Source organism: Rhizophagus irregularis, chromosome 9 (assembly GCF_026210795.1).
Source record: "Rhizophagus irregularis chromosome 9, complete sequence".
Taxonomy (NCBI): Eukaryota; Fungi; Glomeromycota; class Glomeromycetes; order Glomerales; family Glomeraceae; genus Rhizophagus; species Rhizophagus irregularis.
This window is the reverse complement of record NC_089437.1, coordinates 4,447,289-5,024,004: the sequence shown is the minus strand read 5'-3', so window position 1 is coordinate 5,024,004 and position 576,716 is coordinate 4,447,289. Positions and strand designations below refer to the sequence as shown.

Sequence of the window (576,716 nt, the reverse complement as noted above, 5' to 3'; positions counted from 1 at the left end):
TTGCAATAGTTTTTAATAATATTAAATAAAAAACGTTGCAAAATGTTTTTTATTTCTATTTAATGAATAAAAACTATTTCACAACAGTTTAAATAAAAACCGTTGCAAAATATTTTTTATTTTAATTTAAAGAATAAAAAACCATTTCGCAACAGTTTTCAGTCATTTAATAATAAAAAACGTTGCGAAATGTATTTTATTTTAAGTTAATGAATAAAAAAACTGGTTCGCAACAGTTTTTAATAATATTAAATAAAAAATGTTGCAAAACATTTTTTATTTCTATTTAATAAATAAAAAACCATTTCGCAACAGTTTTCAGTTATTTAATAATAAAAATGGTGCAAAACGTTTTTTATTTCAAGTTAATGAATAAAAAAACCATTTCGCAACGGTTTTTAATAATATTAACTAAAAAACGTTGCAAAACATTTTTTATTTCTATTTAATGAATAAAAAACTGTTTCACAACAGTTTTCAGTCATTTAATAATAAAAACATTGCGAAACGTTTTTTATTTCAAGTTAATAAATAAAAAAACTGTTTCACAATAGTTTAAATAAAAACTATTGCGAAACATTTTTTATTTTTAATTTAAAGAATAAAAAACCGTTTCGCAACAGTTTTCAGTTATTTAATAATAAAAACATGAAATATTTTTTATTTCAAGTTAATGAATAAAAAAACCATTTTGCAACAGTTTTTTAATAATCTTAAATAAAAAACATTGCGAAATATTTTTTATTTCAATTTAATGAATAAAAAACTGTTTCGCAATGGTTTTTATTTCAATTTAAGGAATAAAAAACCATTTCGCAACGGTTTTTAATAATTTTAAATAAAAACGTTGCAAAACGTTTTTATTTCAATTAAACCAAAAAACTGTTTCGCACCAATTTTAGTTATTTTAATAATAAAAACGTTGCAAAATGTTTTTTATTTCAATTTAACTAGTTGTCTGAACTGGTGAACCGCAATCCGTTGATCCATCCCACCAGATATATCCATTTAACCAGATTGGAAATTTGTTAAACGGATAGGTTTTACCAGATCAGCAGACATTCACTGATTATCTGGCGGATATGATCAACTGATCAGATATGTTAAATGATGTAATAAAAGTTTTTCCCACTCCTTTTTTAGCATTTTTATTCTGATTTTTCATTTTCTCTCGTGTTTTTCGTGACAAAAATGTCTTTGCCACAATTTTCAAACTATATCCAAATAGATGAAAGTGAACAAGAAGAACAAACACCAATAATAACTAATCAAAAATTGAGTGAGAAGCTAACACAAAAAAGGAAGTAACGCGTTGAAAAAAATGTTTAAAACAGAAGGTGAAAGTAGTACTAAGCCTTTACAAAAACAAGGGAAAAAAGGAGGTTCAGAAGAGCGTAGTTGGATTTGGAATTATTATGAAAAACTTGTTGCAAAATCACCATATATTCGAACAGTAAAGTATCAGGTTGAAATTTATGGTAAAAAGGGTTTACAGCCATATGGAAAAATAATGAATTCAAAGGATTATTCAACTAGTAACTATATTGCCCATTTAAATACCGCGCATGGTATTACTAAAGAAATGCATGACTGAAAAATGAAAGAGCAACAAGTAACACAATAACCACAAATTGACACTATGTTTCGCAAGATAATCTCTGATAATCCACAAAGAAAAGCACGACTTGATCAAAAATTTATTGGCATATTAGTAAAAGATTATCAACCGCTTAGTATTCGTGAAGATGAAGAATTCCTTGAGTTTATTTATGAACTTGATCCTTTATATCAACTACCAAGTGAAAAAAGAATACTTGAGTTACTTACAAATAGATACAATAATGTCAAAGACATTTTAGTTAATAAAATAGGTTCAGATATTATTAATTGCTCTTTAACTACTAACTTATGGACAGCCCGTAGTAGAATGGGATATATTGGAATTACGTGTGCATATATTGATAAACAGTTCAAATTAAATGAAGCAATTCTCGCAATCAAATATGTACCATATCCTCATACTGGTGAAGCTATTGCTGAAAAAATTATGAGCATTTTAAGCGAATGGAAATTAACTGATAAAGTATTTACAATTACAACGGATAATGGCAGCAATATGGTAAAATCTGCACGATTAATTCCTGGGTTGATTAGAATACCTTGCACAATACACACACTTCAATTGGTAATCGGAAAAGGTCTCTTACCAGCAGAGGTATTAATTGCAAGAGCAAAGCAGCTAATGTTATTTTTTACATCTCCAAAGCAAACAGAAAAACTTCTAGAAATTCAAAAAAATATGAATCAAGTTATTAGCGAGGTAAATGATATAAATTCCTGATTTTTAACAAATAATGATGATTTTTAATAAATTTATTTATTTTAATTAATGAAAATTATAAAATTATACAAAAATTACTATTTTTTTTAACAAAAATTATTATAATTATAGCAAAAATATTATATTTTAATGAAAATTATTATATTTAAAAACCATTTTTTTAATGAAAATTAATTTTTTTAACAAAAATCATTTATTTACCAAAAATTATTTATTTATCAAAAATCATTTATTTAACAAAAATTATTTAACAAAAATCATTAACAAAAATTATAACAAAAAATTATTTATTTTATTTTTTTAACAATAAATCATTTTATTCATTAATTAATAATAAATAATTTAATTAATTAATTCTAATGATAATTTTTTTTAATTAAAAATCTATATTTAAATAGAATCTTCAAGAAAATGATCGATACCTTCGAGTTATTGCTGACGTAAAAACTTGTTGGAATTCGTCATATCTTGTCTGAAAGCGGTTAATTGTAATAAAGGATTTTATTAATATTATGATAACAACACTTTGTATTGATTCAGATAAACAAGCAAAAAAAGATGGAAAACAACTTAAAGGTATTAATTTTACCAAAGATGAGTGGAATGCAATTAGCGAGTTGATTCCAATTCTTGAACTTTTTGCTAATGCAACTGAATTATTAGGTGGTAGCTAATACGCAACTGTAAGTTTTATGTATCCTGCAATTAATGTAATAACAAAAGGTGTAAAACTAAGTAATTCTAATTCTAATGAAGTGGAGGTTGTAGATTTTACTGAACCAAATACAACATTTGATGATGATGTTGAATACGAAGATTCAGAAGATGGGGATATTGCTAATAATCAATCAAAACAACGTAAGATCAAGATTAATACACCACAAGATTGTAAAAATTTAATTTTAAAAGTCAAAAGTGCTTTATATGAGTCCATTACTTACTATTGGAATATCTCAGAAGACTATAGATTAATTGCAACATTATTAGATCCTTGTTGCAAATCCTTATTCTTTGTTTCCCCAGAACTTCACAGTAATATTCATTTGAAATTAAGATCAATTTATAATGAGATAAAATTAGAATATAGCAAACAGGAAAAGGATTGTTATGAAGAATATCTAACAAATTCATTATTGGCAAGTATGTTCAGTAGAAGATATGAACGTGGTGATGAAATTACCGAATATCTAAGAGTTGAGGAAATTGGTTTTTCTGAGTGTTCTTTTAATTGGTGGTCTAAGAATGAAAACCGATTTCCAATTTTATCAAAAATGGCACGTAAATACTTAGCAATTCCTGCAACTTTCACACCAAGTGAAAGACTATTTAGTGATGCTGGAAATCTTATGACAGTTCGACATACCAGTCTTTCACCTTCAACATTTAAACACCTCCTTTTTTTAAAATGAAATTGGAATTTGGTTGGATCTATATTTGCCGAAAAATAAGTTCAGATATTAAATTATTTTTTTTTTTTTAATTTAAAATTTATTTATTATAGAAAAAATGGAAGAGTTACGCTCATGCTGATGATTAAAATATATTTAGCATATATTTGAATACATAAAAATTTGCGTACACAATTATTGTAATAAAATAAAAATAAAAAATTATTTGTCATCAAAAAAATTATAAAAATTATAATTATTTATTTAACAATTTAGTATCCGTTTTTAACCACAAGTTATATCCGGTTATCTAAGGTTAAAAATGGATTTTTTAACCAGTTAAGAAATTTGTCAAACGGATATGATCCGTACAGATCAATGGATCACCGGTTCAAACCACTAAATTTAACAAATAAAAAACCGTTTCGCAACAGTTTTTGATCGTTTAATAGAAAAATGTTGTGAAATGTTTTTTAACTATTAACTTAACTATAAAAACGTTTTGCAACGTTTTCAACTTTCATTAATCAAATCAAATCTGATCTGATCTGGATCCAATTCAGATCTGCTTGAATCTAATCCAATCTGATCTGATTTGAGTGAATTACTAATCCGATTTGATTTGATCTAAATCAGATCAGATTTTTTTGGAACACTAACCCTGAATAATACTGATATAACTCACAAATGGGTTTGTGTAGAGTTTATATGAAATTACTTTTTAAACCTATAAATTGAGTTTGTGTAAATTGGTCAATTTTGGAATAACTTACATATTACATTTGCGTATAATTTAGAATTTTACACAGGTCAGGTCGTTTCAGGTAACTTAGGTTATCTGGTTAACCTGAACCAAAATTTTTTTCAAGTCAGGTAAGGTTGCAAGCTAAACTAGTTTTTGAATTTGGCAAAACATCTAAACCTCAGTTTCGTCAATTTTTTTATAAGAGTTTATTATAGTTTTGTTATTTCATATGATTTTTATAGTCAAGTTTCACTAAATTTTTATTAATATTTTAATATAGTTTTGTCAAGTTTCGCGTTTACTATAGAGTTTCGCCTGCAATCTTAAGGTCAGGTCAGATCAGGTAAACCGTTTTGACCTGACCTGACCCATTTGATCTAAAAGTATTTGGGTCACTTTGAGTAACTCGAATTACCTGAAGTTTTATTATTAAACTAAATATTTCAAGTAAAAAAATGTTTTGTAATATTTTTTTTTATTAATTATACAAAAAATGTCAGGTTCAACGTTTTTAATTAAAAAAATGATTTTTTTTTAATTTTTATTGAAAAAATGTCAGGTCCCAACATTTTACTTTTTGTTTTATACTGTATATAAAAATGCTAAAACTATTTGTTTTAGCATTTTTTTTTGATTTTACATGTAAAAATGCTGGAATTATTAGTTCTGGCATTTTTTATTTTGATTTACATGTAAAAATGCTGAAACTATTGGTTTCAGCATTTTTTTTCGATTTTACATGTAAAAATGTCAGAATCATTAGTTCTAGCATTTTTCATTTTGATTTACATATAAAAATGCCAAAACTGATAGTTTCAGCATTTTTTTGATTTTACATGTAAAAACGCCAAAATCATTAGTTCTGGTATTTTTCCTTTTGATTTTACATGTAAAAATGCCAAAACTATTAGTTTTAGCATTTTTTTTAATTTTACATGTAAAAATGCTGAAATCATTAGTTCCGGTATTTTTCATTTTCCAAAACTGATAGTTTTGGCATTTTTTATCAATTTTATATATACAGAGGGTGGCTAAAATTATCTGAACACTTGTGATTATTTCGTTATCCAGTGATTCAAATTTGATGAATAAAGACTCATTGGATTTGTTTCATTAAGAGGAATCGAATGGTGGTCAGCTCGCACTTCTAGCCCCAATAGGACATGAGGTAATTGCAAAAAAGTCACTAACTTGTTTTTAAATATATCTCCACATCCATCGATCCTGAAAACATTAACTAGTCATTATTAGATTCGTCTCAATGAGCCAAATCCAATGAGTCTTTAATTGTCAGATTTGAATCACTAGATGGTGAAATAAAGTCATAAATGTATTCCAGCCAGAATTTTTAATTTAAAGAAATTTGGACATTTTGGCAATTATCACATGAACTATCAATGCTAGAGACATGAACTAACCACCATTTGACTCATTTTGATGAGACATATCCAATAAGCCTTTATTCATCAAATTTGGATCACTGAATGATGAGATAATCACATAGCTGAATAATTTAGGCCACCATCTATAAAAACACTGGAATTATTAGTTCTAACATTTTCTTTTTGATTTTATATATAAAAATGCCAAGACTGATAGTTTCAGCATTTTTTTCAATTTTACATGTAAAAATGCCAGAATTATTAGTTCCAGCATTTTTCTTTTTGATTTTACATGTAAAAATGCTAAAACTGATAGTTTTGGTGTTTTTTTTTCAATTTTACATGTAAAAATGCCAAAATTATTGGTTCTAGCATTTTTCTTTTTGATTTTATATGTAAAAATACTGGAATCATTAGTTCTAGTATTTTTTTCAATTTTATATGTAAAAATGCTGGAATCATTAGTTTTAACGTTTTTCTTTTTGATTTTATATGTAAAAATACTGGAATCATTAATTCTGGTATTTTTTCGATTTTACATATGGGGACTGGTCTAGCAAAACAAGGGATTTGGTCTCAAAAAAAAATTTTTAAGTTTATATGATAATTATATGTCAATTTCACTAAAAATTACAATTATAATAAAATCTCAAAAAAAATTTTTTTGGTCCCAACCCCTTGTTTTGCTAGACAGGTCTCCATATAAAAATGCTGAAATCATTAATTCTGGCATTTTTCATTTTAATTTTATATGTAAAAATGCCAAATTATTAATTCTGGCATTTTTGTTTCAATTTTACATGTAAAAATGCCAGAATCATTAGTTCTGACGGTTTCTTTTTTGATTTTATATACAAAAATACTGGAATTATTAGTTTCAGCATTTTTTAATTTATTTGATCCAAATATATGTCAGATTAATAGGTCAGGTCGAGTATCAACTAGACCTACCGACCTACATGCGGTATAATTTCGATTTTTGACCTGAATATTTCAGGTTAACCTGTTGAGTTACCTGATCTGTTGGGTCAGATTGCAGAGCTCTAGTATAGTTTATAAATATATTGCATTATATGTTGATCAATTGTATAATATTAATAGTAGTAAATAAAAATTAGGATCTATAATATATTTCTGAAATTTACAATATTGCAGATTTTGGTAATTAATTATACATAGTTAAGGTTGCTTGTCTAAACCTCTTCAAAATCCTACAATTAGTTTTGTCAAAATTTTACTATAGATTTATTATAGTTTCGGCAGAGTTTCGGCAGTTTTGGCATTTATAATAAGTTTCGGCAGTTTTGCCTTTTTCCAAAGTTTCGACAGTTTTTTAATATAACTTCAATATAGTTTCAGCAGAATTTCGCTTTTCGGCGAAACTTTATCTTGCCTAAACCCCTAGGTTTCGGCAAGCAACCTTATACATAGTAACAAAAATTAATGCATTTTGTATTATTTTAATATTTTTTAATAGAAAAAGTGCGAAATGCACTACTTCAACAAAAAATGGTGAATTTCACACCATTTTATTAATATTTTAATAGAAAAAAGTGTGAAACACACAATTTTAATAAATAAATGGTGAGTTTTGCACCCAGTGTTTATTTTTCACTGTGCGGCATATTCGCAGTGCACATAATCAGAATTTTGCGCATACCTTTTTTAGAAAGGATGTGTGGTATGTAGTATTTGAATCCGTAACCGGATTCAACTGGATATATCCAGATAATTTTTTTTTGGATATTCAGATAATTGTGGTTTTTACCTGGATAAGAAACTGGTTAAAAATTATCCAGGTTGATCTGAAATCTGGATAAAAAAAAATTTTTTTTTGATTTTTATTTTATTCTTTTAATTTTCATTTTATGTGTAAAATATTCTATTTGTATCATTGATTTATTAATAAAAAAAGATTTATTTGTCTAATAAAATTATTTTATTATGATTTAGAATTTATTTTATATAATACAATAAATCTTATACTGTTTAGAATAGAATTATTCAATAAAAGAGTAAAAAAATATAACTTACTAAAAGATTTATCATTTTATTTAATAAAAGTAAAATTCACTTTATTTAAAAACATTTACATAATAAAAATAAAATACTAACAAAAATAAATTTAATATCAATTATTCTAATACATCCTCATCCTCCACAAAATCATTATTTTCTGCTTCTAAATCTGGTAGAAATACATTAATATGATCCATAGTTTGCATGTTGCATTTTAAAAATACCATTTTTTCTACTAAACTAGGATCCAATAAACTTCTTTTTGCTGTAATGTAATTCACTGCATCAGAAAAAAGTTGCTCAGAAGCTACAGAAGTAGTAGGAATTCCTAAGTATTTTTGTGCAATAATAGAAAGAATTGGAAAAATTTCTTTTTTAGTCTTCCACCAATTTAATGGATTTTTATTTTCTCTAGCAACTGGCAAGAGAAAATAAGTAGTAATTTCATCAGCTATTGTTAATGATGCAGTAGATTTGTCTGTTGTTTGAAATACTTTTCTTATTGATTTTTCACGCATCTCTCTATATTCATGTAAAGATCTTGTACTGGGAGTTGAACTTCTACTAGTATCAGCTGAAATTGTTGAAATTGGTGTAATTGTGGGTGATGGTGGAGTACAATTTGTTGTTGCATTTCTCTTTTCAACTGATCATATTGTATCTGTAAACTTGAATGAATTTTTACTTTTATATTTTCATCAGATATAAAATTAAGATCTTTATATTGTGGGTCTAAAAGTGCTGCCATAATGCCAAACTCATCTAACATTGACCAATAGTGTTTTAACCTATATATATATATTTTTTTTACATTTTTTAAAACTTCTGAAATATTATTATAATCTATTCCAGTTGACTGATTAGTTAAATTCTCTTCTGTATCAGATATAATGGTATTATCATCAGGTTCTTCATATTCCTCATGTAAATTATCAACTAGTTTTAAGGAATTTGTAAGATTTGTAATGATGGGGAACATTTGACTTAATGTTATATAGGTACTTCCAGAAAAATCTCATGTAGTTTTTTCAAATGATGCTAAAATATTATATAATTCATCCAATAATTTCCATTCATTATCCTTTAACATAAGTTTTTTTAATCTATTACCATCAGCTTTTTCTTCAGGTTTGAGAGAACATGACAAATTTATATTTAGTTGAAGTACTGCATATTGAAGAAAAATAAGCCTATCCCATGCTAAATAAGAAGAGTTCCACCTTAAATAATAAAGTAAAATTACATCAAATTTTAATTAAAATTATAATAATAAAATATTAAAATTTAATTGAATAGTAATTAATTAAATGTAAAAAATTTACCTAGTAAGATATATCTTGAATTAAATGGTATGTTTCTTCATAACCAATGTCTTTTTGAACGTTAATCAGTCTTTCAATTTGTTTTTAAGTGGAAAAAAAATTGATTAATTGTTTCACACGTGATACTAAATCTTCTACAACCTTTAAACCTTTATTAATTGCCAATTGTAAGGTATGGGCAGCACAGGAGAGTCTTTTAATTGGTTCTAAATCTCGAATGGCAGCTACTATATTAGCTTCATTATCTGCTGTTATTGATATAACTTGGCTTTCAATTTCCCATTTTTGAATATCTTTTTTGATTACTTCAGTAATTGCTTGTGCAGTATGTGGGGTTGGAAAATAAGAAATTTCAAGCAAAACATCCATTATTTCAAAATCTTTATTGATCCAAGTTGCTGTTAAACCCAAATATCCATGTTTTGAACAAGAAGACCATAAATCAGTAGTTAAAAATATTGATTGAGCAGTTTTTAAAAGTAGCTTTAATTTATCTCTATTATACCCATAACTACGAGCAATCATCATTCTTATTTTTTTTGCTCCAGGAACTGTGAATATTGGATTAATAATATGCATATGCTCAATATAGGCCTTATTAGTTACAGTAGAAAGTGGTTGGGTTGTTAAAAGAATCCATCGTAATGTAGATAATTCTTTTTCTTTTTGTCCATTAATATTGGACATAGTAGATCGAATTGGCATTGATTTATTTTCAGATGTAATACTTTCTGTAGGTGGTGTAATTCCGTGTTTAATAGCATGGTAACTAAGATTTCCTGTAGATCCATTATATTTATAGTGTTTTGAACATTTTTCCCTATCTTCTGATATAAACTGACAATATGCATGTACCTCTCCATTTTCATTTTGCTTTCTAACAAAATAATCCTATACCCAACTACTTTCCATTTGTGTTGCTTTGATTTTGAAGTAGTTTGCTTAAAGGGATTTGAATCATTCAATATTTGACTTGTTGATTCAAATGCAGTTAATGATTCTTGATCTGATTTTTTACTAGTACTTGCCATTTTTTGTTTTCCAAATATTTTAAATGATTTTGCAGGGCGTCCTCTTCTTGATGGTATTAGAGTAATTTCTGCAATTTCATCACTAGAACCTTCATTTTCACTTAAGTCAATATAATTTTGATTTTCCATAATTTTATGAATTATTTTATTTATTCAATAAAATGAAATTATAAAAAAAAATCCAGAAAGATGGAAAATAAATGCACTATTTATTTATTTCAATTAAGGCTTAGAGCTAGATTAATTTTGATAAAAAATAAATAATTCATAAATCAAAATTTAATTAATAAAATTTTGCAAATTTTAATTGGCACAAATGTGTATAAATTTCAATCAAATAAATGCCACAAATTTAATCATATAAATGCCACGAATTTAATTACATAAATGCTATGAATTTAATTTAAATAAAGCCTTGCACAAATTTAAAACCATTAATTAATCAAATAAATGCCACGAATTTAAACAAATAAATGCTATGAATTTAATCATATAAATGCCACGAATTTAATTTAAATAAAGCCACAAATTAAAGCCATCAATTTAATCAAATAATGCCATGATTTTAATTAAATAAATGCCACGATTTTAATTAATAAATGTTATTGTTTTTATGATTAATTAAATAATTGCCACGAATTTAATTAAAAGCCACAAATAAGTACCACGAAATTTATTTATTAGGTTCCACAAAATTATCTGTTAAAACTGATCTACAAAAAAAATTTTTATATAAATTTATCTGGATTTCAGTTTTTATCTGGATATATCCAGATTTTTATCCAATACGGATAACCCGGATAAAAACTGGATAATTTTTTTATTTTATTCAGATGACGATTTCTATCCAGATCCAAACACTAGTGGTATGTGCACAAAAAATTTTGAAATATCCTTATGTGATTGGACGCATATGTATTACAGTATCTATTATAGTAATATAGCCATACCACTTTGCCACATAACAAATTGTACACCATTCATACAGTAACTTTTTATCGAAAAATTAACACTGTTCGCACCTTTTTATTAATATTTTAATAAAAAAGTGCAAAATGTACTATTTTAACAAATAAATGGTAATTTTTACATCATTTTAGTAATATTTTAATAGAAAAAAATGCGAAATACACTATTTTAATATAAGGGTTTTAGTTTATAGTGACCCTATCGCCATGGTAACCCTAATTATGTGATTTTATACTATATTTTGATTGGTCAACTTTTTTATTTTTGTTAAAAAATTTGCAACACTTTAATTTGCAAAAAGTTTTTAATTTTACGCAATAAAATAATGATATACTGTATAGTTAAAAATCATTTAATTAAAGTTTACTAATAGAGAAACATTGTAAAATTTATATTTTATTTTTAACAGAACTAGTAATTTTGATACACAAAAAAAAATGACAACAACAGAATAAAAAACAAAATCAAGATGAAGAACAAAACTCACGAAAAAAGTTGAAGAATTAAATGATAATAAAACCCATGAAATCAAAGAATAAAATTCATGACATTGAAAAGTAAAGCCTGTGAAGTCAAAGAGTGGTATAAAGTAAAGAAAATATAGTTAATAAAGAATAATGAAAACAAGAATCTAGAGAATAAAAAAGAAAAAAAAGAAAAAAATACTCAATGTAAAAAAAGCCTATAATAAGGTTAAAAATGAAACTTATGAATAAGTGAGTTAAAGAACAAAATAATAACAAAACCTGTAAAGTTAAGAGTAAATCGTGTTACATAATGTTGAAAAGAAAGGAGTTAAAGAATAGTATAGAGAGTCAGTAAAAAACAAATTAAAAAACAAAGGCAAGAAAAAAAAGGATGTACCTTAATTGTAAAACTGCAAGAATTTAAAGACCAATAAAAAAAGAAAAAACAAAAAATAGCAAGAAAGAACGAAAAAACATATCAAAAAAAAAATGAAAAAGAAGAAAAAAAGGAAAGGAAAATAAAATAAAAAAAGAGAAAAGGAAAATAAAATAAAAAAAAAGTCAAAAAATAAAACAAGTAAAGCGAAAATAAAGAGAAAAGGAAACAAAAAAAGGGAAAAAGAATAACGAAAAAAAGGGGAAAATAATAACAAATAACTGAAGACTGACGTAATTGTAAATATTAGTTAGCCAATCAAATTTGATGACATGATTTAGGGTCACACTGGTGATACAGGTCACCAATGACATTTTGTGAGCTCAAATGGAACGCATTTCATAAGACTTGTAAAGAGAGAATGAATGCTAAAATAATGCATGATATGGTAAAGCGAGCTCTTAAGTGGTTTGGATTTTGCTAAAAATATGTGGATTGGAAAAGGGTCAAAGTTCATGATTTCTAATACCCTTTTTTCCAAATGATTGACCAAGAGCATCCTGTGTTTTTTTCCTTCTTTCTAATGCCCTGTCATATGCTGCTTCAGCTTTCTCATATCACTTCCACAACTCAGTTTTACAATAGTTATACCAGAATCTGTTTATTTTGAGATGCTTTCTGAATTCTTCAAGCAGAAGGTTTCTGACTATTTCTACTACTTATGTCAAGGCCATTGAGGGGTGAAGCTTGCATTTGAATCCATTTACAAATTTTATAGATGTCTATAAGATCGAATCCAAGGTCTTTAGCAAAGAATTAGTACTGCGTGCAAATTTATCGTATACATGTTACGTATTGTTTATCCTTATAGGTTACTTATAGCTTACCCATTGTTTAATTACTTATTTTTTCTGAGAGGCAGGATGAAGTTAGTCTTACGGGATCTAAAAGACCTTCTAGGAACTATTGCAGGTCAGAGTAATATGTTTGTCTAAATACGTTAAGTATGGACACACACTTGCTCATTACGTTTCGTTTTCTCGCTTGTTTACTTCCTACACACTACAGTCACTTTCTACAGTCACTTGCATATAAAGGTAATCAACCTGCTAATTAAGAAGTGTAATCTACCTGCTGACTTACTTGTTAACTTGGTTTGCAATGAAGCATTTTAACAAATTGCGAAGAAATCAGATTTTAGGATCTGAAATACTTACTATGGTGGCTTAAGTTCAGTGGCCTAGGTTCAAAAAATAGGATGGTCATACTTGGGTGTTCCAGGTGAGTATATAAAAGGTAGTCATAGCTTGAATTGGATTTTGAGGTCTGAGGGGCTGTCCAAGGTGTCCCTAGTATTATCATAAGATTTTTGAACTTAGGACAGTACTAAGGATAGAAATTCTATCTGATTTTGATTCCATTCGTGTTTTTATCTGCTTTTTGGTAATCTGTCCCTAGTATCCTTAGTGTCCCTAATGTCCTAAATAGTAAATACGAAATAAAAAAGGGTATTTATAAAAGGAGTTGGAAAATAGTAGGAACAGCCCAGGATACTAAAACCAGGTAGTATATAGGGTATGGCTGAGCCATGAAGTGTTGTAGGTACTGTAAGACTCATGGCTGAGGTGTAGAAGCATAGCAATGACACATCCAGATTGACAATAATGTTAAAAATATTAAAAATTAGTTTTTTAAGTATTAGGTATAATTTATTAATTACATATGTAATATTTATTACTACTTTTTTACCTATATCTTGCCCTTCTCTTTTTCACTTTTATATATATTTTGGGAAATTATAAATTTATTGAAATTGCCATTCTAATACTGTATTTGCCCAAAAATAAGCAATCACCGAAAATAAGCAACATGGCCCGCATTATAACAAATTTGGCCCACATTATCAAAACTTGGCCGGCATTATGTGCAAAAAACTTATTGCTTATTTTGGGCAAATACGGTATTATAAATTTGGAATAGTTAATCAAATTTGACTGAATTACTAAATTAAGAACTCTAGCAGTAATTTTATTTCATACCAATTCTTTAAGTTCAGAATTACTAAATGGGAATACTTTCTTTAATATGACCTTTAAATAGGTGAAAACCATTAGATGATTAAATCGGTTAATACCTAATACAAATCGCAAAAACTTTTATTTATAAAAAAATTTTTTTTTCTTCAACACGAGAAATACAAGGATAAAAAAAAAAAAGAATAAAATATCCGAAATAATATTATAATATTTGATCCAATTGAAATAAAACAATGAAATATAATCCTAAACTTTTTTTTAACGATTATAATAATAATATTTTAAAATAAGCGAAAAACAAATAAAAAAAAATATAAAATGAAATTTGGGGAGCGTGATGTTAATAAAAAAATAATCGACGAAAAAATAAGTATCTGAATACGTCTTAGTTAGATACGTTTAGTTAATAGAAATAGTTTAAAATCGAAATATGAAAATTATGAAAAAAAAAAATATTACAAGAAAAAAAATATATATATATAATTGTAATTTTCAAACATAGAAAAATACGGAATACCTATAAATATAAATATATAAAATTTTAAAAATATAAAAACCATCAAAAGATAGGGAAAAAATCATAAAACGCGTAAAATAATAATATAATATCCGATTTAAAAAGTCTCGGGGTGACTTGAGTACTATACTAGTAGAGTAATAAATAAGCTTATATGTTTTTTTTAAAAGCGAGATAAATACACAAAAATTCTGCATTTTTTTAATATTTTAAGTGGTTAAAGTTTTTTTTACCGGATACTTTGAAATTTTTTTTTCTTTTTTTTTTATTTTTTTTATTTTTTTTTATTTTTTCTTTTTATTTTTTTTTGGTTTTGTTTATTTGTTTTTTTTTTTGGTTGTTATTATTTATATTATTTAATAATCATAATTTGATAAATTTTCATATATCAAGATTAGTCCAAAAAAAAATTAGTTTGTTGAAGAAGTACTTGAAGAAGCAACAGGTGCAGAAGAAATATCATCGTTTAATACACCATCTTCTAATTCTTTTACCTCTTTTGGCCAAATACCAACTAATCTAATAACACTTCCCCAAGCTAAATCAATTACCCATCTTGGTAAAACGTTATGTAATAAAACTTGGGCTTTAGCAATGGTTCCAACGACATAACGATCTTTTGGAAAACCAACTTCAACAGATTCAACAACAGTTCTAACAATTTCTTTTGGACTATCTTGACCGGAATGAATTTTTTGCCAAAATTCAATGACTTTTTGAATATAATCTTCCCCATAAAGGGTTAAAGTATTTTCAGTAATTTCAGGGGAAGAAAAAAATTTTTTAGAAATTTCTACTAAATCAGGATGTGTTAATCTTGATTTAATTGGACCAGGTTCAATCATAGTTATATGAATTTTCCATGGTAATAATTCTACACGTATGGTATCTAACATAGCTTCTAAAGCATGTTTTGAAGCACTAAAAGCGCCATAAAATGGAACTGTAGTTCTTCCTAATACAGATGTTATATTAATAATTCTTGGATGAATATCCTGATCTTTTGATGGTTTTTTCATATTATATTTAATGTTTTGTCTTAAATTAGGTAAAAGAGCTTTAATCATTTTTATTGGACCCATAAAATTTACTTCCATAGTTTTTTCAATTTGTTCAGCTGAAGTGAACTCAAATGCGAAACCTTCATTACATCCAGCATTATTAATTAATGCAAATAAACCTTTTTCTTTAGTTTCATGAGATACCATTCTTGCACATTGTTGAATTGATTGTTCTTTTGTTATATCAAGCAAGAATGGTCGAAAATTTGGTGCTGGATGAACGAGAAAATCTCTAAACGCCGTTTCGGTTAAACATCCAGCAAATACGCAATAACCCCTCCTATGTAAAGCCTTTGCAATCAAATTTCCTATACCAGAATCGCATCCGGTTACAAGAACATATCTTTCCGCAAATTTTTGATTTGGAGGGGGTGTAGCAAAGAAACTACCAACATATGAAATAATTCCCATTCGTGATATTCGAATTTTAAGAAGGGAAAAAAATAATTTTGTCGTTAAAATGAGAAAAAAAAAGGATTTAATAAAGAATATGAAATATTTTTAGGATATCGTGTAAATGGTAAAGTAATAATAATAATAGAGGATGGGGTTTCGTTAAAATAAAATTATTAATTGGGAAAACCCGTTAATAGATTGTTTGCTAAAAAAATTGAAAAAATCAAAGTTAATAAATATAAATAGATAAAACTATATATATGCATATAAATATATCCCCTTTTATTAAGTAAACATACCCAATCAATAATGAATGATTGCGAAAGGCATTGAAAGGAGGGGGTTGAATTTTTCGTTACAAGTCAACATAGAACAAAAAAAAAATTCAAAATTGAATCAATTTCTTGGATATTTATGTAAAAAAAAAATTTTAATAATACGAATATGTACAAAGATTTAGCACATTCGCCGCGAAACACAAATGATAGTTTTTTTTTTTTAAAAAAAAAAAAAAATTATATATAAAAAATATAATTTTTGACATGTGAAATTTATCTGATGATCAATTAAACTGACAAACAATCCAAAACAATATATTTGAGCCCTTTACCGAATTCGGTAACAAGATCACTTGAGAGCTTTTTTTTGTCATACGATTCAAAAAAAAGAACAAACAAAAATGCAAGATATCAAGAATTTAAACTTGTTTACTAAAAAATTTAATTCAGGGTCCGATTTAGTTATTTGAAAGCTAATTAAAATTTTTTTTTATATATATTACGTAATCACAAATTTTATGAATAAATACGCCTACATTAGGTCTTCACACTCACATAAATCTGATAAAAATGCCCGCGACAATCGATGATCAAATTTCTGTTATATATATATATAGTAATTGAGATCAAATGAATGAGAAAAAATGCGGATGGGATCCCTGCTATCTTGCAGAGATGTAAATAATACTTAAGCCCTGCATAATATCGCATTGACGCATTTACTGAAAAAAAAAAAACGACCAAGCAAAAGAATGCAGAAATGTTGTGATCCTATAAACAAATCTACTTTTTGTAAAAAAAAAAAAAATTATATATATATATATAATCATTTGTGTTATATTATAAAAACATTCTTCCATTTAGAATAATGTCTATGAAATTCCCTTTGTTAGCACGCATTAAAGACTCGTGAACATACATTATTTATTAACTATTCACGAAAAAGAAAGCGATTATAATAATTATTGTAATTTGATTAAAAATTATACCATTACGACGAAAATTGTTTTAACGAGAGAAGAAAAAAAAACAAACGAAAAAAAAACGCCAAGTTGTTCCTACTTCTTACTATTGAATAATCGAAATTAGGCTGAATGGCGTAGGAGTAAACAACACGCGTAATTTTGTTCTCCGTTCATCAAAAATATCACGCATCTTTGCATAATTTTACAGATTTCAAATTTTAGTGTACATGGTTTTTTTTTATTTCCCATTCCACGAGGAGATTGTCCTTTTTTTGATTGTTCTCATTAACCGGTAAATTATTATTTGTTTAAAAATTATTTATCTTTTTCAGATATCGATTTTTGACATAAAAGATAAGCTTACTTTTACTAAACACCAAAACAAAATAAAAACAAATATCTCCCAATCACCGGGAAATTTCTTAATAATAAAAACGGTATATGATGTAATAAGTTTAAAATAATTTTTCAAATGAAAACAATGAGAATATGAACAATGGGTTTTTTCACTTATGGTAATTTTTTATATAAAACTGTCAATTAACTGTCATGCAAAGTTCAAGCCACTTATATCGCTAATAATAATTATTAATTCGGAGATGTGTAAAAAACACATGGAAGTTACTGAATGAATTATATTCAATACCATTGTTTTTGGTTTTTCACAATATGTAAATATCATGTGCAAATCATCTACAAATTTGGGGCTCAAAGTCGTTCGACGCCACAATATGTAAAACCTTTTTTTTTTCGTCTAAAATTTTCAAAGTGTTGGACTTTTGATGTTTTGATTTCCACGAAATCTTTCTAATTTGCAAATCTTCTTATTTTCTGTTGTTCTTTTTCATTTCTTTTATTTTTTATTACTAATTTATATTAAAGAAAGAAAAGATCATCATTAGTTTATTTTAAATAAACAATAGAATTGGATTCTAATTATTTACTTAAAATAAAACAATTGAAATAAAATTTTCAAAATGAAAATAATATAAAATATTTTAAAATAGGTTACTTATTACAAGCTTGTATTTAAAAATAAATATTTATATTTTTACACACTAATATTATTATTAAATTTTAGTTGTATATGCAAAATAATGAATTTTATATAAAAATAAATAAAAAGGTATATTATATAGATTTTTACTTCGGGTGATCATCACCGTTGGCCAGAATTATCAATTTTTACCGGCACTATATTTTTTTAATGCTGTTCGATCATCATAATTTCGGTCACCAGTAATCATCATCTTTTATATATTTCATATTTAAAATAAAATATCTCTTTTTATTATTTAAATTAATTTCAACTATTATAACTTAAAAAACTAATTGGAAAAATCAAATATTATTAAATACAAATCAAATTGATCCAAATTAAACTGAACTAATAAAATTATTTGATTTGATTGAAAATTTTTAAATTATAATTCAATTTGATTTAAATAAATGGAATTAATAATAAATTAATAGAACTATACTAATAGAATTAAAAGGATTGACTAATAAAGTTACAGTGCTAGCAAAAAGTAATTAGAATTGCAAAAAATGCAATAAATGAGAAACCAGCAATTAAAATTGCTTCAAATTTTATTAATATTAAGTGTATAAAATTTCAGCTTTTTAACTTATTTCCTTGTCTCACAATTGATTTTTTTTTTTTCAAAAAAAAACCATTAAAAATTTAAGCAAAATAAAAATTCAATAAAGATTTTTAATATTATCCTTAGTCATTAACAATTAACATATATATTATAATAAAAAATTATAAATATAAAAATATATCTTTAATTAATTTATTAAAAAAATTGGTTATTACTTAATTAGTTAATTTTTCTATAAATTGACATTAATGTTGACTCAAAAATCATTAAAATAAAATAAATTTTAAATATTATTTTTTCAAATATTTTGAATATTATTAAACTAACATTAAAAAGACTTTATTATAATCCTCTATAATTATTATAATTTAAATTTAATTTTTAAATTTTAGTTCTTTTTACTAAAATTAAGGATTAGGGTTAGGTTGCGATTAATATAATAAAGAAACTTTAATCTTAATTTTCTTAATAACTAACAAATAAAAAAGTGTCAACTTTTTTTAATAAAATTTATAGCTTAATGTAAACTTTAATTTATAATTATTCAACCTTTTTATAAATTTCAATTTGAATGTTATAATCAGAATTTTCAGATTTTTTATAGGTTAAATATTTTGCAATTATTTTTTTGAACTAAAAAATCAATTATGAGATAAAAAAATAAGATAAAAAGCTAATAATTTATATATATAATAATGATACATTTGGTAAAAAATCTACAAAATTTGAAGCAATTTTAATTATTGGTTTTTCATTTATCACATTTTTTGCAATTCTGATTACTTTTTGCTAATACTGTACAGTACATCAGTAATTTTTTTGAAACGCGAATCCCTAGGGATTCCATTAATCTCATAATTAGTGAGGATCCCTAGGAATTCTCCCCACTAGCGAGGATTCCTTATTTCAAAAACTTCTATGGAATTCTTAAAGATCCTAATTTAATATTAAGAAATTCTTAAGGATTTAATTTATTTATTCATTTATATATAATTATTTATTTATTATAGATTTATTATTAGTTAATTTCAATTATTTATTATTATAGGTTTAATTAATTTTATTTATTTATCTATTATCTATTATATATTATTATACTTTTCGTCAAAATGACAAAATACTAATTAAATTTATTTTGACAGACGTAATGTATTTTGACAGACGTAATTAATTCATAGTAATTTTATAATAAATAGTGAATTGGTCCGTTCGCCGAAATACGACGTAATTAATTAGCGGAGAAGTATATATATTATTACATTTTTTCTGAATTAATGAGATATAGTACAATAATTATAAAAAGTCTATTTTAATTACAAAGAAAATTCTAAATAAAAAAATCGATATGAAGTTTAGTGGCAGAACCTACAAATAAAAAAATTAAAAATATTAGTAAATGTAATAAATAAAGAAATAAAAATGATAAGTTTCGCAATACAACTTACCATCTTTAAATTCTTAACTTTTTCATCAATGCCCAGATAACCTAATATAAAAATGTTATTTAATTTATTTAATTTCTAAAAGAAAACAAACGAGAAGTTTCTCAATGAAACCTACCATTTTCAAATTATTAACTCTATTACTGGTGATAGCACTGTTACGGCTGATATTACTGGTGATGGTAGTTAGTACTTAATAATAAGTTCATTAAAATTAAGAAAAAAAATTGAAAAAATTTTTTTTTTTACTTACCAACTTATCATTATCTTTCACATCGCTACAAATAATGTAGGAATATTATTCTGCTTATAATAATCCCTATCTATATGCTTCGTTATCCATTTCTGTCTTTGCTAGACATACGTCCTGTAATATCCAGAAAAACTTGAAAAATCGCCTAAAAAATGAAAACAAAATGAACAGTTAGTTAATATAAAAAAAATGAGAATTTTTTTTTTACTAACCAACATATATTCCAAGTCCTCGAATACTACAAATAAAAGAAAAAGGAAAACGTTAAAAAATATTTTCCTAACTAAAAAAAAAATAGTAAATTTTGATATGAAACTTACCCAAATTTCCAGTCATCTTCCTTTCACTTTTGGAGGAACTGGAGTTGGATTAGTCTAATCTTCGGACAATGACCTTCTTGGGTTAGTACTCTCCAATATTCCTTAATTTAGTTCACGTTAAGAAGTAAAAATAAAAAAATATTACCGAAGAAACTGATATATAAAGTTGCGAACATATCACTGTTATATGATATAGAAAATCATTATTCAGGTGAAAAAAAGGTTGAACAAAAATATGAATCCTTTTTTCATTTGGATTCTCAGAAAAATAAACAGAAATCACATTCTCTGGTCACATATGTTGCATATGTTTTCTTTCTGCACTGGTTGAATAGATTTAGTAAAGATAGAAATTTGACGGAGAGTGTATGAATATCTGATAGCTTTCATTACAATTTGCAAGGCGGGACTGGGCTTGCAATTCTGATTACAATGCCGCTGGTTGTCAGAATAAAATTCCTTCTATTTTAAAATGATTGACCATTTCATTTCCAGTTGCTGTAGCAGAGGTGTAGATAGAAGTTGGATACTGATATGAAATAAAACATTATGGTGATATCATCCAATTCCGTCTTATAAAGTACTTTTAATTCTCATATAGACTTTATCGATATCATAGATCGTCTAAAAAGAAAGAAAAAAACAAAACGTTAACAAAAGTCTCGTTAAAATAAACAAGGAAAAAAAAAATTTTCCTACCAAATTTTTACACGTATCAAACATTAATGGATCTTGATTGTGAAATTGACTCAACCTGATGCTTCTTCACCTATAACTTCAAACTGGACCTACAAAAAAAAAAATAAAGGAAATGTTAATGAACATTTCCAAATAAATCAATAAATTTAAGTTTTGCAACGAAAATGTTGCAAAACTTACCAAATTCCAAGTTGAATATCAGAAACAGAACCTAAAAATTTAAAAGAAATGTTAGAAAACGTTTTTATTAAAAAAAAATGAATTTATTTAAGTTTCACAACAAAATGAAACATTGTGAAGTTTACCATTTCGTTTTAAAATTTCTAAACTGAATATACTTGAACCTACAAAAAAAATAGAAACGTTAGATAACGTTTCTTATAAGAAAGAATAATAAATAATATTGGTTCATGAATTTAAAACCTACAAAAAAAAGTGAAATTTACTCATCTCTAAAGTTTGTTCAAATTACCCGAAACCTAAAGAAAGGATAGGAAGAGGGGAAAGAGGAAGAGAGGAAGAGGGGAAAAAGTGAAAGAAAGGGTAGGAAAAGGAAAAGGAAAAGTGATAGTAGAGGAAGAGAAAAGAAAGGAAAAGGGTAAGGGTAAAAGAGTAAAAAGGAAGGGGAAAGGTGATAAAAACAAAATTATTAACTTTTCTCTGAAAGGGGAAGGAAAGAAAGACGAAAGAGCCAAAGTTAAAATTTTTTTTTTTACTATCATAATACACATCAAATTATGTAATACACGTGATATATGTAATACACATACGTGATATATAAATATTTTGACTATATGTATTAATTGTATAATTAAAGTTTTGAAATTTTTTTTTTTAAAGGATACTTAAGGATTTTTTATATAGGAATCCTTAAGGTTCTATAAATTTATAGAATCCTTAAGGATATTTTACAAGTCAATAAGAATTTTTAAAGAATCCTTAAAATCACAGATCCTTAAGAATTCTAAAAAGCAATTTATGGAATCCTTAAAGATCTACACCCTAAAAAATTTACTGACTAATAAACTAATGTAATTACTAACTAGAGATGGTTAGATCAATTAGTCAGTTCTAGTCCGGTCTTGGTTCTAGGACTTATAAGTCCTTTTAAACAGATCTGTAAACCAGATTCTGTTAGAACCAATCCTGGATCTGGGCCTGTCTGTCCTGACTAAATTATTTATAGATTTTATGAATTTAGTAATAACTAAATATAAAAAAAGTGATTTGTGATATTGGGATTCACTTTTTTATATTGATTTTATATAAAAAAAAGTGAGTTTTGGTATTGTGATTTACCTTTTTATATGATTTTAATATAAAAATGTGAATTGCAATATCACAATTTATTTTTTTAATAAAAAAAAAAATAAATAAATAAATTTTTTATAGATAAATATAGTGTCACTAATTTTTAATTACTTTTATTTTTATTTGTATTGGTATTTTGATGATTGCATCCTTTTGAGTGGATATAGTTCATGGTAATTTGTTTATATGGTATATAAACTTAATATCAATAAAGCATATATAAATTATTTAAAAAAAAAAAAATTTATTTTTTTAATATAATTTTAATTATATAAAAATTGTATTGCAATATTGCAGTTACTTAAAATCAAATTTACAGCAAACTATACATATATAATTTAAACATAATATAATTTTATATAGATTTCTTATAACTTATATATTTAATGTTTAATTTCTATCTAATATATATTGATACTTTATTGGTTAAGACTTTTAAGAATCTGGTCTACTTCTGATCCAAAATTTACACTTAAAGATCTACAGACCAGGTCTTAGGACCAGGCCTTTAGGTCTAGGACCTAGAACTTTACCATCCCTAAATATAATACAGAAAATGTATGACTCTAGCCAATTAAAATTATTATATGTATTTATTAACACATATATTTATCTGAATATGTGAATAATTTAATGTTGAAGTTATTTTCTTAATTTTCTGAATTTTTTTTCTTTACTAACTTTGTCACTTTATTCTTCACCACACACTAACCTAATTAAAATTAAAATTATTGTATATATTTATCTAAACACGTATATTTATTTGAACATGTAAATAATTTAATAATGTTATAGTTATCACTTTTTCAATTTTCTGAATTTCCTTTTTTTTTTTTTTGTTTTATATTACTTTGTTATTTTATTTTTACTACACATTAACCTTTTTTTTTACAATATTACTAACTTTGTCACTTTATTTTTACTACATATTAATCTTTTCAACAACTAATACTAGATAAATTTAATCATAAATTACAATTAGGGTATAAAAAGAACACTGATGGGAAAGAAATAAAATATAGATTCAATAAATTTTGAGATAATATTATAAGCGCTATATCAATAGCAATAAACATAGAGCTTTCTATAAAATCAGTTAAATATCCAGGAAGTCACAATATAAGACATAAGTTATTATTTGCAAATAAAACTATATGATATACTATTAAATTGGAAAATTTAATTAAAAAAATCTGTAAAAATCAGGATTTTCTTATTGCCAAAGATGCCTATTAGATAAATTGTTGGTTAAACAGATTTAATAAATACAATGATGATTATAATAATAAAAAAGAATATGATAAATTTATAAATTTATAGATAAATATAAGGAACTTATTATTCCTATATATAGTCTTTTTAATGATACATGAATTAATAATATTAAAGATATAGTTAAACAAAAAGTCAAAATAGATAAAAATTATTTACAATTACAACATTTAAGCAAGATCTAAGATAGTACAGAAAAGCGATATAATATTATACACTTAGATATTCCTAAGTGACTACTTTTCATATAAGATGTTGTTAAGGAATATATCATTATTAATTGAGCAGTAATTTCCAATGAGAATGAAGGTGTTAAATTAATATTTGATCCTAATACAATTAGAATCTATGCAAAATATACTACGTACAGTATGCCTCAGATTTCCGTATACGCATATAGAGATGTTGGACGGTATTTCTAGAATCTTCAAAGGTTAGGATGCAAAAGATAGTAGATATAGCAAATGAATTCTATTCGATTAATGATATTGACATCAACACTAAAAAGTCGAAAATGATAATCATCAACCTGACAGTAGAACGACAAGAATAAACCATTGAATTAGGTCAAGATTATTCTATAGTTCAAGTCACAGACGATAAAATAAGGTATCTCGGGAGAACCGGGAAAACTATATATAAAGGTCACCGGAAAAAAATCAGAAAATCATATGAATGCGAACCATCTTATGATTGGTCAATTGGCTATTTATTCACATGTTTCCGCTCCAAAAACAGAAAAAGGAAAGATCTTCACTCAAATTTTCTTATTCTTGCGAACCAACACGTGACTTTTATTAATTATTTTTACGGTGACCTTTTTGAAAATTAAATATGGGTTCGAACTAAGAAAACCGGTGACCTTTATTAGTAGTTTTCCCGGTCCTATCTCGGGGTCTGGTTTTCCAACAAACCAAATAGGAGAAGATGGATGCAACACCTATCTACGACAATAAAAAATTTTTGTGACACAGTCTGTAAAAAGTTCGTTCCAGTTGGTCGATGTATTCCATAATCATAGGGTATTAATACCTAGACTGATGTATATAGCTCAAATCATGACATTGATAGAGCAAGATTGGAATCACATATTCACTCCAGTAATGAAGTTGGTTAAAAACTGAATGAAATTACCTAAGAACACACCTTCGTTACTAATATTTCATGAGGGGTATTTCAGTATGGACCATCCATGGAAAATATTTTGTATCAATACTATAACGAACTTAATGATTAGACTGAATAGTGATTCACATGCAGCGATATTTACACATATCAGACTCAGAGACGTGCAGCTTAACTCACTGATCACAGATCCAATTTTTAACTGTGATCTTCTTAGATAAAAATTCAAACTAGGAAAAACATTTCATTTAATGCATTAGTAATAGCTAAAGCTCTCGATATATCAATGGCAACGGATCCGATTAATAGATCAACCTGGAGTATTTCAGGAGGAAAAGAGCTGTTATTAAAGTTCTTTAAACAGTATCTGCTTACAAAATATATATTCCGAATCAATCAAAGCTCACATTATCCAATATTCTATATTGATCAATTATTTATTAGAGGTATATATCTTATGACATGGAAGCAATACCATAAATTAGCATTATTTCCAGTACAATAAAGAGTAGCTCGATGGTATCGTGATGTGGCTTATTTGTGCACATCCAGAATAGATAATATGATAATAATTGATGATATGGAAATTGCCAAAGTTGATCATTAGGGGACCAGACGCATGTCTGAAACTTTAATTGTTTTTAGAAAAAAAAAGAAAAAAAAATTTTTTTATATTATATAGGTTACGGATGAAACCTATCGATAATTTAGTTTGGAATTCGGAGTATCATTACTCCGAAATCTAATTTATTTTTTAAAAAAAAATATTTTTTTTTATATTATATAGATTCCGGATGGAACTTATCAATGATTTTAAAATTCGGAGATATATTAACTTCTGAATCTTTAATTTATTTTAAAAAAAAATAATAATTTTTTATTATATTATATAGGTTCCAGATGGAACCTATCAAAGATTTTAGAATTCAGAGGTATGCTTACCTCTGAATCTTAATTTATTTTCAAAAAAAAAATAATTTTTTTATTATATTATATAGGTTCTGAATGGAATTTATTGAAAATTTTTGGAATTCAGAGGTATGCTTACTTCCGAAACTTAATTTATTTTAAAAAAATAATTTTTTTATTTAACGAACGCCACTAATATTCATTTTTTATATTTTTAAGTCCTGGAAGCCAAAGTACAACTCCGGACATTTATTTCGAAGGTATAAGACCTTCGAATAACTTTTTTAATTAAGTTATCTAACGAACGTTGCTAACGTTCGATTATAGGTCCTAGACGCCGAAGAACGATTCTGGACATTTATTTTGAAAGTAAAATTTACCTCTGAATTTTTTTTATTTTATTTATACCTATGAACGTTAATTTACGTTCATTTTTACATTTTATAGATCCTGGACGCCAAAGAATGACACCGGACTCTAATTTCAAAGGTAAACTTTACCTTCGAATTATTTTTTTTAATTTTATTTTAACGAACGTAACTTATGTTCATTTTTTTACATTTTATAGGTCCTGGACGCCAAAGAATAGCTCTGGACGTTAATTTCGAAGATAAAGTTCAAAGGTAAAACCTATATATACCTTCAATTTTTTTATATTATTATTTAACGAATGTTAATTAATATTCGTTTTTATATTTTATAGGTTCTGGACGCCAAAAACAGCTTCGGACTTTACTTTGAAGGTAAAACCTTTGAAAAAAAAAAATTTTTTTTTTTATTAACTTTATTGATGAATGTTAACTAACATTTCATCTTACTTTTTTTAGATAAAGGAAGCTGAAACTGAGTTCCAGGCTCCTATATCAAAGGTAAAACAAACCTTCGAAAAAAAAAATCAATTTTTTAAAATTAATTTATATTGACGAACGTTAACTAACGTTTTGTCTTTTTTTTTAGTTAAAGGAAGCTGAAACTGAGTTCTGGGCTCCCATATCGAAGGTAAAACCTTTGAAAAAAAAAAATATATTTTTTTAATTAATATAATGAACGTTAAACTAACGTTCATTTACTTTTGTTTTAGTTAAAGGAAGCTGATTAACAAGCTGGACTTTCATATCGAAGGTAAAGCCTTCGAAAATTTTTATTATTTTATTTAATGAACATTTTCTAACGTTTCATTTTGTATTTTGTAAGAACGCGGCATTCTGGACGCTTCCTGAACAGAATTTCGAAGGTAAACTTCAAAATTCTGATTTTTTTTATTTAAACGAAACGTTTCTAATGTGCGTTTCAGTTTTCTTTTTTTTTTGTAGGTTTCGGTACTTTATAGGTTTCCGAAACAAATAAAGGGTAAGTTTCATAACGTCTCATTGCAAAACTTTAAAAATTTTTTTTATTTTATTAAGAACATTTCTAACGTTTTTTTTATTTTATTTTATAAGTTCCGGTACTCCAAAGTTCAAAACTTCAATATGGTAAGTTTTGTGACGAACTTTCGTCACAAAACTTATATTTTTTTTTATCTTTATAAAAGAACGTTTCTAACATTCTTTTATTCTTTTTTTTAAGGTTTTCAGCTTCCAGACAGAATTCGAAGATAATACTTCGAAATTCTATTTTTTTTTTATTTTATTTAAATGAAACGTTAACTAACGTTTCAGTTTTATTTTTTGTAGATTTTCGCTTCTAGGACGGAATTTCGAAGGTAAAACTTTCAAATTTTTAGTTTTTTTTTTATTTAAACGAACGTTCACTAACGTTCGTACTTCTTTTTTTTAGGCAAAGAAAGCCGAAAAACAAGTTTCGGACTTCCATTGAAGGTAAAACAAACTTTCAAAAAAAAATAATTTTTTTTTTTAATTTTATTGACAAACGTTTACTAACGTTCATTCTTCTTTTATTTTAGGTTCCAGATTCACATTTTGCTGAAAGTCCTTAGAATGGTGAACTGTAATGATGAAGAATTTCGAAGGTAAACACTTTGAAGTTCTTTTTTGTTTTGCTTTCTTTAATGAACATTATACTAATGTTCATTTTTTTCTTTTATTTTAGGTTACAGTTTCCCATTATGAAGAACTTTAAAGTATTTAAGAACTTCAAAGGTAAATACTTTAAAGTTCTATTTTTTAATGATCATTATACTAATGATCATTTCTTTTATGTTTAGATCCTGGACTGCTGGATTATATATTTGAAACTCAACTTCAACTTGAAATTTTTTTTTCATTTGTAGGTCTCCGTTGTTTGTTGGAATCGAATCAACTGGAACAATATTCCAAACCATTAACAACATGTAAATGTGCACTAAAGAGATGATGAATAGCAATGACTAGTAATAGATTTCAATTGTATTTGTAAACTTGTTAATATATAATAAAAAAGTAATTTTAATTATATAAATAAATTAGTAATTAATGCAATAAATTAATTTGTATTATTGTGACGCAGATTTTACTGAAAAAAATTGCTGAGGTATTTCGATTTAAAAATCTGCGTAGAATTTGTTATTTATAAAATCTGCACAGTTTTTTATTGGATTTTTCCTCTAATGTTTCTGCCAGATATAAGATCGCACAGATATAATTTCTAAAAATCTGCGCAGATCGTAGCTTCCCCAAAAAATTTCCCAATACGTGATCAGATGTGCTTACTGATTAGTAATAACTGGTGGTATAGTTGGGCTTATAAGAAAACAAAAAATATTATTAACAATGTTATAGCAAATCTAATAACAACATGACTAACATTATTATGAATTTAAATTCATCAATTCTGAAAGGAAAAGGAATGGGAAAAAAAAAAAAAATTTTTTTTATAAATAAACATAGTATCAATAATTTTTATTTACTTTTATTTTTATTTGTATTGGTATTTTGATGATTGCATCCTTCTGGGTGGATATAGCTTATGATAATTTATTGGTATGGTATATAAACTTAATATCAATAAAGCATATATAAATCATTAAAAAAAAATAAAATAAAATAAAATAAAAATCAATTAGCTTGGACGAATTTACTGGTGATTGAATGAAATATTTTACCTTTAACTTGAAACAAAGAAGAAGATGCTCTCAGAAGGTGAATCAAGAAGGTGACTCCAAGGTTCGAATAACAAATACTAACACTCAGTCGAGTAAGAAGAAGAAGGTGGCCAAGGAAATCAAGAATATAGATAAGACCTTGGGCGGCATTGACAAGTTTACAATACTAGCAGAAATAAGGTTGATGTTTAGAAAGCTAGGAGAATTTTGATAAGTTCTAAAGAAGTTATTGTAGCGTGACTTCATTACTAACTGTTTCCCTATTTTACATATTTGCTAATTTTGTTGTCGCTTTTGTATATGGGATTTTTTGTTTTTTTTTAATTGTTTTTTTTTCCCATGTCTATTTTTCTTTTTGGTGTGATGGTACATTTGTACCAAAGTTTAATAATGATCTCTTATTGCACAACGGGGTTGCTGACCTATTTTCATGTATTATGATAGTTACTATCTTATTTTGTATGAAGCTGTGTCAAAATTAATAAATTCTAAATATAAAAAAAAAATAAATAAAATAAAAATCAATAAAAAAAGCTTAGGTTTTATAATTGTTTCACATGAAAATATTTTATAAAAGATTAAACAAAAGTAATAAGTTTTATATAAGAAAAAAAATCAAAAATTCATAATTATTTTGATTGTATAGAATATAGGATTTGGAATTGGAATTTGGGATTGGAATGGAATTTGGGATTCTTTCAATCCCATTAATATGGATAAATATGAATGGCAGGTATAATTACAAGATGGCAGTTTTGGTATAAATAGTGAATGCTAATCATTTATAATCCTTATGATCTGATTGATCTGATTCAAATGATTCAAATAATTTATATTTATTGATTTTAAATATTATTTTGTTATTAAAAAAATAAAGTTGTATATATATAAAATTATAATGGAGATTCATCAGAAGATGGGAATTATACAATGTTTTTTGTTAAAAAAAAAATCATTTCTAAATATTATTTTGTTTAAATATAACTTAAAAGAAATATACAATAAGTGTATTTTTGCCTGTTTTGTAAGGTTTATTTTTGACATTTAACTTGTTTTTTCGTTAAATTTAATTCCGACCAACATTTAATAAAAAATTACCTTTTTTGGAAACCAGGGTTTTAAACACCCGTTATTTTGATTAAAATTAAGCCAAAAGTCTAAAAATTCTAACTATATAAATTGATTCTATATAAATAATAATTTTTTCTTTTTTTAAATAAATTAAATAAAATTTTTACTTTCTTTAATTAATTAATAAATAACTTAATTATATTAATTATTATTTTCTTGTAAAATAGGACCCAGCAAATTTGATATTGATTCTTGAAATACACTTTCAGAAAATTTGCCTATTACATTTTCCCTAGCATTAATTTGCACATTCTTATATTCTTCTTCTGATAAAGAAAATACATTGGCAATTTTTGTTGCGAATTCTTCCGGTGTACTTGCAAGATAACCTTAATATAAAAGATTTAAAATTAAAAACAACAGAAAAAACTAATGAAATATTCTTTTTACCAACCTGTTATATTATCATTATATGGAATAACAATATCCATTTTAGGTCCACCAGAATTATGAGCTACTGGAATTAATCCTGCAGCCTAACAAAATTATATTTATAAGCATTTTTTTTCGTGAGAAATTTAATTAAACAAAATAATTTTTTAATATTAAAATACCATATATTCTACGACAACAATTCCAAAATGTTCGTTCCACATTGTATGTAATCCAATTTTAGCTTTTGAAAGCCAATAAACAAGCCTTTCAAAGCTTGCATTGATTTCAAAAGTCACATTATCCTATAAATGCCAATTAAAAATATCTTATTAAAACGGGAAAGAAATGATGATAATAAATGTTTTAATAACAAATATTAACCTCAATATCTAGTGTTTTACATAACTCTTTTAATTTTTGTATCCTATCTTCATCATCTTTATTACGAGAACCGCCTATTAATACAAGTTCAATTTTTTCCGGTCCTTGCCGGAAATTTGGATAATTTGATAATAAGCAACGTAATGATTGAAGTTGAAGCTGATGATCCTTTTCCGGTCTATTAGCATAAGGAAGAATAAAAATTTTCTAATAAATTTTTTAATGCTTCAATCTTTTAAAATAAATAGATTCAACAAACCTGAATTGAGCAACACTAACTATAGTTCTTTGCCTGTCTTCTAAAGGTAATTTAGTTAGTGAAGCAGTATCACATGGAGGATAAACTATTTTGCTATTTACCCCCCATAATTGATCTATATGTCCCTTTGTCCAAGTTGAATTTACCATTACTATATCAGAAAATGAACCTGCTAACGAATAAAGATAAGCAAACACTCGATAATATCTATAGAAAGGAATAAGGAATTAAAATATTTTAGGTGATATTCGATTTTGAAAAATTTTTGAAACATACAGAATCTTTCCAGCGCTGAGTATTCGACTTCTGGCGATCAATTGATCATTATTAAATCCGGGTCTCATTTCTTGAACTTTACTAAGCATATCTGAACTAAATTAAATAAAAAGGAGAGAAAAAATTCAACATTTAAAACAAGTATTTTAAATAGGATAGTATACAGTATTAAAATACCTTATAGTTGGATAATGCACGTAAGCTCCAACTTTGCATCCAAACATTTTTTTAGCTAAAGGATATGTAAATGCATAACCCATAGTATCAAAATAGAAATCTGGTGTAAGCTTTTTTAAGGCTTCGAAACCAAGAACTGTTGAACCAAGACTCTGCCCTAATAAAGTGAATCTAGGATATCTATTTATAATTGATTAAATATCTATTTAAATAGTAATTCATCAAGTCAAAAATATCATCTTCAGTTTTTACCTGACATCCTCTACCCATTTTCGTTTATTCAAAAAGACAAAGAATAAATTTTCTGGATTAAGTTTGATGCTAAATCGGGACTAATAATTTCGAATTGTAATTAAAATTAATAATAATGTAAAAGAACCTTATCCTTGAACTATTGACTTACCATAACTTTCTCCAAAATCTCATCTTTTGTTACATCAGTATCTCCTGTATATACAACGCAAATCACATTTTGGTATTTTATCTGAATGCTTCTTATAGAGGTCCATAATACTCTTTCACCTCCACCTCCAGCATTGCTAAAGTAATCAAAAATAAGATTTTAAGAATATCATCAACAATATAATTGATCAATAACTTATAAAAATAATTACCTTCATAATAAAGAAACTTACCAATATGGATGAAAAAATCCAATTATTAAAGGTCTTGATTCTGACTTATGATTCGACCATTGTAATTTTTCAAAAAATAATTTACGATTTTGTTGTGCTTGATTTTTGAATTGTTTATAAACAGTAAAAATGATAAATAGAAAACCAATAAATAATGTGAATATGAATTTAAACATGTTTATAGAGGAAAAAAAAACATTAATTATTAAAAGACTAAAAAGAAAAGAAAAAAGAAAAAAAATATAAGATTGTAAAGAATATTACCCAAGTTGACTTTTTGACAACGATTAGACGTAGTAAATTCTGATTGGCTCAACAAATCTGCATCGAACAGGACCCTTGACTGATCAGCAGACCCCGATTCAGATATTCTTTATCATTAGAACATTAGAAGTTAATATTTATTTACTTTACTTTCAGTGCTGGTAGTAGCGTAGTTTTCCTACCAGTATAATTTAGTTCGAAGGGTGAGGTCTTGCATAACTGTTTAGTCTACTTTGTGGGATTAGATTCGCAATTCTAATAACCTGAATAGTCCCTGTATTCCTTTATGTATATATACTGTTAATGTTATAGATACTCTTCTAGAAATAAAATAAATAAAAAAAAAGTTAATATTTACTTTGAGCGCTTTAAATGCACTTTAGCCGAAATTTACTGTTAATCCAATACCAGTTTGTTTTATGTTATTTTGTAATTTTTGCTCATTCCATTTGTTTTTCTTTTTTTCATATTAATACTATTAGCGTTATATGTAAAAATAGATAATCTCTTTAAAGGTTTATGGTCAAATTTGCCCGAAATTTATTACTATTAGATGGAATAGATCTATAAGAGGAAATATTTATTAAATCTACTATTTTGAAAGGAAATCATTTATTGGTTATTATTTCAGATAAATTCTTTTAATTTTCCAAGATTTTGGCAAATTGTAGGTATGATATAGAAAGCCTGCGTAAGTAATCAGTAAAGAGCTTTTACTACTTGCGAAGATTATTGAAATGAGGAAATCATCATACGCAAGATAATGTTTAATTCGGTATCTTTAGTAGTTTTTAGTAATATTCTTTAAATAACGTTGTTCCTTAAAAACAACGAGACGTGATTATCGTCTCAAAAGAGTTTGAAGGTATCTTGTGGAGTTGTGGTGTAAAGTGAATGTGTTAAATACAATTCTACATGGTGGCGGTGAATTATTTTATTTAATTGGCATGAATATTCCAGCTGAAAAATTTAGATCCCGATCCCACATTAGGCGGATCAGAAACTGTTGTTAATTTAATAGGTTAGCATCAAAACTAACTACATTAAATCTGAAAAAGATATTCACTTAATAGATTGATCAAAAGAAGTAATTATGCAAATTATAACAAAAAGTATTGTTCAAATATTATTTAAATAGCGAATTACAATGTATTTTTATATAAAATTACGGTAGTTGAAATTTACTAGTTACTCGGAACCATAAAATTAACCATACTGTAATAATTAATAAGTATTATTATTATTACTTACTAGTTTTTATAATAAATTTTTTATTACATCATTTCGATTTACTCTTTAATAGAGTATGTTTTGGATCATTATTTTTATTCTAGAGTTTCCTATACAAGTTGGGCTACGCCTTTTTAGCTTTCAGAATGGTGAGACGGTAGGGTTTTACTTTAAATTTCACAATAGCTTGTGTAGGTAGGCAGGCAGTGTAGTCTAAAAGATTGTCTAAAAGATCAGCAGTACCAGGTCCCCTGCTATAACTTCTATAATTCGTATAGCCAAGCCACTAAGCGTCTAACCCGTCCAACCCCTGTTGAGAATTGCATTATTTATTTCGGCTTAGCCACTAAGTTATAAAAAAAAAAATTACTTTAAATAAGAAATGATTCATATTAAAAGAAATATCTTTTTCGGTCAAGTTGGTATTGCCTTAAAGAATAAAAATTTTAGTCTACTGACAAAGGTAAAAAACATTTTCTTGTCATTTTTGAAAGTGATTCTTTTGGGTTAACCTTTACTTTCTTGTTTAGGCACACATTCATTATTCAGTACCGCCATTATCCGATAAAATTACGAACGTAGGCAATACATTTATAAATTAATTAATTAATTTTAAACTTATTTTTTAATTATTTGATATAATACGAAAAGGATCATGGGATTAATCAAATTGGTGTAATTGGAGCAGGCCAAATGGTATCTAATTTTCATTTATTCACTTAATTGATTATGAAAAAAAAAAATTAAATTATATCTTTCTAAATTTAGGGAACGGGTATTGCATATGTGGCAGCTAATGTCGCTAAATTGCCTGTCAAGATATTCGACTTAGATCCTAGAAAAGCTGATAAAGCATTTTCTTTCATAGGTCAGTAATCTTTAAATTTTGTAAAAAATAACAAAAGACATTTTAACATTATTAAGTTACTTTTTGCTCAATATAATATCTAGAAAGATTACTTGAAAAAGCTATTTCAAAGGAAAGAATTACGCCTGATCAAGCCACCGATACAAAATCACGCATTGAAATTTCGACATCAATTTCAGATTTATCTTCGGCAGATTTTATTATTGAAGCCGTAGTAGAGGATATGGATACAAAACGTAAAATATTCTCGGAATTGAATCTTGTTACAGATGAAAATACTATATTAGCTTCTAATACAAGTAGTATTGGCATCACGGGAATAGCTGCCGCTACAAAGAAGCCTGATAAGGTTATATTCCGGGTCAAGTTATTCTTGGGATTCTCGAAAAGCGATAATTAATCTTGTTATTGTTCAATTATTAATTTGAATTAATTTTAAAAAAAAATTTATAATAGGTAATTGGAATGCATTTTATGAATCCGGTGCCGATAATGAGATTAGTGGAAATTATTCCAGGGTTGATTACTTCTGAACACACGCTTAACGTTACAAAGAAATTGGCTAGATCTATGAAAAAAACATATACAATATCTGGAGACGCTCCAGGATTCATCTCAAATAGATTATTAATGCCATATATTAATGAAGCAGTGATAATTTTAGAACAGAAGGTTGCTAGACGTGATGATATTGATACTACAATGAGATTAGGTACAAATACTCCGATGGGACCATTAGCTTTGGCTGATCTTATTGGCTTGGACACCTGTTTATCTATAATGAAAGTTTTACATAGAGAACTTGGCGATTCTAAATATAGACCTGCCGTACTATTACAGAAATATGTTGATGCTGGTTGGCTAGGAAAAAAAACTGGAAGAGGATTTTATGATTATGAAGAAAGTCAATCATACAATAAATAGACGTGTGATGTGGTTTTGATATTTAGACTTGCTCCGATGACCGAATCAAGAGGATTACACCATTGTTTAAGTCTAATAGCAATATATTTAATCAAAAGATTAATCGATACTATAAATATAAGGTCTCAACTTGACGCTTACATGTATTGAAATTTCGACATTGTAAAAACTATGTATATTACTTCCATATAGAAACTGTTAATCTATATGAATGTGCTTGTTTATTAATAAGCTAAAATACATCTTACAGAATAACTAAAATCCTTGTTAATGCTAATGAGATCCTTGTTAATGAAATCCTTTTTAACGTTAATGAATTCCTAATGAAATCCTTGTTAACGTTAATGAAATCTTTGTTAACGTTAATGAATTCCTTGTTAATGTTAATGAAATCCTTATCGAGGTTAATAAATTCTTTGTTAATGTTTAAAAGTCCTTGTTAAATGCTGATGAAGTCCTTGTTAAATTTCCTTGTTAAATGCTGATGAAATCCTTGTTAATGTTAATGAAATCTTTGTTAATAAAAAATCCTTAAAATCCTTATTGACAAAATCCTTGTTAATAATACTCTTGTTTAAAATGTTAAAACGGTATAAACATGTTAGGATCATGTTCCTTCATATGTGTGTGTGTATCACGAATAAATAATTTGATGATTTATACATTGAAGATTACATTAAAGAAACACATTATTATGATCCCACCTTTCAATACATACAAGATGTTGTCTTAACAAATATTACAAATTACAGATATCGATAAATGTGTACACGTGAAAAATGGTCTTTTGAACTATAAACAAGTACATATAAATTTTGTAATTCCTACAGTACTGAACCTTGCATTTTATAAAGAAAAGAGAAGTGAATTTCTAATCAAAATTGACACTCTTACCCTATATATGGGGCGTAATTATTCCAGATAATTCAGCATTTTAGGCGGCGTTCAAACTTTTGTTCAAAGATTAATATTAAATTACGGCCGAATTGGTGTAATGTGGTGTAATGTGCCGTAATATTTTCATATTAAATAGTATTACGGGCGAATTAGTGTAATGTGCCGTAATATTTCGACATGGCTTGAACATAATTCGCATAATTCGCCCCATGTATGCCCTGATATAAATTTTAGGTATTATGTGAGAAGTGGTTTATAAATTGAATATAGAATAAAACTATTTGAACTGTTTGGATCTGAACATACTAATTGTTTAATCAAAAGCTGGAATACAGGCTTTAGTAACGAACTGCTCACAGTACTCAACAGTACTGACTCTACATTATTGAAACATATCAATCACCTTTCAAGATATTTCACAACCTACAAATACCTGTTAAATGTCATAAATATCTCGAACTTGGCTCGTAAATGTGCAACTAATATAATTGAATATATTAGTTGAAAATCAAGTAAAGTAAGTAAAGTAAGTAAAGTACAAATTATATTGATTCCATTTATAAAATCCGTAATTTTCAATGTAAAAATTTCGATGATACAATTTAGTTGATCAGATGATCAAAAACTTATAACAATGGCAAAATGAAACACGTGAAACAATTAAAAAAAATTACCAAATTTCGAAATTTTTTTCCGTCAATAAAAAAAAATTAATTTTTTTTTCGTTAACAAAAAGTTTAATAAAAATATATATTTATATACTGTATTATTATTATATACATTTAACATTTATAATGTAATATAATGTAATATTTTTTGTATACCAAATTCATAATGATTATTTCAAATTTTATAATTTTCCAAATAAATTATTTTTTTTTAACAAGCCACACCACATTTTTTTTTTTCCTAGTTGTTTCAAAAATCATTTTACCTCGACAAATTCACCAGAAATATATCACATATTCACATTATTTAAATTACATATAATTGATATCATTATATATATAATTATGTATTTATGCCAAGTACCAAAAGAAGATTAATGCTGAATACTCAATAATGCCTTTTCATTTTTTTTTGACAACAAGGATAAGCATAAGATAAACATTCAAAACAAAAAAGTAAAACATTTAAACCTTATCAGTAACTTATTTACTTTTTGATATCTTACTTTAGTTTTATAATATAATATATTTTAATAATAATAATAGTAAAAAAAAAATTTTTTTATTTGTTTAAACCTTATTGTTTAATTAGTATATCCGGAGAACGGAATCTGATTTTCTGAAAAAAAAAAAAAAAAAAATTTTAAGAGGATTTTTTTTCCTTCTAATTAGGATTGCTGCAGAAAAAAAAAATTTTTTATAGATAGGCATATATTAAACACTAATTTGTAGTTATTATAAAAACATCGTGAGAAATTTTTTCACATATTACCTTATTGTTTAAATGACAACGATCGTGAAGAAAGAAAAAAAGTTGACCATACAAATATTTACAGGTATTTAGAAATCTTTTGTTTTCTTTTTGCGGGGTAATATAAAATTTTTTTATATAATAAATATATATAACGCGATATATATTTTTGACAAGTCGTTATGTTATTGGAAACAACAAAAATATTTTGTAAACACCTCCACACATTTTATGACTTCTAAAAATTACTTTATTGTTATTACTTTTTTGCTTTATCTTTTGGCAGTTAATAATAAGCGAATAATGTGGGGCGGGAATTTATGCAAAGCAACACAATCACCATTCAATCATATTAACATTTCCTTTTGATAAAGACCAAGAAAAGAAATTAAATATAGTGGGGAGTGGGGTAAAGATTGACATTTAATTTAAACAAATTAATGCTTTTTGTTAACACTTTTTTAGTGAAGTATTGAAGGCGAATTAAAATGCTAGAAAATTTATTTGGGACCATGCAAAACATTTACAGAATTTACGCCGCAGAATTTTTAAAGTTTTCTTTTTAATTTATTGGGCAAATCATTTTTATGACATGATTGGATATAAATTGAAAGAGTGAGGCCAAAAAATTAATTAGTGTAACTTATATAAGAACAATGTCTATTGTTCGATGTGTAACCATAATAAAATGTTTAGTCCTATTGTTCCATCACCTAGCAAAAAGCTAAAAAAAGTGAAAGAATTGAAGAGAGACGACCTCTACGGTTACGGTTATCGCGGTTATTGTCAAAGTATTATTATCGATTGTTTTCATCATATTCATTGTCATAATATTAAAATATTAAAAGAGTATGAATAAAGTATGAATAGAGTAAATGAATAGAGTAAATGAATAGAGTAAATGAATAAGTATGAATAATGTTTGTTTATCAATTTTATTGTAACCCAGTATCAAACAGATGTATGTCAAATGTTTCTCCTTAAATTTTTTCGTCCAAGAATGTAATTCATGTATCCAAATACCAAAACCACCATAATGTAAAATAATTTTATCTTTGTATCCGTATGCGGTGTGTGTGTATTTAAAATGTATATATGTATATATATTATTTAGATATTTACAAATAATTTATAGATTAAACAAATAATTATACATTATAATTAAAATAAAGTTATAACGTAATAACACGTATTTCAAAAAAAAAATTCAAAGCCTAAATGCCTTATCTCTTAGATAAATTTGGATAATATTGGGCTACATATATATTTAGTTTAGCATAGTTTATATACATATTAGTTTTATATTAGTTATATTTATATATTAGTTAGTTTTATATAGCATATACGGTATGTTAGTTTTATATACATATATTTAGCATATACGGTATATTAGTTTATATATATTTAGCATATACGGTATATTTAGCATATATACGGTATATCAAATATATTAGCATATATACTGTATTTAGCATATATATTATTAGTTTTATAACTGATAAGTTTCAGAATTATTAAACAATGTATAAACAATGTAATAAAATTGTGATGAAAAATACGTTTGATGTGAACATTCGCGACGCGTAATATAATATAATTTTTCCTTATCATAATTGAATATTTTTTTTTTTTCAAGACAATGGATATCATTATGATAATGATGTACTACAGTTTTAATAATGTACTATTGTATATCTATTTGGATGAAATGATTTCGTATCAAAAAAGAGTCACAATGAATTATTATTACAATGTAATTTTAATATGTAAGCACCAAGAAAGAATAAACAAGTTTTTTTTCCCATAAAAATTTTTTTGTGACAAAAGGGTCCAAAGATAAAAATAAAAAAATCCTTTTTTTTTTTTACATAATCGTGATCAACGTAAAAAAAAAAAAAAAATTAAAAGGATAATTAATACAATAAATACTACAATACTTACAAAAAATGTACTTTTTACTTTTTTTAAAAAAAGTAATATAAAATTGTTACCGAATCTTTTATTATTACTAGAACAATACAGTTTTTTTTTTATTATTATTATTTTTCGAGATAACACATTAACACATTTATGGATGTTTTTAATAGAATTCCTTTTTAAAAAAAAAATATAATAAAAAAGATTTTCATTTAAACTTCATTGAGAAATTTGAGATTATAAAAAAAAAAAAAAAGAGATTTAAAAAAAAAAAGATTCTAAAATAAGTTCAAACAATCCTACAATCCGTACAGCTCGTACAGCTCAAACAGTGATTACAGTCCATGATAAGGTTTTTTTTTCTCTTTAAAGACACTTTTTTTGTTATTATTAATGTACCCGTATTTGAACTCATTATTTTACAACGCACGCATTCAACGCATTCAACATAACGTAGTGTACCAAGTACAGTAAGTGAAATCGATTGATTGATCGAAAAAAGAAAAAAGAAAAAAAGAAAAAAAGTTCTTTAGAAATAAATTTTTTTTCCGAGGATACACAAAAAAAAAATAATCAAAAATGTTAGTAATCGATGTATAGAATATAAAGAAAGAAGGTTGATTATTTGATTATTGCAAACTGCAAAGTAAATCAAAAAAAGATTATTGGATTATTTAAAATTATTGTAAATGACGATTCTTTATTTTTTTTCTTTGTAAAAATTGAAATGATAAAGAAAAAAAAAAATACCAAGTTTGATTGATAAAATAAATTTTTTTCATGGGAACAACTGAACAAGCCTTTTTTTTTGTTCACAATATAATGAATAAATTCTATTTTTATGTAATTGATTTGTTTTTTTTTTTAAAATAAATGAATGTTATGATGTTATGATGTTTAACGTTAAACACAAAAAAAAAAAAAAAAAAATTTCAAAATAATAGAATCCATTGTTCTTTTTTCGTAACGATCATCTTTTTACCACATGTAAATTATTAAAGAGTAAAACCAAAAAATTCAAAGGTCAAAAGATCTATTTTAAAAAAAGAAGGAAAAAAATTGAACGAATAATATTTTTTATGATTTGTTAACTAAATGTTGAAAAAAAAAATAATAAAAAAAAATTGAAAAGAAACAAAAAAAACAAAAAAAAAAAAAATTTTTTTTCTTTGTTTAATAATTTAAACAAAGATGAAGTTCATGTTGGCCACGCACGATGATCAATTATGCAGGTTCAGGTGGGAAAAAGTAATTCTCAAAAAGATATAATTCTAACATTCCAATCAAAAGTCTTACTTTCGCATAACGTTTACTTTGTTTTAAAAATTTATTTTTATTATTATTTTATTATAAAAAACAACGAAAAAAAAAAAATTACTGTGATTGATAGTATGACTACATGAAAATTATACATAAAATTGCATTTTATTGCATATAAATCATATAAATTGAATTTTAACACATATAACAAAAAAAACAAATCACGTGCAGATAGAAAATTTAACTGGGCAGTACGATTGTTTGATTTTAGTCTGACCAGAATTTTTTTTAAACCTAGATCAAAATTTGGGTTAGTGTTGATTTCACGACTGATTTGATTTTTTGCCATTGTTTTTAATTGGGATTTCAAATCATTCAAATCATTCATAAATTCCTGTAATGATCTTGATTCTTATGATTCTTATGTAACGGAAAAGCAAAATATTTACTTTAAAAAGAAAATTTTTTTTCATAGATGAAACATTTTATTAATCATAAAAAAAAACAATGGACAAATGGCAAAAAAAAAAATCATATGTTTGACCAAAACAATCTCTAAAAAAATTGGGGGAACAACAGCAAGTTTGGTCACAACTCACAACTCAACTCACAACTCACAACACACAATACACAACACACAACAAAAACTCGAAACTTACAAATCATTTCCAAAACTCCCCTAAAAAGAAAGAGGGAATCAAAAACCTTTTTTATAATAATTCAACCTTAAATATTGAAAACGCGCATGAAAATCAAAAGGTTATAACTTTTTTAGTGAAATAATAATAAAAAAAAAAATGTTTTAATAAGGATAAGAATTTCCATGAAAAGTAAAATAGATAAATAAAAAATAGTAAAATGCATTTTTTTTAGGTTACGCCCTAAAAGTAATTCGGCGTAATTATGGGTCAGGATTTTTTAACGAAACAGTGTCATTGTTAAAAATAATTACAGATTAGTTATATTTTTTCTAAACTTAAAAAAAATTAATTTATTTATTCTTGTGCAGGATTGTCGAATTTAGGTTTTCGTGTAACTAGTTATTTTAACTTGTCATTTAGAGAAGAATAATTACGAATGATGATTACGATGAGCCACATTTCATTCAATTTATCTTGTTCAAGTAAAATTGATAAAAATTAGCCTTTAGATAAACCTTTGTAATGATTGTTTTACACATTGTTCTCAAATTTAGTCATCTGAAATCAAAAGAACATCTTTCGGTAAATCAATTTAATGGATATGAACATGTGCAGAAAAAAAATTTTATTGTTCTATTTTAAAACTTTAAAAGAAGTAAAGGAAAGGAAATTTTATTTTTTTTTTTAAGAAAAATTATTTATATAATGTAAATATAATTTAAAACAATGTAAAATTTTTCAACAATTATTACAAATTATTTAATTATTATGAGATATTTATTTTATTTTAAATAATAAATAAAAAAAAAATATTTTTTTTTTTTTTTTAATAATAACTTTCCCGAAATTTACTTTTCATATGGTCAAAAGAAAAAAAAATTAATTATCCCATTTAAGGATTAAATTACGGATATTGCAAAAAATATATTTCTATTGATAATAATGATATAACATCTGATTATATATATATTTTTTAATAATTCGATACAGGTTTTTTTTTTCTAAATAATAATAAAAACAAGTTTAATTACAAGTTTATTATATAACCGAATTATATAATAACATTGGAGAAAAAAATATGTAACATAAAAAAAAAATAATAAATGGAAAATTTCAATGACCGATTATATTTATTAAAACGTATTTTTAACGTATTAAACGCAATTACACGCGAAAGTTGATATTCGCCGATGGCTTCGATTATATAATACATCAAGAAAATGATAAAAAAAAAAATTTTTTTTTTTATTAATACAAAATTTAAAACATGGGAAATTTTTGAAACACAAGATAATTTTCAATGACGTATAAATCTGGCGTTTTAATAATACATTAATTACGTTATCTCTTTAACCGATTACAATTTTAGTTCGTTTTTAATCAAAAAAATTTCAAAAAGATAATCAAAAAGCAATTGATAAAAAAATATATAATATTATTATTAAATTTTTTTTTTTTTTATTTTGTTTTTTTTTAATAAAAATTTTTTTATATCCCAAAAAAATAAATACAGCAATTATTAAAATAACCAAAACCGGAAAAAAAAATATTTTTTTTTTTGTGATAAACGAGAATAAAAGAAAAAAATGCTTATATATAATTTTTTAAGCTTGCCCATAGTGTCGTGTGTTGTATGTATATTATAATGTGTGTTGTATATAAAAAAAAAAGGATTATATGAAAGAAAAAAAAATGATAATGGGAAAAATATATACTAAAAAAACTACTTACAAAAAAAAATGATATATGTATGTGTTCGATTATAAAAAAAAAAGAAATTGAGAAAATGAAGATTGAAAATAATAATAAGAAAAAAGGGCTACGAAAAGAAAAAATTAAATACGCAAATATAGGGGAAAGCTTAAAAATTTTAGCATAAATAATATATATATATATATATGTACGATAAATTAGAATTTTTGAATATATTTGCATCGTTGTTATTAAAATAAATTTTTATAAATTTGTTTTTTTTTTGTGTTTCAATAACTACTACTATCGAAAAAAGAGTTAATAAAATGAGGTTAAAAAAAAAAAACGTTATGTCGAAAGGGATATGATAAATGAAAAAAAAAATTTACAAAAGAAGTTGTTGATCGTTCTTAAATTTCTCTCTTCACGTTAGGTAAAATAAAATTTTTTGTGTAATACAAAGAAAAAAGTCAAACTATTACTAAATTATTATTATTAATTATTTTATTATCTTATTTTGACCATTTTCAATGGGAAAACGCAAATGAGAAAAAATGAGAAATTTAATAACGAAGAATAAAAAAAATTAGTTTTTTTTTTTTAAAAAAAAAAAAAAAAAGAAATAAAAAATTGTTTCTTTTAAAAAATTCAAATCAATTTTCAAACATCATCCATTTTTTTGTCGTCAACGGCAATCCCCTACACAAAAAATACGTTCTTCGGCCTCAAAATTTACATTGGTGTGTAAGTATGGTTGGGATGACTGTACGGTCGAAAGGCATTGCTCTCATCATTTAGTAAAAAGCTGAGAGACATTTTTTCTGACGAAGAACCTTCAGAAGCTGATTTCTTTCTTTGTTTACTTCTTGATGGTCTTCTTGGACAATAAACGTAATTTGGATACAATTTCATATGTCGCTCTTTTTCTGCTCGAGCCTTCTCCGCATAAATTTGTTTGACTTGTTGTGGTTCACTTGCCCACTTATCAGCTGCGGATTTTGAAATACGAGATAATTCTGAAAGGAGAATATTTGGATTTTGTTCCTTGATCTTTTTTTGATATTCCCTTCGATATATCATAAAAGAATTTAAAGGTCTTGGAGGAGTATCTCGATTTCTTCGACGTTTTGTAGAACGTTGGGAAAGAGGTTGTTGTTGTGAGTTCATCATTACTGTCGTTGTTTGATTATTATTAAGATTAGTATCAATAAGTTGATTGTTAATATAAGACGTAGTGAAAGGATGTTCGTTGATCGTTGTTTCAACCAAGGCGCGTTTGTTATTATTATATGATACGCGAGAGGTCATTAAGAAAAAAAAAAAAAAAATGAAAGAAATGTAAAAGGTATGTGATGAAAGTTTTTTTTTTTTCTGGTTTTTTTTTTTGAAAGGGAAAGGTACGAAAAGGTCCTTTTTAAATGAAATTTATCGTAAGACAAAAAAAATATATATTATTATTATTATGTATGTATAATAAAAAAAGGACTATTGTATTAAAATGTCACTTTAAAAAGTAAATAAATGTGAGGGGGAAAAGGTTTTAGAAGATCTAATATATATAAAATATATAAAAGATCCAAATATCTCCGTGAAAGGGACCGGATAATAAAAAATAAAAAAGTTTAAGGGGCAAAAAAAAATAATGTGAGTTTTGAGAGTTTTTTGGAAGAAGTTTTTTTTTTTTAAAATAAAATGTAAAAATATTTATATAAATTTCTTTTTTTTTTCTTCGCTGCGTAAAATTACTTTATATTTAGTAGCAGCAATTGAATGTGGATCAAAGAAGATTTGCTTTCAATGTTGTTTCAAAAGAAGTTTGAGCTTTTTGGAGAAAAAAAAAATAATTTTTTTTTGTTTGAAAAAAAATGGTTTCTTCGGTATTTCAACAGTTATTTATAAGAAAAATTCACAATGTGTATTTATATATATATTAATAAACTAAATATGAGTTATTGTTTTGGGCGGGATACTATAAAGTATTCGGGTTTAAATTATAATGTGCAGATTATTTATGTTATGCTTTACTTTAATTTTAAAGTAATAAATTTATATTGTTAATAATATAAATAATATATAAATTTTTTATATAAAAACAATATATATTTGATATTTGTGTGATATATGTGATAATTTTAAATGGGAACAATAAATGGCTTACAATGGGATTAAAATAAAAAAAAAAATATATTACTTTAAAAATGGTTACCCCCTGTCAGTTTAGTGTGGCTGATTATATGAAGGTAATAGTAATATGAGTAATTTAGTAATAAAAGGTAATAAAAGGGCGTTACTTAAAAAAACTCCGCTCAAAAAAAAAAAAAAAAAAAAAAAAGGTGACGAAGAATGAAGCAAAGGGGTAAAATGAAACGACAACGTAGATAATATATATATATATATAATTATGTGTATATATATGTATATAATGTATATATGTATATATATATATTTTTATTTAGGTCCCTGGTTTTTTTTTTTAAAAAAAAAGAAATATATATATATATATATTTTTTTTTTCTAGAGTTTTAGAATTGTTTGAGAACCCCTTTATATATATATATATTTTTTACGGCCGTCGGTTTAGATTACTTCATTTAAGTTCCATTTAAGTTCGGGGAATCATATTATAGAAAAAAAAATTGTCCGTGATTGGAAAATAAATAAAAAAAATTTTTTATGAAAGAGAAACATTAATATTTTGATATTTTAATATGGTAAATTTATTTTTATTTTTTTTTAGAAAAAAAAAAAAAGGGAAAAAAAGGGAAAAAAAGTATGAAAAAAATATTAGTAATAATTTATTTAATTTTTTTTACATTGTTGAAAAAAAAAATCATACAATGACCGTTAATTATATGGTATTTATATAATACTTTATAATAATTAGATTTGTTAATCAAATGAAAGGTTTTAAGTCGAACTACTTGAACATTCTGCCGAGTTAGTCATTTAGTCAGTCTGTGTCACCCAAACTTTTTGTTATTGTCTTTATTTAAAATTAAAAATACGTAATAACATGTATATTGTAAATATACAACAACAACAACAATTTGTATGAATAATTTTTTAAAACAATTGTAAAAAAATATTTTTACTTTACCAAATATAGATTTGTTGAATAGGTTGAATAATTTTTTTAGTGTGAGTTAAAAATACGTGGCTCAAAAATTCATTATATACAAGTGATGTAAAAATTTCATATTTTCGGAAAACAAGGATGAAAAAGAAATAATAATAATAATAATAATAATAATAAAAATATACGGTGTTCCCATTCAAACATTCAAAGTTTACCGATTTACTTTGGTTGTGCGGGTTTTGTAACATTGTCATTTTAACTTATTCGGACAATCCCTTATTAAGGATTTACACAATTTACACAATGAATGAATGATATACATTTAGTTTAAAACTTTTTCGGGTTATTAACATTTATAAATTTAATATTTATATGTTCAATTTTTTATTCATTACATTTCTTTCTTTTTTTTTTTTTCTTTTTTTTCTTACCATTTCTTACCCAATATATTATGATTATTATTATTCTTTTCCAAACCCCCCCCAAATCTTTATAATTGTAACTCTAAATTTTTGAAAATCCCATGTAACAAAAAATTAAAGTTTATTTTATCCTCAAACATGTTTCAAATAATAAAATGATTCGTCAAATTTTAGTTACAATATAATAAGATTTATTTAAAGAAACTTAAAAAACTTTAAAAAAATCTTGTTATAATGATTGGTTATTTAATTTCCTATTCTTTTTGTTATATATATATAAAAATATTTTATTATAAAATATTAATAAAAATATTATAAAAATATTATAAATATTTTTTTTTTCAAAGCATTCAAACTAAATGTAACTAAATGGTATAAAAAAGTGATTGTAGTGATTGTTCCTTTTTTTTCCAAATTAGCTAAATTAGTAGTAATAATCAAATTTTCGGTTAAAAAAAATTTCATGTTAAGATTATTTTAGTAAAGTTCACTTTTATAGACTTAATTAATTATCGTCTAAATGCGTAATGCAGCAAGTCGTATGACATACTTTCATTCCGCCAATAATTCATCTAAAATTTCCCTCTTTTACAAAAAAGTCGATCCAACAAAAAAGAAGTTTTTTTTTTTACGTCAGAATCGTCAGAATCATCAAAATCGGTCATTGTGACTTTTTTTAAATGAATAATCAATGAATAATTGTACGTCAATGTGAAGCTAAAAAAAGATTTTAATAAAAAAAAAGGTCGGAAAATTATATAAAATTATGTAAATATTTGAAAATTATTATTATGATGTGTCAATATAATTAAAATATGTGTTATGGTAAAGTCCGAAGTGCTCCGAAGATTATGATCTAAAAATGGTCATTATAAAAGTATTGTGAATAATGATACCTGTTGTGAGATCTTCATGGAAAAGAAACGTGGTTAGAATGGCATGGTTTCACCGATGAAATGGTTTTTAATTAATTATTTTTATTTAATTATTTTTATTTCTTCTTCGCTTATTCCCGCATTTTTTACCACTTTTTGTTAACTTCCGCAGTGTAACCTTTTCTTTCCTTATTTAGTTTATTTAGTTTATTTGGTTTTTATTTAATTTCTCCTTTCTATCTCTCTTCTCTCATTCTCGTAATAATGTTTTTATTTTGTTTTTTTTTTTATTACATAATAATATAAAATGGGTCCACCCAGACCAGAACTAAACTTCTCAAAAACGTTCCCTCTCAAACGTCCCCAAACTTTCTTTTAAACATCCCCCAATAGAAAAAAAAAATATATCAAAAGGTATTTGCCAAGAAAAAAAAATAAACAACTTTGTAATTTTAGCATGATAATTCTTTTTATGTATAAACAGATAAAAGAAGGAAAAAAATTATATTATTATTTTATTAACATTTCTCGGAAGAAACTTCATCATATCTCGTGTTTTATTAAATCATTAGTAAAAAAAAGGTTAGGTTTTATAATGCATGTACTGTATGTATATATATTGCGAAACCAGCATGGTTAACAGTTCAATAAATTGCGCAATAAAAAATCATCCGACAATTAATTAATTTGATGTACCCGTTTTATCATTATATTTAGGTTATTTAGGTTTATTAGGATATTTAGGATATTTAAAAGATATTTTAATAAAAGATATTATAGATATTATAGATATTATAGATATTATAGATATTATTATAGATCAAAAAAAAATTATTTTTATATATTTATTCGTTTTCTCTTTTCGAATTATTTTAGAATATTCCATTTTGATATATTTGATATTCATATATAATGTATTATTACGATATTTTTTGTTTATATTATTATTACGATAAACAATGATCACTCCCCATTAATAAATTTTTAATTGAAAAAAAATTCTGAAACATTTTAAATTTTTTGAAACTTTTTTTTTTTTTTATCACCCTCAATCAAAATAAAAAACATAAATAAAAATTCAAATGTTTTAATTTTTATGCATTCGTATCTCCCTTTTGCTTTTTTTTACGCTCAAAATAAACTGCAATTAATTTAACTGAGGCGCAGTATTTATTTGTGATGGACATGACCGATATTAGACAATGTTAAAAAATTTTCTTACCAAGATTTCTAATTTGTTACTAATGGTGTCACCCATAAAAGGTGTCAATCAGGGTACTCATCACCTTTTTTTCTTTTTAAATAATAAGGTCAGAAATGATTATCCAATTCATGTAAGTGTGAGTAACCAGTAACCGTAGTGAATTCCGCGTGACCCGGTATTAAAATTCACCAAATTAGGATTTAATTCCGTAACTCCCGTTCACCCTCGTGGTGAAATATAATAAAATGATCGGCCAGATTTTTTTTGGTGATGATGATGCAATAATAATAATCATTTAAATTTAAATGATTGTCCGGAATGATTCATGGGGGGGATGGATCTTTTTTGAGTAACCAAAAAAATAACCAAAAGTAACCAAAAGTAACCAAAAATAGTTAAAAGTAACCAAAAGTAACCAAAATTAACCAAAATTAACCAAAATTGACCAAAAGTGACCAAAACACAAAAAAAAATCATAAAAATAATAGTATTAATTAAAAAAAAAAAATTCTTGATTCAAATCCAGAAAATTCCTGAAATTTGGTACGGGTAATAAGCCGGTTGTATGTTAAAATAGGTCACGAGGTATTACAAAGTTTTTAAAAGAGTATACGTATACGTAATCTTTGAGGTAGATCCATAACACGACACACTTTATTTGATTTTTTATGATTTGCATTTGTGTTAACCTAACGTAATGATTATGATATATTAAGAACAAACAAGTTTATTCGTCCCTCTTTTTTCTGAATGAATAACACTACATTTAGAGTATTTTTGTTCTTTTTTCGAAATGTTTATTCCATTAATTATTAACATCTTGTTTTAGTCGTTTAGGACGCGAAACACAATGATATCACAAAACAAAAACATTGCCACTTTCTTCAAGAGTGACTTTAAAAGTGATATGTGACATAAAAATATCATATAAATATCATAAATATATCAATAATAACAGATAAATAACAGATAAATAATAGATACCATTCATTGACGCCAAAGGTAAAAAAAAAAAAAAGTTTTGTTCCCCTTTAATTCTCCTGAATTTTCATAATGGTAGAATAAAAACTTATTGTTTATATGAATCGGGTTCACACGGTCCCTGAATAATAAAAAATAATAAAGTTTTTTTTTTATTATTATTATTAACATTTTTTTTTCAATTTTACTTTTACGCGAAAGATTTACAACTTAAAAATATTCCTTATTCACTTTTTTTGGATAATATTTTTTTTTTATTAATAAAATTTTTCTTTTTTCAATTGTTGTTATCCTTAAATGTTTGTTAAGAAACACATACACACATTCATTGAACGCCAAGTAAAAACAATCAAAAATGTTGTAAAAAAAAAATAAAAAAATAAACATTTAATAATTTATATTATTATTTTCGTACGAATAAATAAATCATAAAAATTAAAAAGTTAAAAAAAATATACATAAAAAATTACAATATTATTATAGAGCATAATGAAGGACGCGTGATTCCATTGTCGTCAAACAAAATATTCAAAATACTCAAAAGTACTTCCGTTACACTGTTTAATTTTGATCATAAATTTTGCACCAATTACTCATTTATTTACATTCTTTTATCCATTGTAAATAAGATTTACCATGTAAAGGTGTTGCCGACTCCGGTTCCGTTATAATATATATATATTATTATTATTATTATATATATATATATATATAAATATATATATATAAATAAAATAAATTAAATTAAAATTTTTATCTGTTATATCTGTATCTGTTATATAAAAAAAAATAAATTTACAAGGTATTTTATTTTGATTTATAATATTTAATAATATTTATAATAATGATTAATGATTTGTTTACATGAAAAAAATAAAATAAAATAAAATAAAAAATAAAATTTTTTTTCGGTCAATTACTTCCGAGGTGTGTTCAAGTACAAAACGAAAATTGGAAAATTCTATTATTCGAATTTACTGCGCCATCCAAAAAAAAATAATAATACTCGCACGGATCAATCAATCATTGTTTATAAAAAGATTCTTTTATGTATATATATATATAATAAAACCAGATTTTAATTATCTCATTTTAATTAAAGCATTTTTTTTTCCTACGGCCGTATATCTTTTCTATATCATATATTTTTTTTTTGAATGACAAAAAAATGAAAAGGATTGACGGATTTGATAACTCATTTCTATTTTAACTAGCCACTTTAAAAAATATATATATATTATATAAACAAGTTTTTTTTTTCTTTTTTGTTGATCTGTGATTCATAAATAAAAGAACAGGGGTTAAAATAAATATATGTGATTTAAAGAAAAAACTAGTTTTTTAGTTGGACACCTTGGCATGATGTTGGCATGTTTTGGTGAATAATAAATAAAATAATTTAATTAACATAACGTACAACACTCTTTAACAAAGAAACAACGTAAATATTGAGGCGCAGTAAAAGTATTTTTAAACATTCGATACATTTCGATTACCATAATAACTTGATACATTTTTTTAAAATTAGATTTAAACTAGTACCACATAGAACTCGTGGCTACACTACTTCCTAATAAGGATGTAATTAATAATCGATTTTCCGATTTTCCTAAGATTTTTATTAAATTATATAGAATAAAATAAACATTTATTTTAAAAAAACGTTCATTAAGGAAATTCATTGTATTCATTTATATACATCATTTTATATATAGCGCAGCATTTAAAAAAATCCTTTCCACATGTATTTCAATTATATTTTGAATATGTCATTTGAAATTCATTTGACTGCATCAGGCAACCATCGAAATTATTTTATATTTAGAAATTCTAATAAAAAATTGGATTTGTCTGATCGACTAGATGTTTTTTTTTTTTTCTAGAACGAAGAGTTTTTTTTTTTTAAAAAAAAAGAATTTCTAAAATGTTTTTATGATTACTAATATGAAATTATTTTTTTTTTGAAAAATAATGAAATATCGGGAGGAATGGAGTAATATTTGATAACATTGGTAAATATTGGTAAAATATTGGTAACATTGGTAAATATGTAAATATTCAAATATTGGGTATACAATATTTAATTATAACCTAATGATAAAACTTTTGGTTATTATTATAAACCAGTTAAAAACCTTTATATTAATTCGCAAATTCCCGACCCTTATACATTTTCATCATGATTTTCCAAGAACATCTGATAGTGTAATTAATTTAAATGATGTGCTGAGATCAATCCTCATTTGAAAATTAAAAATTTACCTGAACATGTGATTTGTGATTAGTGTGGGTAAAATGTGGTGATGTTGGTGATGTGGCATTGCGGTGGTATTTGTGATGTAGCATTGCGGTGGTATTTGTGATGTGGCATATTGCGGTATTCTAATATTGTGTACTAGTATTTGCTAGTATTGGTAGTATTGGTATTGTGGTATTTAATTTATTCGTTTTACCTCGAGTCAATTCGATGTAAATGTAAATTATAAATGTGTTTTAGAATGTGTCTTATAATGTGTTCTTTTTAATGTGATTTTTAATGTTTATTGTGTTTTTTTTTACTGTAAGATTTCATAATTAAATTTACACACGCTTACATATAAATTTATCGATTAGATCATCTAATACATATTTTCATATAAAATTAAATTAAAAAAAAAAATTAAAAATTCGAAATCGGTGTTTCGTCACATTTTGATCATTGATCCATCATACGACTTTTGATCGATAAATTGATAAGTAAAAAAGCTATCTATGAATATTATTCTTTTAGGTAAAATTCCCGAATATCTTTTTTTCTTTTTTTCCCAACAATTTTTTTTTTTGCACACGGCACACCAGTAAACCAAATTTGTTTTAAAAACTCCATCATATCTATCTATATATATATCTGATATACTTGAAATGATTTGATAATATGATAAACCTTATCAAAAAAGCAGGTTTTAATAAAAACTTTATTATTATATAAAAAAAAAAAAATCCTGTTGAATTTCAAACCACGGCATTTCCTTTTCTTTTCCCATTCACAAACAATATCATTTCTTTAATAAATTGTAAAAAAAAAAAAAAAAAAATTCTATTTTTTTTCCTTCCCATTTCTTGTTTACTTTTTATAGAATGGTAAAAATTGATATGATTTGTTTATAAAAAAAAAAAAATATTATTATTATTATTAAAGATCAAATCCCAAAAGAATATATTTTTTAGCCAATTATTATGAATCAATCATATTTGGGGAACATCCTGTTAATTTGCCAGTTTTTAAATTTGTTAATTTAAATCTTTAATCTTTTAATAATTTGTTTAATTTTAAAAACTGGTTTTTAATGAATAGATTGAATCGTTATAAATTATTGATGTAAATATAATGTGTGTTTTAATAATTAAATATGTAATATTATTAAATAACTAAAATAAGTATATCAGAAAATGAGTCATTAAAGAAATTTATTCCGGCGCACGCATGTACCTATTTTTTTTCAAGATTTTTTTATAATGTAACTTATGCTTTTTTGTGTACGTAATGTATGTATGTATACGTATGTCGGGATATACTTTTTTTTTAAAACCCAATTTTCCAATTTTCCATTTTTTCCATAAATTAATTTTTTTTCTTAAAGATAATGAAATCATCGACAAATTATCATGCAAGGAATAAAAAAAATTTTTTTTTGTAAAAATTTTTCTAATTATGATTTTCTATCATAAATATTCTATTACTCGTTTAATTTTAATTTTTTTTTTTTGATAGGTAACGAGTAAACAGGAAACGGGGTTTTATTTTGTCATATGATAATTATCTATAAGAAAAGAACGTATTAATTGTTATAAACTGAAAGACACATGGTCACACGCATATACAGTATGCAGTTTATGCGGTTTTTATATGAAATGCTGTTCATCTATTTTATTATTCGGTTAAATGGAATCCCTTTACACAAAATAATTTATCCTGTAAAAAGAACAATTTGCCACGGTTAAAAAAAAAAGATGATCCTCTTAAATGATAACATTTTTGAGCAGGGTATAAAAATAAATATTTTTTACCTATATAGTATATGATATAATGTGTGGCTTGTAAAATGATATTCCTACGCCCAATATTGGCGGTATGGCTCCGTATGGCAAATATAGTAAAAAGAAAAAAAAAAGCTAATTTAAATAACGTGCATATATTTTACAATAACAACAATTAACGGTTCGTCCGACCTTACATGTGGTACCAAACAGAAATCCGAAATGATTGGGATTTTTTAGAGGGAATAGAACATTTTATTAACATTATCCTTAACCCCTGTAATCGGTGATTAGTTCTACGCCATATTTTCAAGGCCCGATATGGGAGTTTGTGCAAATGAGCTTAAATTTTAATCACATTATAATACTCATATTACCGCACACAATGGAATCGCGAACCTCCATTATTTCTCAGTTTGGAAACAAAGCCACCATTTAACCATAATCACACTTTCGTTTGGTCATCCGGGCGTATTTTTTTCAAACAATTTTCTCTTCTGACATTATTTGGACATTGCACTTATACTTGTTTATTAAATATATATTTCAAAATATTTATATCATCAAGTATTTTTAACTTTTTTACCCCACACTTTTTTTGAATTGTACGACAAAAAAATCCCAAGTTTGGAATGTTTTTTATGTAATTTCGCCAACGTGCTTGGTCAAGCATAAAAAAATTTTTTTTTTTAACTATTGTCTTCAAAAAGTAATATTCTCTTGTTTCGGTTATATATTTATTCGGAACCATTATCTTGCATATGTATTATTATTATTATTATTACCATATTATTATTATTACTATTATTATCCATTTCCCTCTTTTCCCTCATATTCGGAAATGTTCAGGATAAGTAAGATAACTCTTATAATAATGATCATGTTCCTCAATGGTCAGTGCGTTATTTAGTAAGAAAAATAAAAAATAAAAAAAAAAAATCTCCTTTATTTATTTATCTTGATTACGTACAATCATTAGGATCAGATAAATTACAATAGTAATTATATATATATTATATAAAATACATTCATATGATTACAATGTTTTATCTTTTTCAGTTTTTTGCATGGGATATTTTTAAACTTTAATATGAAAAAAACTTGAAACTCAGGGGAATCTTTTTTCAATATATTCAATTTTAAACAATTTTAAAACAATTCTCCCATTTTTTATTAACAAATTTGGGAATGATTAATGTAAATCATTTTATAATAATTTTTCTTTGTAACAAAAAAAACTTGTTTTTTATTTTATAGATAAGAAAGTTAGGAGTTTATTAACAGGTTAATGAAAGTTAATGATGTAAATGATGTAAGAAAAAGTAACAGGTAAAAACATTGACGAGGTAAAAGAAGTCAATTATTGTGATTATAAAGGGGTAAAGAGAAATTTGGATAGTGTTTTAGTAGTGTTTTAATAGTGTTTTTGCGAGAAAATATAATATATATATATATAGTAAAATATAGTAAAATATAGTAAAATATAGTAAAAATATAGTAAAATATAGTAAAATATAGTAAAATATAGTAAAATATAGTAAAAATAGTAAAATATAGCAAAATATAGTAAAATATAGTAACTAAATATATTAATATGTTAATAAAAATATCATTAATATCATTATTTATCATTAATATGTCAAATGATATTTTTAATGGGGCTGGAAAAATAAAGTTTAATTTTAAGGTTTTAGGTAATTGCGTGATGTACGAATTGTTTTTGTTTTTTACGGAGAAAGAATGAAATGTTACGTACTTTGTTTACGCCAATGGTTCCGAATGAATTACTGAGTTTAGAGAGAAGATGAGGGGTTAAAACCTGTTTGTAATTAAAATTGGGAACGGTAAGGCGTAATATACTCCAGAAAAAACTAGAAATAATGAATTATCATACTCTTTTCAGCCTTAAAAAACTTTATCGATGTCGTAACTTTCTTTACTGACCTTCTTTTTAAAACAAGTTCAACAAGTCCAACAAGTCCTTTTACAAGTCCTTTACAAGTCCTCTTACAAGATTATTTCCAGTTCCGGACCCTTTTTTTTTACTTAATATTTATTAATTTATCTCCTTGTATTTGTTTTTTTTAGTATCAATTCTTCAATTCTGTTTTTTATTGTTAATAACATATTATTATATCATTATATTGTATATCAATATATTGTTTTATTATTTCATTATTTCTAAAAAAAAAAATTTGCAAATTTTTTTTTTTTTTTAATGTAAATCCAGAGTTCTATTTCGAAAAGAATTGTCGATCCCTTTCTAAAGCCTGTGATTATTATGATTATTATGATTATTATTACCGCATAATCGCATATTGCCGAGTGCCGATATTACCGACAAATTTTTCTATTACCGATTACCGATAAATTTTTCTATTACCGATATTACCAACAAAATTTTCTTGTTACCGATAAAATTTTCTATTATCGATAATTACCGATAATAGTAATATTCTATTACCGATAAAAATTGATTTACGCGCTTTTTCTTCGATAAATAATTTAATAATTTTTAAATAATTTTTTATAAATAATTTTTATTATAATTTTTATATTTTATTAGGGTTGGTGAAATAAACTAGAATTGGAATGTATTGTAGATTATATATACACAATATATACAATATATACAAGCACACAATCTAATAACGTATTATTGTCACATTAATAATAATAATAATAATTTTTTAAAAAAAAGTAATAAATTAATTGAATTGCATAAAAGAAAAAATTAATGAGTCATGCAACTGTAAAAAAAGATTCCCGCAAATCGCCGTAAAATAAATAAATAAATAAATAAATAATAAATTTTTTTTTTTTTTCCAGAAGGCGGTAAAGGCTGTTTAAAAGGCGGAAATAAAATTAATTATTTTTCAACTAATATATATTATATAGTAATAATAAAATTTTTTTTTTTTAGAGGGTAAACCTTAAAAAGTAATAAAGTAATAAAGTAATAGAAAAAAAAAAATCAAGAAAAAAAAAAACTTTAAATTCTTTATTTTTCAATTGGATACTTGGAAAATCATTCTTTACACAAAACTTTAAATTTTTTTTTTTTTTTTTTTCATTTGTATTTTCCTTTTTATTTTTTTTAGAAAATTTTTGAATGAGAAATTTTTTTTTCTCAATTGTGAAATATTCTGGAACGAATTAAAATGAAGAGATCCGCAAAAAAATAATAAAAATAAAAAATTATTAATCATTATTAATCTGTTATGTCCATTATGTTAATCTTTTTGATTTCATTTTTTTTCTTTGTCCGTCCCAAAAAAAAAATTCCAAGAGTCTAGACCCATCATCCAACAAGACAATGTCCCCCCAAACACACCGCAATACTCTAATCCCATCCCAACCAAAATCTTCTTCTCCCTTTTCCCTTCTCTCCCAAGATAAGCTTTCTTTCTTCTTGATAAGCAAAGTTCCTTTTCATGCATCATCTTTTGAAAATCGATTCCATCCTTATTATTTTAATTTTATTAAAAATTCTCGTGTGTGGGAAAAAAAATAACTCGCGTCTATCCATTTATCTATAAAAGAAAAAATTAATAATTTATATTACTTTGCAGGAATAATAATTCCGGAAAACTCAACTCAAAATTTAGGGTAACTCAACTCAAAAATTAGGGTAACACAGGAATCAATCAATCAATCAATCATCAATCAATCAATCGAATTAAAATTCATACTTCCCGATTTACACAATATGTGACTGTTTAAAGAAAAAATACTATATGCAATGTATAAAACCCATGCATTTTCTATACATTTAACACATAATTTTCAAATAATTTATCATATTTGTATTAATTTATTTACTAAATTAACAAAATTTTATTAATAAACACAAATAAATGATTATTATATGTAATATATCGATTACGCATAAAAATGATATACAGTAATATTTGTTAAAAAAAGGTTGACAGATTAAAATGATCGAAATTAATGAATGAAATCATTTTTATAACTAATTTTCAAAATATTTACCTACAAATAGGTTAGTTATATTATAGGAATAGGTAATGAATACATTTTAGAAAATTAGAAAATTAGAATATGTGAGAGAGATTCTAATTTTCTAAATCTCACAATTCTAAGTTAAAGTAAGTTTAAATTAAGTTTAAATTAAGTTTAACTAAGTTAAAAAGTTTTTATATAATATTTATAATAATTATTTAATAAATAATTATAAAATATATATGCAATTAAATGTTACCTTACCTTTATGTGTTTTTTTTTTTTTCCTTTCCGAATATAACTAATTTATTTAAATTTACTATAAAGGTGTTCATTCAATTTAAAATCAAGTTTTTTAATTTTTTTCGGTTATTGTCGGACCTTTTCCCAATTATTCTTTTCGTAAAGAAGAAACATCATTTAAAATCTCGGGTATAAATAAAAATAATAGTGAACCCAATTATAGAGAGAATATTATTCAATCATAAATATTATAACATAACGGCCGAAAAAGTTGAAATTTTACTTAATTTGTACAATTGATTATAATCTCAAGAAATAACAAATAATAATAATTTTTTAAAAAAGAGATTTTTATTTGGATAATCTTTCTACATTAAGGTTTCAAAGACTCCTAATTTTTTATGAATGATCCGTTTTTTAGAAATCCTTTTGGATAATCAAAAAATTACCATGATAAAATATATAAAAAATTATGTAAATCATCACTAAATTTATATTGAATGTACAGTAAATGAACTCTACTTTATTAGTTTAATTTCGGTAACAATCTTTACTTGAAATTGAAACAAGGTTTTCATACGACCAATTAAATTCTCATTATTAACAAAGGCTTTTTTTTTTTCATTGAAAGATCTTAGCTCGTTAAGGAAGGTAATGAAGAGTAATGGAAATTTTAAATCTAAGTATTGTATGTATTTAATTAAATTATTTTATTATTAATTATTCTCATTGTTCCTATTAAAATATTTCAACACCTAATGTTGTTAGATAAAAAGTTAGATAAAAAGTTAGATAATATGTTAGATAATATGTGTATAATATGTGTATAATATGTGTATAATATGTGTTAGATAATATATCAATATATATGATAATACTGTATATAACAATAATAAAGTTAGATAATACCGTATATATGATAATATATATATCAATAATAAATATGTCAATAATATATCAATAATAATAATATATCTATAATTTTTTTAAGATAATATTTCTGCGGTATATGCGGTAAAATGGTAAAATGGTAATACGTGCATATATATATGCATGAATGTATGACGATATATATATACTTTATATATTAGGTATATCCGTTTAAAAATGTTTATAAAATTTAAATTTTTTTTTTTTTACCGTAATTTACATTTACTCCCATTAACAGTAATATCTCCCATTTTTATTACCTATTACCTTATAAACTATGTTTAATATTTTTAGGTCATTATAATATTATTTACATAAACAATTATCGCGTGTTTAAAATCAATTGTTGTTTTTATCACAATTAATTAAATCAACATCACTAAACCAAATAAAGTTTCGTAATAGCCCGAAACTACAATTATTGAAACCTCCTTAAACAAGGGATTTCATGTTAATTAATTTACCTCGCATGATTATTTATTATTATTGAGCACAAAAAAATTTTAACACTTTTGTCATGTTTATTGGTGGCTTTATTTATTTTTATTTACTTTTTTAATCTTTCTTTTGGCGGAATTTTTTGAAATCAAACGAAATCTATTTGTAGATTTATGATCATCAACATCATGGTTTTTCAATATCATTATTTTTTTTCTTTGTTCTTTTTTTTTTTTTACGAGATTTTTTTTTTTTTTTTCCTTTCTTTCTCTTCGGAAATTTGGTGTTTCACTTACGATTAAATGAATGGACTTTAATGAAAAATAAATGATGTAATATTTATTATTTTTTAATTTGACTTGTGGTCTAAACATGATAATAACAAAGAAAAGTAAGAACAACAAGAAAAATTCACGAGAAAAAATAAGGGTTAAACACATGCAAGATTTTTAACGACGAAAAAGTAACGCGCCATTAGGAAGAATTCCGTTTATAATATAATATTTCTTGAAATTCCCTTGTTATAAAAAAACAATAAAATGTTGTTGACTTTGTTTGGTTAATTCTTTGGAGAATATATATGTTGAATATATATTGAATATATATTTGAATAATAATATGTTGAATATATTGAACATGTTTGATGCGCCACTAATGAAATTCCCTTTTTTTTTCATTTATCATCATTTGTTCTCCTTGCTTGGTAATAATGAAAAGGAAATTATATGAATGGAAAATTATATGAAGGGAGAAGAAGTTCACTAAAAAAGCCGAATTAAATTATTAAATATGATTTAAAGTAATAATAATATTTATTCCAAATTTATTAATATAATAGATTAACGTTATAATATAATATGCATATATTGTATATTTTTATTATGTTACGTTATATATGTACTGTATATATATTGTATATATTTATTTGTTATTTACTTTAAAGGAAAAAAACATCTTTAATAAAAAAAAAACACAAAATTCCAAAAAGAAAATAAAAACGCCCGCCACGATATTTTTGTTTTGTGTTCCTTGGGAAGAAAGTGATAATTTGATGAATACAGGGGTGGTTAGGGTAAATTTTAACTCCGATTAAGCGCCGATTGTATAAAGAATTTTTATGTAACCGTTATTAGATAAACTCAAAAAACTTGAATGAAATCTTGAAATCGGTTGAATGATTGATTTTATTATAGTCTCATACAAAAACTCAAATAGCTTTCACGCGCCACTAACGAATTTTGTACCTTTACTTGATTGAATCTTGTTTCCTATCCTTGGAAACTTGTAATAATGTGGGGGGGAAAGGTTAAACAGTAACGGATGCAAATCCGGACTTTACCTACTTGTGCATATCAAAATACAAATTAATCCGATTCATCATGATTTACATTATTGCATTACGATAAGATAGAAATATTCTATTTTTTTTTTATATTGAAAGTATTGAAAGTATTGAACGTTACTTTATTACTGAACGCGAAATTAAACTTTAAATGTGAAATATTTGGGGGATTTGCATAATCATTTATTTTTTTTTATTTTATTTTTTATTTTATTATTTTTTTATTATTTTATTTTATTTTATTTTATTTATTTATTTTTTAAATAAAATTTTTTTTTTTTTTTTTTTTTTTTTAACAATTAGAAAAAAAATAATGAAAACGCCGTTCTTTTCCAGAAATACTAAAATGAAGATTACGCCCTTTCTTGTGTTTACTTGTGAAAATAATGACGTTTTTTTTTCTTTTCGATTCTTTTTTATTTTATCAATCCGGAAATTCATTTTATTATATATTACTAAAAATACACTTTTATGAAATTATGAACAAAAGAATTTTTTTTTTTTTTTTTTAAACTTTGAACGAATCAGATGTTAAATCCTGCGGTTTAGGTTTTTTTATTGTAAAAAAAAAAATTTATTATTATTTTATTTATTTATTTTTTTTTTCTTTTAAAAAAAAAAAAAAAAAATCATGCGTGTATATTTGATCATAAGTTACAGTATGTTGCGTTAAACATTTGAACATATTTAGTGGAGATTTTCATCTCTACTATTATTAAAAAAAAAAAAAATACTTACAAAATAAAAAGATAAAAAAAAAAATTTTTTTTTATGACGTTATATTGCAAAGTTAGGATTCATTTAAAAAAAAGATAGATGATTCTTTTTTCTGACAATGACATCCTTATATATGTTATACATATTTAAAATAACTAGATAGTCACGCCACAATTTTTACCACAATAACAAGTTCTAATAAGCCACAATTCTTTTTTTTAAAAAATTCTATATAGAAAATATCATTTTTTTTGCTTATATTCCAAAATAGGAAGTTTAAAGAAGAAAAAAAAGCCGGGGGACCAATGTTATTTACTGCGCGCGTGTCAGAAAGTTTATGTTTGACATTTTACATTATTATTACCTGTTTTACATATTTATATAATTATTTATTTAAGCATGTACAGTAAATTTTAAGATTATGGTGAGATAACAGATTTTCCGATTTTCACGGAGTCAAAGAACCATGCGATTTGAATGACTTGATTACTGATATCATGATATCACAATTCTTTTATCTCACTTTCTCGTTTTTTTCACTCCGATTATATTATTAAACTATAGTTTCACCAACTTCATAATATTACATAATATAAATAAACAATTTACCTTTATACAGATATAGGCAAAGGGGGTTTACAACCCATGACGATATTTATGGATTTCCATTATAGAATAGATTTTCACAGCTTATTTTGAATGACAAGAAAAAAAAATAAAATAAAAATAATAATATAAAATGTTTGAATTTTAATATTAAATATGTATATATATATATATATTTCAGTTTTTATATTCTTTATACATTTTTATATATTTTATACATTTTTATATATTTTATATATTTTTATTATTCTTTTGGTTTATTCAAAAGTTTTTTATTCGAATCAAAATAAGAATCAAATATAAAAATGAGAATCGGATTTTATTTCCCGTAATATCCGGTCAATATATCATCACAACAGAATTTTTTCATTAATTATACCATTAACGGATATACCATATTTACTATTAACAATAGTAGGCTTACATTGATTATCTAATATCATTGATTTTTACATAATTTTTGAATGATGAATGGAGTAAATCCACGCGCAATTTCTGGCACTTTTTTTCTTTTTCTCAGAAAAAAAAAAATAATAATAAATAAATAAATAATAAAATAAAAAAAAAAGATAAAAATAAAATAAAAATAAAATAAAAAAAAAATAAAATATAAAATATAAAATATAAAAATAAAAATAAAAAAAAAAATCAATCATATGCCAAAGTAACCCCAAATAACTCAAAATAACCGAGATTGTTTTTGATCATTCAGAACAATATAAATGTTCAACAATGGTGCGGTGATGAAGGGGAAAAAAAAAATGTAAATCAAAATATAATTTCGGTTAAATGTGATTTAATGTGAGTAATGTAAGTTTAATGTTAACAAAAATAGCGATCATATACGAGAATCGATTTTTAAAAAAAATATTGTTATACATTTATTTGACTTTACAGTTTTTATACTAAAAATGCTAAAAATACTAAAAAATCCAAATTACAAAGGCGAAATAAATAATGCTTACTCATATTAAATAAGTTAATTAAAAAGCCACATCCGGAACATCCTATCTCAGATTCCCAATTATGGATCACCTTTGCAGTATTTTTATTTTTTATTTTTTATTTTTTATTTTATTTTTTATTTTATTTTTTATTTTTTTTATCATTATTTATTATTATTATTATTATTTTCTTTAAATTTCCCCACATTTCATCCCTAATCCTTTTTATATTACTCCATACAGGATAGTTAATAGCCCTTCACTTTTCAATGATTGTATACCATTATATGAAAGTACCCCGTGAATTATTATCCTTTTATGTAAATGAAATTACGTATTTCTTTTCATTAACCCCCCAAAAAAACCTGAATACCTTGAGGTACGTGTACTAAAAATTCTTTAATTTTTTTATTAGTCGTGTGTAACTATTTTTAATAGTTATTATGAAAATCTAGATTACGACTTTTTCTTCTTTATTCTTTGATGTCTTACTTAAATCGTTTTGTACCTTTTTCCTAATTTTATTCTAAAATGTTACAAAGAATACACGAACTTTAATTGATATTTTGAGATACCAAACAAAGTGATACACATGAAACACAAACCTACTAAATTCACGTGATTCTGTCTTTTTTCGTTAATTAAAATTGATTTACGAATAAAATAAACCAATAAAATCATTAATGTAATATTAAATGCTTTACAATTATATCATGTGCAACGGGGTATCGCCGTTAATTTGAAATTAAGAGATCGAAAAAAAAATTTTTTATAATCATTTGATTATCATTTGCAAAAGTGTTGGTTTGTAATATCGAATCTTATGATATGATCAAAAAACATATATAAAAATTGGAATTATATTTTAGTAAAAATGTTTTAATAAAAACATGTAAATTTTTTTTTTTTTTTCGATAGATTTCTTTCCTTGTTCACCCTCTTTTTATTTATAATTATATGGTAATGATTATCATCAAATATTATGATAAACACATGATTCTAGTAATTATTTAGTTTAGTTGATTCAATGGAAAACTGATGATTGCGTCACAAATTCCGCTTGTCATAAGTGGAAATAAACCGTTCCAAATTCTAAAATTTAGGTTCGATATGATGATGATATATATAAATATATCTTTAGATATTATTATATATTTTTTTTTTTTACCATATTACTAATAACCGCGTGGTAAACTTACACATGATAAATTATACTCTCATGATATGATGATAAAATACTCTCATGATAAGAAATTTTTTTTATTATTATTCGCATGAATGATATGATGATAAAGGAAAAATCTTTAAAAAAAAAAAAAAAAAATATTTTAATAAATGTATATTAAAAAGATGAAAATATTTAAAATAAAAATTTCTTTAAAGTGTTAAATTAATGATAAACATTTCCCACCCCACGTCTTTAACGTTGTAAATTTATGACATTTTTGGTTTTATTTATCATTTGTTTTCAGCCCAAAGCTCCGAAAATTTTTTTTTTTTTTCCTACAATCAGAAAATTTCTTTGTTTAAAAATAATTAAGTCATTGATTGAATAAAATATGATTAACTATTAATATTATTTCATTTCGGAAATTACCAAAATAAAGTCCAATATTATAATCTTTTTGATTAGCATATATATATACATATAAGTATATGTAATATAATCAAATCTAACTGAAACAATGAATCAATTAAGTGAAATTGATCAATTTAAAACTATATAAAAGTGAGAGTGAATATTAAAAATCGGGTGAATACTAAAATCGGTTGAATATTAAAGGGAAATATTAAGTGAATACTAAAATCAGTAAAATCGGGTGAATGCTAAAATCAAGTGAGGTGAAATACTAAAATCAAGTGAATATTAAAAGTGAATACTATTAAATACTATACTAAAATCCAAGTGAAAAACTACAATAATTATAATAATTATAATAACTACAATAACTACAATAACTATAATAATAAATCATCCTATTTAAATGCTATTAAATGCAAAGTCCGAATAATTCAAATAATTATGTAACATGAATTCTCATCACTTATGCAAAAAAAAAGTGCCAAGATATCTGGGATAAAACGCATAAAAGGAATGCGTCTAGCCATCTTAAGTGCATCGAATCTCTTCCTTTGTAATTTGATTTTCTTTACGCATTCGCATTTATCCTTTCATGATTATTACTTTTTAATCCGTACATGTATATACTCTATAAACGGATTCTAAATTATTTGTCATCGGAATAGCCATAATCGGTATATGGGTTATAATATATCCGTTAATACTTTGATCAATTTTTATTTTATATAAAAAAAAAAATGTCGTCAAAAAAAGAAAAATATTTTTATTATTTTTATTACCACAAATAAATTCATTACCACAATAGAAAAAAAAAACCAACATTCCAAACAGGATTTCTCAAGTTTAATTACACGTTTAATTTATTTTGTGTAAAAACTTTTTTTTGTCGCGTTTTGTGTGATCCTTTTGTTTTTCGCAAAATGTAAGCAATGTAAGCAATGTAAGCAATGTAAGCCTTTTTTTTTGTGTAAATTTGTTTTTAAATAAAAAAATCTTTTTAAATCTTTTTTTGTGTAAATTAATAAATTTAAAATTTATTAAATTTACTAAATAAATAAATATATTAATATACATTATACGTATATAAACAGCATATATTTACATCATTATTCTCTTCTTTTATTCGGAATTAAATTCTTAAAGAGGAATGTGCTTTAGGAATTATTTATTTTAGAATTACATTTTTTGTGTGTCATAAACTTTGGAAGCAATAACATAGCGTAATTACCGATAATTAACTAAATATACGGTATAAACTATAAACTATAAAGTATTATATATATATATATTTATATATTATACAATAAATATATATTTGGATAATCAAAAAAAAAAAAAAAAATTTTTTGTGATGATTTTCGTGATTTAAAACTTGTGTGAAGTGTGAAGTGTGAAGCAAATGAATTTTATGTGAGATAAAATCAAAAACGCCAAAAAATGAAAGGTGGCAAAAAATCATGTCTCAGAAACCTGGATTTTAATTGATTTAAAACCGGTAATAAATTAAACAAATAAATTTTATTACTATAATTTGACGATATTCATGATGTTGGAAATCAAAAAAAGTTGATTGTATTGGAAAATTATAGGAAAATCGATGTAGTAATCAATTTTTTAATAAAATAATACGCACTAAACCGCATATCATTTAATTGTAGTCAAAAAAAATTCGTCAAAAAATTCTTTTTTTTAAAATAAAAAAAAAATAAATAAAAAATATTTCTTTTTTTTAAAAAAAAAAATAAAGAAAAAAATAATTAATAATCAAAAAATTCTTTATCGAATCTTTTATCGAAACACGTAGTAAATTACGTAAAAAGAATTATTTTTATTGTTTAGAGTTTGTTGTTTAGAGTTGCAGATCTTTTTATTATGACAAGCAATAACAATAAATAAGGAGATATTAAAAAATATGTATATTTTTTTTGATATATTTTTATATTTTGATATATTTGATTATATTTTTATATTGATATTATTTTTAGATATTTTTGATATATTGATATATTTTTGATATTTTTGATATATTGATTATATCGATATATTTGATATTTTTTGATTGATATATTTTGATATTTTCGATATTTTTGATAATTTTCAATTTTATAATTTCAATTTTCAACTTTATAATTTTTTAATTTCAATTTTATAACTTTTTAATTTTTAACTTTATAATTATTAAATTTCAATTTTATAATAAAATTTCTTTAATATTTTTGATAATTTTAATGTTTTTTTTCGTAAAACATTTTAATTATTTTCATTTACTTAATGATATGGGCTTCTAGGGATCAACATCAAGCGTGAAACAAAGGTGGAACTACTCAATTAACTTTAAATGTTTCCGCCTCCAATAAAGTTTTTTCATATTTCACGCCCTAGAACTTTAATTTTTAAATAACATGGTGTGTACCATAAACACAATAAAATGGGTAACAAACAAATTAACCACATGAACTTATTCAAAATTAACTTGTTAATTTTATAAGAAAATTATTTTAAACAATATTTGTTCGAAAAAAGAACATCCGTTCCATCTATATTATCTTGTTTATGAATGAAATACGCCTAATTTATTATTATCTTTGAAACAAAAACTTTAATAATATTAGAAAGAATGAAAGAAAGAATGAAAATAGAAAGAATGAAATAAAAAATATAAAGAAAAGTAAAAGATAATTATTATAATCATTTAATTTAATTATACTTATCAAACATCAATAACCTTTTTTTTTTAATAAAAATTAATATAAACAAAGAGTAAATAAGTGAAAAAGAAAGATCGTATGGATATTCTATAAGAAATTTTTTTTGTGAAATTAATTAGTGGAACGATCGTACAACAATAAAGTCATTGTTTCATCCTTTAACTGCATTATTGTCAATCAGCTCGTGTAACCTTTTTATTGTAATAAAACAAAGACTTTTTTTTTTTTTTTTCTTATTATTAAAGAATTTTCTTGATAAAGAAAATGAATACTTGGAATATTTGGAATACTATTTGGAACATTTGGTCTTTCTTTATAATTAGAACGTGCGCATTATTAGGTTATCATTTTAAATGTGATAAAATTAATAATACGTGATTTGAATCAAACTTAAAATAATTTTATTACGAGGTAAATCTAAATATTTAATTACAAAGAAAACTTTATTAAAAATTTTAATCTTAATAAATTTGGTTAATCAAGCAAGAAACATGTATGTATGTTATGTATGCTATGTATGATATTATGATTATGTATGCTATTTATGAATGAATAAATGAATAAATGAATGATATCATGCAAAGTGTAAAAAAAAAGATGCTTAAAAAAACGCGCTTTTTTTTTACTTGGAATGTATTACAATTTTTTTTGAATGAACGATTGGTCTTTTTTTCTATAAATAAATAATTATATAATTAAAATAAATAAATAAATAATGGAATTTTTGAACCATTGAAAATCATTGAATCCACTACAAAGAAAATCGCGTAGTTTTTTTTCTATGGTTCGAAATTTAGAAGTTGATTTAATGTATTAAAGTGTAAAAGGGTTTAATTTATGAGTAAACAAAGAGAAAATGAACAATAGAAAGTAAAAGAATGAATGAGAGAATGCATTAACATATTACGTTGGAATTTTTTTTATCACAATTTTCAATTAATAAATATCACAAGTGAATTTATAAAAAATCATAAACGTTTTAGTTTTAAATCAAATTAAGAAACAATATTAAAGAACAAACGAAATTGGTAGTATTTTTTTTGGGGAAGGAGAAGAAACATAAACGTAAACCAACATAAACCAACATAAACCGACATAAACCGGTACGAAACAATCGATTATGCACATAAAAATATTTTTTACCCATGCAATAATTGTGGCGGTTCGTGAAAATTAAGAGAGTCTGTAACATTTTGTAACATTTGATAACACATTGACCACTTACAACATGGATTCCATGCGATAAACAATATTATGCAACCATGTACATTTAGCATTTGAATGTTTAACACATTGACATTGTTCTTAACTAGACAATATAGATTATGTGAAGATCCACAATTTTTTATTCCCATTACGTTTGGCTGAAACCTTTTTTTTTAATTGATAAATATGGTTCAAAGAATAAAATTTTTTATTTTTGGAAAATCTTAATGACATGAATTGATGTGATAACTTAAAGTTTTGATTTTTTGACATATTATATTTATTTATTATGTAAAATGGAAATTACTTTTGGAAACCATTGTCCTCGATTTCGTAAAGATTTTCTCCCACATGTGAAATTTTTTTGAAAGGAAAAACCCACGCGATTATTCTTATTTGACAATGGGCGGTAAAAAATAATAATATTTTTATCTTTAAAAGAAAAGTTTTAAAGAAATACAATGTGGCTAAATGATAATATCAGATACTGTGTTAAGTAATATTAGGAATACAACAAATTTGATGTTAACCAATTTAATCGAATTAAATTTCTCTTCTTTGCCAAATACTTTAATGTCTTGACTTTATTGGTATAATAACATCCGTTCTGTGAACATTGTATACCGTTACTTTAATTAAAAGAAGATATAGATTTTTTAGATTGCAGATTTAACAGATTAATTATTTTTGTTATTTTTAGAACATTCAGTATGTCTAACCTTATATTATATAGTCTTAACAATACATGCAAAAATGAGTCATTCATGCAGATTATCCGATTGGTTCATCTTTTTTTATCATTATCTCTCACGTTAATGGATTTAGGCTTTTTAATATTTACTTGTTGATGTAATATTGTAATATCTAAAATATCTGATATGGCAAGACAGTCCAACGTTCCATTTTAAGAATGTAATTATATTTGAGACGTAAAAATGGTCGCGCTTCCGAAAAGATTATTTTTAGAGTAAGGATTTAGTTAAAGTAAGAGATTTTTTTTAATTATAGATTTATTTATTTATGAAAGTTTTTAGAGATTGTAAATTGACAAAAGTTTTAATTGATGTGATTTTGTTGCTATTATATAGGCTTTGATATACTACATACTGAAAGGGTGGGAATGAGTCTAATTTTGATGATACTTTTTGTGAGATTCACTTGGTAAAGATTATACAAGTTTTTATAGATCTTATATTATGGATTTTTAAGTCTAGGTAAATGTGATATTTTGCCATATTCTAGAAGAAATTTTGCTTTACGTTATTGCTTTACGTTATTGCTTTATGTTATTGCTTTGCGTGATTGCTTGCGTGATTGCTTTACGTGATTGCTTTACGCTTTACATTATTGCTTTGCGTGATTGCTTTACGTGATTGCTTTACGTGATTGCTTTGCGTGATTTTGCTTTACGCGATTGATTTACGCGACTGCTTTATGCAATTGCTATACGTAATTGCTTTTAATGGATTTTTTTTTATTTATTTTTAGTTATATTATGATTTAATTATTTACTCATTATAATATTCCTTGTTTTAAAATTCAATTAGGAAAATTAGGAAATGATTTAATGATTTAGTGGGTTACCTAACCTAGAAGATTAATCTAACACAATCACCAGTTCTTGTAGTATAATTAATTTTATCCCTGATCTTAAAATTGATTTTATACTCAATTCCCCTTTTAACGAGATTTTGTGGTAAGGTGATTATATATCAGTTGAGATGACGTTATCTGTTACGTATAAACACAGTTTTCTTCCGCGACTTTGTATTAATTCTTAATAAAATTGTTGTTAAATTATTTACTTGAATTTGTAAATTTGTGATGAATTGGTAATTATTTACTTGAATTTGTAAATTTGTGATGAATTGGTAAAGAATTGTCATTTTTTAATCTGATGTAGAGCTTCCATTTGAAATTAAGATATTCAAAATTAAGATATTCGAAATTAGAATATTCGAATATAATATTTGGAGATTCAAATCTCTCATGGTACTTATGAGATTCGAATGTCCATGATGTAAATTTGCTATTCGTCTTTAACACATGCAACGCTTTTTGTTAATTTATCGTTTTAAAAATCACAATACAACTGATTTTTGTTGAATTTCGTTTTTACAACTTATTTTTGTTGATTTTCGTTCTAAAAATCACAATACAACCGCTTTTTGTTGATTTTCGGTTTAAAAATCACAATACAACCGCTTTTTGTTGATTTTCGTTTTAAAAATCACAATACAACCGCTTTTCGTTAATTTATCGTTCTAAAAATCACAATTCAACCGCTTTTTGTTGATTATTCGGTTTAAAAATTACGTAATATTTAAATGCCATAAATTCGATTGTCCGTGAGATTTGAATATCCATTGAGATTCGAATTATATTCGATTTTACATATCAAATATTTTCAGATTCGTATCTCAATTTGACTTTCAAACGGAAGCTCTAGTCTGATGGTGCATAATCCTACCTTTTCAACCCTTTCAATAAAATTTTCAAATCGGACCTCTATCCCACGTATAAAAAAAAATACTAGATTTTGATACACTCGATTATGGTTTCGAATTGTAAAAAAAAATATAAACTATATAAATAATGATCCCTTAACAGCTTTAATTAATAGCATTAGCGGATTAGCCGTGTTCATGTATATTGTAACTTCACAAGCCTCTGTTTATATTTTAAATGTTAATTAGTATTATGGAAAAGGCAGCATAGTGGTAAAGAAAGTATAAAAGTACATTTTTTGAATGTAAATTTTTTAAAGATATTTATTATTAGCTTAATTAATGTTTTATTTAGAGACGATACATCAATTACATCATGATTCGGGTTTGACTTGTAATTCTTTCGATCTGATCTTGTTCCCAAGTTATATGCTGCTAGTATTAAAACTACTCCGAGATACTCCCAGATACTGACATACTTTACCTCTAGAATTATGATTGTAAAATATATATTATTTAATAAAAAGAACCGAATATTTCTTATATTTTACGATTTTGCCAAATTTTACGTTTTGTTTTAACAATTTATTTAATAGAAAAAGAGTAATTAACCAGTAATTAACCAAAGTACGAATAAATAAGTGTTATGCTTTTATGTTCTAGCAGTTAGTGAAAAGGTGATCTTGTATCACTCAATAATTACCGATAATCGTCATTATTTATTATAAATTTAATTTTTATCTCTTTACGAATTTACGAATCAAAGCAAATTATTCAAAAATGTCTGTATTGCCTACTGGTAATAATCATAGTCGCATTATAGTACTTAAAGATTTTATTAAAGAATTAGACCTTACAGAAGAAGAACGAGAAGCATTTCGTAAAGCGAGATCACAAGTACAAACTCATTGTGTGTTTTTTATATTTTACATTTATTTATTTTAATTATATTTCAAGTATTCTAATTTTTTTTTCTTTATTCTAGCAAGACTTGGAGCACTTGCGGGAGCACTTGCTGGCGGTTATTTTTGTATGTACTTTATATTACTATATATTGTAAATTCAAAATTCAACAACTTCAATATCACTTACATTAAATAAAACATTCAATTTACCATTCAATTTACCATTCAATTTACAGCTAAAATAAAAAAATTTACGCTTGGTATAAGTTTAGCGATATGTATGGGAACAATAACTTTGGGAAGTCAAATAGGATTTTTTACAGGAACTGCTGCTGGATTACGTACTATTAAATCTTTACCGAATTCTCAAAGAATTTTTGAAGCTATTAAAGATGCTCAGTAAAGTGTTTTTTATCATTTAATATTGAATTAATTTAAAATTATTATTATAATATTTATATTATAATTTTATATTATAAATATTTTAAAAATATCAAGTTTTCGAAAAATTGCTCAAAATAAAAAACAAAGTCAAAATCAAAATCAAGAACAAGGTGAAGACGTTGATTCATCAGCTTTATCAGATGAGTTTACGCCTGATGGTCGAAATCTTGGTGATACCGCGGATGGTAATATTTTTAATTTATTAGTCTATTAGTATTTGGTAAAAATAATATATCAAGTAAATTTTTAATATATTTCTCACTATTTAGAACAATCTTCATGGGCAAAATATAGACCAACGCCAACTCCTTCGCGACAACAGCAATCATCTTCTCCACAACATGATGATAATAATAGTTCATGGGATAAAATCAGAGCAAACAATCCTTCATCTACATGGGATAAAATTCGTCAAAATAATACATCTGAACAACAACAGCAAAATCCTACATTTAATAATGAAAGTTCTAATGAAAGTATACCGAGAACAAGGGAAGATTTTGAAGAATTACGTAATGAAGGCAAAATTAGAACAAATCAATATGGAGATATTGAAATAATAAATTAGTAATTTATAATATTGTTAATAATTTTACATTAACTTTCAAGAATTTTGATTGCTTAAAATAATTTAATATATATGTATATATATTTTTTCTTTTTATAATAAATAGAAAACCAAATTTTTTATTAATTATTCTCTTGGATAATCAATTTCTTCAACAATGTTCCAAAATTCTCTAACTAATCTTAATTGACTTTGTTCAACAGTCTTATCTCCAGCATATAGAGAACCACCTCTTACAGCTAAATATTTTCTTTCTAATATATTAACAGGTTCTTCATTTGGACCATTACCATTAACCATAATACCACCTGATTCTCTTAATATAACGAGAGCAGCTGTCACATCCCTGAAAAAATGATTTAATTTAAAAATAAGATGATTGAACAATAATCTATAATAATAATCAATAATAATAATCATGATATATCCCAACAACCAATTTCCCAAAAAATATCAGCTTCACCTTTTGCAACCTGTATAATGTCTAAAGTAGCACTACCAAGATTTCTAATACCACGAACTAATCCAGCATTTTTTGGCATCAAACTATGAATTGATCTAAATTTTTCTCTAAAGTCGCTGAAGATCTATTGTTACCATATCCTGGTATTACTAAACATTGTGACAAACTTTGAAGGTAAAGTAATTGGTGGATTTGGACTTGATTAAGGAAGTTTTGTATTCAAATTAAGATATGCACCATTTCCTTTACGTGCTGTATATAACTATTTAATAAAATATGAGTTTATGTTTTATTTTACAAGAAAATTTGAAGAAAAAGTAACGGTTTAAATACTTGATTAAGAAATGGATTAAAGACTGCACAAACTACAGGTTCTTTATCGATAGTTAATCCAATGCACACTGCAACAAAGGGAAACCTGTAGATATATAAGAAGTTTTTAATTGATCTGCTTTTTCACAAAAGAGATAATTTGGCTTTATGATCTTACCCATGAATGAAATTCGTAGTTCCGTCTGAATAATTATTATATTGAATTAAATATATACCATTGAAAAACAATTTAATTTATTAATTATATTAACCTATCGGATCAACAATCCAAGTTGGTTCATCAGTTAGACCATGATGATTACCAGCTGCAGCTGTTTCTTCTCCGACAAACCTAAATTAAAAAGAACTTATCTTTAATATCTTTTTTCTTTATTAATTTTTTTTAAAAAAATATAAATTAAAAATGATTATTACTTATGATCGGGAAATTTTGAATTAAGTTTGGATTTTATCAATTCTTCCACAATTTTATCAGTTTCAGTTACTAAATCAGAAGGATTCTCCCCCTTTTCATAAATTTCATTAATTTTTGAATAACGTCCTTTCGACGTTTCCAAAATTATTTGACCACATTCTTGTACAAGCGAAATTGCAAACTCAAGATACTCTTCTAAATTTTTTTCTTTTTTAATAAAAAAAAAGTAAATAATATTTTGTTAAATGAAATAATAATTATGAAAAATGCAATTTATACAACAAAATATTCCATTTTTTTTCAAGGAAAAATTTTTAATCGTGTAACAAAAGTTATAGAATCTTCGATCATATTCTACGCGAAAATCAAAGGGGTATAAGTCCCACGGAATTTCAATCTATAATAAGTTAGAAAGGGATGTAATTTTCCGAAAATACAAATACAGTTCACCAGTTAATCCTATGGGCTGGAGATTAAAAATTCGTAAATTCACTATACTGAGGGTCTGTACCTTCTTCTTCATTATAGCAAGTTATTCACTATGTAAAATTCGCTATAGAGAGGGTGAACTGTAACATAATATGATGTTTATTAATGATAAGTAAATTGTAAAATTTTATTATATATACACTGTATTATTAATATTAAATCCATTTATTTATCTTTTATAAAAAAAATTCAATAAAAACGATTATTTTAGTAGTTTTTCTTTAATCATGTCTCAACCTTATGGACAACATGTACGACCACCAAATTATGCCGGTGGACAAGTTCCATAAAAAAATTCTTCATCTACATGGGATAAAATTCGTCAAAATAATCAAACATCTCAACATCAACAGCAAAATCCTGAAAGTTCTAATGAAAGTATACCGAGAACAAGGGAAGATTTTGAAGAATTACGTAATGAAGGCAAAATTAGAACAAATCAATATGGAGATATTGAAATAACAAATTAGTAATTTATAATATTGTTAATAATTTTACATTAACTTTCAAGAATTTTGATTGCTTAAAATAATTTAATATATATGTATATATATTTTTTCATTTTATAATAAATAGAAAACCAAATTTTTATTAATTATTCCCTTGGACAATCAATTTCTTCAACAATGTTCCAAAATTCTCTAACTAATCTTAATTGACTTTGTTCAACAGTCTCATCTCCAGCACATGAAGAACCACCTCTTACAGCTAAATATTTTCTTCCTAATATATTAAAAGGTTCTTCATTTGGACCATTACCATTAACCATAATACCACCTGATTCTCTTAATATAACGAGAGCAGCTGTCACATCCCTAAAAAAATGATTTAATTTAAAAATCAGATGATTGAACAATAATCAATAATAATAATCATAATAATAATCATAATATATGATAAATCATGTAAACATACCATTCCCAACAACCAATTTCCCAAAAAATATCAGCTTCACCTTTTGCAACCTGTATAATGTCTAAAGCAGCACTACCAAGACTTCTAATACCACGAACTAATCCAGCATTTTTTTTACCCCAAGTAACATCACCAGGTTTTGACATCAAACTATGAACTGATCTAAATTTTTTCCCTAAAGTCGTTGAAGATCTATTGCTACCATATTCTGATACTACTAAACATTGTGACAAACTTGAAGGTAAAGTAATTGGTGGATTTGGACTTGATAAAGGAAGTTTTGTATTCAAATTAAGATATGCACCATTTCCTTTACGTGCTGTATACAACTATTTAATAAATACGAGTTTATTTTTTATTTTACAAGAAAATTTGAAGAAAAAAAGTAACGGTTTAAATACTTGATTAAGAAATGGATTAAAGACTGCACCAACTACAGGTTCTTTGTTGATAGTTAATCCAATGCACACTGCAACAAAGGGAAACCTGTAGATATATAAAGAAGTTTTTAATTGATCTGCTTTTTCACAAAAGAGATAATTTGGCTTTATGATCTTACCAATGAATGAAATTCGTAGTTCCGTCTGAATAATTATTATATTGGATTAAATATATACCATTGAAAAAAATAATTTTTTAACTTATTTATTAATTATATTAACCTATCGGATCAACAATCCAAGTTGGTTCATCAGTTAGACCATGATGTTTACCAGCTGCTGCAGCCGTTTCTTCTCCGACAAACCTAAATTAAAAAGAATTTCCCTTTAATATCTTTTTTTCTCTATTAAATTTTTTAAATTTTATAAATTAAAATGATTATTACTTATGGTCGGGAAATTTTGAATTAAGTTTGGATTTTATCAATTCTTCCACAATTTTATCAGTTTCAGTTACTAAATCAGAAGGATTCTCCCCCTTTTCATAAATTTTATTAATTTTTGAATAACGTTCTTTCGACGCTTCCAAAATTATTTGACCACATTCTTGTACAAGCGAAATTGCAAACTCAAGATACTCTTCTAAATTTTTTTCTTTTTCAATAAAAAAAAAGTAAATAATATTAAATAATAATTATGGTAAATGCAATTTATACAACAATTTACCTTCCCCCATTTTTTTTTACAAGGAGGAAGTTTAATCGTGTAACAAAAGTCATTTTAAATTTTAAAGATTTACAGATAATATGAAATATAACCCTTGCACTTATGTCATACAATCTATAATAAGTTAGAAACAAACATTAAGTGATGTAATTTTCCGAAAATACCATAATATGACGTTTATTAAGGATAAATAAATTGTAAAATTTTATTATATATATACACTGTATTATTATTAAATCCATTTTTTTCTCATTGATTTACCTTTTATAAAAAAAAATTTAATAAAAACGATTATTTTAGTAGTTTTCTTTAATCATGTCTCAACCTTATGGACAACATGGACAACCACCAAATTATGCCGGTGGACAAGTTCCATATTATCCACCACCTCCAGATCCATATAATCAAAAAAATAATCATCAATATCAACAATATCCTCAGCATCCTCAATATCCTCCACCTTCAGCTCCTCCTCCTTCATTTATGCAATCCCAGTCTATGGGTAATAATGGAGAAAATAATGATAATGCTGGAACAAATAATAAATTCAACCCAACACCAAAATATCGTGATTTATGTATGTAATCGTGAAGAATTTATTGTTATTATTAATTTATTTTTACTTATTTTTTTTTTTATGTAGGGGCCGCTATACTTTTCTTATTACATCTCGGCGCTTTCATTGCTTTGTCAGTATTAGCATTAAGAAATTACGCAGCAATTCAACGTAGTGGATCATCCGATTCTGTTCAAAAAATTACATTGAACTGGAGTACGATTTGGCTATTATTAATTTGCGTGGGAGTAGGTTTCGTTCTAAGCATGATTTACTTGGCATTTGCAGAAAGGTATTTTATTTTTTTTACAATACAATTTTTTCTATTAATTAATAAAAAAAAAATCAATTTTATAGATTTCCACGACGATTTATCATAGGAACATTTATTATTTCAATATTGTTTTATTGGGCAATGGCCGTTTTTTACTTTATTGCAAAATATTTCAGTATGGCAATTCTTATAGCTATTGTGGCTATATTCTACACTCTATTTTTCTTCTGGTATGTAGTTCCCCAATCAAAAACCAGTGAATTTTAGATGGCGCAGTATGTGTAACAATCTTCTTTACGATTTAGGTGGAGACCATTGATACCTTTTTCATCTATTATGTTGGAGACCGTGATAGATATAACAAAGAAATTCAAAAGCTTACTTCTTGTCGCTTTTAGTGGTTTATTTTTAGAGACTTTATATTCAATATGGTGGATTTTCACATTCATTGGTATGAAACATAAACATCTTTTAAAATTTTAATCATATAATGTTTGCAATTTCACATGAATGAATCGCTTTTTTTTTAGAAACTTACAAGTTTTCAACTTATTTAATAGTAAATGGTATTTTATTTTATTTACACGTATTTTTTTCCAATAGCTGCATATCAAGTTTGGTATCCGGAAGCTTGTAGAGCAAGATCAGATAATAATTTACCAGCAACAGGGGCATGTGAATCTGGAAAAATAGTTGCTATTGTTGTATTTTTATTATTCTCATTTTATTGGACTTCGCAAGTGATTCAAACTTGGGTACACGTTACAACCTCAGGGGTTTTTGCAACATATTATTTTTTCGAGGGAACAGCTCAAGGAGTACCTTCTATGCCCACATTAAGAAGTGCAAAACGTGCTTCAACTACAAGTTTTGGTAGTATATGTTTTGGAAGTCTAATTGTGGCATTATTACAAGTTATTCGTGCATTGCTGAGAAGTGCTGCGCAGGAAACTGACAACCCGTTTGGGGCTTTTTGTTTTGCGTGTGCCTCAGTAATAGTAGATATGGTTGAATCATTATTGGTATGATAAGATAATAATTTATTTACACTTTTAATACTTTTAATTTATTAATTTGTCATACTAATTTTATTATTGCTTAGCAATATTTCAACTTTTACGCTTATACAGAAGTTGCGATTTACGGAAAATCATTCCGAGAATCCGTAAGAAATTATTAATATTAATTAATATTCAATATTAAAAATTTTTTTTTTTTAATATATGTACTAATTTTTTTATATTTAAAATCAATATAATATAGGCAAAGGTAAAACTTTTTTCAAACTTTGATTTAAATAACTTCAGCCTATATCCAATTAAATTTTTCTTTTTTAGGATACTTGGACGTTGATCAAAGATCGTGGTGTTGAAGCAATTATAAATGATAATTTAATTGGCACTGTCATAGCTATGGGTAGAATAATATATATATATATATATATATAAATTTTTTTAAATTAAAATTTGATATTTATATATTATATTTTTTCACACTTTTTTTAGGCGCACTTCTTGTGGGAATTGTAACAGCATTATTAAGTTATTTATATGTAATTATTCTTAAAAATGTTGGAGGTGGATACATTCCATTAGTAGTTTTCTTGGGATTTATTATTGGATTTCAAATGATGACCATAATGGGATCTATTATATTAAGTGGAAGTGCCACTACTTTCGTATGTTTAGCCGAGGATCCGAGAGCTTTGGAAAGAACTAAACCCGATTTATACCGTGCGGTAAGATTGCCCGCATTTTATTGGTGTAGTAACCGAAATTTGTTTCTAAACTTCGATTATTTTTTAGATTCGTAATACTTATCCTAATTTTGCTACTGGAATGTAAATCGGTAAAGAATTTTGATTTGATCAGATAGAATTTAGATAATAAGAAATACGTTTTTTTTTTATTCTAAATAAATTGTAATTAAAAAATCAGGATCAACATACGGTGTTATGTAAATCCCGTCGGAGGCATATTAATTAAGTAAAGGTTTTTATGCAATAAATAATCAGTGAAAATATATTAGGCAATAGACTGTATTTAAATAATTTACAAAATTTTTTTATTTGTGTTAGATTTCGATTATTAATTGATTACGTAAAATCAAAAAATTTTTTTATGACATAGAGAAGAATATACGTTTCATGAGTAGCATAAAGAAATTTATTTATAAATATCCTAATTAATTAAAATAATTTTTCATCATTTTCTCTGAAAAAAAAAAAAACCAGATTTGGTTTCTTTATCTTAATGATATATAAATATATACATTCCTTCTCTATTTAAATCACCTTAAATTTTTTTACCTTCTAACAAATTCACATCAGTTATATTTTGTCATAATGCTTGTATATTGGAGGTTCACAATAGCATTCTTTTCTATAGCAATAACGTTTATTGCATTTTATTACCTTGTAAAAATAAGCATATATGATATTAAATTTGCTGATAACTTACCTTCAAAAGGAATCAAAGATATTCCTCCGTCAGATGTTATATTACCAAATATTTTCGCACAAATTCCTTTGTCTCCCCCAACTGAAAAAACCGCACAAAACACACGACCCGCTCTTAGTAACACGGGTAATTCGACGACCTTAAATTTTGATATTAGTGCTCAACAATGTTTTGATTATGCTAAAAATTGTCGTGATATTCAATGCGCTTTTAAAGATTTTAATTTTACTTGTAATAATAATAAGGGTCCCGTATGTAAGTATAAAATAAACAAATTTTTTTATTTTATTTTTTTTTCCAAAATAAAAAAAAATCTAAATTTTTTCATGTTTTTATCAGGTACGTGTGGTGCAAGTCAAATAAGCAGCGCTTCTTCAATACTGTCAAACGCCTTTTTCCCAATTTTCATCTCTTTAGTAATTTCGGTCTATTACTATATATAGGTTAGTGGGATTTAAAATAGACGTATCTGTAACCATAGAACAACAAACATTGATTTTTTTTTTAGAAAAATATTATTTTGTGAATAATTACAAACTTTCTTCATAATCAATTTCAATTTCACAAACTTCTTCAAATTCTTTAATTATTTCGATATTAATTAAAGGTTGATTTAACCAGCTAGATAACATAACCATGATTTTATCCCTTTCATTAATTATTTCTATTGATGAAATTATACTTTTCTTTAAATTCAATTCTTGAGTATACATATTCAGTATATTTCCAGATTTATTAACTAAAATATGTACATATAGATATTTTTTTTCGTCAAGGGTTAAAAATATGGGGTGTTTTAAAAATTTAGAAAATAAATAAAAAAAAAAAAAGAAAAAAAAATTTTTTTGTTACCGAATGTTTCCAATGGGCATGTTAGATATAATGGCGTATCATATGTAAATTCTTCTCCTAAACTTTCACAACTTTCTTCAAGTAATGATTCCATTTGTAATATTTGAATTTTCATTTTCGTGTACTGAATACCCTAAGATTTTATTATTATTATTATTATTATTAGTTAAAGGATACTAATAACGACGCATATAGGGACCATAATATTACCATTTTTTCAAATATTTGTCTTAAAGATTGTGATAAATTTTTATAATTTTCATTTAAATTTTTGGTTTCATAATTTTCTTCTAAATCAGGTAGATTATCTAAATCATTCTTCCAATATATTGAATAATCAACTTTTCTAAAATCAGAAAAAAAAAAAATTTAATATTGTTAGATATTTATTGAACTTTTTAAAATACGGTCAAATTGGTCAAATTTAATTTTAATACCGTTCTTGTAATTTTATATTCATGAGAGAATTCGCTATCTCAAGACCATCGTCATTAAGTTCTGACCAAATTTGTCTAGCCCTTTTAAATTCACTTAATAATGTTTTTAATCTTCGCTTAATTGTTGAAGGTTGTAACATTTTTTAACTGAATGATATAATAATTTGGCTGTAATATATGGAAAAATAGATAAGTTACACAGAGTATAAACGTTTAAAAATCTTTTTAAAAAAAAGATTCACACAAGATTAACAAGAATATGAAAATCATGTCGCGTATTACATGTCAGATATTTAAACGCGTAAAAAACACGTATCCACTTTTTACGTTCGTTACTTGAATAAAAGAAATCAAATTTACCTTTTTCTTGTAGATTCCTAGTAAAAAAAAAAAATGTCTAAAGTTTCACAATTTGATAATTCTACGCTTGAACTTTATTATTCAAACCTTAATTATCTATTCAACTTTCTTCAGCCTCATCTCGACGTTAACGTCGAGATACTCAAGGATGAAGATGAGGAAGAATATAAAAAACTTCTCACAACCTCAGTTATAAATGCTGATACAACTAAAAAATTTCCTCAAATTATGAAGGAACACCAAGGAACAATTCCCAAAAAAGACACTTGTCTCGATATTGTAAGTATCGTCTCGATTTATGAGTATTACCTGTTTATTTTATTCTTATTTAAAGCAACAGAACAATTAATATAAATTGATTTTATTAATTTGTAGACTATAAACCAGGCAATTGCTATATTGGTTAATCGAATTGATAAAAAATCGGCTACTAATGTAATGCGTTTTGGGTTCACTAAGCCGAGAGCATTAAATTCTCAAGGTTTTAGTTTAACTGGTATCAATTCTACAGTTGATTATATGAGAAAATCTAGGGCCTGGTTAAAATTTTATACTAGGTATATAAAAATTTTATAAATAAAATATCAAAATTGATGTATTAATTATATTTTATCTATAGGATCGGTCAAGAAGCCATGGTCTTTCTATTAACAAATTTTTCTATATTTCTTGAACTTCAAAATGGATGTTACGTTCAATTAACGGGTCCAGCTATAAACAAGCTTCCAATACCACGAATCAAGCGTTTCGAGAACATAAAGAAAATCTCTGAGGTAAATAACAAATTTACATAATAATCATAATAATTTAACTTGTAATTAACCAATTTAAATTTTATTCATATTCAGACTGCTCATGTTCTTAACAAACAAACTGAAACTGAAAGCGCATGTATTCCATCCAATACTAGCTCGCAAAATTCTACATCAAGCACCTGTTTTTCTTCTCAGAATGAAGAGGTTGCACCAACAACATTTACCCAGGATGTTTGTACTTCATATCAAAGTTCTGACGGATCCTATAATCTCTGCCAAAATAGTCTGCCAGACGATAATGTTGCTTCCCAGAAATCAATGTTATCACAGGACATCAATTCCGTATCTAAACGTAAAAGCGATGTTCTCGCCTTCTTCAGAAAACTGCGTGATGAAGAAGATAAAACTTATTCGAAAAGTTATGCTTCAAGTTCTTTGGACTCACAAAGCAGTAGTGATCATAGCACTCTTTTTTCATCTCAGAATACCAGCGAGTTAAGTTCACAAACCACTACTTCGAGCCTTGATGACCTTAAGCTAAATGATAAGCCATGGGTAGAAGTTATAAATCCTAATAAAGATACTAATGAAGATATGATATCAAGCCATATTGAACAGAAAATTGGAGACGAGAACATGGCATCAAACTTTACCAAACAAGAGACTGGAGACACAGCATCAAATTACACCAAATTTAAGGAACAGACTAAGGGGACTTTTCTCAAAATTATGGAAGCTATGCATCCTGTTAAAGTAACCGAGGAAACATCAAACTATGATGAATGTATTATATCAGATAAAAATAAAAATCCCGAGAATCAGAAAAAGCGTCGATTTGAGGATGTTCAAGAAACTTCTTCTAATGCTATCATTTTAAATAATCGCAAAAAGTGCGTGGAGAAGGCGTCAAATAATGCTTATATCAGTAATGAATGTTCAGTAGTATCAAACGAAAATAATGAGATTCAAAAGAAACGTCCAATTGAGGACGTAGAAAACCCTGTTTCAAAAGCCATTGTTTTGAATAATCGTGATGTGGTAAAAGTCTCCAACCCAAATTCTTTGTCAAATTTGTGTTTCTCTCGGTCTGTCATGTTTTTAAGTTCTCCAATCTTTAATAAATATGGTACTCTTTGGTATGGTCTTCCAAAAGAACGTAAGTATTACTGTATATTTACTTGTTACAATTTTGTTATTTATTTTATTCCGATTATTTGTTAGACATCCTTAACGTGGCTAAGTTTTCTAAGAATAATATGTCGAATATTGTGATATATCATATCTTTCCAAGACAGTTTGGTCTTAAGAACGTCTTCACTAAGAAATCTTCCGATACATCATTATATATCGTTTATCTGGATAGGAAAAAGGAACTCAGTGTAAATTGCAATTAGAATTTATAATAATTATTACGATTATTATCTAAAAAGATTTTACATTTAATTATATAATGAATTTATATTTAACCAGAATTTACGGTGTGAAATTCCAAACCGTTTACAACATCTCATTCCATACGTCAAACATATAATTGAGCGACATAATAGATGCCAGTACAAGAATTTGCTCAATAAATACTGTCCAATTCAAGTAATTGTTTCTTTTTAACTTCCAATTTATATAAATTATGTATAAAAAGATCTAAATTGTTAATTATGTTCATGTTTAATTATATTATTAGGATATAGATAAAACAGATACAAATGTAACTAGTTTGAGTTACTGCAATAATTATCAGGTAAATTCATTACTTGTATATCATATATATATATATATGTTAAATTATTTTCACATTATTTTTTTTTTAAAAAAAATTTATTTAACATACAATAGGTTGTAAAGTTTGTTATAGGAGTTTTGGATTTTATCATTCCGCCTGAATTTTGGGGTAGTAAAAATAATAAGACTCTAATTTATAAAATGGTTGGAATATTTATTGAGCGTCGCCGTTTTGAAGTCCTATCATTGCATGAAGTTCTTTATGGTTTTAAGGTTATTTTTTTTACATAATTTTTAATTTATTTATGTTGATATATGAAATTGATATACTTCTGACAACGTTTAGGTAAATGAATGTAAATGGCTTGTACCGCCTGGAGATAAAAAATCTTGTAACAGCTTGGAAAGAATGAAACGTGTTGAGGTGTTGCATGAATTTATCTGGTGGGTTTTCGAATGTTTTGTAATCCCACTTCTTAAGGTAAATGATTACACATATATTGCTCTAACAAAATTAACTGAGAAGTTAATCATATCCTTATTTCATATTATATGTTTTTTATAGTTAAACTTTCATATAACACACAATGCTAAATATAAATGTCGGTTATTTTACTATCGACAAGAAGTTTGGTTAAAAATGTTTAAACAAGGTTTTGAACCTTTGAAAAGTTCTACATTTGAAGAAATCCCAACGGAGAAAGTGACCGAAGTATTAAATGGCAAGACACTTGGGTATTCCAAAGTAAAATTTATCCCTAAAGATGATGAAGGAAATCTTAGACCTATTGTTAATATGAAGTGTCCAATGCACAAAACCGTAAGACTATTTTTTATGTTTTTTAAAAAAAATATAAATAATATATTAAATTATGTTTAATTCAAAAGGTAGAGATGTCCAACAGAGCCACTCACAAAGATTTGAAACGGCCACCATCAATCAATTCTATTTTGAATACAACTTATCAAATTTTGAACTATGAGAAGGTAGTTGAAGCTTCATGATTAAAAAATACAATATTTTATTATAAATTATCCTTTCTTTTCCTCAAATAGGAGAACAATCCATTGTTATTGAATGGATCTATATTTAGTTATAATGAAGTTCATGAGCGTTTAAAAAAATTTAAACAATGTTTGGCCGATAAAGAAGATTTTGAGCTTTATTTTGCCAAGGTTGATGTTAAATGTTGTTTTGATTCAATTGATCATGACAAACTTATGGAAATAATTCGTGCTAATGTATTAACTAAGGTATATTATAATAAATAATTATTTAGTCTAATATATTATTTAGAATGGTTTATTGTTTTTATTTAGACACAATATGTGGTAAATCGATATGATGCTGTTCATCCAAAAGGTGGGAATATTCGTAGAAACCATAAACATTATGTCCATAATGGAGGTAGGTCTTTTCAATTGATTGTTATTTTGTATTGGTTATTTTTAATTTTTTACATTATTTTTTTTATTTTTTTCAAAACAATTATAGAGGAATTTATATCTTTTCCGAAATATGCTGTTGAGTTGGCCCAAAAATATAAGAATGCAATTCTTATTGAAAATGTTAAAGAATCATATAAAGATTTAGAAGATATTCTTGAATTGCTGGAAGAACATATTCAACAAAACATTATAAAAGTACTTATAATCTATTTTTGAAATAATTAGGCTCTTTGCAAAACTAAAGCCATTCTCAATAATTCATGTATGTATTTATATAGGTTGAAGATAAATTTTATACACAAAAAGTCGGCATTCCACAAGGGTCAATGTTATCGTCATTACTATGTAGCATTTATTATGGAGTTATGGAGCAATCTGAACTTCAATTTATTAAGGATAATAATGGAGTAAATATTAATTTCAAATATATTTCTTTGTTTACATTTTTAATGATATAATATATTTAATAGTATTTATTTTCTTATTTCCTTATTTAATAGATTCTTTTTCACCTGCTTGACGACTTTTTATATATAAGTACAAACAAAGCGAATGTTATAAAATTTATTACAGTAATGCATCGGGGGAATCCTGAATACCAGTGCATTGTAAACAATAAGAAAAGCATGGTGAACTTTGATCTGGAAATCTCTGGTGAAAAAATAAATAAAGTTCATAATCCAGGAGGTATTTATTTTATTATTATTATTTTTCTTTCTTATTTTTATATTTAAATTTAATATACATATTAAATTTAATCAAGATTTTCCGTGGTGTGGGTTGCTTATTAATACTCACACCTTAAATGTCAAGGCTGATTACTCGCGATATGTTTTTTCTAGCAAGTATCTTAACATTATATTCTTTAGCTGATTTTATTATTTTATAATATTCGTTATATTGATTATTATTTTAATTAGATATTGCTGATACCTTGACTGTAAAGACAATAAAAAACCCTGGTGAATTTTTAAAACAAAGAATGATTGAGTAAGCAGTATATATTAATTGATATAATAGTTTCTTTGTATAACTATTTTTGTAATATAATTTATATTTTTGAATTAGATTTATGACAACAAAGTGTCATTGGATCTTTTATGACACTTCGTTGAATACCAGAGAAACCACTTTATTAAACATATACCAGAACTTTCTTATGGTAGCAATGAAGTTCCATAGCTATATAAAAGAGATGCCAAAATATCTTCAAAGAAATGAAAAATTTGAAGCTGGTAAATAATAAGTTTTGATTTCTTTAACTATATATATTTTTTTTTGCTAATATGTATTCATATATTATAGAAGTAGTGCACAACACCATTAAATCTGCATATGATGTGTTGTGTAAAACTGGAAATCAGGATAAATGCACCTTTAATATATTAAAAGAGGAAGTCATATGGTACATTTCAGAAATAAATTGGTGTATCAAATACTTTTTATTTATTTATTTATTTTATTTTATTTTATTACAGGCTTGGTATATATGCTTTCCTACTAATTTTAAATAAAAAACAAAATTTTCATCAAGGTGTACTTACTTATCTTAAGAAAATTTTTGAAGATTTCCATTTAAGAAGTAAAAAGCTTCTAAATATTATAGTTGATTGGAACTTTTCATCAATTTTTAGTAAAATGAAATTTTAAAAGGAAGTCTGATATATAGTTTAAAAAAGTATTATTTAAATATTTATTTATATATTTATTTATATATTTATTTTATTTATTTAAATTAACAAAAAAATTATTTAATATTTTTATTTTAATTTAATAAATCTATTACTTATAATATTATTTTAATATTATACTTAATTAAAAAATTATATTTATTAAAATAATGTTTAATAATAATAAAACTAGTTATTTACTTCATATAGCTAAAAAATTAAGTGATATGAAACTTTGTTAGCAAATAATAAAATAATTTTATATAATCTATATTATTGCAAATTAGTTAAATTAGTTAAAGTCAAAAAGTATTATCCAAAAAAAAATACTAAGAAAGTTTGATTGAATATGGAAGTATATACTTTTCTAAATAAACTATTGATATAGACATATTATGCAATTTTTTGGTTGTGATTCTCATATTATTCATAATACATTAGTTTTGTAGGTGTGGTGTTTATATTTATTTCAGCGACAGTTTTTTTTTGAATGCCTGATCCCTGTTCATCATCTCCTATAATCAACGCTTACAAAATAAAGATGTAATTTTTTGGTTATTTGCTTCTGCCTTGACTAAAATTATAGAAACTATTAATTTTACGAAATATATATTTTTATTTATCTTTACTACATTACGCATCGGTGTCTACACTAGAGGGAAGTTCAATTAAGACTAAATAATCAATATTTTTACTGTATTTTATTCCTGCATTTTTGTATATGCTATTTTTGTAATAATAAATGTAAAGCGTAAGCTGTAAATTACTAAATTGATTGATCATATTTAGACCAGTATAATTAGGATAAGGTAGTTTTGAAAGGTTTGTGAAGTTCAGGTGCATCATTAGTGACAAAATAATAAATAATATCTAATGTATAAAAAGTTAAATGTGCTAGTTGTATTTTAACATAGCTCTAATAACCTTGCTCATTGATCGTATTACTAAGAAACACTTTAGCAATACAACAATGTATAATTATCTTCTCATACCAGCTTTCAATAAAATCATTTTTTCACTCACTTCACTTGTTATGACTTCCATCACATCTAATTTTAATAAATCTTTAACCGGAAAATTCAAAGAAGCTTCATACGCTAACATTATCATTTTGTCATTTATGCACATGAAATGGCGGCTCAATGCACTGATGCTATTACAAACTCGCGCAATTGCTTCACGATTTTCTTGATCAATTTCCTATATTAAATTGAACATATATTAGCATGCAATACAGAATTATAATATTGTGAGATTTTATTACCTCATTTTCATTAGAATAAATGGCCAATTCTTCAACTGTTTGTGTTGTATGCTTGCTCACCCAAATATAACCATTCAAACCTAAAGTCAAATTAACTCCACACGGTAACGTATGAAAATGTGTTTTACATCGTTGAACAAGTGCTGGTGGAACTATAACAAAAGAACCATTACGTAACTTATATAGAAATAGACAAAAAAAAACGCATATATATTAACATATAAATTTTTTTTAATTGTAAAAGCACTATTTAGTTATTTTATACCTTGCCATATTTAAGACTTCTTATGTGTAATGAAAAAGAACCATCCTGAAAAGTTTCTCGTACTTCAGCCTGAAATAAAAATTAGCATGTTTTTAGACGAGTCATAAGATGATTAAATTTTCAAATTGATGCAATACCACTAATAAATCTCCCTCAGAAAAAAACTTTCTCATTTGAAGTTCATCTGCCTCAGTTTTACGTCTCTAAATAACGCATATAAGTAATGATCATTAACGTGCAAAAGTAAAAATTGAAAAAATCGGTCAATGCATAAAAATTTACTTGTACACCACCAGGAAGGTTAATGGACGACAACAATAATACTGCATCTTGTCTTGAATTTATATCAACTTTCCATCTTTTTTGTGAAACCTATCATAAAATTAATTTTTCAATTAGGAAGTCAGGCCAAGTTCATACAAACATTTCATACAAACTTTTGCTAATTAGATTAAATCATTATAGCTTACTTCTGTAATTCTACCTATTACCAAATCTCCAATTTCACCCGTATACCTGTTAAAGAATCTAATGAATATCATGTGCGTTGCGAATAAACACAATATTACTTAAACATACCTCGTGTGTAAGGGGCGTATAGAAATTAGTTTGTTGACGCGATCAACCACGCCGGCTACCGATGACAAACGTTGATTTGTCTCAGGTGAAATATAAGTTCCATGACCTCTAAATTTATATTAATTTAACCTCCATATCGAATCTGAATTCTGATAAAATCTGAAACAAACCCCATATATTGTGTAGCATGAGTTATGGTTTCGCCAGGCGTCACAACTTTCGTCTCGAAATTTTCTCTTTCTGTTTTAAGAAGCATATCAATATCTCCATCCGCATCAACTTTATTTGTATACGATGATGGCTTTGGGGAGAGGAATTGAAAAGTCATTGTTGAAAATTTGAGTAAGACGCGAGCGCGACTTAGTCACTATCGAAAAAAAATTTGTGATTCGTGATTATTGGCTAATCAGATATTCGGTAATACAGATCGATGTGACAGTTAATATTTTCTTTTTAAAATTTTAAAAAAATCAGTTAATTTCACTCTTTAATAAATATGATGAATTCTTCCGTTTTTGCACGTTCAACTATCCGCTCCCGTGTATTAACTCGTCCAATGCGCGATGGTGCTTATCATTGGGAGAATGTTGACGGTTCGGTTAGTTCTTATTTTAATTTTTTATTCTATTATATTTCCATCAACTATCTCTATTATTTTAAAAGTATTATTTATAAATAAGAGTTGTCTTTATATATTATTAGCATCTCCCCTTCAGCACTAAGAGTAAGGCAGGTCTTGCTATCAAAATGGGTTTATTCCTTGGTACAGGATTTTCTCTTCCATTTATCGGTAAGTAATTTAGAATTCAGTTTTTCTTCCTTATGATTTAAAATTCTAATAATTTGTATTATTAATGAATCTAGCCGCGTGGTGGCAATTGTAAGTATTTTCATTTCTTTTTGTCCTTGTTTTATCATTTCAAAGGTAATTAATTATAAAATGACTATTTATAGTAAGAAGGCCGGTAAACCTTTTTTTAGGCCTGGACCACCCCCAAGTGATTAATTCTCATCGTAGTTATTGTAATTATTACTTTCAATGGTATCAAACTTTTTATATTAATATAAACCGAATTTCAATTTAATTATATGTTACATTCTTTTTAATTTTCATGAGCAATCGCTTAATAAGTTGCTCAGTACAAATGAAAAAGATTTCAATAATAAAATAAAAACGAGACAAGAACGAATAATTTATCTAATATTATTTAAAAGTTTCGTCGTCATCATCATCATCATCATAATCAGCACTGACTAAAGATATACCTGTCGTAGTGGTGCCTACAAAACAAAATGGGATAAATCGATTGTAAAATGTATCTAAAAAAAGTTATCAATTTACCTTTATTTTTTTTATCATTTACTGGAGTGATATTTCTGGAATCTAACACTTCTGACTGATGGTGATTACTTTCTTTTTTCTTTATAATAACCAAATCCTTGTTATTTTCACCTTTTTCAGTTCCATTAATATTATTTCCGGTATTCCAATCATTATCTTTTAAAAATGGATCTATTTTGAGTTTAGTGTTTACTGCTACAATTGCTGATAATTTTGCGAATTTATCTTTAGAATCATGAGTATGGAATTTTGATCTTTTAGATTTTGATGTTTGTTTGTTAAATATGGATGATGCTGTTATTTCTAATTTACGTTTTTGAGCTTTTTCAAGTAATTGATCTATAATATAAATGAAATAAATAGAATAAATAAATAGAATAGAATAAAATATAAAATAAAATAAATAAAATTTTTTTTTGAAAAAACCTGAAAACTCAGTTGTTCGTGCTTTAACTATGTCTTCCTGAGATTCTGGTAAAAGTGGTATTGATAATGCATTTCTATCACATATTTCTTCATCTGCACGTTTCTTAGCTTCGAGCTCTTTTTTCTCTTCCTTTCAAAGGAAAGGAAACAAAAGAGTCAATAATTATATAAATTATGCATTTTACTAATTGCAAAGAAGATTCATACTCGAAATTTTTTGCGCATTCGCTGTGAATGTGTATATGGATCTGCCCATTGTTTATCATTTAACCTCTTCGAGGACAGGAATTCATTAATAACTTATTTCTGCGAAATTATTATAATAATTTGATAATGTAGGACATACTTGAAGCTGCGTTAAAATAGGAAGAGTTTCTCTAGATCTAAGTTCATCTTTAACAGAATATTCAAGCTTATATAATGCATTATCAACCATTTTCTTAGCTTCATCATCATCTATTAGAGATAAAAGATCAATAATGTATTCAGCACAATAAAAAAAATTAAATACTATGAAAAAAAATACCTTTTAATTTAATGACTTCAGAATCTTCCGGTTCCCAAGTTTCGACTTTTTTACGGGCTCCAGAGACAACCAAATATTCAGCATTCTGGATAAAATATCGTAAAATGAATGATTATAAAAATTATTTAGATAAAAAAATTTATGATTTGATTATCTTACCTTAGGATCTGTGTGTATTTCAATCCAATTATCACATAAATGGCATTTCATCCTAAAACTGAATATTGGAGTGCTAAAATATTTTCCTATCTTCTTTTTCTCAGCATTATATCGAACACCTATACAAAGAATTAGTAATTAGACTTTGGAAACAAACAAAAAAAGTATAAAGTTACTACCTTTGCCAACATGATTTCCACACCCTTCACACCAGATGTTGAAAGGTAATTCGAATCTTGTGAGTTTCATACATTTCACAAAACACGCAATTTATTCAGTATCGATCTAAAGAATTTTATTTTTCGAAATTTATACAAGAATGACAAACCTGACAATTAAAATTCCTTGATCAATTTTACGCGCACGATCACCTAGTGGATGTTTTCCAACAAATTTATTAACGGAGCCCTTTAGTTTATGGAAAATTGTTAACAATTATCGTAATTTGAGGGAAGTAAATTGAACTAATAAAACAATACACACCTTCTCCGGAGTCCAATCAGGCGGATAATATTTATTAAAAGGTTGCATCTTGTAATTCTATTAGTTAAAGTTATACTGCTAATGACAAAGTTCTCAAGAAATTTTTTCTAGTGATTGTTTTTTTTGAAATCTAAGTTTGCCATCCTATATGATTCGTCATTCGTAGAATTGAGATTTTCACCACGTGACATTACAAAGTGACGTTTTGATTTAGATCTTGTGTAACTTCCAAACTTTAAATTATGTAATTGTCGTGGTGGACAATAAAATGATAAATCAGGATATGTTACTCATTATCAGTTAACCGCAGGTTTACTGTGCCCATTTATAAATATACGAGGACCGCGTTCTCTTTCTTTCTACTTCTCTTTTTCTCTATTTGTAAAGTATCAAGATGCAAAAACCTCAGCGCGTAGCTGTTCAAAAGGAAACAATTACAGCTTTCTCCACATATAAATATTTTCACTCGCCAACTAATAAATTTAATCACCTCGATGCTAAAGATATTAAAGAAGAAATTGCAAAAGCAAAGTTTTATAAAAATGGTTCAATATTATCTAGAGAAATTGTTACTGAAAATCAAGAGAAACCAGTTGTAAAAGTCGTGAACAACGATTGTTTAATAGAAGCTTTGGAGTTAAAGAAGAAAGGTTATAGACCTTTGGTATTAAACATGGCTTCTGCAACAAGTGTTGGTGGAGGTATATATTAGTTAGCTAAATCTGTTCCATAAGAATTTAATTTGGATAATAATATATTTGTAATAATAATGAATGTATTTCAATATAGGTTATAAAAATGGAGCGGGAGCTCAAGAAGAGAATCTATTTCGTCGTACTAATCTTTTCCAATATCACGAATCTAACAAAAAAGATTGGTATCCCATACCGGAAATAGGAGGAATATATTGTCCTAACGCAACAATTATTAGATCTAGTGAGCAAGATCAATATGAATTTTTGGAAGTCCCTGAGATGATGTCTTTTGTGGTGAGAAGATTTTAACATATCTCTAAGTAATCGACTCAATAAAACACAGTCAAAATTAATTTATTAAAATAATAATATATATTAATTTCTAATAGGCAGTGGCAGCAATGCGTAGCCCAAGGTTGGTTAAAAATCACTCCGGAGAGTTTGCATTAGTTCCCGAAGCAAAAAAATTAACACAACGGAAAATACAAGCGATCCTTAATATAGGACTAGATAATGGTGCATTTCATTATAATAAAATCTCGTAATCAATCCATATTGAAATATTTATTATTCTTATTTTATTTAAAAGGTCACGACGCGATAGTTCTCAGTGCATTTGGATGCGGGGCTTATCGTAACCCACCGTCCATTATGGCTCAGTTATTTTATGAAGTGATTTCAACCGAATACGCTGGTGGTGGAGTGAATTTGCCTAAAACTTATCGTCATATATCTTTTGCTATAATTGATGATCATAACTCAAATAAAGAACATAACCCGGAAGGAAACTTTTTACCTTTCCAGAATAAATTTGCTAACGGTTTAGATGATAGACCAATTAGCGATATCTCTGACGCAATGGATTCTATCCAAGAATCATCAGAACAAGTAAATCAGCAGAATTTGCTTAATAATAATAATAATAATAAGAGTAAGAATGAGGATAATTATGATTATCGAAGGAATAATGTCCAAAATCGACGACCATATAATGAGATAAGGGGCAAAGGAAGAGGGAAAGTTAGAGGAGGATTTGGACGAGAAGGATCGTCACAGACTCATGGCAAGCAGATGACCTTGGATGCAGTTTGGAAATATAAACCATCACAGGATCATATAGATCAATTGATAAGGATGGGATATTCAGCGAAAATTTCAAAACGGGCATTATACACCACTGAAGGAAATATGGAAGAAGCTGTAAATTGGCTAATGCAAAATGCAATATCTGATAAAATGATAAGTCTTAGCATTGATAAAAATGAATCGTGAATTAATGTATCACGTGATATACTACCCATTCACGCTGTTTATTTTTTTGCCTAATAAAATTAATTAACGTATTGATTAACCACTCTTTTAGAAATAAAATAAATTAATTATCGTATTACAATTTACAAACACCAATTTGGAAACTCTAATTATGATTTGTCGATAATTGATCCATATTTGTACATAATCCTAATATTTTCGCGTGTTAGTAACAAATTTTCCTACTTCTCTCGACATTAATAGTTGTTACGAACTTTACGAAATAATAATAAAAATGACTTATCGTGGATGTGCTGTTATAACATATTTTGTAGTATTAATCCTTTTGCTTTTGTCTTTCGGGTTCAGTAAACCTACCATTCCAGCTGCTGAACCTTCTCGTTTTACGGGATATCCGACATGGCATGGAAGACTTGACCGTTTGTATTTTTTAATTATTGATATAAAATTTATTGTTTCATCATTATTTAATTTAATGTAAAATTTATTTTTAATAGATTTCGATCAACAAACGTATGATACTTCACTTATATTTTTAATTATTACTTCAATTTTATCGGGTTATTACTCATTAAAGTGGACCTCAACTCGAGATTTACCGAAAAAATATGTTACATATATTTATCAAGAGAACGGAAGTAGAATTTCCGCTACTTGGTTTAATAAAGCTATAGCTTACTATATTGTATTTACTTCTTTTGCTGGAATTGCTTTATTCTATTTAGATACAGGGAAATTATGGTCAACATTTGGTATTTTGCATAATATTTGGGAAGTTTGTATTTTATTATTATTACATCAAGGAGGAAAAATTACTTCAAGTTTTTTTTTTGCGTTCATTGCATTTTACGTATTTATTGTAACTTTGTTGGATATTGTCTTATCTTGGCCTTTTGATGCAGTTTGGTTCAAAGTTCAAGGTAATAAATTTCTTTTTTAAGAAAAATTTATTAAATCATTCAAAATTATTAACTCTTTTTATTTTAATTATTTATAAGGTCTCTGTTCAGATTATGCGTTATTTATCGTATTTGTTCGTATTTATCTTGCTACACGGGAATATGTTAAAGAGCAATTATCAGCTCAACTTCCCATCACTAACGAGGATGATCTTTCACCATCCGATGAAGAACCAAGCGTTTCTCCTAAAATTATTCAACACCCAAATCAAATCTTATTATTACCTTTTGCATCTTTTTTTCATATATTAGGAAATAGTATTCCCACACTCTCACCAACTGATGGAAGATTGTAAGATTCTTTTTTACCGTTTGCTTATTTGCGATTTTTTTTAATATGTCTAGTGATACATTTTAACATTTTTTTTTTAATTTATAGATATGTTTTTTTCAATCTAACTTATAGTATTGCGCTTCCCGCTTATGCACTTTATATATACTTTGATACACATTGCACAAGTATTTTACATTCGAAACGAATTTTATTACCTGATACATCTAAATGGAAAGTTTTCTTAATTACCATATGGTCTATTATTCTATCGATTATAATAATAAGAGGAGCCTTTATTTAGTTGAAGTCTCCCGTGATTTAATTTACGGTAAATCGGTATTTATCTAATAACCAAAAATGAGCAAAGTTAACAATTAATCAAACAAATAACTATTTTTGTACGTTAAAGGAATAACAGTAATAAAAAAAAAGGAATCAAATAAAATTTGCGTTTAATAATTTATGTTTAATTGCCTGACTTTTTAGAATCTTAACCAAAAATCGACATAATCACAAATCTTTCCATGCGGAGACATTTGTACATTTTAGTAATTCAATGATAATATTTTTAGGCGAATTTTTTACCAATTTTCGTTAGACAACGTTAAGCAGGGCTGTGTAAGATTCGAAAATAAGCTTTACTCTTAATAACTTGAAACCAATTTGCTTATCAAACATAAATAGATGAATGTAACATGCCCGAATTGAACACGATTGGTAAGTTAAAAAGGTGGAATAGGTGGAATATTAATCCAATTAGTTAATAAACGATTTTTATATATTATAACCGAACAAACGTATCTTTGTAATTTTTTTTTATATACAATAAATAAAATAATTTGTGAACTTATTTTGGATAAAATGGATATGAATTGGTGGACATTCGTTATATTCGTTATATTACACCAACAATTATGACGTTATTTCGTTATTTCCTGAAACATGAAATGAAATAGGTTTGTTTGTGTTGTTAATATATATACAATATTTAATAATTAAGTTTTACATTATATATATTATACATTATCATATTGTACTTAATTGTAATTAATATCACGTGATTGTACATCATTTCAAAACGGATGAAACATCCCTAGGAGGAGATAACACTCATGACGTTATAAAATTCTTATTTTATTTGATTCATTTATATTTCTGATATTTAGATAAAAATAGATAATAACTACTCCATCTCTCAATATATAAAAGTCCCAAATTATTTTGATTCAAACCAAGATTTCTGATTTCGATGCTCGTACAGCACGACCGATCAGATTAAAATCAATAAAGAAAAACAAATGGACATAATTGTAACACAAAATGTATTCTACTTAAACCTTAAATGATGTATGTGTTGAGGCCGTATGCATTTTAATTTCCCAAATGCCGGCGAAAAAAAATTTCCAAAGTATTGATAATCCTTATTTAGTCTGGCAAGTGAATTATAATTTGATATTTAAATTAAAAAATGTATAATTTTTTTTTCTAATTTCCTATAAATAAAAAACAGAGAAATAATATATAATTGGTTAACAACAATATGATGTAACACTAAATGTATTAAATCGATCATTTTTCTTATGCAAAAATATACTGATTTGTTGTTACACGATCATCCTAAAACTGGTAATACATTTTTATAATTTCAATTCCATTGTTTTTTTCTTCATTCCCTTTTTAACCTCTTTCCCTCATTTCTTACCTTATCGAAGAACCTTTAGGTATTATCCTTATTTGTGTGTACTTTAGTTTAAGTACAAGGTTCACTGGTGACCTTGCAACTTAAACTTGTTTTTGGCATTTAAACTTATTTTATGCCATTTGTTCACGCTCGCTTGTAAAATTTTCAATTAAAATCAATATCACATTCTTTTTTTTTTAAAAGACATTCTTTCATTCTTTCCGGATTAATTGAATTAATTCTACATTAATACCGTACATATTATTACACACATACATTCATATTAAAAAACAAAAAATATAATTTTACAGAAAAAAATCAAAACTTACAAAATAAAAATTTAAAAACTATAGAAAAATCGCATTTTCATCAAAATCATATCATATCATATATATAATATACTTCTGCAACATTTCTCATATTCAAAAAATAACAATAATGACCAGATCATATCTATCACCATTATCAAACTCAGTACGAATCCCATTAATAATATGGCTATTAATTATTATTACAAGTTTGATCACGTTGGCAAATTCGAGCAAAGGTCAAAATATTTATTCAATTTCCTCAAATGGTGTGCCGGACTCACCTAATAATAAAAACATTTTATATCGTAGACAAAATAATAAACCACCAGAGGATTCAAATAATGATAAGAAAAATGATTCTCCTCTAAAGGATGAAAAACCTAAACAAAATGATAACCCTCCAAAGAATGATGATAAGTCAAAAAACCCGAATGAAGGTAACCAACAACCAAAGGATGGAAAAGAGCAACCAAAGGAGAAACCGAAGGAGCAACCAAAGGAACAACCAAAGGAACAACAGAAGGAGAAACCTAAGGAGCAACCAAAGGAGCAACCGCAACCGAAGGAGCAACCGAAGGAGCAACCAAAGGAACAACCTAAAGAGCAACCAAAGGAACTACCAAAGGAACTACCAAAGGAACTACCAAAGGAACTACCAAAGGAGCAACCTAAGGAACAACCAAAGGAACTACCAAAGGAGCAACCAAAGGAACAACCTAAAGAGCAACCTAAGGAGCAACCAAAGGAACAACCAAAGGAACAACCAAAGGAACAGCCGAAGGAGCAACCTAAAGAGCAACCAAAGGAACTACCAAAGGAACAGCCGAAGGAGCAACCTAAAGAGCAACCTAAGGAGCAACCAAAGGAGCAACCAAAGGAACAACCTAAAGAGCAACCAAAGGAGCAACCAAAGGAGCAACCAAAGGAGCAACCGAAGGAGCAACCAAAGGAGAAGCCGAAGGAGCAACCAAAGGAACAACCAAAGGAACTACCAAAGGAACTACCAAAGGAACTACCAAAGGATGGAGGTAAATCTATTAAGAATCCTCAAGATCCAGATCTAAAACAACCACCAAAGGATGGAAAAGGAAAAGAACTACCAAAGGAACAACCAAAGGAACAACCAAAGGAACAACCAAAGGAGCAACCAAAGGAACAACCTAAAGAGCAACCAAAGGAACTACCAAAGGAACTACCAAAGGAACTACCAAAGGAACTACCAAAGGAGCAACCTAAGGAACAACCAAAGGAACTACCAAAGGAACAGCCGAAGGAGCAACCTAAAGAGCAACCAAAGGAGCAACCAAAGGAGCAACCAAAGGAACAACCTAAAGAGCAACCTAAGGAACAACCAAAGGAACTACCAAAGGAACTACCAAAGGAACAGCCGAAAGAACAGCCGAAGGAGCAACCAAAGGAACAACCAAAGGAACAACCAAAGGAACAACCAAAGGATGGAGATAATGTTATCAAGAATCCACAGCTACCAGGAGGTGATCAAAAAAATCCGGATCCTAAACAATTACCAAAGGATGGAGCAAATGCTCCACCAACACCAGGAGATGATCCAAAAAATCAAGATCCAAAAGCATTGTTACCGAAGGATCCGCAAAATGAAACCCCGAAGGACGGAGGTAAAGCTATCAAGAATCCACAGCTACCAGGAGGTGATCAAAAAAATCCGGATCCTAAACAATTACCAAAGGATGGAGAAAATGCTCCACCAACACCAGGAGATGATCCAAAAAATCAAGATCCAAAAGCATTGTTACCGAAGGATCCGCAAAATGAAAACCCAAAGGATGGAGGTAAAGCTATCAAGAATCCACAGCTACCAGGAGGTGATCAAAAAAATCCGGATCCTAAACAATTACCAAAGGATGGAGAAAATGCTCCACCAACACCAGGAGATGATCCAAAAAATCAAGATCCAAAAGCATTGTTACCGAAGGATCCGCAAAATGAAAACCCGAAGGACGGAGGTAAAGCTATCAAGAATCCACAGCTACCAGGAGGTGATCAAAAAAATCCAGATCCTAAACAATTACCAAAGGATGGAGAAAAGGCTCCACCAACACCGGGAGATGATCAAAAAAATCCGGATCCTAAACAATTACCAAAGGATGGAGAAAAGGCTCCACCAACACCAGGAGATGATCCAAAAAATCAAGATCCAAAAGCATTGTTACCGAAGGATCCGCAAAAAGAAAACCCAAAGGATGGAGGTAAAGCCATCAAGAATCCACAGCTACCAGGAGGTGATCAAAAAAATCCAGATCCTAAACAATTACCAAAGGATGGAAAAAAGGCTCCACCACCACCGGGAGATGATCAAAAAAATCCAACTCCTGAACCCACACGACCTAAAAACCCGAACCAACCTCCTCCTACAGATAGTAAACCTTCGGCACCTGAACCCACGAACGAATCGCCCAACAATAATCCTAACAACGAAAACGAAGATAACAAAAATAACGATAATGAAAATAACGATGATGACAATAACGATGATGACAATAATAATAAAGATGACAATAAAGATGACAATAATGATGACAATAATGATGATGGTAATGGTGATAAGAAGGACAATAATGACAATAATGATAAGAATGGTGGTAATGACGGGAAAGGAAATACCAAAAAACCAAAACCACTTCCATTTAATCCTCCAACAAAAATAAATATTACTTTGATGCCTACTCCTGTTGCCACAACATCTACATTTACAGTTCCCTCCAACATTCCTGAGAAAATCGTAGTTGATGAAGAGAATACGCCACCTCGTAAGTGCATAAATTTATTTCAGCCTAGAATTTATAATTATTTTACTAATAATATATATACGTAAATATTATATATTTTAGCAAATACCACTCAAGTTCAATTGAAATTTTCAGCACAGCTTCCGTGGTTACAAGTAGTCGGAGATGACGTCTTACCTTCACAATTTGTTAAATTTGTTCCGGAAGACATTGCGAAATTTACTGGAATTCCTTTAAAAGACATTACGGTTACGGACTTGCAAGCTGCTGATAATGGGGGTGTGCTTATGACAATAAATATACCTGAAAATAAATTCGGTAACCTTTCTAATGTAATTGCGAATCCCAGTAGTGCATTTTATTTAAAAGGCACGGAATTAAGTAAATTGGTTGATCCATCATCACCAATTGTTGTATCAGGAGGTATGTATTTCAATTGCTCCCTTTTTTTAAAAAAATTTTTATTAATGATAAATTATAATATTATTGTTTTCTTTAGATAATGTCCCAAACCCAACAAATTTGGGTTTTTCAGGTGGTAATTCAAATAGGGGAATAATTATTGGATTAGCAGTTGGAGGTTCAACAATATTATATGCAGGGTTAACGGCTCTCATTATTCGAGCTTATAAGAAAAAGAATTCAAAAAAAATGCAAAGACAAGAAAATCATGTTTACGGATCAACAAATGGGAATCCTTACACTGGACAATAATAAATGTATTATAGTTAATATATTTGTAATATCAGTCTAAATAGATTTTAGAAAAAGAATTAAAAAATGTATACTTGTAATTATTTTTGTATTGGGTTTGGGTTTTTTATTTGTTTATTTTTTTCTCCTTACATCGATTTAAATTTATTACCAAATATAATTATTATACTGTGCTTAGTTTAATTTTTCTTTAATTATTAATAAAATTTTTTAAAAAATTGCATATGTTGATAAAATTTACAAAGTTAAAAAATGTATAATTATTTTTATTAACAAGAATTTACTTTTTAAAAAAAGAACAAATTATATTTATCTTACATAAATAAGAAAATATATATTTTTATATATTACACTAAAAATAAAAGATCTTTTTCCTTAATACCAATTCTATTACAAATATTTTGTATAGAAAACATAAACTTATTATTACCACAAACAATAATTTTTGAATTATTAGGAAAATCCTTAATAATAGTAGAAGATGATTCAATTAATGGATCTTGTGAAGTAGAATAATGTTGTTGTTGTTGACCTGAAGAATAAGGCATTATAATTGCAGATTTAGGAGTATTATAATCATCAAAACTACTTCCAGTAAGTTGTTGTTGTTGTTGAGGATAATAAATTATTTGAGTAGGTTTTGCAACAGTAATATCACTATTAATATTAACAGATAACCAATCAAATAAAATAATATCATCAATATAACCTTTAAGACCATTCCAATCAGGAGGAGAATTAACAAGTATGTGAGTAATATTAAGATTTCCTTTAAACTTTTTTAACATACTATCTAAATGTCTTGGATAAATAATATCATCAAAAGAATCATTTGCAAATAATAAATGTAATTTAAAACTTGTTGTAGAATATTGATGCTGTTGTAACTTATTTTCAAATTCTTTCAAATGATAATGGATCTAAAATAATAAAAAAATATATGTTTATTTCATTTATTATAATAATAAAAAATCATTAAAAAAAAAATAATATAATACTTTACCAATTGTAACATTGGAGTTATACCAGAACCACCACAAATCATAAATAAATTATCCCAACATCCATTTGGATTATTTGGATTTAAGAGAATACAATTAGAAATAGATAATGGTTGATTATTTGGAATAACATTATCCGATAAATTGAATGGACCTCTAACTGATATTTCAAAATTTTTCAGTTGTTTATCCTAAAAGTGAAAAAAAAAAGTATTAATCAATGATATTAATTTTATATTAATAAATTAATACTTACCAGATATTTAGACATAAATCCATCTTTATAGATTTTTACTAATATCCAAAACATTCTATCCACTTTATTTTCATTAATATTTTTATCTTCTTGATATTCATCAGAGAATTCATGTAATAAAGGACAATAATGTCTAATAATCTTTTGATTATCAATATCACACATAATTTCAATATAATCTCCTGGAATAAATTTCCTATAAGGAAAATTATCATTTTTATGAATTGGTCTCAAATTAAATTTTTTAACTATAGGAGAATCCGTTAGAAAATTATTTGTTACTATCTCAATATTTGTTATTATACATCTATGAAAAATACTTGGTGATAAATTAGGAGGGTCAACTTGAGGAGGGGGTTGATAGTAACTACTAGAATAATGTTGTCTATATTGTTGCGGAATAAAAGGAGTAAAACTTTTTTCATTTTCATCGGATAATATAGCAACTACCATAGTAGCCAATTTTTCTGTCGCAAATCTTGAATGACCATGTACAGAAACTCTACTCGACTTCCTCCCCAAAGTTTTATTAATATTACTAACATCGATAAAATTTGCTAAAGTTTCACTCATACCCCTTTTTTTGTTGTTATTTCTTCTCATCATATCACTCTGATTTTTCTTTTGTTCTTGATCTGACATATATACATATTCATCATCTCCAAAATTACTTTCTGATTGATCACTGCTATTATTATTGTTACCAAAAAAGTCACGAGTAATGTTGGTTCCTATTACCCTTTGTAAGATTTTCGCTCCTCCGGGATGATATTTTATCCACTTACTTATATCGAATATCATATTTCCCACGATAACTAATTTCATTCCACGGATTACTCTCTGATTAAATTCGTCTAATGTTAACATTGGTAATTGATCATAATCTTTAACATAATTACGTAATTGTTGCTTCGGGTGATTGGTGTCAATTTTATTATATCGAAATTTTATCTCTCTTATTCTAATTAAATTTTCACTTGCAACAAATATAAGTATTAATATTCCTATCCATACTAAATAAAGGGTAGACCAAAGTTTCCTAACCAAAAATCGTTGAGCGTATTCTTTTAACCCAATATATACGTTTATTCTACAAAAAATATCGTCATTAGTTAAAAATTGCATTATATAACTTATTGAAGGAAAAGTAACATTACGACTTACAAAGAGAGGACGATTATCAGAACTCCGAGAACACAATGAATACGTTTTAATAATCTTAACATTCCCACATTAACTGATTCAACATTTATAAGACTCCACATATTAAAAAGTCCTAATACGATTTGCAAACCCATCGTAAAAAATATTGCTATTCCAATTCTAATTGAAGTTCAAGCACAGTCGTTAAATTTCGTAAATTTAATTTTTAAAAAAAAATTCTTATGGACACGATAAAAATACTTACATTCCATGAGGAGTTAAAATATATTTTTCAGATATTGCTAAAGCGATTCCGCCAAATACAGCAACTATGAATACTCCTAAAATTTGTAAATTTCGGTGTTTTTTCATGTACGAACCACTCGTTTTCATAAATCTAACTCTCCATATCGAAACTTTTACGGAAATATAAATACATGATTAATAACGACGATTAATTTACTGCGAATATAATAATCGAAATCTTTTGATGCTTACTCGGATAAAGAAATCTATTTAAATTATAAAATCGGTTAAATGTATCATTTGTATTCAAATTTATAATATAAGTAACAAGTAAATTTTACTTACGCCCATACAGAAAACATTCCAATTCCATGATATAATAAATTCTTTCTTTTTTTATCTTCCATTTCATCAATTTTTGTAGAAGCAAAGAAATCCATTTTCATTGACCCTTTATTCCCCGCATGATAAGTGATAATATTATTGCTTGGATTCCAAGCATATATCACTTATTTTTTTTTTTTAAAAAAAACAAATAAATTAGTTATTTTGGAAGAAAAATACGTGAAGATATTATACTTACTCGTTATTAAGTTATTTTCGGTAATTGGTTTCAACGAACTACCCTTAGCTTCTAACGGCCTACTAACTTCGACCAAACTATAAACTCCACTTTTAACATCAACATTTCTTACTTTCACTTGCTGTTCATTAAGTAATTCTGGTGTAATATACCCATCAGATTTATATTGTCTTACTTCAATATTATTATTAGTATTTCTAAAAATTATCATATCTGAAGTTATCATACTGTCCTGATCACTAAATCCGATAGCAAACCATCCAGATGTACTAGCAACAGTCAGTCTAAAATAAATTTCATTATTATTAACTATCTTCCAATGAACTTTAAAAGTATCCGATATTGATACATGATTTAATGGTGGATAATCCGATTGAAATAATAATGGATCATTAATTTTAGAGCTATCAGTATTTAATTGATTTATACTATTGGGGTTAGGTATAGTTAAGTCTGATACGGACTTTAATGATGTTGATGGTTGTACTATCCAAATATTTGATGGTAGTTGATATGTATTTGGTGTATTTCTTTTTATTACTTGTGATAATGTTGTGTTATTTATTTCAGCAATATCTTCTTTAGAGTATTCTGCGTCAGGAGATTCGTACCAAAGTCTATCAGAATTTCTTACCGACAACCACTAATTAAACGAGTCAAAGGCGAAAAATCGAATTTAATATTAATTTTTTAATAAAAAAAAAAATAAATAAAAAAAAAAGCTTTCCTACCTGATCGTAAAAACTCTTGTAAAGTAATTCACCAAAATCTGAACCTTTTACATGATCTTCAGCAAGTCCACCAAAAAAAGCTTCAACTTTATCAATATCATTCGAATAGGCACTTATTAATCTTTGTTGTACTTCTGTATCATTTGTTATGTCTGACCATTCACTCGCTCTTCTTAAACCCATTGCTTCTCTTGCATCATTATATAATGGTATCGCATGATCCCTATTTCTTATCACATCAAGACTAATAATTATAAAGATTGAAATACATTAAGAAATTATTTAATCCGTTGTAAAAAGAGTTTTTCTTTTAAATATAGTTACCTAAATATATCCATTTCTTCTGTTTGATTTTGATATTGTGCAATAAATTTCCTCATCATATCTGCAATATATATATCAATTTCCTCCTGTCTTTGAAAAGTAAAAATACACATAAATGTAAATAATTTTTTTTTTATTTAATTAATAAAGTATACAGCATTTGTTATATTTTTAATATTACCTTTGAAGAGCCATTGAAAGGATTAAAGTTGGTATACCATAACTCTCTAATAAATGTGGTATTTGTAATGAAGTTAATGGTAACGTGGTCAATATATTTCCTTGATTGTTTACTATATCATAATAATCACTAATAAAGATAAAAATGTTTTAACGACAAGTTGAAAAAAAAAACCATTAACAATATAAAAAAAAAAGTATTAATTTAAATACCTAATTTCGGAATGACCATATCTATATGTAACGGTTGCAAAGAATGTATCGATACTTGGTTCCAAATATGGATCATATCCGTCATAAGATGGTAAAGGTGATCCTAAGGAAATTCCGACTTTTATTTAAAAAAAAATATTATTAGTCATCACATTTATTCTTACATCAGTTTGGAAATTCATTCATAACAATACTTACGATATTCATAAAATGAAATATGTTGAAGCAAACCAATAACCCATTTTCTACATTCTTGAAAATACGTATCATCTGACCAATTATTTCCATGTATATCCCACAATTGATCACATTTTCTATTATGTTCTCTTAAAAATATTATGTAAAACGTATCAGTAAATAAATTCCTTCCTTTCGTAGCTGTATAACCAAAAATATATTCTCCATTTATATCTTTAGGTGGGTATCCAAATTTTGAATCTTCTGAATCATTATTACTAATTAATAACATCTTTCCTCGATTTCCATAATCTCGTACTCGTAATAATTGTTCAAGATTAATACCATATAATTGTGAACCATCTACGAATGGTGTGGCAGTATTTGTTCCTGCTAAATTTGATGTTGAAGGTGATCGTTGAAATTGAAATGATGCCTAGGATTTTTTTTTTTTCAAGAGAATAAAATTATTATTAAATTATTATTAATATTTCATAAAATTTATCAATATATTATTAAAATGAAAAAATAATAGGGTACCACATCAATTGCTAAATTTGGACCTTGAGAAAAACTTGACAAATATGATCGATCATCTTGTGGAATATAAATACCAGTTGGATAACTATCACCGCTATAGTCTCCAGCAATTAAATCAAAACTCGCAAAGAAACCCCAAAAAGTTGACTATAACCGTTAAATTAAAAAATTTAGTTAATTACTGCGGCAAAATTATCTAACTACGTCACATATAATTAACAAAAGATTTTAAAACATACTATGTGAGAAATTTTACGTTTCGATTTAAATTTTTCTAAAGTACTCAAATTATATACATCAGTTAAATTTGCTCTAACAGATCCAATGATATTACTAACACATCTAGGTAACGGATATAAGTCCTCAGGCAATTGGGCGCTTGAACTACAACTTGCAAGATTAGTTGGTACTAATGATGAATAATTTCCTGGAGTTGCAGGCAACGATTGAAAATCATTATTAAAGTTAGCAGAATTGGAGAAGAAAGAAACAGGTGGATTTTCTCGAGCTAATGTTGTTGATAAAATCGGATTTCTTAAATTATTGTACGTTCCATTTAATGTTCTATATTCTGTATATACAGATTTGAATAATAAAGAAAATAGAAATAATATTATCAAATGGTTTATCATTATTATCATTATTATTTTTTGAATTTTTTTTTTTACATTAAAATTTTAGAGAGAAAAAAAAAAGAATTTATCGTCTGAATATTTTTTTTTTTTTTAAATCCAAGTTCACACGAATTATAAGAAACAAGTTTTTCTTTAAAAATTGATGATAAATAAGGTGAATCATTGTATAAGCCATCCGGTAATTACCCATTTTTAAAACAATTTATCTAGCCGTAAATTACGGTATATCTATAACGATAATTTAAGTCTAAGCCATTTTTTTCATGAAATTTCAAGTCGGCGTCCGTTAATGACATAATATCAAGAGTTTATTTAGTCAAATTGAATTTTTATATTATAATGAATTAGGTTTTTTATGCATATAAAGGAAAGCTTTATCTAGATCAGCATTAACTGATCGACATACATTGCGCTTAACACGAGTTTTTTAATAATAACTTTGCTGAACTAGCTGCTTTTCTCTTAACTATTACGAATGTAAATATTTGAATAATAAATTACCTCAATATAAAATTATATTTATCATGGCGTTATGGAGTAGTACAGACATTCAATTCTTTTTTGGTTAAAAAATTCGTTATTAATTAAAGAGTGAATTTTTATTTAACCGACACTTGGTAGTCTCGTAAAGAGATTGAGAAGATTGAGATTTGGCTTTAATATAGTCGATAGTATTAAAATTACGTACCATTTGTGAAATTTATCAACATGTGACTAAGAGTGTAATTCAACGTATTATTATTTCGAATTTTTGATGACATGTATATTTTTATCCATTTTTATTTTTAAATTAAAATCACCATTATCGCCGGTGTCACGTGACTATTAACTATCACTATGGTCACAGTTGACAGTTGACAGCTGCCACGATGGGGGATAATCAGTATTCTGTTGTAATAATTATATATTTACTTGTTAATAGTAAAATAAAACTAATAATACAAATTATATACAATAAAATATAATTATAGCAGGATTATACTACTTTTTAATTTTAACCTAAATATAATAATAAATAATTAATAGTTATATTATTAATAAAATTTCATAATACAAATTAAGTAATATTTAATTGTATATCAGTATATCGAATATCGGTGATGAACAGGATTTTTCAAATCGTCCCTTTTGATAGTTTATATTGAATTTACAATCGATTAATTGATGTTGCACAATTTATCACCCTTTTTTTCTTTTTTTTTGTAGGAATGCATGCAGTTTGATCTGAATGGTAAAATGGGCACCTATATTATATATCATAATAAACAAACAATACTTAATTAATGAAAAAAGTTTTTTGATCCCGGTTCGTATAAAAAAGTTCATTGTGATTCTAAATAAGATTTTGGAATATTCCCAAATTAGCGTTAATGTAAATTAATAAAATGATTTTATTAAATTTCGGAGACTCGCATTATTGTAAATGAGCAACAATCCAAAGTTTTATTATCCAACTTTATTCATTAAAAAGTTGCATATTTTTTTGACTTTAAAAAGTAGTAAAATAATTATTAACTGCGAGAATACAGGAATAGATTGAATCGATTATCATTTAACTTTAGTAATTAATTTATATTTTATTTTATGCACTATGTACTACGTTACTACTATTTTAGGAACAAGAAAATCCGGTATAAACAAAATTGTCATGATACAACGTCTTCTTTATGCATTGAATTTATTACAAGAATAAATAAATAAGTAGAACAAATAATTTCCATATGTTATGATTGTTATGATTTGGAGAAAATTTAAGTTTTTTTCTTTTTTTTCTTTTCTTTTTTACTTTTCTTTTTTCTTTTTTTCCTTTCTTTTTTCCTATTTATTAATTAACCAACTGAATTATAAAGTCGTTAATCAATAATCCTAACAAAAATCATAACTTTTTTGTTGAAAAATCTATATATGTATATTCCGATCATTTAATACTTTTCCTTTTTTAAAAAGTCCTTCAAATAAAATGATCGTCTTCCCTCGGGCATTAGTGTATGGCAATTTATGCACTTATAATACATATATGTATATATGTAGAATAACTGTCACACAAAAAAAAATTGTATTAAATTTGTCCTGTTGAACCCGTATTCATAAAGACACTTTTTTCTTTCTCTACTCTAATTAATTTATTACTATTTTTGTTCATTTTATTCTTTATATATTGAACTTTTTTTAAAAAACAAAAACTTTCCTTTTCATCCGTATATAATATTTAATTTCACATGTCTAATTCAATTAATGTATGTTATTCATTAAATTATATATAAGTACTTGTAAAATCAATTTAACGAGTTTTTTTTTTAAAAAAAAAAAATTTCCTTGATCTAGACATCTTTTGGAGCTTCTAAATCGCCGCCTTCTCCTATTCCTAAATCACCGATAATGCCTTCACAAATGGCAAATTATCTACCATATAATAATAAGCCAAAACTTGGTCCAATAACTGATCTTATTGAAACCGAAGAAGAATACTTGGATGATTTACAATGCTTGCTTCAAGTAATTTTATATTTAAACTTTAAATTATATTAATTATTATAAATGATCTTACAATGTATATATATATTTATATATATATATATATATTTTTTTTCTTTGACCTACAGCAAGTTGCAAGTAATTGGGATCGTGATAATCCTCCACCACAAGAATTAGAAGCTATGCTTAATATTCTTGGCGAAATTTATCATCATAATAACAATTTTTGTTCGGTGCATATCATATATATACATATATATTTATAATTGTTTTCTTTGATAAATGTAACTTATTTAACCAACATCTTTGATTTGATCCTATTTAGAAACTAAAGCAAATTGGGACTGATCTTTTATCGGCAAAAGAGCTTGGTGATACTCTAATATCATGGGTGAGTTAAATATTGTGCTCTTTGTTTTATTTTATTTCATTTATTTTATTAGTTCTTACTACTATCATTTCTTTTTTTTATATATAATTTTTTTTTTATTGTTATTATTTTTTCATAGATTAAAGTAATGGAAGGATCATATTCTGCATATTGTCAGAATTATATGCGAGGTGTTGATTTATGGCCTGAAATTGATAATAATTTAAGTTTACAACAAACTTTGAATGTAATTATTATTTTTTTAAAATTAATAAATGTTTTTGTTTAATTTCTAAATGATTTTTTTTTTTACTAGGCTATTTCTGCACAAAAGAATAAACCAGTTACCTTAGATTTCCTCTTTGATGCACCTCTCAAGAGAATTCATTATTACAAAAAATTTTATATGGTGTGTTTTGATTTTTTGATTTTTTAATGATTTGATTATGACTTTGAAAAACTTATTAGAATAATCTTCTCAATATAATTAGCGTATCCTTAAAAGTTCGGAACCTGGACGTTCAGATTATAATATATTGGCAGCTGCAAATAAACGTATTGATTATCTAATTGAATTAGAAAAGAATGCAAAAGAGAATAATAAGCGAAGAGAAAATGATCCCTTGTTAGTTCCACAACCTGTGATGCATACTTTTATTTCATCAACTAATTCACAAGGAAATAATATTACCGTCCCTGAAATGAAAAATCCAAAGACTGCTGTAAATGTCAATATCCTTGAATTAGAAAGGCAAGCAAGAGAGATGAATAATACAGAAGAAGATATTATTCCCTTACCGGTTCCACAATCTGTAGTGCACACTTTTATTTCACCTGTTAATACACAAGGAAATAATATTATTGTCTCCGACATAAAAAGTCAAAAAAGTCAAAATACTGTCATTAGATTTACTTTGCCGGAACTTGAAAATCAAATTGATACTTCAAGAGTTATGGATTTATTCACAAAACAACCAAAGGTTCGACTCATAATATATTCTTTTCGGAATTCTTATTAAATTAATAATTCGAATTTTATTAAATTTCATTTTTTAATAATTATTTAGAAATTAAATATTCAACTTTTGCCTCCTAATCTTCCATTTAAGAGAGAGATAATACTTAATAGTGATTTTATAGTTATACTTCCTGATGGAGATGGGTCAGATAATCATAGAGCTCATACAAATGCTCATTTAATTTTATTTACTGATCTATTGATAATCTGCCAACGATTAACACCGGAGGAAAAAAAATCAAATCCTACGAAGGAATTTTGGCTTCTATATCCACCATTAAGTGCGAGACATTTAACACTTAATGATATTCATGATGACAAAGAAGGTCAGTTGGATTTATGTTTTTCATAATTTCTGAAAGGAAGTTTAATTAACTTTTTATTATATTGAAATATCATTACAGAGTTGATGAATTTAGTGGTTTTGGAAAAAGAATCTATGGTGATATTTGCAGATAATAAAAATATAAAGGAGGCATGGATTAAAGAAGTTAATAAAGCGATTGATTTTGCGAAAAATGGCAAGTATTAAAGATTGATTTTTTTTTTAAAAAAAAAAAACGGAAATTAAATTATTAATTTTAATTTTGATTGATTTATAGCAATTGCAAAATCTAAAATTAATACAAATGTATCGCCTATTTTACTCAATTCTCAACCTTCACCATCTACACAAGAATCGTACCAAATGAGTCCAAATAAAAGCAATTCGCAGGATTCAGGGCGAGCACTTTCACCACGGTCACCATCAGCTGGACAAGGGAAACTGGGACTTCCATCAAGTCCACTTTCAAATAGTTCACCTTTATTGCGTACGCGTTCTCCAGAGCAAATAAGAATTGCAAGTCCACCTTCATTACGTACGCGTTCTCCAGAAATAAGAAATGCAAGTCCATCAAATTTTTTACCAATAAGAGGAATTCAAGAGCAGATTCAAGAGCGATCTAATTCGGTTGAATCATTGGATTCAATTTCTAGTATTGCATCATTTATAGAAACAATTCAACAAACACCTCCATGTGAGGTAAGTTGCTGGGTTTTAGGTGAATGGGTTCCTATTACTAAAAAAGAAAAATGCATTGTAGAAATAAAGATGACAAGTTTAAATAAGCCATGTTGGGTAGTGTTATTAGAATCAAGCGAGCGTATGGTTCTTAATTCATGGATACTCTCTACAACTACATTATATAGAGATTCTATAAATTCACTAAGCGTATCATGTGAAACGGGAAAAAACACAGAATATTATAAAGTGACATTAACAAATGTAGCGGATGCAGATAGATTATTTTCAAATTTTCAAAAAATGAAAAATTATGGAAATAACGAGCTAGGAATTCCACAAGTTGGATTTATATCACGATCATCATCATTAAAAAATAATCAACAACCATCAAAGGAGATTGAACAAACACTGACGGATGTTATGGAATCAAGAGTTAAATTATTTTTACAAAATGATCATGGAGTTTGGACAAATTTAGGTTGGGGAAATATGAAATTATTATTGGAAGTTCCTTCTCATCGTAAAAGGATAATTATTCAATCAGAAAAACAAAAATCTAAGTTTGTTGATGCTTTTATTTGTGAAACGGGTGTTGCAAAAGGAAATAAATCTAGTGTTACTTTTAAAATTAATATAGGTGAATCTGCTAAGTTCATCTATATGATGCAAATGAAAAGTGAAGCAAATGCAGCAAAAGCTCTTGAAATTATGAGAACCGAACAAAGAACTTAAATTATTTATAATGTCTTTTATATATATTTGATATAGATCTATTGTACTTATTTTAGAATTGTTTTGTAAAATTATTTATCAAAAAAAAAACACTTATAATTTAATATACGTTATAGAATTTTTAAATACATTTTTATATTTTACATAAAGAAAAGCCTATTTGATTTGGGTGAAATTTTTTCATTTCAATTTCAATTATATTGTAATGTTTTTCTATCCTATTTATTCTAATACTTATTTTTTTATTTTTTTCAAAAGTTTGCATCTTTCCATAATTTAAGAAATACATTTATGCACTTGAGGAAGGATGTCATCTAATTTGTTCAGTATAATTAATTTACCTTTTATTTAAACTTGCTAATTTACCGAATTCAACAAATCATCTATAGTTAACCATTACGAAACACTTAAACTCTATGAAAAAGAATTCTTAAACAACGAAATGATATTACAAATAAAAACATTCCAGATGTATCTACTGAATAATTCATCATATACACAATGTACTGTACAGTCAACTCTCTCTATAGTCACACCCTTTGAGACTAACAAATTGTGTGACTATATGGGGGTGTGCTTATAATCAACTTATATAATTACGTGATTTTATGCAAATTAACATATTCAGAATATATGCTTATTCCGGTCAATTCATAGTATCTATACTGGAAAGTTGAAGAACAAACTTACTGGATTTTACTTATAAGTGCAAAAATACTCACTGAAAACTTAAGTAGTAATGAAGTTAATAAGAACAAACAATCAATAGATTGGAATCTTATGTATTATCCAAAGGATATTAAAAGTAAAATAAAATGTAATGAACTGAGGAAAAGATTTAATAATATGTGCAAAAGTTTTATTCATTACAGTTCACTTTGAACTATTCTTTACAAAAAAATTAAATTATTTTTTTTACATTTTAAAATATTTGTATATATCTTTGTAAAATAACAATTTAATGATGTTTTATCAATATATATAATAACATTATCATTTTTAGCATTATTTTACAAAAATATATACAAATATTTAAATAAACTAATTTTTTAAACTTGTTTTATATTAAAATAAAACAAATGTATAATAGAACAAAAATATTACAAGTAAAATAATTTTATTAATCTAATAATTAGTCTAAATGTTTTATTTTATATTATATATTTCAAAAAAGCAAAACAGTTCTTTAGTTTATTGTAAAGGTAATAATAAGTTTCAATAAAGAGTTAATTTAGTGTTAATTTATTTGAATAGTATTTTTGATATTTCTAGTTATTTTTTTATTATAAACAAAAATTATCTTTATTTATAATCTGCCAATTAATAACATTTAGTTTAAGATAAATTGTTTATACATTAAAAAATAATATACAGTATAATAATAAGTTCATATATTGAATTTCATCTTTTATAAATGAAAAATAATTTTTTTACTTATTATTTTACTTTGTTTTTGACAATATGAAGTTTATAACTGAATATCTACTATTAAAAGATTTTTTGCTTTGATAGTTTTATCTTTTTTTTATATAAAAATAATAGTATTAAGTATAGTAATTAGTAAATTTCTTATAAATAAAAAAAAATGCAAATTATAATATAATCAACTGAATTCAATTACCGTATTTTATTGAAATTAAGCACCTTTGAAAATAAGTATCCCTATAAACTTTTCAAATTTTTTATATATTTCTAATAAAAATAAAATCAAAAATAAGCAACATCCCAAAATTTCGTCTAAAACTCTTGCAAAATAGGGTGTTTAATTTTAATAAAATATGGTATATATAAAATTAAAATTAGGTTATTTTTGACTTTTAAAATAGTAAAAATAACATTTAATAAGAAAATAAAGTAAAAATTATTTATTTATAAAAAAATTCATATTGGATATTAGGTTTGCTTATCTTGTTATATCATAAATACAAATAATATAATATAAATAAGTAAAATATTTTTTTTATATTTAAAGTAATATATCAAGTACAAAAGTCAATTCCTATGATAAAGAAATCAATAGATACCTTTATAAAGAAATACATATGTGAGGATTAGATCCCAATAAAGAAGAAGTTTGATAAGGTTACATTATACATAAGCAAAAAATTACTGGAGTAAAATTTTTTTTAAAAAAAAAAAAAAATTTTTATTTTACTTTACTTTTATTTTTCTTTTATTTTTCTTCTTAGTTTAATTTTGGTTTATAGTATAGTATTTTGGTTTAATTATTTTGGTTTACTTTTACTATTTAATTTTATTCTTAATTTATTTGTAATATAATAGTTAATGTTTGATCAGACTGGTCAGGTGCTGGAAGTATCGTTTACAGAATAGTTGTGATTATTATGTAGTCCAAATATATTCTAATAAAATGATACATGATTCAACATTTAAAAAAAAAATATATTTAAAGTAATATTAAAATAAAAGATATTTATAATATATTTAAAAAAAATAAGTAAAAAAAAAAGGTAAAAAAGTTTCTTAATACTTTATTAATTTGCTATATCAAAATAACCATATAATTGACAACCTTCACTGGCCAGATGCAACTAAATAAAGTAAAGTTTTTGACTTTTAAAAGATTTAAAAATATTTTTCAAACCTTAAACAAACATGTTTACTATTATTAAAAAAGTGTTATATTTAAGGTTGTCAATTCGCTAAACTCTTCAAAATCTTACGATTAGTTTCGTCAAAATTTTACTATAGATTTATTATAGTTTCGGCAGAGTTTCAACAGTTTCGGCATTTATAATAAGTTTCGGCAATTTCGCTTTTCTCCAAAGTTTTGCCAGTTTTTTAATATAACTTTAATATAGTTTCGGCAGAATTTCACTTTTCGGTGAAACGCCATCTTGCCTAAACCCCTAAGTTTCGGCAAGCAACCTTAGTTATATTGCATGTATAAATATAGTGTTACTTTTGACCTGAAAATAATGATGTAAAATTACCGTAATTTTTAAAATTTTATTATTACATTATGGTAATTTTCTATAAGTTATGTTACATTATATTATTGTAATATAAAGTTTTTTTTTTAATTAAAATCTAAAGAAATAATAAATCCCATAAAAAATGTTGCAGTGGGTTGAATCTAAAACTGTAAAACATGATAATAAGCTACTTTTTATTTGTTATAAATTATAAACTTAGCCAAAATTAAGGTAATACTAGCTGAATCTGATAAATATATTAATATATATCAATGTAATATTACATTCAGTCCATATAATTTACAGTATAAAATATTATCACTAATTTTGCTAAAATGACCTGTAACTAAGGTTGCCTGCCTAAACCTCTCCAAAATTCTACGATTAGTTTCTCCAAGATTTTACTATAGTTTTATTATAGTTTTGGCAAGGTTTCGGCAGTTTCAGCATTTATAATAAGTTTCGTTAATAGGTTTCACTTTTCTCCAGAGTTTCGCCAACTTTTTAATAAGACTTTCATATAGTTTTGGCAAAGTTTCGCCATTTTGGCATTTCACCAACTTGCCAAAATCCCCTAGTTTCTCCAGCAACCTTACCTATAACTAATAAAATTAAAATTTAAATTAACAAATTGCTTTACTATAAAACAATTTTTATCATATAGATATAGCAGAATTCCAAGTAATATATATATAGGTAATAAGAAAGGTTAAAATTTTTATAATAACTTTACGCAAGATTTTTATTAAGATAAATAAGCAAACTCAATATGTGACTTGACTGACTTCACAATTACCCAAAAATAATATTTACTATGATGATCTTTCAGATCTTACTAAAAAATTAGAAATTAAAAACATAAAATTTTGAATGATCTCTTTTATGTAAAGTAAGCTTAATATTGATCAAAAAGCCAAATAGAGAAATTATTGAGATGTGACAGATTGCGCAAGTTATTTAATAATAGAATAACACTCATGCAACTTGCACAAGCAGGTTGTCACAAGTGTAATTTTTTTATAAAATAAAAATATTATATATTTTTATTTTAAATTCCCGTTCAACAATTAATTACTTCAAGCTAGTCAAATAAATGTATCTCTGAAATTATGTCAAATCAAGATTTCACTATGTCAGAAAAAAAAAGTGATGTTGTATTTAAATTGAGTTTAAGCAAAGAATTTAAAGATTTAAGGGAGAAGTTTAAAGAAAGTCTTTATGAAAAGTCTTTATATTAAAATTTTATTAAAATATACTTAAAATAAGTATTAATTTTAATTTGCAATATACTGTACTTATAATATACTTAAAATATATTTAAAATACTTTTGAAATATACTTTTAATATACTTGATTTTTGCCTAAATATTTAAATTATACTTAAAATATGCTTAAAATATTTTAAAATATGCTTAAATTAAAATTTAAGTACATTTCAAAAATATTTTAAATATGTAAAAAATACATTTATATTATACTTAAATTCTAGTTTAAAAATATTTTAAGTATAATTTAAGTACTTGGGTAAAAATCAAATACATTAAAAGTATATTTTAAGAGTATTTTAGACATATTTTAGGCATATTATAAGTATATCGCAAATTAAAATTGATACCTATTTTAAGTATATTTTAAGTTTAAAAACTTTTCATAGGAAGTGAATATATCGAATGATCCTAATACAGATTATTATTTTTATTAGTTTTAATATAGATTATTATTTTTATTATTTAGATTAAATTATAAAATGTAAAATTAATTATACGCAGTAGATTATGAAATGCAAATTGCAAATTTTTATTACAATTAAAAAGTTTTATTTTGGGATTTATAATTCTTTTTAATATTATGTAAAGTAAACAAAATTGTTTAAAAAAATATATTACAAAAGTTGGGATAAATAATTGTATACAGCATATAAGATATAACAAATAATTTAATTCTAAAAATAAAAAAATAGAAAAAAATTGTCTAGAACAAAATTATCCAAAAAGATATATTATGCGAGTTGGGATAAATAGTAGACAAAATTGTCCAAAAAAATATATTATGCGAGTTGAAATAAATAAGTGAATAAAATTGTCCAAAAAAATATATTATGAAATAAATAAACAAAAAAAAATGATAAGTTCAAAACCTTCAAAAAATCTAAAAAAAGGATGTTATTTTACAGAGGTGTAAAATGGATATATGATAAAAGGAATACAAAGGATAAGAGGATATTACGCTAGTATGACAAGTACAGTCAGCCTTCTCTATAGCAAATTTTGATATAATGAATTTCACGATATAACGAATCTTTAGTGTGGTACGTATTTAGTCATATGAAAAAAAATTCATTACACCAAATTTTACTAATAAAATGCATTATAACGTTGAACGAAGAAAATTTTATGATTTTACATATGTAAATGACCCTTTTTATAATGAACTTCTTTTAAAACGAATTTGTTTTTTAGTATAACGAAGATTTTTGCAAGATAAATTTTAATATAAAAGATAATTTGATGTTGCTTTCATGAAATTTTTCCCAAATAAGCAATTTTACCATTTTAATTCATTTATCAAAAGATGGATGATTTATGCTTTAAAATTTCTTTGCTTCTGTGATCTGATATTTTACAAATGTATTTGATTTTTCTATATTTTACTGCATTATACCAAATTTTTCTGCTATACCAGATAATTTATTATAGTATTAGCGAATTTTCTCATAACGAAAGGCTGATTGGCCTAGACACCTACTTCGTTATATCAAGAATTGACTGTAGCTATTGTAACTTTTATTAGAAAGATAGAAAACCTCATATTTTATGTAAAGTTCTAATCAGGTCAGTCTTAATCTGACAATGACTGAAATTCAGATTAGTCCAATTTGGGTTGATGCTTCAACTTGAACTGAAATATTTGGTTCAGTTCAGTCCAGTTTTGGATTATAAATTTAACTTGGATTGAATTAAACAGGTTAGAACTGAACTGGACCGAGTAAAACTTAATGAAAAAATGGTATAAAACGTTTTTTTAAAGAATATTTACTAATTAAAAAATGTTTGTGCAACATTTTTTAATTAATTAAAAAAAAAATGCTATGAAATATTTTTTTAAAATAATTATAATTAAAAAACATTTTCACAACATTTTTTCAAAGTAATTATAATTAAAAAATGTTTTTATAATGTCTTTTAATTAATTTAATGAAAAAAATGTTGCAAAAATGTTTTTTTAAAGTAATTATGATTAAAAACATTTTTGCAATATTTTTTATTATAGGATCAGATTGGATTGGACTAAAATAACTGGTTCAATTCGATCTCTTTCCAGATTTTTCTTTTAACATAAACTGGATCAAATTAAAATAAACCAATTTTTTTAGTTCAGTCCCAGATTACTTGCCAACTTTTGCAACTAATCCAGTAATTCCATTTCCCACCTCTGCAGAAAAATGGTCTATCCTCTACACATATCCTACACATATCTTTATATATCGCCTAAACTAAAACGTCAAAATCGTAAATTGCACAAATAATACACATAAATCATACACATATCGGCACTTTATATATATAAGTATACCTATCAGGTACCTGATATATGTATGATATATATATTAGTACCCGATATGTATATGATATGTGTATTATTTGTGTATGATTTTCTACATTTTAAGTACCCAATATGTGTAAGATATGTGTAGGATAAATCATTTTTTTACCAATGTTTAAAGCTTTAGTTTTACGTTTAGCAAATCATTACTGAAAATATCTGCAAAAAGTGTCATTACAATTCACAAAAATTGTAGGTAATAAAATAGCAGAGAATAACGAAGATAATAAAAGTGACTTAAAATCAACAACTAAAAAATAAAAGCTAAATGATAAATAAACTTCTATTCAATCTTTTTATAAAAATAAAAAGTTATTGTGATAAAATAAATTGTTTAATAATAAAAGCTTTCGTAATATATAATATTCTATTTAGTGCTTCTAACAAATCAAATTAGACCAGATTTTACTTAGATTCAATCTGATCTGAAATTAATCTGAATCTGAACTGAATCTAAATAAATATATTATAAATTCTAAAGCTATAATTACAAATTCCAGTCAAATTCAAAATTCTGAAATTTCAGCCAAAATGCTAAAATTAAATATGTAATTCAGCTAGAATTATGCACTTAATTTTGATAAGAATTATTGAATTTCCTAAAAAGGAAATTTAGGTTATATAAAATGCCAAATTTGTTCTTATAAAAATCGATTTTGTGAAATGGCTATTATTAAAAAAGAAAATGATTGACATATTTGTTTTGACTAATTCTAACTGGTATTATGAATTCAGTTGAAATTATTAGTAAAATCGAATCTGAGATCTGAATTTAATCTGTCAGATCCAATCTGATCAGATTTAGATTTTGAATAAGCCTAATCTGAATCTGATTTGATCTGATCTAATTTAATTTGAAGCTAATCTAATTTGTTCAAATCAAATTTTTTTTAATCTGAATCTGAACTGCAGATTAAATTCATCTGATCTAATCTGAATCTGATAGATCAGATTTTTTTCAGAGTACTAATTTCATTTAATATAATTGAAAATCCTTGGTTTATCGATTTGATCAAAACTTTATAATCAGGATATAATCCTTCCTCAAGGCAAGTTTTGAGTAATACTTTATTAGAATCTGGAATATCTTGCGTAAATATATGCATTATAAATGAATTAAGTGCTGACAATAATTTTACTATTAGTAAGATTTTTTAATTTAAATTAAAATGAAAAAATTTTTGACAGTTTTGATATGTATTTATGTTCATTAATAATGGATAGTTGGACCGATTCATATGGGAATAGCCTTTGAGCATTCATGTTAGTGACTGGATTAAGGAAAGAATATCTTTTAAGTCTTGAGAATCTTTTAAATATTTGCCATACAGGAAAGCATTTACTGTATTTAATGTTATTAAGAAAATTATCATTAAAGTGGGAGCCAAAAAGTTTGTTGCTATTATGTCAGATAATAGCTCGAATGTTGTAACAGCACATAAGATAATTACTAACCAGAAGATCTCACTATTATGGCTTTACAAGCTGATTTTAATGCAATTATGGAACGATGCAACTTTTCTTACATTCAACAGTTGTTTAAATTACAGTGGTACAATACAAAGATTGCTAGGCCTTATGTGCTGCAAGAATGTTTGAATGAAGATTTAAGAGATAACCCTTCACCTGAACTGGTTAAAAAAAAGAAGAAAAAGAAACAAAACAAAAAGACTGATTGATGATTAGTGTGATTTTTATTGAGAACTGAATTAGTTTTTAACCAGAGAATATTGCTTTATGCGTTATAGGATGCTAGGATGGCGGATTTGAATCTTGTGACTTGTTTTTTACCTGACGTTACCTCTAATAGGATTATGTAATTTGTGACTAACTGTGGGTTCTTATTTTAAATTTTGGTTATTTTATATTGTATCTCTCTGTTTTTTTTGACTTTTTGTAGTTTTCAATTATTTCGTTATCTGTATTTTGGGATGGTTTTTACTTTTTGTTAGCGGGTGTTTTATTTTTATGGTTTGTAGAAGTGGCCTTGTTAGCAAGCACTTAATATGGAGTTTACCTGGAACTTTCAGTCTTTGGCTGTTAGTCTTGGGTCTTTTCATTTTCTTAGGATTCCTCTGTTTCATGTTTTCTTATTAAATAAATAAAACTTGTGTCGGTCTCTCGTCACTTTGCCATAACAAATCGGCCCATATGTCAAATGTCAAATGCCAAATGCCAAATGATTGGGTGTCATTTTGACCAAATGACTCCTAATCCGAAAAATGGTCAAATGACCAGGTCATTTCCGAACACTGCTAATATTTATTACTCTTGCTTTAAAAGGGCGATTCCTACTGTATATTAAAAATCCTTGTAATCGCACCTTCTTTACCCAGCACTTTATAATCATCGTCATGTCTCGTTGGCGCAGTGACAATTTTTTTTGCGACCACAATGAAAATAAAATCGAAATAAAAACTTCGGATTGGATGAAATAATTTTGTGTTTGTCGATTGTGCAATTTTGTGTTGTACTGTCGTGATGCAACGTTTCACAAAAAAAGATGTGGATGGAATGTTAGTTGCGAAATGAACTTCATATTTCTTGCGATGGCAGAAAACAGCAAAGTTTTGCTAGAAGATGCCTTCCGTAATAAACTCATAAATTTTATTCCATACATTGAGCTCGAAGGTTTGACTAAAGCTGATGTTGGCAATTTTGGAAGTATTTCCATTGCATATTGGCCTAAATTAAGGAAGAATGTTGCTGTAAAAAGGCTATTTGTTTCTGAGCATGACACAGCTAGTCGAAATTTTGTTCATGAAGTAAGAATTAATGTATTAAATTTCGAACACCTAAACTTATAATATTTTATATGCTTCATTTTTCTATGAATTTTAGTTACAAATTCAAAAGCATGTGGAATATCATGACAATATAATTCGAATCTTGGGTGTTAGTCAAGGTAATTTACTGTTTCATCAGAAGTATTTTTTATTACTACTATAATTATGACTTCGCCGCAGTATCATATAGTTCTATTAGCATTATCCTCCACTATTTCACAGTATTATAGTTCTATTAGCATTATTCTCCAAGTTTTCATGTGAAGAAATTCCTTTCATTATAATAGCTCACAAATTCACATTCTCACATTAGATCCATCCAATAAAGACCACCTACTTGTCCTTCAATATGCCAAAGATGGAAATTTAAAAGATTATCTTGCACGAAATCACTTAACGCTCTCATGGAATGACAAGTATAAAATTGCTTGTGGAATTGCTGACGGTCTTCATTGTCTTCACGATGAAAACATTGTTCACCGCGATCTTGTAATGACACATAAGTTTCATACTATAATTTCTTATGATTTTATATCAATAACAAACATAAGTAAAGTAACGTTATATTCTTCTCCAATTTCAATTTGTTGCTCTGTTTTGCAGCATTCGAAAAACATTTTAATAGATCATGGCGAGCCAAAAATTGCTGATTTTGGTATTTCCAAAAGCCTTAACACTGGAACAGATTTAGTCAACGGTGTTTTTGGAATGATACCATACATCGAACCTAAACGTCTTGAAAATCCAAACTATAGACATGAGAAAGCATCTGACATATATAGTCTTGGGGTGGTGTTATGGGAAATATCAAGTGGCCAACGTCCTTTCAGAAACTCTTCATATGACGCTGCATTAGCAATATCTATAATTAACGGGTTACGAGAAACACCGATTGCTGGGACACCACAGGAATATATTTCACTTTATCAGAAATGCTGGTACAGTAATCCACAGATCCGGCCATCTATTGTTACTGTTTTTCAATCTCTTCAATCTCTTGGAGGAGTAATTAAAAAATCCATGCAGGAAATAGAAGGTTAGTTAACTACCACATTGCCCATGCAAAAATGAAATCACAACAAATCATCGTCTTTTGATGTATAGTTACTTTACCTACTATTGACACTGTATCTCCCAATCCTATCCAACCAACAACTCAACAAAATATCAATACATACATAGGTATACGTTGCTCATAAGATTATATTTATCAATTATCAATTGAATATTTACAATTTTATATGAATTACCAGAATTAAATCATTCCGTACAGTATGATCTTGTAATTCCTGACAGAATCGACGTTTCAGCTGAATATGTTGACGATAAAGTTCTCATAAATACTCAATCTTCCCAAATGTCGAAAATGATGCAGCCAACATCCCAAATGTATACAAAGCCTCCAATTGAAGTGATACACACTTCTACTTTGAAAACAGATACTTCAACAACATCTGAATTTCCATGTAATCAAGTTATCAATAACCAAAATTTACAAAGCCCCAGTTTCGTAAAAATTTCTATCTCATCAAGACCATCACATAACAACATACTAAAACTTGTAGTTGTTGGTAATGGCGCGGTTGGCAAAACGGCTCTTATTGACACGTTTAGAAATGATTGTTTTCGTTTTCCAACAAATTATGTCCTCGCCTTCCAGACATTTTATGTAGATGTTGAAATTGACGGACAATTTGTAGATCTAACATTACGGGACACACCTGGCCAAGTTAATTATGCTCGTCTTAGAGAATTATCATACACAGATGCTCACGTATGTCTGATTTTGTTTGCTATTGATTATCCCGATAGTTTGGATAGTGTGGAAGGATGGATGGATGAATTGAATGGAAATTTTCAACAAAGTGAACTTCCACCAGTTCTTTTGATTGGTACCAAAGCAGACCTGAGACATGATATCAGTGCTATTGAAGAATTGAAAAAAATTCATCAAACTCTGGTAACTTATGAAGAGGGGCTTAGAGTTGCAAATCAGATAAATGCGGTTAAATATTTGGAGTGCTCATCAAAGGCTTATGAGGGTATTAATGAAGTGTTTGAGCAAGCTACCCGTGCTGCACTTGCATTTTCGCGTATTCAGAAAAAACGTAGGAGACGCGGGAAATGTATTATTTTATAATAACATCTACAGTATATACATTGACCTGCTGGCAAAAAAACAAAATATGCTTTGCTAACAAATAAACATATATTTATATAACGTTACCAGGTTTTGATATTAAGCTGTCGGGTAAGTGAAAAAAGTCCATATACTTTGCTAACAACTTAAAATTTTTTAAATGTATCGTAAAATTAATATTACAGTACATTGTATACAAACCATGTTAAGATACTCGTTATTGGTCTTGTAGGGACATCGTACAATAGTTATATAATATCAATTGTAATATTAACTTATTAACTGTAAAATATATTGTAAATTTAATTGTAAAAATACATCTTTAACTTTAATTATAAAATACATTTCCTCTATCCTCATTTAAATACTCCTCTCTTCACCATTCTTTGTCTTTTTTGATGTAGATGCTATTAAAGAATGAAGCATTAGTAACTGTTAGTTAATAAGCATAGCGAACATGCTTTGACGATCATTTGCCGATCACAAGTTTCATTTTATTAAAAAATGATTAAATTATGAAAAAGTGCAAGGCAAAGTAAATGCCTAAATAGGAAAAAAATAAAATATGCCACCTTTTATTGTTGTATAACTTTAAATTAAATAATTTATATAATTTTTAATTTTTATATGCAAAATTATTAATATGTGATAATTTGAAGTTTCGGGATAAAAATTGAAGGCCAAAGCCGAATACGCAAAGCCGAAACTTGAAATTTTGCATGAACATTCCTTTTATTATATATAATCTGTAAAAAAAATAATGCAAGGTTTCAACCCATAATGCAGGTTTTTTGCTTATAGAGAAATTAGCCAATTATTTGTTATTAATATATTTCTAATAAAAAAGATTATTTACATCATTAAAGATAATGAAAAACTTTTAGTTGAAGATGAAGATGATAATAGTTTAAGTGAAGATAATAATGATGAGAATATTGAAAATAATTTAGAAATAATAGTAAGTAATATAGATAATCTGTTTGAAATATTATACTAAACATGGGTTAAATTATTAATATAATTATTAGTATTTGTATTAATTTTTATGTTTTATATAAATTTTTAATAAAATTAAAATTCTGTGAAGTTATTTGTAAATTTTAAACATTTATTATTGTGTAAAATTGATCTGTCACGACATATGTATTATGTGATAAGATCAAATAAATGATCAGCAAATGATCGGCAAATTTGTGATAAAATAGAGATGTTCGCTATGCTTAGTTAATATAACTAAAGTTAAAGAAAATACTTACCAAAATCTGAAAACCAACACGTTCAAAAAAGAAATAATCCAATGATGAAGGTCTTTCTCAAAGATTGAAACTAAATTCCATGCATGATGCATCTATACCTGACTAAAAAAAGCAAAATGAAATGTTAGTAAGCAATTCATTAAAAAAGTAGTTCAAAGAAAATCTACTGAATTTCTATGTAAAGAGAAAAACAATTAAGGAATAATTTAAAAAATAAGAGTAGTAATCCCATTAAATTAATGCAAATTTTATGCATCCAATTCACTAGGGCTACCAGGTAAATTTCATTTATCTGGTATCACGTGATTTTTTATAATTAAAAATGGTTATAATAAATCGTGTACATATCAGGCAAAAATTCGTGTATCAGGCAATATTCAAATCACGAGATATCGGATAAATTACTTATTTGGTACTTCAAGCCAAATAACTAATGCTACCTATAGGTAGCTTGTTATATAATTTGATCAGTTAATCTTGGGCTTCTGCAAAGCCCGAATCAACCAATCAAACTTGATTTACCCAATATAACAGTTATTCAGCACTTCGTGCTGAATAACTATTAAATACCTGATAGCCCTATTATATATTTTAACCAGTTTTTGGCACAGATTAGAACTCCTCCAGCTACACCATCAAAAAAACTCAGGTTTGGCCCACATTATGGTGTTATGCACTAACATGTGAAAATAAACAGTGACGAATAATGGCATGACGAATAATTTTTTACTTACTTGAAAAAAACTAAATTCCTCAGATATATATAAACAGTAAAACTCGACCAGAGGTGTGATAATGTAACGAATATTTCATGGTTATGTACCCAAGCTTTTTTAATGGTGAAGCTAGAGAAAATCGCAGATTAGATATAAGTTATGATTAAGCAGATCTTATTACCCATCACTTTTCTGCTCTACGTGATCATAGTAAAAATATTTATCACATAGTATTATTCTAAAACAGATTTTTTTCAAGGTGTGAAAAATTATTTTTCACATACTTATTTATTATATGATTAATTTTTTAATTTTGTAATGCCAGCCAAAAAGTCACATAAGGGCAGAAAAGTAACGGTAATACTGGAATAAATGTCAAGCAGTATTGGGTAAGTTTAATGTGAATATTACAAAGAATTTTAGCAATCTGATATTTCTTTTAATCCTTATCAAACTGTTTATGATATTAAATGTATATTTGCTACTGATTTTTTCTTATTATTTATACTATTATTTATTTATTTATTTAAATGTATATTTTTTATTTAATTATTATATATAAATTACATTCATTAATTTATCCTATTCTATAGTGATTCACAAAATAATAAATTACATGTTTATCAATCAAAACAAATCTGTTTAATTTAATATTTTTAAAATAAAAGATATAGATCTTTAACATATAAATAAATACCTACCCTTTTCTATGTAATAAAAAAATTCTATTATATGGTCTAACCTCGATATACTAATAGTTTATATACTGATAATTGATATATACTGATAAATTTCCTTTGTTTTTATTATACCAATATTACATATTGTTTCATGATGTAATATATACTGATGTAATTTCTTTGTTCCTTAATAAATAATATATAGTACTATATACTGATATTTCAAGTTACACCAGCATATATACTAGCTTTATTTGTTTTAACATGTCATGTTTTAACTAATAATAATGTTTTAACAACAAAGAAAAGGAAAATCTGTTCAAGATACCTTCCAATCAAATAAAAGAGTTGTATACACAAAAGCATTAACTCTGTTTAAATTCTCAGAAAATATTACACTCTACTCAAAAGGAACTTGCTATTTTATAGTTAAGTAAAATACAATTTCAGATATTTTTTTTAAAAAAAAAGAAAAGTAGTTACTTGTAAATCCAGACTTTGAAGACGCAAATAAACAGAAGGAGAAGTCTGTTTATTTTTTTCAAATAAAAGAAACCCTTTCATTATGGGTAATAAATGCATTTACTGTAGAACTTAATATCAACACTGATATTTTACATGAAAATAGTATTGCGATTAAGGTTGCTTGTCTAAACCTCCTCAAAATCCTACGATTAGTTTCGTCAAAATTTTACTATAGATTTATTATAGTTTCAGCAGAGTTTCGGCAGTTTTGGCATTTATAATAAGTTTCAGCAGTTTCGCCTTTCTCTAAAGTTTCGCCAGTTTTTTAATATAACTTTAATATAGTTTCAGCAGAATTTCGCTTTTCGGCAAAACGCCATCTTGCCTAAACCCCTAGGTTTCAGCAAGCAACCTTAATTGCGATCTGTTGATCTGTCAATCTGTCAATTTGCAGATTTATCCAATTCAAAATTCATTTGAGTTATCTGGTTTCAATCAGATTACGAATAGATCTGGATAGGAAAAACAAATCATTCAGATAATTCGTATAAACTATCAATCATAATTCCAGCTAGAATTAAGTAATCAATGGTAAAAATTTTTTTTTTAGTGATTATTATTACATAATATTCCATGTTTAATAATGCTTAAAAATAGAAATCAAAATTTTTGTGGAAAGGGTATTACCAAAAAAAGAAAGCAATAGTTATATAAAGACTAAATATGGTAATTTTAATATTCTGGCCAAAATTATGAAAAAAATATGTTAGAAAAATATTTATCCGTATATCCAGATGCATTCAGCAAATATTTGAATAGGTAACAAATGAATTCATAGATTTATTACGAATATTTAAATCATTTTGAATTAAATTGATAAATCACAGATTCATCTGAATCACAACACTACATGAAAAGGCTAAATATTTTGCACAGTAATTTGAAATCAATAAATTTTTATTTTCTAATAGATGAATTAATATAAAAGACAGCATAATTTAAAAGAATATATTAAGTCAGTAGAATAAAGCTAAAAGTGCGCTATTAGAAACCTTAGATGAAAAAAGAGATATTTTATACGAAATTATTAAATATTATGACTTAAATAATGTTTTTAACTGTAATGAAACAGGTAAAATTATTTTTCCCAATAAAGCTCCTATTTTTTATATTTTAAGATTTGTTTATTTTAAGATTGTATTGGAATCTAACCATCAAAAACATTAGCATAAGGGTTTATATATATATATATCTCTTTTAGGAAAAAAAAAATCTAAAAAATGAATTACTCTACTTCTTACATGCAATGCTACTGGTACTGAAAAATTAAAATCATTATTTATCCATAAATACCAAAATCTGCAAGTATTAAATAAGAAAAAAAAAGAATTATCAGTAAACTATTACTGGAATTCAACAGGACCTTGAATAATACTGATATAACTCACAAACGGGTTTGCGTAGAGTTTATATAAAATTACTTTTTAAACCCATAAATTGAGTTTGCGTAGATCGGTCAATTTTGGGATAACTCACATATCATGTTTGCGTAAAGTTTATAAATTGCATTATATGTGAGAGTATAGTAAACATGTAGTGTATGGTTGGCTATGTATGTAGGGTATGGTTAAACATCACATATAAAAGTATTACGTGACCATATATTGTACAGAATAGAACAGTCTAGGCCTTTCCTTATTTGGTAATAAACAATGTAGATCTGTATAGAACGCGTGTGAAATTTTGCATACCCTACATACATAGATATTCATACACTACATGTTATCGTAACACCCATTATATGTTAATCAATTGTATAATATTGATATTAATAAATAAAAATTAAGTTGCACAACACCATTAAGGATGGATCCATAATATATTTCTGAAATTTGCAATAAGTAATTAATTATATAAAGTAATAAAAAGTAATGCATTTCACATTATTTTAATATTTTTTAATAGAAAAAAATGTGAAATGCACTACTTTAACAAAAAATGGTGAATTTCGCATCATTTCATTAATATTTTAATAGAAAAAAGTGCAAAACACACAATTTTAATAAATAAATGGTGAGTTTTGCACCATTTTATTAATACTTTAATAGACAAAAGTGTAAAACGCACTATTTTTACAAATAAATGGTGAGTTTTGCACTATTTTATTAATACTTTAATAGAAAAAAGTGTGAAACACACCATTTTATTAATATTTTAATAGAAAAAAGTGCGAAACACACTATTTTAACATAAAATGGAGAGGTTTGCATGATTTTATTAATATTTTAATAGAAAAAAGTGCGAAACACACTATTTTAACATAAAATGGAGAGGTTTGCATGATCTTATTAATATTTTAATAGAAAAAATGTGAAATGCATTATATTAGTAACAAAAATTTTTTTGAATTAAGATTTGAATTTGCGTAGCGTTACTATGAAAAAAAAGTTGCGTAGTGTTAATAGTAAATGCATGCTGATCATTTGTGAGTTATATTAGTATTATTCGGGATCCTAATTCAACTGTATAAATGCAAGTTAGTATTTGGAATGATTATTTTAAAAAATTGGATAGGCAAATTAGATTACAAAATTACAATATTCTTTTACTTGTTGACAATGCTTCCATACACATTATAAATGAAAATGTTAATTTAACAAATATAGTAGTTCATTTTTTGCCACCAAATACTACATCTTATTTACAGCTATGTGATGCAGAAGGACCTCACTTACTCCTAATAAAGGTTTTCAGGAAAAATTTCAAATTTACTAGTAATTTTACCAGTGATCCTATTGGTTAATTGATTTAAAAAAAAAATCATAACAACTTAATGTAACATTTCCTTTTTTAGGTGTAATTTATCTATATATACAGTCAACTCTCTTTATAGTCACACATTTGGGACAGTCCATATTTGGTGATTATGAGCAAACAGTCTTATGACTTTATCTTTTATTATGAATTTTAAACGAAAAGTACAATGAACAAATTGAACAATATTACAAAATATAGAAAATTAAACAAAAAATAAAAAGAACTAGCTTCACGATTCATACAAGTAAAGAAATCTAAACAAAATAAAATTAAGTGAAGAAAAACTAAACTATTACAGAAACGCATACCCCATCTTTACCTGAAGGCCAGTGTGAATCAACTATCCAGCATGTCCTAAGATCTAATCCGTTACCAAAAAGAAATCCTAAGTAGAAGCTGAACTGTTAAGCGGCGCCAAAAATCCAAATGCGAAATTCAAGATCCCCTACGGATTATATAAGAGGAAACCCAAGAAACCCAGGAATCCAAGGAAGCTGTCGCCAAGGAAGGTGTCGAAGAGTCAAGAGGAATGTTAGAGGAAGGACAAAAAGTAGAAGAAGGCCCAAAAGTTGACGATTTCATTTTTTTTGTAATGCCTTGAGCTGATTACCAATGATGAAAGAAAATGGAACGGCACAACCAGATTTGGACATAAAGGTCAAAATGAAAGTCGTGCAAAGGTGTATCTAAAATAGACCATATAGTAAGTGAAGAAAAATAATTTCCAAGAAATTCTGTAAGGGATATCGGTATAAGTATCGAAATGCGAGCGCAGGTAGGAAATTGAAAGAGGGTCACAATCCCAACAGTTAAAAGCTGTAAATTCAGCAGCAAAAGAGTCCGGTAAAGGTATTAAAGATGTCGCGGAAAGAAATTTATCAAGATAATTAGTCCGAAGAGTCATTAGCAATGTTTTAAAAGTATTTAAAGGGCTAAATTCCGGTAAGATATAAGGACAAGTCCACAAATGGTCTAAAGTCTCAGGAAAAGAGTTACATTGAGGACAAAGCCAATTCGGATTATAAAGATGAGGTTTTCGTCTCTGAAGAGTTGTAAGTGTCGGAAGCATATCCAATAATAATTTGATACAGAAACCACAAAACTCAGAACGACCATTCCGATGAGAGACGAATAGCTTATTGTTATTGAGACAAAATTTGGTGCATGCCCAATCGATATCATAAGCTGAAGAGTAGGAATTAAATCTTGGTAATACTGCCAGAGTTAAAAGACTTTTAGCGTCAAAAATATCTCTAATAAATTTCCGGATATTCATATTCACAGGTAAAAAATTAAATTGTAAAATGCAAGGAGCCAGCAATTCCGATGATGGACGAGAAGAAAGATATGAGTCGTTATAAGCGGCTTTGGCTAATGCATCCACATAATTATTCAAAGGATCATCAGCGTGAGCAGGAACCTTGATCAAGGAAACATCCAGATTCTTTTGCAACATAATAGTGCGTATGGAGGACCACAAGAGGTGGTTGGATTCATTAAGCATTCTGGGAATAAAAGGAGCATCCACATATAAAGACCATAAAGAAAGTAATTGGGCACAATCAGTGGCGACAGTAATCTTTGAATTCCGAGGGAGGGAGTCCAAACCGTGCAATAAAGCAAAAATTTCTGAACGTAAAGCAGAAGGAAAAATGGAAGAAATGTTATTATAACAGGATTCCAAAATAAATCCATCAGGATCTATAGCAGTCCATGCATAAGCCATCGAAGATATCGAATGACTAGAAGGAGGAAGGAAGGAACCATCAATATACAGTGTAGACACTGAGGAAGAAAGTTGAATATCAGAAATCCTAGACACTTGGTAATTCGTAAGGGGTAGTCGAATCGGAGCAAAAAGATGAAATAATAAAAGAGATTTGGCATAGCCTAACAAGGCAGAAAGTGAAACCGAGCGAGTATTCGCATATATGTAAGTACGAGGTTTCGTAGGATAATGGATCAAACTTGATAACGGAACATAAGAAAAGCATCCTTCAGAGGGACATCGTTTAAGTAAAGTCTTAGAAGTAGAGGATCGTGGAATAGCAGAGGCACAACCTTAGCATGCAGTAAATTCAGAAAGCAAATCATCAACAGATGACGCAATCCAGTGTGAAATAAGAGCTTCATTACGTGGAGCAGGATAGGTAGTAATCACACGGCCAATAAGGAAAGAGTTAGTAATACGATTAAAAGAAATAGCCCATTGAGGGTTAAACCAATAATTTCGACTAATATCTATAAAAGAAATAGAAGCTACAGTATGAGAAATAGGAATTCTAAATTGCGATAAAACAAAAAAAGAAGGAGAAGTAGGAATAACAATAAGATTAAATAAATAAGTAAACCAAGCAGGCACAGATCCTTTGTTCGATACTCGTTTAAGGAAGCGTAAATCCTTCCATGAGAGAAGTCGAGAGCCACACGGTGTAGTCAATTGAGCAAGATAACGAGTGCAGAAATTTTTCTGAACATTTTTCATGGAAGTAAATAAATGTTTCGGTAAAATAGACCGGAGTGGAATCGCCGGGCGTAAATCTTTCCTCGGAGGTCGGAACAATAAAGACCATGTGATATTTAATCGAGAAGAGAACAATAAAGAATTAAATAAAGAATGTGTTCGCAAGGAAAAGGTATGGGACTATGGTTCCAGGTCAATAATAGAAGGACAGGCATCACAGTCCAAAAAACCTTGGAGATAAGTAATCATATAATTGGCAAAGAGCTTATATGAAGGGTAAGAAAAAATTCTTTGCCATGAAGCCACATGAGATGATAGAAATCGACCAAATGCTTGTTGAATAGAGAACGGCAATAATGTGAAAAGCGCGGAAAGAGGAGTGACTGAGGCCAAACCAGCCTTTTGTCGAATAAGAGAAAGCATTGGAGAAACCATACGATTAATGGTGGATTCAGCAAATAATGTGGATTGTAAGCGAAATTCTAGCCTCGGAAGTAAAACAATATTATAAAGGTAAGCCACATGTTGTGCCAAAAGTTTTTTAGGACTAAGTAAAGCAGCCATATCTTTGACCATGGAAACAGTTTGGTTGTGAACAAAACGAGAAGAAGCCAAAAGATTAAACCAAACACCTAAAAAATGAAAGGATATAGATAAGGTTAACGCCTTTAAAATAAGGGTATGAGATGCAATTAAAGGAGAAGGGGAAAGATCAAACACAATAGTTTGAGAAAATTGTTCAGAAGAAAGAAGGATATATTTTGCTGAATTTGCTTGAGTATTATTTAAAGTATAAAATTCAGCAGTAATGGAAAGGCGATCTTCGATTTCTCGTTTGGATGAAGCAATCAAAGTAGAGTAATCCATAAATGTAATATGTGAAACAGGAAGATTGTGTTGTTCATATTCAAATGGAGAATAATCCAATAATGCAGAAGATTTCAAAATAAAGGGATCACAAGCTTCTCGATTAAGTGTGGTAAGTAAAGGATCCAAGTAAATAACCCATAATAGTGGAGAAATGATTTCACCCTGGTCAATACCAATTCTAACTCTATATCCAGAAGTATCACCATGGTGGGTAATAATTTTATTATTACGTCTTGTAAAAAGGTTAATGATAAATTTAATCAATAAAGACGGTATATGCAGGCGAATTAAAGCTAGTTTAAGCATATTCAAATCAATTGAGTCAAAGGCCTTAGAAATGTCTTGAGAAACAATCCATAACTCTTGGTCATCACTTTTGTCGAAGCGTCGTTGATGAATAATAGCATCAAGCATCTTTATAGGAATATCAGTGAAACCGCCTGGTAATCCAGCGAAATTACCACCTTGAAGCACTTGGTTGTCAGCTAGGATTTTTGAAAGTCGAGTTGTAACGACCTTGACCACACATTTCCGTACAGTTTCCAGCAAAGTGATAGGCCGCGTATTTTTTAATTGGGCATCAAATTCATGAGGCTTTGGAATGGGATAAACAAGCGCTTCACGCCAATCAACAGGAATATCGCCTTGATCAAGACAGGCATTAGCTAAAATAAGAGACAAATTAAAAGCTTCGCCAGTTAAATGTTTGAGCATCTCATAAGAGATCTTGGAAGGACCAGAGGCTTTGTTATTAGGCATAGAATGGAGAGTGTTCGTCCATTCATCTTACAGAATAGGAGACATGACCGAGTTGTATAATGATGAATCAATATCAGAAAGAGGAGTATAGGCTCTTTGCCAACGTGGAGGAAATGAATCCGTAGAAGAATACTGGACCAAAGGAGGAGTAACAACCGATTGGAAGTGTTTAATAGCAGCTTGCTTGATATTTGAAGGATCAGTAAGTAAAGTGGGTTTGGAGTCAATAACAACCAAGACTCTATCAAGAACGATAGACCGATGTTCCACTGATAGGGCTGAAGAAATAAAGGAGCCCAGAGACGTAGAGAAATGGTCATCTCTGAGAGCAGTATAGTATTCTATGGAATCCACACGATATTGATGAAATTGTGTGGAAAGGTAAGCTGAGACCAAAGCTTTTTGTGAACACAAAAATTTGATGAAAGCAGGAAGTGGTGTTATATTATAAATAGGTATAGTATAATCTTTTAAAAGAGATTTGAGAAGAGTTAATTGCGTAGGCAAAGAATTAATCATTTGTGAAATTTGAGCAGGATGACTAGGCCTAGACATGGTCAATTTAAACAATAATCTATCCAAGAACTTGTTGATAGCAATAAGCATGGTAAGCTCGGGAGGATATTTATGATGGTGAGTATTGGATACATGTTGAAACGGTAGAGAGTCAATGGCACCACCAAGGATAGAGCGTTTAAGAGCGTGCCAAAGTTTATCCAGAGAAAGAACTGAAAGTGAAGATAATGAGGGATAATGTGTGGCCAAATACAACTCAAGACGTGAGTTTACTTCATTGGAAAATGTCACCCAAGAATCCTCTTTAATATTTTTGTAGAGAAAAATGGTGCGTTGTTCGCTTTTTTGTTTTAATCTAGCTTTAGCTAGAGTAGCGAAACAAGAGCTAAAATCAAAGGCCGTTATAAGTACATGGTGATCAGTGAATTGATTATCATTCAACTTAGGGCAAGTTTCAACATGAGAGAAAAGACCAGGAGCAGGAAATCCAGGGGACGACCAAATATAATCAAGTCTTGAAGAACCATTCTGATAATAGAAGGTAGGACTTGGACCTGAAATTAAAGAGGTATGGGATTGATGATCCGTAAAATATCGAGAAGAAAGTGATCGCAAAATTTTCAAATGATGTCGAGGAAGATGTGAATGTGAAATTTCATCTGCATTAAAATCACCAAGGATGATTACATGATAATTATTAGAACGGGCATTATCAAGCCATAAATTAAGTCGTGCAAAAATAGCATCACGTTCTTTATAATGAATAGAGTGATAAGGAGGAATATAGACAGAAATAATAGAAATTTTTGTTTGGTGAAAAAAAAGATCTAATTTTAAAAGACGACCTTTCCAAGGATCAATCTTCTGAACATGTTTATGTAAAGGATGGCGAAGTAAAAGACCAACACCATCATGAGGTCGTGAATTAGAAGGAGAAGGAGCCCAATAGGACTTAAAATTATGTTGGAAATGTTCAGTTTGATAAATAAATTTAGCACTAGAAGAAATAAGACGAGTATCATTTAAAGATAAAACGCCAAAAGAAGAATGGAAAAAATAATTTAACAAATGCAACTGACGAACAGGGGAGCACAAACCATTAACATTGATTTGTCCAAAATTAATAAGAGGGGAAAAGGAAGGACAGTAATTGGGACTATTATTATTAAGTAGCGCACTATCAGGGGGGTGAGATCCCTGTAAAGCATCCGATATAAATTGATGTTCAATCATTGGAAGGGGAGGGTTTTGAGGGAGAGAAGGAGTCCAATTTTTCCATAATCGAACTAAGTTGGGTAGAAAGATTCTTTTGTACATTAGTGATATTAGAAATTTCCGATTGTAGACGGAAAGTAGTAGCATCAGAGGAATTGATAGCAGGGCGGAAGTTAGGTAATGGGACATGTCTGCGTGATAAGACGGAGTTAGGATCCAGAGCTGAGAAGAAGGCATCAGGAGAAGTGTCCATAAGAGAAGGAGTAGTATGGGGGGAAGATTGAATCCAGCATTCGTGTCTTGGGATGGGGCATCATCCCATCCATAATCATAAGAATGATTTCGATTTTCATGGTCATCACGAGGCGGATACAAATCAGAGTCACCAGGGTTGTCATAGTTCATCTGTGATTCAAGCTCAGATATCCTATACTCATGGGACGTGATAGTATCATTCATTTAAGAGACAGTTTCCTCTAGAGTATGTAGGGTGTTAGCGATCTCTTTGATCTGCGCCTTTAAATCATCAATAATATGTTGAGGAAGTGTATGGGCAGGACTGTCAGATGGAGAAGTAGGTGGTGTAGAATTGGCAGAATGAGGGTTATGTGGAGGTTGAGTAGAACTGGAAGAATAACCATTGTTCCTGTGATTATTAGTATTAGTATTATTGTTAGTCCGATTGTTACTGCGAGAAATATTGGGACGAGAAGTGTTAGTATTATAGTTGCTGTTGTCAGAACCAGTGTTGGCAATTGGACTTATTGGACAATTGGACCAATTGGACATTGGACTTATTGGACTTGCACCAATTAGTCCAAATAAACAATTGGTCAATTGGACTCAGTCCAATTCCAACTGAAATTATTAACCAATAAAAATAATTTTAGCAAATGACATCATAAATTTTACATGATTTATTAAAGTTCGAAATTTGCAAATTTATTAAATTTATTTATTAAGCTTTACCAATAATAAAATCTTCTAAGTAACCTGGTAACTCTAAATTTTCTATAAAAATATTTTTTAATTCCCATTTTGCTTGCGGATCAATAGCAGGATGTTGTATCTGCTCAATATTTTCAATAGAAATATCATATGTATCAGTAATGCTTGCTAATTCATTATCTTGGTCCTGTAATTCATTTTCAATCATTTCTATCCAATCCATTACTGTTTTTCTCCATTCGTTAGCAGATGCTAATGGTTGTGTATAAATATTATTTATACTTTCATTATCATATTCATTTGTTTCACTATCAGTATCAGAACCTTCATTATTATAGAATGAAAATTTCATCATCATTTTCTAATCTTGCAAATTCTATATTATCTGAAGTTCTTGTTATAGTTGTTTGATATTGTTTTGCATGATAATCTAACTCGTAAAGCTGTTGTTGTCTTTGCATACTTGCACGAATCTGGGCTAAACTTAACACTTTTTCCGCCTAAAATACCAAAAAAAACATTGCAAAAAACTTTGTAGTTAAATTATATAAATAAATATGCTAATATGTTGTACCTTTAATCGATTCCTCCGTTTTGAGTGATACCATCCCATTGTTGAAAACAATCGTTCCAATGAAGCTGTTGATACAGTAATTGAAAAAATTCGTTGAGCAACCCTATACAATTCTTTTGAGTAACCTTTTGTAAAATTCCAATAATCTAAAATATTATTTTTAAATTGCTTAGAAATAGAATCAGTATAAGGATATTTTTTTGATCTATATTCTTCAAGTTCAGCTAGTAAAACTGTTGGTTCCTCCTTAAACCATGCACAATAATAATATAAAACCCATTTTGCTAGGTGAGGAAATGATAAATTTAATGCAGGATTAAATTTTGTATCACGATAAAATGGATGTAGCAAAAATGATAGTAACAAGAAAGGCTGTTCCCAATCTCTCCATCGTCGCTCAATTTTTGAAAGAAGAGTAGTGGCTAATTCTTGATCTTCAAATGTTTTAAGTGTCATAACTACATTACCAAATCCGTGAAGAACTTCGTGCAATCGTGAATTTTGTCGTTGAAGTTTATTAAGTGTTGCACAATATGAAATTAAAAAGGTTTCAATTTTTTTAATAGAAATCTACCAATTATTATCTAAAATGCATTGTAAATGTTTTTCGGGAAAATCATAGCCATCAGAAATAATTTTTTCATCTATTTTCGTTGCAAGATTCTAAAAAAAATAAAATTGTTTAATTAAAAAGTAAAAACAAAGATCAACCCAAAATTTTTATTGCATAATACATACACGTAAAGCCCCTTTTGTTTTTAATAAACTAGCAAAACAGTAATAGTATGAGTTCCATCGAGTAGTAGCTGAGGTTACTAATGCAATATGAACTTTGTAAATAGCTGCTTGCTCATTTTGAAGTCGTCCAAGCCATACTTTTGACCGACTGAAAAAAGTAATTAAACTAATAGCCCCTTCAGCAGCATCACTCAGACTTGATGACTCTTTAAATATATCTCCAATACACAAATTCATCTGGTGCGCAAAGCACGGCAAAAATATCTTGTCCCGGTATTGGAGGCGCAATCGTTTTCTAAATCAATAAAATTAATAAATAATTTTAAATAATTTTATAAACCTAAAATTAAAAATAATTATTATTGATTACCTTGCAGCAACATTTTCTGAAGCAGAGTCCGTAATTAATCCATTAATTTTAATATTCTTTTTTTCAAGCTCATCAAATGATTTTTTCGTTTCATCTATTATAATATCACTAGTACATCTTTTTCCACCGATATCCTCAACTTTCCATATAATCATATTGCATTCTGAAGTAAATAAAACGGACCCTAATAAATTTTGACGAGAAACATTTTTCCAACCATCAAAAGCTAGCATAATCCCAAGATCATCATTAATAGCATCATTAAGAACAATATCTTTAAGGTTATTGGATGCTTTTTTAAGAATTCTGCCGCTAAGCTGCTTACGATCTGGTAACTCTAACATTGGATTAAGCCATTTAAAGAGCTCTTTAACTGCTGGATTATCAACCCAATGAAAAAGCAAAACCACAAGCTACAGTAACATCTAATAGTAAACATTCAAATGTTTCTATTTGTTCTGGCTTCAATTCATGATACATATAGTTATCAAGGGGACCAAAGCTTCGAAATGAAATATCTGATATGCTACTTATGCTGTTTGCACGTGATGATTTATAAAAAAAATTGTTCAAATTAGAAGAACCTTGGGAAGGTGTTGATGTGCTTGATAGCGGTGTTAATACTTCAGTTTTACCCTCATCAAAGTCATTATCTATTGATAATCATTGTCGTTTAATTGGTTTTTTCGAACCATACTCCATAGCTTTCTGAATTATAGCTTGAGTCTCTTCCGAAGAGTGTCTTTCAGCCCAATAAGGACAATTTTCAAGATGCTTTGCACATGCACGTTTTGTATTTGTAAACCTCTGTTTCATCGCTTCCTCTCGATCCAAACCCCTAACACATTCTTGACAAACTGCATAATTATTATATTTATTGGACTTTTCTTCTAACATTAAAAAATATCCACTAAGTTTATGTTTTTCGCGCGTCATTTTTAATATCGCAATTAAAAAAAAAGATTATCGGAAATTCAGGTTTGACGATTTATCAATTATCATTATGTGTTACGAAAATTTGATTGGACGATGAATTGGACCAAGTCCAATTGTACGTCCAATTGCCTAATTGGATGAATTGGTCATGGTCCAAATCCAACAAATGTGTATTGGACCAATTGGACAATTGGACGCAATTGGTCTATATCCAATTGTCCAATTGTCCAAATCGTCCAATTAAATCAATTGGAATGAGTCCAATGCCAACACTGGTCAGAACGGGATGAAGAGGAATTATTATTGCGGGATCTAGAATTGGAGCGCGATCTTGAACGGGAATTAGAATTTTCACGTGATTGGCGCGAATCCTGACGACCACGTCTAGGGCCAGCATTGAAGCGAGAATAAAGTTTATTAAGGCAATCATCCACTTTCCGTAGTGTCCAGACGGGGATTACATATACGGAGGAAGAACAACCAGGTGGGACGTCCGCAAACGTGGCAGATAGAGTTTGTGCTTCATTGGGAGGGTGCCATGTTAATCCTTTGCCGCGGAAAGCCACGGTCATTTCTTTGGCAGCTTCAAGAGATTCGAATGAGGAGAAATTCAAATATACATAGGGTTTAGGCTTGTATGAACTAATAGAAAGAGGAACGTTAAGGGCTTTAGCGTTAACTTGAGTAGCAATTTCCAACAGGTCAGCTTCTTTAATATTCTTTGGGATGCCAGCGAGGATAGCAACATGTTCTCTGCAGCTATCGCGTTGGGATTTCGAAAAGGATGCCGGGCAGACACACAAAGAATTACCAAGGTAAATGATCGTCCAAATATCATTAAATTGGGTAACAGCATCTGCGGAGGAAAACTGGATATGTCCATTATGATAATGTTTCCTAGGAGTAAGTTTGCACTTGATTACAGTGCCATATCGGGAAAATGCCTGACGGACTTGAGTCTCAGTTAGGAAAAGTGGGATATCAGTGACGAACAAAGACTTCATTTCATCACTGAGCTTGGCGTCTGCAAGGGAGTAATGACTGAAGGCCAAATCGAGGAGATCGGCACGTGGAGAGTTGACACAATCGGTAAAATCATCATGATTATTGAAGAAGACAAGGATTTTCTTGTTATCGCCTGATCCATCGCATCGTGCGCGAGCGCCATAAGAAGAATAACGGGAGAGTGAACAATCCACTTCGTCACACATGGAGCGATTGGTGGTGAATTTAGCTTTGAACGCGTCAGGTGCGTCGCGTAGGTAGGCCGCAGCATGATAACGAGAAGGTGCGGATTTGATAGCAGCAGCATTTCCATCAGGGGAGATGGTCGTCGTTCTGGGATATCAAAGGCGACGGCTTTGCCTTTACCACTGGTGTTAGAGGGAGCATGGATAGAAGCGTCAACAGTTTCAACAGGAGTGGTAATATTTTGAGGAGATGTAATCACGTGGACTTTGTTGACAGGAAGACCAGAAGGAACGGTGGAAATAAGGTTGGGAGCAGGAGCAGAGGGCGAAGTTATATCAACATTCATCGCGTCATCAGAGATAGTACGTGTACGTTTATTAGGTGCGCCAGCGGTACTAGTGGGAGATAAAGGTCGGTCTCCAGAGGGAGTAGAAACAACAGGACGCGGTGGCGATAAAATATCCGGGTTAATAACAGAAGGAGCTGGAGGTGTAGTCATAGTTTAAAGCTCAGTAAAGAGGAAAGCAACTGGGAAATTATTAGTATTCTGAACGAGCACTTAGAAATTTTCGAACGAAAATTTCAAAAATAAATTTTATTAGTATTTTCAAAAATTCAGGAAAGAGTTGCGATGATCCTCATATTTGGTGATTATAAAGAGATGTGACTATATAAAAAATTTCTTATATTTGTATATCATAATTCCGGCCAAAAATTAACATAATTTTAGCCAGAATTATACTTAAAACTATATTGTATCGTAACTTCACCAATATAAATCGTAGAGAGATGATCTTACCGCCATTCAATTCGTCTTGATGAGACGGTTCTAATGGTATAAAATACGTCGAAATACAATCACTAGATTAATTTCCGAAATTAAAAAAATATTAATGGTTTTTATGTAATAACTCTGCCAATATTGATCCTAGAAAGACGATTTTACTCCATTTGATTCGTCTTGATGAGACGAATCTAATGGTATAAGATACATCGAAATCCAATCACTAGATCAATTTCTGAAATTAAAAAATATTAAATGGTTTTTAAGTAATAACTCCGTCAATATTGATCACAGAGAGATGAGCTTACCACCATTCGATTCGTCTCGATGAGGCGATTCCAACGAGCTATAAATCATCTTTTTACAATACCTAAGTACCGAGAAATCTAGCAAAATGTTAAATGGCGCAGTAAACGTAAATCAAGAAATATTATAATGCCGATGTTTAACATTTTGTTGAATAACTCGTCAGCCAGTAATCGGAAAAGGATAAAACTACTTAATATTGTTCGCTATATCTCCGAAGTTCAAAATATAAATAAAAGATAAAGTCAAAAGACTGTTTGCACGGAAAAGGATAAAACTACTACCATTCGATTCGTCTCAATGAGACGATTCTAACAAGCTATGATACATCTTTGTACGATTATTAGATGCCAAGTTATTTAATATATTCTTTATATAACTGTGATTATAAACGGTTCTTTTTAATATAAGATTTTTGAGGATAGGTGTGATAGTGACTATAGATAGATTGTGACTATATAGGATAGATTTTAATAATAAAGTGTTTTGAACATTCAACTGGTGTGACTATATAGTAGAATGTGACTATAACGGGAGTGACTATAGAGGGAGTTGACTGTAGTAAGATCTTTAAAAATTCTTGATTATAAATTTTATCTTAAGTTTCTGGTGACCTATCTTATAAGTAAGCAGGATCCTGATGCAGAGATCATTAATTTCTGTAAAGTTAGTAATTTTTAATATTAATTTGCAATAGTAATTTTTTATGAAGTTTAATTTGATTTATGATAAACTCTTAGTAATTTAGACATAATACTGGAAATTACTTATTAGAAATAGTATATGAAATTTCACAAGAATTTAATAAAGAGCTTACTTCTATAATTATTTATGATTTTATTAATTTCAGTATGAATGCTTAGAATTCTGTAAGTTAATAAACCATTATTAATAATTGTTGGAAATATACAGGAATTCTACCAATAAATGAAATAAACAAAATTGATAAAATTGAAGATCAAGCATTACATGATGAAATGAAATTACAAGATTTAATTAACAAACTACCATTTGATAATCTTATGGATGCAAATGAATTTCTTCATATTGATGATTGTTTAAAAAGTAACAAAGGGTTAACTGATAATGAAATTATATCTATAATAAAGCCAAATAATAATAATGAATCAGAAATAGATTCAGATGAAGAGCCTCCAGTAGTAATTTTTGAAACAAAAGTTTTAGGTTATTTAGATAATTTTGTTTTATTTTTTAAACATTTATCAGATATTTGTATTAACCTAAATGAATTAAATGTATTGCAGAAGTTAAGGCATCAAGTATTAAAATTACATATTAATAACTCAAAGTAAACTACATTAGATAATTTTGTTCAAATTCTTTAATATAGTTTTATATTATATGCACTAATATGTTAATATAATAAATATACTAAATAATATATTAATATTTTTTCAAAGTATTTTATTAGAATTTGACTTAAATAAAATCACTTTATTAAATAATTTAAAATACATTGTAATTTTATATAAATTTTATATATCTACATTTTATTATTAATATCGGTATATAAATTTTTATAACGTATTGATATTTTAATATACCAATATTTTTTTTTAAAAATATCTATATCAGTATATAGAGATTTAACTGTACTCTTAAATCATGATATGTTACTTTTGTTCATTTTTATTAAGAAAAATTTTTTTTAGAAAAAATATTTTTTTTATAATTAATGATAATGTAATACTAATAAAAATACTTATATACTTTATATATGCCACCCAAATTATTTTGGGCTGCCATAATTATAAGTAAAATCCCAAATTCAATTATAGCATCCCAAATTATTTTGGCACTTTACATAGTAAATTGTATATAAACTGAATGAATTACGGCATCCAAATTATAATTATGGCATCCCAAAATAATTTGGGCGGCATGTATAATATACTTATAAATACTTTTCAAAATTATAAATTTTTTATTTATAAACTAAAAATCAGACTTACTATAAAATAAAAAACATAGGCAATTATAATAATTAAGCGTAACTTTACTTCAAGAGAATTTGCCACCAAAATTGGCTATGAAAGTTATATAATAATACTAAGACTTAAAAAGAAATATGAAAAAACTGGTAATATTAAAGATAAACAGTATTCAAGTTGACTACCCAAGTTAAATAAATGTAATGAACATACTATTATAAAAAGCTTATTGACAGAAAATTATACAACTGCTATTCCATTAATAAAATTTGTATAAATTATAAAATTAATGAAGATATTAAAGTCATTACTGAGATTATACTATATATAGTGTTAAGAAAAATAATTTTGCTACTAAAGCAAAATGTAAAAAACCTCTTTTATTCAAAAAAATAAACATTATAAAAAAAGATTTAATTTTACTAGATTTAAGAATTGAATTATAAAAACTGAAGTAAGATAGTTTGATATGATAAGTTAAAATTCCAAATATTTAGCTTTGATAGACATACATACTGTTAGAAAAGTAAGAAAACCAATCAAAGATAAACTTACTTCAAATTGCAAAAATTATTAATATAATAAAAGTAAAAAATAAAGATTTTTATAAGAGTATTGTTCAAAATGCCATGCAACTTACAGGTTGAAAAGGTATTATCATCCAAATTTTAAAAAATTCAAATTCCACATTTTTCTGAAAAATAATGGAAAATTGTAGAATAACATTGTTACAATATTGTTTAAATTTTATGAAAATTTGGAAAAATATTACATTTTTTTACCAATATAATATCATTGTAATATTTTACAATATTGTTATAATATTGTCAATTAAAATCAAATTTTACTTTTTTTTTAATTAATATTAAATTTTGTCAAATATTTCATTTTTATCAAAATGTTAAAATATTACATTTTTTTAAAAAAAAATACTTGATAATATAGTTTTATTTTGAAAAATATAGCATTTCACTAAATTACACTAAAAACTATCACAATTATCACATTTTTGGAAAATTTTACATTACATTAAATTATACTGAAAATGTAGCATTACATTAGATTATATAGCATTGTATTAAAAAATACTACAATTACACTGGACAATGTAATATTACATTAAAATATCACAATTATCATATTTTTTTAGAAAATTTTGCATTATACTGGAATTATATTAAATAATATAGGTATTGTACTAAAATACAAAAAAAATACTGGATAATATAGCATTTTTATTTATTTATAAAAATCACAAATATTATTAAATTTATAATATTTATATTTAACACTAACAGCTAAATATATTATTAATATTAACAATGTATTAACATAATGCGTTATTTAATTTAATACTAAACCTTACTATATAGTTGCCGCCGAAATTATTATTACAGTTACGGCACGTGCCATAATCACTGTAATTAAAAACTGTAAACCGTAATTGCCGTAATGCCGTAATGCCGTAATTTAACTTGACGCCATAATGCCGTAGTGTAATATGCCGTAAATAAATAAGACTAAACTTAATTTCAGCCGTTCGTAATGCCCGGTCAACTTTTTTATCGCATTATATCACATGACATTACACCAATTTCCAAAAAAGGAAATTTTGTCCCCCAATAAATCAAAGAAATGGGTTACGCAAGGTTACACACGTTTCTAAAAAAGGAGATATTTTTGCCAATCATTTGGTATTATTCAAGTCACGTGATCATAATTAATTACGGCATTTTATTACGGTTACGGCATTATTTACAACATATGCCGTAATGCCGAAATGCCGTAATTAGGAAATTTCGACGGCACCTATACCTTACTACTGAAAATTTCCTTTTTTTGTCATTATAAATAGGCGAAAGAAGCAGTAATAGCTTTCTATTTATAGGTACTTTATAATCTTTACCTGTTTACAAAAAAAAGGCTTTTTATAAAGTATTAGTTAACAAATATATAATATTATATATATGTATATATAAGCATATATATACATCTATTTAAAATTAAAATAAAAAAAAATTTGAAATGAAAGAAAGTCCCTATTTATATAAAATTATGTGCATCACAAAATATTAATATTCTCAAAATTTTATATAATAAAATACTTTAATTTATATATTGTTTAAAAGTCACAATTCTGGAGAATAAATATTATATAAATTTTTATATTTTTTTCTTTCAAATTAACAATTAACTATTAATATCTAAAAAAATAAAAAATTATTCACTTTTTTTTTAATTTGATGATCATCAAGAATTTAAATTTTTTTAATAAATATAGCTGTATAAAAATTAAAAGTATGAAAATTTGATCCTATATGTTTTAAAGTCTATTATTATATATTAAAATTTCAAGTATTATTATTATATATAATTTTTAAATAATTAACAAAAATAGAGGATTCACTATTTTTTGTTTAAATAATGTAATGATTACCAAACTTCTTTATTTAATTAATATAAGGCTATTTCAATTTAATTGTTTGTTTAACATTCAGGCTTTTTGAAAAAATTAAGGGAGGAGGGAAGCTTAAGTATAACAAACTAAATAAATAAAATAGAAAAATTTGAAAATTTCAGGTAAAATTTAAGGGGAATATTTATCATTATATGTTTATTAGCTTTTAAATTTTTTCAAAAATAGAGGGGATATTTATTAATATATGTTTATTAGATTTCAAATTTTTTAAAAAATGGAGAGGATGGAGGATGTTAAATAAATAATCAAATTGGAATAACCTAACTGTATAAAAGTTAGAAGTGTGAGTTTTTAAATATATATATTTTTTGAAATTTACATTATCATATATTAAAATTTCAAGTATTGTTATTATATACAATTTTAAGTAATTGACAAAAATGAAAGGTCTGCTATTTTTGTCTAGATAGTGAGTGTATTTATTACCAAATTTTAAGATGTACACAGGTCGAAATTAGTTAAATAGGGTATCAATAGGTTATCAATAGGTTATCAATCGGCTATCAATAGGCTACCCTATTGGTAGCCTATTGAACTTACGCCATAATCCGTCACCAATCGGGCAGGCTGATTGTTAGCCAATTAATAACTTATTGATAACCTATTAGTATCCTATTGGTATTTTTATCAAATTGGTTATCAATAAGGTATTAATAGGTTATCAATAGGTTATCAATCAGCCTGCCCGATTGGTGACGGATTATGGCGCAAGTTCAATAGGCTACCAATAGGGTAGCCTATTGATAGCCGATTAATAACCTATTGATAACCTATTGATACCCTATTTAACTAATTTCGACCTGTGGTAATTTCTTATCAACTATTCAACCAAATATGTAGTTTTTATATATTGAATAGAGCAAATCAACAGCTTTCTAACAAGCCTAAAATTGCATAAATTCAACTATTACATCCCAATAAATTTGTTTAAATCCATTCTATAATTATTTAAAAAAAAAAATAAATTATATAATTAATATTTTTATAAATTAAATACACAATAAATAAATTATAAAAACATAATAAATTACATAAATATTAAAAAAAAAAAATTTGCTGCAATATAGAATTATTAAGATTAGAATTAAGATTAGGATTATTGTTTAATGGATTAATTAAATTTAAAGGATCAAATAACTATAGTTATTTGCTATTATATAGTAATAAATAGCAGAATCCTTAAATTATATTTTTTAATAATATTTAATATTTAATATTTATTTTATAACTTAATGAAATCAGTTGAATAAGATTTTATAGAAAAATTTATGGAATAAGATTTTATTTATTATGTAAAATAATAATTTAAAATGTATTGTTATAAATCATTTATAAATACCTTGTAATTATTACTCTGATTTAAATACTGGAATTTGGTATTAAATATAAGTGAATTTTGTTGCTGTTTTGTATTATAAAATATTGTATTATGAAATACAAGAGTAAAAATACTTTATTAACTATTAAACACACTTGATTTAATATTAAAAGATAATAGGTGCAAAAAAACTAAGTTCAATTTATTGACATTAGATTTCTGAATTTTTTTAACTTTTGCAAACTGTGTAACATATAATCTGATAAAATGTTTTTACTTTTACTTCTACATGAAGTTTGAATGATGAGCTTGTTTGTCACACTGAACGATCAGAAGGATCAGAAGAATCAGAAGAATTAGAAGAATCAGAAGAGCCAGAAGGAAGAGTTATAATAAATTGATTCATTATCTACTATAAGAAAATACTTTCTACTTAAACGATAAGAAGAATCAATTGAAAACATTTGATGTAGGAATATCAAGGGTCTTCAATATTAAGGATGATTATGGCAACATTTTGGGTGTGCATATTGACTTGAAAATAACTCTCATCTTGGCTGTACTGGAAACAGTATAAATAATATAAATCGAATAGTAATCAAATAGTCATAAGAAGCAACAAGAGATACATTTACAGTTAATACATAGAAACAAACTAATTAACATTATAAACAGTAGATACGATAAGAAACTAACCATATTTGAGCTGTACAGATATGACTAGTGAGTTCTCAGTCAGAATAATAGGCTTCTTTATCAAAATACTCCAACCTTATTGAATGAGGACCTTTGAGTTATTATTTGATATTTTTGGAACTTATAGTATTATTGGTAGAAATATTCAACTTATAAAAGCAATGGTGTTGCCCTTTTATTAATCCTGTACACGAATCGGCTTACATTTATCACTATCATCAAACGTTTGATGGATTTGATGAACTGTTGAACATAATCTTTTCTGAATTAAGTTTTAAGAATCGAGGATCTGAACCAGATGATAGCGGCCGCAAAAATATCTTGAAACACTTTGTTTGTTTAAACGAAAAAATATTAAGCGTTAGCACTGCGAAAATATCTTGAAACATTTTGTTTAAACGAACAAATATTAAAGTTGTGAGCTATTACTTCGTATTGGAACGTATATAAGCATGGTGTCACCCTTTTGTTAATCCTGAAGCCAAAACAGATGATAGCGCTGCGAAAATATCTTGAAACACTTTGTTTAAACGAAAAAACATATTAAGTCGTTAGCACTGCGAAAATATCTCGAAACACTTTGTTTAAATGAACAAATATTAAGTCTGTGAGCTATTATTTCATCTTGGAACGTATATATACTGGATTATTTTGTTTCTCAAGCATGGTGTCACCTTTCTTAAGCCCAAAGATTATGTTCAACCGCTTATTTAATCCTAAAAACGTGTAATGATTGTGACGGTAAATGTAAGCAGATTCGTCTTCACTCTTCAGGATTAATAAAAGGAGTTGTGTCCAAGACGTGACAGACACGAAATATAGGAAGGACAAAATTATAAAAACACAACTGACAAATGAATGACAAATGACAATGGACAAAATAATGCAATTTATATAACTTGAATACTGTGCGATGGTAAACCAAAAATGGAAAGTTCGAATCAGCTGATCAGCACATGTGATTTATAAATTGTGATTTCCACCACGAATCACTTTTGAGAATGTAAAGACTCATTAATTTTTTGTAATTTTTATGCAAATGTATTGTATATAAGTATAAACAATTTAAACATTTACAATCTAAGAAGTAAATTCAAAGATTTTATATATATTATAACCATTCATATACAATTATAGTGTTAACTATAAAAAATTATTATTATTTTTTTTTTTAAGAAAAAAGGTTATAAAATTTTGACTATGTATTCTGGCGTTTTCTGAGTATAATTTAGAATTGTTATCAAGATCTTTATCGACAATCAAAAAAAGTTAACTGGGCTATTAACTTGTTTTTCATACAACAATATAGATTCTATATATTCTTTGATCACGTTACTTCAATTATTGCTATTATTGCTATTATTGCTAACAGGCTAACGGCGTAAAACACTTATATATTTATATACTTATAGAGTTAACATATTCAATTATTCAATAATGCCCCGTTCCAAGTATATTCATACGATTATAAAATTTTAATGTATAATAATGTTAAATGACGAACAAAAAATCATAGAAAAGAAATTCATTTTATATACTAATTACCAAATATAAATTTTACACCACAGATTATTACATATCATTACGATAAAAATCCAGCTTTTTAAGTAACTTTCCGATCTTTTTTTTTTTTTAAGATTATTTTTTTTTTTCTAGAAAAAAAAATAATCTTTAATCTTTTATTTAATCTTTTGAATTCTCATTTACATCATTTTTTTTTTTTTTTTTTTTAACAACAATTAATAATTTTTTTTTTTTTTGAAAAAAAAAGCATAATCATTTGAATTTTTCAATTTATCATTCAAATTTCAAAACTTCTCCAAAAAAATGCACATAAAAACATGTGATTTTTTTTTGAAATACTTGAAAAAATATACATATATATATATATATATATATTTTTTTTAAAAAAAAAATATTATTCATGATAACAGGTTTTTTGATATTATTGATAATGGTCAGAGCACACATGCGTAAATGTTTTGATGATGATGATGATGAAAAAAAATTCAAAAAGATATCTTTTTCAAATCAACAAAGTTTTTTGAAAGAACATGATTTCAGTTTCGTAAATTTCATCATCTTTTAAAAAAAAAACAAATTGTATCAAAAAGTAAAAAATGCACGCCAAAAAATCTCCAACTATTAGTATTTAAGTGCCTAAAAATTGTTTATAGTAAACATTTAATATAAATAGATATGCAATGGGTTTTTTTTTTTTTTTGGCGCAAAAAAAAAAAAAAAAGGCTTAACTTGCCCGTGTGAATATGTGATGATTTAAAAAAAAAGTAATTGGGATGGGATTCGGAAAAAATTAATATATCGCGGTGGTGATACGATGTCGTATCCAATGCATCCACATGCATATCTTTCGCGTGACATCATAAAATCAGATAAATCAGTAAATCAGTAATCAGGTTATAATATAAATTACCTAGATAATATATATATATATATAAAACAATAAGTTTCTATTATTTACCTAAAAAGGGCTCTATAGATTTACGATTTACGGGTTTTACGGAAGAACCGGAACTGATTCGAAAAATAACCGGATATATACGTTTTGTATGCGTATCAAACGTATGAATGATATGAATGATTATGAATGCATAATGAAAAAAATATACGTAAATATGGTAAATATGAACAATATTATTCGGTATTCACCAAATAATTTCCGGACATAAGCTACCAAATAAATTTTCTATGGAGGAAAAAAAATTCCAAAAATATTTTTATTGTTTTAAACATAGAAAATGGGCTTTTATAGTGATATTACCATATAAAGTAATATGTTAGAAGATGCATCATATTTAAATAAAAATGCATATTCTCTGACAACTCTTGCGATAGTAACAGGTGAAGGTATTGCATACAGTATGTCTATGTGACTATATCTACGTCTGTCTAATATAGGAGGATTAATAATTATTATTTTAACCTAGATTATAATTTACGCCATGTATATTCTAAAATAGAAAAAATTTCCTTAAAAATTTACAACAATGAAGTATCACGCGTTTAATAAGATTTTCTCGTGTGATTGATTGATGGATTTCTTTATAAAATATTTTTTTTTTTTTTTTTTTTTTTTTTGAAAAAAAATTTTTTTTTTTTTTGTTCACATGGTTTAAAAAAAACAAAGAAATTTTTTTTTTCAAATAAAATACATAAAATAGGAATTTTTATATGTTCATCATTACATTTTACTGATATGCATGCATTTTTTTGAATTGTTTCAAGAGAAAAAAAGAAATTTTTTTATTTTGGGAAATTTATACATGTAAGCATATATGTCATATATGTCATATATGTATTTTTATTATTTTTTTTTTTAAAAAAAAAAAAGGTTAATTTCCGAATTTTGCCGGAGAAAAACTGTACAGTGTTCAGTTCGACGCGAACTTGATTCGACCGCAGTTAAAATGATCATAAAATTTTAATAAATCGTATAATCGTATCAATTTGAAGTTCGCGTAAAGATTAAGAATTTAACATGAGTTTACATGTGTTACATAAAACCGATTAATTTTAGCGCATATCACACAAAAACTTATACGAAATGACATTTAGGTTACACCCTCAAAAACGCGACATATTCGACATGTTTAACATGTTGACATGTTCGAAAATTAAAAAACATGTTAATTTGCTTGTTTATGTAAATGATCACGGATCGTCACACGAAAATAAGTTATGTGGGGAACATAAATGTTTATGTCCAGATTTGTATTAAGAATTTAATATAATAAAATTATTTGAATTTCAATTAGGAAAATTTTTAAAATGTTTACCTTAAAATTAACATAATAAATTATAATAACGTGGAATTTAATAAGAAAAATGTCCCAATGTCACGATTGTCACGTGCAATGTATCACCAAATACAGTTCAGAGCATAATATTTTTCGAATATATATAAAATTCCTTAAAGACCTTTTTAAGACTTTAAGAAAAAAAAGTAAGAAAAAAAAATTTTTTTTCTTTTTCAAATTTAACAAAAAGTCTTATGAATATAAGACAGATTATACCAAAGAAGGATTCTTTTTTAAATCTGCATGCACACAAGCGGGAAAGTGAAAAAAAGAACTAGCGATCAACAATAGTATACGCCTTTTCTTTGTCCTTCTTAATCTTCCTTCTAACTAAAGAGTTGTTTGATTTCCCTATCAAGGTATTACAATAATAATGTGTTGGAATGTTAAATTTGTGTCACGAAAGTAAATGTTTGACAGCTCATGACACGTCCGGAAAAAAATATCGTAAAAAATTTATAAAGAAATTTGATAAATATAATATAACTCTTTTTTTTTTTCAAAAGAATATATAAAACATATCATATGAATGTCGGTATTCTCAAATACACATGAAGAAATATAACGGCGGAGGATTTTTTTTTTTTCGGCAATAAAAAACAATGTTTCCTTTCTTAATTTTTAGAACAATGGGATGTGTATGAAGTTGATCTTTTGATTTTTAATACAAAAAAAAAATTTTTTTTTTTTTTTCCAAAAGAAAATTTTTTTATATTTCATTAATGTTTTTTTTTTCTTTGTTTTTATCAAAATTTCAAAGACAGGCATATGATTTAAAAAAAAAAAATATTTGAAAATGAAAGTAATAAAAAGTAATTTTATTTTTAATCTTATTTTATTTTTATTATTTATTATTATTTATTATTATTATTTATTTATTTATTTTTGATGTCATAAATATCACTTTTTCACTTGAATTTACTTTTTTTCAATTTTCACGAGGGATACGAGGGATGTGATGAATACTGCGCCATAACCACAACCAATCATTTTACAAACTCTTTGTTTGAAAGACATCGGATAGATACATTTAAAGTTTCAAAATATAATAATCAATAATAAACTATTATTTTTTAATGAGATAAAAAAAGGTCAATTTTAAAAAAATTTCGAGATTTTTAAAGGATTTAAATCCATTAGATTATTATTTAAATAGATATTAAAAAAGTAAATGATGCGTAGAATTAGATGCGATGTGATTTCATAGTTCCCATATCCCGAATGGGATGCTGGTGACAATTTAATTCATATAAAATTAGATTGCGGGATGAAGCAATTTGGCGTGCATTTTTTACCCCAAAGATATTCCTATTGGATTTAGTTTACAGATATGCAGTTTGAGTTTTAGTCATATTATTTACCTTTATTAGATAATATGTTTTAGATTTTAATTCACGTGATTTACGCCGCAGAAAAAATATAATTTTTTTTCACCTTACAATTTAGGAAGGAGGTACCGATATCGACATACCGATGCCTGTGAGCTCTGACCACCTTGGAAATTGACATTAAAAATACATCATACTTTATCAATTATAATGTAAAAAAAAAAAATTTATCTTGATTCGGGAAAACAGGAATTTTAACAAGTTTATTTTAAACATTCTATTTTAAAATATTTTGTACGAGCCAGATTATTATTTAACAATAAAGTCTGTTACAATCAGCTTAAATACAATAGGATTTTTTTTTGTGACATGCATTTAAGGAAAAAAAAAAATTTTTTTTTTTTTTTCTTCTCTCTCTCTCTCTCTTTTTTTTTAAAAAAAAAAATTGTTTTTTATTCTATTTTATTTATTTTTTTTTTCGAATTTATATTAGGTTATTCCGATTCTAATTCCGTTTAGTTTCCTTTTTTGATTTAAAACCTGTTATTAAATCTTAATAATGAATCTATTGTTGTTTTAAATTTCGCAATTACGCCTTTTGACCCTAGAATTCCATCAATTCCTGTATTTTTTCCTTTATGAAAAAAAATTTTTTTTTAAAAAAACATGTGATTGAACTAAAAAATTTTTTCTACATTAACCATTTTAGGAAAGTTGGATTATCTAAAATTTTTTTTTTATTTTTTTTTCATATTTTTTTTTGGACCAAAAGGTGATGGGAAATAAAATAATATAATTGTAAAAAATAATGTGGGGTACATACATTTTTATTATGATTTCCGCCATTGTCCGGTTTACTAGTAACAGTTAAAAAAAAGATCTTAACATCAGATAAATCATATTAATCCGTGAAAACCCATTTTTTCGGATTATAGGTTTTCTCAAATAAACCCGTTATCCATTGTCTATATTTTATGCAAGGGGAGGAACTGAAAGGAGCCAGTTATATATACTATTATTATTACGTAGTCATTTTATATATCCTCCAATAATCGAAAAGGGTAATTAAACTTCATCATATCTTTTAAGAAAATTAAATTATCTTTTTTTTTTTTAAACAAATAGAAAATCCGGAGAAAGCCACGATAATTGTTGACGTTATATAAAACATTGTGGAGTAATAATAATAAATTTGTTTATTGTGGAGTTTATGTATTAAGTTAAATATTGTATTAGTCTCGATGTTTCCGATGTTTCGATATAAACATTTGCTTTATATTTTTTACTTTTTAGGTTTTTAAACATTTTTTCATCGTTCCGCAGTAAAATAAGTTAGATCACGTGAAATCCAGTGTAAGAGAAGAAAAAAAAAATTTTTTTTTATATATAGATGGATCAATTTATTTTATAAAATGAATTTTTTATATTGAACTTTAAAAGAGTAATCCTAATGCAATTGGAATAAAAGATTCAAAAGAAGAATTCGATTGTTTAAAAGTCCATTGTTCATGTCCGCAGCATTTATTGACTTTCAGTATGAAAATTTTCGCAAATGGTTAATTGACAACGCATACATACATGTACATTTTATAAACTTACAGTTTTTTCAAAATTTTTCATTTTAATGAAATGGATCAAAAAGAAGTAAAAAAGAATCTAAAAAGTTATTATAGAATTTGAGTGTGATAAGTGATTTTTTTTTTTTATCTGATTCATTTTTTTCGTATTGTTCACTTTTAAAAATTTTAGGGGAGGGACTTTTTTTTTTTTTTTTTTTTTTTTTTTATAAAACCTTTTTTATTATTATTGTCATTACTATTATTATTATGTGGCAAAATGAATGCATCACTTTTTAATAATCACAAACAATATTTTTTCCGAAACCTTTATAGAATAAAGTTAAAACCTAAAAAATGTGGAGAAATGATTTTTTACAATATAATTCAAAGAAATCATTGTTCTGTCAAAAAGATTAATAAATATTGACGAATAGATTTTTAATTTTCAATCTCTCTACTGCGGTGACGGATCATCATGAAAATCACGTGAGATTGGTCGGAAATAACCTTTAAAAGAGATATATATATATAATAATTTTGATGATAATCCGGTGAGTGACGATTCTTTGCGACACGTTTTTTTCATTAGACATTCCAATAAACCGAAAAGCCGATAATAATATTATGATAATCTTGAACCTTATTTGGTTCAATGTTTTAATTTAATGAACAATGAATTTTCTTACAATAAAACCGATATTTTCAGGTGAATAGAAAACCTGTTTATAAGAAAAATAAAAACCTGTTGGTGAAGATTTTTTTTTTAAAGTTAAAAAAAAAAATTTGGGGCAAAATTTTATTTGTTTAAGATTTACCTATAAGAACATGTAATTTAATTGGTTGAAAAAATTTTAAAATTTTAAAATATTTTTATAAAATATTAATAAATAATTATGAATATTAAAAAAATATTATGTAAAATTTTATTGTAATACCAAGTTTTCTCCTAAAGATGTATTCTTTTATAAAATCATACAAGTATTTTTCATGTATTTTTTTGAAGTATTTTTGACAGATTTTTTATTAATACAAATTAGAAATTTTGCATTGTTGTCAATAATTTTTTTTTGACAAATAAAACGGAAAAAAAAATTAAGTAAACTTTTTTAGATTATATAATAAAAAGATTTTCCGACATGCTCGAGGGAAAAATTTAAATATAACAATTGTTCTTTTTGTGGTAATATTTTATAGTTATGCACCCCAACATGTCATTATCTCCGTTCATTGTTAAATTTCCCACCTTTTACTTATTTTTGTATTGGATTATTATTAAAAGGTATTTTTATTCGATAATAAAATTTTTCTATTAACCAGATTTTGACCTTTTAAGAAGATGCATTCGAAATGCATGAAATGAACGCCCAATTGCTTTTACATTTTATACAATATTGAAGTTATATATATCATAATAATAGTTTTTTTTTTTTCTCTTCCTGTTACAAAAGAATTAATTTGGGTTTTATTACTCTGAAAAGAAGGTATACGAGAATGATTGACTCTCTCCAATTGTAACATTTCGAAATTACCAAAAATAATCCTCATATTAGAAGTGATACAAATTTACTAATGAAATTATGATGGTGTCACCTTGATTTCTCTTGAAAATTTTTATATTGTCCTTTTTTTTTTTTTTTGTGGTCTTATAACAAAAGGTTACAAGTTTCCTTCCCTAAAAAAACTATGCATATAAAGGGAAAAAAGTATTTACAATAGAAATCTTGTTACAAAAAAAATATTATTTTTTATTATTATTATTATTATTATTTACAATACAATCGTACAATCGTACATATTTAGGGGAAAATGTTACAAAAAAAAAAAAAAAAAAACGATTAACTAAAATTAAATTATCGTTATTATTAATGCATAAAAAAAAAACGAATGAAAAAAAAGTAAAAAGAGTTAAAAAAGTTTTTATTCAAAGAATTTTAATTGCTTTTATTTTCGATTGCAGTATCTGACATGCACGATTAGTAAAGAAGAAATTACTATTATTATATATTATATTGAAAATTGCTTCAAAATAATTACCTATAAATATTTTATACAAAGACTGAGAAAATAATGCACCCCATCAAAAAACTTTGCCATTTTCTATTTTTTATCGCGTATAGTTACAAAAGATTTCATACAATAATTCATACAAGGTTAGTTTTATTATGGGCCCTACTTTTCGAAACAAAGATGGAATAGATCGGACGTTGAATTCACGCGATTTCTTGGATTGACTTGTGACATTTAATAAATTTTCCCGCTTTTTTTTTTATAACGATAAGGAAAGTATTCACGATGTGTGACAAATTATATTATATTTACCCAAAGATATTTCCGAAACAAATCCTTAATTAGTCGGTGACAAACAAACCTTTTTTTTTTGATACAAAAGTTAACAAATTTTTTTTTTGGAAATTTATTTTTTTCTCAATTCGACTTTTAAGGTTCAGCCTTCCTCTGGGGCTAAAAATTACACACGCATAAAGTTATGTTTATATTATTTATTAAAATAAATAAAATAAAAAATAATAAAAAAAAAAAAAAAAAAAGTAAAAATAATATTGGTAAAAATTTTGACCGAGAAATTACAAGTGTATGTGTTACATTTACAATTGACATCATTAAAAAAAATTTTTGGCCGTTTTTATTTTTTTCAATTCCATAGTGAAGGGACGAAAAAATTAGTACTCTCTTAAATCATCTTATTAATGAGTAAATAGGAATAAGCAAACGATGACATAATTTTTATTTTAATGATTTCAGCCCCCTCCTCAGAAGCGAATATTAATCATTTTTTTTGCGTTTTGTTTTTTAGGTTGTCACCTGAAAAAATGTGAGCGTGTGACAAGTTAAAATTGATCCCCCCAATTTTTTCAAATTTTTTTTTTTATGTCCCTCATTCTTTCCTTAATCCTTATAGAGTAATGAGTTCTTCTATAAAATTTTTGATTGTATAAATTATTTTAGTTTATTAACTTAGCTTTTTTATTTATATATAATAATAATAATAATAATAAATAATAATAATAATAATAATAAAATATATATTGCTTTATTTTAATTCTTTTCATTTTATTTTACTTTTTTATATTTTTTATGATAAATTACATTATATAATTTTTTATTTTATTTTATTTATTTATTTATTTTTATTGTGTTACAATATAATAATATACTTAATGTATATATATAAAAATTTTTTTTTATATTTCAAAATAATAATACAAGCAATACAAGCCCTGCTTGGCTCAGATAATTTTTTTTTTTTTTTTTCCCCTTACCTTATAAAAAACCCGTAATTCGTTTAACTTTTTCCTTCGAACGCTTGTCTGGAAATTAGAAAAAAAAAATACGAGCGAAACTTTTTGGGTTTATTAACTTTTTTTTTTATGAGCGAACTTTTTTTTCTATTTTTATACCTCCAAAATAAAAAAGAAAAAAAAAAGGGAGTAGAAACGAAATTAAAATTTATAATATAACATACACATCTACTTTTTTTTCATTATTATTTCTTTTTTTGAATACTTGATATAATTTCTTTATTTTATACTCCTATTCAATCCTATTTTAAATACTTTTTCAAAAAAAAAAAGGAGTTCTTTTTCCCCTTATTTTTTTTTAATATTTGGTTTTTTTTATATATATACATAAAATACTTTTATATTTCACAAAACACTCCTAAATTTCAACAAAAAAAAAACTTTTTATTTGTAAAACCTTAAAACCCGTATTTTTTTCAAAATGACTGGAAAGTAAGTGGAAATCTCGGTCGTTAATATATAATAATTAATTTTTTTAATCTTTTGAACCTTTTTTAACTTATTTTTTTTTCTTATTTTTTTTAAAAAAAATTAGAACTTTTTCTTCGATCAAAGAAGAGCTTGAATACTATAAAACTTATTCTATGTCAATGGAAGAAACATTAAACGAAACACAAAATGCTTTAGAAGAATTTCAAATGACATCTAGGGAGTTAGAAGAGGATTTAGAACGAGAACTCGAGCAATCAGAAAAAAAATATAAAGAACTTAAAGCAAGAAATGAATCCTTAATACGCGATTCTGAAGAGTGGAAGGTTTGTTTAATAGAATAGATATTTATGGATATTTTTATATATAAAAATGATTATATTTTAATCCCTTTTTATGGATCTTTTTTTTAAAAATATAGCGAAAATATTTACATGCACAAACTGAAGCTAATGAGAATCAAAGACAAATGCAAAGAGAACTGGATTCTCTAAGAAACTTACAGGAAGAATTTGTGGTTAAAACACGAGACCTTGAGATTAATTGTGATGATTTAGAACGTAACGAAAGGTTAGTTTTTTTTTTAAAAAAAAAATAGAAAAATAGAAAAAAATAGAAAAAAAATAGAAAAAACTAATATATATTATTATAATTTTAGAGCCGCAACAAGTTCTTTGTTGGATTTAGAAAATAAATACAATAAAGCAATTGAACGTAATGTAATTCTCGAAAATGAATTAGAAGGCAAGAATAGTTTAATTGAACAAGTACAACGTCTTAAGGACGAATTGAAAGGTGGGTTTTTTGAACAGAAACATAATATATTTTACTTTGGAATGATTGTTCATTGAGAATTTATATTTTTATAGATGTACATATTGAATTGGCTATATTGAAGAACAAACAAGATGGTGAGCTAGGACCACCGCTACCATCTTCAGAACCTGTTTCTCCACCAAAGAAGGAAATCTATAATTCACCAGCACCTCAACCATCTCAAGTATCTCAAGTATCAACCACAAATACAGGAAGACTAGATCAAAATTCAAATACCGTCAAAATGGTTCAAGAAATGGTTGGCAGAGTAAAGGTAAATAAAAAATAACTTTAAAAAATGTTTTTTTTTAAAAAAAAAATTATGTAGGTAGATTTTATTTAACTTTTTGATAATTTTAATTTTTTTTAGAGTATCGAAGCGCGTCTTGTTTCATGCCGCTCACTCGTTTCTCCACTTCTCGCACCACCACCATCATATTCAACAACAATGCCACTCGCTTCACAATCTCCCCCACCATCACCGAAATCGAGAGTTGATAATTCTTTTCGGTCAATGAAGGGAGCTTATCGACGCCCTTCTATTCAAAAGTCTAAAGCTTTCTCAATGTCAATTAATCAAATGAGACCTAACGCAATGAGTAAAGTTCAATAACTTACCCAATGTCGTATCGGATGGTGTTTGGTCCGATTGGTGTTTGGTCCGATGGTGTTGTGGTAGTGAAGTTGTGTGGTGAAGAATATAAGAACAATCCCTCTCCTCTTTGAAGAGGGCGTCAACTTTTAACAAACGAACCAAAAAGACGATTGAATAAGTTGATAACTAATGAATTACAAATTTATGATTTATTATATTATTACAATTTTTTAATGATTTCATTTATTATTATCCCCCCTTTTTTTTCGTTCTCTTTTTTTACCAAAAGCTCTTTTTACGTTCATTGTTCGTGATGGAGGTCGCTTCATTTTTAAGAAAAAGTTCATATAAACCCATATGTAGCTCAGCCCTTTGATATGTTTAGTTATGATTTCCAGAATTCGTTTAAGACACATGAAATTAGTTCTTTTTGAAAAAAAAAAAAAAAATTTTTTTTTACACTTTGTAATTTTCTTTTTTTCCTCCTTTCTGGTGGAAAGTATTGTTTGGCGTTGCGAAGATCTATGCCTTTTAAATCATCCAAACAAGTTAAGCCACCATTAAAAAATGAGGATTAACGTTTTTAATGATAATTATATCTTATCGAGTTACTACATGCTTTCTACATGGGTTTATCAGTATAATTTATTAATTAGTATAATTACAACATCATTTAACATCATCCATTACATATTAAAGTGACGGATACCACGAACATTGAACAACGTAGAAATAGGTTTGGAAAGAAGAATCATATTATTATAATAACTTAATTTTTCGTGAATTTGAATTTATTTGTTATCACCTAATCTTTGTAATATTCTTTGCTAATATTTTTTTCATCAAAGGATTAATTCTTTAATAATTTTGATCCTCACTTATTTTTTTTGTATAATTATTAGATTTTAATATCTTACCAAAAAGTATTATATATTTTCTCCTTACTCTTTTTTCTCTTTTTCTTTTCCTTTATATTATTATTATATCATTATCCTTATATATATATATATTGTGTATAGAATCTCTTTTTATTTTTTTTTCTTTTCTTTTATCTTACCAAAAGTATTTTTAGAACTTTATTATATTATTATTTTATATATATATATATATATATTTTATATATATATTTTTTTAGTTTTTAGATGGAAAATAGTTAAGATTACAACTTTAAGAATCGCTGGAGATTTTTATATTTAATACCCTAATCCACTTTTTTTTTTTATTGTATAAGAAAAAAAAACTTTGGGTTACGGAAAAATTTGGGTTGGGAAGTAATTATTATTACTTACTCTTTTTTTTTATTTTATTTTGCTTTTCTCCTTTTAATTTGTATATATAATATCTATATGAAAAAAAAAACAGAGGAATTGAGATCGAGAACCAATTTTCTTTTTATTCACATAATTTAATGGAAGGAATGGACGTTTTCTCTCATTTCCTTTTTTAAGGGGAGGGAAAAAAGCGAATTTAAGCAAAAGAAAGAAAAGGCGGATTTGGGTATATGAATTTTTTTAAAAAACAGAAAAAAAAAAATTTTTATATCAAAAAAAAAAAACAAAAAAAAATTATTATATATGTATGTAATTAGTATATATTATATTATTAGAAGAAAAAAAAATGTATTTTTAAATCTAAAAAATATGAAATATATTAAGATATTTTATTTGACATCTTTGAACTAAAAAAAGAAAATCGTCTGCCCTGAATTTTTTTAAAGTGTATTTTTTTTTTTACAAGTATATTAAAATTTTTTAAAAGTGCATACACAATTGTACAATTGTGCGTTCTTACAAGTATAAAGTGTCATACATAAGACCATTCTTTAAGTTTTACGTACAAGTTACGCAACAATCACAACACAAAAAAATCGTGAGACGAAATCTAACAAATTAGTCAAAATACATTTTCGAGTATAGTTACACGGTCGCAGCACGGCCGAATATATATAAATGACATAATTATTGTACAAAAAAAAATGTAACATTATGTACATGTGATGATTTTTTTTATCAACGGTAAGAATCTTAATTGGAAATTATTATAATATCATGATAAATGACTTTTTTTGATAAATTTATACTGTATACATAACACACAATAATTTGGTAATAAAATTAATAATATATATATTACATATTATATAAATTTTATATATTTGATATATTTGTATGACTTTAAACTATCCGGATATACCAAAAGTCAGTATGGCAAAAAAAATTTTTTTTTTGTACGTAAACAAAAAAAAAAATTTTCCCTTTTATATTTTCGTAATTATACTAAATTTATTAAGATTTGTTTATTTTGCCTGTGAATTTCAATTATTTCAATTAAACAAAGAGAAATATTTTTCACTTTTTTTTTCCTTTTTAACGCGAAATTTTTTCTTTTCAATTACTTTTATTATACATATATATATATATATTTTTTGACGTTTTAAAAAAAAAATCATCGCCGTCATTCATTTTTAATTAAACAAATAAATAAATAAATAAAAAAATCTCGTTATTTTTTTTTCGAATCATTTTTTTTTTTCTTTGTTTTATGAACATGAAAAAAAACATGATTTAATTTATTTTTATTTGGTTTAAATTGATTTTTTTTTATTTGATTTTTTTTTATTGATTTTTTTTTTATAGACTTTTTTTTTATTGATTTTTTTTTATTGATTTTTTTTTTAAGAAAAAAATTCATCAACAGGCTTGGAATATCCGTAATCTTCTTAATCTTCTTAATCTTCCGTTAAACAATAAAAAAATAAACTAAAAAAGTTATTAAGTTATTATTTAAGTTATCTCTGTAATTGATATCATATGATATGATTTTTTTTTCCTCTCTCGTGGCTTTGATAATTATTTGTTTTTTGTTGATTTTATTGTTTTCTTTTTTTTTTTCCTTTTTTTTTCCTTTTTTTTCACTTTTTCTTTTTTTTTTCTTTTTCAACATTCATTGGTTTCAAGAAATGTTTCAAGATAATAAACATGATGAAAAAAAAGTTTATGGAGTGATTTACTTTTTGTAATTATTAACAATTTTTATTATAAAAATAAATAAATAAATAAATAAATAAATGAATGCGTAAATCATATGTTATTTACCAAATTTACCTAATTTAATTAACTTAATAAATCGTTTAATTTAATAATTTAAAATTTCAATTTTTCAAAAAAAATTCCTAATACTAATTTAGAAGATTATATTGGTAATGCAATGACCATGCGATTAGTAAAAAAAAAAAAAACGCACAGCCCGAAAAAAAAAAAAAAATAATTAGGTATTGCATTTAGTTCATTATTCATGACTCTTGTTTAAGTAACAAATATGAACTGTAATTGGAAGGTAAATGTATGCGAGGAGAATTATCGAATAAAACAAAGAAATTAGAACAAAAAAAAAAAAAATTTTTATGTTATTTTATGTTATTTCATGTAATTTCATGTAATTTTAAAATAAAAAAAAAATTAAAAATTTTTTTTTTAAGGGGTGTTGATTAAAAAAAGAAATTATTATTATTATTATTATTTTTTTTAAGGGATGAAGAAGGGGAAGAAAGTTTTTTTTTAAAAGGGGAGGGGGGGAGGGTCTGTATTTTTTTTTTTTTTTTTGGGGAAAAAGGGACGGGATCAAAAAAAAAAAATCAAAATTTTCGTTTTTTTTCCGGGGAACAAATTTTATTTTATTTTAAATTTTAAATTTTAATTTTATTTTACTTTTACTTTTTTTTTTTTGGATTATCATTTATCGCGTTTTTTTTTCTTTTTGTGACGAACACTAGATAATGTGCATTTATTGTACGAAAAAAAAAAAGTTCATTATTTCTTTTTTTTTATTTTCTTTCTCGATTACTCCGATGTACATAAAAGTACACAAATATAATTATCACAATAACCACAATAACCACAATAATAACCACGATAACCACATAATTTTTAACTATGGAAGTACGACAGTTTTAATAGATATATTAAAGATAATGCATTTTTTATAATAAAATAAAAAAAATAAAAAGAACAGTAAAACAAACCTATTTAAGCTTAAAAAATTTTTTTAAACGTTGTTAAACGTGGAATAAGTGAATTTCCTAAGCCATGCATATTTAAAAAAGGGTCAAAAAGAGGGTGGATGTTTGGATAATATAGTACTGCATAACATTAATCAGCTTATCAGCATAATCTTACATATATTTGCATAATTTTGCATAATTTTGCATTATCCAATCAAAATATTTATATATCTGATATATATATACATTTTTATTTCTTTTTCTAATTTCAATTTAGGAAAAGAAGAAATACACTAATTTTGGCTAAAATTATCCTTTTATTGAAATGCTTATTGAAATGCGTATTGAAATGCGTATTGAAATGCGGAAATGCGCAGTCCAGTCGGATATTTTTTGTTTGACAAACAAATTTTTTCTTTGAATAGACCAAAAAAAATAAGTTAAAATAATAATAATAATAATAATGCAATAATAGATAATCATCTGACATCTTTGGCTTTTTTTTTTCATTTACAAATCATTTACAAATTACAACCACTACAAAAATACTGTAATTACTGTATCTTTTGATGTCTATTAATGCTCAAAGTTTACTTATTATTTTTACTAAATTTATTTCTCGAAAATCGAAAAAGAAAGAATAATAAAAATAAATATAAAAACGCCGACATGCTTTCTCTTTATAATGATTTCCTTTTAATCTCTTATTGAATTACTCTTTTCTTCTTCCTATTTACGAAACAAAAAATGTTTACTCTTTCGAACTTTAAAAACATTCGTTTAACGAATCAAATTATGACAACGTATTTATGACGAGTAACAAGTACAGTTTTGTTTTGCATTAGATTTTTTCTAGGCGTTTCAGCATAATTATAAACCTAAAAGATTCCACCATATCTTTTATAAACAATGACCTAAGAATTTTTCTTTTTATCTCCCCACAACAAACGAGAAATGGTACTAAAATGAATTAGTACGTATTTTATGCAAAATAATGCATGCAGATCTTGTCAATAAAAAACAAAAGGGTCCTTCCACTTATTACTTTGCAAAAAAAAACTCTATCATCAAGTATATGCCTGCCTATATGGTATGGTTTATACAATGGAACAATAACCTATTACCTATAAATAAAAAACTCTTTCAAATGAAACAAACCCCTCTTTAATTATGTCATTTTCTTACTTGCAGAAATTACGGAATTTACCACTCCGACTATTTGGCTTAATTTCCCCCACAAGGTATGTAAGTCCGAGCTTTTCGATGAGAAAAGGAAAAACGGATCTCTCTTACCGAAATCTAACATTAATGAAGATCTTTTAGTCAAAGATTGTACATTTTATAATAACAATTTTGGTGTAATAATAATATTAAACGTAATTAAAAAGGAGAATACCGAATGTATGCCGAATGTACTAACATTTATTTAAAAAAGATGTCATCATCAGATTACTTTTTTTAAGTTCATTCATTTTTTATTAAATGGATTAAATGGATTAAATGGATTGAATCAAAAAAAAAAATGAATAAAGATCATCTGAACTTTACAAAAAAATCAAGTTTTTAAAGTTTAAAGAGATGCGAAATGCAAGTTGTTTTCGTAATCGAAAGTTTTTTTTTCTATTCTTTTGCGCGTTACCATTTTTATGTATTGTAAATCCATCACATTTTTGATTACAAAATAACGCATTTCAAAACATTTCAAAAACATTTCAAACATTTCTTTTTTTTTCGAATTGGATTGAAACTTTAATGACAGGTATTAATACTGGAAATCCTGGAATAATTTTTTTGTATTACCAGATGATCTGATCTCTTTAAGGGTTCTTTTAAAAAAAAAATACCTGATTATTCGGGTACGCGATTTTTAAAAATATATTAAAAGTAAACTTCACATCCTATGTGTCATTTAGATGTAATTTTGGATGTCAATTTGGATGTCCATTTAGATGACATTCGGATGCTATTTGGATGCTATTTTGGATAGCTATTTTGGATAAATTATTTAGGAACATACCCATTTAAGAATATTAATGGAATTTTAAATGAATTGGTTACAGCTTTCACTAGTTAATTTTTGAAAAAAATCTTCCATTTTTCCTTCTATTAAAAAAATCATTCAAATTTTCAAATGATTCAAATGTGATTCAAATGATCGTGAGAGGTAAATTAAAAATTATTATAGAGATTTACTATAAAAAAAAAAATTTTTTTTTTAGATAATCTAAAAATAATGAAAACTTTATCATGCATTCATAATACAAAGGAAGGTATTCTATGATATTGTTCATTGTTTATTTATTATTTGAAAAAAAAAATTTTTTTTTTTTTAAAACATAAATAAAAAATTAATCCCAAAGAATAAATTTTTTTTTTTAAAAAAAAAATTTATTAAAATAATACCGATTTCTTCATTTTTACGGATTATCCTGTTATTTATTTATCCATGTAATATATATATATTTGATATGTAAAAAAAAAAATTATAAAAATAAATAATAAATAAATGAATTAATTTGGTTTTATACTTTAATTTTATACCGATAACCGATTTATAATAATTATCTCAGGAAATGTCTTGAAAAAAATTGGAAGAAATTTTATTTTTTGATATTGTATCAATATTTGATGTTTACATATCAATACGTTCAATTACGTTGATTCGCATTTTGTTTATGAAACAATTGTATCGACCGCATTGATTACTTTAAAAAAATATCTATTGGGGTAGAAAATGTACGAGCGTATGTTTGAAATATCAAAAGTCGAAAAACATTTTAAGTTTTAATAATTTTTTTAACAATAATTAATTATTTTAATTATCTTATAATTAATTATTCATTCATTAATACGTATATAAACCATATTTTTTTTTTTAAGTAAATTATCTAAACAAATTCTCGGTTATATAATATACTTACGTTATAATAATTTAAAATATTATACATAATGATTATGTAATGTATCGGTATTAATTTTGACTGCCGGGTAAACTTACAATATAATGTCGACCTAGTTAAAGGTTACCTTAAGGTATGTTGTAAAAACTGCCATTCGAAATTATTTATAGAAAAGTTTATATCGAATTAAAAATTAGTCTGAAAATTTAAAAAAAAGATAATTTTTATTTGATTAAATATAAAATCAATTGTTTTCATTAAAGTTCCTAAGACAAAGTATATACTCGTGAATCGGGATGTACTGTATTTATGTACATTAATCATATATAATCATATATTACTCGTCACCAAATATACTATCATTAGAGTGTCCAATCGATTGTTCCATGAAATAGATAAAATTATTTGTTACTTTATCGTCAACAAAGATTCACGCTCACATGATTTTTTTGGCCGATATGATTACGTGAACATACAATTTTTGTTGAAAAATTATTTTTAACAGTAAGTTATTTAACAATACCTTATAATTTTCATCCGAAAAATCATTTTTAAATTATTATATTAAAAAAATTAATTGTATTGAAATATCATTTTTAAAATTTATTTAGAAAAAAAAAATTATTTAAAGAAAGAAAAAATGTAATAGGAAGTAGTTCAGAGCCAAATTGATAAAAATCGAATGGGATGAACTGCCAACTATTGGGATATTAAAGAATAATTAGATGATCAGTAATAAGTTATCAAGAAAAAAACCAATCAAAAGAAATAATAAAAAATATTAAAAGAAGTAATTCAGAGCCAAATTGACAAAAATCGCATGGGATGAACTATCATTTAAAGATTAATAATCAAACTATTAGGATATTAAAAGGAAAAGAATATTATTAAAAAGTAATTCAGAGCCAAATTAATAAAATTGCATAGGATAAACTATCATTTAAAGATTAATAACTAAACTAAGAGTATTGTTAAAAAAGTAGTTTCATTTTTTTGATCTAAAAATACTTTTATATAAAAATCAGATTAGAACTAAAACTAAAAAATAAACTAGGAATTCAGAACTTTACTTTTGCATTATTTTTTTTTTAATATTTTTACATAATAATATTTTTTATTAAAAAAGAGTTAAATGTATTTATTTAATTATAAAAAGAAAAAAAAATAGTAAATGAAAGTTTATTAAAGCTTATTTATGATAACAATCAAATCTTTTATTGATTGGTAAAAATAGCTATTATATAACCTATTTTTTCAGTTCTATAACTGATATATTGATAAATCTATATTTTTATATAAATATATAATTCATAATTCTAGCAATTAATTACCAGATTTTTTTGAAAAATATATAAATACATAAATAATTATATTATAGCATGTTATAAAAAAAAACTGGAAATTATTTAATTACAAAATATATATAATTCACTTAAAATAGATCCAATTTAAATCATTTGAAATGTAAAATAATAATCACATGAACTCTTTTTTCTCTACTATTCTTGAAAATTCTTTACCAACTTTGGTAACAAATATTAATAGTAACAGGACCCACTTACTCCTAATAAATATCTTCAAAAAAAATTTCAAATTTACTAGTAATTTTACCAGTGATTCTATTGGTTAATTGATCTAAAAAGGTCATTATTATCATCATTACCATTATCTTCATCTTCTTTTTTTTTATTAAAAAAGTCATTTTAAACCATCACTTGCATTAGTTTCAAATAATGCTTTTTATATAAAAAATTGAAAATTGTCTTCTAATACATCTATATACCATATATTGTAGATTATAGTATTTCAGAAGGATTCAACTTACTTATAATAAAGGTAACCATAAAAAATTAGCTCTTTACTAATAGTTTTTATCTTATTTTTTCTTAAATTCTATTGGTTAATTAGTTAAAAAGGAAAAAATTATAACAATGTAACATAAAATTTTCTTTTATAGTAGAATCTGTAAAGTATTTTATATATGATTTTTAAATTTTAAAGGCTTAATCTTGTATTTTTTATTATGTGAATTTTTACTAATAAGTTTCCAGTAAAATATAAATAAAGACCTTTTTGGATCCGTTAAACTAACAGGTAGCGAATTTTCTTTGATTTCAGCTTCCTGGGATGGCAAACGAGTTTGTACCCATGCGAGTTTGTACCCGGAACTAATTGAAGATGTTTAATTCTTTTGAGTATTTTGTAATATACAGTGACTTACAAAAGTAACATACCACTTCTATTGTTGATCATTAATTACATGAATTGATATTAAAATTAAAGCCAATCAAAAATAAAATTTAAAATATAAATTATTTATAGATTAATTTAATTAGTAAATTTATTTAATACATGGTGCAATAAATATTATACATCACACTGGTATATTATGTGATATCACATGATATCACTTTATTAATTAATTAGTAATTACAATTAATAAAAATTAAAAAATTACAGTTACTGGCATATATCAATACCAATTTATATATATTTAATGATTATCTAACTTATTATTCAACATTACTATAGATATTATAACTTTTGTTATATGTTCTCTTTGCCAGGACACTTAGAAGCATAATGGCCTATTGTGTGACACAAATTATATTTATATTCACCTACATTGTTTTTTCATTTTTTTCATAATCAACATTAATTTGTTGTCTTTTACTAGTACCTGTTTTATTTGTTTTTCATTATAAGCTTTTAATTATTTTGTAGAAGGTCTACTTTTATCATGATGTGCTAATAGATCCTTAATATCACTAACATTATAAATACATTTATCAGATAACTTTACAATATCATCTGAAATTTGATGTTCTTTAGTAATAGTCAATTAAGTTTTATGCTATTTTTCTTTATTAGCAATGTAAGATAAAATCAAATTGTCTAAATTCTTTTGATTATTTTCTTCTATTGAATAATTTAATGCTTTCTTAAAATGGCTTATAATTTGACCATATTTCATCCTTTTCTGCATCTAATAGTAAACTTAAACTTCTTGAATATTGTTATAATGTTTGAGAATAAATCCTTGTAAATTAATATTCTGAGACTTATGACCACCTGCATTAATAAAAGGCTTGTTATATAGAAATTCAATATTTTCCTATGCATTATCTTGCAACTATCTTGCTGATATTGGTAAAATATGAAATACAGCATTCTGATTTTCTACCATTAGCTTGAAGTAATGATAACAAATAATTCTATAGAACTCCAATAACAAATAGGTACACAAATGGGTACTATTATTAAGTATAATAATATATTGATAAGTTTTTGTTGTTATATAAGGAATAATTTGCCAAATTTCTCTAATTGAACTTCTTGAAGTTGATTTTAATAATGCCTTTAAATAAACCTATTGATAGTCATAGCAATCCTCATTATTTTTAATAATCTCAGTTTCACTTGTTATATTTAGATTCTAGAATAAAAAGAAATGTTAAACAATATACAAAAACAAATTTAATACAATAATATTGAATATTCTCACCATTTAATCTATATTATTCTTAGCTAGGTCATTCTGATACTAAAAAAGAAAGTAAAATTCATTAATAAAATATCTTTCTGTTCCTACACATGATCTTAGAGCTTCTATTTGAAAGTCAAATTGTATTTTAAATGTTTAAAAATATTTGAAATAGAATTTCAAATATGATTTGAATATTATATAATATTTGAATTAATCATATGATATTTGAATCTCATATATTATTCGAATTAATATATGATATTTGAATCTCATACAATATTCAAATTTCATAATTTTATTACAAACTTTATTTTTTTTTAGTAAAATTATATCTTTATTTCTTTATTTTATTTAATATTTATATTATTTCCTTTATGTTACAAATTAAAGTAATTACATGATATCAAGTAAATTGGAATTTCTTTTTAAAAAGATTAATTTTTCTACTTTTTCTGGTTTTAAACTATTACGTTTATTTGTAATCAAATTTTCTACATCAAAAAATAACCTTTCTGACAGAATTGATGTTGCAGAAATTCCAAAAAGCTCTTTGGACAAATTACTTAAAAATGGAAATTTTTTTTCATTTTTTTTCCACCAAGATAAAGAATAGTATTCTGCATAAATCAAATTTCTCCTCTGAAATTTGATTCGATTTGAACTTGATTCAAACTCAATTCAACCTCCAAAAATTATTATTTCAGGATCTAGTGATCTAATTTCAATGATTTTTTTTTTAATTGATAGGTCTTATTACCCTGATTAAAATAAAAAAATTGTCGAAATTAGACTGCTAGATCAAATGTTATTTGCAAAATACGTTTTTATTATTTAGAAGCAATCAAGGTCATACCGTGTTATGAATCAATTTGTGTGAAACACTAATAAAAAATCAATATTCCTAATTGGCTTGAGTTTTAAATATTCTTTAACTTCATTTTCATCACCATTATCTTCATTTTCTTCTTCGCCAAAGATACTATCTATTAAGGATTTCTCTAAATCAAGCATAATATCTTATTTTCGTCATCTTTTTCATATTTCTCAATGAAAGTTTTTTTTGCAAATTATATATCATATATCTTTCTGTAAGTAAAGTAGTAGTACTTTGCTTTTTAGTTTAACCAAAACATATTAATTTTTTGGAATGCAAATCTAATAGAGTAGCAAGAAGGCCAACATTAGAAAAAACTAACCAATATTTTTCTAATGACTTGCTGAATGTATTCAAAAATAATAAAACTAGTCTTTTTATTTTAATTGGATTTGAAATATTTAAGTTTTTCTTTGACCTATTTTCATTGATTTCAATTATATTTGCAGATTCACTATCAGGTATTTCTTCAAATTTCTCTAGTATATCTTCTTGTATTTCATCATTTGATAAAATTTCATCTAAATTTTGACTGTTATTATTATTATTTTTTTTTTTAAATGTTGAATCATATACCATTTTATTAGAATATATTTGAATTACATAATAATCACAAATATTCTATGAATGATACTTCCAGCTCCAGGTCAGTCCGATCAAACATTAGATAAGACTGTTATTATTATTTTCATTATTTTGATATTTTTTTATCATATCTCCAATAAAGCATTTTAATTTTGAAATCAAAGGATATAATAATGATAAAGTAATATAATTAGAACCATTTAATATTCTTGTGATTTTTTCAAATTCTTTTAAAATAATTACCAATTCTTCCATAAATCTCCATTTCTTCTCACTTAACATTATTCTTTCAAGTCTATTACCATCCTTTAATCTGCTTTTAATTTACTAGTAGGTAAATAAACCAAAGTATTTTTTAACAATAATAATTTTTTTCAAGAATAAAAAGATGAATTCTATCTTATTTGGATGTCCTTAACAATTTTATATGTTTTTGTATAATTAAGTTGTTCTTGAGCAAATATTAATTGCCGATCTGCATATGATCGATAGAATTTACATAGTAAAATGTGGCATTATATTAATTAATAAAAAAAATGCCGTTTGAAATCTCTGTTTTCCCAAGAAATAACAACGTCAAATACATACATAACTCCCAAAAAACTTGTTGCAACTGGCGCTATTATATTAGAACTTCATTATTATATCCATATTTATATGATTTGTTTATTATTTTTTAAGAAAAAAATTCAAGATAACTATTCCTATTTTGAAATTACGCTAAAACTTAATAAAAGTCCTTTTATTATTCATATATTTCATTATATTCATATTTTTTACAAACTGGACATATTTGTGAAAGAAAAAGAGATATAAAAGTGCGTAGTGTTATTAAAAATGTAATAGTTAACAGAAATAATAATCAAAAAAAGTTTTATAAGCGTCAAAGAAAAGTTAAAGAGTTAGAAATCGTTTATACCATAGAAGTAAAATAGTAGTAAATACTATGAAATCTTCATTTCCTACATATAAAACTTTATAAACTACAAAGAAAAAAAACTTTTTATAAAAAAATTTTTTTTTTCTAAGATCTTAAACATATATTGCAGGTGTTAAATTACGCAATTGTATAACAATATGGTTGCATTTTATTTGATATAAAAATATGATTGACATGGCTTATATATAAATGTTGCGACACATTTTATTATATAAATTCTATTGATCACATGCGAATTGGCAATTAAATGTTCCAATTGCTTTAGTAAATTAAAAAAAATATTAATCTTTTTACTCTTAGAATAAAAATTTGAATATTAGCATTACATATTAATGCTTTTCCTATAACTAATTGAAGAGTGTGTGCAGGATTCAAACAATACTAATACAACTTACATTTGAGTTTGCATAGAGTTTATATTAAAATTTTCAAAAGTTGTGTATTACAGGGGTATTTTTAAAATTTTGTTATTTTACATACCCCTATTTTTAACATAACCAGTAATTCAATTTTAATAAAATTTATATCATTGGATTCGACTCAATGAGAGAATTCTAATGATAGTAAAATCGAATTCCTAACTTCAATATTGATAGAGTTATGTCCTAAAATGTATTTTTACTTTAGTACTTAAAGTTTACTTGTGAGTTATATTAATATTATTTGGGGTCCTATCTGGGTCTAAGCTGAATTAGATTTTTAATATATTAAGTTTAAGCTAGATCAAGTTGGATATTTTAAGTTAATTTTTAAGCTTTTTAAGTGTAAATTGAATTATAAAACTTTTAATTTAAATGAGTCTAATTTGATAAATTGATCAAATTTTAATTATTTTACGATCTCTATTGCAAAACAATAGATTATAATAGAACTCCTAAATATAATTATATTATACTATTTATTTTATATCATCTTTATTTGTATGAATTGAATTTTTAGGACTATTAAATATAAGCATAAGTGCATAACCTTATACAGATTCAAAGTTTTTGTACTAATTAACTTAATAGATATTATATTTATTATTATAATAAATTTTTTTCATAATATATTTAGCAATCCTATTACAACTAATTTATATATAAAATAATTATTTATTTAATATTAATCTTATAAATTTAAAATTTTATTTTGATCAGAGTAATAAAAGCTATCAATTAAAAAAATCATCAAAATTAAATCATTAAATCCTGAGATAATTATTTTTGGAAGTCGAATTAAGTCTAAATTGAATATAAATCAAATCAAATTTTAGAGGAAAAATTGGTTTATGCAGAACATTAGATATGATTTTAACTATAATTATTCAGGATTTTGATATAATATATATAAATATAATTTTAATACAATATATTATCACCATTTTTAAAATAATGTATACAGTTAAATTTAAATAAAAAAAAAGAAAACTGAAAATCAGACAAAATATGAATAAAAAACAGATGAAAACCTGTTATTTGAATATATAATCACAAATAAACTGTATATACTATTTTGAAAATGGCAATAATATATTAATATATTTTAAGATAATATTGTAATTTTTAATTTTTTTATTTTACTAAAATTTTTTTGATAAAAATTTTAAAATTTTATTGCTCATGGTTAACATTAAATTAATATTTGTTAATATATATATTATTTAAGTATAATTAGTATTTTTTAATTCTGGTTAAAATTATAATTTAGTATTTAAATTCTGGCCAAATTGTAATTTTTAATTAAATGACAATTACCAGCAATATCCTAAAATTTTATTTATATAGAAATTATATTTTGATTTTATTTTTTTATTTTATTATTTATTTTATATTATTTTTATTTTTCTTTATTTTGCTATCTATAAAATTGTTATTTAAAGGAAATTTGAAATATGGAAATATTTTTTTTAATAATAATTAAAGTTAATTAATTTTTTGTAATTTGGCATATTATTAGTATTAAGGAAAAATTATAATTTGTATATTTCTCTTTGCAAATTATTTAAAATTGCATTATTATTTACCAAATTTTATATAAAAAGAGTTATAATTTAATGAAAATTGCAGAATAGCAAGTTTTTCAACTACTTTCCAATAGTTATAAAAATAAGATGGATTATTCTAATACAATTTCTACCTTTATAGGTAAATAAACTTTAATTAATGCATATATAATCCATGATATTATTAAAATATTTTTCTAATAAATTTTCAATATATTCTACAGAAAAAATAAGTTATTTTTACAAAAAAATATTCAATAAAATGAATTATTGGTTTGAAGTATGTAAGATTAAATATAATGACTGGTTATAATTTCAACATTACTACTTTTTATACAATTATTTGAAATACAATTTGATTAAATGAAGTTTGTCTTTTTCTTGCGCCTAATTCACCATGTATTTTATTGTTATCAGCAATATACTGTAGGTTAATATATTCCATATATTCTTCATTTTATTCTGGTTTGTTATTAGTTATTAAAAAATTAGGAAGAGGACAAATATAACTGTAGATGTTGACATTAGATTTAATTAATAGAAATACAGAAGAAGCGCATCATCATTTGCAAAAATTAATCAGTTCAACTGGGAATTTGACAAGTTCCTCCCTATTAAAATATCAGAAATTTTATAAAATATATTATGTATAGCTACTGTATACATTACCAATTGACATTATAAATGCTGAAAAAATTCTGATTTCTTTGTTTTAATTAATATTGTTTGAATGAACACCGATGTAATGATCAATTTTAAATTGAATACTCTGCATCAATATGAGCACCTTTCTCAAAACCGATCAAAATGCAAGTTCTGCCTCTTTCCTTCTTTTCATACACGTAATAACAAAGTTGTATAAAGATTACCTCAACTATTATTTTTCTGTCTTTGAAAAAATCCGTACAAATTAACAAACTATATTTAATTTTAGAGCATGATAGAGGTACAATTACTAATAATAATAATAGTAGTATGTAGTCTCCAAGAAAATATCTTTCTTATTGTAATCGTGGAATCTAAGAAAAAAAAATTATTTACATACCTTAAGAGCACTTCGCTTATTCCTGCTTGCTTCTCACATTTTAAAGACTTCGCACAAGCAACAAAGAACGTTTACCGACCTACCAACGCTCTATTAGTATATAATTTGATTGCGTAATGCATTGATCTATACTTCAACGAATTTTACCGTTGTAATAGTTAAGAGCTAAGATGGTAGCACAAAAGTTTTTTTTTCATGAACTAATCAGTTCGCGGTTCTTCGAACAATGATACAAAAATTTGTGCAGTTAGTTAACTCACTGATTGATAGATCTTGAATTTTGAAATTTGGTGCCGAACCGATCTGCGATACTGGGTATTTTTGAACTCAGTTTTGAACAGTATCTGATCAAATCATGAAAAGGTTGGATCGATCGGAAATGACACGAACCGGTTCATACATATATCGATTCTGAGCGCTCCCACTCTCGTAAAATGAATTATTATTGTATATTCCGTACTGGCGTACTCTAATTAAATTTTCCACCGATAACAGATAAATAATACTAGAATTTTTTTTTTTTGAAGTAGATAAATGAATTATAAAAAATTTAGAAATAAATTTATTATTTTTATTTAATTATAGGGTAACTAATTACACATAGATCCTTGCTTCTTCTTTATCCTCTAAAGTTTCTTTGTCGATGAATTTTTGTTGACTAGATTTCAAAATATTAACTAATTTCTCTAATTTGTCCAAGTCTTTTTTTGTTACCTTGCTTTTCTTTATTTTACCCAATTGAGATTCAAAATAAAACAGTTTATTCTTATAAACTGATAAAATCTTATTAATTAAATCCAGGGCTTCATGACTTTTTTCTAAAATATTTAACATGTTTTCTGCATGTTTCAATTCGTCCATTACATTCAGCACATCATTAGCTTTACTACCAATTTTTTCCAGAATATACCCTTCCCCCCTGAACTTAAGAATATACTCTTGTGCTTTATCAGGATCATGATGAACAAATTTAGTAGCCTCGGCAATACCTTGTCGTACTTTTCTTTCAGCGGGGCCTCTGTAAGATTCAGCATCAACAATAGCTTTTCTTGCATGGGTGACCTTTACACTAAATTCCTCGATACTTTTAACCAACCTATGTACACGACTTCTAAAAAATGTTTCATCTTCATTTCCGAACCATCTATTATATGAATTAAACTTTGACATCATCTCGGAAATTTCGCTGTTAAGTATCCAAAATAACATGTTGCCATTACGATACATGTCTTCCAATGCAACTCCTGCATCCATTATTTTGGCGGAAAACGCTCGTAGTAGGTTTGCAATGGATGAACCCGTTTCTTTGAATGCTGGGCTATCTTCAACTATATTTGCAAATCTACGACATGACACTGTCCCATCCATTACAGAACCCGATGCTAAAATAAAAATTAAAAGAACGGGAATATCATTGTAAAATTAATATGACTCTTAAATTATTATAGAAAATTAAAAATATTTACATGGTAAATCTACTTGAACAATATCTTCGACTAATTTTGTTGTCGAGCTCGCAAAGTCTTCGAAAGGTTGGAACTGTATTGAGGATATACTAGAATGCGTTTCTTTTAATTCAACAAAAAAATTGATTAATGCCTATTTTTATAAACCAACCTTAACAACAAATTTCTTATCATCAACATAAATTTCTTTCTAATTATGAAATTATAACTTTAGTGAAAGGAATTTGAAAAATATATTCACTAAACCAAAAATATATTAGTAAAGCTATAAAAAAGATTTACTTACTAAGCGAAATTTCATATAAATTAAAACAGCACAAACGATTAATGCTAATAAAATCCAAGTCCAATGGATTTTTTTCGTATAAAAGTCCATCTCCTCATTGACCTTTTCTTTAGATTCGTGCTTTTCATCGCTTTTTTCTTTATCCGAGGTATTTACAGCTCGAAGCCGATGTGTTAGTTCTAAAAAACAAATTTCCTTTAAGAAACGAAGTTCATAATAAGAATCATATATTGAATTATATATTATAAATCTTTTAACCTGGACTTTCAAAGTTAAATTTGGCTTTCTCTCCCTTAATAGGAAATGAAATAGTTTTAGCCTTTCGTTTGATTTTATTTTGGGTATCGTGAGAAATATTTTGATTAATTTGTTCGGAATTTTTTGTATGAAATTCTTTTTCATTTTCACTTAGAAAAGAATGTGGTTCTGCGGATGTAGGCGAAGATGAAATTCCATATCTTTGGTTAATATAATTATTATTTTGAAGGTCTTGTAAATTAGGTTTATTTTTCTCCTCTTCATTAACAAACATCTTTGGGAAAAAGCTGCAATTCTGTGGCTGATTAAATGATAAATCCTCTTTTCGGCATTGATCGGCAATAGAAAACAAGTTATAATACCGGCTAATGAATGTGACAGCCCCAAATTTATTGGTAGAGATAAACTTTGATAATCAAATATGATTATTATTGTCGCATAATCAAAGACAATATATCCATTATGCGTTAAAAAACATAAAAACATGAATGAAATAAATTCCAAATACGGAAACAAAAGCAATTGTACAACTAAACATGTCCGAAAATGATTGTAAATGGTCGTCTATTTAATCTCGTAAACTCCGTAAAATTAATTAAATTAAAAAGAAAAAAGGAAGGAGAAGAAAGAAAAAAAAAGAGTTTGAGAATCCTGTAAAATGTAAAAAAAAAATTTGTAAGACAATGTGATAATGCATGAAAATGCAAAATATTGTATTAGAATTGCATTGCTTTTGTTTGGCGTAAGTAGGCACAAAAAAAGCTAGTTACAATCAGGCAGGCTTTAGCTATTTATGTTGTTATCTCTTCATCAATTTTGGAAGCAATTCCTTATAAATGTTCAGAATTTTTTTTTTTAAAAAAAAAAGAAAAAAATTTCTTTTTTTGTAACAATTTAAAAATTTGATAAATAAACTATATTATATATTTTAGTTAGTTAAAATTATGATTACAGGTAATAGGTTTGGTAGAGAAATAGAATTTCGTGAAGGTGAACCAATTCAGCTATTACAATATATCGAAGATAATTCGGGAGAAGAATTCGGTAAAATCGTTACTAACCCAGAAGCGCTGAAGATTCTTCAAACCATCCGTGAACCTCTTGCGATTATTTCAGTTGGTAAACAATATATAAGAAGACAATAAATATATTATTAATTAAGACTCCATCGCTTGATATTCACATGACACCATTTATTTTTCAATAGTCGGTTCATATCGCCGTGGTAAATCTTGGTTCGCGAATGTATTACATGGACGACATGACGGTTTTGATCTGGGAGCAAAAGTAGAAGGATGTACACGTGGAATATACATGTGGTCTCCACCATTTTTGTTAGAAAGCAAGCAATCTGATGGCAAAGTAATTAAGAAAAGAGTTATTGTCCTGGATAGTGAAGGAATTGATGATCCAAAACAGGACCAAAATTGGGCGACGAAACTATTTATTTTATGTTTAGCCCTTTCATCTACTTTTATTTATAATATAAATGGGATTGTTGGTAGAGATGATATCGGGAAATTGTACTTAATGACTGATCTTAGCAAATTCATTCAAGAACCAGAAGAAGGCGACTTTTTACCGAGATTAGTTGTTTTATTGCGTGATTTTACATTAGAAAGTCCTGAGAGCTTTAAAGATTATTTTTTGGAAAAATTAAATAACGTCAATCCCGAAGGTGAGCTAATAAATAAAGAATTTGTTGATAATGTTATAGACTGATCAATTTTAACAAAAAATTTTTGTAGCTGCTAAAGGAATTAAAAAAATCTTTGTTGATTTTGACGTATACGGGTAAATATGAATGTAATTTTATTTAGTTATTATAAATTGATGTTTTTATTTATTTATTATGATCTATCTTTTCATAAATTTTTAGGTTGCCTGTAGGTTATTAAAACATTTAAATTATCAATCTACTTATTATATCTAACATTTGTATACTTTACTTTCACATAGCATCCGGGATGTAAAAGAAAAATGTTACAGCATATGGAAGATGCTGCTACCGATGACCTTGATGAAGAATTTGTTGACGAAGTAGAAAATGCTGTAAAATTAATTTACTCTCAACTTCCTCTTAAATACATTGGTTCCTCCACCATGAAAGGCACAGCTTTTGTGAAATTCATAAATGATCTCGTTGAACGTATGAACAAATCAGAAAATTCAGCATTTCTTTCAATTCCTTCTGAGTATGAATCAATTATACAATTTGTCGCGCAAGAAGCAATTAAAGATGCTGTAGTATTATATCAAGAACAAATGGACCGTGTGTTAAATGAAGAAGGAAAATTACCAATTTTATGGGATGAATTCACAGAAATACATAATAATTGCATTTCAGAGGCCAATAAAATATTTTTTGAAAAAATAATTGGAAGTCCCACTCAAATGGAAAATTTTAAGGAACAACTAAGCGAAAAAATATCCAAATTTAAAGAAGAGTTCACGAAAATAAATTCTGATGAATTAACGGCTTATAATGAAAATATTGCGAAGGATTATTGGGAAAGATTCGTAAAGATTGGGTTAACCCAAGAAAACTTATTTGAGGTATGATATCTTTTTTTAATTTTTTTTTTAATTTAGCATATATTAACAGAATTTAATAATTTTCATTTTAAATAGAGCAATGATGAATTCCAGGAAGCACTCAGAGCCTTCGAATTAGCTTACGAGAAATCATTTATGAAGTCTCCCGAAGCTGCTAAAGTAATTGCTTCATACATGCAGAATCAATACCCTACTGCAATTGAATATATGACGCAATTAGGAAGAATGAATGCAGAGTTAGCAAAAGCAATGAAAGCCAAAGAAGAGGCTGAAACATTACGGTTAGAGGCATTGGCCCGCGAAGAAGAATTCCGTAGGGAAATGGAAGCACAAAAATATGAGCGTGCAGAAAATGAAAGAAATTTCAAAGAGAAAATGGCAGAACTACAAGCAAATATCGAACAACAAAATAAATCGCATGAAGAGATGAAAGAACGTTTAATTAAAGAAAGAGAAATTGCGACTGAAAAATATAATCAGAAATTTGAACAATTGCACAACGAAATGCTTGAACAACAAAAATTAAGTGAAGAAGAAAAAATAAGATTGCTTGAACAACAAGAGTTCAAATTTGAGCAAATACAAAGAGAAGCTGAAGAGAGAAATAGGGAATTGAGAGCACAATTACTTGAAGAGAAGGAGAAAGCCATTGAAAGTCAAAATGAATTTTACAAGAGTCAACTTGCTGAACAAATTGCAGCAAATGAAAGACAGCACAGTGCGATGGTGGAACTTATGCAGAAAGACAAGAAGGGTGGTTGCCTAATTTCATAATAATTTCGATAAAAGAAATTTTATATAATTAATTAAATAAATACTTGTTTATTTAACATTGTTCATTTTATTTTATGTCTAAAATAAATTATTAAATTATTACTTTCGTCATTTATATACTTTGATTTGTGTCACGTGATCAGATTATTTATCTCTTGGCGGAAATAAGTTCAGGAGAAACCAATAATAATAAAATCTATTATCTTAAGTGGCAACAGCATTACAGCAGTATGTTAATTAAATTTAAAATAACAATAAAAAATTATATTATAACAAAGTAAAATGGCGATAAATCATACAGTATACATGTTGTTATCTGATGTACAAGTCGGTATATTTGTCTACACTGTATATATTTTTTTGTGATTTATGCATTTATGCGGAATAGCGTCGGAATCTTTTCCCGAAATTTTTGAATATAAATAGCACCATTATAATTTTTTTTATAACAATCCAATTAAAAATTTAGATCATGACTCAACTTTCAACACTTAGGAAGTAATAAAATTTTTATCGTTCATATCATCAATATGATACGGAAACTCTCACAAGACAGGAACTATTGAAAATGGCAATAGTTTTGGCAACATAACGAAAGAACCAGAAATGAAAATTTTGGTCAAATTGTTCTTAATCCAGAAGCATTAAACGTCCTTTGAACCATTCATGAGCCTCTTGCTATCATTTCTGTCGGTAAGCATACACGTGGAATATACGTGTGGTCTCCCCATTCGAATTAGAGAGTAAACAATCCGATGATAAAATAATTCAGAAACGAGTTATTGTCCTGGATAGAAGGATTTGATGAACAGGATGAAAATTGAGCAAACGAAATTATTTATTTTATGTTTAGTTGTTTCTATATAAATGGAATTGTTGGGAGGGGTGATATAGGGAAATTGTACCTAACGACAGAATTAAGTAAATTCGTTCAAGAATCAGAAGTTGGAGATTTTTTACCGAGATTAGTTATTTTATTACGTGATTTTACTTTAGTAATTCCTGAGAGCTTTAAAGATTATTTTTGGAAAAATTAAATAACGTCAATCCCGAAGTGAGCTACAAATAAAGAAATTTGTTGATAATGTTATAAACTGATCAATTTTAACAATAAAAAATTTTTTGTAGCTGATAAGGGAATTAAGAAATTTTTTATGAATTTGATGTAGAATTAACAAAAGAGTGGAACCAATTATCAATCGAATTAGCTAAAAATCTGTTGGTAGTATGGAGAAGCGGGTTGCAGCATTAATAGAGGCGGGGGATTATACTATGTATTAATGATCATGGTTCACCTTGTACTTTAAAATAAAAAAAAATTTTTTTTTTTGTTTATTAAAAACTTTTTTAATGATGAGGGTCGGATCCTTTTGACCACTACTGTAAAAAGATTATTAATCACCCAGAAATAAACGATGTGTAAAATAAAAAGCTCAGTTATTAAATACGTTGAAGATAGAACAAAGAACGAATTACTTATTAAAGGAAACATTTTATGTGCAAAGATGCAGCTCATCAGAAAGATCAGATTATTTTAAGACACTTTTAAATAATAGTATGAAAGAATATAGATTGTGACAAGAGCTAATGTGCGTTTGATAAAATTTTACTAATCAAAATCAAGCGTATAATACAACTGAAAAAATTAATGGATGCCTATTGTGAAAGACAAGGAAATTTATTAAATTCACTCTGATTCCTTTATGATGGTGAAACATATACAAACCCAATCTTTAAACGAACATTTTTTAAAGTATTCAGAATATGAAATAATTACGTGATATGTGTAAGAAAATAAGGAAAATGACAAATTTAAGAGCCATAGTTCCTAGTTTTCATTAATTTTGTGAAGTTTGTAAAAAGACTTAGGATTTTTATAAGAGATACTAAAGGAGTAAGAATGGATAAATAACTAAAATCAATCGCTTTGCTCAAAAAGTAAACCTAATAGTTTTTTTTAAAAAAAAAATTAAATCAACTTGATTAATATTTGATTTAAAAAAAATAAGGTGACGCAAAAAAAATTACATACCCTAAAAGCTAGGTCAGGCATATTTTTAATAATAATACCAATAGTTTCTCCAATAATAATCTTTCGTTCAAATTTTTTAGATAACTTAACGTTAAATTTATATCTACAAAATTGGAAATTAAATTTAAATATTTCTAGAACTCCGACATCAGTTCCTGCTAGTGATATCAACATTACGAGAACTATTTTATGATCTTTTGAATCTTCTAACCATTTCTTGATCGTAACTTTTTCTTTTGCTTTATCTTGTTGACCTTGTGAACCATCTTGTTGATCATTTAAATCTTCTGGATCATCTTTTTCTCCGGGTTCATCAAGAAGTTGAACTGAATCTTCTGAATTTTCTTTGCTTACAAGTTCGTTAAGGATAATGTAAACTGCATATCCTAACTTGATAACATATGGAACTGTCACCAAAAAAACACTTAAAAAAGAAAATTTTATTATTTTAGTCTTTTTTTAAAAAAAATTTTTTTAGTTCAGAAGTTGATATTTACCTCGCAAAAAAAATAATTTTGATGCTGCCTGCCTCTACCTTAACAAAAAAAATGTCCAACACAAATGACAAAACATTAAATCCATATAAAAAAATTTTAAAGTGGTTGCTCTAAATAAATAAACATTATGTTAGCATTTGATTTTCAATTAAATATAGAATGTGTACTTTACCTTATCCTCATCAACATCCCTCCTCTCATTAACCTCCCTCCTCTTACATAAATTTAAAGGTTGGATTAATTTACATATACCCGATTTCATTATGTGAAAAAAAGCTTTCCTAACACTACTATTTGCATCACTTTTACTTCAATTTTTGCATCATAATGTATAGAAATGATGCAAAGTATGGTCAATATCAAAATGAATATAACTGTTAAAATAAGTTGGCATATATTGTCAGAATTCTCATACCACCTGGCTATTTTATTAAAAAAAAGAAAGAAAGAAAAATTAATTAATTTGGTTAAATTTTTCTGAAAAAATTGAAAAACGAATATTTACGTATAGTTACATATCCATAGATTGGTTCCAAATATTTCGAAGAACTTCCAGATGCAAGAACAGTGATGTCCATATTCCGAATCATAATATCTAAATCTTTAGTGATTAATTTAGTCTCCCTATCTGATGCAGATTGTGGTTTATCAATCTTAATGGATAAAAGATATTGTTTTGAAGAACTTTCAATGTTAGTGTCAATTACAAATCTATAATTGGTGATTATTCGTTTTGATGTAACAGCGACTGCATCGGCCAATTCTTGTGTTAAATTATTAAAGAATTTATTTATTTGATTGGAGTTGAGAGTGTCAAAGTAAGAAGTTCCGTCTTTGGTCAATCTAACTTTTCCATAAATGCCATCAAAAAACATTTTAATTTTACTACTTCCTTTTTCTTTTTCTTCTTCTGGTACTATTTGAAAAATAATTAATATATATATAATATAATTCAATTTTATGAGCATAATTATAAATCACTTACACGTTGTAAAAGACCAAATATTACTATATAAACCAGGGAGAGGTTCATTGTATGATAGAGTCGAAACAAAATTATTCTCAATCATAACATAATACGTTGAATCAGGATTATTAAATGTACTTTCAATTATATCAATACTAACGGTATCATTATCAAATGTTACATAATTTTGGTTATTTAAGCCATTAATGGTTTGACGTACAATCCCAGGATTAGAACTGCCATTACTTTGAAAAATTGTAATTGTGCCGATTGAAAAAACAATAGGAATCGTATATGTAATTTTAAGGGGATTAGTTTCACGTGCGGTGATAGTTTGTTGAATGGTCGGAGATGTATCTCTGATGAACATATTACCATAACCATTATCTAGAGTATTTGTAAGAATTAAAAAAAAAAAAAATCTTCGCTATCACATTACCTTCATGAATTTTATACAAATCAGTGGTGATTAAACTCCAATTTTGTCCTACTATTGGTTGAAGTATTACAAGAGTGTTATTTGTTAAAATTTGGTGGGGAAAATTAGAATCTGACAGGGTAGGATATGAAAGGTCCCATTGATTTAAATTGCCATTTTCATCCAAAACATAGCCCCAAATATAACTACTCATATTGGTTGTTTGAATAACACTATATAAATAACCTCCGAATGGTAATGGCGTAAAATTAGGATCATTAATAATTGTGGGAAGTGTGACATTTACATGTTTGATATCAAATACGGTTCCTCTTGAAAGATAACTAACTTGAATATTAACAATGATTGGATTTGGATCGGTGGTAGATTGTATGGATATCAAACAAATTTGTCCAACTTCCGAGTAAGAGATAAAACAATTAAGGCCAACAATATTTAAATACATCATATTTTCATAAAGAATAACTGTTTCTCGCACAATATTACTTCCATATCCACAATACATGGCGTAAAGCCCTGTCTGTGAAGAATAAGGATCCTGGGAGGTTGTTACATTAGGATAAATAAACATGTAACCTCCATCCACTGTTGAAACTACCGAAGGTTGTACTTGAAGAGTTAAAACCGTTGCTGCAATATTGCTAAAACTTCCGTCTTCATTTCTTCATAAAAAGAGGAAAGGAATATAAGTTAAACCATACATTAAATTAAAAATTAAAAATCAAATTTTATCAATATGATAAATTACATTATCCATTGCGTCAAGTTATAATTAAAATTGACATCATCATAACCACTCGATAATGGTGCAAAGTAGAGAAATCCTTGCTTATTATTTGCATTTGGATAAATAAAAGATTGTTGAGGTATCCATGTATTATTATTATTACTTGAGTCAATAAGAGAAGGACTCATTAAAGTTTTACTATTGCCATAAAAGAAAAGTACATACAGTATATTACAAAAAAGTATATATATTCTCCGAAAAGGTTTTAAAAAAAAGAATTCATTCTAACCTGTAAATATTTCCATTTAAATCAATCAACATTAAATAATCATTATACGTTAGAGGATTATTTACGTCCGCAGCTACAGTATAAGTTACTATTATAAAATTGCCTTTTTTTGTTTCTATGGCATTAAGAGAAATAGGGTTAAGTCCATCGACAGTACAAAAATTGAAAGATTGTATCTCCAATTCTTCCATCGAAAGATCGATTGGTATAATATTACCATTGGGATAAATGACGCGAAATGATATTTTTGTTTCAGAACAATTTCCACCACTTAAATTGCGAACTATTTGCAAAACTATCGTATTATCTGCATATTGCAAAATGTCTGCCACTTGAAATTCTGTAGTTTCTTATTATTGATAAAAAAATTAAGAGATGTTTTAATTTCATTTCGTAGAAATTATAATTTTTTTCTTTTTTTTTTAAAAAAAATAAGGAATTTAAATTTAATACGTATTATTAATTTCACAGGATACAACGAATCTGGATATACCGAAAACTCGTTATATCGAACCAAATAGTTGCAGAACCGATTTTCTTATAATTAATTACACCGGATATAACCAAATGCTATATTTATTTTTATTTTATTCTAATATACTAATACAATTATAGCTATATGAATTAACAAAGGGAACTATCTGATAAAAAGAACTAGAATATCATCCCGTTGCCACTTGCCCAGGACCTCGCCCTTCGGGAAGCACTATATTAACAGTATATACCGCATCCGGTATTTAAACAATTTGCATACACTTTATCACGTGCTCATGTATAAATAAATGTCGAACTTATTCTATATGCACTAACACGTGATCGCTTTGCATTATGCAAATTCTTTAAATGCCCGCATCCGAACTCGATCAAATATATATTAGCCACATATTTGATATACCGAATGATCACGTGAAAATCAAAATGAAAGTTCGTTTTATTGTTCTTCCCTCTCTTATTACTGTTGTGTCTGCGAAGTATTGTAGTAAACATTCTGATTGCCTTATCCTCTAATGTGTCACAGAGGCAGAAACATATGCTGTTTAGGTAGGCTTTTTGTAATTTTAATACATATTATTTATACTACTTTCAAATACATTAATCTTTTTAACTTAATGTATTGGTGTTAGGCCTAATCAAAGTGACTTATTATTAGTTTGTTTTTTTTTCTTTTTTTTGATCTTGAGTTTTTTGTTTTTTGGCATAATATTCTAAATAATAATTTTTATGAAATAAATCATTATCTTTATAATCAAAGATGATATATTTCGAATAATTTATATTATTCGATATTATTAAATGTTCAATATTATATTTCTTATTGCTAATGCTATTTAAAAATAAACTTAAAAGCATATTAAAAACTCGAAATACAATTAAAACAATCATCATCATTATCACAGTTGTAAACAAAATTTTGGTTTTTTAAGTACAAATAAAAAGTAATTAAAAATATCAAATATATACATCAGAGTTCATAACTGAGGACCGCGCGATCCCGGAACTTTAATGTATTATATGGTAGGTCGATTTCCCAACTTTCCTTTAAATCGCTTTATTCTCGCATTTTTTTTCTTTTTTATCTAATGAGGCTTAATCAAATTATCTTATAATCTAACCTTCATATATTTCTATATATTTATTAAAAAAAAAGGAAAAATTCATAAAATTACTTCTATCAAATATTTTTAAATGAAATAAACTGATAAAGGTTTTTACTTACATTTCAATTTATTTTAAACTTACAGAAATTATTTTATTAATCAAACTAGGCGTAACCCGTCGCGTTATCAATAAGAAAGTAATAATCATTCTATTTGACATATGAATAAGTTTAGTCTTTATGATATTAGTAAAGTTAAATGTAGGAATTTTATATAATTTATGTGTTTATGCAAATAATAGTGAATTGTTCGAAAAATACCAATTATATAATCTAAGGTTTATTAATCACGTCGTAAACTCCGCTTTTGATAAATAATACCAGAATAATTAAATTCAACAAATTAAGCTACAAAGAAAATTTATTTGGCTTTGTATATAACTAAAGCTAATTGATGCGTCTTAAAAACCGGAAAATATGAATTATACAATCTAAGGTTAATTAATCGCGCCATAAACTCTGCGTTTGATGCAATACCAGAATAAAAACTTTTAAAGTAAAAAGTATCTTATACAATATCAACGTACCCACACCAACGAAAGACCTTTATCAGTGCGAGGAATGACTCACAAAACTTCAGGTAGTTACTAGGTTTGCGTTTGTTATTGACTAATTGAGCTTATCGAGATCACACTCACTTACATCGTCGGAATCTTTTCCCGAAATTTTGAATATAAATAGCACCATTATAATTCTTTTTTTATAAACAATCCAATTAAAATTTAGATCATGACTCAACTTTCAACACGTAGAAAAGATTCGTCCAGTAATATAGGAAGTAATTAATTTTTTTATCGTTCATATCATCAATATGATACGGAAACTCTCACAAGACAGGAACCATTGAAAATGGCAATAGTTTTGGCAGAAGTATTGAGTTTCGCGAAGGTGCTTCAATTCAACTATTGAAACATAACGAAAGATCCAGAAATGAAAATTTTGGTCAAATTGTTCTTAATCCAGAAGCATTAAACGTTTTTCGAACCATTCATGAGCCTCTTGCTATCATTTCTGTCGGTAAGCATACATGTAGAATATGCGTGTGGTCTCCCCATTCAGAGTAAACAATCCGATGATAAAATAATTCAGAAACGAGTTATTGTCCTGGATAGTGAAGGATTTGATGAACTAAAACAGGATGAAAATTGGGCAAATGAAATTATTTATTTTATGTTTAGTTGTTTCTTCAACATTTATTTATAATATAAATGGAATTGTTGGTAAAGATGACATAGGAAAATTGTATTTAATGACAGAATTAAGTAAATTCGTTCAAGAACCAGAAGTTGGAGATTTTTTACCGAGATTAGTTATTTTATTACGTGATTTTACTTTAGTAATTCCTAAGAGCTTTAAAGATTATTTTTGGAAAAATTAAATAACGTCATTCCCGAAGTGAGCTACAAATAAAGAAATTTGTTGATAATGTTATAAACTGGTCAATTTAATAATAAAAATTTTTTGTAGCTGCTAAGGGAATTAAGAAATTTTTTTATGAATTACTGTATGTTTTTGGGTAAATATAATTTAATTATATCATTACAGTATTTATTAATTTATTAATTTTTTATTTTTATTATATGATTACTTTTTTTTTATGGATATTTTTAGTTTGTCGTAAGTTATTGAAAATTTTAAACAAAATATTGCATCACATTTTAACGCATTTATTTTTATATATAGCGGATGTAATAAAACAATATTACAACATATGGAAGGTGCCATTATTGACAAGTTTGACGAAGATTGACGAGGTAGAGAATGCCGTAAAATCAATTTACTCTCAACTTCCTCTTAAATACATTGAATTCCTACAAGTTATCGTTGAACGTATGAACAGTTCAAAAACATCCACACTTCCTTTCAATCCTTCTGAATATGGATCGATTATCCAATATGTTTCACGAATGAAGTTTTAGAAATTTATAAAAAAAGAATGAGTCAATTGAAGAAAAATTACTACGATATGAGAAGAATTTAAAAAAATAAATGATGAACGTGCTTCAGAGGTTATTAGAAAAATAATTGGAAATCCTCCACAAATTTAAAATTTTTGTTGAACAATTAAATGAAGAATTATCCAAAATTAAAGAAAATTTTACGAAAAGAAATTTTAAAGAATTAATGATTTACAATGAAATATTGCCAAAGAATATTGGACAAAGTTTGTCAAGATCGGAAGGCATAACCAAATTTTCTCAATTTTCTTCCTTTTTTTTATTAGAATTTTGATAGAATTTAATTTCCCACAGAATTATGCCGAATTTCAAAAAGCATTAAAATCCTTTGAATTAGCTTACGAAAATCGATGATGAAATCTCCAAAGGCAGCTAGAGTAATTGCTTCATATATGAAAAATAATATTCGGAAGCAATTGATTACATGACACGATTAGGAAAGATGAATACAAATTAACAAAAATATTACACATCAAAGAAGAAGCTGGAAGGTTGCATTTAGAAGCATTGACTCGTGGAAAAGAATTACATATGGAAATAGAAGCACGAAAACATGAAAACGAAGAAATGAAAGAAATTTCAGAAAGAAAATGGCAGAAATACAAGCAAATATTGAACAACATAAATTACATGAAGAAAGGAAACAGCGTTTAATTGAGGAAAGAACTTGCGGCTGAAAAATATAATCAGAGGCGTGAACAATTGCACGACGAAATGCTTAAACAACAAAGATTGGCTGAAGAAGGCAACAAACATGCCAAATTTGAGCAAATATAAAGAGAAACTGAAGAAGAATTAAAAGAGAAGAAGAAGAGAAAGCCATTGAAAAACAAAATAAATTTTCCAGAAACAACTTGCTAAAATGTTAGAATTTATGCAGAGAGAAAAAGATATTTTGAGGGATGCAATAGGAGATTGCGTGATTTCATAAAAGAAATTTATATATTAATTAAATAAATACTTTTTATTTAACATTGTTCATTTTTTTTTTTGATTTTAAATATTTTTATTTATTTTTATTTATTTTTACTTTTGAAAGGCAGATACAAATGTGAGATACGAAGATACAATGAAAGTTTTACAAAAACAACATATGCACTATTGATCTAAAACAAAATGTACAAAATCAAACCGGCGGACCCACCCTTCGTTAGAACGAACTGACTAATGGAAAACTAATCGCCATAGCAGTGAACGAACAAAGGGAATTAGAAACTAAAGTAAAAATAGGGGGGATTTGATTATTTGATGATTATCAGTTATATGGTAAATGGAAAAGTGGCTTTTATTGTTTTATGATCAAGATTCAATAATAAGAAAACTGATTATCGTAGGTGGCATACAGTATGTTTCACCGGAAATGCTGTTAATATGTAAATGCAAGTACATCATACAGGTTGATATCTATATATGATATATAGATGATGCCTATGGCCCAATATTACAATGCCTTAAGTGGTTTTGCCAGAATTACTAGGCCAGCCATAATCTGATTCACGTTAGCTGTCAGCTGACGCAATCGCACATCTCATGTTTTTTGCCGATCTTATTCTAATTAGCTTGATTTATTGATTTATGCGGAATGGCGTCGGAATTTTTTCCCCGAAATTTTTGGATATAAATAAGCATCATTATAATTCTTTTATAAACAATCCAAATTAAAATTTTAACAATAAATTTTAAGCTTTTAAATCATGACTCAATTTTCAACGCTTGGCAATGATTACTCACTTAGCAATGTAGAAATTGAAAATGGCAATAATTTTGGCGGAAGTATTGAATTTCGGGAAGGTGTTCCAATTCAGCTATTAAAATATAACGAAAGATCCAGAAATGGAAATTTTGGTCAAATTGTTCTTAACCAAGAAGCATTAAACGTTCTTCGAACTATTAATGAGCCTCTTGCTATCATTTCTGTCGGTAAGCACAAATAAATAATTCTCGAACTCCATCACGTGAATTCACATTTATTTCTTCGCCAGTTGGTTCTTTTCGCCGCGGCAAATCTTGGTTCGCGAATGTATTGCATGGACGCCATGACGGTTTTGAACTAGGAGCAAAAGTAGAAGGATGTACACGTGGAATATACATGTGGTCTCCCCCATTCAAATTAGAGAGTAAACAATCAGATGGTGAAATAATTCAGAAACGAGTTATTGTCCTGGATAGTGAAGGAATTGATGATCCAAAACAGGATGAAAATTGGGCAACGAAATTATTTATTTTATGTTTAGTTGTTTCTTCAACGTTTATTTATAATATAAATGGAATTGTTGGTAAAGATGACATAGGAAAATTGTATTTAATGACAGATTTAAGTAAATTCATTCAAGAACCAGAAGTTGGAGATTTTTTACCGAGATTAGTTATTTTATTACGTGATTTTACTTTAGAAAGTCCCGAGAGCTTAAAAGAATATTTTTTGGAAAAATTAAATAACGTCGATCCCAAAGGTGAGCTACAAATAAAGAAATTTGTTGATAATGTTACAAGCTGATCGATTTTAATAAAAAATTTTTGTAGCTGCTAAGGGAATTAAGAAATTCTTTTATGGCTTTGATGTTTTCGGGTAAATATAATTTAGTTATATCATTGTTATTTGTTAATTTCCATATTACTATATAATTGTTTTTATTTTTTCTTTTTTACGATTAATTTTAGGTTGCCGGTAAGTTATTGAAAATTTTTAAATAATAGAAATTACATCATATTTAACACATTTACTTTATATAGCATCCAGGATGCAAAAAAACAATGGTACAACATATGGAAAATGCCATTACTGACAACCTTGATGAAGAATTTGTTGAAGAAGTAGAGAATGCCGTAAAATCAATTTACTCTCAACTTCCTCTTAAATACATTGGTTCCTCCACTATGAAAGGAATGGCATTTGTAAAATTCCTACAAGACACCGTTGAACGTATGAACAGTTCAGAAACATCAACATTACTTTCAATTCCTTCTGAATATGAATCGATTATACAATATGTCTCACGTGAAGCTACAAATGAAGCTTTAGAAATCTATAAAAAAAGAATGAGTCAATTGATAAGTGAAGAAAAATTACCAATGATTTGGGAAGAATTTGAAGAAAAAAGTGAAGAATGTGCTTCGGAAACCAGGAAATTATTTTCTGGAAAAATAATTGGAAGTCCTATTCAAATTGAAAAATTTATTGATCAATTAAGTGGAAAGCTATCCAAAATTAAAGAAAATTTTACGAAAAAAAATTCTAAAGAATTAATGATTTACAATGAAAATATCGCAAAAAAATATTGGGAAAAGTTTGTTAAGATTGGATTAACTCTAGAAAATTTGTTTGAGGTATGACTATCAATTTTCTTTTCTTCCTTTTTATAGTTTGAAATTTTAATAGAATTTAATTTCCCACAGAATTATGCCGAATTCCAAAAAGCATTAAAATCCTTTGAATTAGCTTACGAAAAATCGTCGATGAAATCTCCAGAGGCGGCTAGAGTAATTGCTTCATATATGAAAAATCAATATTCGGAAGCAATTGATTACATGACACAACTAGGAAGAATGAACGCAGAATTAGCGAAAGCAGTACATGCTAAAGAAGAAGCTGAAAGATTGCGAATAGAAGCATTGGCACGTGAAGGAGAACTCTGTAGGAAAATTGAAGCACAGAAACGTGAACGTGAAGAAAGTGGGAAAAATTTTGGGAATAAAATTTTAGAATTACAAAGAAATATCGAGCAACAAAAAAAATCACAAGAAGAAATGCAACATCGTTTAATTAAGGAAAGAGAGTATGCAACTAAGAGATATAATCAAAAATATGAACAAATGCGCGATTCTATGCTTGAACAACGAAGATTAAATGAAAAAGAGAAAATGGAATTAATTAAACAACAAGAAAGAAAATTCGAACAAATACAAAGGTCGCTTATAGAGGAACATAATAGAAAGCATGAGGAATTAAAAAGGCAATTAGATCTTGAAAAAATGAAAGCTAATCAAAATGAAATTTATCAAAGGAAACTCCTTAAAAAAATTGAAGCAAGTAGTAGAGATAATCAAGAATTATTAGAACAAATACGAACGCTAACAGACAATCGCAGCAGGGGTATTGATTGGAAGGACATAGCAAACGTAGCAACCGTGTTATTGCCTGTCATGTTTAAGTTCCTTCTTTAAACTTATTCCCTCTTAATCTCAATAGTATTTATATGTAAAGTACAGCTCGAGTACTCTAGTCTCATCTAATCCTAAACAGAGGCCAAATTCCCTTAAGCTATTTTCACGTGATTTTTACATGTCATTTTGGCCTAAATCATATAATTTTAGCTACTGTGGCATATGCATATGCGAAATTATTTTTTTATTAAAGAAATTACAACTGCTAAAAATTATGAAACAATATATTTAATATTATCTTAACTATCATCTCCCTACATAATTTTATCATTGCTCTCATATTTTTTCACAAACTGTCAAATTTTCCTTATTGCTTTGGGAGTGTAGAAATGAGAAACAAATAGAAAAGGAAAAAAAACGGAATATCAATAGTAAAGATAAAAGAATGAAATCAAATAGTAAAAAACGTAATAAGAAGGATAATGTAGAATTAGCAAACTTCATTAATAATAAGACTAATTGGAACAAATGGAATGATTTTGCATTTCATTGGGGTGGTCATTGGGCAAATTTTTAGGCAGATCTTGACAGTCACCTAAAAATTTTAGTTGTATTATTGTTAATAATAGTGATATAATCATTTAGGTAACAAGTCGACTTTTCTTTGGAGAAGTAGTCTTATTTCATAATGCTTAATCCTTATATATATTTTATTTTTTTTATTGTTATAAGTTTAGTATACATAAGCAAGCGTAATTATATTAAGACAAGATCACATCTATAAATAAATAAAAAATAAAATAAAATAAAATAAAAATAAACATTAGTTTGTAGATAAATTTAAAGAACTAGATATATGGGATGTTAATTATCTTTATAATTTTACATTTATATTAAAAAAATAAAATTAGTTATAAAATAATTGATTTACTTAAATTTTATAAGATAGCCTGTATATCTACTTGATACTAATTTAATTTGTTTATAGCCTTTAAATACATTTTGTGCTAGAAGTAAAGGCAGGATTCTACTTACTTATAATAATAGAAAATTGATCCTTTATTAATAATTTTTATCTTACTTTTTTCTTAAATTCTATTGGTTAATTAATTAAAAATAAAGCTTTAATCAGTTCAATTCTAATAGGATTCCGCTTACTTATAGGATGGGTCACTTCCAGGCCTAAGATAAAAATTATATATAAAATTCTTTGAAAATCCTACTATAAAAGGAAATTTTATGTTATATTGTTGTGATTTTTTTTCTTTTTAGCTAATTAATCAAATTAATCAATAGAATTTAAGAAAAAAGTAAGGTAAAAACTATTAGTAAAAGGTCAATTTTCTATAGTAACCTTTATTATAAGTAAGTAGTGTCCTATTTTAATCTAACAACCTGAACTGAAAATTTGGATTAGTTCAGTTCAGGTTGATATTTTAACTCAGATTAAAATATTTGGTCTAGTTTCAGATTATAAATCTAATTGGACTAAATTAAACAGGTTGGGACTGAATCAGATTGAGTAAATATTTTTGCAATAGTTTTATATTAAAACTGTTGCAATTATTTAATTATTAAATAAAAAAATATTATAAAACATTTTTTTAATATATTATTATAAAAAATATTTTACGCAATATTTCAATATTAATTTAATGAAAAAATGTTTTTACAACATTTTTATAATTAATTTAACAAAAAAATAGTGTGAAACGTTTTTTTAAAGTAATTTTAATTAAAAAATGTTTATGCAATATTTTTTTAATTAATTTAATGAAAAATGGTATAAAACATTTTTTAATATATTATTATAAAAATATTTTTTAAAAGTAATTTTAATTAAAAAACGTTTTTGCAATATTTTTTTATTATAGAATTAGATTGAACTAGCATTTAGTACACAAAATCTATTCAAATTTTGCCAGATTTTCTGAAAGATTTTTGAAAAATCTGGTAAAATTTTTTAAATCTTGAATGGTTTCAAACATTTTTATACTGCAGATTTCAGTATTTTCCAGAAAATTTCTGGAATTTTTCTAAAAACTTTTTGTACACTAGACTGAACTGGACCAAAATAATTAGTTTATTTCAGTCTAGTCTTATTGTTTCAGATTATTTTTTTAATATAAACTGGATCAAATCAAAATAAACTAATTTTTTCAGTCCAGTTCTAAGTTACTCCCAATTTAGGCCATTTAAAACTTTATTTAAAAAGGAAAAAATCATAACAATATAATATAAAATTTTCTTTTATAGTAAAATCTGCAAAGAATTTTATATATGATTTTTATTTTAAATATAAAGATGACTTATTTTATAAGTAAATAAGGTTCTACAAAAGCACTTTTATTACCTTTAAATAATAACTTTGAGTATAAATATTACTATAGTATAAATATATATAAAATATAAAAACTAAAATACCATAGTTTTTTATCATAATTAAATTTAATATATATTGTAATTTGCCAATTCTTATCTTTCTTCTTAAGTTTTAACTCTATTAAAACTAATTTATTTAATAATAACCAGCATATTCTTAAATAGTACTTATTTTTAATAATATCTAACTTGATGGGTAACTTACAAAATATACTCGTAAAAAAACTCCAGACATTACATATATAATTCACATTTGAGGTTTAACAAATTCAATCAAAATTAGGTTAAACTCATAATTTTAGATAAAGCAAATCGATTCTTATGCATCCCACAAACTGTACAATCACCCGTTCTTTCTTTTTTTTAAGATCGGGTGGAGTGGGCTTCTGACCTTCGGGAAAAGAAGAACCAAGATTTGTAAGTACGAATCTTGGTTTGTTTTTTTTAAATTTTTTTTTTTAATATTACGAACAGTTACTAATAACCGTTCTTTCTTTTTTTTTAGGATCGGGTGATTGAAAATTAATTAATAATTATAATTATAAGTTTTAGCAAATTGTATTGATTTTACAAAGTCATATTTTATATTTAAGCAAATTGGTACTTTTTTAGGACTCCACTTACTATTAAGATATGTTATTGGTAAAAATTTCACTTTCATATGAAACCTTACCTTAGAATTTGCTTAAATTTTATTGGTTAATTAACCAAAAGAAAAAAAATTATAACAATGTAACATAAAATTTCCTTTTATAGTAGAATCTTCAAAGAGTTTTATATGTAAACCTTACCTTAAGCCACAGGGTGACCTATTTTAATAATAGGCGGAGTTCTACTTTTTTTTAAATTTAATTTATCCTTTTTTTTTAACTTTTATAGATAATATTTTTAAAATATTAGTTTTGAAGTCTAGATTATATTTTGGCTAAAATTAAGTATAATTATGGCCAAAATTAAGCATAATGCAAGCCAAAAATTATCTGATTAATTTCGCAACATTTTATTTTTAATAATTATTTATATTTAATTTATTATTTTTATTAATTATTATTTTATCTATAATCTATATATTTTTAATTATAAATTATAAAAATTAACAGTTTAATTTATATTAATTAATTATTTTTTTATTAATAATAAAAAAAAATTGTTAATTTCGGTAAATTGACAATTAAATTTACTGATTTACAAATAATTTTAATAAACTGAAATTATATTTTATTAAGGGACAAATCATCACTCAACCGGAGAATTTTAATAATGCCGATTTATGCAAATTATCGCTAAAAATGGCTAATACTTCTTTTTTACTGGATTGTCATATCATTATGTGATATGATACACAAATTTTAAAGACGGTAATTAATAGTGACAATCCTAGCTAAGCCACTTGCAAAGTTTGAAATCGCTAGAGTTTCGTATCTTTGACTTTTCTATGTAAGAACGCAAGATTCTGATGGTAAATTTCCTATTAACCCAAATATTAGATGAAAAATTTTTGAATATTTTTCACTGTAACTAAGCTATATTTGGTTTTTTATTTAGTTTTTAAATCTTTATTTAGTTTTATTTGAATCTTTTTAATATTCACATTCTTGTTAAACTTATACAGTTTCTACTAAAACTACATATGTATACTTATAGTGCAAGTTTATGAAATATTTTTTTTGGACATGAAAGTTATTGTATACTGTTTTTTTTCACTTATTGGAAAAAAATTTATAGTAAAGAACAAGAAATTCCAAAAAATTTTTTTTTATTAATTACAAAACCCGTAAAATTAATTATAGAATGTTGATCATTTTCTCCAGTTGAATGACGATCTATCTCTTAAGCAAATTTAAATAGAATTTTACTATAACTTATATTTTGAGTTTTAGCAAATTAGTATAAATTTAAAATATAATAATTTAATTTTTAGCAAATTAAATCTATTTTAGCAAAAATAAAAAGTGCTAAATTCATGCAAATCAGTTATGAGTTATATATGTGATGTTTAGGATTCTCTCATAAAATATTTTAAAATTTTATATTTTAAATTCATTATAGTCTAATAATGGAAAATTCCAGTTTCTAGTAAAAATTTACTGAAATTGGAAACTGAAATATTGGAATACAACTGGAATATTGGAATAATAGAATATTAGAATCTTCAATAGAATATTGGAAATCTGTTCTGAAGTTAATTCCAGTATTCCAGTATAATATATACATTATTTAAATATATTATTAAATTAAATTTAGATCATAAAAATCATTTTTTATTTTTATATTAAAAAATTTTTTCCAATATATTAAACTATAGTGAAAAGCCTTTATTAATGCTCTTAATAGATTGATTTGATCAGATTGATAATACAGTATAATTTAAATTAACAACATTTTTTGTAAATATCTTATGATCTAGCAGTTTAATTTTAATAAATTTTTTTATTTTAATCAGCTTAATATAATCTATAAAACAAAAAAAAAAATTATTAAAATCCAATTACTAGATCACAAGATAATATTTTTCAGATTTGATTCAAATCAGATCAGATTAAATTAGATTACTAAAATTCTGATCTGATTTGAATTTTTAGAAGCATTAGCTTTCACATTACTTTTATAAATTTGTTTATGTAAAAAAAAATATTAAAATTAATCAAAGTAATTATCTAGCAATATGCCAATTATATAAAAGAAAAAGATTATATTTGGATCAAGGCAGAAGTATAAAGAATAAAAATATCAAATACAATTCCTAATATTGATAAACATTTATCTGAATGTAAAAATTTTAAAATTACATATTTAGAAAAAACATAGTTAAGCAAAATATTTTAGGCTTAGCAATTACAAGATTAGATAAACAAGTATTAATATAAAAAGTCTAGCAAAGATCACAAAAATACTGAAATATTAATCAATCAAATTAACAGATTTTAAATAAAATTAAAGCAAAAAATATAAAAATAAATACTATTATTACTGATTTTGCTTTTTCTTACAATGTAATTCAGTAAGTATTTTTAATTAATATTTATATTAAATTATTATAGTAGTATTATTCTAATAATATTTTTAGTTTTTTTTTTAGAAAAAATTAAAAAATATGCATAAAAATGTAATCTTTTTACTTTATTTTATATATCAAGAAATTGTTATATTATAGATATTTTTAAATCATTATTAAAATTTCTTAAAACTTCTAAAAATACAACTACTATTGTTAAATATTTTAATTCATCATCAAAATTCACAAAAAATCTTTGTAATGAGCAAAAAAAATATATAATAAATATTTTATATTAATATAACCTAATAATACATATTGGAATTTTTACTATTTTTGTTATTAGTCAATTCTTAAAAATAAACGTACATTAAAGATAAATTATTTTACTAACACAATTATTTTATAAACTGTTTTTATTTTAATTATTTATTTAGCCTTTAGTAGAAAGAAATAATTTTAGTAATATAACGATAATTCAGGATAATTTATCTATAGAAGAAAATTCTAGTGAAATAATAGCTAACAACATCATAACAATTTTCAATAGTTCAGATTTTTGGGTAAATCTTATAGAATTAAAACATATTTTTTACTTATATTGTTTAATATTAAATATATTACAAAAAGATAAAGCTCAACTATATAATGTATTATATGTTTTTGGATATTTTATGCAAGTATAAACTAATTTTAATCTGAGATGATTTAACTAGGATTATGAAAATTTATTAATTATAAAATCATCTAGTCATAAGCGTCATAACGTTTTATATATTATTTATTTGTTTATCAAAACATCTTTTAGTCTTTTATACTTCTTTGTTCTTTTACCTTTAACGTTTTAAATTTTGACCTTTTAATACAATATCTTTTTTTAGCTTTATTTATTTGTTTTATCTTTACTAATTAACCATTTTTTTTCTTTTTTTTGTAAGTTCTTTGGTATCTTAATAAACAGTAAATTTCGGGTTTTTTAGAATTTCAGATATTTATTTTTCTTTACAGTAATTAACTAGTCCTTTTTCTTTCTTTTTTGATCAGGTTTTTTTTTTGAATTTCTTCTTAGTTTTCCTGGATTTCTTTTGGATTTATGCTTGTATTTTTTTTGGTTTCTTTTCAGGTTTTTTGTAGATTCTAGTTAAATTTTCTTTTCTTTTCAAGTGGTTTAATTTCATTTTTATACTTATAGTATTATTTAATCTCTTTATTTTTAGACTTTAGTTTATTTCAATATTTTTTGTTTTATTTAACATATATTTTTATCATTGATTTCATTTTGATTTCATAAATTTTTTATTTTTTGAATTTGATTTCTTTTTTAATTGCTTCATTTTCATGTTTATTTTCAATATTTATTTTCTTTATCTTTTTCTTTATTTTTATTTATTTTCATTCCATTTTCTTATTTTTTATCTTTTATTATTTCCTTTTAGTACTCTTTATTTTTTCTCTTTATTTTATTTCTTTATTTCAACATTATAAATGTATAATAATTTTAGCTTTAGTTTAACTTATAAATAAAAATATTAAATTTATAAATTATTTTTTATAAGGGTGGGATAATTTAACCTAGGTTGTATAATTCAAGGAAGTAAGTTAATAAAACATGTACTTTGGAATGTGATGATAAAAATTATAAAGAAATGATAACAAAAGACTAGAAAATTGTTGGAAAACATAGGAGCAACTTTTATTTATTTTATATTTTTTTATACTCTTCTTATAAATTACAATTTTTTATTCCTAATCCTAAAATTTTATACATTAATTTTAATAAGAGGGTTTAATATTATTTTGTTAAATAGTTTAATAATAAACCAAATTCTATAATATGAGAATTATTAGTATATAAAGAAAATAAGTTTTTATTTAATGATTTTTTTTTATAAGAGAATTAGCAAAAACTTTACTAAATTATTGGTCATTCTTAAGTAATTCAGTTTTAAAATTATCACAAATAGCAATTAAATTATTTAATATATATATGAATTCTGCTTCATGCAAATGGCTATTTTATCAATAGAATTCCTACATACTAAAAAATGGAATAAATTAATTGTAAGTTAATTTATTTAGTAATATTTTTATATACATGTATAATTTATTAATTTACTTATTAATTCTATAAAAATAAATATAGTACTATTTGATGCATTTTATTAAGACAAATCTAAGTTTTATTCTTTTATAATCACTGGATAATAAATTAATGCAAATTTAAAAATTATTAAAAATTATGAAAATTTCACTTTTTAAAATTAAATAATTCTATAAATATAGATTATTTTAAAAATATTAGTTTTAGAATTGAAAATTATAAAATATTTTAAACCTATTTATTGTAATCTTTAAATTAAAATATAGTATTTAATTCTCTAAATATTAATGCAAAAATAATTGTAGTTTTATTTTTAAAAAGCATCAAAAAAAAATAATGATTTTTAAGAATTTATATGGATATTTTTTATGATTGGTAAAAGAATCAAAAAGTTTGAAAAAAAATATATATTTAATGATGTATCCAAAAACTTAATACTAAATATTTATTACAAATTAAATGGTATATTTTTTAATAAACTAAAATTGCATTGAAATATAGCAGTGAAAAAAGATAGCTTTAAATAGAACTCTAAATAGATTAGGTCAAACTAAATAATTTTAAAAATATAAAACAATAAATTATATTTTATATTATAGTAATTATATAGCAATAATTTAATTGTAAGTATTGTAAGTATATTTTTTAAAAAATATAGAATTTACTTAATTATAATACTAATAAATTAAAGATATATTAAGTAAAATAGTAGTAAAATATTTGAAGGTATGGTATTTAAAATAAAAAAAAAGCAAAAATATCATTTATATATAGTATATTGAATTTAAAAAATATAATTCAAAAAGTTAAACATTTAAAAATTACAATTTTTTAGGATTTTTTTTTTACAATTATGTGTTAGACATAAATTTTTAATATATATTGTTATAATTTCCATTTGTTGAATAATTTAAATTTAGAATGTGATATAAGATTTACGTTAACATTTAACAAAATTTTTGCCTAAAGTTTCATAAAGAGATTTTATTGACAAGTTTAACTCAACCTGTAAATGAAAACTTATTAATATAAGCTTTTATTACCTTTTGGTTAGACTGTTTATATTATTGATCCTATAATAATATAATTGTGATCATATAATTATTAGAATTATACAATCATTCATCCATTAAAATTTGACAAAAAAGTTTTTATTTAAAAAAGCCCATTAATTGGATAAAAAATAAACAATGATGAATCAAATTTATTAAAATGCATTATATGCAATTATGAAACAGCTCAGAATATGACCGACCCATCTGAAGAAAACAGAAAAAAGATGTGAAAACCGAAACGTTAAAGATCGACATATGAAATTTACGGAATTGTGTGAAACGCGCCATATGCATTGGATGCATTTTTGGAAAAAATCCTCGGAAGTTCTTGTTTGTTTGATATTTACAATATAAGTTAGTCCTTATTATCTATTAATTATTACCTTATGAGGAAGACTGGCGTCAATTGAGAGAATTATTAAAAAGATTTCATAAGTGTAAAGAAAAGCCATAGTAACGTGATTTAAATAATAGAATTCGAATGAATTGAAAGTAGATAATTAAATAAGAGAAAAAGTGACCATATAAATAAAGTAAATAATTGATCGGACGAAAAAATAAAAGAAGATATTGTTACATAATTTTATTACTACGATTAAGATTAGCGTAAATTAGTTTTGATCAACAAAGTGATTTTCAAATTATTGTTCGAACTTATGCTGAGAGAAATGGTTCGAATTTTGGAAGAAAATGGTTTTAGACGAAAGCGTTTTTATTGTGGTAAATAATTAAATAAGGAAAAAGTTATTGAAAATATTTAATTAAGTTAGTGATTCACGTGATTTCCTTTAAAAAAAAAATTATCGACTGCGGTCGATCGAACTTGATAATCTGGTCTCACTTTTTATTCTCACACCAAAGAATTATTATATCCTATTTCTGGCGCCTCAATAGAGGTAAAAAAAAAAAGATTTACTCTATATATTCCAATATTTGTTAATTATAATGAGAAAGCAATTTTATGCGTAAATGCGTAATTTATGATAAAACCGAACAAACAACCATTAAACGAATCTTTTTTAATGAACGCTTGTCGCAATGTAAGGTTAATCCCGTTAATTTCTTTTTGACATATCAATAAAAGGAATTTTAAATAAACGATAATTATAGGGAAAAATGCAAAGAACAAACATATTATATTCGTAATCACATGATTAATGATGAACAATAAAATCTTATCTTCATTGTACTTGTTGCATATGTTGCATTATTATTGAAGAAAAAAAAGTATAAAAATAATAATAGCTAAAAAAATTCGTAGGGGCGCACAAAAAACTTTTAAGTTTTTTTTTAAGAAAAAAAATTATTATTTTTTTTTTTTTCCACGAATTCATTTATTTATTTATACAAGATGTCAGCATATTATTTTCAAACTTTGCCTCGTTACAGACGTAAAATAGATATTGAAACGGCCAGCACTAATAGTACTATAGATCCCAATTCACCCGGGTTTACTACTAAATTAACGAAACCACCAGCATTAGGTTTATTAAATAATAAATATAGGTTACACGTCATACCTAATAATAATTCAAGTTTATCAAATCAATTTACACACAGAATATCTTATAACACAAGGAATAATGCTTATTATGAAAATAGTATATTTAATAAAAAATATTTAAAATCTTGGAAAAAAGGATGTATGGAATATGATAATATTGCTTATAAAGTTGATAACGAACTTGATTTACAAATGTAAGTTTAAAATGTATAATTGTATATATATATATATATATATATATTATATATATATATAATATATTCATATATAAGTATATTTTAGTTTGAATATACTCACCGAATCAATTTTTTTTTTTATAGGGTATATTTAGCGAGAGAACCTGATACCGATAGATCAACCGAACCAGGTTATATAATTTGGCAATTCGATTATCGTTCTGGAAATTTTTTAATATCCTCTCTAAATCTTCGATTAAAACATTGTACATTTGATGATTCTGTCTCAATAAGATGGTCAATCTCTCCATTACCGACGCGGTCCAATCCAACTCCAACCTTTCATCCGATCAATTCCGATCTACTACCCACATGTACACATGATAATCAATATAAATATCAAAGTGATAATACATTGAAAGATGTTTCGTCATTAATTAAAGGAGAGTATGGATTTAAATTAAAAGTTGACTTAATCGGAGGAGATATAGATGATGCATGGCAAAAAACTCAATTATTTAGACAAAAAAGAACTGGTGGAAGTGATGATTTAGTGGATGATGATGAAACTTTTGGATTTGATGTTAAAGTTGAATTAGTACCTGATATTGTATGTGATCCTTTACCTGAAATTATCAGAGAAAAAGGAGAAGAAATGTTGTTTAATGATAAAGAGACTAGTGATTTTATCATTTCTCTTGAAATTAATGAATCTAAAGAAAATCAAGAATATTATGTTCATACAAAAGTATTATCTTCGAGATCAGATTATTTTAGAGCTCTTTTAGATTCAAAAATGATTGAATCAAATAATGGGTCATTAATCCTTAAAGATATTTCAGCAAAAACGTTAGAAATTATATTAGAATTCTTATATATTGGTGAAATTACTTTAGAATTAGAATCTATCGAGGATTGGATTGATTTAATATATGGAGCATCTAGGTTTTTGATTCATACTTTAGTTCAAAGATGTGAAAAAGCACTTAAAGAATTAGTGAATGAAGAAAATGTTGATGATATTGAAGCGATTGCAAGAGAATGTGGGGCTGAACAATTAATAAGGTATTTTGATATGTTATTAGATGTAGACGATGAAGTTACCACTTCTTCCGATGAAGATAAAAATAAATTGAACGCAGAGAAGAAGAATGCTAAAAAGATAACGAATATTGGAGTAACTAGTTTAAGAAATATTTTTAGAAGAAAGAATAAGAAATCGAAGAAGTTACTTAATTTGGTTTAGAAAAAAAAAAAATTTATTTATTCCAATTTCTTATTTTGTAGTTGTAGTTGTAAAATTTTATAAAAAAAAAAATTTGTAAAATAGGAAAAACATTTTAAATAAATTATCGTCTTAAATTTGAAAATAACTAATTATAAACAAGCTCCTGGCTGAAATTCTGACATTACTGACATTACGAAATTAAGATAACATACTGACGTATTAAGCCAATAAAAACCGTTCTCATTGTTCTTCTTGCGAAATAAATTACGTCGAAATGATAACGACTTAACGATGCATCATTCACGTGATTTTTGTGGTATGCACGATAAATTTTCTGAATTTTTATGTCCTTTTTTGTGAAAGAATTAATTCATAAATCTAACTTATTAACAATAATATAATATTTATTATTAAATTTGTAACAGAGTTATCGTTAGAGAACATTATTATAAAACACCTATATTAATTCCTGTCAAAAAAAAAATTATAAATAATTTACTAATTTATACATTTTCAAGTTTTGCTTTATGAGTATCTTTTGTTGCCTGATCAGTATTATCAACGACTCTCTTAATTCCTTCAGCTGTAGGAACTGTTCTTTGTTTAGATCTGCATCGTTTAACCAACAAAAATCCTATAGCTGAAATCATGGCAAAACCAAATATACTACCAATTACAATTCCAGCAACTTTACCAGTATTGTTCATTTCATTTTCAGAAGCATTGTTGTCATTATCTTTATTAGCCTTATTAGATGGAGTTGGTTTGACAAATGTAGGTGGCTCAGTTCCGCCAACATAAATGACACCCCACATACCAGCTGAACAATGGGAACCAACACTACACATATAAGTAATTGTATCTTTTTCGGCTGTGATTTCTAAAGTAAAATTTCCAGTTGGTGGATTTGTTAAAGATTGAACTAAGAAATAATGAATAATATTATTAATTTAATCGAAAATAAATAGAGTTAAAAAAATTTTTTTTTTTTTTTAACAAATATTCACTTACAAGCAGTAGGATCCTCTTTCATTTCACATGAATGCTTGCCTGAACTTTCAACAACATTATGATTTCCTCCCTTAAAATTCCAAAGAATCTAAATTTCCATAATAGAAAAAGAATTTTTTCTTTTGAGAAAAAAAAAATATGAAATTATAAACAAATTAAATATAAAAAATAACTCACAGTATCTCCTTTGTTCGCTGTAACTTCTTGAGGAACAAATTTTAAGTTTTCTGGCCCTCCTCCACCAACTTCAATAACGACAGTTTCTGCAGCAGCAAAAGTACTACCGATAAGGAGACAAGCCAAAATAAGCGCAATTAATTTTTTTGAATTTCGTTGTTGAAGAGACATCATGTACTTTTTATTTTTTTTATTTATAACGTTATTTTTTTTTTTTTCTTAAGCGATTTTCTTTTTTTTTAATTTATTATATAGAATTTATTTATTTATTCTTCGTTAAACTCAAAGAGACAAAAAGAAAAACATAAACTGGTTTCTTTTTCTTTTTTTTTTTTTTGGGTAATTCAATATATATAACTAAAGGTCCTAATTTCAACCGAATTTCTATTTTAGTAATAGTCTGTAACATGTCAAACATAAACATTGTCTATTTATAAATGTTAATTTAAATTATGGTAGTCATTTATGGTTACCATTTTCATTTTATAAATGAAAAAAAATTTAATTCATTATTTTTAGAATGATTTGTATATTTTTAGAAATTATAAATAATAAATATGTAATATACACGCTTAAGACAAATAATCTCTTAAATAAAAGTTTTATATTGACAAATCAACTAAAGCTCGTTAACATTTTTATCTATCCATATTCAAATGTTAATTCGTAATTCATGATCACGTTGATGTCATGTGCTTACCAATACATTATCAAGTTTTTTACTAAATATATTACTTAAAAAAGAAATAGCATCCAATCTTTACTTAATCATCTAATCCTGAACTGAAAAGTAAAACGTTAACTGATAAACAATTTTCCCGATAGTTTTGTTATCATCCAATCATTTTCTTTTAACGTAATTAACTCAATTACTAATGTAAAGATAACGCTACTATTATAGTATAGTTCAGTTGGCCTTTCTATTATCATGTGATGTAATTACATATATATAGTACAGTTAAGATTTGAATCATACATATTATTAAACCTCATTGTTTCAATGGATAAGATGCATTGATGAAGGTATCCTCATAAAATAAATAAATATTGATGAAGGTATCCTCGTTTTCCGTATAAATGAGATCTTTTATAAATATTGGAATTTATTAATACTTTTATAATATTCCAGTCTTCCAATCAAAATCCTAACAAGGATATATATAATTAATATTTATACGTTCGTTCACCCCGCATTATGATTTGCTGAATATATATATATTTATAGTTAACATTTCCGCTCATTATGTTCATTGTCCGACTTTTGATTGGATGATACAAATCAATTCAAAATTATTTATCTCAGCCGCATCTACCTTGGTATAAGATATCCACATTTGAAAATTTTGAGATCCAGATAAATTAGATAACGAGTAATCCGAATAAATAATCCTAGAATGATCCGAATTATCTAAATTATCTTAGAATACAAGATTGGAAATAATTATTTTATACTAATGTCCAGTTTTACTGCACAAGCCAACTTTTTCGTATTGATAATAAATAAATTGATCCAAAGCGTTCAAGTTTGTAATAAATAAAATTTATTCAAGCGCCATAAAAATACATGAATGTAAGTGAAATTATTGGAGAACAATAACAGGGTACGAAATTTCAGGACTTGAAGATTAATATACTGGCTTATATGATCGATACTCTGGAGATAAGTTCTATAGGTTCACCCTAATCATATAATCTATTTTTGCATGTTTACTGCATCCTAAATTATAAAATTTATTTTTTAATGCAATAAAAACACATTCACTGACAATTACATATTCTAAATCATATCTGATATAAATTTATTTTTTTTAGAATATCTGTGCCAGTCCTAGGGTAATCCGTAAAAAATTAACTTGGATAGGATAATCCGGATAAATCCGGGATTTTATCCATTCAAGGAAACTCTAATTTATTTGTCGCCATAGACGAAAAATGAATTATAATTACTATATAATTACTAAAATTGTTAATGACAATAAGAACTGAAAGCTATTCTTAGTATTAGTAATGATTTTCAGAACATCTATCTAAAGAGAAGTAAAAGCTCAATAGATGAAAATTATACGCCCATTTAGCGTAAAATGAAATATTAGCTAAGTGATCCTGAGCTCATCTATATCTTTAAAGCTGTTCATAGTGTCTAAATTCAACCATCTTCGGGAAGTATTTCTTTGCGGACTTTGCCATGCATATAATAAATAAATCTTATGGATACTATTTTTATTAAGAAATAAAATGCATTGATTTAATATGTATAGTATAATTTAAAATTCTTTGAGAATTGAGATAATTGTTTTAAATCTCTCGAATTTGTCATATCTCAGGCTCTCAGCTAATTTTCAAAACATCATAAGTTGCTTTTCGGTTAAACTGATTAATATGTTGTTCATAATTGTAAATTATAATAGAATTATTATTATTCAAGTCTATAAATTTTCGGTTAAAAACAAGGAGCCTGATAGTCCTAGTATCAATGTCTATAACTATAATTGATATACAAATAATAGTTTTACCTATTGAACTTAAGAATAATGAACCATAACAAAAGGAAATAAATTAATACGCCATGAAAATCAATAGATTATACTTTATGTTGGTTTAATAACTTATTGTTATAAAAAAAGTTTTACAAACTAATAAAAACTTTTTCACATTAGCTGTTAAAAAATGTGGTTTCAGCCTAACAGCGATGAAATTCAACGAAAAATTGGAGCGTTGGATTTAATCCATATCCCATAATATTTGATAATCTTTAGCATAAACAATTCCCTTCTTCAGCTTCGGATGAATTATCATCATGTACAACAGGAAATCTGAATGAATGTTTTTTTTATTTGTAAAAAAAGAAATACTTTTAATAAGGTTTACTTGCTTCAACGATACATTTTGATTTAAATTCGATATATGCAATTAAAAAAACGATATACTTAAAAGAAATTTTACACCGAGTCCTGTATAATATTTATCAAACTGTTCTTGTGAAATATGGCAGGTTGATAACGAATCATTTTACTGAAACATTTATCGTGTTGGAAAATAATAGATACGGCCGCCATACGGGAATATTTTTGAATTTTTAATATGGATTATTTCCTATTAAAATGTAATCAAAATAAAGATGAATTAATGATTCAGTTAGGTAATTTACTGCCCATGCATCGTGTTCTAATATACTGTAAATAACTTACTTGAAATCTAAGATAAAAAAAAATTGTTATTAGACTGAACAACATAGCTGTTTGTTTTTTTTAACCGATTACTGATAATTCGCTAATAATATTCTGCAATATAAACAAAACTGTGATAAGTTGTCTCTGTAACTGGCATTAGAAACGTAAATCACTTTTTCGATCGATCCTTAGTGCAGTGGATGTGACGATAAAAGAAACCAAAAATGAATCTTATAGTGGGGTTGCACCAATATGGTAGTTGTGGTGGAACCAGTAAACGTTAGTTGTACACTAGTTGTACATCCCCTTCTAAATAACGAGCGCTCGCATTGCTAGTTTGATGTACAATTTATTCTTAAGTATTTATGCATGTATGTAGATTCTTTTGAGCATACATTAACCTTGATCTGTTGATCGCATTGTTTATACTTCGCGACAGCATACATAAGTTTTGAAAAGTTTCGGAAATTCGTTTTTTTGCATCGGAACATGTGGCCGGTTATATTAGATACGTTAACGCGCATTTCTTTAGAGGGCAAAGTTTGATTATAATCGTGCGTACACTATTTGGAATAATCAAAAAAAGACTTTGTATTATATAAATGATTATTGAAATAAAAGGAATATTGAATTATTGAAAAATGTATGTCTTTTATATTAATAAATTCCCGACATTGATAAAATTTACCGGAAATCTGTCCGAAAAAAAATCCCGAGTTTAAAATTTTCGGATTTTGAACGCTACTTCGCGAAGCAAGAAAAATATAGTGTTTTATTTGCTTTTACTATGAAAGAGCATCAATTATTAACTTATTTACGAGTGTAACTTTTGAAAAACCTTTATATAAATGGCGGAAGCTTTATAAAACTACATTCCCTATAGATACACTTTTATAATGCTAAAATGCTAAATGCGCACTCTCTAAATGTATATTTATCACCAGGTCCTGAAGGGCAATGCGAAGTTGATTGTAATAAAGAAATTATTGATGCGACACTTAAAAAACTTTAAATTTAAAGTAGTTTGTACATTACAAAAATACGAACAAAAGAGTGAACGAAAGTGAATGTTGTCCCAGTATCACGTGAACTTGTAACATCTCTTGGCAAGATTAAATGTCGCGATGTATAGTTAGGTTGATTCCGTAAGAAATTACATAAATGTTTTCTTATGTATGACATACTTTGTGTTATTATAAATAATTGGATTACTTGAGTGTAAATGAAACGCTATAAACAGGAAATATAAATGAAAATCCAAGATCATATCGCTATGAAAATATGAAAAAGTGAAATTGTACTTTATGTTGGTTCAATGGCTTTATTATTATTTTAAAAGCTTTATAAACGTGCAAAATTATCTGTTAAAGATTGATTTCAACCTAACAACGAAGAAATTTCAACGAAACATTGGAGCTTTTATGTGAAGTATTTACAAGTTGTATGACTCTCAAGTGAAATTTAAATCATCTTCCATAATACTAAATGATTTTGTGGCATAAACAATTCGTGCATTATCACAACAATACTCACAAAATAAAGTTTGTATATTATTATGCATAAAGGAGTTAGAACGCCTTCATGAATTATGACATATAAAAAAGTTCTTAGGTGATTTAGGTCGTATATTGAATAAAGTAGTCACGTAATTGCAATTCGTTAACTTCTACTGCGCTATATCCTAACTTCGAGTAGATAATGATCTTCACATGTTCATTATTTTGAAATGAATGAAGAGAAAAAAGGAAATTTGAATGGATATGATTATAATAGAATAATAACTGAATATCTCTGTTTTTATTTATTTGAAAGAAAGAAACGCTTTTTTTAATTGGTGAACAGGGGGATCATTTTTTAATATTTTCAAGAAAAGGAAATTTATGAAAGGGAATTAAATATTTCACAAAAAAAACTTGAAATATAAAAAAGTTAAATTAAAAAATATTTTTTTTTTAAAAAAAAAGTATATATATATTTATTTATTAGGTTGAATTCTTTTTTTTTCGAATTAATTTTTTTCTTCATAAAGAAAAAAATAAAATAAATAAATAAAAAATCATGATATCAAATAGTCAAATCTTGGCCGCAGCAATTTCGGCAGTTTCAAAAAAATCTGTTATTTCTTATGAGGATTATACTAGTCGTAAACTTGGAAATATTTCTTATCTTGAATTAGATCAAAAAGTACTTCATCAGGCTCATTTAGTTGGTGGACCTGTACCAAATTTTGAAGATGAAGACTTAGATGATGATAATGTTGAATTTGTTATACCAGAAATGATTTCAAATATTACTCACGTTCCAGATGTTCTTTTATTCAACCAAAATGTTATTCAATCTCTCATTGATAATAATAATGATCCTACTCAACCTCTTGTTCCTCCACCTTCTTCCAATCCTCCACTTTCAACCATGACAGTCTATGCAAGAACTTTGACCGGGACAACAATACCTTTATGTCTAAACAAATCTAACAAAATTTCTGATATTAAACAGATGATTCAAACGAGAGAAGGTATACCTCCAGATCAACAACGTTTGCTTATGGCCGGTAAACAACTTGAAGATGATCGCACTTTAGAAGATTATAATATACAACATGAATCTACTGTACATTTAGTATTAAGATTAAGAGGTGGTGGCGATTCCCGTCTTTTTATTCATTCTCATCATCTTGATTCAATATATGATTATGATTTTACGAATGTTGATGATAATGGAGTGACTTTTATGCGTGGAGATTTTGAATATAAACGTCCTTGTGGATGGAATAGAATTGCTCTTAACGTTCTCGACAAATATTCGAATAATAGTTGGCTTGGAGTAGGCGGTAAAAGAAGATATGCTACTGATTCTGTAAGGGATGAATGGCCAGGTACTTACGTAATTTATTAATATAATTATTATTATTTATTATTAATTATTAATTATTTATATTTATTTAGTCTCTTATCATGGAACTGCTAAATATAATTGTAATTCTATTGCTGATGATGGATATCTTCTAAGTAGAGGAAAACGTTTCATGTTTGGTCATGGAATTTATTCTACTCCCGATATCGATGTAGCTAGTAAATATGCTACTAAATTCACTTATGAAGATAAAAATTATAAAGTTGTCTTTCAAAATAGGGTTAACCCCAATAATTTGATTAGAGTTACTAAAGAAGAAAATGGTGTTGGTGAATATTGGATTAATCCTAATAGCGAAGATTTACGTCCTTACGGTATTTGTATCAAAAGAATTGATTAATCTGTATTATCTTATTATTGTATTTATATTTTTAAAAAATTTTTCTTCACATATAAACTATTGACTACATTAACTATTGACTATTTGATTTTAACATAATAATGTATATTCTCGCCAAATACTTAATAAGTTGAAATTGTGTAATCCGCTTTTTGTTTACTGCATGTGCTTATTTAATATTTGATAATCTTTATCATAAATAGATTATCAAGACGAGTACAAATGTTAAATAAATTATATTATTCAGTTCTGTAAACTAATCCGTATTTTTCAGGTTCCAATAATTCATCTGCAACGCCTTTAGTGACCTTATGTAATTCATTTTTTACCTCCGCTTTATCTTTACCTGATAATTCTAAATAATATTTTATTTTCGGCTCAGTCCCACTTAAGAAGAAAAGTAAACATACAAATATTTAGATAATATAAATATATTTTTTTGAAAAAAGGTAATAAAAAAGTTATGTTTATATTACCTTGTTCTTAATGTTAAAATACAACCATTTTCAAGCCCAAAAGTTATCATATGAGAACTTTTAGATATAGGTAAAATAGCCTTACTATCAGGTTTACTTGTATCATATCCAATTGTTAAATCTCTAATATATGTAATTTTATATCCTGCTAATGTTGAAGGATATGATAATTGATATGTATATGGATACTAAAAATAAAATAGTTACGTTAGAATTGTCTCATATTACAATATTAGCGACTAGGAGGTTCCTTTTACTTACATTAAGTTCCGATGATTTTATCTAATAGAAATGGAAACTTGATTAAATTTTTTTTTTAAAAAAAAAAATGAAATCACTACTGATTATGTTATTAAACTTACCGGATTTTCACCATATCGAATTTTATTAAAAATTTTGTCAATGGTTTGCGGTGAATAACAAATAAAATAAGAATTGTCGCTAACAAAATATCCATACCTGAAAAAAAAACAATTCATTAAAAAAATTTCAAAATTATTTTCTATAATAATAAATATAACGTTAACATACTTATTATATAATTCTTCCAAATATTCTGAAACCGTTAATCCACGTTTATCCAATTGTACAGTTAATTCCGCAAATGTAACTAGTGCACTAACTCCATCTTTGTCTTTTACAATATTTCCAATCATAAATCCGATAGCTTCTTCATATGCAAACAAGACTTCATAACCTTGTTGATTTAAATCAATTGCTTTATTTCCTAACCATTTAAATCCTGTTAACGTTTCTTCAAAATAAAATCCTTCAACCTTGGCCATTTTTTCCAACATCTTTGACGATACTGTACTTGCCAACATAGCAAGTTTATCTATAATTATAAATGAAGTGAGTAATAATAATAAAGAATATTGCATAAAAAAATTAATGATAAATTTTATCATACTAATAGGTTTCCCTTGAGCATTATAATTTTCTAAAACTGCAGATGCTAAAATTATTCCAATTTGATTTCCTGAAAATATATTCCATTCCCCACTGAAAGAAATCAACGAAACATTAATTTTAATTCTACGTATTATTATTCAATAAAAATAAACAAATAAACCCACTTTTTTTGCTTTTCAGATACGGAAAATCTATCCGCGTCAGGATCATTAGCAAATATAATTCTAGCACCATTTTCATCTGCTGTTTTTATAGCCAATGCCTAGTTACAATAACTTGATAAATTAAAACAAATGGTTTAGAAATAAATTATTCAATGTATTATACATACCAATGCACCTATATTACGTTGAAAAAAAATATTAATAAAATGTTTCTCAGTAATAAAAAAAAGTATTTTTTTCATTTATATGAATAATTTCTTAAAAACCTTTTCCTTCCTCTGGATTTGGAAATGCAACGGTAGGGAAATCGGGATCAGGTTCCTCCTGTTCCTTTGTTGAAAGGAATGGATTAAATGAAAATACTTCAAATGCTCGTTTAGCCACTTGTGTTCCTACTCCATGCATCGCTGTATATACAAATTTAATCTTAGATGAAGCATTATCTTCCCTGTTTTTTAAAAAAATTAGATTAAATTAAATAAATTTGAAATAAATTCATTATACTGTACTAATAAATTATACCTATGATGTGATAATTCTTTCAATTCTTCAAAATAAAAATCTGAAATTTCTTTTACATTATCAACACATAACGAGTTATTGTCAACAAGATCTGCATCCCATGTCCATGGCTCAAGATACTTTAAAATCGATTTAGCGATTCCTTTGTCATGTGGTGAGATAATCTACGTTTAAATCAAGAAAAATATTTGTGATTATTATTCAGAAGATTTAGCATACATTTATTTATTTATTTTATTTCATTTTTTTTACCTGACAACCATTTTCCAAATATCTTATTGTAATTTTAAAAATAGAAAAATTTAATTATCCATAGTTATTAAATTTAATAATGTCAATTGATAGAATTGATACTTACACTTTATATCCATTATCTTGTTTAGGATTCTATAAAATTATAAATTAAATAATTAATTTTAATTATTTAAGTAATCAAAATAAATAACAATATTTACATGAGAAGCTGTTATCATGATGCCACATGATGCTCCAAGTCTCTTGACACCAAATGGCTAAACAAATATAAATGTATTTTTTAGTAAATTTAATATTATATATATATATATATATTTTTGAAATAATCATACATACCACTAATGGAGTATGAACTAATCCACGATAGAAATAAACTGTGAATCCTTTAGTTATGAATATTGCTGCCGTCAACCTTGCAAATCTTTCAGAATTATGTCTATGATCATGTCCAATAACAACCCCTTTAGAGACTGATGCTGGTAATGTATCAAGAAGATACATGCATAATCCCTATAATTTAAATAAATAATAAATAAATATATTAATAGAAAAGGAACTGTGATCAGAAGTTTTACCTGGGAAGCTTGAATTACTGTAAGATCATTCATTCTAGAAAATCCGGCTTCCATATTTGATCTTAAACCTATAAACCATTTCTAAAGTTATTAGCAAATATTATTATTTTAATTTCCTCTTTAGAAGTACCAAGTACGTACCCGCAGTTCCAAATGATATTCTATTACGAAGTCGTTTTTCTAATTCATCTATATTCTGATCTGCATAAAGTTTTTCAATTTCTGACCTGGTTGTTGGATTCTTAGAACAAAAAATCGTTAATTTTTTTTAAAAAAAACAAAAATCCTTTTTAAAATGAAAATTAATAACGATTTGAGAATATACCTTATCCAAACGAAGCCATTCTTGAACAAGTAAATCAATTGAAGTCATTATCAAAAAAAAATTTTCAAGAGGAAAATGATAGTTGATCAAGTTGATCAATGGCAGAAAACAACGTAAATTTATAATTGTTGATCAAAAATTTGAATATCTATATATGTTTAAAGTGTATCTAAATTTAGTTTTCCGAAATCGTAATGATTTAATTTGCTTAATTTCTTTTTATCTAAGAATCTATTGTCGCAAAAAAAAATTACATTTATTTTCATATTGTTACTTTTTAGGTTTTAGATAATAGGAACTATAGGAAAAACCTAAAATTTATGAATACCGAGTAATAATATTTCGTTAAATCATTTGCAAGATCGAAATTCCAATATTTTATACGATTATCGAAAAAAAATATATATTATTAGAATATTTTATAATAAGTTTTTTTTACATTAAAACAATCCTCAATGCGTAAAGACGATTGATAATTAGCTATCATCCTTTAAAGGAATATTTGTAATAAAAATGTGTTGTATGTCCCATGAGTTATGATTCTAACGAAAATGCTAGTAGTAATGTACAAATTGTGACTCAAATTGTGACACGTGTCCTTATAAATGGATCTACATAGATTTCCCGATAAATAACGACTACGAAAAATCTATCAATCAACATCTAATCATGGAATACTTGGAAGGCGTTGTCGTTTCTAATTTACCTCAAACTACTAAGAGTGATAAAAAAGCCAAGAAATCACAGAAATCACAAAAAGGAGTTTCCGATAATGGATACCCATTGGAGGTATAATAAAGTTATATTTGTTTCGAGAGAATAATGTATCATGAAATAACGATAAATTTTTTCATTAGCTTGACCCTCCTCCAGAATATATCGTTCACCGAATCAAATTATTTGAAGAATGGAAAAAAGCTTACGATGAAGAAATTAAAAGTAAGAAATATCATTCTATATTTGATATTTCTTGGATGATAACATTGTGATAAATTCATGAAAAAATATATGTATAGATAGACCACGTGTTCCGATTACTGTAACCTTCCCTGATGGTCGAAAATTAGAGGCAACAGCCTGGGAAACTACTCCCTTGGAAATTGCAAAAAATATTTCCAAATCCTTGTATGAACGTACTGTGATTGCTAAGGTTTGATTTTTTTAAAAAAAATTAATTAAATGTGCTATTCTTTACAATTTATTAATTGATTAATTTATTGGATCAGGTTAATGGCGTTTTATTCGATCTAATTCGACCACTTGAAATTGATTGTACTTTAGAGTTATTGGACTTTGAACATGAAGAAGGTACAATATTAATGAATTGAAATAAATTTCAACAAGTATTAATGTTACTATTATAATTTATTAGGAAAAAAGGTATTTTGGCATTCGAGTGCCCATGTTCTAGGTGAAGCCTGTGAGCGTCATTATGGTTGTAATCTTTGCATTGGTCCACCAATAGAAGAAGGCTTTTATTATGAAATGGGTATCAAAGATCGGTACGAATTGCTAAATGTTTTTTTTAAAGTAAAAAAATTAGAATTTATTATAATTTTATTTTTTATTCAGTGTTGTACACCAAAGTGACTATGAAAACCTCAAAAAAATTGCAACTAAAGCCATAAGCGAAAAACAACCTTTTGAACGTTTAGTTATCTCAAAAGAAAATTTGTTGGAAATGTTCAAGCATAATCAATATAAAGTTCACCTTATAAAATCCAAGATTCAAGATGGAACATCTACCACTGTATATCGTTGTGGTCCACTGATTGATTTATGTATGGGTCCTCATGTTCCTCATACAGGAAGAATCAAAGCATTCGATATCACAAAGGTTTGTAGCTTTAATATATTGATGTTCTAATGTCTAAATTAGAAATTATTGTAACAAATTTTAACAAATTTATTTAGAATTCTGCATCATATTTTCTTGGTGATGCAAATAATGATTCTCTTCAACGTATTTATGGTATTTCTTTCCCAGATAAAAAACAACTGACAGAATATAAGGCATTTGTTGAAGAAGCTGCTAAGCGTTCTCATAGAAAAATTGGTCAGGTGTGAAATTAAATATTAATTATTTAGTATATTTAGTGAGTAAATTTACTAATAATAAATAATCGAATTTAGGAGCAAGAACTTTTCTTTTTTGATGAACTTAGTCCTGGAAGTTGTTTTTTCCTTCCAAATGGAGCTAGAGTTTACAATACTTTAGTTGACTTTATAAAAGTAATATTAAATTTACACTTAAATGAGTTAGTATTTTTATATCACACTAAATTATATACATATACAGACAGAATATCGTAAACGAGGTTATAATGAAGTGATTACTCCTAATATGTATAATACTAAATTATGGGAAAAATCAGGGCATTTACAAAATTACGAGGTTAGTTACACTTTTTATATATTTATTTATTATGTTTGTTTCATTTATTTATTATTCTTTTATAATAATTAGGAAAACATGTTTAGTTTTGAGGTTGAAAAAGAAAAATTTGCACTAAAACCAATGAACTGTCCAGGTCATTGTTTAATGTTTAAACATAGGGATCGATCATATCGAGAATTACCTATTCGACTTGCTGATTTTGGAGTTTTACATCGTAATGAGCTAAGTGGTGCCTTAACAGGTCTTACTCGTGTTAGAAGATTTCAACAAGATGATGCACATATATTCTGCAGACATGATCAAGTATGCTATCTTTTTTTTAAAAATTAAAAAAAAAGTGATAATTACTTATCTCTTTATTATTGAATAGGTGGAGGATGAAATTAAAGGTGTTTTAGAATTTTTGAAATATGTTTATGGTATTTTTGGATTTACTTATCAACTTAAATTGTCTACTCGGCCCGATAAGTATTTGGGTACTATTGAAGTTTGGGATCAAGCTGAAAAGGTATGATTTACCCAATTGGTTTTCCTTAAATACATACAAAGTTATAATTTTAATTTGTTCTGATAATATTAGAAATTAGAAGATTCTTTAAATAAATTTGGTGAGCCTTGGGAACTTAATCCAGGTGACGGGGCATTTTATGGTCCAAAAGTAAGAAATAGCAATATATTTAATAATTGTGATTATTATATTGAAAATTTATGGGATTTTATTATTATTTTTTTTTTAAGATTGATATTACAATATCAGATGCTCTTAAAAGAAAACATCAATGTGCTACTTTACAGCTTGATTTCCAACTGCCAGAACGATTTGACCTAGAATATCGTACTCAAACAGTTAATGATGCTGAGAATACATATGCTCGGCCAATTATGATTCATCGTGCGATATTAGGTTCCGTAGAACGTATGATTGCAATTTTAACAGAAAATTTTGGTGGCAAATGGTAAGTGATAAGGATTTTTTTTATTTGTTTTTATATTAATTATTTCTTATTATTTTAATTATCCAATAATATTTTGTTGTATAAAGGCCATTTTGGCTTTCTCCTCGTCAAGTGATAGTCATACCGGTTGCAAACAGTTTCAGTAGCTATGCTCAAAAAGTTGCTGATGCTTGCTTTGATGCCAAATTATATGTAGAAACTGATTTGGGTGAAAACACTTTAAACAAAAAGATTCGGAATGCGGAAATATCCCAATTTAACTTTATTTTTGGTAATTTATTTTTCAGTATTTTGAAAGATTTTGTACATAGAAAAAAAAATTAACTGTGCCTTTTTTTTAATTCTTTGTTATAAAAGTTGTTGGTGCTGAAGAAGAAGCTACAAATTCTGTAAATATTCGTAATCGAGATGATGCTGGTACAAAAACAAAAGGAGAAACAATCCTTTTAAAAGAAGCTTTGGAAAAATTAGTAAAATTAAAAGATGAAAAAAGATTAAAGAACAGTTTAAATCCAGATGATAATTCAAAATCAAATTAAAAGAAAATCTTATTTGAAATTATTAGTTCATACAAAATTGAATTAATATACTTTCTTTTTTCTAATATTTAGATTTGCAAAATAATAGAAATTCTTTCTATTTATATTATTTGGTTAATAAATATCATTTAAATTATTGCTTTTAATGAAGTTTTTATTTTTTATAAAATAAATAACCATCACATTTTAATATTTAATTTATAATATAATAGTATCTTTTATAATATAAATTTATATATACAGTCCCCTCTCGATATAACGAACCCTAGGTTCCAGCTGATCAGGGCTTCGTTATAAGCAACTTCGTTAACACTATAACGAATTATTCGGTATTGTATAATGAATTCTTCGGTATAGGAATATCGGTTATACAGATCATGTGACTTGTTGATCTGATTACCGATAATTTAACATTTTTTTTAATCTTTTTTTTATAGGGGTGCTTTCTAAACTTCAAAATAGATGCCTAGAATGAGAAGTAAGTGGGAACTGGGGGGGTTTTTTATATTAATTTCGTTTAAAAACATTTACTAATGTTCTTTTTTTATTTTTTTTATTGTAGGAAACTTCCTGGACTTCGAAATGGACGCTTGAGACAAGAAGTAAGTGGGGAACTCGATTTTTTTTATTAATTTCGTTTAAGAACATTTACTAATGTTCTTTTTTATTTTTTTTATTGTAGGGACTTCGAAATGGACGCTTGGGACAAGAAGTAAGTGGGACAACTCAATTTTTTCTTTTAATTTCGTTTAAGAACATTTACTAATATTCTTTATATTTTTTTTTATTGTAGGGACTTCGAAATGAACGCTTGAGACAAGAAGTAAGTGGGACAACTCAATTTTTTCTTTTAATTTCGTTTAAGAACATTTACTAATGTTCTTTTTTTATTTTTTTATTATAGGGAATGCTTCCTGAAGTGTTCTATATAAAAATGTTTATTATAATTCCTTTTTTTGTAGGAATGCTGTTTAACAATAACTGACTATATAATAAATAAATTATTAATGATATATTAATTTAACTAGGAGTGTCCTTACCCCTGTGATAAATATAAATTAATAACAATTCACATCGAATCCTAATACAACCGAATTAATGTAAATTAATGTAATTCTGCCTAAATATTAAATAAAATAGCCAGAATTATTAATCCTGATACGATCCTGATACAATCCTGATCCATAATTTAAATATAAAACACAGGGGTGATATTTAATGTCATAATGCATCAATATTTATTAATAATTACATTTAATTATAAAGAAATTCTTCGTTATAACTGAAAAAAATTCGTTATAAAAAAAATCCGTTATATCGAGAGGCATTTTTATATAAGAAATTCACACACTTTACTTCGTACTACGTTATACGGTAAATAAATAGTAAACTTCGTTATATCAAGGTTTTTTTCATATTTAAAATCGGTACCACACTGTATGATCCGTTATATCATGTTATTCGCTATATCGAGGTTCGCTGTAGAGAGGGGTGACTGTATATATAATAATAAAAGAATTAATTTGTGATTCATATAAAAAGTAGAGAAATCAATTATTAAAGACCAGAAATAAGTTATATATAGTAATATGGAATCTGAAGATATAGCAAATTAAAGTACTAATTTTTGAAATATAATGTAAACTAAAATATTAGCATAAAATTACACTGTTTGGCCAACTTTTTACTGGAATACTGGAAGTTTAGTAAATATTTTAATCATTAGAGATAACTTAGTTTTCTAAGTACTAAAAGGAAAAATTTTATCAGACTTTCAGTAAAAAGTTGGCCAAATAGTATAATTTTATACTAATGTTTTTAGTTTACATTATATTTCAAAAATTAGTACTTTAATTTGCCACATCTTCAGATTTCATGCTACTTAATTTTTAATAGTTGGTTTCTTTACTTTTTATATAAATTATAAATCATATCCGCCAATTTGCGGAATTTGCCGATCATCAGTTATGTGATGCAGTACTGATTAAAATCGATCAAAACCTGTTCCTACGTAAGAAAAAATGTCAAAAAATATATAAAAAAACTTTTAAGATCTCTCCCAAAATATTTACCTCTTTAACCCGAAGCCAGTAGAAGGAGTTCCTAGAAAAAAAGGAAAAAAATATTATAAAGTTAGTTTATTAAAAAAAAAACAAAAGAAAAACTTTACAAAATTCAGAATATTTAATGATTTAACAAAAAAAAATTAACTGAAAAATAATTAATAATAAATATCAAATAGATTTTAATTAAACAACTAATCAATACATAATCTAAATTCGCTAAAACATCATTATTAATATTTAGAGTTATTTATTTATTGAAAAGATTTTTTTTGAATAATTTTGCTTTCTAAATAAATTTTTTCTATAAACTATAAAAAAAAAATAAAAAAACAGCTCCAAGTTGTATCTAATATAAAATAATTACAAATATACTTGCAAAAATTCTCAACTTACTTGATGTAAAAACTGTTTGAAAAGTTGATGGAGGAGTTGATGGGGAGTTTAATAGGAAATTTACGAAAGAAAAAATTTTTTTTAACGCTACTTTTTGTTGAAGTAATTTCTTAATATCTGTCATATGATTATGTAGCACAAGTGTGATCATTTTTGCAAAACTTAATTTACCTAATTTTTATTAAATTATTGTCAAATTCCTTAATTTAGACGAATTTTGTTAATTCCGCAGATCGGCAGATATGTTAAGATATTTTGTAATATTTTATTAATTTATTAGGCCTATTTTGAAAATTTTAAAATAATTTAAATATATATGTTTATATATGTTTAAAGTATCCTTTCTCTTTTCTGAAATTGGATGTACCAAATATTTCTAATTTTACCAAAAATTTTCAAAAATTTTAATATGTTTAAATATTATATTTGTTTAAATTATTCCTTTTTCCCTTTTCAAATTTTTTAGCTAGAAAGAATATTAAACTAATTACTGTAAAGTCCCGAATATAAGCAACCTTTTTTTGTTATAGGGATGCTTATATTTGGGTAAATTTATATATTTGGTATATTGTAGTATTGGCCAAAATTATCATAGTGTTGGTCAAGGGTGCTTACTTTCGGGTAATATAAAAATCTGGGGGTGCTTATAATTGTGACTTTACGGTATTAGTTTGAAATAATTGGTAATTTAAATCAATATATTTTACTGTAATAATTGCATATAAAATCATATTTAGGTTGCATTTCATAAAACTTGAGACTAGAAAAAATAAACCAATTATAGAAGAATATACAAAGAATTTGGAATCTAAGAAAAATTAAAAATTCCTGTATCCAGATAGTTAAGGAAATTCTTAATGAGAAGCCAATAATCAAATATCATTCTTCTTTTTTAAACAAATTAAAGTTTGATGTCTTTTCAAAAATATCAAATTATATTAGAGATGTAAGGATTTAGCATTAGCTTCATAGCAAGCTGGTATAAGGATATTAAAAAACTTGAAAAGTTAATTATGGTCAGCAAAAATAATGCATATATCAAGATAATGGAATTTTTCTTTTTGAAATATAGTATGATGAAAAACTGGAAATCGTTATTTCTAAAAGGATACAAAAAATTGAGTTTATTTGTCTAATATTCAAAAGTTTTGATATCCTATAATCAATAATCTTATAATATATGTAACTACATTTAATTAGCAGATAAATATATTGTAAAAGTCATATATTAGTTAAAATTATGGAATACAGTTCTGTAATGTCCACTTTAATCTATTCTAAGTATGAATTATTTATATTAATTATGTTCCATTAGCACTAAAAGCATGAAATGAGCTGACTCACGAGCTGATCGACTTTTCAATCGAAAGTGAAGCTGAGCACGATTAAATTCAGTCGATAGCAGCGAAACCCAGCTTGAAATGAAACTCGAGCCGGTGATAAGGTACTGCTCAAGCCAGTAATAGTCAGGCTCGAAAAGCTCGAGCTGACTTGAGTTATCATACAAAAAACGTTGCGAAAATGTTTTTTGTATAATATTATATTAAAAAACGTTTCGCAACATTTTTTTTAATTCTTTAGTAAAAACGTTGCGAAAACGTTTTTTCATATATTATTTTAGAAAAAAATGTTTTGCAACGTTTTTTTAAATTCTTTAGTAAAAAAACGTTGCGAAAACGTTTTTTTTATCTAATATTAAAAACGTTTCGCAACATTTTTCTAAATTTTTAATAAAAAACGTTCGCGAAAACGTTTTTTTCACTATATTATATTAGAAAAAAATGTTTCGCAACGTTTTTTTAAGTTCTTTAATAAAAAAACGTTGCGAAAACGTTTTTTCACTATATTATATTGGAAAAAACGTTTTGCAACGTTTTTTAAGCTTCTTTAATAAAAAACGTTGCAAAAATGTTTTTTTCACTATATTATATTGGAAAAAATGTTTTGCAACGTTTTTTTAAATTCTTTAGTAAAAAACGGTGCGAAAACGTTTTTTCCACTATATTATTTTAGAAAAAAACATTTTCGCAACGTTTTTTTAAATTCTTTAGTAAAAAAACATTGTGAAAACGTTTTTTTCACAATATTATATTAGAAAAAAATATTTCGCAACGTTTTTTTAAATTCTTTAATAAAAAAACGTTGCAAAAACATTTTTTTCACAATATTATTTTAGAAAAAAATGTTTCGCAACATTTTTTTAATTCTTTAATAAAAAAACGTTGCGAAACGTTTTTCTGAAGATAAAGCTCAAGCCTGGCTTGGCTCGAACCATGAAAATCATGGCTCGGCTCGGCTCACTTTAGCTTCGAACATTTTTATACGCTTATCTGGCTTAGGCCAGAATTTTTTTTTTGAAGCTGAGCCGAGCCAGATCATTTCGGCTCGGCTCAAGCGTCATGCGGAGCTTTAATTAGCACAAGTATAAAAGCTTCATAATGTACAGCAGATTAATTATACTTATATTTATCATTTGTATGAACTTTATTACCTAAATGTAAAAAGTAATGATATGATTCACGAATCAAAGATTTCTGGAACTGTGTATAGTATAACAGATAAGTGCAGTAAAATTAATCTTGTTATCACGTTCACAAAATATATTATATATTATATTATATAATATTATACCATATTATACTATAATCAGGAGGTATTGATATAATGCTAATATAGCTGATATAATGAGTTGCTTGGACTTATTAATTTTATTTGTTTACTAATTTCTATTTTTAAAGTATATATACCTGGTTTAATAAATTACATGATCATAAATATAAGAAATAAGAATGGAATTCATAAAACCTTAAAGGTAAATTTTTATATGAAAAAAGTAAATAGAAATACGATTAGAACTTAATATAATAAACCCTTTAATTTACTGAAAAAATTTGGTGTCTTTAATAAAGATTTAATATGTAATTATTTTTAGAAGGTTATAAGGTTGCAACTATTACAACATACATACAACACTTTTGTTGTAATTACAACACAATATTATAATTATTATATAGTATTATAATTACTACTAGTATTGTAATTATTATATAGTATTGTAATTATTTCCAATTATATAAATATGTATTATTATATATTAATTATTTCTTTTATGATGATATTTGTTCTATAAAAACTTATTTTTGTAATTTTTATTTTTCAAAAAGGAAATTTTTGAACAATCATAAGTGTTGTAATATTACAACACTTTAACTTTAAAAGTAGTAATAGGTTGCAACCCTTACTATTACAACACAAGGTAGTAATTATCAATTACATACTACATCTTTAGTCTTTAAATTCATACAGTTTATACATTTAGCATTTTTGGAATAAAAATCACAATATCTTAGATGTAATTTTGAATTTATAGTATAACTGTTAAATATATAGTAAAATTAAACAGAATTTTAAAATGTAACTTGTAATTATAAGATAAAATTTATGATTTTGTAAAATTTATTATACTATTTTTAGTTATAAGTTTATTATACAGATATATAAAATTTCATTATACAGACATGTAAAATTTATTATACTTTTTTTAATATAAGTTTATTATATAGATATGTAAAATTTCATTACATAGACATATAAAATTTATTATACTATTTTTAGTATAAGTTTATTATACAAACATTATAGTAACATTACACAGACATGTAAAATTCATTATACAGGTATGTACAATTTTATTATACAAACATGTAAAATTTAAAAAATAAATAAATATAAAATATGTAAAAAAGAATTTTTTAAGAATATCCATATAATATAAAAATTATAAAATAAAGTAAAGATCAGAAAGGATGGGTGGTTAGGGGCAGAAGGTGAGATAAATTAAAGTTATTTTTTTTATTTTTTTTTTTATCAAAAAATAATATATATATCTGTAATTATTGATCAATTTTGAACTTATTTTAAATAGGAACTTTTTTACTTTTTTTTAAAATAATTATATCTAAAAATTAGACCAATTTTAAGAAATAAAAAGTATCAAATGTATAAAATAAATTATGTTTTATATAATCTATAAGTTCTACTTAATTATAAATATTACTGAATTTATAACATCAGGAAATTATATAGTGCGAAAAGTTGCGCAAGTTTACACATCATAATATTTCGTAAGCTTCCAGACCCGCCGCAAGTTTGCGTAAGCGTAATATTTTGTAACTTTTTAAAATATTTCGAAATATTACGATATGCAAAGCTTCGTAATTTTACGATTTGTAATATTCCGTAATTTTGCAGTTCGCAATATTTCGTAATTTTACATAATATTTTGTAAGTTTTCAGACCCGCCGCAAGTTTGCGTAAGCATAATATTTTGTAACTTTTTAAAATATTTCGAAATATTACTGTATGCAAGGCTTCGTAATTTTACGATTCGTAATATTCCGTAATTTTACTGCGTAATACTTCGCAACTTTTTAAAATATTTTGAAATTCTATGATGCGTAATGTTCCATAATTTGACGATTCGTAATATTCTATGATTTTACACAACTTAATATTTCGTAATATTTCAAAATATTTCGATAAATAATACTTCATTTTCTGTACTATAAGTTTATATAATGTATGTTTTATTAGATATAATCATAAAAAATTACAAGTATTTATTAATATATACAGAATACATAAAAGTAAAAAAAAGAAAGAGTAGAGTAACAATATTATTAGACGTAAAAAGAAGAGAAACAGCTATAGTAACGTTAGTATTAGATATAAAGATAAAAGAAATATTGTTATTATTGTTAGTATTAAGGTAAAAAGAGTTAAAGAAACAGTAAAAGGAGTAAAAGAAACATGGATATTATCGTTAGTATTAAAGTACAAGTAAAAAGAAATAAAGGAAACGTAGATAGTATTGTTAGTATTACGACATAAAGTAACAAAGAGGTAAAAAAAACGCGTTAATATTAAAATAATTAGTATTAATAAATAAATATTTCTATACCTGCAAAGTAATTGAACAAAAGAATAAAGAAATAAAGAGAAAGGAAAAAATAAACATGTTGTTAGTATTGTTAGTATTGTTAGTATTAAAGTACAAGTAAAAAGGAATAAAGGAAACATGGATATTATTGTTAGTATTACGATACAAAATAACAAAGAGGTAAAAAAAAATGAAAATAATTAGTATTAATAAACAAATATTTCTATACCTGCAAAGCAATAAATTATGAAATATATGTAAATATATTGTATATAATTAAAGAAATAATAGAAAGAAGAGACAAAAAAATTAAAAATATTGAACAAAAGAATAAAGAAATAAGAAACAAAAATAAATAAGACAAAAACGCGTGCATGATTAAATGATTAAATGATTAAATCACATGCAAGGATCAGCCTAATTTGATTGGCCAGAAAATACGATATCGTAAAATTACGGAAATCCGCATTTTAAAAAATCACAGAAATTGTATATGCACAATTACTAAATATTATCCCCTCGTGATAAATTAAAAATTATCAACACAAATTCAACCCAAATTTAACAAATTTAACGAAATTTGGCCAAAATTAACAAATTTTTACCAGAATTATCAACACAAATTGAACACAAATTGAACACAAATTTCAGCCACGATTTATTTATGTCACACCCGTGTTGTTAAGAATTAATAACCATTTTATTTATTAAAACTATATTAATTATGGTAAAAAAAATGCTATTACGTGCGATATATATATAAAATAATATTTATTTCCTATGCAACCCATAATTCTCTAATAAACTATTTACATACCGACCTTTCTCCTCCGTGTTATAAGAGTCAATAGAAAGTATATCATCATCAGCTATGCCATCATTGGCCGCACCATCGTTGGCCGCATCATCGTTAGCCGCACCATCATTAGGCCTACCATCGTTACACCCTATCATCAGCCGCACCTGCTCTATCGTCAGCTGCTCTATCACCACCATCATCTACATCATTACCATCATGAGAATCATCGTCCGAATGTGTAAATTTATCCCTATTTTCCAACTTTTGCTAAAAATCAATAAATAAATAAATAAACTGTAATTCAAATAATTCACATTTTGCAAATTGTAAATTAAAAACTTACTAAGTTGTTGATTATCTTCGACTTCATTATACTTTCGCTCATTTGAATGTTTTGATTATTAGGATTTAAGTACGTTTCACATATGCTAATCGCATACGCTATTTGTGTTTTTGAGGGATTTTTATTTTCTTTTCGCAACTTATCGATTATCAGCGACATATATGTCGTAGGCTTGCCCATCTTTAACCTTTTTAAATAGGTTGTTGTAACATCTTTTCACCTCCGCCTTACTCTTCCATTCCTGAATCTTTGACGGACTAGCCTGAGTGTTAATAAACGGTAATTTATGCCGTCCGCTTTGAAAACAGAATACATAACGTCTTTGACTCTAGACGTGAACGTCCCTCGTATGCTTCTATGTTATTGTACTAACTATTAAAAAAAATGTTAGTATGAAATTTAATAAAATTCATAATTGCTTTAACTTACAGTCGGGGTAATTTTTTTTTTGAAAAAAATAATCCATTGATTTTTTTTGAACTGGCGTATAAATTCCGGATTTTCGTCTTTTAAATATTTTTCGGTAGCGAGTTTGTACTCGTTTTCCTTGCGAAGGATAAACAAAATTTTCAAATAAAATTTTCGACACCTTCTTAACGAGCTCCTAATCAAACGAGGTTAGCATTTCAGGTTTACATTAAATAATATTCATCTTTATTACCTTTACATACTCCGGATCTATTGTATTATTATTATTTTTGTTATTATCGTTGAGCTTTTTTCTATGCTCGAGAGACGGGTTTCGAGATTTTTTTGTCCGGTGATAAGAACTTCAAGCTTAGAAATTATCTGCGAATTGGTTCTTAATAGTTTTTCTATTGTTTTTTTATTAACTTTAACAATAAAATATAATTTAACTATATATTATATAATTTCTTTTATAAAGAATATGATACATATCATGTCATATATACCATCAACGCTATCATCGGATATTCTCACTCGCTTCTCAGCTTCGCTACCCTCAGTACTACGTTTTGAAAATCTTTCATTATCATCAATTCTTCGTTTCTCGCCACGCTTTGTAGCCATTATGATAATAAATTTGAAATGAAAATATGAGAAAAAGGAGGAAATATATGAGAAAAAAGAGGAAATATATGAGAAAAAAGAGGAAATATATGAGAAAAAGGTGAACTAGAAAATTCGAAAAGGATGAGGAAAAAGGGGGAAATACATGAATCAGAAATTCAGAAAAAGGAGGCAAGCTGTCATAAGGTAATTTCCGCCATTCTATACTAAAAAAGAAAAAAAACTTGCGAAATATTGCGAAAAATGGATGAACTAATGCGAAATATTACGAAAAATGAATGTACTAATGCAAAAATTTTGCATCGTGATATTACGAAAAAATATTGTAACACTTTCATAAGAGAACTTTAAAAAAAACTCGTAAAAGACATAAGACAATCGAAATATTAATCAAATCCAATTTATAAAAAAATAACATGTTACACATGTTGGGGCTTTTATGCATGGAAAAAAAAGTTGCAGCCAGTGAACTCATTTGGCTGATCAGATTGATAGTGATCTTGAGCGCTTATAACCTGATTATCGCATAAATTTGTGGCTGATCATCCGTCCATTATTGTAAAAGTGATTTGCCGTGTTAAGCCAATAAATTTGCGGCTGATTATCAGATGATTAGCCGATTGAATAAGCCATCCGAATTCTTACAGCCCGTTACAGCAAATTCAAAATATGCAAAACACTCAGCACTTTTGCTGTCAGATTCACTTGGCAGGTTGCCGGCAAATTGAAATAGTAAATAAAATAATAAACAATATTTATATGGTAAATCATAGACTTGTTACATTTATTTTTAGATTTGCCAACCCACGAACTCGGCAAGTTCCCGACAGCAAAATTGCTGAGTGTTTCGCATATTTTAAATTTTGCTATAATGCGTAAAATTGCGAATGATTCCACGATATTAGCCACCAGATTCTTACAGCCAGTTCCATTCATTAATGCGTAAATTTGCATAGTCGTGTCTATTCAAATAACTCAATCAATTGTAATCCATTCAATTAATTCATTAAATTTTTACAATGAATTTGCAATATAATTTTATTAGCACACATAATCTCATATAAATTAAATAGTGAATTGATACTTTTCATCAAATTTGACGCGTTAATTTAGTAACATGAGTTTCAAATGCCCCCTTTGTATGCGAATATTCAGTTAACGCTTTGCATATACTCAACACGCCCAAAAATGCTTAAAAAATGTAGAAGTAGAAGTAGAAGATGATGATAATAATAATGATAGTGAAAAATATAGCAGTGAAATGGATACAAGAAGTAATCTAAGTAGTGAATATGAAAATGATAAAGTTGAGGTAATTATGTTATTCCAGATTATTCTTTTTAAAGAAAAAGCTCAATAATTATGTTATTCCAGATTATTTTTTTTAAAGAAAAAGCTCAAATTATACTAACTCATTTTGGTTTATAATTTTAGGTGGATGATGATAATAATGTACAAAATATGTCATTTGACAGTATTGGAAGTGCAATATCAGAGATGAGCCTTGAAGATAGTAACTTTGAAAATATATTAGATTCATCTGAAGAGCCTGAAATTTTTGAAGAACCCAAAAATCTCAATACCAAAACTTGCACAGAATTTCCTAATGATGCTTATAAAGATCTAATGTTATTAGTAACGAAATATAAAATAAACAATAAAGGTGGTAATGAAATAATACGTTTTTTTAATAAACATTCAAATCTTACAGAATCACCATTACCAAAAAATATTGAACAGGGACGAGCATTTATGAATAATATGCAGTTTTCTAATTTAGAATTTAGTAAAGTTCTTATAACAAAACATAAGGATAAAGATTATTTTCTTTATTATCAAAACTTAATACAGTGCATCAAAAATATCTTAACTGTTCCCTGACATAACACAAAATTTTGCGCTATCTTACGAAAACTATGAGGTAAATAGTAAATATTAGTTAATTCAATAATTTAAATAATATTTATTTTAATTTATTTATATTATTTTATAGTATAATAGAGAAAGTATTTACAGTGAACAAAACACTGGAAAATGGTGGAAAACTACGCAAGAATCCTTACCTACTGGTTCCAAATTATTATCAATTATTTTATATTCTAATGCAACAACTACAGATACGTTAGGAAAAAGTCAGTTGCATCCAATATATATTTCATTAGGCAATATCCCAATATGGCATCGTAATAAACAGGATGCAAAGCAACTTTTGGGATATTTACCAATTTTAGAAGCTGCAAATAAAGATCTGGTTCGTGATACCTTTCATAAATCTTTACGTCATTTACTAGAACCAATTATTTTATTAAAAGATGGTATAGACCTTTTTATAAATAATGAAAATACCTGGTTTTATCCTAGAGTTTCAACTATTATTGCAGATTGCAAGTTTTTGTTTAGTTTATAAATCCTCCAATTCAAGCCTTCCATGTCACTCCTGTTTAATTAAAAGGGACAATCTTGCAAATATAAACTTATCGGTTAATGATGTAATACTAAGAACTCATGATGAAATGCGTAAATATTTTGAAAATGATACACAAAAATCTGTTTGCATAGAATCTGTACCTAATTTTTTTTGGGATTTGCCGTAAGTATGCAAAAGTAGAAATAATTATAATAACATATATATATATTAATTATAAATATTTATATTATCAAGGAATATAAATATCTACTTGGCTACTGTTCCTAATAGAATGCATCATTTAGATTTGGGTTTATTTCGTTATCAAATTATCTTCACGTGCGATATCTTAAAATTGCAACATGTTAATGGTAATAAATTAGTTGAAGAAGTAGATCGCCGTCTAGCAGCAATTCCACGTTTTCCCGCCATTAAAATTTTTTCCAATGGACTGCAGTCAATTGCAAGATTAACTGCTAATGAATATCGAAGTTTGATGAAAGTCATGATATTTGTTATTGATAATTTATATGATGAAAATAATAACGAAGTAGATAATTTTGTAAATAATGATGATCTTGTGAAATTGTACGAATATTGGAATGAAATGTATATTTTAAGTAGATATGAAGAATTTAGTGAAAGTGACTTGGAGAAATTTAATGTATGTATTAAAATTTTAGTAAAATCGAAAATTTAAATTAAATAAATTAAATTAACATTTAAATTTTAGGATGCAATACATAGATGGGCGCGGATGTTTGTCAAGGCTTTTAAATTTGTTTCTCCTTCCAATTTGAAGTTGCCTAAATTGCATTCATGGGTTTATCACATTATTGACTCAATACGATCTTATGGCGCAATAAATGGCTATACCACAGAAACTTACGAAAGTCTCCACAAATATTTTGTTAAAATACCCTACCGAATTAGCAATAAAAAAGATGTCGAACCTCAGCTTTTACGAACTGTAAGTATTTGGAAATTTATTTATTGTATATATTTATTATATAACTTAAGATGGAAATTAAATTAATAGATAAAACGTCAAGCAATATCTATTAGAATGTCTCAACATTCAGTGAATCCGGCAAAAACACCTCGCACTTGTAAATTTTCTGCAAGACTCTTTGATTTCTCTTTACAAGATGCAAATACATTTTTTAATGAAAAAAAAGATTCCGTAGACAATAAAATGCAGACCGGTTTTGCTAGATTTATAAGTTGTCTGGATTCATATCTAGATTTACTTGATGGGTTCACAATTATTGGTGAAACCCGAATAAATATATACGGATCGGTAACACTGGAAAATGGTGCCATAATGCGTGCTACAAACAGGTATCATAATAAAGTATGGTTTAGCGACATAGCTATTTCAATGGATTCTGAAGAATCAAATGATTATATATCAGACAAAGGACTTTGTTATGGACAGGTATTTTTCCAATTTATGTAATAATTTATTATAAAGTATTAATAAATATTTATTATTTATAGGCCTTATTGTTAGCAGAAGTATTAACAGACCCACCGCTAAATCTCGCATTAATTCAATGGTACGATTTTAAATCTAAAAGGAACCCATATTTATATGGATGTCCTCACTTAAAATTGATAGAATTATATAACTTTGTAGCTATAGAGTCTATACATGGTGTCGTTCACATAGTACCCCGATTTGATAAACAAAATGAATATTTCGTAAATAAATATATTTTTTAGTCACTTGATATAGGAGTTTTGATTTATTTTAATAAAATTATATCCTTAAAGAATTTATGGTCACGTTTCCCATATCATAAATAAAATGCAGATTTATTTATTTAATTATTAACAACACGGGTGTGACATAAATAAATCATGACTGAAATTTGTGTTCAATTTGTGTTCAATTTGTGTTGATAATTCTGGTAAAAAATTATTAATTTTGGCCAAATTTTGTTAAATTTGTTAAATTTGTGTTGAGTTTGTGTTGAATTTGTGTTGCGTAATTTTTTATTTATCACAAGGGGATGATATTTAGTAATTGCATGTACGACGTACAAGATTTTTTTTTATGATTTTTTTAAGAAATGTACGCAAAATATTTAATCAGAATATAATTGTTTTATTTTTAAATATGATATATTGATGATTTTTTTTTAAAAAAAAAATTGATTTTTTTAAAATTCAATAGAATGTGCTAATAATAAATTGGTTTATTTTTAAATATAATATATTGATATTTATATTTAAATAACCAAAACATGTACATGATTTTTAATTATTTTTAATTGAAATCAAACTAAGATTTTTTTTTAAAAAAAATTAAAATAAATTAAGTGATTTATATTTATATTTAGAATCATGATATTTATATTTAGATAATCCATATCCGCATGAGATTTAATTAATATGTTTAATGATGAAAAGTCTAATAAATTAAATTTTAATTGAAACGAGAAATAAAATCAAACCAAAGAGGTATTGTTCAAATTTTATTTAAAGTGACATTTTACGACTTTCTTTCAATTTTTACTCATCCCAAAATCAAATTATAAAAATCAAATCTAATCTAATAATGCCTCACCACACACGTCGTCGTTCCCACTATAACGTCCATTGGAACTGGGCTATGATGGACGAACTTGTTGACATACGCCGAGACAGAAACCGCGCCTACCACAATATTAATCGGTGAGCCGCCAAGATTTTTGGGACTCTGTTGCCAATAGGTTCATATGACTAATATCTATAATTTCTTTAAGAAAGAATTTAAATTCAAATTAACCAATCCATTTAATTGAATCAGAATAAATAGAATATTTCGAACGAGGGTTTCCGGGCAACAGTGCAGCCAAAAGTGGAGGAACCTCGACAGGGATTACCATGTAAGTAAATAAATAAAATTACATTCATATAAATTAAATGTATTTACCGAATATTTAAACTGATTTTGATATTTAGAACTATGTCCTTTATCGTAATGGTAACCCTGGGCGGCGGCTGTGGACGCGTACTGGCGCAAGATATTATCGCGAATTTAGAATGAGATTTTGGGAGAGGCCGGGTAATTATACTATAATAAAATTTATAATTAATATTTACGTTCATGTTTTAAATTTGATAAATTTGATCAATTTTAGTCACGCGTGATGATCGTAGGGCAAGGAGAAACTTACCTACGTATCGTAGAAGAAGATAATTATTTTTATTTTTTTATTATTTATTAAGTGAGTAGCTGAGGCCCAGTCCGTACCAAATATCGGCTGGAGACTCACGTTTTTTTTGGGCTGTGACTGATACTGACGTCCACGCCGTACAGCCTGGGTACTATTTTATAAAATAGTAGCGAACAAGTATCAAATGTGTATTTTTTTTATTAAGTTATAATAAAAATTAGAATTTACTTTAATTTTTAACATAAAAATTGTAAATAATAAAAAATTCGTAAATAAAAATAAATTTGCTTTCCCAAACTTAAAAAAAAGGTGTTTATATAAAAGAAAAGGTGTTTATATTATTTTTGATTATTCAATAGTATCACATGCCCCTTGTATACATTCTACTGCATATGCAGTTTACAATCTCGTAAATTTTCGAAATATTTCAACCGTAATATTACGCAGGTTTACAGTTTCGTAAATTTTCGAAATATTTTAACCGTAATATTACGCAGGTTTACAGTTTCGTAAATTTTCGAAATATTTCAACCGTAATATTACGCAGGTTTACAGTTTCGTAAATTTTCGAAATATTTTAACCGTAATATTACGCAGGTTTACAGTTTCATAAATTTTCGAAATATTTCAACCGTAATATTACGCAGATTTACAGTTTCGTAAATTTTCGAAATATTTTAACCGTAATATTACGCAGGTTTACAGTTTCGTAAATTTTTGAAATATTTTAACCGTAATATTACGCAGGTTTACAGTTTCGTAAATTTTTGAAATATTTCAACCGTAATATTACGCAGGTTTACAGTTTCGTAAATTTGCAGAATATTTTGACCGTAATATTGCGTAAATCTTACGATATTGAAAACTTACGTAATATTTTAACCGTAATATCACATAAATCTTACAAAATTGTAAACTTACGTAATATTTTGAAATTTTTCGAAATATTATGCCATAAACTTTCGTAAACTTACAAAATCGTAAACTTACGCAATTTTTCGCGCTATAAAATTTCCTGATGAAGGTAAAATATATATGATTTAAAAATGTAACTAGAAAAGTAGTAAAATTATTTAGTAGAAGGAAAATTTGGAGTAAAGTAAATTTACATATAAATCTTAAAAATTTTACAGTGACGGGTGACCTCTATTAGAAGTAAGCGGAATCCTTTAGATAATTATTATTTCTGGCATTAAAAAGTATTTTTTGTAATTATCAAATATTATTGAAAAATAAAATATGCATCACATGATTTTTTTGAGTGAACAGATGTACTAATTTTTTAATAGCATAAAGTAAAAAAATTAGCATAGATTAAATGAAATCAATTAATAAAGTTCACTCTACAATTCAGATTTATATTTTTATTTATTACCTGCTGATATTACAACTATTTTCAAACCACTTAATTCATTTTTTGACTGCATATGCTGTTTTATACTTGCCGTTCATTTAAATAGAATGGAACTCCCATCCCATTCTAAATCCCAAATAAATGCATATTTTGTATATTCCAATTATTTAATGCAATAAAAGGTTATTTTTTATTAAAATATAAAATAAAATTTATAGATGTTAATTACAAACCTTTTCAAGTTCAATTTTGTCATAATATTATTTTTATCTATTATCCTTCAAAATTTATTGATAGCTAAAGAAGTTTTCTCATCCTGCTAAAGAGAAAATAGCAATTAGCATAAAATAATTTAATCTTGAAATTACTAAAGAATTAAACATTATGGCAATAACATGTAAGAGCATTCAAAGGAAAACATAGTTTACTATTACTGGCCAAGACATAGTCAGCCAGTTACTTGAAGGTATTAATATGTCACATTATCATCTCAAGACTAAAATGTATTCTAACTCTTAGTTCAAAGGTGCTGAGAGAAGGCATAGTTTACTATCACTGGCTAAAATATAGTCAGCCAGCTACTTAAGAATTGTTAACATATCACAATATTATCTTAGAATTGGAACATATTCTAGTCTTTAAACATATGAAATTGCTCCATTTCAATTATTCATACTTAACTTCAAGAGTGTCCAAACAATCTCTTGCTTTTTTTGTATAATCCTTATAAACAGATAATATTTCTAATCCTTTTTTATAACTCCTATAAACTTATTATTTAAAAAACTGTTCTGTGTTTGCCTGTATTATAAAAAATTTAATAATGACTAATTCAAATTAGTTTTGAAGAACTCTTTTATTATTTTTTGCACTGATAACTTACTTGTAGATACTGATGTGAATATGCTCAATTCAGAATAAAGTTTTATTTGTCTAAGGGGATGGCCAGAAATGACGTAATTTAAATTTTAGGATTTTTGACCTCCTCTTTCCAATGTCATTATTCATTTTAGGAAATGTAAAATTAAAGCACAATTCTGACTAGAATTATATTAACTACAAATGTCTAAAAATAGAAGGTGTATAACATCATCATAGTCTTAATCCCCCTCCCTCCTTTAGGAAATGACATCATTTCTGGCCATTCCCTAAAGTGTATTAGCTGAAGACATTTTTCTGTCTGCATGTATAATCAACTATAAAATGTACAGTCAACCCTTGTTTATATAACGAACTCTAGGTTCCAGACCTCAACTTCGCTATAGAGCTATAGTGAAGATTTTAAGAGATTTGATTGGTTAATTCATTATAACAAGGAGAGGGAAATTTATTATAATTGTCTGAAAAATTCACTTATATCAAGGGTTCACTATATCAAGGTTTAACTGTATTATTGAATTTTGATCATATATTAATTATTATTATATCAAATTTTCAGTAATGCATAATTAATATTCTTTATTAAAATTATAGTAATAAATTGAGCTTTTTTTCTTCAAGAAGATTGTTAATAGAATTAGTATTATATGTTATATAAACATTATATTTTGATTTGATATGTTAAACAAGTGCTTTGGAAGGACCCCGGACATTACATATATAACTCACATTTGAGTTTTAGCAAATTCAATCAAAATTAGGTTAAACTCATAATTTTAGATAGAGCAAATTGATTGAAAATTAATTAATAGTCATAATTATGAGTTTTAGCAAATTGTGTTGATTTTACACAGTCATATTTTATATTTGAGCAAATTGGTACTTTTTTTAAAATTTAACTTATCCTTTTTTTTAACTTTTATAGATAATATTTTTAAAAATATTAGTTTCGGGGTCCGGGTTATATTTTGGCCAAAATTAAGTATAATTCCGGCCAAAATTAAGCATAATGCAGGCCAAAAACCATCCGATTAGTTTCGCAACATTTTATTTTTTAATAATTATTTATATTTAATTTATTATTTTTATTAATTATTATTTTATCTATAATCTACATGTTTTTAATTATAAATTATAAAAATTGACAGTTTAATTTATACAGGAACCCAGATATTACATATACAACTCAGAGAGTAACTTTTTAGCAAATTGGCCTAAATTTCAAAAAAAAATCACGTTTTTTGCGATTATCTTGGCATCCAATGGTCCAATTTATGTGAACTTTTTTTTGTTTTGTAGCCCTCATCAAGCTCTACAAAATAAAAAAAATCCTCATGAATCGGATCACTGGATGCCGAGATAATTGTAAAAAACTGAAAATAAAAAAGGGTCTTTTTTTGGCAAAAAGTCAATTGTTATTAATTATTTATTTTTTTATTGATAATAAAAAAAAAGATTGTTAATTTTGGTAAATTGACAATTAAATTTACTGATCTACAAATAATTTTAATAAACTGAAATTATATTAGTTTTATTAAGCAAATTTAAACCTATATTATTTAAAATTTTACTATAACTCATATTTTAAGTTTTAGCAAATTAGTATAAATTTAAAATATAATAATTTGATTTTTAGCAAATTAGATCTATTTTAGCAGGAGCAAAAAGTGCTAAATTTATGCAGATCAGTTATGAATTATATATGTGATGTCTGGGGTCCTACTTTGGATAAGACTCCAGAATCCTAAATATTTTTTATACAACTTATATTAGAGTTTACGTAGAGTTTGTATATTAATTCTAGACAGAATTGCATATTTTAGGGATATCATATCCACCGATCTGCGGAATTAACAAAATTCGTCTAAATTAAGGAATTTGACAATAATTTAATAAAAATTAGGTAAATTAAGTTTCGCAAAAATGATCATAACAGATATCAAGAAATTACTTCAACAAAAAGTAGTGTTAAAAAAATTTTTTTCTTTCGTAAACTTCCTATTAAACTCCCTATCAACTCCTCCATCAACTTTTCAACCAGTTTTTACATCAAGTAAGTTGAGAATTTTTGCAAGTATATTAGTAATTATTTTATATTAGATACAACTTGGAGCTGTTTTTTTTTTTTTATAGTTTATAGAAAAAATTTATTTAGAAAGCAAAATTATTCAAAAAAAATCTTTCAATAAATAAATAACTCTAAATATTAATAACGATGTTTTAGCGAATTTAGATTATGTATTGATTAATTGTTTAATTAAAATCTATTTGATATTTATTATTAATTATTTTTCAGTTAATTTTTTTTCGTTAAATCATTAAATATTCTGGATTTTGTAAAGTTTTTCTTTTGTTTTTTTTTAATAAACTAACTTTATAATATTTTTTTCCTTTTTTTTCTAGAAACTCCTTCTACTAGTTTCGGGTTGAAGTGGTAAATATTTTGGGAGAGGTCTTTAAAGTTTTTTTTATATATTTTTTAACATTTTTTCTTATATAAGAACGGGTTTTGATCGATTTTAATCGGTACTGCGCCACATAATTGATGATTGGTAAATTCCGCAAATCGGCGGATATGTTTTCAAATTTTGTTATTGTATATACCCTATATATTTTAAGTGGTCAAGTAATTGGATTTTAATGAATTTAGACTTATTGGATTTGTCTCAATAAGACAATAAAATTGTATTTTTAGTATTGATATTGACTGAGTTATTACTAAAAATGCACGTTATCTCTGAGTTGTATGAGAATATTTAGAATCCTAGAACCCTGTTTATTTATAAGATAGGTCACCAAAAATCTAAGGTAAAATTTATAATTGAGAATTTTTAAAGATTCTACTATATATAGATAAATTACACCTAAAAAAGGAAATATTACACTAAGTTGTTATGATTTTTTTCCTTTTTAGATCAATTAACCAATAGGATTGCTGGTAAAATTACTAGTAAATTTGAAATTTTTTTCAGAGACTCTATTAAAAATAAGCAAGATCTTGCTTTAGATATTACAATAGCTTCTATTACCTAATGTTAATCAATATATTAATTTTTATCAAAGATTTCAATAAGGAGTAAGTCTAATTTATGATCATATGCAATAAATCATTAATAATAATTAAATTTTCAGATGAAAAAGCAAAAGAAATGTATGATGCTATTAAAGAAGAAGAAAGTATACAGATTTTAGGTCATTTAATATGAGTCCCAGCATCAAGTTATTTCTTTGCTCTTATATTTTTGGAGAATATTGTGTCTATAACTAATAAAATTATTTCTCTATCTATATCACTCCCACTTATACAGATTATGTAATAGATTATTTCCTGCAAAAGGACTTTCTTGAGATGAGATAATTTTGAACTTATATAAAGAATTCTGAAATTAACAACAGAGTAAAAGAAATAAGACAAGTTGAGGCTTTCAATTCACAATTACTGCTATACCTCATTTTTACAACATTCCATTCCACCTTATATTCAAGAAATTTGTTACTTAATGCATTATAATAAAGGTGTTTCAATTTTTTTATCACTAGAACAATATTATGCCAAGCATTAAGAATTCGGATGCCATTGCCAGAAAATTTATTCGATATACTGTGCATTGTATCTCAGCATGTGACAAAAATCTGGTGACAGAAATTTATACAATGATCATGATTTTCTTGGCAAAATATCAAATGTACGGAAAGAATCAAGAAAGGTAATATTTCTGCTTTATCTTTGAGCATCTATAGAGCCAGAAAAATGATTAACATCATGATGGCGATTTCTAAAATCAAGCTAAGAAATCAAACAAACTAACTTTGCTATTACTTTGCAGAATATACTCTTGATTGATTGTTAATATTGTTGAGGTTAATAGTGGTAAGTTTGAATATTTGTTTTAATCCCTTTTTTTGCTTTACTCGCACAAGGCGGATAAAAGGATTCACTAAATAAAGCTTCACCTTTTTATAAGATTGTAGTGCATTTAAGGATTGATTTTCGGAATAAATCTATGGAAAAATTACGTTATTATGATTCATCACAATATTAGATCAACGGATACTCCTTAAAATTATAATAGGCACTGGGATTGTATTCCTGGATCAACAAGGAGATCTCTTTTACATATAAAAGCTTGAGTATATATGAAAAGTTTTGAGAATAAATGATATAATGGTAATGACTTATTCCCATAATACATGGTGAACTATCCTAATGATACTGTGCATTTATTGAAATTTTATCCCCAGATGAAAAAATGATCAAGAAATATTAGAATACAAACACAATCCCATGCTCTCCTCAACACATACTAGATATTGATATGTAAATATATTGCATTTAATATGTAAATAAAAAAAATATATTTTTGTTCATATTGCAGAATAATATCTTTTACTGCCTTAACTATCAATCTGCCATTTGCCATATGTCCAAACGAATTGCTGAGACTATTACAGGGATTGATAATGCCATATCTGAAGCTATATGTGAGAATCGACCATACAAAAACGTCAACGATCTTATTAAAAAGAACCAAAAGTACAAAAATGCACATCGGAGAGTTAGAACAGCTGGCAAATTGCTCATTTATTCCTTTCTAAATAATGATCATGATTTAATGTTGTTATTCACACTCACATAATAATACTGATACAGAAGTGGTTAAAACATAGTACGTGTATATTGAATATTCTTATATAATACAATCAATATACTTGTTCTATAATAAAAAATTTTGGATGACGTAAGCGGAGATAATGTTCTCATAAACAAATTTCTTAACATCCCACCGTTAAGCTCTTTTTTTAAGTAACATCTTTAAGCTTGTCTATATCAGTGACATTCCAAAGGTTTAAGTTCCTATAATTAACACTAATTTCATCATTTATCTTTCGATGGATGAGAAACGAGATCGACTTACAAATGCGTTTTATCCGACTGTTACGCAATTTTCGGTCGTACGAAGTGTGATACGGATTTAAAAGTAAAGCGCAGTCTCCTTGATGCTGACTGATCAGCTAGCTTAGAACAAATATATTTTCAAGATAAAAGATAATTTTGTTATATATCGCATGTATGTTAGTAATCTATTAATACATAAAAATAAATATATAAATCAATCGCATATGCATTAATAAAAAACCTATTTATTCCTTAATTATTTATTATACATAATACGTATATTTATACATATCTTAAATCTATTCCCTAAATTACTTTTTTTTTTTAAATTATTCCCTACAAAAACATTATAAATATATTAAACAATTTGTTTCTTTAATTACACCTTCATTATAATATTTTCTAACAATAAATTCATGATCATCTTTAAAATATAATCTTTTATAACCATATTTCTTAAATATTAAAGGATTCCTACATCTCCAATTTTCAAAAAAAATTTCTAAAGCTTCAACAGTAAAAATCCAATTATCATCAAAACAAAATTCATAAAAATTTTTTGAAGAATAATCTAATAAAATTTTTAATAAATCATCACAATTAAATTTACCTTCATTCTTTGTTAATAAATAAATTTTTTTTAATTGATTACAATTTAAAAAAATTTCTTTTATTCCATCAAAATTTTCAATTTCAACACAAATAGTTAATCTTTCAATCCTTGGACAAAATCTTGATATTGAATTAATTAATTGATTTGTATAAATAGGATCATGATTACGATAAATTCTAATTTCTAATATATTACCATTAGATTTTTCGATTAATAAATGTTCTTTAAAAAATGGCCAATCAGTTTTAAGATATTGTAAATTAGGAAAATTAGCTAAAGATAAATATTTTCTCCATTCTTTAATATGTAATTCTATATTTTCTTTATTCATAGCTCTACCATCAATTTCTAAAGATTCTAAATTTATTAAAGAAGGAAGAATTTTAGGAGAAAGTAAAGTTATATCTGAAACTATAGTAAATTTTTTTAAAGTAATAGCTTTCCTTTCAATAACTTCACTTAATTGTATACATTGATTTTTTATACTACCTGTATTATATAAATAAAAATTCAAAGATTGTAAATTCTTTTGAATATCTATAAAATTAATTAATCCTGGTATATCTTGATTACAATTTCTTAATCCTAAATATTCAATATTTTGACAAATTTGTGACATTTCAAATAATGATAAAGAATTAACAAGTTCAAGATCAATACTTAAAAAACGTAATTGAGAAAAACATTTTGAAATTCCTAAAAATCTTGTTAAAGGTTGAATAGTTTCCCATTGAAAAAATTTAATATTATTACAATTATTTATAAATAATTTATAAATTTCTTGTTCTAATATAAAATTTTTATTATAATTATTATCATTATTATTATTATTAAAATTATAATAATAATTATCTTTTTCATAATTATCTTTTTCTTGAACTTGATCTTGAAATTTAATAGATTTAAAATCTTTATTAATTAATTTTTGTATCACATTATCAATAAAATTTGGGGAAATTTGAGTAAAATAATTTATATAATTAAATAATGGTGGTAATGAATCATCATTATTATTATGATGATTATAAGGTGATTTTAATATATTTTTATCAAATAAAAGTTGTTTTGATGATTTTGGTAATAAATAGATTATTATATCATAAAATTTATTCCTTGAATTTGGTTCGGTTTTATTGCAATAATAAAAATAAAAAAATTTTTTCCATAATATTGGTATGGTTATACGACACCATAATCTATTTACCAAAATACATGAATGAAGAGTTGATGAATCAAATCTTAATTCATTTAAAATAATTTCAAGACAATCTCCATTAATATGTGGCATTTTTTTTAAAAAAAGTAAAATTTTTGAGAGGGAAAAAAAAGTAGGACAGGAAAAAAAAATTTTTTTTTTTTTTTTTTAAAAAAAAAATGAATTTTTTTTTTCGAATATTGTACTTGAAATTCTCACTGTGTAACGGGTCACCGAAGTGACAACTTTGCAGATTATGCACATAATCTGTTCTCTGCGTTAAAACATGGTATAATCAAAAATTATTGATATGTGACATAGTAAATCTTAGTATAATACTTATAATACTATAATATAATTATACGCACACACCATTTTTCATTGTATGACAAAATTTCCCAAATTTTTATATGGTGAACTTTAAAATTACGAAAATTACGGCTAAATTATAAATTGCTTAAATAATTCGATCACAGATCGATCAACTATTTATAATGTATCACAAGGTTCCAACGGGGTAATAACTAATCCGACAACCTAGAAAGGTCATATAATTTACCGATAATAGAATGTAATATCCTATAAAATAAACCGATAACAGAAACTCTGGTTAATAAACCAAATAAAAATGATAATTTGGGCCGAAGCTACAACAATCATGATATATATACAGTAGTTATTCCTGTAATAAAATCGTTCACGTGATAGTCTTGCTTCTATGTAGTAATATATTATAAAGCGTTTATAAATGATCTTATTCTTCTTTTTACCAATTCTAGTAAAATTGACAAATTTGTTTAAGTGTTTAACATCTATTTTTGACATTTTTATATACTAATGTAGTTTGATACCAAATAAATGCAATAAATAAATTCCTCAGGTATAAATTTAAATCGAGTTATTGTTCAATCGATTAGGAATATGCGGGATTTAATATTTTTATGAGGCATCCAATATTGAAATCAGCATTAATAGCATTCAATTCCTATTGGATACTGTAGTATTGTAAGGATATCGGTCAAAGACCGATATCCATCCGGTTATTTCCAGTTATATTCAGTTATATTCCAGTTATAAATAGGTACTGTACATGAAGTAAAATAATCTTTAACCAATCATACAATTATTTCCTGTAAAAATTATATACAAATATTACAGTACATAAATAAATTGATAAGATTGGAACCATCTAAAGAAAAAATTATCGATTAAATTATTTGATTTACATTATCCAATTATTTTATTAAGTCTCAATGCAATCAAAATATTCTTATATTACACTGAATGTTTTAAACTCATCAAAAAATTATTCTAGAAAATCTTTTTAACAATGGAAATTTTGAATTTCTGTGTAATGTAGGGAATGGATCATACGGATCTTACAACTTAATCTATAATTATGCATCTCCCTTACATAATGTAAACTTTCGCGTTCTTTTTTGATTTTTATGATTAGTTTAGAACTAAAATTTTAATCATGTTTATTGTTTTGTTCAAATTTTAATATTCAAAAAAAATTTCTTATATAATGATGGTCTCAATGACTTCGCTCACGATTAAAAAAAAATAAAAAAATTAAAACGATTAACAAAAAAAAAGTTTAGCAAAAAAAGTTTAACAACAAAAAACAAGGTCTAAAATCTAAATTCCTTTAAAAGAAAAAAAAAAATATTCTCTCTTTTTTTTTAATAATACACAATGTCTTACACAAAACGTGATAGTGGTTTTGGAGAATCTTTGTCTCTCGGAGGATTTAATGTTTATTTAGGATTATCTAATGAAAAGAAAATAAAAGGTTGTCAAGTCTTTATCGAAAATTTTACAGACAAAAAATTGGAAGAGATCTTTCCGAAAAAGAATCATGAAGTTCGTAATTTTCATGATGTTCGTGTTCCAAATATTCAACATATTCCAAATATTCCAAATGCTCCAAATATTCAACATATTCCAAATATTCAATATACTCAAAATATTCAACATATTCCAAATATTCAACATACTCAAAATATTCCAAATATTCCAAATATTCCAAATAATCGAAATGTTCAAAATATTCCACATGTTAAAAATGTTGAAAACCCCCGTGAAGACATACCTTACAAACCCCGTGATTACACACCTTTCTCTTCTTATTTAGGATTAGATTGCGTTAATAGAGCTAATGGCGTTAAAATCCCCAAAATCCCTACTATTGTTAAATCTGATTCGACTGATCTGATTGATTCGACTGATTCGACTGATTCGACTGATTATACAAATTTACCATTACCAAGTGCGACGGAAATATCTATAAATAGGAGTCTCCAACTAATTCGTGAGGTAAAAATCAAATCTTTTAAAAAAAAAACCAATTTTAAATTCAATTCATTTTATATTAATCATAATTATTATTATTAAAATCTTTTTTTCAGGCATCTGCGAAATTCAAGATTTTAAAAAATTCTAGATTGAACAAAATTGAAACAAAAGTCATTAACACAAATGTAATTAAGGAGAGAATTGAGAGAATTAGAAATTTATTACGAAATTAAAAAAAATTAAGAACTTTTTTTTTTTAGGAAATTCTTTGTAAATAATTTGTGTTAATTCCATTTTTTTGAACTTTTTTTTTATTTTTCCTAGATTAATTTTGTAATTTGTACACTTTTTTCTTTTCCTTTTCTTTTAATAAAAAAAAAATACATATAATACGTGGTAATGCGTAAAAGTAAGAAAAGTAAACAAGATCAATACTTAAATCTCTGATAATACGAATTTGCTCTAGATCTCCCTTTTCGGTGAAATAATAAAAAATCCGCAGTAAAATCTCAAGGATGAAACATTGAACAATGTATCCTACATACAATTACATATCGAAATTGTAGCACCAGATTGCCAAAATTGTAAATTTAAAGATTGCAAAAAATATATTTACTCAAAAAATAATGTCACGTGATTTAATATTTTCCAAGTTTGGTTTTTTTTAAAAAGTTTCTCAATCTTCCTTTTTTTTTAAAAAAAAAAAATAAAATGTTTAATTTTAGACTATTATTATTACTTTAAATTTTACTGATAGTGAAATCTCAGTTTTTAACCCCTAGTGTTCGTACATTACATAGCTCAATTCTTGTCGATAAAAAACTTTATATTTTTGGTGGATTCAAAGATCGTCTTAATGATATGATTGAAAGTACATATAATCTAAATCCAAATGATAGATTTTTTTATCTTGATGTATCAAAACCTTTTGATACTTCAACTTTACCATGGACTGCAATACCAGCTAATGAAAAAAATCTTCCTTTGAAATTTTTTAGTTCTGTATTTTCTGGAGGTGTAGCAGCGAGTTATGGTGGTACAAATAATGATACAATATATTTTATAAATAATGAATTCGATAAAACATTACCTCCAGTTCTATCTTTTAATACAAAAGATAATTCATGGAATTCATATTCACAACAAATTATATCAGGTGAAAGACCTATTAGTAAAAATCAAATTAGACCTATAACTGATTATAGTGGTAAAATATATTTACTTGCCGGCTTATCTTTTACAACTCTTCAAGGTGTAACTCGTGATGAAGGAGGAATGTTTATTTTTGATACAATAAATTCAAATTGTGTACTAAAAGATGTTATAGATGGTATGTCAAGAGTTGAATATTCCGCTACTTTATTACCAAATGGTACAATAGTTTATATGGGTGGAAGGGATCCTAGGGATTCTCCTGGTAAATCCGTCGCTGATGGTTTTCGTGTAGTACATTTATATAATACTAATGATAATACTTGGAAATCACAAAACACTTTTGGTGATTCTATCCCAAATGGTGATAATGGTATATCTTCTGTACTTGGATTAGATGGTTTTAGAATAATTGTTTTTGGTGGTGATAATACTGACAATAAAATGTTATATGTATTGGATACAACAACTTTTAATTAGTACGAACCAAATGTTTCAGGAAAAAGTCCCACCATGAAACGTTTTGATCATACTGCCAATGTAATTGGAAGATATATGGTCATAGCATTTGGTAAGTGAAAAAAATAAAATTAAATGAATTTGAATTTGAATTTTTGGTCGATTTTTTAAGAAAAAAAAATTACGTTATTCATAATATTTTAATACTATCCTTTATTTAGGTTCTGGTCCTGTTTTAAATTTTAATATCGGAAAAATGGTGAAAGTGATGTACTTTTACTTGATATTGATATTGGTAATTCTTCAAATTATATTTGGACCAATAATTTTAATCCTAATGCTGTTATACCATCATCAAATTCAACTCAATCTGATGATAATACAGGAATTATAGTTGGTGTAGTATTTGGTGTTTTAGGTATTATTTTTATTACATCATTAAGTATTTTCTTCTTTATAAAAAGACGTAAATATTTACTACATGAAAAAGCTCTTCCAATTGTTAGAGATGGTGAAAATGTAATGCCTATACCAAGTGGTTTAGAATTATCATCTGGAAGAAATTCGTAATAATGAGGAATTGGGAATAAAAAAAAAAAATTCTATTTATTTATGTGTATAAAATATAATTCATAAAGACTGTAATATTTATTATTCTTTTAACTTTAACGAATTTTAAACCAATTATTTTAACGAACCAGAGTTTCATTATTTATTTAGTTAAAATATACATTAAATTACATAACATAGGATTATCCAATGAAAAGAAAATAAAAGGTTGTCAAGTCTTTATCGAAAATTTTACAGACAAAAAATTGAAAAAGATCAAGTTCGTAATTTTTGTGATATGTTCAAGATATTCTAAATATTCCAAATATTCCACATATTCTCCACATATTCTCCACATATTCCAAACATTCAATATACTCAAAATATTCAAAATACAATCAATTCTGGATATAACGAACCTTTCGTTTGGTTTGGTATAGGATGAGTTCATTATATAATATATTTTTATACCGAATTGTTCAGTAACCAATGATAAAATATAGACATGTGACTATTTTGATGATTTACGAATTTAATACTTCTATACGCTCTTTTTCTTTCAAAATGTCAGTTATTGTTGACTTTCCGACACGGTATTGTTTTACAAAGCTAACATTAGAAAGGGTTGGATTTTTTCTTTTGTTTCGCAAAGTTTACGTTTTTGTACAGTAACTCTCTTTCTTGAATTTTGTGGTGTAACTAATTTATATAACGTGATATTTGGTATCAAATATATAGGTTTAATATATAATCGCCCGGTTAAAATAGGTTCGGATGCGATAGCATTTTATTATATAGTTTCGTTATATCTAGCACAATTAGTTATAAAAAAAATCGGGTCTGTAATATATGGTTCAGTATATCAAATTTTCGTACAGGTTCGTTTCCAAATATTCAACATATTCAAATATTCCAAATATTCCAATGTTCAAAATATTTCACATGTCTAAAATGTTGTGAAAACATACCTTGATTATATACCTTTTCTTCTTATTTAGGATTAGATTGAGCTAATGGCGCCAAAATCCCTATCATTGTTAAATCTGATCTGATGGAAATATCTATAAATAGGGGTCTTCATGAGGTAAAAATCAAATCTTTTAAAATCATAATTATTAAAAAACTTTTTTTTAGACATCTACTAAATTAAAAAATTCTATTCTACACAAATGTCATTAAGAGAGAAAACTTTTTTTTAGAAAATTCTTTGTATATAATTTGTATTAATTCCACTTTTTCGAACTTTTTTTACTTTTCCTAGATTAATTTTGTACACTTTTTCTCTTTTCTTTTCCTTTCTTTTAATAAAAAAAAATACGTATAATACACTGTAATACGTAAAGGCAAGTAAACAAATTGATTATCATCTCTAATTAACAAAAAATTATATACTGTATATCTCCCATTTTGGTAAAATAATAAATCCACAAAAACGTCCGCAGTAAATCTCCGACAAAAACAAGGGATGAAACATTGCAATAAAGCATCCTACATACAATTGCATATTGAGCCAGACCTATATAGGGCGGTAGTTCAATTACTTATAAGTAAAATTATACAAACCAATTTTTTTAATTAGCACCAGATTGCTAAAATTGTAAATTTAGAGATTGTAAACAGGTTTCAATGTTAAGAAAACAGTGTCATGTGATTTAATATTTTCCAAGTTTGTTTTTTTTTTTTAAATGAGCATTCAAATATAGTTTAAAAGTTTCTCTAAAAATAGTAAAATTAAATAGAAACTAATATTAAATAAAAAAATTTTTTTCCCTTCCTTTTTTTTTTATAAAAACAAAAAAAAAATATGTTTAATTTTAGACTATTATTATTACTTCAGATTTTAACGATAGTGAAATCTCAGTTATTAACACCTAATGTTCGTACATTACATAGCTCAATTCTTGTCGATAAAAAACTTTATATTTTTAGTGGATTCAAAGATTTTGTACCTAATGTTACGATTGAAAGTACATATAATCTAAATCCAGATGATAGATTTTTTTATCTTGACGTATCAAAACCTTTTGATACTTCAACTTTACCATGGACTGCAATACCAGATAATGACAAAAATCTTCCTTTGAACTTTTTTACTTCTATAATTTCTGGAGGCGTAACAGCGAGTTATGGTGGTGCAAATAACGATACAATATATTTTATAAATAATGAAAAGGATAAAACATTACCTCCAGTTCTAACTTTTAATACAAAAGATAATTCATGGAATTCATATTCACAACAAATTATATCAGGTGAAAGACCTATTGGTAGAAATCAAATGAGACCTATAACTGATTATAGTGGTAAAATATTTTTACTTGCCGGTTTTCCTTTTACAACTCTTCAAGGTGTAACTCGTAATCAAGGAGGAATGATTATTTTTGATACAACAAATTTATCTTGTGTACTAAAAGATACTGCTATATCAAGAGTTGAATATTCCGCTACTTTATTACCAAATGGTATAATAGTTTATATGGGTGGAAAGGAACCTGCTGGTAAACCCGCCACTGATGGTTTTCGTGTGGTATACTTATATAATACTAATGATAATACTTGGAAACCACAACCCACTTTTGGTGATTCTATCCCAAATGGTGATAATGGTATATCTTCTGTACTTGGATTAGATGGTTTTAGAATAATTGTTTTTGGTGGTGATGATATTGATAATAAAATGTTATATGTATTGGATACTACAAATTTTAATTGGTACGAACCAAATGTTTCAGGAAAAGGTCCCACCATAAAACGTTTTGATCATACTGCCAATGTAATTGGAAGATATATGGTCATAGCATTTGGTAAGTGTTGAATTGTTGGATTTGGTTGGTCGATCAATTGGTCGTTTTTTTTTTAAAAAAAAAATTACGTTATTGATAATGTTTTAATACTATCCTTTATTTAGGTTCTGGTTTTGGTTTAAATTTTAATTATAGGAAAAATGGTGAAAGTGATGTACTTTTACTTGATATTGGTAATTCTTCAAATTATATTTGGACCAATAATTTTGATCCTAATGCTGTTATACCACCTCAATCATCATCAACATCAGATTCAACTCAATCTGATAATAATTCTAATAATAAAAATAATACAGGAATTATAGTTGGTGTAGTAGTTGGTGTTTTAGGTATTATTATTATTACATCATTAAGTATTTTCTTTTTTATAAAAAGACGTAAAAATTTACTACATGAAAAAGCTACTAGTGATGGTGAAAATGTAATGCCTATACCGAGTGATTTAGAATTATCGTCCGGAAGAAATTTAGTAAAATAATAATAATAATAGAATTATACTGTATTGTTATATTTGAAATGAGAATAAAAAAAATAATTTATTTAATTTATGTGTATAAATATAATTCATAAAGAATTTATTATTTATTATTATATTTTAATTTTAACGAATTGTAACTTCAATTATTTCTAACGAACCGGAGTTTCAATTAAAATATACATTCAATTACATACAAAGGATTATCCAATGAAAAGAAAATAAAAAAAGTCAAATCATGAAATTCGTAATTTTCGTAATGTTTGTGATGTTCGTGATGTTCAAGATGTTCCAAATATTCAACGTATCCCAAGTATTTATTTCAAATATTCAAAATATTCAACATATTCAAATGTTCAAAGTATTTCACATGTTCAAAATGTTGAAATATCTCGTGAAAACCAAAACCCGTGGTTACATACCTTTCTCTTCTTATTTAGGATTAGATCGCGTTATCCCTAAAATCTCTAAATCTGATTCGACCGATTATACAATTATACGTGCGACGGAAATATCTATAAATAGGAGTCTAACTAATTTGTGAGATAAAATCAAGCCTTTTTAAAAAATCAAATTCAATTCAATTCATTTATAATAATCATAATTATTATTATTGAACATTTTTTTTTTTCAGACATCTTCGAAATTCAAGATTTTAAAAAATTCTAGATTGAAACAAAAGTCATTGACACAAATGTTATTAAGGAGAGAATTGAAAGAATTAGAAATCTATTACGAAATTAAAAAAAAAAGAATTTATTTTTTGTATTAATTCCACTTTTTTGATTAATTTTGTAATTTGTACACTTTTTCTTTCATATAATACGATTAATACGTGGTAATGCGTAAAAATAAGCGAAATTATCAATCTCTTAAAATAATAAAAATCTACATACGGATTGTATATCCGGTAGACCAATTCCTTATAAGTAAAATTATACAAAAACAAAATTTTTATAAGTACCAGATTACTAAAATTGTAAATTTAAAGATTACAAAAAATATAATTACAGGTTCCATTCTGACATTATTTCGTTTCAATGTTCAAAAAATCAGTCATGTGATTTAATATTGTTATGAATCGTTTGACGAGCATTTTGTTTTTTTAAATGAATCGTTTGATGAGCATTTTTTTTTAAGTGGATCGGTTATAAAGGCCCGATGAGATTCAAATATAGTTAAAAAACTTCTCTAAAAATAGTAAATCAAAAATAGAAATTAGAAAGTCAAATATTAATTGTTAAATAAAAATTTTATTTTCTTTTGTTTTTTTTTAAAAAAAAATAAAAAAAATAAAATAAAAAATGTTCAATTTTATATTATTATTATTATTGCTTCAAATTTTAACGATAGTGAAATCTCAATTATTAACACCTAGTCCTAGTGTTCGTACATTACATAGCTCAATTTATGTTGGTAAAAAACTTTATATTTTTGGTGGATTCAGAGATAATCCACTTACTGATACGATTGAAAGTACATATAATCAAAGTCCAAATGATAGATTTTTTTATCTTGACGTATCAAGACCTTTGATACTTCAACTTTACCATGGACTGCAATACCAGATAATGAAAAAACTCTTTTTTTGAACCTTTTTTCTTCCGTGCTTTCTGGAGGTGTAGCAGCGAGTTATGGTGGTGAAAAGAATGATACAATATATTTTATAAATAATGAAAATACAACATCACCTTCAGTTCTAACTTTTAATACAAGTGATAATTCATGGCTTAAATATTCATCTATATCAGTTGAAAGACCTATCGGTAGAAATCAAATGAGACCTATAACTGATTATAATGGTAAAATATATTTACTTGCCGGTTTTCCTTTTACAACTATTCAAGATGTAACTCGTAATCAAGGAGGAATGTTTATTTTTGATACAATAGAATTATCTTGTGTACTAAAAGATGCTATAGATGGTATGTTAAGAGTTGAATATTCCGCTACTTTATTACCAAATGGTATAATAGTTTATATGGGCGGAAAGGATCCTAAAGGTCCTGATGGTAAACCCGTCGCTGATGGTTTTCGTATAGTATATTTGTATAATACTATTGATAATACTTGGAAACCGCAACCCACTTTTGGTGATTCTACCCCAAATGGTGATAATGGTATATCTTCTGTACTTGGATTAGATGGTTTTAGAATAATAGTTTTTGGTGGTCATAATATTGACAATAAAATGTTATATGTATTGGATACTACAACTTTTAATTGGTATGAACCAAATGTTTCAGGAAAAGGTCCCACCTTAAAACGTCGTGATCATACTGCCAATGTAATTGGAAGATATATGGTCATAGCATTTGGTAAGTGTTGAATTGTTGGATTTGGTTGGTCGATCAATTGGTCGTTTTTTTTAAAAAAAAAAAATTATTTACATTATTTATAATATTTTAATATTATTCTTTATATATATATATATATATATAATTTTTTTTAGGTTCTGATCCTAATTTAAAATTTGATTATAAACAAAATGGTGAAAATGATGTACTTTTACTTGATATTGGTAATTCTTCAAATTATAATTGGGTCAATCATTTTGATCCTAATGCTGTTGTACCACCTCAATCACCACCTCAATCATCAACTCAATATAACAATAAAAATGATACAGGAATTATAGTTGGTGTAGTTGTTGGTGTTTTAGGTATTATTTGTATTATATCATTATGTATTTTCTTTTTTATAAAAAGACGTAAAAATTTATTACATGAAAAAGCCCTTTCAATTCCTAGTAATAGCGAAAATGTAATGGCTATACCGAGTGATTTAGAATTATCATCCGGAAGAAGTTTAGTAAAAAAATCATAATAATAGAAGAATTATATTATTAAAATTTTATTTATTTATATGTATAAAATAAACAGTATATAAAGAATTTATTATTTATTATTATTTTAACTTAATGAATTTTAACTTCAATTATTTCTAACGAACCGGAGTTTCATCATTTATAAATAATGTACATTAAATTACATAAATATTATTATCCAATGAAAAGAAAATAAAAGGAAGTCAAGTCTTTATCGAAAATTTTACAGACAAAAATTGGAAGAGATCTTCCTGAAAAAGAATCATGGAGTTTGTAATTTTCGTGATGCCAATTATCAAATATTCAAATATTCAAAATGTTCAAAATATTTCACGTTCAAAATGTTGAAATATCCCGTGAAAACATACCTTTACAAAAATATGCCTTTCTGTTCTTATTTTGGATTAGATTGCGTTAATAGGGTTAAAATCCCTAAAATCCCTAAATCTAATTCGATTGATTTGACTGATTATATAAATATACGACGAGAAATATCTACAACAGGAAACCGTCCCCATAAAAATTTTTAAAAAAATGTTCACATGTCTGAGTTTTTCTGAAATAAAAACTAGAAAAATAAGGAATTTTTTTCAGAAAATTTGTTTTTTTGTTGCACAGTGTCACATGCGAAGCAAAATATAGTATGATTCTTGATAGATATATATTTATTTTGTTTTTTATATATCAAGAATGACACTTTTGCCGGAAGGACATCCATATCTAATCTTATTTCGGAGTTCGGACTAATAAATAGGAGTATTCAACCAATTCGTGAGGTAAAAATCAATTTCAATAATTTCAATTCAATTCATTTATAATAATTCTTTTTTTCAGACATCTGCGAAATTCAAGATTTTAAATTTAAAAAATTCTAGATTGTCATTGACACAAATGTCATTAAGGGGGGAATTAGAAATTTATTACGAAATTAAGAAAAAAAGGTTTTTTTCTAGATAAATAATTTGTATTAATTCCACTTTTTTGAACTTTTTTTTTTCAAAAATTATTTAATGATCTCAAAAGACTAAATAAAACCATGTGATAATACGTAATATGTACAATACGAATTGACTCTAGATCTGATGGAATAATAAAAAATCCGCAATAAAATCTCCAAAAAAAATCATTGTAATAAAGTATCTACATTGCATATTTTATCATTGTGAGCAAGACTTTTATAGACCAATAGACCAATTCCTTATAAGTAAAATTGTTCAAAGTAAATTACCAGATTACTAAAATTGTAAACTTAATCTTTTTTATCAATCAAAAAATGTATTTCATTCAGTAGTTTCAATGTTGAAAATAAACCACTAGCATGTGATTTATTATTTCCAAAAGCCTATTTGAAAATAGAAACTATGAAACTCAAATATTAAATAAAAATTTTTTTCCCTTTTTTTTTTTAAAAAAATAAAATAAAATATAATGTTTAATTTCAGACTATTATTATTACTTCAAATTTTAACGATAGTGAAATCTGATTTGACACCTAGTGTTCGTACATTACATAGCTCAATTCTTGTTAATAAAAAACTTTATATTTTTGGTGGATTCAGAGATAATCCACTTACTGATACGATTGAAAGTACATATAATCAAAGTCCAGATGATAGATTTTTTTTATCTTGACGTATCAAGACCTTTTGATACTTCAACTTTACCATGGACTGCAATACCAGATAATGAAAAAATCTTCCTTTGGCCTTTTTTTCTATAATTTCTAACGGCGTAGCAGCGAGTTATGGTGGTGCAAATAACGATACAATATATTTTATAAATAATGAAAAGGATAAAACATTACCCCAGTTCTAACTTTTAATACAAAAGATAATTCATGGCATTCATATTCACAACAAAATATATCGGGTGAAAGACCTATAGGTAGAAATCAAATGAGACCTATAACTGCCTATAATGGTAAAATATATTTACTTGCCGGTTTTCCTTTTACAACTCTTAAAATGTAACTCGTAATCAAGGAGGAATGTTTATTTTTGATACAATATATTCAGATTGTGCGCGGAGAAAGCGCGGATATTGCAAAAACATTTAAAGGTTAGTTCCATGCAAAAAAGGGTGTGTCAGGCAAGACTTCTTGTCATTACGCCGCTCGATGCTTTCGAGGAGGGTTGGATGCTTTCTAACTCGATGGGGAGGAGAAACGCGACGGCTTTGCTCATCAATGTGTGATTCTTTCGCGTGTACACCTACTTACCGACGTGCATGAAAAATGCTTTATGTCGTCATCAACATGTTAAATATTATTTCCATTATCTAACTTGTTTACCTTCTTTATCAACTGTGTGAGAATTCATCATCAGAAATCAGTAATATTGTCTGGAAGAGGAGCCAAGAGATTGCAGAGTCCAAAGTTCGTTTAACACTCAGTGAACTACTAGCTAAGATGAATCGAAGTTATCATATTATTATAAATGTTGCAATGATTTGCTTATTATTTGATTTCCTCCAACTCCCAGATGAATGTCAAGACAGTTATTGTCGATGAAATTGGTGGTTCAGATCTATCCCAAATGGTGATAATGGTATATCTTCTGTACTTGGATTAGATGGTTTTAGAATGATAGTTTTCGGTGGTGATAATACTGACAATAAAATGTTATATGTATTGAATACTACAAATTTTAATTGGTATGAACCAAATAATTCAGGAACACAACCCTCCATGAAATGTTCTGGTCATACTGCCAATGTAATTGGAAAATATATGGTCATAGCATTTGGTAAGTGAAAAAATAAAATAAATTTGAATTGTTAGTTTTAGTCGATTAATTGGTCATTTTTTTTTAAAAGAAAAAGTTTATTTTTACATTATTTCTATCTTATCTATATATTTTAATACTATTCTTTATTTATATATATATAATTTTTTTTTAGGTTCTGGTCCTAATTTTAATTTTGAATATAAAGAAAAAGGTGAAGCTGATGTACTATTACTTGATGTTAGTAATTCTTTAAATTATGTTTGGACCGATCATTTTAGTCCTGATGCTGTTATACCACCTCAATCATCATCACCTCAACCGTCGCCACATCCATCACCACCTCAACTCAATATAACGATAAAAATAATACAAGAATTATAGTTGGTGTAGTAGTTGGTGTTTTAGGTATTATTTGTATTATACCATTCGGTATTTTCTTTTTTATAAAAAGACGTAATATTTTATTACATGAAAATGCCCTTCCGATTCCTGGTAATAGCGAAAATGTACCGAGTGGTTAGAATTATCATCCGGAAGAAGTTTAGTAAAATAATAATAATAATTAAAATTTTTTTTATTTATATGTATAAAATAAATATAATTCATAAAGAATTTATTATTTATTATTATTTTAACTTTAATGAATTTTAACTTTAATTATTTCTAACGAACCAGAGTTTCATCATTTATTTAGTTAAAGTAAATAAATTGCATACATATGATTATCCAATGAAAAGAAAATAAAAGGAAGTCAAGTCTTTATCGAAAATTTTACAGACAAAAAATTGGAAGAGATCAATCCTGAAAAAAAAAATCATGTAATTTTCGTGATGGCAATTATCAAATATTCAATTATTCAAAATGTTCGAAATGTTCACATGTTCAAAATGTTGAAATATCCCATGAAACATACCTTACAAATCCGTGATTACATGCTTTCTCTTCTTATTTAGATTCCGTTAATAGAGTTAAAATCCTATCTACTACATAGGAAACGGAAACCGTCCCCATAAAAATTTTTAGAAAAATGATTATAGGGCGTTATAAGCCAATTAAAGTTTTTCGTTGCAGTATCACATGCGAAGCAACAATATCATTCTTGACATGTTTATAGTATGATTCTTGATAGACATATATTTATTTTGTTTTTTATATATCAAGAATGACACTTTTGCTGGACGGACATATCAAACCTTACCTCGGAGTTCGGACTAATAAATAGGAGTCCTCAACCCAATTCGTGAGGTAAAAATCAAAATCTTTTAAAAAAATCAATTTCAATAATTTATTTATAATAATATCAGACATCTGCGAAATTCAAGATTTTAAAAAATTTCCAAATTGAAGCAAAAAGTCATTGACGCAAATGTCATTAAGGAGGGAATTAGAAATTTATTACGAAATTAAAAAAAAAAACTTTTTTTTCTAGATAAATAATTTGTATTAATTCCACTTTTTTGAACTTTTTTTTTTTTTACTTTCCCTATATAATTTTGATAATTAGTACGTTTTTATTTCAAAAAATTATTTAATGGTCTCAAAAGATTAAATAAAACCATGTTATAATACGTAATATATACAATACGAATTGACTCTAATAAATCTTAGATCTGATGGGATAATAAAAAATACGCAGTAAAATCTCCAAAAAAAACCATTGTAATAAAGTATCTTACATACAATTGCATATTTTCACTGCGAACCAGACCTTTATAGACCAATGGTCAAATAGACCAATTCCTTATAAGTAAAAATGTACAAAGCAAAGTACCCAGATTACTAAAATTGTACCTTTTTTATGAATCAAAAAATATATTTATTATATGTTCAAAAATAAACCACTGGCATGTGATTTAATATTTTCAAAAGCTTATTTGAAAATAGAAACTAGAAAGCCAAATATTAAATAAAAATCTTCCCCCCTTTTTTTTTAAAAAAAAAAAAATGTTTAATTTTAGACTATTATTATTACTTCAAATTTTAACGATAGTGAAATCTGAATTATCAATACCTGCATTACCTAAAGTTCGTTTATTACATAGCTCAATTCTTGTCGATAAAAAACTTTATATTTTTGGTGGATTCAGAGATAATCCATTTTCTGATACGATTGAAAGTACATATAATCAAAGTCCAGATGATAGATTTTTTTATCTTGACGTATCAAAACCTTTTTATACTTCAAAATTACCATGGACTGCAGATAATAAAAATCTTCCTTTGAACAATTTTTCTTCCGTGCTTTCTGGAGGTGTAGCAGCGAGTTATGGTGGTAATAATAATGTTACAATATATTTTATAAATAATGAACACGATAAAACATTACCTCCAGTTCTAACTTTTAATACAAGTGATTATTCATGGAATAATCTTTTCCAACCAAATATAACAGGTGATATACCTATTGGTAGAAATCAAATGAAACCTATAACTGATCGTAATGGTAAAATATATTTACTTGCCGGTTTTTCTTTTACAACTCTTCAAAATGTAAAACGTAATGGAGGAATGTTTATTTTTGATACAATAAATTTATCTTGTGTACTAGATTATGATATATTTACTAGTATGTTAAGAGTTGAATATTCCGCTACTTTATTACCAAATGGTAAAATAGTTTATATGGGTGGAAAGGGATCTGATGGTACACTCATCACTGATGGTTTTCGTGTGGTATATTTATATAATACTAATAATAGTAATTGGGAACGGCAATCTACTGCTGGTTCTATCCCAAATGGTGATAATGGTATATCTTCTGTACTTGGATTAGATGGTTTTAGAATAATTGTTTTTGGTGGTGGTGATATTGATAATAAAATGTTATATGTATTGGATACTACAAATTCTAATTGGTACGAACCAAATGTTTCAGGAAAAGGTCCCATCATGAAACGTTTAGAACATACTGCCAATGTAATTGGAAAATATATGGTCATAACATTTGGTAAGTGAAAAAATAAAATAAATTTGAATTGTCAATTAATTATTTTACATTATTTCTTATTTATAATATTTTAATACTATTCTTTATTTATATACATATATATTTTTTTAAGGTTCTGGTACTAATTTTAATTTTACATATAGAAACATTGGTGAAAGTGATGTACTTTTACTTGATATTGGTAATTCTTCAAATTATATTTGGACCGATTATTTTGATCCTGATGCTGCTATACCACCTCAACAACTACCTCAACAACAATATAACAATAAAAATAATATAAGAATTATAATTGGTGTAGTATTTGGTGTTTTAGGTATGATTTGTATTACATCATTAAGTATTTTCTTTTTTATAAAAAGACGTAAAAAATCATTAAATGAAACAACTTTTCCAATTCCTGATAATGGTGAAAATGTAAAAAGTGATTTAGAAATATCATCCAGAGCATCCGGAAGTAGTTATTAAAATAATAATAATAAAAAGAATTATAGAATTATTGAATTTGGAATTATGAGGAATTAGGAATTAGGAATAAATTAAAAAATAAAAAATAAAAAATAAAAATTTTTTATTTATTTGTATATAAAAAAAATATTAAATATCATTTCATAAAAAAAATATTTAATATTTATTATTATTTTAACTTTAATGAATTTTAACTTCAATTATTTTCTAACGAACCGGAGTTTCATCATTTATTTAACTAAAGTTAAAAATACATTAAATTACATACGTATGATTATCCAATGAAAAGAAAATAAAAGGAAGTCAAGTCTTTATTGAAAATTTTGCAGACAAAAAATTGGATGAAAAAGAATCATGGAGTTTGTAGTTTTCGTGATGCCAATTATTCAACATATTCCAAATATTCCAAATATTAGAAATGTACAAAATATTTCACATGTTCAAAATGTTGAAATATCCCATGAAAACATACCTTACAAATCCGTGATTACATGCTTTCTCTTCTTATTTAGATTCCGTTAATAGAGTTAAAATCCTATCTACTACATAGGAAACGGAAACCGTCCCCATAAAAATTTTTAGAAAAATGATTACAGGGCGTTATAAGCCAATTAAAGTTTTTCGTTACAGTATCACATGCGAAGCAACAATATCATTCTTGACATGTTTATAGTATGATTCTTGATAGATATATATTTATTTTGTTCTTTATATATCAAGAATGACACTTTTGCGCATATCAAACCTTATTTCGGAGTTCGGACTAACAAATAGGAGTCTTCAACCAATTCGTAAAAAAAAAATCAATTTCAATAATTTCAATTATAATAATACTTTTTTTCAGACATCTGCGAAATTCAAGATTTTAAAAAAATTCCAAATTGAAGCAAAAAGTCATTGACGCAAATGTCATTAAGGAGGGAATTAGAATTTAAATATTTTGCTTATTTTTCCAACCAATAGTCTAATTGCTCGTGGATTTTCAGATGAAACAATTGTAACCGATAAAATAAATTCTCTCAATTTAAATGAAAAGACTAGGTTAAGAATTTTTTTTGGTTCTAATGAGAAAAAATATGACAAGATCAAGAAATGAATCGAAACAAAGACTAATATTAGGAAAGAAAGAAATTTATTACGAAATTAAAAAAAAAAACTTTTTTTTCTAGATAAATAATTTGTATTAATTCCACTTTTTTGAACTTTTTTTTTTTTACTTTCCCTAGATAATTTTGATAATTAGTACGTTTTTATTTCAAAAAATTATTTAATGGTCTCAAAAGATTAAATAAAACCATGTTATAATACGTAATATATACAATACGAATTGACTCTAATAAATCTTAGATCTGATGGGATAATAAAAAATACGCAGTAAAATCTCCAAAAAAAACCATTGTAATAAAGTATTCTTACATACAATTGCATATTTTCACTGCGAACCAGACCTTTATAGACCAATGGTCAAATAGACCAATTCCTTATAAGTAAAAATGTACAAAGCAAAGTACCCAGATTACTAAAATTGTACCTTTTTTATGAATCAAAAAATATATTTATTATATGTTCAAAATAAACCACTGGCATGTGATTTAATATTTTCAAAAGCTTATTTGAAAATGGAAACTAGAAAGCCAAATATTAAATAAACATCTATCCCCCATTTTTTTTAAAAAAAAAAAATGTTTAATTTTAGACTATTATTATTACTTCAAATTTTAACGATAGTGAAATCTGAATTATCAATACCTACATTACCTAAAGTTCGTTTATTACATAGCTCAATTCTTGTCGATAAAAAACTTTATATTTTTGGTGGATTCAGAGATAATTCATTTTCTGATACGATTGAAAGTACATATAATCTATATCCAGATGATAGATTTTTTTATCTTGATGTATCAAAACCTTTTGATACTTCAAAATTACCATGGACTGCAATAAAAGATAATAAAAATCTTCCTTTGAACAATTTTTCATCCGTGCTTTCTGGAGGTGTAGCAGCGAGTTATGGTGGTAATAATAATGATACAATATATTTTATAAATAATAAATAATGAACTTGATAAAACATTACCTCCAGTTCTAACTTTTAATACAAGTGATTATTCATGGAATAGTCTTTCCCAACCAAATATAACAGGTGATATACCTATTGGTAGAAATAAAATGAAACCTATAACTGATCGTAATGGTAAAATATATTTACTTGCCGGTTTTAATTTTACAACTCTTCAAAATGCAAAACGTAATGGAGGAATGTTTATTTTTGATACAATAAATTCATCTTGTGTACTAAATTATCATGATATATATACTAGGATGTTAAGAGTTGAATATTCCGCTACTTTATTACTAAATGATATAATAGTTTATATGGGTGGAAAGGGATCTGATGGTACAAACTTCACTGATGGTTTTAGTACGGTATATTTATATTATACTAATAATAGTACTTGGGCAAGTAAACCTACTACTGGTTCTATCCCAAAAGGTGATAATGGTATATCTTCTGTACTTGGATTAGATGGTTTTAGAATAATCGTTTTTTGTGGTGTTGATATTGATAATAAAATGTTATATGTACTGGATACCACAAATTATAATTGGTCTGAACCAAATGTTTCAGGAAAAGGTCCCATCATGAAACGTTTTGATCATACTGCCAATGTAATTGGAAAATATATGGTCATAGCATTTGGTAAGTGAAAAAAAAATAAATTTGAATTGTTGATCGATTTTTTAAGAAAAAATAAAATTACGTTATTTATAATGTTTTAATACTATCCTTTATTTAGGTTCTGGTCCTGGTTTAGATTTTAATTATAGGGAAGAAGGTGAAAGTGATGTACTTTTACTTGATATCGGTGATCCTTCAAATTATACTTGGACCACTTATTTTGATTCTGATGCTGCTATACCACTACCTCGACAACAACAACAATATAACAATAAAAATAATACAAGAATTATAATTGGTGTAGTATTTGGTGTTTTAGGTATGATTTGTATTACATCATTAAGTATTTTCTTTTTTATAAAAAGACGTAAAAAATCATTAAATGAAACAACTTTTCCAATTCCTGATAATGGTGAAAATGTAAAAAGTGATTTAGAAATATCATCCAGAGCATCCGGAAGTAGTTATTAAAATAACAATAATAAAAAGAATTATAGAATTATTGAATTTGGAATTATGAGGAATTAGGAATTAGGAATAAATTAAAAAATAAAAAATAAAAAATAAAAAATAAAAATTTTTTATTTATTTGTATATAAAAAAAATATTAAATATCATTTCATAAAAAAAATATTTATTATTTATTATTATTTTAACTTTAATGAATTTTAACTTCAATTATTTTCTAACGAACCGGAGTTTCATCATTTATTTAGTTAAAGTTAAAAAAATACATAAAATACATACATATATATATATTATATATTATACCAAAAATGAAAAATAAAATTTCCGGAAAAAAAAAATTTTACCTTGTTTAATTTACTATATTAAAATATTTGACGGAGATAATCATTTACACAAAAAAAAATTTTTAATTTTTTTTTTTTTTTGATTGTTCTTACGATTCAAATGTTGGTACTTTCCTAATATGATAATCTATCAAAATAACAAATAAAAAAAGAAATAAATTTAACCATTGAAATGAGAGAGATAACAAAACGTTTAATAATAAATAAATAAATAATATCTCACCCCTGGCTCCCTTGTAATCGGTTACACCTTGTTATAATTTGTTAAAAGTAAAAAAAAAACTAAACTTTAATTGAATTATACCCTTTATTTTTAAAGGTAATACCGAAATTTTATTAGCTGTTTAATGAATCCCGTTTTATGGTATTCATTCAACGTTCACTCATTAATCATTAGAAAACATTACAAAATCATGACACAAAAAAAAAAAATTATTATTATAAGGTAAACATTTAAACATTGTAAACAATCGGTAAAAGATCATGAAGATAACCCTGAGAAATCCTTTTTTGATCCAATATTCTCAATTATTTCTTGCTTACATAATTTAACCTCGCTTATTAGAATAGATGATCATCAATTAGCATTAGTAATAATACTATAATAGTATAAATGAGTAAAATTATATAATATCTGTAAAAAGGACAATATATTAAAATAAAATTTTGATATAATCGGAGATATATTTGATATCGCAATATAACTTTTATTTGTTAGACGTTGCAATATAACTTTTATTTCTTATATCGATCGCCAATTCGTTATAAATTCGCAAATTCATATAAATTCACAAATTCGTAAAATTCGCGAATTCGTATGAATTCACTAACTCGTGTAAATTCTCGTATAAATTCGCTAATTCTTATTGAATTCCAATTCGTAATTAGTATAAATTTGCCGATCGTATAAATTGCCAATTCGTGATCCAGTAGATTAGCAGATCGTTATATCTTGGCGAATCGAAAGAAATTCATTACAAAATTACGGGATGAATCAAAGAAATTTCATTACAAATTATAGCCGAAATAATATATAATGATAAGGTTGTGTGTCAAACTTTGTAATCGCGGAATATAATCATTGTTTGAATAATAATGTTGAGTATTGCCATCCGGTTGTTGAATTACTTTTTAAAGTTTGAATCGCTTACAACCAGATTATAGCATTATGGCAAGTGTTGTAACCGTAATGCCATATATCATAATATTATGTTATTAGCATGAAATTGGGAAAGTATTTTTTTATCAAAAAAGTATTTTTTCAACTTTTAATATATAACTAATATGAAAGTAAATTAGAAGCAAGAGTCTTAAAATCAGTACAATGTCAAGAAAAAAACGACATGATAGTTGTAATTCAATAAAGGTAACATTTCATACCGTACATAGAAAACAATGTGGAAAACAAAAATCCTAATTCATTATATTGTCATTGTAGAAACCTTTTCGAGCATTCATTGATCTATGTCATACAAACGTATTTTTTCACAATGGTTAATAATTTACAACCAAATATCTTCATTTTTTTCGTCATAAAAGAAAAAAACAAATCGCTGTAAATTATTAATGTTAACAGTAATTTCTGCCAAGTTTCTGCCATTGTACAAGATGATATTAAAAAAATACACACATACCTATAAAAAAGGAATGTTTAGAATATATACGTAAAATATACAATATACATAAAATGTCTATAGAATGTCCATAAAATATATAAAAAATATACAAAATGGGCTCACTGTATATAAAATGTACAAAAAAGCCCCTTTGCATATATCCTATGTATTCTATGGACATTCTATAGACATTTTATGTATAATGTACATTTTATGTTTATTTTATGTATGTTTTCTGAACATTCCTTTTTTATAGGGATACGCATATAGTAGATAACATTGAACTGAAGATATGAATGAGACGAAAGTGATTTCTTCGTTTGTTTTTGACGAGGCTATTAAATTAGAATATAAAGGAAACGTAAATTTGGTTCAGTTCAACGTGTAGGTATGAATTTTGATTATGGAGTAGTAATAATTGAGATTTCTTAGACATCAGTATATTTTTTTATATTTTTATATTTTTTTATAAAATTTTAATATAATGATTTTAAATGCATTCACGCACCATTTTAGAAACATTCATTCACATCCACTTCATATTTCATAAATAGAAGTTTACCAGGACCTTGTGTTATTGAAATTAATTGAATCGATTGTGCATGTTGTATTTAAACAACTGGTAAGGTTTCTTAAAAATCTGTAAAAAGTTTTCATATATATTTATCATTTTTTTCTTTAAATAAAGGGCTATATATTGAAGCTACAGTAATATTCGGTGATATAAATAATTTCATTCGATGTAGCTCAATCAGATTGTGAATTCCTAAAATTAATTACTACTATGGGTAATCATGAAAATATTATTAGATAATAGATACACCAATCAAAAATTTAAAGATCAAGAAATTGACTGATAATAGAAAATTAGATATTATTTTATTAGAGCATTTTTTATACAGCTTTTTTTAATAATAATAAAAAATGAAAATTACTAAAATTACTAAAATTACTATTAATAGATCGATCAGCGATTTATTTTTTCAAGCATCTCCAAATTATATTGGAAAAGAAGTATTGTAGGGAGAATTTTGGTATGCTACTTTAACACCTACTTTAAACACACTAAATACAATTCAAGAGGTCAATCTAGATTTGTAGTAATGGACGAAATTGTTGGGGAATTTTAGGATGAAAACGGTAATTTACTTTATATAACTAAACATATGACGTTACAATTTCATCGGAAAAAAATATTAGAAGAGCAATAATCATAAATAATAAGAATATTCCTTTATTCACTGTTTTTTTTTCTTGCAATTTGACCGCACAATAGATTTTTGCTTAGAAATCAAAATTTTCATGATAATCAATCCAAAAATGGAAAATGATAATTAAAATTCGTAAATAATTTCCCGATCGGATCGGATAAATTATATGAAAATCAACCGAAAAATTCGAAAAAGAAATATTAATAATCAAATTTAGAATAATTTAATATTATTTGTTGAAGATAGAGTTTGAACTAATAAAGAAAAAATGTCGCGAAAACATGTCAAAATTTTGTTATACGTAATACGTTGGTTTTTATCAGATGTAACAGATGTAAAAAAAAAAGAAAAAAAAAACAAAAGAATTTAATTTAATTCGTACATAACTGACAAACAAATATATCTTCGGATCGGAAGAGCATAATAATCTACCGTTTTATATATACAGTATATATATAAAAAATGTACAAAATGGATATATAGTATATGTAAATACATATGTGTTGTGCATTATATACTGTACACACACATTACACAGTATATATATATATATATTGTATATTTTAATACTCCCTTTTCTTGGCAAACTTACCAACTAAAAGGATATATTAATAACAAATATGCAAGATGTAATCGAAATTATGCATCAACATTTTTTGTTCAACTAAATAAGAGGAGGACGAAGCGGCCGAGGCGCGATAATATCAAGAACGGATTCATATTAACTGCGCAATGAAATAACTGCGCAAAGAAATAGCAAAGTATTTAGAATACCATTGTAGATTTTTTTTTATAATATAATAAAATTCTCATTCATTATTCATGAATGATTTTGTCATTTTTGGTTATTATTGGTTTAAATTTTTCTTAAAGGAAAAGATAAAAAATCGAATTAGTATTAGTTAAAAAAGATAATAATATACATTTTAAACGTTTGTATTTTCGGCTTCAATCAATGCCGACCATTTTTTGAGAAAAATAATTTATCCGAATCCGGTTTGCGCAGTATTTCGGCAATGGTTCCTTTTTTGAGGAAATGACGCGAAATGATTTGTAATTTTTATGTACTGCGGAGTTGGGCGCTAATTACTTACTACGCCTTGCTTTCAATAATTTCACTAATATGGTAAGTATGATGTAAATCTAGAACATTGTTTTATATTCAAATTTAGTATCATTGTAGAAATAATATTTCTTTTTTTCCTTCGGAATATAAACACGATTTCATATATATTATAAGATTCAAAAAAGCAAATAAAGCGGCTTGAAAATGGCTTGATTTCTATGTATAATGAAAGATGACGTTGAAATGATCAATTAATATATTTCCTTATTCAGTATTATCTGGATAAAATCTATATATCGGGTATAATTTTTCCGAATAAATTTGAGAAATTTTTTTTATAGTATATTTTATTTAAAAAATTCTAAAGTTCGAGTTTATTTGTTGTACAATTAATTTAAATTTACACCGGAAAATTATATTGCCTCCTCTTTAAACTTTATTTATTTAATTCCTTTTTTTTTTATATTAATTATTATAAAAAATTGAAATCTTTTTAACAATTAAAAGATTGATTCCTATTTTTTTTTTCTATTATTTTATCAAATGTGCTACGATCCAAGATGATGAATTTTTTCCCGTGTGTTACTTATCGTCTTTCTAACAAAGTAAAATATAAAAATATATAAAAAATAAAATAAAATACAGTTTTGGCTTTTAAAAATATAAAAGGAGTTGGAATTTTCTTTGGATTTTTTCATTCCAGTTTTTTTTTCCATAAAATTTTTTTTTTAAAAAAAAAAATAAAATCTTCCCTCTAATCAATTAAAAAAAAACAAAAAATAATCGTTCAAATAAATAAATAATAATAATAATTTCAAAATTAAAAAAATTTTAATGGAACAAATTGAAAACGATCAAATTATTACTGTGACTGAAGTTGATTCAAGTTCAAGTTCTATGTCAACGGCCATAAATGAGAAAACAATGGTATTTATTATTTCTCTTTTTTTTTTAAAAAAAAAATAATAATAATTAAAGAAAATAAAAATTGATAATTCGTTCATTCATTCATTCATTCTTTCTTTCATTCTTTCATTCTCTTTTTTAGACAGGAAATGATGGTGTTAATGATCTCTCAGTTCAATTAGAAAGATCAGCAAAAAGGACAGAATTAATAGAGAGTACTGAAAAAGGATCAACATCCGCAAAGAATCCTGTTTATGTAGAATGGCATGGAGTAAATTATTCTATAACCGAAGAAAGTAATAAACCATCCTGGTGGAACAAAATGGGAAATTCTGATTCTAAACTAGAATCTGGTAAACATGTACGAACACTAATAGAAAATATTCATGGTTGTGCTAATCCAGGTAATTAATCTATGAATTTTGTACACATATATATATATATATATTTTCTAAAAAAAGTATTAATCTTATATAATTAATCATTTCAATTTTAAAAAGGTGAGATTCTCGCGATTATGGGACCTTCCGGTTGCGGTAAAACCACTTTGTTAAATCTTCTTGGTGATCGCGTTGGAAGTAAAGGAGTTCAAGGAACTGTAACTCTAAATGGTCATAAGCCAACAAAAAAATCAAAGAGATTTGTTGCTTATTGTACTCAAGATGATATCTTTTTCCCTCAATTAACTGTAAAGGAGACTCTCAGCTACACTGTAAGTTAAAACTTTACTGCGCAAAACTGAAATGCTGCGCCATAGTCCGTATTATATATATATTAAATTTCTCTTTCTTTCTTATTCACAAATTTAATAGGCTCGATTACGTCTTCCACGTGAAATGTCCCGACGTGATAAATTAAAACAAGTCGATAACACTATGTCATTATTGAATTTGTCGAAATGTGCCAATACGATAATAGGAGACCATAGAACTCGTGGTGTATCGGGAGGAGAAAGAAAACGAACCAATATTGCATCTGAACTATTAACAGATCCAAGTGTCATTTTACTAGACGAACCAACATCTGGTTTGGGTGAGTAATCATAGAAATCTTTGAAATATTCGCTTCATTTTTTTTTTATTAATTTTTTAATTTCATTATTAGATTCTTCATTGGCTCTTGAGCTTACGAAAATTCTTAAAGAATTCGCTGTTAAACAAAAGAAAACCATTATTATGGTTATCCATCAACCTTCATCTCAAGTATTTGAATCTTTTGATAAATTAATGTTAATGGCTGATGGTCATATGGTCTATTTTGGTGAAAGAGCTGGTGTGGTGGATTACCTTGCTGATCAGGGATATAAATGTCACCCTAATTTCAATCCTGCTGATTATATATGTATGTATTATTTTTTATTATAAGCATTTACATTTATAATTTTTTTAATATATATATAACATTCTTCTTTTTATTATTATAGTGGAACTTTTGAACGATAATACAATCAAGCAAAAATTAATAAATGGATATGCGCATAGCATTCGTGATGATCCAACCGGAAAACAAGCAATCGAAAAGTATTCTCGAAGATCGCGAACTGATAATCAATTAAGTAATACCATATTAAATGCTCCGGTAACAAGTACACGTCGTTGGGAAGCTACATTTTTACAACAAGTCTCAATTCTTACCCAAAGAACCTTTAAACAAAGTAGAAGTGTTATTTTATCAAGAGTTGATATATTTCAAACTATTGCTTTGGCTATAATTTGTCTTATAGTTTGGCTTCAAATTCCTTTCGCTGAAACTAACATAGCTGATCGTGTTGGAAGTGTGAGTATAGATAATATAAAATTCTTTTTTTTTAAAAAAAAAAAGTCATTTATTCTAAATTTCTTGTTGATTTTATTATAGATTTTCTTCTGTGGTGTATTTTGGTCATTCCATCCAATGATTGGAGCTGTATCATCTTTCCCATTGGATTTAGTCATGTTATCGAAAGAACGACAATCACGATCTTATCGTTTATTATCATATTACTTATCCAAACAAATCGCCGAATTACCTTTAGTCATGTTTAATCCTGCATTATTTACTATCCCAGTATATTGGGCAGCAAATTTATTACCAGATTTCGGCAGATTTGTAGCTTATTTAATAGTAATTTTACTTGGTACAGTAACTTCTCAGAGTTTCGGTTATTTCTTTGGTGCAACTTTATTGAACGTACAAAAAAGTATATGTAAGTATTATTTTAAATATTTTAATTTTATAAATTCTAATTGTAATATATCTAATTAACTGATTTTTTTTTCCTATTGAATATAGCTGTTAGTATGGTATTTATGCTTGCATCTATGTTATTAGGTGGATTTTATATAAAACATTTACCAATGGGCTTAAGTTGGTTAAAATATCTTGTAAGTAGTCCGAATTATTATAAATCATATTGTTAGAAAAAAAAAAATATCAAACCAAACAATATTAACAATTTCTCTTTTTTTTTTTATTATAGTCATTCGTAAAATACTCGTATTCTTTGCTTATGCAAATTCAATTTGATACACCAAAAGCTCAATTTAGATGTGCTAGACCAGGAGAATTACCTCCTGGAGAAGTTAGTATGTGTGATTTAGGAGATAATGGTCCAATGTCAAATATTTCCGGTGTTTCTATACTACAGAGTGAAGGATTAGATGATTTACCTTGGTATGTTAACCTATTGGTATTAATAGGTTTCTGTATTGTAGCGCGTGTTCTTGCCTATTTTTCATTACGTAGAAACAGTAGGAGAAACAAAGAATAATAACAATAATTATAATAATTTATAAAACACTCTACTTGTATAATTGAATCATATATATGTATGTAATAATATAGAATTATTTAAAAATTAGCTTTTTTTTTTTTTGAGAGGAGGAGGAGGTAGGGAGCAGAAAATTATTTAAAATTGAAAACATAATTTGCATTGTATATCATTGTATATTCATGAAATGTTTATATAATAATCATAGAAAAAAAAATAATAATATAATAATAAAAATCATAAAAAAAAAAATTTTTTTTTTTTCAAAGAATTTTTTAACTTTTATAATTTTAGTTTACAATAAAATGCAATTTAACGTTTTAATATTTAACGTTTCATATATAACAAACATATTTGTCAATTTATATAACATTATACCTTATGAGTTATGACAAAGTTGACAAAGTTAAGATTTTTCGTTTGATATGTCTATTACCGTTATAATTACTTTGCCTTTTTTTTTCTTGAAAATAAGTTTAAAATATTACTTGAATGCAAATAAAACCCTAGAAAATATATATATATATATATATATATATGAATTCTACGCCGATCTAAAAATAGCAATCAATTTCCTTTTACATAATAGCGATATCAAATTTTTAAAAGAAACTTTTTTTTTACAAAGTATAAAAGTACGATATATTAAAATTCAAATCTATTGCTCGTTAACATAAAGAAGAAAAAAAAAAGGTATAAATTCAATACTAGACAGAAGTTTCAGTAATATTAAAAAGCATTGGTAATTTATAAAACAACAAATACAACTTTTGTCCGTATTGCCGCAATGCATTCTATAACCAACATAAATACAAAAAAAATACTTTAAAAAAAACCCACCCATCCCATCTTTTATCGCATTATAAAGATAAAATTGTAATCCTAATGTTTCATATTGTAAAATATACAATATAATAAAAAACTCCGAGAATTTAACTATTAACATTTCCTTCTCCAACTACGGTAATCCTTCTTTGCTGTTCCTCCCTTTGTTGATCTTGCCAACGATGCTGTTTAGCGATATCATGAATTTTGAATCCGAAAATCCTAGGAATGTATCGCTCATTACTTTTGGGTGGTAACAAGTGTGGATAAACTTGAAAGAGCATGTGAGGAAAGGTGGATCCATAGTAAGCGCCGTCAATACTTGCATGTCTAGTGGATTTAGGATTATAAATATCTTCACAACGAGGACAGTACAATTTAACGGACTTTGTATAAGGTTGATCTGAAAGTCCAACTGGTAAAAGAGGTTGATTATGACAAAGAACACGTGGGCAACGACCAAAGTCTGCTTTCTTGTATTTCTCAAGCTAATAAATATTTCGAACAATTAAGTTAAAAATTAAGAATATTTCATTTATAATGTTAATAATGATTTAGAGTAATAATAATTTTTATATACCATTTTTGCCAAGCCTCTGCTTGTGATAATAAATCTCGCGTGAATCAAACCGTATAAGTGACGAGCAGATTTTTCAACTGCTTCACGCATCTCATCATCCAATTCTTCTTCTATAAAATAGAAAGTGATGTGGCTGTTTTCAGTAAATTATCTTCTCACGAAACGAAATATTATAAATATCTCATTTACTTTTAAAAGTCTTAATAAAAAGGATATATCTTTTTGTAGTCTCAATTAAGAGATATTGTTGAAACTCTACCCAAGGAATCCGTTATCAGATCAAGTGCTTGAACATAATGTTGAACTTCAGAGTTCAACCCAGTCAAATTAAAGCGATCAAGGATATATTCTTCATCTACTTCGCAAAAATATTCATTCCCCTTGGTGGTCAAAAACCAATCGATCCAGTATTTTGCATAATCGCTATCCGAACCGCTCGTAAGATCATCCACTATGAAAAGTTTGGTAGGAAATATTTTTTCCATTAACATCGGTTCATATAACAAATTAAAAGTAAACATAAAAAAATGTATATATATATTTATATTTATGTATATATACTTTTCTCGTCACCGTTCAAGTAACTTTCTTGTTTGTTATCTTTAATTTCTTCAATTTCCAGATCGTCCTTGATGATTATTTGTTTTCGATATTAACTGTTTCTTAGTTGAGACTTGTTCGTTCCTTAGTACACTTAAAATCACCTTTTTCCCTGGAGAACTAGGGTGAGGACAGTTTGGAACTGAACTGAGCTTCTGTTCGTTTAGCTAAAAGGTTTATTTTGTTTGAAAGAAAGGTTTATAATTTATAACACCAACGTTTGGTGCAAAGTTTTAAAATCTATTATTCTTAATATATATATATAGATATATTTTCTGCAAAATCATCTGATGAATATCTTACATATAAATGGTGATCATTGCGTCGATATTAAGCCACAATTATAGTGCACAATAAAACTTCTTTTGAATATATTCAATTTGCGAAACTCTGAGGGTTTTTATTTTTGGCAATCCAAAAGTGAGAATGAATATGTAGTAAGAATATTATGAAATAAAGCGATAATGATAGAGACAAAGGTAGTTAGTGAGTCGTAAAATATTCATGAGAAAAAGCATAAGTTTATCTATCTAGACAGTTTTTCGGAAGGAAAAAAGGAAAAACTTATACAAAAGTTATAGAAGCTTAATGCTGAGTTATTTTTTTTTTAAAAAAAAAATATCACTAAGTGTTTACAATTACGATTAATTGGAAAAAATAGTATAAATATCTTTTTCAAATTGGTATTTATGAAATTTTCATTTGTATTAGATTTTATTAATTTATTAAAAAAATCATTTGAAATCATCTATTTTATAGAAATATTTTTAAATTTTAAAAATGCATATATTGCATGCATATTTGAAGTACAGATTCAACAAATATTTTTTTTTGGAAAAAAAAATGTCGCTTTGATAAAAATTTGTTATATATTCTTTTTATATATATATTCTTTATTATTTAATTAATATAAAAAGGGTATTTAGTTGAATCAAATTGGATTATGTGCGCATTACAAGAAAGACTTATCTAGTAGTACCAAAGAAAACCTTTATTAGTAATTTTGGGATTCAAATTGTTTACAGCAAGGACTATTAATTTGAAAATGACGAATTTGAAGCAAAAGCAAATTCTATTTTATAATTAAAGAGTAATATTGTGCAATAAATTTGGGAAGTCTGGAAATGTTTGAACTGACAAATATGATATTGATTTTTATTGGCCCAATTTCTCGTATTCTTACCAATTCCTGAATAATTGATTTCTTATCCAAAGGTTCGTTTGATATAAATGAATTAAAAGTATTCTTATTTGATTGTATGGTATGTATAAATAGTTATAAAAGTTGTAAGCCTTTACACAATTCTTATATTTCTTATTTATTTTAGGCAGTAATAGATTCTTTCTAATGGTATGGGTTTATAATATTATTAAAGAGTCTTTGCATTAGTCTGTTATCATTGTATTATCGTTTACAAATATTGTATTTAATAGTGTAATGATAGAAATCTAAGAAAATTATGGTAATTAAAGTTGGCAAATATTTATTCATATCAATTATAATTTAGATCTTATTTAAAAACATTATCTGTTATTGGCTTAGATTTACAATATTAAATCGCGGCTTATATATATACTACGTTTCATTAAGTACTATATCGAATTTTTGCAAGTGTCATTTATACCAATTGGAAAATCAATTCCAATTTTAGAAATGATCCGTTTAGTTAAAGATTTGAATGTTTCTTTACGCTTTATTGCTACTATCAATCCATTTTTTACCTTGTGTTTACATTTTCAATTTCTAATAAGAAAATATTATTAGATCTTTACTCTCACATGGCAGACACTGAAACTACTGATCATAAACTAAATTTTGAGCAGAATGAACTTGTTTTGTGCTTTCATGGTCCTTTACTTTATGAGGCTAAGGTATAGTAATAAAAAAAAACTATCTTTTTTTTTTCTTATGATACTGAACTATATAACTTTTTTAATTATTTAGATCCTAAAAGCTGAAAACTGGGGTCCTGAAGATTCAGAGTCTGGTGACACTGGTCCACACTATTATGTACATTATAAAGGCTGGAAGAAAACGTATATACATTTTCGCGCTTAAGCGCGTTTTAGTTGTTTTTTTTATAAATATTTAATTAAAATGTCGTGGATTTTTCGATTTGTAATAAATATTATATCGAATTTCATATATTTTAATAGATGGGATGAATGGGTTCCGGAGGAAAGAGTAGTGAAACATAACGAAGCAAACTTAATGAGACAAAAACAACTTAAAGATACATATTCAAACAAGAAAAAGAAAACAGTCAGAATAGGAAACAAAGGTTCAATTGAGGATCAGGAAAAGAGTAATGATGTTTCAGAAAGTTCACCAAGTCATCAAGGAGGTAAGTAACATCAAAATTTAATAATATTAAACAAAGATTTTAAAACCAAACATTATTATAACGTAAGATGTGGATATTGAAGATAATAAGAATGAAGCTGAATTACAAGAAGATCAACTACAGAAAGAAAACCATGAACGTGGTAAAAAGAGAAAAAAGATTAATGATGATGAAGAAGTTAGTATTTATCAATTTTATTGTTATTATTTATTATTATTTCGAAGGTTTTAAACGTGTAATATGTAATTCTAATACAACTTTATATATTATAGGAGGAAGAGTTCATGAACCGTCTCGAAATTAAAATACCACTGCCTGAATCATTAAAAGTCAAATTAATTGATGATTGGGAAAACGTTACGAGGAATAATGCTGTATGTAATATGATAGATATTAAAATAGTTTGTTATTAGCAAATTGATGTTTTATTTATGTTTCTTCTTTCTTCGTAGTTATTGAAATTGCCCCGTAAATATACTGTTGCAGATATTTTGAATGAATATTTGGAGTTCAAACATAATTTGATAGCATCTACAGCTAACAACCAGAAATCTGATAAGTGAGAATACAAATTAATTACAAATTTTAAATATATTACAAATATGCTTTTTTATTAAAATAATATAAATCTTTTAAGGGATGATATACATTCTGAAGTTGTTCAAGGCATTAAAATATATTTTGACAAAACTCTTGGAAATATCCTTTTGTATGCTGATGAACGTCAACAATATGTAAATATCCGTAAGCAATTCCTTGATAAAGAGAATTCAGAAATATATGGAGCAGAGCACTTGTTGCGACTTTTTGGTTCGTAAGTTAATTCGTTAATTTTTTTCATTAAACGTAATTAAACTGATTTTTTTTAAAAAAAATAGTTGAACTTCCACGATTGCTTGCTCATACTACAATGGATCAAGCAGCTACGGAGACACTTGAAGAACATTTAATTGATTTCTTAAAGTAATATTTTTTTTTTTATTTTTTATTTTGTTGCCAAAAATTCTTTTTAATTTGATTATCTATTTAAAGGTTTATACAAAAAAATGAAGATCAATATTTTGCCGAAACGGAATATGAACGTCATGGTATGCCACTACCAAAAATCCAAGAAGCAACCGAAAAAAAGACATGTGGTTATATTAGTAAGAGATTACGAGAGGGTAATTTAGACTATATCCCAATTTCAATTTAATCAGTGATCTGTACTTTTTGGGTTAAAACTAAAAAAAGTGTTTTTATAATTGTATCATTGGAACAAAAAAAACCACGTATCTTTTTTTAGTGTTGTAGTTTTATTTTTCTATTTTTTTTTAATTATATTTTGGACTTGTGTTAATGTTTAATTTTTATTATGAATATAGGTTGGGTTTGTGCAAATTGCAAAACATCAAATACACCGGGATGGAGAGCAGGTGAAACTCCAGATAAGAAGCTTTGTAATGGTAAGTTTACCATAAAATTTAATATTTTGGAATTAAGTATTTAAACCATAAACGTTAATTTATTGCAGCATGTGGTCTTTACTTCTCTAAATACAAATCGCATCGTCCTGAACATCTTTGGAACAACTTACGAAATAAGTCTGCATAATCATCCTTGTATTTTTTTTACAATTGTTAAAATATAAAATAATTACTTCATTATGAAGATAATAAAATTTTGTTGTACAGTGAAATATTCTATGTTAATAGATTAATTATGAATGAGGGAGTGAGGGACAATTAATTATCTGATTATATGTAGTTTTAATGGTGGCAAATTTTTCGATTAAAATTATTATGTAATACAATAGTTTATAAGTTATGATTAAAATAAATCAAAAAACTTTATTTATAGAGAAATTTTAATTATTTTCATATTTTTCATATCTTGTATTAAACATTAAAACTGTTATTTGCATACAATCAAAAGAAACGCGTCAAACTAAATCGGATTTAGATGCATTACGTAATTTGATTTTCAAAGATTTGTGTTACAAATAGATGATAAAAATTTAAAATCTAAAACTTTCAAAAAAGTCCTCATAAAAAAAAATGAGTGTAGAACGTACAAAAGATATTCAGATAGACGAAGACATTAATTTCGAAGTACTGATTTCAAATCCAAATATATTAAAAGGTTTATCTAAAGCAGGTTATGAACGTCCCTCGCCGATACAATTAAAGGCAATTCCTCCAGGTAAACTTGGATTAGATGTTATAGCTCAAGCCAAATCAGGAACTGGAAAGACTATAGTTTTTGGTATTATAGCATTAGGAATGCTGGATTTGAATAATCCGAAACCGCAGGTTAGTTTTTTTTTAAAAAAAAAAAGTATTCTTTTCGTTTATGGATACTTTTAAATTTGAACATTTTTTTTTTTTAAAAAAAACAGGTATTAATTTTGGCACCTACTCGTGAAATTGCTGTACAAACAAAAGAAGTTATTTGTAATATTGGTCGTTATATGAAAAATTTAAGCTGTCATGTCTTTATTGGAGGTTTACCTATCAGTGAAGATTTGCCAAAACTCAAGAAATGCCAGATTGTAATCGGGTCTCCTGGTATTTATTAAATTATTTCTTTTTTCTTCTTAATAAAAGAATTGTTAAAAAGTAAAATTTCCCTTCTAGGACGAATTGGTATGCTTTTAAGTAACCAAAATATGTCGAATAAAAATGTGAAATTATTGGTTCTAGACGAAGCAGACAAGCTAATGGAGAACAATTTTTTTTCACAGATAAAGTAATTAAAATTTATGAAAAAGTTTTTTTATAATTTATTTAAACAATGATTTGTTTCTATAAATTTAGGAAAATTAATGATAAACTTCCTGTTAATAAACAAGTACTTGCATTTTCTGCGACATATGACAAGCCTTTATTAAAAGTGCTTGATCATTTTGTTCGAAATCCGCATCATATTATGCTTACAGATGATACTCCTTGTCTTGAAGGTAAAAAAAAAAATTAGTTTAATTTTTTAATTAAAACAAATAAATAGAATATTTATATTAATTTAATTTTACTTTTACTTTTAGGAGTTTTGCAATATTATCAGATAGTTGAATCCCCAGAAACAAACAATATTATTGAAAAGTTCAAAATTTATGAAGAAAAGTTCAAAAACATGGCGGATATTTTAGGAAGAGTTCCATTTTATCAATGTATTGTATTTATAAATCATCGTGGAAGGTATTTATTATTCATTTACTTTTAAAAATACTACTTATAGGGATCAGTGTTAGGCAATTGGTCAGTTTTTTTGGACATGATTTTTGGACGCTCTTTACACACAAAACTTTACTCAAAATATCTAAAGTCAAAAAATGTGTTCGAAACTCATCATTGGCAATTGATTTAGTTAGAATGATACCAATCTAGTTTTTTTTTTTGGCGTCGTGAATAGACTGTCAATTTCATTTTATCTTTATTTTAATAGGGCGGTCGATTTAGCAAATTATTTGACAAGCCAAGGATGGATGGCACTAAATATATCAGGTATGTCAAGTATAAAAGAATTAATTTGTTATTTCAAAATATTTAATATAAATAATTTTTAATAGGTGGGTTGGATCAACAAGCACGTCTTGAAACAATGTCAAAAGCACGCAACTTCCAAATTAGAGTCCTCGTTTGTAGCGATTTGGTACAATATTTAAAAAATTTAACAAATTCATTTGTGTAAAACAGTAAGTTAATTTACAAATTCATTAAATTCATTTAAGATTGCTAGAGGTATTGATATTGAAAGAGTGAATTTGGTTGTGAATTTGGATATGCCTAAAGATGCTGAAACATATCTCCATCGAGTGGGCAGAACAGGACGTTATGGTTTGTTTATAAAGATGATTGTCTATTTTTTTTTTCATATTATTATATGTTTAAATTTCTAATATTTATTCCTTAGGGACTCATGGATTGGCAATAAGTTTGGTGGATATTAATGAGATGAATTTTATTGAATCTTTGAAGGAAAATCATCAAGTTGAAATCGAACCATTTACTGGTATTTATATAATATCTTTATATTTATTTTTAATAAAAGATTGTTTTTAACCCTTTTATAAAATATTTTTTTTTTAGATATGATTTCGTTTAAACATCACCAAAGACCGTTATTGACCGAAACTGACATAAAAGCATATGATAAACTTTTGGATGAAAGAGATACAATCAAGGTACGTTCTTATCATTAATATAAATTCAGTAATTTAGTAGTGCAATTGTTTGTTAATGCCATTATTTATTTCTTAGACTCAAATGCTTGAGATTCCTCCAGTTATATTCTCATCCAATGATAATTATGAAAAGAAAGAATCAAGTTCAAATGATAAAATTATTAGAATGGATGGTAAGAAAAAGAATCAAAAAAATAGAAAAAATAAAACTTCAACGAATGATTATTATCCAGAAGGTAATAATGACACATCATGTGATTATTATAATAATTATCAATATTGGAATTGGTATAATAATTGGTACAATTATTATAATTATGAAAATTGGCAATATCAATATGATTATTATAATTATTATAATAATAATAATTGGATGTATAGGATTAAAGATTTTATACCTCCAGATCTTCCATTTTAAAGTTTAATAAATTTAATAAATTTATTATAGTTACTTAAAATTTTGAATATAAAAATAAATATAGAATAAATATTTTTTAATCATAAATTATAATATAATACAGAATGTTTTTATATATATATATATATAAATTTGATAGAAATTAACAAATAATTTTATACTTTATTATATTAAATTAGTAAATTTATATTAAACTTTATTTTTGTTTTTATTATAAATATTTATTTTTTATATTTTTTGATTTATATAGGAAATATCAATATCTATTTATAACTATATAGTAATAGTACTTAAATATATAGATTCTATAATAAATTTAAAGATTAGTATTAAATAATATTAAATAACTCAAATTTCAATAACAAAAATTTTAAAAAGAAATATTCCAGTCAATATTGCATCTATAGAAATGAAATAAATATCAAAATATTTATTTTAACAAGATAAATCTAATAAGTTTAAGATTATTAAAATCCAATAACTGGTTCTTAAAATAGTCAAAAAGTTAATATAACTTTATATATTTAAAATCAAAATATACCAATAAAATGTATAATATTATACAATATAAATTATGCAATTTAAATCAATGATCAATTATTTTTTTTTATTATTTTATCAAATAGTTTATAATTCTATATAAAAGATTAATTGATAGAATTATTTGCTAATTTATAGCAATTATTCTTTTTCCTTTTATTTTTTCTCTACAATTTCAGATAAGACTTGCTTCATTGCACATACTGATGGCTGATTCATTGCAGTCAGAATTATTTTATTTGGTGGATCAATAATATCATAAGTAAATCGTGTTGTTAGTCGGCGATGCAAAAAATTATAATCTATAAGTGAATAGACTTTTTCAGCACCAATTTCTTTAATTAAGTCATTTTCAAAAATATATCCCTGATTCTCTGCCTTTACTATTGCATTCATAACTTTGATTAAATCAACATCATTCCAAAGTGGTGGATTGAGCTTATCTAAAAATCTGAAATTATAGCTATCTGGATAAAGACCATGATTTAACTTATTATATTCTGATTCATAAACTGAAAATCTATTTGCTGTAAATTAATTTGTTAAACATTAGATTTTTAAAAATGCTTATAAAGAAAATAAATTTAATATATACCTTTAAACTTTATTCCATCATTCCTATAAATTTTATACTCATTAATATACTTATCAATAATGAGAATACGTGTACCTGTTATTTTGCAAATTTGATTAAATTTGCCAGAAAGTTCTTTACATCCTTTTTTAAATAAAAAATATTATTATATATGTAAATCATAATATATATAAATAGATAGTTTAATAAAAACATACCATATTGAGGAAGAGCATGCTTTTCAAAATATTCTTCAGCTTCTTGATTAGTTAAATCTCCAATAATATATGGCTTTACATGTAGGGTATTTAAACCTAAAAAATAAATGCAAATTAGCTTTTATATTATTAATAAATATATTTAAAATAAACTTACATTCTGTAAGCCAGGTAAAAAAAAATGAATCAGAAGAAGTAAGTACTATATGAAAGCGTTCCCTTTCTTTTGAATTTAGTACAAACCAGTTTAAAATTAACTTAAGAAGAGATTTATCTTTATGTTCAAGTTGATTAAGTAAGTTTGCTTCATCAATGATTAAAATAGGTGAAGGTATTTGATAATTATGCCAAAAGCTCCAATTTGGAAGATAATCACTAATTTTTTCAAGTAATATTCTAACATCATCAGAAGTTTTTTCTCTATATCTATTATTAAATCTATTTAGTAAATTGAAATCAGTATATTCAAGATACAATTTTTTTACAAAATTATTCTTCAATAAACTCTTATATTTATTGAAAAATGGGTTAAATTGTGAATAAATTGAATCATATACTCTTTGTGGTGTATCAAATTGTCCATTACGCAAGTTAATAAATATAGGTTTAAAAAGACATTTAGATGATTGTACAACTTGTCTAATCAAAGCAGTTTTACCAGTACTAGGAGGACCTATAACAACATGAATATCTGGCTGTTTAACGCTAAATGCATTTTTGAAATTGGCCATTTCTCGTTTTCGGTTAAAAAAAAAAGATTCTGTATTGTAATAACGAATAGAGCCATTATGCAGTATATTTAAAATATAACTACTACTAGTAGATATGCACTTAAAGGATTTGATCAAACTGAAAATGAACATGATTGTATTGCAATATAAAAAATGTAAATTATATACAATTTATATATGAATAATTATCAGCTTAGTCATATATATACATTATGTGTCAAATATCAATTTGTATTAAATGTAGCTGAATAAGCTGATGTATATTAGATATTAATTAATACTTAATATATATTAGTTAAAATTGACAATTAAGACATATTAACTGTCATTTAATGCAAACCAACTGTTATTTAATACAATTTTGTTTTTAAATATAATTGTTTTTTTATTTATCAAATAAGAAGTTTTATTACATTAAAAAAAATTTTTTTATTGTAAATTAATGAATGGTAAATTTTTATTTACTTAATAAACTTCATATTTATTTTAATATTGCTAACCATTATAATATTAATTTTTACATTTTCTATAATAGTACTTATTATGGTTGCAATTTTCTTACAATTATAAATTATACTGTAATTAAATAAACTTAAGTTCTGAAAATTGGTTAACACTAAGGGGATTAATTTCTTTTAATAAATAAAAGATATTAATAACTTCAAACTGAAATTTTAACTAATATTGATTATTAATTTTTTCTAAAATTTTATATAAAAGTATAGAATAGTCAGTAGTAAAACAGTTAATTTTTAAAACTAATATTTTTATTAAATTTCTAACTTTATAGTTATTTTTTTTATTTTCTTCCTTTATTTATTTGATTAGCTATTTTTTTAATATAATTTTTAAGGACTTTTTAAGTAGTTTTCTTAATATTTTATAGTTTGTAACCTTTTTTTATAATGAAACTTTATTCATAATATTAACAAAAAATATATATATAAGAGTTGTATATAACTTTTTATTTAAATAATATATATAATTGACATCTGATATTAAAAATCCTGCAAAAATATTGCAAATAAAATTTCAGATATTAAGTTATTAATTATTTTATCATAACTTTTATATTATTTATAAAACCAAATATTAATATAAAAAAATAAAATTTATTTTAATTTATCATTTTTCCACTTTTTAACCTTTAGAAATTTCTTTCAATTAATACTAAATATTATAATATAATAATGTAAAGTAAATATATTATATATAGACAAATTTAAATCAAAAATATATAAACTAATTTTTACATATAAAAATCTTGATAAAAAATATATAATTTTGATAACTTAACTATAGATAAAAAATTCTTAAATTGTACATAAATCAAAACTTTACTTTATTTAATTTTACTATAATAATGATACATTTGTATATTTTATTTTTATATATGATAGGATAGATATTTTATTACACTTTTCAAAATTGTGCTACCCCCTGCAGATCATCTAATAAAAAAGATTATAAGATTATGATTACAGGAAGATTACTGGACAAAAACTGGACAATTTTGTCCAGTAATTGTCCTATAATTGTCCTGTAATTATAATCATCAAGTAATTATAACATATACAGAATTCTGAAAATTGCGATAAATCCAAATATATTAGTTTTGTAAAACCTATAATTCAAATAATAAAATTTAATTAAAGATTTCATTGTGAAATTATAACAAAATTATATAAAAATTTACTATAAAATTACAAATTTCATTAAAAATTTATCAAAAATTAACTTTATAAAAATTATGATAAAATTACAATAAAAATTATAAAAATTTAATAAAATTACAATAAATAAAAATTATATAAATAAAACTAAAGATATTATCATATAAAATAACATTAATGTAATATAAGAATTTCATTAAAATCAAAATCATTGTCTAAATTCTTATTTAACGTCTTTAAAATCTATAATTTTAATTGAAAAATATTTCAGATAAATAATTCATCAATTAAACTATAATTTTCATGAGATTTATTATTATAAATAAATTCATAAAGCATTTTTTATATAATCTACAAATAGAATTATTTATAAATAAAATCACTAAACAAAGTTTCTTTTTTTAAAGATTTTTTTTTTCCAGAAATTTTCTTTACTTTTCAAATTTTTGTTGTGAAATACTATTTTTCCTTTTTATTAAATTTGAAATTATAGATAATAAGATCTTTTATTAATAATTTTTATAGAAAGTTTAAAGATTAACAAATTTTTTGATAATTTTAATATAAAAACTCATTTTTATTATTAAATTGTTAATAGTTGAAAGAAAATCAATAAAAAAAAAAATCAAACAAAAAGGCTATTACTTTAATAGTTTATTTGAAATCTTTTATTTAATTCCTATAATTAACAAGTGATTTATTAGTATAATTATAGGAAAGCTAATAATGTAATTATTAGAGGTGCAGTCTTATCCTTCCCCTTGGGTTATAACATTGCGTCATGTGTCATATGAAGATGACGCATGTCACAATTTGTGACGTTTGACATAATAATGTAAGCTAATGCCGTAACTACTGACTTTTGACGTAACATGTGACGTATGACGTATTGTATTTAACGTAACTCAGTAATAAATTGTGACTTAATTATCTTATTAGCATTACTTTATTTTATTTTTTTTTAAAAAAATACTTTTTGTTAAATATCCAATACTTCTTTAATGTAATTGATTTCATTTTTGCAGAGTACAATGCATAATGTTGATCTTATTTTTATAATAAATTCGATCGATAAACACAAAATTTAACTTCATTCTTTTTGTTTTACGTGTCACAACTCACGACCAAAAACTCGTTATGACAGAAACAACTAGAACTAATATACAAAAGCGCAGTAATGACACTTTATCTGAAACACCTCTTCCGCGAAAAAAAGCTAATAAAGGAGGTCCAAAATTTGACGAAGTATGGCAATATTATATTCAAGGAGACGACATAAATCCAGGTCATTATAAAGCTACATGTTATCATTTCAAAAAGGAATGGTCAAGGGGAAGGCCAGTAGCTTTAAAAGCTCATTTAGCAAATGAATGTTTGGCGTATCCTGAAAACATTAGCAAGTATTGACGTGATAAATTTGCTGAAAATACGGTAAATTATACCCGAAAGATGGATTCTTCGCAAAATCAAGATCAAGATCAAGATCAAACTCCAGCTCCACAGCCTCGGTATAAGCAAACCAAAATTGTAAACCACTTTAGTTCAGATAATCCACTTCCTCTCGAAATAAGCAGCCGTATTGATTGCTCTTTATTAAAGGCATGGGTGATGGCAGGAATCCCATTTGAGGTCATTGAAAATCCATTTATTTTGGATTTATTTAAAAATTTAAACCCGGCATATATCCCACCATCTCGAACTACTTTGTCTGGTAGATGTTTAGATGAAGAGATTTCACATGTTAATAAAAAAATTGAATCAGAATTGGAGATAGCAGATAGTTTAACTTTAAGTAAAGAAAATTTAATTTTTTTAAATTGTGTTTATTATTTATTTTGATAATTAAATTTATTAAATATTAATTTCTATCATTTATTTTACTATAATTAGCACTAGATGGTTGGACGTTTAAACGAAATGAGTCACTTTACAATTATGTTGTAACAACTCCCAATAGAAAAGAATATTTAGTTGCTTTACGCAACTATTCTATGGAATTACATACAGGGGAATTCTCATTTCTCGTAAATATCAAAAATCAGAAATAAAATTAAATAACAAAATTTTACAGCTACACAATGCGACAATGCTTCTAATTGCCGAGTTGCTAGAAGAATGATAGAAGAAAAATATGGTCATATTTGGGATATACGATGTGCAGCTCATGCTATTAACTTGATAGCAGCTGATTTAGTAAAAATTAATGATATAAAGGAATTTATTTCAAATTGTGGAATGATTACAAGATTTTTTAATAACTCACATCAAGCTTCTTCAATTTTGGCTCAAGGTTTAAAAAATATGAAAATTAATATTGAAAGATTGCAAACATGGTGTAAGACTAGATGGGGTTCATTATATATGACGACAGACTCAATTTTACGTGCGCGTCCTATTTTTGACTAGACAAGATATTTTTTTAATCGTTTATTAATATTCTTTATTTTATAATATAATAATTGTAATAATTATATGTTATAGATTTTATTGGAATATAATAGTCTTATTACAAATTCACATGTTTCTCTCTTAATCCAAGATGAGGAGTTTTTCGTAAATTGTCATCATATTCGTTCAATTTGGGCTCCTATCAAGGAATGCATCAATATTCTTAAATCAAAATCAGCCACTTTAGCCGATTGTTTTATGCAAATGATTAAATTAGCAATTGCTATATTTCGTCTCCCTTCATCAAATCCCTATAAGGTTTCAGCAATTCAAATCTTTAATCGTCGTTATCTTGAGTTTCAGCATCCTGCTTATCTTTTATGTTATTTTCTTCACCCTTATTATCGAGGTATATATTATATTTTTCAGTTAATTTTTAAAATTATTATCACTATAAAATTATTTTAATTTTTTAGGTTTGAGTCTTAATGGTGAAGGATTTAGAAATGCAGCAATTACAGCCACAACTCTTTGGCAAAATTTAGGATATTCTGAACAAGAATGCAAAGAACTACTTACACAATTTCAGAAATATGATCAAAAACTTAAGCCTTATGATTTATCTTATGAAAAAAATATGGATATGCCTGAATTATGGTGGGATTCTATAAGAAGCAAACCATATCATCTACGAAATCTTGCACTCCGACTATTTGGTATTGCTGTTTTACAAACAGGATGTGAACGAAATTTTTCTACACTTAAATGGATTATTGGAGATAGACGTACAAGGCTTGATGTTCAAAAACTTGAAGGTATTTCAAAAATTCGTTCTTATTATCTAACAAGTATTAAAAATGAATTATCATATTATGGAAAGCATTTGGACGAAGCAGAATTAAGAGAAGTTGCCAATATTTCTGCAGTTGGTGAAATTGTTGCTTTAGATGATAATAATGATAATACTAATTATCTGTTATTAGAGGAAGATCAGGTAACTTAGGGTGTACAAGAACGTACTACTATAATATTGGAGGATATTATCGATCTTACACAACCAATTTTTGAAAATTTGGAAAACATAGATAATAATACTAGTGAAGAAACTAATATAGATAGAAATATGGATTTTAATCCTATTGATTTAGTAAATCAAGTTTTGGAAAACTAATTTGTAAATTGTTAAATTTTGTTTTGTCATAAATCTTAATAAAGTAAATAAAGTAATAAACTGAAATTTATTATATTTTAAGTTACGTCAATATATTAAATGCGTCATAAGTTATGACATCGTCATTATGTCAAATTTAATTTAGAGTTACGTCGTAAATACATATATGGCGTAATGCTTTAAATTAAACGTCGCGTAATTAAGGCTGCACTTCTAGTAATTATATATTTTAAATATTTTTTAATAGTTTTTGGATATTAGATTATAAAATAAATAAAACTATTTAATATACTTAATTTCAATAAAAATTAGAATAGTTTATTATATTATTTTTATCTTTATAATTTTTTTATTCTTTATATTTTTTTTTATTATTGAATATATAATTATTTTTATCAATATTATTTATATTAGTAAGTATTGTATTTTATATATAAAAAATAAAATTATAAAATAAATAATCTAATATATTATTATAGTTATTATTTTTCTATTTTTACATTAAACTTTATCACTATAATAAATATAGTTTAAAATCAAATTAAATAAAAAATAACAACTATTTATCAAATTATTTTGGATTTTTTGTTCTTCATTTTAATTTATATAATTTTCTGGTTTTATAAGATCTTAAAAAAATTATTTGGTAATGCCAATATATATATGTAAATTTATTAAATATTGAAAATAGTATATAGATCTTGTTCAAATAAGAAGATTTACTTATTGTACAAATAGTTTGAATGTTTATTACATTTAAAAATAATAAATTAATTAATAAATATAGTTTTAACTATATAATATACTATATAATATACAAATTTTACAAATAATTAAAGGCAATTTTTCTATCTAATTATTTAAATGATTACTTTTATCTATTTTATAAGTTTGATTAATTGCAAAATACCTAAACTTTTGGCTAAAGGGTTAATAATTCAGCAATAATATTAGCTGTAAATTCTTTAATATTGTCTAATTGCTAGTACTTCAAATACTGTAAAAATATTGTATAAAAATATTACTATTTCTTAAGTTTTTTTATTAACCATGCATTTTATCTAAAAGAATCTAGTAAAATAATTATAAATATAGCAGATATATTTATATTTTCCTATAAATTGTAGTCCAGATATTACATATATAAACTATCTGCATTCTTATTTTTTTTTCACTTTTGTATATAGATTTAAAATTATAATATTGTATCTTTGTTATTCATTTTTCTCTATTTACTTTAAAAATCTTTTTTGAATTTATTATTTCTTTTAATATTATATTATTTATTACTATAAATTTCTTTTTAATAAAAATTATAAAAATTTATTAAAATATTTTAATAGAATTTCATTTACTTTTAATAAAGTTCAAATAAAATTCTAAATTTACTAGTAATTTTACCAATTTTTTTTATTTTATAATTTTATTTTATATATATAGTGATTTTTTAAAATTATATTAAAATTTACCTTATATTTATAAAAACATAAATTTTTTAATATTAAAATATTTTATAATAATAGTTTTATAGTATTTATTTAAAATAAGATTTTGATTATTATAAAGGTATTATTTTTTAAGTATTATTAAATATCATTGGTAGTGATGATTATCAATAGTGAAATTATGATATAATGCTAATTAGTATTTTATTAGATTTTAATTATGATTGAATATATATCATAAATTCATAATGCTAATATAATAACCATTACTGCTGGTAAGTTTTAGCAATTAATACATCTATTATATAAGGAAATAGTCAGAAATAATATAATTTGAATTTTAGACTTTTTGACTTCCTTTATTCTTATATTATTATTCACTTTAGAAAATGCAGAATTAAAACAATTTTTTTTAAAACTATAAATAATAACTTTTTTGATTTTTTTTTCTTTTTTTTTTTTTTTAAAATAATTAAAGTAATACATAATAAAATTACTAAATTACCTAATTTAAAATAATATTATATATTAAAATTTTGAAAATTTAATAAAAAGAAATTTTTTTAAAGTAAAAAAATATATTTATAAAAATTAAATTTTTATGTTTTTTAAAAAATTATTTAAATAATGAATACCTTCTTTAATATCAGAAAATCTTATTTTATTTATAAATTATATAGAGTATTGATAAATATTATTACTGGTAATTGTCATCTTACCAGAATTAAGATAGAATTTTGGGCAGAATTAAAAATGTTATGAAACTCTGCCCATTAATATTTTCTAATACTGATGTGGTGAAAATTACCTGTGGTGAGATTTAGCAATACCCAAAAATATATAATAAAATTAAATAATATTAGCATTTTAGTTAATTTTAAATAAAATTTTATAACTTAAATTTTATTAAAAATTATATATAAAAATCAAAATATTGCATTTTTTTATAAAAGTAATAATTTAGATAATTTTTTTTTTCATAAAATTACATATAAAATATTAAAAATTTTTTAGATTTATAACAATTACTGTTGGTAATATTTAGCAATTTCTTTAAAATAATATTATAAAATAAAAAACAAAAAATACAATTTTTAAAAAAAGGAATTTTAATATTAAAGTTTGTTTTTATAAATTATTTATTTTATAATATTAATAATTTTAATTATATTTTATATAAAACAAATACTTTAGTATAATGTAATCTTAAAAATAAAATAATAAATATTACTTTTTTAAATTAAGGGATATTTATAAAGTTTTATATCTATAAATGGGATTTTCAGATTATATATTTTTTAAATTAATTTATTTTTATTTTGTTTTTGTTTTTTGTTTGAAATATTTAATTTTAAGACAGTATATAATTCATTAATATTCTGATATTAATATTTAAAAAAAACTTTTGTTTATTATGATAATTGTAAATAAACCAAAAATTTAATTAATAAAATATTTTGAAGTTTTTTTATGAAATACTTTTATTATGCTGAATATACTGAATATACTGATGAATAAATCTATTGATTTATTTCCATTTGCTAAGTAAATAAAAATCAATATATAAAATATTTAAGTGATTCAAATGATATTTTTAACAATTTATTTGTGTTAAACCAACATTTTAAATCTATTTTTATTACAAAGTTTTTGATTTAATGATCAATGGTAAGGAATAAAATTGTTCAATATATTGGAATTATTATCTAATAATAGTGATATATTTTTAGGATTAAAATAATCTATAGATAATTTTTTAATAATCAAAAAAAAAACAACTTTTTTTATTCATTGGGATTAGGATCAGTAAGTAAAACAAGACACTAATTAAATGAAAAAAAATCATAAAATATTTGCATGCTGATAGTTGCAAGTTTATATTTTCAAAAATTTGGACGTGCTTTCGACTAATTATAGAAATATAACAATCTATAATTTTTGAATAAAAATGCCCGAAACGTATATTCATATGATAATCAAAATCACATGAAACATGTGAAATCTTTTATATCTTAATGCTAGCCAACAAATTATATACATAAATTTGGTCTGTTCATTTTATTTTCAGTGTTTCGAGCTGAAAATAAATATTTAACGTGATGACAATGAAGTTGTATTACATAGAATACATACAATCATGCAGCAACATACATAAAACTTAATAAGAAAAATTTGTGATACTTAATTATGTATAAATCGGAATAACCTATACAACTTTTTTTAAGAAAATTTTTTTTTAAATGTTACGCAAAATACAAAAATATAAAAATAAAAATAAATGTGATATAATTAAAATTTGAGGACAAGTTTTAAATAATTATATCAAATTGTTATACTATTTGTTATTAATAAATTTCTAATAATTAAATTTAAATTAATAATTAATTACAAGACGAAATAGAAAAAAGAGAAAAAATTTGTGATATTTTTAGTATTTTGTAATTAATTGTATGATGTTCATTACTAGTATATTACTGTGTAATATAGTGAAATCGTATTTAATAAAATCACGAATCGGAGATAATTAAATCTTATTCTAAACGGAAATTAAGCGGAACTATCGGATGAATATTTTGTCATACGTTATAAACAAGCTTATTATCTTATTGGGTTTCTTTAAATTTCAGCGACAATCTTTTAGGAATGAAAAGTTATTAAGATCCACGCAGGGAAAAACTTTATAGAATTTCTAAACCTAAAAAAAATTATTTTTCAAGTTAAATATTTTTTTTTTTTTTAATTAAAAAATTAGAAATTTAATGTATAGAGTTTATCTATCTGTCTGTGAGCTTAATCATAGATTAAATGTAAGGGGCCCTAATTTTGACATATCCCCAGTCATTTTTATGTAAAGAATCATGATATTGTACATATTAAAGATCACCTTTTGGCATAAAATAAAGACAATGGCGGATTTTAATTTGTTCTAAAAAGATAACTAACTGCGCCAATTTTTCCGATGGCTGATTGCCCAAGGTATAAAACCGTTCTAATTATCACCAAAAAAAAAATTCATGTAAGCTAAAAAAAAAATAAAATAAATAATTAACGCCAAAACATTCATGTTGTATTTCGCAACACAACAAACCAAATGTATAACCTGATTAAAAAAAAAAATCAGCCAAGAACACAATTCATTTTATTAATCAGATAAATTTTGTGCTAACGTAATGAACGGCAAGTTGCAGAAAAATCAGCATCAAAAAATGCACAGGTACGTGTTTATAATTCACAGACATAATTTTTAAAATATCCTGATATTTTTATATACTGTAAATATATATGTAAATATTTAAATATATACGTAATATACTATATATTATATAATGAATGACGTTTTAAACTTTGTTTTAATAAGTATAATTTAAGCGAAAATATAAAAAAAAAATTATTCTTTAGATTAATAGTGATAACGTGTGATGCTCGTGTGATGCTCAGACAGAAAAGCCTCTTTAACTCTGCTGCATTTGCAGTTAATAAAGCTAATAATTATCGATATTATCAATATTGTTCATATAACTGCTAGTTCATGTCGTACGCATGCAACTAAGTAAAATGCACAAGTGACACTTAAAGGTAATATAACTTTTTCCCATTTTCGCAATAATTCGTTTCTCACCCCATGTGCAATTATTGACAACACATTCAACCTGAGTATGTACCTGTTGATGCCGAACACGAAAAGTCTGAGACATTTAATGTCTGTGTACCATATATGATTCAATTGTACATGTTACACTGGAATTGGGAACTAATATCATATATGACTCTTCCCGCGGTTATCCCGAGTGATTCCATTGCAACGTCATTCGATCTCAAATTTTCGGAAGCATGCTGTGTTAAAAATTACTATAAAAGTGAAACAAATGATACTAAAAATTTTTGGATATCTTAGATCACGGTTTTTTAAAAGTTGTCACTTTGGTCTAGAATTAGTTAACTAAATTTGGCGAAATGAGGGATTATGGCAAAATGAGGGATTAAATTCTTAGACTTCTGGTGTAGAGAAATTTTTTTTTTTTTTTCCTCGTTTTCCTCGCTTTCCTTGCTTTTTCCGCAGAGTCAAATGTTTATCGTTTTTTTTTTGTTTGTATTAAATTGATTGGTGTTGATTTTTAGCACATGTTTTTATAATTATCATTCCTCTCATCAATGATTTTCATCCCTTTTTTCCAATATCGAACGATTACCCATTATTGAAAATTGAGCAACCTTTTTTTTTATTTTAATGAAGTATACTGATAAGCAGTGTTAATTAGCATATATTTAAGCAATTATCATGTGCATACGATCTTATTCTCAGTTTCAAATTTGGATCCCACAAAAAAATTCTTAAAATCTACATTTTGGGTTACGGTAAATGCTTCTTGACAATCTTATCGGTTAAAATTTACAATTATTTGGTAAGCAAAAAAATATCAAACCTTTTTTTTTTTTAGATGACAAATGATCTCATTGCCGCTTCTTTGGCAAATTTTCTCTCTCTCTGTCTATTTTTATCACCTTTATTTTCTCTCTCTCTTTATACATTATATACTTATACACATACATACACACACATACACACATATATATTATTTATAATATCCTCTTCTATAAAACTGGGTTGACTTATTAAAATTTGATTGACAAACTTGAAAGATCCATACATAATAATACCTAATAAGGTCTATAAAATTATAAAACTGTATGTGGAAGTAAAAAAATTAACCGCTGCGTAGCTGCGGGTTAAGTGGGGTGAGGGGGAAAATTTTTTTGAAGTGACTATTGCGAACAAGATATACAAATGTTTGGATAAATATTTATATTTGTGCATCAATAAAAAAAAATGTGAAATGATTATTAGAGGTTCCTTTGAAATATATATGTTGTTTCAATAATTCAATTTCAGTTTTATTAACATATTTCAATGTGGGTAACTCAAAATAACATAAATAAATAAATAAATAAATTATATATATGTATTTTATGTATATTTAACAATACACTTAACCTTATTCGACTTCTTAATTCTAATTTCACACACTTGCCGTAACCTACTTGATTTGGTCCAATCATCGCGCAATCTTACATCGCACCATCTTGCTACTCCACCAAACATCCATCCCCTTTTCTCTGCTCCCTATTTTATTATATATTACCCCACTATTTTTCTTGCCCATTCTCCCTTTTCTTTTTCTTCTTCACCCATAAAAAAAAAACCCTTTCCAATCACTTAACACTTAATAGACTTTTATATATATATTTCATACATATATTCGTTCTTTGCTCTGAGAGCAATCAACGCTAAAATATTATAAACTTTTCGACATCTTTTTCGTCTTTTATAAAGCTTGCTTTTTTTTTTTTTTGCGCACAAAAATTTTTTCTTTATTCGTTCCATAAAAGAAACTAGGTTCTCTTTATTTTATTTTATTTTATATATATAGATATATATTTTTTTGTTATCATATTAGAACAAAGAAATATACCTCCGCTTGTAAAAAGAAACACACATACATATACAGTAAGTTTATTTTAAAGAAAGAAATTTTATATTAGTTTAAAAAAAAGTTTTTAAACTATCGCGAAAAAAAAAAGTTTCTTTTAAAATTAATATTTTATATATATTCTAATATATGTGTAACTTTTTTTTTTTTTTTTTAGCAAAAAATATACACAATGAACACAAATACTACAGACCAAGAATACTTTAAACAAGAAGCCGTTTCTATGTGGCCCTCACCTTCCACGCCTTCAGACATATCTTCTCCATCAAACTCTGCTTCTCCCAACCATGACTATAATGTTTATCACGTGCCAAGAGGTTTTGATGTAGTCTTGGTTCCGTTAAAAGTTGAAGAACAAACATATCCTGATAACGCATGTTCAGAATCATCCATCGATTCTCCTTTAGAACCAACTTCAAGTTCTGCTACTAAACCAATGGATATTCCAAAGAGTAAAACTCCTAGTTCCACTGACGCGAAAGCTTCCTCAACCACAGCCACTACAACCACGCGTCTCTCCGCTTATCGAAAACGTAAAGCTGATAAAAATTATATTCCACGTCCTAAAAATTGTTTCATGGCCTATCGTGAACATATAAAAGAAAAGTTCTTATCAGAAAATCCTGGTATGAACAATAAGGTTGTATCAGTTCTTGCAGCAAATATGTGGAATAATGAACCAGAGGATGTAAAAGAATTATGGAGAGAACGCGCTAAGCAATTAAAACTCGAACATAAACTCAAATATCCTGATTATAAATTCAAACCACAAAAGAAGAAGCAAAACTTGAAAACTCCTGGCAGCACAAAAACTTCGTCAAAAACCACCAATGCCCGTAACAATAAGAAGTCAAATTCTGACTCAAAAATCATTTTTACTGATTCAGGTTATGGTTCTGAAATATTGGGCGATAGTGATGACGGAAAACATATCTACCATCACCCAATAGGTTTGGAAGGTAATGATGAACAAGAGGAGATTTATTTAACTCATATACAAAAAAAGGCTCTTTTCGGACATTATCGTGCCTCTTCCGTAGATTCAGTTAGTTCTTGGACAAGTGACTCCACAGCTTCTACCCCATTACTTTCACCTTTTGCACGTTCACCTGCTTCTTTATCCCCACCAACTTTTCAATTCGGTAGCCAATTCGGAAGGTCATCTTCAGCTTTGAGATATGAAGCTGCCCATAATCATAATGAAGGTCATAATAATTTATTGTTGTCTCATGAGTTGACTTCTCAAACGATGTTCAATGAAGTTGAGCATCTCAATAATTTATATTCAAGTCAATTGGATATAAACGCTTCCTTACCCGTTGATGATGGGTTTGTTCTTGACTCTTATGAGGCTCCAATGTTAAAAGCGAACTCTACCGTCCCTTCTTTTTTAGATTCTCAACCAACCTCAACTGATTATGATTTAATGGCAATGGGTCATTTCACAACTTCTCCCACTGAAGAACAAGGAGGATTTTTCCATGATTATGATAATACCGAATCTGCTTATCATAATCACGTATATAATTCTTCTTTTGAACTTTCTTCTTCGCAAGAAGGTCAATCGACCTTGGCCGAACATTACGCGTTAGTCCTTGAAACTCCACGTCGTAATTCTCAGCAACTTTTGGCCGACTTCCAACACGGTCTTAAGCAACAAGAAATGTTGTTACAAGGGTTATAATTTTTTTTATGGATACGTGCGAGTACTTGTTCAATTTGTAGTAATTATATTTTTTTTTGTGTTTTATTGTTAAAAATTTGCTTTGAGTTTTCTAAGACTGAGTCTGGTATTGCTCTTTTGTGAATTAAAATAAAGATAATATGAATGGACGATTTTGTGCGGGCCGAAATATTTTCGGTCTTGACCTTTAAATAAGGTCTAGGACACTTATAGCTTTCCTTTAGCTTTTTTTTTCCCTTGTATTATTTAAACATTTTTTTTTCCAACTTTTTTCTCCCTACCCAATATATATATTCTCGCTTCATTGTGTTTATAAATCAACATTTTCTTTTTATATATATATATACATAGAACAACTTGCATTTATTTTTCTATAGACTTAAATACCATAGAGTTTGAGATTCAAATGAAGAGAAATTATCAATCGGAAATGTCCGATCATTTCTGCGTTGGTATTTTACTATTCTTTTGTTCTTGGACAACATAGACTGCCAACTTTGTAAATTTTTCCTCCCCTTTTCCTTTTTTCTCTTTTTTTTTTTTTTAAATATAGACTGGCAGAAAGCAAACGTTTATCGATGGTTCGCTGTCAATACGTTTGTTGTATATTTTTTCTCTTACATATATATATATTTTTTTTTTCCTCATTCTTCTCCTCACTCCTCAATCCCCCGGTCTTTATTTTCCTCCTCTATTGCATTTTTACCATTATAAACGAAAATTTTCCTAAAAAAAAAAAATTTATTGATATATTATCATTATCCTATTTTATATCTCCATTTTATTACGACATAAACCTTTTCCATATCCTTCTTATCTTACAAAAAATTTAAAAAAGACAAAAAAAAAAAGTTATATTCTTATCCACCATCCATATTTCCCTTTATCCCAAATTACATATATAAGGTTTTTTTTTATCTCTCGTATTTCTTTTAACTGGTACTTAACTCCTAAGAGTTCAAATGATCTATCAAATGATCGAAAACTAAGTTACTTTTTTTCATTCATTCCTCTAGTTCTTCTGGTGTGTTAATAGGAAAGAATTGGTTGTCTTTTAAATTATTCTTAGTTTTCTATACAAAAAAAAATATTGGTCTCTAAAATGGTTAAATTTTTTAAATTAACTTCTCTGTAATTTTTTTTTTAACTTGAATCTTGTCTGTGATTATATTTTATATTTTTTTCGGCTGAGATTCGTTTTCTTTGTTTATATTTTTTTTTTGTTTTCTTGTTTCTGTTTTTTTATGGGTTTTTTTTGGTCCTAGCTTTTAAAGGGTTTTTACAGAAAAACAAACATTTTAAATTCTTTTTTTTTCTTTCGAGTATTTTTTTTTTCAAATTTTTTTTAAAAAAAAAGAAGTCAAAAATAAATAAAAAAAAATATATCAGGTTTTGCGGGAAAAAGATTATATCTTTTTTCCTTTCTATAAATATTAAATGTACTTTATTGTTTGTTTTGGCGTATTATGATGTGTTTATATTTGGAAAAATGCGGGGTAAAGAAAAAGAATAGAAATATCGCGTGAAAAGAAAGTTTTGGCGCGATTATGTGATGGTAGATCGAAAAATAAATCTTTTTTGTAATGCAATGCATCATTAAAGATTCTTTTTTGGTATTTTTTTGATTTTCCGTCTCAGAGAACAAACCTCGTGGGGATGATTAATTAATTTTTTTTTTTCGCGCGGAAAATTCGCGGAAAAATTACGGTTCTTGATTGTCATTGTTAATCTTTCATCTTACCAAAAAATCTAAGAATTTCTCTTTTCGAGTTTATTGAAAATAATTTTTTTTTTTAATTTAAAATAATTAATATTAATTCGCCATTATTCTTTATTTTTTTATTCTCAATTGAGAACCAAGAAAAATTATTTTCTTTATTTTTTTAAAAAAGGTTGATTGAGAACAGGATCTACAGGCAGGCGAGTGAAATGTGGCTCACTTGAATTGTGGCTCAAATTATTTAGAAGTGACAGTGATAATTAGTACGTGATTTGATGATACTGTACCTGGAAGAAGAAATTGTATTTAAGATCAATTTATTAATTTTATTGAATAATGATTGAACGCAATCAATGTTTTAATCTATTTTTTTGCTAAGTTATTTTGCATATTTGCAATTCTACAGTATATCTTATATTGATACATATATATATATATTACGCCTTTGAATTTTGTTAAGTATGAATTGCTCATAATTTTGTGCTAAAATTTATGCTAAAAATTTATCGATTAGATTTAGACGATTAGAGTGCGGGGAAAGAGATCGAGGATTTAAAATTCATATTATATTTAATTATTATGAAAGAAAATTTTTTAATCAAGTAATTAACTCAATTATGAGCTATTTATTTACACAAATTATCTTTGAATAAGACGAAAAAAATAAACAGATAAGTTCATATATAAAAAGTTTATAAAAGATAAAAGATATAAAAATTAGTGGGTTGATGATGAATTTAAGAAGAGGCGGCCTTCCTTCTTCCAGTTGTTCTCTTTTCACTTGCTTTTTTGGATGTAGAAGAAGCTCTGGTCTTCTTGGTGGAGGTTGATGCCTTCTTTTGTTTAGCAGGTGCTTTTTTAGTTGTGGTAGCTGCCGGCTTCCTGGTTGGTGCTTTTCTAGTGGTTGTTTTCTGTAATTAAATATTAAAAATATTTAGTCGTAATCTAGATCAAAAAATCAAAAACTGTATTAACAATAAAATAATAAACGTACTTTTTCAGCTTTTGGCTTAACCTCCTTCTTTTCAGCTTTCTTAGGCTTTTCCTTTTTCTCAACTTCTTTCTTTTCTTTCTTGGCTGCTTCCTTTTTCACGAGTTTAAGAGTTCCACTGGGACCTGAAGTGTGTAACAAACAGTAGTTAGAAAATAGTACAAAAAAATTTATTTTTCATAAACGGTTGCTTTCAAATTATGTCGAAGATAATATATATTTTAGTGCTTGTTTGATCTTTCACGATTTTAGGAGGAGTATTTACCGTTAACGAAGGAAAAAGTTCCTTTATCGACGCCCTTAGTAATGGCCAACTTGAGACGGTTGTTTGTGACGGCATTGTCGGGAAGTTTATATGTATTTAAGATATATTTCTTAATAGCTTGACGACTAATAATCGATAAATACGAAAATTTGTTAGTAAAAGAAAAAAAAGAAAGACGCGTCACCAATAAGGACTTTTAAGCGAAACGGCAATTTTAGTACTATTTCTTTACCTGCTTCCTTTACGTTCTTTCAAAGCGACAATAGCATCTACAGATTTAACAATGTGAGAAATTAATAAATTGAAAGAATAGTATAACTATAAATGTAATAGAAGCCTTTTATTTTTCTTTTGTTATTGCCAAGAGAAAGCGTATTTTAAGCTTTTAAATTTTTTTTAAATTTAATAAAAAAGTTTCCGTAAGCTCACCTCGAATCATATCCTCGTATTTGGGATGAGAAGGAGGGCTGGCTTGCTTCTTTGACTTAGCTGGACTGCCTCTTGCCATTGTTTTTTATTAAAGCTTTTCGTTTAAAAAGTGGTTGGGGGAAATGTACAATATTTAATTAGAGAGAAAAGGTATTTTTTTTTTTTTAAAAGAAATTTTCTTGAGTTGTGGGAACTGAGAGTGCTTTATAAGTGCGTGATTGTGGTTATTGGGCGTATACAATGCTTATATAGAAACAATTGTAGTACGATCAGGCCAAATTTGTCAGTTTGTTATGATAGTACGTGTCACATCGCGCCTCAATCATCACATCGCGTCGAATGTTATTCGTAAACACGTACCTCAAGATCACGAAGATCACGAGTTTTTGTTTTTTTTTTTTTAAAGAACCGCTATTAAATACTAATTTAGTTTAGCATTATTAGAATTATTATTATGATTCGCGCTTTCAATTTCGCGAAGTTTTTTGTCACAAATAAATAATCCACGTGACGCTTGCTTGTGATGATTCTTTATATACATAATATTACTCACTATTGTATTGTTCGATAACCAAAAAATTCTGGATAAGCTATCAAAAATCCTGCGATCACCAAGACAAGATCAAGATCAAGATACTTAAATTAAATTAATTAAATATAATTAGTAACGTTCATATGCTCATTCTGAATCATTCACCCTAATAAACAAACAATATGATTTTTCTCATTTCTAATATTACGTACTCACTAAAATGTACTCGCAATACAAACGCAATTATTTCGTTTCATTACTTACCATAATAATATACCGATATTCAAAATATTCAAAAAAGTATTAGTAATTAATGCAAACTGGTTTATAATTCAGGGGCGTGGGCGGGGCACAAAAATTTAGTATCATATCCTGTCAGTTTACCGGAAATTTCGTTTCGGAAAAAATTTTGATATGAACCAATTTAAGTTTAGTTTGTAAAGCAAAGTATACAACCAATTCCCAGGAATTAATTGATCGTCATACAGATGCTAACTAAAAATAGCAAATTAATTTCGGGAACCTCTTAAAGTAGACATTTATCATATACCATTTTAAATACGTAAGAGTAGGGGCATTTAACGTTCCCCCAGAAATGGGAAATAAATTGAGTTTATTTCTTTGATTCATTCAGATTTTGTTCTCAACATAATGTTAAATGATGTCAAAAATGTGATGACAAATTAAACTTTTTTTATTGAGATATATAAACATTGGCTAAATATATATTAAAGTTAGTAAGTAAAAGTTTTGAAGCCCAACTCATACGGCAATCTCATTAAATTATATTTATATATATATATTTTTTAGGTTTTCTGTTGAACATTCATTAAAATGCAAACAGAAATAGAGACGTTTTCCGAGTTGCAAAAAAAAAGAGGGAAATATGAAAATGTATAATAAAAAAAAAAGACGACGAATACAAATTATCACCTTTGGACCAGAAGGCTTAAATTGTTGAGCTAAAAATTTCTCTGGTTCTAAATAAAATGAAATAATAATAATAATAATAATAAAAAAATACATTAAGAAAAAAGGTTATTATCTATCAACATCTACGTACATCATCCATTCTTTCTGAGGAAATGATAGTGCAAGTTACTTATTATAATATAATATATATATATGAGTGGAAAGGTCTTCTTTTAAATTTTTGGGTATAATATAGTATATTTTTATTAATTTTTTACATGACCACACAACAACAACTACCATCATTAGTTGTTCCATCAGTATATTCGTTACTTCCTAGCCCATTTGTAGGTCGGCTCCCATACGATTGTTCTTTATTGTATCGTCGAATTTCACGAACGAGATTATAAAAGGCTTCATCTACATTAACGCGTTGTTTGGCGGATGTTTCAATGAATCGACAATTAAATTGTTTTGCGAGTTCCCGACCCTCTGTTTAAAACATAACAAAATTAACATCAATCTTAAAAAAAAAATTAATTATAAATCAATATTACAAACCATGTCCTGAAACTTGTCTCTCCATTTCTAAATCACATTTATTTGCGACAACAATGATAGGGAAATAATCCTTGTCCTTTACCCGAAGAATTTGTTGATGAAAAGTTGAGATTTCTTCAAATGAATTACGAGAAACAATTGAATATACGAGAAGGAAACCTTCGCCAGTGCGCATATATTGTTCACGCATCGCACTATAAATTATTAATAAATAGTAAATGTAATTATAAATATTTTCCTGCAAAAAAAGCAAATTGACATTTACATACCTATATTCTTCTTGTCCTGCAGTATCCAATACATCCAATAAAGCAACCTCATCATCAATCACACATTGTTTACGATACGAGTCTATATTTTAAATATGCAAATATTTGTTAGCATTCAAGATTAAAAATTTGTGGCGCAACTGCACAAAATGTTCTATGCAAAAGAAATAACTTCTACAACTCTAAGTAGTCAGGATTTGCTATGCTTTTAAATATGCCTAACCCTTTTCTTATATTTAACTATCCAGTAACTGACAGTTATTAATGCCATATTAATGCGTTTATACTAATTATTAGAACAATACCTTCAATGGTAGGATCATATTCGTCAACAAAGTGTGACTGAATGAATTGGATTGTTAAGGCAGATTTACCTACACCTTTGTAATAAGAGTAAAGAAAAAAAAAGTGTTTAGTTGAAGCAAGTAATGATATAGTAAATAGCATAATTGAAGATAAGAATATATATGAAAAAATCAAGATGTTATATATAGAGCGAAGGAATGCACCAACTTGGAAGAGGAAGGGTAATCGCTCTTCATCTGGCAAGCTAGTGTAACTTTCTCGTCAGATTTGAACAATCAACTACTATAAAGAAATAAATGGTATAGAAAGTTGGGGATCTTGAATAACGTACCACCGCCGCCCACGACTACAAGCTTATATTCTCTTAAAAACGCAGCCTTGGACATTTTAACTTATATGCACTTTATTTTTTTTTTATATTAGGTACAGACAAAAGATAGGAAAGGATTATTAACCCTTAAAAAAAATTTTTAATAAAGTCGGAGGTAGTGAAAGGAAAATGTTAAAGAAAGAATGTGAGCGATGAAGAGGGGGACAAGTTTAATAGGATATTTGAATTGCGCAAGTTCTTAGCTCAAGTTTTTGGGGGTGGGCATTCAAACAAACAAGGCTGTGGGAGAAAGTGAGATTGCTATTAAATCACGTTATACGTAGCTACTGCGTCCAGGATTTAAAATTTCCGAAAAAAAAGATCTTCAGGCCCGATGATTTATTAATAGTCTGTTAAAAAATATTTCGCCACACAAATATTTAATATACAATTCAAATTATGCTAAAAGGTCGAAAATTCATCAAAATTCAATATATAGTAAAATCACTTAGTAAAGCGAAACGACAAATAAATTAATTCATTCTTCGGATTTTATAAAAAATGAGAATCATTTACGCAAAATAAAGTAAATTCATCATTTTATCTTCTTTGCTTCAGTTATAAAATTGTACAAATAGCAATAGTACAATCTCTTTCGTACAAGTTTGCAACGATTTCGTCGACGAAACTTGATACAAGACAATAGGATAGGGTAGCATTTCCGCTACAAACGTAGAAAGGTAATTAATTTATAATAATAGCTGTTAATATACCCATACAATATATTTTCTAATCAGTAAAGTACAATCATAATGAAACTCAAATCTTTTTAATAATATTACACTGTATCGCAACATATAATGAGAAAACGTTCAATTTTTATAAAAATTTAGATTATCTGAAAGTAAATTGCTTGTATATCTGTTTATTTATAGTCGAACCACTATGAAGTATGAAATGGAAACATTTTATTCCCAGACCGGTACTCCAGAAACAACTTTTTTTGGTTCAATTATCTGACCAATTAATGCTTGAGATAACAAATCATGTTCCTCTTGAATATGTTGCTTTTTGTTACCGGTAGCAGGAGATGCTGAAGGTAAACGGGTTGCAGGTTTAGCAGTTTTACCTACATAACAATTAATTATAAATTAATTATTATCAATAAAAAATTAACTAAATTACGTGTCCGTACAATTACATACCTTCATGACGTTTTGAATGGTTCATTAAAGTTCGAATTCTTGGTGCAACATAGGTCCATGCACCTCCATTCAATGGTTCTTCCTGTGCCCATATAAGTTCAGCATTTGGATATTTATCAATATGTTGAGATAACAAATCGTATGGAAAAGGGCATATTTGTTCTAATCTAGAAATGGCAACATGATCCATTTTATTCTGTTCACGAGCTCTAAGTAGGGCATAGTAAACTTGTCCAGAACATAAAATATGCCGTGTTATTTTTTCAGGTGATGCTAATGTTTCAGGATGTGGATCTGGTATATAACGCATAAAGGTTGTGTCCCCAGTCATCTCAGCAAGAGAAGAACGTGCCATTGGATGGCGAAGAAGGCTCTTTGACGTAAATGCAATAAGCTAAATTTCATAATAATAATTTAATTATATTAAAATAAAGTGCCAAAAAAATCTCAAATTTTAAAACTTACTGGTTTCCTAAAATCACGGTGAATTTGCCTTCTCAAAACATGGAAATAGTTTGCAGGAGTTGTAACATTTATTATTTGCACATTACAATCCTGGTGTTGACGCGCCATTTTTTCCGGTGGAGGATAAACATATGGATGATCATTACATAATTGGAGGAAACGTTCCAAGCGTCCACTAGAATGTTCAGGTCCTTGACCATCATAACCATGTGGTAATAAAACAACCAATCCAGTACGTTGTAACCGTTTTGTTTCACCAGAAGCTATGAATTGGTCAATTATACATTGAGCATTATTGATAAAATCCCCAAATTGTGCTTCCCATAAAACCAGAGAATTAGGGTTGACTAGCGAATATCCATATTCAAAACCAAGAACCCCAAATTCCGATAGAGAAGAATTACAAACGGAAAATTTAGCTTGATAAGGTCTTAAATCGTTTAATGGTACATATTGTGTTTCATTTACTTGATCATGAAGTACTGCATGACGTTGTGAAAAAGTTCCACGCTCAACGTCTTGACCTGATAAACGAACATGTTTACCTTCAAGAAGTAATGAACCAAGTGCAAGACCCTCGGCAGTGGGCCAGTCAATTCCTTGTCCTTCGTTGATAGCTTTAGCACGAGCCTTAAGAATTCTAACTAAACCCGAATGTACATTAAAACCTTTTGGATATGAACTAATAACCTCACCAACATGTTGAAGGAGCTCGTAAGATGAACCAGTTGGATATGCTGGTGTAATTTCTTCGGCAAGCTCCTTTGGTGATTTAAAACCTTAATAAAAAAAAATTAGCTGTGAATTTTTGGAATAAGAGTAGCTCGATTAAAGTGATAGTAATTATTGTTCTTACCATTCCAAGAACTAGATAACCACTCACGACTTGTTGGTACATAATCTTTGCTTTTTTGATAGTTTTCTTCTAATATATTCCAAACCCGTTTCTTATGCTTTTCAATGTCCTCCTTAGTAAAAGTGCCATCTTTCAATAACTTTTGTACATATTTTTCAAGAATTGGTGTTTGTTTAGCTATTTGTTGGTACATTCTAGGTTGAGTAAAACTGGGTTGATCAACTTCATTATGACCATATTTGCGGTAGCAAACAATATCAACGACAACATCTTTTTTAAATGTCTGTCTCCATTCAGCGGCGAGTTGGCACACAAAATTTACTGCTTCTACGTCATCACCATTAACATGAAAGATAGGAGCATTTACTACCTTAGCCACGTCTGAGCAGTATGGAGTTGAATGAGCAAATCGAGGGTCTGTAGTGAAACCAATTTGGTTGTTGACAATTAAATGAACAGTACCACCCGTAGTATAATTTGGCAGATCATGGAAACCCATTGTTTCATACACGACACCTTGAGCTGCAAAAGCAGCATCACCATGTAATAATAAAGCCATTGAACGATGATGTTCCTTTTCATCATTTGCATAGTGTTGAAGCGCACGAGTTTTGCCAAGTACAACAGGATCGACTGCTTCCAAATGTGCTGGATTTGCAGCTAAAGAAAGATGTACATGCTTGCCAGAAGGCGTAGGTCGGTCATAATTCATACCCAAATGATATTTCACATCACCAGTCCCTTCATCTGATGGCTCTATTCCACTGAATTCATTGAAAATGGACTCATTTGGTTTACGGACTACATTACTCAAGACATTAAGACGTCCACGATGAGCCATCCCAAGTACAAGTGACTCTATGCCAAGATCAACAGACCGATCAATCTAATAAATAATTTATAATTGAGTGAATTTTGTAAATTTGATATTTATTAAAAAAAATTTCTTGCACTTTTATCATACCAAAGCTTTCATTCCTGGTATCTCTCACAGCCTTCCAAACCGAATCTCCTCTCATTTGGATACTTTGTGGAAACAAACCGTTCAAACGAATCGGACCATATTAATCGATCTAAAATCGTGCGTTTCTCTTCTAATGTGTAATCGTATTGCTTTGGAATTTCTATTTTAGAACAAATCCAATCATACTGTACTCGATCAGAAATATGAGTATATTCAATACCAATAGTGCTACCTATATAATAATAAATGTTTTAATAATTGATCCAAATTAATAAGTGTCATTTTTTAAATTTCTTACAATATATTGTTTTGCATGTATCCACTATTTCTCTAAGTGTCTTTTTTTTTTCAGTCTCAGCGAATGCCGGCAATATACCAGGACCAAGTGAGAATTTCTCATCTAAATCTTTTTCTGTGAAACCATAATATCTCGGATCAAGTTCTTTTGGAATGGTATCACTTAAATCTGGATCCAATTTTGCAATATGATGACCGCGAACTTGATATGCTCTTACCAATAATTGAACTTTCATATGATCATCATATTGACTCGTGCTCGGTGATAAAGAAGTAGTCAACCCGGTCAAAGGAACGATTGTTGGTGAGGGCCGATAAGTTTTCATATTAGATTCCATATTCTTAAAATATATCTGCCATGACAAGTGAACTGAAGAAGGATCTCTTAACCATGCTTCATATATTCCTTCAATATAATTTGTCGCATTTCTTTGAGAAAAACCATTTTGAGAAACTGAGTCTTGAGGTTGTGAAGAGTTTACGGCAGTAGCTTTATTACGAATAGCACCAAGAGAATGAATAATCAGATAACGTGATTTTATAGAGAAAGTATCTCGATACAACACTGCATTTGAATTTAAATAACTGATATGCCGTAAAGTACGAGACCAAATGGTCAAATACATTTCGACATTTTTATTGACGATTAAAATCGATATTTCGTTTTTTATTGCCAAGAAGTATTGTAAATGGAATCATTTCAAAATAATGATATCATGAAAGAAAGGAACAGAATTAACGTTTCTTGTCGATCATTATTTATTAAATAAACAATTGTAATATTACTTTATCTTCCTTATCTTTATGTTTTACCACGCTATCATTCCTATAATTGTTTTTATGTCGGTTTTGCTTTTTACGTAATTTTCTTTTTTCTTTTTTAGATAAAGATTGATTTTTCAATATTGGATCCGAGTCTAAAGCTTTCTGACTTCGTTTTTTTGATACCATTTCAGATTGCTTGTTTTGAAATGAATCTAAAGACTTATCAATTGTCTTTTGAGAAGGATGTTTAACAGGCGAATTCTCTTCTGTATCTAATAAATAGTGTATTTAATTTCACAGCATATTCGTTAAGATTAATGTGAATAGAAATTAAACTAACCTTCACCAGTCTTATTGTTAATCGAGCTTTTTTGTGAGCTTCCAATTGATTCAATATCTTTTTTTGAATTGAACCCATCGTCATTGATGGAGCTTTTCTGTGAACTTTGGATTGATTCATTTGTAACTTCGTCAACAGACTTTTTTGAATTAGATCCGTCATGATCTGATTCGTTCGAGATTTCAGAAATAGTTTTTTTTGAATTGGATCCGTCATGATCTGAATCGTTTGTGACCTCGGATATAGTTTTTTTTGAATTGGATTCATCATCATTAATAGAACTCTTCAGTGAACTTTCAATTGATTCGTTTATGACTTCGTCGGCAAACTTTTTTGAATTGGATCCAACATCATCAATGAAGCTTTTTTGTGAACCATCGAGTAATTCATTTATAACTTCGTTGTGATCAAATTGTAATCTCTTCATCATTTCTCGAATTTTTGTCAAATTCCTCTCTCCAGTAGAGTCCATGATCCATTTTTCGATAGAATCATTTGCAGTATTTATTGGCTAAGCGAAGAAATTATTCGATAAGAGAACATAACCTAGAACTCAATAATCCAAAAATAAAAGGTAAATTTTACCTCAGATATTATTTCCGGGTCACCCTCATGCGGTCCTTGAATGTTCCTTACCGAACTATAATGTTCCCAGTTATGATAACTAAATAAATATGATTAGAATTCTGAATTTCGTTAAAATATAAATAAATATTATCCCAGAAAAATATAATTTCTTTAACCTATAAAATACAGTAATTACTGTAATTACTTACATGATATGTAAGGTTCTCCTCGTCCTAATTTCGTTTGTAGATCTATCATCTTTCGTGTTATCATTTTCCTTTCCCTCAATAACATAGATTGTTCCAGGTTGATATACTTTTATATCAACCTCGTGAAGTTGTGCAAATGCTACCAATTCCATGTTTCCGCCATACGTACCAACTTTTCTCATCTGCGACAAATGGTAATCAAAAGTTTTATCATCCTCTACGAAGTATTGGAAATGATCGCGATTCCTTTCTAAATAATCGCATACTTCTTTACGAATCTTTGAATGTTGCTTTGTATTTCCATAAAATTGATCTGATAAAGACCTTTTAAAGAAAAATTTTTTAATATTAAATATTACTATTTTAAGAACTAATCCGGCACTATCTCAAAAATTGATTTGGGGACAAGTTATTATTACAAAGAATCTAAAACGAAACATAGTAAAAAATTATAAAGTTATAGGATGCTTTTTGAACTTGTAAGAAAATTTGTCTCTTATATTTTGTGTACTTATTGCTATGAATTTATTTTATTACGTACCTCGCTAATATCTATACAATAGTTACAGACTCAATTAATCAAATCTATATATCCTAGTGATAGTGCCAGTTCTCACTTAAAATGGTTATAACATTGAAAAATACCTGAACAAACAATTTCCATCCCCGTCAATTTCTTTACAATATAAACCCATTTTTTTTAATTGTTGATCTAATTCCTGTTGTGCTCGAGTCCATTCGTCAGCAGACAGATCGTTCTGCAAAGTAAGAAATAACTAAGATATATGGAAATAAACAGTGTTTTTATATTATCTTGACAAACAATACCATTTTTGTCCTATTTTTTCGCCCATGCTGAAATTGTTTTAAAAACGAGGCGTTAATGTTATCAGAAAACTGAAAGTATATTTAATATAAACAACAGATCAAAGGTACATGTTGAAACTTAGGTTTATGTTGTTTATGTGGTCTATGTGAACGATTTCTTTTCTTTCCCATGATTTCAGAAAGTCTATAAAGATAAAAGATGCACCGAACAAAGTTAAAAAAGGTACGTTACACAACTAAAATTTTTTTATCGCATCTGAATATCGCCATTTTTCATAATACTTATAATACCACGCCACTTTTTATAATACTCCTGGAAGTCAAATGTGTCGACAGATTTCTGTTCAGTTCTTATACATTCCGTGAGAAAATGCAACGCATTATAACTTTTGGTATGTTGAAATGGACAAGCAAGCATGTTCAGCGAAAGGTAAATACATATTTAATACTAAACGTACTGGCAAGTTAATCACTTCTAAGAAGAATTTAAAAAATTTTAGTCATTTTCCTCAATTAAACGAACAAAAGTACCTTTAAATGAAGAATGGAATAAATACGCGACGAAGGAATTGAAAGGGAAGGATCCCGTAAAAGAGTTGACTTGGCATACTGCGGAGGTTAGTTCTTTCTCCAGTAGCTTTAAAGGGTTAAACATATTTTTATGTCCCGAAAACTTTTTAGGGTTTAGACGTGAAACCGGTATATACCAAAGCTGATACTGAAAATATTCCAGACGAGATTCCTGGCAAGTTTCCTTTTACAAGAGGTCCCTACGCGTCAATGTATACCGCAAGACCTTGGACAATTCGACAGGTCGGAAAGAATGTCACATAAGTACCATTATTTTTGGTGGTTAACTAATTAATTTGATTCTTACATAGTATGCAGGATTCAGTACTGTGGAAGAATCGAACGCGTTTTATCGTAAAAATTTGGCTGCTGGTCAACAAGGTTTATCAGTTGCTTTCGATTTGGCTACACATCGCGGGTATTATATTGTCATGTTTCACAGTTAGAGTATGCAGTTAGTTTTAGCTGATTAAAATATCAGTTGTGATATTTGTGATTAGTTACGATTCTGATCACCCTCGAGTGATAGGAGATGTCGGAATGGCTGGCGTAGCAATTGATTCAGTGGAAGATATGAAGGTATAGAAACGAATGCATTAAAATATATATTTACTATTTACAGTCAGAACTCGACATAACGAACCCTCCGGTTCACTGAACCAAAATCGCTGTATCGAAATTTATAAGTTTGGTATAACGAATTTAATATGTTTATATATAAAGATAAAAATCTATATCGCATAGTCGTTATATCAAGTTCTGACTGTAGTCGTATGATATTATTTCCTCCAACATATTCATTATATCATAAAAAAATTTAAATATATAATAGATTCTTTTTAATGGAATCCCGCTTAACAAGATGTCTGTTTCAATGACAATGAACGGAGCTGTGTTGCCAATTCTTTCCATGTACATCGTCGCAGGATTAGAACAAGGAGCTCAATTAAAAGAATTATCTGGAACAATCCAAAACGATATTCTAAAAGAGTTTATGGTCCGTAATACTTTCATCTACCCACCTGAGCCTTCTATGAAGATTATAGGGGACATTTTTGCTTTCACTGCGAAGGTTAGTTAAGTGATGTAGGATCTTATTATGAAACATTTGATGATTGAATCATGTAATTTCATTAATGATAGCATATGCCAAAATATAATTCAATTTCAATATCTGGTTATCACATGCAAGAAGCTGGTGCTGATGCCGTGCTTGAATTGGCTTTTACTGTTGCAGATGGATTAGAATATGTGAGAACAGGTATATAGTATGCAGTTATGATTTACACGAATTGATTATTAATACATTCTATGTTTGATTACTTCATAGGAATCAAATCTGGTATGACAGTAGATGATTTTGCACCGCGGCTGTCGTTCTTTTGGGGAATCGGAATGAATTTTTACATGGTACAATGTACTATGAATGTTTTTCTCCCATCTCGTATGGTTTGTTAATTTAACAAAAATAAGTGAATTAATAGGAAATCGCGAAAATGCGGGCAGCTCGCCGTTTATGGGCTTGTATGATCCAAGAAAATTTTCATCCAAAAAGTCAAAAATCAATGATGTTACGTACACATTGTCAAACTTCTGGTTGGTCACTTACAGAACAGGTGCATGTTCTATCAGAAATAATCAATTTTTGAATACTGCTTGCTGTAAAATATGGGCTGATTATAGCGGCAACAATTAATAAAATAGGATCCTTATAACAATATTGTAAGGACAACAATTGAAGCGATGGCTGCTGTTCTAGGAGGAACTCAGTCCTTACATACCAACTCATTCGATGAGGCAATCGGGTTACCTACAGAATTTTCTGCTCGTATTGCTCGAAATACACAATTGATTCTCCAAGAAGAAGCTTTTATTCCGAAAGTTGCTGACCCATGGGGTGGAAGTTATATGATGGAAAGCCTAACGGACGGGATTTATGAGGCCGCTAGAGAGATTGTCGAAGAAATTGAAAATATGGGAGGTATGGCGTACGCCGTTGCGAGTGGTATGCCCAAATTAAGAATTGAAGAGAGCGCCGCCCGGAGACAAGCTAGAATCGATTCTGGTCAAGGTTGAACTTCTTTTTTAATTATTTTTGAAGTTTAGCTCTATTAAATTTATTAACTAATTCCTATCACAGAAACTATTGTTGGGGTAAATAAATACCGTCTTGAGAAAGAATCAGAAATTGATGTCTTTACTATTGATAACACGAAAGTACGACAAGAACAAATTGATCGGATAAATAAAGCAAAAGCCAATAGAGACGATAAACGGGTTAGTAGAATAATACATAACTTAAATTAAATGTATAATAATACGAATTAATATTAGGTACAAGATGCATTAAACGCGTTAGAAGAATGTGCAACATCTGGACAAGGCAATTTACTTGAATTATCCATAGAGGTATGCAAACTAAGATTTGTTTTAATATACGCGTAATATTTTTCTAGTATATTTATTTTATTATAAGGCTTCCAAGGCTCGTTGTACCGTTGGTGAGATCTCAAACGCTTTGGAAAAAGTATGGGGACGACATGAGCCGTCAAGTCGTGTAGCTAGTGGTGCGTACAAATCGGCTTACGGATCTGAAGTAGAAGTCGATGAGACAATAAAACTTGTTGAAGTAAGTGTTCGGTGCTATTATTTATTTTATCAGGTATCAGTGATATTTATTAACTGCTATGATTATCAAAAACAAAGGCGACAAGATCAAAATTAGGTGTAAATCCTAGAATATTGGTTGCTAAATGTGGTCAAGATGGACATGATCGAGGTGCTAAAGTAATTGCCTCCGCCTTCAGCGATTTTGGTTTTGACGTCGACTTGTCTCCTTTATTCAGTACACCAGAAGAAGTTGCACGTCAAGCAATCGACAATGACGTACATGTAATTGGTGTATCTTCGCAGGCTGCTGGTCACAAAACACTAGTTCCGGCGCTTATCAATGAGCTCAAAAGGCTTGGTGCAAGTGACAAAATTGTAGTTGTAGGAGGTGTAATACCACATAAAGACTATCAATTTTTGAAAGATGCTGGCGTGAGCGCAATATTTGGTCCTGGAACAAAAATTCCCGGGGCAGCCAAGGAAGTTGTGTTAAAAATACAAGAAACAATTAAAGATTAACTATGTATTTATCAAAAATATTGTTCTAATTTATAAAATTTGAAATGCATTATTTATTCTATCAAATATTTCTAGAAAATGTGAGTACATAACAGCAAAGACTATATTGTATTCTAAGAAACAAACATGTCTATACATTTTAAGAATTTAATGTAATAAACTATCATATTTGCTAATATTGTAAAGTTTTCTCGTAATTTGCTACTAAATTGAAATTGTAACGTGCTATCGAAGTCAAATAATATTTATTAATTCTCATCAATTGACTATCATAGATCACGATGCACAAATTCCTGAGCTCCCTTTACCAATTTCTCTCCGGCTACTCTTAACTCTTCATTGCCCTTTTCCACGTCAATGTTAATGGAAACATACAGCCAATATAAAATAATGGCTGTTGCAATATATATTCCAAATCTTATCATTCCAACAACTGTTCCAAGTAACCAACGAACAATCATGCTAACGATGGAAAAAAGAACATAAAGCAACAAGAAAATGACGAAAAGGGTACCATAATCGGACGTTGTTAATGTTTCCAAGTAAGATTTGAAAGCTTCATGAATTTGTGCAGTGTTTTCAGGAAGTAATTCGCTTGTTTGTATTAATAGATTTTGAAACATTTCGAGTGTTTCAACTGACGTACTGATATTAAACATTTTGATTTTTCCAATTGTAATCTTTTTTGTAAAGGTTTTGTTTAGTTTATATGCATTTATCAGTGTCGTCACCTGATTCTCTACCATATATGGTTAGTTTTAAATTTCAGTTAAAATCTGGGTTTTGGGAAATATCTAATTTAGTCTCATTTACGTTCAAAAATGTTATCTTCGGCGATTTGGTCTCGTGCATTACGACCTACCCGTTCTCTTTTACATACAAAAGCGATAAAGCTGCGGGCCACTTCCTCTATAAAATTAGGTTACCCCGTTGTTCCATCTCTTGGTGCTATTCGTAACAAAGTCACCGCTGTAAACTCTTCATATCCTCAAGCTTCAGTATCTCCCAATGACGTTTTTCTTCAAGGGAACGCTGCAAGTTATATTGAAGAAATGTATGAAGCTTGGCTGAAAGATCCCTCTTCAGTTCACTTGTCATGGCAGGTATATTTTAAGAATATACAGTCTGGTGTGAACCCTAGAGTGGCTTATCAACCTCCACCGACAATTGTTCCTCTAACTGGGATGCCTGTACCCTTAGATGTTTCCGGCTCATATGATGTTACCGATCATATGAAAGTTCAATTATTAGTAAGAGCATATCAAGTTCGTGGTCATCATATCGCAAAGTTGGATCCTTTAGGGATTTTGAATCCAGATTTAGATGGTAGCATTCCGAAGGAACTTGATCCGAAACATTATGGCTTCACAGAGAAAGATTTAGATAGAGAATTTTCGCTTGGTCCTGGTATATTACCTGCATTTGCTCAGACTGGTAAAAAAAAGACACTTAGAGAAATAGTGGGCATATGCAGACAAATATACAGTAAGTAAATTTTAAACAGTGGCTATTTGGTTAGATTGATCGGGTAACTTTTTATTTTTGTAAAGGTGGTACAATCGGTATTGAGTATATCCATATTCCTGATCGAGCTCAATGCGATTGGATTCGATCTAAAGTAGAAATTCCAAAGCCATATGATTACACAACAGAAGAAAAACATATGATTTTAGATCGATTAACATGGGGCGATTCATTTGAACGGTTTGTTGCTACAAAGTATCCAAATGAAAAGAGATTTGGTTTGGAGGGCTGTGAAAGTTTAATTCCAGGAATGAAAGCTTTGGTATGATAAAATTAAGAAAAAAAAAATTATTCCAGTGAAAATTCAGAGTTTTTTTTTTATTCGTACCCTTCCTTCTTAATTAGATTGATCAATCTGTCGAGCTTGGTATAGATTCAATAGTACTTGGAATGCCTCATCGTGGACGTCTTAATGTCTTAAGCAATGTAGTCCGTAAACCAAATGAATCAATCTTTTGTGAATTCAGTGGTTCAGTCGAACCATCAGATGAAGGATCTGGTGATGTGAAATATCATTTGGGTATGAATTATGACCGACCTACTCCTTCCGGCAAGCGTGTACATCTTTCTTTAGCTGCAAATCCATCCCATTTGGAAGCAGTCGATCCTGTTGTACTTGGCAAAACTCGTGCGCTTCAACACTATTCACATGATGAAAAGGACCGTCATCATTCAATGGCTTTATTACTACATGGTGATGCTGCTTTTGCAGCTCAAGGAGTTGTATATGAAACGATAGGTTTCCACGATCTACCAAATTATACAACAGGTGGTACTGTTCATTTAGTTGTCAACAACCAAATTGGTTTCACTACAGATCCTCGATTTGCTCGTTCAACTCCATACTGCTCAGACGTGGCTAAAGTAGTAAATGCTCCTATCTTTCATGTTAATGGTGATGACGTAGAAGCAGTAAATTTTGTGTGTCAACTTGCCGCTGAATGGAGACAGACATTTAAAAAGGATGTTGTTATTGATATCGTTTGCTACCGCAAATACGGTCATAATGAAGTTGATCAACCCAGTTTTACTCAACCTAGAATGTACCAACAAATAGCTAAACAAACACCAATTCTTGAAAAATATGTACAAAAGTTATTGAAAGATGGCACTTTTACTAAGGAGGACATTGAGAAACATAAGAAATGGGTTTGGAATATATTAGAAGAAAACTATCATAAAAGCAAAGATTATGTACCAACAAGTCGTGAGTGGTTATCTAGTTCTTGGAATGGTAAGAATAATAACTATCACTTTAATTGAGTTATTTTTATGCAAAAATTCACTACTAATTTTTTTTTATTAAAAGGTTTTAAATCACCAAAGGAGCTTGCCGAAGAAAGTACACCAGCATATCCAACTGGTTCATCTTACGAGCTTCTTCAACATGTTGGCGAAGTTATTAGTTCATATCCAAAAGGTTTTAATGTACATTCGGGTTTAGTTAGAATTCTTAAGGCTCGTGCTAAAGCTATCAACGAAGGACAAGGAATTGACTGGCCCACTGCCGAGGGCCTTGCATTTGGTTCATTACTTCTTGAAGGTAAACATGTTCGTTTATCAGGTCAAGACGTTGAGCGCGGAACTTTTTCACAACGCCATGCAGTACTTCATGATCAAGTAAATGAAACACAATATGTACCATTAAACGATTTAAGACCTGGTCAAGCTAAATTTTCTGTTTGTAATTCTTCTCTTTCGGAATTTGGAACTCTTGGTTTTGAATATGGATATTCTCTAGTAAACCCTAATTCTCTAATTTTGTGGGAAGGACAATTTGGAGACTTTGGCAATAATTCTCAATGTATAATTGACCAATTCATAGCTTCCGGTGAAAAAAAATGGCTACAGCGTACTGGATTGGTTGTTTTATTACCACATGGTTATGATGGTCAAGGACCTGAACATTCTAGTGGACGTTTGGAACGTTTCCTCCAATTATGTGATGATCATCCATATGTTTACCCACCTCCAGAAAAAATGGCACGCCAACATCAGGACTGTAATATGCAAATAATAAATGCCACAACTCCTGCAAATTATTTTCATGTTTTAAGGAGACAAATTCATCGTGATTTTAGGAAACCAGTAAGTTTTAAAACTTTTTTTTAAAAGGCTATTTACTTTTCAATCTAACGATATAGTTATTATGGATTTAGCTTATTGCGTTCACGTCAAAGAGTCTTCTTCGTCATCCAATGGCGCGTTCTTCTCTTGCTGAAATGACTGGGGACACAACTTTTAAACGTTTTATACCAGATCCACATCCTGAAACATTAGCATCACCTGAAAAAATAACACGGCATATTTTATGTTCTGGACAAGTTTACTATGCCCTACTTAGAGCTCGTGAACAGAATAAAATGGACCATGTTGCCATTTCTAGATTAGAACAAATATGCCCTTTTCCATACGATTTGTTATCTCAACATATTGATAAATATCCAAATGCTGAACTTATATGGGCACAGGAAGAACCATTGAATGGAGGTGCATGGACCTATGTTGCACCAAGAATTCGAACTTTAATGAACCATTCAGAACGTCATGAAGGTATGTAATTGTAAGGACACGTAATTTAGTTAATTTTTTATTGATAATAATTAATTTATAATTAATTGTTATGTAGGTAGAGCCGCTAAACCTGCAACCCGTTTACCTTCAGCATCTCCGGCTACTGGTAACAAGAAACAACATATTCAAGAAGAACATGATTTATTATCTCAAGCATTAATTGGTCAAATAGTCAAACCCAAAGAAATTGTGTCTGGAGTACCAGTCTGGGAATAAAAAAACATTAATTAAATTTATGTACTATTATCTGATTTATTTATTGTATAGTAACGATTAAAATAAAGATTATATAAGATTTAAAAAAAGAATACTGTATATACATAAAAAAAAAATTTTTTACTAAAATAATCCCAAGTTTAAACTTAAAAAACCCATAAGAGAGTTGTCTAAAAAAGAATGAAATGAATTGTTAGTAAAATTTTATAACAAATATATAAAAAAAAATTTATTATTAAAATTTTAAGTTTAAACTTCAAAAAGACAAATAAAAAAATAAAAAGCCAATCATTCAACACCCACCATAATATTAAATCCTTCATGCTAATAGCTTTACAATATTAAACTTTACAATAAGATTTTGAAAAATGATATAATGATAATTTTAAATGTCTTTGGTTTGCATATAGTCAGAATATTGTTATACATAACCAGTAATATGATTTTTTTTACACTCAACCCTATTTGTTTGATGTTTTACATATTACTGTTTGATAATTACCATAAGTTTTCTTCAAAATAAATAATTAATTAGTAAGATATTTTAGAATTTACAGTATAAAGCTGTAATAATTAATATAATCAATCTTTATCCTTACTAACAGTTTAAGTTGGATTAATCATTACCTATATATTTAAAATAAAATTATAATTATGCAAATTACTATTATTTTTATTATACTAAAAATACATCAAATAGTTTAGACATAAAAACAGTAATATATAAGCTATTTGATTTAATAGCAAATTTAAAATTCTGTAACATATTATCATATCACACTTTTAATATTTATATAAAGCTCACATCATCAATTATGTTAGTCATTATTTTTTACTCACAAGTTGTAACTATATATACTTTCAACCTATATATGTTGTATGTCAGATATCAATTTGCATAAAATAACAGCTGATGCATATCATCAGATGCCAATTTTGAATAGTTTCTTATAAGTAAACATTTTTATTTATTAATTAAATTGTCTTTTATTTTATAAGTAAGTCTATGTATCATAATTATTTGCATATATCCTGAAAATTTCAAGTAAATACCATTAATACTAAATTATATATCATAGATAATGTTAATCAAAATTTTAGCTATAATTAAACATAAAATTTTTCAGTCTTAATGTACTTTTATTGCATAAGTAAATTAGTTCATTACATTTTTAAATATATAATGCTAAAATTTCAACATGTTTGGATTCATATTGGTGGAAATTTTCTTCTTTAAAATATGCAGTTATCATCAGTATAGTAAACATGTAATGTATAGTTGGTTATGTATGTAGAATATCACATATAAAAGGATCATGTGACTATACATGATACAGAATAGAATGGTCTAAGCTTTTCCTTATTTGGTAATAAATAATATAGATCTGTATAGAACACATGTAAAATTTTGCATACCCTACATACATAAGTATTTATATATTACATGTTATCATAACACTCCACATGCATAATATATATATACCACCAGTTTTTTCTAAAAAATACTTCTATTTTTCAGAACGGTTTTAAGCCTAATTATAATATATAATAGTAGAAACAATAAAATATACTCCAATTGACTAATGTTCTCAATTACCTACCCAACTTTTCTTTCAAAAGTAATAGTGATAATAGTCAACAGACTCTAAAAACTCATACTTTTTCTATAAAAAAAAAAGGTGTGAAAGATTTTGAATTAGATAAAACTTTTGGTTAAGATTCATACTTTACAATATTAAAGATATATCTATTTAAAATTTTAAAATAATTTTTTCTGGATAGTGAAAATTATTTTTTATTTTATTAAAAACTAAATTGTAGATAGTTTCTTTAAATATGGATTTTAGCAAATAAAAATTAAGATTTTTTTTTTATTTTTTTAATAAACTTTATTAACAATTTGTTTTTCTCTTTTTTTAAGAAGTAGTTTTTTTATGTTTTTATATATATGAGATAAAACCTTTATGAAAAGGGATTTTATAAAATGGTTAATAATGTTTTGATTTTTTCTTTTTAAACAGTTAATAATATTGGTCAAATCTATATTAAAGTTTTTTTAACATAATATTACTACTGCAATATTGCTTAATATAAATAGAGTTCTGAACAGGTTGACTAAATTCAGGTAATCTAACAGGTTGACCTGAATTTATCAAATCAGATTTTGCAATTGCAATTCAGCATCAGTTCAAGTTGTAACATCAATATAACTTGAATGACCTGTTAACCTGAAACTATAATTTTATATAATAAGTGAGTTATTATAATTCACTTTTTATATTGATTTTATATATAAGTTGTAATATTGGAATTCACTTTTTTATATAATAAAAGTAAGTTGCGATATCAGAATTCACTTTTTTATATTGATTTTATATATAAAAAGTGAATTGCAATATCAGAATTCACTTTTTTTATATTGATTTTATATAAAAAAATTAGTTACAGTATTGTGATTCACCTATTTACACTGGTCAAAATCTATGTTATCGGGTATATATCAGGCACCTATATATCGGTGATAAATCAGATATATATCACTTATTTACATATATTGGGTACACATCAGGTACTCGATATGTCACTGATATACACTGGTCAAAATTTATGCTATCAGGTATATATCGGGCATCTATATATCGGTAAGTAAAATGTTTTGGCATAGTATGACATACAGTACAGTAAGGCGATACAAATAAAAAAAAATGGTTCTCATCCTGATTTTTTAAAATTTTAAGGTCGGCGGTCGGACTTTTTTTTTTATTAGTTCAAAAATTTTATATGAAAAAATACGAATTTGATTGGATGTATATAGTAAAGGAAATTTTTTTTGACAATCATCAAGACATCAAATATCACGTTATTCACGTTGCAATTATTTCTCACACATTGATCTTTTTTAAAAAATCTTTTAAACGTAAAACAAATTAAATAAAAAATAATGCCTGCCGCAAAAGCAAGAATATTATGTGGTAATACCACTTTATTTCCTTGGAGAATAATTAGTATTGAAGAAAAATTAACTATTCAAGGCTTATTTGAGTATATAGTTGATCAATATATTCCACGGCTAAAAGAAGAGGTATTAGAAAAGATAGAAGCACGTTGCTCAAAAGTAAAAGAACAAGCTGGAGATGAGATTGAGTTAGGATGTATAATTAGTGATGTAGTTAGTAATTTTGGTAACCTTTTCACATTTAATATAAAAAAAATCTCAAATGAAAATAATTCCCAACTAGTTAACGCGTTTGATATTTTAAGAAATGCTGCAAAAGAGCTTCATCTACCTACATTTTCATTTTCCCAAAATCCTAAATTAAATGACAAATTAAAACTAGATATTCTTTCTTACATATCTTCCCATAAAGGTGGATGGACATTTGATGTTATACCTATAGGAAAAAAATTTATTAAAGAATTATCAGACGCGTTATGGTATGTTGATAAATGTGGATATAAAACATTTAATGATAGATACACAATTCCAGTAAAATTCTTTCAATTTGTTGGTCGGTTTGATCCAGTAAGGGAAAAAAAGAGTTACCTTTTATTTACCTATGATGAATTGAACTTTCAAAGTCAAAATATGACGGCCTATCTTGAGATGTCCTGGATCAATCATCCATGCTTTGATTTTTTGAAACCACCTTTAGTCAAATTTGCAAGTGATCTTCAAAAATATGCAGAATATTTGTTAAAAAAAACTGTACAAACAAAAAAAAATCATGATTCAATGATACCTATAGTAAATGAAGGTGATGCGGGTAAATTGAAAATCATCTTACCTGTTATGTTTAGAAATCCGGCTATCATAACCAAATATAAAGAATTAATCAAGGCTGTTGAATTTGCAGATTATTGGGAAACAATAAATGTAGATCCATATTGTCCTGATAATAGAACGTAAGTAAAATAGCTGATATCAGGATTTTTTATATGAAAAAAATTAAAATATGACTAATTTTTTAGAGCAAAAAGTACATATTTACAGAAATTAGAAGAGGCATTTACGTTTAAAATGGGAATGTATACTTACCATCATGGAAATATAATGAACACCACTTTTATTTGGAAAATAGATCCAAGCGTTGATGAATCTATAGCTTTTGAAAAAAATTATAAAATCCGAAGTGAATTGAAAAATTCTATGCCAGTATATGCAACACGAGCAATGAGAAGAGAATTTGTAGATACTTGTGATATGTTTCTTGGTAATGTTGAAAAGTCAAGAGTTCGTAGAATATATAAAGAGTTTGTAGGAGACTCAACTGCAGATGAAATGGAGATAGACATCAGAGTAAAACTTGCCTTTGATCTAAGAGATCCAGACATTATTACTGATCTTCGACACTTTAATGAAGGAAGGATATCTATTTATGATACCTTTTGGGAATATAGCAAAAAATTCTTAGAAGGTACTGCCCAAGATTCAGTTGTTGCAGTTGATGAAAGACGCCATGATCCTATTGTGCATTTAGCTCGTGCTATATCTGTAGAAGATTTAAAAAATCAGATAGCAAAATTATGTCCAAAAGATACTCCAATCCCATCAGTACAATGGCTAAGACTTCAGTTCTGGCCAAAAAACCCATGGAATCTATCAAGTTTGCAATTTACCGGAATCTTACCATTAAAATTTATGATACAAATTCGGCAATTACATATGGATCATATTGATAGTCATTATGCATCAGCAATTTTTCGTTATCTTAAGGAATTGGCCATAAAATTTAAGGACAATACATGGTTGGTCTTTTTGGATGATAAACATCGCTGCAAAATTGGAGAACCAGGACATCCAGTAGCTGCAATAGAACGTGGAAAACAAGTAGTTGTTACTACACATGAAACTTTTGCTGTTTCAGATCATGATTTCACAAAATGTAGCCTAATTCCTAGTGTAACGATGATCTGTAATATACCGGACAATATAGAAGGATCATTTTACCGAGGACATGTAAATATTGGCTTAAAAGATGCAACATTTCAAACATCAAGTTCATTGCGGCATATGACAGAATTGTATGATATATTATTACATACCGAAAAACATCATCCCTTTTTAATGCTATATACAGATGGTGGTCCCGATCACAAAATTACTTTTCTTCGTGTTCAACTTTCATTAATAGCAATGTTTATTGCTTTAGATTTGGATTATTTAGTTGCCGTAAGAACACCACCTGGACACTCATGGAAGAATCCCGTAGAACGAATAATGTCAATATTAAATCTTGGTATGCAATGTGTTGGATTGATGCGTCAAAAAATGAGTGAGGAAATGGAGAAATTAATTAATGGGTGTAATAGTTTAGAAGACATTCGGGAAAAAGCAAAAATTAATAATAAATTAGAAGAAGAATTATTACAAAGTATGGAACCTACTCGAGACTTGTTAAGTAGTATATTTACTCGCCAAAATCTTAAAGATGAACCCTTTAAAATGTTCAAACCTGCAACTAAAACTGAGATGGAAACATTCTGGGAATCCGTACATTTGGTAGATGATTCAATTACAATGGATGATACATCACAAAAAAAGTTGCCGATAAGGTTAGTGCATTGATTAATGACAGTATCTCATATTCATATACTAATAATTAACGCCAGTGTACCTTCTTTTAGCCAAAGTTGCAGGAATTTATGGAACATTGCTGTCGAAAACGTCTGTATTTTTTTGAAATAAAAAAGTGCGGAAGTAGTGAATGTGACATATGTAGGCCAATTAGAAGTGATATAAATGTTTTTAAGGAACTAAAAGGTCTACCTGATCCCATTCCTGGACCCGATGATCACTATATTTCATTTTTAGAGGCGTATGAAAAGGAAACAACAGAGGAATATTGTCCTTCTTTACGAAATAGGAAACCTAGAAATAAATCAAAAGATGTAGAAAAAAAGGAGGAAATGGCATGGACTTTAGTCCAACTGCTCAATATGGAAAAAATGTAAGAACAATTGTAAAATGTGTAGAGTGTAACAAACCTCGTGTATTATATGCTCGTCATAAAATATCAGAGGAAGAATTTCGCCTACTTCAATCTTTCCTGGAATCAATAGAATATACCTGTGGTGTTACATTTAAAGGCCTTTCTGAGTTGAGTTCTTCTAAAAGTAGGAAAGAAAGTGATATAGACGTTAATGATGATGATGAAAAAGAAAATAATAATGGAGATATAGATGTTAATGAAGATAGTGAAAAAGAAAATAATAATGGAGATGATCCTATAGCTGAATTATTCAAAATAGTACAAATCAACAAAAAACATACTTGTACTTCAGCTATTGAGAAACCATACTTTGTAGCCGGAATTTTTCCTCAAATTTGTAACATATGTGGTATATCAGAGGATTTAATACAGGTAGAAAATGAGTTACCATATTGCAAAGAATGTCATGTCTCGGCTGGAGAAAAAAGAAAAATAGGAAAAAGGAAGTACTTTGACGGTGGTAATAAAAATAGTAGGAAAAAGCGTAAAATAGGAAATTAAAGTATAGTTGTCTATCAGTGTATTTAATAATATGCAAGGCGAGTATTTTAGATATTGAGAAGGTATTCTTTGAGTTATCAAGTGAAAAGGAGAGAACGCGTTTTCCGTTTTGCATCATGAATTTGGTTAATTACATGCGTGTATGCGTGTATCTTACTGGTACCTTTATGTAAATGCTATAATGTATTGAGCAATACAAAACGTGCTGGTATAGGATTTACAGTCACGTGATTAAAATTAACATATAAAATAAAATTTATGATTTGAGCCGAAATTAAGATCGGCGATTACGAGAACCATTTTTTTTTATTTGCTACGCCTAAAAGTATGCTCTGAAATCTATCAATCTGTATATCCGGTCATCTATCTGAAAATTGACTGGATTAAGATTGAATCCATTCAATCTGATAATTTTTTATTATTATACCAAATTTTTTTTTCTTAAAACAAAGATTTTTATTTTTCAGATTTAATTCAAGCTATAATATATTTATTAGTTTATAGTTTATTATATAGTAATGCGAAATTATTTATTAATTTGAACTAAATAAAATCATTACGTTTGTTTAAAGTAAACCCACCTCACATACTTACTCATATTCCAATAAAAAAGAAATGTTAGTATATTTTTTCAAAGTAAATTCTAAAAGAACTCCCACACATTTACACAATATCCCAAATAATCCAGGATTTCAGGAAGCTGAAAAGGACCCCGCTTACTTCTAATAAAGGTCTCCAGGCAAAATTTCAGATTTACTAGTAATTTTACCAACCTTTCTTATCTCATAATTTTACCATATATATATAGTGACCTTTTAAAATTATATTAAATTTTACCTTAGATTTTCAGAGACCTAAATTTTTTTAAATATTAAATAAACAAAATCATATGTGCCGATTTTTTGGAATTAGTCTAAATTAAGATTTTTATAAAAATTTAATATTTTAGTAAGATTAACATTACACAAATCTAAATTAAATATGTGTTACATATTTATGTAACTCAGATTTAATAAAAAATAAAAAAAATTTTTTTAATCAATATTCAAAAATAACGGTAATAACCACTTCTTTTTTCCCATCACTGCCCATCACTTTTCCATCATTTTTCTATTCACTTTTATTAAATATGACAAAAAAGTTTATAAGCAAATATAGCAGTTATTTTTAAGTGGTAAGTAAAAAAAAACTTAATATTTTATATACATAGATAAGACATATTTTTTCATAATTTTTAGCTTTAATTTATTGTTTTTTCTTTGTAAAAAATACATGCAAATAAAAAATAATTATGATGTAAAATAGTTGTAAAATGAATAATAAGATATTCTTTTTTTTAAAAATAACTAATTATATATTTGTTTTTTATCTTTTAAAATTATTTTATTAGATTTATTCTACTAAAATCCTTAAATGGCAAATAAAATCTTTTAAATAAAGTAAAAGAATTTGGGATTCTCTTATGAAAGCATTTTTTGGTAAGAAATAAAATTTTCAGATCGGACTTTATGCAGGTGACAAAATCGTGCATTATTATTCCTGGAGATATGCTAACGTCATCATTTTACATTCATTTGAAAGCTGAGAATTTGCTCTATCGTAAGAATCAAAGATCAGGAAAATTGGATCACTGAATGAGGCGTAATTAACGATCAAAGTCAAATCAAATTTAAAAATTAAAAATAAATATATTAGACGTAATTATTCACAATCCAGTGATTCAATTCATTCGATTTTAGGCTTATTAGATAGACCTCAATTTTCTCTTTCAAATGAATATAATTTCATTCGTGTAGCTTGCATCTACAGGTATTTAATAAATTTTTTTATATCAGATTTTATCAAACTTATAAAATTTTATATTAATAATATAATTGATGATTCCTAAACATCTACATATATTAAACGAATTATTTTAAATTTATTTTAAAGATAAAAGTTGGCATCACCTTAGGGAGTAAAGATCATTCAAATTGAATCACTACATGTGAAGTAATTAATGATCAAATTTAGATAAAATTCAATAAATATACTGAACGTGATTACTGAACAACTAGTGATTCAATTCACTTGATTTTAGATTCATTAGATAGATCTCGATTTTCTCTTTCAAATGAATGTAAATTTATTTGTATAGCTTATTTCTACGAAGAATTATCAATGATTTTGTCATGAGAGTTATATTTGATCTTTTAAATTTTAATGATATCATATATTAAAAAAAAATTAAAAATTATATAATTAATTAGTTTTTTTTGCATTATCTAGTATAAATTTATTATTCTTATATAAATGATAATTTATATTTGCTTTAATAAAATTATTTTTGTGTAAAAAAATTAGATTCCAAGGATCGGCCCATATGTATTTTATAATCATTACAATAAATTTTAAAAATTTTTTATTTTTACTAAGTTTAATTCTTATTCTTTAAAGATAAATAACTTTTATTAGTAAAAAAAGTACTTTGAATTACAAAAATACTATAAAAAAAATCTTAAAGACACACATCTTTAACTTTACTTCGAAACTATTATTCACTTACTTTCTTTAAAAAAATCTAATTGATTTTTTTTTAAAAAAAATAAATTCGTAATTGGTATTATTATGAAAAAATGCTCGTACCCCATAAGTATTAATCCAACTGCTATGAAAATATTTATCTAAATATTTTCGACCTTGCCGAACAACTTTACTTAAGCATGAAAAAGTGATTTCATTTGACCAAAGTGCCCAAATTACGCCCTATAATCACTGATCGGGAAAATAAAAAAAATTAAAAGTGCGAAAATTGCTCGTATTCCGTAAATATTAAACTGATTCTTATGAAAATTAATATTCAGGTAGTTTCGATCTCGCCGAACAATATTACTTAAGCTTAAAAAGGTGATTTCATTTGACTAAAATGCCCAAATTACGCTCCGAATTTAATAAACAAAAAACGTAAATTTTAAGTTAATATTAAAATAAAAAAATGCTCGTATGCAATAAATATTACTCCAACTGCTATAAAAATTCAAATATAAGTAGTTCGACCTTACTAAACAACTTTCTTAGATAGTAAAATATGATTTGATTTAACCAAAGTACTGAAATTAAATTCTGAAGTTGCTAATTGCTGTACGAATTTTTATATTTAAAAGCTAATTTTTGTAATAATTTTCAAAAAGATAGTGCTAATGCAAATAAAATTAAAAATATAAAATGGTTTTTACAAGTATAAAGAAGAGAATAAATTTTTTATTTTGAGAAAAAATTATAAAACGTATATTACCAAATATTGTAATAATTGTTGTACAATATTTCAAATTAGTATATATAAGGTAAATATTAAATTTTATATACAATTTTACCTTATTATTTACCGAAACATTTGTAAACTTATATTTGATTTTACCTTATAAAACCGGAAACCTATTTTAACTTTACCTTACATATCCGGGAGACCTTTATTTGTCATATATATAATTTTACCTTTATCTATTAAGAGACCTAAAATTTTTTTTTAATATAAATTTTACCTTATATTTTCGGAGACCTCTATTAGAAGTAAGCGGGGTCCTACCTCCTCCCAATTTTCAAATATCGTATCAAGTTAGTATTCAGAGAGAATTTAACATTGCTTAAAATAACTGCACAATAGGTGAATCAGATAGCTGATTTTAGTTCTCATAAATATTGATACTTTCATCAATACCTTTGTGAGAATTATTATCATTATTACTATTTAACTGTTCAAACCTATTTTGTTTATATTCTTCAATAGATTCTAAAAGAAAAAATCATTTAGTATTTATTATATTTGATAATTGATACTATTAAGTTTGGTTATTTCTTACTGGGATTATCAAAGAAAAAAAGTTTTCTTGATAAACTAAATTCTTTAAGAATATTAATATTACATATGTACCAATTTGTGGAATTATATGCTATGTCCACAAAATAGATTTGCCAAATGAATGCAACGTTAAAAGTCATGTGACAATAATGGATCTATATTATCTGATACACAAAATCAATTAGTTATTTGAATTTTAATTTTTTTTAATACAAGTAACATTAAAATTATAAAATCAGAATACAATTCTCATAACAAAATTGTGAATATCTTGGGCTATACATAAGATAGTTGGATGAATTTATATTCATTTAAAAGAAAAAATCAAGACTTATCTAATGAACCTAAAATTAGATGAAAATAATTACTGGTTGCTGAATAAATGCGTTCAATGCATTAATTTGCAATTTTTTGCTTTGATCGTAAATATCTCTGCATCTAGTGATTCAACCTGAATGTTCTTTGATTTTTAAGCTAGAGCAAGTTTACATCTTTCAAATAAATATAAAATCATTCAATTAGCATACATGTATGCTGAGAAATCAATGATTATATAATTCACATAAAACCCGTTATAAAAAATATTTTAAAATTACATTTCTTACCAAAAAAATTATTTTCAAGAAGTTTCCAGAGTCCTTTTACCTTATTTAAAAAATTTATTTGCTTTTTAAGGACTTTAATTAAATAAATCTAATAAAACAATAATAAAAAGTAATGAGTAAGTTTAGAGATCCTGGACGAAACTGAAATATTTAGTCATTTGACTAAACTGAAATAGTTTAGACATTTAAAATTAAAAGATGAAATGCCAAAATTCAATATTCTATAGTATTTCAATGAATTTTTTATAGATTTACATGGATTTTTAATTATAATAATTACTTATAAAAAAAAAATAATAAATTTATATTAAAATATAATATTTTTTAAAGGAATTTATAAAACTTATTATATGTATAATATAATTTCATATATTTTTATAATAAAACTATAATTTTATATAATTAAAATTTAAACTTAAAAATTATTACTATATAGTTTAGTCAATGACGAAACTGAAACTAGTTGGTGACGAAACTGAAATTTTTGGTAAAAAGAGTTTAGCCAGATATTACTAAATAAGTTGTATAGTTTATTAAACAAAAAAAGTAAAAACTTTTCGAAACTCTTATATCTTTTATTTTACATATATTTTTACAAAAAAAAAGCAAAGAAAACTAAAGTTAAAATAAATAAAAAGATTTTTTTTCTATAAATAACAAATATTAATGTATTTTTTTTACTTACTGTTTAAGAAATAACCGCTATATATGCCTGCAAACTTTTTTGGTTCACTTATTAGGATGCTGTCAGATATTACCTAATATTTTAGAGGGAGGGGGTAATTATAGATTGTAGATTATACATGTAGCTGAAACCTCTATGAAGCTAAACAGGATTTTTGACTTTCAGTAATTTAATTATAATAAATTATTAAAAACTATCCAGAAATCCATCTGAAACTCTAAAGACTTTATATTATAGTTTCGGCTGGATGTAGAGATTAATTTTTATCATTTTTTAACTTAATTTTGATTTAAAGACATGGCCAAAAATCACGTGAAAAGGTTTCAGCTACAAGTATATCTTAGGTTACATATAATACTAAATAAGGAATTATATATATAACATATTTTACTTAGGAGGGAGGGGTAAGCTCTTATATTAAAATGATATTAGGTAATATCTGATAGTGTCCTAATGAAAAAGTGATTGAGTAAAGAAATGCTTAGTATCATTATTTTTAAAATATAAATTAAATTTTTTTTTTTATTTTTGGATAATTCTAAATTATTTAAATATGTAACCCATATTTAATTTAGGTTTGTATAATGTAAATCCTATTATACAGCTAAATTTTTATAAAAATCTTAATTTAAGCTAATTCTACAGATCAGCAGATATGATTAATATTGAAGGATGATGGTAAAAATAATTTGTTCATGTTAAAAATGTTGAAAAAAAAGGAATTTAATATGATTTTTATTAAAAAAATGAAACGAATGAGAAAGAAAGTAGTAAAAAAAAATCTGATAGATAAACTATTTGATTAATAATATTTAACTATTTAATCAATGTGACACATGAATAAGTTGCTAGTACAAGCCATCCATGTGATCAAATACTTATTAACCTTGTTTATGACAACAATTTTTCTAAAATATTAATATATATATATATTTGTATTATAGAAATTTATATAGTAGATTATATATAAAATTATACATTTATAAAAATTTAAAATATTAAATATTTAAATATATCTACATTTCTTATTTATTTAATAAAATAAATCAAATATTTGTTATTAAAAAATCTCATTATATATAACATTTTTTATTTAGCATTTCTAGTTACGATTAATAAAAATCTTGATGCATTAATTTGATGTAACTCAATCTTGATAAAATGATATATAGCTGATCATGTGAAAATATTAGTTATTATGATAAATAGAGATTCACATAGTTCAGTGTTTGATCCTATAACTTGTTAATAGTTATAAAAAAATGTATATATACCAGAAATTAGTATTACTTTAAAATAAATCTTAGTATATAAAGAAGTCATTAAAGAAGTCAATAAAATTTATAGTATGAAAGTACAATTACCAATATATAAACCTATAATAATTTCAGCATTAATTATTTTACTGTAAAGATCATGACAAATTAATTGAGTCTCATTGCAAAACCCTTTTAAGAGATTTAAATTTTACAGAAGTATTATTAAAACTTCTACTTTTAATTTCAATTTGCCAAAAGGAAGGCCAGAAATTTTTATTTAAAAATTCTAAAAATAGTTGAAGTTAGTCCATATTGTTATATATTATCTGTTAAATTTATAGAATCTGCACTAAAGTATATATGAAATTTGCTAAGAAATCAGTTTATTATTAGAGTTGAAATATATTTAATATCATCATTTTTTGGAATTAAGATAGCCTTTTTAACTATATAATTCATATTATTAGAATTTTTGATTAAGTTTAAATAGATAAAATAATTTACCTCTAAAAATTACTATAAATAAAGAGAAGTTTATTATGTCTTTTATATTTAGAATAACAGAATATTTTTCATTACCAATCTGTAAAAGAAGATCAGTAAAACTTTTTTATCCTTAGTTTTCATAGACATTGTTAGTTTTAAAATTACAGTTAACTCTCTTTATAGTTACACATTTATGACAGTCCATATTTGATAATTATAAGAAAATGTGACTATATAAAAAATTTCTTATATTTGTATATTATAATTTCAGCCAAAAATTAATATAATTTTAGCCAGAATTATATTTAAAACTTTATTGTATCATAACTCTGCCAATATTGATCCTAGAGAGATGATCTTACTACCATTTGATTCATCTTGATGAAATAAATCTAATGATATAAGATACATCGAAATCCAATTACTAGATCAATTTCTAAAATTAAAAAATATTAAATGGTTTTTAAGTAGTAACTCTGTCAATATTGATCATAGAGAGATGAGCTTATCACCATTTGATTCGTCTTAATGAGGTGATTCCAACGAACTATTAATCATCATTTTATAATTACAGTCAACTCCCTCTATAGTCACTCCCATTATAGTCACATTCTACTATATAGTCACACCAGTTGAATGTTCAAAACACTTTATTATTAAAATCTATCCTATATAGTCACAATCTATCTATAGTCACTATCACACCTATCCTCAAAAATCTTATATTAAAAAGAACCGTTTATAATCACAGTTATATAAAGAATATATTAAATAACTTGGCATCTAATAATCGTACAAAGATGTATCATAGCTTGTTAGAATCATCTCACTGAGACGAATCGAATGGTGGTAGTTTTATCCCTTTCCGATCACTGGCTGACGAGTTATTCAACAAAATGTTAAACATCGGCATTATAATATTTCTTGATTTACGTTTACTGCGCCATTTAACACTTTGCCAGATTTCTCGGTACCTAGTGATTGTAAAAAGACGATTTATAGCTCGTTGGAATCGCCTCATTGAGACGAATCGAATGGTGGTAAGCTCATCTCTCTGTGATCAATATTGACGGAGTTATTACTTAAAAACCATTTAATATTTTTTAATTTCAGAAATTGATCTAGTAATTGGATTTCGATGTATTTGATACCATTAGATTCGTCTCATCAAGACGAATCGAATGGTAGTAAGATCGTCTTTCTAGGATCAATTTTGGCGGAGTTATTACACAAAAACCATTAATATTTTTTTAATTTCGGAAATTAATCTAGTGATTGGATTTCGACGTATTTTATACCATTAGAACCGTCTCATCAAGACGAATCGAATGGCGGTAGGATCATCTCTCTACGATTAATATTGGCGAAGTTACGATACAATAAAGTTTTAAGTATAATTCTGACTAAAATTATATTAATTTTTGGCCGGAATTATGATATACAAATATAAGAAATTTTTTATATAGTCACATCTCTTTATAATCACCAAATATGGACTGTCCCAAATGTGTGACTATAAAGAGAGTTGACTGTACTAGATACTAAGAAATTTAGTAAAATATTAAATAGCGCAATAAATGTAAATTAAGAAATATTATAATGCCGATGTTTAGCATTTTATTGAATAATTTATCAGTCAATAATCATAAAAGGATAAAACTGGAGTAACCCTGAACAGATGCCTGCTACTTTCTGTCTAAGTGGTCACTACAAAGTATACCACTTGGGTTCACAACTGTACTATTAGTGCTAGGTAATCGCAGGTTGTAGTAGCCTTTGAGTGAGACTTCGTACTTAAAATGGTGGTATAGGATCTCGTTTACTTATAAGATAGGTCACCCCCAGGCCTAAGATAAAAATCATATATAAAATACTTTGCAGATCCTACTATAAAAAGAAATTTTATGTTACATTATTATGATTTTTTTTCTTTTTAGCTAATTAACTAATAGAATTTAAGAAAAAAGTAAGGTAAAAACTATTAGTAAAGGGCAATTTTCTACAGTGATCTTTATTATAAGTAAGCGGGATCCTGGTAGTATGGAAGGGTATTAGATGGTTGATATTACCTGTCAAAAGTGCTCTATGAAAGTAGGTGCTCTCTTAAGGTTGTAAAATAAATTGAGTGCCAGTATCATGCAATGGGTTAAAGGATGAGTAGGTGGCATACTCCTAGCTTTAAATCAGCCTGAAAAATGGCCTGATGAGGGATATTCTCATATAAGGTGCTGTCTTCCTGAGGAACTTTAAGTACTTGGTTGAATGGTTAACCCTTTGGGAATGATAGGGTACTGGCCTGATGATATCTCATAAGTGGTAGAAAGAGGCCTGGTCATAACATTTAGTAAAGTAAAAAGATAAAACTACCACTATTTGATTTGTTTTAGTGAGACGATTTTAACAAGATATGGTACACCTTTGTATGATTATTAGATGCTAAGTTATTTAATATATTCTTTATATAACTATGATTATAAATAGTTTTTTTTAATATAAGATTTTTAAGGATAGGTGTGATAGTGATTATAGATAAATTGTGACTATATAGGATAGATTTTAATAATAAAGTGTTTTGAAGTTTGAACATTCAACTGGTATGACATGTGACTATAATGAGAGTGACTATATAGGGAGTTGACTGTATTCATCTGTATAAATAATAAATTCAATCTGTTTAAATTATATTTCATTTTTAACATTTAGTCAATAGAATAATTCATTTTTTGAGTCTTTCTATAATGTTAAATGTAAACCCTAATAGCCAATACATAATTTAGGAAATGTAGGCATCTTTTTCCAAAAATAGATGGGAAATATTTGAACAAATTGGCCATCCATTAATTATCCAGATTGTAACACTAATTTACTATATATTATAAGAAATATTATACTATTATATGTATTTTTGATTGCTCTACAAGTTTTCTTAATATATCAAAAAGGAATTAGAATGTCATTTTTGACTTTTATATGTAATATATTAAATAGATATGACATAACATAAGTGCAATAAAAATCTTATTATTTAATAAATTGAAATTTTGAAAAAAAATTATGATGTGTTTTTTAACTCTGGCCAAAATTATAATTTTCGGCCAGAATTAAATGGTATGTGATCTTTAGCTACTATATCCTATTTTTATTTAAAAAATAATTTGATTACTACTATAATATCTTTAAAAAAAAAAATACTACAAATACTACAACTTTTTTCAAATATGAAAAATAATATCATAATTTTTACTGAAAACCTTCAAAAAAAAAGATGGTCAGAAATCAGAATATTCAAAGATAATAAATAATAAAAGTAATTATTATATATATATATATATAATATTACATATAAATTAATATTTTAATATACTGTATACAATATATAATAAATAAATACAAAAAAAAAATACAATGTTATTTTAAAGTAAATATTTATATATATAATACAAAGATAGTTTAGCTTAAAAAAAATTTTTAAAAAAATAAAAAATAAAAAAACCTTTTATTTATTTATTATACAACTCTTTTTTGTATTCTTTATTACAAATTTGTTTTTTTTTTGTTCAAATATTTTGTATATATTATAATCTTTAAAAAAATTTTATATCGAATTTGATTAATTTCATTTTCATCTGTTTACAATTTTTTCGTCATGAAATTTTTGAATAAAAAAGATCGATTTCACAGATTTTAACCCGTTAAATGTCCTGTTCCGTACAATTGATATTAAAGCAATAAAAAAAATGGGATGTTACAAATCTGATTTTCATATCAAGTCAATATCCATTTTTGAAATGATTTAAATTTCTAATAGATCATCTTTATAAATCTTCAATATCCGAAAAGTTTCATTAATGAGCAGAGGATCCACTATAATAAAGATAATAAAGATGTGTTTCTAAACCAGTTCTCATTAAGGGGGAATAAAAAAATTACAATTTAGTTAATTTAGTTTGAATTAAAAATTCGGGAAAATGTAAACAATTACGTTTGAACCAATTAAAACTTAAAATATTCACACGTTTTATAAGTATTGGGTGAAAAGTTTCTACAAGACCTTTTTTCCTTTTACTAAAAAGTAAATTGAATTAAAAATTCATTTGTAAGATATTTTTTTTTATAAAATGAAACTGTCCTATATATATTTTTACTTTCTTTTTGGGAAAATTTTCAAAAGTAAAAAGAAAAAAATCGCTTTTATAATAATTATAATAGATCTTGTTAAAAGGAGAATAATTTATTTTCTCCAAAGAACAAATCGGTTTTAAGTATCCGTAAATATATACAAATAAAAAAATCATCGAAATTCTGATTTACGATCTATATTCTAATTAAAAAAAAAAATCTTGTTCTTTTTAAAAATTTCACATTTTTTTTTTTTGGAAAGTGTGAGAAAAAAAAAAATATCTGTTTCACACATTATAATATATATATGCTACTATGTTGGATTTTACTACTTTAATAATTTATATAGTAATTTTTTCATTATATCTCGGTGGTATAATATGTTATTTCATATTCGGTGGTGACCATAAATCAGATAATTCACTTATTATTAAATATGACGATTATAAAAATTTTGAAGAAAGCGATGAAGAAATGATGGACGACAAAAGATATATAAAATATCATCAGTTGAATTCTGATGATGTTGTTGATGTATAAATTAAATTGTACATATATATTAGATATTTATTTAAATGTAATTTTTTTTTTTAAACAATACAAAATACAAAATACTGTATAAAAAGAAAAATTCTTTTTTTCTCATCTCTACCCTTTTTTACTTTAAATTTTTTTTTTAAATACTGTATAATAAAACTGTAGATATGTATTATTTATTTTTGAACTTCTTCCTCCTCATTTATTTCTTCACCATCTTCCAATGCTAAATCATCATCAGCTTCAAATGCATTAGCGGGAACAGCATATAAACGAATTACCGGCTATAAAAATAAATAACTAAAATTAGATTTGATCTATACAAATGAAATCTAATAAAGATTTTAACTTTACCTTGTTAGGATCTTTTATTAGTACGTATTTACCCTCTGGTAATTTCATACATAAGTCAATGACGGTTCTAACAATTCCCCACCCATTTGAAACTGACAAATTCATTTGGGCGGCAAAGTCACGTGGTTTATAAATTTGAGTACCCAGAATAGCATGTTTTGTATTATCTTTTGGAGAAACACGAGAAATATATCTATTATAAATAAAAGATTTTGTTAAAATAATTTTAAACTTAATAAAGTGACTTTTTAAGAGTATTTACCCCAATTTCATTTGGTCAGCCCCAGCTAAAATACTTTGAACTGCCCAACGTGCTAATTTGCAACTATTATTTTTCATTTCAGTCGTGACAACTGCTCCTCTTTGAGTATCCAATTTTTGTCGCCAATCTAAAGCTCCACCGGCTCCTTGAGATCTAGGGTCAAACTCATTCAAAGCTCTAATAGTAATTAATGAAGAATCACCACCCGAAGTTTTCACAACTGAATCTAGTTGTGTACGAACGACAATTGAAATGTCCTCATCTTCTTTAATGCTTATGTCAAATTTACGATACCGATAAGCAGTTGGTGCTAACATATCATTATCCTCTTGAGAGCTTATAAATGGATTAGGTTTATCAAGTTCATATTTTTCACCCTAAAAATAAATTTTTCCATAAAAAAATTAGAAAACATAACGAGAATTCGGCATTTAGGTGGCGTATTGGTGAAATTTATTACACCAAATTTTGTTCAAAGATTCAAGTATTACACCAGTAATACACCGGTGTAATACCGAATTAGTATAATGTGCCGTAATATTTTCGTCATGGCTTTAACCTAATTCACCCCCATGTATAGGAACGATTCTTACCTCATTAACTACTTGTAACGCAAAATAATGATTAATTAAGGTTGCCTCCATTGATAATGCACTTGGAGAATTAATATTATCCTTGTCCCCAGTCTCAAGTGGTGGATCAAATGAATTTTCATTAACGGTGATATTTTCTAAATTTAAAAGTTATTGTTTAAATTAAATCAAATAATAAATAATAAATATAATTGATGAAACATACCGTAAACTCCTGTATCCCGTTTATCAAAGAATAACTTATTTTCTACACGGTTAATAATAATATCCCAAGGATATACAGATCTAGGTGCACACATAAGTAAACTTAGAACAGAATCAGTAGCGAAAACGGTAGCTGTATCATCTTTTGCAAGCTAAACATAAAAAAAAAAGAAAAAGGTTAGATAAATTAAGTAAATTTAAGAAAAGAAAATTCTAATTTTATTTAATTTTATTTACTTGATCGATAATAGGATCCTTAGATGTAGATACAAAATATCGAACTTTATCGTTAGGGATTAATGGTTTTTCTGATTTGGTACGAATAAGATCATAATTTTTGTCATAATAATATAAAAAGCCATGTAAAGATCTAATGAAAAAAAAAAGTAATAAATAAATTAAAAAATTACTCGTATATAGTGTTAACAACGATATTAAAATTTGATACGTACATGTCTTCTACATTCTCTACATCTAAATTAAGCTTGGATAACCAATTAAATTCAATTTCTTCAAGAACTTTCCAATCCGGACCCACATTGACTGAAGCATCTCTAGCACGTTGAGGCTATAATAATATAGTAAACTATGTTAACTAAAAATAACCAAATTAAATCAAACAATTAAAATCAACTTTATCAACCTTATCATAATCTTTCCAGCCGTATCGTTTCCGAACCGCATTTTGAGCTGCTCTACCCCCGGGTGTATTCCGAGTTTGTGTGTTGGGCCTTTGGTATTGACCATTTCTAACGTTGCGATTAGTTTGACCTCTTGCGCCACTTGTTCGACCCTGTATTGAATATAAAAAAGTTAGAACATAAATGATCATAAATAATGAAATTAATCAAGGATTACATACTTTTGTACCACCGGTGGTTCTATATGAAGAGGCTTTCTTTTGAGCAGTAGATCGATTATCAACGACTGAAAATGAAGCTTCGTCTTCAGCATGAGCATAAGCAAAAGCATTTGATACACCATGACCAAAGGCTGTATACTGATCTATTGGTATAAGAAAAAGTTAATTGGTGTAAATTTGACAAAATCGGTATAATTATGAATAAAATAATACCTCGGTAATTTCTGTAATTTGTTCTTTGTCTTCCGGAAGATTCTTTTTCTCTTTGTTCTGGAGTAGACCAATCAGCAATTCGACCTAATTTATCAGCTTTACTATATGGAGCATATGGTATGTCTCTAAATTTTTCCGGTAACATAACAGGTGAAGGACCCCAACCATTATCATTATCAATAATTTCAGGAAGTTTAAATGAAGGTTCCTCCATATTTTTTTTCGAATAATAAATTTTTTTTTTTTGTGAAATCTATATAAGATAGATCATCTGTGTAACTTAAATATTCCATAATTGATATATATGATCCAACCTTAACTTTTTTTAAACTTTCTAAAAACCTTGAAACTTTTAAATGGATCAAGAAGAGGAAACAAAGGGAAATACCTCTAACTTTGAAAGCATCAACATAACCGAAATACCCGACAATGATGTTAAATTAGATAAAGAAAATTTTTCTAAAGGGTTAATGACCCTACTATCACCAGTAATTGAAGAAATGGATTCAAGAATTGTCGCGGTAAAAGCAAGTCAAAAAGAATTAAGTAAAGAAATTGAAAGATTACTTGCGGGTATGTTAAAAAGGTTGGGAAGTTAATTATAAAGGAAACATTTTAATTAATAGTAATTATTTTTATTTTTTTTTTTAGAACTTCAATTATTTGTTGAAGCAGCCGAACCACCACCAATTCAATCATCAATTCAAAAATTGATTTCAGCAAGAAAGAAATTAACAACAACAAATCAAACTCTTAAAACGGTTCATGATCGTATTGAAAGGATGCATGCTCAACTTAGCAAAGAAAACACGTAAGAGTAATATTTGTTTAGGATAAATTGATAAATTTGTAACATATATAATAATTAATTGTATATATTGTAATATTGTATATAAATTAATAAAAAGAAAATTATATATATATAATAATAATAATAAATAATAATAATAATATTTATTACAACTAACCTTATTTTTTTTCTTATTTTGAAAGGAAACGTCATACATTTTTTTAATTTTTTTAATAATGTCCTTAATTAAAAATATTTGAGGATCAGGGAATTTCAAAAATTTCAAAAAAAATTAATGTATTAATAAGGTAAGAATGAATTATTATAATAATTGTAATAAATAATAATATATAATTGTAATAATTTTTTTGAGCAAAGAAAAGATTAAATTATTTTATTTACACACAATTTGTCGATTGATTTAATATAATGACTTATATTGACCGTAATATTTATTACTAAATCTAAAAATTAAAAATTTAAAAATATTTTTATAATAATAAAATAATGATAAATATTTTTTTTAGCGCTAAAATAAAATTACCCAACAATTACATATAAATTACATCATCTATAGTTTAGGTTATACAAAAAAAATATAATTTTTATTATTTTCACACAAAGAGTAAAAGTAAACAAAATTAAGTTTTTTTTTGCTCGATTTCCTTTTTGTTTTATTATAATAGATAATAAAGAAAAATTTTTTTACAAAATTTCTTAAAAAATCTATTTTAGGATAATTTTTCTTAAAAGAAGGTTATTTATAGTTGAATGAATTACTATAAAAAGAATTCGGAAAATTGCGTCAAATAAAGGAAAATATTAGAGAATGATGATTGGTTTACGCTTAAAGATCAAGAAATTTCCAAATGAAGTAATAAGTGACCTATTAACTTTATTACTACGAAAGAAAAACAACAAATGGATTGCTAATGCATGTTAAATTATCAATATGCAGTGTTAATCTGATATAAACAAGGATATAAATCCACAATATGATTTGATTTCTCCCAACTTTTTTGATATTATTCAATTTATTTAATATTATATAATTGATATAATTGTTTTTTTTTTTATTTGATTTTACCTATCAGGAAATAGGAAAAAAAGTTTGATAAGCAGAATGTTGATCATCTCCGGGTTGATCGATTTAAAAATGATTTAATATAATATATATAAATAATGTGTCCGACCCGAGGAAATATTTTTAATATTGTTTTTTTTTCTCCCTCCCCCCCAAAAGAAAAAAAAAAGAGCGGGAATTGCATTGTTGATCTTTGAGTACAAAAATACACGCGACGCTCAAATGATGAAACAAATAATAAACGTGGTTAGGCAACGTGTAATACGTGTAATAACTGAATAGATCATAATAACCATAATAATAAATCATATACGCGCATCATAAAGTAAAACAAACAAATAAAATTCTCTTTAATTATAGGATTTATTCCGAAAACTTTTTAAACATCAAATTACACAAGTCACAATTAATATATCTCATGCGGTGAACCAACCTTTGAATTTTGATTAATTTCAGCAATCTTTTTTCGGATCATTGGTAACAGTTACTAACCATCTCAGTTTTAATCATGTTTAATTAAACTTTTTTAAAAAACCCTGAAAATTTCAAGTAACAATACAATATATACGATTTGTTATTCGCAATTACCCGTTTTTTTTTTCTTATAATTTGAAAAAAAAAACGCCATTTAGCATTTATTTGGCTTTGTTTAAAATGTTTAAATATATTTATATATTATTATATTATTATTATAATGATTTACAATTTATGTAGATATTCTCACTTAAATGTATTATTGTATGCACTTTATTTATATTATACATAAAAAAGAATGTTATCTTTGATTGTACTCTAAATTTCACAACAATCAATGAGACTTATTGACATCAATTAATATGCACGTACCAGTTTTTTCCTTTCCTAACAAGTTTTACTGGAGCCTTTTTTTTTTCCTTTTTAAAAAAAAAAAAAATTTTTTTTTATTCTTTTTTTTTCTTTCTTTTTCTCTATTTAACTTTTTTTTTGACTCTTAAATTAACAAAAAAGAAAAAAAAAAAAAAAAAAAAATAAATTATCAAAAAAAAATAAATTTTTTTTTTTTTCTAAAAAAAAAATTTTGATCTTCAATTATATTAATATTATTAATATTAAAAAAGTACTGTACCTTAATATATTCGTTTCAGTTTATTTCATTTTAGTAACAACCTTCAAGTCACTCTTTTATTTTATTTTATTTTTTTCAAAAAAAAAAAATTTATTATATATATATTTTAAATATTATTATTTTATATATATATATATATATATATATACACATATATATATATATATATTTTATTATTATTATTTTTTTTTTATTTTTATTCCCCTTACCGAGATACTAATAATATAAATAAATGAACTGTTGTCAATTACTCGATCTGTTTAATATAATAGATGGATTCTCCGGATACTTTAAATTCTTTATTGTCAAAATTTAACAAAGTTGTGAAGGACAAATCTCAAACACCCTCTTTAAATATTCAACGAGTAATAAAAGACGGCTATGAACCCATAAAGTTAGAAGGGAATGACAAAGTTTTCTCACCCAAAATAAGTAACAAGGACAATAGTGACACAAAGAAAACTCAACAAAAGAACAATATTAACTCAAGTTTTATAGAACATGAACTTCCTTCTAAAGATTTCATTTTAGAAGATTTGTCACAACAATCGTTTACCCAACCTCCGTCACTCTTTCCTACGCATACTGCTGGTCGCAAATTATCTACGATCGTTGGAAAAACTGAATTAGTTTCTAATACAATACAAAGTTCAGAATTGGATACTAAAATATTAAGACCCTCACCAGCTTTGAGCAGTAGCTCATCGTCTGATGGGTTGGAAGTTAGTGATTTGTCAGTATCGTTGGAGGAAAAGTTTGACAAAGTTAATTGTGTGACAATAAAAAATCGTCGTGTATATAATAATAATATAGACACTTTACCTAAAATATTAAAAGATCAAGATATTTCAGAAAATCAAGTTGAAACTTTCCTTGTTGGTGAAGAAGGCGAGCAAATAACTTCGGATATTTCAAATATATCATCTAATAATAATCTTATTCCTATTAATACAACACATATTCTCTCTAGTAACCTTAATTCTTCCGATTATCCTACTTCTTCAATACTGAATTCCACATCATCATCTTCTACTTTCTCGGATTCAATTTCCATTCATTCTGATAAATCGATACTTGGTGATATAATTTATAACTCTATTCCTTCTTCACCTCCATCTATAACACAAAATATATCATCAACTCCTTTAAAAAATACAAAAACTGGATTACATAGGGAAGATAGATATCCAAGTCCTCGTACTTATTTTTCTCGTAAAAGTGGTCCAATGGGTGATTTAAGTGGTGGCTTACCATCTAATGGAAGGGTAATTATTTAAAAAAAAATTTTTTTTTTTTTTATTGAGATTTTTATATTATAAAAACAAGAGAAAAAAATTTTTTAATAATAATTTATAAATATCTATTATGATTTATTCATTTATTTATTATAAATTAGCCAAGATTTTATTCAAATTCAAATGAACGATGGCCTACTCCTTCAATAGATTCTACAAAAGAACGGGGAAGAATGGGTGTGGAAGGTTGGCCTGCCTCTCATCAACGTCGTATGCAATTAGGAAGTCCACGTCTTAAATCTTTATCTGATTTAGTAGAAGAAAGTTCTGAACAACAGGTATTTTTAAAAGGATGTATACTATGACGTGTTCTTGCATTTATATATCTTACATCACTTTTTTTTTTTTATTTTGTAACAGGAATCATCATCATGTCGAGATAATCCTTTACCTTCCTCAAATTTGTCTTCCCAAAATGTTTTCGAATCTTCTTGTGTACAGATTCCTATAAAACAAAATGTAAACTCAATGAATGAGATTTTGGAAGAGGAAGAGGAGGAGGAGGAGGAAGAAGAGAAAATAGAAAAAACACAGAAAGAATCACAAGAGTTGGAACTAAAAGCAAAAAAACAGGCAGAAATATTAGAATCAAAAAATGATGAAAAGGATATATTATCAAAACCAGTGAAATTTTTTAATCGAACAAGTAATTCTCGTTATATGGAACTAATATCAAATAATGATGAATCACAATCATTTGGAAAACGTCAATCAATATTATCTTCTAGTAAAAGAACATTTAATAATCCAAAAACTAGTTTATTACAAGATATGCAATCTATATCTGAAGAGGAAAAAGATGATGATGTAATAGATAAACAAGATAAAACAAAAGGTCGTAATGAAAAACGATTATCATCTGGATCATTTTCATCAAAATTAGGTGAAATATGTGAGGAAGAAGAAGAATTAGAAGAACAAAAAGAACAAATAAATCCACTGCCTGATATCTCAAAAAATGGACCAACTCGAAAAAATCGGACATTAAATATTGATTGTTTCCCTTCAAAAGAAAAATCTATAGAAGAATCAAAATCAGAACCTTTAAAAAGATCTTCTGGTGGAAGAATTAGTCGCCTTTTATCAATACAGTCTAGAAGAACTTTACCACATTTGAATATTAGAACTCCATTATCAATATCAATTTCAGAAACAGAAGATGAAGAGGAAGAAACAGAAATGTCTTCTGATAATACAAGTGGTCGATATATACTTCCTTCAGATCAATCTGATGTATCACCTTCACCTTCTTCTATTTCAATAACACCTATATCATCAGTGCCAATGACTCCTATAACACCTAAATCAAATTCATGGCGATGGCCAAAAAGACCTTTTAGTCCTGCAAGAGAAAAACACAAAGAAGAACAAGTTAAATCGGATGATAATCCATCAGATCATATAGGTAAAGTAGGCAATATATGGGCTAAAAAGACATTAGGACAATTAAGAAAATATCATCAACGTCAAAGCCCTAGTATATTAAGTAGAGGTCTTAGTTTACCCAGTCCTTTAAAAGAACCTGTTAGTCCATTACAATCCCCTGTAAGTGATATCTCAGATTCTAAAAAATCTCCTGCTGTATCAATTCCAGAACAACCTTTAGAGACTATTAACGAAGAGGAGGATGAAGAAATTGGTATTTGGTCAAGTGAAGAAGTTGATTTAACAGATTCTGAAAAGAAACCTCCTACTCCAACATCAATAAATAGTATATTAAATTCTCCTATCTTAGAGGAACCTCAGGGTATGAAAGTTTCCCCAGAACATTTAACGGTAGCTGGTGGACCTTCCGTAATTAGGGACAGTCCAAATGCATCAACTACTTCACTTACATTACGAAGTAATCCCAGTAGTTCTTCTTTGGCTAAACATAATGCTAAACCATTATTTGAAACTACATTTACTATCTCAAATATTACTGACAAACCACTTAAATATGAGATACTTTGGCCAGCATTTCGATTTGATATTACACCAGCTTATGGCACTATTAAACCTCAGAGTGTAACTGTTGTTAAGATATCGGTAATGCATAAACATCTTACTGTAGGTTCAAAACGAGAAGATTCTAAAAAATTAATTGGTATGCTTAAAGGTTCAGAAAAGAATGGAGATAAACCACTTATGAGTAGAACAAGAATATTGGTACTTTGTGAGAATGGTGAACGTAAAGAAGTTGTTATTGATATTGTACCAGTTAAAAAGGAAACGAAAGGTGAAATAGAATCCATTAGATCATCTTCAAAGAATGCTAGGGATGAGAATGGAAATTTCATCAGTAGGTCTGGTAAGAGTTTTAGTAGAACTGTGGATGATCTTATTAAAGCAGCTAGAGCAAGAGCTAAAGCTAAAAAACAGACAAGACCAGAAGATAAACCTAGATCAACAAAAACTTCTAAAGGTAAATCAACAGCTGTTACCACAACTAGTTCAACTGGTAAAAATTTAAGTGCTCCTGTCCCTAGAAGAAGTTCTTCAAGTAAACCACCTAGTCGTTCAAGTAGTCCAGAAGGTAGTAATAGAAATCGTGTTGTTAGAAAGAAAGCATCATCATCATCATTACGTAGTCGACCTAATACACCTGATATTGCTCGTTCTCGAACGCCTGATGAATCTAAATCCATTAAACAACTCCCTCAACGTAAAAATTTCCTTTATGTCGGAGTTCCAGGACATATTAATTGTTCTCCTACCACTATTCGAGAAACAAATCATAGCGTATTCCGTATTCAGAATCCGACAAACAAACCTGTAACGTGGCATCTTACAACTGCGACGAATCCTTTCCTTCGTCGTTCAGAATCTAGTAATAATTCTGCTCAAAAGATAAACGATGAAGTCTTCTTGATCATGAAGACAAGTGGATTTCTTCGACCTGGTCAAACTGAAAAGGTAGTGGTAAGTTTTCGTCCGGTGATCGTTGGGACATATCATCAAAATTTTATGTTGGAGGATTCTATGAATGCGGAAGGTGCTGGTGGATTAGGGGGTGTTAGCGTTCGCATACAAGGTGAAGGAAAAGTTGATGCATCGACTTCCGTAAGACCTGATATAAAACGAAGTACTAGTTCTAGGGCGAAAGACTTTGAAGTTTCTGAAACTGAAGTTAATATTCCAGCGACTAGAGTAGGGAAAAGAAGATCGGTGGGAATAAAAATACGTAACCCTTCTAGTCAATTAATAAGAATAAAATGCAAGATAGAGTTAAACAACTGTACCAACGAATCATCTGCGGCCTTGTCAATACCCTTATCTAGTGTCCAAATTAAACCACATGCATTTGTGCTACTTCCAGTACGATTTCAACCCAAGGAAATAGGTGAAATCCGAGGTATCGTAAAATTACAGGCTGTTGGTAGGACAGAGATCGAAATAGATATTGTGGCAGAAGGAGTATCAGAAACAGTATCAGAATTATAACGAGTTCACGCATAATTCACATCATCCTTTTCATGATTAGCATAGTGTTGGTCCTTTTTTTGTACTTTCAGCTTAGATTCTATTGATTATCCAAATAACCTACCCTATCCTTTCTTTTTCTTTCCTTATATAAATCGTATCTCTTTTTATATACATTATTCATTTTTTCCGCTTCAACTTTATTATTTTTTCATCCTTAATTCCTTAATTCCGATGCTTTCAGATTTTTATCTCACATCAAGAAACGTAAGAAAGCTGATAAATTTTATCAGAAACACAAAAAAAAAAAAAATTTTAAAAAGATTTAAAATCAAAAAGTACTTTAATTAGCTGATTTTTTTTTTATTATTATATTTTGTAAAAAAAATGAAATAATTACGTATTATTTCAATCTATGTTTAATATTTTTTTTTCATACTCAAAAAAGACATTTATCTCTCATATTCCCTTAAATTCGATTTATTTTTTACAAATTCGCATTAATTCCTCAAAAATAGTTTACTTTTTTTTTTTTTTTTGAATTACGAAAATTATTTATATATAAATATAACCCAATTGTTCAAAAAAAAACAGAATTTTTTTTTAACAAAAGTATACCAGTGTCCTCAATTACTAAGGTTTGACATTATGTCAAAAAAAAACCAAAAAAGAAAAAAAATTTTTAGGATATATTTGATATATTGAGGACCAAAAAAAAAATTTTATTAAAAAAAGATCTTTATAATAAATTATAGTGAAATTTTTTATTAATTCGTAATAGTAATTATTTTGAAAATGATTATTTATTTTATTTATTTTATTTATGAAAAGTTTTTTTTTTTCTGTATTTAATTAATATTTTTATAATTCTTTCCCCCCTTTCGATTTTTGGCTAATAATCATTATCGAATTTTTTTTTCTCTATCTCTCTCTTTTAATGGTGGTACAATTGGCAAACGATTTCTGAATAAAAATTTTGATCAATCTCGCTGAAATTATTTTTTCTTGTAAATACAATAAAATACCGAATTTTTTTATTAGATATAACATCTTTGTGATAATTTTTTAAGTATTTTTTCCATGTTAAGTAATTGTAAAATGCATACAAGTAAATGATTACATAATTATGATACGTGGATATACGTGATCTATATTTATTAAGAAAATAATAGAAAATTAATAAATTAATAATAGTTATGAAAGTTAGGTAGGTTTTGATTAAAAATTTTCATAAACGCGAAATTTCTAGGTTGTCTGCAATCCTTATGCAACGGGGGAATCATTCCCAAAAACTGATACAATACGTAACACATACCATATGATATCATGGGGAGAAACATGGGACATTAGGACGAGGGCATTAGGATTTTAGGACGTTACGTAAAAGAATAAGTTGAATCGGAAAGAAAAGCTTTTCTCCTATATCATATCCCGTCCTAGTTTATGTCCTAGCCTCCTAGTTTTCTAAGACGGACCTTCTTTGGTTTTTCAGAGTCATACACTTTGCGAAAAAATTCATGAATTGAAAAATCACGCGCCAGCCAAGTATGTATCATCACATGTGCATTACAACGCTAACTTTCTTTTTTTGCTTGCTGATCCTTTTGATTAAGTGCAGTCTACTATATACTTTATTTTTAATTATATACAACATTATAATATAGTATTGTAAATATTTATTAATGTGCATTTCTGCTTTAGCTTAATTTTTCTTCATTCTTTTAAATATTTTTTTTATAAGAAAATCATTAATCAAAATTAATCAAAGGTAATATAATTATGTGCAGTGACTCTTTTTAATTTGAAGGTGTTCTTCTTTATTTTTCAAACCATGAACTTGATGTTGGAGAATAGAGACAATATAGCCAGCAATTTGTTTTGCTTGTACCATATCTTCACTATCAAATCACATTGATGTGAACCAAATACTTCTATTGTTGAGTCTTCTAGAGAGCCAGCCCATTGAATAAAATACCATTGTAATGCATTTGTTACAATTCCATACAAACTCCATCACTATTATCTATTTAATCTATCTTATGCTTTTGTATTAATATTTAATATATATATATATATAAATACATGAAATAGCAATAAAAAATGGAATAGATTTATTAATGCATTCTCATTGCACGTTGGGGGTGGTTGACCTATTTTCTGTATTTTTTGCGATATGTAACACCTATATTATATAGAGCCAAATGTCATAATTAATAAACTTTAAAATTTAAAAAAATAAAAATAAAAATAAAAAAAATGGAATAATAGTACGTAAATAATGTATAATAATCTTTTAATTTCTATAGCATTATGTATTTGCACAATATTCTAAGCAGCTTTTTTCTCAAAATCTTCTACTTTTGATATAAGCAGCAAAGTCAGTACTCAGTAAGATCATAGTCAAACCATTCTTTTGAAGATTTTCTTCTATTGGTTAAATATGTTTTATAGCTATAGACATAAATGCAAAAATAAACTTTTACCAAATTGATTTATTATAAACAATATATTTAAAATTACATTTCTTTTTTTTAAACTCATCAACAAATAATTTGAATTCATTTTAAGTAATTTTAGGATTAGGTTTTTTAAAATTATCTTTTATAGAAAAATCAGGATCCTGAAAAATATATAAATAGGTAAGGTCCAGTCAAAAAAATTTTACTATGAGCTCTAAACATTTCTTTAGGGTCAGAACTATAATAATACTAGTAAGTTTTTAAATTAGGAAATTAAATTTTTAACCAGTATTATTTAAAAAGGAAAGATTTATACAATTTTTTTGGCAAATTCTAGATCTTATCTATTTATATATTTTCTGAGGTTCTGAAAAATCATATAAGAAACTAAAGTACCAAATTACATTTTTTAAATAAAAAACTATACCTATTTTAAATGTAAGAATATTGCCTATAGAAATTCCATCTTGGTGCAAAAATTTCTTGAGAACTTTACTTATTTTCCAATCACTATATGCTTTCTTATTTATAAAAAAAATAATAATAAGAACTTATATAACTGCTATATTAATATATAATAATTCAATAATTTATACCTTTAATTTGAATAAAAAGACTAATTGTATATTCATTACTATCTTTTAGAAATTGAATTTTTTTTACTATTTTATTATGTAAACTTATTCTTTATTTATTTCTTTTTGCTCTTCTTTTTATTTTAATTATACACAAAAAAATATTAGAAGTTGTCTAAACTCAAAATTTTTTATTTTATTTTAGGTCTATTATATAGTACCAAAAATTACTATTATATAAAAACTTTTCTTATACAAGAATGTGAATAAATTGCAGCAAACAATAAAAACATAAATATGACATATATAGTAAATATAACAAAATCCTTAAAAAATCTTTACCCTCATCATTAGATAATAAATAATATGATATAATAAGAGGAACTTAGTCTATTATATTCAAAGTACTAATAAGCAATAAAGGTATTTAAAAAAATAGGTAATATAATTACTATATCTAAAGAATTTAAAACTATTTGGATTAATATTTTTAAGAATTTCTTTTTTACAAAGTTCAGAACTGATATCAATTAAATCAATTTTTTTAAACTCTAACTATTACTTTATAAGTTATAATATAAATTTTACAGGGATTGGTTGACATAGATTCATAACATTATCATTCTATGAAGAAAAATAAGAAGTCTCTTACTTTTTTAAGAAAAGTCTTATAAAGAATTTTGTGAAGAATCTTGTAGTTCTAATATTAAAAATAAATTCATTTTCAAAGAATAAAAGAAATATAGATATATAGACAAATATATGAAGAATCAACAATTTATTTTATTGGTTATAAATAGCAAATATTGACAATTTATAATAAATTTTCAGTTTCATAAATATAAATTAATAATATAATTAATTGTATTTTTACTATAATTTTTACTATCAATATAAGGATTTTTATTTTATATTTTTTTATATATTTTTATAATAAAGATAATTGTGATCATAATCTGAATAAAAACAATACAATTAAAAGCTGACTGTTATTATATTTGTATTATAGATTGAAAAATTATCTTTAAGAATTTAATAGTATTTTTTTTACAAATTTTATATAAAAATTTTAGTGTAATTTTAAAGCAAAATTTAAGTATTTTAGCCAAAGTAAAATGAAATTAGTAATATTATAAAAAAATACTTAGACCTACTAAACAATTTTATTTTAACTTTTAAAGATTTTTTTTTATTAATTTTTAATTTTATCTATTTATTAAAAGGCAATTTCTATTTGTACACGGGGTGTTTAAACACGGGTCATATTAGTAGATTAAAAACGGCATTCAAAACCTCCTTTAATGCCTTAAGTAAACTTGCAGAGCAGGTGAAAATACATATATTTATCTGTAATATAATAAGAATAAAAAGTAAAAGAGTATAATGTCGGTAGCATTCAATTTCAAATTAAAAAACAAAAAATTAATCTATTAAAAATTATATTTATATGACCCGTGTACAAACACCCCGTGTAAACTTAGAAATTTTCTTATTAAAATTGTATATATAAAGATATTAATCTAAAAGTAGTTAAAAAAAAACTTTTAAAATTTTATATGTTTAATAATATATTATTTTTTTAAAATAACATATTTTATTTATACACTTCTACGTAAAAAGTTTAGGACCACCCTATTTTTGATTACATTAAATAAAATTTGTTCTTATTTATATAATTAAAAAACTTCTTTATATTATAATTTTTAAATAAACATAAAAAATTATCATATTTGTATATAATATAAAGTTTTTTTTTTTATTTTGGTTTACTTTTACTATTTAATTTTATTCTTAATTTATTAGTGATATAATAGTTAATGTTTGATCAGACTGGCCAGGAACTGGGAGTATCATTTACAGAATAGTTGTGATTATTATGTAATCCAAATATATTCTAATAAAATGATACATGATTCAACATTTAAAAAAAAAAATATATATAAGGTTTTTTTTTAATAGTAAATTTTTAACTTTTTAATTAAAAAAATTTTAATAGTTTAGCTAATAATAAAGTTATATTCCAAATTTTATGAAAATCAAATCAGTAGTAATGAAAAATCAATTATTAAATATTGGCATTTATATATAAAAATATTACTTTATTAGGTTTTACATCTAAATTATCAATCTTTAATAGTTAATTTTTCAATAAATACTGATTTAATTTGAAATATAATTTTATTTAAGAGTATTGCTAATTTTAACTGGGAGGATAATTTCTCCCCCCCCCTAAAAATTTAAAAAAATAAACTTTTTTTATGAAATATATAAAATAAATATAATTGGATATTAATTGCATAAAAATTTGGCAATTCTTGGTTTTAAAAAGAATTTTTATCATGAAAAATACAATTTAACTATAAAAATCAAAATTATGTATTTTTCTCAAAAACCATCTGAACAACTACCTTTTTTAACTTAATAAAACCTTTTCTTCTCATAAATTTACATATAATCTTATTCTTAGATTACTATGCAAGTCAATATTTTAGTTAAAAATTGAAATAAAGGAAGAGAGGAGGGAAATTCCCTTAGGTTAAGTTTAGTAATTCTCTTTATTTAAAACTAATTATTTAAATTTTATATTTATTTTTGTCTGATTGAAAAGTTATAAATTTACCATTGAAAAAAAAACCTTGTATTGCATAATTTATAAATGTCAATATAAATTTTTTATATTTATTCAAAAAATTACTAATAAAAATTTTTTTTTAAAAAAAAAACTCATATAAATAGAAATAAAATTTTATTTAATATAATAAAAAATAAAGTGATCCTAAACTTTTTACACAAAAGTATATTTGTAAATATTTATTAATGTGTAATTTTACTTTTACTTATGCTAAAATTAATTTTTTATTCTTTTAAAAATTTTTTTTATAAAAAATTATTAATTAAAAGTAATATAATTATATATAATATTTCTTTTTTATTCTTCTTCATTTTTTAAATTACAAATTTGATGTAAAAATAAAGACAATATAACTAGCAATTTGGTTTGCTTATACTATATCTTTACTATCAAATTTACATTATAAATGTAGATCAAATATTTTTATTGTTAAGTCCAATTTATTAAATAAAATACTATTGTAATACATTTGTTACATTTCATACATAAGAACTGGAATTTTATTACTATTATCTATTTTATTTATTTTATACTTTTATATTAATACCTAAAAAAATATATATATATAAATATATGAAAATAACAATAAAAAAATGAAATAATAATAAATAATTAGAGCTCCGAACAGGTCAGCCAAATTCAGGTAACCTGACCTGACCTGACCTGAAATTCAGGTCAGGTATGAGATTTTTAAAAAAAATTCAGGTCAGGTATGAAGATTGACCTGACCTGATTGACCTGTTGACCTGAAACTATTGATTCTACTATATATTAAAAGTGAGTTGCAGTATTGCCATTCACTTTTTTATATTGATTTTGTATAAAAAAAGGGAGTTGCAGTATTGCGATTCACTTTTTTATATAGATTCTATATAAAAAAAGTGAGTTGCGGTATTGCGATTCACTTTTTTATATAGATTCTATATAAAAAAAGTGAGTTGCGGTATTGCGATTCACTTTTTTATATTGATTTTATATAATAAAAGTGAGTTGCGATATTGCGATTCACTTTTTTATATTAATTCTATATAAAAAAAGTGAATCGCAATACCGCAACTCACTTTTTTTATATAGAATCTATATAAAAAAGTGAATCGCAATACCGCAACTCACTTTTTTTATATAGAATCTATATAAAAAAGTGAATCGCAATACCGCAACTCACTTTTTTTATACAAAATCAATATAAAAAAGTGAATTGCAGTATTGGGATTCACTTTTTTATATGATTTTAATATAAAAATGTTGAATCGCAATATTTTGAGAAAAAACGTTGCGAAAACGTTTTTTCATAATATTATATTAAAAAAATGTTTCGTAACGTTTTTTTTTTTGATATTTCAATAATAACGTTACAAAAACATTTTTTTCATAATGTTATATTAAAAAAAACGTTTTGCAATATTTTTTTTCAATATTTTAATAAAAAACGTTGCAAAAACGTTTTTTTTCATAATATTATATTAAAAAAAAAAAGTTTTGTACCGTTTTTTTTTAATACTTTAATAAAGATAGTCCTGAAATTTTTCAGGTTTCAGGTCAGGTCAGGTCAAACAGACAACCTGATATAACCTGACCTGACCTGACCTGAAAAAAAATTTCAGGTCAGGTTTATCAATTAACCTGACCTGACCTGACCCATTCGGAACTCTATAAATAATATACTATATAATAATTTTTTAACCTTTGTAGTTTTATGTATTTGCATAATATTTTAGTCTTAAAATTTTTTTTTTTAATTTCTGTAATTAATGCCATTATATTCTTAATATAAGCAGCAAAGTTAATAGAATTATGATTTGAGTTGAAAATTTTCTTTTATTGATTAGATACATTTTATAGCTGTAGTTACTGTATAGCGCTGCCTACAGTGCCATGGTACTATTTAATTAGTACCCAAGTACTATTTAAATAGTACCAGGAGGGTATCACTGGTAAAAAAATGGTCTATCCTACACATATCTTACACATATCTTACATATATCGGGTATTTAAAATGTAGAAAATCATACACAAATAATACACATATTATACACATATCGGGTACTTATATATATAGTATACCTATCAGGTACCTGATATATGTATGATATATATATTAGTACCCGATATGTGTATGATATGTGTATTATTTGTGTATGATTTTCTACATTTTAAGTACCCAATATGTGTAAGATATGTGTAGGATAAATCATTTTTTTACCAGTGTACTGTATAGGGAGGGGGATACTAATCATGTCAGAATTTTTACCAGAATTATCATTTATATGCTAATTCTGACCTTGAGTACTCGATTAGTACTGGAGTACTATTCAAGAATATTAGCATTTGGTTTTGAATAATACCCAGTATTACTTAAGGGGGATACTTTATTAGGGAGGTACTGTAGGCAGCGCTATACGGTATAAAATATAAATGCAGAAATAAATTCTTAACAGGTTGATTCATTATAAATAATATATTTAAAAGTATATTTCTTTTTTTAAGTTCATTAATAAATAATTTAAGTTTATCTTAAATAATTTAAGAATTGGGTTTTTTAAAGTTGTCTTTAATAAAAAAATCATATAAAAATCTATAGAATTAAATTACAAATAAAAACTATACCTATTTTAAATATAAAAATATTATTTATAGAAAATCTATCTTAATGCAAAAATTTCTTGAGAACTTCATTTATTTTACAATTACTTTCTTATTTATATAATTGTATGTTTATTACTACTTTTTAGAAATTGAATCTTCTTTACTATTTTATTGAATATAAATTTATTCTTGATTTATTTTTCTTGACTTTTTTTTTATTTTAATTATATACAAAAAATATTAGGAATTATCTAAAGATTTTTTATTTTTTTTATTTTGTTTTATTTTTATTATATATAAAATATTAAAAATCACTATTATACAAAAACTTTTTTTTTATATCAAAATATAAAATATTGTAAATAAATTGCAGCAAATAACAATTACAAATAGAAGAAAAAACATAAATATAACATATATAGTAAGTATAACAAAATACTTAGAAGATCTTTACTTTTATTATTAGATAATAAATAACACATAATAAGAAAATCTTGGTCTGTTATATTTAAAGTACTAATGAGAGTAACTGAAAGAATAGGTATGATATAATCACTATATTTAAAAAACTTAAGACTATTTAAATTAATATATTTAAAAGTTTCTTTTTTATAAAATTTAGGATTAATATCAATTAAGTCAATTTTTTTAAGTTTTAATTATTATCTCATAACATGAATTTTTACAAGTTTTAGTTGGCTCTCAATATGGATTTATAGTATTACTATTTTAGGACCCCGGATATCTCCAAAACAGGTCATAAGTCACACTTTCGGCAGATTGGCCCATTTTTCAGGGTCTCAAAAAATCGTTTTTTGTAAATATCTCGGCATCCAGTGGTCCAATTTTGATGAACTTTTTTTTAAATTGTAGAGCTAAATGAGGGCTACAAAATAAAAAAAAAGTTCATTAAAATTGAATTACTGGATGCTGAGATATTTACAAAAAACGATTTTTTGAGTTTTAGCAAAAAGGGGTGTTTTTGGCCAAAAGGCCATTATGACCTTTATATTAGATATCCGGGGTCCTACTATTTTATAAAGAAAAGTAAGAAACTTTTTACTTTTTTGAGAAGAACTTTGTCTCTAATATATCTATTTTAGAGAAACATAGCACAAATATAGGAAGAATCAACAATTTATTTTACTAGTTACAGATACCATATTTTTCCAAAATTAGTCACTCCTTTTTTACAAGAATTTTGGTTAAAAAACTTGAAAAGATACTTAATTTTAGAAGTTTTTTACTAGTATTTTATATAAAAATCTTTTTATCAAAATTCAAAAAGTTGGTAGGAATGTTTAATTTCAGAAGATTACTAATTTTGGAAAAATATGGTAGCAAGAATCAACAATTTATAATAAATTTTAATAATTTTTTACTACATATAATCTGATCATTTAATTGATTTTTCATAAAAATTTGGCAGTGATGAATCTCTTAAAAAAGTTACATAAAATAAGAATTATTATTATAAACATTTTTATGGTGGAAATAGCTGTATGTGGCCACAGTCTGGATAAAAGAAATGCAATTAAGAGCTGGCTTAGATTGAAGAATTGCCTTTAAAAAACAAGATTTATGTTGTAATTTCAGAATAAAATTTAGGCACTTTAGCCAAAGTAAATTGAAATTAGTAATATTATTATAAAAAAATACTTGGACCTGTTAAACAACTTTACCTTGGCTTTTAAAGGTTTTTTTCATTAGTTTTTAATTTTATCTATCTATTAGAATTATATACAATTATACATAACAGTATCTATCCAAAGGTAGTTAAAAAAGAACTTTTTTTTAAAAAATAAAATTTATACATTAAGAAAAAAAAATTGTTAGTGTTAAATTTTACATGTTTAATAACACATCATTTTTCAAAAATGACATGCTCTATCCCTTAAATCTAATAAATGAACATTCTTTTTGAAAAATCTAAAAAAAGATTCTATAAAAATATGAATGTTCTTTTTTCAGTCACACTTAATTGTTAAACAGTTATTAAAAAAAAAATTTTTTCAGTATTTTTTATATAATAAAATAAAAATTCAATTTTTATTTTTACTACATGACTTTTGTTTTGGCTTTACCAATTCTCGGTTGGTTTGCCCAATTTTTTTCCTACGCGTTTTTGCCGTCCAACTACGCCATTCTGTACAACATAAATTCAATAATTAAAAAAAAGTGACAGATTATAAACTTTAGGAAATAAATAAATACCTCGCAGAACTTTAATTGCCAATTCCCTCTGCCTATATTTTTGTTTCCACTTCTGTAAGCACCTTAAAAAAAAATTCAATTTCAATATCTCAAATATTAAAACGATTATCTTGTCTAATTAATGCGAAAAAAAAAATCAATCTTACTTGCTATACCATTCAACAAAATATCGGTTTTTAAGTTGCATATCGATTTCTTTAATAATTTTTTGCCTTTTCCCATTTGCTCTTTTCCAATGTATAAAAGCATTTTTTATTAATTTCGTATTATAATCATCCTAATAATAAAAAAAAAAATTAATTGATTTGAAAGTGCAACTTCAGAAGAAAAAAAAAATTGAAAATAATGATAATTTACTTCGGCCATTTCCGCTAATGAAATATTATTATTATACCGATCTCTCCATTTATCAAAAACTCTTTGTGCCAAAGTGTCTTCAGTACCTTCTTCAATATAATTATATTTTTGTGAACTAGATATTAATTTATCTAATTTATCAAAATAATTATCGTAATTAAAAAAAAAAGTCAAAGGTAATAAATCCTTATAGGTTCTTTAACAACCAAGTCACATTGAAATAATAAAAGGATATTCTCCACATATTAAAATATTTAGATAATAATGCATCTTGATTAGCCCCATTTAATAAATTATAAATGAATTTTAATCTCCATATTTTAAAATTTTCAATTAAGATTTCTTTATTTTTTGTTTTTGTTTTATATTTTGATGACCATTTTGTGAAAAATTTATTAAGTAATCTTCCACAACATTGATTTTTATGTCTTTTAGCTAACTGAACATGATTATCAATATGTTGTATCCTTAAAAAAAGATAAAAGAATTATGACTTTATTTTTATTAAAAAGAGTACGAAAACAAAAAATAAATAACTAACCGGCAAAGCCATCTTTCAAAGTGACGCTTTAACAAATTCCTTTGTCCAATAAGTATCACTTGTTCTTCAATATAAGAAACTAGAAAAAAAAACAATTATTATTATTAATTTAATAAATATGGACAAAAATAGATTTCTTTACTTTACCATATTGCTTACGATGATACCACTTGATTAAATATTTTCTCATAACAAGTTCTTTACATTTCTCATCCGATAATTTTTTATTTACTAATTGTTTTTGATAATTATTTTTCAATTTATGAAAATAACTTTTTAGTAAATTTTTTTGATGAAAATTTATAGCTAATTTCCACTGTCTGATTCCTTTTGCACGAAATGCTCGAATTTTTATTGTAAACCTAAACAAAAAGGGAGAATTAAAAATATATTTTCATATGTCAAATTCAAAAAAGAAACTTATTCGACCTTAAACCTACTTGCTCCATTCTTTAAAACATATTCGTAATTTTTCTTTTAATCTTTCCATTTCTTGAAGATCATCATCTTCCCCATCATCCGAGACAAAGAATGTTGTGTTATTGTTATTATTATTATTATTATTATTCGATATAGGACCATTCAATGCATTCTTTTCCAGTATCGAATAATCTCCCTTAAATAGAATTAAAATTGGTTTAGTATATTCATTTCGAAAAATTTTGTCATAAATTTATAGGGATCGGTAATTATTGGTGAAAAATTGAGAAATGAATTCTATTAATAAATTCAATACTTTAATTTTTTCAATTCTCGATAAAATATTTAAATAGTGTTCTAATGTGCTTTTGACTTACCTTAAGCGTGACTTCAGATTTACTACTTCCTTCAATATTAAAAAAATCTTTTCTCATAGGTGATCGTTTCTTATAATCAATAGTATTTGATATTCTACTCTGAGAAAAAACCTTTGTTGACGACTCAAAACTCTAAATTATCATTATTAAATTAGTATTTAATTTTTAAAGTGAATACATGAAATTGGTAAAAAGGCACCCTCTAATCGCAAAACGTACCTCTTCAACATTATCATAGTTTTGTTCTAAAGCAATTTCATTTGCTTTAAAATTAATGTCATTATCAAAACTAGTATTTTCTATACCATGATCCAATGAAGACAAAGAAATATTACTCTCTATAGTGTAATCTGATTCAGATCCATCAGATTTATTAAATATCAAACTACGCTGTTCAATATCTGATTTTAATCCGAGATCCTATAAATCAAGGAAACATGACTAAATGAGTATTAATCAATCATGATCAATTAATACTCTCATAGTCTCTTCAAAATTGTAAATCAATTAATTTTGGTCGTACCTTGATAGAATTTTCAAATTTTTCACCCCAATTATTTCCAGGTACTAAAGATAATTTTAATAAAAATTGATAATAAACTGTATCAATTTTAGCGTCAATTCTTCTTGTAGATAATACAACATCATAAGCTCTAAACAATGACATATACGAGAATGGTGTTATTTCTGTTAAACTACGTGAAGTGTACGTAGCTAAAGTTATTATATCCGAAAGTATCTCGAGGTCTACACAAATAATTTAATAAATAAAGTACTATAAAACATGAAAAAGAAACATTTAAACCGTCACTTAAATTAATAAGTACCTCTGACGGTGTAAGTATCCCATGTTTGTTTTTGAATTTCCGGGTAACGCGACTGTTTGTGACACAAGTTATTTTGTGATAAACTTTGAATATTTTGTTTTTTATTAGGAACGCGTTTATCAATATGGGCCATATTGTTAAAAAAAAATAAAGAAAAAAATATTATACGAAAGAAAAAACTTTTAGTTTGCGAAAATACGAAAATAACACATACATATATATATTTTTACCCGCGGGAAAGAAGTTTTACAATTTAACCAATAGATGTTATTATAACACCCATCAAAATTATCGCATCACATGTCAAATTAATTTCTCCTTTAATATTACTTTAATATAAACTTATAAATCTCGTTGTTTAACTTGATAATGCGTCCTAAGAAGTTTCCGCATTAATACTTTGTATATTAGTATATATTAAATGATTAATACCTAAATAAATTTTTAATAAACGGGACTCTAAACTTGTTGAGAGTAAAATGATCGGCGTATGCATATTAACCCAACCGGGTAACTAAATAAATATACATTTTATTATTAAAAAGGATTTATATATGCATGCAAAGTACAATAGTATTATTATATTATAAATATTATAATAATTTCAAATTTGTTTTCATTCATTCATCTAAAATTGAATTGGTTTGAAGTTTGAACACATTTCTAAAAATATAAAAAATATCTAAAAATTTTGATAATTTTGATACTATTATTTTATTTATTTATTTATCTTTTCCAAATCCAGAAATTACCATGCCACTGTGAAGAATTTCCCCATCTTCCACAAATTCCAACAGGTAATAAAATACCATCATAAATCCAACTATGTTTACCCTTATATGTTTTTACAAAATTTACATTCCCTTTCTCTGTAATAATTCCATGTTTAATTACAAACTCACCATGCTTATCAGATCCACTACCCGAAAATTCTTTTACTACCTTATCAGTAACACGAACGGGATTATAATCAATATGATTTAAATAATATACTTTACCCGGTTCAGATGGAGAGAATTCTAATGATGTAATGTCCATCGCTGATTCCCTCATTGGTGATGGTTGATTAGATATATAATATAAATAATATCCACACCATTTCCCGCTAAAATCTTCACCAAATGGTTGAATTATTGTTTCTTCGGGTCCCAATTCTGATTTGTTGTAAACATTATTGAAAACATTAGAATCCGGTATAAGTTGAGGTGGAGGTACATATTCATCAAAAAATTCACTCGGATTCGATAAATTAAAAAAGTTCGTGTGGAAAAAGATGTGTATTGCCGACCCTGCGGATGCCGGAAGAATTAATTGTTTATACCCTGTGTTCTCTAATTCTGGAAAAAACATATCAACGTTAATCATTGCATAATGAATGGTCCTCCATAATGATTTATTTTTATTCAAATCGATCGTAAGTTCGGGATGCCAAGAAATTAATATTGAGAGAATTTGTAAAGCAATAGATAGACATTGTATTTGATCTTCCATTTTATCTAATGATTTAATTAAGCTCACTGCCAATTCTTTAACATTTGCTCCTAATAGTACTTCACTATTCATTCCATCATTCTCTTGACAAATTTTCCAGATAATGTTTAAAATCTTTAATAATTCAGGATCATTATTCTGTTGAATCTTCCTTCGCGTTCTTATTCGATTTAGAATATTATCATTTACGAATAAATCAAACACTTCATTATCATTATCATAATTATCAAACATATCATCCATCTCTTCGATTTCACTTTCATGATCTTGTGGAATCATTATATCATCATTTTCATCATGATTCGGAAGATTACTTTCATCATTATTTATTTCATGATCCGGCGATTCATCATTTTCATTTTCAATAATGGCATCTCCATTAGGAAGACCATTTTGTTGCTCAATATTGTTCTCAATAGCGTTCTCGATATTGATTTCTGTGATATTTACATCAAACAATCCCACTTCCTCGTCTACATAATTCAATTCATCATTAACGGTGGTTTCATTCTGTAGATTAGTTTTTATATCATAATTAGGTAGATTAGTAATTTCGTCACCGCCATCGTCTTCTTCATAATCAGGTAAATCAATTTCTTGTTCATTAATAATTTCTTTTGAGGAACTCTCTACCTGGGTAACATTGAAATCTTGCAAATTAATTGACGCTCCATTCCCGTCGAAATCCTGTAATTGGGATAATCCTTCATCGTAATCTATTAAATTAGTTATGTTTTGATTATCTTCATAATCTTGTGATTCCTCATTTTCGTCAAAATCAGGTAGATCATCATCTATTGATTCTGTATAAACATTATCCGACAGTTTAGACGAGGAAATTTCCTGTGGTTTTTGAAATATAGTTGAAGATTCTCCATAATTCTGTATTTGAGGTATACCTTCATGTAATTTAGATGATGATTCTTCATCATCAGGCAATTTAAAAGACTCTTCATCATCATCCAGTAATTTAGATGATTCATCATAATCTTGCAGAGTTACATTTAAATCACCATTAATTTCCGGATTTGAAAAATCTTGGGCCTGAGCAACATGATCAACCTCTTTAGCAGAATTATTAGTATCTTTAACTAACACTTCATTATGTTGTATATCATTATCAATATTTTCAATATTTTCCATAGCGTTAGAGGCTTGAGTATCAATAATAAAATTATCTGACTCAATAGCATCTGAAGCAAATATGGAATCAAATTCAGGATCATCAAATTTGATTAAATCTTCACTTACAAAATCAAGGTCTTGAGACACACCATTAACATTAATAACTGAAGGGTTATCCATTCCAAAATTATCTTCGAATTTTGTTACATTTTCTCTTAGAAGTTCTTCATCTTTAGTGTCTTCTTTAAATATATTTTCGCTTACGATATCTATGTTTACGATATCTACGTTTTCGATATCTACGTTTTCGATATCTTCTTTTACAATATCTTCTTTTACAATATCTTCTTTTATAGTACCTTCTTTTACGGTATCTTCTTTTACGGTATCTTCTTTTACGGTATCTTCTTTTACAGTATTTTCTTTTACAGTATTTTCTTTCATGGTATCTTCTTTAATAGAACCTTCTTCTACGATATCTTCCTTTACATCATCATCTTTTATGGCGGTAAACGTCATATCTACCAGAGTGCTGTTTTCGAGTTCCTCACCATCTTCAAAGGTAAAATCTATGTTATCTCGTTCCATTTCTTCCGTTCGTGCTCCGTCTTTCTCGTTACCTATAAAATTAAATTCAACATCAAAGTCAAATAGTTGATCGTCAACAATGTCATCAACTTGATCAGTTGAATCTAATGTTGAGCTATCAACGTTGTTAGTATTATTATCACTATCATTATTAATCTCGTTTTCATCATCAAAATGAAGTTCCATAAAATCATCCAGATGTACAATTGTACTAAAGTCATCAGTTTCACCATCATCATCACTACTGGAAACGAAAGGTGAAGGTAAAGGGGGTTTAACGTAATTTTTAATTTTATTTAATGAAATTTGACGTTCTTTATACAATTCTTTCCATACATTTCTACCGGTTTGTAACTTTACAAAACTAGAAGAGTTTTGTACTTGAGAAGATATACTTTCACCTTCACCTTCGCTTTCTGTGCCATTAAAAACGCTAACGCTATCTCCAATTAAATTATTATCGGTTATCCCAGCTCTAATAATAGCTTCAGAATCAAATTTTGCTTCAAAGGTTATTTGCCATAATAGTGCATCATTTGCTATTTTATAAAATAATCGGTTAACTTGTGAAAGTATGGAAAGTTGTTTATGTGGCGAATATACCGTTGTTGGAGACTTTACTGTATTTTGATTAGTTATAACAAAAGCGAGTATATTAAAAATAGTTTCATTTGGAAGACGAGAAAAATAATTTGAAGTATCATATTCATGCGTAAAAGAACTAGGAGAACTAGGAGTAGATGAACTTTGAGTAGAAAGAGAAAAAAGAGCTAAAGTAGAAGCAGCAGAAGCAGCAGAAGTAGTAGTAGCAATATTAAAAATATTATTATCTTGTAATATATCCATTATTATTATCTTTAATACAAAACTAAAAAGCTAGAAGTCTATTAAAAAGAAGAAAAATTTTTTTTAGAATTTGTTATTGTGGGAAATTTTCTCTAATATTTTATTTGTAATTTAAAAAAAACCACACGTTAAACTTATTTAAGTTTAATATGGTCTTGTGAAGTTTGTAAGTTTGTAAGTTTGTAATCGTAATTTTTGTAATACTGCTCAACAAAAGACTAAACAAAACCCAATTTTGGGATAGATAAAAACTTTGCGTTCATAAGTCATAACCTGCGCAAAAAAATGATTTTGTAGATTTCACGTGAGATCAATAGTTATAAATGGAATATAAAAAAAAAAGTCGAACGACGTAACTTTGGTCATTCTTTCTATTTTTTTTTGATTAATGCGTAATATTAAATTTAGATTAATATCTAATATTATTCCAAGAATAATAAAATTTAATCAAACCAACGGTATTATATATTTATAATTTTTTTTTTCTATTTTACACTCAAAAAATTAAAAGAAAAATAATTTCTTTAGTACATTATGGAATACTTTACTCCTCCATAATTCAAAGACGTTTTGGTAATACAAATTCTAATAAAGTAGAATATTTTGATACAAGTTCATTTGTAGAAAAATTGGAAAATGAAGGATTAACAAGACAACAAAGTGAGGCTATAATGAATTCATTATCAGAAGTGATAAATAATAGGTAAAAATGCATATACGTATACATCTATGTACGTATGTATATTTTTTTCAACAAAAAAAAAGAGATTATTCTATTCTAAACGATCCTTATCTTTTTCTTTAATTCCCTATACTTATCTCATGATCTATAGCTTACGCAATGCAACAAGTGATTTTGTTATTCAATCGGATATAGACAAGGTAACATCAAAAAAAGAATTTTTCTTTTTCTTTTTAACTAGTATTAACTTTTTCTCTAAATGTTAGTCCATATATACTGCCAAAGTAGATATTTCAAAGTTGAAATCCGAATTACAAATGGTAGAAAGAAGTGATTTCAATACGTTAAAAATTGAAAATGAAAGGTTATTAACAGAAATTGATAAATTGAAACAAAAATTAAACGAAGAGGTTAAAAAAACTCAAGGGGGAGTAAAATTAGATATAAATTTAGAAAAAGGTAGAATTAGAGAAGAAACAAGTGGACTAGAATTAGAATTAACTAAGACTGGTACCAGAATTGAAAGCGAAATAGCTGGATTAAGAACTCAAATGGAAACAATTAAATCTCAAATTTTACAATATATGATTGGTACTTTAACTGGTGTTGGTGCTTTAATTTTAGGTAATTATCTGGTTTCATTTGAGACTTGGTTTTTTTACAGTTTTAATCAAATTTTAAAAAAAATTTCAATTTTATAGCTTACTTGCGTATGTTTCGGTAAATTTACCGAGAATATTTAAGAGTATTAAGATTATTCTATACTAGATGTATTAGATATATTTTATTTAAAATTAAAGATATACAAAAATTATTAATACAAAAATTATTAATAATAATAAAAAAAAACCAAAGAATATTCCTTTTTCCCTATTTAAATAAAGTTCCTCAATCTAAGTACAGAAACCACAAAACATAAAGAAAGGAGAGTAATTAAATAAATGAGGTTCGGTATATTTATCATTAGGATTGTGTGGAAGTTTTTTAATTAATTTTCTAGCGGAATTTTTGGCAATTAAACCAGTTACTAAAATAAATGATTCAAAAGAAGTTAATAATTCTTCCTCTTTACTATTATTTTTACTGGCACTATTATATGAATCAGCGTCTAAGATTTTGTTAGATACATTAATATAAAGAATATTTGTTTCTCTCTCAAATTCAGCAACTCTTGCACCTAAACCACTTAATCCTTCGACACAATATAAATCACTTTGTTTTCCATCATTACCAGGTATTAAAGAACCATTGGAGAAAACATTTGTATTTTTCTTGGAAGAATATGAACTTATAAAAGAATTTCTATTCTTTTTATTAAAACCAGCGGTAGAATTGTTGTTAGGTGTACCACCAATCTTCCAAAGAAACATTCTACCATTCCAAGATACAACGTATCCGCCTAATAAACTTTCATATTTCACTAAAGTACTTGGAGTCGATAAATTTGAAATTTCCCAGGTAGAAGTAGGTTTAATCAATTTGTTTATTCCGTCCATACCATTATTATTAAGTCCATTTAATGATAATGATGATGATGAACTATTAAATGTACATGCACTTCCATTGCTACTAACTGAGTCAAATGAAGCTGTGGATAAATTACTAAATCTATGATTTTTTACATTTAAATTGTCTCCTAAAAATTGATGTTTATTGACAGAATTATTTGGAAGTGGAGTAATAGTGGTAGTGTTGGTAGTATCATTATTAGTTGTAGTAGTAACCTCGTTTAATCTTGGGAAAGCGTTCCAATAAATTTGACTATTATTATAATAATCTTGTATACAAACATTTGGATCCGAAGAAGTTGGGACTTTGATTTGATATTTCGGAATTAAATCTGGTGATCCATTATTACTCGGATTTTTTGTATTATAAATTGTTATAACTCCTTCTTCTTTTATGTATTTATATTTCGCTAGTGAACTATTATGAGTTGATACGTATGGATTACTTTTTGGCATCTTTGGAATCGATGAAGTAGGTTTGGGAGTGACGATAGTTGGAACTATTGTGTTATTGATTCCAAGCGATGACATCTATACTTTTAAATTTTTTTTTGTAAAAAGGGGAAAAAAAGAAGGAAAATAAAAGAAAGAAATAATGGGGGGGGGAGGAATTTTTTTTTTTTCACAAGGAAACTAAAGTATTTATATTTAAAAATTACAATATGATTTGTTCTACTGAAACACAACAAGTAAGTGGTGGTAAAATTCTATCATCTTTGACAATGATGCATATTGTACTACCTTTCACTAAACTAAAATAATAAAAAAACCGGCGAAATTATTAAATGAATATATATTACATTAACTATAATTAGACATAAAATTATGGAATTTTTTTTTGTCGAAATTGTCGAAATTTATTATTATATGATCATCATTTTTTTAATTAATCATTTATTTGAAAAATTTTTTTAAGGTTTGAATGAAGGATAGGGTATTGAAGCTCAAATAGAAAAAAAAAAGTGAATTTTTTTGTAATAAAAAATTTATTAAGTTATTTATGGGCCGTAAAGATTATAACCTAAGATATTTTTTTCTTGGCGGCACCCAAATAAATCATAAAACTGGTTTTCTATCCGGATTTCGTTTATTACTATGCATAGAGGAGATCTTCAAAATTTTCTAATATATTGAATAAATTTTTACAAGGAAGGGCTTCTTTACAATTTTCCTAAAAAAGCGTGAATGCGCCTACAATTGGTTTAGTTGTCTTACAATTGAAGATAGAAGAAGTATTATTAATAATGAGAAAAAAATGTGAATATTATGTATTATGCACTTGATACTTTTAAAACTAATTGTTCTCGCCGATAAATCCCTTGCAAAAGATGAAACAGTTGAAGCGATAAATAAATAATAAAATTACTTTAAAAAAACAAAAAAAAGGAGATAAAATTAAAAATAAAATAAAGGAACAAAAAAAAGGTTATAAAGGAAATATAGCCATAATTATACATATTTTATTTAGCATAATAAGAAAACGCGCCTTAAAAAAAACTCGCACATGGTAACATCATCCATACATGTACTTTGTACCGTTTCACCATACAGTTTAGGAATGAGACATGCAAATCACGCTATGTATTCATGAATCAATTTCAATGCTATTGATTGTTTTAGTAGGAATTATACTATTCTCTAATATGTAATCCGCATTTAAAAAGTCATTATTATCCGCTCTATATACTGCCGCTTCTTCATCATTAGAAATTCCACTTTCTATATGTCTTTTGATAATCCTTTTTCTCGCAATTTCACGATCCACTTGTAAGAACCAGAGTTCATTCATTTGCACAGCAATCGATTTCCAAATTTGTGGTTCCTTCAAATGAAGATAAAGTCCTTCAAAAATTACCAATCGATGGCTAAATAATAAAATTATAATTTAATTGTTTGAATACAAAGTGAAAGTAAGAGAAAAGTAAAAGAAAAATTATTATAAAACCTTGGAAATATCTTGATATCATTTTCAATGGGATCGCCGATGGCATGATCAAATGATGGTGCATCAATGATTTTTTGGTGATTTATTGGGTTTCGAAGACTGGTGACAAGTTGATAAAGTCCTGTAAAAATGAACAATAAAGATAATAAAGATAATAATAATATAAACATATATTATATAATCCTATTCATTGTTTTCTTTTATTAATCACCTTCAGCATCAAATGTCCAATGCGCTCCACGCCGAGAATAAGCTTCTTCAACATTCTTATGCAGTATTCGTAAATTAATTTAATTAAAATTTTATTCTATTTATAAAACAAACAGATTCAAAAAGCTCATACCGGAAAAGTATCCAATATTTTTCTTGGATAATGATATCCATCCATTGATACGCTAATAGCGACTTGTTTTCCAACGAAATTATTTACATATCCTTCAAGATTTTTTGCTAAAGTAGTTTTACCTGATCCTGGAATGCCAGCTATTGCAATAAGAAAACGATTTTCTAGTGAAAGACTACATGGTTTAAATTTTTGTGAACAAATAAATAATTACAATAAAATACGGAAATAACGGAATGATTATAAATATCACTACTTTGAAATTTTTTCTGTAAGGTATTTAGCGAGAGTAGAATAAGTACTTTCCATTTGTAACTGTGCCTAAAATTCACCTGACTCACCCAAATTGGTTAGTGTAGTCTAACTAGTTTTGGATTGAAATGATAATCTGAGAGGTCCATGGTTTCAATTTTCGTCTCGCGTAAAAACCGGTTATATCCCGGAAATTTTTGGTGTTTTCGGTAATAATTGGTTTCCCTGATTTCCATAATAAGTAGAATTACCAAAATTACTGTATTGAAAAGTCCTGAAACATGCAAAAAAAAAAAAAATTGGTGACATCAGCCGCGCTTTTTGACGCCTTAACGGCTTAACATAATATGGAAAAAAATTTAATTGATTCTGACTTAACTGTTAGTAACATATATAATATAGAAAAAAAATATTTAAAAGATTGAATATTTTGATCTGACTTAACTGTTAAGAAAGAATATTAATTAATTGTAATAAATCGTGTAGAAAAATTTGCAATCAAAAATGTTGTTAATGGTTAATGTTTGTGCACAAAATATGTAAATTATAAATTATGTAAAATTTACTTTATAATTGTTAATGAATGTATACAAATGAGCACAATTCGAATCTTATATTCTATTTTCCTTCTTTATTTATAATTCTTAAAACTTTGGTAGAAAACCAAAATAATAATAAAAATTTGTTTGTATTATAGATCAAATAATGTTTTTTTTTAATTAGTGTAAAAGGTGTAAAAAGTGCATGTTTGAACATACAAATGTGAGACAATACATGGCACTGGACCAGTGCCCTAGGGCACATCGGGCACATCGGAGAACAACTCCTTCTTACACGTGATATAATATGGTAGATCTGCAGTATTTAAATTCTTGGGTTTTTTTTATACTGTATTATTGGATTGTCGGAAGAGTAATTCCGTCGTGACCTAGTGTAGTAAATTAATAATGTTTCAACTTTCAAAAATTTTTGTGATCTAACGCGCGCCAAGATTTCGGAATTCGAAAAGTTTGTGTGCGCTTATACGGAGTTGTATACGGAATTAAAATCCCGATTCGAGAAGAAAATTTTGGAGCATCCAGAATATTCTAAATAATCTAGTTAGGGATTGAATTAATATTCCTTGTTTGAAAAAAATTATAAATTACCATGTCACTTATGATTTGATCTAAGAAAATTGAATCTTACTTGTTTAGACACAAAAAAAAATCTCCTCAAATAATTGGAATGGTTGTTACGATCCAATTAATATAAAATATAAATTAAAAAATCAAATGTTATAATTTTACGTTACAGTTATTGCAGTATTTGTATAAAATTAGTAGTATGGAATATAATTCGGACTTACCCAAAATAAACTTACCAAAAAAGTCTAAAGTAAAGAATGATAAAGAAACACCCATAGAATGTTCGATCCAATTTGTTCTTTCAAAAAAAAATATATATATAAATTGATTAAATCATTTGACCTATTACTCATGAATCTGATCAAGTTTATAAAAAGTCAAATAACGTAACTGATTAATATATATATATATATACGCACTTTGTTGCAAATATTAAATATTTTGTAATTAAGAAAAAAAAAAATTTTTAAAAAATAAATAATCTTTTGTTTTTTTATTAAATAATATAATAATAAATAAGAATTAACAATTAACAATGACAGTCGCTAGAAGGAGGAGAAGGAGGAATGGGTGGAATGGAAGAAATGGAAGAAACAGAGCTCGTCGTGTTCAACCCAATAATCCCATCATCCAAATAAATCTTATTAACAACAATAGAGCGCACTTAAATATGATTACAACCCTTCCCATCCAAAATTTTTCTGATAACCAAATGATACACGAATTTTTTAACGGTATTCCCTTTTATAATACTATTAACGAATAAAAAATCAGGTAAGAAATTCTATGCGAAAAAATATAATATAATATATACCCAAACCAAAAACATCTACATTACTACGTTTTAAAAAAATCTCTATTGTATTCTTACGTACCGTACCAATCATTTCAATAATTTGATTTTGTTTGCGCCAAAGGTAATATCTGCATATATTATTACTACAGGAAATTATCTGAGAACAAGAGAGAGAATAATAACGAGACGTATTGAATTAAACATTTGGAAACAAAAAAAAAAATTTTTTAACCTCTGCCTTTTTTTACTTTAAATAGTTTAATTTCGATTTGGCATTGATCTACGTAACTACGTTATACATTTCCGCTATCCGTACTTACGAAAATAAGAATTATGGGCTTGTTTAAGATGATAAACAAAAACATTTTAATTTCTCATTCTTTACATCACAATCTAATATATTATCTTCATTTACTTCATTTATTTTATTTGTATTATTATTTATATTTTTTTAATAAATTTATTTTTATAATATCGAAATGTATCATATATTTTATTTAGGGTATTGATAAATATCACCAGTGGTGGCGGTCACCAGTGGTGGATTTATGATGTAATGCCGGTCAGTGTTTTATTAGATTTTAATTCAGGCCAAAAGTGCTTCATAATGCTGGTATGGTGACAATCACCGCTGGTGATCTTTAGCAATTTTCTTGGATTTATAAAGATTATCAAGCAGATTATCTATAATTTTTTATTGCCATTGTTCATATATATATATACAGTATCTTCCAAATTTTTTTTGTCATAAACCAAAAAAGGGGAGAAAGTGATTTTTTTTTTTTCATATTATAGTCAATATTATTTATTGGGTAAGGTGGACAATGTATATCACCCGGGTTGCAGGCGTCTCAGTGATATAATGTTCCCTTTACTCAATAATTAGGCTTTAATGTATTGAAAAAAAAAAAGTTCAAATTAATTCAGTAATGTTTTATTTTAATTAATAATTGGATTTTTTTTTTCCTCGTGAATTGCAACGTTTGGAAGAAGTTTTACACTTTAATAACGACAGATTAATGTCTAATTAGAAAGTAATTAAAAGAGGACAACACTAATATCAGCAACTTCAATTGCTGTAGATGAATTAAAATTTCGTACCAAATCAACTACGACAAATTAAACATGGATGTTTTCAAATTAAATAAACATGAAATCAATTTGGAATAACGTACAAGAAAATCATTCAAGCCTCTCATGAAAATAGAAAATCAAGATACTGGAAGAGAAAATATTCATCAGAAACCATTGGGTTACCCGCGTCCCATCTAATGATGCAGATTATCTTTTTCTCTTGCAGTCAGTTTAAAAAAAATTTATGTGTGTAAGTACGTGTTCTTAATATATTATTATTCTTCTTCTTATTTTGAACACTAAATTTATTACAAAAATAATTATTGTTCTTGCAGATTATTTTCATGGTGAAATTATGGGTCATAATCAATATTATATGTAGGATTTAATTTTTGGAATATGTATTATTTATTTCATGGAGAGTTGGGAATAATAGGGTTTTTTTCCCGAAGGAAAAAAAGACCCCTTCCTATGAAATAAATGGGTAATCCCTTGGAGCGGTCACTCATTAAATATTAACTATTTTAAACTTAACTATTTTAAACTAAAATTAGTAATTTCCCGGTTATCTATATGAGGCCGGGAAATAAGTAAACGAAGATTCCCGGTCATTTATAAACTCAGCTAATCACTCGCAATTGTATGATGAGTTACACTTAGGATTACGTTATGATTTGGTAAACTAATATTCATAATATTTATAGTGTAGTGATTTTACAATTTGTATAAGGAACCTATTAGGTAGTTATTCTATTATCCCATCTATGTATACACTGATGGATTTTTTTGTCAATTATTCTACCGGTATAAAAAAGTATAATGTTATTCCATGGATATCTAAAAAACTTCATATACACTAATCTGGGAGCATCGGTGAATATTTAGTTATTCACTGATATCCATGGAATAACAAGTATACTGTATATTCTACAGTACCGCACTGCTTAAATATTTAATATCAATGAGTTATTTTACATGAGTATTCTCAGGAGTAAAATAGTACTTTTTTATATAATTATTATTATAATACGATCACGGTCAAACAAAATTTAACCAAATCAACTTTATTAATTAAATAACATTATTGATATTTGAAAATGATAAAAATATATATACAGTGATTTATTCTATTTAGTTATGCTTATAGCGCTGCATAGGGTACCCCAGTCTTGTTCAGAGAGGGTACTACAGTATATGGGAAGGGTAACTCTACATGTAGTATGCGGGGGTACTAGTCATGTTATAAAACTAACAGGAAGTTATATCTCTGACCAAAAGCTATTAAATTCGCGTTGGAATTACCTTTAGTACTTTCAAAAGAAAGTATTAGAACGTCCGGAATTCGTCATGGATTGATGTCCGGTTGAATAATACCCTGATACTACTTATACGCATACGCGGCATATAATTAATTATATCATTCTATTAATTAAATGTTAGATCAAATGTTGACGATTGTATCAAACTGATAAAATAAACTTAATGAGGGTCGGTACTGAAGTTTTAGACCAACTCGATTCAATCGAATTTATAAGAATGCCTATTAAAGAAACGTCGCCAACACCACCTTCTGATATCAATCTCACCACTCCTTTCCAAACAATTTCAATATGTATTTTGATTGGCATCTCAGTTACACTAACCAGTTTACGTAATTCATCTAAATTTAATAAGAAAGATTCCAAATTACGTGAAGTAGTTCCTATATGTGATAAAGCCATACGAAGACGTTTATCTAAATCTTTCAGCAGGGTTAAATTTTCCTCATATTCTTGGATCTTTCTCGAATTCCCACCCAATTTTGACCAGAAGCTATCCAATAATTTATTATATTCTCTTTTATAACGTGTTAATTCATACGTTGTCAGATCATGTAATTCTACTGAAATTTCATCTAAATCTGCCAAACTAAATATTTGTTTTTTAAAAGAAAAGCAGAAAAAAAAAAGAAAACAAAGAAAAATGTATTAGTTTATTATTTACCTTCTGCGAGCATATTGAAAGACTAGAATCATCTCCCTTAATTCAGTTTCTATGAAAGTTGTGGTTTGATAATAAGCATCATTTGTATTGGCTTTATTATGATTAACAGATATTTTTAAAGCGCACAAATAAGTGATTAATTTATCCAAAGAACTTTTAGTTCTAGTTTGTAATATTTGTAAATCCTTATCAAAAATTCTTGCTTTATCGATATACTTAATTAATTTATCAGGTAATTCTGAATAAGTGTTCAAAGGTGAATGTTTTATTGGCATTCTTAGTTCAGTAATAGGTAACTCAACTATTTGAATACTATTAAATGTTATTGACGATTGACCATAATTCTCGACTTGTTTACGTGTCTGGTTATATAAATTAGATATTGAAAGGTGAAAAATAATAATAATAAAAATAACTACGCAAACTAATACGAAAAGAAATATTTTGTAAATTTTCTCTAAAAAAAACTCTATAATTTTTTGAAATAACAAATCTTTTAGTCTTAGAAAAGTTATTGCATTTATTATATTTGGCATTTTTCTTCTTTTTTTTTTTGTTCTTGAGAAGGAAAGGAAAGATTGTGACTTGTGACTGAATAAGTCGTGTTTTATACACTTCATTTTTTTGATCAAAATATCTAAAATACCTTTATGGGCCCGATGGATCATATAAAAATCATAACAATGACATAATATCACACGTGGCTAATACAAACACTACGCACATGACGTACGGCATAAAATTGATCAATTATTTTATAGGATTATAAGAATTTTCGCAAAAAACAATAGAAGATCAACAAAATAAACATTTTTTTGCTTTGTAATGACATTTTACATCTGTTACACAATCCAATTCAAATTTATCCATTATACTTGTAACTTGTATTGAATGGATCATATTATTGAATGTTTATGTATTATTGGTAATGGTAATGACGCTATTTATTAATTTTCTATGTGATTTAACAAAAAAAAAACAAAATATACAAAAAAATAATTTTTTTAGAAATAATTTTTCTATTCTATGTACTAATAATAGGGTTTGATTCCTATTCCAAAAAAGCGAATGGATCTATCAATAAATTCTATATTAATTAATAAAACTTGTTATGAGAACGTTCTTTTTTTTTTTTTAACTATACAATGTATGCATAATTTGAAGCATTTCACTACGTGTAATAAATCCATCCCCATCATTATCATAAAATCTAAATAGCCCTATAAAAAAAAGAAAAAAAAGAACTTTGATTAGTTACCAAATATTTATATATATATTTATATATAGAATAAAATGATTTAGTTTAAACTTACATTGTAATCTACCTTCAACATCTTCACTAATATCCAAAGAACTTATAAATTCCTCAAAGTTTATAGTTCCAACTGTATCAGCCACCGTTGAAGAAGATGATGATGACTTATTTTTACTTAATTTTAAGGATAATTTACTTATGGATTTATTAGATTTAAAACTTTTATCTGATTTTTGACTGGTAATTGATTTCATGGTTGATTTTCTTCTTTTTATATTTTTTTCTTTAGATTTTTCTTTTTCTTTTCCGACATCGGTATGATTAATTTCTTCTTTAATAATCTCACATCCTTCATCGTTCGTTAATGGAGTCAAAGCAAATTCATTAACACCATAATTAGTAGAAACAGAAGATGAAGAAGATTGAGAAGAATAATTTGATATCTTTCGTGAAAAATAATCATCTTGATCATCAGAAGAATCTTGATCAGAAAATTCTTTTTCATTAATACTCTGAGGACTTTTTTGAGTAAAAGGTAGACCATAAGAATAATCTTTATATAAAGGACCATTCATCGAATGTGTATTACTTGGATTTGATACCTCGTTGTCATCATTATTAAAATAATAATCTTGGTTCATTAAATTACAATATGGAGTTGGAACATCTGATATAAAATTATCTATTTGGTATGGTGTAGGTGGACTATATATAAATTTAAAGAAAAATATTAGTATAAAATTAATGAATAATTATTAATTAACATAATGATAATTAAACTTACTTGAAAAAAGGTGATCTAGATTTTACATATTTATTACAATTTTCTAAATTATTATTACTATTATTATTATTATTATTACTATTATTACTTGACTTTGGCTCTACTTCATTACATTTATTCGCAATATTAATGTTCAATGTACTTAATAACTTTATAGAATTTTGTTTCGTCTGGATATAAACTCCTGAGACTTTTTTCAACGATTTTTCATAAAATAGTGATAATGAATTACGAGTATTATTTGATGATGACATTTTTTTTACAATATGTAAGAAAAATTAAGAAGAAATTATGAGCGAGAGATAGAAAAAAGGGAGAAGAGAAGAAGGAAAGGAAAGGAAAAGAAAAGAAGGAAAGGAAAAGGAAAGAGAAAGTTAAAAAGAATAGGAAAGAGGAGGAAAATAAAGGAAAAGTTTATTTACAATAAAAAAAAAATAGAGAATATTTATATGAAATTTTTATATTTATAATTTCTAAAAAAGATGATTAATAATCATACTCCGAATATTGAAGAATATTGATATTTTAAGTAGATATATACTTTTAAAAGTTTAAAAAAATGAGAACAAACCTTACCAGAGGTAAGTATTATACAAAATAAATAAAGTGAAAATAAATAAAATTTTAAAATTTTTTTTTATATTATTCCCACGAGGAAAACAAAAAAAAAAAATGAATTTTTTTTAAATCCCTCCCGGAAAAATTTTTTTTTTTTAAAAAAAAATTTTTTTCTTTGTACTATTGAATATATTATATATTATTTATTAAAACAATCAAAACTGTGGCTTAAACCGTTGTGTCCGTTGTGTCTAACGTCATATTATGTTATAATAGACACGTATTTGGCAGGATTTACAGGATTTACAGTAACACAACTTCTTTTCCACAATTGAATAACATTGATTTTCAAAGTAATACTCATTATGAACACCTGAATCTTTATAATAATTATAGTAAGTTCTTGTTCTTTTCATCGGTATACCTAAATTTGTAATTGGTGGCTTAAACCCTTCATTTATTTTTCATCCTGTATTATACATTATAATGTAAAGGTATTGTATTCGAATTATTGATACTTACAAATTTGGTATATTATTTCCAAAAGAAGTAAGTGAAAAGAATAACAAATCATAAATTTTAGAAACTTTTTGTTTTATTTTTTTGGATTAAAAAATTTATAAAAAAAAAAATAAAAGTGCTAGATTGAGACTTGTAACACAATTTTCACAAGTATTTTAAAATATTTGATTAATTGAAAATCATTTCTAAAAATCAAGTTGAATGAATTAAGGAAGGGATCTACTAATTATAAACAGGATTTTAATTCCATAATGTAAATAAACTCCTGAAGGGTCTGACCACAAAACGACCACAAAATTCTTAATAAAAGTTCATTAAATCCTTTTTTATCCATTCAATCCAAAAAAGAATTTCTTCGAAACACCTGGGAACTCCTTTAATACAAGATAACAATCCTGTTTAAAATAATTTTTCATACATAAACAATATAACAATATTAAATATTTCCTATAACTTGGTACTTGTTTCTAATTATACTTTATTATAATATTGTTTATAATATTAATTGTTATATCCAATTCATAATTCATATTGACTTTTGAGGGTAAAGAACATTCGAAAATTTAAAACTTGAAACTATTTATAATACATAATAATTGTACTCAATTAATTTAAAGTTTTCTCATGGTTTTCGTAGTTTCCATAGTTTATACTTCTTGTGAAACTTTATTATGGCTTATAGATAAGTCATTGGTATGAGTCTATTTTTGTATCTCCGATAATCCGATTGTGTCATAATAAAGTTATCTGTTATAGTTAATTTTATTCGGAAACTGAAAGTATCTGAAAAATATCTGAAAGTAGAAAGAATTTTTTTTTTTCTCTCTAAAAGAAATTAATTTTCCTTATCATTATTCATTTATTTGTATTTTTCTTTGTTTCTTTACGATCAACCCATAAACAATTGTTATAGAAAATTTCTTATTATGGTAATCTGAACCAAGACGTTTATAAGTTTGTTACAACCAATCATTTTTTATCGCGTAAAAATGTGTTTATTTTTTCTAACCCATTATATATATTTTTCCTTTGTTTAATAATAATAAATGGACAGTCAAAAATTTATTAAATATTTACGAATATTCCTAAAATGTTGATAAATGGACGAATTAAATTAAAGATAAAATGACTTGAATTCGTTCGTAAAGTTTGACCCTAAATGTAAACAATTTCTCCCTTTGTTCATGCTTTACCTTTTTTTCTAAGAAACCTTTATCAATAATTTATTATGTGCAGTATTTGATAAAAATATGTATGCAAAAGCAATATGAGATTATGTAATTTATGTGCGTAAGAAATAACATGTTAATCAGATTTACCTGTGCGGATTTGCGCACACTTGATGATAAACATTTGTTCATAAAGCACATGTCTGTATCGCTAAGCCCAGGATGAGCTTTGAAGGTTACCTGTCATATTCCAAGTCTCTCAAAATTGCACATCAATAAATATGTATTATTGATTGGGCGTTCAATAAGTATGCTATCGTTTGGTCATATACTACAAGGAATTACCTGGTTTCATTGAAGTAATATGAGATAATGGTTCTAAAATAGTTAATAAAAAAAGTATATAAAATATTAATCATAAATGCAGCAAGCAGCAATAATCCAATCAATCCAGAAGTTCTATACTATCAAGATTTTAACCGGCAATACTGTATGTGGAAATTATTGAAATATATCATAATAGCTCATCAATCATAATCTATTCAATAAATTACTATGCTGAATATAGCATAAGTAAAATGCCATACATTATTTAATAAAATAATTTAATGAAGAATTATTTTGGTTTGAGTGATTTTATACGTTATTGGTCAAGTAAAAAAAAATATCTCATTACTCTTGTTTTCTTTGAGTTACCAAGGGAAGCTACATACTTGCATCATACTAAAAAAAAAAAGACATTTCGTCATATTTTGAATAATAATGTAGAGCAACGTTTAATAGTACCGGGTCCAAAGTTAGACGTAGTATTATTTAACTAATGGCGAAAGTTAGTTCAATCATAATGTCGGTCAAATCAATTGACGTTTACCAACGCATTTTAATTGGGTGATGACCTCGATCTTTTTTTTACTGATCTTTTTTTTTAAGTAAAAAAAAATCCAAAAAAAAATGAAACGGGTTGTTAATGGAAATAACATACAACAAGCATCCTGTATAAAAGTCAAATCCCGGATATGTTTCGTTGACTAAATAAAATTTCTAAGTTATGGTTTGGATAAAGGGACTGTAAAACTGCCAAGGAAACAAGTGAGTTATATTCTAAAGGATTATTTAAAACTTATTTTCTGACTCATTAATATATATATTTTTACGCCTCTTAGGACCAAAAACTTGCTGAGAGATTATTTTTGTCAAGCGCATACTATGATTCTTCTTCACTTGATATTTGAAGGTTCGACATTGCGCATTAGGCAAACTTCATATTAATACTTTATCCAAGCGGTGTTATACCTATTCGGTAACGTCCTTGAACCCAAGGTAAGAAAAAAATTTTTCAAAACTTCATCAAAGTACGCACGCATCTTTCAAAAAATATAATGATGTAAGGTTGTCGCCCCAGACCGAGTTATCTCTCATGTGGATACGACGAAGTGTATGCCAAACAACACGCTACTGATCTTTACTTAATAAATGAATTATTGATCCTAATTTTTCAGATCAAAATTTATTAATTTTCTCTCTCTCTCTCTCTCTCTCTCTCTTACTATAGTTTAAAATAATGGTACATATTGTACCTAACGATACATCTTTTTGTCTTCGTATGAAACATTCGATGTTTACCACGTTTAATTTATTAGGTGAGATGTAAATTTTTAGTTACTTCAAAGAACATATTAGTATTGTTCATTATATAATTATCAACGCGAGATGATAATCCAATATCTTTTTATGTACTATCAAATTCTGAAAATAAATAATAAAATTAATGATGGATCAATTAATATGATCGCAAAAAATAACCTTATTTATTTAATCTTATATCATAATAATGAGAACGGGATTTTAATTTTTTGTTATTCTTATTTTTATGGGAATTTAGGATTTAATTGGAGAAATTATTTAAAGCATTCAAAGAGTCAAGGTTGGCGTTATACATATACTAATGTTATAAAGCGTTATGATGTATATTTACCATGCTAATTCTGATGTATTATCTATAAATACATTATGATGTTAATTTTTCATTTTATTACTGATGCTTATCATAATTATTATTTTTCTTTTTCATCTTTGACTTCACTTTATTAACCAGTATAAATTATATTTGATTTATAGAATAGGAATACTGGACACTATACTACTTTGTGAAGAAATCAGAATATTACAATCAGGAGGGTTTCTTTTCGAAACAAATATCTAAATTAGGTATAATAAGAGCTAATTTCATACTGATTAGTTGTAGCTGCAATTTATAGAATGCTATCTGTTAAATAAAGTAGACCATGTTTACAAAAAATCCAAATAAAAAATTGATTAAAATATAAATCTTAGTTTCTTTTATAATGTAAGTTTAAAATTATACTCTTTTTAGTTTGATTATAGGATGAAAAAATTTCATTCTTTTTTACTTCTGTCCTCATCATTTCTGAGATGTATCAGAATGCAAGAGATTTGTCATTTACTTAAAATTTTTAAAAGTCTCACATTTTGCCCATTTGTACTTTTTTCACGTTTTGCTCTTTTCAATAATAGCCTTTATGTTTGGAGAAATTGTGAAATCAGCATGATTGAATTTGAAGAAAATTAAAATGAGCACAAAAAACAAATTAATTAATTCACCAGTGCTATAGTTATTTTGAGGTTGATGAGTCACATGACTAAATCGCGGGAAAGACATTTCACGATATTTCATTTTTGAAAGACTAAACAAGAATATTAAAATTTGTGTGTTCGCGTGTGATTGATGTACTAGAATCAAATCGATCTCATGGACCCCGACTACAAAAATACACTAGAATGAAACATGCAATTCCGAATTTGCGCCACAATACACGCGTGAAGTTTTATTGGACACAGCCCATGTAATATATCCTTTTCTGGAGAGGTGTCTTTGGCCGCGGATTCATTGACCAGAATTAAGGAATATCTTGCACTTTTTAGTGGCCAAAAAAATGGGTCAGGTCAGATCATCCACACGTACAGTAAGTAGTTTTGCCATTATGGTTATTGTTGTGGCGAAGAATTTACCAAAAAATTCATTGCTTTTATTAACCTGCATTGGGTTCAAGAAAAACATAGCACCTGATGTGTTATGATTCATGACGTTAAATTGTTTTTTTAAGATGCGGATTTTTTTTCAATTTGTTAAAAAAAAACCATTTTTTCGTGAAGGTCTCAGATTTGGATAACGAGGTTTTAACGTGCCTTCACTTTCAATTAACTACTCAAGTGTTTCGAGCTTTCTTTTTACTCTTTTAAAAAACCTCTCATACTTTCTTTCTTACGAAAATGGCCTATCAATATGATCAATATCAACAACAGCCACCTTACGGAGGCGGTGCAGAAAACAAAACTACACTATGGTAAGTGTATAGTTTAATGGTTTTCTCTGAAAGACGAAAGCTCACAGCTTTTTGTCATTTAGGATGGGTGAGCTTGAACCGTGGATGGACGAAAGTTACATAAGACAGATTTGGTATCAGCTTGGCGAAAATGTAAATGTAAAATTCATTAGGGATAAGTTCACAGGGTAAGAACTAAAAAAAAAAGATCTCAAAATCATTTTTTGATACATTATAATTATAAATTCTCTTAAACTTTTCTAATAGAGCAAATGCTGGATATTGCTTTGTGGATTTCGTGAGTAACGCGGCCGCGGTCAAAGCTTTAAATACAGTAAATGGAACGCCAATCCCCGGTACTAATCGATTATTTAAATTAAATTGGGCATCTGGAGGTGGATTAACTGACAGAAAGTAAATGAATTTATCATTTTACAAAAAAAAAAAAAAAAAAAAATTTAGTCTAATTGATACTATGATCTTATTGATTGTCTTATATTCCTTCAATTTTATTAATATTCAATTCGTAATAGGGATGATCGTGGTCCCGAGTTTTCGATTTTTGTTGGTGATTTAGGACCTGAAGTAACTGAATGGATGTTGGTGGTAAGTTAAATAACTTTATCGTGATTTTCCTTTATTTTAACATGAGCTAATATTTTTCTATTCTTTTATAGTCTGTTTTTCAACAAAGGTATACCACTTGCAAGTCTGCTAAAATCATGACTGATCCTATGACTGGCATGTCTCGTGGTAAGTTAATAAAATAATAATTTATGTAGTTTAGTGGATCATCGAAATTGAAAATTTTTTCTTTTTTTATTCTTTTATTGTAGGATATGGTTTTGTTAGATTTGGTGATGAATCTGAACAACAACGTGCTCTTGTAGAAATGCAAGGTGCATTTTGTGGTAATCGGCAAATGCGAATTTCCACGGCGACACCAAAAAACAAAGCCGGCATCCAAGGAAATTATTATCAACAACCTACTCAACAGAATACTGTCTTGAATCAATATAACGATCCGAATAACACTACAGTTTTCGTCGGCGGATTATCGGGCGTTAATAGCGAAGAAGAATTAAGAAGGTATATATTATGATTATTTATTTTCCTTTTAATATTTAAATATCATAATTTCATTTAATTAATCAATCCTAAATTATTTAATATGTAGTTATTTTCAAGGTTTTGGTGAGATTACTTATGTAAAAATACCTCCTGGTAAAGGTTGTGGTTTTGTGCAATTTGTTCATAGACAAAGTGCCGAAATGGCAATTAATCAGATGCAACATTACCCAATTGGTATTTGTTATTAATTTAGATTCCTTTATCATAAAACATAACTTATTTAAAAAATAATGGATTTTACGTTATAGGCAATTCTAGAGTACGTTTATCCTGGGGTAGATCTCAAACTGATAAGACTACTATCGGCGCTTATCGGTAATAATTTTGCACATATTAATAAAATTTTACCTAAACATAAGAGATTGACATATTTTGTTCGTCTTGTAGTAGTCCACAACAAACAAGCCCATATAATTCCATCGGAGGTATGACACCAACATCAGGTTACAGCGCTTATGCTCCAGCAACACCCGTTGCCACTACGCCGGTGACTCCGATCCAACCTCAAAGTTCAACACCGCCCTTAGACTCTTTGGACCCGGTCCCCGTTCAGCGTTTAAATGAAATCTTTATTTCCAAGCAAGAAGCAGTGATTGAACGAATGGAATCAGAATCTAATTGGATCGGAATTTATGCTCAATAATTTTAGAATTGGAGATTTTTAACTCAAAAATTAAAATAATAATATATATATATATATAAACAAAAATTTTATATGTGTAACATATGTTTCATTTTGTAAAGAATTTCATTTTTTCTATAAATTTTCAAAATTAATAATAATTGATTGAAAAATTATATTTTATTTAGTTTTAATTTTTTAATTTCAAATAAATTTTGTAAATTGTTAATTAACTTGAAGAATTTTTTATTAAGCCCGTAATCGCTTTTATTTTGTCTATTAAAGAATTATCATAAAGTAGTATTACTAAATTAGAGACAAATGATGACCCATTAGAATGCATTGGATAATCTAATACACGTGGTATAGATGTTTTAAAGAACGGAATCCTATCTGTTGTAACAGATTTCATTAAACACAATGAACGGAGTCCTTCTATACCTCCAAATCTTATAAAAAAAATTAAAATTAGAATTCTATCAATTAATTTTTATAATTGAATAATTGAATTAAAATTATTTACCTTCCAAACCCAGAAATTCCGACTCCACCAAATGGTAAATTATTGAGATAAGTAGCACCAAAATCATTTACATTTACCATACCACATCTTAATCTTTTAGACATCCAATCACCTTTACTTTGATCTCCCGAAAATACAGAATTACCTAATCCATAAAGCGATTTATTACATATTTCAATTGCTTCTTCATCCGTTGAAAATTTCATCACTACCATTATAGGTGCAAATAATTCTTGTTTTAAAATTGTCATTTGTGGAGTTACATCAATTAATAAAGTAGGCTCAAAATATTGCGCTGTTGGATATTTTGGATGAATATATGGGCGTCCTCCTAAAATTAGTTTTGCTCCTTCTGATACGGAAGCTTGAATTAAATTTTGAAGGCGTTCTCCCTACAATTAAGTTGATTTTTAATAATACAAAATCATGTCACATTATTATTATATAGTCAGCTTACAAACCTGACCACTCATAGTCATTGCACCAACATCCACAACAATATCATCATTCAAAACACTTCCAACTTTCATTTTTTTAATTTGATCTGTAACCCTATCTACAAATTCATTATATAATGATTCATGAACTAGAATACGTTCTAACCCAACACAATTTTGACCAGCGTTTTGGAAAGTGCCACGCATAATAATTGGAAGTGCATGAGACAAATTTGCATCATGTCTTATAATAGCACAATCTTTTCCGCCCAATTCTAAAATGCAAGGTGTTAAATTATCCGATGCAGCTTTCATTACTTGTTTACCGACTGAACTTGATCTAAAAATAATAATATGAGAAGTTAAAAAAATATATATTTATTTATTTATTTCTTATTCCGTTTTTTTTTTGTTTTAATCGCGTTTAAAGTTTACCCGATAAAAGTTATTCCATCAACTCCACTTCTTACAATAGCTTCACCACAATCAGGAAATCCACACAAGAACTGAACAATATCAGGATCATGTCCACATTCTATTAAACAAGTTTTAATGATTTTATTATAATATTGCATTGACCATGCTACTTGTTCTGATGCTTTAATCAAAATTCCATTTCCAATAAATAATGATGATATTATAGGAATAAATGTATTATGGAATCTAAATAATAAATTGTCACATAAGTTGAACAAGAAATAATCTAAAACATAAAAAAAAATATTTTATACTTACGGATAATTCCAAGATACTAAAGCTGCTACAACACCAAGAGGATGATATTCAATTTTAGCCAATTTATATGGCATAACTGGACTAGCTTCTCGATATTCGGTAGCTAATGCTTTTTCTCCACGTTTTATGATCCATCGTATTTTTTCACATGTTGATAAAATTTCTCCAAATTTTCCATCAACAACTACATAAAAAATTATATTAATATTGAATTAAAATTTCAAAAAAAAAAGGTAAATACATACGCGTTTTTCCTGTATCTCTACTAGAAACCCAACAAATCTCTTCTTGATTATTTATAATGAAATTCAATAGACTATTAAGTACCCTTTTTCTTTCAGCAAATGTTGTTTTAACCCATTTCTGTTGTGCATTTCGAGCTTTCTTTAATGCTTCTTTAACATCATCATCAGTGTGAGCTGGAATTGTGGCTAAAAATTGTCCTGTCGCTGGATCATAACACGTGATATAACCAGGATTTGAAACATCCTACAGCAGAAATGGTTAAAGCGATTAAATTTAAAATTTATCAAACAATTCGATGAAATGATATGTTACCCTTAAGCAAGGTTTCTCCAAAATTTTACCATCGTTCCAACCAGGTTTAGCCTCTAAAAAAAAAGAAGAAAAAATAACAATTAAAATAAAATATTTTATCCCAACATTTGATTAATTTTTTTTTTCTTACCGATAGGAGCTTCAACGACGAATTTCACAATTTTATCTTTGAATAATAAAAATTTTAAAATTAAGATTGATATGATAATTGTTAATATACCAATTAAAACTTGAGTTAAATTCAATTCTAATAATGATTTTGTTGTTAATTCAATGAATTCAAACATTTTTTTTTTATTTTTAATTAATTTTGATAAAGATAATAAAAATTAATAAAAATTTCGTGTTCTTAAATTAAATATAAATCAATTAGATAAAAAAATTTTTTTTTTTTTTTGATTATCATTACATTTGTAGAATCGGATAAATGATTAAGCCGTTAGAACTTTCTTATTAGTGAAATATAGTTTTCGTTTTCCTTTTTCTATTCTATTCATATTAAAAAGAATGAACTTTAAAAAGTTTACAATGAACAAACAAATTAACTGTGCAACATGAAGCTAAAGAAACATACTGTTTTGTAATCATGACATTTTATGGCTAACTACATACGTATTTACACCATTTTAAAATAGGTTAAAATAATCATTTTTAAATAAATTCCTTAATGTAAAAAATTGATAATGATACAAAGAATTTATGAAAACTAGCAAATCAAGTGATTTCTGACCTTTTAGATTTAATTCGAAATCAATGCTATAAGTTCATTATATAACCAGAACTTGTACATTACAACATATTTTATTTCGATTAAATAATTAATTGGGTACTTAACTGAAACCCACGAAAATCCAATAGTCATATTTATTATTTTAAATATTTAATAATTTAAATCAACTTTGATATTAGTTTCGATTCGGATACCGGATAAAAGCATGACGATCATCACGATGTTATCTCTACTTTCTTATATATGGAATCATTCCCGAAGACATGAAATAGTTCTCAAGTACGCCACTAGCTTATTAATTAGTATCTCTTTAAAGTTTGTGTAGTTATCTACAAGAACTAAAACATCCAGCAGAAAATTCTCGTTATGGACTTTGTAATTCATTACAGGTATTATATTTTTTCGTTTTTTACGCGGAAATTAAAAAGTTGTTCGGAAAATTTAGTTTTAATTGCAGGAAATTGATTTTTATCTTAATAATAGATACCAGAGGATAGTGTCATAGTGACCCTTACGAAACCAACAAACAAGCAGCAAGAGTGGAGACAATGCTGGATACTGAAACTTGTTCGATCCATCACACCAATACAGGCAGAATTAGCATTGTGTATGAAGGAGAACTTAATAGCATGGACCCACTCCGTGGTTAGTTATTAAATGTATTTTTAAATGTTCCAATTATGAGAGAATTCGACAACTGCAACCATGCTTTAGGAAACTGTTTCGAATTGGTACCCAGGACTCTACATGGACAGATGGTACCGGTACCCCGAAGAAACCTATTATGTATTCCCTGACGATCGAGATGATCAAGAAAACGTAAAAATCAGACTCTGATTCCTCCCTGTGTAAAGTGTTAACTGGTAAAGAAATGATTGGATTGTTTTCGTGTTGCTAGTCTTGAGCTTCAAAGTGAACCAGTGAACCTCAAGAAAACTATATGAGTTTTAGGTATAGTGGAAATTAAAAAAATTAGGTTCAAGGGGCAGATTACTTTTCTGGATTTCTATGGTCGTGTCTTTACTTGTGTGTCATGGTTTTTTAGAGATTATTCCGAAATAGTTAGTGTCAAATGAATCCAAACCCAGGTTGCATGGGACGTAACCATATTCGAGCTTAAAATGAAAATTCACGGAAAGCCGTAAATATCATTGATTATCACGGCTGCTGAAAATCAATGATATCCACGGTTCTCCGTGAAATAACTATTACAAGCTTTATTAGAATTTGAGTTTTAATAATAAATAATATTTATAGAACGTAAATTAGTTTGAACAAAATTTATTATAATTTAGACTAGCAACCCAAGTTTTTTCTATTATACATTACAGATCACCGTGAACTGTTAATATTTATGACTGGTTCTAAAAAAAAAAGAAAAAAAAAGAAAAAAAAAGGAAGAAATTAAAATACAATTTTTTTTAAAAAAAAATACATACAATAAAAATAAAAATAAAATAAATTTTCTTAAAATATATTATAAATTAGTAAGAAATATTATCTTCAATTAATCATTATTACTTTTACTTTTTCTCTTATTAATTTTTGTTAAATTATTAAAAAAAAAAAAAGGATTTTTGTTTCAATGACCCTTTACTAAATAAGAATTAAGAACATCAATATAGAAGGTCAGGTTTGTAAGCCATTGTGATTTCATATTACTGTAAAAATCATTAAATTATAGCACCAAATCCCTTAAATTTTGTGTTAATATGATATCTATAAATAATAAAATATTTACGTTAACATATAAAAAAAAAAATAAATAAAATGATTTCCTTTTTTAAATTTGATTAAATTATAACATACCTGTTATACTACCCATTATATGTCGCAATAAATTTGTATCTGTTGCATTAGTGAAATGTGGGTAAATTTCTTTTATATCACTACGATTCAACCGTTGAAATCTTCGTTTGAAGTAATATGTTGTTTGTTTAAAATCTCCATTTAGCCCTAAAATTTCGATTCATTAGATTTTAATCATACGCTAGTACAAATATAATTAATCCGGTCTTACCTTGATAATCAGGGAAATATTTCTTGACAGGAGATTGTTTGATTTTTTCTCGAAATATATCAATTTTATTTAAAAATAAAATCATTGAAGTGTTCACAAACCATTGTGAATTACATATTGAATCAAATAACATTAAAGCTTCTTGCATTTGATTTGCATCTTTATCTTCCACCAAACATTGATCATAACCACTTATGGCTACCAAGAATAATACAGCTGTAACATCTTCAAAACAATGAATCCATTTTTTTCGTTCTGAACGTTGACCACCCACATCAAACATTCTATAAGAAAAAAAAAATATTATTGATTAATTATTTCAAAATCGAAATTGGCATAATTATCAAGGACTGATTATTACCTGTAAGTTAATGGACCTAAATGGAATAAAGTTTCTACAATTCCTGTTGTTTTCATTCGACAACGTAGAATATCTTGATCTGTTGGAATATAGGTTTGTAAAAATAATCTATCTAATGATTCGTAAAAACTAAAAAGGGAATAAATAAACAAATAAATAAATAAATAAAAATTATAAGTATATACAAAGTTGAAGAATCTAAAAATTTCAAGACACTTACTAACTCATATTATCATGTAACGCGTATCGGTGACCCCGTTCATAACATTTTTGTACACCAGTATCGGCCCATAATTTTTTCAATGGAATCAAATAATGAATAGGAAATGGTTCACCTTTAGAAATACACGGTGGATCATTAAATAATGATATATATTGCTACATGTAATAAGAATCTATGTGTTAAATACTTGATCAAAATATTAAAAATATGATAAAATAATTCGTGTCCTTGGAAATATAATTACATTATTATTATCATCACCAAGGGGAATTCTATAATATTCCATTGCTTCAAGTACCAAATGAATTGATTGGACGATGTTTAAGAATACAATGGATCTATATGTTTCTTTCTCTACACTACTGAAACCTGCTGCATGAATTAATTTCATTTGTTTCAAAATTGTACTTTTACCAGATTCTCCAGCACCTAAAAAAAGTAAACAAAAAATTAAATAAACTTTTTCACCAATAAAAAATAATTTTATTTTTTTTTAAATGATACCTAATAAAAGCAACTTCACTTCAGTTTTTAATTTCTTTTCGTCTTCTTTTAAAATTTTATTTATTCGTTTATTTGAAGCAACGTAAGTGGTATCAGCTGGTTGAAATATACAATTTCCCATTTTTACGGTGTTTGTTACTTTACAATTTTGAATAATGTGACTAAAATAAATTCTGTAATAAATATTTATTATATATTTAATAAACGTGTTTAAAAGGTAAGAGGAAGGGTAAAGGTTGAAGGTTAATATATATAGTATATATAAGGAAAATATCAGATAATGGATATATATATTACAAGGATATATTTTTATTCGTTACTTTTTTTGAAAGGGTTCGTTAATAATAAAAAATTCTTTGTTATATTCTTTGATGGTAATACAAAAAGAAAATACGCGAAATTTGTTCGTTAAGTGAAAGGAAAAGAAAGAAAAAAAAATTGATGGATGATAAGGATATCGTCGTAAAATGGAAAATTTATAAATACGGGAAAAAAAATATAGTATATTTTTTTTTTCTTTTTTACTAAGAATATATGTGGTTTATATAATGACTAACGATTACACCTATAAACCGGTAGACTTGTGTTACAAAATCGAATGTTACTTCGAAAAAAAAAGAGATAACGGGATAATTATTTATTAAAATGAAACCTGAATCCTAGTCTGAGAATAATTATTTATGGAAGTTCCGTTTACGTTGAAATTCAAGCGGCATATTAATTTCACGCAAGATTACTTGTTCTCAACAATACAAATTATAAATTTCTTTGGATGAGTAAATCTTTTAATTAAATATCCGAAATTAAAAGATTATTAATAATGATCTCGGTTTACCACGAAAACGTGATAATACTATTTAGAATAATGAATCGGAAATGGAGAAAAAATCAACAAATTATAGAGAAGATAATCCATCAATTTTCAATAAAGAAATTCATTAAACATTATTAAATTAGTTAGAATTAGTTAGTTAGTTTAATTAAACTGACACCAAAAGCAATCAAACTTTATAATACCGAATTTTGTATAACAAAAACATCATTTGTTTGTTAGTAAATTACGCACATATAAAATATATCACTCCTTGTTTTATGTTCTTTTGCCCCACAAAATTTCCACATGGTACTTTTTCATTTACAGATTTATTCAGGCATGACGGGTAAAACTTAAATTTTAAGGGTATTTTAAATATATAATGATGTAATTGTTTTAACACATTACGTAATAATGAAAGTTTATATAATGATGCTGACACCTTCTTAATAAGATGATGATTAACAAATCACTCGTTGAATTTCGGGGCATTTTTCTTAATGTTTCAGTTTTCGGACCAATTTATGATTTTCTCAAATTTACCTTTTCTTACTGCGCCAATATTTTGTGGTTTTTTTTATCATTTTAATCATAAATATCAGATTTTGTTTGTGTCTTTTGTGATGTAGATAAACCGGTTGAACCCGAACCTGTACTCTATATTTGTATTTTTATTTAATCTGAATAGATAATCTGTGGTAAAAGGTTGGTTTTGTTTATGTAAATTAAACTGTTTCGATATCAATGAAATCAATAGACGCCAATTATAAATTTATCCTATTTCTTAATTTTCGCACATGAGAATATGAATGAAAATAAATTCGTCCATTCAATGAAATTTATTAAGGATTATCTTGGCGATTATCATCATTATTACCTATATAATATGCAACTGAATAATGGAGAGTCATCTAATGAGTAATGACAATAAGGCAAAATATATTTATGATTGAAAGGAGAAAAATTTTATTGATTATAAATGGTTTAATATCTGTCTAAACTTTCCTTTTTGATTTATTCCTTAAATAATACCCTTTTTTGTGCCAAATAAAATTGGTTTGATCTCCTTCATGATCCTCTTTTCCATGAAATATCTTTTCTTTTTAAAATCGCTTTGATAAAAGTCAAAGATTGTGATACCATCAAGGGGCTTTTTCTCATGGTCAATCTTCCACCCCATTGGAAATCTATCTAATTGAATAATTTCAGGAGTACTGTTTTTTCCATCTCTCTTATATTTTACCATCATCGTACCTAAACATAAAGTTTTAACAAAGAATGCGTAATCATTTAAGAATGGAATTTTGAATCCAAGGATGCGTTTGTTTGAGGTTCCAATAGAAATATTAAGGGCTAAAGAACGTTGAAATAATTGAAGTAAGTACATTTGTTGGAGATCAATCTTCATTGGAACGGAAATTTCCGAGGAGGTATTGATCTTGATATCAGAAGATTCGGCGACGATGATAGTACTTTCTTTCTCCGTCTCTTTTTCTTTGTTGAGCATTTCTATTTGATTCTTTTCTTGAAAAGGTTCGAATCCAATTTCTTCAAAAACTTCAAGGACAAAATCCTTTGTTGACTCGTATTCTTCAGCGTCTTTAAATCTTTCAAAACATTCAAGAATGAACTTTCTTTTTGCTTCATCAACTTTAGCTTCACCAGTTAAAAATTTAAAAAAGGTAAAAAATGCTTTCTTATAATTATCTTCATACTGCTGGACATTTTTTTTGTTTGGTTTTGTGAACATTTTTTGAGATGAACTTTTTTTTTTAGAAAAGGGAGATGAAAAAATTTTTTCGTATCATTTCTTGATTAATTTGATTATTAAATCATATCGAGTCAAATACTCATCAAAATCAGTTAAACAAAGATTCATCATATGATATCATATATACTGTATACTTTGATTTGATACGTTCATCGCGGGCCGCGGCTCTGGTTTAAGATTTTTTTGCTGCGAAAAATTCTTATCCTGAACACTCGTCGCTAACTAAATACGGTATCGAATATAATGAAATCAAGCAGCGCTAAGCATAAAAATTTTTTATAATCAAGCCAAATATTCCGATCACACTAAAACATCAAATTTTTTACCAATATTCAATAGGTTTAATCATGAAACTTAATTTATAATATACAAATAGAAAAGAAAAAAAAATATACGGAAAAGAAATATTTTAATTTAAACGTCTAAATTAACATTAACGTCATCTCCAATATCTTCACTCAATAAAAAAACTTGATGACTTTTAAACACGCGAGCCCTTTTTTGTTCATCCCAATTTTCCTCTTTCGCCATTTTATCAATTTCCGTTAATAAAATTTTCAATTCTTCTTTTAATTGTTTAACTTGAGATTTTAAATTATCAACTTTATCTTCATCATATTCAATTATTCCTACAGCAACGGTACTAAGAGCTTTAATTAACCTCCAAAGACGAAACAAAATCAATAATCCTGCAACTTCTCTTTGTTTTCCTTTGAGGAAAAAGTCTAAAAGAAATGTTGTTATTATGATAACCGCATCAAAAAGATGTAATTGCCAGTGATGATCTTTTATGAAATAGCGAATTCCAAAAATGAACAATTTTAAAATCACTTCAATAACGAAAATAAAATTTATTGTAAATGCGATATATTCAAGAACTTCAAAGAAAATATGTTCTTTTTCTTCAAATTCTGGCCATAAAAACGATACAATTATTACTGAAAAAACGGAAATAAAATCTGCTGCTACTAATCCAAGTATTATCCAATGAGCTTGACGAGATTCAAACTTTCTTGCAAGCTTTTCTCTAACTTCATCAATTTTCTTTCTGAATTTTGACCTATCTCTATTCATCAATTCAGTACTTCTTGAAGAATTCGTTGGTATAGATGATATCGTTCCATAATTCATTTTGGAAATTTATAGTTTTCCCCATTAAAAAAAAAATCAGTCACTATTTATATTAGATTATTTTCATGATATCATATTTACCATATTTACCCATAAATGTATCACAGTGACCATTCAAATGATGTCATATTAATCTTTTGTTATTTTATTTACCGAACTATATGTATTGTATAGCAAAATTTACATGCAATTTTACAGAACTTCTTAAGCTATAATAATAGTTTGTTCGAAAAAAACGGTTTTTCATGATTATAAAATAATTAATTTGTGAAACTTGTGAATTTCATTAGTTAATAACATCATGTAAAAGAAATGCAATTTGGTCGAACTAATAGATCTTTGCTCAAGAGAGAATTTTATGTTTTAACCAGGTCGTTCTCAAGGATAGATTGATGGATCAGAAAGTTTCCTGGGTCTATAAGGTAAAAAAATCAAAAAATCAAAATTTTGCATTTTTATCTGAAAAACAGCTTTTTTAACAAACAAATCTCTTTTTCTTGTAAATTTATATATAAAATAACTGTTTGATATGTGTAATTAATTATATTAATCTTATAAAATTTTAAAATATCAGTAGTAATATTTTGATATTTGATTAAATATTTGATTAAATATCACTGCTAATGATTGTCATCTTATCAGTAGAATTAAAAATATCTGCCTTTTAATATTTATGTAGTGAGAATTACGGGCTTAAAATAGATGATAAAATTCCGGCAAAATCCGGAATTTTTAAAAAGTCGCCGGTAAAAAGTTTTATGTTCCAGATATTTGTCCGGCAAAATTTTAAGTTAACTCCATATATATCTGGTAAATTTTAGTAGATTCCGGAAAAAATCCGATAAAATATTTTCTTTCCAAATCTTTGGCCGGATTTCTATTTTAAGTACTGCTTGTAATAAGATTTAGCAATATTTTATTTAATCAGTTTTAAAATTACCACTAATTATTAATACCATAGTTTTCAGAAAAAAAAAATTTTTATTTTTTGTACTAAACTATATATTAATATTATGGAAAATATCTTCTATGATAGTCACTCTCATTATAGTCACATTCTACTATATACTTACATCTCACATAATGCTGGGTGAATACATGTACAAGAAAAGGACTAATCCTCTTTACCCACATGCATTCTACATTTTTTAAAAATATTTTCAACCAGTCTTTTACAAAATCGTACTCTTGTTTTTATATGGAATATAAAAACATATGCCTCACAAATGAAAGAATTTGCAGAAATTTTTGAATAAAAAAACAAGGTCTTGTATGATATTACACTGAAAAGATAATTTAAAACCATTAAAACAATTCTGCCTTGTTAATCTTAAAACTGTACCAGACCCATAATGGGTTATAATTACTGTATATGCAGAAATCAGGTAAATTTGCTAAAAGCATTTGCTTTCTATCATCAAGTGTTTGCTTCTAACATTCAAATTGGATTTAATGATTCTGACTATAATTGGTATTTCATTATAGAAAGAGCCTATCATTTCAATCTACTTGAATAAATATAAAAATGAATGACTAGAAAGTTTAAAATAAAGGAAGAAATTCTAAAGTGAAAATTCATAAAAAGATAGAAGTGAATTTGAAAATTATTTCAAAAAGAAAGAAAAGAAAAAGAATACTAATAAAGAGAAGACTACATGGAGGTCAAGTTAGGAAGTTGAGAAAGTGAAATAATATATAGGAGGTCCAATTGAGATTAAAATTAATTTGGAAGAGTATTTCTTTTCCATTAATATTTAAATGTGTCTCAAAACTGTTATATTTATTCTAAAGTTGAAAAGAAAAGTTTGCTTAAATTTTTCTTAAAAAAGTATGGACTTGATGCTAAAATTAACATACTATATAATAAAATGTAAAAAATTTATTCAGAAGCAAAAAAACACCCTTTATAAGTTTATCTACAACTGCGAAAAAAATGCATAAAGTAGCAAATTATTGTATTATAGATATACTGTATTGTCAGAAACTTTTGGTAAATTTAAATCAAATAAATAATTACAGAAAAATTGCTTTCATAGTAACTTATATATCTTTATTTGACTTATATTATTGTACAAATAGAATAAAGGTATGAATCTTCTGAACACTTATACTTTTAAACATGATATGGTATTTAATACAAGAATATACAAAAATACAGAAAAAGAAAAATATTCTGATACATATATTTTCACCTAAAAAAGATATTGAAATGAGAATACTTGTAATGGAATTGGATTTTGCTTCATTATATTCCAGTTTTATCATAACATACAATTTCTCTCCAGATAAAATAATATTAATGCATAAAAAGGCTGATATTGCATAAAAAAATGAAATCAATTTGCATAAGATTATTTTCATTTAATAATTACATTATTTAAGCTTGAAGTATATGATATGATAATTAATTTAAAAAAAAGATTTTATATCCTATTATATTAGAGAATTTATTCAATAAGAAAGTAGAACTTAAAGTATATCTTGCCTTATTAGAAAAAAAAAAGAAACAACTTGAGAAGATAATAAATTTAACTAAGGAAAAAGGTAAAAGAATTCCAAAAAGCTTAAAATTAGAATATTCATTTATATACTTTAATTATAATTATTTTAATTTAAAACAACAAGCTTTAAAGATATATATGAACACTTTTTATGAAGAAGTAAAAAACTCAAAATTTCCAATCTTTTTTATGAATTAGCTGGAAAAGTTTTACCAAATAATTTTTTTAGGTAATTATCAGAAAATAAAATAATAGGACTCATTATTGTAAAACCTTCCTTTTATATTTTTCATCATTATAATAATAATATTTTTTATTTTCATAATAATATTCATCATTATGCATATTACTATCTTTATAATAATAACTTAATATCCTCTTTGACTTGAAATTCACTTGAAAAATTAAAGACATAGGTTGAGAAGTTTATTTGGGTATTTTTAGGCAAATTTTTTCTGAAACATAATGTCTTAAAAATTTCAATTATATGATCTGTTACCAAATGCAACTTTTCTAATGATATTTCATAATCTATAATCTCTTGAATTTACTATGAAAATCTGTATTAATAGTTCTTTCACATATAAACAAAAAAAGTTTAAGAAATAAAATTAAACTGGAGCTCAGAAAAAAAAATCTAATTAATAAAATTAAAAAGTTTATATTGAAAAATTGCCAATTTTTTGAAATATTTTTTAGATTTAAATACAATAGCTTTCAAAACAATTGTATAATTATTTTGGATATATTTGAGATATTTTTGAGATTAAAATATCAAAAATAATTATATTATAATAATAAAATAATAATAAAAATATTAAAAAATTATTGTGATATTATTTTAAATTATTTTTATAGATCTAGATACAATACAATTATAAAGTAATAACAAAAGTATAATAAAAATATTTTAATGTATTAAATGTATTTTAGTAGTATTTTAAAATTATAAAATTATTTCAAAAATTTGGCCATTTTTAGTGAAGTTACCATACATACAATTTTAAAATTAAATACTTGAATAATTATATATGTTTGTATAATAAAAATCTGATTAATTGAGTTTCTATAAAAATAGTAAGATTAATATAAAATTAAAATAAACTCTGTACTTTGATTAGATTATTCACAAATAATTTCAACTAAAAGGCAGAATGATCAATGAATTAACTATTCTACTACATGCAAAAAAGTGATATAAAATGAAAAATCTTTATTACAATATAATTCAACTGCTAAAAGAAAGAATAAATTATATGATATTATTATTCATTAATTATTAAAATAAATTTAGAATAATTTAAAGGATTTTATAAAAAATCGCCATAGCAATGTGTCGCAAGTGTTACGTGACTTTACATATGTGAATAATTTGTCACCCCGCGTCATATCCTCTAGTTTTCCATTTTTATTATTTATTCTGGGAACTTAGAATTTTTTCAGTGCAAAAAAATACTATTTGTCACTCCCTATACATCACGTGCTTAATTTCGGCCAAATTTTATAACGCTGGCCAAAATATCCTTTTTGGAGCTTTAGGTAACGTTGCACAATCCAAAAAAAGGCAATTTTATTTTTCAGCAAAATTCAAGTTTTTGTTACACAAAACTTCCAAAAAAAGAAAATTTCTTTGACGATCTTTTAATTCCGGCTGGAATTATAAAATCACGTGACACTGGCGATGCATCGCCATGGCAATAAAAAACAAAACCCTAATTTAAATGTAAAGAAAAAAAGCAAAAAGAAAATTATTACAGGGATATGATTCTAATACTATTAGTATAATGAACATCAAGAAATTGAAATAGAAGTTATGAACTGTAAAGAATGTTATGCTCTAAATCATTTATTATGTAAATAACGTAAAATAATATATTAGTGCTTATTAGATAAAACAAGTGCATAAATATAATATCCTTTTGGAATAATATTGTAAACATTGATCATAGAATTTAATTTTATTATTTTTGTTTTATATTTCTAACTCTTTCTACTATGTTTAAATTAATAACACTATATAAAAAATCTAAAATACTCAAGTTATTAATTATTTTTCTTGTGTATTGTGATTGAATTAAAATTCAATATCTTTATTATAATATTGACAATAGCAGATAGTAATATGATTAGAATTTTCTAGTAGTAATTTTAAAATCACATTTTTTTCTGAACATATAATTTTTTTTTCCTAGAATTTTGTATGAAAAGTACTTCTATATGTCTATTTTTTTCTTCCATTAATGTCAAAAATTAAAATATTTGGTTCTTTAAAAAATTAACAATATATATATATGAAGTAAAATATAAATCAGTAGATTTACTATTAGATTTCAAGTTAGTAGACTTATCTTTATTCAAAAACAGTAAGATTTTTTTATATTCTTCATATAGTTGTTTTTCTGCATTTCACTTGGCTACTTCAGTCCAATTAATAGAGGCTTTTGACTTCTCTATCAATTTTTTCAATTCTTTCAAACTATTTAAAAGACTCCAATTTTTTTTTCTCTAATTTATTAAACATTATGATAAGGTTTATGATTAATACAATATAAATAGTTTTTAAAACTTTATTGACTTTATATTACATAATATATAATACAGTCAACTCTCTTTATAGTCACACATTTGGGACAGTCCATATTTGGTGATTATAAAGAGATGTGACTATATATAAAATTTCTTATATTTGTATATAATAATTCCAGCCAAAAATTAACATAATTTTAGCTAAAATTATACTTAAAACTTTATTGTATCGTAACTTCGCCAATATTAATCGTAGAGAGATGATCTTACCGCCATTCGATTCGTCTTGATGAGGCGGTTCTAATGGTATAAAATACGTCGAAATCCAATCACTAGATTAATTTCCGAAATTAAAAAAATATTAATGGTTTTTGTGTAATAACTCTGCCAATATTGATCCTAGAAAGACGATCTTACTACCATTCGATTCGTCTTGATGAGACGAATCTAATGGTATAAGATACATCGAAATCCAATCACTAGATCAATTTCCGAAATTAAAAAATATTAAATGGTTTTTAAGTAATAACTCAGTCAATATTGATCACAGAGTGATGAGCTTACCACCATTCGATTCGTCTCGATGAGGCGATTCCAACGAGCTATAAATCGTCTTTTTACAATCACTAGGTACTGAGAAATCTAACAAAATGTTAAATGGCGCAGTAAACGTAAATCAAGAAATATTATAATGCCGATGTTTAACATTTTGTTGAATAACTCGTCAGCTAGTTATCGGAAAAGGATAAAACTAAAAACGACTCTCTCCCGTTGCCCTCACGACAATTTTTACATAAAAATAAAATAATTTTTTTCAAAGCTTTTTATTAATTTTTCTTTTATTTTTATCCTTCCTCTGGCCTATGGCCTCTTCTCATGACTTCTCAACTTTGAGTTGGGATGAAGTTCTTTCTAAACTTCGCGAAGTTGAGGACCTTTGCGCTAAGTGCGCCCTTAAACAAGAAACTCTTTTTGCTCGTTACAACTCTCTTCCTGACAACTCTTCCGCCAAGTCACGTGCTTACCTCGCTTTTGGCCCCCTTCGCCTACTAGACGACTCTCTTTCTGAACAAAAACGCCTTTTACACTTGCGCTTGGACTCTCTTTCGTCTACTGCGGATTCAAAAAAGGATTTCGCTATCCCCCCTGTTGACGATCATCCATCACATGATGATCCAATGAATGATGATCTACCTCCTCTTCCATTAGCTATTTGGGCTTCTAAACACGAGGCTGATCCTAATATCATCTTAGATTTATGTACCCCTTCTACACGATGCACCAATCGTTTACGCCCTTCACGGCGTACTCCTAAATTTCTTTGTAAACGCGTATCCTCTATGATTTCCCCTGCATCCTTTAAGCGCGCACAGAAAATTAAAACTAAATTGTCTTTTGCGCGTTTGGTTTTATCCCCTTCTACAATACGTTTATTGGTTCCACCTTTACCACGTCCTTCCGAGCCTAAGAATTCTTTTCAAAACAATTTTCCGGATTCCTCTCTTATTACTTCCCAAATTTCAGCTTTAGTAGATACCGCTGATTATGACAATATCGTTCCTCCTCTAAACTTCCAGTCCTTTCTTTAAATAGTATTCCTGCGGAAATTTTTCCTGCGACTTCTGCTTCAGCCTTCCCTCATGATCACACACAGTGTTCACCTTACACTTTTACAATACGTACCATCCTGGATGGACGGATACGTCCTACTCGAAATGTTGGCTCTAACCGTTTATATTCTATTCGACGAGGCAACTGTTACTTCCTTTTGGACCCCATCTTCTGATTCGGATAATTGTTATTCAATTCATACCAATTCTCCTCTTCTTTCAACTACTGATCCCTTTCAATTTACATCTGATCGTCCTTCTCCTAACTTAAAATTTATTTTATCAAAATTTTTAACCTTTTTCTTTTACCGACAAAACCGTATTCCCTCTCAGCGCTCGACGTAAATATTTTAATAGATTACGCCAGCTTTTATTAACACAACGTGTTACCTCTCTTGCTCGTTGGTCATCTTCTCATCGTAATAATAGACGTACTCGTACTTTTATTCAATTTCGATATCATCAATCTTGCTTTTACCTCGGCCTTTATTTTGTTGTTCCGTTTGTAAGCACACCTGCCGCCTGCATACCGTCATCTTCATCGCTCGCATTATTCTATGACAAAAAACTTGTTCACACTCCTCCCCCTCCTTCTTCCCCTCCTTTCAGTTTACCTTGTAACCGTGTGTCTAAAGACATGCTGATGGTTTTTATAAAGACGTAACTTCCCGACGCCTAGGAATTTCCTACCGCAAATCTTATGCTTTTCACCATGTTCTTGAGGACGACAATGGTTCACTTTCTGCACGAACTCTTATCTCATATTCTGCTCACCAATCTATCTCCCACCCTACGAAGAAACAACTTGCCCGTCAAGTACGCCATAAAGACCTTTTATCAGACCGGAGTAAATTTTCACGACATGTTGTTCACCCCGATCTTCTTGACTCTTCTATGTGGATGGCTACTAAGGATCCTGCTATAGTTATTCCTCCTACCTCCTATAATTTGACTATGTCTACTACTGATTACTCAATTGTTCAGAATATACGTAATCTTGTATCCTCGCGTCCTGATGTTTCCTTCTGTTTGAAAGAACGTTCACATCAATCTTCAGTTGCATTCATTTCTTCTAAGTTTACGGGTTCTATCCAAAAAGTGATTTTGAATCCCTCTTCTGTAGTTGCAAGTCATTTTATTACTAACAAACCCACCTCTGGTCCTTTTGTTGGTCCAAACTGCCCTGTTATTGATTATCAAGATTTCAAAACTCTTGGCTTTAGTCGTTCCATTATTGATATAGTCCGAAGGATACTCTCGAATAGTGCTTCCATTTATGTACCTTCTCACAATTTCCTCTGGTTATTAATTTCCAAGCACAATACTTCTTCGGTATCAAAAAAGTATCTTCGCGATGCCATCCAATCTGTTATCACCAAATCGGCCTCCTCTTCAACATTTTCACAATTTTGGAACAGTGATACACGGTTTTCTTTCAAACTAGGTCGTGTTAAACCTTGTGATATCTTATCATTATTGGATGTTTGTGCACCTTGGTTTGATTCACATCCTTACCCCCTGCTCCTTCTGATTTTCGATCACAGTGGGTTTTACCCGCTGATTTTGTTCATCCTACTTTCTTAATGCGCTAATTGCGCTAGTTCCCTTTTAATTAATTACTTTCTTTTACTTTCTTTTAATCATCTTCCCTTTTTCACTTCTTTTATGCTTATTTTAAGCTTTCTTATTTCCCTTCTCTTTATGAATACAAATTTTATCATTCTGTATCGGAAATTTATATACAGCGCTTTAGCGATTGATGAATTTACTTTATTGAATTACAAATTTTTACAACATTTTATGTCAGCCAGAATTTACACATAAAACTTCGGTTAAAGATTAATTTGACTAGCTTGCTAGTGATGTTCTTTTCCATGCTTGGGAGGAGTCGCAGGGTATCTCGGCTGCTTCCAAATTACGTGGCCCATCTACAAATTCTTCCCCTAATACTACTCCACAACAACACAACTCTTCTTTGGCGTCAGTTTCTCAGGATTCCTGGATTTCTTGGATATCCTCTTCTATAATTCGGGGTGGATCTTGGATCTCGCACTTGGATTTTCTGCGCCGCTTAACAGTTCAACCTCTTAGGATTTCTTTCTGGTAACGGATTAGATTTTTGGATGTTGGATAGTTGACTCACACTGGCCTTCGGGTAAAGTTGGGATATGCGATTCTGTAATAGTTCAGTTTTTCTTTGCTTTAATTTTATTTTAGTTTAGATTTCTTTACTTGTATGAGTCGTGAAGCTACTCTTTTTATTTTTTATTAGTTTATTTTCTTATTTTTGTAATATTGTTCGATTATTTTTCGAAGTTCAAAGTATAAATAAAAAATAAAAGTCATAAGACTGTTTGCACAGGAAAAGGATAAAACTAGGGTTGGTCACCCTATCTTGGTGGTTAGTCACTGAGACCCTCATTAAACCTGAGTATGGTGAGGTCGCAGGTTCGATTCCCATGACCACGGAAATAAAAAGAATTTTACTGCGGACGCTACAACCAATAGCGTGAAGGTACAGGGATTAGTGTAGTTGGACTGCATCATAGTGAATTAGTGTGTACAGTTAGGCCGCACATTTCAACTAAGGGTCATGGTGTCCTTAACGTTCCTATGAGGCCATTAGGCAGTGTGCGCAGTCCTGTCGAGGTCAGCTACTATACCTGGGGGGCTTCCTGTCCTAGGGTGGTGGTTTCTACGATACCGCTTGGGGTCAGTAATGGCTAGATGGTCGTCCTAGATGGTAAAGCTGAGGGTGCAATGTCTTAGTGGTAGTTAGACCTTCTGTTAGGTCTTAGAAGTAGTATGAAAACCCCAATTCTGGCTCACCTACTTATCTCATAATCTAAACCGTTTATTAATATTTTCACCTACTTATATGCTACATATTTTATAACCTAAATCACCTTTTTTATATTTTTACCTACTTATTTCATAATCTAAATCATTTATTAATATTTTCACCTACTTACCCCCAACCGAACAAGAAATAGGATTTTAAAGCCAACAGAGCCAAAAAAGGTAAGGAATATTAACCCATCCAGGAAACCAGCCATGGAGTCAATAGAGCGGAATAGCAAGGCAAGCAATTTCCCTTATACCGAGAAAAAATGTAATTGAATAAAAGGTAGGTACCAAGTAACTATACAGATAAATAGTACATAACATGGTATATACCGCAGAAAAGTTAGCAACAATCTTCGGCTGCACAGTCTCCGATCTTATGGCTATCAATAGGGAAATCCTAAAAAGCCACCAAACCCCGTACGCAGTATCAGTAATCCCTGAACTTGTGGGCCATATCCTGGAATACATTCCAAGTAGAAATTTCGGGACACATCTTCTAGAAGTCAGCCCAATCTGGAGAGCTGAAGCTAAACGAGTACTCTGGAAGCGACATGAGAAAGCCAAGGAGGCATATGACAGGGCAGTAGAAAAGAAGGAAAAAGCAAATGATGCTCTTGGTCGATCAGAGGAGGAGGGTAATAGAAATTGTGACCTCCGTGAACTTGAATGGGAGGCATATCAAAAGGCTTGTAAAGAGAGAACAAATGCCGCAGTAGAGCATATTATAGTAAAAGAAGCTATTCGCCGTTGTAACTTACAACTATAAGTTACTTAAGGATAGAAGGGAAATACATCGGGACGAGGATGTGTTTGGTGACTCAGATGATGATGACTCAGATGGTGAGGAATAGTTTAGGAAGACAGTGCTAATCATGCTCCCTCTTTTTTTACCCTCATAGGGTAGGCGAACAATTAATTTTATTTTCAGAAAAAATGTAATTGAATAAAAGAGGAGTATAAAAAGTTTACAAGATGTCAACACATCAAGCAAGAAGTGCCCAACACAGACAAGTCACCCGATCAGTTCTAGCTGAATTCAAGCAGGTACCTGTCAAGTCCATCCCATATCCCCGCTCAAATGCAAAATTGCAGGAATATAAGGATGAGATCTGCCAAATCCGTGAAGCACAAGCGGCGGTAACCAATGAAGAGATAATCCGCATGATGCAAATTGACCCAGACCCACATTATGAGGTAGTCTTTGAACGTCGTGATCAGGGTACGTATAGGAAAGGAGTTAACAGACTCAAACTTTACGGCTGATATTGCTATAGGAACACCTGGAGAGCATGACTATACTTCATTTCTTACAGCACACAGTCAAACAATCCAGAATATTCTTCGGGATGAAAGAAATCGATTGGGATCAATAAAAGTAAGAATTGGAATATTTGCCACAATAAGACGTTTAGATTCTTACCTTGATAGATTATTCGGAGATGGTAACTTTAGTGAAGATGATGGAGTAGAGTATATCTACAGATACAACATACCATTTAAAACTCGCAATATGCCAATCCTACCATCAACAGATATTAATGGTACATTTAACTTTGCATTAGCAAGAATCATGCAGAAAGTAGAAGACTATGTAAATTATGGATCAGGTTGGGAATTCTATCGTGTAGAAAAAATATTTATAGAAATCTCGCAATTCCAACCACCCACAGGAGCAGGACATATACCACTCCCAAAAGATCTTGCCACAAAAAAGGGAGTAGTAAATCCAGCTAATGATGATGACAAATGCTTCCAGTGGGCAATCCTAGCAGCATTACATCCAGTAGAAAAGAATGCAGAAAGAATTTCCAAGTATAAGGAGTATGTAAATGAGTTAAACTTTGAAGGTATCGAATTTCAGTACAAGCTGATGAGGTAATTCTAAGAAGATTTGAGCGACAGAACCCAACTATTGCCCTCTGCATCTGTGAATGGCGTGACCACCGCCTATGTCCAATATATGTTACCGATAGGGATGATACAGAGGGCCGTAAAATAATAGATTTAGTACTTATCAGTAACGGGGAAAAGCAGCACTATTGCTGGATTAAGAATATGAGCCGTTTAGTAAATAAACGTACAAAAGATGGACATGCAACATTTGTCTGCCGATGGTGTATCTCCCACTTCACACATCAACAAGAAATCCATGACAAACATGTAGCAATATGTCGAGGATTAAAGAAAACCCCACAAGCAGACCGAATGCCATCAGTAAAGAAAGGAAATGATATATATGAATTCAAAAACTGGAAACGCCGCATGCAAGTTCCATATTACTTTGTTGTAAGACCTTTGAAGCCCTAGTATAGGACATACCAGCCCAGCAGATGAAGACAAAGATAAGAAAACCAAGAAAGTACAAGAGCAAATCCCCTGCTCATACTCGTATATTAAGGTAAGATATGATGGTGTAAGTGAATCACAGAAGATATTTACAGGAGAAAATGCAGCACAAAAATTTGTAATCGAAATGCTAAATGAGGCTGAAGCAATCCGTAATGAATTCAGAAACCCAATGGAAATGATGCCGTTAACAACCCAAGAGCAAGCAAGTTATGATAATGCAATAAACTGCTGGATATGTCGTAACCCCTTAGATGGAAATAAAGTAAGAGACCACTGCCATATTATGCCATAATAAGGTAGTCGAGTGCAGCACATAGAGGATGTAATCTTGACTTATCCATAAAACCTCGTGAAATGCATATCCCAGTAATCTTTCACAATTTATCAGGATATGATGGACACGTAATTATGCAAGGAATTGGTGCAATGGAATGTGAGGATGATATTGATCCTATCCCTTATAACATGGAAAAGTATATGGCATTCAAGTTAGGTTCCCTCCGATTTATAGATAGCCTACAATTCATGAAATCAAGTCTCGACAAATTAGCATCCAACCTAGGTGCAGAAAAATGTAGAGCACAAGAATGTAGTAATCCACAACACTTATGGCGAATTGATGCAGGTAGATGCTTTGCACATCCCGAAAACTTTAAGATAACACGAAGTCAAATACCACCTGAATTACTCGAGATTTATCTTAAGAAAGGTGTCTACCCGTATGAATATATGGATGACTGGAAAAAGTTCGAGAAAACTAGTTTACCACCTAAAGGAGCATTCTATAGCAAACTTAATGAAACCCACATTAGTGATAAAGAATACGAATATGCACAGTATGTATGGGAAAAAGCAGGATGTAAAACAATGCAAGATTATCATGACATTTATCTCAAAACTGACGTCCTCCTACTAGCCGATATATTTCAGAATTTCCGAAAAATGGCCTTGAAAAAATATGGGTTAGGTCCTCTCTGGTACTATTCAACACCAGGCTTCGCATGGGATGCACTATTCTTAATGACAGGGCAAAGATTGGATCTTATAACTGACCATGGATTATGACATATGGTACAAGCGAGGTTACGTGGGAATCTCTATGGTAAGTAAACGATATGCTCGTGCAAATAATCCAGGTATGGGAGAAGGTAAATGGACCACAGATAAGCCCAAGTCATCTATTCTATACTTAGACGCAAATAACCTATATGGATGGGCCATGTTGCAATACTTACCTACAGGTAACTTCCACTGGATAAAGGAGGAAAACGAGTTATCTAACATTCAAAGGCAAATAGAAAGTAATGAAATACCAGATGATTCTTCTGAAGGATATATCCTTAAAGTCAAACTGGAGTACCCTCAAGCCCTCCATTCACAACACACAGATTACCCCCTTGCACCAGAACGAATGAAGGTTAAGAAGGAATGGCTTAGTAAAAAGCAGCAGGAAATAATAGCACGTTCAGGAACAACGATATACACCCACGGATAAGCTCATCCCTAACCTATTTGATAAGGATGAATATGTAGTTCATTATAGAAATCTCCAGTATTATGTTAGCCAGGGCTTAGTAATCAAGAAGGTCTACGAAGCTATAAAATTCGAGCAGACTCCATGGATGAAACCATATATAGAATTTAACACTGCCGAACGTGCTAAGGCTAAGAATGATTTTGAGAAGGACTTCTATAAACTCATAATAATAGTGTATTTGGTAAAACTATGGAAAATCTCAGGAAACGTGTACGTGTCTCAGTAGTACAACCCCAAACCCATCCCAAGAAATATAAAAAGCTTACCTCAGATCCTGCATTCAAGGGTCGTAAAATATTCTCAGAAAATCTTGTTGCAATCCACCGACGAAAAGTAGAGGTAATGCTTAACCGTCCAACATATGTGGGTATGAGTGTGCTTGACCTCTCGAAGCTCTGTATGTATCAATTCTACTACGATACTCTTAAAGTACGATATGGTGAAAAAATCCAGTTATGTTATACAGATCAGGCTTCTCGTACAAATCCAAACTGAGGATATCAATGCAGACCTCATAGATATGGCAGACCAATTTGACTTCAGTGATTATCCTAAAGATCATCCTGTACGAAAAGCATTAGGTGATAAGACTGACATAAATATGAAAATCCCAGGGAAATTTAAGGATGAATGTAATGGAGCAGTTATAGCAGAATTTATTGGCCTCCGTCCCAAAATGTACTCCATTCTCAAGGTAGGGGATGAGACCACCAATCCAAAACATGGTATCCGTAAGGCTAAAGGTGTCCCCTCAAAGGTAGTTAAAAAAGAGTTCCACCATGAGCGGTATAATAAGGCACTCTTTGATCCTAAACATAATGATACAGTCACCTTTAGAGCAATCCGATCTGATAGACATGCTATAAATGTTATAGAAATGTCGAAGGTGGGGTTATCCCCTATGGATAATAAAAAATGAATTGCACAAGATAATATCACAATGTATGCACATGGAGATTATAGGATACCACAACTTGAAAATTAATATAATATATGAGTAGGAGGCAGCATAGTATCAGATGGCACAACTAATAATTCTTCTCGAGTAAATATTTTTTTAGGTCCATCAGATAACCTATATACTTTACAGAAACCTTGAATTTTTAAACAATACCGAATTGATATAATAATGATGTTAAATAAATATCGTGGCGATATCGATTTGCAAATGATATCATTATGATATCGCAATGATATCATTTCAATATTAATTCAATATATCGAAATGATATCGTAAAGATATTTGTTTGAAAAAATATCAGATCGATATCATTTCGATATTGTTATAACAACAATGAATTTTTTGAAAAATGGGAAGTAAATACGATATAAATATGATATCGTTCCAACATTAATTCAATATCAATATGATATCGTAAAGATATCACTTTATAATTATCTAATCGACATCATAACGATATTGACGAAACATCAAATCGATATCATATCGATATTTCGATATTGTTATAACAATAATGAAAAATAGAAAGTAAATACGATATTAATATGATATCGTTCCAACATTAATTCAATATCAATATGATATCGTAAAGATATCACTTTATAATTATCTAATCGACATCATAACGATATTGACGAAACATCAAATCGATATCATATCGATATTTCGATATTGTTATAACAATAATGAAAAATAGAAAGTAAATACGATATTAATATGATATCGTTCTAACATTAATTCAATATCAATATGATATCGTAAAGATATCACTTTATAATTATCTAATCGATATTGACAAATAACGAAACGATATCATTTTGATATTGTTATAACAATAATGATTTTTTTTTAATAAATGCAATATCAATATAATATTATTTTAATATTAATTCAGTATCAAAATAATATCAAAATGATATTATCTATAAAAATATCAAATCAATCAAATATCGTTTTATAATATTTTAATAATTTGTAATCTAATTTAAAAGTTAATTTCAATAGATTTAAGTTACCGGTTATTTATTACAATAACAATTTTAATTACAGATAAAGTATACATTAGTTTAAATATTATATAACAGATAAAAAAAATATCAATAAATCTATAATAAACTAATTCAATAAATTAGAATTATGAGTTAAATTGTGATGTAAGTCAAAACATTATGCCTTAATACTCCAGAATCATAACTCATCAACCCAAAGTTGAGGATTAACCGGGTACCTTGCTTTAGATTCAGCGACACTGCCCAAGTTGGATGGGGTGTCACAGGTACGCTTTAAGAAGACTCGCTACGACTCTATTGCAAAAAGGATAAGTATATTCGAAAACACCAGACATAAATTCACCTCAGAAGTTTGGCGGGAAACCCCTATAAACAACTGCAGTTTCATCGTTACCAAAATCATTGAATTTAGGGATACAATGAAAAAGTTCATGAGAATGACGGCTTTAAAAAAAAAATACAAATATATTCTCAACTTTGACAATTCACCCTTATTCTTTGGCCTGGAATTCTCATATGACTGCATTATTGTTGTTTGTAATTTGATCCATTGAATCCACCATAAATTGCCTGGCAAAGCGAACTTTTATTAGACAACTATAGCTTCATCAACAAACGTTGCAATGTGTTTGGACGAATGACATCCTGTTTAATAAATTTTAAATGGGCAAACGTGGACCTAAAACCCATTATAAGGTAGGCTGCAAGAAGTGCAAAGCAACCTACCTAACCCACGAGTGGGTCTTAAGGGTTGGGTTAGGGAATTAATTACACGCCAAACACACACAAGTTGGTATGGAGTTAAAAGTCTTACAAACTAAAAATTATTTTTGCCACTTAATTCTCCAATAATCAATGTTATAAAAAAGTTACTTACGACTTAAGCCTACTTAATTATATATAAAACGACACTTCGAACAGACAGAGCTCATGATATATGAGAATATCCCATCATGCCTATTTTAACCTGATTAAAGGATTTTCGTTGCGTTAATTATATAAGCCTTTACGCCTATATAACATAAGCTTACACCTATATAATTCAAGTCCGCCTTTTCCTATAACACACTATGCACGACGGCAAACGGTATAGGAGGAAGACTCTACTTTCAGAAAGAAAGTTTTTTTTTTTCAAAAAAAAAAAACGTACAAATAAATAGCGGTTAAATAAAATAGTGGTTAAATTGACTTTTTAGGAATTAATAGGCCTTATAGCCTTATAATATACGCGATCATTTAATATACGCGATCATTTAATCAGACAATTTATTAAATTTGGTATTACACGAACTTGATCAACCTGATAATTGTTTAGTCTCTTTATAGGTGGATATTTCTTAAATTATCACCTGAACTTTTCAATTTTTTGCAGAATCGAAGATGGAAACCGGAAAAGTATTCTGATTCAGAATTTTTTTTTAAGAAATGTGTTTGTTATTTTGTAAATTACCAGTCAGAATTGGCTTAAACTTTAAAGTTCTTACTTTACGCAAATGTTACGCAAATGTATTCTTTTTGATCTGTATAAGAACGTCAAATATATAGAGATATTTAGGCCGTATATACTAAAGAAGAAACGTCATATAATAACCATTCCATTTTTAACAAAACAATAATTACTTTTTAAACTTGAAAATGTTATATCTTAGACAAACATTTTATACATATCGGCTGATTGGAAAAATTGGGCCTGATTTGCGCACCCTATATTTGTTATGTGTTACATAGATCATATGCTTTTAGTGGCTTAGAATTTTTGCAGATCCCTAAACGTCTCCTCTAAATTTATCAACACCCCGAATAAAAATATTTTAAATATGTAGCAAACCGAGCAACCGATCAAAAAAGAAGGGAACCGATCAAAAAATTTCAAGTAAGAAATAGATAAATTTAATTGTAGTTTGCTCTTTATTTTAAAAAAACGCGTCCAATATTATATAAAACACGGCATTTCGTCTAAAAAAACTTTATTTATAGACAATTACCGGGTTGTACTTATGTCCTTATTGTCAAATAATACGTTATGCAAGAAGTTTGAGTGTGGAACATGTGGAAAAATCTATAAAAGACACTCTGGTTTAGAAAATCATATATTAAAAGTTAAAGAAGCTAATACTATGAGACCGACAGTTTATGATTTGCCTGAGAAAGCTATTGAAGAAACGCGACAGGCTTTGGTTTATCATATAAAAGAAAAACTAAAAAAAAATTCAAGACATGTTGGGGGTGTTCGTATTATGGTTAGTTGCACAGAAAGTCAATTTTTTGGCGTTTTTAAAGGATATATACACGATTATTATCCAAAAACGGGAAATTATAAGTGTATTTTTAAAGGTGTTAGTTCTTACCATACGCTATCAAATGTATTGGGAGATGATAATTGGGGTATCAAATATTTTTCACAGCAACAACAAACATTTGTTTTATCATACCAACAATCACCAAATCCGAACGATCCCGATCCTCTCCAAGAACCCTGATCCTCTTCGAACACGATCCTCTTCAAGAACACGATCCTCTTCAAGAATCTCTACAAGATCAAAATAAGACATCAATGCATACAGCTAAAAAACGACGAATATATAAACCTAAACCCATACAAATCGTGATTTGCTGGAAGAGAAAAACAAAATCAGATGTGCGTAGTATTGTATATTCATCAGGGTTTATTTTTATAAATTTTACAATTTCACGTACAAGAGTTATAGAAAATTTTTATTAAAGAATTGACGAAAAATAAAGACATTAATGCGCAGAAAGAAGGATAGAGGGTTTTAAAAAAAACGTGTATTTAGAAGCATATACAGAATTAAAAATAAAACTGAAATCATAGAAATTCATTTGTATAAAAATTAGTCTATGTAACGAAAACTATTTTATTGGTTTAATTATTAATTGATAATGAAGTAAATGAAATATTTCGTAAATTAAGAATCTGTAAAACAAAATTTTAAACTAATATTTTAAACAAATATTACTTAACACGTAAACGTTTTGGCAATTGCATTGAGTCAATTTCATCATGTTCTTTAAAATATAAAAGTCTATTTTCATATTCAAGAATATCAATAATTGCAGACTTTCGTCCTTTTCCGGTACCACCATCCTTAGTTGTTCTTTTAAAAAAGTGAGAAACTTGTTGGTGGTTTTTTTTTTCCACCGCTGAGCAAGAAAATGCTGCTAACCCAAAATTATGATGAATACGCATCATTTCTGGAATATGGTACACTAATACATGCATATAAGGCGTGATATCACTTGCCTGATAAAAGTAATTAGAATCTAAGAATTGATGCAGCCACGCACGAGCATCATTAGAAAATTGCGTTGCATCAGTTTTAGAATCTTTCATTGCTTTATGAAGTAAATAAAATTTATCCCATAAACTTCGAATTTGAACTGCTCGTGAATATGGAAAAAGTTTAGACAAATCAAAATGTTGAAGTACAACTAATTTATCTTGTCCCATTAAAGAAGTATATTGCCAGTTAGTTGATCCTATCTCAAGCCAAAAATGAAATTTAACATCAATTCGTTTCATTTCTTCAATTATTACATTTCTTGCTCTTTCTCCCCAGGTATTTCTAGATCTGAGTTCATCAAGTACTAATCGCCAAAGAACATCTGTAATACGTAACATAATATGCAATTCGTCTGGCACCCAGTGTTGTAAAGGAATCATATCAAAAATTGCTGGTCGAATATGTCCCTTATAAAATGTATAATCTTCACGTACTTGATCCATGGTTTTACTGATTGTCCATTCATATGAGAAATCACCCTGTTGTTCTTTTGATACTTCACACCAAGGACAAAAATACCTACTATTTGCTGCATTTAATCCTAAACACATTGCAAGAAATTTCCAATCTGAAGAGAAATAAAGTTCAACCTTCCACTCTATATTCTGATTGTCTTTAAAACCTTCTTCTTTTAATTTTCTCAATTCCATAGCTAGTGATTTTAAAACATTATTTAAAGTTTCGTATTTTTCAACACCAGGATAGAGGACTATAGTGTAATGATTTTCAGGCCGATATAGATTATCAATATCATCAAGAATTGAACAAGTAATCATAACCTGTTTAACCTTCCGTCCAACGTTTCTCCCATCACCAGAGATTCGTAAATGTATTTTTGGATTCATTACATCTAAAATTTTCCTTTCAATAAGACCAGGTATTAGATATTTTAAAATATCAACAACATTTCGTCGTCCACCTTTTCCAATTGATTGTTGCATATTATGAACAATTTCAGCATCATTGATATGTATTTCCGAATTTACAAAATCATCAGATCCTGGCAATATATTTATCAGTGAAATTGGTATAATTTCATTCATTTCGCGTGTAATATCTCTTTTTTCTACAGAAACTTTCCATTCACGTGGCAAATCTTGACTAATTGAAGCCAAAGTTCGATATCCTTCGCGTGATACTTGACCTTTATCACATGCTTGAACGGCAGCTCTTGCTTTATGCTTTATTTCTTCAATATTTTCCTTATTTACACTAAGGTAAAAAGAATTATTTCCAATATCAAATTCAATAGATTTTAGACTAAGATTATCATCTGAATGACAATCTTTTGCCGTTACTTGATCAAATATTGTAGATATAGACTTTGCAATTTTTTTGGCTCGATTATTCTGCCCAGTTGAAGTTAAATTGTCGAATGATTTTAGGACTGTTCTTCGTTGATGAATATCTCTTGCTTGCTGAAGTATTTCTAAATGAAGTCCAAAAAAATGTGGTCCTGAATAGCGCGTTTTAATTTCTGGATTTAAGGCCTATTATAAAATTTTATATTTTACATTAATAAAATTTTTAGAATAGTTCTTTTAATATTAATTTCTGTTTATTACAATTACATACTTTAGCATATAAACATGCTGCATTTGAGCTTGATTTTTCTGACTTTACATGATATTGAAATTTATCTCCATAATATATCCAATAAACTGGATTTTTTTCCATATATTTAATCATACATCGAACTACTTGTCTTGTCTTAGGTTTTCTTAAACTTACTTTAACTTCATAATTATCTGGAATTCGAAAACCTTTTTGACCTTTTGTATATTTGAGATAAGTAGCATGTGGATAGTTTCCTTCTTTAATAATATCATAAGTATAACTTCGCTCACTATCAGAATATTGAATAATGGATTCTTTAGGATAATTATGAATTTCAACAGGTTTCTTTTTCTTAACTTGTTGATCTGTTTGAATAATTATGAATTTCAACAGGTTTTTTCTTTTAACTTTGTTGATCTGTTTGAAGTGGTAAAGAAATTTCGTTAGCTTCCATTTTTTTAAAAAAAAATTTTTAAAAAAAAATTTACGCGTGTATTAATATGTAATGATCGGCAGTTGTACCGAATATTAATTTTTTTGATAATCTTTATTTTCGTTAATGGTTGAGCAAAGACTTCGAAAAATGTAATACAAGAAAACTGCCAATTAAAAAATGTATACTATTTATAGCAAAACACCAGATCATAATTTTGTAATTTTTCACCCCAAAAAATTAGGGGACTTTTTTGATCAGCTGATATGAGTTTTATACATCCATTTTATTTTATATTATTATCACCGACATTACATTAATGTTTATAATGTTTGGGGATTGTTAATGATGTTTTCATATTATCATTTGCTTGTAAAATTTACTAAATTTATTCAATGTAATATCGTTATAAAATGCATAATTTTATAAAAAAATTAGAGCGTTTGCTAAGATTTATAACTATGTATAATTTAATATTATTATTAATAACTATGATTAAAGGATATGAAGTATCAGTACAGTATAAATAAAATAACTTACCGATAAAGAATCAACGATCTTATTTCCGCTCCTAGAAGGGATCGTTAATTTTTTGGTCATATTATCTAATTCTTTAACGGCGGACAAATTTTTTCCGTTCCACGAAACCTTAAAGGTTTCTCTTACGAAATCAACCAAGGTATTGAATCCTCCATTTCTTGTTAATTCTGAAATATTAACAGCTACAAGCTGTCGGCTTAAAATCTTTTGGACAAATTCTTCATCAACGTAATCTATAAGTTCCTTTTGAGATAAACTTCCAGTAGATGCTCTATAATTAAATTAATAATTAATACAAACAGCACTATTTGGTTAGCTACGAAACAATTAAATAAATACCTGTTTTTTCTTATTTCTTTAAATTCTTCTACAGAAGTTAAAATAATTTGGTTAAACTTATTTCTGAAATCGATAAAAAATTTTCGGGTTTTTTCGAGTAGCTTTTACTTCGTTCGAATGTATTTTTATTTTGAAAATTTTTGTTATCAACTCATCAAAAACTTCACCACGCGGACTTCTTGCACGTAAAAAAAGACACTTGACACTTTCGTCCCATAGACGAATTTTATCCTAAAATATTAAAAATACATTATTTAAAAGATTTAGACATAATAAAATCATGTTAATTTAATACTTACGTCCGTAATTTTACTGGATGATGAGATAGCAACATCCGTATTGTTCATTTCTAGGCCAATCTTAAAATTTCCGGATGGTCGACGAGCCAAGCAACTATTTCTAAATTTGACTTTGATTGAAATACTTCGGGTTTTTTATGATCTTCCGTCTTACTCTCATCATCATCATCATTATCATCATCATCATCATCATCATCATCATCATCATTACTTCTTTTTTCATTTACTACTATAACTTCTTTATCAGCAGATTCGGCAGCTTCTTTATTACTATTTTTACTTTTTTTCATCAACTGATTGGCTTTCTCAATGTCAATATCTCTTCTTTTTTCGTAATTTGTTTTCTTTTCGATCCTATTATACATATTTTTGGTATTTATTAATTATTCTTCTTACATATAACTATATAAGCAAAACTTACTATAAATTTACAAAAGAGTTATATCTACATACCTCCTTCAACTTCCATTTCTTGATTATCATCAGACGATTTATTAGGTAATTTACGTTTAGTCGTCATAATATAAAAAAAATATGAGCGAAAAAAAAGTGGAACAACCTTTTTGTTTAAAAGTAGGTGATATTTATCGAGAAAATATGAATGAATAAAAAATGTAGAGCAACTTTCTTGCTCAAAAAAGTAGATGATAAATATTGAATGAACAAAAAAAAGGGCGAGGTTATCAGTGATATAATTTTGAGATTTTAGCTATTGTAATTATGATTGTAGTATTTAATTGGAAAATATACGTGATCTTAATATCATTGTGTATCGTGTAGAATGCAGGATCAGTTAAAAATATCGGGAGATGGGAAAACTAAAAATTATGATTTCTAGAAGATCGAAAATTAAATTTAATTAATATAAATAAATTATTACAATATCGAATTTCATTCAGTGAAATTTTTTTTTACATGGAAGATTACCTCAAATCAATTTTACGGTTTCAAATTTATTATATTTTTCAGGCTATACGTGGAATGAGAAGAAAAAAAATAATGGAAAGGTGAGAAGAAAAATGATCGGTAGAAGAAAAGGAGTGAGAAGAAAAATGATCGGTAGAAGAAAAGGAGTGAGAAGAAAAATGATCGGTAGAAGAAAAGGAGTGAGAAGAAATTAATGGAATATTACGTTTTGAATTTCCATTTTTATGTGTGATACGATGACATGCAAGAAAAAAATTTATAAGATCCTGGTACTCTTCGACGGAAAAATAACTGAGCCAATGAACCATGTGATGATCCTATCTAACTAAGCCATATCTATTTAGTGTAAGCCTCTGGATTGATTACATAAAAAATAGATGGGATCTACAGTAGTAGACTTACAACGATATTTGAAAAATACCGATATATTGATTGAAATTGTGAAATTACTGATAGGAAAGAGTTTTAATACATATTGGTGTAATCAAATATCGGTATATAAAGTATCAACTATTCAAATAATACAAGTCATGTGCAACTAATCATTTGTTTAATTGTTCGATAATATTCCTAAAACGGAGTAAATTAAGATCGAATTAAGTTCGTTACGGTGTAAATTAAGGTTAGCTTAAAATTCAGTATAATTGTAATATATCATCGCAGTGTAATATGAAATATAATCAAGAAGGACATGCGTGATTTAAAATATTATATTTTATAATTATAAAGTATAAAGATAACATTTTAACTCATTTTTTATTAATAGAATTTGTTTATTTATTTTTATTTATATATATTAATTAATGCAGTATTACTATAATTATATTTTTAAAATAAATTGATAAATCAAAAAATTGAGTGTATTCAATGTTAAATAAATTAATTAAAGATGATTGCATTAGAACTAAAAAATTTAGGCAAGATCGTAAAAATAAACTCAAAGAAATCAAAAAAAAATATGTGTGTATTCAATGTTAAATAAATTAATTAAAGATGATTGCATTAGAACTAGACAAGATCGTAAAAATAAACTCAAAGAAATCAAAAAAAAATTATGTGTGTATTCATTGTTAAATAAATTAATTAAGGATGATTGCATTAGAACTAAAAAATTTAGACAAGATCGTAAAAATAAACTCAAAGAAATCAAAAAAAAATTATGTGTGTATTCAATGTTAAATAAATTAATTAAGGATGATTGCATTAGAACTAAAAAATTTAGACAAGATCGTAAAAATAAACTCAAAGAAATCATAATAAATTTATTATAAATATAGAGCCTTTTCTTGACATTTTCCCCATCAAACTAATAATATTTAATAATGGCAGCATTAAACTTAAACGCAAATCTTCCAGTATACATTCAATGGCCCGATGACGCTGCTTTGACCTTAATTCAGCGTCGTCGGGCCTATCAGCCCTTATTCACCACAACGAGGTTACACCTAACCAAAACCAATTATGGCGTGGAATTGCTCGTGATATACGAAACAACCACATATTCAGGCCAACTAGAAAACAATGTAGAGAGAAATGGAATGCGCTAAAGTCGGGGTACGAGAATTTAGAGAGATTAATAAACAGAAATCCTGAAGGATATCCCACTCGTACCCGACTTTGCATGACGAGAGATTCCACCAGGAACTCTCTGACGAGTTTTGGAGAGTGGAGCGTAAGTATTTATTATTTAACTGATTTTTTCATTAATTCATTGCATTTATATTAATACTTGCTTTGTTTTAAGCATTAGTCGGGCCGCCCGGAGAAATAGGATGGATCGTAGGACGTACGAGTATAGAGAGCGCAGGCGCTCGCTCCCGATCCCCCTACTACCACCGAGAGCGCAGGCGCTCTCGTTCTCGATCTCCTCACCACCGAGCGCAGGCGCTCTCGGTCTCGATCTCCCTACCACCGGGCGCGGGCGGCGCGCATCATTGATTTTTTATTTTTTATTTTATTATTTTAATATATTTTATTTTATTTTATTATTATGTTTTATTTTATTTTAATATTATGTTTTATTTTATTTTATTATTATATGTTTTATTTTATTATATGTTTTATTTTATTTAATTATTATTATGTTTATATTATTATATGTTTTATTTTATTTTATTATTATGTTTTATATTATTATATATTTTATTTTATTTTCTGATTCAATAAATGACTATTTTCGATAATATTATTTGTCATACCAATTGTCATTAACCGGTATAATTGACCCTAAATTTTGTGTAGCCAAATCGGCAGTAATTTAACCGAATTGATTACTTAATTGCATTTTTTTTGACGCACTAATAGTATTTAATAAATTTAGTTCTAATTGAATTTATAACAGATACTGTGGTAGTGGTACCACTGGTAATTATGTTCTAATTAAATTTGAATTATTTTAAATTGTTATAAAGATGAGAAGACGATATAGTCACAACAAGCCAATAGAGCCAATTCGAATTCGAAATCGGTTTTCTTACAGCAAACCTAATGAGACAACAGATTCTGACGAGAGAGTGGCAATTCGTTCGCCTGTACGTTCACCTGATAATGATAACGATGATATGGACTTTCAGTATGATCATAAAGATGATTTAAGTTTTCAAGACATTAATGATGACGATAATGCATATGGATCAATTAATCCTCAAACTACAATGATGAGATGATATTTTCGCAAGATAATGTCAATTCATCTGATACTGAAGAGGAAGAAGAAAGTGATAACGAATACAATTATGAAGAGGAGGAAGAGGAGGAAGATAATAATGAAAACAATGACGAAGAGGAGGAGGATGAAGGTAATAATGATGATAATAATAATCAAGTGGAAGAGGAACGTAATAACGATGAAGAGGAACGTAATTAACGATGAAGAGGAACGTAATAACGATGAAGAAGGAACGTAATAATAACGAAGAGGAACGTAATAACGAAGAGGAATCATAAACGTTGAAGCGTTAGATGAAGACAAGATACCGTTATGCAATGGTCGGTTTGCACCGTGCTTTGATAATTATACACTACGGCATTATTTTGCTGGCTTCAGAAACATAATGTTTCTACGAAAGCATATGAAGATCTTGTCGATATCATTCGCAATTCTCAATTTGAACCTACCCATGTGGTAAAAAATATCCGAAGATTCAATCATGGAGAAAACGTCTTACTCTCTTACCAATAATAACAAAGTCTATTAAAATTTCACCAAAAAAACTCCATCAACTCCATGAGGATCAAAACTTTCGTATCAACTCTCAATTAGTGAAATTATATGGCGTGTTCTTAATAATCCGATGCTAATGAAGCATATGTATTTTGGACCCGGCATTAATTCTGAAGAAAAATCAGAATTTTGGCATGGAAATTTATGGGGGGAATCCCCACTTTTTGGCAACACGAAATATTAATATCAGAAGGTTATAAATTAATACACTTTGATACAATTATAATTTATTATCATTGATAATATTTATTAAAGTTATTTATTTTTAATAAATAGTATTGTACCGATCTGGTGATTTTGTTTACTATCATGATGATAATGGTCAAAAAAAACTTGGAAGATTAAGATCAATTTTAAAAAATCATGATGGATATTATCAGTTACGAATTCAAAAAATTTTGGAATATAGTGATTTACCCGGAAATTTAAAAGGGTTACCAAGACAACGTCGTTCTATTACCGGTGAAGTATGGTTACAAGACGAACCATTTTTAATTATAATGACTTCTCAAATTTTAGAAAAAGTAACTATATTGATGATGTTTTAACATCGAAAATATTCCTGATGGTTCATTGCGGATTAGTGAAATAATTTATAAATGTAATGACCGTTAGCACGTTCGTAATGTAAAGCTTTCATACCTACATCCATCTGATTACATTTCTATTAGAAATCCACCATCATCATCTATGCCAATCTATAAGCTGTTTTTAGATCTTTATTATGATGATTTTGGTATATTTAGAAATGTATACCATTCTCTAGGTGGTGTTTATGTACAGTTTGGAAATATGCCAGCACATCAAAGAAAGCTAATAAAGAACCATTTTGTTATTGGGTTTATCCCATTTGGAGGAAAATTTGACGAATTTATGATACCATTCATTTCAGAAATGAAGGAATTAGAGAAAGGAAAGGTGATGACTGTCCAAGGACAAGATGCATGGATAATTGCTGGTTTAGGCGTTGTTACGGCAGATTTACCTCAAGGTAACGATATGACAGGAGTACTTAAGGTATTTTTTCAACTTAGTTAATAATATAATAATATAATTTTATGACAACTATTAAAATTGTTTAAAAAATAAATTTAGACATAATGCAAATAAGGGTTGTCGTACTTGTAAAACTACTAAAGAATCATTGAGTGCTCACAATCAGGGATATCGTAACAACATTACGTTATCATCATATTACAGACGAAGAAATCTTAAAAATTTCTCGTAGACTATAATGTCAAGAAGAGATCAACTTTGTACGGAATATGGTTTACGATCATTACCTAGTATTTTAGATAAATTAAAAAGGAAAGAACATTTACAGACGCCGCAGGATGTTTATCATGCGACTGCAGGAAAGATTGGGCGGTACTAAAATTAACTTGTGAATTATTTTCACGAGAGAAGGAAGATAATTTTATCGAAATTTGGAAAAATTTTGAAATTCCAAAAAAGATGGTCTCGCTTACCAAATCCGATTACTCACTACAATAGTTTTATGATGTCGGATTTACTTAGATTAGCTATGATTATGCCATTTTTGTTAAACCAGTTTTTAAAAGAATCAAGTATCAAACGTAATGAAACAGCCATGATTCAACAAAGGAATTGATGCATTTCGAGTTAGTTCATTCCAAAAATTATTATATCTTGTTGGATACATGTTGCAAAAACTATGAAAGCGGTTTTTAACAAGAAATTTACGTCGAGATAAGCATGAGGAATTGCAACAATGTCTTGAAGAAGAGTTTTCAATCCTTCCAAAGGTATAGTTACAAATTTGATATTGAAATGTGGAATAATTTCAAATAATTAACAATATTTTACTTTTTATAGGTTTTTGTAAATTTTGTTAATTTACCAAACATACACGTTAATATGCATCTTTTGATGCACTGCTAAAACCTTTGGAACACTTATTAATACCCAAGTTGGTATAAAAGAAATGGTCCATCGTATTTTTAAGGGGATGGTACCAAAAACTAATTGCAAAAACATAGATTTAGATTTATTAAAGCGTTACAATACTTTATTTGCAATTCGACATTTAGCAGATGGTGGTATTGATCCAAGATTTAATAGATCTTGTACTGGATTTACAAATTCAAATTTTGGACAATTATTTTTAAATTGGTATGTTACAGAAGATAAATATTCAACTGAAGCAACTGAACAAGTTCAAGACGATGATGATGATACAAAAAGTAAGTATTTTATTGCATATAATAGTACATGTTTGATATTTATATTTACTAATCTTTTAATTTAGTTATATCTCCAGTAAACTTTATTTCCAATATTTCATTAAAAAAAAGAATGCCAAAGCATAACGTGATAAACTTCTTTTAACTTTACATAATTTTAAAACTGAATTGTTTTTATCTTATGTGGATATAAAGTTTGAGGCAGCACTATAAACTCTTCAATTAGTTGGTACAAATTTGCATCATATATGATTGAAGAAGAAAATGGTATCCTTTCAAAAGTTCACCTACATCTCGATGATTTTATCGCAATTTATGAAGAAGATCATGAAGAATCTTATGCAATAATCAAAGGTATCTTTCAACATAAGGGTAACAATAACAAATATTATGCATTTATTGTTGTAGATTGGTTTGAAGATCTTATGGTTGAACATTCAGTATTAAAATGTCCACTTTACCGTCTCCAAGCAACAGGAGATAAATGGAGACGTATTTTTCCAATTACTGTAATAGATAATGTTCAAAAAGTACATTTTATTCATAATTGTAATTCAGAAAGGTGCCAACTACCAAATCATGATACTACAAATAGAATTTGGATAAAAAATAATTTTTATTTTACAGCCATATAATTATATTAATTATATAAATATAATAAAATAATTATTTTAATTTGTATCGTATAAAATTTTAACCAATAAAATCATATGCATGATGTAATAATAAATTAAAATTAACCAATTAAAATCACTTTAATTACATGCATGTGATATCATGCATGTGATATCTAAAAATAGCTAAAATTCGCGTTTATTAATGAGATTTTTTTTGTTTATTTTCAAAAATACGCTTTTCTCTTGTCTTTTATATTAATACTTTACGGTATTTTAGTTCGTCTCTTTTTAAAGTATACTTTAATTATCTTTTTACAATATTAACAATACTTTGGGACACTTTAGTTTATATATTCAACGTAGTAAGACACCCACATACGAAAAGCAAGAATAAAAGCAAGAATAAAGAAAAGAAAATGTACCCGCCACTCACATACGAAAGAAAAGAATAAAAGAAAGGAAAAATGTACCCACCTACCCACATACAAAAGAGAAAAAAGCCGTTTTTTAAATAAATAGTGGAGCTGTTAAGCAAGGTATGAAAATAGGATATACGCGTATTTTTCATATTTTTTTTACAATATGTTGTGGTTTGAGTATTTTTTTGTTAGACTGTGGTATAAATGTGAATATATTTTTCAACGGCCATGTATCTATTGCTTGTTAAATATATTTGCAATTTCTTTGTTAGACTGTGGTATTACAATATGAAGTGTGAATATATTTTTCAACGGCCATGTATCTATTGCTTGTTAAATATATTTGCAATTTCTTTTGTAATATTTGCTTTAGCCTGGAAGAAAATGTTGTAAAATAGGGCTGGATATTTATGGCATTTTCCGCCTTCCAATTACTTTGTCCGGGGGTAGCCTGACAATTTGTCGTTGTCCGTCAGTCGTAGCAACCAGCATTTTTTTACAATATTATGATTTTAAGAAACAAAACACTTTCAAAAAAATTTAAAGAAAGAACTAACTTAAAAATATTATCATTTTTATTATTCTTTACAAAATCCCGGAATTACCTGCTCTAACTATTATCCCAAGGTTATGTATTAAATTTTAAATATATTTTACAAAGAGTACATTTTATTAATCATGATTGTTTTTTTTATTTTTTATATATATATATATATATATTTTAAAATTGAAAATGACGTATCCATCCACTCACATACGAGAAGAAAAGAATAAAAAAGAGAAGAAAAGAATAAAAAAGAGAAGAAAAGAATAAAAAAGAGAAGAAAAGAATAAAAAAGAGAAGAAAAGAATAAAAAAGAGAAGAAAAGAATAAAAAAAAGGAAGAAAAGAAACGTACTCCACTCACCCATAATAATCCACTAATAAAAAATTATTATTATTAATGTATAATAAATAATAAACATATATTACAATAAAAATATTTTTGTGATATTAATTCGGTGTTAATATAATATCATTACGATGTAGTTACGATATTAAATAAATGTAAAACATTTTTTGTAATATTAATTCGATATTAATATGATATTATTATGATGTAGTTACGATATCAAATAAAATTGTAATATTAATTCAATGTTAATACGACATCACTACGATGTGGCTACGATATCAAATAGATGTAAAATATTTTTAATATTTTTGCAATATTAATTCGATGTTAATATGATATCACTACGATATGGCTACGATGTGGTTACGATATCAAATAAAATGTCAAATATTTTGCAATATTAATTCGATGTTAATATGATATCACTACGATGTGGTTACGATATCAAATAAAATGTCAAATATTTTGTAATATTAATTCAATATTAATACGACATCACTACGATGTGGTTACGATATCAAATAGATAAAATATTTTTGAATATTAATTCGATGTTAATATGATATCAATACGATGTGATTACGATATCAAATAAAATGTCAAATATTTTGTAATATTAATTCAATGTTAATACGACATCACTACGATGTGGTTACGATATCAAATAGATGTAAAATATTTTTGCAATATTAATTCGATGTTAATATGATATCACTACGATGTGGTTACGATATCAAATAAAATGTCAAATATTTTGTAATATTAATTCAATGTTAATACGACATGGTTACGATATCAAATAAATGTCAAATATTTTTGTAATATTAATTCAATGTTAATACGACATGGTTACGATATCAAATAAATGTCAAATATTTTTGTAATATTAATTCAATGTTAATACGACATCACTACGATGTGATTACGTGATAATATTTACATCGCATAATGATCGCTGCGATATCGCAGAGATATCGAACTAATCAATGTCGAATAAATATAGTTACGACTAACTTAACGACGTCGAATCTATTTTTTATCAAAATATCGTAATGATATCGTAATGATATCATTGCAATATCTAATCAATATCGATTGTAAACTCCAAGTTTCAGCAAAGTATAACCGGCTGCCCATCAACAACTGTGGAAGATTCAATTGTATAAACTTTAGTAGACCATATTGGATCAGTTGCACGTCTCCTACCTTGGTAATCTGAGTTATCAAGTAAGTATCTCACAAGAGAACCAGCTGGTAAACGTATTTCTTCTGCACCTACAGGTCTATCCTTCCGAATTTTTGAAGGTAGTGCATACACTTGATCTTTCTGGATTGCCTCAACTGGAGACATACCTAGCAGACGAGTATTAGAATTATTTAGCTCATTCACAATATCAGAAAGGTTCTTAACCCAGGCAGTATTCACACCTTCTGTAAGGAGTTCCTTTGCATCCTGTATTTTGAAAAGTCTCTCTGCTAAAGTTCAATTATACCGTTCAACAATAGCCTGACTCTTATGAGTAGTACCCACCCGAATACGCACACCTTTTTCATCCATTAATCGGATAACTTCATCCTTAAATTCTGATCCCCCATCTACTTGTAAAACTCTTGGCCAAATAAGCGGGCAGTCTGCTTTACTATAAATCTTTTTAAATGCCTTAGCAACACGTGCAGAGCTGCGATCTTCTAGAGGTACTGAAGCTTTATATCGGCTAGCAACATCTACAATATTTAGACAGTATTTATACAGCTTTCTATCTACAGTATCATAGGGCATATATAAGATATCTGCTTGATGATACATATTTGGTCGAGTAATCTTATTAAAAGAAACCTGTGGAACATACTTGGGTATAGGTGAGTGTATTTGCCATATAGCCTGTTTATGCAACCACTCTGTAATATCAGATATGTTAAAATCATGGCCCTCAGCTTGCACTTTAGCCCAAAGTTTTTCAGGAGTACGATAATATCCACATGGATGGTAATAGATTTGTTGAAGGATATAATTTTGTTCGATTTGTTTATTAAATGTAGGGTCTATAAAAATCTGTGGAACTGGCAATGGAAGATACATCATTAAAGACACAGATTACAAAGCTTGCACATACATTGCAATCACAAGAGCAATATATAAAATACCTGTATGGTGTAATTGAGAATCATGAATCTGAGATAGAAGAACTTAGGCAAAAAAATGCTGAGTTGCGTGCAAAGCTTAAGAAAGCATTAGAAACGGCATCACTAAAGGAGGAAGGGCTTCAAGCATTAGAACGTCAGCTGATTGAAGTTGATACTCTAAATATTCAACTTAAAGATCGAATAAAAGAACTTGCTAATAGACAACGGAAAAACATGGCAGCAATTCCTCCTGACCCTATTACAGAAATCTTAAATAATCGGACAACTATAGCAAATAGTGTAGCTGGTATTCGTATTCACCTTGATCGTACAACTATAGCAGCACACCCTCATATAAATCATTTATTTAACACTGCAAATGATAGTCTTGATGCCATTATCCGATATGCTAATGAGTTGCGAAATATTATAGAAGATCAAGATAATATGGAGGATAGACTTGAAGGTTTGTTAGATGATGCACGTAACCGTGAAGAATATCTTAGACATGAACTTAATAATACACGTGCTACTATACTGAGAACAAGACGTACCTATGAGGATGCATATGCAAATGAAGTGCGTCATCGCCAACATTGGGAAGTCCTTGCACAAAATACTCAGATCCAATTGGCTAACATCCAGGCTCAATATGCTAACAGTCAAATTCAACTAGCTAATGTCCAGAGAGAACGTGATGAGAGTAGAAGAAATGCTCATAGATTATTACAGCGCTATAATACTGAAACAGAACGAAGTAGAAGGCGGGCTAATGGTATCATTCAGCAAGCTCGAGCATGGAGAGGGCAATTTTTAAACTGTCGTAATCATGGTCAAAATTTGCAAAATCAGGTCAATAATTTGAATCAACAGATTCTAGCATTACAAAATAACCCTCCGGTAATACAACAACCGATAATGGCAGGATATGCACCTAAAAAATTTAGAGGAGCATCTGGTGAAGATCCAGAACTTTGGCTTCAAGAATTCAGGCAATGGTGTGAGTCTGCTGGACTTGATCCTGCTGCTAATGCTAGAACTCGTGTTAGGATTCATGGGGTCTTTGAGACTTTACTTGAAGATGATGCTAGAGATTGGTATGAAACACATATCAAAGGAAAAAATTGGGAATGTGTAAATCTTCTGGATAATACTGGTGTGGCCAATCTTGCTGCTTTTAATGCTTTGAATAATGGCGCTATACAGGCTGTAGCGGCGAATCAATTTCGTGGAGGGGCTAATGTATTACATGGACAAGCAGCTGCAGTTAATACTATTACTGGTGCTAATTTTATACCTGATCATACTGTATGGGATGAAGATTGGTCAATAGTCGAGGGTCGTCCTACTGATATAGCTGTTAATAATCCTAATGCTAATAATGGAGGTACAATTGTGGCTCCTGGAATACGTATTGGACAATTAATATATCGTTTTAAGCATTACTTCCCTACTATAACATCTGAAAAGTCTAAGCTTGCATTTAATGCTATTGTTCAGGGGTAGTGATACTGTAAGCCGATTCTATTCTAAATTACGAAGAATGGTTAGACTTGCATATCCAACTCTTCCAGAGGTAAATCAGAATGAATTAGTACGGCAACAGTTCTTAAATGGTCTTTCCAGTGAAAATAAGTTGGATGCGCGACGTATTGGTTTAGAAAATTCAGTTGCATCTATTCTGAATAAATTGGAAGAAGTTGAGAAATACAGGACAGATATGCCACCTACTCCTATAGTTACATATCAAGGTCCAACTTTAGCGGATATTGAGAATCTTATAAATTCTAAAATTCCTATGACTACGGCTAGATCATCTGCAGTACCAGTACCATCTTCTAGTCCATTTTCAAGTCCTCAAAATGATACATCATTTCAGAGATTACTTGCTTTAGCATATAAATTAGGTCTTCCAAGAGATATCGATATAAGTAAAGTAACCCTTAGTGATCTTGAAATATTTATTGATACAGAACTTAATAAAAATTTACCATCTGACCATATTTACCGTGGTAATCAGGTATTTGGTATAAGTTCAGGTACACGCAAACCAAAGAAATCAAAGAAATGCTCGAAGTTGTGGTAAATCTGGTCATACTAAGAGTTCCTGTCCAAAATCTAAGAAGGGAAAGAGGAAAACAAATTATGCACGTGACTCCTCTGATTCCTCTAACTCTTCTGACGCCTCTGACTCCTCTGACTCCTCTGATAGTGATTCAGACTCTAGACATGCCTGCTATGGATTAAAAAAAAAGCCTACAGAAAGGAAACGTGTAGATAAAAAGCCTACTGATAAGAAAAAATCACAACTTGAAAGGCAGCGTATTATCTTTGAGGTTTTTATACAACTCTTAAAGCTTCTGGTTCAATCCTTCGTTAATGCTGTACCAAAAGAGACTGTTATATCTGCTTACAATGCTCTGAATGCTGAATTCATTAATTATAAAGAACCAGTACTCAGTCAGCTTAAAGGAGAACCCTCAATAAAAACACGTGAAAAAGTTTGGGATAATGTTAAGGACCTTTTCACATCTATCCTTCATCCTATGATTTCAGTTGTAACTAATAGTATGGCTGCAAATTTAATCCGTAAAAATGATGATGTTATATGTAATAATGACTTATGGTCTTCTATAGCAGGTATTGGAATTGTTAACCGCAAGTCTGCTAGTGATGTAGTCACTATTAAGACCAAAGTAGTCGCACCTGAGAGTGAAAAATCTTTAGTTATTCCTACGACAATTTTCGATACTGGTTCTGATAGTTCTCTGATATCTAACAATATTGTAAAGCGCCTAAATCTTGACGTTGATAGAAGTAATGCTCCTGACCTTAGTGGTGTTGCAACAAAATCTGATACTATTGGGACAGTATATGGTCTTGGTATTCTTGTATATGATGGGGAGAACTCTAAAAAAATTGAAGATGACTTCATAGTTGTTAAGAGTGATAAGGACTTTTTATTGCTAGGTGTACCTTGGATTGATCGTGCTAATGTCATTCTAGATTTCCAAAATCGGCAACTGACCATCCCTCTATCATCACGTAAAAAAATTACCATTCCAATTTCTCTACATAAACGGAAAACTAACGTGACTTCCTTGCAGATGGATACTATCGACTTAAAAAAAATTCACACTCTCGAGGAAGATTAACCTGTCATCTATGTGGAGCAAGTTTTGACTTTCCCTCTAAGTTAAAGCGTCATCTTGCTAGGAAAAATCCATGTGTTTCCCAAACTTCTGCAGCAATAATGGGTAGTGGCGGGCAGTGACAAGGCAGTGCCCAAATTTTTTCGGCAGTGACGGGCAGTAACAGGGTAGTTCCCAAATTTTTTTGGCAGTGACGGGCAGTAACAGGGCAGTGCCCAAATGTTTTGGCAGTGATTAGCCTTTACAAATATTACATTTGCCATGTTACTCTGATTTCTAGGTCTTTACGGGTTTCTATGAGTTTTTCAATGGCATTTCTATTTTTAAAATATCGACTATATCTGATATCTAGCTTTTGAAGGTTTGGTAATATATGCAGGATTTCACTTAGCAAATCTCTAACGTCACCTTTTCCACCATAGTATTGATAATCTATTATGCTAAGTTCCTGGATATTGGGGCAAGCTTGTAGCATTTTTACAATACAGATAGGCCATAATAATACTCCATCCATATTAAGCTTTCTGATATATTTTCCACATACTGTCCCTGGTTTTGTGAGATGTTTGTACATTTGGAACTCCTTAATATTATAGAGGTTATAAAGGTCTGTTTCACCCCATAGGAGAGAGTTTGCTACTACAGCCCATTTTCGACACACTAATGCATAATTGCAAAGATAATGCCAACGGGAGTAAGTACCTTCGTATGAAGTTTTGAATATCTTTTCTAAAAGTTCGAAAGGTAAGCTATTGTTTGTCGTAGTATCTCATATGAGATATTGATGAAGAAGTTTTATTTAATTAGATTTTTTCTTAGGATAAAATAATTTGAACATTTCTTTTCTATCGAATAGAAAAAACCAGACATGCTTACTTTTAGTGAACTTACTCCATCTCTTACTGTTACTGAATTTAAGATCAATGTTGAAGGGCTTGATTACACCGTGCTTGGTCATAAGCTTGAACCTACTAAGGATGTTATTGCCATTAATAGCAACTTTATTCATAAAGCTTTTGAGGGTTATGAACAGTACTTGTCTAAACCAAAAGGTGAGAGGCGATGCAGACGAAGTACACCCCTGACAATCCATTAAATAGACGGCGACGTACGGGGGATGGTAGCACTTTTAATGCATGCATTGAGTTTGTTATCATCTTAGCTGATACTGTACATACTATTCGTTATTTTCCTAAATCTGGTAGTATACAAGTTTTCAGGTCTTTTGATCCTGTTGCTATCTTCTTACGTTACCTTTCTGAATGTTCCCTACCTGAATTTTCTTCTGTAGAACTTGTGGGTGAAAATAAGGCTCTCCTGCGCAATTATAAATTTGTGATTAATATTGGGGGTGATAAGTTTATTAATCTTTCTACCTTAGCATATGCTTTAGAATCTATAGATGGTATTCGTGAGATTCTTCCCTTTCCGATAAAGTATATTAAGAATGTTGCAGGTGATATTCATTCTAAAATTGCTATAATCTTTACTTCAAAGATTCGGGTACATATCTGGCCTAAATCTGGTAAGGTTAATATATTTGGCACTAAGACTGAATTGGATGCTGATATGGTTTATAAGTTCTTACAGAAGTTGTTTTCTAATCCATATAATTTTGGAGATTTTATTTGTGATGCACCTATTCCAGATTGCGAGAGGTAAAAAAATGGTTTCACTGAAAACTAGAAACCCTCTATTTGTAAAATCCAGCAATCGCATTCATGACTTCTTGTTGGCATAAGACATTCGTCACATAGAGTTATAGCCAACTCATTTTTTAGCCTATCCAGCTGACTCTCGGTGGTTGGTGCAAGATTTTGGTAGTATTCATTGAATTCATTCTGCTCTTCTTCATTTATGTCTTCATCTATATCTTCATCTGTGTCTTCATCCATATCTTCATCTCCTTTTATATGATAGATGCTGAATTCATTTCTATATTCATCATTAGGATTTGTGAATATTCTTTGTATATTGTAATCTATAATGTTGAATGTTGTAGGTTTCTTTTTTGATAATATTTCTACTAAGTCTAATAATGCATATGCTAATTCTTTATCCTCTGAGAAGTTCTTAATGATATCTGAAAATCTTTCATATATTGCCATCTCATCTGGTAGAATAGAATATCTTATTCGTGATAAAAGTGATGGATGTATCCATATATCATCACCTTCTAACATCTCATCAAATATTTCTACTAGCTCTTCTAATCCAGATACTAACATACTTTCTTTGCTAAATTCGGAATCTAAAGCTTTTAAATATGCTATATCTAAATACCACATTATTTCCTTTACCCATTCTTCTATGTTGAGTTCAAACTGGCCTAGTATACGTCTTAGTAATGGTCTGTATTGTGACATCTTGTAAGTCTTTTATATGTGAATCTTTTATTCAATTACATTTTTTCTCGGTATAAGGGAAATTGCTTGCCTTGCTATTCCGCTCTATTGACTCCATGGCTGGTTTCCTGGATGGGTTAATATTCCTTACCTTTTTTGGCTCCGTTGGCTTTAAAATCCTATTTCTTGTTCGGTTGGGGGTAAGTAGGTGAAAATATTAATAAATGATTTAGATTATGAAATAAGTAGGTAAAAATATAAAAAAGGTGATTTAGGTTATAAAATATGTAGCATATAAGTAGGTGAAAATATTAATAAACGGTTTAGATTATGAGATAAGTAGGTGAGCCAGAATTGGGGTTTTCATACTACTTCTTAGACCAACCAAGGTGTTCGTGCACAGAACAGGTAGCATGGCTATGGGGTTCGATTCCCTACTCCTTGGGTCCTGGTTGGTGATCCTGGTAGTTGATACCCACCATAAGGGGTGATCTGGACAGATGCCTGCTACTTCCTGTACTGAGGTGGTCGTCACAAAGTATACCTTTCTGGGGTAAACAACTGTACTATCGGTGCTAGGTAATCGCGGGCTGTAGTGGCCTTTGAGTGAGACTTAGTACCTAAAATGGTAGTATGGAAGGGTACTAGATGGTTGATGTTACCTGTCGAAAGTCCTCCATGAAAGTAGATGCTCTCTAAAGGTCGTTAAATAAATTGAGTATCAGTATCATGCAATGGGTATAGGATGAGTAGGCGGCGTGTACCTAGCTTCAGATCGGCCTAAAATGGCCCGATGGGGGATGTCTTCTATAGTGGTGCTGTTACCTGAGGAATTAAGTACTCGGTATAATGGTTGCCCATTGAAGATGATAGGACGCAGGCCCGAGATTAGTCTCATAAGAGGCAATGGGTGGTCTGGCCGTAAACACTTGCAAAGGAAAAGGATAAAACTACCACCATTCGATTCGTCTCAGTGAGACGATTCATAACAAGTATGATACATCTTTGTACGATTATTAGATGCCAAGTTATTTAATATATTCTTTATATAACTGTGATTATAAACGGTTCTTTTTAATATAAGATTTTTGAGGATAGGTGTGATAGTGACTATAGATAGATTGTGACTATATAGGATAGATTTTACACTGGTCAAAATTAATGCTATCGGGTACATATTGGGTACCTGATATGTGTACAATATATGTGATATATATGTATGATATTTAACAATACTACACATATCGGGTACCCGATAAGTGTAGTAGAAATGTAGAAAATCGGTGACATATATTGCAAACATCATATATACATCTTACATATATCGGGTAGTTAAATATTGGTCACATATTATAGACTTATTGGGTACCCAATATATTATGATATATATCATATATATATTATACAGATATCATACAGATATCAGACAGATAGATATAGAATCACTGGTCAAAATTGTGGTAAACTTGGGTACATATCGGATACCTGATATGTGTACAATAAATGTGAAATATGTGTATGATATTTAACAATACTACATATATCAGGTACCTGATATATGTAGTAGAAATATAGAAAATCAGTGACATATATTATAAACATCATATACATATCGGGTAGTCAATTGTCAGGTACCCGGTATATTATAGTAAAATATCGGATAGATATTATACACTTGTACAATATTTATTTTATGCAATAATATAAATACTAATAAATCCATAATTTAAATTCAATTATAATATTAATTTATTTAATAGTACTAAAAGTTTTATTATTTTTAATTAATAATAAAAAATTACAAAAAAATAAAATTACAAAAAAGTATATAAAAATTATTCTAGCCATATAAATAATTAGAATTATGTATATCTGTTATCTACAAATAATGTGTTCGGTTATTTGCTGCTTATTTTTATCTTTTTAATATTTAAAAGAAAGAAATAGAAATAGTAAAGTATATTAGTAATAATAAAGATATTAGTATAAATATTGTTAAACGAATTTGTAAAAGAAAAGGAATGATATTAGAAATGTTAATAAAAGAAAAGAAACATAAAAAATGGTTAGTAATAGAAAATGTTAGTATATTTAGTAGTAAAATATATTAGTAAAAACAAACATTAGTAGGTTAAAAAAAAGAAAAGAAGTATTAAAAATATTAATAATTTAAATAAAAATTAGTAAAAAATATACCTTTATATTTATTTCACCTTTTTTTGAAGTTTGCTATTAAATATATTAATTTATTTTTTTAATAAAATAAAAAAATAAATATTTAAATTACCTTGATATGCGTTACTTCCATATTCTTCTAAAAATACATGATTAGATTTTCTTTTTCTTAAAATTACTATATATAAACCAATTTAAACTTTGATTAAATTTTTCTAAAAGAATGTTTAGATTACCTTGACATCTTTTGATTTAGATTTTTTTTTCTTGAATTCGCAGATATAGAATTACCATCTTTATGTATAGTATCAAAAAATGTCCGCTCTTGATGTGGAAGATACTTAGGAACCACCTCGTCTCCCAATTAATGAGACCTTAAGTCAGAGGAGGCTGGCCTATCAGGTACAAGTACCCTACAACTTCATCCCTAAGTAGTCAAAAATCTTGGGTGGTTCCAGACCACAGCGTACTACATGATTAGTCTTTGGACATGTTGGGATTTGATAAGTGAGAGAAAAAATAACTCCAGCGCCAGCATTTGTAAAGAATAATAAAATAATATTTTTAAATTAGTTCTTTCTTTAAATTTTTGAAAAAATTTTGTTTCTTAAAATCATAATATTGTAAAAAAATGCTGGTTGCTACAACTGACGGATAACGACAAATTGTCAGGCTACCCCCGGACAAAGTAATTGGAAGGCAGAAAATGTCATAAAATATCCAGCCCTATTTCATAACATTTTCCTCCAGGCTAAAGCAAATATTACAAAAGAAATTGTAAATATATTTAACAAGCAATAGATACATGGCCGTTGAAAAATATATTTACACTTCATATTGTAATACCACAGTCTAACAAAGAAAGACAAGAAATTGCAAATATATTTAACAAGCAATAGATACATGGCCGTTGAAAAATATATTCACACTTATACCACAAAAAAAGACTCAAACCACAACATATTGTAAAGAAAATATGAAAAATACGTGTATATCCTATTTTCATACCTTGCTTAATAGCTCTACTATTATTTAAAAGCAGCTTTTCTCTTTTTTGTATGTGGGTAGTTGCGTACATTTTTTTTTCTTTTATTCTCTTCTTTTGTATGTGAATGGTAGGTACATTTCGTGAATAGATATGTCTTACTATGTTGAATATATAAACTAAAGTGGTAAAGTATTGTTAATATTGTAAAAGATAATTAAAGTATACTTGAATAAAAGAAAAAGAAGTGACAAACAAAAATACTGTAAAGAAAAGTATAGTATTTTTAATAAGAAAGAAAAGTGTATCTTTGAAAATAAACAAAAAAAATCACGCATTAGTAAACACAAAATTTATCTATTTTTAGATATCATATGCATATAATCAAAATGATCTTAATTGGTTTATATTATTACATTATGCATAAAGATCAATGTGATTTTATTGGTTAATTTTAACCTTACAATAAAACTAAAAAATATTTAACTGATCATTACACATACACATATTTTTATTTATCAATTTATTTGAAACATGTTAATAATATCTAAATAAAAAATTCTATAAATAAAAAATATAGAATTAATATTTTTGTTATAGCAATAATTGTAATTATATATTTTTGCTATTCATCGATTGTAAAACAAAGCAATTATATTTAAGAGGTATTTTTCTTTAAAAAAAATGTAATATTTTAAGTCATATTCCTTAATTATATTACAATTATACCTATATTAGTATATCGGTATATGAATATCAGTATATTAAATATCGCTATGTCAACTGAAGACAATACGAATTTCATGTGTAGTTAATTTTATAAGTTTGTTATCAATCATTTGTCTAATTGTTCGATACTATTCTAAAATGGCGTAAATTAAAATCGAATTAAGTTCCAGTATAATGATATATTTGACCAGTTATATCAAATGAAAGAATTCATATATGCTGCATGTGATGGGATGTACATGTTGACTAATTAGACTAACTAATTTTAGTTTCAGGTTTAAACTATTAAGAAATGTTTCAGTCAACTATGTTTCACGCTTTTTATCGTTTGTATAATTTATTGTAAAATACGTATTCAATCCAGAATTAATCTATAAATTAAATTTTCTATTTAACAATTAAAATAATGCAAAAGTAATAATAAAAAAAGCAATAAAGTGAAATTTCAATTCTTTATCTAAAATATGAATAAATTTAATTATTCGCCAATCAACCCTTCTATAATTCTTTAATATTCTTTAATAAGTACAGCTAAATTAAATGAATCATAATTTTAATAATAAAAATTTAGAATAAAAAAAAAATAAATAAATAAAAATTAAATTAAAAAAGTTTATAAAATAATAAAATATAATGATTAAGTCGCATGGGAGGAAATAATCGTCCCCAAGAACATAAAATGATTACTCCTATTACTTTAGACTTAATCAAAAATTCTTTTTAGACTGTTCTTTTATTTTGTGACTAAGTAAATTACTTTATCAAATTTCAATTCAGGAGTCAAAGTACCTACCATGAATTACTTGAAAAATAATTCAGAAATTTACCCTATCAAACATAAACAGCAAAACAATCTTCAAAGAAAATTTCGTATTTCTAATTTTATTTATGATTTCTATTCCAAAAGATCTTCATGTCTTAAACCTCTTCGTCCTTTTATCAAATCTAAAATAATTTACAAATTAGATATTTATTTATTTAAAAAAAAAACAAACAATAAAAATATATATTTACCATCTTTGTATCTTCTTTTATCTGTTGAATTTTCTGATGATTCCTCCTCAATTTGAAATTGTTGTGCTTTTTTAAGTAAAATTCGTTTTGGATTATGACCTTGAGAATTATAAAGATCTTGTATTTTAATGATTGTATCATTATCATTATTTTTATGAAAATCCTCAAATTTTTTAGATAAAAAATTCGCATGCACAAAATAAACTATACTGAATCTTATCCCTCTAATAATCGGAAGGTTGCCATGTAATAGCAAATAAGAAGGAAATGCAACAATTTGTCCTGGTTTTAATTTTACCAGGATTTGAAGTTGAGGAAAACATAATTCGCCTCCCTCAAAATCTCCCAAAGCTACCAAAAAACAAAGTCCATTTGGATCATCATTACTATCCCAATGGTAATTACTGATTACGTTAAAATTAATAGCTATTGTGGGAAAAATTCCAAAAGTTCTCGGTACAAATGGTCCTATTGTTAACTTGCTTAGTTTTGTATAATAATGTTCATAATATTTGTTAACAAATCTGTTTACACTATTTGATATTGGTTGTAGTGCAAAAAGTAGATCGTTAACACAATTCTGATGATCAATATTATGAGAGCTGGCAGTATCAGAAGTAGTATATGGAAGATCACCATAACTAATGAAAGCTCCAAATCGTTCAGCAAGATTTTTCCAAAAACTTCTACTTCGATGGATTGGATTGTCCAACATATGAAAATAATAACTATTTATGGCTTTGGTTGCTTCAATGACAGCATTAAAATCATCAAGTCCATCCAGATGAACCAAAGTTTTACCACAACCATCAACAATACATTCAGAATTTGTTACATAACGAAAGTTCTTAATATTATTATCTTGTGCTGATACAATCATTTTTTTTATTTATAGTTGATTTTTTTTCTCAATTTCTAAAATTTCTTTGGATATTTCCAAAACTTTAGAATTTCGAATTTCAGCAGCATGTGAAAGTCTCTTCCATTGTGATTTAAGATGTTGATGTACATCACTTTTACTAATTGGCTTTTTTAATTCCAACCATTGACCAAATTTAATCCACATATCATTATTATTGTTCATTAATTGATCATTAGTTGATTCAGTAATACTTTTAGCAAGATTATAAAATTCTAAAGGAATTTCAGGAATGTCATTATTATTTTTAGATTGTCTTGATTCCCTTATTAAGCATTCAATTAATAAATCCATTACTGAAATATCTTTCATAATTGAAATTGTTGTTACATTAGAAGATATTCGGCAAAAAGCGCAAAGCGGAACACTTGACCATTCATTTTTCATATATCGAACTATATCTGAGGTACTTAAATCTCTGGAACCTCCTTGAGTTCGATGCTTAAATTATACAATATAGATTATTTTATTTATATTTTATATTTTATGACATATCAAAGATAATATATACCTGCAAAGGATTAAATATTATGTTTGTTTTTACTTCAACAGGCGAGGAGGAACTAACAGATGAGGAACTAACATCATCTTGAGTTTGTTGCTTAATTATAAATTAAAAAAAAATTTGTCTCGTTAAATTACTTATTTATATAAGTATTAGATCTAGTAGTATATAAATGGATCATCATCCTGATTCATTTATATATTAAACTAGATCAGTAAATCATCCAGTTTATAAATGATAATATCATATACCTCTATAAGATCAAAAGCTATTGTTTGAGAAGAAGAATTCGTATCTTGAACTTGCTGTTTAATTATAAAATTCTGATATTAGATTATAGTGGAATTGTTTATATTTTTAGAAGTAAAATGAAAAGTACCATAGATGTCTTTTGTAATCGTTTCTTTGCATTGTATTTGGTATGTCTTGAACGTTTCATCTTTTTCTTAAAAGAAGCTAAGTAAGTCTAAAGTAAAGGATAAATCCAAGGAACAAAATCAAGATAACAAACCCAAAGAATAAAATCAAAAGACAAACTAAAGAATAAAATCAAGGTAAAATAAAATAAAGTTAATAAGGAACAGAACAAAGAAGTTAAAATAAATGAAAATAATAAATTTACATGTTTTAAAATCAACTGGAAGACTGAAATATCATAAAAAAAGAAACATTAAAAGAATAAAATGCAAGAAATAGAAGGATTGGAGCGAAAAAAACTTACTGTGTGAACGTTCTTAATAAAAATAAATAAATATCGCCACCGGTCTAATAATGAGGTACTAGTCATACTCAATATGTCACTGATTTGCAATATTGATATCTAGGCTTGGCGCAGATCGGTTACATAAGAACACAGTATGAGATTATTCTAACCATATATCCTAATTTACATATTTATAAGTATACTTCTCATTTTCAAATGCCGTAATATTACGGCACAATGCCGAATTGCGTATTGACGCAACGTAATTCATTTATACTGACATAATTACATCAGGAAGTCACGGGAAAAATGTTCATCAAATGTACATCGGCCACTTGATGTACATCATAAAGAAATGCTGACCTGCAATGTACTACCGATGTCACAATATTTGATGTTCATCGCCAATTCAAAATGTTCATTACCCATACATTACGATGTACATTATTTTAAAGATAATAAACATCATATCAATATTTTACTATTATTTATATATGTTAATATAACGATGCTAAATATTATTGAATAACAAATTATTTTATTAAATTACACTATATTAAACAATCTATATACATTAAATTACACTATAACAATCTATATACTAAAGTCTATTAAATTAACTCAATACTCTGGGACAAAGAAAAGTTTCGAAGTTATTCTTCGAAACTTACCAATCTTCGTGTCCAGGAAATACAACCTATGATAAAAAGATAAAAGTATTAATAAAAAAAAATTAATTTAATTAAAAAGTTTCGAAGTGAAACTTCGAAACTTACCAATCCGTTAAGATTCGTATATACTTACGAATCTTGGTTCCTTCTTTCGGTTCTTTGGAAACCCACCCAAATCTATGAAAAAAGAAAAGGAACGGTTAGTAACCGTTCATAATATTAAAAAAAAGAAAAAAAAACCAAGATTCGGAATACTTACGAATCTTGGTTCCATTCGTCGGATGTCTACCCGAACCTATAAAAGAAAGAAAGGAACGGTTAGTAAACCGTTCCATAAAATAAAAAAATAAATAAATAAACCAAGATAAGAATCTTGGTTCTAACAAAATCACCTTCCTCTATCCCCCTTTCTACGCGTCCTACAAAAAAAAATAATTAAAGAAACGTTAGTTCGTTTCTCATATTTAAAATAAAAAAATCCCTCCTTTTCCCGTTCTTACTACCTTAAAGTAGTCCGTCGTAGTATTCAAGCCGGCGCCCTTCTAGTACGCGTCCTACAAAAAAAAAAATAATGAAAAGAAACGTTAGTTCGTTTCTTAAGTTTAAAATAACAAAAAAACCCCCTTTTCCCATTTCTCACTACCTTAAAGTCCAGTTTCGTTTCAAGCTGGATCAAGATATATCAGGTTCATCCTCGTCGTCATATGCTTCTGTGCCTTACTGGAGTCACCATTACCAAACACTTCACCGATCCCATCATGAGTTATAACGTCTAATTATAAGTACAACCTACAATAAAAAAAAATTAATTTTAAAAAAAATTTTTAAAAAAAAAGTTTCGAAGAGAAACTTCGAAACTTACTTGAAAAGCTGATCCAAAAAATCTTAAAGACAATTCCTACAAAATAGACAAAAGAAGAAACGGTTAGTTTCTTCAAAACAAAATAAAAAAAATTTCAAGAAATGTTTCGAAAGTAAACTAAACTTTCGAAACTTACCGATCATATCATCCAGAGTTCGGAAAGTTCAATACCTGCAAAAAAAAAGAAAAAAAATCAAAATAAAATCAAAATAATAAAAAATCAAAAATAAATAAATTTAAATTTTCAAAACTTACCAATTCATTGCCGACCTACAAAAGAAGGCCCCAACGTCGAGAAATCCAACCGAAGTCCAAGAAGTTAATATCCGAAGTCCAAAGCCGAAGGACCGATATCTACAAAAAATAAGAGAAAAATTTTAAAAAAAACTTTTTTTAAAAAAAAACATATGCACGTCACCCTACTTACATACTGTCAGTTCGTCTAATTCCAAGAAGTTGCCTAATAAAATGATGAACCGGACTTTCTTTTAATTTTTTATTTTTTTTTTCTAAGTGTATTAAAAAACATTTATAACGAAATGTTAACACTTTTTTTTTAAAAAAAAAATATACTTTACGAAGTCAGGTTCAAGTAAAGATATTTTTTTTTATTAGACTTTTTTTTATCGAATTGAAAAAAAAAGATCGATCGGCAAACTGATTACGTGATACAATTTTTTTTTTTTTCTTTTTTTTTTAAAAAATCACATCTATTATAGCACAATTTTTTTTTAAAAACGTTATTACGATGTAAGAATATATTACGATGTAGAGGGAGGTGCAACACCTAAATAATTATATTCTCCAACATTTTCTGGTACATAATCTTTATCAATATGTGGTGTTATAGGATTTGTGATTAATGTAAACTTGTGCGTTTTCTAGTGATATTCATTCTCAAAAGATCCTTCGACAAAACATTCTTCACATAGAACAACTTCAAGACTTTCATCACATTCATTAAAAAGATATCGTGTTCCAATTATTGGATCCATATGACATCCATCACAACAAAAACCATAATGCACTGGTCCCGTAATAAAATTACACATCTGTTGTATATCATTGTCCTGTAGGCGACCCACTGACATCATTACATTCTTGATACTACTTTCATCATCATCATCGGGCATATAAACTGTTGGTGGTGGTCGAGCTTCCAAATACGATAATCCAGATATCCTCAAATGTCGAGGTTTTTTTTCGGAAGGTAATATCGATTTTGGTCCCAGTTTTTTTATTCTTTGGTTGTGAATTTTTTGTTGTTGCTGCCGCAAACCTGCTAGCCACCTGCTTCGGTGTTCTTGTTCCTAAAGCTTCAGAAATTTTCTAAATCGCAAGTAATTCTACCAGTCGACGTTGTTCTTCATCCGTCCAAGGTATATTATAATTTCCCGTTTTTGGCGAACCTTCTGATAATTTGAGATCACTAGATTTCTTTTTATTATTTCTTCGATTTGATGATGTTAAAGTAGGTGAATAACTCTGCTTGCAATAGTAATAGGAGTATTAAACATTGATCTATTTGAAACTGCACTCGCCGATTCATTTCTTATCTCCCCTCTTTTTTAACTGGTGTGCTATATAATGACTGTTTTCCTTTTTTATTTGACCCAATGCTCTGTGGAAGTGTGTTATCATCAAAAACTAGGTTAGTTTTCCTTTTAGTACGAGTTGACAAAACCGTATTTGGGGGAACTTAACTTGAGCTTTTTTATGAACAAATTCAGCGGGGTCAGGTGATTTTTCATCATCACTTGTCGATGACTTGGAAACTTCTCGCCCTGGACGTGGCGGTGGCTTATACTGTGAAGGCCGGGTATGATATTTCCAATCGACTTGTGGAACACCAAATATATACTGGCGTTCGGAAATTTTTTCATGGGTCCCATCGCGCAATTTTTCAATAAACATTTCCGGATCTGATAGAGCACGTTATTTTATATCTTTTATTTTTTGATATCTTCTTTTGTTTGTTCAAGTTGAAATTTAAGTACATTTACGGCTCTTAAAACCATTTCATAATCTTCATTCCCATTTAATAAAGTTTCTTCTGTAGAAATTTCTATTCAGTATAACGTTACTGTATGTGTAATGGCTTTAGTATGGAAGGAGGTAATGGTATTACCAAACTAAATAAAGATTTATTTTATAGATTTTGTATATTCTCTTAAAAAAACGATTAAAATAATAAATAAAAAATTTTTTTTTTTAATAAATCTATTTTTTTCGGTTTTTTTTTAAACCGAAATTTAAAAAAAAAATTTTTTTATTCTGGTATAGAAAACAGCTACTGATTTCTTATTGGTTTTGTACTTTGTAAAAATGTATTACAGTGTACGAATAAAGTTAATTACTATGGAGTAGTGTCTAAATGATCATCGAAACACTTACCCAGTATATTCTTTTTTGGTTAGATTTTACTAGACAAATTAACTTCGAAAAATTTATATTCTTCTATTTATTATAGATTTAGATTATATATAAAATTATGATTTTTTTTGATTTATAAATTTATTCTTAATCCTCGATTCGATTATAGATTATAGAGTAGAGCTTATTCTCTTTTTTATCGAATTTGCACCTTATCAGTTATAAATAATTTTTATCCAAAAAAAAAAAATAATAGATATTGATAAACATTACATCATGAGTTTAGTATATACTAAAATTTTTTATTTTTTTTTAGATTTTGTTACAGAATACTTAGTTATAGGGTTTAATCTTTTTTTTGGATTAGGCTCTAAGTATTTTTATATAATTATGTATTTACTAATAAATAATTAATAAAAATGCGTTACTATTTAAAAATAAAAAAAAAAAGAAATTTGTAGCCGTAATTATTATGGCATATTACGTCAGGTATAATGCCTTTTTCCTATTCTGTAATCTGTAAGATGTTTTACAAAATACCTTTTATGAATTTTATTAAAGGATTCTATATTATTTTTATTTTTATATGTTCCCATAAAGTTCTCGAGTTAAGATCTTCAAAACACTTGCAACGTATATTCTTTTTTAGTTGGATCTGCCTGGCCAAAATAGGAAAAAATATGTAATCGATTCAGATCCAGATTCCTATTCCTTTTCGATTTCTATTTGGATTGAATCTTAAATTATAGCCCCATGGGAAGATGGGTCTTATAAATAAAAAAAAATTTTTTTTTAAAAAAATTCATTTTTATGTTTGTTATACAAGTAAAAAAAAATTTGGATTATCGTTTTCAAACAATATGCAGCTCTATTTCGATTATTTAAACCGGTTATAAATTGCAAAAAGAAAAAAAATTTTCTTTCTTGCAATCAACGGGTTTATTCCTTGTAAATTATAAGGGCCTGAACCGTTTTAAGAAAGAATCAAATTCCCCATTTTTCATACTCCTTTTTCATTAAAAAAAATAAACGTCTCTGTAAATTATTAGAAAAAATATTTTTTTTTTGTTTATAAAGATGTAAGATTTAACATGTATTTTTTTTAAGATGATGATTTGGTAATTTCATATTTTTCTATAAGGAAGTATGAGATATAGGGATTTTGTAAAAAAACTTATGAAAAATGTGTGAGATTTCTTTTTCACTGTCATCTTCTTGTGATTATAGCGAAGCCACTTTTTTTTCATGAGAAAAAATTCGTATTGCTTCGCATTCCTCCTTTTTTTCTTTCAAAATAAACAAATCGTAATATTTAGAATTTGGAAGCTTTAAAAAATAAAGCTATAAAACTCACAACATTAGATTATTCATTTTTTATTACATTCCACTAAAACTAAAAACAAAAACTCAATTATCTGTTACATCCATGAGTCTACCAAACATTTAACGCAAAAATACATCATAAAGGAAGTTATGGTTGTAATAAGATTAAATGATGCTGACCTGACGGGGTGGTATACCTTAAAGTAACTCAAATTGAAGATTTTGAAGAAGGAGATGTGGTGTTCTTAAGAACGAAATTCGTCACCAATGAAAAGGATATGATGAATAGTATATCAAATCGGGATAGAAGATGAATTAGGAAAGGGATTACAACTAAGAAGTCAGGACGAGCTGATAAATAAAAACGGGATTTCAAACCACGGCGTGGACTAATTTGAACAACCTCGTATCTGGAACGTTGAAAGACGAATAATATTTTGATGTGACGAATAGTTGGTAATGGTGGGAAAATAGAATTGGCAGGTATTGTAGGTAAAGAAAAAGATGATGTGTAGTTTGTATCAATGTAAATAGGAAACGTGTTGCGAAAACTCAAGCCACTAGATATCGATAATTCTCAGCACTAATAAAGTCATCGTTTAAAAAAATATAGATACTTCTTTATTCGACCACCTATATTGATATATCAGTATATTGAATATCAGTATATTAAATATCGGTAATATCGGTATATCAATCATTTGTCTAATTGTTTGATACTATTCTAAAACGGTGTAAATTAAGATCGAATTAAGTTCGAATTAAGTTCCATTTACGGTGTAGATTAATATCAAATTAAAAGATCTAATTATCTAATTATGTATAACTCAACATATATACTTATCCACTATAAGAAAAGTAATATCAGTAATTTCAGTATAATGATATATTTGACATACCTGTTATAGTGCTGTATGTGAGGGATGTACATGTTGACTAATAAGACTAACTATTTTTAGTTTCAAGTTAACTATTAAGGAATGTTTCAGTCAATTATGTTTCATCACGTTTTATTGTTTGTATAATTGTAAAAAACATTCAATCCGGAATTAATATTTATAAATTAAATTTTCTATTTAATGGCATTATTGATATATAATTTTGTTTACCGACTCGAATGTTTCTAATTTTTGTGGCTCTACATAATATTCTATGGACCGCTATTAGTGAATCACAACCTTCCTCATAGTATTCACCCTTCCATAATTCAGTGTTTGATAATTCTGGTTCTATAAACCTATGTTTAAACCGAATATCAGAGGAAGGTGCATTCTTATACCATTTGACATATGCCAAAAGATGAGTTCTTGACCCTTCAGGTAACCTAAGTGTATGTTCAAAGTAATATTGAACCTCTCCTGGATATATGTCAATTGTTTCATCACTAAATGCTTTCCATTTCGCAAGAATAGTTGAATTTGTTTCATGACGACCTGCAATCACAGATCCAAATATTTCTGAGCCAATTTGTAATCTTGCATGCTGGTTAATTTGTAAGTCCATAAATCCTAATATTTCATCATGATCTTTCTCATACAACATTTCATACCATTCACATAGAAACATTCGCAATTCTGAAGGAATAACAACTCTTAAATATGATGGTTTAAGCAGTTGACCTGGTATTGCTTCAGTACCATATATTTTAGATGTGCTATGTCTCATGGATAGGAAATATTGTAACTCTTCTCTTTCTGCTGTAAGTGCCAAACTACCTACATCTTTTTTTTTTACAAGAAAGCAAAGAGATTCATCTAAAAGGCCGGATGTCCATTTACATGTTAGATGATAATCAACTAAAGTATTTTTAAGGACAATTTTCATCAATTCAGGTTCTATTTTTCGGTTACTGTTGGGATATGATCCTAAAGATAATAGATTATATTTTTTTTTTAAAAAAAAAGATATCAGAAGACAACAAAATCATCAAGTATCCTACCTATATATCCGTTAAGTCTCTCAAATGGAAAAAGCCAAAAACTATATATAGGACCATAATCACGACAGCAATCAGGAATGTGAAGCGAAAGATGTATATTACTTGTTATGAATTCTGGTCCATATGTGTTTTCTATAAGGTAAGCCATATCTTTTAATCTCTCTTGTGCTTCTTTTAAATCATCTTCAGTAATAATTCTTGTTACCAAAAGATTACATGCTCGAACAAAATATCCTAAAATCTTTCTGTCATTATCATCTAACATATCCCACAAGATAGCTGTAGAATAAATCATAATAAAGGTTTTCCATTGATCAGCAGTTAAGTTTGAAAATCCATCGCTTCCAATCGCAATTTTTGGAGGAATACGACCAATATCAGAAGGTAATTTAACACTGATCCATTCTATTTTGTGCCACTCGAAGTTGTTCCATACTTAATTTTCCCTGGCTCACAAAAATAGATTTAATTATCCATTTTGCTACACCAAGAAAAAGGCAATGCATTGGATCTACTACAGCAAAACGTATGGGATCCATATATGGAAGACGAAGCAATTCAGACCAACGTATACCATATTCTTTGAAATGATCTTCTCTAGAATTTTTTGAGTTGCATTGCAACCATTCATATGCATGTTTTCTATGTGATTCTGCGTTACTTCAACTCATAAGTATGAACTCCTCCATAGTGATTTTTTCTATACTCTTCACTATAAACACTACGTTTCTCACACCTATGGCATTTCATTAATGCAGATCCATGTCCAAACAACTTTCGTGTGGCTGGTATATCTGATGATCCAACAATTAATGCAACTTTAATGTCTAGACCATCAGGATAATGGTAAGTTTTGGAACTCTCCAGCCCCTCCAGAGCTCTAAAAGCTCGTCTACAATAGGGAGCTAAATAATGATTAATACGATCTAATCCCACTTCTTTTGGACCTGGCAAAAAACCCAAATATATAATATTTTCAGGTTTATTCCTTTCTGATCTTGGTAAGTTACAAATAGATGCATATATAGCACCTGTACTGTGTTGTGTATATGTAAATGGCTGAAACCAAGTCAAGGTTAACAAGAAGACCTAAATTGGTTGCGGTAGTTTCTGATGTAAAAAATGGACTACCATCAAAAGAAAAGGTTTTCCACACATTACCATCATAAATATCTGAATAGATATTAACTCTTTCTCTTTGAACTCCTGATAATTTTAGCATATTTTCAAAACCAGGTCGTTGGTATAACATACTTAATTGTTGACGAATACTTGGTTTAGGGTAAATCATACGAGGTTCAGCAATTATTCCACTTTCTTTTTTTTTAAGAATAGAAAGTGGATTATTGCATTTATTACGACGACTGGGTACTTGGATTATTTGGGAATTCTTCATGTAGGCAATTTGCAATAGCAGTTTTTCCTCCTTCTTTATATTCAACAATATTTTTAACATTATATAATTTATGACAATTGTTACATACAGTTAACTGCATTTTTGGTTGAAAGATATTTAACATTTTTTTTGCAAGATATAAGGATGCTGGAAAATTTTTAAATTGTGATTTATTTAAACGAGTAAGTACAATATGTAAGAATTTTATTAATGCTTCAAGTGCCACATCAGGTAATCGAAATCTTTGTTGAAATTTAAATAACCATATTATAATCTCAGTATTAATAGAATCACTTAAGCTTTCCATTACAAATACTTCATTATTATCAAATTCAGGAGATGCAAAAAATTCTTCTATATCATCCTTCTCCTCCTCATCATTTCCATCATTATCATCATCATCATCTTCATTATAATCACCTTCATCTTCACCATCATTATTCTCAGCACCATTATTTTCATCACCATTATCCTCATCATTATCACCATCATCCTCATCATCATCATTTTCTTCTTCTTCTTCATTGTAATATATATATTCATCATTTTCTTCTTCTTCATTATAATATATATATTCATCATTATCCTTATTTTCATCAGGTGCTGGAATATGAAAATAAGAAGGATTTGGCAATGATGGTGATGATGAAAATAATGTATGTATGTTTTCATTATTATTTGATTGGGATGAATCAGTTTCTTCATTGAAAAGATCAAAGACATTATTTTGTTGGAAAGAATTAGGATTAGGATTTAATGCCGCTTTTCGCTTTTTTGTAGGGTTCGCATCTTGAATAATGATGGATTTTCTTTGTTTTCTCGCTATAATAGTATCTGCCTGATTTTTTCTAGCATTCTCGAGTTCCATAAACTTTTCTCCTTTGTGTGATTTTCTTGAGTGCGAAAATCAACCTTTGTGCCATTACAACGAATACAAAGACATGGATACAGGTACCTTTTTTTGGATTTTATTAAATCGACCATCTTTGTTTTTTTAGATTTTATTGAATTATCCATTTTAGATTTTATTAAATAGGATACAGAGGCAGATGATTCAACTTTACTTTTTTTTGATTTTATTAAATCAGACACAGAGATTTCAATTTTAGTTTTTTTGGGTTTTACTAAATCGGACACAGAGGTAGAGGTAGAGGTTTTACTTTTTTATTATTCATTTTATTAAAATATATTTATTAAAATGTAAGTGTCAAGAAAGTTAAAGTTACAATTACTTAAATGAAGCTTATTTTTTCAAAATTAGGGTTCGCGTTCAACACCTTTTGAAATCCAGTTACACATTCAATTCTTTTAGGGTCACGTTTTTCTTTCAAAATCAGATTCGCGTTTAATTCTTTTTTAGATTCGAATTAGTTCGCGTTCTTTTTTTAGATTAGAATCAGTTCGCGTTTAATTCTTTTTTAGATTAGAATTAGTTCGCGTTTAATTCTTTTTTTAGATTAGAATCAGTTCGCGTTTAATTCTTTTTTAGATTAGAATTAGTTCGCGTTTAATTCTTTTTTTAGATTAGAATCAGTTCGCGTTTAATTCTTATTCACACATCCTATCATAACATTTGCGTATTCGTGTTTTTCGTGTCTTTATGATTCTGAAATCAATATAAATTTACACAAACCCTTTTCTCCTCTTTTCAATCAAAATTTTATATTTTAACTAAAATATATAAGTAATAATGGATAGTGATCGGGAATCTAATTCTTCTTCTTCTTCCACTTCCTCTTCCTCTTCTACTTCCTCTTCCTCTTCCTCTTCCTCTTTATCTTCGTCTTCATCATCATATAAAATGATTAAAGCAAGTATTATTTATTATAATTTATTTATTATTTCTGGTTTTTTTTATTTTATTTATGTTTGCCTATTATTTTATAGCAAGAAGTGTTTATATGGGTCGACTCAGAACTAAAAGATATCTATAAAATAGACGAAAAACTAACTTGGGTCGAACAAAAGGAGAATATAGTTACGAAGCTACTGCCACCTCTATATAAAATTGTAAATAAAAAATACAGCATTACGAATAGAAAATTATTAAAAATGTTGTATGGACGGTGGCGTTCTAGACATCGTACAAGTAATATCAAAAATCAAGGAGATGAAAGAGTTAAACAAAACAAGAGAAGATCAAGTAAAAATTCAAGAATGCAAGAGGTAAGTAAATATTTAATTAATATGAAATAGAATTTTAGTTAACTTTACTGCATTTTATAATTACATTATTAGAAGAAGAAAAGAAGGGCGCACGCAACAAATTACTTAATAGAGAATAAAAATAAATATATTCTCAGATATCCGGAGGAGGATCTAGTAAAGATTCTTAAGGATTCAGGTTACCACTCAGAAGAGTGGGAAGAAACTGATCCTGAGGAAGAATGGCCCATTACGCAATCTGCAGTAGTTGAAGATGATGAAATTATTGAGGAAGCTATAAAACAAAAGTTATCATCAATATACATTCATAATAAATGGTGGCGTTCTCCTGCAGTATGTATAATTTTTATTTTATTTGTTTTATTTATTAAAAATATTAATAATAATTTATTTATTTAAGCTTTTGAGATTATTACACGACCGAATTGATCCAACAGTCGAATTATTAAAAAAGAAACCATTAACTTTAAAACGTAAAAGAGCTCAATCAAGTCAATCAAGATACAATACATCTAACGTGCCACCCATAGGTGTACCAAGTTGGTGCCTTAATCAGGATGCACTTGAACAATTTAACTATTCAAATGTCAATATTCCAGTATATGACTATAATACTGATGATCAGAATAATAGTGATAATGATATTGAAGATGAAAATAATAATGAAGAAGAAATTCAAAACAGAACAAATTCTAGTAAAAAAAGAAAAAAAAACCAAAAAAAGGTCAAATCAAAAAAAAAATAAGAAACATAAATCAAAATAATTCTTTTTTTTATGTAATACTTGTTATAATCTAGTCTTAAATAAGTTTACTTTATTGGATTATATAATAAATTGAATGATTAAACTTTAGATCGAACAGATCTAATCTGATTTGATCTGCATAAAAGCTAACATTTAGCAAAACAATGTATTTTGTTATATTTTATTTATTATAAGCTTATAAAAAATATCGAAATAGATTAATTGGAACAAAATTTTAATTAACAAACATGTAATTTCAAAATATTATTTAAATTAAAAAATCCTACACATATCGGGTATTATATAACATATTGGTAACCAGTGTTGGAAATTCAGATTTTAAATCATGTGCAGAATGCGCACATTATTTGAAATTTTTATGTGCGCAAATTCATATGCAATGTGCGGAAATGTGTAAAATATACAGAATGTGTTTCAGATATGCAAATTTTTGTGTGCGCAAAGCGCACGCAAAAATTTTTGGTCATGTGCGGAGTTTTTAAAATTTGTGCGCGCGCACACTCCGCACATTGAATTTCCAACACTGTTGGTAACTAATAATTTAGATATCGGATACCTGGTAACCAATTAGATACATATCGGGTATATATATATGCATATTAACAACATATTAGGTATCCGATTTGATTTCTAATGTGCAAGATTATATATAAATACTGTATTTTCATGTGGTACTGTCTGATATTCATTTTTGGTTACTGGAAAGCATTATTTATTGATTTATATAGCTAAGTTTATCATGCTCTTAATCTTTAGATTATCAATTATAACGTCATGATTTTCTAAAAAATATTATAAAATAATGGTTTATTCCCCAATTTAACATTTTAACATCAATTTTTTTTTTTTCATAAGAGTTTTTTTTAAAAAGATAAAATGTACGCGTTTTTTATTTTTTTTCCTACATTTTTTTATTTCTATTAAAATGTACAAAAAAAACCATGAATCTAATATTGAAAAACCTGAAAAAAGTAAGACGTTTCGTCACGAAGATGAAAAAATTGAAAAAACTGATAAAAATAAGATATTGTTGTTAGAAGCTCAAAAGATCGCAAGTCAAGTTTATAAAGATGGAATAAAGGAAATTTATAAACTTACTGTTGACGCACTTAAAAAGAATGATTCGTAAGTAAAATAATTAATATAAAAATATAAATAAAAAGAAATTCCTAAATATAATTTTAAATATATTTTTTAGTTATGAAACAGATAAATATATTTCTTCGTTATCTCATATTAGCAATATTAGTAAGAAATTTTTAACAATTCACTTTTGAGAAAAAATGTCCTATCAATTTAGTTATTAATATAAAAATTTCCATTATATTTATTATTAGTAACAACAGCTGCCAAGCACCAACCATACCAACAACCACAACAATTACAACAACAACCACTACAACCGTTACACCAGTCTAGTATTTATTAATTTAATACGAAATTAAAGTTTATAAATTATCTAATGACTTATTATATAAAAATTTTTAAAATTACAAAAACAGGTGATTCATCAAAAATTTTTTGTTTATATTGCTATGGCCCACATTGGCTAGTAAATTGCCACCAAATACCTCCAAAATATAGGGGAAGTTGTATAAAGTGTTGGAAAAGTACCAGGCACCAAGCAAAGGATTGTAAATCTAATAGACAGAAAGAGCCTTGGCACTAGAGCTTTTTTTTTATAATTTTTGTAAGTAAAATTTTAAAATTATTATTACTAATTTTTTGAATCTAATTATTTAACTTTTTTCAGATCAGATCGGCTGAATTTTTTTTTATGTTTAAGTGGGGCAGCCAATTTCTTTTTTTTTGGGTCGGCAAAAAATTTTTTTTCTTTAGTCCAATTGTAATTGGACTTAGTTCGATGGGGAGGTCGAACAGTATTCTGATTGTGGTCAGATGTAAATTTTTTTTTTAGTACAATTGTAATTGGAACTTGGAGTTCGGTCCAAGGGGTCGAACAGCATTCCTGATTGTTGGTCAGATGTTCTTTTCGTAATATATTATAATATTCAATAATGTTTTTTTTATATTTTTTTTTATCGTATGAATAATTTTTAATATAATTTTTTTTAAAAAAAAAATAATAAAGTTTTATAAAAATTCCATATATTAGGAATTATTTTGTAATCACAATACATATTTTATTTTTAAAGGAACTTTTATATATAAAACCTACTAAAACACGATCTTTGGCCATGTCACATAAGAAATTGATGTATTCAATATTAATGTAACGTTTTTTTTAAGCAATGTACTTATAAGAATCAACATTTATATATATATATAGTATCAGTAAAAAAAGAAAGAAATGTTAGTACGTTTCTTTAATATTAAAAAGAAACCCCCTCCTCCTCTATTTCTTACATTTCAAGTCTAAGTTCATTCAAAAAGTCTGAAAACCTAAAAAAAGAAAGAAAGAAATGTTAGTACGTTTCTTTAATATTAAAAGGAAATCTCCCTTCTATTCCTTACTATGTTTCTTTAAAATTAACAAAAAGTTCTTCTCCCCTTCTCTATTTCTTACTACATTCCAATCCAGATTCATTCAAAAATCCAGCGAAAAAAGAAGTCCCGTTATTCTACAAACAAGAGATCCAGCATTCTAAAAAAAAGAATAAATATATATTTAAACGATCTTAAAAATTATTAATGATCAGTCAGATGACTGTCGATTAGATTTTAACCAAATAGAAAAATTTGTGTCACACATAGTACCTCCGATTATTAGAATTTCATACAAATATCGGTGCCCGATATCTATTAGAAATATATTGGTCGACTAATAGTTTAGATATCAGGGTCTCAATTTTTAGGAGTATTTTTAATGTGATAAATCGGGTACCTGATATGTAAAAATGCCCGATATATAACTGATTAGTCGCTGATATATAGGTACCCGATATGTACCTGATAGAATCGATTTTGACCAGTGATACACATATCGGATACCTGATATATATTATATAACATACTGGTAACTAATAGTTTAGATATCGGATACCTGATAATTTAACTATATTTGAAGTTTCACATTAAAAATCAAATCGGGTACCCGATATATTGTTAATATGTATATATACCCGATATGTACCTAATTGGTTACCGATATATAGGTACCCGATATGTGTATGATAGATTCTTTTTTGACCTGTGTTAATAATAAAGTGTTTTGAACATTCAACTGGTGTGACTATATAGTAGAATGTGACTATAAAGGGAGTGACTATAGAGGGAGTTGACTGTAGTTCATACAGAGATTAATATTATCACAACTAGGAATGATAATAATCAGCAGTCAGTTATTAGTTGATCATAAAGTTTGTAACATTTAATTATTTTGATAAAAATGTTTAGATTTTTGACCAACTGATAATTAACTCCTTATTTTTAATAAAAATTAGTCAAATGGTTGGTCAAACAGTTAGTTAAATAGTTAGTTATAGTAGTCAGTCAGAATAGTTAGTTAATTAAAAATTCTGTTTTCTTATTAAAATTCAAAAAAAAAAGCATTTTTATCAAAAACAATATGAAGTATAATTAATTAGATTTAGTATATCTATATAAAATTAGATAGTTAAATATAACCACTTAAATTCAGTACTTATGATTCAACTATTTCAGAATATGTTAATTTTTTATATAGTAATTTTTGAATAAGCATATTTATTAGTAAATGAAATCTAAAACAAAAAGTATTAATCCTAATTATTTATATGTTATTTTACTAATAAGTGGCAGAACTTTATAGTAAAATTGACATTTTAATTATTTTTCAAATAGTTGTATAATTATAGCTATGTAAAAAAATATAGAGTTGTAGTTACAAATTATAGATTATGATTCTAGTTGTGATCATATTTCTACTCTGTAGTAGAATTATACTTTTACATTACTTTTTATTTTTAATATTATTATAATAACTCAATAATAGATTTATAGTAAAGATGCTGCCTGAAACTTAGTAGTTTTTGAAACTGTCAAAACTGAAACTTGGTAAAACTATTTCTAAAATTTTATTTTCCAAAATTGGTAAAACTGGTAAAACTATCTGAAACTGGTAAAACTAATCTGAAACTGTTAAACTAATTTGAAACTGGTAAAATTAATCTGAAACTAGTAAAACTAATCTGAAACTAGTAAAACTTAGGAGTTTGATCAGTTTCAATAATTACCATTTACCAAATTGTTTTACTATAAGAACGTTTGCAAAAAATATTTTTTTATATGAAATCACTTAATAAAAATGTTTTTTCAATGTTTTTATTAAAAGTAGTTTAAAATAAGTAAAAAATATTTCAAAACTATTTTTTATTAATAAATTTATATAAAGAACATTTTTTGCAATATTTTTCAATTGTTTTAATGCGAAAATATTTTTATTGTTTTTATTAATAAATTCAATATAAAAAATATTTTTCACAATATTTTTCAATTATTTTAAAATTTAATATAAAAACATTTTTCACAACATTTTTTAATTGTTTTAATAGAAAACGTTGCAAAAATATTTTTCATTAAGTAGTTTAATAGAAAAAATGGTTTGCAATATTTTTTAAATGTTTTAATAAATAATATTTGCGAAAATGTTTATTTGTTAATATTTTTATAAAAAAATATTTTTGTCATGTTTTATTAAAAAAAATGTTGCAAAAATATTAAAAACTGGTTTGTTTCTTCAGTATGGAAATTTTGGACTAGTTTCAGGAGTTTTGGACTAGTTTTGGAAGTTTTGGACTAGTTTTAGGAGTTTTAGAATAGTTTCAGAATTTTGGGTAAGTTTCAGTTTTAGTTTCAGTTTGGTTTCAATTTCAAAAATCAAAAAATAGTTTTAGATAACATCTTTAATTTATAGTAAAATAGTTTTATAGTTTATTAAATATAAATTGTAAAGCCTAATAGGACTAAGATAAATTTTATTGTATATAAACTGTATCTATATAGTTTTATAATAGGACCCCAAATAATACCAATATAACTCATAAATAAACTTTAAGTACTAAAGTAAAAATATATTTTATAATATAACTCTATCAATTGAAGCTAAAAATGCAAATTTACTATCATTAGAATTCTTTTATCAAGACGAATCCAATGATATAAGTTTTATTAAAATTGAATTACTGGTTACTATATTGAAAATAGAGGTATATAGGATAATGAAATTTTGAAATATCCCTGTAATACATGACTTTTGAAAAATTTTAATATAAACTTTAAGCAAACTCAAATATGAGTTGTATCCTTCAAAGATAAGGCGTTAAATATCACGCCCACTCTTCTTCGCATGACCAGAAGTTCCGATTTTACAAATTTCCATTATGACACCTCTCTGGTGACACTTTTGACAATAGTCTCACTGCCATCCGCTTCAGGGCTTCTGAATGGTCTCACCCTTGGTATTTTTTAGACGCATTCTGCTATAATCCGAGGAACTAATTGGCTTAACAACCTCTCAGATTTTCTGAAGAGTCGAACAGTCCTCGTCCGATTTAAGGTCTTGGCTTACTGGATTGTAAGGTAGGATGGATTGGACTTAGGTAGTTGATTTGAAACTTTGCTTTTTTAGGTTTAAAGTTGGGATATACAAATTTAGGTTTTATAGTTTAGTTTCTTCTCTATATGTATAAATTTGTGTGACTATTTTGTTTTTAGTTAGATATTTATTTTATTTTTACTTCTTTTTGTAATGTGCGAATTAGAGTTTAGAACCGGTTGTATTTTTGGAAACCGGATTTAAAATGGGTGCAACCGGTTCGATCCTTTTCAAATCGGTTTTTACAAACCCGGTTGAAACCGATTTTTGTACCCGATTTTATATTTGTTTAATTATAATAAATAAATAATAAAGTAATAGTTAGCCGCATCTGAAGTCACGTTCCTGGTTTTCAATTATTAACAGTTAACTTATGGAATTCTACTATGATCTACATCCTGGATTAGAGTTTCCATTTTTGCATCCGGCTTACACAATATACGGGACACGTGACAAATTACAAAATTCTATTTGCTGACAACCCGCATGAATTTGTCAAGTGTACAGTATACTGTAATTTTGGCCAGAATTAAATGTGATCGGCATATAATTGGCTGAGTTTATAATTTTGGCCAGAATTACAAAACTTGTGTAACACAATTCCAGAATTTGTGTAGCATAATTTTCTATAACTGATAAAAATCCTGGTGGCTAAACTATTTACCCGGTATCACGTGATTTATAATTTTGTAATTCGGGCCAGCACTATAAAGTTTCGATATCACACCGGGTTGAGCACCCGGTTGCACTCGCTTTAAACGCAAACCAGTTTTTGCAGCATGAATTCGGATTGAACCGAATCGTAAAAAAAATGGGTGGAACCGGTTTAAAAACCGGATGGTGCATCCGGTTCCAAACTCTAGTGCGAATATATCTTAATAAAAATTACTGTTAGAATCTCAAATATGAGTTGTATTAATATTGTTTGGAGTCCTTTTATAACTGCCTAATTGTACATATATGGGATCTCAAAATAGGATGACAAATAGTTTATTTTGATAGATAGTTTAAGTTAATTCATTTGTAACTTTGTATAATTGTAATTTTCTTTATTTGTTCTTAATAAATATGCAGCTAAAGTTTTTTAAAAAAATGTTATATTAAAGAAAAGAAGAAGTATAATAATAGAAATTATTAAAAAAAGTAGTTCAGATTCAAATTAATAAAAATCATATAACTAAATTTTTTTAAATTTTTTTTTACCAATATAAACTATAACTTAGATTAATGCAATAATAAAAACCAAAAAATAAAAAAAAATAATAAATGTACATTTATATTTTACTTTATTTAATCTTTTTTGATGTTTTTTAGCCAATAATTCATTATTGTTAATTTTAATTACATATGTAAAATTCAATTTTATTACACTATTGTTAAAAAAATTGGATAAATAAATTCCTTTAAATATGAATTTGTATTGGTGTTTAAGCAATCTTCTAATATATCAATTTTTAGATAATATCTCTATACTTATTTTTTATAACAAATAATCATTTGTTTTCAAAATAAATTATATATGCATTCCATTCAATGATAATAAAAGTCAAAGAAGGTGATTCAATATGTCAACACAAATAATTCTGCCAATATAAATGAAAAAGCCAACCATCGATGTCAAATTTAATTATAATTATACAACTACTGATGCTGTACTGGTATGGTAACCCTTAGAAGAGTCATTATCAATTATCTCAAATAGTTTTTTTCTCTGCAAACTCAATGAAACACATGTGGCATACACACAAAAATAAATTATATAATAGTAATGTGCAGATTGCAAAAGAAGTTTTTAATCCTTTATTAGAAATACATATTTCATGAATACAATTATAAAGCTATAAATCTAATTCATTAGTACCATCGAGAGTTGTTATGTAATTTATGAGTGAACGCTAAGATAATTTTGTACATATTGTTATTTTAGCACCGTTAGATGACCCATAAAGCCCAAAAAATGATTATACCAACTTAATTCATAAGTAATCGAGTCTTTAAGCCAATCGGCAGCGGAGTCACGTGACGTGACATGAGGCAAAGACGTAAATTTGATGGTTGGGATGAAGTCTTCATGGCAAGAGGAAATATTAGCAGAACGTTCCCAATTTCCTTTGTCATAGGAGCGGGATTCCATATACGTCTTGGATAAAGTGGACGAAAAGGTCCAACAAGGAAGAGATGTGAGGCATTTGACATAAACATCGGGTCGCGGTTAGCCGAAGTGGCAGCTTCGTTGATCTTTGTAATCAGACGTCGCTGATACGAGGCAAGAATCTAGTGCGTATGAGGCGATAGTAGTCATCGTGGATTTGGACCCAACTCCAGCCCATGGATACATCAGGTGTACCAAATTGATGAGAGAGCCATTAGTATAAAATTTGTAATACGCGTCCTGGACAGGAGCTAGCGGAGATTTAGCGAAGGTTGAACAGTGGAAGACGAGGGTGTCACGAGTACATTTGAACAGGAAGGGTCGACAGGAGAAAAATCAGGACTAATTTTCAAACGATCACAATATTCTTGAAGAGTATCTTTAATTTCGGTCCAAGTAACCAGGGTGGGAAAGTTGTGATCGATTTGGTGACGTACTTCTTTTTTGTAGGAAGAATCATGGATTTTAAGAGCGAGATCTCCACAGTGCACATTTGTGGATCCGAGGTAGTGGAGAAATATTTTCTATTAGAGTTTAATCTACAACCATGGCAGCGGTGAAGAGTAATTGGAATGAAGAAGGGTTCGTTATCCAATGAGTAATGATACTAGTGCATCGCGCTGATTGAATACCATAAACAGGTTCGTAGTTCTCGGTGAGTGAGACGACCCAATCCATTTGCTTGGAATTTGACAGGATAAGAGATGAGAACCCGATCTTTAGCTCCACGTTGAATGTGGTGTTATCATTGGTAAAACAGCGATATCTGCATTTCTGTCGGGTAATGTACATGTATAAGATAAAAGTATTAAAAAAAGACAATTATTGTATAGCAAATCACTTACCTTTCAGTACTTTATTGAGATCATCATCTAACTTTTTAATGTTAACAATAAGAACGTTTCCTACCACTTTTAGGAAACCTATTTCTAATGTAGTTGCATTAACATTTACTTCAAAAATACCATCTTGATGACATCGATCTGATTGATCTGATGCTAACTCATTGCAAGTATTGTCGGATTTCATTTTGTTGGTCTTATTAGAAATATTTTCAATATCTCCACTGTAAATGAAATTAGGTAGATAAAAATCGGCATATGCTAATGAATGGCGGACTACTCAAATTTCAACCCCACGTTTTTACTCGAATAATCTCCATTATATCATCAAACAATTTTGCAAGAATGGGGTTAACGAAATTTTCTTGGTACGATAATTCATTTTGTTTAGGGTCAAATAGTACATTAATAGGTACTCTGAATAAAAAATAAACTAAACGGAAATAAAAAGTATTAAAATACATCCATCATACATCAGTTTATACCTATCATTACTTACAATCGCTTGTATAGGTCTTATACCCATAACAAGTCATGATAATTAAATGTTCCTGTATATAGTCTCTCGGTAACATTTTCGATTGCAAGATCTAAAGGAAAATCATCACAGATTTCGGTACTAAGGTTTTTTGACAATTTCGTCCCATTTATCCTGACGGATTGTCTTGAATCCTTCTTTAGATGATTCTAACTAAGAAGAGCAAGTAAGAATATTAAAGTCTTGCAAATGGCAACTTGAAGTATTATAGACTAGAGGTTAGATCCGTTGTTTGAACAATTTTGAAGATCGCCCATAGTAACCCGCAGATTAGCAGGTAGTCATTAAGCCAATAATTACAGTTTAAAATTTTATTTTCGTAATGTTGTAGTAATTGATTTAGAATTTAATATCCGACGGATATCCGGATAACGGATATCCAAAGTGTAATTTGTTGTATAGCGAATCTATTGCTATATATATAATCGAAATAAATTTTATGACTAGAACATCAAATATTTATTCAAAAATTTTTTGCTTCAAACACTTATTTGTAACTTTCAATTACAATTTTACTATAGACTATTCCCGACATAACAATACCTCAAAGTTAAGGTTTCTCGCATTGTGAGCAACTCCCTTGCGCTGTAAATCTTTATCATTCACAATATCGTTCCCCTAGTTTTTTAAGGATACTTTAAGCGAGATTTCGAATGTTGGAAAGAGACATACTGTAATACCTGGCCTGGAAACCTATAAACGAGTGACTGCGCGGTGTAGTAAAATTGCCCGTTAATATAATACTCGAAATTCCGCGAGCGTGTACCCTTGCAAATCACTATTTATATTACACGTTCTACTTAAAATCTAATTCTAAGTTTTTAAATATCGTAGGTTAAAATAACTATCATTACCTACTAAGTTCTAAGTTCCGTATGCACTTTTAACTTAATTTCGTTACTGATGTGATTGATGTAATCATGTTGAACATGTGACAATTGTGACACTATCTGCTATTAGAATAGTAGAATTAATAATCAGTAAAGTTAAACTCAATCTATCGTTATTTTTTTTCCAATTTTCAATTTTTGTCTGTCTTTTGTACATTTTCAATTTTAAATAATGTTACGTACAGCTACTTCAAGGGTATTGACACGCGGGATCGCGCGTAATGTTATTCCATCACAAAGAGTAGTAATGCCTACTCTAACAGTTGGATTATTAAATAAAAAAAGGTTTACTTCTGCGACAAATCCTGATAAAGCTGCTGCCGTTGAAACTATAACGCAAACTCTCGTATCTCCTTCACCTGGTTCGTATATAGAACTTACCTAATGATAATTCTTTTAATTTTTTTTTCTAATTTACTTATTTTTATTTTATAGTTTCTTTAGGGTTTGAGGAGACCGAAGTTAAAAAAGGATCTCGTCCTATTTATTTAGATATGCAAGCTACAACACCCACGGATCCTCGTGTTCTTGACGCAATGATGCCATATTTAACACAACAATATGGAAACCCACATTCTAGAACTCATGCATATGGTTGGGAAGCTGAAAAAGCTATTGATATGGCTCGTCAAGTATGTAATTTCTTTTAATATTTCGATTATTTTAGAATTACTTAGTACTTACCTAATATTTATATTTTACTTTCATAGCATGTGGCCAATTTAATAGGAGCAGATGCTAAGGATATTATTTTTACATCAGGTGCAACTGAATCGAATAACTTGGGTATCAAAGGAGTTGCTCGATTTTATAAAGCTAAAAAAAAACATATTATCACGACTATTATTGTAATTACACTTTTTTTTTGAATTATATATTTTTTCTTATTTAACCATCAATTAATATATTTAACTATCAATTAATAATACAATTGTATTCTATAGGAACATAAATGTGTACTTGACTCATGTCGCGTTTTATCTGAAGAAGGATTCGATGTCACATATTTACCGGTTCAAAAATCTGGTCTTATTGATTTAAATCAATTAGCAGAAACTATTCGACCAGACACATCAATCGTATCCATCATGACAGTGAATAATGAAATTGGAGTAATACAACCAATTGAAGAGATTGGTAAAATTTGTCGTTCCAAAAAAGTATTTTTCCATACAGATGCTGCTCAAGCAGTCGGAAAAATTCCATTGGATGTCAATAAGATGAATATCGATTTAATGAGTATCTCGGGTCATAAGATTTACGGACCGAAAGGGATTGGTGCTTTGTATTGTAGGAGAAAACCTAGAGTTAGAGTCGAAGCTTTACAAAGTGGTGGAGGACAAGAGAGGGGATTAAGAAGTGGAACTGTTCCTACACCTATAGTAGTAGGATTGGGTGAAGCTTGTCGAATCTCTAAGGAAGAAATGCAGGTGAATATAATGATAGTAATGATAGTTTGTGAAAATTGCTGCCAAATGATGATAAACCGCTAAATTTTATCGAGAGAATAATAATATTATAAACATATGACGAAAAAACAGTGTAGGGGTTCTGAAGCAGCAATTACAAACTTTATATAATATGTAAATTATATGATGTCTTTCTTAATTGCCTTTTTTTTTTTATTACAGTATGATGCAAACCGTATCGACCGTCTTTCGAAAAGATTAATTGATGGAATTACATCGAAAGTAAATCATGTAGTTCGTAATGGTGATCCCAATGCAACATATCCAGGTACAGATTTTGAAAACGGAGAGTAATTTTACAAAAAATATTAATTCGGTTACTAATTCTCCATCTCTTTTAAGGATGTGTTAACCTTTCATTTGCATATGTTGAAGGAGAATCACTTTTAATGGCTCTTAAAGATATAGCACTTTCATCTGGTTCAGCGTGTACATCAGCTTCATTGGAACCTTCTTATGTATTACGTGCATTAGGAGCAGATGATGATATGGCACATTCTAGTATCAGATTTGGTATAGGAAGGTTTACTACTGAAAGAGAAGTTGATTTTGTTGTTGATAGAGTAGTAAACCACGTGGATAGATTGAGAGAAATGTCACCTCTTTGGGAGATGGTAAGATAATGTCGCACGGCACATGTATCATTTATTAAACATATGAATTTAATTTCTATGATTCATTTTTATAGGTTCAAGAAGGTATTGATCTCAAATCGATCAACTGGTCTCAACATTAAATCAATGTTGACATTACGAATATCACCGGTGAAAAAAAAAAATTTCACGCTCAAGTGGGATCATTATTGATCTAGTCTTTTTTTGGAGTAACCAACACGTGGATAATAAGGAGACGCATATTGTATTATTTTGATATTCACATAACCAGTATTGTTCATTTGTTCACCATATTTAATATCATTGTATCATAACAAACATTTTGAATAATTTATTTTTTGAAGAATTAATTATTAAAAAAAAAAAATTCTAAAAAGCATTTTTTGTCGCTTTTTTTTTATTATATATATATATATAATAATAATTTTTTCTTTCTTATATATATATTAAAATAAATAAAATAAAATAAATAAATATGAGAGATATACTATTTACAAAGGGGAAAATAAATTATAATTACTAACACAGTTAATAAATTAATTTTACTCTTAAGAAAGAGCAATGCATATATATATTAGTACATATTTTTTTGACTATAAATTTTTTTTTTTTGTTGATGTTGCATATTTTGTTTAATTATTTGGAGTGTAATATTTTTTTTTTTTATGAAAGTAAATAAAGTTAAATGCATTTTTTTATGTTATATACGTACGTTGAGGTAATAAAAAAAAAAAAAGAAAATTAAATTTACACAATAAAATGGTTTTTTTTTCCCAAAAATTAAACCCCCATCCCAAATAAAGAAATATTATATAAATAAATAAAATTTAAAAAAAAAATTATTCATCATATTTCTTTTTATAAATCCAAGAATTCCCTAACATACTTGAACCTTGAGCAGCAGCTAACCTATAATATTTTGCAGCTTTCTTCATATCTTTTTTAACACCTTCACCATTTGCATAACAAAAACCTAAATCATTTTGAGCATCTGGATCACCCAAATTAGCAGCAATTTCAAAATAATAAGCAGCAGTATGTTTATTCTTTGGTACACCCCAACCATGTCTAAAACAAACACCTAAAAAAAAGGTAAAAAAAAAAAGGTTAATACATGAAAAAAAATGTACAAATAAAACATACATATAACACAACATAAATAATAGTACATATACATACCTAATTCATATATAGCTAATACTAATTCATGACGAGCAATAGAAGGATTTGCAGCCATGGTAGTATGTAAATCTGAAACGGCGGATTCAGCAGCTTTTTGTAAATAACGTACAGCTAATTTTGGATTTGATTTACAACCCCAACCATGTCTTAAAGCGATACCATAAAGAAATAAACCAAGAGGACTATCTTTATCAGCAGCCAATTTAAAATAATAAGTAGCTTTTTCTAATTCATTATCTTCATGAAACCTTATAGCTTGTTGAATAAATTCATCAGCTTGATTTTGTCTAGTAATAGGAGAACTAGGAGGTTGACATATTATTGCAGAAGAAGCAGCAGCAGCAGTATTTATTTGAGGTAAAGATATTTGTTTATTATTAGAAAGGGTTTGAACTAAAGGTATATTTTGACGACGATAATTATAAAAAGAATCAGAATCAATAGGAGAATTTGAAGTAGTAGTAGGAGTTGTATTATAACTTAAGTTATAACTTATAGGAGAATTTGCAGCAGAATGATGACGATATTGATGTACATTAGTATCTAAATGTAAAGTATTATTTTTGGATTTCTCTTTTGTTAAATCCAATATAGCAGAACCTGAATTTGAACGTAAAAATATACGAGATGATTTTTTTGAAGGATCTGAAGGTGATGTGGAAGAATTTGGTGAAAAGAAACGTTTAATTGATTTCATTTTTAAAAAAATTGTAAAAAAAAAAAAGTTTTTTATAAAATTATTTTTGGGAAACAAGAAGTGAAATTTTTAAAACGTTTTATAAGTTTTATAAATAAAAAGAGGATAATCGATAAAAGATTCGATAAATGGATGAAGATGATTGATTTACAACAAAAATTGATAAATTAAATTTTTAGAAAACCCGTTGCAAAATTTAATTATGAAACTATTAAAGGAGTATTTGTTTTTTAAAGGTAACAGAAAAATATTATTATTATGTTTAAAAATAATAATATTATATAATATATATATATATATATATATATGTGATATATAGATAAGACAACGTAATTGATAAATTATAATAAAGAGATTTGATATTAAAAAAGGATTTGTAAAAAAATTAAAAAGAAAAAATTGGGTTTTCTTTTTTAATTTGTTTTTAAGGTTTTTTTTGTTTCTTTTTTCAAAAGAAAAGGGTAAATCAATTTCTTTTTTTTTTTTAAAAAAAAAAAGTGGAAAAAAAATTTTTAGATAAAATCAAAAAAATAAAAGTAAAAAATAAAAAAAAAATATTTTGGAAATTTTTTTTCTGAAAATTTGTGAAAAAAAAAATCTTTTTTTGCGGGGCTCCTTTTATAATTAAAATTTTTTTTTTACAATTAACATAAAAAAAAAAAATCCTTTTTGTGTGTTTTGTGTTGTGTAATCACCGATTTATTTGAAGTTTAGTATCAAAAAAAAATTTTTTTTTAATTACCATATTTGTTTTATATATTAAGTTAAAATTATATTGTTGAGTTTATTGTAAAAATTTATATATATATATTATATTATATATATATATATATAGTGTACAAAATACGAAATACGAAATACGAAATACAAAATACGATTATCATTTTTTTTTTATTTTAATTACAAATAAAATATTATAAAAGTAATTATTTTTAAAATAAAATTTGATTTGATAAACCTATTAATAAAAAAATAAGAAACGATTGTTTATTTTTCTAGGTTAAAAAAAAAAAAAATATTTATTTATTTATTTTTTTGTTCTATATTACATTATTAACATTATTAACATTTTTAAAATGAAAAAAAATATTTCCATTTAAACCAAAAGTAAATTCAAAAAAAATACCTTTGTTTTTTTTATATGAAAAATTATACTTTTTACTTTTTTTTTCTTTTTTTTCAAAACAAAAAAAGATTAATTTATTGGTATTTTTCTTTAATGTAACCTTAAAAAAAAAAAGGAGAAAACGACGATAGAATGAGAAAGAAATTATCAAAATTAATTTAATTAAAAAAAAGGGGGGGAAGGATTTTTTTATTTTTTCCCCTTTGTAAATTAATTAATCTTTTTTTAAAAATTTCGCGTATCTTTTTTTAATAAATTAAAGATAAATTTCGATATGCGAACACAAAAACACAAAATAAAGTAATGCTTTAAAAATGTACGAATGCGTGAATATTTGTAAAAAGATAAATATTAACTGGATGAAAATTTAATGGTATCATTATTTGAAAACTAAAAATGTATAATACGTAAAAAGTTTAGGTAAAGGTAAAAGGGATGAATTATTTGAATATCTTAAAAAGAAGAACAAAGAATTTATTAATTAGGGAAAAGTAACAAAACAACGTGGAATATTAATGGGAATATTACAATTATTTACAATGATATAATGATATAAATTATAATTCCCCTGTTCGTGTGTTTCTGAACACTTGTACTTTAGTTGATTACTTAGTAACTTTGGTAAAACTTAACACACTTATAATAATAAATATTATTAACTTAGTAACCTGACCAAAGTTGTCTTACTAAAAATGAGGTAATATTATTTAAAACGAATTTTTGAACAATAAACAAGTTTGAAAATTATCCCTAAATTTGGAAATACGATTAATATTCTCAGAAGGAACATTGTGTGTGTTGTAAAACAATTCGTATATGTACATATTAGATTTTTATGACTCGGTCAATTACTTTATAAAGTTTAATTCATTTTATAAAATATTGTGAAATTGTGTGATTTATATGATTTTAATATTTTTTTAATATTTAATACAAAATATTTTGAAAATTTATATCCAATCGTATCTTTTTTAAGCCTTTTAGTAAATTTAAATTCGAAACATGTAAAAAAAAAAGAGTTTGTAAATTTAGATACCCATTACTTCTTATAATATTCTCATTAGTTACATGGACAATATTAAAATCACTTTACATGTATTATAGATGTAATAGAAAAAACTTGTTTATAACTCGTTTAATGCAATGTATAATAATGTAAGTGGTATGTTGATCCATATTTATTATTATTATTTTATTTTATTTTTTTTTTTAACAAAAAAGAAAAAAAATAAAAATAAAAAATAAAAAAATAAAAATAACATCAGAATTTTATATATTTTAATATGCAAAGTTAATCAACTTACAACTACACGAAAAAAAAATTAAAAAAATTTATAAAATTTATTAAATTTTATTATATCCAAAAGTCAAACAATCGATTTTAAATATAATGAAATTATCATTATTGGTCATAATTTAAATTACTCATTATTCTTGTGTAACGGAATCCAACTTCTAACATAATATTGAAATGTTGCTCTTAGAATACAAGAATACAAAAAAGTAATCACTGTATTCAATTATTCAGCCGTATCATGAGTATCAGAAGTATCAAAAGTGTTTAGAAGGATTTACAATTATCCTTTTTTGAATAACGCGTTACGCGTTAAACCATTAACGTTAATTGTTCTCCCATGTAACGAATGACAACACTTTTGTAAGAAAAAAAATTATTGGTTTAAAAAATATTTTTTTTATATTATTTATATTGTTAAACTTTTTCTGAATATATTTTACATACATAGCAATAACAAAAGGAAATAATGTCACGAAAATAAAATTTATTAATAGAAATAAACTTTTTTTTATCTCTTGTATTTTGGATCTACCGTATTACTGTATGAATTGTGTCAAAATAGCGTAAATGCATCCTCTATTTTGAAAATACTTGATATAAAAATAATATTTTGATATTCGTCATCTCATCATCTAATCATCGGATAAACCGATTAAACCTTCTGCTTTTGAAATTTCCCGCAGTAATATTTTGTGGACAAAAGGGATTAATTATTAACCCAATTGGGATGGTCTAAAAAATGTTGTATTACAAATCAATAAAGAATTTCTTATTGTTGATCGATCCCCTTGGACCGAGTACTCGTGCATTTCATTTACTTACGCCACCAAAATGAGACATGAATGTACTGTACTTATAATACAATTATACAAAATGTTGAAATGCGCCACATGTGCTCATATCTTCATATAACATAATATAATACCTTTATTATACATAATTTTATCCCTTTATTGTTGTTAACAATGAAATCGTTTGAAATCGGCGTTAAAAATAATAATTTTTCCATACTAAATTTTTTATGCCAAGTTAATCATGATTTCCTTTGAATACCTGATTTGCTTTAAACAATCATTTAATAAAATTTTAATAAAAAAAATGCTTTTTTGAAACAATCCCTTTTTATTAAAACGCCAGTTTGTACAAATTTCTTATTCACTTTTTGTTTAATACTTTTTTTTAACCTTATAATGAAACAAAAAAAAATCAGCTGATTCGTAAAAAAATATGTAAAATATAATATGCTTTGTTTACTAAAAATAAGTTAATATCTTTTATACTATACAACTTTTTATACGTTGTCGCAGTATATACATTATATACATTTACATATATGATTAGTTTCTTTCCTCTTAATCGAGTTTTCTTTTTTAGAAAGTCAACAATGGGTTAAGTGAGTGTTTCAAATGATAATTTCTTTATTTTTTAAAAGGTAAGCTGATTTCAATAAAAGTTCTTTGTTTCATTTCCAAAGACAATAGATATCAATTTGAGTTTATTAAGTGATATTTATAATCCTATACCTTTTTCATACATAATCAGGATTTCAGGATAAATCATTTAAATCAAAGTTTTTTTTGGTGTACAAAGTGGGCGACTTATAACTGGGCGATAAGGCGTTATGTTTTTTTTACCTAATTAATGGATTTTTTTTATCCAAAAATTAAATTATCTTTCGTCATATTTTTAATTTAATTGTTGATCTGCCTTATTAGGAAATTAAAAATTGACTTTGCCAAAAATAATTATATCATACCTAAATTTGAAATTAAAAGAATATTCATTTTTTACTGCATTATTGCTCGTATTACCAATTAAGGATAAATATTTGGCGTTCAAAATTTATAGGTCAAAATAAAAAGTTATTTTTATCATTGCTTGGAATTTTTTTTAGGTATACGATATCTCCTATTTTTTTTCTTTTTTGGTATATTTCAGTACAAAACTTTCTCCTCTTTTTGTCCTTTTCATATGACCTAATTCACCCGATATATAAAATTCTTTAATTCTTTTTGATTAATTTCTTCCGACATTTTTATTCGGAGTTATTGAATTTTATTTAATCGCATTTGTCGGATGTTTCCAATTGAGATAATTCCGATCATTACAAAGAAAATCCATTCCTTTAAAAAAAAAAGATTAAATATTTAGAAAATATTTGTTCTAATGTAATTAGTTTTCTAAAATTAAAAGTGAAATTTACTTTAATTTACTTTAATTAACTTTAATTTACTTTAAATTTACTTTCACAAATGAATGGCCGATCTTTTTAAAGAGAAAGTTCACAAGCATCTTTTTTCAAGATTAGATGAAAGGATACATTAATTTACTTTTTACTTTATGATACCAGATTAGATTTACGTCATGGTATCAAAATTTTATACTAGGGGTATCAAATTTAAAATATGTTTAAATATTTCCACTATCTGCTATGATACTATGGTACTATCTTATCAAATTTAAAATTTATTCCCAGCTATGATTTCATTGATTCCATGATTTCATCTAATTCTATGATTTCATTTATTTCATGATTTCATTTATTCTATGATTTCATTTATTCCATAATTTCATTCATTCATTCTATGGTATCAGTATCAAAAAAAATTTAAAATTTACCTATCAAATTTTTCTGAGTTACCTGACTCCTGTTACCTACTTGTTACCTATTACTCCCGTTACTCCCGTTACTCCCGCTGACTCCCGCTGACTCCCCGTTGACTCCCCGTTGACTCCCCGTCAAAGTGACCCAGGTCCAAATATTCGATTTGGTAAATTTGGATGATCAAATTTTGGATTATTTCGGTTTTGATTTTAATAAGCTAAAATTTCTAAAAGTTACTTTTCTAACGTTTATAAAAAAAATCGGAAAGTCGGGAAAACGTTTGATTTTCATGAAAATGTATGTATTTAGTAATAATCGGAAATTAATTAATATCGCTTAAGAATCTAGCCCATTTTGTTTTATATTTCCCGAAAAAATGGCTGATGTCAATAACGGATGTTACATTAAACACTTGGAACGTTTTCTTGTATTAAACCGTTTTGAATACTTTTTTTTTTTACTTTTATAAATTTTGTCCGATAGGAAAAGAATTTCTTGATTTCCATGAAAATGTATGTAATTAATATCGCTTGATTTAAGTCTAGCCCCACTTTGTTTTTATATTTCCCGAAAAAATGGCTGATGACAAATTGACAATACGGATGTTACGGTAAAATACTTGGAAAGTTTCCATGTGTATTGACTTTCAATTGAGATTCTGAAGTTAAGACGTCTCTAATTTAATAAACCGTTTTTTGAATGCTTTTTTACGTAAAAATTTGTTCGATAGAAAGAATTTCTTGATTCTCATTTATGTAATAAGTCGGAAATTAATTAATATCACTTAATTTATTCTAGAAAATGCAATCTAGCCCCACTTTTGTTTTATATTTCCCGAAAAAATGGCTGATGTCAATACGGATGTTACGGTAAAACACTTGGAAAGTTTCCTTGTGTATTGACTTTTAATTGAGATTCTAAAGTTAAGATGTTCATAATTCAACAAAATCGTTTATATTTTTTTACGTTTATAAAAAAAATTTGTCTGACGGAAATTCTTGATCTCATGAAAATGTATGTATAAGATAATAATTCGGCATTAATTATCATCGTTTAATTTATTAAACGAATTCTAGAAAACGCGTAGAATTTTAGGCAAAGTTTTCATATATATTAGTCCTCATTTTGATTTGTAAGGATATTGGTATATCATTTTCCCACAAAAAATGAACGATGATTATGATTTTCCTTAAAGAGTTGAAATTATAGTACTTTATAGTCAACATAAATTATACAAGACTAATAATTGAAGTTTGAGATTGCCCTAATTCAAATAAGCTGGTTATTCAATAAGCCGTTTTTATGAGTACTTTTTACACGTTTATAAAAAAAAAGAAAATTTGGTCAGAAAGATGGGAAATTTCTTAAAATGTATGTAATAATTGTAATAATTCGAAAATTAACACCGCTTAAATTTATTAAACGAATTCTAGAAAATGCACTCTTTTTTTTTTTAAAACCAATTGAAGTTGAGATTACCTTAAATCAAATAAGCTGTTTCTATGAGTACTTTTTCAAAAAAATTTTTTTTTTTGTTTTTTTTTAAAAAGATTTTCTTTATTTCTATAAAAATGTATGTAATAATTCGAAAAATTAATATCTCTTAAATTTTATTAAACGAATTCTAGAAAATGCATAATAATTTTTAACAAAATTTAATCCGAATTTAATTTTGATCATTGTAGTCCTTTGTATTTTTGTATTCCTACAAAAAATGTTCATAAGTTGGAAAGTTTTACTTCTTGAAATTACAGATCTTTATAGTAAAATACAATTTATAAGGACTAAAATATCTGGGATATTTTTTTTTTTTTAACAATTGTTTGTTGAAATTTCTAGGTAGTTTTTCACTAATATTAATTAATATACACTTTTTGTAAATAAAATAAATCCTGATCCCAATTTAAATAGAGTTCAAATTTAATAAATTTCTCAAAAGTTTCTAACGAATTTGATAATATCTAAGGTTATCAATCAATATACGAAATCCCTCAGTTATGATCTAACGCATTATTATGTCACTCCCATACATACAGAAACCAATATGTCAGTTATGTCTGAATGGGTATACTAAAATAACTATTAAAGTAATGTGATTTTTTAATGCCTGCTTTAAATCTGAAAATTGAAGCTTTGTTGTATTGATTTAGGCCAACAAGATTGGGTATAATTCGTGTGATCCAACCATTACATTATACAGTATACACGTGACTTTTTGACAAGAAATTAGCAAATCGACTTATTTTATATCAGTAGCGAAACCATGTAAAAAATTAATGGAAGCCAATACATTAATGCTTTATTTAATGAAATAATATACATTGCCATTACATGATGGAGATACCAATTATTCATTATCAAATATCATATGATTTGCTAAAGATTAAAATTCTTGCTCTATAACAAAATATTTAACATAAAATATTTAAATATTTTAAAATATTTTATATTTGTTTTCATGTTTATTACATTCCGGGGCAAGAGATATTATGTAATTTGATTTAATAAATTTAATTTGATATGAAAATTTTATTATCCCTTAAACTGTAAGGGCTAAAGTTAATTTTAAAAGTTTTTGAATTTTTAAAATATCTTAAGATCTAGTGATCATAGAAAAGATGAAATTATATTTGTTAGATTAGGCACATTTAATGGTAATAAAATCATAACTCTAAAATTGATAAATAAAAAGTTATATTAATTTATAAATTTTTGGATTTTATAAGTTATCCTGTTACATAATATTTGTAAAAGAACAATTTTATTTCTATCAGATTCTTCTTATGCACCAAATGGTGGTAATTTTATATTTCTAGGGTTAATGGATAAAAAGATATTTCAATTTAAAAAATTTAGCTATTATTTGTTATAATTTGTTGTTTTAAAAAATCATTAATTCACCTTTTTTTAATAAATAACCTGAGAATTCGTCAGAGTTAGTCATTTTTTTTCATGTACTGATAAATTTTTTTTTGCTAATTATTTGCTGTATTGTGTCACAACAAGTTACAAAAAGTTTATGCAAGAGTTTATCAGTATATTAATTTTTATTAAAAAATATGGATATTATTAACGAATTTAAACATAATTTAGAAGTTAAGAAGTCTTGAAATGAAATATTAGGAAAAGATTTGGTTATTATGAATTAGGAACAAGAACAAATTCTCGGCTACTTATCAGAAGACTTAATAAACAAAGATTGGGACAAAGATCTTCAAAAAGCATGTAGATAATTCAAACTATAAGGTACAAATGATAAAAGACTAAAATGAAATAACGTGGGATATCCTTTCTACAACCAAAGGAATATTAAAGTTATTAGAAAATACACATGCAGATACAGAATTTTTATACTACCAAAATTGGATTACAGTTCTGATAGAAGAAATAATTATTAAGCTTAGCAAAAAGGAAAATGTAAATGGTTCAGATGCTTGGGTCAATATAAAATATGCATTCTCTATCAAAATAAAAAATAAAAAGGCAAATTTTGTGTAAAATGCAATTCTATATATTCAACTATTAATGAAAGTTTTAAACAAAGTTAGTATTATGCTTGAAGATTTTGAGCTTTTATTGAAATTGAAATGGAAAAGTAATGCCGAATTTTATTTGAAAAAGTCACAAACTGAAGAAGAAGCGTTAAAAGAATTAGAATGATTTTTCAAATCACCTCCTAATGATTTGCAAAATTATGTGATACCAGTAAAAAAAGCTATTTACGCTGTAAGGATTTGGAGATATGGTTTAGAAGTGAAAAAAAATTGATCAAATCAACTTATATTATTAAAATTTATAACAAATAAATTAGTATATACTATATAGGATACTTTACCTCATTTAATTTTTTAGAATTCTTTTCTTCTTGCGATAATTATTAAATTAGTTAAAAAAAATTGTGTTTCCATTTCATAACATTATTATATACTAAATATTCAAAATAAATAATTATGTATATGACACACTGATTACTTTTGCTGTAAAGAATTTTATTAATACATGCAAAAATAAATACAAAGTATATGAACATCATTCACTAATACATAATGAAATTAATCAAGTTATTACTATATTACTATATTATTACATTACTATGTTTCTATCTTAAGTTATACAGTCAACTTTCTTTATAGTTACTCCTGTTATAGTCACATTTTACTATATAGTCACACTAGTTGAATGTTCAAAATACTTTATTATTAAAATCTATTCTATATAGTTACAATCTATCTATAGTCACTATTACACCTATCCTTAAAAATTTTATATTAAAAAAAACCATTTATAATCATAGTTATACAAAAAATATATTAAATAACTTGGCATCTAATAATCATATAAAAATGTACCATAGCTTATTAGAATCGTCTTACTGAAACAAATCGAATAGTGGTAGTTTTATTCTTTTACAATCACTGGCTAATGAGTTATTCAACAAAATGTTAAACATCAGTATTATAATATTTCTTGATTTACGTTTACTGCGCCATTTAATATTTTGCTAAATTTCTCAGTACCTAGTAATAAAATAATTAATAGCTCTTGGAATTATCTCATCAAGACAAATCGAATGGTAGTAAGATCGTCTCTCTAAGATCAATATTGGCAGAATTATTATACAAAAACTATTAATATTTTTTAATTCCAGATTCCAGAAATTAATCTAGTGATTAGATTTTGATGTATTTTATACTATTAGAATTGTCTCATCATGATGAATTGAATGGTAGTAAGATTATCTCTCTATAATTAATATTGGTGGAGTTGTGATATAATAAAGTTTTAAGTATAATTCTGGTCAAAATTATATTAATTTTTGGCCAGCCTAGTAAGAAAAATCGCATACTGAAAATATACTGAAAATATACTGAATTTTAAGAATATTTAACTATATAATCATGTATATTATAAGTATAAATTAAATATAATTTTAGTATATTTTATGTAAGATATTTATATCCATAAATAATGCTAAAATTATGTTTAAATATACTGTATTTAATATGTAAAAAGCTCATAAAACACCCTTAAATTTTGCCTCTTTAAGTATATTTTAAGTGCAAATTTTATGTCATTAATTTCTACTTAATTTCAGGGATAATTTTATTTCGTGTTATTATATATATTTAAGTATATTTAAAGCCCATTTTCAGTGTATTATAAATATGATTCAATTGTATTTTGCATATATTTTAATAATATTTCAATTAGAAATAACATATATTTTTAGTAGTTTTAAAGGTCAATTTAGTTCAAATAAAATAATATTTTATGTATCTTTTAATTAAAAATAGCATACATTTTTACTTGCATTAAAGATTATTTTAATTACATTTTTACATTTGATAATAATGATATTTTTAGTATATAAATACAATATCGATATGATTTGATTATATTTCAATAATAATTCGTGTACATTTTAAAGGCTATGCTAATAACCAATGATACAAATAATTTCTATAGTAAAGTAAAATGTTTAATTTCATATTTCTGAAACTATATAAAACGAAAATAAATAAAGAATAAAATAAATAAAGAAAAGAAGATACAGTTAGGAAAACTTATTTTTCATACCCATTACACAATAACTCGAGACCCATTTAATTTAATGTCTTTATTAAAGAGGGGAAAAAGTTATATTAGTAATTTAGTTATTTAATTTTAAATCCAATACAATAAAGTTTGATGCATACCTGTTTAATAAACATAATTTTTAAGTAAAAAATACTTATACACGTCTACAATTAACACCTCGACACGGACCTATTTAATTTAATGTACTTGTTAAAGAGGGAAAAAGTTATATTAGTAATTTAGTTATTTAATTTTAAATCCAATACAATAAAGTTTGATGCATACCTGTTTAATAAACATAATTTTTAAGTAAAAAATACTTATACACGTCTACAATTAACACCTCGACACGGACCTATTTAATTTAATGTACTTGTTAAAGAGGGGAAAAAGGTATATTAGTAATTTAATTATTTAATTTTAAATCCAATACAATAAAGTTTGATGCATACCTGTTAATAAACATAAAAAAATACTTATACACGTCTACATTCTACAGTTAACACCTGACACGGCTACATTAAAATAGAAAAAATAAAAGAATCAGTTAATATTAATTTCGACAGTAACTAACTATTGGATAATTGATATTGTGGTGGAAAATTTATGTATTCATACCGTCTCTCCCTGTAATATAGTCAGCTTCTCTTCTAAGTAGGGTTAATTAAAACTTTCTAATTCCAGAAATTCAAGGTTTTGTATCTTGTATCCTTTATTCCTGGTAAAATATTTTTCGTCAGTAAGTTTATAAATAATATAGACTTATTACCAGAATAACATAGACTTATTACCAATATTTTATCAGAAAAGAGAAAAGTAAAATAAAAAAACAGTGAAATGTTTTGCTTATAATAGGTATTTCATCTATTTCATCATCGCTTATCCGTGTTTAACTATTTTTAGATACAAATAAAGTTAATGGGATAATCTTATTCGTGTTTAGCTATTTTTAGAAATTAATCAATATACAACAAATATTCTTAATTATCGGGTTTTTTACTAGAACATAAAAAGTTTTATTATAAGTGCGAACTGCTGCAAGAAATCAATGCCCAATATTTTCCCAATTAGAGTCATCAAATGCATTTTCTTTATCAATTATATAATATCTATTATCTATTTTAGCAAAACCTATACAATGATCTAAACATCTTACATCGATAAATTCTTTTGATCTGAATTGAGTAAAATGTTTACATCCATATTCATCTTCTACAATTTTTGATGTTAATTGTACGTATTTAACATGTAAACCTGATGGTTGAATTCAAGTAGGACAAGATAATAATTTACGATTCCATATATATCTACAATAACGAGTTGAGGAGGCGCATTGGGTCTGTGGGCAAGTTTATCTATTGTGCGTCTTATCTAAAAATATTTATAAATAAAATATAAAATCAATATTAAAATTATATCAAAAAAATAAAAAAATAGCAATGATAGTAATCAAAGATTATAAATTTTACCTGAAAGACAATAATTATTTCTTGCAATTTTATTATTTCTTTTTATACAACAGCTACTAATATATTGTCCATCTGAAGTTCTTAATCTTCCATATCTTACACCATAATTATTAACCTCCTAAAAAACGAAATTATTTTGTTATTGTAATGATGAATTTAAAATTAAATAAAATAAAGCTTTATATTACCATTTCTAAATCATTACGATTTATATTGCTTGATCCTTCGTAAAATTTAATCAGATGTTTGTGTTCTTGGCTTAGCAGAGAATATTGAGTAGAAGGGAATAAAATTCTTCTTCATACCCTTCAGTACTAAAGACCCGTTCCTTACTCCATTGTTTTAGCGGGTTTTCTTTGAAAATAGCTTTTGAGATAGAAAAAAATGGTAACATATAAAATTGCTGTAACAAAGTAAGCATATTTGCAAGGTTGCTATATGGCTTGATCTTTGATTTAATGAGTGGTTGTAATATACCACACACCCTTTCCATAGGAAACTGCCAATGGGTCCAACTAGGGCCACAATATTTAATAGAATCTGCTACATGTAAGAGGTAATGGAAACTTATCTTACATGCTGCTAAACGTTGGCCATTATTCTGATAATACTCTCTAAAATAATTAATCATTATTTTAATTATTATACAATTATAAATTATAAGACAGAAATCATTACCTTTCATAATAATCTGAAAATTTTTTAAGCAAAATTTGTACATCATCAATTTGTTCTTCAGATATTTCAGGTTCTAAACAAAGCTTTACAAACTTCACAAAGTTTGCCCATCCTTGAAGATGCCTATTATGTAACGAAAAGTAAAATTTACTTTTTGATTAGTTAAAAAAATTTAAAAATGTATTAATTTAACTTTTTACTTTTTATTAAAATACCTTTTATCCAGATACACCTTTAGTAATGGTAATGAAAATAAAATTATCCAATTTCTCCATTCTACCGCTTTGTAACCATTATGATATTTAAATATGTCACGTGGAGGGCGACCAATTTCAATAGGCATATCTTTTTTTACTTTTTCCATTTGTATGCCAATACTTTCCCACTGTGATTTTGATAACTCATAATCACTAGACAATAATAGATTGTTATAAAAAAATTTTCCACTCCAATGTGCATACATTGACGGTGCCACATTCTCGAAGAATAAATGCATTATATCTGTTGGGAAAGACCATGGAAATAATAATGTTTGTAATTTTAACAATTCACTGGACCCTTTAATTCCTGTATAGTAAAGTAATAATAATTAATACAGAGATGTAAGTATACTTTTACTTTTTTCTCAAGAAAATCATACCTGTTTCTCTGATCATTTCATCTTTTCGATCTTTATTCGTTTCTTCTTCAATTAATTTTCCCATATTGATCGTGTCATCATGATTTCTTATATTGCAAAAAGCAGATGATGGATAGTATATGTGTTTATTTGATGGGTGACAAGTCCCTTTTATCATACAAAAACGACAACCTTTATACGAATTGTGTCCAGAGAGGTTTAAGCTTTTGCTTAACGCTGGAACATCCCCCGTCCATGTTAATAAATGTGCGCGTAAAATAAAAGGTTCATTTGTTCGTCCATCTATACATTGAACTCCTTCTATAATATTTAACAAAATAAAATTTCAATTATAGAAAAAATACATTTTTATTAGATATTAAAATTAGCTATACCTTCAAGTTCTTGTAATTCTTTTATAAGAGGGCATAAAAAAGAATTAAAATTCTTTGGCGAACGGGGACCTGGTATTATCATTGTTACCAGTAGATTTTCTTTTTTTACACGAATAGAAGGATGAAGATTATTATTTATTAATAAGATGACCCAACAATCATCGGTTCGTTGTTCAAAGATCTGATATCCATCACATGTCCCAGATAGTGCAATATCCCGTTCATCTTTAAAAAAACCCCTTTGTAATAAATCCTTATATAACCTATTGAAAGAAACATATTTTAATGGCCTTTTTTTTAAAAAAAATTTACTTTAGTAATTAAATTATACTCACAATCCATCAAAGATATCAGCATATATTTCCTCCTCTCCTTTGTTTTGGGAATAATTACTTCTATATTGTAATTCTTCGGCTCTTTCTTTATTCTTGTATTGAATTATTAGGCGTTCTTTTACCGAAAAAAAAAATGTTGTATTTACAGGTTTGCCATTATCATCAAATCTGTTTTCACCACAAATAGGGCAACTGGCTAAATTTTCATATGATGATGTAAATGCAATACAACTGTTTTTGCAAGTATCGTATCTATGAGGTTCAAAAGGAACTATGCTATTGATTTTTTTTTCAACTTATAGATTGTTAAATTAGAATTAACATTATCAAGTATTTTGTTGAATGCGATGTCAGATATTGAATGGAGTACTTTTGTATGTAAAAGACGTAAACCTTGAATCAATTCATCTAAAATAAATAAATATTATTATTCTATCAAAATTAAAATCAATAAACATAGTATTAACTGTACCATCGTTTATGTTTGTCATTTCAGATTCCTCAAATTCTTTATCATCATCTGTTAATTCATCATTCTCTTCAGAAATATATGCACTTGTTTGTGAACAATCACTTTCAGTTTCTATGTCTCCTTTATCATCTTCTTCATCACAATCTTTATTATCAAGACTTTGCCTATCACTATTCTTATCGTAATCTTCGTTATTAGGAATTGGATTACCATTATTATAATCTTCGTTGTCAAGAAATGGCTCATCGCTATCGTCATCATCATAATCTTCTGATCTGCAATTAACATGATTTTGATGATTATTAAAGTATTATTATAACAATAATGTTTAATAAAAGTAAAATTTACTTTTTTTTATAAAACAATTAATTAATTACCTTTTTGGTATGTCTTTTAAAATTACAGGAACATGATCGTTATTTGAAATATTGCTTTCTGAACTTGTATCTGATTTATCCGATTCATCGTCTTCGAACTTTCTTTTTTCAGCTGCGTTACAACTTGAAATTGATTCACTATCGCTTTTTGTTTCTGATCCGCTTTCTGCTTCAGATTCATTAATTTTTTCAATATTTGCTTTTTCTCTTTTTTGATGTTTTTTAAAAGTTTTTCTAGTAGACAACCACTTTCCGTTACCATCTTTAGAATTTATTTTACAAATACGACAAGAACAAAGAAATGGCATTTTGAAACGTGATAGAATTTATGTAACGATCTATTTTTATAAACAATCACATAGTTTGTATTACATGATTGTATTAAATTTACGCATTAAAGTTAGAGGTTGTGTTACAAGATTGTGTATCGTTATTAGAGATGATATAATAATGACAATATTCGTAATAATTATACTGATTGTATTATGAGCAATGGTTCACACAAAGCCATACTAATTGTTCAAAGCCTATTATGAAGAACGGTTCATATAAAAGCCATAATAATTGTTCAAAGCCTATTATGAGCAACGGTTCATATAAAGCCATACTAATTGTATTAAGAGATTGTGTTATGAGCAACGCTCGTACTGATGACCGATAAATTGAATCATTATATTTTATGTATTATTATCAATGAAGTTAATTTAACCGTGTTAATACTGACAAGAATGTAGTCCTAATACTTGTAATAATCTTTCATTAATAATTTCATAATATAATTTTCATGATATTTTTTTCTTTACGACACCAACACTACAGTGAAATGCAAAAGTTATATTTAAAGGTATAAACTCCCTCTCACCAATTGTTCGCAAGGCTCTCAATCAGTCAGAACCTAAAATAAAGTTATATCGGTTATTAGACATGTTTGATACTGGTCTCCTTAGTGTCCTCGAGCTGGGCTTTGATGCATAAACGAGTCGTAATATATTATTCACAGGGGTAATGAGTCAGTTTTTGGAGAGGCACTTTGTTAGACCATCAGGACAGAAAATCAGAAAATGGTGTCGAACAACTATAAATGGTATTTCGCGATCAATAAAAAATAAAAATAAACAACGCGTCAGTCACGTCACGTTTAAGTATAAAGTATAAATACATGCTATCTTTAGTGATTCTTCATTTCTTTACGCATTTTTTTAAAAAAATTTAAAAAAAATGGAACAAACACCCGAAACTGAGGTATAAAAGTAAAAATATAAAAATATTTTTAATAATCTATAATCAAAAATTCTTACTTTATTACTATATTATAGCTCAGGCCCATATATAAGCCTACGTCTAAATATAATTTACAAGATGCGTTAGGATTAAAAAATGAAAAGCAACGCTGGCTTGCTTATTTGGTAACTATTTATTAATTTTTAATAAAAGATAAAAATTGTTTTTTAATAGTAAATTTTTGTAATAGGAGATAATGCGAGAATGTCTCTACGAAAAGAATGTAGATTTTACCACTGATTATAGGAGTCAAAAGCATACAATAACTGCACAAATAGTTCGTTCTGTAAATATTAAATTTTAATTTTCGTCATTTCTTTTTTTTTGAAGTATACTAAAAATTATTATATTATAGTTTAAAAAAAAGGCTCCTGTCTTCCCTATAACCGCAGCCGATTGGGCTGTAAAGGAGATGCTTGTTAGTACTATACAAAATAAACGTAAGTTAATAATAACTTTATTTATACCTAGTTGGTTTATAGTAGAAATTAATTATTTCATTTTATTTATAATAGGCTATTATCTGAAAAAAAAAAAAAATGAATTAGAAAATAATTTAAGAGTTCCACCACAAAATTCTCCAGCATTACAGGACCGTCCTCCACCATCTCCTCAAGCACAACAAGATCCTCCTTCTCCAGTTGAGCCTTCCGATGAACAAGTTCAGATCCGGCCTCCAGTTGGCCTTCTGATGAACAAGTTCAGATCCGGCCTCCAGAACCACGTACTGATGAACAAGTTCAGGTCCGGCCTCCAGAACCACGTACTAATGAAAAAGTTCAAAGTGATCCTCCAAAAAGGGTCCGGAAACAACGTGTAAATGACAAAGAAAATCAAAATAATGTCCCCAAAAAAAGAGGAAGAAAAGCAAAATCAAGTAAATAAATAAACTTGATCTCGGAGATGACAATTTCTTCGTTCTTGTATAAAACGAATCATACATAGTTTTGACTTAATTAGTTCAATAAATCTTGTTATGATAAACTATTGGTTAATTCATCTTCTCATACACTATATCAGTATTCGGCATTTCATTCGAATTAAATTAAAAATTTGAAGACGTTTAGATTACCTCCGCATAAATAATTTGAATTGTGTAACGCGTAATTTGTCCACGCCTCATTACGCAATGTTTAATTGTTCTAATCATTAATAAATAATCTACACACTATAAATTACTTTGATAAGAAATTTTACACATTTAATCTTTTTTGTTCTAAAAAATCGCTTAAATCTTATAAATACCTTTCCCTTCAATTATGATAACTTACAAATGAAGATGGTTCACAAAAGACGTCAAAATAAATTACAAGAACGAAAAAATAAATCCTTTTCGAATAATAAAAGAAAAAGAGATAAGGTGAGTGAACACTTGAGAACCGCCTAGAGTGGTTACTAGGTTCGCCCGTAGTTTTTCAGATCTTTTAGATAGCTTTTTTTATTTTTTTTCTTCTATTTTTTATTTTTTTATTTTTTTATTTTTTTTTGGAGGGTTTAATAAAAGATGGAGTATATAATTGTATTCGGTTGTTATCTGGTTTCTAATTAAAAAATTGGTTTAGGTCAACTCTTTAAACGAAACAATTGAAAATAAAGATAAAGGTAATTATAAATTATTATTGTATAAATAATATATATCAATTACTAACATTTATTTAGAAATTACACAATTAAAACGGCAAAAAACATTTGCCGTTGAATTATATCAACAAAAGTTAAACCAAATAATAGAAATAGAAAATAAATTAGAAAATAATTGCAAATGTATAGAAAATGAATAATTTTGTTAATAAATTATATGTTATTATAATTCAGTTCTCCCAACTATTCTGTTCCCCAAAGAACTACATGAAAAATTTTTTTTTTTGATGGGAGAAAAAAATGATATGTTCCCATATGAAATAAAAATGATATATCTTCCATACGAAACAAGTTTTGTGAGAAAAAAAATCATTTTTTCATGAGAAAAGGAGTTTGTCAAACAAGATCTGCTACTTTTACGTAATTACTAATAGCTCATTTATTTAATATTTGTATAATTTATAAAATAAAATACGAATACTGACAAAAAGTAAATTTTACTTTCAGTTAACAACCAGATCGGCATACTGTACTATTCCGATTAAAGTTTCTAGCACGTTGTTTGTAATTAATTTTGTACTTTTCTTTGTCCCCATTTTTCCCATTTCACAAAAAATTCATCAGATCTTATCGTTCTCGTGTATTTGCTAAAATCCTTCTTTTTGAAACATGTATTTTCTCACGCATTTTTTCCTATATATACAATCCAATTACGTAAAAATTATTTTAAGTTTTCGTAACGTCTAAAACTGTGGTCTGCTTGGAAGGTTTTAGCCTGCCGAGATAGTTTTAATGATAGGAATAACTTTTAATTTATATAATAGATTCACGATGGTCAGACACCGCTCTCAACGTTCGAAGGAAAAACGAATTGCTCGCATTAAGAGCAAGAGAGGAAGTGCTCGTCAGGTAGTTGCAGGTGGGTTCCTCTCTATGATATCCTGGGGGCTTAGATTGTTCTAAAGAGGGCTTGTGGACGTTTGTCCTGAAATGATCCTGTGGACGTCTTTGGATTGTTCTAAAGGTGACTTGTGGACGTCTGTTCTAAAACGAATCTGTGGACGTCTAAGCGGTATCGGTGTCAACCTAAGATGAAGAAACCCGCTTGGTCGAGCTGCGCATAGATCAAGTTAACCAATTTTTTTTCCCCCATTAGATTACATAAAGGAATTGGAAAAAAAGGTGCAGGAACTTCAAGAGCAAGTGAATGGTATGGATCGGGCTTACAGAGATGACCAGAGAGAATTGCTGCGGGTACATAATGAATTAAAGAAGGCAGAGAGGAAGTAAGTAATCAACTTTTTTGCTAATAAGTTTCCTTAAATTAATATAATTTTTCACTTTTATTTTATTAGGATTACTCGTTTAGAAGGGGAGGAAAGGGATGAAGAAGGCCAAGAAAGAAGACAAAGAAGGGGACAGGGACGAGGGAAAAGGGGAAACGTTGTTGTAAGTTGTAAATATTGACGTGCTTGGTAAACTAGTTTTAAGAATGAAGGATAAAATCTAGCGCAAAGAGTAGTGACAATACAAAGTGCAATAAAATTACGGTATTGCGAATAAAATGACTAAAGAGCCAAAAGACAGCGAATAAAATGACTAAAGAGCCAAAAGACAGAATGAAAAAAAGAAAGATATAAATGAATGTAAACGAAAATGATGCAGACCTAACCTGACGTTATACATTATATGTTATACTGTACGAACCCTGTTGTGATATTAAAGTCAATCGGCAAATATATATATATATATTTCAAATAAATCTTAATAAAAAAATCAATGTGTAACTGAATGATAAATTTTCTTTACCTGAAGATTTTTTTAGGTCTCCCGGTTCGTAAGACGAAAACGTCTAACGTAATGATTCAATTTATGATCGCATTGCACATTGCGCAAGTTTAATAACCCACCTATTATTTTTTTTTATTTATTTATTATATATCTAATAATTATTTTCACACGAGAAAAAAAAATTTTTTAAAAAAAATTTTTTGTCAATCCTAACTGTTACATTCTGCTACCATCAAAATTGTCATTTTTTTTTTAGTGAGAAAATTTTTTATTTGCGGAAAAAAAATACCGAATGGGAGAAATGTGGATGTTGCACAGAGTTTAATGTGTCACGCTAAGGTGGTGGAACATCATTATTATAACACAATTAAATCTTACGCGTGCACTTCCATTTTTGGTTCATCAAATCCACTTTGCCATTAAAGTATAAATACACCGCTTCCATTAAAAGATGTAAAGATGTAATTCAATATCGAATTACATATTACGATTAATATGTCCAAACAAAAAAAAATCGAATTACATATTACGATTAATATGTCACAGCAAAAAAGCCATGAAATAGAATTACATATTACGATTAATAAATTTATCAAAAAAAAAATTAAAAATTCATTTTTTGGTTTTTCTTTCTCTAATTCTCTTCTTTTTTTAAAAAAATACTGAATTCTTTCTACCACCTTTATCGCAATTTTAAAATATGGACTCTTTAAGATCATTAAAAATACCAATTATCCAGCTGCAAAAAAGTATTTTACCTTATAATTTTGATTCTGGAGAACAACCCGAAACAGAACAGCCTGCAACAGGTTTGCAAAGTTAATTATTTATTTTGTATCTAATTCTAATAAATCAATTAATATCTACTTCAATTTTGAATCAATATTTCATAATTGAATATATTTAAAGATAAATAAGAACCATTGGTCCTAATAATTTCTCCAAGTGTTACAAGTGACGATGGTTCTTTTGGTTCTCCTAGTGTCGGGGTTGGGGTTTCTGAAACTTTTAGTAATAATGGCACTAAAAAACCAAATATAAATAATGAATTTGACAATGATGATAGGAATGAAGAACAGGATCGTAATTCGAGGTTAGTTTTAAAATTAATATGATTTTATATTTAATATATGTGCGAACACGGTATAACAGTAATATTAAAGTTTATTAAATAGTTATTAATTAACACAATTTTATTTACAAAAAGTAAATTCCTTTTTTCTTATTTATATTTTATAGATGATCAAGTAAAAGTATTGGATACCAATACTGATGATGCTAACGAAGATTTTTGTAAGTTTCAATTTATATCTTATAATCTTAGTAATTTAGAGCAAACAGTAATATTTAAATTTATGTTTATTATTTTCTATTTATTGTAATGTATAAGGTTCAACCCAAAAAAATGATAAAAAAAGAACGAAAATTGGTAAATTTTCGCATTTTTTTTCTTACCTTGTTGATTAACAAAAGAGATACTTACTTTTTGTTATTTTAAATTATATTAGATACCTCGATGCGTAAAAGGGCTAAACCGGGTATTGTATAATTCACAGAAAGTAAACTCTGAAACTTGAATTTGAAATAATATATATATTTTTCTTTAGACGAAAAAATATTATTGGCCATTAATAAGATCAGAGGTCCCACAATAGATTCGTTATTATATTCATTGAGCAAATTGAAAAATACTGGAGTTAAAAGTGTAACAATGAACTTGGTTAATAATAATATACGATTTATGGATTCCACAGGAACATTAGTGATAAAGCCAAATCACGTTAACTCCGATGATATAACAATTAATGCCAGTTTTCCTCATTATGATTATAATCAAGCCTCGGATATCAGCTTCGAGGCAAATATTATCGAATTAAAGAAATTCAAAGAATTGGATATGGCAAGTATAAGATTGGCGGAAGATTTGCATAAGCTGCTAGGTTATATTGGTAAATTGCCAAATAATCCACCTATACGTGATAGGTCAATCTTCAGTAAAAAAGAAGAGTATAGAGAAGCCCTCATTAGTCATTTGGAAAAGATTAATTCAACACAAGATTTTCAATCTTTTCGTGGTACTCAACGTATTAATTTGATTTCTGATGACAATCAAAAAAGTTGCAGTTCTTTTAAAATTTTACCAATTCGTGTGCAAGAAAAGACTTCATCACTTACTGAATTATCTGATGAATTCAAGAAGATTGCAAAAGATTTATCGGAGGATATATTTTTATCCGTAATGGGAGAAGCAAATGAGCAAGGAAATAAAGAAATGGCCAGACGCAAGGAACTAAGGTTTCATGTCGGGTTTTTTAAGTCATACATACAATTACAGGCTTTTTGTGAGATAAACTTAAACAGAAAACAATCAGAGACGACAAAATCTCAAGCAAAAATATTAATTGCTCAATTTTACCCCTTAATTTCTTTACCGAATTTGGAATTGATGCTTCAGCGAGCACCACGTATATACAGGTTACTAGAAGTAGCCAATTTTGATTGGCGACTTTTAGATTCTTTCGAAGAATTAAGCGCATGTTTTTTTAAGAGTGGAGTAAAGACGGCAATTAACTTTGAAATATGGATCAATTTGGTCCGTACAGGCAAGCTGATTAGTTATGACGAAGAATTAAAAACTCAAGAAAGAAATAGGGAAAACAAGAGGATTAAAATTGAAATTATTAAGGAATATTTTGATATTTCAGGGGTTAATTTTGACGAGATGGTTGGTAATGAGTAGGTAGTAAACAGAGAAAAAAAAATTTTTTTGCAGTCAAATAGTTTTGCATTATAATTAGAATGAATTTATATTATAATGATAAAAAATGGACTCGAAAAGCGTTGCAACCTCCAGATTTATAAATTAGCATTATAAGTAATTTAGTAATTTTACATGAATAAAAGGCTAAATAATATGCAATCTTTTATTGTTTGCGCATTCTAACATTTGCTAAATAAACTTGCTATAATTGCTATCGTTTACTATCATAAATAAATAAATAAATAAATCAATTTGTGGCTTAGCCTATTTTTACATGAAAAAAACTCCGATATGTTATTTATGTATACGTTTTTATGTATCTAAAAAATTAAATGTTAATTAATGATCTAGTTTAAAATTTTAAATTTATAATATTAAACATACCGTCCCATATTTTATTCTCTTTTTCTGCTGTTATTTCAAATTCCTCAAAACCATCATACTCTTCAGAAGTACCACTTTCTGTCTCTGAATTATCATTATCATAATTATCAATGATTTTAAAAGGTCCATAATCATAATCATCAAGAATTTGATCATCGCTAAAGTAATTATTAGGAAAATGTAAGTTATATTTTTTATTATAAATAATCGATCAATTACCTTTTAGATGTATCTTCTAACACTGAAGGAAATGGAACATCAAAGCTTTGATTATTACTGTCACTAAAGTCATATTATAACAACAATTAGTAAATTAGTAAAAGTAATTTTTACTTTTAGCAATGACAGTACGATATATTAGCTAATATTTTAGGAGGTATAATGATAATTTTAATTATTCGTAGATAAAGTAAAAAAATTGACTATGCTGATTTTAAATAAGGGCAATTTTAACAAATAAGGGAAGGTTTTCACTTTGACAATCTCAATTTAGTGTAGCGAGAGGTCCCTGACAATAGGAGAAATAATGGTAAGATAACAGTAAAACAAAAATTTTAAAAACATTGATGAAACTTACCGAAAGTTCATCATTCCAAAAATATGTTTTTCTTTCATATTTACCTAAAGTCCATTCCAAAGTCCAGATGTTCTGATTCTAAAAATGAAAAAACGTTAGTTATAATATTTTTAATATAAATACATTTACACCTAATTACCTGAGCCGTTCCAAATGGTTTTTTCTTTCAAGTATCTATATAGAAGGAAGACATAAAATAGAGTAATAGATTGATTAATATACGTGAAGTATGAGTCTTCAGAAATAAAAATCAGCAAAAACAATGTGTATAAATAAGATAGAACAAGTATCGATATGCGCCCAGTCTTAAGCCGCAGGATCCTCTTCAAGAAAATTTTATTTTCTAGAAGAAGAAACCTGAGTCTTGGACGATACCAATCCTATGTATGCGCTTAGTTTTAAGTCGCATGATTCTCCTTAAGAGAAGAAACCGAAAATAACTTAACAATTAATAAATTAAAATTTAACTATGGGCATAATACTGGTGTAATGATGAAAAGATTGATGACATAGTAAATCATGTAAAATTTCTTTTTAGGTCATATTAACGAGGATTTTTTTTCCTTTTTTATGTATTCAACCGCAATATGGAGAATCGTGTGAAATTTCTTAATGAACTGCAAATGCTTTTAACTCTCTTTTTTCCTTTTTTTTCAACATCCAATTTTATATCGTAAACATGGATATCTTGCCAGAAATCGACTTAAGTGAGAACAGAATTACGAATAATACAATTGACAAACTAATTGAAACGCTTAAAACTACTAAGTTCAAGGTTAACCTTATTATACAAATTAAGATATATTTTAAATATAAATCTAAAGTTTTTATTTGAATTAGAAATTGAACCTCGAGAGTGTCTTCACTAAAAATAACAAACAAGAAACCTTTGAAATTTTGAGAAAAATATGCGAAGTAATTAAAGAAAGCACAAATTTGGAAGAACTGATAATTAGTAAAAATGCACTAGGAAAAAGCGGTGCAAAGGCGTTAAAAGTTTTTTTAACTAATAATGTTAATTTAAAGCACTTGATAATCGACGACGCGGGTTAGGTGAAGGAGGTACAGTTATATTAGAATCGTTATTGAATTCGAGAAGGAAAACTTCTTATTTAGAAACATTTTCAATAAAAGAAAATGTTTTAGGAAAACAGTGTTCCAAACTGCTTTTTATGGTTCTACATAAACATAAAATTACACTAACAAAAGTAATTTTGTCTTGAAACAGCTTTTATAACTCAGATCTTTGTCGAATAATAGAGTCTTTAAGTTTGTGTAAGAAGTTACAAATTATTAATCTCGAAGATAATTTTTTCACTAAAAAAACATCGAAAATGCTTAGTCGATCTTTGGCTAACTGGCCGGATTTAAAACAACTAATAATTAATGATTGTTTGATATGTAAAAAAGGTGTTATATATATTTTAGAGGCATTATTAAAGGGTACCAATAAAAATATTGAATATCTGGGGTTTCAATATTGTAGTATTGATGAGAATGGGTTCTATACTTTGGCAAGTATAATTAAAAAAAGTCTAATGTTAAAAGTGGTGGAAATCAATGGGAATTATTCGATAAAAAAAAAATGTATGTCAAAGCTAAATTTGGTCTCTAAAAAAAATGGAACCTTGATAAATGGATTTGATGATTTAATTAACGAAGATGATGAGGGAGAAGAAAAGGAGGGAAAGGAAAAGGAGGGAAAGGAAAAGGAACTGGACGATAATGAGGTAGAGGAAATTCATAATGACATGAAAGGGAAAGGTCATGATGGAAAGGAGGGAAAGGAGGAGGAGGGGCTGGACGTAGAGGAAGAGGAAGGAGACTATGATGAAAAGGAGGGAAAGGAGGAGGAGGGGTTGGACGTAAAGGAAGAGGAAGGAGACTATGATGGAAAGGAGGAGTGACTGATGATGAAATCATGAGTTTTATAATAATAATAAGATAGTGCCGTAGTACAGTTGCAATTTTATCGTAAAATTAAAATATTTTGTATATATTGTGCCAGCTGGCAACTTAATAAACATCCCATGACTTTAAATTTTAGCTGAAAAGTTAATTGAACGAATAATTTACTTACATTAATTATTCTACGTAAAAATCATTCATAATTTTTTATTTATTTTTTTTTACATTTTATAATATAAAATTATAAATTCAGTCTAATGTGATAAATCGGATACTATTATTAACCAAATTCATTGCTACACTTTTAACTCCAGTTTTTTTCAATTTGCCCAAAGAATAGAATAATGAATCTATAATAGGATCTCCAATATTACTAATAGCCAATAAACTTTCTTTGTCTAAAGAAAAAATATATATATATTACTTCAGATTCAAGTTCACAAGTTTTGCTTTCTGTTAATTATACAATACCCGGTTTAGTCACTTTTTTACATATCGAAGTATTGCCTAATATAATTTAAAATACCAAAAAGTAAATATTACTTTTGTTAATCAACAAAGTAGAAAAAAAATACGAAATTTTACCGATTTTCACTCTTTTTTTATCATTTTTTAGGGTTGAGCCTTATATAGAAACAATAAACATAAATTTAGTATTATTGTTTGTTCTAATTATTAAGATTATAAGACATAATTTGAAACGTACAAAAATCTTCGTTAGTATTATTGGTATCCGATATTTCTAATATTTCTACTTGATCATCTATAAATAAGTAAAGAAGAATTTTACTTTTTGTAAACAACAAAAGAAACGATGAAAAAGAACTACCATCACTTTCCCTAACATGTTTTTTGTTTGAATTTCCTTCGATATCTCGCGATGCTTATAATATAAATATGAAAATTGGATTAATAACTTTATAATAATTATACATAACAAAATCTCAATATTACTGCTATACCGTGTTCGCCTATATATTAAATATAAAATCATAGTAATTTAAAACTAACCTTCAGAAAGACTTTACCAACCGTGCTATTAAGATTAGAAAGATCGATATTTTTAAAGATAATCCAGAACCATTTGTCCTAATAATTCCTCCTAGTATTACTGGTGGTGATGGTCCTCCTGGTTCTCCCGGTGGCATTGTTTCTGAAACTTTTAGTAATAATGCACTAATAAAAAACAAAATAAAAATAATGAAAATAATGAACTCTAACTTGGCATCGAAATCTATAATTATGAAATATTGATTCAAAAAAATTGATATAAAATTCGATTTATATTGCCACACATTTTATTTTTTGTTTTTTTTTGTTCTCATTTTTTACCTGCACAATTCTTGCATTTGTCTTTAGTTTTTGACATCTTTTTTCAAAAAATAATTCGTGTCTTTTAAAGAAAGAAAGAAATTTAGTTTATAAAATTAAATAATCTAATTACGTTATTTTATTTAATTTTTTGCCGATTGAAATATTCATGTACTCGATCAGAATATTTTAAGGACACATCATCACATACCAGGTCATTTGTGAAACCGATACGAATAGTATATAGTCCTTCCCAGAATATTTTAAAATATTACAATTCGAAACACTATTTTAAATATCCATTTGTACAATTTCAGTATATTTTAAGAATATTATATTAACATACCTAAATTACTGATAAATTACTTTTAAGGATATTTTCCATATCTAATCAGAATATTTTAAAATACCAGTCAATATTACATTTAAAAATTAAGTATATTTTTCGTATAATTTAAACTTATTTATTATTATAGAACACTATTTTAAATATACTGTTTGTACAAATTTCAGTATATTTTAAGAATATTATTACTATATAAGGATATTTTAACCATAAAACTAGTACAGTTTAAGGATGTAGACTTTTTATAGGGCAGAATTATGATATATAAATATAAGAAATTTTTTATATAATCACATTTCTTTATAATCACCAAATATAGGCTGTTCCAAATATGTAACTATAAAGAGAATTGACTGTATTATCAACATAAAGTTTATAAAGGATTTAATAATAAAGTACTACAAATAAAGAATAATTTAAAAGTTATTTATTAATCTTATTACTTTGCTTAGTAAATTTATTAATGAAATGACCAAGAATTTCTATTATTTTTTTTTTTTTAATATTAAATAATGTACCATTTTATTAAAATATATTTGGATTGCATAATAATCACAAAATATTTTATGAATAATACTTTCAGCTTCAGGCCAGTCTGATCTAACATTAGATATTAAATAAAAGTAAATAAAAAGCAAATTAAAATAATATACTATAAAAAAAATTAAAAGAAAAATAAAAATAAAAATAAAAATAACAATAATAATTAAATTAATAGTAAATAATATATCTAAAATTATAAATAAAAATAAATATAATTGAGAACAGAATAAAAACATTATTTTTAGAACTATCAATCCAGTAATTTTTTGCTTATGTATAACTAAAATTACTTGTCAAAACTGGTAGGATGACGTATGCGAAACTGCCAAAACTAGTTTCACAAAATTGCCATAAAATGCTGAAATGCCAAAACTGCCAAAATTGCCAAAATTGTTTCAGCATTTCAGTGTAGTATATCATTTGATATACATATATATATCAATATTTTTTAATTACGTGTAAATGTTAAGGTTGCTTGTCTAAACCTTTTCAAAATCCTACGATTAGTTTCATCAAAATTTTACTATAGATTTATTATAGTTTCGGCAGAGTTTCGGCAGTTTCAGCATTTATAATAAGTTTCGGCAGTTTCGCCTTTCTCCAAAGTTTCGCCAGTTTTTTAATATAACTTTAATATAGTTTCGGCAGAATTTCGCTTTTCGGCGAAACGCCATCTTGCCTAAACCCCTAGGTTTCGGCAAGCAACCTTAGTAAATGTATAAATGAAAACATAAGGAATGCTAAAACTATAATATAAAATATTACTATTTATTCTGCCGAAACTATAGATAAATAAGGTTTCGCAGCTTTGCAAGTTTCAGCAGTTTCGCAATTTTGGCAGGTTTCAGCATTTTAGCATTTTGGCATTTTGGCATTTCGCCACTATATAAGAGTTGCATTTCGTATTGGATCAGATAAGTTTCAGTAAACACCTTATTTATAACATATTAACCTTATTAACTTTCTTTTTTATTGAAATCCAATTCTTACATATGTATTTTCTTATAAAGGTGTCCATTGATTTCTTTACTAAAGAGACTATTTAATTTACTTTTTCTGTTTGTAAATCTTTAACTTTATTTGAAAGTTGATTTGAATTGTCCCTTACTTTGAATTCTGAAAGTTGATTTGAATTCTTCTTTACTTTGAATTTTAAAGTAATTTTATCTGTTTAAATTTTTTCTATAAAATAATTTATTCATATCTTGGTTTTTATATTAATTCTTTAAATGCTAGAATGAATTGAATTAAAATATTAACTATAAGTATCTATGTCTTAACAAAAGATATCTTAAAGTCTTTTTGTAATCTTATTGTTTGGAAAGTTTCAACTTTCACTTTTAATGCCAAATGTTAAAACTTTTGAAATTTTTCTGACTTTGCTGTAATGTTTGTAATGTTAGAATTTCCATTATTTTATATAAATAAAATTCTTTATAATTATAATGTCTTTTTTTTATGAACTGAATATTTTCTTTTTAATGTATTTTATAAGTTTTTTATTTGCTTTTTCTTTTTCTTTTTTAATTACTAATTTGTCATATATATGAATATTAAAAATATTGTCTTTAAAATATAGATAAATATTAAAAAATAAATAATGTATCAATTTTTATCTTTTAATTTAACTACTTTAAATTCATAAATTAAAGCAAATAAATTTTAAATGGCATTATAAGTTTGAATCTTACATAATTCTAGTAAAATTATTTTAGTAATCAAGTCTATTTATTAAGATTAGTATAAAGATTAACTTAATTAATTTCAATTTTTTACAGTCAAACCTTGATATAGCGAACTTTTGATATAATGAATTTTTCAGATAACTATAATAAATTTCCCTTTGCTATAATGAATTAACCAATCAAATCTCTTAAAATCTTCACTATAGCCTTATAGCGAAGTTGAGGTCTAGAATCTAGGGTTTGTTATAACAAGAGTTGACTGTATTTATCCATTTTTATTATAATTTTTTAATTTTAATATTTTTTTGTATAATTCTTGATCTATTACATCTAGAATAATGATTTTATTGCCATTCAACTTGTCTTGATTAGATGATTCTAATGAGCTATTAACCACATTTTTACAATTACTAGATGCTAAGAAATTAAGCAAATTGTCTAGTGTATACATGCCACCCAAATTATTTTGGACTGCCGTAATTATAAGTAAAATCCCAAATTCAATTATGGCATCCCAAATTATTTTGGCACTTTATATAGTAAATTATATATAAACCGAATGAATTATGGCATCCCAAATTATAATTATGGCATCCCAAAATAATTTGGACAGCATGTATAGTCTAGTGGCGCAGTAAACATAAATCAAGAAATATTAAAATACTAATTTTTTACATTTTGTTAAATATCTCATCAACTAGCAATTATAAAAAAAATGAAACTACCACCATTCAATTTATCCAATAAGATGATTCTAACAAGCTGTATTATATCTTTCTACAATTATTAGATGTTGAGCAATTTATTATATTCTTTACATAATTATAACTATAAAGTATAAACAGTATTTTTTAATATGAGATTTTCAAAAATAGGTGTGATAGTGACTATAGATAGATTGTGACTATATATAATAGATTTTAATAATAAAATATTTTGAACATCTAACTGGTGTAACTATATAGTAGAATGTGATTATAATAAGAGTAACTATAAAGGGAGTTGACTGTAAAACATTTTTACATGACTTTATAAAATCTGAATATTAGTTTTTTTTTAAAAAAATACATTTTGTTAAGATTAATTTTTTTAACAAAAAAATCAGTACTTTTATAGTTTTATTATTATTAGTCTTTCAGTAAAATGTTTTCAATTTTTTTTTATCCAATTTCTTATTCTACTTTACAAATATTTATTTTACTTAAAGTTTTAATAAAAGTGTTTTTTCAGCTTAAATAATAATGTTTTTTTCTGATTTTTTTTCCTAAGTAAAATTATTGTCTTTAATATAACTACTTTATCTCCTGCCACTATTTTGAATATGGCTGCTTTGTTCCTTTTAGTTGGTATATTATCAGAAAATTTTATATCAAGCAAAATACGAAATCTTCTCTTTAATGTAGATTGTTTTTTAGAAATTCCAATAGATAATTTAGTTCAATGAAAATTGGTAGCCATTAGTTACAAATATCTGGATAAAGTGGACTTTATATTAAGCATTAACAGGACCGGAAAAACCTATAATGGAGGTTACCGTAGTACCCGGCACACTAGTAAAGTCCATTGAATTTTTTATATATACAATTTTTAATGAAGCCAAAATGTGTGGATTAAACTTATCTGTTTAAGTTTAGAGTTAAATGCATGATTTATACACTCAACTTAGATTTTTATATACTCTGTGTAATGCAAAAAGGTGGTTCGATCGCATAATTAATAAATTTTTTAAAAAGTAGTTCACGTTACTATAAATTTTTTTTCGGAAAATTTAATGATCTCAGTTAATATTGATATTAAAAGAATAATTTATGATTCATTTTATTTTTCAGACATTTCTGTATAAGATTTGTTAGATTATTAGTTTAATTACTTAAGAAAAATTTTTATTAATTTGGGCAAAACCATCATTTTACTATTGTCCGGTGACCTTTATTATAAGTTTTTCCGGTCCTGCATTAACATGTAAATAGTGATATTTAAAAAGTTTTTGCATGTCGTCTTATGAAGTTCTAGAAATCAAATACATAACAAAAGGAAAAATGTTTTAAGTGATAAATACTGAATAATAAAAAAATGATCATCTGATTTATGTTATGCTAAAATTAAAGTTTTATAGTTACTTTATTGAAAATAGTTAAATAAATATTACAAAAATTCTCTAAACTATAAATATTTATTGTTGAAATGTGATAAGATCAAACGTCCTCAAGCAATTCAAACCTTAATGAAAAAGAAAGCAACTGATCAAAAATTATACACCACCTGTAATTACTTCAGCTATCAAAGAATATGCAATAAAAGAATTGGACTTTAATACAAATGTTAATAAGTTAAAATGCCAAGAAAAAGCTAGGAATATAAAATTAAAAGATATAGCATTCATTAATTCTTTAAACAAATCATATTTATATATCCAGATCAATTAAAAAAACTTAAACATTATAAATGATTAAACCTCATAAACTTGACTCACAAAACTAACAGATATGACTGGTGTTTATTCATTTTGTATATCTATGATAATTATAAATATTGGGATATAATACTCATTTTTTTGTAAGTAGTAAAAACTGTGAAATCATCTTACAAGTATTAAAAATAATTTAGGATAATTATTGCTACTAGTCCCTTCAATATGTTTTTTCTAATCAAAGTAGCATAGAAGTCAAGAGTATTAAAAAAGTTTTTCTAGTATAAATGATAATGAACAAGAATGTAATGTAATTCTTTGTGTTATGCATATTATGAAATTATAGATATCAAAGATTTATAATAAAAAAACTCATGATATTATAGTTACTGCAATACACAAAAAAACAAAAATCAGATGTGAAAAACTTGTTTAAAAAGCAACTTCCATTCAAAATTATATTAAAAGAAATTACATGAAAAATACAAAACAGTAGGTGTTGTAGACTCATTCTTTACTTTTGCAAGTTACCTTCATAAATTCTCTAAAGTCTTATCACAACGAAATAAAAATTTTAACATCTTTAAAATATGGTTTAATTAATATATCCTTCATTTTTTCATAACTTTTTTTCATTATTTAAATTTTTTTCTATCTCATTTTTTATTTTCATTTTAATTCATCTGATTTATTCATCTATTTGCTTTTTAGCTACCTATTTATTTACAATTATTATCTGTTTGTCTATTCATTTATCTATTTTCTTTATTTTAGGTGCTGTTTAAAATATTATTAATATGACTTTAAAAAGCATTCTGATTCAGAAAAAGTTACATATGACTTTCATACAAAAAAATATCCGCTTATAGTATAGAAGACAATATTATTGAAGAAATCCACAAGTTTCTCTTTCTACTTCAATGTTTAATTATTAAAGAAGCTTGTACTATAATAAATAGGTTTGAAAAAGGAAAAGGTGTATAGGTTTAACTTCGCTATTTATTCTGAAATAGATACTTACTTCTATACAAGTATATCTTCCATGAACATATATATGAAAACACAAAATTATTAACCACTAATATATGGAAAATGTTTTAGGAAATATTTGAAAAAAATGGCTTTGAAATATATGAAAGTTGTAAATTAGTAATAATATTTGTATTAGTGTTCTGGGCAAAATTGGTTTCACCTAAATGATTTACAAAAAAGAATCCAAATTTGGATTTCAGAAATTTTGGATAGTTTTGGTTATATAGAAAGAAATTTGTGATGAAATATTTCAGATTTTGAAAAATAATTTTACTTAAAACTATAATTTGTACAAATAAAACAACAAAAAGAAATTGAAAATTAAAGACTTATCATGGCTGAATTAATTTAAAAAGTTCATAATAGATACTGGAAAAGGACTCTGCTTACTTATAATAAAGGTTACCGTAAAAAATTGACCCTTTACTAATAGTTTTTACTTTACTTTTTTCTTAAATTCTATTGGTTAATTAGCTAAAAAGGAAAAAAATCATAACAATGTAACATAAAATTTCCTTTTATAGAGGTCGTCTAAAGCGGGAGCAAATCACGTGATTCGGTGTAATTTTAATTAGATTAATTTTTTATAAAGAAAGATTAATAAAAACTTTAAAATCATAATATAAGCGTATTTTTATCTGCTTTGCAAGTTTACTTAAGGAAAAAAAGTGGATTATAAATATTGTTTTTGACTTTACATATGAATGAACGAAACTTTGCCGATCATATCCAAAAATGGATAACGAAATTGAAAAAGTCAAATAAATCAAAAACAGCATTCAAACCCCTACTCTGCGTTCTAAGTAAACTTGCAGAGCAGGCAAAAATGCATTTAGGATGTGTGTTTAGAATGGTTGAATATATGGTAAAAAGTTTTATTTTATGAAAACAATTTTTTTCGAAGTCATGTGATTTGCCCCTGCTTTAGACGATGAGATCCCCCAATTCCCCCTGTCATCAATTTACAAGGTTGCCACATCGAACGGGCATTCTCATGGTCGAACGAACGAATGAGCGAACAAACAAACGAACGAACGAGCAATCAAACGAACAAACACATGATCAAAACATAATTAACGAACAACAACATCAGCAAACAATATACAACAACATTCTTGGTTCACAAAATAAATAGCGTTAGTAATATAAAACATTAAACGATATAAAATAAAATTAACTTCTCTGAATTTTCCTCAATTTATATCCACTTTCGATTTCAAACTGCGATAACTCTCGCTACAAATTATTATCTTCCAAAGGTATATATTTAATTCATCTTAAATTTTCATTAATTAAAATTAATTAATCAAACATTGATTAAAGTTTAGGGCGAACCTATTACCTTTAATTAATATTAAACTTCATTAATAATTAAAAAATAAAACTTATATTTTATTGAGTTCTGTGGATGCGAACTATGGAATTACCTTGAATTCCGTTCTCTATATATACAATTTTTTATGCTACTTTCTATTCTATCTATATACTATCTTTTCTATTCTTTATATATTATCTTTGAACTATCTTTCTAATATACTATCTATACTTTAAATACGCTATCTTTTAATATGCTATCTTATATATTATTTTATATATTATCTTTTCTATTATTCGAATATTACATCGTAAAGAAATAATTTATAACCCATCCTTTGTGGCTGTGTTATCTTTATATATGTTCTTTTTAATATGTTATCTTTTATATTCCATCTTTATACTTTCTTTTCATATTATCTTTTATATTATTTTGTATTCTTTAATCTTTCCGACATTATTTTATATGTTCTTTTAATCTACTTTATGTGTTTTGCTTATAATCTATCTTTTGTGGCTTATAATTATTCTTTCTTATCGTTCTTATTGTTAAAGATCGCTAAGCCGCAAATGATCGACTCTATTTATCCTATTGGTTCTTTGTCAATCATTCAATAAATATTACATCATGCAGATCATTACTCTTCTTAAATGTTTATCCTTTTCGGCTAATTATTTATCCATCCACACCAATCCACGATTAATTTGTTTGTTCTTAATACTTGATAATTACATTTGGCGGTTGAATTTTATCATCTTTTCGTGCTTGATATTCGGCCGTTTACATTATCCCCCTCTTCGCTATTTGTGACCTCACAAATAACTTTAAAAGAATCGAACTCGGGTCTCGTTCATAATAATTCTAATTGAATCGAACTCGGGTCTTATCGAATACCTCTTTTCCTTTAATTACCATTTTTGGTGTAAATCCCCCTCGATCATAAAATTTCTTTAACCATTCTCCATTTTTCCACCTCTTTAAATACTTTTCTCCAACTACTATTGTCATTTTTAACTTTTACTCGACTGTATCTTTTGGTATCTTTGTACACGCTCTGATTTTCTTCAAACATTTTAACCATGTCCAAATATTCCTCCTTCCTTAATGTTGGGTATGATGATTTTTCCGTTTTCTCTGTTTCTCTTCCAATGTAATTTTTCCAACATACATCGCCATCTTTTTCTAAAAATATCACTATTGATTTATCTATTGTTTCTTTCAATCTGAATATTTCTTTTTCCATCTCATGATTTCCATGTGAAGTAATTAATCCTCTGTCAAAACTTTTCGTCTTTTGGTAATAATATTCGCAATATGGTGATTTGTCTAAGATTATTATATCTGTATCTTCATCATATTCTAACATTCTTCTATTTATTTGTTCCACTACTTTTTTTCTGAATTTCCATTCTGTATCCATCTTTGATTCGTGAAATTCATCTTTGTATCTCAAAGTTATATTTGCCCTACAATTTTTACATCTCCCACAAGGTCATCAGGTGATATTTCATCGGTTAATCTCGGTCCATATACTCCGGGTTTTGTTGGCCCTCCTGCTTCTCTCCATTTTCTTGGTCCCTAATTCTGTTCAGTTCGTTCAGGTACATAATTTGGTGCTGTCGTGCCACTTGGTATTCCTCTATCATCCGTTCCATTTCTTTAATTTTTTCTTGTAAATTTCCTATTGCATTAATATTCGCTTGAACTTCTCCTAGTAATCCTGTCGATATTACTGGTGGTAATACTAAATTGTTCCAATCCACCCCAATATCATAATTATACATAGTATTCATTAATGCTCTGAATTCATCTCTTGTTACTGCCATTGTTATCTTCAGTTTTATTGGTGGTGCTGGTATTATTGGTATTATAGGTACTTCCTTTAATTTTTATTTTTCTCTTTACTTTTCAGTTTTTACTCGAGCCAATTTCGGGTCCTTTTATATTCTCTTCCATTTCATCTTCATCATCTGTTGGATTTTCTTTCTCAATATCTTTTTCACATTCTATGCAAGTTTCTTTTCCGATTTTAAATTCTTTCTTTAATCTTTCAATTTCACATCTTTCGCATTCTTTTGTGTTTTCAACTCTCCATTGTAATATTTGTTCATCTAATTCTTTATCTTCAAGATTCCATATTGTTAAATATTTCTTCATAAATTCATATGTTGTTATTATCTTCGCAGTTACTCCAAATTTTCTTATTCTTTCAATTTCCGTTATTTCTACATCATATCCCATTCTTTTCAAATCCATTCTAATTATTTCTTCAAATATCTTTGTTGTTTCTGTTTCTTCAACATCATTAGATTCATCAGATTCCTCATTCGACATTTCTTCATCTTTACTAATCGATAAATTTTCTTCTTCATTAAAATTTTCAATATTTTCATCCCATATTTCATCTGGACTTAATATTTCTCCAGTTTTTTCTGAATCATCTGTATTATCTTCTTCTGATTCTTCGTTATCACTCTTTTCACCACTTTCTTCACTATCTATTATTCCCGCTTGTTCCTTCAACAACTTATCTAATTTTTCTTCAATTCTTTTTCCGACTCATTTTTATTTTCTTGAAAAATTTCAATAAATTCTTTATCTAAAATTTCTCCATCTGTATATCCCATACTAGTTAATCTTAACAATTCTTCTTCAGTTATCATTGTTCCAATATCTTTAAAAATTTTCTGTAATCTTTTTACCCGATCATCAACTTCATTGATATCTTCTTCTTCACAATCTTTGCATACCGTTCCTCCAAATCTAAACATATCGTTCATCCATCTTATCGTTTCTATTTTCAATCTTCTAAGCATTCTTTCATCTTTAAATAGATTACTTCTTTCAATCTTAGATTCCATCTTTCGGTTCTATATATTTACTTCGTCATATTTTACTATTAATTTTTGCTGCGCCTCGAAATTTCAAAAATTTTTCTAAGTCCACGATCTCCTCAGGCTGCGGAGGTTTTTTACTGCGCCATCAAATTTATCTTTTATCACCGATCTCCATAATTTCACATGTCACATCTTTTCGTCACTGTGATTCATAGTTTCACTTATCACCTCTTTTTGTCACATCTTTTTGTCACCAAGATCCATAATTTCACATATCACAAACTTTACGAAAACCTTGGAGTTTTAAGGTTTGCGAATTTCCAATCTTTCTTATCGTCCACATAAATCCTTCTTACTATATATTCTATATTATATAAATTAATCTATAACACACAAAATGTCGTTCTTTTCAGATAAATGTCTTTCTTTTCAAATAAATGTTCTTTTTCAAATAAATATTCTTTTTCAAATAAATGTTCTTCTTTTAAATAAATGTCCTTCTTTTCGGATTTTACTCTATTATTAAATACTGCACGTAATGTTCATTATACGGCTCGTTAATGTGTAAATATCCTTCTATTTTTTCTTCTTTTAACGGAACATTGTAATGAAAGCGTGAACTAGGACACTACACCAGGAACCCTCATCTGAAATGTAGCCTGGGACCTGTAACAATACAACATATCAGTCTTTTCCTCCTTCGTTGGCCGACTCGTCTCTTAACGGGGTGAATCTAATCTTCCGAAATCCAGTTTCAAAAGTCATCAGCTATCCATAAAACTCATCTAAACCAACTTTCTTAAATTGGTGGACCTATACTGAGCTTATCTCTATCTTTTACCCGCTGGAGGTACCCCACATTGAAATAAAAGCACGACAGTTTTCAGGTTTGTCCCATTTTATCCATCCAATGTTTCTTGATAGTAGGTGTCTTTACAACTTTCATTCCCCGTCCCCAAAGCAATTCACGTGTTATTGAGCTGGGTATCCAGATTTGACGTAACCCATACGTTATAATCTTTAATATCGAAGAATAAAAATTTTCCAATCTCGAGCATTTATCCAAAATCCAAACTCAGAGTAACCCATACCACACAGATGAACCCCGGATAATACATTGGTGTTCTCCCATTATTAATCTTTATTTCAAAATCCATCTTTCACTTCCACATCTCCTTATGAAATTTCTCAGGTACTTTATTCCCGAAAGAAATATTCTTGTGCTTTCTATCAATTAAGTGATTACTTGCACAACTCCAAACTTCAATCTTTCACCTTTTCAAGTTTTTAACTCGATTAAATCCTTGTTGATTTATTGGTTCCTTTTGAACTCGTCAAAACCTGAAATCTAAAAATAAATTCTAAAATAAAATATTGATTAATAATACCTATCAGTGACTTACTAACGAAATTAAATTTTCATATTCATTATAATAATAATCATGTGATGATGATCATTTCCTTTCTCGGAAGCACGCACCATATGAGATCCCCCAATTCCCCCTGTCATCAATTTACAAGGTTGCCACATCGAACGGGCATTCTCACGGTCGAACGAACGAATGAGCGAACAAACAAACGAACGAACGAGCAATCAAACGAACAAACACATGATCAAAACATAATTAACGAACAACAACATCAGCAAACAATATACAACAACATTCTTGGTTCACAAAATAAATAGCGTTAGTAATATAAAACATTAAACGATATAAAATAAAATTAACTTCTCTGAATTTTCCTCAATTTATATCCACTTTCGATTTCAAACTGCGATAACTCTCGCTACAAATTATTATCTTCCAAAGGTATATATTTAATTCATCTTAAATTTTCATTAATTAAAATTAATTAATCAAACATTGATTAAAGTTTAGGGCGAACCTATTACCTTTAATTAATATTAAACTTCATTAATAATTAAAAAATAAAACTTATATTTTATTGAGTTCTGTGGATGCGAACTATGGAATTACCTTGAATTCCGTTCTCTATATATACAATTTTTTATGCTACTTTCTATTCTATCTATATACTATCTTTTCTGTTCTTTATATATTATCTTTGAACTATCTTTCTAATATACTATCTATACTTTAAATACGCTATCTTTTAATATGCTATCTTATATATTATTTTATATATTATCTTTTCTATTATTCGAATATTACATCGTAAAGAAATAATTTATAACCCATCCTTTGTGGCTGTGTTATCTTTATATATGTTCTTTTTAATATGTTATCTTTTATATTCCATCTTTATACTTTCTTTTCATATTATCTTTTATATTATTTTGTATTCTTTAATCTTTCCGACATTATTTTATATGTTCTTTTAATCTACTTTATGTGTTTTGCTTATAATCTATCTTTTGTGGCTTATAATTATTCTTTCTTATCGTTCTTATTGTTAAAGATCGCTAAGCCGCAAATGATCGACTCTATTTATCCTATTGGTTCTTTGTCAATCATTCAATAAATATTACATCATGCAGATCATTACTCTTCTTAAATGTTTATCCTTTTCGGCTAATTATTTATCCATCCACACCAATCCACGATTAATTTGTTTGTTCTTAATACTTGATAATTACATTTGGCGGTTGAATTTTATCATCTTTTCGTGCTTGATATTCGGCCGTTTACAACGACCTCCTTTTATAGTAGGATCTGCAAAGAATTTTATATATGATTTTTACCTTAGGCCTGGGAGTGACCTATCTTATAAGTAAGCGGGGTCTACTGGAAGGTTGAAAAAATGGGTGATGCTAAAAGTATAAAGGCTTTATCATTATATTAGAGACCTCCATAAATCCAATTATTTCACAATTTGAAAATAAATAAAAGCATCAATACTGGTATCATCTGATATAGTAAATAAATTATTTTAAAAAAAAGAAAAAAAAAATTCTTGTTAAAAATGTTTGTATCATTTAATAAAGTTGAAATTTCATTTATTAAATTAATCTTAATTAATAAGGTGTGCATAATAATTAATCTTTCTTGGTCGTCACGTGATCGTCACGATCACGTGACTCTACCGCTTTAACGACCCAGAAAGTGAAGGTTTGGTGGCGTTTCAAACAAATTTATCCACTATGTGAGATGTGTATAGAGAATAGAAAAGGTTTTCATACTAAAGGAGAGATTAAGACTAACGGACGTGCCTCAAAGCGCCGTAAAACATAGATTATATTGACAAATACTGTAATTAGTTTTAACATACAATTATACAAATAAATAATTTTAAAATACTTTGATTATTTTTATTTATTTTTCGTTTAATACATTTTTAAATTACATCATACATCTAATAAAATTAATAAAATTGCAGTATAATTATCACGTGAAATTATCATAGTTGTATTATTTTTAGTATCCCCCCTCCTCTCACCGTTCTACTTGTGTTATGTTAAACGAAGAATCAGCTTGGAACGGCCTAAGGGAAACGCAAGCATTTTTAACATACGATTTTTTACGTCGCACAGACAAGTCGGGTGATTTTCACCATTGACAAAAAGCGGGATTTAAGTAATTAGAAGTTTTTTTCCAAAAGCCCTTAATAATCAAGGAGTTATTACCCTGACTACTTTTCACTTTTTAATTTTATTGCAAAAAATCTAAATAAGGTTTCCATATTGGGTGTAAAATAAAATATTATATTATGGTAAATGCCCAAGAATACTTAGACTCAAATTATCCGAAAGGAGGGGTGAGAGAAGCAATAGAAGGGGAAATAGACCTTAGCAACCGCAGTTTGGAAGGCGGGTTAAATTTTGGTGGATTCATTAATGTCCACAAATTGAATTTTTCTTTTAATGAAATAAGCGGACTTGGTTTTGGATACGGTGAGAAGAAATTGGAAGTATTAGATGCTTCTCACAATCGTCTTGGTCCGACTATTGGAGGATACAGTTACTCACTTAAATTTGTCAATTTTTCTAATAATTTTTATTCGAAAATTACCCTTGGCATGATTTCTCTTACTCATCTTGATGTTAGTAATAATGCACTAACGAGTTTAAGCATAGAAAGTTCTGGAAATTTAACAGAATTAAAATGTTATGGCAATCCGCTCCTAACTAATTTAACCCTAGCGCCTAATCTTAATATTAATTCTTTTAGTCTATCTGATTGTCCTGCTTTGTCATTGTTAAAACCAACCTCAACAACGCCGAGTAGTCCTCAACCAGAGAATAGTAACGAACTAAGTAATTCCGACAAAATTTCCTTAGGCACTGGGCTCGGAGTAGGCATCCCTGGTTTAATATTAACATTAATTGGAACTTGGTATTCTATTGATGAGGACAGGCGTTGGAAAATTAAACGTAAACTAGGGTTTCGAGTTAGTGAATTACCACCAAGTCAAAAAAAAAATATGGAAAGTCGTGGTTAGACAACATAGTTTCTTCTCAAAATCCCACTACTGTAGAAAATGAAGTAGGAGAAGGAACTTCTCGAACAACTACAGAAGAAACGAATAATCAGGCATTACGATCACAACAATTCACGTAACCTCACGCGACTTTTAAAGAGGAATATATCGATACTTTATTATTTATAAAATAAATGTTGCCGAAGCAACTGATACAAAAATAAAATTTGCGAATAGATCGCTTTACATGATATGAATAAAAAAAATCTAACTACCGGTAACGAAATCCGTTAAATTTGCTCTTTGAATATCTAATTTCATAAAATAATATAAGAACAACGCTCGATACAGCTATAATGCTATGTAAAGTGTCTTTCAAGAAATAAATGACCGGTGATTTTTTTCTCCTAAAAAACTGATAAATCTTCCCATTTCCCACTTTTTTATAATGTCAACTAGAGGGGAGGTGGAACTTTCTTCGCTTGTTGCTGTGGAAGACATCTTGCTTCCTAAATACAATGTCTCATAATGACTATTTTTTTGCTACTATACATACCTTATTTTTGCGTTATTTTTACGCAAAGTTGTTTGAACTTCCACAGACCACTATATGCTTTATATCTTGCTGAGAAAAGTTAAGGAGATAAGAGGCGTAATTAACATTATCGTATGATGTCAAGAGTTCTATGAAAGCACATGCAAATGGAATCTTCATACCTTTTCACATGTAGTTCTACCTTGCAAGACACAAACTTGGTTTTATGCCTAGAGATCTCGGAATTGCGAAGTCCTCAGCCTTTCATAACATATACTTTTGTCAGCACTATTTACTAATAGGGTAGGTTTGTGTTGCGTGTAGACCTCCTTTCACATTTTTCTCGAGGCATGTTCGATATATGCGAAAATTAATATGTCGCACAGACCTATTATATGATCCGCAGGTTTTTGTCGCACAGAGGAGTACTGCATGTGGCTCAGCAAAAAAATCTCTGGGTCGTGCGCATACTTAGATCAGCATAGCGGACATCCCTGTTTTATCACAAAACTGATGATCATTTGCCGATCATTTATTCAATTATATCACATAATATAAATACCGTTGCTAAAAAAATTTACATAATAATATATGCTCAATTTCACAAATAGCTTAAATTTAGTTTTAATTTATTGTATATTAAATTTCATTAGAAACTTTTTAGCTTTTATTATTATTTGGCATATATTTATTCATTTTACAAAATTATTCACTAAATATGTTACTAATAAAAAACCTGTAATATGGACCGGATCACTGTTTTATTTTTACTATTAATTTTATATAATATAAAGACTATTTGTGCAAATTCTTAAGTTTCGCACTCACATATTCATCTTCGCACTTCAATTTTTGTCTGATGATCGGCAATAATTAGTGAATTATCATATACAAATAATATATTTATGATATTATTAAAAATTGTGCTAATAATTACATAATTAAAGTCATATGATAATTTAGTGTTTTTACTTAGATTTCCATTATTTTTTTGCCACATTATTTGAAAAATATTTGTGATTTTGCAATAAGTTTTTAAAATCCGGAATTAGTGATCAGCAAATGATCGATAAGGTGATATGAGCATGTCCGCTATGCTACTTAGATCTGAAGGCTCTGAGCAAATATTTGATTATTGTTGTTATAGTACGTATATTCACGAAATTCTCAACATGGATATGTATTACTTATCCCCTGCCATTTACACAATAGTAAGTGCTTTATAGTATATCGTGAGTATAATATAGTATATTTTATTATTGAATCTTATTTTTCTTTCACTTGGTTTTTTTTTTTATTTTAAAAGATTTTAAAAAAATAAAATTTTTTAAATTTTAAAAAACTTCAGAACTATTACTATTACACTTGAAAAATAATATTGAGATTACAAATAAATTAAAAGAAAGTTTTTCTCATTTGGAAAATGCAATTTTTCCGAATTACTCAAATTTTCAAATCAGTCCATTATAGTATACATTGGGAAATTTTTTGGGGTGCAGAACTGCGGAGATCTGTAAAATTAGCAGATCTCCGCTTTTTTTTGTCATTTTTTGTGTATTTCTGTGAAGTTCTGCAAACTTTGCAACTTCGCAGATAATTGAATATTTTTATCTATAAAATCAGCAAAATTCTGCAATTTTGCAGAATTTCATTTAACAGAAAATTTTAAACATGCCAGTTTTGCGAAGTTCTGCGAAATAGCAGATCTTCGCTTTTTGTCCTTTTTTTTGCAAAACTCTGCGAAATTCTTTAACTCAAAATTGCAAGTTTATAATTGCGTTTAAACTTTAAGTAACTAACTAATTAAACTTTTCGATTTCAATTAGTAATTAAGCTTAATTAAGCTTTTCGATCATTTCCGTTGACAATTTATTTTCGCTAAAGTTTTTTAATAGTTTTTTTTTAATACTTTCATTAAAGTTTTTCAACAAATTTACAAATTTTATTTTTTAAACTTTCTGACTTTACTTTCGTTAAAGTTTTCCAGTAATTTTTAAAACATGTATTTATTTAACAAATAACGATTTACTTTGCCAAACCTTGGAACTATATGAACTTCTTGGTTAATTGAACCGATTGGTATTGTGTTGTATTCTTTGGTGTAATACAACTGCGGATACCCGTACAGTTCAGATTCCTCCATAATAATATCCACTGGTAAAAAAATGATTTATCCTACACATATCTTACACATATTGGGTACTCAAAATGTAGAAAATCATATACAAATAATACACATATCATACACATATCGGGTACTAATATATATATCATACATATATCAGGTGACTGACAGTATACTATATATATAAGTACCTGATATCGTGTATGATATGTGTATTATTTGTGTATGATTTTCTACATTTTGAGTACCCGATATATGTAAGATATGTGTAGGATATGTGTAGGATATGTGTAGGATAGACCATTTTTTTACCAGTGATCAAACAGGGCCCCTGAATGCCACTGTGGCGCATATATGAAACCTCGTCCTTGACAGTTATAATAAGTGTACATAAAAATTTTAATAAAGAGTGTACATATATTTTAAAATTTATTATTAAATGTACTACATAAATTTATATATAATTTTTGCGTTCTAATAGAGTACAGACAAAGTTGAATCAAAAGCAAATACAATGTACGACAAAAGTTTATTGATAAATCACATGTACACTAAAGGTTATAGAAGGAAAAAAAACTATTTTAAAACTATTCATCGTTAGAATTAGCATTATTTTTTCTCATCCGCATTATTTTTTCTGCTTCTTTAATGGATTGTTCGAAGTTCGCAGGACTTTCCAACAAAATGGAAATATGTCGCATATTGAAGATCTCCTAATTTTAGTGTTTTTCCTAACCAGTGAGAAGTACCATGATATTCTTCTAATACAGAACCCAAATGTGCAATGAAACGAAATGGATTAGACTCACATGTGAATTGTGTACGGTCTTTGCTTATAATCGGAATAAATTCACATGCTGAATCCGGCGAGATCATACAAGCGTGCATGAATTTTTCCTTCGTTTAAACCAGATAATAAATCTACACGAACATAGCTTGATCCACGTTTCTTAAATTTGTAAAAAAACCATAAATTTTGAAGAATAATAAAAAAATTTAGTAAAAATAATAAAAATTTAAAATAATTTACCTCAAATACTGCAATAATTTCAGCAATGACAATAGAATGACTATTTTCGCAATAATAATAAAAATCTCCTCTTTTGAATTTAGATGATTGTGGATTTATTTTTGTGGAATCAAAGACCTTTTTGCATGCAGTTTTCCATCGTGTAATTCGTCCTTTTGTTCTTGCTTGATGTTCAGTATTACTTAATCGGTCCTGACGAACGGCAGCCATAATATCCATTGTGCCTAGTTCAGTGACTACTGTGAGATTATTTTTATTGAGTGTAGCTTTATTTCCAACTTTTTTCTTTTCCTTTTGAGTAAAGTAATCATATTTTTCTAAAGTATCAAATAATTTATTAAAACATTGAAAATAAAGAATAATAAAAAATTAAATTCAAATTACCTCGATAATATGACATTGCTTGCATTATTGCTAATGGACTCAATTCATGAGTTTTTCCAAATGCCTTATTTATCTTTTCAAAAAAATTATCCTCAAAATCCAGTTCCAAAGTTGATTGAGTATTTTCATTATCCATTTCATCTAAATCATTATTAGGAACGTCAAGATGTTCAGGAAATTTGGATCTATTCAATATGCGTTGTTGATGTCGTGTGAGCAATTTGCCAATATCACATTCATTATCCAATTCATCCTCTGATTCACCCTCAAGTTCATCAGTTTCACTTGTGTTCTCCATAGGTATATTATGATTATTTATTTTTTTAAGTGAATGTAAGGATTGTTGAATTAATTCTGAAAAAATTTCCTTATTTACTACTATGCCAAGACTGCAAAGTATAATTTTCATAGCATACGAAGTCTAAAATTTCAGTAACATACAATTAATAATAATAAATGATGGATAAATATAAGATAATAATGTAATATATACCTTTTCTATCATATTATCAATATCAAAAATTGATGGAAAATCCGTCAAATTTTTTGGCAATTTTTCTTTAACTGTGGATAATTTGATATTATAACCATCATTATTATCTGGTCTGATTAAATCACCTAAGATTATATATATAATTAATTTAATTATTTTTAAAATAACTAATAAGTTTTAGTTAAATTACTAACCTTTCATTTCAATCATAATATTTTTTAAAATTTTTTCATTCATTGATAAGAAATCTAGTACGGTAAAATCTTCAATAATCCGTCGTGCACAGCCAAATATATGCTCGTTAAGAAAGGCAGTAGAAATCATCCACGGACATAAAGGATAATTTGAATAAAAATTTGGCCATTGTTGAATTAATAATATCAAGGTTAATCCCAGATAGATAAAATCATCGCATGATTGCCAAGATATTCCAAATTTATTTCCATTACACGTGGCTTGATTTGCTTTTAAAAAATGTTGTACTCCTGCAAAAAAAATGCATGCGCCCCAAGCAAATCCTACACGATCTATATGGGCCATGCTATGTGATTTCCATGATTCGAACAAAATTCCACAAAAAAAATGGTAACAAGCGTCACCATACATTTCGTCATCATTATTTTTCACAGAATAATCTGTAAAGCCTATGAATAATAAATAAATTATTAATTGTATTTTTTAACTAAAATTACTTCACATTTTACTTGCCTTTTAAAACAGATGATGAAAAAAATCTCTCAGCTGATTCATCTGCCTGCTTATCTTTAGGATTAAGAATATTACTTGTTAAACCTGAATAAATTTCAGAATTTTCTTTTAAAATCCACAAATGTTCAGTAGACATAATGTAATATCCAATTGGACACACTCTTGTTCCACTATTATGCATATTTCGTCCTTAATAATCAAATAAAAATTTATTTATATAAAATCAAATATAATTACAGCATATATTTACAATATTTTACCCTTTTTCACACAATGATAAATATCCGTTCCACAAATAAATGGTAATGAATTATCCATCAAATGTAAGGCTATAGGATATTTCATTTTACTGAATATAGAAGTATTCTAATAAAAAAAAGTCCATTTTAATTATTGCTATTTAAAATCTTTTATTAAAGATCTTACCTTTTTAAGTGCAAGTTCACAAGTAAAAGTTGGATCTTCGCTATAAACTTCACCTAACCAATTCCGATCAAGAGTAGCACCATCAAAATATAAACCAATTGTTATAGCTCCTGCACGATTTAATTCTCTCATAATTAAATTGTTATCATGTGCGTATTAATTTCTGCTTTTTCCGTTTGGTCTGACGGATTGACAGCAATCACAATTGGCGGTATTCCAGGAATACAAGCTGAAAGAGCATAAACTGTAATATATGTTGCTTTTTTAAAATTGCTAATTTTATTATGAAGTTCCTCTATTGTCATTGTTGTTGGAATTATAGTATCTTCAATAGCAGCACATCCAATCCATTTTTGCCGCTGTTTACAAACTTCAATCAATTCTGCAACTTTTGTTTGATCTTTTGCACATATTGTAGGACCAGCATAATCATATGCTTTACGCCACATTGTAATAATATCTGGAAAACTTGATGTATTTATTCCATATATATTATAATAAATATCTGATTCATTTCTTTTATGCCGTAAAAATCGAATTGTTGGTCCAGCCAAATTTGCTGTGAGCCAACGTGTTGCTAAAGTGCTAATAGACATAAGCACAACTAAAAAATCAATAAAACTTTCATGATACTCTCCAATTCCTCTCATAGAAGTTACACCACGTTGCAATTTATCAATAACTTTTGTTACAGCTTGTGCCATTCCAACAAATATAGGTCGATTTTCTTCCAATGTTTTGTCAATTAAAAAGGTTATACATTGGCTAACCCAATTCTCAAGCCCATGGGTCTCAACTGCTTCAATAATACGTCCAAGTGCTGGATATTTGTTAACTATTACATAATAGGAATGATCTGATACTTCTTTTTCAACATATGTGCATAATTGTTGTAATTCTGTTGATTTTGTATGTCCAGGTCGATGTTTAAGTGAAGTAATTATTGTTTCATGCAGCTTTTTGATATCGTATTGAGCCCAACTATCTCCAAATTGAGAAATAATACTTGCAGGTATTGGTTGACCTTCTTTCAGGAGAAACAAACAATCAATTTGTGCAATAAGTTCTTGATAACGTCGATTCCTTTTTTGTACGGCATCCATTTGTGCTAAAATACCACATTTGGAACAATATTTGGATGTTGTATAACCTTCACATTCGTTGCTTTTGATATATCCATGTGCCTTAACATTTTTATCAAAAAGATTATCATCACGTAAAATTTTGTATTTATCTGTTGATGTTCCATATCGTGCTAATGCTGCAAATGATTTAGAATAAAAACCATGGCACACTAAAAATAGAGAATTTGGATAAGATTCTTTACTTTTATTCTTTGAACATTATTAAATAATTAAATAATTACCTTTTCCTGATGATTCTAAATGCATTCCTGTATTTAAAGTTTCTTTTCGTTTACTTTCAAAATTCAGGAAAGTGGTACGAAGTTTTTGGAAGGATTTGATTCAGTATTTATTATGTTATCTTTATGCATATTTGTTTCAAGATGCTGCCATAATCGATAGCCATCATTAATCCGATGTAAAGTAATAGGCGTTCCAGTATCACAATAATGACAATAAACTTGATTATTACTAAGTTTTTCTAATTTTGGATCTTTTAAGAATTCACCAAGTATCGGTATCTTTCGATTACTTTGAGTTTTAATTTGGGCTTTTGGTTTTATTGCCTGTTTAGCATTTATAAAGAGTGTAGAATTGTCTTTTTGTATCTTTCTCTCTGTGGAAGGACTATCATTTACTTTTACAGGAAAATTCAATTTTGTTTGTACATAAGCTTTACGTTTCACTGTTGCTGTTTTTTCTTCCATTTAAAACATTTAAAACAAAGAACGTTGAAAAAAAAAATTATAATTGCTAACCATAAAAATATTATATAACGTGTACATCATATGTACTACAAATCTATATTCAATTGTACATCATATACATCTGTTCTTTATGTCATGTACTACGAATTGATCTTAGATTAATATAAACCGTACAACAAAAAATTTTTGATAATCATATTAAGTGTACTTCGAACGTCAAGCCACAATACCATCAAAAAAGGCAAATTGTGTAACTGTACGATGAACACACAAAAAAATCTAGCCTGAGTGTACGACAAGGTCATTATATATGTATTCAGGGGCCCTGATCAAACCAACGAACCAGAGCAAGTTCATATGGCTCTTTGAAAGAACCTCGGAAGAATTTAAATAATAACAACACCTTATAAAGAAAATTGATTAATGACATACAACACTTTATCAATCTTAATCATTCACCTACTTTTCCATACCAAGCTCCCTCATCTGAATTGTATTGCTCTTGATCTTCCGCAGGAGTTACCGCTATACATGCCACCCAAATTATTTTGGACTGCCGTAATTATAAGTAAAATCCCAAATTCAATTATGGCATCCCAAATTATTTTGGCACTTTACATAGTAAATTATATATAAACCAAATGAATTATGGCATCCCAAATTATAATTATGGCATTCCAAAATAATTTGGGCAGCATGTATAGTTACCGCAATATTACCGAACCATTCTTTACCTTGGAATTCTCCTGTCGTTCTTAAAATATGTCTATTTTCCAGGTGTACTGAATCATAAATTTTAATGTAAAATTCGTCACTTTCGGACTCCTGCGAAGATGTGTCCAGAAAGGTATCTAAAGTTGAAATTAATTGCGATAACCCTTCAATGAAGTTTGAATGTGGTGGATTTTCAGATTTTTTCAACGATTTTATTTTTTGATCGATATTATCTAATGTTAGTTCCCAAAGTACTTTTCCAAATCCTTTGGCTTTACGATGAATAACTTTTTTAGCAGAAGATATCAATTCTTTGTGTTTTACCTATAAAAAATATTAGAATTTATAATTAAATGTATGTATATTTCAAAGAAATTGATTTCAGTCATGTCGGATTCAACTAACAGCGTTCACCAATTGTCTCATTACGTCTTTTCTGTTTGATAACTGATATGGGGTTTTGACATATGATTTGTGGAGGGTTTCGTACGTTTCCATTGACAATCCATTCAATGCACCATATTTTCTAATAGCAGGCACTGAAAACAATCAAAATAAATTAGGATAAAATCATATACTGTATGTTTACTAGCGTCCTACCTGCGTGATACCGCCAACTGTATAACTTCAGAAAATTGCAGTCAGTAGTGGACAATGGAGAGAAGATCTTTTTGAAATCAATGCACCAATCAATAATTGCTGACTATAATTGATAATCTTTAGTGTGTTGATGATTTTCAACGTGACTTTATGAACTTTGACTTACTTCAAAAATTTTCAGATTTTCTTCAGTGTACATTTCTTTCCTGCCCATTATGTATATACATGCCACCCAAATTATTTTGGACTGCCGTAATTATAAGTAAAATCCCAAATTCAATTATGGCATCCCAAATTATTTTGGCACTTTACATAGTAAATTATATATAAACCGAATGAATTATGGCATCCCAAATTATAATTATGGCATCCCAAAATAATTTGGGCAGCATGTATAATTATGTACATCTTACTAAACTTTGCGTAAAGTTTGCAAAGTTCTTTACGGGTTATTTCGTTCCCTTCAAAAATTTCATCTAAGGCAAAAAGGGCAATTTTCATTATGTTACGATAGTCTGACGCAGTAAGTACGTTTAAATGTCCTAATTTATATAAGAATTTAAGACCCGGAAAGCGAGGAATCTGACGAAGTCGATCATCAAATTTTTTTTGTAGTTCTGTTCCTCTGACTGCCTTCAAAATATCTTGTGTAAATTCCAATTGGTATTTGAAGAGTCCAAGATCGATATGGTGCATACGGTCAGGAACGCAGGCTTCGTATATATTTAAATTTCTGAAACAAATTATACGTGTGTAAAAATTTACATCTTTGAAATTCATTACAGAAATATAAAGATATTTACGGAAATTTCCAGAAGGAATTTTCAACAGAATGCACAGAATACTCCTTTCCTTGGCCATCGTTGATTACTTGCTTCATATTTTCATGAGTTCTATGAGGTACGTTCTCTAGTTTAAGACTCATATTGTTCAGATCACTTTGCAAAACTATGCAAGTATGGCATGGCATTTTGCACCGCGTTCCTTTATATGTCGCAGTTATATCATCAGCTTCAAGCATATCTGCGAGAAAAAAAGATATCCGTGCAGCGAAAGTAATCACTTGTCCATTAATTCCAAAATATAGCGCTTCAGATTTTTCTAATAAAGGTTGGAGCATAATTTTGAAGCATTTATGATACACATCGCGCTGTAAGCTTCGAAAACTTTCTGTTGTTTTGATTCCTGTATCTTGGACTTTAGGGAGAAATCCTAAAAGAATTTTAGCCTCCGGCAAATTTCGAACACGATTTGGAATGTTACTAAGAGTTAAAAAAACTGGATGGCCTGATGATTTCCCAAGTCCATCGAAAGTTGTTGCGTCTGAGTATAAGATGATGGACAATAGTCGATTTAATGATGGAAGGTTCTTTTCGGTTTCTAACCACCAGTTACCTTCGAAAGGTTCGCCAAATATTCTTGTTTCACCTCTATCATCCTGAGAATATAAACAACTAAATAAGCATAAATAATGTAATTTATCATTGCAGACGGAAATCAAATTATTATACAGACCTTCATTTTATTTTGGATTCCTTTATGGACGAAGTTATTGGCTACTTCCGGTCATTGCAGAAGAGCTTGAATAGCACGAAAAAGTGGGCGATAGTAGAGGGTAAAATTAATTTCATTATAGGTCATAACAACCTTTTCTTTAAAGTCTATCAAAGGTGAATTTATTTGATTAAGATAATCCTTGCCATTTTTCATTGAACTTGGCAATGGTGATTTGTCTAAATTACTATGTTTGTTGAAAAACTTTATTATTTTATCACCTATCTTATTAGAGATATTACCCTCTACTATCAACTCCAAAAAGTCGCGATATGCATCATTCGGCCATTTTACTACGCGCTATGGTGTGGGTTTTCCATTAACTACATCTATGGCATCATCTAATGACGCACCCTGAAGGTCTTCAGGATCAATGAATTCAGTATCTTCAAAGTTTACTAATTCTGATTCTGCTTCCGATTCTTCAAAATTTACTTCGACCCTCTCTTCTGACCATAACCTTTTTTGCAAATGATAACGTGATTCATCTGCAATATTTACTAAGTCTTCATCTTGAGATGAAAGTTCAAATTGCTTCATCTCATTATCATCATCCTGTGATGTAAGCTTTTCTTGCGAAGTAGTTGGGTTTGGCATAATAATTGACGTGCTCCAAAGTTCTGCATCATGTTCTGATCTTATCATTTCTCTTAATGGCTGCAACAAAGATCTTTGCTGTACTGGTAACTCATTTAGTTGGGAGGATCTCATTTTCTCATGATGTTTAGCATTGGCATGTTATTTTAAACCGCTGTAAGTTGAAAATTCTCTTTTACAAATTTGGCATTGATATCTAACCATTTTTATTTGAAGAACAATTTATGAGGATTTATTTGCGGTATAGTAAATATTTGGTTTTATTTGTTCTTTGCTAATTTTAAGCGAATTTTAGTGATTTTATTAATGATTATTTTAATTAATGCGAAATTATGAATTTTGTGAATTTGCGAATTTTAATGAAGAATTTGATATTTCTTTTGTTTGTGTGAATTCTCAATTTTTTTTTTTTTTTTTTTGATTTTTTTACATTTTTGGCGCAGGGGTTCAATCATTTTAATTTACAGATTTTTAATCATTCTATTTTTAAATTTTAATCATTTTAATTTGCAGATTTCTTAATTATTTTATTTAATTTTAATCATTTTAATTTGCAGATTTTTAACTATTTCTATTTTTAAATTTTAATCATTTTAATTTACAGATTTTTAATTATTTCTATTTTTAAATTTTAATTATTTTAATTTACAGATTTTAATCATTTTAATTAATATTTTTACTGATAATTAAATTATTTAATTTATAGATTTTGGATTTTTTTATCGATTTCGGTAATCAATTTTTTATTTAAATTGTTTCGTAAATTTCAAGTATATTTTTTTCTATACAATTTTCTAAATTAGTTGTTAATAATGTCAACGAAAAATACTAAGAAAAAAACTGGAAAAAATGCAAAGAAAAAAATGAAAGTTTCCCATAATAGTCCAGAAAAAAAAGATGAAGCTTCTCAAAAAACTGGAAATATATTATCTCAAATTTTATCAGGTACAGTCCGTCAAGAAATTGTATTTCTTACATTAATTTAATATTATAATTAATCTTCGCTTGTTCAATCGACACCAACAGCTGATGATGTATCATCACAAGATACAGGAAATGTTGATGATAATGCTTCAGCTTTAACATCTTATACTGAAACTTGTACTGGCCCTGATTACGATAATATTTTAACTTCAACACCCCATACCGAAGGACCGTTTGTGTTGGTTATTCCAGATGAAATTCTCAAGTCTTCAATATCCAATAATCCTACAAAAAGTATCAAAAGTGGCAAGCTAAAAAAAAATTGGGGTAGATCATTAACACCCATTATTGGTAATAATTCAACAAGAAATCTTGAAAATTCTCCAACTAAACCCAATGATGATTCAAACTGAAGAACTTTCACACCTATCAGAGCACCCACACCTATCAGAGCTTCTACACTTATCACACCTATGCAAATTGATGACGAATATTGTAACTTCGAAGAACGTGACGAACGTTACCTTACAATCGAGAAATTCAACTATACTATAAAATTATTAGACAAAAAAATCACTTCAATATATCGATTGTGCTGACGTATTAGTGAGCAACAACGATTAGATTCTCAAACGATGCAGAGACTTGTGGTGGTCGACGAGCTTTCAGATGAATTTTGGAACGTAAGTTACTTTAATATATTTAGCAACTTTATTTGATCTCAAGATATTTAAAAATAACTGATTGTCTTTACAGCGCGCATATAAAAAGGTGTCCAAAGAACTTATTCTGAAGATCCTATTTCCCTCAGATACAGAGTACCGTGAAGCTTTAGAGAAATACCTTGCTGAACATACCAGTCATTATATTGAAAATCTCGGAATAAATACGTGGATTTCCCTATTCGAATCAAAGTTATTACCAGAAGTACGTAAAATCATTAATAATAATCAATAATAATAATAATAATAATCCAAAATTATTTGATTATTAAGATAGAAAACAAATGCCGAAGCAAGCAAAATGATTTAGCGGCAAATATTCAAAATACTATGTTTTCTAACTTCGGTGAGCAGAAGTTAGAACGTGTAGATAGCAGTGCGTCCTCTAAAAAGATTGCCGAATGGAAAAAAAGTGCAAAAATGTGAGAAGCATATCGAGAACTTTTTAAAAATCAAGGTATTCTCACGAAAATAACCTCTTCTGTTTTCAAATCATACGAAAGCAGTGAGCTTCCTCCAGAACACTGGGTTTATGTACTCACCATCTGCGATATTGTCTTAAATCCCAGTAGCCCTGGGATTAAATGCAACGACAAGTTAGTTTTAAAGAGAGTTGATTTTCTTATGGTAATAATAATGTTCATCAGTACTTTGAAGTTAAAAATTTTAAAATATTTCGCAAATATTAATGTATAATCAATTATCAGCAATCGATCAAAAATAAAGTTACTGTAACTCCGCGCTTGTTGCAGGAGTTAGCGGCGAAAGAAGATTCAGAACAAAGTCCAGAGATTTCATCTATGATCGAAGAATTGAGCGATGCTGATGATGGTAATAGTAGTAGTTACGAAGAATTAGTAAGTCAAAGTTATTATCTGGTATATAATGATTTTTACACCGCGTTAATTTATTTTACTAATCTAAATCAAAAAAATTTACAGCTCAAGAGTTTAGATTCGAAATTCTCTTAACATTCGTCAAATTTTTTCATATTACATTAATTTTCAGAATTTGGAAATTTGTATTTGAAATTCTTCAATTTTTTTGAATATATTTTATTAAATAAATTACATATTAAATAAATTACTATATATAAAATTGTTTGTAATAATTGTGATGATCAGTGAAATTAAATATATTTGAATTATTTCGAATATTTATTTTTTAAAAATCTTCGCAGAATTTCGTTATTTGTTTTTTTATAATCTTCGCAGAATTTCATTATTTATTTTTTAAAAATTTTCGCAGAATTTTGTTTCTTGAAATTCTGCGCAGTTTTTGATAAATTTTTTTTTCCAAAGACTGCCGACAGGGTCGCAGATCTGCGCAAAAATGTTACCTGCAGATCTGCGCAGATCTGCACCCCAAAAAATTTTCCGATGTAATCAATAGTTAATTTTTACCATAAAATTTCCTAGAAACGGATAAATAAATACATATAAAATTTGCTACCCAGATTAGGGTTTGGAACCAGTTCTATTTTCGAAAACTGAATTTAAAACGGGCATAACTGGTAAGGATGGACCCACAAATAATTTTCAAAATCTGCAATATTGCGGATTTTGGAGCTGAATTGTGGTTAGTAACCTGCAATTCCGCAATTCTGATTGGCTGATAATTAAATTTTTTTCTAATAATAATTTAATAAAAAACACACTGATTTTATAAATATAAATTTAATCAAAAAAAATTTTTTAATAAATTTATTTATTATTTATTAGAAATAATAAACCATAATTTCTGAAATGGCGCAACTGCGCCAAAAACTAAATCAAACACAAACAACAATGATGAACTTAATAATACAAATCAAAGTTCTGGGCTGGAATCTACAAAAAAAAAGTGAAAAAACATTAATAACGTTCTTACATAAAAAAACATAAAAAACCCCACTTCCCTTCTAGAAACACCTACCAGTCTCTATTTCCAAGTTCTAGGCCAGAATCTACAAAAAAAAAGAAGTAAAAAACGTTAATAAACATTCTTACATAAAAAAATAAAAAAATCCTGCTCAAGCGTGATACCATTTGTATCAAAATTTTCCCAGAGAACGTATTTATGTCCTTCTTTCTCAAATTACCTGGATGTGTGCCAAACAACGTCTGTGTATGCTTCAAAAGACTCTACCCTCGCTCAGAAGCCCAAGTTCTACTTAAATTATATGGGTTTTGCTTTCACGTAATATACTATGGAGCCTGGTATGCCTCCATAACTTTGGTCGCTATATATTTTACTTCATCCTTACTTAATTTTGCAATAGATGTTGCTGTGATTGTTTTAATTTGATGGATGTACAATGCCCGTTGACTTTTATCATCACTGATACGGAAGAATAGGTCATAAACCTTTCTAGCCCTGTCTGCTTTTTTCTGAAGAGTATACCTGGTGACCTCTTTTAGAAGTTGATCTTTGACCTCATCGTAAAGCTTCTTTAAGGCTTCATATTCTTTGTTAGTTTGTCTAAAGTGAGCGAGGCATTTTTCTAATTCCTTACCAAAAGAATAATAGCTACTTATTAGGCCATGATGTGCGGTTTCATTCATCTCTTCAGCCTTAGTAATTTATAGAAAAGATCAAAAAAAATTTGGTTACCCTCGTTCTCATATGCAGATTCTCTATAAAGCTCTTCCCTTTTCTTAATATCAGAAATTCGAGTAGTGTTAGAAGATAATTCACGGATAAGCTTTTTCAAGATGTTAGAATCTTTTGGGCGACACTCTGCTATATATTTCTTGGATTTCTTGCTGAAAGGAGAATTTGTAGCTTCATTAGTCTACTTTTTATTGCTATTATTGTCAAGCTGAATTTCTACTTCCTTCTCATTCACACCCAATCCCTGCTCCTCTTCTTGAATTATAGGAGAATTTAATTGAAGTTGAGAGTTCATCCTACTAGCAATCGATAGAGAACTTGATTATGACGATATAGAAAAATTTCGTTCAGTAAGTACAGACTTCAGGAATGTGATGCAATCTGCGACAGGACAATAGTTTTGACGTGTTAATAGGAAAGTTTTTTTGATATACTCTTTATGAAAAATATGCCTACAGGACAACACAGTAAATGCTTCAAAGTCTGGCGAAAGTACATTCTTATCACATTCCGGACATTTTGCAAGTTCCGTAAATTCTTTATTCTTGACGATGTCGTCCCCTAGCTTTTTAAATATGTTGTAAGTGAAGTTTTGAATGTTAGAAAGAGACATACTGAATTTTCTGGCTTCTAGTCTCTAGGACCTATAAATAGGCAAAATATTGAGTACGGAGTACAAGGTAGAAAAAAAGCATATTAATATATTGCTTGAAACTCTGCAGGAGCAAGTGAGGTATTGGTTCTGGATCTACATGTACAAATTTACATGGCGAGATATTACGTGGTGATCTATTGTGTCCAATCCCCCTTGCAAATTGATAAAGATGACTTCAGGATTAGCAAATGATCTCTAAGATCCCACATACACATCCCAAATCCCATACGCAAATAATGATTGCCAAAAAAATATCTATATTCAAATGTTATTTTATTAATATAATACTAGCATGTCTGGAGATATTACATGTAAAAATTATATGCAAATCAACTTTTAGAAAAAAATAATATGTGATTTATACCCAGCAAGATATTGTACTTAGTACATGAAAGAAGATTCTATGCTAATTATAGCAGATTATATAAATTACATACTTAGAAAAGTCAACAACATCTACCCTATCCTTTAACAGACCTAAAATCACTTCCATAGCTTTCTTCACACTCGACAAAGTCTTCTCCATTTATACTATAATCTTGAAAATCTTGCTTAAACGTCTTGCCATCTACTTTTTCATTTTCGATTATGTCAAACTCGTCCTCATATTCTTCAAGGTTGTCATTTTCTGATTAATGGGATGTAGAATATTGGTTATTTTAATGTTAAAATTGATTAGAAACGTATATTTTTTTTGATACCTTTCATAAAATCATCATCATATTCTTCTCCTATAGCATTTGATAGAATTCTTGAAGATTCATTAAGGATCCAGTCATAGTCATAATTATGCTGTTGATATAAAACAGCTGCTATGTTTGAGTGTTCTTCCAGAAATCTGGCCGCAACCAAGGCTTCTCTATTAAATATGAAAAATTAAAGATTAAGGTAAAAAAGGTAAAAAAGATAAAAATAAAATAAAATAAAAAGACAATTTACTTTGTTGGAGACTCTGCACAAGACAGATCGTATTTTGCTTTGAACATATCTGGCCATTCTTCAGCCTTATATTGCTCGTAGAGAAGAGACATTGCATATTGGATATCTTCAATGACTGAAGTACCTGGAATAGAAAGAACCTCCTCTTGAGCTTTCGCATATGCCTCAGCATTATTAATAAGTGCCTGACGAAGTACCTATATTATTAAAGGGCATAAAATAAAGTTTAATACTATTAAATATGCGATTTCTTAGTAACGGTATAAAACTGCTTATCTCATCTTCTTCGCTCCAAGTCACCTTTCTTTTTTGTTTCTTTTTTTTGCTAGACATATCTTTAATAATTCATTAATATTTTTTATTTATTTAATAACATATTTTATAGTCTATTACCTTTTCAGGAACGCAAAAAGATTACAGTCATTACACAGCCATTACACATTTATGCTCACATTAATGTATAAATCACGTGACTGTCTTTATCAATGATGGATGATCAGCATCACCATTTTTTTAATCAATATACAGTATTTTATTTCAATCTTTAATGTGTTATATCAAAAAAAGCTTATTTACATACCATGTTGAGAGCGCAACAACAATTCATACCTGGTCCATTACCAAAACCTATCCAATTGAGAAGGAATATGACAATTCTTTTTTATAATATGTATTGTCATCCAGTTTTTCCTGTAAATCATCCTGATTTTGGTAGAATTGATAGTACGTGAAGTACTATTTGAAAAATGAAGTGTACGTTTTTATTAATGTAAATTTTTTAAAGCATGATGTAGACAGGGACTATGAAATCGTCTTCAAAGACTGGGCTGGAGACTGAATGTTCAGTATTCAGTAGATTCAAGGAATATTGCCGCTGCAACTGCTTTACACCAAGTATAGTTTCTACAAGTACATCTAACATTATATTAAATACCATTCGGTGTGCAAAGAATGCACGTAATGATAGCTATATACGGATGTAGCCTTTATTAATTTTTAAAGTAGTATGCTCTCATTTTCAAAAAGATTATTAAAAACTTAGTTTAACAAAATTTTTGTTTTGTTAAAGTGCGACCAATTGAAAATGTATAATCACACATTGATTTGAATAAAAAATTATGGCAATGCAATAAACATGTTTTTCATCTTCACATATAGTAATTGTAGCATGAGAATTTATTATTAAAACTTTTGCACCTCTTATTTATTAACTATATGTACATGTGACATACTGTATATTTTCAATACATTGCAGTTTGATCGAAACTTCTAGATGCTTGATCAATGAACTTTTTAATTTTTTCGTATCCTTTCTGGAATGACAATTTCTGGTTTTTTGTCATACCATACTTCAAGAAGAAAGATTCCATTATCTTAACATATGCATTTTTTTTGCCAATCACGATTAATAATATTTTCGAGTTTTTTAATAACTTTATATCAGCTAGTGCTATAAAGCCAATATTGAGCTCCTTGCACCTCTAATGCAATTTGATATTTTGGAAGAAGGCATCAAGCTCTAGAAAAGAGGACAATATTCAATCATAGGTTCTTTATTAAGAATTTTCTTAGCTATCTGGATGCATCTAATCTGAAATTTACAATTTTTCTTAGATTCTCTTTCTGCCTGGTCCTGCTCTAATTTTAAAATTCTAGCATTAAGTTCAGCAAAGCTCTGTCTCAATGCTTAGCTTTCTCATCAGTTTTCTTAGCCTCAAACTCAGTGATCAATACTTTAAGCTCAGATGACATGATTATTAATATTATTATGTAGCCTGTGATATATAATGTCTATGCTAATATACACGATTATTCTTTTTTAAGGTATTCTTGAACCCTAGCCTTCTTATTTTTAGGCTCTTTCTCAGCATACACCCTATCCTTCAATAATCGCAATAATAACCTATTAACCTCCATCATCTGCTTAACACTTTTGCATAATTCAGCTTCATTTTTTCCCTTAGTGATAGCCTTGGTGAGACTAATGTTATATTCGATTTCACTCATATATGAAATACTCTCTGAGGTATAAAGGAAAAAGTATCAGTCTGTGACTGTAGTAATGATTCAATACAGATAGTCATAGTCTTCTGAATGCATCATCTGCCTTTTATTTTCTTTTATTAGTTTGGTAGGCACTTTCACATTGTATAACATTCTGCAGAAAAAAGCTCGTTGATAGAACTCAAGCTGAAAGATAATACTACACCAAGACCATGCTACCCTATCTGAGTGAAGCCAATAATTTGATATTGTTTTTCTTTCGTTATGACAATTAATTCTTTAATGTATTTAATAGCATAATTGACATAACCTTCACTTTTTTCACCAATGACTTCTAATTGCGAATTCAAGAAAATTTCTTTTTAGTAAGTTTTTTGACTATGCGAATACATGCATGAAGAATGATTAAAATATACTTACAGCAAACAGCTTCATTGCTATCGGCAACCATTCCCATGATATTTATTCTAATATGCATATCATTAATACAATAATGAAGAGCTTCATCTTCATCCTCAATATTATGGGTTTCTAAAGGCAAACCCATATGGAATGTATACAACTAAAGCTCCAAACGGTTTAGTTCAGTTCCATTTTTTAGTTCTTTTCTGATTGGTCAGAATCCGTTTTGCGCAATAACTCGCCATCCAGTGATCGTAGAAACCCGATCTATAGCTCGTTGGAATCGTCTCGTCGAGACGGTTCGAATGGTACCAAAATCATCTTTCTAGCATTGATAGATGGTGAGTTAATTTTGCCAATTTTTCAGAAAATAACTCGCCATCTATCAATGCTAGAAAGATGATGTTGGTACCATTCGAACCGTCTCGACGAGACGATTCCAACGAGCTATAAATCGGATTTCTACGATCACTGGATGGCGAGTTATTGCACAAAACGGATTCTGCCCAATCAAAAAAGAACCGAAAAATGGAACTGAACTAAACCGTTCAGAGCTTTATACACAACAAAGAAATGTCATACAAATACTTACTTGGTGTAAATTGTGGAATGGCCACTATTCAATCATCTTCAATGTTATATTTCACCAGCACCTCTTTCAAACTGCAATATGAGTAGAATGCATGCTTCTTCTTTTCCTTACACTTCTTGGTGAAGTCCACGAGAGCTGTTGCAGGTCCTCCCTTTATACCATAATCTTAAAAGTCTTGTTTGGCCGTCTTGAAAAAGATATGGCCGTTAACCTTCTTCTTACGAATTATTTCTAAATCATCCTAAGTCTTGCCCCTGCAAATACTAAATAAGAGCTTCAGTGTCATATTTTTTTATCTCGTCTGCTAGCGTAAGAGTCTCATTTCAGTTACTATAGTGGAAGTGAAGGTGAAAGCTGGTGTGTTTATTTCAGTGGCACTTTTATAGGGTTATTACCTCAGGTAAAGAATGTGTTACGTTCAGAGTAAGGGAAAAAGTATTTTCTGAAGGCTAATTTTTATATTTTTATGTCGCACAGGCACTGCGTAGTTATACATATCATTTATCGAGTATTCATCAAGAACAGTATAACAATGTTTTATTTGAACGAAGCAAAAGATATAATTGCCAGAAACTGGCTTATAATACATATAAATTGCGAATATCGCACTACACTAGAAATCTGCAACTTGACCTGATAAATCGGGTGACCCGACGGGTTGACCTAAAATATTCAGGTCAGGTCATCAAATTCATGACCTGACATGGGTCGAGTTAATACTGGTCGGTACCTGACCCAATCTGTTGACTCGTTGTCTGACATATTTGGGTTAAATAAATTAAATAACGCCAAAACTTATAATGATTCCAGCGTTTTTACATGTACAATTAAAAAAATGCTGAAACTATCAGTTTCAGCATTTTTACATGTAAAATCAAAAAGAAAAATGCCAGAACTAATAATTATTCTGGCATTTTTACATGTAAAATCAAAAAAATGCTAAAACTATCTGTTTTGACGTTTTTACATGTAAAATCAAAAAAAAATACCAGAACTAATTATTCCAGCATTTTTACATGTAAAATCAAAAGAAAATGCCAGAACTAATGATTCTGACGCTTTTATATGTAAAATTGAAAAAAAATGCTAAAACTATCAGTTTCGGCATTTTACATGTAAAATCAAAAGGAAGAACGCTGGAACAAATTATTTTGGTGTTTTTACATATAAAATCAAAAAAATGCTGAAACTATCACCTTATAAAAAATATGTATACGGTTTTTACATTATATATACATATTTTTGATACAGTTCGCATTTTTACATATGGTATATCAGTATAATGTATACTGTTTGCAAAATGTGTTTAGTAAAAAATACAATAAAGTATACAGTAAACATACTGTGTAATACGGTATGTTAAATTTATACGTCTATAACGTATACCATTTTTACTGTATATCAGTATTTTGTATACGGTTCACAAAAATATTGTTCTACAGTATATTAAAATTTATACGTTTATAACGTATTTTCTACAGATATACACAGGTCAAATAAATAAAAATCAGATTTTTGCCCTTTTTAATATGGCTGTCTGATTTTTTGGCAATTTTAATATAATATTTCCGATTTTAATAAATATTTTTGATTTTAATATAATATTTCTGATATTTAACATGAAATTGCTGATTTTTAGCTATTTGTAATAGGATTTTTTGATTTTAATATAAAATTTCTGATTTTAATATATAACATGTGATTATGTATTATGGTTTAATATTTATTTATTAACTTAGATTTTTTTTTTATTTCAATTATAATTATTTTTTTATCTCAAAAACTTTACTAAAATACTTTTTAAATACTTTATAAAATAGAATTAAAATATTTTTTTTCTTAAATATAAATACATTTAAATTAAATAACTCATAATTTAAAATATAAACAAATATTATATTTTTTTTACATATATTTCAAAGTATGGTTTGAGCATTTTGGTTAAAGTAAATCTTATTCTTTTAATTAAAAGTAGTTCAGTAAGTTTAAAACTGTTAAGATATTAATCTTCATAAAAGTACAGTTAATATTTTTGGAATTATTTACATTTTTTATATAATACAGTAGTATTAAGTTACAAATTTTTTTACCTTCAAAACATATTTTGAGATTTTTAGCCAAAATAAATCAACTTCTTATATTAATTGTAAGTTGTTCGGCAGGTTAAAATCTACTTGGATATTAATTTTCATAAAGGTACAGTTAATACTTGATGAGTTATTCACAATTTTCACAACAGTACTCATTTATGAATTTTATTTTTTTCATTTTATCACTTCAGAGCGTATTTGAGCACTTTATCCAAAGTAAACTAACTTCTAATATTAATTGAAAGTTGTTTAGCATGTCCAAATCTACTTGAATATTAATTTTCACGAAGGTACAGTTAATACTTGATGAGTTATTCACAATTTTCACAATGGTACTCATTTACAAATTTTATTTTTTTCCATTTTGTCACTTCAGAGCATATTTTGAGCACTTTAGTCAAAGTAAATCGACTTCTTTTATTAATTAAATGTTGTTTAGCAGGTCAAAATCTACTTGGATATTAATTTTTTCGACTTCTTTCATTAATTGAAAGTTGTTCAGCAGGTCAAAATATACTTGGATATTGATTTTTACGAAGGTACAGTTAATACTTGATGTATTATTCATGATTTTCACAATAGTACTTATTTACGAATTTTATTTTTTCTATTTTATCACTTTAGAGCGTATTTTGAGCACTTTAACCAAAGTAAATCGACTTCTTATTTTAATTGAAAGTTATTCAGCAGGTCAAAATCTACTTGGATATTAATTTTTACGGATGTATAGTCAATAATTAATGTGTTATTCACGATTTTCACAATAGTACTCATTCACGAATTTTATTTTTTTCTGTTTTATCACTTCAGAGCGTATTTTGAGCACTTTATCCAAAGTAAACAAATTTCTTATATTAATTGAAAGTTGTTTAGCATATCAAAATCTACTTGAATATTAATTTTCACGAAGGTACAGTTAATACTTGATGAGTTATTTACAATTTTCACAGAATCCCAAACATCACATATATAACTCATAAGGCAGTGACATTTATTACGTAATATTTTAGGGGGTGGGAGGGTATTTAAAGGTCATATAACATATAAGTGTAACGTAAGATTTTTCATATTACATGAGGGTGGGGGAGTATGGGCTTATAGTAAATGAATATTACGTAATAAATATCACTGCCCTAACTGATCTGCATGAATTTAGCACTTTTGCTCCTGTTAAAATAGACCTAATTTGCTAAAAATCAAATTATCACATTTTAAATCTATACTAATTTGCTAAAACTCAAAATATGAGTGTAACTTTTTAGCAAATTGGCCTAAATTTCAAAAAAAAATCACATTTTTTGTGATTATCTCAGCATCCAGTAGTCCAATTTATGCAAACTTTTTTTTATTTTGTAGCCCTCATCGAGCTCTACAAATTAAAAAAATATCTGCATAAATCGGATCACTGGATGCTGAGATAATCGCAAAAAACTGAAAATAAAAAAAATGTTGCAAAACTAATCAGACGGGTTTTGGCCTGCATTATGCTTAATTTTGGCCGGAATTATACTTAATTTTGGCCAAAATATAACCCGGACACCGAAACCAATATTTTTAAAAATATTATCAATAAAAGTTAAAAAAAAGGATAAGTTAACTTTAAAAAAAAGTACCAATTTGCTCAAATATAAAATATGACTTTGTAAAATCAACACAATTTGCTAAAACTCATAATTATAACTATTAATTAATTTTCAACCAATTTGCTCTATCTAAAATTATGAGTTTAACCTAATTTTGATTGAATTTGCTAAAACTCAAATGTGAGTTATATATGTGATGTCTGGGGTCCTATTTTCACAATGGTACTCATTCGTAAATTTTATTTTTTTCTGTTTTGTCACTTTAGAGCATATTTTGAGCACTTTAGCCAAAGTAAATCGACTTCTTATATTAATTGAAAGTTGTTTAGCATGTCAAAATCTACTTGAATATTAATTTTTACAAGGTACAGTTAATATTTGATGAGTTATTCACGATTTTCACAACAGTACTCATTTACAAATTTTATTTTTTCTATTTTGTCACTTCAGAGCGTATTTTAAGCACTTTAGCCAAAGCAAATCAACTTCATTTATTAATTGAAAATTGTTCAGCAGCTTAGAATCTACTTGAATAATTATTTTAATGAAGGTACAGTTAATATTTGTGGAATTATTAATTTTTTATAATTGTGCGTATTATATTGAATTACAAGTAAATTAATATTCTTAAATGTATTTTGTTTAAAATTTAATTATTTAAGATTAGTTTTTTATTTAATATTGCTTAATAAAATATTTTTTAAAATTTAATTCAATATTACAATATAATTTTTTATAAAAATATATATTTCATAATGTATATACAATTTTTTTATATAGTGAAAAAACTGAAAAATGTAGTTAAAAATTGGTAATACAGCTGTAAAAAGTCACAAATCAGACAAATATAGCAATCCGATTTGAATATGCAATTTAAAAATTGGCATATCCAATTTTTGTCAATTCATACTAAAAAATCAGCTACAAAAAGCTACAAATCAGACAAATATAGCCAAAAATCGGCTATCTGATTTTTTGCCAATTTTTATTTATTTGACGTAAGTTTTTCTACACTTTAAAGCATTAAACAATACTAGTATCCACTAATATATACTATCCAAAAACTCACTAATGTAAAATCACAATTATTAAAAATTCGCAAGAATTTTTGTTAATACTGTTTAATTTTAAGTTTAAAGTCTGATTGATAATACTAAATTCAAAATTCAATTATAAATCATTTTTATAAATTAGTATTAAGATTTTAATTTAAAAATTAAGCAGTATCAAGGAAAATTCTTGCGAATTTTTCTTAATACTGCTTAATTCTAATTTAACTAATTTAGTATTAAGACTTTAATTTAAAAATTAAGCAGTATTAAGGAAAATTCTTGCGAATTTTTCTTAATACTGCTTAATTCTAATTTAACTAATTTAGTAGTATTAAGGCTTTAGTTTAAAAATTAAGCAGTATTAAGGAAAATTTGTGTGAATTTTTCTTAATACTGCTTATATTCGCCAATTTGTAGAATTAGCCAAAATTAAGATTTTTATAAAGATTTGCACATTTTAACAAGAATTATGTTTCACAAGCTTAAATTATATGTGTTACATAATCAGATGATCTAAATCTATCAAAAAATAAAAAAAAATTTTTTAACGTTTATTTAAAAATAACAATGGCAACTACTTTCTTTTTCAATCACTTTTCAATCACTTTTCATTCAGATTTTTGTTAGGTGACTTAAAAAAGTTTATAGGCATATATAGCAGGTTTTTTTTAATTAGTAATTACTTAAGAAAACAAATATTAATAATTTATATTAATAAGAAAAATCTTTTTTCATTTATTTTTAACCTTAGTTCCTTCTTTTTTTTAGTAAAAATATACAAAATAAAAATGTGAGTTATGCTTTAGAGTTTTTGAGATGTTTTTTTTGTTTTTTACTATACTGATTTTATTCTACTTGTTAATTACTTTTTAAAATTGATTTTATTAATTTATTCAATTTAAAATAGAAATAGCAAATAAAACCTTGTTAAGTAAAGTAAAAAGAGCTCAATAATACCTGTAAAGATCATCTTTTAGTAAGAATTATAATTTTAAAAATTTTTGTGTCAGAGTTTATTCAATTAACAAAATCGTTAATATCTCAGCGTACATATATGCTAAACACATATATTTATATTCATATGAAAGCTCAGAACCTAAAATACCTAAACGAAAAAAGATTATTCAAATTGAATTACTAGATGTGAAGATATTAATGATCAAAGTCAAAAGTTAAAAACAAATATATTGAACATAATTATTCAGCAACTTGTGATTCAATTCATGCGATATTTGGTTTATAGATAGCTCTTGATTACCTCTTTCTAATGAATATAAATTCATTCGTTTAGCACACATACACATTAAGTTATTCAATATTTTGTCATGACAATTATATTTAAATTTTTTAATTTTAATGATATTATTAAAAAAAATTAAAAAATAATATAATCAAATCAATTTTATTTATGTCAGCTGGTGTGAATCTATCATTTTCATGTAACTTGTATTTGCATTTGCTTAATAAAGTTAGTTTTTTGAATATAAAAACTTAATTTCATAAATCAGCCTATATATTAATTCTAATTTAACTATTAAGTAGTATTAAGGAAAATTCTTGCGAATTTTTCTTAATACTGCTTTATTTTAATTTAACTAATTTAATATTAAGGTTTTAATTTAAAAATTAAGCAGTATCAAAGAAAATTCTTACAAATTTTTCTTAATTCTAATTTAGCTAATTTAGTATTAAGGCTTTAATTTAAAAATTAAGCAGTATTAAAAAAAATTTTTACAAAATTTCTTATTAAAAAAAAGAACTTTTAAATTACTAATTAAACTTTAAAAACAATCTGTATGATTTAAATTTTAAAAAAATACTTCTGCTTTTTAATTTTCGCATTTCTATATTTAACCAATTAAAATTCAGCTGATCGCTGATCATATACATTAATAACACATTATTGTTTATTTTTTGTTTATTTTTTCAAAAATATTCTTTTCTCTTCTTTTTTTTTAGAAAAAAAAAGACAATAAAAATGAATATCAAAACTATTTTAACATATAATAATAAAAATTAAATAAAAACTTATTTTGATAATATACAATATATACACCCACCTGCCAAAAGTATCTGGGCATTTCTAAAAAATGACCATTAAATCACATTATTTCGACATCCAGTGATCAGAATTTAATGATTTATGATTCATTGGATTTGTCTAATTGAGACGCATCTAACCGCAGTATTTTCAAGTCTGTAAGTTCAATAAATCAGAAGTTATTGTTGAATGTCTAAAAACAGTAAAATGCAAATAACTTTTGATCTATCAATCCTAGAGATATGAAAATAATAGATACAATGTACCTTAACAACACAAATCTAATGAGTCATATTTTATTTTAATAGGTTTAATAGGGAAGAAAACGTTATGAAATTTGTATTTGCTAAATTTTTTAAAGATGAAAAATAAATTATTTGCATTTTACTGTTGAGAATAACATCTGATCCATCAAATTTAGAGACAGAAAAATACTGCAATTTGATGCATCTTAATAATATGAATTCATTGAATCATAAATAATTAAATTCTGATCACTGGTTATTGAAATAATGTGATTTAACTTTATGAAGTAATTCATTTTTCATCTTTAAAAATTTAGCAAATATAAATTTCATAACGTTTTCTTCCCTATTAAACCTAGTAATATGACATATGACTCATTAGATTTGTCTTGTTAAGGTACATTGTATCTATTATTTTCATGTCTCTAGGATTGATGGATCAAAAGTTATTTGCATTTTACTGTTTTTAGACATTTAACGATAACTTCTGATTTATTGAACTTAAAGACTTGAAAATACTGCGGTTAGATGCGCCTCAATTAGACAAATCTAATGAATCATAAATCATTAAATTCTGATCACTGGATGTTGAAATAATGTGATTTAATGGTCATTTTTTAGAAGTGCTGGATACTTTTGGCAGGTGGGTGTATATTTGTACTAAACTACTAATTATACAAAAAGTGATATGCACGTATATCAATTAACAATTACTTTCACTAATATCTCTCTGGAATTGTAATGGTAAATTTTAACAATATTAATTAAATAACTATATGTACACCTTTTTATGTTTTTATTTTTATATTAATATTATATGTTAACATATATTAATTATATTTTTTTTTTACTTTTATGTATTTTATTTAATTTTTTTAATATATTACTAACATTACTACTATTGTTTTATTACTTTTTTATATCTAACTAATATATTAATAATATTACTAACTTTTTATTATTTCTTTTTTTTTTTTTTACAAGGTAGTGCAATTTGTGAGTTTATTAATTATATATAAGAATACAAAAGCCTCTGTTATATAACTAATTTATTAAAACTCCAAACCAGTTTTCCATCCATAAGATTGCTCCTATACTCTACCATCACCTTATAAAGTTTCACCTATATCCTTCTATAGTTACTATTGAATTATATAGGATTAAAATTTCAGTATATGCTTTTATTACCCTCTAAACAAAGAAAAAAAAAAGGGGTATATTATATTTATATACTTTTTTGTTATTATATACTTTCCAAAATATCCTATTTCCCTCTTTAATAAATTGGTTTATATATTGTCTTGCTTTTTCTAATGCTATTGATCATTGTTCATTATGTTTTAATATTTTCCTCTTTTTCAAATCATATATGCCATCCTCTGTCTGTAAAGTTAGTAACTTATACTGGTATATTTTAACAGTTATGTTATTAGATCACAAAAACATCTTTTTTATCTTTGGACTATGTAGATCAAAACAAATAAATAAATGAAAATAAGAAGATCTAGTTCTTCAGCCGGAAGTTTAAGTAGTTTCCAGTCAAGTATTCCATGACAAACATCAGATTTGGTAACAGACAGTGATGAAGTCAAGCAAGTGCAAATGTCAGAGAAAGATTTTAATAAGTTCACAAAGGCATTCCAAAAACTTGAAAATACAAAAAAATAGGTATTAACATCTGGAAAGGTTGTTGAAGATGAGTTATACAAATTTGGCATAAAATGCAATTATGAACAGTAAGTACTGGCTGTTTTAAATCAGATTTTTATTGATCCTAAGTCATTAACATGTTAAAAGTCTCTATTATTTTTTTATAATTGATTCAGAAGACAGAACTTTTGTTGAAGAAAATATTTTCTCCCCAACTGAACTTAAAGAAATTTATACATACAATCAAAAATCACTTCCGAATTTGCTCCAATATTTGTTAGAATATCTTGGTAGTTACCAACTGGCACATATTTTTCATATCATTATACTTTGACCATTATTTACAAATAATGTTTTGATAACTATTTCATTTGAATAGTCCACAATTTCTGACTTCAGAGTATGGGTTTTTAGTTCAAAACCATGGCAATCAGCTTATAACTGACAAAAAGATTTTGACAGGGACTGGATAAGGAACACTATTAACAATCTGTAGATGCAGGTTCTCTTATTTAATTTAAAAAAACACATTAAATGTTAATCATGCTACTTATTTCATATAGTATTTGTGAATAAGCCTAAAAAAAAGAGATTATTTAAAAGGATGGTTACTGTCACATGTATAGTTGTTTATAGATAAGACGTTTGAGAACATAGAAGGTATCGAAGCAATTAGGTACTAAGACAGGTGATTATATCTCTTCATAGAATTAATCATTAACACTCTAGATCATTTTGTGAATAGGGGAGAATCTTGTAATATTGCATCATCATCTCGAAAAAATAGAGATCGAAATGTTCCATCTGTGAGCTCGATGCCAAGGAAGATCATGAACAGGTGGGGAGATTTAATAATTTATTGCATGTATAGGAAATACAGGTGCAGAAAAGCGGGTAAAATTATACACAGGCTATAATGGTACAAAAATTCTACGAGAGAGAGAATTGAAAACGCCAAAGATGATGAAGGATCAATACATATACATTCACATAGGATCGAAAGAAAAAAAAGTCAGAAAGCTTGAGACTATCAGATTCATTCATGCAGGTATAATACGTCATATTTTTTATTTGCCAGATTCTTAACTAATTTTTCCAAATTCTCTAGGACTTTCTGTACTATTGCTCAGATTAAATTCTCCTGCAGGATATGTTAATAAAATCTCTCGTTCTAAAATGCTGACCATCTTATCAAATATTAGTGAGTTTGGCAAAGGAGTTCTTCCAGCCATTATACTTGCGTGGAAGGCAAAGATTTGTAATATCATTAATTAATTATTTAAAATATGTTTATTAATGTCTAAAAATTTCTTATGGACAGAAAATTGTTAGCAATATTATCAAGATAACGAATGAAAATCATGAGAAAAATCCACTCCAGATCCTTCAACAATCATGCAAGAACACTTCACTTCTTTCTCTTCTACAGCATGTAATTTGTCACATAACCAGTTTTAATACTCCAAGTAATAAGAATAAAAAAGGTACTTCAAGCAATAAAAATACTCCAAACAAGGCAAAAAGAAGCTAAAATCTAGGATATCATAAGATTATATAGTTTCTAGTTGAATGTATTAGTTTAGTATGTAAAGTTTCTCCATCACTTTTAACTATATGAATGAATTTATATTAGTATGTTATTGGTAAACATATAATAAATTTTATTAAACCTTTTTCACATCATCTGTTTCAAGGTTAAGCGTAGAATGATGTTGCTAAAAATTTGAAAGTTATCAGTGAGAAAGTCTACTGTGGCAAATTTTACTTGTGTTCACAGTTACCGATACCTTCAATCATAAACTTCTGGAGATAAAATTAACCAGATTTTCTTTATGTGTTTTTTATCTAATTAATTTTTTGGCTTTGATCATTTATGCGAGAAGATGGTTAATAAAGTTTTGTCCAATAGGGCTTGTTTTTTTTTAATTTGTGTCTGGCGAATGCCAATCAGTCAGTGTATTACATTTAGTAGGGATGTAATAAACGTATTTTAGAATTAAGGAAGTGACACATATGATGTAATTATTAGAGAGAGAGAGGGGGATAATTAAAATCTGACATTACACTTATTCTATTTATATAAATTATATAATTAAATTTAATTGGTTATTAAATCTGACAAGGGGGAAAGGGGGTAGAATTCATAGTAAAATGAATATGACGTAATATGTGTCACTCCCCTTATATCTATTGGAATTTCTAAAAACAATCTATATTAAAGAGAAGATTTCGTATTTTGTTTGGTATGAAATTTTCTAATAGTAATATAACAACTAAAAGGAATGAAGCAGCCATATTCAAAACAGTGGCAGGAGATAAAGTAGTTATATTAAAGACAATAATTTTACTTAGAAAAAAAAATCAGAAAAAAACATTATTATTTAAACTGAAAAAATACTTTTATTGAAACTTTAAGTAAAATAAATATTTGTAAAGTAAAATAAAAAGTTGGGTAAAAAAAAATTGAAAACATCTTACTGAAAAACTGATAATAATAAAAGTACTGATTTTTTTGTTAAAAAAATAATATTTTTAAAAAAAAAACTAATATTCAGATTTTATAAAGTCACGTAAAAATGTTGTACAGTCAACTTCCTTTATAATTACTCTCATTATAATCACATTCTACTATATATATAATCACACCAGTTAGATGTTCAAAATATTTTATTATTAAAATCTATCATATATAGTCACAATCCATCTATAGTCACTATCACACAATTCACACCTATTTTTGAAAATCTCATATTAAAAAATACTGTTTATACTTGGTAAAAGTTACATGTACTAAACATCAGTTTTTTGATATTTTCAAAGGATATATCCATCATCATAGCTCTACAAGTGTATTTTTTAAAGATCTGCTGAATATTAAATATTAAGTGAAATCTTGAATAATCCATTGTGGGGTCAAAAATTTTATATGAAGAACAACAAACTTATGTTGTTTTATTTAATGATCCACCTAAGCATTTGAAAAATAATCTACTGGCTATTGCAACTCGTTGTGCTACTAAAAGTATAGCCACTTATAGACGCAAATCTAGATATAATCCCAGAGAAGTTATTATTGAATGGAAAATTAAAGGTAAAAAAAATGCAAAAGAGAATTATTGTAAATATACTTGTGTCCAAAATTATTTTAGTATTACGGAAATATGTAATTACGTAATTCTGTAATTATTAAGTAATTCATTAGAAAAACTCCGTATTCCGTAATTAATTTCGGACTCCGTAATTAATTTCGTATTACGAAAATATTTGGCCAGAATTAGCCTTAATTTTGGCCAATTTATATATAAAAACTTTAACAAATAATAACTCGGCACCCAGTGATCCGTTTTGGATGATCTTACTACCATTTGATTCGTCTCGATAAGACGATTCTAATGGTAGTGGTAGTAAGATCATTTAAATCCAATCACTAGATCGCGCTCTGATAGTACCAATAACTTTTAAATATTTATAGCGTAATAGCTCTGCCAATTTCAATGCTAGAAAGATGATCTTACCGCCATTAGAATCGTCTCGTCATGACGAATCGAATGGTGGTAAATTCATTCAAATCTAATCACTAGATCGTGCTCCAACACCAAAATTCATTAAATGTTTATAGTAATTTTACTCTATCAATATCGGTGCTATAGAAATAAAACACATATCATTAGATTCGTCTCGATGAGACGAATTGAATGGTAGTAAGACATCGAAATCTGATCACTAGATCCCAAGATATTCACAATTTTGCACTATTATACAAATTTCAGAATTTCGGAATACGTAATTAATTACGATTTTGTAATTTTGGATTTCAGATTTGCCAATTGAATTTCGGAAACAACTATAATTGTAAAGCAGGATTTATATACATACATTTTTGGGAGACAAATCTAAAATTTTATTGTAATAGAAAAAAAAATTATATACATATTTTGAATTTTTTTTTTTAATTAAAAACAATTTTTTTAATGTATATAAAATGTATTAAAAGAAATTATAAAATGTGAATATGTTGAGGTTTTGGATAGGAAAGAGAGATGTTATTTTGAGTATAAAATAAAAGTCAGTTTTCATATTCCAAAATTTCACAAATTGCTAATGTTTTATTTTGAAATTTTCCGCTATTCTTGAGAGTTTTCTTAAAAAAATAACAGACATGATCGTGATTCTTTTTTTAACAGTACTACATGAAAAGGCGTTTAATCTCCACCTTTTATGGATAAGCATAAATTTCCAAACATGTGATACTAAAACATGTATATAAGGGGTTATATCTGATGATTGATAAAGTCCTTATTCTAAAATAATATTAGTTTTGGAATCTATTACCATTTTTTTCAAAAATAATTTATACCATGCTTTTGCTTTTAAACGAAAATATTGTGTATCTGTTTTTTTTTCTCCTAGAAGATCATATAATTCAGCAAATCCATCCCACAAATTTTTAATTAATACGGCACGTTCTGGATCAAAAAGTTTTGTCAAATTAAAGTTTCAAAGAACATAAAGTTTATCATCATCTATTAAGGAAGTGTAATTCCAATTATTAGTACCATGAATATTCCAAAACTCAAACCTGATTTTTAAATTTTCCATCTCCTTAATTATAATATTCTGAGTTATGTCATTAAATAATCTCTCATTTTTAATTTCTTGTAAAACTAACTCCCATAAACAGTCAGTAATACGTAACATTATATGAAGTTTATCTGGAACATGATTTTTAAGTGAAATCATATTGAAAAGTGAAGGTAATTTATGACCAGGATATGCTGTTGGATTTTTGTTTAAACTACTCATTGATTTACTAATTATCCAGTCATTATTTTGCCCATTTTCACGTTAGTTTTTTGTTATCTCACACCATGGGCAAAAATTATTGGAATTTACAGCATTAAAACCTAAACAGGTAGCGAGAAATTTCCAATCTAAGCTAAAAAAAAACTCAAAATTCCAAAGAGTATTATTGATAATCATTCCTATATTACTCAGTTCTTGCAATTCCTGAGTAAGAGCATTTGCTGCAATTTTTAGAGTTGGATAATTTTCACTTCCCAGAAATAAGATAGTTGTATAATGATAATTTGGCTTATAAATGTTTATTGAATCATCCAATAGTGCTATGGTAATCATCACATGCTTCACCTTTCACCTTATGTTCTGCTCATCACCAGATATTCGAAGATGAATAGTTGGTATTGCAGGATCTAATATTCCTTTTTCAACAAATGATGGTATTATATAAAGCTCCTAATGAGTTGAGTTAAGTTGAGTCACGAGTCAAAAACCTTAATTTTAAAGTACTTTTTATTAAGTTAGAATATAATTAAATAAAAATTTACAATTATACGAGTCAAAAATGCAAGTTTATGCGAGTTATTTTCGGAGTTCTAGTATTATATATTCAAGAATTTTTTTAACACTTCGGTAAGCACCTTTTCCAGTTGCATTAATAACTTGTTCAATAATTAATGGATCAGTTATATCAGGTTTTTCTGAAGGTCCTTCTTGCACAATGGTAAAATTTAAATCAATAAAATCAATGGGTATTAATTCTTCCATATATGCATTAATTTCTTGTCAGGTTTGAGAAATAGCATATTCTCGTAGTAATATTGATTCTACATGCTGCAAGATGACAATATGCATCATGAGATATATTCTCTATGTCTTGTACATATGCAATTGATTGCAATTTTTATTTTTTTTAACATAATTCTCATTACCAAATGTTACATGGTATTCTTTATTTTCTACAGTAAAATCTAAAGTCTTTAAAATTACAGTCAACTCTCTTTATAGTCACACATTTGGGACAGTCCATATTTGGTGATTATAAAAAGATGTGACTATATAAAAAATTTCTTATATTAGTATATCATAATTCCGGCCAAAAATTAACATAATTTTAGCCAAAATTATACTTAAAACTTTATTGTATCGTAACTCAGCCAATATTAATCGTAGAGAAATGATCTTACCGCCATTCGATTCGTCTCGATGAGACGGTTCTAATGGTATAAAATACATCAAAATCCAATCACTAGATTAATTTCTGAAGTTAAAAAAATATTAATGGTTTTTGTGTAATAACTCTGCCAATATTGATCCTAGAGAGACGATCTTACTACCATTCGATTCGTCTTGATGCGACGAATCTAATGGTATAAAATACATCGAAATCCAATCACTAGATCAATTTCCGAAATTAAAAAATATTAATGGTTTTTGTGTAATAACTCTGCCAATATTGATCCTAGAGAGACGATCTTACTACCATTCAATTCGTCTTGATGCGACGAATCTAATGGTATAAAATACATCGAAATCCAATCACTAGATCAATTTCCGAAATTAAAAAATATTAAATGGTTTTTAAGTAGTAACTCCGTCAATATTGATCATAGAGAGATGATCTTACCACCATTCGATTCGTCTTGATGAGGGGATTCCAACGAGCTATTAATCGCCTTTTTATAATCACTAGGTACCGAGAAATTCAGCAAAACGTTAAATAGCGCAGTAAACGTAAATCAAGAAATATAATAATGCCAATGCTTAACATTTTGTTGAATAACTCATCAGCCAGTGGTCATGAAAGGATAAAACTACTACCATTCAATTCGTCTCAGTGAGACGATTCTAACAAGCTATGGTACATCTTTTGTACGATTATTAGATGCCAAGTTATTTAATATATTCTTTATATAACTGTGATTATAAACAGTTCTTTTTAATATAAGATTTTTGAGGATAGGTGTGATAGTGACTATAGATAGATTGTGACTATATAGGATAGATTTTAATAATAAAGTGTTTTGAACATTCAACTGGTGTGACTATATAGTAGAATGTGACTATAACGGGAGTGACTATAGAGGGAGTTGACTGTATATGATCTTTGGAATTGTAAAAATCTTTAATTGTATTTTTAAAGTGCACTTGTTTTTTTTTTGCAAGACCTTTTGCACATTTAATTTGTGTAGTTTTGCTTGATTCTTTATGAAGTTTCAATTCACATGGTCTACCTTTGCGATTTCTATTAATGCATTTTAATTGAAGTCCAAAAAGATGAACTTCAGAAACAGCAGTTCTCCTATCCGGTGTTATAATCTAATAAAGTATATATATATTAGAATACCTTCTTTCATGATTTTTTTTTAAATTTTTCTAATAATAAACATATAATAACTTACTTTGTGTAATTCAACAGAAGCATCAAATGGTGATTGAACTGAAAAAACTTGATATTGTAAATTATCTCCAAAACAAATTAAGTAATGAGGTTTTTCTTCTACATACTAATAAATAGAACATTGAATAGTACGGCTGTTATTAGCCTGACCCCAGGTAGTTTTAATATTATAATTATCAGGTATAGGAAAATAATTAGACGCTTCAGTATAATTCATAGCCGGTGGGTAGATACCTTTTTGAATGATAACATAAACAAATTTTCGGTCACCATAGTATATTATTTCAGGTGAAATAGGGTAATTTTCTTCTTCATAAGGTCTTTACTGATTAGAATTTGACATTTAGAAAGTAACAGTTTTTTTGACGTGTTAAAAAAAATCAACATAATATAAAAAATTGTATAACAAATCTACAAAAATGTGATAAGTGCGGTAATTAAAATTCAGTACGAATCTTAATATCATATTTCTTTATTGCTATAAGAGAAAAATTGAAACAAATATGTAAAAAATTTTGCATTATTAGTATTACTATAATGTCAGGTGATTTGACTATCATTATGATTGGTTTATAAAATTTGGGGTTATATCAAAAATTTAGAGTTAGAGTATAAATTAGCGTATATGTAGTAAATAATAATTTTAAAATTCAAAGTTAACGAACTCCACATTCAGTAATTCGATTTTATGATCTTTACGCGGTTGGATTCAGCTTATTGAGAGGATTCTAATGATATATATTTCGTATCTATAGCATCAATATTGACAGAGTTATTTACGTTTAAAATTTTATATTAAATTATAATTATAAAAATTACATGACTATGATGTAATTTTGACCATTTTGACTTTAATTTCGATTTTTGATCTTTCCAAGTTGAAATATTTCTATTTTTGGGTTTTGATTTCAACTTCATATATAGGACAAGTTGGCAATTTATAAATAAATTGTAATATTTTGTGTAAATCTTTATCAAGATTTACAGCTTTGTCATCAAGATTATACTTTTTTTCATTCTTTTTATAATTTTTTCTATTACTTTCATTGTCTGATGATCTTTTTTCAAATTTTTCAAATCCTGATTTTCTTTGACAAGTTCCAGATTTCTTCATTAGGTAGCTTTTTAGGTGGTCTCTTGAGTAGTCCCTTAGGTAATCTTAGATTTTCTTTGACAAATCCCAAATTTTCTTTACCAAGTAACCTCTCAGGTGATCTCTCAGATAGTCTCTCAAGTGATTCTTCAAATAATTTCAGATTTTCTTTAACAAGTAACAATTCTTCTTTATAAAGTCTCTTTTTACCTTTCTATATTGAGCCCAATGTTTAAGCTTTTGGTTCCTTTTATTATTTGGTAATCCATTACCTTCATAAATATAAATATATATATAGTTCTTTATTTTTCATGCAATATTAAGCTTGATATTTAGACTTCTAATTCTTCGTCAACTGAATATGAGTGCAAGATTAAAGCACCCTTTTCTTCAGTCATCAGCACTGTATTATTATTAGAATTTAAATTTATGCTGTTAATATTTATTTTCTTTATTTTTCTTAATTAAACCATTCATTGATGATATTAGAGCTTAATTTATTAATAAGTCTCTTTTTTTATCTTCACTATCATTATTTATATTATTGTTATTATCTTTATCAATGCTATTATCTTTATCATTCTTGACATTTGTATTTAAAAAGTTAATAATTAAATAAAAAAAATGGGTTATATTTTAATAAATTTTAATTTTATATCATTTAAAATTTTATCATTGGTAATGGTATCATCAGAACTTTCTATAAAATGAGAAAAATAATAATTGCTTTTTACTTTTTGTAAATAATGGTAAAAAAAAGAAGTAGACTTTACCTTCTTTCTTAGGATATAATTCATTACCATTATCTTTAAGATCATTAAAGATTTAAATTTTACATTTTAATTATATTATATAGTAATATTATAAAATAATATTAAACCTCAATATACCTGAACTTCTAACTTTTTTATTGTATAATGGTTTTTGTTCATTATCAATAAAATTATTTATGAAAAAAAAAGAAAAAAAGGATTTTACTTTTTGTTTTTTTTATAATAAAAGATAAAAATATAAAATAGACTTTACCCCCTCTGAAATGCTTTTTATTTGAAGTTTTTCTCATATTTATAATATCTTTTCTATAATATAATGTAAATTTGATTAATAACTTCGTTATAATGATATATGTGAAGGATGCTCATTTTGTATATTTATGTGTATTTTTTTTCTTTAAAAAAATATGGTAATAGTTTTTATTTTGATTAAATTTTTTGTTTTATAATATAGCTTGTAAATATTATAAGAAAGAAAACCCTTTATTTTAAAGAAAGAAATTTAGTTTATAAATTTAAAATAAAAAAAATTGAATTATATTAGATAAAAAAAAAATCCAATTATATTAGACGTTTTTGTCTTATGAACTGAAAGACCAAAAAATTGAATTACATCTTTAAATAATATCTAATTATGTTTTTTATGAACTGGGAGAAATAAAAAATCAAATTACATCAGATAAAAAAAAAGATCTAATTACATTGGTATTTAAACAATTTGCATACACTTTCAAATGTAATACAATTGTAAAGCGATTACATGTTTGTGTATATAGAATAGGATTGACATTTATTTATACATATGCATGTAATAAAGTATATGCAAATTGTTTAAATGCTGGTATTTTTATTTTTTTATTTTAAGTATACAGTCAGCCCTTGATATAACAAAGTAGGTATTTAGGCTGATCAGCCCTTCATTATGAGAAAATTCACTAATGCTATAATGAATTATCTGGTATAGCAGAAAAATTTGGTATAATGCGGTAAAATATAGAAAAATCAAATACATTTGTAAAATGTCAGATCACAGAGGCAAAGAAATTTCAAAGCATAAATCATCCATTTTTTGATAAATGAATTAAAATGGTAAAATTGCTTATTTGGGAAAAATTTCATGAAAACAACATCAAATTATCTTTTATATTAAAATTTATCTTGCAAAAATCTTCGTTATACTAAAAAACAAATTCGTTTTAAAAGAAATTCATTATAAAAAAGGTCATTTACATATGTGAAATCATAAATTTTTCTTCATTTAACGTTATAATGCATTTTATTAGTAAAATTTGGTGGAATGAATTTTTTTTCATATGACTAAATGCGTATCACACTAAAGATTCATTATATCAGGATCCCAAAATATATATGTAGAGGTAAGGTGCATAATTGCGTCATCAACATAGAGAAATTTTATGGATTAGGTATTGATTTGTGTATAACCTGAGGATTTTTTAGCCACAGTCAGGCTATTAAAATGTGTATTTTTAACAGGTTTTTTGTTTAAGTAAGGGTTTATTTTGTGTATTTTTAGTAATTTGACTGATCATATATATATATATATATTTCATTGAAATAAATAAAAATAAATATAAATAACTATTAGTGCAAAAAAATGTGTAATACTTGCGTATTAATAAATACATTTATATAATTATGTGACATATAAAGTTATTAAATTTTTTTTAAAAAATAATTCTTCGATAAACGTGAAGTTTGATCAATAAAACAATATGTAAATCACATGATTATCGGTGGTTAGAAAATTAATTTGTGTATTTTTTCCAATTATCCAAAGTAAGGAGGTAATTTTGCGTACTAAACTTATAGAAAACCCTTGCATATAGCTATTAGTAAAAAGTTCGAATGTCACCTTACCTTTTTATATATATTCAGGGTCCTGTTATATCATGAAATTCGTTTTATCAAAATTCACTATAAAAAGGGTTGACTGTATATTTAGTATATTTTTTTACTGATCAATTTAATATCATTATATTTCATTAGTAATCAAATTACATCTTTAAATAAAATCAAATCACATTAAAGACTAAAAAATCAGATAAAAAAAAATTATTTAATTATATTGGCATTTTTTATCTTTATTTTTAAGTATATATTTAGTATATTTTTTTGCTGATTGAATTTAATATATACTTAAATTATTGGTAAATTAATTTTAAGGATATTTTGCATATCCAATCAAGATATTTTAAATATCCATTAATATTACAATTCAAAAAATTCAGTATATTTTTTATATAATTTAAAATAATTTATTATTATAAAATTCTATCTAAATAATCTGTCTGTTCAATTTTTAGTATATTTTAAGAATATTATTACTGTATAAGGATATTTTAACTATAAAACTAGAATATTTTAAGAATGTGGAATTTTTATAAGGATAGGAAAAGATAATGCAAATAATATTGGAAAAAGATTTGTTTAACAAAATCTATTTGATATTTTGATATTTGTTCTTATAAAACATTAATTATTAAATAATAGATACAAAATTCTGACTTTATTTTATTTACTAGGTTTTTTAATTAAACCCATTTTAAAAGATACAAAAAATCAAGAAGATTATTTAATTCAGAAGAATTGCAAAATTATTATAAAATTCTGATAAATTATATTGAATTACCATGGATAGAAAAATCTAAATTTGCTTGGCTTAAAGAACCTTTACTACTTTATATAACTAATCTTCTAAAATATGCTGAATACTTAATTAATTAAAGAGTTATAATTGCAGAAAATCAAAATTTGTTAACTTCTATTCAGTACATAAAAAATTTTTAGAAAAATTTCAGAAATCTTTTGAAAAATACTGAAATCTGCAGTAAAATGTCCAAAATCATTCAAGATTTAAAAAATTTTACCAGATTTTTTAAAAACCTTTTGGAAAATCTGGCAAAATTTGAATAGATTTTGTGTGCTGCCTTTATCCTTTAAACTATAAGGACTAAAATTAATTTTAAAAATTTTTGAATTTTAAAATATTTTAATATTTAGTGATCATAGAAAGATAAAATTATATTTATTATATTCCTCTTATTAAAATGCATTTAATGGTAATAAAATTATAACTTTAAAATTAATAAATAAAAAGTTATATTAATTTATAAATTTTTAGATTTTATAAGTTATCCTATTACATAATATTTGTAAAAGAACAAATTTTATTTTTATCAGATTCTTCTTATTAAGACACATTAAATGGTGATAATTTTATATTTCTAAAATTAATGGATAAAAAAATATTTCAATTTAAAAAATTTAGCTACTATTTGTTATAATTTGTCAATCATTTACTTTTAAAAAATCATTAATCAAATTGAATTTTTTTTCAATTTTTACTTAAAAAATACTATAAAATTTATTACAAAAATATTAGTTTATGTAATAAAATATTTTAAGGTATTTAAAAGTATCTTTAATTAAAAAACAAAATTGCAGGCAAATTTGGCTGTAAAACAGTTTAATAAGGGATATCTATGATAAAGGAAAAGCAGAATATATAGAAATTTTAAATGAAAATATATAGAGGAAACCTGAAATTATTAAAGAGTTTTGCATTTTTATAAAAGCTTTAGAGAAATTAAAATATTGGAAATCTGTTAATATAAATCAATTCTGTTCAGAATTATAAAAGTATGTATATACAATTTTATTATGTTAAATCACGTAATAAAAAATTTTACTATAAAAAAAAAATTCCTGAATTTTTGTAAAACTAACATGGATAGGTCACAAAAATCTAAAAAATTAATTTTGTTCAGTCTAATAAAAATTATTTTTGTCTGAAATATGAAGACATTTTACTTTTACGCATTTCAAATACAATGTCATTCTGTACTATATCCTGATTGATAAATGAAATTTTGTGTTATATATATACAAATTTAGTTATATGATATTACAGTATCAATAAATAAATAAGTAAAACTTTAAGCAGAAAGTGCTAAAGTTTTACTTATTTTAATAAGAAATAATATTGAAAAAATTATATTAAGGGTAAAAACTAATTATATTGTGATTTAGAACAAAAGTATTTAGTGAGATGATATCTTAGATAAATATTACACAAGAATTTGGGTATACACAGCATGCTGACAATTTTTTTTAGTATTAAATGTACAATTATTGATGATCATGTAATTATACTGAATACTTCAGATATTCTAACAGTTTCTATTTTCTAGTAATATTAAAATTTTGCCATAATTTTATTATATTTTGTAAGTAAATTAAAAATAATAAAATTTTAATATACAATAGTTGGTGATTATAATTTAAATATAAGGTTTTATTTTAAAATTTATTATTATATTTTTAAATATATAAAACTAATTTTAACACAGGGTGATTTAACTGGTGATTTAATCTGCTAGTAAATTTTATATAATTTTTATAATTTTGCCCAAATTTTCAAAAAAAAAATGTAAATTATAATTACAATAAAAAATGAGAGACATTGCCAAAAATATAATTATTATACTTTATAATATTCAAATAAATAAAATCTATGTAATTGGAATAAATAATAATATAGTAGGTGACACCATAAGACATCCAATAAAATTGGTGATCTTTAATTGCTAATAAAAAAATATTGAGAAATTATTTTTAAAAAAAACTCAATGCTAATTAATACTTCTTGACATATTCTATTTAACTATATTGTGATAATTAAAATCAGATTATTGTATCAAAAGTTATAAGCTTTTAAAAATATGGAATTTTATATATCTGATTCCAATTTGGCCTTGGCCTGCATTATAATATTTTAGCCAGAATTACATGTATATCCAATTTGGTCTTGGCCGCATTATAAATTTAGCCAGAATTATATATATATATATGACAAATACTTAATCATGATTGGTTGAAATGTAAGGTCATGTGATTAATACAGTCATGTGATATATTATATACGAAAATAAAATTAAAAAGTGGATGTCACCCACCGTACAAATAATTTTTTTTTTAAAAAAAAAATATTGATGTATAAAAATATAAATTTTGGGGGAGTGATTTAATCCAGGTTATTTAACCCAGAGGGCAAGTTAGCAAAACTCTTTTAAATTATTATTTATAAAAAAAATTATATTAATAGATTAATAATAACAAATTAATACATATAATTATATGAAATTTTTATATATTTGATTATTATTTTGATTATTAAATTTTTAATTTTCGCAAATGTATTAATTACATAGTCCAAAGACTAAGATCTAATAATTTATTGAAATTTCCTTTGATTAAATTCAAATGAGACAAATACGTATTGTATACAAAAGTTAATAATAAACATAGGTAAATCACTATGCAGAGCTTAGGAAAGCAGTTTTAACTATAAAGGCTTTCCTCTAGTTTAATACTCCTTGTATAAATTACAACCTATGTTGGTAAAAGTCTACGGTCAATAAACAATTCAATATTACATAAACTCATAACTTTCGTACATTTTTCTGTTACAACCTTCAAACGTCAAACGCCATTTAAATCAATTGATTACTTTATTTAAATTCCGTCTTTTTATACTAATATAATTATAATTGCCACGTAAACATCAAAGATTTTTTTAATGAATCGATTTTAAATCATTTATTATTTATAATATAGATTTGAATGTTCTTATCAGAGATAAAGTTGAAATGCATCGATTATTATAAATTACAAGAATCAAAACGACGAAAGACGAACATGGTTGTAGCTTCTAGGTATCCATGGATGTTTGGAGTGGCGAGCGCAAGATTCTTTGTGAAACAATACGATGATGTTTTTTAAAAAAAATGTTTAGTGCTTTTTGATCTAGTTTTTATTGGTTAATATCGATCAATTGATCATCTAATTGATCTAATCATTTGCGGCATTTTTGCATAATTACGTAACACAATCTTACTGTCAATATTTTTTTTCACGAGCGATATTCGATTACGGTGATTTGGTAATATTACTATGATTCTTTCGGAAGAATTTCTTTGTTTGCAAATTTGTATTCCTTATTCTGTCGGACAATAAATAAATATATAAAAGTTCTTTTTAGATTTATTAACAAGATTTTGAAACATTTAAGTATTTAAATAGGTCTAATGGTAGAATTGAATAGAGGTTCTGCATTATATTAACATAAAAGGTAATTGGATAGGGGGAACACAGTTTCAAATATAAAATATGAACCAATTAGCAAAAGAATTATCATAATAAATTGAAATATAAATGCAGGAGAAAAAAAAAAAATATTTTTTTTTTTTAATCGTAGAAAAAGAACAATGCAAAAATATCCTGAAACATGAAAATGTGAATATTTGAATATTTTCTAATTTTGAATAATAATTCACCAGAAAGCAGGTGATTACGTGATTACGTAGATAGAAAATTCGCATAATAAACGTTTCATAAAATCAATGGATCGGAATTTGAGTTTATTACATAAATTAAGTAATTTACCATATATGTGTAAGATCATCATTGTATACCTTTTAAGGGAAATAACTTTGAAATTCGAATATTTTGAATGGAAGGTCTATTCTATATGTGATATATGGATGGATACCTTGATACCTTTTATCTCAAAAGAAAAATCAAGTAAACAAAAAAAAAACAAAAATCCATTTTTTTACTTCAATTAGAATTCGCTTTTTTTAATACTAATATTATTGCAGGGTAAAATGCGAGGTAATGTAAATGCAGGTAAATGAACGATAAAAGTTTCAGATTTGTAGCAAAAATAAACAAATTATGAAACTTGGGGAAATCCAAACAATAGCGTAACACAATATAACGTGGACAATTAAAAAAAAATTTCGGCGCAGTAAATTTTTTTAAAAAAATAATTCAAATTCTAAAATCTTTTATTAAGAAAAAAAAAACGATCGAATATATATAATCAAAATATACAATAAATAAATTACAAATGATGTGTAAAAGATACATTTATAAACATTTTAATAGAGTAAAAAAAAAAAGTAAAAGAAAAAAGTGAAACGCAGTTTCCAACAAGATAAATTATTAAATTAATTTATATGTAGTTTAAATTATTAAGGGATAACCGTTAAATTTTGAGTCCTTTACCATCCCCTTGAGATTCGTTACCATCATCTACAACTTTTTGATCTACTTCATCATCTTTATTATAAGGTTTTAAATCACCACCATTAGAAGTAACGGGGATAGCATCTGTTAATAAAACATCTTGGTCATTAATATCAGCTTCTTTAGCACGTGCAATGAGATCTAAAATAAAAGATAAATAAATGTATTAATAATGGAGAATTTTCTCAAAAGATATGATCAATGATAAATTTTTAATTATTTATATAATATTTACCTGAACGAGGTACGGGAGCGGCAGAAACTGAAAGAATCATGGAAATCAAAACTAACAAGAAAGCGGAAAATACGATAAATCTTGAGTTCATCATTTTGTTTTTTTTTTTGTGATTTGATAAAATGTAAAGTAAAAGAAGTGTTTTTTTTTTCTTGAATTTGTTTGTTTAAACCAGTTAAACAAAAGAAGAAGATTTGTATGAAAGAAGAATTTGTATGAAGTAAAAGAAAAATGGGGTTTTTTTTCTTATTCAATTATTTTTTTAAAATTTTTGTTTTTTTGTTTTTTTAAATGAGAAATGAAATTTTTTGTTGTGAATTGAAGAAGGAAAATTGAAGCGTATTTATAACATGTCTGAGACACTTTTTTTCTTTAATCCTTTAATCTTGCATATTGATAATTTATCTTGAAACAAATCCTTGATTATAAAAATAAATATTATGATCAAAAAGTGAGAATTACATTTTCTAATTTTAGTACGTATTAACTCTAAGTGGGATCAGAGTAGATCATATATTGGGGTATGGAGCCGCAGCATTAACATTTCGTGTATTATGAAGTTGTTAGGTAATGAATTTTATGCTATTTCTGTCTCAATCTTTGAATTTTAATAGTATAAAAAGTTAAAAAAAAATTTATTGTTAATAATTAACTTTCGTTAAAATGAAACAGTAAACTTATTAATTATCCAAAAAAAGTTAAAAGATGTAATATTTTACTTTTTTTGATCAAATTTTTAGTTTTTTTTTTTCAAGAAAAAAATTTTATTGAATCAATTATTGTTTGACAAAATATAAATAATGTGAAACATTAAGAATTATTATTATTTAGAAATGTGAATTTATCATTTGGTTTCATAATTTGAAAGGTTATTTTTATCGGAGAAAAGTCAAATAATTTTTTTATTTAATTTTAATTTTCCAATATTATGATTTATAATTTGAAATAAATTTCTAGAATTTACGTGATAAAAAAATTTCTAATGTTTTATTAAAAGGTTCAAATACTTGAAAAGATAAAATAATGATAAGTTCATCATCAGATTAAATCTGGGTTATAAAAGATTCCGATCATTTTTGATCTACTTCCGATAATAAAAATTGAAATATAAAAAGAAAGGAGAGGTAACAATATGCAACATTTGAAACATTGAAACATTTGACCTTTTTTTTTTTTTTTTTTTTTTAAGAATTCATCCCTGAAAATTTTGTAAAAAAAAAATAATATGCATGGAGTAACCACGACAATTTTTTACATTGTTAAAAAATGATCGAGTCACGTTGCAAAGATCACGCGATAAGCGTAATTCTGACACATTCGATCGAAAGACTTTCTCTAATATTTACTGTGCATACATGTATTTAGTACGATAGTCACACACAAAATGTACATTGTCTAAATGATATATATAATAGTCACTTCGGCGCTAATGGCGTTAATAATAAATAAAATAAGAAATATCTTACCATTAATTTACAAATTATCAATTGTGGTTGATTAATTATTTCATTTAGCTCAGCAAATTTCACTATCATGTTCTTATTGTAAAAGACACAATAGTGACGCAGTTATAGTATTTATTACGCTAGAATATTCCAAATTGAATGGGTAGCATTTAAAAAAAAAAATCCCCCCCTAAACGGGTGTAACTTATTGTATAATATGGTAAGTTCATAATAAATAATGACTTTGTTTAGTTTATGGATATTCCTTTGTAATCTAAATTTGTACGCTCGGAGTTCGGGTTCGTACTTCCTATTTACTAATATTAACTTAATAATAAAATGAACGCCAATAATAATAGATAATTATATTATGATCTTCGACAAAAAAACGAATTGCCAAGAATATATCATACACTTATTTTTAGCTTCTCTTAATCGTAGGTTATCCGACAATTTCTATAATGGAACGGTCAAAAGCGAAACTCCGTTTTGTTAACTATTATTAACCGCAGAACCTCTGTTTCTTTTATTGACCAATTTTTCATTGACCGCTTTTTGTATACATTGTATACTGTAAAACAATAATTTTCTATAAATATTAATTATTTTCTCTGCATCATAATTCTTCCATCCTTTTTTTGGGATATCGTTGAAAAAAAAAAGAAAGGTTCTAACCTTTATTATTTTTAACATCGTTTCATACTAAATATAAAAATATATATATATATTTTTTTTGTAACCATGAAAACTATGAAACTTGTCTTCTTCTTTATAATCCTTCCTGCAGTCATCATTAATGCTGAACCTTTATTTAGTATAAAGTTGTCCAAGTCTCCTTCCACGAATATTGATGTTTATGATTATGCAAAGTATACGAAAAAAGCTGCTTTAAATAAATATTCAAAATTAAATTCAAAAAATCGTCGCAGTCTTTATCGTAGAGCTTCAAAACAGGATACAGTTATCTTAAAAGTTGAACAAAATGATATTGGATATTATGGAAAACTTACTATCGGAAATCAGGATTTTAATATGATTTTAGATACTGGTTCATCAAATCTTTTTGTTCCAAATAAGGATTGTATTTCAATTACTTGTACAAATCATAATAAATTTGATTCTGCAAAATCAAAAACTTTTAAAATTGCAGGTAATCCTTGGTCAATTAAATTTGGTATCGGTTCTGCTTCTGGTATTACTGGAATTGATGATATTAAAATTGGTGATTTTGTTCTTAAACAACAAATTTTTGGTCTCGCAAATGAAATTTCTGATGATAATGCAAATTTTGTTCCTGATGGGATTATAGGATTGGCTTTTGATGATTTAAATACTATGAATACTTCAACTTTAACATCAGCATTAGTTAAAAAAAATGAAATTAAACCAATATTTAGTTTTCATCTTTCTCATGCTTTAGATTTTGATGATCAAGGAACATTTACTTTGGGTGGAGTTGATGAATCTAAATTTACTGGTAAAATTAATTTTAATAAAGTTATTTATCCTACTTCTGCTACATTTGGTCTTTGGCAAATAAATATAGATGATGCAATTGTTGATAATCAACCAATTTCTTTTATTGGAAGAAGTGCAATTATTGATACTGGAACTTCAAATATTTTAATGCCTGAAAATGATGCTGCAAGTGTTCATAATTTAATTCCAGGTGCAAAATATGTTACTGATTCTAAATTATATATTATTCCATCAAATTCAACTACTATAATTTCTTTTAAAATTGGTGGTATTGTTTATCCTATTCAATCTAAAGATTTATGTATATCACCAGTAGATTCATTTCATTGTATTTCAACCATATTACCTATAGAAATTTTAGATGCTAATACTTGGCTTATTGGTGTACCTTTCTTAAAAAATGTTTATTCAGTATATGATATGAAAAACAAGAGTGTTGGATTTGCAACCTCTTTATAAAACAATATAAATGATTAGAACAATTTTAATAACTGAATAAACTTTTTTTTTTAAAAAAAAATAATGTATTTCAGTATTAGATTTAATAAATCTTTACTAAAATATTAATTAATATTATATTTGTTTCATTGTAATTTTTCTTAAATTTTATTTTAAAAAAAGTTTTATAAAAGTAAATTAACGCGCTTTATTAAATCACCTACTTTGAACGAAATAATCAAAGCAAGAACCAAAAGTAAACGGACTTCAAATTATATGGCTTCGGATTCCAATTTAAAAATCTGTAATATTAGATATTTAATACTTACTTTTATAGGTAAAACTTACCAATTCATTGGGCGTGATTTATTTCATACGTAGCACGTATAAAAGGTGACCTAAAGGCTAGACAATCACTTTGCTGAGTAAAAAAATTAGCAAAAATGATTGGGCACACGAGGGATAGATATGTAATAACATTCATTATTAAGTTTATTAATTGCTTTCTAAAATATCAATTCTAAAGTAATTTATCTTCTCTCTTCTTCCTAAATAAGCCATTCCATATCAAAATATTCACCAGTTATCTTTCCTAGTAATTTATCACATAGTATACGTGGTTTGATTTTAGATTGATAATTAGCCAGATTATATAATAGAGGCATCAATAACTTTGTAAGATATTCAGTTACGCCACTTTCACCTTGACTCAAGTACAATCCACCAAAGTAAGCTTTAAAAGCATTAGAGTATGTTTTACAACAAGCATCTTGAGATATATGATTATCCTCATGTAAATTTAGGCACATACAATAGGCGGCAAATAATTTATTACTATTTAAAAAATTAATAACATTTTCTAATGATTGATTAAAAATTAGTTTGAAATGTTCTAGGACAATTTTTGAGATAAATAATTTAAGTACACGATTTCCTAAAAATTCGTAACGATTCCATTGCATTGGGTACTCATTTCTTCCTTTGGCAATTCCACGAATAATAACGTCACGAATTTCTGGTAACGGTGGTAATCTAAGTGACATAGCATGATTTTTAAATTCTGGAGTTTTTATATATTTACCTATATTAAAATTAAATAAATATAAAGATGAATGAAGGATTTTAGATACAAAATATAATTTTTTTTTTAAAAAAAAAGAAACTTACAAAATAATTTAAATCTTGGTGGGTTATCATCTTTCGTAATTATCAATCTATCTATATTTTTAGGTTTAGTGATTTCGACAGTATTACAATTCTGTGACGTTCTTTTTTCATTGTTATTATGTTCTGTATTTATAAGAGTATTTTCTTTTGTTTCTTTCTCAATTAAAAAATTTTCATCAAGTTCAATAATATCCTCAATATCGGTATCAGATTCTATATATTCTTCCTCTTCATCAGAAGTGTCCATGTTTTCTATATCAGAGTTAACGATATTTTTTTCATCAGATATTTTCACAGTTTCTGAATCATAATCACTTTCGTACATAACTAAAGGAAGTATAGTACTTTCCTCCACATTTTTTGATGACTGATTTAATCGATCTACCTTATTAGATGATTGAAATTTTTTGTTTTCATTTGATTTATATTTAACCATCTTATTTAAAATGGTACCAATTATATTTTCAAAAGAATCTAAAACCTTTAAATTTGAGGAAAGAATTTTTGAAATTTCTTCTTCATTGATTCCTTGTGACATTCCTAACATGAATATAAAATTTAGACAAATTTGGTGTTGCTTTTCTTTACTAATTTGTCTTCCTTCATCTTGATCAGTCGAATTGATTCCTATATTATCGAGGCTAATTAATGGTAATTCCGTACTTCTCTTTACTGTATTCATTTTATATTCAACTAACAACTATAAATAGTAATAATATAAATGTAAAATTATAAAAAAAAAAAAGTTGTTAATATGATAATTAAGATACCTAGTCTATTGTCTATTGGACCAATTCTACTCTAAAAACAAAAAAAAAAATTCTTTAAAAAAAAATATTAATGTTACGAAAAAATTGGTTTTTTCATTACTATTTAATGCTATTTTAGTGAATCAAAAGCTAAAAAGACATGCTCACATTCTTAACTATTCTTATTAATTCAGAACATAAAGTTTCTATGGTAAAGCAAAGAAACTAAAAGATGGCACAAGAGTTATTTATTATGAGTACGGTTACACAGCCGCCACCCTATCAGTCTATCATCTGATCAAATCAAGAGTAGCAACATGATTACATTAAACTTTTGCGTTTTCTTGAATTCACTTTTAAAATATGGTTAAAAACTTATGATAAACACATATTCTACTGTATTAAATAGTTGAGCCCAAATTTTCTTCTGGATCATAATAATGACATTTATTGTGACTCGCAATATAACAGGTTTCAAGTACATTCATTGATCATGTTCTGAAATCTGAAGATTGAATTGGAAATCAGTACAAGTGTCATCATGGACGTTAAAATTGCGTTAAAATTGGGAGCAGAAAATAAATATATAATTCTTCTATTAGTTTATAGATAACAAATACAAGTATTTAAAATAATAAAATAATGGCATCTTTACTTTTTTTTATAAATTTAACTATCAGAAAAAATAATTACACTATAAACTAAAATACTGGGCCAATAAAAACAACAAATAAAAGGTAATAAATAACTTCCAAGTAATTCGTACTCCATTAAAGCCCACCTTAAAAATTTTTCTAGGTTAGTTCCACTTAATATTAATATTCCAGGTGGTGATATCATTATCAATACTAGCAATTGTAAATATTGTAATAATTTGTATTTCGGAGTTGGTTTAAATAATGAAAAAGGGATTATGACTATTAATGAACTAAAAACTGCTAGACTAAAATTAAGCACCGATAAACATGACATTATCATGGCTGTAAATGCCAAAGTAAATGATTTCAATACCATCCAATCTGATTTTTGTATCTGTATTAAAGTTGCTGGTATTAATATTGATATGCTTGTAATCAATGATAATGTAAATAAAAATTCCTAAATACACAATAAAATAAATTTAATATATTTAGAATACTAAATAGAAAATTTATTACATCTAAATCTCTTACCGGTATACCAAAAATTTTCGACAATTGGTTATAGGAAAAATGATTAGTTATAACAAAGAAAATAAGTAATCCCGCAAAATGACTAACAATCAAGACTGTCATAGGAAATAAAATTTGTCTTTGTCGATTATTGTATGGTAAAGGAACAACATAATTATCATCTTTACTTGATGAACTTGATTCTGGTTGAGAATTTTCAGAAACTGATTCTTCAGCATAATCATCTCCTGTTTTCCCCCATAGTTCTAAGGCGTATTTTAAGTTAAATATTAAGGATTTATAATAATAGAGGTTTTAAGCAAAAATATATAGAAAAAAAGGGAGAAAACAAAGGATATTTGGAGAATCAATCCAACAGTCAACAATAATGCAGGTGGCAGATATGATCCTATAGAAATATATCGTTCTGGAGTCGGTAAAAGATAGAAGAAAAAAGATTGATGGAGATGTTCTAGAAGATTATTTAAGCTTCTAAAGGTTGATTCCACGATTCTATGATTTATTAATCATTAAAATTAAAAGACTATTTAATTTTTAATAAAGTGATAACTAAATTATGCAATAAACTCTTACGATCCAATTTCTATAAAACTGAATGAATTTGAGGTTTGAGCAGTAGTATGTCCATATAAAGTTATGGCGTCAATTTTATACCTACAATAGAAGTGTTAACTAATAATTGAAAAAATAATAAAATTGCAATAAACAAAAAACTTACCTGAAAAATAAGCCGTGGCTTCCAGTTGGATGACATAAAGCCTGATGTCTCATTGTCTGCAATAAATTATGAAGGGAGTCATAATAATTGCCGTTATCATAATTAGAATAATGGTGACCCGAATCGTGCAACATAATGGGAATACTGTATGAACTCCGACAGACTCTTATGACCGTGTTTATTAAATCCAAATTAGGTAGTTGTCCATTGACACCCTCTGAAATACAAACAATTATGTTAAAACATAAATTTCAGATGTAAAAATATAAATTTATAAATTAAATACCAAAGAAAATCCCCAATGCTTTGTAATCATTAGTGCTTGGAAAATCCAAATTTATAGCAGCTTGAATTGCACCAGACCTTAAAAATAATGGCGTCGATGAAATGGCTTTATAAAAATGAAATAATTAAAAAATTAAAATAATTAAAATTTTATAATAAAAATTACAAAATAAATAATATTAATCAAACCTGATCGAGGATGGTCATGATATGATTCAAGCCATGCCTGAACACCGGCTTCTCCACCATCAGTTATAAGAAGAATAATATCTTTGGACCAATAAGTGTAACCTAATAAACTTGATTTAGTATAATAATATTTTTATTTTAACAATGCATAAAATTATAAAAACTGATATTCTTACCCTTGAAAAATTTTCCTATTGACAGGGCAGCTGCTATTCCATTGGTATTGACTAATTTTTTTTTTTAAAAAAAACAATTAATTACAAATTGAAAAAAAAAATGTAAAAAAAATTTTACCAGGATCAAAAAAAAATGAAATTCTTACTCGTTTCACCATCATTTGATTTCCATGGAGCGCTCAATACAAGTGCCTCCGTCCCATCTGCGCGTGGTGCTTTGAATACACCGTAAACATTTATTCCAGAAATTTTCTAAACAAAATGAATGAATGAATCATAGGTTATTTAAGAGAAAAAAGAGTTTTTATAAATAAAGCAATTACCTTTCCAGACATGTTAAACGTGAAATTTTGCATTGCTGTTTTTAATCCAGCTTTTCGTAACTCATTTTCTATATAAGCAGCTTTCCTAAATTATTTTCAAAAATAATACTAAGAATTGATAAGTATTATAAATTTATGTTTGCAAATAAATACCTCTGCTTATTTATCAATTGACCTACTCTATATTTGAAGAATTTGATAATAAGGTTATATTATCTCGAAAAGCTGCTGCTTCATGAACTTGACCCCAACTATAATATGTATTGACCTATAACAAAATATGAAAATATAATGTTATATAGAATTTTTATTTGAAGATAGGTTCAAAAATAAATTCACAAACCTGACCAGGAAGAAGGGCGTTTTCTGAAATATAGGTGCTTTTGTGATATTGTTCAGATGGGAGGATAAATAGCCAACATATCCCAACAGCGAATAAAAGAAACCTATATTAACATGTGTGTTAATAATAGTATTATACTAATAACAGTATAATTTCATTAATAAGTACCGAAGTTTTGAAATCCATTTTTTAAGAGTTCGAAATAATCTTCTCCGTGTTCTAATTCTTTTTAACGCGTGAGCAGTATCTGACATGACAGAGATAAAAAAAAAATAAAAATATGGGAGGATAATTTGACTTGTGCACATGTGAGACTTAACTAGGAAAATTGATTCGTATTAGACAAATTAGGAAGTCAGACTAAAGATGAATGATAATCATTTTTTTTTTTTATCAATCCTTATCAATTTTAATAAATTTTGTCTTGGAATTTGTTATGATAATAAATTCTCTTTATTTAATTTAATTTAATCAAAAAATTTTTTAAAATTCACTCTAGAATTTATCGAGAATTATCGGATTAATTGGAGAAAATAATTTTGAAAAAAAATGGAACGACTTGTAAGGAACTATATGGTCACTTCAAATGATGCAACAGAAGAAGCAAAATCCATTGTTTCCGAAATCGTATCTAGTATGCAACTTACGAAAATTTACGTTATTTTTTTTAAATAATCATTCGAACTTATATTTTATTTGATTTAAGGTATAAAAAGTGGACAAGCGACTCTGATAACTCTTGTTCAAGTACTGGGCGAATTTTTGACAAATGAAGATGTTACAATTCGTGCCAAGGGTATGTATCACTCGTTATACTAATTAGAAAATTATTAAATTATTGATTGATTTATTTTGTTTAATCACTTTGTAAATGTAAACGCAGGAACTGGACTTTTATCAGCGGTTCTTGCTGATTGTCCACAAGAGCAAGTTAATAATGCAGCAAGTAATTTACTTTTTTGTTTTCTTTAACAAGCTACGAACTATTCACACTATTAAAATATTTCAATAAATTCTATAGTAAATGTGTTGGTGGATTTTTATTGCGAAAGGTTATCAGATACAGCAAGTGTACCTGAATTATTGCAAGGAATAGAATCGCTTACACGTTTTAATGCGTTTCATGATGAAAATTCTGTAAAGGTTGCAAAGTCGTACGTATTATATGTGAATGTTTTAAGCATAATATATAAAAATATGTATTTTTAATTATATACATTGTTTTTAAATATTTATTTGATAGGATATTTACTAGTGTAAATGTCCAATCATTTCAGCAGACAACTAGACATTATGTATTTCAAATATTTGATAGGCTGCTGAAGCACCATTTAAGTGGTAAGAATTTGATTAATATTAAATTTAAATTTTAATCATTTACTTACTAGAATTTTTTATTTTATTAGCGTTAAAGCAAGCGGAACAAGATTTTGTTATTGGATTTATCCAAGTAATGGATGGAGAGAAAGATCCAAGAAATTTATTATTAGCATTTTCTTTAGTTAAATTAATTATACACGAATTTGATATTTCTAAGCGTATTGAAGTATGAATTACATTTAATCTTTTGATAAAAACATTTATCCGGGTCTTGTTAGTGGGTAGTCGTATCGGGAAATTCAATTTAGTTGGAGATTCTAGTTCCTGACATAGTCCGAAATCAAATTGAATAACTATTAATTATCTTATTAATTATTTAAAAATATATTTTATACAGTTGTTGTTTGAGGTAACATTTTGTTATTTTCCAATTACATTTAAACCACCACCTGATGATCCATATGGTATAACAGCTGATGACTTAAAAATTGCTCTCAGGTAAAAATATATCTGAATAAGTTTATTTGGATTTATTATTATTAATATTAAAACAATACACATTTATTAGGGAATGTTTGTCAGCTACACCATATTTTGCCGAACTTGCTATGCCATTATTAATAGAAAAATTAACTTCAAGTTCTGGCAATGCAAAGGTATAATATTTAAAAATTTTTATTTTTCGAGGGTAGTATATTAATAAATTGTTTTTATAGAAAGATTCGATGGAAACTTTAGCATCATGTGCTCCAGTGTATGGTGCAAAATCAATTGTGCCGCACTTGGAAGAATTATGGGAATATCTTAGAGAAGAAGTACTAAATTTTTTGACAAACTTTTTTTTTTAATTCAAATTTCTTTTGAATCTAATTTTTTTCTCTCATTTGTATTTTAGGTAGTAAATGCTACTGATGATTCATTTGAAATTATAGCATTGGAAGCCATTAAAAGTGTCGTTGCTACATTATCTTCAGGAATAATAAACAAAATGGATCATTTACAACAATTTTTAAAGACTATTATAACTGAATGTATGGAAAATTTAAAAGAACCAGAATTGAAATTGGCTAAACCATGTGGAAGGATTTTAATGTATTGTGCTATGGCTTCAGGTAAACAATCAAAAGGTTTCTGGAGAGGGTACCGTAAAGATAGAAGATAACTGAAAGAATTTGAATATTTCTGAAAATTAATAGACCCGTCTTTTAACATTGTAATGTTGGCTACTTTGAGAGTCTTAATACAACAATATAAAGAAAGTGAGTTAGCAACAAGGAAAAAGGGTATATTGGAAGTATTAAGAGTATTTATAACGGCAAGCAAAAATCTATATGGATCAATCGAAAACCCATTGCAAGATTTAGGTATATACTTTTATTTTCCCCATTCATCGCGCTAAAATGTTTTTTTAATACAATAAAATTCTTTATTGATTTTCTACTTTGGTTTTATAGATGCTGATTTTGTCACGCCGTTATCATCTTTCAAAGATGTTTATATAGAAATATTTAGTTCAGCTTTACTAAGTCAAAATGAATATAATGAATTAAGACTTTGTGGATTACTCGGGTTGCATGATATGATATTTTTACACCAATTTTTTAATGATGATGAAGTCGGAATTATTTTACAATATTTTAATCGAGCAGTCTTGGAAGAAACTGACCAGGAAATTTCGTAAGTTAGATAGAGACGCTCATCTATTTTTAAATGCATTATTTAAACACCTATTTTAATTCTTCAATTCACATTTATTAGAAATGAAGCATTAAAGTCTTTAGCTAATATAGCTAAATATAAATCAAATATTGTGTTGGAGGTTACACTTCCAGTCTTCTTGGATATTCTACCTTATGATAAAGATGAAATGAAAATTGATAATATTCATGGAATGAATTTAAAAAAAGCTAATTATGTAAAAACTTTGGATGCTTTGTCTGAATTGGCTATTGAACCTATATTATTTGAAGCATATGTTCCACAAATTTTAAATAAATTGGATTTTGCGTGTAAGTTATCTTATTTTACGATATTTATTTATAAATTAATTGATAAATTCTGAAATATTTTTCTTTTAAACATAGCCGCTGAAATTGACTTAGAATATTCAGAATCATTATTGCAATCTCTTCATAATTTACTTTTAAAAAAGACACATCATTCAGATATTTCACGTTATGTAGATATAATTATTCCTCATTTGTTAACTAAATCTATTGGACCAAGTTTATATGGTAACTCTGATATAGAAAATACGATACAGAGTGTATTTTTTGATAAAAAAGTGATTAAAATTGTCGCCGGGATAATAAGTGTCATTACAAAGAACTTGAATGTTAGGTATGAAATGTTCCCTTGGAAATTTTTTTGATAAGATTACATTGTTTATTAAAATATTATCTCTCGCTTGTTAGCGAACAATCAATATTTATTTCTCAAATGTTTGAGATATTCGTGAAAGGAAATTTAAATTTAAATTATCTTGGATTTTCAGATCAAGAGAAAGCATTATTTAGTACAACATTTTATCCGCTTTCTGTAAGCTTATTTAACAAGATCTTTTGTTGCATTCATAATAATCTACATAAATTTACGCTCCTTTTTATCTATAATTTTATTAGGTAGAATCCAGTTCTCAACAACAAAACCTAACATTGTTATTTACGGCAGCTGTTGGGTCTTGTCGGAAAGAAGTACGTATTATATAGAGTTTTATATAATACATAATACATATATGTGTGTGATTGCATTGCTAAGAGTAATATCTTTCGCTTAAGGTTCCTTATCCATCACCAAATATTTCAGAATTTTTATCGAATCTTGTTGAAATTTCCTTGAATACAAAGAATGAACTCCAACACCATTCTTTAGCTCAATTAGCTGCTTCAATTCTAAATAAATGGAATCAAGGTTAGTTTAATTAGTGCATTGTAAATTCAACAAGCCCTCGCTATTTTATTTATATTTGATTTATTTCAGAGAATGAGTTGAATCAATTCGTCGAAACAAAAATTCTTGGAGAATTAAGGAATCATTTTGCGCTTTCTAGTACGGGAAATGAAGTTATGAGGCAACCTTCATTAGATATATTTATTTGGGTAAACTACCGATATTTACTGATATATAACAAATGGTTTAATCAAAATACTTAAAAATTCTCTGATATTTAGCTTACAAAAGCGTTAATATTGCGCACTCATTTATTGGGTTATCGGTGCGTTGATCAAATAACAAGTCAATTTAACGATCCAATGTTAGGAAAACGAGCTTCAGAAAGATTTGAAGTGTTAATTGGAGAAAGTGATTTATTAAATAAACAAAGTTTTGCTGTTGTGAAGGTATACATCTTTTTTTATATTTTACTAATGATAAATATGTTGAATGTAGTATTAAATTTTGTTAAATGATGCAATCTGTGTAATAGACTCTGCATAAGCAAAGGTTCTTTAATTATTGTATGCCAATTTTGGCTGAAGGATTCAAATTATCCAGTGATGGTAAGCAAAAATTTTTATGAATCAGTGAATTAACCAACATGAGTGACGTCATGATTTTGTTTTTTAAAATGTAGAGGTGAAGCATAATTATTTAATTGCTCTATCCCATTTATTAAGAAATATTCCTAAACAAGTGTTATTAAGCGAACTGCCATCAGTAAGTGCTTTGTTTTCTTATCGCTCGTTCATTTATCTTGGTGTTAAATATTAATATTTATATAAATTTTATTGATTACTTCTTTTTAAAGTTGATTACTTTACTTATCCATTCCCTATCATTACCTGACGCTGAACTTAAGTCATCAACTATCGATACATTTTATATAATATCTGCAAATGCTCCACATATAATATCGGAACATATATCCTCTTTAATACCATTATTATTATCATCGACAAAAGGTGATAAAGGGAACACAATGGTATTTACAATATCATTCTATTCTTAAAAATTTATTAATTAAAATAATAACAATTCTTATTTATAGCGAGTCCGTATATCTGCTCTGCAGTGTTTGGGTATACTACCCAATCACATACCATTTGATGTGTTATTCCCATTTAAATCTAAAATTTTGAGAGAGTTAAGTGCAGCATTGGATGATAAGAAAAGATTAGTCAGAAAACAAGCTGTCGATTGCAGAAATAAATGGTAATATTTTCTGGACCATTATTTACTTTTAGTAATCATAATAATAAATGTTGACTTTTTTCTTTTATAGGTTCTTGTTCATTGGACCCCGAACTGATTAAATTTTTTTAGATTGATGTGCCGTACATGCGGCATAATATATATTTAAATTTACAATAATCATAACAATCTCATCAAATCCTAATTCTGTTATTCTAATGCAATTCTCATTTATTTTTCATAAACCCAATTTGCTATTCTATTGACATGACTATTAATTAATATAAATTACAAGTGTATCGAATATAATTCATATAACTTTATATTTATCTTTTTGGGCTATGATTTTTCGTTGCAAGATCTTTTAAATAATCAAATTCATTACTTTGCTCACATAATTTGTAGAATAAACTGTTTGGATTTTGTAATAAGTTATATGGTGTATCGAATTCCACGACATTCCCTTCATCTAAGAAAAATTTCATAGGTGAGTTTATTATATACTCGATAAAAAAATCATCATAGTAAAAATTATAAGAACTACTTACCAAGAACTAAGACCTAATATAGGTTATATTAAAAAATATGACAAACACGTTAGAAAATGTCAAATTTTTTTACATAAAAAATAAAAAAAAAAGCTCACCCTATCATAATCGATTATAGTTCTTAAACGGTGAGCAATGCAAAGTAAAGTAGCCCAATTGAATTCATTTCGTATTGTATTCTGAATTTGGAAATCTGTTTCTACGTCAACACATGCAGTAGCTAATAAAGATAGAATATGAATATTAACTACTTGTATAATTTAATAAAAGAATAAAAAGAGTATTTTAATATCTTATTTTAACAAACCTTCGTCCAATACAATAATATTTGATCTCCTGTTAAAAATTAAATTTGTTTAGCTTAAAAAATCAAATAATAATTAATAACATTTAAAATGATTTACCTTAATAAAGCTCTGGCCAAACATAATAATTGTCTTTGTCCTTGACTGAAATTATCACCACCTTCTAATATTTTTGCATGTAATTTACCTTCCAATTTTGAAATATAATCTTTCAAATGTGCGCTTTGTAATGCTTGCCAAATTTCAACTTCATCATGTGTTTCGAATGGATCAAGATTAAATTCAACGGTTCCTGGTTAAATCGATCAATCAATCAATCATATGAATCATATGGTAAAAAATTTAATACTGTTATATATTAAAATGTTACCTTCAAATAGGATTGGATCTTGTGGTATAATTGTAAGTCTGGATCTCAAATCATATAATCCAATCTTAGAAATATCAACTCCATCCTAAGCAAAAATTGAGTTTTGTTTAAAAAATTAAAAAAATAGCAATTTCCCACTTAAAAAGTTAACATTGACTTACCATTAAAATGGCACCATCTACAGCTTCAATTAATCTAAATAAACTTAATGTTAAGCTTGATTTTCCTGCACCAGTTCTTCCAACTATACCAACTTTTTCTCTGGGATTAATAACAAATGAAACGCCTTTTAAAACCAATTCAAGTCCTTGACGATATCTCGTAGAATAATTTTGATATTCAATTAGCCCATTTTGTGGCCATGTTGGATCTGGTCTATTATCTTGTATAACAACGGGCGCTTCACTTGGCAAGTCAATGTACTAAATAACAGTCATATAAAATTATTAAATTATTTTGAAGATAGTTTCATTATTATAAACCAGGCTTACCTCTTTAACTCGTTCTACGGAAACAATATTTGTTTCAATTTCACAGAATTGTCTTACAGCCCAATTCAAAGCTTGGGTAACACTAAGAGCATAAGACACTGATAATCCCACAAGTCCGGCATCAATATTACCAGTTGTAAGAACTGAAATAACTGAAAAAATTGCTGCCCCAAAAATAATAATAGATCCTAAAAATTCTAATCTTACGGCCAACCATCTATTAGATGAAAAAGATGGAAAGTAGGCTTTTTGATTTACATCCAACTTAGTTTCATTATCCCTGATAAATCTATTCATCTGTTGAAATGCTCTTATTGTTGTTAATCCTCCTAAAGTTTCTTGGAAATGTGCATAAATTGGTGATCTTGTGACCGAATCTAATCGTTTTAATTCTCGTGAAGTTGATAAGTAATAAGTTTGGATGTAAATATACATAAAGGCTTTTTAACAAAGCAAGAAAAAAATCAGTCAAACATTTAATGAGACAATGATATGCAAATAAAAATAATCTAAAATTTACAAATTTTGCTATGCGGAATAATAAAATAAAAACAACTTACTCATTGGAATAATCAAAATAATAAATAATGGTGTTGAAAACGAAATAACAAAAATTGTGGATAAAACTACAAAAAAGGTTCTAAAATATCCTGCAAATATACGTGGGAGTAACTCATCTATTGTGTATATATCCTAAATTCAAAGGAAATTTACATCATTATTAAACTTTGTGATTTTAAAGAAAAACAATTTTTCAACACATTATATCAATTACCTTACTAAATCTATTTAATATTCTTCCCAAAGGTGTTGTATCCTAATAAATGTAAATATTTTAGCGTATTGATTTAAGAATCCATTTTTGGAAAAAAATTTTAACTTACAAAGAATGACATTGGCGATCTGTAATAAAAACAAAGCATTATTTTAAACAGTTAATTTTTTAATTAAACATAAATTATGAATGATTATTAAATATACCTTATTACTCCATCCAACATTTGATGATGCAACTTCCGTGCTGCTCGAATAGCGCAAAATACCCAAAGTACAATAGTTTGAAATATTACCATTAGTGAAAACAACAGACCTAATAAACCATATATAACAAAATATAATAGAATTCTCTCATTGCTCTCTTCAGAACTCCAATACTTAAGAAATACGTTCGTAGCTAATTAAAAATTTATAATTTCTTAATAAATAAACAAAAAAAGAAAAAGAAAAAGAAAGAGCGTAAATCACATACCAACTTGAATTCCTTGAGATATAACTAACGTGATTATCCAAAACGTTATCGTAACAACACCACAACTCTTTAAATAGGATGAATAAACTTGCCATGACACACTCCCTTTAGCCATTTCCTCTTTAGTAATTAATTCATTTTTTTGTTGTTCTCGTTTGCTCTCATTTTTCACTGTAGCTGTACTAGCACGCCTATGTATACTTGGAACACTAACTCTTCTTTCTCTTAGTTGACTCACAGTTTCTTCTGATCTTTGATCAGTAGCCACTTCATCAGTCTCATAAGCTAATGGCATTAATTCTTCTGGTTCATCTGTTGTTTCATCATCTAATAAATTATTTGATTCTTCTTGTTGTCCAAATTCATCAATCAGATTAAACAATTCAGATTTAAGTTTCATTAATGAATCAAAATGTCCTTGTTCTATAATTTTTCCATCTCGCATCATTACTACGGAATCTGTTTTTGAGAGATAATGGATTCCATGCGTAACAAATATACGAGCCTTTGTACGTAAGATACCGTTTGAACCAACCACCTTATCAAAAATATGCTTTCCTAGATTATAAAATAATAAATTCGTTATAAGAATTTCGCCAAATGAATTAATCAAACAATAGCACTTACCAACATGAGCATCAACAGCAGATAATGTATCGTCTATAAATTGAAGTAAGTTACATCAAACACATATTAATTAATAATATATTAACAACTACTAGTATATAAATAGTTTACCAAACAAATATACATCAGCTCTGGCATAAACAGCTCGAGCCAAAGCAACCCTTGCTTTCTGTCCTCCAGATAAATTAATTCCTTTCTCTCCAATCTCTGTTAAGTCACCACCTGGAAGAATGGCTATATCAGGCTTTAAAGCGCATGCTTCAATGATTTCATCATATAATTCAGGCTTATACTCATATCCAAATGTAATATTATCTCGTAAAGTAGCATTCATAATCCATGGTGTTTGATGTACATAAGCAACATGACCTTTAACAATAACTTCTCCTCCAATTTTTTCCATTTCACCCAATAAAGATGATAACAAAGAAGACTTTCCTGCACCTAATATTCATGAAGAATTTATTTAAGTAATTTATAAAATAAATCACCCTTTAACAATAGCTATACTCACCAACTTTTCCAACAATAGCAACCAACTCTCCCTTTTTTACACTTAAATTAATATCCTCTAATACAGCTTCACCTGAGTTACCCCATCCAAATGTTCCATTTTTAACGGAAACTAATTCACTTCTTTCATCTTCAGTATCATAATAACCTTGCCTTATAACAGCTTTGGGATCCAATTCTTCTGAAGTTAAGTATTCTTCAACTCTTCTCAATGCTACACTTGCTTCAATTATTGATGTTATAACACTTGGAAAAACTGCTAATGGAAATTGTAATAGATTGAAAAGTGGGATTGCCACGAAAACAACTTGTACAGTTAATGGAGAATTAGATATCAACACATAAACCGCAAAAGTTGCAAATGATACCAGGAAAGGCTAAAGAGATAAAAAAATATAAATAAAAATAAATATTCGGATTTACGTAAATATTGGAAATAAATGACTTACTGTTGAAGTCCAAGTAAAACTTTGTACAGCATATAAATATCCAAGCCTTTTTAACGTCTTTAATTCTAAATCATTTCTTACATAAGAAATCTTCAAAAATATAAAGTTCAAAATTAATTTATAATTTTTTCATAAAGAAATAAATTAATAAATATAATATATCATACCTTTTTCAGGAAAGCTTGTTCCCAAGCATAAAGTTTGATTACTTTAATTCCATTCAAGATTTCGTTCTATAAATATAGAAGACAAAATATTGAAGATTAAAAAACTTAATTACAGTAATAAAAATCTAATACAAACTTACCATCAATTTAATTCTCTCATCTTTATTTTTCATTTGTTTCTTTTGTAGTATTTTCATTTTATTAGCTAAATATGCATTGACCGGAACCATCATAATCATAATACCCACACCAGCATATGTACTAACACCCATTGTTTGATGCAGAAAATACAGTGCGAGTATTATCTGTAATGGGCCTGACCATGCTATATGTAAATAGGTAAATAAATCCATTAATTTTTGTGCATCAACACTCATATGATTTACAATTTCTCCCACAGTTGATTTTTGTCTTGAAGTATTAGATAATTTGAATGCCTTTTGATATATTGCTGTAACCAATGCTGCTTTTACCTAAAAAATATAAATTTATAAAGTTATACTAATTTAGAATTCTAAAGATATGATAAAAACATTTCTAATAAATTATTACCCTCATTCCAGAAATAAAGCATAATTGGAAATATTGATGTAAGAACATAGTCTGAATCACTGCTGTAACAAACATTAATATAGCAATACAATAGCCTCTATAAGCAGGTTGACTTGTTTCTCTATCTCTCTGACTATTTACAAATTCCATGAGTTCTCCCAAAAGTTGTGGTTGAACAAAATTCAAAATGTCTTGTACAGCTTTAAATGCCTATTAAATTCAAATAATTTTAATATATATTAAACCTAAACATATCTATGAAATTAAAATTCTTACAGCAGCAAAAGCAAATTGACCTCCAAATGTTAAGGTAATTGCTCTTAACAATGATGGACTAATAAAAAAAAATAAAAAATAAAAGTAATAAGAATAAGAATATGTTAAAGATAGAAATATATAAATATAATAAAAAAGATAACAACTTTTTTTTCTTTAATTCTTTATTCCATGCAACGTCAAAATCTTCCGATATTTTTTTCGATCGATATTGAGGATCCAAATTCCATAGATCGTCCATAGTAAGAAATTTTTGATGCCCAAGCTTCATAAGAGGTGTCATCCAATAAAACGTAGATCTTGAGAATATATTTGCCGATTCTTCCGGGCAGTTAAGCTATAAATAACTTATAAATTAAAACGACGCAGAACCTCTATAATAAACCAAAATTTATAATAGGTATAATTACATTGTCATCTCCATTAATAAGTTCGTAATCACTTTGTGGTTTAGGAAGTAACTCTAGCACAAATACAACCAAAACCAATATTGTAGAAAATAAAGTGGTGAAAAAATAAAATGGTTTTGATGCATATCCCATTAAAACTAAAGTGCGCAATTTAAGAATATGTGCAATCAAATAGAAGAGCCAGTATAACAATAATACTGGTGAAGAAACGTGACTATGCGTATAAGATTTTTTATAAACTGAATACGCGACGAACTAACACAATATTAATATATTAATTAAAAAGAAAATGATTTGATGAAAATCACATACGTAAAAAAATCAAAGTAGCTTACCATTGTGAATAAATTAATAAAAGATGAAATAACCATTATATTTAAAAGTTGCCAGTCACTCCACAATGTAGAAACAAAGTTTATTATACTTAAGGCAATCAGCAAATATAAAGTTATCTAAAAAAAAAAAAAATTTTTTTTTAGTAAATTTTCTAATTTCAAAATACATCATCATGAGTTACATACAGTTATTGCAATATTATGCCAATTATTTAAAGCGTGAAGTGGAAGAACAGCATGTTTCTTTGAGTATCGACGAATCTCATAAAAGCCAAGTACGATTAACAATAAATTGACGGATGTCAATATAACTCTAAAAAAAAATTATTTTATAAATTATATGAGTGTTTAAAAAAAATTATATACCGTCTTATGTTTTCGAATATTTACCCTTCTTCAAAACAATCTGTGAAATCCGGAAACTGTTGATTTGGCAAATCTGGTCTCCAAGGTCCCTAATCAAATCAAAATTATAATTAGAAAATATTTTAAAAATCTCATCTCTGTCAAATATCTTGATCCTTTACCCAGCCATCTTTATCACGACAAAGCATTTTATTTTATATAATAATTAATCAAATATGGATTGCCGGAAAAAATATCCTATATTCAATTCAAAAAGTCGTTAATACTAATATCATGTAACTTGTTAATAAAACAAAAAATAAAAGTAATCATTCAGTTGATATTTATTTATATGCTGAACCAAGTATCGCATTTATTATAAAGAAACGATAAAACCACTGAGTTTACACGTCTTTTTAAAGATATTTCTAATCACATTGTAATAAAAAGCAAAAAAATGTCGTCTTACCAAATAATAAAATAGAAATTCAAAAAATTACCAATATAAAATTTTAAAATTAAAAACTATTTTAAACAAAATTAAACGAAAATAAATAAATAAATAAAGCAATGGTGATTATTAATCGCTCTGCGGCAGCCTGCGGCCCATTGATTAGTGATCAAAGATCGCCTAATTGTAGTTACACGAAGCAAACACCCGACATTTATTGCATTCATTGCATTCATTATGATAATGAAACAACTTTCTCCGCAGCAGATAAATCAATTTAACAATCGCATTTATTTCCCAATTTGTCAGCACAGCAAGCACCTATTGAAACAATAGAATTATAGAAACCCCTGATTCTGTGCTGTTTCCGAAACGATTCACACATAACAACGCGTATATCCAATATGTATGTCTTCATTTTTTATTATTATTATTACCAAATTAATAAAAGTTACTACTCAAAATTCCACTTTTCGTCCTAAAATACAAAGGGTCTTCACACAAATTTGGATATTATAACTGTATAACTGTACAACCTTTACTAGTGTAGTAATTGCCATAACATTATCCAAAGATTAACAATTAATTGAATATCACAACTGATCAATGTTCTATGACAACAAAAGCTTATAAAAAAGGAATGAAAAACAGGATCTACCTAAGGCATAACAAACAGACCATAATGATGGTCAGTAACCTTGAAGAAAATTCTTTAATTATAAAAGAATTTCTATAGCGGTTTCTGCCAAATTTTCAGGAAATTATGGAAACAAAAAAAGTTAATATAACAATATTAAAAAAAAATGGAGTTTGATATAACTAATTATAATATTAAATGATAGTAATAATAGTAATATTATTTAGTAATTAATAGTAATAATAATAATTGATGGTGATAAATATCAGATTTTATTAAGAATTCCAAAATTGTCATAATCTAATAATAGTAATATTAATGATAATAATTAGTAATTAATATTATTTAGTAATTAATAGTAATAATAATAATAGTGAAATGATGATGATGGTGATAAACATCAGATTTTATTAAGAATTCCAAAATTGCCATAATCTAATAATAGTAATATTAATGATAATAGTAATTAATATTATATAGTAATTAATAGTAATAATAATAATAGTGAAATGATGATGGTGATAAATTGCCATAATCTTGCTAAATTATAATAATATCTTATCAAAAAGTCCAAAACAAACTTTAAAGGGATTTTGAAAGGTAACCTTAATATCTCTAAACATTAACCAACTTTGCTCTTTTCTTGTGATTCAAATCTTTTTCCTAATATAATAGGAATTAAAGCTGCAATAGCAACTAATGACACTGTAACGACATTTTGTATAGTCAAAAATGTAAATTCATCAGTTTCTGATAGTCTGTGAATTGTATCTCCAGCTTGAATATGAATAAATGATAATGGTGCAACACCTTAAAAAATGAAAAATCGATTTAGAATATACCTATATTAAATAAACATTATTTAGAGTATTGATATATATTTAATACCAAAGAAAGTTGCCCAATAAAACACTCCAACACCAACTCCTAGATGAGGTGATGCTATATTTATAAACCAATTGGGTAAGAAAGGTGTTGTTTTAAGAAATATAATATATGAAAATAATCCCTTTCTATGAGCATTTAGCTAATTATAAGAGTTTGATTGGAGAAAGGGATTAAACTTATTAGAATATAAATAATTAATTCATCAAAGATATTACAAACTTTCTCATTCCAACGTTCCATGCGCTCAGATAAATAGTTCTGTATTATTGGTTGCCCTAAATAATAAGACAACAAGTAACAAATAGTTGAGCCCGTACCCGAACACTTTTGCCGAATAGAGTCCAAAAAAAAAAAATTAATAAACAAATAATAAAAAACAAAAATTGAATCTTACTTACAAAACTAACAAGTATTAAAGCATTCCAACTTCCCCATAAAGTTCCTCCCAATACACTAAGCATTACACTCCCTGGTAATGAAAAAGATTGTAAACTAAAAAAGGCAAAAAAGTAAATCAAAAATCAAAGAAAGGAAAACAATAAAAAGAATTTTTGTACTTACAATATATAAGTTGCAACGTAACATATTAAAACATGAATATTATTGTTTTCATGGCCTGTTAAAGCATCATAAAGTATTTTAACATCTTTCAAAGTCCTTGGAAATTTCAGAAAATTTTTCCTGATAAAATTAAAGATAAAATCATTTCAATTATTTTTAGCTTAAGTAAAAAAAAAAGCTTATTACTTACACTTCTTTTGATAAATAAGTATTGAGAATAAGATATATTATTTCTGTAGATAATGTAAAAATAATCCCGAGAGATATTACTGAAGTTATAATCGAAGTTTTTAACGATTTAGTTGCCATATTAAATTCAAAAGCCAAATCCGTCATTTAGCAAGTAATTTAAATGACCAACATGCACAATGATGTAATTAATTTCGTTTTATACTCACGTGTTTAATTAGACTATCGATTGATTTAACTAAGTCTGATCTACATAAACAACTAAAATAAAATGAAAGGGCAAAACCAGTATTAAACGATAGAGATGAATTTCCAATCATTCCAGCGAATAAGGGAGGGATTTAACAGTCCATCAGTAGTACTGCAAGAATTTGTTGACAGTTGAACACGCTACATCAAATTAGATTCTCTAGTTTTATGAGTTCTATATCAACGAAATAAAGTTATTCTGCTATATCTCCATATAATATTTCTCCTTTTTAGAGTTTACTTTTCTATAATTAGTGCGAGTAAATTTGGATTATATGTCCAAGTTAAACATTTGAAGAATTAGAGCCATGACAGCCCACCCGATTATGCAGCAAAGCCGCGTGGCTTCCAGTCTTACAATATAATATAAATACTCCAATATTATGTTGTATCCGTTGTATTTTTTTCATATTTCTTTAAACTGTTAAAACTGTTAAAGATTCGAATCTGCACCGTCTCTGCGTTAAATAATTCAATCGCAACTTTAAATATTCTTTTATTATAAAATATAAAAATAACTCGACTAATATAAGTAAAAACAACATATACTGTATGTATATCATATAAATTACATAAGCATAAATTAAAAATGATCAAAAGTTTATCGAATTAATATGATCGTCATTAATGATTATAATTTAGTATATATATGTTGATTTTCTTTATAGGAATTTACAAATTTTTTCTTAATCCATTATCCGTGTACAAATTAAATAAAGTATTTATTCCCGAATTAATTCTTTGCGATCAGGATGTTTTATTCCAAAGAAATATTAACACGAAAAAATGGTGGATTTGGGATTATTTGGTATTTTTTAAAATAAATTACTTCATTTACCAAATAAATGTTTCGAATACAATATATGTTTTAATAATTATAGGTTGGCTGCTACTCTGGGTTCACGATCTAGTCTTCGAAAACTTTCAAAAAAGGAAGTAAATTCCGTTAATCTGATCAGGGCTTGGTAAACATTATTTAAATAAAATAACTTTAAAATAAACCATATTTAACTTATTTTGCTGCGGCCATGATAGTGAATATGTTACTACACCGCCTGAACCACTTGCGCTTCGATTAACCTCTAATCTTATGATTGGAATCACACGCGTTTATCATCAGCAATATCATTTTTATTACAGTAAAGATCTCTCGTTTTTTTTCGTCTTTTTTAACATAATTACGTAATTCAACTTTGACATATTTGATAGCTGATGTGAATGGAGTCTGGCATAGTTTGCAAAGAGCTTTGATTGAAATGCGTAGAGAATCAATAGATATGATTATTCCACAAGCTAGGTAAAAAATACTCATTATATATTTCTATTGAGATCTTTTTAATGATTTTGAATAACATTTTAAAGGTATGAAGCGATCACCTTAAATGATGATCCTTTTTTCGAAATTGAGCTAAATATTCCTATACATGATATTATAATGGTAATAATAAAATTTTTTTAAAGTCCTTTTCTAAAATTTGCGTCTTAACTAACTTGCTTGAAATATAAGCCACCACGTATAGATGTCAATTTTGAACAATTTTCATCATTTTCAGATGCAGGTACTTACAATATCGCAATAAAGTGATTGATAAACCGCTCAATATTACTTTCTGTCTGTATAGGAGCTTCTAATAAAAGTCGTCATTCATTAATAACCTTACCTGAAATTGAGACCGGATTTACTGCATCATCTGGTGGATTTAGTAATCTTGATTTGGATGACGATGTCCTTATGATAGATGATTCAGGGTAAATATATACTATTCTTTTTCGTAATTACAAAGTGACAACATCAATTAATTTTCTATTTGTTCGCCTTTAGCATAAGAATTGACTTTGATGCAGAAGGTTGTTTGCATGAGTTTATTACACAGCCAGAAGGACAACAAGATACAGCTTTTAACGTAATGGATGATATAATCAGAAGAGTAAGAGATGAACACGAAGCTGGTCTTGAAGAAAGAAGAAAGAACAAAAGACGTAAAATAAATGATACTACAAATGATGAAGGATTACAAGAAATGGTAGTTTAAACTTTATCGTATTATAATAAGAAAATACGAAAATAATCTTTAAAAAAACTTGTAGGAAGTAGATGATGTATTAGGAACCCAATCTATGAACATCGATGTTGATATTGAGGCACAAAATATGAGGAATAATGAAGAAATACTACCCTCTGAAGAACAAGATAATATAAACAAAGAAAATGTGCCTGATGAACAACCTGAACAAAAGCGTAGAAATCGTCGTAAAATTCGTGTAATGTTTGATGAAGAAACTGAGTTGACAAATGAGCAGATACTCGAAATGCGTCAAAGCGTTAAAGATGATCTGGAAGATGCTGAAATTGCTGCAAGAGAAAAGGTTGTTAAATTATCTCATTAATGATACTTTTTTTTCCCTAATATTTAATTTATTTTTCGTAATTTAAAGACGAGAACACTTCAAAATAAAATGCAATTAGATAACATTCTTTATACTCCTGGAAAGCCTTGTAAGTGATTTTTAGCTATTGTTTTATATATAGTATATTAATATAACGTAAATTTTGTAGTTCTGGCTCCGCAACTAGCCACTCTATGGCAGCAGCATTGCGCTCCTATGCTTTACGGTACGTATCGTATTCTGTTTGTTAGAATAATGCGATTTTTCTTATAACTTCTACATTTATTTAGATGAAAATGTAAAAAAGAGAAGAATTCAATCTTTAACTTCGGGTAAATGTTTTGGCATAAAGTTCTTATTGTGTAAAGATAAATTTACAAATTGCACTTCATCTCATTAAAATAAATATCTTTTTTTTAGTTATAAATTTAAATGGACATAATAACTCAGAAAATAACATTGATGTAGAAGGACCTAATATTCCAGTTAGTGTAACAAATAATTTAAATTTGAAATACGGTTTCTAATTCATCGTTTTTCACTTTTCTTCAGCGTGGCGTTAGAGATAGTAGTATTAAAAGTGATGAACCCGAGCGACTTCGTAAAGAAGGAAGTCAGCAAAATTCAGCCATTATATCCGGAATGGAAAGCTCAGGATTTGACAAATATCCTGAAATTGGTATGTATTATAATGCACTCATTATTTTTAGAGATAATGTAGATAATGTCAAAAAAAAATTATTTTCTTTTTTTTTCTTTCACTACCAAAAGACCATTTTCTTGATCAGAATTCATCAATGGGTGGCAGTATGGACATGAATATCGATTTATTGGGACAACTTAGAAGGTAATTGATACAATTGTATAGTTCAATAGTTAAATCTTTCAGTATAATTTTTTTATAATGTTATTTATGTATTATTTTAGTGACGGTGGGCAAAGACTTGTTTCAATGGGCTTCAATGCGCCACCAATTGATTTCTCGGATGATAGAATGTTAGACGATGATATTAATTTACCGATATTTGGAGGTATTTCGTTAACTTAATAAAAAAATATTTTGTAAATAAAAATTGATCTATAAACTTTTCATTAGATTTGCCTCTGTTTGATAATTCAAGTCAAGCTCGCATAGGACAGTCCATGGCTATAGCTGTGAATAGCGAGCAAGAAGCAATGAATTTTTTTGAATCCATTAAGACAATTATGAATGATGCAAACGTATCAATTGCCACTCTTCAAGACATTATGGAAACTCAACATGTTAGAAGAGCAGATGTGGCGAGGGATTTTTATTATATCTTAGGTATAACAATAACATAATTTATTTGATTAAAATATAATTATACCATTCTTTCTGATTCGTAATTTATCTTATAAGCACTTTCAACCAGAAATTTAATAAAAGTTAACCAAACACAATCGTATGGTAACATAATGATCCAAGTTCGGAACGAATGATTATCGGTTATACATTATTTATTAAAATTTTATTTATTTATAACTGGAAGTGCATATTCTTATGGTCCAGAGACTTGAGGATTAAGATTTTCAAAGCTTTATTTTATAAAATTCAGGTTATCATCAGATTCTTTTTTTTTATATCCAACTGTATTTAATTATTGTCAATCCTCAAGAATAATTTTCAGCTCTGTCTGAATAATTTGAAATTTCTGGTATGTAAAACCATTAATTAAATTCTTAATTATAAAGTACTTTCCGTACTTTAGATGAATCGTACTTTAGACACAGTATCATAAAGATTATCATACAATAAAATATTATGATGGATCGTTTATAAATTGCTTTGCAAAACTGCAATTTGTTTCATTTTCGGAAACGATTTATATTTTTTAATCTTCAAAACGATAATTTTTTATAAATGACACGTTAATGACATGCTAATAATTTTTTGGTTTCGTGTATTATAATCAAATTTGTTTCGAAAATTTAGTGTAATACTTTTTTGCTAAGTATTTATTTTTCTCTTCAAACTTTTTGCTTTGTCGTTTTTATTTATTAAATTTTTGTGGAAACTTCGACTTTATTAAAATTCGGAATCACTCATAGAAACATTGCCAATAGAAATATAGAATGTTGAAATTAATTTGATTACAGAATTTAGTTTCATTTGATTTATTTAAACTAAACTAACTATTACTACAAAGAAGATACAAATTAATTTTTCTTTTACTGAGTAAAATATTTATGTTGAATCCAGAATCGATATGACTAATTAATAATAGTCACGTAAATTACAATTATAATGATGGAGAAAAACGTTTTGAAAGTGAGATATTAACCAGCGGATTAATACAAGAAAGACGCTTTGGCGCTTTTAAATGAAAACCTTTTATCGTACAGAGCTCAGGGCTAGATTGTGAGCTGAAACAAGTGGATGTTGTGATAAAGGAAGCTATTGAGCTGGCGGGACTGTAATGGATACTGCCTCATGCCTGATCGATACACGGGTCAAAATTCTGAAGTAGTGTTACTTAACAACTTTACTAATTTATTTCCTCATATACAATTCATTCAAATAACATTTAATTACAAAATGGAAGATAATAATTGGGGTCACTACAATGTTCTTATAATTTTTCAAATATAGTAGTTCGCATGTTCATAATTTCTGCGGAAGTGACATTTACAATGTTTATCTGTTCACGCACACGGCCAGTGATCCGGCTATATATCATTGAAAAAGTTAATGACAAAATGAATTTTCATAAATAATGAAAAAAGGAAAAATTTTTAAAGTATTTTATATCTTAAAACCTTTGAAAGGTACACGGAACCTACATTATAAAATAATTAATAATTAAAT

At 26.8% G+C, this 576,716-nt stretch overlaps 124 protein-coding genes across 127 annotated transcripts; 66 read left to right on the top strand and 58 right to left on the bottom strand.

The window, feature by feature from the left end:
• Nucleotides 1–9,966: 9,966 nt before the first annotated feature.
• Nucleotides 9,967–10,357, bottom strand: OCT59_030148 (uncharacterized protein; the record flags this gene model as incomplete). The annotated part of the gene is made up of 2 exons (XM_066146469.1): nt 9,967–9,976; nt 10,053–10,357. The coding sequence occupies 2 exons, from the start codon at nt 10,355–10,357 to the stop codon at nt 9,967–9,969; spliced, it is 315 nt and encodes a 104-aa protein (XP_065995110.1).
• Nucleotides 10,358–14,160: 3,803 nt separating this feature from the next.
• Nucleotides 14,161–16,519, bottom strand: OCT59_030147 (uncharacterized protein). Its single transcript, XM_025318537.2, has 2 exons — nt 16,350–16,519; nt 14,161–16,255 (listed from the first exon to the last, which is right to left on the bottom strand). Exon 2 carries the CDS (start codon nt 16,063–16,065, stop codon nt 15,004–15,006), a length of 1,062 nt encoding a protein of 353 aa, XP_025175898.1. The 5' UTR covers nt 16,066–16,255; nt 16,350–16,519; the 3' UTR covers nt 14,161–15,003.
• Nucleotides 16,520–26,219: 9,700 nt separating this feature from the next.
• Nucleotides 26,220–27,327, top strand: OCT59_030146 (uncharacterized protein; the record flags this gene model as incomplete). The annotated part of the gene is made up of 9 exons (XM_066146468.1): nt 26,220–26,251; nt 26,448–26,488; nt 26,556–26,597; nt 26,676–26,717; nt 26,797–26,851; nt 26,932–26,971; nt 27,056–27,097; nt 27,186–27,227; nt 27,310–27,327. 9 exons carry the CDS (start codon nt 26,220–26,222, stop codon nt 27,325–27,327), a joined length of 354 nt encoding a protein of 117 aa, XP_065995109.1.
• An 841-nt stretch (nt 27,328–28,168) lies between these two features.
• OCT59_030145 (uncharacterized protein) lies at nt 28,169–28,544 on the top strand (the record flags this gene model as incomplete). The annotated part of the gene is made up of 3 exons (XM_066146467.1): nt 28,169–28,200; nt 28,281–28,330; nt 28,396–28,544. 3 exons carry the CDS (start codon nt 28,169–28,171, stop codon nt 28,542–28,544), a joined length of 231 nt encoding a protein of 76 aa, XP_065995108.1.
• A 1,651-nt stretch (nt 28,545–30,195) lies between these two features.
• OCT59_030144 (uncharacterized protein) lies at nt 30,196–32,681 on the bottom strand (the record flags this gene model as incomplete). Its single annotated transcript, XM_025318536.2, has 10 exons — nt 30,544–30,731; nt 30,797–30,878; nt 30,957–31,079; nt 31,159–31,336; nt 31,418–31,624; nt 31,694–31,789; nt 31,871–32,050; nt 32,123–32,202; nt 32,274–32,409; nt 32,506–32,681. The coding sequence occupies 10 exons, from the start codon at nt 32,679–32,681 to the stop codon at nt 30,544–30,546; spliced, it is 1,446 nt and encodes a 481-aa protein (XP_025175897.1).
• Nucleotides 32,682–34,381: 1,700 nt separating this feature from the next.
• On the top strand, nt 34,382–35,267 carry OCT59_030143 (uncharacterized protein; the record flags this gene model as incomplete). The annotated part of the gene is made up of 5 exons (XM_066146466.1): nt 34,382–34,462; nt 34,530–34,577; nt 34,651–34,695; nt 34,768–34,867; nt 34,951–35,267. 5 exons carry the CDS (start codon nt 34,382–34,384, stop codon nt 35,265–35,267), a joined length of 591 nt encoding a protein of 196 aa, XP_065995107.1.
• A 19-nt stretch (nt 35,268–35,286) lies between these two features.
• Nucleotides 35,287–35,952, bottom strand: OCT59_030142 (uncharacterized protein; the record flags this gene model as incomplete). Its single annotated transcript, XM_066146465.1, has 3 exons — nt 35,287–35,698; nt 35,783–35,863; nt 35,933–35,952. 3 exons carry the CDS (start codon nt 35,950–35,952, stop codon nt 35,287–35,289), a joined length of 513 nt encoding a protein of 170 aa, XP_065995106.1.
• A 7,448-nt stretch (nt 35,953–43,400) lies between these two features.
• On the bottom strand, nt 43,401–45,474 carry OCT59_030141 (uncharacterized protein). Its single transcript, XM_025318535.2, has one exon. The coding sequence runs from the start codon at nt 44,923–44,925 to the stop codon at nt 44,350–44,352; it is 576 nt and encodes a 191-aa protein (XP_025175895.1). The 5' UTR covers nt 44,926–45,474; the 3' UTR covers nt 43,401–44,349.
• Nucleotides 45,475–72,065: 26,591 nt separating this feature from the next.
• On the top strand, nt 72,066–73,359 carry OCT59_030140 (uncharacterized protein). Its single transcript, XM_025311024.2, has 5 exons — nt 72,066–72,228; nt 72,304–72,348; nt 72,460–72,622; nt 72,722–72,852; nt 72,937–73,359. The coding sequence occupies exons 1-5, from the start codon at nt 72,099–72,101 to the stop codon at nt 73,233–73,235; spliced, it is 768 nt and encodes a 255-aa protein (XP_025175893.1). The 5' UTR covers nt 72,066–72,098; the 3' UTR covers nt 73,236–73,359.
• On the bottom strand, nt 73,283–76,976 carry OCT59_030138 (uncharacterized protein). 2 transcript variants are annotated; one of them, XM_066146463.1, is made up of 7 exons: nt 76,957–76,976; nt 76,677–76,884; nt 76,513–76,595; nt 76,410–76,434; nt 76,252–76,336; nt 75,851–76,179; nt 73,283–73,581 (listed from the first exon to the last, which is right to left on the bottom strand). In XM_066146463.1, the coding sequence occupies exons 1-7, from the start codon at nt 76,964–76,966 to the stop codon at nt 73,362–73,364; spliced, it is 960 nt and encodes a 319-aa protein (XP_065995104.1). In that variant the 5' UTR covers nt 76,967–76,976; the 3' UTR covers nt 73,283–73,361. The 2 variants fall into 2 exon arrangements, with proteins under 2 accessions (XP_065995104.1, XP_065995103.1); XM_066146462.1 differs by lacking the exon at nt 73,283–73,581 and adding an exon at nt 75,460–75,750.
• OCT59_030139 (uncharacterized protein) lies at nt 73,901–74,969 on the bottom strand (the record flags this gene model as incomplete). Its single annotated transcript, XM_066146464.1, has 6 exons — nt 73,901–73,960; nt 74,032–74,116; nt 74,189–74,213; nt 74,283–74,362; nt 74,446–74,653; nt 74,897–74,969. 6 exons carry the CDS (start codon nt 74,967–74,969, stop codon nt 73,901–73,903), a joined length of 531 nt encoding a protein of 176 aa, XP_065995105.1.
• A 231-nt stretch (nt 76,977–77,207) lies between the features above and the next one.
• Nucleotides 77,208–80,002, top strand: OCT59_030137 (uncharacterized protein). Its single transcript, XM_066146461.1, has 11 exons — nt 77,208–77,533; nt 77,600–77,804; nt 77,870–78,016; nt 78,092–78,237; nt 78,390–78,808; nt 78,889–78,951; nt 79,050–79,055; nt 79,124–79,202; nt 79,292–79,524; nt 79,592–79,634; nt 79,724–80,002. Exons 1-10 carry the CDS (start codon nt 77,272–77,274, stop codon nt 79,628–79,630), a joined length of 1,599 nt encoding a protein of 532 aa, XP_065995102.1. The 5' UTR covers nt 77,208–77,271; the 3' UTR covers nt 79,631–79,634; nt 79,724–80,002.
• OCT59_030136 (uncharacterized protein) lies at nt 79,990–81,057 on the top strand. The gene is made up of 2 exons (XM_066146460.1): nt 79,990–80,500; nt 80,585–81,057. Exons 1-2 carry the CDS (start codon nt 80,131–80,133, stop codon nt 80,686–80,688), a joined length of 474 nt encoding a protein of 157 aa, XP_065995101.1. The 5' UTR covers nt 79,990–80,130; the 3' UTR covers nt 80,689–81,057.
• OCT59_030135 (uncharacterized protein) lies at nt 80,776–81,674 on the bottom strand (the record flags this gene model as incomplete). Its single annotated transcript, XM_066146459.1, has 4 exons — nt 80,776–80,984; nt 81,098–81,221; nt 81,308–81,443; nt 81,535–81,674. The coding sequence occupies 4 exons, from the start codon at nt 81,672–81,674 to the stop codon at nt 80,776–80,778; spliced, it is 609 nt and encodes a 202-aa protein (XP_065995100.1).
• Nucleotides 81,675–81,927: 253 nt separating this feature from the next.
• On the top strand, nt 81,928–87,640 carry OCT59_030134 (uncharacterized protein; the record flags this gene model as incomplete). The annotated part of the gene is made up of 21 exons (XM_066146458.1): nt 81,928–82,173; nt 82,270–82,451; nt 82,514–82,667; nt 82,743–83,805; nt 83,871–84,028; nt 84,120–84,239; nt 84,331–84,387; nt 84,483–84,641; nt 84,715–84,849; nt 84,934–85,188; nt 85,257–85,355; nt 85,425–85,622; nt 85,689–85,776; nt 85,864–86,012; nt 86,096–86,224; nt 86,318–86,504; nt 86,581–86,658; nt 86,738–86,807; nt 86,886–87,052; nt 87,123–87,222; nt 87,296–87,640. 21 exons carry the CDS (start codon nt 81,928–81,930, stop codon nt 87,465–87,467), a joined length of 3,966 nt encoding a protein of 1,321 aa, XP_065995099.1. The 3' UTR covers nt 87,468–87,640.
• Nucleotides 87,641–88,381: 741 nt separating this feature from the next.
• OCT59_030133 (uncharacterized protein) lies at nt 88,382–89,923 on the bottom strand (the record flags this gene model as incomplete). Its single annotated transcript, XM_066146457.1, has 9 exons — nt 88,382–88,441; nt 88,511–88,687; nt 88,752–88,928; nt 89,017–89,085; nt 89,154–89,219; nt 89,299–89,388; nt 89,487–89,532; nt 89,596–89,703; nt 89,766–89,923. 9 exons carry the CDS (start codon nt 89,921–89,923, stop codon nt 88,382–88,384), a joined length of 951 nt encoding a protein of 316 aa, XP_065995098.1.
• Nucleotides 89,924–90,094: 171 nt separating this feature from the next.
• OCT59_030132 (uncharacterized protein) lies at nt 90,095–90,801 on the top strand (the record flags this gene model as incomplete). The annotated part of the gene is made up of 4 exons (XM_066146456.1): nt 90,095–90,193; nt 90,298–90,385; nt 90,460–90,475; nt 90,557–90,801. 4 exons carry the CDS (start codon nt 90,095–90,097, stop codon nt 90,678–90,680), a joined length of 327 nt encoding a protein of 108 aa, XP_065995097.1. The 3' UTR covers nt 90,681–90,801.
• Nucleotides 90,628–92,579, bottom strand: OCT59_030131 (uncharacterized protein; the record flags this gene model as incomplete). The annotated part of the gene is made up of 10 exons (XM_066146455.1): nt 90,628–90,876; nt 90,938–91,276; nt 91,364–91,493; nt 91,571–91,636; nt 91,710–91,819; nt 91,890–91,974; nt 92,049–92,167; nt 92,228–92,283; nt 92,377–92,456; nt 92,532–92,579. The coding sequence occupies 10 exons, from the start codon at nt 92,577–92,579 to the stop codon at nt 90,800–90,802; spliced, it is 1,110 nt and encodes a 369-aa protein (XP_065995096.1). The 3' UTR covers nt 90,628–90,799.
• Nucleotides 92,580–92,890: 311 nt separating this feature from the next.
• Nucleotides 92,891–94,580, top strand: OCT59_030130 (uncharacterized protein). The gene is made up of 4 exons (XM_025318532.2): nt 92,891–93,232; nt 93,321–93,520; nt 93,616–93,742; nt 93,816–94,580. The coding sequence occupies exons 1-4, from the start codon at nt 92,926–92,928 to the stop codon at nt 94,496–94,498; spliced, it is 1,317 nt and encodes a 438-aa protein (XP_025175886.1). The 5' UTR covers nt 92,891–92,925; the 3' UTR covers nt 94,499–94,580.
• A 192-nt stretch (nt 94,581–94,772) lies between these two features.
• Nucleotides 94,773–96,193, top strand: OCT59_030129 (uncharacterized protein; the record flags this gene model as incomplete). The annotated part of the gene is made up of 4 exons (XM_025318531.2): nt 94,773–94,917; nt 94,996–95,418; nt 95,497–95,749; nt 95,837–96,193. The coding sequence occupies 4 exons, from the start codon at nt 94,773–94,775 to the stop codon at nt 96,030–96,032; spliced, it is 1,017 nt and encodes a 338-aa protein (XP_025175885.1). The 3' UTR covers nt 96,033–96,193.
• Nucleotides 96,194–97,906: 1,713 nt separating this feature from the next.
• On the top strand, nt 97,907–101,442 carry OCT59_030128 (uncharacterized protein; the record flags this gene model as incomplete). Its single annotated transcript, XM_025318530.2, has 4 exons — nt 97,907–97,959; nt 98,033–100,509; nt 100,591–100,911; nt 100,988–101,442. 4 exons carry the CDS (start codon nt 97,907–97,909, stop codon nt 101,200–101,202), a joined length of 3,066 nt encoding a protein of 1,021 aa, XP_025175883.2. The 3' UTR covers nt 101,203–101,442.
• A 6-nt stretch (nt 101,443–101,448) lies between these two features.
• On the bottom strand, nt 101,449–107,237 carry OCT59_030127 (uncharacterized protein; the record flags this gene model as incomplete). The annotated part of the gene is made up of 15 exons (XM_066146454.1): nt 101,449–102,122; nt 102,206–102,394; nt 102,460–103,549; nt 103,624–103,782; nt 103,868–104,018; nt 104,101–104,114; nt 104,194–104,356; nt 104,432–105,074; nt 105,163–105,406; nt 105,487–105,576; nt 105,668–105,796; nt 105,880–105,997; nt 106,078–106,492; nt 106,597–106,743; nt 106,836–107,237. 15 exons carry the CDS (start codon nt 107,235–107,237, stop codon nt 101,550–101,552), a joined length of 4,527 nt encoding a protein of 1,508 aa, XP_065995095.1. The 3' UTR covers nt 101,449–101,549.
• Nucleotides 107,238–109,450: 2,213 nt separating this feature from the next.
• On the top strand, nt 109,451–113,021 carry OCT59_030126 (uncharacterized protein; the record flags this gene model as incomplete). The annotated part of the gene is made up of 10 exons (XM_025318529.2): nt 109,451–109,468; nt 109,557–109,727; nt 109,835–109,939; nt 110,032–110,097; nt 110,216–110,323; nt 110,393–110,485; nt 110,568–111,056; nt 111,144–111,420; nt 111,499–111,615; nt 111,697–113,021. The coding sequence occupies 10 exons, from the start codon at nt 109,451–109,453 to the stop codon at nt 112,830–112,832; spliced, it is 2,580 nt and encodes an 859-aa protein (XP_025175880.1). The 3' UTR covers nt 112,833–113,021.
• An 8,899-nt stretch (nt 113,022–121,920) lies between these two features.
• Nucleotides 121,921–124,529, top strand: OCT59_030125 (uncharacterized protein; the record flags this gene model as incomplete). The annotated part of the gene is made up of 7 exons (XM_066146453.1): nt 121,921–122,136; nt 122,213–122,276; nt 122,471–123,193; nt 123,262–123,339; nt 123,411–124,283; nt 124,388–124,408; nt 124,483–124,529. 7 exons carry the CDS (start codon nt 121,921–121,923, stop codon nt 124,527–124,529), a joined length of 2,022 nt encoding a protein of 673 aa, XP_065995094.1.
• An 18,350-nt stretch (nt 124,530–142,879) lies between these two features.
• OCT59_030124 (uncharacterized protein) lies at nt 142,880–143,215 on the top strand (the record flags this gene model as incomplete). The annotated part of the gene is made up of 1 exon (XM_066146452.1): nt 142,880–143,215. One exon carries the CDS (start codon nt 142,880–142,882, stop codon nt 143,213–143,215), a length of 336 nt encoding a protein of 111 aa, XP_065995093.1.
• A 15,153-nt stretch (nt 143,216–158,368) lies between these two features.
• On the top strand, nt 158,369–160,798 carry OCT59_030123 (uncharacterized protein). Its single transcript, XM_025333058.2, has 6 exons — nt 158,369–158,801; nt 158,905–159,124; nt 159,220–159,368; nt 159,457–159,593; nt 159,668–159,888; nt 159,985–160,798. The coding sequence occupies exons 1-6, from the start codon at nt 158,791–158,793 to the stop codon at nt 160,225–160,227; spliced, it is 981 nt and encodes a 326-aa protein (XP_025175878.1). The 5' UTR covers nt 158,369–158,790; the 3' UTR covers nt 160,228–160,798.
• A 15,297-nt stretch (nt 160,799–176,095) lies between these two features.
• On the bottom strand, nt 176,096–177,791 carry OCT59_030122 (uncharacterized protein; the record flags this gene model as incomplete). The annotated part of the gene is made up of 9 exons (XM_066146451.1): nt 176,096–176,103; nt 176,172–176,189; nt 176,285–176,327; nt 176,415–176,529; nt 176,623–176,842; nt 177,323–177,406; nt 177,491–177,563; nt 177,642–177,680; nt 177,777–177,791. The coding sequence occupies 9 exons, from the start codon at nt 177,789–177,791 to the stop codon at nt 176,096–176,098; spliced, it is 615 nt and encodes a 204-aa protein (XP_065995092.1).
• Nucleotides 177,792–178,978: 1,187 nt separating this feature from the next.
• On the top strand, nt 178,979–181,580 carry OCT59_030121 (uncharacterized protein; the record flags this gene model as incomplete). Its single annotated transcript, XM_025318525.2, has 6 exons — nt 178,979–179,153; nt 179,242–179,712; nt 179,783–179,828; nt 179,914–179,920; nt 179,994–180,590; nt 180,666–181,580. 6 exons carry the CDS (start codon nt 178,979–178,981, stop codon nt 181,362–181,364), a joined length of 1,995 nt encoding a protein of 664 aa, XP_025175874.2. The 3' UTR covers nt 181,365–181,580.
• Nucleotides 181,581–183,176: 1,596 nt separating this feature from the next.
• OCT59_030120 (uncharacterized protein) lies at nt 183,177–186,506 on the bottom strand (the record flags this gene model as incomplete). 2 transcript variants are annotated; one of them, XM_066146449.1, is made up of 9 exons in its annotated part: nt 183,177–183,308; nt 183,397–183,820; nt 183,894–184,003; nt 184,066–184,107; nt 184,409–184,809; nt 184,879–185,247; nt 185,300–185,961; nt 186,048–186,224; nt 186,316–186,506. In XM_066146449.1, 9 exons carry the CDS (start codon nt 186,504–186,506, stop codon nt 183,177–183,179), a joined length of 2,508 nt encoding a protein of 835 aa, XP_065995090.1. The 2 variants fall into 2 exon arrangements, with proteins under 2 accessions (XP_065995090.1, XP_065995091.1); XM_066146450.1 differs by lacking the exons at nt 183,177–183,308; nt 183,397–183,820; nt 183,894–184,003; ... (2 more) ...; nt 184,879–185,247; nt 185,300–185,961 and having other exon boundaries at nt 186,044–186,224.
• Nucleotides 186,507–188,701: 2,195 nt separating this feature from the next.
• Nucleotides 188,702–189,350, top strand: OCT59_030119 (uncharacterized protein; the record flags this gene model as incomplete). The annotated part of the gene is made up of 3 exons (XM_025326484.2): nt 188,702–188,750; nt 188,810–188,989; nt 189,151–189,350. 3 exons carry the CDS (start codon nt 188,702–188,704, stop codon nt 189,348–189,350), a joined length of 429 nt encoding a protein of 142 aa, XP_025175871.2.
• Nucleotides 189,351–191,624: 2,274 nt separating this feature from the next.
• Nucleotides 191,625–194,883, top strand: OCT59_030118 (uncharacterized protein; the record flags this gene model as incomplete). Its single annotated transcript, XM_066146448.1, has 6 exons — nt 191,625–191,850; nt 191,913–192,383; nt 192,454–192,499; nt 192,592–192,598; nt 192,664–193,257; nt 193,327–194,883. 6 exons carry the CDS (start codon nt 191,625–191,627, stop codon nt 194,092–194,094), a joined length of 2,112 nt encoding a protein of 703 aa, XP_065995089.1. The 3' UTR covers nt 194,095–194,883.
• An 8,949-nt stretch (nt 194,884–203,832) lies between these two features.
• Nucleotides 203,833–205,613, top strand: OCT59_030117 (uncharacterized protein). Its single transcript, XM_066146447.1, has 2 exons — nt 203,833–204,265; nt 204,392–205,613. The coding sequence occupies exons 1-2, from the start codon at nt 203,919–203,921 to the stop codon at nt 205,491–205,493; spliced, it is 1,449 nt and encodes a 482-aa protein (XP_065995088.1). The 5' UTR covers nt 203,833–203,918; the 3' UTR covers nt 205,494–205,613.
• On the bottom strand, nt 205,487–207,021 carry OCT59_030116 (uncharacterized protein). The gene is made up of 3 exons (XM_066146446.1): nt 206,664–207,021; nt 206,487–206,574; nt 205,487–206,397 (listed from the first exon to the last, which is right to left on the bottom strand). Exons 1-3 carry the CDS (start codon nt 206,835–206,837, stop codon nt 205,979–205,981), a joined length of 681 nt encoding a protein of 226 aa, XP_065995087.1. The 5' UTR covers nt 206,838–207,021; the 3' UTR covers nt 205,487–205,978.
• A 4,817-nt stretch (nt 207,022–211,838) lies between these two features.
• OCT59_030115 (uncharacterized protein) lies at nt 211,839–213,180 on the top strand. Its single transcript, XM_025311022.2, has 2 exons — nt 211,839–212,708; nt 212,779–213,180. Exons 1-2 carry the CDS (start codon nt 211,892–211,894, stop codon nt 213,084–213,086), a joined length of 1,125 nt encoding a protein of 374 aa, XP_025175866.1. The 5' UTR covers nt 211,839–211,891; the 3' UTR covers nt 213,087–213,180.
• Nucleotides 213,181–213,325: 145 nt separating this feature from the next.
• On the bottom strand, nt 213,326–216,363 carry OCT59_030114 (uncharacterized protein; the record flags this gene model as incomplete). The annotated part of the gene is made up of 17 exons (XM_025318522.2): nt 213,326–213,473; nt 213,563–213,750; nt 213,824–213,844; nt 213,925–214,021; nt 214,094–214,397; nt 214,473–214,564; nt 214,639–214,736; nt 214,806–214,813; nt 214,905–215,086; nt 215,161–215,324; nt 215,413–215,434; nt 215,519–215,547; nt 215,616–215,672; nt 215,752–215,925; nt 215,991–216,058; nt 216,132–216,231; nt 216,316–216,363. The coding sequence occupies 17 exons, from the start codon at nt 216,361–216,363 to the stop codon at nt 213,326–213,328; spliced, it is 1,800 nt and encodes a 599-aa protein (XP_025175865.1).
• Nucleotides 216,364–216,984: 621 nt separating this feature from the next.
• On the top strand, nt 216,985–220,373 carry OCT59_030113 (threonyl-tRNA synthetase; the record flags this gene model as incomplete). The annotated part of the gene is made up of 15 exons (XM_025318521.2): nt 216,985–217,104; nt 217,173–217,254; nt 217,332–217,465; nt 217,542–217,623; nt 217,688–217,817; nt 217,888–218,152; nt 218,230–218,376; nt 218,449–218,547; nt 218,615–218,710; nt 218,783–219,016; nt 219,084–219,221; nt 219,294–219,371; nt 219,452–219,669; nt 219,756–219,940; nt 220,027–220,373. The coding sequence occupies 15 exons, from the start codon at nt 216,985–216,987 to the stop codon at nt 220,206–220,208; spliced, it is 2,190 nt and encodes a 729-aa protein (XP_025175864.1). The 3' UTR covers nt 220,209–220,373.
• A 174-nt stretch (nt 220,374–220,547) lies between these two features.
• On the top strand, nt 220,548–221,193 carry OCT59_030112 (uncharacterized protein; the record flags this gene model as incomplete). The annotated part of the gene is made up of 6 exons (XM_066146445.1): nt 220,548–220,559; nt 220,679–220,686; nt 220,771–220,810; nt 220,891–220,920; nt 221,002–221,031; nt 221,113–221,193. The coding sequence occupies 6 exons, from the start codon at nt 220,548–220,550 to the stop codon at nt 221,191–221,193; spliced, it is 201 nt and encodes a 66-aa protein (XP_065995086.1).
• Nucleotides 221,194–228,546: 7,353 nt separating this feature from the next.
• Nucleotides 228,547–228,928, bottom strand: OCT59_030111 (uncharacterized protein; the record flags this gene model as incomplete). Its single annotated transcript, XM_066146444.1, has 2 exons — nt 228,547–228,672; nt 228,749–228,928. 2 exons carry the CDS (start codon nt 228,926–228,928, stop codon nt 228,547–228,549), a joined length of 306 nt encoding a protein of 101 aa, XP_065995085.1.
• A 13,900-nt stretch (nt 228,929–242,828) lies between these two features.
• Nucleotides 242,829–244,429, bottom strand: OCT59_030110 (uncharacterized protein; the record flags this gene model as incomplete). Its single annotated transcript, XM_025328429.2, has 1 exon — nt 242,829–244,429. The coding sequence occupies exon 1, from the start codon at nt 244,380–244,382 to the stop codon at nt 242,829–242,831; it is 1,554 nt and encodes a 517-aa protein (XP_025166760.1). The 5' UTR covers nt 244,383–244,429.
• Nucleotides 244,430–245,987: 1,558 nt separating this feature from the next.
• Nucleotides 245,988–248,768, top strand: OCT59_030109 (uncharacterized protein; the record flags this gene model as incomplete). Its single annotated transcript, XM_025311952.2, has 4 exons — nt 245,988–246,608; nt 246,701–246,772; nt 247,356–248,218; nt 248,465–248,768. The coding sequence occupies 4 exons, from the start codon at nt 245,988–245,990 to the stop codon at nt 248,766–248,768; spliced, it is 1,860 nt and encodes a 619-aa protein (XP_025166759.2).
• A 1,783-nt stretch (nt 248,769–250,551) lies between these two features.
• Nucleotides 250,552–252,106, top strand: OCT59_030108 (uncharacterized protein; the record flags this gene model as incomplete). The annotated part of the gene is made up of 2 exons (XM_025322241.2): nt 250,552–251,551; nt 251,656–252,106. The coding sequence occupies 2 exons, from the start codon at nt 250,552–250,554 to the stop codon at nt 252,027–252,029; spliced, it is 1,374 nt and encodes a 457-aa protein (XP_025166757.2). The 3' UTR covers nt 252,030–252,106.
• A 1,224-nt stretch (nt 252,107–253,330) lies between these two features.
• OCT59_030107 (uncharacterized protein) lies at nt 253,331–254,852 on the top strand (the record flags this gene model as incomplete). Its single annotated transcript, XM_025322240.2, has 3 exons — nt 253,331–253,502; nt 253,595–254,344; nt 254,479–254,852. The coding sequence occupies 3 exons, from the start codon at nt 253,331–253,333 to the stop codon at nt 254,850–254,852; spliced, it is 1,296 nt and encodes a 431-aa protein (XP_025166756.2).
• A 1,429-nt stretch (nt 254,853–256,281) lies between these two features.
• Nucleotides 256,282–257,960, top strand: OCT59_030106 (uncharacterized protein; the record flags this gene model as incomplete). Its single annotated transcript, XM_066146443.1, has 4 exons — nt 256,282–256,441; nt 256,684–256,819; nt 257,377–257,597; nt 257,752–257,960. The coding sequence occupies 4 exons, from the start codon at nt 256,282–256,284 to the stop codon at nt 257,958–257,960; spliced, it is 726 nt and encodes a 241-aa protein (XP_065995084.1).
• Nucleotides 257,961–259,523: 1,563 nt separating this feature from the next.
• OCT59_030105 (uncharacterized protein) lies at nt 259,524–260,994 on the top strand (the record flags this gene model as incomplete). Its single annotated transcript, XM_025311951.2, has 2 exons — nt 259,524–260,526; nt 260,639–260,994. The coding sequence occupies 2 exons, from the start codon at nt 259,524–259,526 to the stop codon at nt 260,992–260,994; spliced, it is 1,359 nt and encodes a 452-aa protein (XP_025166755.2).
• Nucleotides 260,995–262,676: 1,682 nt separating this feature from the next.
• Nucleotides 262,677–264,145, top strand: OCT59_030104 (uncharacterized protein; the record flags this gene model as incomplete). Its single annotated transcript, XM_066146442.1, has 3 exons — nt 262,677–263,010; nt 263,078–263,695; nt 263,793–264,145. 3 exons carry the CDS (start codon nt 262,677–262,679, stop codon nt 264,143–264,145), a joined length of 1,305 nt encoding a protein of 434 aa, XP_065995083.1.
• Nucleotides 264,146–269,086: 4,941 nt separating this feature from the next.
• Nucleotides 269,087–272,530, top strand: OCT59_030103 (uncharacterized protein). Its single transcript, XM_066146441.1, has 9 exons — nt 269,087–269,306; nt 269,428–269,689; nt 269,786–269,997; nt 270,098–270,317; nt 270,390–270,626; nt 270,709–271,061; nt 271,143–271,470; nt 271,557–271,648; nt 271,744–272,530. Exons 1-9 carry the CDS (start codon nt 269,214–269,216, stop codon nt 272,032–272,034), a joined length of 2,088 nt encoding a protein of 695 aa, XP_065995082.1. The 5' UTR covers nt 269,087–269,213; the 3' UTR covers nt 272,035–272,530.
• Nucleotides 272,531–272,656: 126 nt separating this feature from the next.
• OCT59_030102 (casein kinase 2 regulatory subunit) lies at nt 272,657–274,266 on the bottom strand. Its single transcript, XM_025322238.2, has 4 exons — nt 274,001–274,266; nt 273,699–273,890; nt 273,440–273,549; nt 272,657–273,347 (listed from the first exon to the last, which is right to left on the bottom strand). Coding segments are annotated over exons 1-4 (684 nt in total). The 5' UTR covers nt 274,002–274,266; the 3' UTR covers nt 272,657–272,966.
• A 1,473-nt stretch (nt 274,267–275,739) lies between these two features.
• On the top strand, nt 275,740–278,059 carry OCT59_030101 (uncharacterized protein). The gene is made up of 11 exons (XM_066146438.1): nt 275,740–275,911; nt 275,985–276,076; nt 276,197–276,384; nt 276,467–276,561; nt 276,657–276,758; nt 276,837–276,943; nt 277,022–277,194; nt 277,263–277,347; nt 277,417–277,472; nt 277,749–277,829; nt 277,898–278,059. The coding sequence occupies exons 1-11, from the start codon at nt 275,819–275,821 to the stop codon at nt 277,975–277,977; spliced, it is 1,152 nt and encodes a 383-aa protein (XP_065995081.1). The 5' UTR covers nt 275,740–275,818; the 3' UTR covers nt 277,978–278,059.
• Nucleotides 278,060–278,420: 361 nt separating this feature from the next.
• On the top strand, nt 278,421–281,048 carry OCT59_030100 (uncharacterized protein; the record flags this gene model as incomplete). The annotated part of the gene is made up of 11 exons (XM_025328428.2): nt 278,421–278,675; nt 278,762–278,930; nt 279,000–279,111; nt 279,180–279,322; nt 279,407–279,560; nt 279,808–279,866; nt 279,932–280,014; nt 280,094–280,199; nt 280,276–280,374; nt 280,452–280,546; nt 280,623–281,048. 11 exons carry the CDS (start codon nt 278,421–278,423, stop codon nt 280,962–280,964), a joined length of 1,617 nt encoding a protein of 538 aa, XP_025166750.1. The 3' UTR covers nt 280,965–281,048.
• Nucleotides 281,049–281,660: 612 nt separating this feature from the next.
• On the bottom strand, nt 281,661–283,027 carry OCT59_030099 (uncharacterized protein; the record flags this gene model as incomplete). Its single annotated transcript, XM_066146437.1, has 4 exons — nt 281,661–282,031; nt 282,100–282,222; nt 282,297–282,392; nt 282,454–283,027. The coding sequence occupies 4 exons, from the start codon at nt 283,025–283,027 to the stop codon at nt 281,661–281,663; spliced, it is 1,164 nt and encodes a 387-aa protein (XP_065995080.1).
• Nucleotides 283,028–295,053: 12,026 nt separating this feature from the next.
• On the top strand, nt 295,054–296,877 carry OCT59_030098 (uncharacterized protein; the record flags this gene model as incomplete). Its single annotated transcript, XM_066146436.1, has 2 exons — nt 295,054–295,210; nt 295,351–296,877. The coding sequence occupies exon 2, from the start codon at nt 295,366–295,368 to the stop codon at nt 296,875–296,877; it is 1,512 nt and encodes a 503-aa protein (XP_065995079.1). The 5' UTR covers nt 295,054–295,210; nt 295,351–295,365.
• A 2,274-nt stretch (nt 296,878–299,151) lies between these two features.
• OCT59_030097 (uncharacterized protein) lies at nt 299,152–300,502 on the bottom strand. The gene is made up of 5 exons (XM_066146435.1): nt 300,283–300,502; nt 300,086–300,122; nt 299,854–299,978; nt 299,592–299,713; nt 299,152–299,508 (listed from the first exon to the last, which is right to left on the bottom strand). The coding sequence occupies exons 1-5, from the start codon at nt 300,359–300,361 to the stop codon at nt 299,335–299,337; spliced, it is 537 nt and encodes a 178-aa protein (XP_065995078.1). The 5' UTR covers nt 300,362–300,502; the 3' UTR covers nt 299,152–299,334.
• A 958-nt stretch (nt 300,503–301,460) lies between these two features.
• On the bottom strand, nt 301,461–303,468 carry OCT59_030096 (uncharacterized protein). The gene is made up of 5 exons (XM_025322232.2): nt 303,194–303,468; nt 302,862–302,936; nt 302,557–302,638; nt 302,288–302,481; nt 301,461–302,218 (listed from the first exon to the last, which is right to left on the bottom strand). The coding sequence occupies exons 1-5, from the start codon at nt 303,246–303,248 to the stop codon at nt 302,001–302,003; spliced, it is 624 nt and encodes a 207-aa protein (XP_025166744.1). The 5' UTR covers nt 303,249–303,468; the 3' UTR covers nt 301,461–302,000.
• A 595-nt stretch (nt 303,469–304,063) lies between these two features.
• On the bottom strand, nt 304,064–306,674 carry OCT59_030095 (2-oxoglutarate dehydrogenase E1 component; the record flags this gene model as incomplete). Its single annotated transcript, XM_066146434.1, has 5 exons — nt 304,064–304,301; nt 304,378–304,771; nt 304,843–305,621; nt 305,699–306,584; nt 306,663–306,674. 5 exons carry the CDS (start codon nt 306,672–306,674, stop codon nt 304,141–304,143), a joined length of 2,232 nt encoding a protein of 743 aa, XP_065995077.1. The 3' UTR covers nt 304,064–304,140.
• Nucleotides 306,675–306,743: 69 nt separating this feature from the next.
• On the bottom strand, nt 306,744–307,634 carry OCT59_030094 (uncharacterized protein; the record flags this gene model as incomplete). The annotated part of the gene is made up of 3 exons (XM_066146433.1): nt 306,961–307,634; nt 306,849–306,894; nt 306,744–306,771 (listed from the first exon to the last, which is right to left on the bottom strand). Exons 1-3 carry the CDS (start codon nt 307,583–307,585, stop codon nt 306,744–306,746), a joined length of 699 nt encoding a protein of 232 aa, XP_065995076.1. The 5' UTR covers nt 307,586–307,634.
• An 87-nt stretch (nt 307,635–307,721) lies between these two features.
• On the bottom strand, nt 307,722–309,839 carry OCT59_030093 (uncharacterized protein; the record flags this gene model as incomplete). Its single annotated transcript, XM_025322230.2, has 7 exons — nt 307,722–307,996; nt 308,065–308,575; nt 308,650–308,728; nt 308,841–309,164; nt 309,486–309,598; nt 309,669–309,695; nt 309,777–309,839. 7 exons carry the CDS (start codon nt 309,837–309,839, stop codon nt 307,722–307,724), a joined length of 1,392 nt encoding a protein of 463 aa, XP_025166741.2.
• Nucleotides 309,840–310,038: 199 nt separating this feature from the next.
• Nucleotides 310,039–313,549, top strand: OCT59_030092 (uncharacterized protein; the record flags this gene model as incomplete). Its single annotated transcript, XM_025328427.2, has 14 exons — nt 310,039–310,098; nt 310,169–310,285; nt 310,350–310,481; nt 310,550–310,656; nt 310,739–310,817; nt 311,071–311,310; nt 311,382–311,499; nt 311,569–311,648; nt 311,723–311,854; nt 311,943–312,309; nt 312,379–312,515; nt 312,573–312,647; nt 312,715–312,867; nt 312,945–313,549. 14 exons carry the CDS (start codon nt 310,039–310,041, stop codon nt 313,365–313,367), a joined length of 2,220 nt encoding a protein of 739 aa, XP_025166740.1. The 3' UTR covers nt 313,368–313,549.
• OCT59_030091 (uncharacterized protein) lies at nt 313,381–314,048 on the bottom strand. The gene has a single exon (XM_025322229.2). It carries the CDS (start codon nt 314,024–314,026, stop codon nt 313,637–313,639), a length of 390 nt encoding a protein of 129 aa, XP_025166739.1. The 5' UTR covers nt 314,027–314,048; the 3' UTR covers nt 313,381–313,636.
• A 120-nt stretch (nt 314,049–314,168) lies between these two features.
• On the top strand, nt 314,169–317,948 carry OCT59_030090 (uncharacterized protein). The gene is made up of 6 exons (XM_025322228.2): nt 314,169–314,852; nt 314,918–315,153; nt 315,237–316,125; nt 316,201–316,979; nt 317,051–317,444; nt 317,521–317,948. The coding sequence occupies exons 1-6, from the start codon at nt 314,189–314,191 to the stop codon at nt 317,679–317,681; spliced, it is 3,123 nt and encodes a 1,040-aa protein (XP_025166738.2). The 5' UTR covers nt 314,169–314,188; the 3' UTR covers nt 317,682–317,948.
• A 2,674-nt stretch (nt 317,949–320,622) lies between these two features.
• Nucleotides 320,623–321,588, top strand: OCT59_030089 (uncharacterized protein; the record flags this gene model as incomplete). The annotated part of the gene is made up of 1 exon (XM_066146430.1): nt 320,623–321,588. The coding sequence occupies one exon, from the start codon at nt 320,623–320,625 to the stop codon at nt 321,586–321,588; it is 966 nt and encodes a 321-aa protein (XP_065995075.1).
• A 2,005-nt stretch (nt 321,589–323,593) lies between these two features.
• On the top strand, nt 323,594–324,172 carry OCT59_030088 (uncharacterized protein; the record flags this gene model as incomplete). The annotated part of the gene is made up of 1 exon (XM_025322225.2): nt 323,594–324,172. The coding sequence occupies one exon, from the start codon at nt 323,594–323,596 to the stop codon at nt 324,170–324,172; it is 579 nt and encodes a 192-aa protein (XP_025166736.2).
• An 11,527-nt stretch (nt 324,173–335,699) lies between these two features.
• On the bottom strand, nt 335,700–338,417 carry OCT59_030087 (uncharacterized protein). The gene is made up of 10 exons (XM_066146429.1): nt 338,190–338,417; nt 337,977–338,119; nt 337,758–337,907; nt 337,567–337,682; nt 337,352–337,484; nt 337,116–337,266; nt 336,911–337,047; nt 336,318–336,694; nt 336,056–336,248; nt 335,700–335,985 (listed from the first exon to the last, which is right to left on the bottom strand). The coding sequence occupies exons 1-10, from the start codon at nt 338,401–338,403 to the stop codon at nt 335,878–335,880; spliced, it is 1,722 nt and encodes a 573-aa protein (XP_065995074.1). The 5' UTR covers nt 338,404–338,417; the 3' UTR covers nt 335,700–335,877.
• A 128-nt stretch (nt 338,418–338,545) lies between these two features.
• Nucleotides 338,546–339,204, top strand: OCT59_030086 (uncharacterized protein; the record flags this gene model as incomplete). The annotated part of the gene is made up of 3 exons (XM_025328577.2): nt 338,546–338,762; nt 338,841–339,000; nt 339,183–339,204. The coding sequence occupies 3 exons, from the start codon at nt 338,546–338,548 to the stop codon at nt 339,202–339,204; spliced, it is 399 nt and encodes a 132-aa protein (XP_025166002.2).
• A 2,236-nt stretch (nt 339,205–341,440) lies between these two features.
• On the top strand, nt 341,441–346,641 carry OCT59_030085 (uncharacterized protein; the record flags this gene model as incomplete). Its single annotated transcript, XM_025328578.2, has 3 exons — nt 341,441–342,433; nt 342,565–342,741; nt 342,824–346,641. The coding sequence occupies 3 exons, from the start codon at nt 341,441–341,443 to the stop codon at nt 345,884–345,886; spliced, it is 4,233 nt and encodes a 1,410-aa protein (XP_025166005.1). The 3' UTR covers nt 345,887–346,641.
• Nucleotides 346,642–356,147: 9,506 nt separating this feature from the next.
• OCT59_030084 (uncharacterized protein) lies at nt 356,148–359,077 on the bottom strand. Its single transcript, XM_025322545.2, has 12 exons — nt 358,854–359,077; nt 358,550–358,773; nt 358,246–358,446; nt 358,027–358,158; nt 357,670–357,845; nt 357,377–357,591; nt 357,230–357,308; nt 356,924–357,155; nt 356,689–356,841; nt 356,478–356,608; nt 356,332–356,393; nt 356,148–356,263 (listed from the first exon to the last, which is right to left on the bottom strand). The coding sequence occupies exons 1-12, from the start codon at nt 358,984–358,986 to the stop codon at nt 356,160–356,162; spliced, it is 1,842 nt and encodes a 613-aa protein (XP_025166006.1). The 5' UTR covers nt 358,987–359,077; the 3' UTR covers nt 356,148–356,159.
• Nucleotides 359,078–359,358: 281 nt separating this feature from the next.
• On the bottom strand, nt 359,359–363,134 carry OCT59_030083 (uncharacterized protein). The gene has a single exon (XM_066146428.1). It carries the CDS (start codon nt 362,901–362,903, stop codon nt 359,580–359,582), a length of 3,324 nt encoding a protein of 1,107 aa, XP_065995073.1. The 5' UTR covers nt 362,904–363,134; the 3' UTR covers nt 359,359–359,579.
• A 118-nt stretch (nt 363,135–363,252) lies between these two features.
• On the top strand, nt 363,253–364,461 carry OCT59_030082 (uncharacterized protein). The gene is made up of 5 exons (XM_025322546.2): nt 363,253–363,361; nt 363,432–363,606; nt 363,737–363,785; nt 363,852–364,209; nt 364,287–364,461. Exons 1-5 carry the CDS (start codon nt 363,292–363,294, stop codon nt 364,307–364,309), a joined length of 675 nt encoding a protein of 224 aa, XP_025166008.1. The 5' UTR covers nt 363,253–363,291; the 3' UTR covers nt 364,310–364,461.
• On the bottom strand, nt 364,327–365,710 carry OCT59_030081 (uncharacterized protein). The gene has a single exon (XM_025322547.2). It carries the CDS (start codon nt 365,622–365,624, stop codon nt 364,479–364,481), a length of 1,146 nt encoding a protein of 381 aa, XP_025166009.1. The 5' UTR covers nt 365,625–365,710; the 3' UTR covers nt 364,327–364,478.
• A 968-nt stretch (nt 365,711–366,678) lies between these two features.
• On the bottom strand, nt 366,679–367,690 carry OCT59_030080 (uncharacterized protein; the record flags this gene model as incomplete). Its single annotated transcript, XM_066146426.1, has 5 exons — nt 366,679–366,958; nt 367,039–367,159; nt 367,250–367,304; nt 367,382–367,556; nt 367,638–367,690. The coding sequence occupies 5 exons, from the start codon at nt 367,688–367,690 to the stop codon at nt 366,679–366,681; spliced, it is 684 nt and encodes a 227-aa protein (XP_065995072.1).
• Nucleotides 367,691–371,647: 3,957 nt separating this feature from the next.
• On the bottom strand, nt 371,648–373,257 carry OCT59_030079 (uncharacterized protein). The gene is made up of 2 exons (XM_025322550.2): nt 372,614–373,257; nt 371,648–372,538 (listed from the first exon to the last, which is right to left on the bottom strand). Exons 1-2 carry the CDS (start codon nt 373,231–373,233, stop codon nt 372,091–372,093), a joined length of 1,068 nt encoding a protein of 355 aa, XP_025166012.2. The 5' UTR covers nt 373,234–373,257; the 3' UTR covers nt 371,648–372,090.
• Nucleotides 373,258–373,525: 268 nt separating this feature from the next.
• On the bottom strand, nt 373,526–375,312 carry OCT59_030078 (uncharacterized protein). The gene is made up of 3 exons (XM_025322551.2): nt 374,653–375,312; nt 373,927–374,573; nt 373,526–373,833 (listed from the first exon to the last, which is right to left on the bottom strand). The coding sequence occupies exons 1-3, from the start codon at nt 374,904–374,906 to the stop codon at nt 373,748–373,750; spliced, it is 987 nt and encodes a 328-aa protein (XP_025166013.2). The 5' UTR covers nt 374,907–375,312; the 3' UTR covers nt 373,526–373,747.
• Nucleotides 375,313–377,509: 2,197 nt separating this feature from the next.
• Nucleotides 377,510–378,081, top strand: OCT59_030077 (uncharacterized protein; the record flags this gene model as incomplete). Its single annotated transcript, XM_066146425.1, has 3 exons — nt 377,510–377,697; nt 377,965–377,990; nt 378,065–378,081. The coding sequence occupies 3 exons, from the start codon at nt 377,510–377,512 to the stop codon at nt 378,079–378,081; spliced, it is 231 nt and encodes a 76-aa protein (XP_065995071.1).
• Nucleotides 378,082–378,107: 26 nt separating this feature from the next.
• Nucleotides 378,108–379,024, top strand: OCT59_030076 (uncharacterized protein; the record flags this gene model as incomplete). Its single annotated transcript, XM_066146424.1, has 5 exons — nt 378,108–378,135; nt 378,184–378,221; nt 378,454–378,541; nt 378,784–378,825; nt 379,020–379,024. The coding sequence occupies 5 exons, from the start codon at nt 378,108–378,110 to the stop codon at nt 379,022–379,024; spliced, it is 201 nt and encodes a 66-aa protein (XP_065995070.1).
• A 1,015-nt stretch (nt 379,025–380,039) lies between these two features.
• Nucleotides 380,040–382,225, top strand: OCT59_030075 (uncharacterized protein). 2 transcript variants are annotated; one of them, XM_025322552.2, is made up of 9 exons: nt 380,040–380,266; nt 380,329–380,433; nt 380,513–380,659; nt 380,779–380,851; nt 380,923–380,998; nt 381,082–381,334; nt 381,423–381,550; nt 381,625–381,691; nt 381,764–382,225. In XM_025322552.2, exons 1-9 carry the CDS (start codon nt 380,193–380,195, stop codon nt 382,017–382,019), a joined length of 1,179 nt encoding a protein of 392 aa, XP_025166014.1. In that variant the 5' UTR covers nt 380,040–380,192; the 3' UTR covers nt 382,020–382,225. The 2 variants fall into 2 exon arrangements, with proteins under 2 accessions (XP_025166014.1, XP_065995069.1); XM_066146423.1 differs by lacking the exon at nt 380,040–380,266 and having other exon boundaries at nt 380,295–380,433.
• Nucleotides 382,160–384,538, bottom strand: OCT59_030074 (uncharacterized protein; the record flags this gene model as incomplete). Its single annotated transcript, XM_025322553.2, has 8 exons — nt 382,160–382,447; nt 382,522–382,913; nt 382,983–383,298; nt 383,394–383,621; nt 383,694–383,877; nt 383,939–384,182; nt 384,252–384,304; nt 384,382–384,538. The coding sequence occupies 8 exons, from the start codon at nt 384,536–384,538 to the stop codon at nt 382,228–382,230; spliced, it is 1,794 nt and encodes a 597-aa protein (XP_025166015.1). The 3' UTR covers nt 382,160–382,227.
• Nucleotides 384,539–385,201: 663 nt separating this feature from the next.
• OCT59_030073 (uncharacterized protein) lies at nt 385,202–385,818 on the top strand (the record flags this gene model as incomplete). Its single annotated transcript, XM_066146422.1, has 4 exons — nt 385,202–385,260; nt 385,307–385,370; nt 385,465–385,626; nt 385,696–385,818. The coding sequence occupies 4 exons, from the start codon at nt 385,202–385,204 to the stop codon at nt 385,816–385,818; spliced, it is 408 nt and encodes a 135-aa protein (XP_065995068.1).
• Nucleotides 385,819–386,659: 841 nt separating this feature from the next.
• Nucleotides 386,660–388,210, bottom strand: OCT59_030072 (Guanine nucleotide-binding protein alpha-2 subunit; the record flags this gene model as incomplete). The annotated part of the gene is made up of 7 exons (XM_025322554.2): nt 386,660–386,700; nt 386,791–386,937; nt 387,002–387,285; nt 387,363–387,491; nt 387,583–387,740; nt 387,830–388,014; nt 388,090–388,210. 7 exons carry the CDS (start codon nt 388,208–388,210, stop codon nt 386,660–386,662), a joined length of 1,065 nt encoding a protein of 354 aa, XP_025166016.1.
• Nucleotides 388,211–389,924: 1,714 nt separating this feature from the next.
• Nucleotides 389,925–390,653, bottom strand: OCT59_030071 (uncharacterized protein; the record flags this gene model as incomplete). Its single annotated transcript, XM_025322555.2, has 1 exon — nt 389,925–390,653. The coding sequence occupies one exon, from the start codon at nt 390,651–390,653 to the stop codon at nt 389,925–389,927; it is 729 nt and encodes a 242-aa protein (XP_025166017.1).
• A 264-nt stretch (nt 390,654–390,917) lies between these two features.
• OCT59_030070 (uncharacterized protein) lies at nt 390,918–391,805 on the bottom strand (the record flags this gene model as incomplete). The annotated part of the gene is made up of 1 exon (XM_025322556.2): nt 390,918–391,805. The coding sequence occupies one exon, from the start codon at nt 391,803–391,805 to the stop codon at nt 391,089–391,091; it is 717 nt and encodes a 238-aa protein (XP_025166018.1). The 3' UTR covers nt 390,918–391,088.
• Nucleotides 391,806–397,695: 5,890 nt separating this feature from the next.
• OCT59_030069 (uncharacterized protein) lies at nt 397,696–398,421 on the top strand (the record flags this gene model as incomplete). The annotated part of the gene is made up of 1 exon (XM_066146421.1): nt 397,696–398,421. The coding sequence occupies one exon, from the start codon at nt 397,696–397,698 to the stop codon at nt 398,419–398,421; it is 726 nt and encodes a 241-aa protein (XP_065995067.1).
• Nucleotides 398,422–398,472: 51 nt separating this feature from the next.
• On the top strand, nt 398,473–398,787 carry OCT59_030068 (uncharacterized protein; the record flags this gene model as incomplete). Its single annotated transcript, XM_066146420.1, has 1 exon — nt 398,473–398,787. The coding sequence occupies one exon, from the start codon at nt 398,473–398,475 to the stop codon at nt 398,785–398,787; it is 315 nt and encodes a 104-aa protein (XP_065995066.1).
• Nucleotides 398,788–401,665: 2,878 nt separating this feature from the next.
• OCT59_030067 (uncharacterized protein) lies at nt 401,666–402,055 on the top strand (the record flags this gene model as incomplete). Its single annotated transcript, XM_066146419.1, has 1 exon — nt 401,666–402,055. The coding sequence occupies one exon, from the start codon at nt 401,666–401,668 to the stop codon at nt 402,053–402,055; it is 390 nt and encodes a 129-aa protein (XP_065995065.1).
• A 7,208-nt stretch (nt 402,056–409,263) lies between these two features.
• Nucleotides 409,264–409,626, top strand: OCT59_030066 (uncharacterized protein; the record flags this gene model as incomplete). Its single annotated transcript, XM_066146418.1, has 1 exon — nt 409,264–409,626. One exon carries the CDS (start codon nt 409,264–409,266, stop codon nt 409,624–409,626), a length of 363 nt encoding a protein of 120 aa, XP_065995064.1.
• A 494-nt stretch (nt 409,627–410,120) lies between these two features.
• Nucleotides 410,121–412,459, bottom strand: OCT59_030065 (uncharacterized protein; the record flags this gene model as incomplete). The annotated part of the gene is made up of 3 exons (XM_066146417.1): nt 410,121–411,938; nt 412,024–412,370; nt 412,414–412,459. 3 exons carry the CDS (start codon nt 412,457–412,459, stop codon nt 410,121–410,123), a joined length of 2,211 nt encoding a protein of 736 aa, XP_065995063.1.
• Nucleotides 412,460–412,891: 432 nt separating this feature from the next.
• On the bottom strand, nt 412,892–414,136 carry OCT59_030064 (uncharacterized protein; the record flags this gene model as incomplete). The annotated part of the gene is made up of 7 exons (XM_066146416.1): nt 412,892–412,897; nt 412,979–413,249; nt 413,318–413,345; nt 413,485–413,548; nt 413,617–413,676; nt 413,742–413,970; nt 414,066–414,136. 7 exons carry the CDS (start codon nt 414,134–414,136, stop codon nt 412,892–412,894), a joined length of 729 nt encoding a protein of 242 aa, XP_065995062.1.
• A 1,729-nt stretch (nt 414,137–415,865) lies between these two features.
• OCT59_030063 (uncharacterized protein) lies at nt 415,866–416,090 on the top strand (the record flags this gene model as incomplete). Its single annotated transcript, XM_066146415.1, has 1 exon — nt 415,866–416,090. One exon carries the CDS (start codon nt 415,866–415,868, stop codon nt 416,088–416,090), a length of 225 nt encoding a protein of 74 aa, XP_065995061.1.
• Nucleotides 416,091–416,954: 864 nt separating this feature from the next.
• Nucleotides 416,955–418,314, top strand: OCT59_030062 (uncharacterized protein; the record flags this gene model as incomplete). Its single annotated transcript, XM_066146414.1, has 3 exons — nt 416,955–417,138; nt 417,222–417,401; nt 418,043–418,314. The coding sequence occupies 3 exons, from the start codon at nt 416,955–416,957 to the stop codon at nt 418,312–418,314; spliced, it is 636 nt and encodes a 211-aa protein (XP_065995060.1).
• Nucleotides 418,315–423,968: 5,654 nt separating this feature from the next.
• Nucleotides 423,969–425,531, top strand: OCT59_030061 (uncharacterized protein; the record flags this gene model as incomplete). Its single annotated transcript, XM_066146412.1, has 1 exon — nt 423,969–425,531. One exon carries the CDS (start codon nt 423,969–423,971, stop codon nt 425,529–425,531), a length of 1,563 nt encoding a protein of 520 aa, XP_065995059.1.
• Nucleotides 425,532–425,568: 37 nt separating this feature from the next.
• On the top strand, nt 425,569–427,180 carry OCT59_030060 (uncharacterized protein; the record flags this gene model as incomplete). The annotated part of the gene is made up of 2 exons (XM_066146411.1): nt 425,569–426,045; nt 426,149–427,180. 2 exons carry the CDS (start codon nt 425,569–425,571, stop codon nt 427,178–427,180), a joined length of 1,509 nt encoding a protein of 502 aa, XP_065995058.1.
• A 247-nt stretch (nt 427,181–427,427) lies between these two features.
• OCT59_030059 (uncharacterized protein) lies at nt 427,428–427,751 on the bottom strand (the record flags this gene model as incomplete). The annotated part of the gene is made up of 1 exon (XM_066146410.1): nt 427,428–427,751. One exon carries the CDS (start codon nt 427,749–427,751, stop codon nt 427,428–427,430), a length of 324 nt encoding a protein of 107 aa, XP_065995057.1.
• A 294-nt stretch (nt 427,752–428,045) lies between these two features.
• On the top strand, nt 428,046–428,839 carry OCT59_030058 (uncharacterized protein; the record flags this gene model as incomplete). The annotated part of the gene is made up of 2 exons (XM_066146409.1): nt 428,046–428,229; nt 428,340–428,839. The coding sequence occupies 2 exons, from the start codon at nt 428,046–428,048 to the stop codon at nt 428,837–428,839; spliced, it is 684 nt and encodes a 227-aa protein (XP_065995056.1).
• Nucleotides 428,840–428,859: 20 nt separating this feature from the next.
• Nucleotides 428,860–429,543, bottom strand: OCT59_030057 (uncharacterized protein; the record flags this gene model as incomplete). Its single annotated transcript, XM_066146408.1, has 1 exon — nt 428,860–429,543. One exon carries the CDS (start codon nt 429,541–429,543, stop codon nt 428,860–428,862), a length of 684 nt encoding a protein of 227 aa, XP_065995055.1.
• Nucleotides 429,544–433,734: 4,191 nt separating this feature from the next.
• Nucleotides 433,735–436,231, bottom strand: OCT59_030056 (uncharacterized protein; the record flags this gene model as incomplete). The annotated part of the gene is made up of 6 exons (XM_066146407.1): nt 433,735–434,356; nt 434,426–435,272; nt 435,369–435,785; nt 435,856–435,945; nt 436,101–436,154; nt 436,229–436,231. The coding sequence occupies 6 exons, from the start codon at nt 436,229–436,231 to the stop codon at nt 434,307–434,309; spliced, it is 1,461 nt and encodes a 486-aa protein (XP_065995054.1). The 3' UTR covers nt 433,735–434,306.
• A 2,018-nt stretch (nt 436,232–438,249) lies between these two features.
• OCT59_030055 (uncharacterized protein) lies at nt 438,250–439,602 on the bottom strand (the record flags this gene model as incomplete). The annotated part of the gene is made up of 6 exons (XM_066146406.1): nt 438,250–438,256; nt 438,341–438,439; nt 438,513–438,545; nt 438,851–438,911; nt 439,005–439,395; nt 439,570–439,602. 6 exons carry the CDS (start codon nt 439,600–439,602, stop codon nt 438,250–438,252), a joined length of 624 nt encoding a protein of 207 aa, XP_065995053.1.
• Nucleotides 439,603–448,973: 9,371 nt separating this feature from the next.
• On the top strand, nt 448,974–449,477 carry OCT59_030054 (uncharacterized protein; the record flags this gene model as incomplete). Its single annotated transcript, XM_066146405.1, has 3 exons — nt 448,974–449,173; nt 449,247–449,296; nt 449,386–449,477. 3 exons carry the CDS (start codon nt 448,974–448,976, stop codon nt 449,475–449,477), a joined length of 342 nt encoding a protein of 113 aa, XP_065995052.1.
• A 7,004-nt stretch (nt 449,478–456,481) lies between these two features.
• OCT59_030053 (uncharacterized protein) lies at nt 456,482–458,038 on the bottom strand (the record flags this gene model as incomplete). Its single annotated transcript, XM_066146404.1, has 7 exons — nt 456,482–456,510; nt 456,582–456,802; nt 456,876–457,011; nt 457,078–457,093; nt 457,660–457,734; nt 457,797–457,859; nt 458,018–458,038. The coding sequence occupies 7 exons, from the start codon at nt 458,036–458,038 to the stop codon at nt 456,482–456,484; spliced, it is 561 nt and encodes a 186-aa protein (XP_065995051.1).
• A 101-nt stretch (nt 458,039–458,139) lies between these two features.
• Nucleotides 458,140–460,627, top strand: OCT59_030052 (cysteine desulfurase). Its single transcript, XM_066146403.1, has 7 exons — nt 458,140–458,368; nt 458,442–458,638; nt 458,717–458,854; nt 458,951–459,436; nt 459,638–459,743; nt 459,818–460,089; nt 460,164–460,627. Exons 1-7 carry the CDS (start codon nt 458,179–458,181, stop codon nt 460,209–460,211), a joined length of 1,437 nt encoding a protein of 478 aa, XP_065995050.1. The 5' UTR covers nt 458,140–458,178; the 3' UTR covers nt 460,212–460,627.
• On the bottom strand, nt 460,386–461,968 carry OCT59_030051 (uncharacterized protein; the record flags this gene model as incomplete). The annotated part of the gene is made up of 2 exons (XM_066146401.1): nt 460,386–461,170; nt 461,269–461,968. The coding sequence occupies 2 exons, from the start codon at nt 461,966–461,968 to the stop codon at nt 460,929–460,931; spliced, it is 942 nt and encodes a 313-aa protein (XP_065995049.1). The 3' UTR covers nt 460,386–460,928.
• Nucleotides 461,969–478,115: 16,147 nt separating this feature from the next.
• OCT59_030050 (uncharacterized protein) lies at nt 478,116–479,279 on the top strand. Its single transcript, XM_066146400.1, has 5 exons — nt 478,116–478,160; nt 478,235–478,324; nt 478,390–478,485; nt 478,555–478,639; nt 478,715–479,279. The coding sequence occupies exons 1-5, from the start codon at nt 478,137–478,139 to the stop codon at nt 479,017–479,019; spliced, it is 600 nt and encodes a 199-aa protein (XP_065995048.1). The 5' UTR covers nt 478,116–478,136; the 3' UTR covers nt 479,020–479,279.
• Nucleotides 479,280–479,472: 193 nt separating this feature from the next.
• Nucleotides 479,473–479,980, top strand: OCT59_030049 (uncharacterized protein; the record flags this gene model as incomplete). The annotated part of the gene is made up of 3 exons (XM_066146399.1): nt 479,473–479,559; nt 479,762–479,801; nt 479,859–479,980. The coding sequence occupies 3 exons, from the start codon at nt 479,473–479,475 to the stop codon at nt 479,978–479,980; spliced, it is 249 nt and encodes an 82-aa protein (XP_065995047.1).
• Nucleotides 479,981–480,611: 631 nt separating this feature from the next.
• Nucleotides 480,612–481,247, top strand: OCT59_030048 (uncharacterized protein; the record flags this gene model as incomplete). The annotated part of the gene is made up of 3 exons (XM_066146398.1): nt 480,612–480,699; nt 480,937–481,066; nt 481,136–481,247. The coding sequence occupies 3 exons, from the start codon at nt 480,612–480,614 to the stop codon at nt 481,245–481,247; spliced, it is 330 nt and encodes a 109-aa protein (XP_065995046.1).
• Nucleotides 481,248–482,271: 1,024 nt separating this feature from the next.
• OCT59_030047 (uncharacterized protein) lies at nt 482,272–484,311 on the top strand (the record flags this gene model as incomplete). Its single annotated transcript, XM_066146397.1, has 6 exons — nt 482,272–482,380; nt 482,490–482,664; nt 482,779–482,864; nt 482,962–483,000; nt 483,080–483,109; nt 483,179–484,311. 6 exons carry the CDS (start codon nt 482,272–482,274, stop codon nt 484,309–484,311), a joined length of 1,572 nt encoding a protein of 523 aa, XP_065995045.1.
• A 151-nt stretch (nt 484,312–484,462) lies between these two features.
• OCT59_030046 (uncharacterized protein) lies at nt 484,463–485,702 on the bottom strand (the record flags this gene model as incomplete). The annotated part of the gene is made up of 5 exons (XM_066146396.1): nt 484,463–484,652; nt 484,717–484,874; nt 484,936–484,998; nt 485,191–485,224; nt 485,651–485,702. 5 exons carry the CDS (start codon nt 485,700–485,702, stop codon nt 484,645–484,647), a joined length of 315 nt encoding a protein of 104 aa, XP_065995044.1. The 3' UTR covers nt 484,463–484,644.
• A 270-nt stretch (nt 485,703–485,972) lies between these two features.
• OCT59_030045 (uncharacterized protein) lies at nt 485,973–486,346 on the top strand (the record flags this gene model as incomplete). Its single annotated transcript, XM_066146395.1, has 2 exons — nt 485,973–486,068; nt 486,134–486,346. 2 exons carry the CDS (start codon nt 485,973–485,975, stop codon nt 486,344–486,346), a joined length of 309 nt encoding a protein of 102 aa, XP_065995043.1.
• Nucleotides 486,347–486,627: 281 nt separating this feature from the next.
• On the top strand, nt 486,628–487,200 carry OCT59_030044 (uncharacterized protein; the record flags this gene model as incomplete). The annotated part of the gene is made up of 1 exon (XM_066146394.1): nt 486,628–487,200. The coding sequence occupies one exon, from the start codon at nt 486,628–486,630 to the stop codon at nt 487,198–487,200; it is 573 nt and encodes a 190-aa protein (XP_065995042.1).
• A 183-nt stretch (nt 487,201–487,383) lies between these two features.
• Nucleotides 487,384–488,550, bottom strand: OCT59_030043 (uncharacterized protein; the record flags this gene model as incomplete). The annotated part of the gene is made up of 8 exons (XM_066146393.1): nt 487,384–487,599; nt 487,673–487,708; nt 487,787–487,825; nt 487,908–487,964; nt 488,031–488,084; nt 488,156–488,172; nt 488,234–488,377; nt 488,534–488,550. 8 exons carry the CDS (start codon nt 488,548–488,550, stop codon nt 487,451–487,453), a joined length of 513 nt encoding a protein of 170 aa, XP_065995041.1. The 3' UTR covers nt 487,384–487,450.
• Nucleotides 488,551–502,349: 13,799 nt separating this feature from the next.
• On the top strand, nt 502,350–503,081 carry OCT59_030042 (uncharacterized protein; the record flags this gene model as incomplete). The annotated part of the gene is made up of 1 exon (XM_025328999.1): nt 502,350–503,081. One exon carries the CDS (start codon nt 502,350–502,352, stop codon nt 503,079–503,081), a length of 732 nt encoding a protein of 243 aa, XP_025164399.1.
• Nucleotides 503,082–506,570: 3,489 nt separating this feature from the next.
• Nucleotides 506,571–510,152, bottom strand: OCT59_030041 (uncharacterized protein; the record flags this gene model as incomplete). Its single annotated transcript, XM_066146391.1, has 10 exons — nt 506,571–506,669; nt 506,751–507,067; nt 507,135–507,555; nt 507,628–507,752; nt 507,822–508,271; nt 508,411–508,524; nt 508,596–508,701; nt 508,762–508,888; nt 508,948–510,055; nt 510,128–510,152. The coding sequence occupies 10 exons, from the start codon at nt 510,150–510,152 to the stop codon at nt 506,571–506,573; spliced, it is 2,892 nt and encodes a 963-aa protein (XP_065995040.1).
• Nucleotides 510,153–510,190: 38 nt separating this feature from the next.
• OCT59_030040 (uncharacterized protein) lies at nt 510,191–510,592 on the bottom strand (the record flags this gene model as incomplete). Its single annotated transcript, XM_066146390.1, has 1 exon — nt 510,191–510,592. The coding sequence occupies one exon, from the start codon at nt 510,590–510,592 to the stop codon at nt 510,191–510,193; it is 402 nt and encodes a 133-aa protein (XP_065995039.1).
• Nucleotides 510,593–513,760: 3,168 nt separating this feature from the next.
• OCT59_030039 (uncharacterized protein) lies at nt 513,761–514,171 on the bottom strand (the record flags this gene model as incomplete). Its single annotated transcript, XM_066146389.1, has 1 exon — nt 513,761–514,171. One exon carries the CDS (start codon nt 514,169–514,171, stop codon nt 513,761–513,763), a length of 411 nt encoding a protein of 136 aa, XP_065995038.1.
• A 698-nt stretch (nt 514,172–514,869) lies between these two features.
• Nucleotides 514,870–515,394, top strand: OCT59_030038 (uncharacterized protein; the record flags this gene model as incomplete). Its single annotated transcript, XM_066146388.1, has 2 exons — nt 514,870–515,002; nt 515,084–515,394. The coding sequence occupies 2 exons, from the start codon at nt 514,870–514,872 to the stop codon at nt 515,392–515,394; spliced, it is 444 nt and encodes a 147-aa protein (XP_065995037.1).
• Nucleotides 515,395–515,616: 222 nt separating this feature from the next.
• Nucleotides 515,617–516,674, top strand: OCT59_030037 (uncharacterized protein; the record flags this gene model as incomplete). The annotated part of the gene is made up of 6 exons (XM_066146387.1): nt 515,617–515,664; nt 515,738–515,908; nt 515,977–516,079; nt 516,161–516,330; nt 516,411–516,560; nt 516,645–516,674. The coding sequence occupies 6 exons, from the start codon at nt 515,617–515,619 to the stop codon at nt 516,672–516,674; spliced, it is 672 nt and encodes a 223-aa protein (XP_065995036.1).
• A 1,215-nt stretch (nt 516,675–517,889) lies between these two features.
• OCT59_030036 (uncharacterized protein) lies at nt 517,890–518,246 on the bottom strand (the record flags this gene model as incomplete). Its single annotated transcript, XM_025331369.2, has 1 exon — nt 517,890–518,246. One exon carries the CDS (start codon nt 518,244–518,246, stop codon nt 517,890–517,892), a length of 357 nt encoding a protein of 118 aa, XP_025188948.2.
• Nucleotides 518,247–519,411: 1,165 nt separating this feature from the next.
• Nucleotides 519,412–520,222, bottom strand: OCT59_030035 (uncharacterized protein; the record flags this gene model as incomplete). The annotated part of the gene is made up of 4 exons (XM_066146386.1): nt 519,412–519,578; nt 519,652–519,809; nt 519,890–520,086; nt 520,190–520,222. 4 exons carry the CDS (start codon nt 520,220–520,222, stop codon nt 519,412–519,414), a joined length of 555 nt encoding a protein of 184 aa, XP_065995035.1.
• A 15,823-nt stretch (nt 520,223–536,045) lies between these two features.
• On the bottom strand, nt 536,046–536,351 carry OCT59_030034 (uncharacterized protein; the record flags this gene model as incomplete). The annotated part of the gene is made up of 1 exon (XM_025323945.2): nt 536,046–536,351. One exon carries the CDS (start codon nt 536,349–536,351, stop codon nt 536,046–536,048), a length of 306 nt encoding a protein of 101 aa, XP_025188944.2.
• A 3,284-nt stretch (nt 536,352–539,635) lies between these two features.
• OCT59_030033 (uncharacterized protein) lies at nt 539,636–539,860 on the bottom strand (the record flags this gene model as incomplete). The annotated part of the gene is made up of 1 exon (XM_066146384.1): nt 539,636–539,860. The coding sequence occupies one exon, from the start codon at nt 539,858–539,860 to the stop codon at nt 539,636–539,638; it is 225 nt and encodes a 74-aa protein (XP_065995034.1).
• Nucleotides 539,861–547,451: 7,591 nt separating this feature from the next.
• Nucleotides 547,452–548,365, bottom strand: OCT59_030032 (uncharacterized protein). The gene is made up of 2 exons (XM_025312801.2): nt 547,958–548,365; nt 547,452–547,863 (listed from the first exon to the last, which is right to left on the bottom strand). The coding sequence occupies exons 1-2, from the start codon at nt 548,049–548,051 to the stop codon at nt 547,682–547,684; spliced, it is 276 nt and encodes a 91-aa protein (XP_025188943.1). The 5' UTR covers nt 548,052–548,365; the 3' UTR covers nt 547,452–547,681.
• Nucleotides 548,366–550,119: 1,754 nt separating this feature from the next.
• Nucleotides 550,120–551,458, top strand: OCT59_030031 (uncharacterized protein). Its single transcript, XM_025312800.2, has one exon. It carries the CDS (start codon nt 550,144–550,146, stop codon nt 551,338–551,340), a length of 1,197 nt encoding a protein of 398 aa, XP_025188942.1. The 5' UTR covers nt 550,120–550,143; the 3' UTR covers nt 551,341–551,458.
• A 330-nt stretch (nt 551,459–551,788) lies between these two features.
• Nucleotides 551,789–553,448, bottom strand: OCT59_030030 (uncharacterized protein). The gene is made up of 3 exons (XM_066146383.1): nt 553,404–553,448; nt 552,487–553,186; nt 551,789–552,400 (listed from the first exon to the last, which is right to left on the bottom strand). The coding sequence occupies exons 2-3, from the start codon at nt 553,166–553,168 to the stop codon at nt 551,868–551,870; spliced, it is 1,215 nt and encodes a 404-aa protein (XP_065995033.1). The 5' UTR covers nt 553,169–553,186; nt 553,404–553,448; the 3' UTR covers nt 551,789–551,867.
• Nucleotides 553,449–553,863: 415 nt separating this feature from the next.
• Nucleotides 553,864–556,695, bottom strand: OCT59_030029 (uncharacterized protein; the record flags this gene model as incomplete). The annotated part of the gene is made up of 13 exons (XM_025312798.2): nt 553,864–554,333; nt 554,408–554,659; nt 554,746–554,899; nt 554,981–555,061; nt 555,126–555,342; nt 555,412–555,516; nt 555,600–555,701; nt 555,776–555,826; nt 555,922–556,027; nt 556,099–556,183; nt 556,278–556,366; nt 556,442–556,544; nt 556,610–556,695. 13 exons carry the CDS (start codon nt 556,693–556,695, stop codon nt 553,905–553,907), a joined length of 1,860 nt encoding a protein of 619 aa, XP_025188940.1. The 3' UTR covers nt 553,864–553,904.
• Nucleotides 556,696–556,990: 295 nt separating this feature from the next.
• On the top strand, nt 556,991–562,011 carry OCT59_030028 (uncharacterized protein; the record flags this gene model as incomplete). Its single annotated transcript, XM_025323944.1, has 24 exons — nt 556,991–557,075; nt 557,148–557,237; nt 557,325–557,387; nt 557,463–557,595; nt 557,685–557,779; nt 557,848–557,987; nt 558,159–558,259; nt 558,330–558,417; nt 558,478–558,576; nt 558,657–558,873; nt 558,958–559,125; nt 559,216–559,438; nt 559,520–559,770; nt 559,846–560,101; nt 560,176–560,299; nt 560,383–560,454; nt 560,539–560,671; nt 560,741–560,859; nt 560,932–561,099; nt 561,186–561,258; nt 561,333–561,415; nt 561,507–561,680; nt 561,747–561,910; nt 561,981–562,011. The coding sequence occupies 24 exons, from the start codon at nt 556,991–556,993 to the stop codon at nt 562,009–562,011; spliced, it is 3,150 nt and encodes a 1,049-aa protein (XP_025188939.1).
• Nucleotides 561,921–568,735, bottom strand: OCT59_030027 (uncharacterized protein; the record flags this gene model as incomplete). The annotated part of the gene is made up of 27 exons (XM_066146382.1): nt 561,921–562,358; nt 562,438–562,450; nt 562,536–562,657; nt 562,745–562,773; nt 562,842–563,034; nt 563,113–563,197; nt 563,274–563,534; nt 563,604–564,043; nt 564,164–564,296; nt 564,379–564,420; nt 564,488–564,506; nt 564,585–564,777; nt 564,853–565,410; nt 565,480–565,512; nt 565,591–565,923; nt 565,994–566,369; nt 566,442–566,531; nt 566,609–566,674; nt 566,749–567,081; nt 567,161–567,370; nt 567,437–567,494; nt 567,583–567,773; nt 567,847–568,101; nt 568,182–568,298; nt 568,368–568,494; nt 568,572–568,636; nt 568,709–568,735. 27 exons carry the CDS (start codon nt 568,733–568,735, stop codon nt 562,216–562,218), a joined length of 4,512 nt encoding a protein of 1,503 aa, XP_065995032.1. The 3' UTR covers nt 561,921–562,215.
• Nucleotides 568,736–569,346: 611 nt separating this feature from the next.
• Nucleotides 569,347–571,399, bottom strand: OCT59_030026 (uncharacterized protein; the record flags this gene model as incomplete). Its single annotated transcript, XM_025312797.2, has 6 exons — nt 569,347–570,424; nt 570,503–570,641; nt 570,722–570,826; nt 570,901–570,994; nt 571,064–571,183; nt 571,254–571,399. 6 exons carry the CDS (start codon nt 571,397–571,399, stop codon nt 570,237–570,239), a joined length of 792 nt encoding a protein of 263 aa, XP_025188937.2. The 3' UTR covers nt 569,347–570,236.
• An 854-nt stretch (nt 571,400–572,253) lies between these two features.
• OCT59_030025 (uncharacterized protein) lies at nt 572,254–575,350 on the top strand (the record flags this gene model as incomplete). Its single annotated transcript, XM_066146381.1, has 18 exons — nt 572,254–572,309; nt 572,383–572,466; nt 572,537–572,640; nt 572,711–572,798; nt 572,864–572,939; nt 573,009–573,060; nt 573,124–573,250; nt 573,324–573,525; nt 573,590–573,868; nt 573,938–573,998; nt 574,059–574,115; nt 574,180–574,221; nt 574,310–574,374; nt 574,442–574,568; nt 574,661–574,736; nt 574,817–574,920; nt 574,986–575,195; nt 575,271–575,350. 18 exons carry the CDS (start codon nt 572,254–572,256, stop codon nt 575,348–575,350), a joined length of 1,890 nt encoding a protein of 629 aa, XP_065995031.1.
• Between the last annotated feature and the right edge of the window lie 1,366 nt (nt 575,351–576,716).

Coding starts and splice junctions, on each gene's coding strand:
- OCT59_030082 (XM_025322546.2), top strand. CDS start 363,292: ATGCGTAATATTAAATTTAGATTAATATCTAATATTATTCCAAGAATA. Junction 363,607..363,736: donor TCAGAAGTGATAAATAATAG/GTAAAAATGCAT, acceptor CATGATCTATAG/CTTACGCAATGCAACAAGTG. Junction 364,210..364,286: donor TGTTGGTGCTTTAATTTTAG/GTAATTATCTGG, acceptor TCAATTTTATAG/CTTACTTGCGTATGTTTCGG.
- OCT59_030031 (XM_025312800.2), top strand. CDS start 550,144: ATGAAAACTATGAAACTTGTCTTCTTCTTTATAATCCTTCCTGCAGTC.
- OCT59_030097 (XM_066146435.1), bottom strand. CDS start 300,361: ATGGCAAGAGGCAGTCCAGCTAAGTCAAAGAAGCAAGCCAGCCCTCCT. Junction 299,979..300,085: donor AAAGAACGTAAAGGAAGCAG/GTAAAGAAATAG, acceptor ATCGATTATTAG/TCGTCAAGCTATTAAGAAAT. Junction 299,714..299,853: donor AACTTTTTCCTTCGTTAACG/GTAAATACTCCT, acceptor TACACACTTCAG/GTCCCAGTGGAACTCTTAAA.
- OCT59_030052 (XM_066146403.1), top strand. CDS start 458,179: ATGTTACGTACAGCTACTTCAAGGGTATTGACACGCGGGATCGCGCGT. Junction 458,855..458,950: donor ATATTATCACGACTATTATT/GTAATTACACTT, acceptor TGTATTCTATAG/GAACATAAATGTGTACTTGA. Junction 459,744..459,817: donor TCCCAATGCAACATATCCAG/GTACAGATTTTG, acceptor ATCTCTTTTAAG/GATGTGTTAACCTTTCATTT.
- OCT59_030138 (XM_066146463.1), bottom strand. Junction 76,435..76,512: donor TTGGATTGTTGATCCGATAG/GTTAATATAATT, acceptor ATAATTATTCAG/ACGGAACTACGAATTTCATT. Junction 73,582..75,850: donor GAAATTGGTTGTTGGGAATG/GTATGTTTACAT, acceptor TCATTTTTTCAG/GGATGTGACAGCTGCTCTCG.
- OCT59_030147 (XM_025318537.2), bottom strand. CDS start 16,065: ATGGGAATTATTTCATATGTTGGTAGTTTCTTTGCTACACCCCCTCCA.
- OCT59_030081 (XM_025322547.2), bottom strand. CDS start 365,624: ATGTCATCGCTTGGAATCAATAACACAATAGTTCCAACTATCGTCACT.
- OCT59_030075 (XM_025322552.2), top strand. CDS start 380,193: ATGGCCTATCAATATGATCAATATCAACAACAGCCACCTTACGGAGGC. Junction 380,267..380,328: donor GAAAACAAAACTACACTATG/GTAAGTGTATAG, acceptor TTTGTCATTTAG/GATGGGTGAGCTTGAACCGT. Junction 380,852..380,922: donor TAACTGAATGGATGTTGGTG/GTAAGTTAAATA, acceptor ATTCTTTTATAG/TCTGTTTTTCAACAAAGGTA.
- OCT59_030084 (XM_025322545.2), bottom strand. CDS start 358,986: ATGGCCCATATTGATAAACGCGTTCCTAATAAAAAACAAAATATTCAA. Junction 357,846..358,026: donor AATCTGAAGTCACGCTTAAG/GTAAGTCAAAAG, acceptor ATTCTATTTAAG/GGAGATTATTCGATACTGGA. Junction 356,842..356,923: donor AATATTTTAATATGTGGAGA/ATATCCTTTTAT, acceptor TTTTTTAATTAC/GATAATTATTTTGATAAATT.
- OCT59_030117 (XM_066146447.1), top strand. CDS start 203,919: ATGTCAGCATATTATTTTCAAACTTTGCCTCGTTACAGACGTAAAATA. Junction 204,266..204,391: donor AACGAACTTGATTTACAAAT/GTAAGTTTAAAA, acceptor TTTTTTTTATAG/GGTATATTTAGCGAGAGAAC.
- OCT59_030091 (XM_025322229.2), bottom strand. CDS start 314,026: ATGTTTAATATCAGTACGTCAGTTGAAACACTCGAAATGTTTCAAAAT.
- OCT59_030078 (XM_025322551.2), bottom strand. CDS start 374,906: ATGTCATCATCAAATAATACTCGTAATTCATTATCACTATTTTATGAA. Junction 374,574..374,652: donor TCTAGATCACCTTTTTTCAA/GTAAGTTTAATT, acceptor ATTTATATATAG/TCCACCTACACCATACCAAA. Junction 373,834..373,926: donor TGTTGAAGGTAGATTACAAT/GTAAGTTTAAAC, acceptor TTTTTTTTATAG/GGCTATTTAGATTTTATGAT.
- OCT59_030137 (XM_066146461.1), top strand. CDS start 77,272: ATGTCTCAACCTTATGGACAACATGGACAACCACCAAATTATGCCGGT. Junction 78,017..78,091: donor TACACTCTATTTTTCTTCTG/GTATGTAGTTCC, acceptor TTTACGATTTAG/GTGGAGACCATTGATACCTT. Junction 78,809..78,888: donor ATATGGTTGAATCATTATTG/GTATGATAAGAT, acceptor ATTATTGCTTAG/CAATATTTCAACTTTTACGC.
- OCT59_030103 (XM_066146441.1), top strand. CDS start 269,214: ATGGAACAAATTGAAAACGATCAAATTATTACTGTGACTGAAGTTGAT. Junction 269,307..269,427: donor CCATAAATGAGAAAACAATG/GTATTTATTATT, acceptor TCTCTTTTTTAG/ACAGGAAATGATGGTGTTAA. Junction 269,690..269,785: donor TCATGGTTGTGCTAATCCAG/GTAATTAATCTA, acceptor AATTTTAAAAAG/GTGAGATTCTCGCGATTATG.
- OCT59_030079 (XM_025322550.2), bottom strand. CDS start 373,233: ATGAAGTGTATAAAACACGACTTATTCAGTCACAAGTCACAATCTTTC. Junction 372,539..372,613: donor TTTCAATATGCTCGCAGAAG/GTAAATAATAAA, acceptor ACAAATATTTAG/TTTGGCAGATTTAGATGAAA.
- OCT59_030087 (XM_066146429.1), bottom strand. CDS start 338,403: ATGGAGGAACCTTCATTTAAACTTCCTGAAATTATTGATAATGATAAT. Junction 337,908..337,976: donor GAACCACCGGTGGTACAAAA/GTATGTAATCCT, acceptor TATTCAATACAG/GGTCGAACAAGTGGCGCAAG. Junction 336,249..336,317: donor GCTGACCAAATGAAATTGGG/GTAAATACTCTT, acceptor TATTTATAATAG/ATATATTTCTCGTGTTTCTC.
- OCT59_030130 (XM_025318532.2), top strand. CDS start 92,926: ATGCAAAAACCTCAGCGCGTAGCTGTTCAAAAGGAAACAATTACAGCT. Junction 93,233..93,320: donor TGCAACAAGTGTTGGTGGAG/GTATATATTAGT, acceptor ATTTCAATATAG/GTTATAAAAATGGAGCGGGA. Junction 93,743..93,815: donor TAATATAGGACTAGATAATG/GTGCATTTCATT, acceptor TTTATTTAAAAG/GTCACGACGCGATAGTTCTC.
- OCT59_030115 (XM_025311022.2), top strand. CDS start 211,892: ATGATATCAAATAGTCAAATCTTGGCCGCAGCAATTTCGGCAGTTTCA. Junction 212,709..212,778: donor TGTAAGGGATGAATGGCCAG/GTACTTACGTAA, acceptor ATATTTATTTAG/TCTCTTATCATGGAACTGCT.
- OCT59_030101 (XM_066146438.1), top strand. CDS start 275,819: ATGGCAGACACTGAAACTACTGATCATAAACTAAATTTTGAGCAGAAT. Junction 276,077..276,196: donor TATAAAGGCTGGAAGAAAAC/GTATATACATTT, acceptor ATATTTTAATAG/ATGGGATGAATGGGTTCCGG. Junction 277,830..277,897: donor AGATAAGAAGCTTTGTAATG/GTAAGTTTACCA, acceptor AATTTATTGCAG/CATGTGGTCTTTACTTCTCT.
- OCT59_030050 (XM_066146400.1), top strand. CDS start 478,137: ATGGAACAAACACCCGAAACTGAG. Junction 478,325..478,389: donor AACGCTGGCTTGCTTATTTG/GTAACTATTTAT, acceptor TTTTTGTAATAG/GAGATAATGCGAGAATGTCT. Junction 478,486..478,554: donor CTGCACAAATAGTTCGTTCT/GTAAATATTAAA, acceptor ATTATATTATAG/TTTAAAAAAAAGGCTCCTGT.
- OCT59_030083 (XM_066146428.1), bottom strand. CDS start 362,903: ATGGATATATTACAAGATAATAATATTTTTAATATTGCTACTACTACT.
- OCT59_030123 (XM_025333058.2), top strand. Junction 159,369..159,456: donor GATTTAGAACGTAACGAAAG/GTTAGTTTTTTT, acceptor TTATAATTTTAG/AGCCGCAACAAGTTCTTTGT. Junction 159,889..159,984: donor AAATGGTTGGCAGAGTAAAG/GTAAATAAAAAA, acceptor AATTTTTTTTAG/AGTATCGAAGCGCGTCTTGT.
- OCT59_030032 (XM_025312801.2), bottom strand. CDS start 548,051: ATGATGAACTCAAGATTTATCGTATTTTCCGCTTTCTTGTTAGTTTTG. Junction 547,864..547,957: donor CGCTCCCGTACCTCGTTCAG/GTAAATATTATA, acceptor CTTTTATTTTAG/ATCTCATTGCACGTGCTAAA.
- OCT59_030030 (XM_066146383.1), bottom strand. CDS start 553,168: ATGAATACAGTAAAGAGAAGTACGGAATTACCATTAATTAGCCTCGAT. Junction 552,401..552,486: donor ACCAAGATTTAAATTATTTT/GTAAGTTTCTTT, acceptor ATTTTAATATAG/GTAAATATATAAAAACTCCA.
- OCT59_030090 (XM_025322228.2), top strand. CDS start 314,189: ATGTTATCTTCGGCGATTTGGTCTCGTGCATTACGACCTACCCGTTCT. Junction 316,126..316,200: donor GTTATCTAGTTCTTGGAATG/GTAAGAATAATA, acceptor TTTTATTAAAAG/GTTTTAAATCACCAAAGGAG. Junction 317,445..317,520: donor CCATTCAGAACGTCATGAAG/GTATGTAATTGT, acceptor ATTGTTATGTAG/GTAGAGCCGCTAAACCTGCA.
- OCT59_030141 (XM_025318535.2), bottom strand. CDS start 44,925: ATGACCTCTCGCGTATCATATAATAATAACAAACGCGCCTTGGTTGAA.
- OCT59_030140 (XM_025311024.2), top strand. CDS start 72,099: ATGTCTGTATTGCCTACTGGTAATAATCATAGTCGCATTATAGTACTT. Junction 72,623..72,721: donor GAAGCTATTAAAGATGCTCA/GTAAAGTGTTTT, acceptor AAAAATATCAAG/TTTTCGAAAAATTGCTCAAA. Junction 72,853..72,936: donor TCTTGGTGATACCGCGGATG/GTAATATTTTTA, acceptor CTCACTATTTAG/AACAATCTTCATGGGCAAAA.
- OCT59_030116 (XM_066146446.1), bottom strand. CDS start 206,837: ATGATGTCTCTTCAACAACGAAATTCAAAAAAATTAATTGCGCTTATT. Junction 206,575..206,663: donor CAGCGAACAAAGGAGATACT/GTGAGTTATTTT, acceptor ATGGAAATTTAG/ATTCTTTGGAATTTTAAGGG. Junction 206,398..206,486: donor GAAAGAGGATCCTACTGCTT/GTAAGTGAATAT, acceptor ATTATTTCTTAG/TTCAATCTTTAACAAATCCA.
- OCT59_030096 (XM_025322232.2), bottom strand. CDS start 303,248: ATGTCCAAGGCTGCGTTTTTAAGAGAATATAAGCTTGTAGTCGTGGGC. Junction 302,639..302,861: donor ATATGATCCTACCATTGAAG/GTATTGTTCTAA, acceptor TTTAAAATATAG/ACTCGTATCGTAAACAATGT. Junction 302,482..302,556: donor GCAGGACAAGAAGAATATAG/GTATGTAAATGT, acceptor AATAATTTATAG/TGCGATGCGTGAACAATATA.
- OCT59_030136 (XM_066146460.1), top strand. CDS start 80,131: ATGCTTGTATATTGGAGGTTCACAATAGCATTCTTTTCTATAGCAATA. Junction 80,501..80,584: donor TAATAATAAGGGTCCCGTAT/GTAAGTATAAAA, acceptor TGTTTTTATCAG/GTACGTGTGGTGCAAGTCAA.
- OCT59_030102 (XM_025322238.2), bottom strand. Junction 273,550..273,698: donor TCTGATAACGGATTCCTTGG/GTAGAGTTTCAA, acceptor TCTATTTTATAG/AAGAAGAATTGGATGATGAG. Junction 273,348..273,439: donor GCAGAGGCTTGGCAAAAATG/GTATATAAAAAT, acceptor AATATTTATTAG/CTTGAGAAATACAAGAAAGC.